Genomic DNA, 576,716 nt, shown 5'->3' with positions numbered 1-576,716 from the left:
AAGAGGGGCAGCAGCCTTTTCAGTAGTTGCAAGGGCAACGGTCTGGATGACTGACTGATCTGGTCCTGTAACAATAACCAAAACGGCCTTGCTGTGCTGGTACTGCGAACGGTTGAAAGCAAGGGGAAACAACGGCCATAATTTTTCCCGAGGGCATGCAGCTTTACTGTATGATTAAATGATGATGGCGTCCTCTTGGGTAAAATATTCCGGAGGTAAAATAGTCCCCCATTCGGATTTCCGGGCGGGGCTACTCAAGAGGATGTCGTTATCAGGAGAAAGAAAACTGGCGTTCTACGGATCGGAGCGTGGAATGTCAGATCACTTAATCGGGCAGGTAGGTTAGAAAATTTAAAAAGGGAAATGGATAGGTTAAAGTTAGATATAGTGGGAATTAGGGAAGTTCGGTGGCAGGAGGAACAAGACTTCTGGTCAGGTGACTACAGGGTTATAAACACAAAATCAAATAGGGGTAATGCAGGAGTAGGTTTAATAATGAATAGGAAAATAGGAATGCGGGTAAACTACTACAAACAGCATAGTGAACGCATTATTGTTGCCAAGATAGATACGAAGCCCACACCTACTACAGTAGTACAAGTTTATATGCCAACTAGCTCTGCAGATGACGAAGAAATTGAAGAAATGTATGATGAAATAAAAGAAATTATTCAGATAGTGAAGGGTGACGAAAATTTAATAGTCATGGGTGACTGGAATTCGGTAGTAGGAAAAGGGAGAGAAGGAAACGTAGTAGGTGAATATGGATTGGGGCTAAGAAATGAAAGAGGAAGCCGCATGGTAGAATTCTGCACAGAGCACAACTTTATCATAGCTAACACTTGGTTTAAGAATCATGAAAGAAGGTTGTATACATGGAAGAACCCTGGATTAATGGTAAGACAGAGATTTAGGAACCAGGTTTTAAATTGTAAGACATTTCTAGGGGCAGATGTGGCCTCTGACCACAATCTATTGGTTATGACCTGTAGATTAAAATTGAAGAAACTGCAAAAAGGTGGGAACTTACGGAGATGGGACCTGGATAAACTGAAAGAACCAGAGGTTGTACAGAGATTCAGGGAGAGCATAAGGGAACAATTGACAGGAATGGGGGAAAGAAATACAGTAGAAGAATAATGGGTAGCTTTGAGGGATGAAGTAGTGAAGGCAGCAGAGGATCAAGTAGGTAAAAAGACGAGGCCTTGTAGAAATCCTAGGGTAACAGAAGAAATATTGAATTTAATTGATGAAAGGAGAAAATATAAAAATGCAGTAAATGAAGCAGGCAAAAAGGAATACAAACGTTTCAAAAATGAGATCGACAGGAAGTGCCTACAGGAAAATTAGAGAGACCTTTGGAGATAAGAGAACCACTTGTATGAACATCAAGAGCTCAGATGGAAACCCAGTTCTAAGCAAAGAAGGGAAAGCAGAAAGGTGGAAGGAGTATATAGAGGGTCTATACAAGGGCGATGTACTTGAGGACAATATTATGGAAATGGAAGAGGATGTAGATGAAGATGAAATGGGAGATACGATACTGCGTGAAGAGTTTGACAGAGCACTGAAAGACCTCAGTCGAAACAAGGCCCCAGGAGTAGACAACATTCCATTGGAACTACTGACACCCTTGGGAGAGCCAGTCCTGACAATACTCTACCATTTGGTGAGCAAGATGTATGAAACAGGCGAAATACCCTCAGACTTCAAGAAGAATATAATAATTCCAATCCCAAAGAAAGCGGGTGTTGACAGATGTGAAAATTACCGAACAATCAGTTTAATAAGCCACAGCTGCAAAATACTAACACGAATTCTTTACAGACGAATGGAAAAACTAGTAGAAGCCGATCTCGGGGAAGATCAGTTTGGATTCCGTAGAAATACTGGAACACGTGAGGCAATACTGACCTTACGACTTATCTTAGAAGAAAGACCAAGGAAAGGCAAACCTACGTTTCTAGCATTTGTAGACTTAGAGAAAGCTTTTGTCAATGTTGACTGGAATACTCTCTTTCAAATTCTAAAGGTGGCAGGGGTAAAATACAGGGAGCGAAAGATTATTTACAATTTGTACAGAAACCAGATGGCAGTTATAAGAGTCGAGGGACATGAAAGGGAAGCAGTTGTTGGGAAGAGAGTAAGACAGGGTTGTAGCCTCTCCCCGATGTTATTCAATCTGTATATTGAGCAAGCAGTAAAGGAAACAAAAGAAAAATTCGGAGTAGGTATTAAAATCCATGGAGAAGAAATAAAAACTTTGAGGTTCGCCGATGACATTGTAATTCTGTCAGAGACAGCAAAGGACTTGGAAGAGCAGTTGAATGGAATGGATAGTGTCTTGAAAGGAGGATATAAGATGAACATCAACAAAAGCAAAACGAGGATAATGGAATGTAGTCGAATTAAGTCGGGTGATGCTGAGGGAATTAGATTAGGAAATGAGACACTTAAAGTAGTAAAGGAGTTTTGCTATTTGAGGAGCAAAATAACTGATGATGGTCGAAGTAGAGAGGATATAAAATATAGACTGGCAATGGCAAGGAAAGCGTTTCTGAAGAAGCGAAATTTGTTAACATCGAGTACAGATTTAAGTGTCAGGAAGCCATTTCTGAAAGTATTTGTATGGAGTGTAGCCATGTATGGAAGTGAAACATGGACGATAAATAGTTTGGAGAAGAAGAGAATAGAAGCTTTTGAAATGTGGTGATACAGAAGAATGCTGATGATTAGATGGGTAGATCACATAACTAATGAGGAAGTATTGAATAGGATTGGGGAGAAGAGAAGTTTGTGGCACAACTTGACGAGAAGAAGGAACCGGTTGGTAGGACATGTTCTGAGGCATCAAGGGATCACCAATTTAGTATTGGAGGGTAGCGTGGAGGGTAAAAATCGTAGAGGGAGACCAAGAGTTGAATACAATAAGCAGATTCAGAAGGATGTAGACTGCAGTAGGTACTGGGAGATGAAGAACCTTGCACAGGATAGAGTAGCATGGAGAGCTGCATCAAACCAGTCTCAGGACTGAAGACCACAACAATAACATTAAAATCCATGGAGAAGAAATAAAAACTGCAGTTGAACGGAATGGACAGTGTCTTGAAAGGAGGATATCAGATGAACACCCACAAAAACAAAACGAGGATAATGGAATGTAGTCGAATTAAATCGGGTGATGCTGTGGGAATTAGATTAGGAAATGAGACGCTTAAAGCAGTAAATGAGTTTTGCTGTTTTGGGAGCAAAATAACTGATGATGGTCGAAGCAGAGAGGATACAAAATGTAGACTGGCAACGGCAAGGAAAGCACTTCTGAAGAACAGAAATTTGTTAACATCAAGTATAGATTTAAGTATCAGGAGGTCGTTTCTGAAAGTATTTGTAAGGAGTGTAGCCATGTATGCAAGTGAAACATGAACGATAAATAGTTTGGACAAGAAGAGAATAGAAACTTTCGAAATGTGGTGCTACAGAAGAAAGCTAAAGATTAGATGGGTAGAATTGGGGAGAAGAAGATTTTGTGGTACAACTTGACTATAAGAAGGGATCAATTGGTAGGATATGCTCTGAGACATCAAGGGATCACCTATTTAGTAATGGAGGGCAGCGTGGAGGGTAAATATCGTAGAGGGAGACCAAGAGATGAATATACTAAGCAGATTCAGAAGGATGTAGGTTTTAGTAGGTACTGGGAGATGAAGAAGCTTTCACAGGACAAGTAGCATGGAGAGTTGCATCAAACCAGTCTCAGGACTGAAGACCACAACAACAACAACAACAAGATGTAAGTGGTTGCAGATGACAAACTGTGGGACAAAATAGCCATTTTAGAAACACAACACATCAGAAAAACGACACCATGTGGTAAAACGGTACACATTCATAATCTATGTGTTTCTTTCAAGTGTCTGTAATGACGATTTGAAAACTAGTAGTTACATGTATACAAACAGTAGACAACATTCTATATCTTTAACAGATAAAAAATAAAAGCCCAGTGAAGATGCTGCAACTGCAGTGGAACATGTTTGTTAAAAAACGAAATTGTGTTTTGCTAAATGCGGACCCTATCCAAATACATACATATCGTTCTTCTTCATCATCGTTGTCTTCTTCTTCTTCAGTGCACGACGTGCAGCGTTCAGCACTTGCTTGAAATTCATACCCAAAGCCAATTTAAGTTTTACATGTATGATTTTATCAACTACAAATGGTGTAGTGCGCTTTCCTATACCAATATCCTTTCTCACACGTATTGCATTGGCTTTACCAGCTAAAATTCGATCTGCAGTGTGACGCCCTGGGACATACGCAATGTTGTGTTCCAAATACGCCTCGTCAAGTAGTTTAATCCCCTTATGACCATGAGCCAAACGTTTCGGAAGCTTTGTATTCGGTCGAGTTTGTCGAGAATACCACCACCTCCTGTAATGCATGTCCTGTCACGCGTGCTATGCTACTGTGCGGGTTTGATCTGTGTACCCCATTACATAGCAAATGGTTAGCGTCAATCGAGATGTTTTGCGTTGCTGGAAAATCAAGTCATTTAACTAGTGCTCTATTCTCTCAGTGATTTATGACACGCTCTATGAGAAACAAATGTAGTTCTGAGCTCTTCTGGATTTCCTCGGCATAAAAGCATCCTGTAATTTTAGTGCCACTGCTGTCCTTTAAGATATAAGTTCACGGATTTTTTTCTGTGCACTTGGCCGGTTCGGAATGTATAACTTCTCAAATGCTGTATTGTGTTTTGAGCTATGTACCAAATTAGACATATTAATTTTCTGTTTACTTGGATCTATCATTTTAAGACGATAGTACACCGAATTCATGAGTACATTATTATGAATATTGCCTGCTATCATTTTTATTATGCTATGTTTGGTTCGATTATACCGTGCAATTATTTTTGGGACGATATCTGTCCATTTGTATGAGCTGCGAAGATTAAAAATCCATCCACATTTGACCTTTTATTGTCCTGTTAAGACGTTCCATGATACTCGCCTTCAGCTGGATGAATGTTGAGTGGTGATGTATTCCATCATAAATGATCGGTTTGGGGGTTATCAGGGCATCGATTCGCCCCTGTCTGCAACAAACACTCAAACACCTGCATGGCATTTCTCCTCACTTTTGTTTTAATGGGTTATGTGCAGGCAGATTTGGAGTATGTATCAATAACAATTAAAACATATTTGAATGTACTATTCTCATTTGAGTGTTCCCTCATATCTACAAGATCAGCCTGCCATAAGTCATCCAAACCTTTAATCATAACATGCCGGTTTGAGCAGTTCTTGAACTACCGTGTCCATACTCATTCAATTATACGTCTCTCTCTAAGCTCTGAAATTACTTAGACAACCTTATTCGAATGAGCAGTATCGCCTGCAGCAGCTGATGATATGAGCAGTTGTGGTAGATCTTTTATCTCATTGGGGTTGTCGTAGTATATATAATGAGGAGGCTGATTGCTGACTCTTTTATGCTAAATATCAATACCATCACCACTGTTTTACCAAACATCTAGTAATAATATTTTTATAATGTCTCTGTATTTCGCACTTCATTGGTTCCCACTTTCCTGTGTACACTGGTCAGTTGTAGTATTTCACCATAATCTCCAGATCTTTGGGTGAAAATTTTACTGTTTTTGAGGGCTTTAGGAAAATGAGGTTCAGTAGGTCTGGTGTTCTTTGAAATTTCCTGCCCCTATTTGTACCGTTTTTTCATTTAAAGTTATAGGCTGCATGTCCAACATGTCTGATTTTTCACCACAGACACAAAATGTTTTGTCTATCCTAGCATGTCTGTGATGGTTAATGAAATTAGGAATAGCATCATTGTTGTTGTTGTGTAATTTTGCTGATAGTTCATCGAGAGATTCAGTAACTGGTTTAAACGTTTATCGTAGTGTCTGCTCTCAATCCAAATGTCCTAACCTTTTTAACTGTAACTTCCTTTGAACAGCCTGCCAGGCAGCAATGACGTTATGCTTAGTTGACATCTTGTCATATACTAAGCGGGCTGCTTTATAGCCTGCACATACATGTACATTTTGCTCAACTTTTACAGTTGATTCATGTACTTTCGTTTCAGTTCCATCAACCTTTACAGTTAAGTCATCTACTTTCTTTTTCAGAATGATGCAAATGTACATCTCTAGTTCTTTAACCCTTGCATCTAATTTGTTGATCAGTCTCAGAAGGGCCTGGGCATTAATCTCTAGCTCCTTAATATTATGTTCGAAAGACTGAAATTTTCTATCTATGTACAGACACATTCTCTTTCTATGCACACCTATCCTCTCAGGCTGAGTGTCTGACATATTGTCCATGGTGTGATGTATACTAACATACTCATCACTTCATATGTAGGTATGTAACTCCTGTAAGTTCAGTCTATACCTACCAAAATTCAGTTTTCTGTATTTATCAATAACGAGAAACTCGTAGTGTGTGTGATTCCAGATATCAGTGCATATATTTTCAAAACCATTGAATAACATTACAGCTTCTACACGTGCTTGGTAAATGTGTTTTAGATGCAAATTGTCTTGTTTGAAATCTACAATGGGGTTTGAGTTATGCCTCACCAACTACTTCGAGATTCTGGAATATTTCTAACTGAAATAAAATATGTCAACACCCATATGATGACCAGAACAGAAATATCATAGAATTTGATCCTGGTTTTCCACAGCAACATCACTATGTTTGGCTTTACCTTTTCTGGTGGGGGGGAGGGGGGATTTGACTGCTTTGACTGAATGTCGTCTATATTACTCTGTCTACACCCTGCAGTATCTTTTGTAGTAGCTGCGTACTTGGGCTGAAACAGCGTTTTTGAAGATACACACACATGCTCAAAGCAGACTTCATCCAAGTGTGTTAGTAGTGACATGAGAACATTTGTCTTGCTGCAGTTGTACAGACCCAAAATTATAGCTCTAATGTTATCACGAAAGAATATCCTATTCTTCTTCTTCTACTTCTTCTTCTGGTACTCTTACACATAATCACAGGACCAGTTCCTTACAACTAAGTCATGATGCTTCACCCACCCTGTCATTATACTGACTACATCAGACTTTAGTCTGCAATGAGCTTTTAAAGAGAAATGAACGCTTGTGATATTAATAATATGCATAGCCAGTTTAATGCAACCATCTTACCAATTGTGCTGCTGTTAATACATTACAATAATGAGAGGTTTATGAAGTAAGAAAATGGCGCTGAAATCAAGAAAAAAGTAAAATTTGGGAAAAACGCTGATTTACGTAGAATTATCATTGTGTGGGTTCCTGCAGTCATGTCCTAGTTCATGAACCACGGGCAACGTATGAGTGGCCAATTAAGTGGTCCCAACAGTTGGGATACCAGTTACTTTGGAATAAGGCTGGGCATCTCGGACATATTCTGAGGCGTGGTCACCTTTGTGCTCATACGGCAAAGACTACCAAATCCACCAGTTAGTCCCTCAACCGTTAGGAGTAAAACCCAATGGGACTCGGGGCAAGTAAGGCTAGCAACCTGCTTCCCTGGTACTTTAAATATGATACTGGAAACAATCAGAGCAAAATGCCTCGAACCTTTGGAGGTGATGGGGTCCCACCTCTAACTGACAAACCAGGGACTCCTAAGATACGACTTGGCAAACAAATGGTAATGAGATGGGGAGCTATTAATATCAATGGGGGCTACTCTGGGAAAAAGGTAGAGCTGGCAGAGGCTGCAAGTAAGATGGGGCTGGACGTTTTAGCTGTTACTGACATTCGGGTAAGGGGTGAGGAAGAAGAGGAAGTGGGAGAATACAAGGTCTACCTGTCAGGAGTCAAAGCAGGAATCGCACAATGGGGTGTAGGGCTTTACATCAGGAAAGAAATGGAACCCGGCGTAGTTGAATAAGGTATGTAAACGAACGACTGATGTGGATAGATTTGACAGTGTCTAGCAAGAAAATTAGGATTGTGTCAGTATATTCGTATTGTGAAGGGACAGATCAAGATAAGATGGATAGTTTTTATGAGGCACTCAGTGATGTAGTTGTTAGAGTAAAGGACAAGGACAGTGTTCTGCTCATGGGTGATTTTAACGCCAGGATTGGAAATCGAACAGAAGGGTATGAAAAGGTTATGGGTAAATTTGGAGAGGATATGGAGGCCAACAGGGACGGTAAACAACTCTTGGATTTCTGTGTCACTGTGGGCTTAGTAATCACAAACTCCTTTTTTAAACATAAGAACATTCACCGGTATACTTGGGAAGGCAGGGGAACCAGATCTGTCATTGACTATATAATAACAGATCAGGAATTCAGGAAGGCTGTGAGGGACACACGTGTATTCAGGGGATTCTTTGATGACACTGATCATTATTTAATCTGCAGTGAAATTGGGATTATGAGGCCGAAAGTGCAGGAGGTCAGGTCCATATGTAGGAGGATAAGAGTGGAGAAACTTCAGGATAAGGAAATCAGGCACAAGTACATAACAGCGATCTCAGAAAGGTACCAGTTAGTTGAATGTAGTCAATTACAGTCATTGGAAAAGGAATGGACAAGGTACAGGGACACAGTACTAGAAGTGGCTAAAGAATGTCTTGGAACAGTAGTGTGTAAAAGTAGGATGAAGCAAACAGCTTGGTGGAATGACACAGTCAAGGCAGCCTGTAAAAGGAAAAAGAAGATGTATAAAAAATGGCTACATACTAGAACTCAGGTAGACAGAGAAAGTTATGTTGAAGAAAGAAACAAAGCCAAACAGATAATTGCAGCATCCAAGAAGAAATATTGGGAAGACTTTGGAAACAGGTAGGAGACTATGGGTCAAGATGCTGGAAAACCATTCTGGAGTGTAATTAGCAGTCTTCGAAAGGGAGGTAAGAAGGAAATGACAAGTATTTTGGACAGGTCAGGAAAACTGCTGGTGAATCCTGTGGATGCCTTGGGCAGATGGAGGGAATATTTTGAAGAGTTGCTCAATGTAGGTGAAAATACGATCAGTAATGTTTCAGATTTCGAGGTAGAATGGGATAGGAATGATGATGGAAATAGGATCACATTTGAGGAAGTGGAGAAAATGGTCAATAGATTGCAGTGCAATAAAGCAGCTGGGGTGGATGAAATTAAGTCGGAACTCATCAAATACAGTGGAATGTCAGGTCTTAAATGGCTACACAGGATAATTGAAATGGCCTGGGAGTCGGGACAGGTTCCATCAGACTGGACAAAAGCAGTAATCACACCATTCTTTAAACATGGAAACAGAAAAGATTGTAACAACTACAGAGGTATCTCTTTAATCAGCGTTGTGGGTAAAATCTTCTCCGGTATTGTTGAAAGGAAAGTGCGAGTATTAGTTGAGGACCAATTGGATGAAAATCAGTGTGGGTTTAGGCCTCTTAGAGGTTGTCAGGACCAGATCTTTAGCTTACGGCAAATAATGGAGAAGTTTTATGAGTGGAACAGGGAATTGTATCTATGCTTTATAGATCTAGAAAAGGCATATGACCGCGTTCCTAGGAGGAAGTTATTGTCTGTTCTACGAGATTATGGAATAGGAGGCAAACTTTTGCAAGCAATTAAAGGTCTATACATGGACAGTCAGGCAGCAGTTAGAGTTGACGGTAAATTGAGCTCATGGTTCAGAGTAGTTTCAGGGGTAAGACAAGGCTGCAACCTGTCTCCACTGTTGTTCATATTATTTATGGATCATATGTTGAAAACAATAGACTGGCTGGGTGAGATTAAGATATGTGAACACAAAATAAGCAGTCTTGCATATGTGGATGACCTAGTTGTGATGGCAGATTCGATTGAAAGTTTGCAAAGTAATATTTCAGAGCTAGATCAGAAATGTAAGGACTATGGTATGAAGATTAGCATCTCCAAAACGAAAGTAATGTCAGTGGGAAAGAAATATAAACGGATTGAGTGCCAAATAGGAGGAACAAAGTTAGAACAGGTGGACGGTTTCAAGTACTTAGGATGCATATTCTCACAGGGTGGCAACATAGTGAAAGAACTGGAAGCGAGGTGTAGCAAAGCTAATGCAGTGAGCGCTCAGCTACGATCTACTCTCTTCTGCAAGAAGGAAGTCAGTACCAAGACTAAGTTATCTGTGCACCGTTCAATCTTTCGACCAACTTTGTTGTATGGGAGCGAAAGCTGGGTGGATTCAGGTTACCTTATCAACAAGGTTGAGGTTACAGATATGAAAGTAGCTAGGATGATTGCAGGTACTAGTAGATGGGAACAATGGCAGGAGGGTGTCCACAATGAGGAAATCAAAGAAAAACTGGGAATGAACTCTATAGATGTAGAAGTCAGGGCGAACAGGCTTAGATGGTGGGGTCATGTTACACGCACGAGAGAAGCAAGATTACCCAAGAGACTCATGGGTTCAGCAGTAGAGGGTAGGAGGAGTCGGGGCAGACCAAGGAGAAGGTACCTGGATTCGGTTAAGAATGATTTTGAAGTAATAGGTTTAACATCAGAAGAGGCACCAATGTTAGCACTGAATAGGGGATCATGGAGGAATTTTATAAGGGGGCTATGCTCCAGACTGAACGCTGAAAGGCATAATCAGTCTTAAATGATGATGATGATGATGATGACGATCCGAGAAAGATGCATCAAATCGATAAAAAATGTGCACCAATTCTTTCGTTACACCAGATTAAGCTATTTTTGCACTAAATGTACTGTATCTTACTTTTAGTTGTTACCCAGGAACAACGACATGGACGTAGTAGACGATGTTCACACGGGCTGCTTCATTAGTGTGAGTCCCCTTGCCTCTCATATGATGGGGTGCTTCATTAGTGTGAGTCCCCTTGCCTCTCACAATTTGGAGTGCTTAATTAATGAAATTAGCCACAAAGAAATTGTTCAAAATTATCCCCATTTGCTTCACTGCATAAAGTCAATCGTCTGCAAAAGTTGTCCACAGTTTTGAGCAGCACATCGCGTGGTATGTCTGCACATGCTCTTCAAATACATTGCTCCATATCGTTTCAGCTTGTGGGCTGTCTTTCATAAATAATATTTTTTTAAGAAACTCCACAAGCAAAAATCAGGAGATGTTAGGTCTGGTGAACGTGGAGGCCACTGAATTGGTCTGCCGCTTCCTATCCACCGACCAGAGGACCGTAAATTTAAAACGTTCTGCACATTTTTAGCGTAATGGGGAGCTAATTCGTCCTGTTTGGACCACATTCGTTCCCTAGTTTCTAAATCAACGTCTCCCATTAGCTCCAACAAATCATCGCGGAGAAGTTGCAAATAAGGTTCCCCAGTAACATTTTGATCAAAAAAATACAGTCCTACCCAGTAACCATTTAAAATTCGACATCAGACCATTAACGACCATTTGTGTTGATTGTCAACGGGTCTGTGCCAGTGTGGATTGACAGGGGATCAATAACGACAATCATGACGATTTAATTCGCCATTATTTTTGAATGTGGCTTCATCAGTGAACATAACATATCTAAAAAAAAATCATTGTCACCTCTCATCATTTCCAAGGCCCATTGGCTGAAATGCATGTGTATTTGCATATCTTTCAGCATTAATGCCTGTGTCAGTGTGATGATATGCATGATATTTATATGCCTTCAAAATCCTCAAAACAGTTTATTTCGGTACTCCAGTTTGTCTCTGAATCGCATGACTAGTCATTTCAGGATCCAGCTGAACACAGGCGACACTGGTAAGGGTACAAGTGTCATTTTCACTGCATTCGCGATGACAAGGTGGACAGTGCATGTATGCGTTTCGAGCTCATTGAGTGCAATTTCGAATAATGTTTCCGTTTGGATGTCGTCTATTTGGGAAACGATCCGCAAACAATCGCGCAGCTGCAGCGTAATTGTTATGGCATTCACTTAAAATTAACATCATATCAACAATCTCTGTAAGAGGATAGTGAGCCATGTTTTGCTAAAGAATAATTTACTTTTGTCAGTTGATGTTTACGGTTCACAATCTGAAAGTGAAGTGACGTCTGATCGCATTGCACCAACCTTTATAATGAACCATAGTTCGCAGTTTGGCCTTGGTAGCGCCACAGTCAGGTGAGTAATGCAATTGTGAAGAGTTCCCTCAGGAGATTTCAATACCATTCCGCCTCCCTTCATCAAAAACTGTGCCGGATAGGATACATTTTGTAAAAAAAATTGCTTAATTTGGCGTAATGAAAGAATTGGTGCACATTTTGTATCGATTTTTGCGTTCTTCTCGGATCATTCTAAATAAATCGGAGTTCTTGCCCAATTTTAATTTTTCTCGATTTCAGCGCCATCTGTCAATGGTTTAAAAAAATGTTTCAGACAAAACTTGATTACTTTTTTATGGAGAATCCAAATCTGCAATAAAAAATGGGGGTTTTCTCCATAAAAAAGTAATCAAGTTTTGTTTGAAACATTATATATATGAATGCAATACATCTGAAAAATCAACAAGTTCTTTCTTCACCTTAACTCCGGTACAGACCAAATAACGGTTTCTTGCAGGTGTGGAATTCAGCTTGAATTTCTCTCAAACTTATTGGTTGTCCTTTAGTTTATTTTGGCACTCTGCTGATACACTGGTGTAAATCATCAGAATGCACACCATTCACTCGCAGATAACCTACAGTTCTTTATACACACTTTTAACATAATTGAGCTGTCTGTTCAGTCTTCCCAGCGCCAGATGAAGCTATTCCTATACCAAACATGTTTGTAATGGTGGAGTGTCACAGATAAATGATTGTGTTGCCTGATTTCACATGGAGTGCTGATTCACCATACACTGTTGTAATTGAGATAGTTAGAGTACCACAGGTAGGCAGTAGGGTATGAGTTGGGTAATACTCGGTGGTGATCTGCTGATTGATATAGGTTTCAGCACATTTCATTTCATACCATTCATGGTCAGTAAACTGCACTTTAACAATTTTACATACATTTTCAATTTCTACCAATACACATCAGTCATTGGCTTCTATAGCTGCTAGTATACTGATATTTAAATGTTTTGAAATCGTAGACGTTGAACTGCAAGTTGAAGCAAAAATCATTAATCCCCGGGTGGAACTGGTAGCTTCTCATCTGTAATATTTACACCTTATTCTTTTTGCAGTGCCATCGGAATTCTTTTAAGATGGCTTTTATGTTGGCAGCCAGTACTGTTCTTTACTGTGTGGGCTAGGAGCACCTACACACTTCTGCAAGTCATGGTCAGGATGTGTGTATTCGTCACTCAGTGGTATAACAACAACACATCATTGTCCTGCTCCAGCATGCTGACAACGTGAGCAACAAGATCCCATGGGGCCAATGCTGATGCTTGTCCTAACATGTCAGAGGTCACTGCAGGCGTCGACAAGCCAGTTGTCGTTGCTGCTGCTGGTCTTTACATGTAGGAGGTTACCACTGATCAAAGCAGAAGAAGCAAATAAGCAACCACACAGACAAAGAAACATAAGAAAAACTTCTGCTGCAATGAGTCACTCAATCTCGACTGATGGTTTTTCTTGTTCTTCTTCTTCTTCTTCTTCTTCTTCCAGATACTGACTGAGACTGATAAGCTGCTGCGTCTGCCCTGTACACCTGATGTAGTGATCACATGGCTGAATGTGATGTTCCTGCACTCCTATTGGCCCCTGGGTGGTGGTGGAGGTGGGCAAGACCTGTTTCAAGAGACCTCTGATAGTAGTTTTGTTAACTTCCTCACTCAGCCTGGGTTGTTGCACACATTCAGCTCTTAGACATATTGATGTGCCATTTCAAAAAAGCTAGATAGTTCAAGGACAAACAAAGACCTCTATGAGTTGCGAAATGCCGCTTCACCCCACCCTACTGCATCACCATTATTGGCTGAAAAGTATTCTTCTTCTTCTTACACTCATGCATTATCTTTCTTTTCCAATTTTTGTGTAGGGAGCTATGGAGACAGTCCTCAGCTGCGTGATTACAGGTAATATAGCTGTTAAACAATTTTTGTCCAACACAAACGTCCTGTCCACCAAACACATAGTACAAAATAAAGACTTATGTCCACCTTGTCTGGCACATCAGGATAGACTGAAGCTCCCTCACAAGAGTAGGAGGAAAGAGGGAATAGCGGAGAGGGAAGTGGGTAGGGCCAACAGCACCCTCTGGTGGTGTTGTTGCGAAATAAGTCAGTTGGTCTCTGAACCTAAAAGTGAACACACTAAATTTGATATTCACGCCAATAAATTTGAATTTTCCGCCATTTTCAGGGGTGGTGATTTCCTACGGGGGTGGTGAGGGACGGAATCCACAAGGCTGCTGCGGAAAACTTATGATACCATTAGCGTTAATTGATCAATTAATTAATTTACATAATTAATATGATAGCAATTTGCCATACTACTCACATTCTATCACGTGTGAGCTGTACTGCTGAGATGTTGTCCCTAAAGTAGTCTTACGATTGTTTCATAACAATTGAACCTGTTAGTCATATACAGGGTGAGTCACCTAACATTACCGCTGGATATATTTCGTAAACCACATCAAATACTGACGAATCGATTCCACAGACCGAACGTGAGGAGAGGGGCTAGTGTTATTGGTTAATACAAACCATAAACAAATGCACGGAAGTATGTTTTTTAACACAAACCTACGTTTTTTTAAATGGAATCCCATTAGTTTTGTTAGCACATCTGAACATATAAACAAATATGTAATCAGTGCCGTTTGTTGCATTGTAAAATGTTAATTACAACCAGAGATATTGTAACCTAAATTTGACGCTTGAGTACCACTCCTCCACTGTTCGATCGTGTCTATCGGAGAGCACCGAATTACGTAGGGATCCAAAGGGAACGGTGATGGACCTTAGGTACAGAAGAGACTGGAACAGCACATTACGTCCACATGCTAACACCTTTTTATTGGTCGTTTTCACTGACGCACATGTACATTACCATGAGGGGTGAGGTACACATTCGACGGGCGTTTCATAGGACGTGGAGGACGCATAAATTGGCCAGCCCGTTCTCCTGATCTTACACCTCCGGAATTCTTTCTGTGGGGTACGCTAAAGGAGAATGTGTACCGTGATGTGCCTACAACCCCAGAGGTTATGAAACAACGTATTGTGGCAGCCTGCGGCGACATTACACCAGATGTACTGTGGCGTGTACGACAGTCATTACGCCAGAGATTGCAATTGTGTGCAGCAAATGATGGCCACCACATTGAACATCTATTGGCCTGACATGTCGGGACACACTCTATTCCACTCCGTAATTGAAAACGGAAACCACGTGTGTACGTGTACCTCAGTGAAAAAGACCAATAAAAAGGTGTTAGCATGTGGACGTAATGTGCTGTTCCAGTCTCTTCTGTACCTAAGGTCCATCACCCGTTCCCTTTGGATCCCTACGTAATTCGGTGTTCTCCGATAGACACGATCGAACAGCGGAGGAGTGGTACTCAAGCGTCAACTTTAGGTTCCAGTATCTCCGGATGTAATTAACATTTTACAATGCAACAAACGGCACTGATTACGTATTTGTTTATATGTTCAGATGTGCTAACAAAACTAACGGGATTCCATTTAAAAAAACGTAGGTTTGTGTTAAAAAACATACTTCCGTGCATTTTTTTATGGTTTGTATTAACCAATTACACTAGCCCCTCTCCTCACGTTCGGTCTGTGGAATCGATTCGTCAGTATTTGATGTGGTTTACGAAATATATTCAGCAGTAACGTTAGGTGACACCCTGTATATGAGTGATACTAATATGCTACATTATGCCTCATGGCTGGACTGTGGTTGAACTGTCATCAAGTGATTGTTTTAGCATTTAATTAGTCAATATGTATGAGTGATACTGTTGATAACTGTGCAGCAGTGTGTAGCCCACATTACAGCTAAGGGTGGACACATCCCTTATTAATGTACACCAATAGGCGGTTTTCATTAGACAATGCATTAGTCACAATGTGACAGAACATATCAGCTACTGAATCTTACACCACCAGAAGCTGAGGGTGTGCATCAACTAGCAGATCACAAATATTATTCTCAGTTGCAGACAAGTAACAAACAGAATTGTACCATATCACCACATGGTGTCTAGATTCATTTTTTCATAGCCTGAAGTCATAGTTTATAAGAATGGAGAGAAAAATGAACAAGAAATAGATACTTCACGGAGAATTTTGATTCTCCAAATACCATCTCACCATCATTCTTATACTGCTCATCGTCAAACATTGGCCTTCAGGAGTATTGAAACATATATATCCAGTTTTTTGAGCGATGGACCGTAATGAGATTGCATGTTGACTGTTTTAGCAGGATTCACACCTAGTAGAGATCATAGTCATTTTACTTTCTCATCACCTTTTACCATGATGGAATTGGCACAGCTACACAGCAGTAAGAAGCTGCACTCCATCATTCCCCCAGTGCTAACTGTGATGATATTGTGACAACCAACAGTTTGTCTTTTACGTTTTCTATAGCAGGCTGCTGAATGTGAGAGAAACCTCGGCAGTAACTTGCTCGCATTCTATGAGAGTAACAGCTGCTTGTTTTAGCACAGAACTATTTACATCATATTTAAATCCTTGCAGGTCTATGAACGCTGCCTTCGCTCTGAAAGGATGAAGATCATATCCAATAAACTTTTAATTTCATTCAGCATACAATGAAGTGTCAAATAAGATGTTGGATATAGTGTTTCCTCCTACTTAGATAGTGTTTGCAGAGTACCTCTTCTTCCAAATGCTTACTCAGAAAAAAACTCCTGTTCTCCAGTTTCAGTGACATACTGGAATAAAAAAAACATCTTCCTTCCTAAAATCTAACACCTTCTTCCTACCTAAAATGGAGCACCTTCTCCCTTCCTTCCTAACATGGTGTTTGTTTTCTTGACTATGTCGCTCATGTCCGCATTTTTTCTTTCTTTTTTCTTTGTTAGAGGATGGTGTTATTTGATATTTGACTACAGTAAACACAGAGCCTTGGCACCAGAATTCTGACTGCAAACTTCGTTGAAAATTGTTACTTTACAAACTTCCATTAGCGTGTATCATTTGTAATAATACCAATAACTGCCAATCAATAGCTCTGATTATATTTTTCTAATATGTAACTTGATGAATTACGTTTCTCTATCCTAAAATGGTGATTGAAAACAATTTCAATGCAGAAATACTTAATTTCAGGGTGTATTGTGATTTACATCAAGAGTAGGCCTAATTAATTACATTAAGACTGGCAATCTGCATGTGAGATTGCCTGCTTAATGTAATATTTTAGCTAGCATGTATTCCCAAATCAACCTACTTTGCAGGGCAGCCTACATGTCAGGAGCAAGAAATGATTTTTCAGACCCCAAATGTCGACTGTACTGCATGACACGCATGTTGTGTTGGATTAGTGTCAGTCTGTTTTATCGACCTGCTTTTCGTGGCAGCCTGTATGTCAGAAGCAAATCAACAGTTTTCAAGCCCATGTGTAGCCAGTTCTGCAAGACATGTTTGTTGTGGAGTAGTATCGCCCTTCTTTACTGAACTGTATTGCGGCTACACGTGCCAGTGAGCATGGCTGGGGACAAGCTGAGATGGATAGAGGGTGGAATTGACAGGTTGAGGGATAGGAGGAAATTGACGGTGAGAGGGAGAAGTGTGAGGTGGGTGGAAGGTATAAAGGGATGGTAGGTAGGTGGAGAAGGAAGAGGGAGAGGTGGAGATGAGAAGAGAAAGTGGGAGTAGGATATGGTCAGAGGGAAAGGGAAAGAATATGTGGTCAAAAAAGAGGGGAGGAGGAAATGTGCAAAGAGAGGGGAGGAGGAGATGAAGAGAGAGAGTGGGGAGAAGCAGATAGTCAGATAGGGCTGGTGGGATGAGATGGACACACGGAGGAGGAGGCAGACTTAGAGAGGGAGAGGGGAGATGTGTTCAATATATGTGTCAAATGCATAACCAGACAAAGCCTTTGGGGGAAGTCTGATAATAGCAATAATTATCAATCAGTATTAGATGATGCATTATCTGTATCCCCCCTAAGATGGTACTGAGAACAATATAAATGAAGAAATATTTAATTTGAGGGTGTATTACGACATATCAGGAAAAGACCTAGTTAATTACATTCAGACTGTCTATCTGCTAGTGTGATTGCATGCTTAGCGTAGTGTTCCAGCTAAAACATGTTGTTTGTGCATTTTTCTACAATTTTGAATGTTGTGTCACTTGAGAAGTATCACTGGTGTGGAGAAAGAATATTGTGTCATTTTGGAAGCATCACAAATGTAGAAAATAATTAATTATAGCCTCTGTTCTGCCTTAAACCAAGTGGTGTACATAGAACGAATAATTATCATTTTTGTCAATGTGGACATCTGATAGTGACAGTAAGGAACTAAAGGCCAAACTACGTACATTTGCTACAGTGCAGCCATCTGTTGGTAACAATAAGAAACTTGTGGTAGATAATGAACAATAGATGCTTTCTACAGTACAGCCATGCGTTGGAGACAGTGAGCAATTAAGACATAAAACAGCAGTTTATTTTATTTTGCAGTTTTCCGGATTTGTGGAATAGAAAAGTGAGGGAAGCAGAGGGAAGGGGAGACAAAGGAGGAGAGGGGAGGGGGTGACCGTGAATATAACAAGAACAACTGCCTCAGCTGTAATCTGACACCAGATGCTGACCCCACAGAAAAGAATTGATGTCAACTATTTTCTGGCCAAAACTAGCAGTGCTGCACCACTGATGTGGCCTAAGTAGCAGACCTCCTGTAATATGAAGTGGCACTTTCTACTTTTTAAACTAAGCATCAGTCGTGCCACACATAACTGTAAGTGGCTTGAGGCAGTGGCTGATCCATGCTGATGGCACTTCATGGTGATCGTTTAATTGTGTCATATAGACCTTGAATGAAAGGCAAATGTATTTTTACAGTAAAAAAGGGGAAGGGATGAGGTACTTCATGCCTGCTGGTTGAGTGCAAATTGTCCAAGAGCGGTGTGGTCCTGTAGATATTGGCTGTATGCATGATGACTTTCAGGCTTTATTTTCCAAGAGAGAAATGGGGGAAGGGTAGGGGTGAGAAGAAAAGGGGAGGGAAGAAGTGACAGTGTGCATAACAAGAGTAGTTGCCTCAGCTGTCATCTGAAACCGGATGCTGCCACTGGAAAAACGTGCTGATGTCAGCAATTTGCTGGCCAAAACCAGTAGTGCTATACTACTCATTATTAAGCAACATGATTTATGATCCAACCCACGATTGGTACAACCCATAAAGGATTTTCCAATGCCAAATGGGATTACCAATCTTTATAGAAGATACATTCATAAATTTGCTGAGATAGTAACAGCCTTGATACATTTGTTGCAGAAAAGAGCAATGGACCCCTGACTGCAAAGCAACATTTGAGCAACTGATATAATTATTAATCACCAGTCCTGTCCCTTCTTTTCATTACTATCAAACGCTGTTTAATAATGCCATGCGACTCAAGCAGATGCACTCTAGGCTGTGATTTAAGGCAAGAAAAAGACGAAAAGAAACGGAATGTCATATGCTTCTAGATAGTTCAATAAGGCAGAAAGAACTGTTCAGTATTGAAAAAGAAATGATTGAACTTATTTTTGGCTTCTGGAAATAAAAGATCCAACAAATCGTTTGAACCACTGAATTCTACAGCGCAGAGAATCTGTTGCAGAAGAATAGCACACATTCAAAGCCAATGGCCCAATTCATCAGCAATTCGTTTGGCAAACACAATTCAGCTCTGATGACGGACTCCTGTACAAGCAAACAAGTTGCAGCCGACACAAAGCTGTATCAGCAAGCCTGCAAAATGAAGTATTCAGGCATGCTCATGATTTCATATTAGTAGGACACAGTGGAGGATGCACCACAGAACATCGTGTTGTGGAAAATTTCTGGTGGGTAAAAAGGAAATAAGATGTGGTACGATATGTAAAGAACTGCATTCGCTCAAAAAGCCAAGATGGGGTGTCAGGATTACCATCACAAAGGTACCCTGATGCAGATAGACCATTCCGATGATTGCCCTGATTGTCTACGGCCCCTTTGCTCAAACGACACCAGGGAATCCAAATGTATTACCTATTATCCATCATTTCTCACGTTACTTGGCCGTGGTCATTATACCAAATCAACAGGTGGAAACAGTGGTGCAGGCTGTGGTTAGTCAATTGCTGCTTGGGATACCCTTCTACAATTCGCCATGGCTGTTTATAACTTTTATAACTCGAAAATCCACGAAGCCATGGGCTTACCCCCTATGAAGATGCCTTCCGTTTCAAATTATGCCAACCTACCCTACGAAGAGATATATCCTCAATTAGAGACTTTAGTAAAAGTTTAAAACGTGTCTGGTAACAGGTTAAAAAATGAATACAAAGGTTTTAAGAAGTCAGAAAGGACCCACAACAGTACCACACTTACGCTTAATATCAAAAGTTCGATCATCTGGGTATGAAGTGAAATTTGTGAATGGATTGAGGGCTTTTTGGTAAGGATCCCACAGCATGTTATCTTGGATGGAGAGTCATCATTAGATGTAGAAGTAACTTCAGGTATGCCACAAGGAAGTGCGCTGGGACCCTGTTCATGTTGTATATTAATGACCTTGTTGACAATATTAATAGTAACCTCAAACCGTTTGTAGATGATGCAGCTATCTGTAATGAAGTACTGTCTGAAATGTGCTACATAAATATTCAGTCAGATCTTGATAAGATTTCAAAAAGGTGCAAAGATTGGCAGCTTACTTTAAATGTTCTGTAATATAAAACTGTGCACTTCACAAAACGAAAAAACGTATCTTATGACAATAGTATCAGTGAGCAAGCAGTTGGGATTTGCCAACTCCTACTAATACTTGGGTGTAATATTCATAGAGATATGAAATGGAATGATCATATAGCTTCAGTTGTGGGTAAATCAGATGGAAGACTTTGGTTTATTGGTAGAATACTGGGAAAATGCAATCAGTCCACAAAGGAGACTGCTTGCAAAACACTTGTGAGACCAATTCCAGAATATTCCTCAAGTATGTGGGATCCATACCAAATAGGACTAACGAGGGAAAAAGAACATATCCAGACAAGGGCAGCACAAATGGTCACAGGTTTGTTCGACGTATGAGAAAGTGTTACAGAGATGCTGAAGAGACTGAACTGGCAGACTCTTGAAGATAGATGCCAACTATGCCGAGAAACTGTACTAACAAACTGTAAAGAACCAGGATTTAAATGACGATTCTACAAATATACTACAACCCCCCTAAGTATCGCTCACATAGGAACGATAAGGATAAGATCAGAATAATTACATCACACTGAGAAGCATTCAAACATTGTTCCCATGCTCCACAGATAAATGGAATCGGAATTAACCTTAATAACTGGTACAATGGGATGTATTCTCTGCCATGCTCTCCAGGGTAGTTTGCAGAGCATGGATGTAGATGTAGATGTAGATGTAGAAATGCGAAGTTCCAAAGAACCATACTGGGCAATTGATAATGTTATCTGAAAGAAAAAACTGAAAAGTTCATTTCACATTACCAAGGACCTCACAAGGTAGTCGACGTGATGTTTCCAGTTAGTGTCAAGCTACAACTCAAAACCTGAAGTGCAACTGTGCATGTGGAAGAATTCGTCCATTTCATTGTGAACTGTAGGCAGTAACTAAATTACTGGCAGCTCTTTCTGAAGGGAGAAAGGAAGTGGTTGAATAAAATAATAGAAAGAAAGATAGAAATAGGCAAGTGAACCAAGGTGTAACTGATTTTCCCACCCATTCCTACCCACTTAGGACGCCAAAGGGACAAGCAAACTAACAGGGAATTTCCTCTTCCCATAGGATGCAGTCTTAATCCAGACAAGACCTGGAGAACAGAGGTAGCAACACCAGCTCTGGTCGTCGAGTGCAAGAGAAAGGCAGATGCTGTCCTTTGAGTGGTGAGATTCTGTTTACGCAGCAGCTGGATGTAGTAATGTCGGAACATCAGTGGTTACAAAGCAATATGTGGGCAGCAGAAAACGAAATTCAGTGACTCGAAGATACCTTTGAGAAACTGCAGTTCATGATGCAAAGCATGACAGGAGTGAATGATATTTGAGGGGAATATCAACTATTATGATCAGCCTCCAAGCGTTTGCATGAACAGCTGCACCAGACCATGGAATTTGTTCCACGGAGCTGATTAGACACAGGTGGCAGAATTTCAAAACATTATTTGCTACTGCCCACACAGAAGACTTAGAGAAGATAAACATAGTGTTGCAACAGGTACAAGCAATGAGGAAGGGAATCGGGAGATGCTTGGAATGCATACCATACAACTTGCAAGTTTCAAAGAAAACATGACATCCTCAAGTCACAATTGAGAATCAGCAGGCGCAGTAAATCACGACTTAGACCGTGTCAAGATCTGACAAACGTTGACAAACAGTTGACCATCCTGAAGCTTTTACACACTTTCCCCAAACGTATCACCGACATCCACATTGAAGCCACGGAGCTGTAGACAGCTGTTTTCTACAGTATCAGTAGACACCTGACACCGATACTCGTATCTCCCATACAGTTCTTGGAGTAACTACAAAAAATTCGAGCCGCCTTACCTGTTAGCAGCAGTAGGGAAGGAATCCGTACCACTGTACTACTGCATAGCCAATGTAGCCAGTAAGCTAAAAGGAACCAGATTAAAGGTTCAGGTGAAGTTAGCATTAACATTGAATGTCTGAGAATTTTTCCACCCATACTTCCTTGTAAACATGGGGAACCTTGCAGAAATTTGTGCACTTACGGGTGCATGAAATATTATTGGTATCGTCCTATGAAAAGTCACACACTTTACTTTCCACTTCGGAATTTCAGCAGTGCCAAACTGGGCAAGTCACTGTCTGCCCCACATAAAAAATGCATACAGTCCCTGAGTGATGTGAGTACACACTTTTCACTCTGAGAACCGTGTGACCAAGTGCCCCAGGGAGGTTGTTACTAAGGAAACTGAATTCTTTCAAAAGATATGACCACACTGGCTATTCTCAGTACCAAAACTGATTGTTATCATTTTCATTTGCTGTGAACAAGTTAATTACAGCGGCGCAGGGATTGCTGGTAACTGTACACAATGGAGCATCTAAGAACCTACTTTCCTGTCACCTGCCACCAATACTGGAACCACCACCCTAAACACCAGTTACATATTAATCTACCTGCCAGATCAATTCACCATAGGCTGCCTGCGTAATTCTCAAAGTGTGGGGTAATGTCACCTCAGATGTAGGGTCACACAAACCCCACCCTCACTTCTTTCAATCTATGGATCCATAGTAGTCATGTTAGCATCTGCGAAGAAATAACCACAATACATGAAATTAAGCTGTACAAAAAGGGGGAAAACAAAGGTGAACCTAGAAACGTCACATCTAAGCATCACAAGATTGAGGTAGTGTACACAATTTAATATAAAAAGGGAAGATGGATGAGCAGAGTAGAAAAGTTATAAATTCGTTTTTCACTGTGACTTTGAGCAATAGAATGTAAAGTGCAGAAACGGTGATAGGAAAATCAGCATCTCTATTGCAGCCAGGCTCTTAAGCAGTAATCCGGTGAACAGGATTAACTTAAGAAGGGAGGAAAGATAATGGTCAAAAGCACTAGCAGCATGGAAAGCAGACCAGAACTGTAATCGAGTTGCTGCCACAGCCTGACCACTGGACGACACCCCCACAAGTCAGTGGAAACTGCCCAACTCCGAGTCACACTCTTTACAAATGCCAGTGAACTGGGACCTCAGTATGCTTCTGCAGCGTCACTGCCACATAACTGCTGCTGGATGGTGGATCCCACCATGAAGTACAACCTTCACCAGTCGTCGTCGTCATCGATGAACTTGAGACGCCGCTACATTTGACTTCTTCGAGCCGTGAAACAGTGACTGCTATCTGACTGCCTGGTCCGGTGCCGCCAGCACCTGCCACCGATTCTATGGTTCAGGTCAAGCTCTAAGTTAGTGTCCTGAACTAAAGTACCCTTTGCCGGAGGGTACCCTCTTGTTGCCGGGAATTCTTTCCTTCACCGGCAGATGGCAGACTAGCAATATATTGAAAGTTGAAACTTTGTCGTGTAAACGCACGAGAGTCAGGGCAATCTTCTACATCCCCGTAGGTATCTGTGTAGACCGAGTATTACGTGTGGACCGACCTTCAAGAATGCTTGACGATGCCTGAACTTACTAAGTGTTGATAAAATATCGCAGACGTATTCCATAGATCGCATTTTCCCCTCTTCTTGTTGTAATGTTATGTTGCATCTTTGATTCAGATTGCGGTTGAAGTGCGATTTGCTGTGGTGGGAAAGGTATTCCGGTGTAAGGAAGTTTCTTGTTTCTTTATTCATCTCTCGAAAAAATAAAAAATGCTGATCAAAGTGAAAGTAAGTTGTTTTTTAAATTTCTTTTAGAGTTTCTTCACTCTTTAACTGCAGTCATAGCATTTAATAACTTTGTGTTTATTTCCATGTTCGGCGTGAAGACATTGACGGGAAAGGAAGTAAGTATCGTATTCTTTCATAATATACCTTAGAATATCGTGGTATACATTTCATACTTGCTTCGAACATTATTCTTTTCCTATGTCCTGTAGTTGACTACAGAATTGTTTGACAATATTTATATCGATTTTGTTATAAACTAAACAATATACAAGAATGCAGGAACGTACTCGTTATCTGGCTAATAACTATTTCTCTGAATCTGTCCCTGCATGCCCAGATTGAAATAGATATTGAACCAACTGATAAAGTTGAGAGAATAAAAGAACGCGTTGAAGAAAAGGAGGGAATACCACCGCAGCAACAGAGACTGATCTTCTCAGGAAAACAAATGTAAGTAAATATACCACTAACGTTCCCTATTTTCTTTGTATATTTCACCTGATTGTTCAGAAACCCCCACTTGTCATTGATACGTAAAGTTTACATTAATGCCAATTGCAAGTTACCTCACAAAAAAAGCTATTGCTATAAGCCATACGATTTGTTAATCAGTTATTTTGAAATTCTGGAATATTTGTTTTACTACAACAGTCGGGCATTGTGTCGCAGATGAGTTCAGTAAACGATCGTGTATTAAATGTTTTTATGTTGACATGTTCCATATGATATAGTGTGAAATGATAGTGAACCATGAACATTAGCCTGACATATTGTGGCGGTGATTGTTCTGACGTATGATACGATGTTAACAGGGTACAGACGATAGTGATGAAGACCAAATTTGTGGTGCTGAGGTATTGACAGTGAAGAGAGCAACACACATAAGTACAAACTGTCAGGAGCAATCAGTGCTTAAAGTTGTGACATGCAGCCAGGTTTACAGTGATGCAGTTAAAATACTAAATCACATATATTTTTATTAATCCACGTGAACGATCATTGACCAGTTCTTTTCGCCGCAGAACGCGATCACAAATGTGTAATGGGTAAAGAGATTGTTGTATTACGCATCTGCATTATAGGTGTTGCACAAGTGGGCCTTGCGTTTCACTTTGTTGAAAATTTCAATTTTATGTGAAGATATTTGAAGTGCAGGTAATTGCAGTAAGTCTGTGACATGCTAATAATGTGACACATCTGGTATGAACAAGTTTTAGCTATGGATTACATTTACACCATTGTAAGAATCTTAGGAGTATGACAATTGCATAAATAGTGAATATTTTGTCACCACTTTTTTTTTCTGTGGGTTACACACTTCAGTGCAGATAATTCAAAAGTCGTTTTGAGCAAGGAAAACTATAGAACAAGTAGCTAAGTCAATTATATTTTGTTAATTGGGTTCCAAAATACACCTAACTTGTTCATTGTCAGTTCAGAAACGTACCCTCTGACTGTTTTCAGCTAATGTAAGAAATATCATTTTCTAATACTAGTTTCAGTAGCTGGGGGATCCATTGTTTAATGGGAGTTGAAAATGGTCTTTGTTGGAATATGCATCACTGTATTTTCGCTTCACTTTTATTGCAATGGCTGAATTTTGCCCTAAAACAACAAACTTTTCTAATTTGGACCTGCAGTTGAGCCACATAAGACTCAAATGTGTGTGTACTTCAAAATCAGGTTTTGTTTTGGAATCTGTGCTTTTCTAAGTAGCACATCTTTTGGAGTAGATGTTGCATAATTCTGAGGGTTAAAGTGCACATATAGTGTTTGGTAGTTCTTCCGCTGCATGTTGGTAGTTTGTTTCCGTTGGTCATAGCCATTTCGGTGACTGCATAAAGTTGCCAGTGAGATTCACTGACTTTGGTAACATGAATTGACTACTATTGTTTTTGACATGGGACAGTGCAAGACTGACTATTACCGATCTGCCTGTTACTGATTATAAGGTTGGTTACTGTTTTCTGTATGAATTTATTGCATGTTTCTTGGAACATGGCAGAATTTCTTGGAGTATTGATAGGTATTCCAATGTTGTAGTCTGGTTGTGAGCTGGTGAAGACAGCACATGTGACTAGAGGAGACCTGGCTTTTGTGACTGACAGGTCAAAGCCGACGGGTGGAATTGGACGCTTCGGTTAACCTGAACGTTACATCAATTTAAGTACTGACCTTAGGAAGAGCTGTTCTCAAATGTAACCCCCTGCCCCCACGAGACTGTTGGGGAATACTGTTGTGGAGTCCTTTAACAGCTCTTCACAAGGACGGTGTGTATTTGTATGACTATGAGAAGGTTGCACTTGATTAGGACAGCAGGCATCTGTTTTCTTGCTTTATCTTTGTCTTCTCATATTGTCAGTACTGTTTAGGCATTTCAGTGGTGGCATAGAAAGTGAAGGCACGGCATGTGGGGGGGGGGCAGTGACTGTTATGAATTAAGGTGTAGATAAGACTGCCCCGTGGTGTTTTCTTTCCCCCATCAAGGCAGTGAACATCTGAAGGTGCTCACATCTGATGATTGAAACCAGTAGTGGAGCAAATAATACGCAAAATGTGGCAGTTTCATCTGTGCATTATTTCACTGTAAGGTTTACCTGATCCCTCCACATTTCTTGTATTTCATTTCTCACCTCTTTCTGTTGTTCATGCTCTGCTTTGGTCACTTCTGTACCTTTTTGGCTCATCCCCCAGCTTCCCCCCCCCCCCCAATTTATGAAGGTAATTCTGTCATCCTGTTTGGTAAAAGTAAAATTTAATGTGCAAGCAAACATGGATCTGTACAAGTTGCTTCTGTATTCATGCTGTTTCCTTTTGCAGAGTAGTGCAGAGCCATTATAGTTTACATTAGGTCTTTACCGGTCCCTTAATGAGAGTCCAGTAGCTTCTTAGCCATTGGCTTCTATTTAACCTACACCAGTTTGTGGTCTTCTCGGAAAAAATAATTGTTAGCACCAATTTCTTTGTTGAATGTGCATAAACATTTTTGTTGACAGTAGATTCTGTCAGTAGTATTCCCAATTGTAGCATTTAATGAATTGTTGTGCTATGAGCATCCAAAGGAAGAATTTGAGTAAACTGTAAAATTACAAGGAAAGCTATTGGCTGGCCAGTAATTGCCTTCAGAAGGGGAAATGCCAGTACTACCAACAGATGGATAACCACAGGAAACTATTCCCCAGGGTGAGGGTTCAAGAGGGTTAGACAGATGCAGTAGGCCACTCGGGCCTCCACCTGTAGTCAGACTGAGGGAAGACAAAACTAAAGCTACTGTCATAGATAGCGTTCTGTTGTGGTTCAGTGAGCATGCTGTTTGTCCCTGTAAGTTTTATCCACTAACTAATAAAGCATTATAAACTTCTGCATTATATTTTATCTTGTTTAAGTCAATACAGAACTACAGTTACATAATTTGTGGCACTGTGAAGACCCATATTTCTTACGTATCTATTGCTTCATCACAATACTCAGTATAACAGTGTCATTTCACAGGAAGGTGGCGTATTTCAGGAATCATCCCCACCTCTCCATCGCTGATTCGAATGAAATTGTGCATATATGTTCCCTATAGCTGGAAACTAATTTGTGTCAAATTTTGAGCTAAAGATTTAAAAAATTCAAGGCTTTAGGGGGATTTCAATAAATGGTTGCAAAATGTTAAGCCAGCTCTTCGACAGTTTTGGACAACTTTAAGGCTGCTTGATATTGAAAGTAATTCAAAGATGTCAGGGTTTGGAAAATATCATGACAATTTTTCAACCCAGTAAGTCTGCAGAGAAGTACTTATTAGATGTGCTCAAATATAGAACTTATTTAAGAATATTTTAGAAGTTATTAATATATGAACAGGTCACTATTTTTTAGTAAATTCTTGCATACTTTACTATTTTTCCTATGTTTGATCTGTTACTTTTGGGTGCCATAATTTTTTTATATTTACATGACTTGAGAGAAATGCAGGTCTGTGACAACTGGGCATTGAATTACTTCTTCGACTTACCAGATGTGTTTCCTTGCCAACCCAAATTCTCAACTTGGTGCACTCTACACATGCAGCATCCACCACCATTATCATAAGTGCTCGCAGCCTTATCTGATTCCTGCAAGAGTTTGGACGTAGTGTTCACCCGCACTAAAGTTATCATTACAATCAAGGTGCATATATATATATATATATATATATATATATAAACAAAGATGATGTGACTTACCATACGAAAGCACTGCCAGGTCGATAGATACACAAACAAACACATACATACACACAAAATTCAAGCTTTCGCAACAAACGGTTGCTTCGTCAGGAAAGAGGGAAGGAGAGGGAAAGACGAAAGGATGTGGGTTTTGAGGGAGAGGGTAAGGAGTCATTCCAATCCCGGGAGCGGAAAGACTTACCTTAGGGGGAAAAAAGGACAGGTATACACTCGTTCGCGCGCACACATATCCATCCGCACATACACAGACACAAGCAGACATTTGTAAAGGCAAAGAGTTTGGGCAGAGATGTCAGTCGTGGCGGAAGTACAGCGGCCAAGATGTTGTTGAAAGACAGGTGAGGTATGAGTGGCGGCAACTTGAAATTAACGGAGGTTGAGGCCTGGCGGATAATGAGAAGAGAGGATATACTGAAGGGCAAGTTCCCATCTCCGGAGTTCTGACAGGTTGGTGTTAGTGGGAAGTATCCAGATAACCCGGACGGTGTAACACTGTGCCAAGATGTGCTGGCCGTGCACCAAGGCATGTTTAGCCACAGGGTGATCCTCATTACCAACAAACACTGTCTGCCTATGTCCATTCATGCGAATGGACAGTTTGTTGCTGGTCATTCCCACATAGAAAGCTTCACAGTGGAGGCAGGTCAGTTGGTAAATCACGTGGGTGCTTTCACACGTGGCTCTGCCTTTGATCGTGTACATCTTCCGGGTTACAGGACTGGAGTAGGTGGTGGTGGGAGGGTGCATTGGACAGGTTTTACACCGGGGGCGGTTACAAGGGTAGGAGCCAGAGGGTAGGGTAGGTGGTTTGGGGATTTCATAGGGATGAACTAAGAGGTTACGAAGGTTAGGTGGACGGCGGAAAGACACTCTTGGTGGAGTGGGGAGGATTTCATGAAGGATGGATCTCATTTCAGGGCAGGATTTGAGGAAGTCGTATCCCTGCTGGAGAGCCACATTCAGAGTCTGATCCAGTCCCGGAAAGTATCCTGTCACAAGTGGGGCACTTTTGTGGTTCTTCTGTGGGAGGTTCTGAGTTTGAGGATATGAGGAAGTGGCTCTGGTTATTTGCTTCTGTACCAGGTCGGGAGGGTAGTTGCGGGATGTGAAAGCTGTTTTCAGGTTGTTGGTGTAATGGTTCAGGGATTCTGGACTGGAGCAGATTCGTTTGTCACGAAGACGTAGGCTGTAGGGAATGGACCGTTTGATGTGGAATGGGTGGCAGCTGTCATAATGGAGGTACTGTTGCTTGTTGGTGGGTTTGATGTGGACGGACGTGTGAAGCTGGCCATTGGACAGATGGAGGTCAACGTCAAGGAAAGTGGCATGGGATTTGGAGTAGGACCAGGTGAATCTGATGGAACCAAAGGAGTTGAGGTTGGAGAGGAAATTCTGGAGTTCTTCTTCACTGTGAGTCCAGATCATGAAGATGTCATCAATAAATCTGTACCAAACTTTGGGTTGGCAGGCCTGGGTAACCAAGAAGGCTTCCTCTAAGCGACCCATGAATAGGTTGGCGTACGAGGGGGCCATCCTGGTACCCATGGCTGTTCCCTTTAATTGTTGGTATGTCTGGCCTTCAAAAGTGAAGAAGTTGTGGGTCAGGATGAAGCTGGCTAAGGTAATGAGGAAAGAGGTTTTAGGTAGGGTGGCAGGTGATCGGCGTGAAAGGAAGTGCTCCATCGCAGCAGCTGGGTAGCACCCATGGGGAGGGCCCCGACTGTGGGGAGGCTCCCTGGTCAGAGTGGGTGGTATCAGGGCAGATGATGCGTGATAGAATAGTCCATCATCTCTTGCTGGTGGTGAAGCACCAGCAGTCTCTAGGCTTTCATGAGCTCAAGCTGCGATGGGCAAACATCTATTAGGTGCACTACGAATTTAGTGGTGTGAACATGTTGAGAATGTGGGCCTCACGGGGAGCGTGTGAGGTAAAAGTCCCTGCAGGCACACTATTCTGTGTGCACTCAGTGCCTCAGATGGATAGAGCGTCTGCCATGTAAGCAGGAGGTCCCAGGTTACAGTCCCAATCGGGGCACACGTTTTCAACATGTCTCCAATGATGTATATCAATGCCTGTTTGCAGCTAGGGATATAGACTGCTCAGACAGTAAGTCGGTGGCAGAAGGTGACTCGAAGGTGTAAACTGCCTCATTGAATGTTCCCCTGCCTTCCCAGTCTCATGACATCATCCTCCAGGCGGTTTTTTCCACCGCATGGCTGAGCTACGGCAACTGTTAAGCTTTACACCTGCTATCTGCATTGCCCTCCAGGAAACGAAGTTCCCGCCAATGCGGACCCCTGCCCTTCATGGTTATGAGGGATATTGCAGGAACCGTAGCAATCATAATTGAGTGTCGGGTGGAGTTTGTGTTTATATCCTAAACTCAGTCTTTAGTGAAACTGTGCCCCTTCAAATCCCACTTGAAGCTGTGGCTGTCAGAATAGGACGACACAGGAAATAACTGTCTGCAATGTATATCTTCCTCCAGATGGTGCAGTACCCCTGAAGATATTGGCCGCACTGATTGAACAACACCCTAAACCTTTCCTACTTCTGGGAGATTTTAATGCCCATAACCCCATGTTGGGTGGCATTGTGCTTACTGGCTGAGGCAGAGATGTTGTAACGTTACTGTCTCAGTTTGGCATCTGCCTCTTAAATACTGGGGCCGCCACACATTTCAGTGTGGCTCTAGGTAGTTACTCGGCCACTGATTTATCAATTTGCAGCCCAGGACTTCTCCCATCTATCCACTGAAGAGCACATGACGACCTGTGTGGTAATGACCACTTCCCCATCATCCTGTCATTGCCCCGGCATCAGGCCCATGGGCGCCTGCCCTGATGGGCTTTGAACAAGGTGGACTGGGAGACTTTCAGCTCTGCTGTCACCATTGAATGTCCCCCACACGGTAACATCAATGTGATGGTTGAGCAGGTGACTACGACAATTGTTTCTAAGGCAGGAAACGCGATCCCTCGCTCTTTACAGTGCCCCCGGCATAAGACACCCTTGGTGGTCGCAGGAAGTCGCTGAGGCAACTAAGGAGCATCGGCGAGCGCTACAGCAACATAAGCGGCACCTTTTCCTGAAGCACCTCATAACCTTTAAACTGCTCCGTGGTTGCATTCGCCAACTTATCGAACGACTGAAACAGGAGTGTTGGAAGATATGTCTTGACCATTGGATGCCACACGTCACCTTTCCAAGTCTGGTCAAAGATCAAATGTCTTTTCGGGTACAAGACTCCAACAGGTGTTACCATAAATGGCATGTTACCTACCAACGCAAATGCGATTGCCGAGCACTTTGCTCGAGCCTCTGCGTCAGAGAATTGCCTCCAGCCTTTCGCACCCTCAAACGGCGGCTGGAAGGGAAAGTCCTCCCATTCACTACATGCCACAGTGAATCCTATAATGCCCCATTTACAGAGTGGGAGCTCTTCAGTGCCCTTGCACATTGCCCCGACACAGTTCCTGGGTCTGATAGGATCCACAACCAGAAGATTAAACATCTCTCATCTGACTACAAGTGACATAACCTTGTGATCTTCAACTAGATCTGGTGTGATTGCGTCTTTCCATCGCAGTGGTGGGAGAGCACCATTATTCTGATACTCAAACCTGGTAAAAAACACTTGTGGATAGCTATCGGCCCATCAGCCTCACCAACGTCCTTTGTAAGCTGCTGGAACATATGATGTGTCAGTGGTTGATGGAGTCCTGTGGCCTACAGGCTCCATGTCAGGGCGGCTTCTGCCAGGGTCGCTCTCCCACTGATAACCTTTTCTCCCTAGAGTCTGCCATCCAAATGACCTTTTCTAGACTCCAACACCTGGTTGCCATCTTTTTTGACTTTTCTAAAGCATACAACGCGACATCATATCTTGCCACATTGTATGAGTGGGGTATCCAGGGCCCGCTCCCTATGTTTATCCAAAACTTCCTGTTGCTCTGTACTTTCCGTGTCCAAGTTGGTGCCTCCCATAGTTTCTTCCATATCCAGGAGAATGGAGTTCTGCAGGGCTCTGTATTGAGTCTCTCTCTATTTGTAGTGGCCATTAACGGTCTAGCAGCAGCTGTCAGGCCCTACGTCTCACCTTCTCTGTACGCAGGCGACTTTCGTACTGCTGCTCCAGTAGCCTACAGGGAGCCGTCCACAAGGTGCAGTCATGGACTCTAGCCCATGGCTTCCAGTTTTCCGCCATGAAGACGTGTCATGCATTCCTGTTGGCGTCATACTGTTCATTCGAAACCAGCACTTTACCATCATGACGATCCACTCACAGTAGTGGAGACCTATCGATTCTTAAGTCTGGTTTTCGACGCTCGTTTGACTTCGCTTCCTCATCTTCGTCAGCTTAAATGGAAGTGTTGGCAGCACCTCGATGCGTTCCACTGCCTTAGCAACACCAACTGGGGTGCAGATCCTCCACGCTGCTGCAGCTCTAAAGATCCCTTGTTCAATCCTGCCTTGATTATGGGAGTGTGATCTATGGTTTGCCAGTGACCTCAACATTGTGTTTGCTCAACCCGTTGCACCAGTGCGGAGTTAGACTAGCGACAGAAGCTTTTAGGACAAGTCTGGTGACAAGTGTACTGGTGGGGGCTGGAGTCCCTCCATTGAAGATCAGACGCGCACAACTGCTTGTCAGTTACGTTGCACACATTCATAGGTATCCTGAACATTCTAATTACAGTCTTCTTTTCCCAACCATGGCACTTCACCTCTCACATAAGCGTTCCAGGTCAGGGCTAATGGTTGCAGTTCACGTGCAATTGATTCTGTCTGAACTGGAGTCCTTCCCTTCACCACCTCTCCTCGAGGTCCATTGACGTACACCTCCTTGGTGTAGCTGTAGGCCGAAGCTTCGTCTGGACCTTTTGCGTGGCTCTAAGGATTCCGTTAACCCTGTGGCTCTTCGCTGTTACTTCCTCTTGATTCTTGAAGTGTTCTGGGGCTCTAAAGTGGTTTACACCGACAGCTCAATGGCTGATGGTAATGTTGGCTTTGCCTTTGTCCACAGAGGCCATGTTGAACAGCATTCCTTGCCCGATGGCTGCAGTGTATTTACTGCAGAGCTGGTGGCCATATCTCTTGCACTTCAGTATATCTATCTGCTCATGCCCCGAGGAATCTCTCTCTCTCTCTCTCTCTCTCTCTCTCTCTCTCTCTCTCTCTCTCTCTCTCACACACTCCTTGAGCAGCCTACAAGCTATCAGCCAGTGATACCCTCACCATCCTTTGGTGGCGTCCATCTAGGAGTTCATCTATGCCCTGGAACAATCCCATCGTTCAGTGGTGTTTGTGTGGACCCTAGTACACGTCGGCATCCCAGGCAACGAACTTACCGACAGGCTGGCCAAACAGGCTACGCGGAAACCACTTCCGGAGATGGGCATCTCTGAACCTGACCTGCGTTCTTGCTTACCCCACAGGGTTTTTCGGCTTTGGGAGATGGAATGGCATAACAGTACACACAACAAACTGCGTGTCATTAAGGAGACCTTGAATGTGTGGAAGTCTTCCATGCGGGTCTCTCGCAGGGAATCAGTTGTCCTCTGCCGGCTCCGCATTGGCCACGCTTGAGCAACCCATGGTTAACTCTTTCGCCCTGAAGACATGCCTTAGAGTCAGTGTGGTGCCCGGTTGACAGTGGCCCATATTCTGGTGCACTGTCCCACTTTGACTGCCCAGCGACGAAATCTTGGGTTACCAGACTCGTTGCTGTTCATTTTAGCTGACAACGCCTCATTGGCTGATTTAGTATTAAGTTTTATTTGTGAGGGTGGGTTTTATCATTTGATCTAAGTTTTAGTGCATGTCCTTTGTCTCTCTCTGTGTCCTCCACCCTAGTGCTTTTAGGGTGGAGATTTGAATTTGTTGCAGAGTGGCTGGCTTTTCCTTTTTATTCTGGTGCTCGGCCAGCCACTGTAATCTGTGTTCTTGTTTTAGTCTCTGCTGTTTCTAGCATCTCTGTAGTTTTCTTGTCCCCTTTTGTTCCTGTTAGTGTTCGTTGCCTTTCCTTCGTTCTTGTGGTTTTTTCCTTTCTTTCTGTCTTGTGTTTTATCTCTCATCTGTTTTATTCTCACACTTGTGGCATTGTTTTATTAGGAACAAGGGACTGGTGACGTCGTAGTTTGGTCCCTTCCCCTTCTTCTAAACAAACCAACCAACAGTTTTGCATTTTTTTGCTAAACAAAACATGAATTTCGAAAATATTGTAGCACTGGTAACAGATGTGAAAGTGTTTAGCAGGAGATATATTTGAGGATCTTAAAGAACAGATAAATGTCCACTCACTTCCTTTAGTAAACAACACTACAAAATGTGTTCATTCTCAGACACTGTAATGACATGAAATTTTGAGATACAGTGTGTCCCACTCAAATGCCCCTGATATCAAGGACCCAGGAGAGAAAAACCACAGTAGATACGACAATGAAAAATGCACCACATTGTAGAGCATCTCAAAGAACTTATATTCCCGCATCAGAAGTGCCACGTATCGTCACCAGAGTGCAGCATGGTCGCTTGAAGTGAAAATGGTGACTCCACAGCAGCGCGCGCAAGCAGTAGTGTAGTTTGCTGAAACAAAATCGCCCATTACTGTGCAAAGAAATTATTGTTGTGTGTATGAATATGATCCACCTGGTGTGAAAACAGTTAAGGAATGGTATAGGAAGTTTCCGGCAACGGGAAGTGTTCTGAAACATCTGGCGGTGCATGTTACGGAGTTTCAGAAGAGACATGGAGGACATCAGACAAACGTTTCTCAGAAGCCCAAGTAAGTCAATTTGTGAAGCATCTAGGCAACTTGATGTACCTCGATCAACATTGCATCATGGTGTGCACCAGCGTCTTCATATGTGTGCTTATAAAGTGCAAATTCTGCCACATCTGACGACAAACCACACCAACAATAATTTGCTGCGGATATGCTGCAGCGTATTGATATGGATGCCAGCTTCCTGGAAAGATGTTTATTCTCAGATGAGGCAACCTTTCATCTATCAGTAAAGGTTAATAGACATAATGTTCAGATTTGGGGTTCGCAAAATCCACACGTTGTCATTGAACATGTTTGTGATAGCCCTAAACTAAAACATCTGGTGGGGGCTAATGCTCGATAGGATTGTTGGACCATTCTTCTTTCTGGAACAAACAACGAATGGGTCAGTGTATCTGGACATTTGGAGCAGTTTGTGTACCCTCAGATACAAGACTTGCAACATCATTTTTCAACAAGATGGAGCTCCGCCGCATTGGGCAACTGCTGTTTGCAGTTTCCTGAATAGGAAATTTCCCAGTCGTTTGATTGGACGCGGAGGACCCATTGCCTGGCCACTATGTACACCGACATTACGCTGCTTGATTTCTTCATGTGGGGATTCATGAAGTAGTACGTGTATGCGACCAAAGTGGATGATATCCCTATGTTGCGACATCGTATCACTAATGCGATTGCAACAAGAACAGAGGAAATTTTACAAAGAAGTTGGCAAGATATTGAATATAACTCGATATTCTTTGTGCTACAAATGGTTCACATGTAGAGGTGTATTGATGATAAATAAATAAATAAATTCTTTGAGATGCTCTACAATGTGTTGCATTTTTCATTGTCCCCCCCCCTCCCCCCGCCGCAGTTCTTTGAAATCAGGGAGGTTTGAGTGGGACACCCCTTTCTAGTAAGAAAGATATGTGAGGCAGGTGGCAGCACTAGCAGTCTAGGGTATATAAAGCATGTTGGGGTAACATGAGAGACAGGGCACTCAGTGGCTTAATGCGGAAGTGGACCAATTTATCTGACATCCAAAATTAAATGATCATTGGCTTTCATGCCAAGAGTGGAAGCATTTCCAAAGTGGTTAAGTTTTTGAACTGTTTGTGTGCCACCAAAGTATACCGTCATGGCAAAATGGCGGTATCTAGGATTAGGTTGAAGCAGCTGTGATGTACCATGGACCATAGATGACAGGTGAAAAATGGCTGCAGTGATGAGTACATGTGAATGGAGGTGCAGTTGTTCAGCAGCTGACCACCTAAATTAACCAAGGGGCTACAAAGTCTCTACTAAATAAACGTTTAGCGATCGTCGCTGTGTATAGGCCTCCAAAGCAGGTGTATGGTTTGTGCACCCTTGCTGATTCCTTTTCGTCAGTGACAGTGGCTGAAATTTGATTGTCATTGCCACAATTGGACATCCACTGAGTGGTGACATGTGGCCTTCTCAGATAATAATGTTTTATACTCCATTGGACTGAAAGCAAACACCCTGCAACAATTGTCAGAAGGGTCCAGGCCAGAGGAGGGAGTGTTATGGTCTGGAGAATGTTTTCATTGCATTCCCTTGGTGATCTCATCATTCTGGAAAGCACAGTGGATCAACACAAGTATGCGTGGGGACACATGTTCACCCATATGTGTAGTTTGTTACTCCTTGGCACAATGACATCTACCAAAAGGACAGTGCAACATGTCGCACAGCTAACAGTGCACCTGCATGGTTGAAAGAGCACCATGATGAGTTTACCACAATGTCCAGGCTACCGAACTCACCAGATTTAAATCCAATCGAGAATCACTTGGAATATATCAATCAGACCATGGATCCTCAAGCGAGAAAACTAGCACATCTAGCCATGGCACTGGAGTCGGCATGGCTCCCATCTCTGTCAGTATCATCAAGAACCTCATTGACACTCTTTCTGCGTGTCTTGCAGTTGTCCACAGTACAAAACATGGTTATTCATGCATTTGGCAGGTGGTCAGTTAATGTGGCTGGACAGTGTAGTAACAATAGAATTACACTATGAAACACAGATACAGACTCATATTGTCATATTATCCGGTTTCTCATTTAAAAGATGGAAAATATGCTTCCTCTGACAGACGAAATCTTAGTGCAAGTTCAGAGTTGATGTATTCTTATAAAGATTAAATCATTGTCCCACTTTCTTATTCCTTTTTACTATGATGAATAATTTGCAAAATCTAATCATTATTGTCATATTGTTTAGTTATTTCTGATTGCTTATCTGCTTATCAGACTTATTCTCTGGATACTTTCTCTAACACTGCTTGAAATTGCTAGTTAACATATTCAGAGTTTGTGACCTTGTTAGGCATTACTCCGAGCTGGCACAACGCTTTTCCTGCACTGTTCTGGGAATAGAAGTTAACTGGTAGCTAACCCAGGTTTATACAACTGCCCCATAGGCAAGGAGCTAGAGATGGCCTAAAGTTTAATTCACACGTGATGAAATAGAATGTCACAAAGCATTCCACTATGCATTTCAAGTGAGAGCATCCACACAGACCATTAACAGAAAGGAATGGGACATCAGTGAAGGTTTGTCTGGAAAAAGGTTTTCTTGACATCATGTCTCCTCCTGCTAAATTTGGAATTAACATAACAAGTGAAAAAGTTGTTGAGGGAGAAAAGTAAGTTGTTTCTATATTTGGTACTTAGAAAGAAAGAAAGAACAGAAGAAACAGGGCAAAAAAAAAAAAAAAAAAAAAACTGTGCATGTTGTTTCATAAATATTGTGTGTTCCACTTCTCAGCAGTTGGATACATATTTTATCAAGAACATCCTTTATGATTTTTGTGTTAGCCATTAATACAGTTTATCATTGCTAGTTCCTTCATTCCAATACTACATTATGACTTCGTGTATCATGGATGCCATCTCATAATGTAGGTTTCATTGTTCATTATTGGGCTAGGTGTAGTGGACTTGACTTGATGTTCTGCCAACTTCTACACCACCATTTGATGGTGACATCACGTGCCGTTCCATAGACATATACGGCGAATCAGTCTTAAAACACTTTTTCTCTATCATTTATTGCACTTACCAGTAATTTTTCAGTGGCCTATTTTTGCTGTTATTTGCAACAATGAAAAATAACAATTTTATGACTGTACTCCTCTGCACTAGCTCAGAAACAGTTGCAGCCTTGATAGCAGCTAACACTGCATTGCCTGTTAGTGCAAATTCATTTTGGGATGTATGCTGTGTATGGTAATTATCCTCATGCTGTAATTTAAAAAAAAATGTATGTTCAACAGCACCTGTCTCTTCTATGTCAAATTATTGCCTTTTAAGAGGTAAACTCAAAAATGTTTTCCATAACCTCCAAACTAGATGGAACCCATCACAGTGTTCAGGAAAACCTTATTTTATGAAACTATTTTTACGCTGAAGCCTTTAGGTACATACTGGGAAAGGAAGTTTGAGGTTTTATAGGGAAAAATAATTCTTTGAACTGTGTATGAAAACATTATTAAAGAAGAATGGGATATCATTGAAAAAAATAATTCTTAGTTTGTATTTCATGTTTTATGCCATGCAAGATTACCTTTTTAATATTTTTCAGTCAGTGAAATTTTGCTTTTCAAAGTGTCAAGTCATTTAATGTGTATCGTTATTCATTAATAAGCTGACAGATCAGTGTACGCTGTGATTATTAACAATCTGGTGATCCGCAAACAAATCATTTAGCATGCATTGCTGCACCAGAAAGTTTGTTACAGAAATATTTTTGCATTTGTGCGAGTATTTTATTTGCGACAACATGAGTTTAAGCAACACACATTGTGTAACATCAGTTGAGAGATAACATAAACCACACCTACTGCTTGGGATATATAGTAAGACTGTTGCTCTCTGTCAGGTTAGTTTCCATCACCAGAAAAACATTGCAGTATTCATTGGTTGTTTAACATAATTATTCACACATTAAATCACAAATGTAATAAAGAAGGGCAGCATGTTTTCATCCAGAATCTCAGTATCATCACCTTTAATATTGAAATCTTAAGTATAACTAACAATTTACCCATCCACTGTAGCTATCACCTTTTGTAATCTGAATGTTTCCATTCCTTTGTCTGTAACTGGAAGATCTCTACTTTCCACACTCTCCACTTGAATTTGATCTGTCTAATGCATGTATTCAGTAACCACATGGCAGATAAATTGGGGGTGAGAGATCTCTTTCAGAAACAAGAGACATATTGAATTGCTGTTCATTTTCTTAACAAGTCACTAGCAATGTGGTTCGTATTCATTTGTCATCCCCTTCACATCTCATAAAGAATTTGACACTATTCAAATAGCTTAATCGTTTGTTTTGTTATAACTGTTTTAAGCTGCAAGTTATCAGAGTTCCTCATAGATCATGATGTATAGATGCCAGTGTACAAACTGCATCTAGAAATGAAAAGTATTAAATTAGTCTTCTTTTCTTGATTAATATAAGTGTTATTTATAGTGTGTACTTGCTAGGTAATAACACTCGCAAATCAGCAGTCTCATTTTAGCTCACCTATAAACAAAGAAACTAATATTTCTTCAGATGGGGGTGGTCTGAAACAGCAGTGCAAACTACTCCAGTAAGTATTATTGTCACACTTCTATTACCAACAATGGAAATTCCTGCATAAAATAATGAAGGAAAGGCAAACACTAACCTGTAGCTGACTGACGTGTGGTGCATAAAAAAACAATGTGGTGCATAGAAGCACTCAAGATTTGCACTTACTTTCAAGCTCTTGTTCTTTTTCGAAGTGAAAGTGTACAGACACCCAAACGTGTGTATGTTTGGGCCATCATAAGACCATTGATTATGGGAGAGCACTTGCCTTTCAGATGGAGGGGTTAGAGAAAGACACATAAGGTGAGGTGGTGTAGTGAGAGGCAGGTCTTCAGACAGATAACTCAGTGGCTGCACAACAAGAAAGTGATAAGCAGGTTGGTGGAGGTTTAGGCTAGGGGGACTGAGAGCATAGGGTATGATGTAGACAGAATTCCCACTTGCGTAGTTCAGAGACAATAGTGCTGGAGTGGAGTATCAAAATGCTTTGAATAGTGAAGCATCTGTTGGTCATTTGTCTTGTGGTGCACAGCATGTTCGGCAACTGGATGGTCAAGTTTGCAGTTTGCCACAATTTGACGGTGGCCATTTATGGAGTAGACAGTTGGTTACGTGTCAGCCCACATAGAATGTACAGTAATTGCAGCATAGCTAATGTGTAAAATGGCTGCTTTAACAAGAGGCCATGCCTTTTACAGGGTAGGAAATGCATGTGACTAGACTATGATAGGAAGTGGTAGGTAGGTGGGTGTATGGGACAGGTCTTGCACCTGGGTCAGCCAGAAGGGATAGGCCCATAGGGTGCAGGATTGGAATAGGAATGAGCAAAGACATTTTGTAGGTTGGGTGATCGGCAGAACGTGACCTTGGGTGATGTGTGCAGGATATCCCTCATCTCTGGGCATAGATAGTCGAAATCCTGCTGAAGGATGTTGTTGAGCTCTTAAAGGCCAAAGTTATACTTGGTGATCAGAGGGACAATCATCTGGCATAGGAGATCTGCTTACAGATGAGCTGGATAGTATACTGTCAGTCAGTAAAGGCGCTGGTAAGGTTATCAATATATTTAGGCACCTCCCTGTTGGTGGACGGTGCACTTGATATGAACATACTTATTTTTGGAACCATGTGAGAGGTGGAGATAAACATCTAAGAAATAGGCTTGTTGAAATTAACCTGTGGAAAACCCAGGATGGAATATAAAACCATTATGGAAAAGGATAATTGCTACTCACCATGTAGCGGAGATGCTGAGTCGCTGTGCATATCTGCGACTTAGCATCTCTGCTATAAAGTGGCTTGTTTTGTTGAGAAGGACCAGGTGAAGCCAACTCCACCTTCTCCTTTCCTCTACTCACTCACAACTCCCCCCCCCCCCCCTCTGTCCCCCAACCCAGTCCCCCACCCTGTCTATACCCTTTCTATGTTTTACTCTCTGAAATCATTTTGTCTTGCTGTGCAACTCTCGTCCTTCCGTACCCCTCCCCACCTCCGTGAAAGGTAGCTGTCCACAGTAAGTGATAATCAACAGTCTTGCAGTGGGTGTTTACATTTATTTGTGTGTGTGTGTGTGTGTGTGTGTGTGTGTGTGTGATGAGAGAGAGAGAGAGAGGGGGGGGGGGGGGACACTGCAAGTAATGTAAGTGTATACTTTTGCTAGAGAAAGAGTAAGAGCTCGAAAGTTAGTGCAGGTAATCTTTTCTGCAGCATGTTTCTGTGCATCAGTCAATCAGTGAGTGTGTTCCCTTAATTTTATGTATTGTTCTATTACCATAAATTTTAAAGCTGAGGGAAGAACAAATTTAATCAATAATTACTAAGGGCTGTTTTGTTGGAATGAAATTTTGTCTACAGAGCATATCCACTTCTCATGTAATTGTTTGTCAGGTAGTAAATTGAAAACACTAACTTTTGGACCTGATGTTTAATTATCTTTACAGACAAGAACATACCATATTCTTCCCAGGACACGCTAGCAGGTAACTGATACATAAGTTGGACACATGACATTGGATTTAACAGTGCTACTTTTGGTGGTCATAATGTTGTTGAGAACAGTCATAATAACCTAAGACTTCCATGATAACATGAAAGCTCTAAAACAGACGGTGTGTGGATTTCTTGCCCACCTCTGGTAGTACTATGTATGGAGTCAGCAATCAGATTGTATTCAGATTTGCAGAACAAAATTCTTTATAGCCAACATACATTGTGTCGAAAGTCACGTGATTAAGGTGTGGCATAATGTTTGCCAATAAATGCAATGCAAATTTGGAATGTAATTTCATCGATAAAACAGTTAGATCGAGTTCAAAAGTGTCAGGGATTTTGTACACACCATTCTTAGGTGGCTTTATGATTTTCTTTCTATATCTGGAATGAATTAGGCATAAAGCTTAGAAGAGATAACTGCAAGGACATTTCACTTGTCTGCACAAAGTGTCACAGTTCAGGGCCAAAGTGTGATAATGGACCACCTGTGAAATTGTGGTTGTGTTTGCAATTTGGTTATGAACTTGCAAAACCAATGAACGGGAATGCCAAATGAAGGTTGTGGTAACAAATTTATATTTAGCATACCCTAATGTTTACATTCACACTTTGCATTCTAAAAGCTATGTACATACATCATACATAAACTATGAAAAATGCAAGAGTGAGCCCAGTGTGTAACTTCTACCCAGCTCAGTTGCACACTGCCCGCCATTTCCACCCCTCCTTTTCTTCCAGGTGGAGGAGGCCACCACATTTTTAGGTTTTGTACATAACTGGATCATATTGGCAAATCTCGGGCAGTGGCTTTGATAAATTAATTCCTGGTATGCATAAGTGAAAGTGACTAGACCAACATCAAATGTGGAGCAGTATCATGCAAAAAATTAGCAGTTTATCACACTTCGAAATAATTTTCAGCAGTGATATTCTCCAGTTTTGACAGTACGGTATGATTATCATCCTTGTCATAGGCGCTAGTAGTATAGTTTCCTATTGTAACTATTATGAAATAAGCAAAATTGCTTGAAGAGTGATATAATCTGGAGGAAATGTCACAGACTGTCGTAGATTAAAACTTATCTGCACATTTAACTTATAGACTGACTCTCTCTCTCTCTCTCTCTCTCTCTCTCTCTCTCTCTCTCTCTAGAATGTATCTAGCAAAATGTAAACAGTGTTACAAAAAAAAGTCACAACAATCTGTTTGATGATGGCACACGCTGTGCACTATGCTCAGTTTATAGATACTCCTATCTGATCCTGTTACAGTACAGCACTGTAAGAGATGTCACAGATACCTATTAGAGATCAGAAAAGTATGGGTCTAATGTCGAGGATTACACACAATAGAAATCAAGGCACCTCTGTTACATCAGTGTCTTCCATGATTATGTTAAGTCCGAGAACGGTGGTCCTGCAGTTGCTTCATACTCAACTTGTTCTGTTAGTGAATCCTGATGGAGTGGTAGTCGTGACACACTATGATTCCGAGTGCACAATATTGTTTTGAACTAGCACTGACAGTGTGAAATTTCAGATTGTTAGAATCAGATGGCCGCTAACAAAGTTGTTTATGATTAGATTGTGGAGGGTGAGAGACAAAATGTAATTGATGTAGTTTATACAATTGGAAGTGTAAACCATTAGAAGCCTGTAAAAAGTTTGATGCTACAGTCCACACTTCAGTCGAAAAACACGCAAAGTTCATCCAATGCAAACAAAATTTTCTTCTTTATTCCACCTCCACCATGAGAAAACACGTATGGTCCTTCAAATGAAAACTGGGCAGTGAGTAACGGCATTGTTATGTCCCTAAGATAAAAAAAATTGTGCTATTTTCTTTTGGTTATTGCAATTTGGATTTATGGGTTAACAGAAGGTTGGTTAGCTTAGCACTCATTTCTGTAACTTTTTCAGAGAGCACTGTAAATTTATTTCAAAAATGAATTACCATTTAGTTGTGTCTGTCTGTCTGTCTTTCTTTTCTTTTCTTTTCTCACTGAGGCAATATGATGACACAGAAGCTGAAAATGATTTAAAACATAGTTTGGAACCCCACTCATGATGGTAATATGGTGGAACTAATGGCAACAAGTAGACCTTACCTTTTGACGATGTCCACATCGAAACTGGTATCAGTGAACAGCAGTTGGGGCAACGATGATTACCAAAGTAGAGGGGGCCTTGATGCTCTTTGGCAGGTTCATGCTTGGCTACCACGGGGCTCCAGTCATGGAGCAGCTTTTCCCTTCCATGCTGCATGTCTGTCCTCTTGCTGTTCTTTTTTCCCCTTCCTTGGGAAACATGTCTGGGCTTCTCTCTCTCTCTCTCTCTCTCTCTTTTTCTTTATGTATTTGCATTTTCGGTAGTCAGTATCAGAATACTCTCCATTGTTCTTTGTTCCTTTTTCCTTTCTTTGTTCACCTTCACCAATCCTTCCTCTACTATGGTGTTTGTGGTTCCTCTTTTTCTTTTTCATTCCTGCGTGCTCCTGAAGGCCAGCCCACACTTCTGATGTGTTACAGGTAACTGGGTCGGCAGGTAGGGTTTGCACATATCCCCTGGTACAGGCCAGTCCCAGGGAGAGGTGATTGCCTGAGCTGCTACCTTCCCAAATTGCCGATTGATTCCTCTGTCAGGTGTTTGGGAGGTGTGACTTGAGTTGTGACGAATCACATAAGGCAGGTGCGCCCCCTTCTGATGGGGGCTCCCAGTTGGAAGGAGCTTGCCATCGGAGAGGCTGGCAATTATGGGGGAATTTCTCACAATGAGCCCATCTTCTTCACAGTCAATGGCTATGTAACGCAAACGGATTGAGGCTAACGATTCAAAGACCCTCCCAGCTGCACCAATGGTCCTTGTGGTTTCATGTACTGAAGACGGTCAGTCCTTATCTACAATCAATCCATTTATTATTCGGAAAGGTGTTGATGCAATTTCAGGCCCTGTGAAATCCTGCTCTCGTTTATGCAATGGCCTTATGCTTTTGGAGACTATTTCTGATTCTCAAACACACCAACAGCTTGCAGCTTCGCTCCTCACCAACTTGAAGACCCTCTTCAACGGTGTCACTTCATACCCTCACCCAGCAATCCTCCGTGTCACCAGTGCACACTACCAACCAATTTTGTGCCCTGGACTCTTTAGGCCATCAGTCGGAGAATGCTGATGGTGCTGTAGATCTCATGGAGCAGGATCCTCCTGCCTCTGTGCCCTGTAGCAGCGAGTCTTCAAAGGCTGGCTCTCGGCAGCTGCCAAGGTGACAGTCCTCCTTTCTTTTGTCATCTTGACTCTCATCCAGTGGAATGCTGGCAATGCTCAATCCAGCAATGATGATTTTCGGCTGCTCTTAGAATTGCAGCCCACTTGTTCTCTGCCATCAGGTAACAAAATTGCGTCCTCAAGACCGCTTTCAGCTCTTGCATTTCTTCCCAGTCTGTTGAGGACGGCATTCCATCTCAGTGGGAGGTATCATGCTGCTCATACGGGATGACGTTCATAGTCAACCCATCTCCCTGACTACCAACCTTCAAGCTGTTGCAGTTCGCCTTTTCCTTCCTCACTTGACATTTCCTGTTTTTACCTTTTACATCTCTCTGTCATTTGGTCTCACCATGGCAGACTTCCTCCAGCTTATTGAGCAGCTACCTCACACCTTTCAGCTGCTCGCTGGCTTTAATGTGCACCATCCCCTTTGGTGTTCTCCCAGAAGCTGTCAGAGAGGTGCTCTCTTGGCTGATTTTCTCAGTCAACTTAATCTCTTCTGCCTTAACACAGGAGCACCCACATTCCTTTCAGACTCCATGCACATTCTAGTCCCATTTGGACGTATCCTTCTGCACAGCCCAGCTTGCCCATCGTCTCGAGTAGCCCGTTGTCTCTGATGTGCACTCGAGCGATCATTTCCCGTGTGCTATCCATTTGCTGCTTCCTATCACACCTACATGCACACCCAAATGGCAGCTTACTAAGGCTGACTGAAGGCTTTACTCCTCTGTGCCGACCTTCAACGAACAACATTTCCCCAGTTGTGATTACCAGGTAGAATATCTTAAAAACGTTATCCTTACCACTGCAGGACATTCCATTCTTCACACTTCCTCTTTATCACTCCGTGTCCTGGTCCTTTTGTGCACTGAGGCACAATGCAATTCGCTGGCAGAAACATGCTGTCTGTGTTTTTAACCATCATTCTATGATGGCAAACTGGATTCATTATAAGAAGTTGCGTGCACAGTGCCGTTGCATTCTTCGGGATATCAAAAAAGCTAGCGGGATTTCATTCACTAGTTCTTTTGACAATTCCACTCCTTCTGACGGCTCTCTGTGACCAAGATCCATTCCCCAATTTCCGGCCATACAGTAGCAGACAATGTCGTCGTGGATCCTAAAGCTATCACAAACACCTTGGGCCGCCATTTTGTGGAGATTAAGAGCTCCTCCCACTATCGCCCTGCCTTCTCCTCCATTGCAAACGAGTGGAAGCGGCTTGGCCAATACCCTTCCCTTCTCAGAATTGTGAGTGCTACAGTGCCGCCTTTACTATGAGGGGGCTAGATCGTGCTCTCACTTCATCCTGATCCTCCACCACAGGCTCAGATGATGTTAACATTCAGATTTTGCAGCACCTTTCTCTTGTGGGCAAGCACTTTCTGCGTCATATGTACAACCACACCTGGGAAGACGGCACATTTCTCAGATGCTGGCATGAAGCCATACCCATACCTAAACCTGGTAATGACAAACACCTTCCTTCTAGCTACTGCCCTCTTTCTCTCACCAGCTGTGTTTGCAAGGTGAAGTTACATATGATTCATGCCCAGATGGTATGGTGGCTCGAGTCTTGCTGTGGGAACAGTCTTCGTCCCCACCCATGAGATTTCATCTTGATTTTTCGTCAGGGCACTGATGACAGTGATGTCGAGCGCCCCCTCAACCCAACTCATCGTCATCATCCTCATTATCATCATAGAGTCTCACAATTTATTAATCACTGCATAGTATGGATTTCGAACGCGCCATTCTGCAGTTGACTGTCTCGTCACTTTGTCCACCCATCTCGTGAATGATTTTCTGCATGAATCCCAGACTGTGGCCATGTTTTCGATTTGGAGGAAGTGTATGATATCTGCTGGAGGCCTGGTATCCTCTGTACTCTCTCTGTGTGGGCTTCCATAGCTGCCTGCCCCATTTCCTTCAGGAATTTTTAAAAGATAGAGTTTTCAAGGCACATGTGGGTTTTACCTTGTCAGACACCTTTATCCATGACGTGTTCCTCGGTCCAATCCAGAGCACAGTCCTCTTCGCTATCGCCATGAACCCTATAATGGCCTGTCTCCCACCAGGCATCTCCAGCTCCCGCCTTGTCGATGACTTTGCCATCTATTGCAGTTCTCCACGGACTTGGCTCCTTGAGCGGGATCTTCGGCGATGTCTCGATCATCGTTACTTACGGAGCATCGACAATGGCTTTCACTTTTCCACTGAAAAAAATGTTTGTATGAATTTCTGGTGATGCAGTTGGTTTCTTCCACCATCCTTACATCTTGGGCCTGTTGCTCTTCCGCTCATTGAGACTACGAAATTCCTGGGGCTTGTGCTCGATAGGAAACTTTCTTGGTCCTCTCACAAATCTTACCTGGTAGCCTGCTGTACACGGTCCCTCAATGCCCTACATGTCCTCAGTCGTACTTCCGGGGGAGCAGATTGAACCACCCTCCTCCGGTTCTTTGTCAGTTCGAAACTAGAGTATGGTGTTTCATTTACGCATCTGCATGTCCGTCCCTCTTACACCATCTCAATAGTATCCACCATTGTGACATCAGTTTTGCCACTAGCGCCTTTTACACTAGCCCGGTTGAGTTAGTATGCGAGCAGATACGCATGCCATTTGTCTGCCATGCCTGGCCACCCATCCTATGCCCGCATCCCTTGTCTCTGTTACCTCCTGCAGCTAGCTTTCAACTCATGCTCCGACAGCTTAACTTCACACTTCCTGCAACTTTCCCAGTAGATGTAAACTCTTCACCAGCTTGGCTTCGTGCAGTGGCCTGTGTTCACCTTGGGCTTCATTCACTTTCTAAGGAGACTACTCCAGCCTCACTCTATCGCCTTGAGTTTCACAACCTTTGCACGGATCTTTACGACAGTATCTTTGTGTACAATGATGGCTCTCAGACTTACCTTGGTGTCATGTGTGCCTTCGTCATTGACGCAAACGTTTTTTGGTATTGGCTTCCAGAACACTGCTCAGTATTTACAGTAGAGCTCTTTGCCCTGTATCAGGCCATGCAGTACATAAGATGGCATAGGCTTTTTAATTGTCATCTGCTCCGCCTCTGTGTGCTGTACACTGTCCATTCCTTAGTGTAACTGGTCCAGGAAAGCTGTTACTTGCTCACTCTCGATGGAGCAACTGTGATGTTTAAGTGGGTATCTGTTCACATCGGTCTGATGGGAAACAAGGCTGCTGACTCTGCTGCCAAGGCTGCAATCCTCGTACCTGTGTGTGCTAGTTCTTACATTCCCCCCAGTGATCACTGTGTTGCCATCTGTCAGGAGCTGGAGTCACATTGGTATCAACCCTGGTCCTCCTTTCATGGGTCCTCTCTCAGCAGCTAGGATGACCTCCTTGCGGCCCTCTGGCCATGAGGAGATCATTTTAGCTAGGTTGCGAATCAGGCACTGCCTTTTTAGCCATCACCATTTAAGTGGTGTTCCCCCACCATTTAGTACTCATTGCATTCGAGCTTTGACGGTCCACCATTTGCTGACAGAATGCCCCTTTTTCAACCACTTAAGTTCTCATTTGTGTTTGCTGTCTGAATTATCGACCGTTTTAGCAAACGATGCCTGGACTGTCGACCACGTTTTACTTTTTATCTGTCATAGTAATATGACCTTCGTTTCTCTATGGCGCGTTTTATAGACCTTCCTTCACGTCCCTGATTTTAGCTGTCTCCTCTTCCAATGATTGGAATTAACGTGTAGTCGTTTGTGATCTACAGTTCTGACATGGCTTCATATGACACTAGTTGCCTATGCAACCAAAACAAACAAAATGAAGTACAAAGGACAACAAAAACAAGCAGAAAGCTATACATGTTCAGTAAACTACGTAAAAAATCGGTAGTATCGTAAATCACTGAAGAACTTGAAACTTTCAGCTCAGGGCAGTAGTATGTAGAGGAACTGTGGTTGAAATTTAAAAGAATAATTGACATAGATAGTGACTGACTGGATAGATATGTACCCAGTACAACAGTTCATAATGGAGGAGACCTTCCATAGTCACCATAAAGAAATTTCTAAAAAAAACATAGACTAATGCATTATAGGTGAAAAACAAAGCATAGGACTATAGACAGACATGCCAAATGAAATGTTTGGCTGTAAAGAGAGCAATGCTTGGTGACTTCAATGACTACCGTAGCAGAATATTGTCAATTGACTTTTCATAAAATCCAAAGAAATTCTGGTCTTATGTAAAAGTTGTTAGAGGCACCAGAATTAGTGTCCGGTCCCTTGTGAATGAGACAGGAACTGAAATTGAGGGTAACAAAGAAAATCTAAAATGCTCACTTTCATTTTTAAATATTCACTTAGAATTGAAAATCCAAGAGAATGGCCACAATTTAATCCTCATATTACTGAAAAGGCGAGTGAAATAAGTTTCAGTGTAAGTGGTGTTGAGAAAAAGCTGAAATTGTCTAAACTGAACAAAGCTCCAGGGCATGGAATCCCTGTCAGATACTATACTGAATTTGTGGCTCAGTTAGCCCCTCGTCTAACTATAATCTGTTGTAGATCCCTTGAACAAAAAACCATGCTCCATAGTTGGAAGAAAGCACAGGGTGTAAAGCGTAGTTCACACCCATCTACGAGAAGGGTAGAAATAGTGATCCACAAAACTACTGTCCATTGTGCTTGACATTGATTTATTGTAGAATCTTAAACATATTTGTATTTCAAACATAATGAATGACCTCTTCAATGTCAACCAACATGAATTTGAAAACATCAATCATGTGAAAACCAAATTGCAACTTTTTCACAAATCACTGAAAGCTTTGGATCAGGGCAGTCAGGTAGATGTATTTCTTGATTTCCGAAAAGCATTTGACTCTGTGTATCACACATATGTTTATTGCCAAAAGTTCAATCGTATGGGTATCAAGTGAAATTTGTGACTGTATTGAGGGCTTTTTGGCAGGGATCCTGCAGCATTTAATCTTGGATGGAGAGTCTTCATTGGATGTAGAAATAAATTCAATTGTGACCCATGGAAGTGTTTTGGGACCCTTGCTATTTGTGTTGCATATTAATGACCTTGTGGACGATATTAATAGTAACCTCAACTTTTTTTGCAGATGATGCAGTTATCTACAATGAAGTATTGTTTGAAAGAAGCTGCATAACTATTTAGTCAGATCTTGATAAGATTTCAAAATGACTCGAAGATAGGCAACTTGCCCTAATTGTTGAGAAATGTAAAATTGTGCACTTCACAAAACGAAGAGAGGTAGTATCCTATGACTAAAATATCAGTGAGTCACAGATGTAATCGGCCAACTCTAACCAATACCTGGGTGTAGGGATATGAAATGGTTTGATCATGTAGGCTCAGTCAGGGTAAAGCAGGTAGTAAACTTTGCTTTATTGGTAGAACACTGGAGGAATGCAATCAGTTTACAAAGGACATTGCTTACAAATCACTTGTGTGGCCAGTTTTCGGTTATTGCTCATGTATGTGGAACCCATACCAGAGGGGAGTGACATGGGATATTGAACATACACAGAGAAGGGCAACATTAATGATCACAGGTTTGTTTGACCTGTGGGAAAGCGTCATAGAGATGCTGAAGAAACTGAACTGGCAGACTCTTGTGGGTGGTGGTGGTGGTCTGCAGTCTGAAATCTGGTTTGATGCAGCTTTCCATGCTATTCTATCCTGTGTGAGTGTCTTCACCTGCGAATAACTACTGCAACCTGTGTGTCTCCGAATCTGCCTGTTATTCATCTCGTTGTCTCCCTTTACAATTTATACCCCCCCCCCCCCCACACACACACACACACACACACACACACACACACACACACACACACACACACTCTTCCCTCCAACACTAAACTGGTGATCCCTTGGTGTCTCAGAATCTGTCATATCAACTGATCGCTTCTGTTGGTCATGTTGTACCATAAATTTCTTGTCTTCCCAAATTCTATTTAGTACCTCCTCATAGTTACACGACTTGCCCATTGAATCTCCTGCTTTCTTCTGTAGCAGCACATTTCAAAAGCATCTGTTCTCTTTTTGTCCAAACTATTTATTGTCTATGTTTCTCTTCCATACATGGTTATACTCCAGACAAACAATTTCAGAAAAGACTTCTTAAATCCATAATTGATGTTAGCAAATATCTGTTCTTCGGAAATGCTTTTCTTACCATTGCCAGTTTACATTTTAGATTCTCTCTGCTTTGACAATCATCAGTTACGGATTTAAATGTATCATTTCCTAATCAGATTCCCTTAATATCACCTGATTTAAATCTACTACATTCCATTATCCTTGTTTCGCCTTTGTTGTTGTTCATCTTATATCCTCCTTCCAAGACACTGTCCAACTGCTCTTCAAAGTCCTCTGCCATCTCTGACAGAATTACAATATCAACAGGAAACTTCAAAGTTTTTATTTCTTCTCGCTGGACTTTAATGACTACTCCAAATTGCTCAGTGTATGTATTGAATAACATCGTTGATAGGCTACAACCCTATCTCACTCAGTTTTCAACCACTGCATCCTTTTCATCCAAGACCACGTCCATATCTTGGGCAAAGCCTACTGATAGACACAGCAGGTGTACATTGACTTTCTTTCCTGCCCTGAACGTAATTTCCCCTAATGGTTTCCATTAATGCGTCTTAACATTGGAGCTCCCAATAAGTAGCAAACCCCTGCACTATGTGCCTGCTAGGACCCTGCTGAAGGAACAGCCACCTTTCCACCCGCAGGGCAAAATGGCGAGACCAGTCAGTCAGTGTCCACATTGGCCCTCTGCCTCAAGCAACGCACATGTTACCAGATGAAGCAAAGCTACATTTGCCTATGTAATTACTTTCCAGTAAAACCTTTTGTTTTCATGTAAAAAAATTAAAAACATTATTTTGGGATTTGTGCATGTTCTTTATTATGCATTCATTCTCATTTGATTTTGAGGAAATTATTTTGTTAAAAAGAATTTTTTTTTTAATCTTATAGTGTGACATCACAGCTTCATAATGAAATGTTCTTTTCGGTGTTGCCAATAGTTATTTTGTCTCTTCGGAGTAAAGTAAAATGCCACTTACTTTTTGAAAAGTTTGCAGTGAAACATATAGTCACTGGCCATTTTATGTTTGGTCGTTTCGTGGCATGCATTGCTATCTATGAAATATAGCTAACATGCCAGAAATTGTTTTTGATTCAGAGGGACAGTCAGAACTCCTCATTTTCGAGAAAAAACATGAGATATATTGCAAGTTATCCGTGACAAGGTTTGCACATAAGTGCCACATGCAAGGCTATTGCTTTCTGATAATCAGAGTGCAGATCTACCACATGTTTCTCTTTTTCATATGCTACTGGTACTAGTCGACACTAGAAATGAAAAATCTTACTAAAATGAAAAGATACCGGGACTCGTCAGCTGATGTTGAGTGTGTGTTTTTTCCAACCTATGCTCCCTGATTTAAACAAACTTTGTGACAGGCTCAAAAGAATTATGAAAGTTAAATTGCTGTTACTTCTGAATGAGCAGCTGGACAAAGCCGAGGACACCACCTCGGGATTTCCATTATCATGGGCTGCTTCCATTGCTTGATAAACATCGTCCACCCTTTTGCAGAGTTCACCACCCACTGCGACTTTAACAGTGGTGACTGATCTGTCTTCAAATCCAGCAATGTTTCTTCTTAATATTCCTCAAGCTGAATCATATACTACTTTGCAAAATTAAACAGTTTCGGAAATACTATCGTACATTTATTAATAACTATTAACTATGTATTTACTAAATTGAATGATGTCCCATACTAGGTGGTTTTACTAAAAATAAACTTTTCGTAGCAGCTATCGTAACATCACTCTTTAACACTCGCACCACTTACCATATTATAATGAATAGTTTCTCAGTAGAAGTGGCAAGTCGAAAATTTCTGTCTTGCTTTGTCAAAATAGCTGGTACTAAGTGCTCCAAAAATAGGAAACTAGACTCATTCTGTAGAATTTGTGTTCTTTGTGGGAGAGCTTATGAGAAACCACAGCTGAACTATTTTTTATATTTATAGCATTTTACAGGTGAACCCGTACATCCTTATCTCTATAATTTTTGTTCTTTAAATAAAAAGAGGGGGGTAAAGGAAAACATACAAAATATTATTCTTTGAAACTTGGAAAAAATGTAAAAAGTGTAGTTTATTTTATGTACTTAATTGTCTATGTTGTGAGAAAATAATGAATACACATCCATTTTGGCTTGTCATGCCCAAATAAATATGTTCAGTTGAATACTTGTAGCTTTGACAACTTAAATTGTATCTGTCGTTTCAGGAATGATGAAAAGACTGCACAAGACTACAAGGTCCAAGGAGGTTCAGTTCTACATTTGGTACTGGCACTCAGGGGTGGTGCAGAAGCTTAAATATCTTCTATGATGGTGGAAATGTATGGAATTTAACGCTGAGAAAGACTGTTATGGTGAACTCACCCATAATAAGAATTAAGTTTTTATGTAATGGCAATATGGAGAAAGTGTAAACCTACTTGTACCATGTTCAGTTTTCTTGGAACGGTGCATGCTATATTTGCCTTAAAATTGCAGACAGCCCACTTGATAACAGAAATTTGTATTTCTCCTGAAACACATTAAAATTTATTTTGGAATATTATGAAAACTTTATAGCCTAGAATATTTGAACTGAGTTTTAATAATTTTAATAGCTAATTATTTCAAATGTTCATAACTTTTATGTGAAAAAGAATGGGAGAACATTCTTTGGTTGTATATAAAGCTGTTTGTATATATTTATTAATTACTTTTTATTTTTAAATGCTCTGTTTTGCATTTAATGTATGATCTGGAGAAAAGATTTAGTACAGACAAAACCAAAATTCGTTGTTGAAAATATTAGTTATCCCATAATGACCACTTTTCAAAAGTGTAAAGTTGTTAATTAAAATTAATTCTTAAAATGTATTGGTTAATTTTTTTTCATATCTAAAGCATGATGGTGACTGAAAGTGTGTTGAAACATGAACTGATGTTCAGAAGGTAATATTAGTGAAGTAGTATGCTCCAAACACTATATTATGATACCACCATCAAACCTCAATATAATTACAGTTCCCAACGTAGTTTGAAAAATTTGGTAGTGAATCTCAAATAGTTCAGTATAAAGTTGTAGTATGGAACATTCAGGACAAAATGTTGTCAGGTAATCTATTAATTTATATTAGGTAACCTGCTTTACCCATTAATGTCATAATATTTTTAATCATTTGATGATAAGTTTCCTTCCATGGTATGTTTAACTGTCCATATTGCGCAGGTAAAGTTACGTGCCCTCTGCTCAAACTGCAATTGCACTTAGTGCTAGGATGATACCTTTGAAGAGAATACAATCAGATTCCTTCCTTGTCTTTACTCTGTGCTCAGTCTCGGGTGGTCTTATTCTTGATGTGATGATGAATATTAGCTTTCTTTTTGCATTTGTGCTTTGGGGCATCTGCAGCCATTTGGCACTGATTCAGTAATGAGAGAAACAATATCTTATTGTATATTCAAATAGATTTTGTCATTGCAATTTAATAATAGCTGCAAGATCTAGTAAATTTCAAGTGTTTTATGAGAGTATGTTCTTTGGGCGAACCACATAAAACCTTCTAATACTTAAGTGGCATGCCAGTATTGACTGGAAACTGATAAAATAGTATTTTCCAATATCTTTTGGAGATGAACGTTATTTTGAGGTTCCAGTGTAGAAATGGCAGTTGAAAGGTGATTCTGTATGTGTCAAATTCCGATTGGCTGTCTCAATATTCTGCATTTTCCCTAAATCACTTTAGGCAAATTGAGTCATTGTTGCAGTTATATTTGAAAACTAAGAAAGATGATGGGAAAATGACAAAGTATAGTGGGAAGAACAGTCTTTCTGATGATTGACTTGTCACTTCAAATCACACTGATGGAATCTAGCACCTATCTGCATTTGGTAATGCGTGTCAGTTCTTTTTGCAGTTGGCTGTGAAAGTAGTGGAATGACAAGTACTTTTCTACTATTAGCTTTTTCGCATCATCTGAGTTATTAGTGGTCAGGACTGTGTGCTAGTATTTATGAGTTTGGTAGGTTTAATGATCACTTAAGTACCAATATGCTAGCTTGACGGTCACCAATGTACCATTTGTCATTAACCATTTCAATTGAATCTGATACACTGACTTTAATACTGGAGTAAATGATTTTTATATTACATTCATTACATGAGGCTGTACCTCCAACGAATGACATTACTTCCTCATATTCTTCTGAACCCTAGGTTTGGTTGATTCCTCATAATGAATAAATAGACATTGAATTCAGGAGCAATGACTGACTTGATGACTACAGTTAGTTATATGACATTCAGTTTAGTAAATCTGCTGTAATTCCTTTGGCATTTGCATTGCTCAATAATATGTTATCTTCCTCTTAGTACTGCATAGTGGCCACTGGTGTATGTTTTGCAGTGATAATCATTGTTCCATATAACAACAAAAGTGTGTTCTTAAAGGTGGTTACCTGCTGCTTGGAACATGTTAACTACGTTAAAGTTGCAGTGGTTAATATTTACAGATGTAAAATGTTCCATCGTGAATGCTCCATTTTCTGGAGCATACAAAACACAAACAGTTCGGACATGTGGAATTGCAAAATGCCTTATACTACCAATTGATGGATATTGAAATGTATGTAATTGTTTTCCCCTCTGTGCTTCATTTCATGCAGTGAGCTTCATGATGTTTGTCTCGCTGTGACACTACTATGTCATCGCTTTCATTTTGGTGTGTCATAGTTCACTACATGTTGCCCCTTTTCAGTGTAATAAATTACATGAATCAGTTAAGGTTAAAAGTATGTTAAGGATGTAATGGGTAACATTCAGGTGTCTTAATAGTGTCTTTAAATTTCATTATCTTGCCTTTTGTAGATTCTTCTCTCAACTGGTTTGGATTTCTCACTTATCTTTGGTTTCCTGAATAGTTCTACTTGAGCTGTTATAAACGTGACCGTTGATTTCTGTTATTAGTAAGTTTTATTTGTGAGAAAGTATTGATCTTTATCTTTGGAGCTACTTTCAGGAGCCTAGAGGTGTATTATGCATTAAAGGCATCATGATAACTCTGCAGCTAAGTGCCAGACTACAGATTCAAGATTCTGTGGTTCAGTGACTGTTTAGTCGTAGAATTTTGACTTGCCACTTGTTACATGTTTGCCATTTCGTAATTTTTATTTGAAAAAATGAGGAGTATCACCCTTGTTTGGAGTCCAGGTTAAACTGAGAGTTCCCCTATACTGTACAGGGTAAGCCAGTTAAAAAGTAGGTGACATCCAACAGGACCATGCCTAGTAAAGCTCTCTGGTGTTAAAACTAACTGTTGAGTTGGTAAAGCTGTGATCATATCTTTATTGCAATGCTATAATCTTTTTAGCACCACATGAACTAGTTAGGGAGGAATATTTAATTTGTTACACGTAGTGTGTTTGATTACTGTGTTTTGTGTATTTTTTACAATCTTGTTTCCTGTGTCTGTCAAGTGTTTATGTTTCTGTATTGTGACTTGTAATTCTTTTTTTAATTTGCTTTATATATTTTGTTGTTCAGCTTGTTTATTATTTGTGTGTTGTACCCATTGACTGGTTATCGTATGTAGTTCCTGGGCGTAGTGATTCGAATTGTTCTACTTGCGGCTGTAGGTTTCCTGAATATTAAAAAATTATGTTTGTTATTAATTCTTTGTCGAGTGATGCCTAAGAAATTTAGTTTTGTGTTTTCTTCTGTCTTAGTGGTGAATTTATTTTTGGCCAAAATGTGTTTATATCACTGTGTAGTTGTTTTATGCGGGTGTCTGTTTCATCTGTCTCGCAAGTGATGATGTAGTACATCAACAGTAGCAGTATTGTTTTGGATGTATAATTTCATTGAATATTTTGCTTTCAATGTTGTTCAGAAATTGCAAGTAGATTACTGATTGGTGAGCCCATTAGTAGAACTTCTTTTTTAGATAGACTTCCTTTTGAAAGTGAAGTAGTTCTGTTATAATCTTCAAGATGGCTTCAATTTAATCTATGCGTGCATTTTTTCTATTCCATTGTTTCTTCAGTTCTTTTATATCACTGATTGTTTCTCCTATTGGCACATTTCTGTGCGCAGATGTGATGTCAAAAGATAAAAGATTTGCTGTTAGTGGTACATGTGTGTATCTTCTGTCTTTCCTATCAGTTAATTGTGTTGTAGGATTGTGTGTGTGTGTGTGTGTGTGTGTGTGTGTGTGTGTGTGTGTGTACCTAGGTAGTAATACAATGCGTTTTTGAAGTTAATTACCTGTCTACTTTGACAGTTGTCAGTATGACATGGAATTAACAAAGCATGAAAAAGAATTCTTGAAACACAACATACGCGCCCGCATCTCGTGGTCGTGCGGTAGCGTTCTCGCTTCCCACGCCCGGGTTCACGGGTTCGATTCCCGGCGGGGTCAGGGATTTTATCTGCCTCGTGATGGCTGGGTGTTGTGTGCCGTCCTTAGGTTAGTTAGGTTTAAGTAGTTCTAAGTTCTAGGGGACTGATGACCATAGATGTTAAGTCCCATAGTGCTCAGAGCCATTTGAACCACAACATACGCACAAACAAGTCACACGCAATAACAGAAAAACAGAATATGTAGAAGAAAAGTTGAAAAATCCTAATTTGTAGCAGAAGAGAGAAAATGCCTGATCAAGGAGAACAAGACCCACATCAACCTAAAAAAAAAAAAATGTATCCAGAAAACTAAACAAAACCTAGAACAATGCAAAGTAAATTACAACCAAGGTGGATAAAGGGAATACCCTGGTCCTTAAAACAAAAGAGAATAATTCTTAGAAGATATCACCACTGAACTAATCAGTGATCCCACCATCACAAATGCTGAGGCAAAATATATGGCATGGATGAATCCCAAACCACCCAACCTGAATAGAAACAGAAACCTACAAACTGATTGAAAAGATAAGACATAAACATACCATCAACAGCGAACTTTTGACATCAAATCTATGTACACAAATGTGACAGGAGGGGAAACAATCAGCATTATTGAAGAAAAACTGCAGAAAAAATCATCTATACCCAATGTATTTAATGTTATGAAATTCATACTGCTGATCGTCAAATCATATGTAAACATGCGGATATATTTGTGAACCACACTGAAAGCAAAATATTCAAAGAAATTGAACATCCAAACAGTCGAAGGTTCATCTTAAAGTGCAGCAGACTGAAACTTAATTTCTTAGACATCACTATGGACATAATCAACAAAAAATGTAATTCTGGGATATTCAGGAAACCAGGAGCCAAAAGTACAACCATTTCAATCACCCCCAAGAACACAACTCTCAACTTTCAGATATACGGCACAAAGGACTCCATTGGACAAACTCATCTACACACAGGAACTAAACATTGTACGCCAGAGAGGATGGGCACGGCACACAAATATTAAACAAATTGGACAGCAGTTTAAAAGAACAAAGTACTAGCCACAGCAGATAACCAGTAAAACCTTACAAAGAATCAGCATGGCACATACAGCAAGAAAACCATGCACAGGATTGGTAACATCGTGAAGAAACAAGAACTACAAATATCATTCTGCACAAACAACCCAGCACGAAAAAATCTTTAACGTTCAGAATGCCTCCACAAACAAATTCTCCAAAGTGACAGTACACACTCCATTTTTTGCAGATCATCTCACACAAGACTACAGCCACTGAACAAAATTGAGGTGGATCTTAACATCCTCAGAGAAATTAAGTCTCTATCAAAAACTAACAAGGGAGAGCTAATGCATTCAAAAAGCAGTGACACAAGGAAACAGTCTTGAATAAAAGTTAAATTCATTTTCTCTCTCTCTCTCTCTCTCTCTCTCTCTCTCTCTCTCTCTCACACACACACACACACACACACACACACACACACACACACACACACACACACACACATATTCCCCAAAGTAGACACACCATACAAACTTTCATGAATTATTCAAAATCAGCACCACACTAAACATAAGCCAAATGATGAACACGTGAGCAGTGACAGTAACATAACATCTCTCAAGGAGAATGGAGATGTAAATGTTAGCTCAAATCATGTATTGTAGAAAACGCATGTGAAGGTGAGAGCAAAATTATATAAACGTTGTGTGAAAACAATGTACACAATAGCAACGGAAAGAGATACATGACAGGATGGAAAACATAAGTTCACTAACTTAAATTACCATTACCCAAGATGATGTATCTAAAAAATGCACAAATTTATTCAACTACTTTGCAAATGATATGCTGTCAAAATGACAAAGAAGGGCATAAAAAAAACTAATAATCCATTTCACCAGCAATGTAATTTTCAGTTGAACATTCAAAACAAACCAAATGAAATGTAATTTATTGGCCAACAATAGATATAAACAACCATAAACTTTGTATTACGCCTTAAGGAAGCAAATTTGACACACAGTTGTAGAAACATGTCTGTGCAAATAAAAAGAAACATGTTTTGCATAAGGTGGAGCTACGGGGACCACACCGTGGTTCAGGTCGAAAAAAATCGATTTTCATTATATTTAGATAGATTAAGGTCTCATTTAAGTACTCTGAAAGGGGTTTTGCTGGAAAAAAAATTTTCTAGCTTTGAAGAGCATTTTCCTACCACATGTGTTTATGTGCCACGCCCACTTTTCCGTCTCCCACTTTTCAGCATATATTTTAGATCTTTATATCCCCTACATTGCACATTAGTGTTTTTTTTTTACTCCCGAGTGTGTTGGCTATGCTTGGAATGCAATGATCAATACTCTTTTGTTTCTGCTGTTTGTAAACAACACGTTTTCAAACACATGGTTAATTTTGTTCAAGTGTGATTGCAAGTAGTTGTTATACTTAAGTTTGCAGTTCTTGTTTGTGTGTGTTTTGTTGTGTTTTTTGAAGATGGCGAAACATAAAGGCATTTTCAAGAAACGTCAATTTAGAGGAAACAAGTTTAGAAAGCTTTCTGTTCAAGAGGTTATGTCACCTGGCAACAATATTTCTAATTGTAATTCTTCAACAAGTGCATCATCAAAGCAGCTCTCACCATTTCAAGAGAGTTACAACGAATTTACTGTAAGTGACAAGGGGTGCAATAACATTATTATAAATTTGAGAATATTATCAGATGTAATTTCTAAATTTGTACAATGTAGACAGTGTGGTGAGTCACAGTGTGTGAAAATTTGTGAGAGTGCCAGTGGGAGAAAAGGCCTAGAAATTGTTTTGGAATTAATTTGCACTAAATGCTCAGCTGTGATTTCATTTATGAGTTCTTCAAAACCAGATGCAAGTGGCCCTTATGAAATCAATACTAGATTATTTTAGGCCTTACAATCCATTGGCAAGGGCATGGCTGCAGGGAGAACATTTTGTTCAGTGATGAACTTACATCAACCACCAAATAAATTTGAAGAACTGACTACAATATTAGAGAAAGCTGTATGTGAGGTAAGTGAGGAAAGCTTGAAACTGGCTGCTAGGGATGCAGTGGAAGAAAATAATGGATGTTCGGATATTGCAGTTGTACTTGATGGAAGTGGGCAGAAAAGAGGACATACTTCTCTGAATGGAGTAGTGACTGCCACAAGTGTAGACACCGGTAAAGTGTTAGATGTGGAGATAATGTCTAAATATTGCGAATGTTGTAAAGTCAATGAACATAAAGAACACAACTGTGTGGCTAATTTTAGAGGAACAAGTGGTGGTATGGAAGTTCATGGAGTACAACAAATATTTCATTGCTCCGTAGAAACAAGGCATACGGTACACCAAATATTTGGACGATGGTGACAGTAAGGCATACAACAATGTGGTGAACTCTAAGCCATATGGAGATGCCATTATTAGCAAAATAGAATATGTAGGCCATGTTCAAAAACGATTGAGAAAACTAACTGTTGATATGAGAGGAAAAAAATTAGAAGATGGAAAATTGTTGACCGGACAGGGTCGGTTATCTAAAACTGAAATAGAAAACTTGCAGGTATACTATGGGCAGGCAGTTAGGAGAAATCAAGAAAATCTGGAGGCAATGAAGAGAGATGTTTGGGCCATATTCTTCCATAAGTCTTCTACTGATGATAAGCAATGTCATAGATTGTGTCCATCAGGAGAAAATTCATGGTGCAAATACAATAGGGCTCAGGCAACTGGAGAATCTTGTTCTCACGAGCATTCTCTTCCTACTGCTGTTATTACAGCAATTAAACCTATTTTCAGAAACTTGGCTCATCCTGGCCTTCTAAGGGAATGTCTACATGGGCAGACATTGAACTCAAATTGAATGTTTCAACAGCATAATTTAGAACTGCCTTCCTAAAACTGTATTTGTAGGTATGCATACAATGAAACTAGGAGTTAATGATGCTGTTATTAAATTCAGTTGTGGTAATATTGGAAACTGTTGGGTACTGAAAAAGCTGGGCGTTAATCATGGTGAAAATATGAACACTGGGCTGCAACATTGCGGTAAAATGAGGATAGCCGATGCAGACAGGTCTGCATCTAATATGGCCAAGAAAGCAAGACAAACATCCAGAAAGGTGAAAAAGAAGCTGGAAGACCTGTTAGAGGCCAAAGAAGGGCCATCATATGCAGCAGGACAGTTTTAATTAACTGTAAGTAACAAATTTCAAAAGTTTTTTTTCTTTAAAGTCAATTTCCCGCAAACCAAAATTTTCCGTACATATGCCCCATCATATCAGAAACTATCATAGATAAATGAAAGAAATTTTCAGAGACTCTGCATAACATAAAAAGCCACCTCTGGCACTACATTCATTAACATTCCCCTATTAGGAAGTTAACAAAAAAATATTTTCTGCAGAAAAAACGTAATATTTTTTGTTAATAAATTTAAAAAAGTATTTCTTAAAAACTATAAAATCGACAAAGTAGATTTTAGTACAGTTGACTCTGTTAGCATCATGTAACATACAGTAAAAGTATTAAGGTCCTGCATCAAATAGTTTTTTTCAGAAATGGGTCAAATACTTGCCTAAATTAACATGGGTTAGATAGGCAGGGTGTGGTCATCTTAAGAAACCCAAATAAGGTACCTGTAATTTTTTCACACCAAGCACTCACATTATTGCTTTTTTTAGTAGATCATAAAACAGAGATTTTGTCCATTTCATTGACCCCAAATGCATCTCTGGTATACACAAATTGCTACTTCAATATCCTTACTGCAGCTGAACAGAATTCAGTGCTTTTAGTGTAAGGGTACTCTTTTTTACTATATATTTGCTATGTGGGTAAAATTAGTGAAATTTTATGACAAAATTAGGCTATCTAATACAGTAATGTTCGATTAACTGAGGTATAGTCAGATGTCACTTGTGTAGTAGTAGTAGTAGTAGTAGTATGGTGTATTGGATGGCTTAAAATGTGACAGCAATGCTTAGTTGTCACAGCATTTCATATTGGCCACATTTTATCCACTGGTGTGCACTTGCTCCTCGAGAGATCAGGAGTACCACATAGCAATGTTTCTCAGACAATAAATAAATGTTGCTTTAATATGTAATAGTTTTCTTTGTTCCTTTTTACCCATTTAACTCTGTGTAAAGTTAATCTTCTGTTTGCCTTTAACTCAAGGATTGCTTTGATGCAGCTCTCCAAAACTGTCCAGAGCAAGCCTCTTCATCTCTGCATAACTATTTCAACCTACATTCACTTGACGCTTTTTACTGTGGTCATGCAGTAGAGCTGCTTGGCTTCAGGAAATATAAAGGGTGTAGTTTCCCCCTTGCTTTCAACCATTCGCACTACCAACATGAGCAATACCATGTTGGCTAATATGACAAGGTCCAATCCTTCTCTCATCCAGCATATTACCACTGCACCTACTGGAAAGCATTGCTGCACAGCTTCAGGAATCTGCTATTCAGACCTCTCCCAATATACCCCTCCAGTGTGGTGTCAGCTAGGGCAAAGCTGTTTGTCATTCAGGCGCGCAAGCCATCCCTTTGTGACAAGGTCATTGTTCATGGGGGCCTCATGTGAATATTAAAATGTGAAATATTTCAGTTAGGTGTAGGCATTTCATAAGTTAGCCTCCGTAAATGATTGGCCATTGGATTAACTAAAAGATCTCTCAAAACCAAAATTGTGTATTCAGTTTTTATCGTATTATGTTGGTATTGCTACATTACTTGGCCAATTGGAATACAATAACAGCATACTAGGAGGGCTTATAGAATTTATCAATACCTTTTTCTTTTGGTAACATGTGATGTGTTGGTGAATGTGCCAACACCTTGTAGATAGAGGAGGCCGAAAATGCACGCTATCTAACGCAGACGGGCGTGAATTCTGGAACAGGATAAGTAGTGAATTCTAATAAGAAAAGTACGTAGCTCCTTTGGTACTTATCTTTTAATCCTTTGTATACATCGTTCTTTATGAGACATCTGGAGATTGTGGCGATACAAGTGCGACTCTTTAGATACAAGCTATCTAAGGCTAATGGCGCCTTGCTAGGTCGTAGACTTGAACTTAGCTGAAGGCTATTCTGTCTCTCGGCAAATGAGAGCAAAGGCTTCGTCCGTATAGTCGCTAGCAACGTCGTCGTACAACTGGGGCGAGTTCTCGTACGTCTCTCGAGACCTGCCGTGTGGTGGCGCTCGGTCTGCGATCACACAGTGGCGACACGCGGGTCCGACATGTACTAATGGACCGCGGCCGATTTAAGCTACCACCTAGCAAGTGTGGTGTCTGGCAGTGACACCACATTCCTCCCCCGCAAATCGGCGAACGGTCGTGTTATAAGGCTTCCGCCCGCCGTGGGGAGGACCCCATGTTGACGTATGCGATGAGGTGGGGAGCCTAACAACAGGCGAGGCTGTGCCACCCGCACCCGGCCATTCGGTCCGAGGGGAGCTAGGAAACGCCTGAAAACCTAGTCCAGGGTGCACGTCAACATGCGGTGTATGCGCCCGTAGAGAGACAGGAGGGGCCGAAGGGTCGACCTCCTTGTGGGCGGGGCACCCGACGGGCGAAGACGACATCTGGTCCGGAGCGGGCAAGAGTTCCATGGTGGAGGACAGCTGGTCACGGGAAGCGAGCGGCGGCGCGTGACCCAGGGAGGCGCCAGGCGGTTGCAGCGACGCGTCCACTGCGGGCGGCGCCGGCGGGAGAACAGGCGGCGGCGGCGCGTCGCCATGAGGCAAAATGGAAGGCAGCGTCGGTAACACCTGGGGATGAGGCGAGCCAGTAGATGGGTCCCCAGGGCGCTGACCGGACGGCACCGTCGCTGAAAGCGGACAGGGAGCGGCAGAACCCAGGCGACGACAGAGGCGCAGCTGATTGAGATGCCGACGCACCTCACCAGAGGCCCCCAAAACCAAATACATCGCGCGGCCGAGGCAGCGAAGAATGCACCCTGCGAGCCAACGCCGTGAACCGCGATAGTTGCGATAGAAAACAACGTCGCCTGGAGCAAAAGCAGGAGTCTGCCGCTGCACAGGAACCTGATGCGCCGGATGCAGCAAAGACATGAAGGTGCGATGAGGACGACCATGGAGCAACTCAGCCGGCGAGCGACCATCGCGGGGCTGAGAGCGATACGAAGACAAAAAGAGCAACAATGCGTCCTCCCTAGAATGCGACTCTTTCAACTTCAACATCTGTGACTTGAAAGTCCGGACCAATCGTTCAGCGGCACCGTTTGACTGAGGCGAAAACGGCGCGGATGTCAGATGTTGAATACCACTGGCCTTGCAGAATGACTGAAATTCTGCGGACATGAATTGTGGGCCATTGTCGGAAACAATAGTCTGTGGTAGACCTTCAATGCAAAAGATAGCGGACAACGCTTGGATGGTGGCAGATGACGTCGTGGAAGACATCCGGACAACAAACGGAAAATTACTGAAAGAATCGACCACAACCAACCATCGAGCATTCCAGAATGGACCAGCAAAATCGATGTGCAAGCGTTGCCAAGGGGAAGTGGCTGTCGGCCATGCAAAGAATTTCCGCGGCGGGGCGGATTGTTGTTCGGCACACGCCACGCAAGAAGAGCACATATTCGTAATCGCAGCATCGATTCCAAACCAAGTACAGTGCTGACGAGCAAGTTGTTTCGTTCGCACTATACCCCAATGTCCTTGGTGAAGAAGCCGTAAGACAGAGGACTGTAACGAACGTGGGACCACGACTCTGGATTGATCATTATCCGAACGCAACAACAAAACACCACGTCGTACAAAAAGTCTCTCCTTGTGAGCAAAAAATCGGCGAACCAACGGATCCTCGATCCGTGACTTTGACAAGGGCCATTGCGTAGCAACAAAACGCAAAACAGTAGCAAGGACAGGGTCAGCAGCTGTGGCTGTAGCGACACGACGAAAATCAACCGGAAACGATGCGACCACGTCATCGGTTTCCGAATCAATGAACATGCAAGCAAGTTCGGAAGAATCGAATGCTTTATCCTCAGCAACAGGCAAACGGGACAACGCATCAGCGTTTCCGTGCTTAGCAGTGGACCAATACAAGATATCGTAGCGGTACTACGAGAGGAAAAGAGACCAGCGAATGAATTTCTGCGCTGTACGTGGAGGTACAGGCTTGTTCGGATGAAAAAGCGATGTCAAAGGTTTGTGGTCTGTGATGATGATGGTAAAGTGACGACCATACAAGAAATCATGGAACTTAGTAACACCAAACACGAGAGCTAACGCTTCTTTCTCTATTTGTGAATAATTGCGTTGCGCTGACGAGAGCAATTTTGACGCAAAGGCAATAGGGCGATCATGCGATCCATCTTTGTGCGCAAGCACAGCACCGATCCCGAAATCCGATGCATCTACCATCAACAAAAGGGGTTTCTGGGGATCGAATGGCGTAAGGCAAGTATTTGAAAGCAACGCCGATTTCAACTGGCGAAAGGTGCGTTCGCATTCCGTCGTCCAGACGAACGGAACACCTTTACGGCGTAAGCGATGAAGCGGAGCTGAAATGGAAGAAGCGCGCGGCACAAACCTGGCATAGCAATTAATTTTTCCCAACACACTCTGTAGCTGTTTCACATTTTGTCCTTCCTCAAGCAAAGACCATTTTGTCGCAAGACCTGAAATAACATTCGTAGGTTGGCTAAATGTTCGGCTTCTGTCCTTCCGGAGATCACAAAATCGTCCAGATAGTTCGCAGCAGTAGGGACCGACGCACAAACAGTTTGTAAATATTGCTGAAACAATGCAGGTGCAGATGCACACCCGAATGGCAGTCTTTTGAATCGGTACAATCCAAGATGCGTGTTAACCACCAAGACGCGCTGGGATTCTTCGTCCACTGGTATTTGCAAGTACGCATCGGCTAGGTCCAACTTCGAAAAGTATTTACCCGGGCACAGTTTATCAAAAAGATCTTCCGGGCGGGGCAAAGGAAAAGTAGCAGTCACTAGTTGTGGATTCACAGTTGCCTTGAAGTCCACACAAAGTCTCAGTTTTCCGGAAGGTTTTGGCAAAATTACTAGGGGTGAGGCCCAGAGAGAAGCCTGCACACGCTCAATTACACCTTGAGATTCTAAATCGTGTAATGTTCTTGCGACCTCATCACGCAATGCGTGGGGAACATTGCGCGCTCTGAAAAATTTCGGTTGCGCGTTGTCTTTGAGTTCCAAATGTGCTGCATAGTTCTTAGTGCAACCAAGGCCCGGTGCAAAAATGTCTGCAAATTCTTCACAAAGACTAGCAACACTGGCGGAAGGCACAGTCTGATTCACTGATAGGACCTGATTTACGATAGACATGTTAAACAACTGAAATAAATCTAAACCAAACAAGTTTACTGCCGTAGAAGAACGAAGAACGTAAAATGACACAAGTTTTGTTTGTCCCTTGTACGTGGCAAGAAGGCTGCACTGTCCTAACACAGGTATCTCCTGTCCTAAATAACTATGTAACTTAACATTTGCGGCACGTAACGGAGGTGCGCCCAGTTGTTTGTACGTGGCGTGATTGAGCAATGAAACTGCAGCTCCGGTATCTAGCTGGAATGGTATCACTTTGCCTCCAAAGTCTAAGTCTACAAAAAGTTTATTGTCCTGCTGACGACAAGAGCGACTTTCACGTGCAATTTGAACTGATACAGGTACAGAAGCACTTGCGACTTTACGGGATGTCCGGCGACGTCGACGCGCACTTTTTGTGGGACGAACACAGTCACTGTTAGATAAAGTGGCACTGGACGGGGTGGAATTAACGACATGAGTGTCCATGGGCGAAGGTCCACGAGCCTGATTGTGCCTGGTTCGATTCCGGCGCGAAGCAAAGGGCCTGGAATCGTTGTGATTGTCTGATCTTAGCTTTTTCTGGCAAACACTTTGAACATGTCCTTTCTTATGACAGTAAAAGCAAATAGCTTGGTGTGACGGGCAATTTTCACGCGAATGTCTAGTTGCACACCGCGGGCATGATTTTAGAACTGCATCGGCAGGCTTACGCGGCACACGTGTTTGCGAGCTAGACTGCAGCTGCGCAGACGGGCGCGAGGGCCGTTTAGCATCCCGTGCTGCGCGCCCGGCGGGCCGGTCAATGCGACACACTGCTGGCGAAGTTTCAAATGAGTCCTGAGCAAAGTCAAGTGTGTCTTGCCTATCCAATATGTCTATCACTTGTTGAAGGGAGGGATTAACTAGTTTCAAAATCTGTTCCCGTATGCGAACATCAGAAACGTTCTGTGCTATTGCATCACGCACCATAGTATCTGAATACGGAAGTCCACATTCACATGCAAAATCACAATCCCTAGTAAGTCCTTGCAATGTTGCAACCCACTCCCTATTAGTCTGACCGGCCGTACGTTTGGTACGAAAGAACGTATACCTTTTTGCAACTACATTAACTGTTTCCTTGAAATAGGCATCTAAAGCAGACAAAATGTCTTCGTATGACAGTTGCTATGTCGCGTCGGGGAAACAATTTCACTATCACACGGTAGGTGGACACACCGACACAAGAAAGCAAAAATGGCTGCCGCTCATTACCTTGAATTCTGTAGGCGGCTAGATGGAAGCTGAACTGTCGAGACCATTCTTGCCAGGTCTCGTGGGTTGAATCAAAATTACGGAAGGTCGGCGCAACGGCGTGTTGTGGCTGCGGTAGCGATGAAGCGGCGGCGGCCGCATCGGTTTGCAGTGCACGTTGACCCTGGACGAGCTGTCCCAGGGCATCCAATAACGCCTGCGTCTGCTGATTCTGCAAGCGATAAAATTCGGACAGTACATCTGGCGAAGCCATGACACAAGTAAATGTAAGCAATCAGAAAGAACACTTTTCCCTCGTCGCCAATGATGTGTTGGTGAATGTGCCAACACCTTGTAGATAGAGGAGGCCGAAAATGCACGCTATCTAACGCAGACGGGCGTGAATTCTGGAACAGGATAAGTAGTGAATTCTAATAAGAAAAGTACGTAGCTCCTTTGGTACTTATCTTTTAATCCTTTTGTAGGGAAGCAGCCTACTCACGCTGTAGTAAATGCATATCAGTCTTTCCATTGTGTGCCAGCCAATCCTGTAACTAGCTCTGACGTCATAAATGTTGTGCAATACCTTAAAAATCAAGCAAATGACCTAAAACTTTTATAGCATGTCAGAAATAGTACTAAATTAATGTGTGTTAAATATCAATTGGCTAACTTAAGCCATTTCCGAAGTTGGGACGTTTTTCTGCAAAAATAATTGGCGCAACAGAAAAGAGCTAGAGACTTCAAAATTTATATATAGATTCAGCTTTCATAATGATTTAATAAAAACTGTACTTTGGATTTCACAAATTAAGATTTTAGTGGAAATTCAAGATTTTGTGGTTTTCGTCTCAATATTGAAGGAAGCAAGATAGATTAAGTAGGCTAAGAAATAAGGCTAGGATGTTTAGATTTAAATAGGTTGGAGGTCCGCTATGATTATGAAGATGTGTGAAGTTTCTTTTGGATACCTATAAAATTCTAGCAATAGCGGATCTCAAAAGGGACAGTTCAGAGCTCATCTGCTGCGTGCAGTGCAATTAAATTAATTCTCTCGCCCAGAATACTTAACTTAGCCACGCCAAAATTTTATTATCAATACTTACCTGCGTGCTGAATGCACAGTTAAATTAAGAGCGTATTCGGCCATCAGCAAGAGAAGCTAGAATTTATTATGTAACTTGAAGTGGTGCGTTACTAGCCCAGCGGCTAGTCGGGACTGCCGATTTGATCAGGCGTTCCCTCAGCCGTCCGCACCGCGGCTTTATATAAAAGAGCGCTGCGCGAGGAAGCAAGGCCCCAGTTCTCTCCAGACGCTGAATGACACGCCATCTGTGTCGGCTGTCGCGCCGCATCGGTATCACTGCGAAGAACAGCCTCGGGTGCCGTATTAAGTTACTAGAGATGCGCGTAACCATGAAATCATGTCAAGTGATTTTCATTTTCTAGCTTCAGTTTGCGTATTGTCGTATTTTCACGTGCCGTCGCGGGACAGACATTCTACCAATTATTTAGCGTGGCGTTTGATGAAATACTCTCATCAAATTATGGCGAGCATTCTTATTAACATCTAATTCGGACATTTATAGTTGCATCAGCGCGTTAGACTCTGAACTGCTCTGTTAGTAGGTTGAAAGGATATTTGTATGTTACTAGTGAATTTCAGAATATACTCAACTATTTTGAAAAATCGTGTTTGATTGGAAATCCCGGACAATCTCCTAATTCCTCAGAGTTATAAGCGGCAGCTATAATATTCTTCTCAGGTGAAGTGGGCACTAGGAACTCTTTTTACAAGCTTCACGTTTTATTACATCGCTTTCTGGGGGCTAACACGTAAATAGAGAGCCAGTGTTGAGAACGGCGAAAGACAGCTTTAACAATATTCTAACAGCCAGAAGCTGATTCAACAAACAAACATTTAAACAGCTAAAATATTCCCCCCCTTCATACTCGCCGCCCCACATATGGTGCATCGGCCGGGAAAGCAAACTAAGTGAAAGTGATTTTTAACTATTCGAATTCGCGAGTGGAATGCGACACGCAGCTGAGTAATAGAACAGTGAAAGTGTTACGTGTGCATGTGGACGACGCAATTGGATTAACAACGCATCTGGATTGACGGAGCTGGCACTGAGTCTAGCGGTGCTGCCGGCATCGCGAGTAGCCAGTTTCGCCGCACCGCAGTCCGTCGCAGCAGCCGGAGCCGAGCCTGCAGCTACGGGCCGCGCAAACACACATCAGCCGTCTGCAGTTCAACGTGCCACGTCACCTCAGTAATCCTGGTACGCCGCGCCGACGTCGTCGTGCAGAAGGAACTAAGTTAAGTGGAAAGTTGTTAAAAATTTTACTAACCTGCACTAAAAGACTGTCGGCGATGGAACCGCCAAAAGAAACCGAGTTTAAACTTAAATTAGAACCTATGTCTGTTGAGGGAATTGTAAATTCAGACAACGTTTCAAGTGTAAACATGCATGAAATTAGCAATGTTAAAGTGAAATCTGAAGTATTGTCTCCTGACAGTAGTTTTAAAAGGGGCAATGATTCAATAATAGAGACCCCTGTAGTAAAACAGAAACCAGAAATTGTTAATTTATTGGATGATAGTTTCTCTGATGAATTAAAAATGAAACCGTCATCAGAGATGGTAGAATTTAAACAGGTGAAGTTAGATATGACTAATCATTCTGAAGTTTCATTTAGTTTTGATGATTCTGGTATTGGAGCTAGTTTTTCGTCACCTGAGTGTGATAAAAAGCCAGCTAGTGAGCAACCCAAGAATGCTGGGGCTGTTGATTTAAATATTATATTACAAGCAATAGCTGCCAGTAATGCTAAAATGACAGCTGAATTAAAGTCGGAAATAAGTGAACAGGTCAAAAGCAGTAATGCTGAATTAAAATCTGAAATAACTGAGGTCAAAAGCAGTCATGCAGAAATGTCAGCTAGAATGAATGCTGAATTAAAGTCTGAAATAATTGAGGTAAATAACAGGATTGTGGCCAGTCAAACTAATTTTAATAAACGATTGGAGGTAATGGACGATACCTTCAAGGCTGGTTGCAATAAGTTGAAAGAGGATCTAGACAGTTTAAATTATAAAATTTATTACAATCATGATGATATCAAGAAAAAAGTTGCTCAACAGTTTTCTGAAATGTATAAAACAGTTAAATCCGAAGTTGCTGAGGTTCGCAAAGACTTCCAAATGGAGGATGCGAAGCTGGAGCACAAGTTAACAGAAAAGATCGAGACGGAATCTGAACTGTGCTCAGATAGATTTAAAGATGTTAATATAAAGGTAAACATATGTCAAGCAGACGTAGATGCAATCAAAACTGATACTACTCATATTGTACAAAGAGTAGATAATGTTGAAATGAAAGTAGAAAATATCAGTACTAACATGGCTAACCTTGAGAGTAAAGTAGCTTCTGGTAATGGTAGTGTACAACAAGTTGTAACTGCAAACGCCGCTTTTATCGGGTGTCGGCAGTTCTTGCGGTTCGATCCAGATAAAAATATCCATCCGCTAGATTTCTGGAACGATTTTGAAGATGTGATTCCACCAACTTGGTCTGAACGAGAGAAAATCTCATTTATTAGAAGCCATTTAGCAGGTGACGCCATGCGTTGGTCAGCTGATGTTATGTTGAAGTGTAAAACATTGGCGGAGTTTAAAACAGCTTTCATTAATGAGTATTGGTCTAGTAATAAGCAAAATGAAGTATTGAGAGAATTTTGGAGTGGAAAACGCTTCAATGCAGGCAAGGAATCAATTAAAGAATTTGCGAGGTCATGGATTTCACGTTTGTCACATTTGGACGAAAAGCTGAAACCTGAAATGATTATACTAGGTCTTGAAGCCAAACTGCCATGGTATTGGCAAACTAGAATTATATCTGCCCCTAGAGATAATATGGATCGTTTCATTGAATATTTGGAACGTGTAGAACGTGTTGCTGCCAATGACGAGCAAGCATGTAATAATAGAAATACTAATAACAATAATAGTAATTTTAGGAACGAGCAAAATGGCAATGTAAACATCAGAACAGTAGGTGTTCGCCATCCTAAGGGAGGTAGGAATTGGGGAAATAATTATCAGAACCAACAATGGCGTCCAAGGGATAATAATTTTGTTCCAAACAGAAATATGCAGGTAAACAACAGCGCGGAAAGCAAGGCTATGCCAGCTAACTATAATGAAAATAAAGGAAACAGTAGTAGGCCGAGGCAGGAAAACTAGTTCCCGTCTATGAGGACACTGGCGCTCACCAGGCGGTTACTTTTCCTAAGCCAGTAGTTAAGGGAATTGGTAAGACAGATCAGAATACTCAAACTGACTATGTGGATGAAGAGTCGGTAGCACCTAAGGATACAACAGAAATATTAGATCACTCACAGTATTTGATAGATACCGTGTTAGAGACGCTTTCTAAGTGGGAAGAGAAAGAGAAGGCGCAGCAGTGTTATGGTAGGGAAGAGCTACAAAATATTGAATTGTCAGGTGAAGAAGCAGAAGAAATTCATGCTTATATTTACGATGAAGATGATGTGCTCTTATCTAAAGTGCCAGTGCAGGATGTTGATAGTATACTAATAGATTTAGGACAGGAGGTAAGTGAGAATGTAGAGGGTAGGTTGTTGGGGGTCGATGAACCCGGTAGCTGTGACCAGTTGTCACTTGAGAAGGAAACCGACGATAATGGTGAAAGTGGTTTAGCTGTAACTAATGTTATGCCCGGTCTGGAGGCGCAGAATCGCTCAGACTACAGTAATTTGGGTTATGTTCAGCAAACTAAATGTAATGAAGTTGTGCGGTGTTTCGATTTGAAATTAATAGACCGACTGGAAAAGGCAGCTGAAAATGTAATTCAGGAAACCCCTACACACTGTGACCTAAAGGTAATGAAGACAGATGTTGATCACTTTAGTTAGAGACAAATCCAAAAGAAACTATTAGATGAATTTGAGAAACCACCTGTACAACCTAGAATAAGCCACCCTATAATAACAGTGAATATGTTGGGTATCAATGTACATTGTCTCTTAGACAGTGGAAGTGAGGTGAGTGCAGTATCTCAGTCCTTCTTTGATGCATTACCTGGTAAAGACAAGCTTACAGTAATGAGGGTATCAGGACTAAGAATAATTGGTGCTACTGGCAAGGTGTCCAAAACAGTAAAGCAAGAAGCTTTGCTGCCCTTTAACATTAATGGTAATTTAATTGATCACCCATGTTTAATTGTAAACAATCTCAGTATTGAGGTTTTAATTGGCATAGATTTCTTGTCAAAATATCAGAGTGTTGTTGACTTTGAAAGAATACAGTTAAAAATGGTCTTGCCAATAACCGGAGTAATTACAGTACCTTTTAGTGATAAACATGTAGTAACTGATGATGTAACTCGGGAGCTGCCTATACGAGTTCTGAAAAATAGGAGGTATTGGGACGAAGGTGTTAATCTTAGTACAAGTAAGTTAAACACCGAAGAAGAAGAAGAAGCAATAATTTTGGACAAAATAGAAGCTAAATTGCAGGAAATCGATAAGATTTCAGCCAATCAAAAGGAAGAACTGAGACAGGTTCTAAAAAGGCATCATAAGGTATTTTCAGATCGACCTGGCGTAGTCAGAGGTTATGAATGTCAATTAAAGGTGAAACCCGGCCAAGTGTTTTTCAGGAAGCCATACCAAATACATGTAGCTAGGAAGGAGGCAGTTCGAAAGGAGATACAGAGAATGCTAGAGTGGGGTGTAATTGAAAAAGCGGTCAGTGAGTACAATAATCCTCTTGTAGTTGTACCAAAAAGAGACGGGAGTGTCAGATTGGTCTTGGACGCTCGTTGGTTGAACGAAATAGTGGTTAGGGAAAGTGATAGACCGCAGAACATGGACGAGTTATTGCAAAAATTCCGGGGAGTAAAATTCTTAACTTCTATGGACATCACGTGTGGATATTGGAATTTGCCACTGGCGGAAAGTTCAAGGAAGTACACAGCTTTCTTGTACGAAGGAGCTTGTTACCAATACCGTGTGGTACCTTTCGGACTTAATATCTCTGTTTGTGCTTTCGTACGTGTGATGTGCCATGTTTTAGGACCAGCTTTAAGTAATAAAATAACAGTCTACGTAGATGATCTGTTAATAGCAACTCCTACGTGGGAAGAACACATAGCCTTATTAGAGGAAGTGTTAGAGGCTATTGAGAGAGGTGGCATGAAACTAAAGATTGAAAAGACAGAGTGCGTTAAAGAGGAAATAGGTTTCTTGGGATATAGGATAAGTGGAAAAGGTATTCTGCCTGACCCAGGAAAGCTAGCAGTCATTGAAAAATTTGAGGCTCCCAGAAACAAGAAGCAGTTGAGATCGATGTTCGGTCTTTTCGGCTTCTATAGGCGTTTTGTTAGTGATCAGGCTTTTAATGCTCCCTGTCTTCACCTCCTGCTGAAAAAGAATACCCCTTGGGTTTGGACAGCAGAATGTCAACAGGCGTTTGAGGTGCTTAAACAATCTTTAGTTAATAGTCCAATTTTACATCATCCTGATTTTGAAAAACCATTCTGTATGTCTGTTGATGCTAGTGGCTATGGTATAGCTGTGGAGATATTCCAAGTAGAAATAGAGAACGAACAAGAAGTGCACAAGACTATAGCTTTCGCAAGTCGATCCTTACAGGCAGCAGAGAGAAATTATGGCATCTCAGAACTGGAAGCATTAGCAATTGTATTTGGGGTACAAAAGTTTGAACAGTATCTATTAGGTCACAAGATAATTGTTTATAGTGACCATAAGGCGTTGACCTTTTTAAAGACCTGTAAGTTGAGGAACTGTCGTTTGGTAAGATGGTCATTGTATCTCCAGCAGTTTGACCTTGAGGTTAGATATATTCAAGGGAAAGACAATCTGGTAGCTGATGGGTTATCTAGAAGTGCGGAGCTCTGTGATGACGCGGGAATTACAGCAACAGACCTAAATGAAGTTCGAATGTTTGCATTGCACGAAGTAAAGGAAGAAAGTGCATTAAAGAGAGTGATTAAGAACTTGAGACGTGAGCAGAATGCAGATGACCAACTGAAATTAGTGAAGAGCTATTTAGGAAATGCGAACTATCCTAAGGTTTCGCAATACTATTGTTTGCATAAAGGTATTTTGTTTAGAAGGAGAAAGGTAGGTGTTTCTGAGTGGAAGCTGTGCTTTCCCTCACAACATGTAGACTTACTAATCGACTAGGTACACCTGAGTTATGGTCACTACGGTGCAAAGAAGTGCATTGCAAAATTACAAGAGAGGGTTGTGTTTGACAACATGTACCGCCGGGTGGCCAAGCGCCTAGCATCTTGTGTAGTGTGCCAGAAAGTCCGTGCTGCTAACACCAGGATACAAGGAGATATGCATTCAGTAGAGCCAACTGAAACCCTAGAATTACTAGCCTGTGATTTGTTTGGCCCTCTTCCTGTTTCGAGAGGTGGTTGCACCCATGTTTTTGTTGTTGTGGATGGATTCAGTAAATATGTTAAGCTATACCCAATTAAAAGAGCAAATGCAAAAACATTAGTTGAAAAGTTGGAAAAAGATTTCTTCGTGAACGTTGGCGTTCCGAAGAATTTGCTGTCAGACAATGGGCCTCAATTTACTTCTGATAGATTTAAAGAATGTCTAGCTAAAGCCGGAGTGAAACATCTGAAAATATCTGCGTATTTCCCCCAAGGAAATATGAGTGAACGTATTATGAGGGAATTGAATCGGCTTTGCAGAACTTATTGTGCTCGGAAACACTCAAGTTGGGCAGAGCACATTAAGTATTTTGAGAATGTAATTAACAACTTAAGACATGATGCCACTGGTTTTGCACCTTGCGAATTGATGTTTGGCCAAGAACCGCACAATGTAATTGCAGATATGGTAGAATTCCCTATTCTAACGCAAATATCCACAGACGAGAAGAAACTAAAGGCTAGGGTAAATATGAGAAAAAGAGCGTTAGAAAGGAAGAAACGTCATGACGCAAAAGCTGTACCTACTAATTTTGAAATAGGTCAGTTAGTCCTTGTCAAAACCAAGGAAAAATCAAAGAAAGTAAATGCAGAAACAAAGAAATTCATGTTCGTGTACCAAGGACCTTTCAGGATCATAGGAAAACCACATGCCAATGCATATAGGCTAGAGTACCCTAAAAGTAAGAAGCTATTAGGTCTCAGGAATGTGATTGACCTAAAGAAATTCATAGGTAGTGAATGATTGCTGTAGGGAGGAGGTTGTTCTGTAACCTCTACACAGTGTGGCAGCTGTGCAGTCCCAGCTGTGTGAGATCTTCTTTCCCATTTCAGTTCTAACTCACTCTTCATCTTTCCTATCCACAAAAATTTCGACCTCTTCTTCAAACACAAAATTTTCCGGTATGGTTATTAAGCCAGCATTCAACTAATGAATGCTGTAGGGAGGAGATTGTTCTGTAACCTCTACACAGTGTGGCAGCTGTGCAGTCCCAGCTGTGTGAGATCTTCTTTCCCATTTCAGGTCTCACTCATTCTTCATCTTTTCTATCCACCTAAAATTTCAATCTCTTCTTTCTAACACAAAATTTTCCGTTACGATTATCAAGCCAGCATTCAACTAATGAATGCTGTAGGGAGGAGGTTGTTCTGTAACCTCTACACAGTGTGGCAGCTGTGCAGTCCCAGCTGTGTGAGATCTTCTTTCCCTTTCAGGTCTCACTCAATCTTCATCTTTCCTATCTACAAAAATTTTCGACCTCTTCTTCTCAACACATGAAAATTTTCTGGTATGGCTATCAAGTCATGAATTACGTAACCATTCTATCCACCGATTAGTGAAACAAAATACCTGATATGACAAACCTAATAGTGACAAACAATAGAGAAGTATAACGTAATTAAGAGAAAATGTATTTGGGTAACAATTATGTATAATAACCTGGTAATATAGTAAGTACAAAGTGTTGTTTTATTGGAAATGGTCCCACAATAGTAATTTAAAAAGATATATGAATTCATGTACAAGCAGGATCTGAAGTGGTAGTGAAACCTAGAGTATGCATTAGAGCTAACTAATAAATAGTAAGAAAGAGATTGCTTAGTGTTATGAAAAACCTGCAGATAAGTTGTAAGGTTAAACTCACCTGGTATAGCGAGGAAAGGCAGTATAATAGAATTGAGCAGTGTTTGTGGTTGAGACGTGAAGGACACGTCCCTGAAGTATTTATAAGGTTGGAGCTGGCCATTATTTTGGGTGTAGTGTGTGAAAGGATACACCTACACGTATTGAGGTTATGAGTTGGAGGCGTGAATGCGGCCATAGGTACCCTTATGTTAGATAAGACAGAGAAGCTCATGGTGTCCTATAGGTTTAAGGAAATTAGCATTACGCTCGTCCATAATTATTTGATGCATTTTAGTGGTAGGTCTGAGAGAGACTACCTGTGGTTTCAGCGTCCGATTGAGTGGAAATGGATTGCCACGTGAGCAAACTAATCAGCTGCAATACACTAAAGATATGAAATAAATGTGCTATCCTATGCTTTAAATATTAATAGAGTGAGTGTCAAATAAGTACATACACTAGCAAAGTAAAATAAGTAACATAATGGCAGACGTAAAACATTATTTTAGCTCAGCATAAATACACGTCAAAGTAAGTAAGTACCTAATTGCAGATGTGGAACTGACAACGGCAGAGGACCAATAAGTGGATTTAGTAATCAACTAAACGTAGTGTGTTTTGAACACTCACAACTGTACTATTACCAAAAGTTACTCACATGTACAAAGAAGCTGAGAAAACAACCACTAATCATACTCATACTATCTCTAAGAATAAGGTAATCAAACATGTCAGCTAAGTGAATAAAATACAGATTTGTCAGGAATGTACCGAGCATTGGTTCAGTGTTCCGACCCAGAGAGGATAAATTCAAATTAGATATGATTTATGATTATATGCCTTGAGCATAAATTTTCTCTAGTACGTGACTAACGGCGTTTTGAGCCATTTGTTTATCGATTTTGACAATTAAGTAACCGTGAGGGTAATACTGAAAAAGTTCTGTTAACTTTGTTCCAGCAAAATATTGAAGGATAAAATGTATATATCCCCATTTCATTGTGACCCACCCTTAGATGTTAAGTGAACAGAGTCTGAGGCACTCTTTTTGTTTGTTCTACAGGACAAACCAGATAACGGCAGCCTGGTAGCTGCGTGAAAGCGTGGAGTGACTTGGACACAACTCACAGTGACCCCTCCCCTTTCCCCATGTAATTTAGAGTGATCGAGAAGGACGCACACCATAGCAACTTCCCCTCCTCTACCCTTGTGAATGGAAGTGTAGGACGCCAGCCAAAGCGGCTACAACCACGTGTGTAAAAAATATCATATGTGAAAATTTTCTTTCAGGTTTAGAAAAGACTGCTAAGAAATAATCATCTGTTTATGTATCATGTTATTTTCTTTGAATTTGTGTATGTAAAAATGTATTTAATGTATTTAATTGAGTTAAGATTTTCATAATTTTTCAATTTGCATGTGTTTGTTTGTCTAAGGCAATATGTATGCCAAAATATTTCATTGACTTTGCTTAAAATTTTGAGTAATGACATTGTTTAAAAAGGCAGTGAACATGCCCATAGTTTAAATAATTAATGTAGGTAATCAGTTTCTTTTAATGGTTCTATATGTTTACATTTCAATTTTGATTTTTCATAGGGAGTTAAACTGTACTCTTGCTTCCCTTTTTGTCATTAATTTTTTTTTCATTCATTAACATTCATAAACAAAACAAAAATTTAAGTAGAGGGTGATGTAGGGAAGCAGCCTACTCACGCTGTAGTAAATGCATATCAGTCTTTCCATTGTGTGCCAGCCAATCCTGTAACTAGCTCTGACGTCATAAATGTTGCGCAATACCTTAAAAATCAAGCAAATGACCTAAAACTTTTATAGCATGTCAGAAATAGTACTAAATTAATGTGTGTTAAATATCAATTGGCTAACTTAAGCCATTTCCGAAGTTGGGACGTTTTTCTGCAAAAATAATTGGCGCAACAGAAAAGAGCTAGAGACTTCAAAATTTATATATAGATTCAGCTTTCATAATGATTTAATAAAAACTGTACTTTGGATTTCACAAATTAAGATTTTAGTGGAAATTCAAGATTTTGTGGTTTTCGTCTCAATATTGAAGGAAGCAAGATAGATTAAGTAGGCTAAGAAATAAGGCTAGGATGTTTAGATTTAAATAGGTTGGAGGTCCGCTATGATTATGAAGATGTGTGAAGTTTCTTTTGGATACCTATAAAATTCTAGCAATAGCGGATCTCAAAAGGGACAGTTCAGAGCTCATCTGCTGCGTGCAGTGCAATTAAATTAATTCTCTCGCCCAGAATACTTAACTTAGCCACGCCAAAATTTTATTATCAATACTTACCTGCGCGCTGAATGCACAGTTAAATTAAGAGCGTATTCGGCCATCAGCAAGAGAAGCTAGAATTTATTATGTAACTTGAAGTGGTGCGTTACTAGCCCAGCGGCTAGTCGGGACTGCCGATTTGATCAGGCGTTCCCTCAGCCGTCCGCACCGCGGCTTTATATAAAAGAGCGCTGCGCGAGGAAGCAAGGCCCCAGTTCTCTCCAGACGCTGAATGACACGCCATCTGTGTCGGCTGTCGCGCCGCATCGGTATCACTGCGAAGAACAGCCTCGGGTGCCGTATTAAGTTACTAGAGATGCGCGTAACCATGAAATCATGTCAAGTGATTTTCATTTTCTAGCTTCAGTTTGCGTATTGTCGTATTTTCACGTGCCGTCGCGGGACAGACATTCTACCAATTATTTAGCGTGGCGTTTGATGAAATACTCTCATCAAATTATGGCGAGCATTCTTATTAACATCTAATTCGGACATTTATAGTTGCATCAGCGCGTTAGACTCTGAACTGCTCTGTTAGTAGGTTGAAAGGATATTTGTATGTTACTAGTGAATTTCAGAATATACTCAACTATTTTGAAAAATCGTGTTTGATTGGAAATCCCGGACAATCTCCTAATTCCTCAGAGTTATAAGCGGCAGCTATAATATTCTTCTCAGGTGAAGTGGGCACTAGGAACTCTTTTTACAAGCTTCACGTTTTATTACATCGCTTTCTGGGGGCTAACACGTAAATAGAGAGCCAGTGTTGAGAACGGCGAAAGACAGCTTTAACAATATTCTAACAGCCAGAAGCTGATTCAACAAACAAACATTTAAACAGCTAAAATATTCCCCCCCTTCATACTCGCCGCCCCACACTTTGTATACATCGTTCTTTATGAGACATCTGGAGATTGTGGCGATACAAGTGCGACTCTTTAGATACAAGCTATCTAAGGCTAATGGCGCCTTGCTAGGTCGTAGACTTGAACTTAGCTGAAGGCTATTCTGTCTCTCGGCAAATGAGAGCAAAGGCTTCGTCCGTATAGTCGCTAGCAACGTCGTCGTACAACTGGGGCGAGTTCTCGTACGTCTCTCGAGACCTGCCGTGTGGTGGCGCTCGGTCTGCGGTCACACAGTGGCGACACGCGGGTCCGACATGTACTAATGGACCGCGGCCGATTTAAGCTACCACCTAGCAAGTGTGGTGTCTGGCAGTGACACCACAACATGTCTAACCAAAGCAATTAGGTAAATACAAATAAAAATGAGCAATGTAGGAAAAGACTGATTGCTACTTACCATAAAGATGACACAGTAAGTTGCAGACACACAATTAAGACACTTACACACAAGCTTTCGGCCACAGCCATTGTCAGGAAAAGAGAAGCGCACATCATTCATTCGTATAAACTAGCACGCATGACTGCCAACTCTGGCAGTTTGGTCCAGAAGGCACCTATCACCTGGGTTGGAAGTAGCAATTGGAGGGGAAGGTTATAGCAGTGTGCTGGTGGGGGGAGAGGGAAATGCTGTCGGGCGGAGTGCACAGGGACTAGACTGCCAACAGGTACAGCATCAGAGGATTGTGAGGAAAACAGAGACAAAGCTGATGAAAGACAACACTGGCATCTGCTAATAAGTTAGTGTACACACAAACATAACAGCTCAAAAATTTGTACAATCTTATAACGAAATCTGTCAATATTTTATGATTCAACCAAACACACACAAGACTCATGGAAGGGGTAAAGGAGGCATCAAGCAAGGAAGGAGTAGAGAAGTATTTGAAGACAGGAAAGTAATAGATTAGCAGTTCTCAACAGCGGGTCTAAATGTGACTTAATTATGCTTACAGAAAGAAAGCAGAGGAAGTGGAGCATAAAAAAAACTGTGGAAAATGGAATGTTATCTTGAGAATGAGAGGAAAGGATATTGAAGTCATCGGTGTTGTGATGTGCAGCACATATAGCGAGTAGGTCGTAGTTGCAGCTGTCCAATTGTATGTGTGTAAAGCTGATAAATTGTCATACAACATGAGATGCTGTACTGGTCTAAAACCTGGCTCATCCATAGGATAATTGCCAGACGCTGTAGAGGTGCCATTGAGATATACTTCTATAAGGTAGGTTGATTTTATTCAGGATTCCAAGACACCATATTATTCCCCACTCTTCTAGCTACAAAAACCTATCCATCAATATAAGCGCCATTGATTGTGATGGCCTTAGGCCACCTTACTTAGATGGCCTGTATACCTGCATGGTACCATTCTACTGTTCAATGTCGGAGCCAACATGTTGCTGCTTCAATAATGCCCAGTCATCCACATGGTGTTTCACGGAGAGTGCATCCTTCGAGACAGACGGAGGTCAGATGGTGCGAGATCCGGGCTGTAGTGTGGATGAGGAAGAACAGTTCAGTGAAGTTTTTTGAGTTCCTTGTGGATGCACCAAATTGTCTGAGGGCTTGCATTGTCGTGTATAATGAGAAGTTTGTTTGCATTTTTGAGGCAACAAACACACTGAAGTTGTCTTCAATTTCCTGTGGGTTGCACAGTACACTTCAGAGTTGATCATTGCACAGTGAGAGAGGACATCAAACAGAATAACTCCTTCAGGGACCCAGAAGACCATCGCAATCACTTTACTAGCTCGCAGTGTAGCTTTCAGCTCTTTCTTCAGAGGAGAGGTGTTTGTCATCAATCCATGAAGTGCTGTTTTGTTTCCGGTTCAAAGTAATCAACTCATGTTTCATTGCCTTTAACAATGCTCGAAAAAAAATCTACGAACAGCCTGGTAATGCACAAGAAATTCTGCAATGTCCTTCATTACACTTTAGGCAGCAGAGGTTAGGCAGCAAGGAACACAGCAGGCACACACCTCTGAGTACACCAACTGGTGGAAGTGCGTGTCAGCACTACCAACAGACAGATTCAGTGGTGCAGTGAGGTGTTTGATTGTGATCTGTGGATCACCTCGAATGAGTGTGTCCGCACATTCCAACGGGAGTCACAGCTGTTGGCAGCCAGCCAACACACAGGAGATCGCACAGGTTTGTGTGACACTGTGATGACTGCCACCTAGCCCAATGACTCGATGTACTTTCGTTCAGTGCTAGGTCTCCATAGACATTCTGCCATTGCCTTTGAATATCTGTGATGCCCTGGTTTTCCACAAAAGAAATTAAATGACAGCTGTTGTGGTTGGAACACACCTCTGTTACAGACCTATTTTGAAGGCTACTTAATAGCACTGTTAGCTATTGGAACTTCGTGAAACTATAGGGGCTGAAGTGTGAATATTTCAGAATGCCCCACAACAAATTTTGAATTTTTTCATCCAAAACTGGCCAAGGAAAAAATGTGTTGAATTACTTACTGAATGCTCCTCATATATGCGAACAGGATAATCATCATTCCAGAACATGACAAAAGAGAGACAGACGTTGCTAAGATCTGTGTTTAAAAGGAAATACAGGTCAGCATCACAGAAAGAAACAGATGGATTCTGTTTATATGTTAATGTAGTAGGACATTGTTTCTCAAGGCACTGGAGAGGTTTATCATTGTGACTGGATATATCTTGCTTCCTACTACATATGATTGCACTCATGAATGTCAAGGCTGTAGAGGGTGGAACTGAGGCGTCGCAGCTAGGGCATGATCGGCAATTTGTCTATTACAGCTTTCTTGTATGAATGAATGTATGTGGGCTCCAGTGTAAGCAGTCAGGATCTTATACGATCTGCAACGGTCAAGCTGTGTCCTGCAGACGTGCATCATGACCATATGGTGTGACTGCAGCGTGTGAAAGTAGCAGAGAGGCACTTAAGAGTAGTTACATTCTCTGGAACTATAAAAATTAATAACTAATCTAGAAATAGCCTGGGGAACTTCATATTAGGTACGTAACCTTCTGTTGTGTAAAGGAACAATCTGTCAAAATCTGAAGTCAATAACTCTCATAATTTGGAAGTTAAAAAAAATCAGTAAAAAAACGGTGATTATCCAACACTTACAAAACTAAATCAATATATATTAATAGTTCACCAACTGTGACTATTTGAAAAGATATGATAATACCTTCAGTGTTTAGATTCAAATTTGGAAAGTTCACATTTTAGAAAATCTTTCGTAATTTTCTGTAGGAATAACTTTAAGAATTTCAAGTAGATATTTATGTTTTGTGTTAGAGTGAGTGCGAAAGAGAGTACTTGTGTGAGTGTATGTGGGACATTCGTCAATATTAAATTTTCAGTTTGTAATTCTCCATAGAAACTTGCAAGAGTTTCAGCTTTGTATCGTGAGAACGAATCCACCAGTGGTTCCCCTACTAGTGGATGACAGATGTCCAAGCATGTTTGGATATGTAAGAGACAGCCAGAACGTTCACGACTATGTAGTTAAATTCCAGACATAAAGTACAGCTTAAAGTTTATTTTATTTTATTTATTTAATAAGAGAGTTTTGAGTTGCTTATTTTAATGGTGTCAGTGAGCTGAGAGCAGTGGTTGGTTCTTGCTAGATTTTGGTGCGAGCCGTCTCCTGAAAGTCAGTTCTCATTGGTTGTAATTCTGTACAGCCAATAAGAAGTGAGATGGTTTGCTACCTAACGCATGAGATAGAGGGGCTTGTAGAGGCAGAGAGAAAAAGGAAGTGGTGGACTAGCTTTCGAAGGAGCCGGTCATGCTTAAAGTGTCCGAACACATTATGTGTAAAATGAAGTGGTATTGTGACTTCCACGTTTTGGTACAGTGATAAAGGTAGCTGACGTTTACTATTAACTATTTGTGAAATTTTAAGAGTCGAGAGATATTTTGTTCTGGAGAAAATCGCGTGTGTAAATTTTGAACTAAAAGCATGGCGGTACTAAGTAAATTTTTTTATTTTTTTTTTTTACTGAGTATTTATGGCAAGCAAAAACTTTATTTAAAGACAACCACTGAATGCCAAGTGCAAAAGTAAATAGCAGTTTATTGGCTGTGTTACTCTCGTAAATGATTTCGGAATTGGATTGGAAAAGTTCTGGCTGGCTGAGTGTGACGAGACCTGTGAACAGGAACTTAAATGATTTGAACATATGTGGGCTGATGATCTTGCTTAATAGCAATAAAAAAATCCTAATGTAAGTTTAAAAGGGCCTTTCAACTTAGAAATTTGAACAGCAACCCATTTCCAATTTATTCTTTAGAGTTCACAAGCCTATTTCCAGCTTTTTGTATTTAAAGTGGCCTCCAACGTGTAGTTATGAAATCTCAGTTTCTTCAACGCTGCTTTTCTGAGATCTATTAAGTAGCTGCAGTCAGGAGTTACGTGTGCAGAATTGCAGCAGTATCGAGGTAGGTGGACAATTTATGTTGCAGAACCGCCATCGATTGAGCGAAAAAGCGCGTTACGTCGCGGAACTTCTGGATATGAAACATAGGATGATGTACTTTTTCCATGATTAGTTCATCTGATGAGTAGAGATTTGTGTGGATCATAGGATTTCCAAGAACATAGTTTGTTGTGTTTAAGAGGAGGTAGGAAGTACTGAGTTGTCAGTAGAGAATCAGTTAAAGCTCAGTGACTTCAAATGTGGACAAGTCATTGAATGTCACCTGAGTAACAAATCCATCATAGAAACTTTATTCCTTCCATAGCCGCCTAAGCCAACTTTTGTGATTGTGAAGGGGAAACATGAAGGAATAACCACGGCTAAACTAAGACCAGGTAGGTCTCTTATACTGACGGCCAGGGACCCTCTAAAAGTTTTGAGTGTGATTGCAAAAAGAATCGCATGAGTAGTCACCAACGTTGAGCGATGCTTGAGGTGGTGTATGAAGTGATACCAATGGACAGTGGATGTCTGGGAACAAGCGATTTGCAGTGATGAATCATGCTGTACCTGTGGCAATCTGGTGGAAAGGTTTGGGATTGGCAAATACCTGCCATCATGTGTAATGCCAACAGTGGTGTATGGAGGACATGGTGTGGAGGTTTTCTTGTGGGGCGTGGTCCTTTTATTGTGCTTAAGAAATGAACACATTTTACACCAGTGTGTATTGTGTACAGTAGAAAGATAGTTCAGAGATGACTTATTGTATCCACATGATAGTGCATCCTTTCATAAAGTAGCATGTATGAGGAAATGATTTGTGGACAGTAACATTCCTGAAATGAACTGTCCTGAATTCAGTGGAATACCTTCCATGTCAGTCACAATGTCGACTTTGCTCCAAGCACCAGCATCCAACACGTCTACCTTATCTTGTTTTGGCCGTTCAGAAAGAATGTGCTGCTGTTCATCCACAGACATTGATATACCTCATTGAAAGTGCCCCCAACAGAGACTGTGCTGTTATAAAAGTGAAGAGTGGGCACAACCAGTAATAATGTCCACTAATAGGTGTCTAGATACGTTTGATCTGATAGTGTATTTAGTATCATATTTCTGTAGGTGCAAGAACACAAAATGATCAGTAATAATCTGTACTTCTCAGATTGGTCTGTTTTTGGTCTGTGAAGTCAGTTTTATGCCATGGCTTTTTTAAAGATGATTTATGCGATATGAAAACAGTTTGTGGCCAGTAAAGTGATATATGCAGCAGATAGATCGAAAATTTTGCAGAGAAGGCTCTTAAATATAACTTTTAACAACCTGGTGCACTAGAGTGACTTCTTGATCTCTACATTGGAAATGTTATCTAAGTGATGTGTAATCATTGGAAAACTGAAGAAATTTGACAGATCTCAAGGTAAGTCAGAAATTTCACAAATATGTTTCCTCTAAATGGGGACATTAGAACTGCCTGGAGAGATACTCTAGAACAATGGTCAGCTGTTGAAAAATACTTTCTTCAGTTCATACCCCAGGGAAAAATCAAGTTAATGGGTTCTTTGAAATACAAGAATATCGATCCCTCAATGCATCTAATATATAATGAGATTGCAAACCTTGCCAGGACACCCGGGAATTAATTTTGTGTTAGTACTGTTCCACTGAGCTTGGAGGTATGCTGTGACAGCTGTTTCTTGCCATACATAGTGTTTGACACTAGAGTAAGAGAAAATTTCAAGAAGCTAAGCTCATAAACAGTGCTGCACTTCTATGCAAGCTAGTTGTCTTTAGATAAACCTGTGTTGTATTTTAGACGTTTTCCTCCTGCAGAGAGGGCGAAGGAAGGAGAATCTAATCATAGGTTAATTCTTCCAGTTGAGTGCAGTGAACATGCAGTAGGTGATGAGTGAAAACTAGTGTCATTAGCAGAAGAGAAAAAAAAAATCAGTTAATGACAAGAACCCAGTGGACATTTTATCAGTCAGTTTTTTGAGGAGATATACCTCTGGAGAAAAGAAATATACTAAAACTGAGTATCTGACATTGCCCAGGTTTGTATTTATTTCAGTTCTATTAGTCAGTCTCCTCCCGACCCGACACCCCATCCTCTCCCCCCCCCCCCTCTTCTCTGTGCCCATCACCTCCTCCCCTTCTGTCTGTGACATACAGTAATGTAATTTTGTAGGCAACATTCAGCAGCATATGTACATACTGTATTGCAAATTGAGTTAGTATAAAAGAAGTAATAAATTCAAATGTTGTGCATGATGCAGCTTCTTTCTGTGCATCTCAGTGTTTATGACATATCTCCTAAACTGTGTGTGGTACAATGATATGATTTTGCAAGTACTTTTGGTGATACATGTGAACACTGTCTGCAAAACATTGTGAATACAGTTATTAGTAAAGAAGCAATGAATTAAAACAACATGCCCGATGTGGAAATGAATAGTGAAAATGTAGTAGGCAATAAATGTTTTCCTTTTTTCATCACGTGGGAGTGTCAGTGAGACAGTGTTTCGTAAAGGTTTAAAATTGTGTGTGGAGTTTGTCACAAGTCATGCTCTTATTCTCAAATACTGGATGGAGAAAAACGGGGCATACGCGCGTCGTGGCCTGCACTTACCTTTCATCCCCACCGTTACCCTTTGATGATGGGTAGGTGGTGCTTACACCCACAGCAATTCTTTCCAGACATTAAGTTATATGTGTGCCAAGTTTGATAGAAATTAGTTTTGGGGGAGATGTGGAACATACATTCATTATTTTTGTGAACTAAAGTGTATGGTGCCCAAAAATATGCCCAAGTTACCTGCAAAAACACTGTGAAAATTTGTGTAATAGTTTTGGAAATAAGCATACTCAAAGAATGAAAGACAGGCAGGATAATATTAAAAGTTTATTATTAGTATAGATTGTGAAGGCTGCATATGCTATTTTGCATGGCAGTGCAGATGTAGAAAGACAATTTTCATTGTCGGGAGAACATTTTGAATGAAGACACTGTAAATATATGTGAAAGAACATTGGATTCTCATTTGACTTAGGGATGATCTGGTGAACTTGTTTGAGGGAAGTCTCGCTTTGTAATTATCAATATGGTACGTTTTCTGTTGGCATGCACAGCTCATGTCAGATAGATGCAGTACTGTGAACATCAGTGTGTAGGTGAGGAAATGAGAACTACAGGAAAAAGAAAAAATGATGCAACCCAGAATGAAGAGTGAGTTAGGAAAAGAAAAAGTTGTAGTGGCATTGCCCAGTATTTTAGGTAAGCGTATTAAATCTTTAGTGCAAGTGAATGAGAGTAGCATGGGGGCTGCCGCAGAGAATTGCAGTGACCACACTGGCCATCAGCCACTCTGTGTCGACATGGAGGGCACAATAACAGTTGCACAAGTGAGTTGTGAAGCGAAGATAGCTGAGTCCAGCAGTAAACAGGCTTGTACAGCAAAGAATGATGTAGTAAGGGGTTTGTTAACACCACACTTGAGCGAGTCTCTCTGTTATGATTTACGTGATTAGACACCACATTTTAGAGACATAAATGGGCAGTAACGAAGTGTAAATGAGGCTGAATTTGTGGATAGGTCATCATTTGACTTGGGGGAGGGGGGGCACGCCGCTTGGTCATCGGTGAGTAGCCGCACCACGGCGCAGGACCACTGCCGGAGTGTGAGGTGACTGGGCAGCACCAACACAGCTGCCGCCCCCCCCCCCCCCCCAATTCAAGACCAGGCTTAATCTGCCACTACAGTGGGTCCTTCACAGGACTTGATGTCACAGCCCCACCAGTCTGCTGTCAGTGCTGCTGCTGCCGACACTGAGGTCCATGGAGGGACTCAGCGTACAACACCAGCCGCCCTATGTCTGAGGGGCGCAGGGCTCGACCCCCACACAGCCACCTCCATCACCTCAGAGAGAAGACAGCAGGGCTGCCACCTAGTGCATTGCTTCCCTGGGAAGTGCCGCTGGCGTGGCCTTGCCTTCGCCACCAGGTTGGAGTCCTGAGGCAGCATTGCCAGGCAGCATCATAGCAGCTGATGGCAGCGGCACCACTCAGAGCTCATGAGGAGAGGTGTGCCTGCCTCATGTAGAATTAAAAATATAATAAAGTTATATTGTCCACAGTGTTTCCATTGGTCATCACCCCCCCCCCCCCCCCCCACCTGTAGTATCACCACACATGCACCATTCCCTACAGAGGTGCCAGGAAGAGTGGCCCTTAGAAAGTGGTGTCAGGAAGGCTGACGTCTCAACAGTGAAGGGTGTGCCACCCCCGGTGCATGTCGTTTGAGCCAAAGCCCGCGGTGTCGTCGTCGGGGTGAGAGAGACTATTATGTTGTGTGGGATCATAGTTTAGAGGGTTTAGTTTTCTAAAAGTTACATTTACGAAACCGGCGGAACAGGTGGATTTTTGCAATTTAGGAGTAATGGGAAAGATGAATGGTTAGTACATGTATGTTGTACTCATTGTAATTTACTAGGGCAATCTGTACCTTGCGCTGAATCATTAGCAGAACTGCTTTACTTTATAACCATTTTGAGCTCATGGCTAGGCCATGTGGAGACTCCAGGTGGCTCATGTACAACCATTTTGGACACGTGGCTAGGCCATGTAGACTCTCCAGGTGGCTCATGTTTAGAAAGAAGCAGTAACTTGGTAGAACACGTCGGGACTGACTGTTCTGTGGGTTTTGTTTTGTTCTAGTGTAATTTCTACTGTGGACAATGTATGCAGAGACACGAAGTGTGACCAGTGAAGAAGCAGTGCAGTCATTAATGGATCAGGTGCCTCAATTGAGAGCAGATAATGTGGTTATGTTTAATAAACTGGCAGAAAATAATCACAAGGCTGATGGAGCATATGAGGATGTGTTGGCATTTACAGAGGATCTAAAATCATCAGCTGAATATGGGGCTGATCATATAAATAGTTGTTGCAGATTGCAATGTTGTATTTGTCTGGAGAATCAAAATTATTTGTATGGTGCACAGAAGCCTTGCAAATTGCAGAAAGTTTTGACCAATTGAGACAGGGGTTGGAACAAAAATACAGGAAGCATAATAGACAGTTTTTTGCAATTAGGGATGGTACCCAGGAGACATAATGAGCCAGAAGAAGACTTCGTAGATAGAATTAGGAAAATAATGTTTATGTGTACAAGATCTCATTAAATAAGGAGGTAAATAAAGTGGTGCTGCAAGAGACGAAGCAAAGAGTGTACAATGCTTTTTTTAAGGGGGTTGACACTGGAAATGTCTACAAGAGTGTGCACAGCATAAAGGGGTTATGTTAGCTTTGGAATACGAATGAATTGAAACGTCAGCAGGGGTAAGATAGTGGAAACAAGTATTTACATTGCATATTAAGTGTTTTAATTGCAGCCAAATGGGTCATGTACAAAGACAATGTGGCAAATTACGGAACCCACAGCACAAATGGAGTAGCAGGGATCTCCAACAATTTGGTGGAAATGGCAGTAGTGGAAGTTTTGGTCAACGGATAATGTTAGAGGTAGTCCAGGGAATAGGAATGATCTGCTAAACTTAGAAGGGAGCCTCAGGGCCACTGAAAGGAGGTCCTGGTAGGAATAGTTCAGTCAGAATGCTTGCAGAGGAGGAGTGTGCCATATTGAGGGTTGTGGATGGAAGAGAATAAACTATTGTTAGACACAGGAGCATATGTGTCAGTAGCCTCGAGAGAATTGGTCGGTTGGAGGGAGTAGAATTCACCACAATATGATTTAGATGGGGTAGGGGATAATGATATATGACCATTGGGGGGTCAGTATTTGTGAATTTTTTGCTTGGGACAGCCACGTTTAGGTAGTGTGTGGAAATGGTGTCTCACGTAAGCGAGTGGTACAGCATGATCCTAGGGATAGTTTTTCTGCGTCAGCATCATGTCATAATTGACCTTCGATGGTGTAGAGTGGAACTTAGTGGGAAGACATTCAAACCAGGGAAACTGTTGTCAGTGTTAATCTGCCATAAGGAGTGTCTGGTATACAAGATGGTCCAGTTAACGCTTTCGCTGCGCCTGACGCTTATAAGTGTCCAACAAGCCATGAGCCTGTGCGCTGAAAAAGGTCGTTTTGCATTTGATGGCAGAAAAGCTGCATGTTGGTCATCACATTTACTTGGTCAATTATTATAACGGTTTTCATTTAGCTACAACTCTGTTGAACCTAAAAACACTTTCCAGAGGTACTCTGAAATTAGATAGGAAATATACCCCCGAAGTATCGGCAAAACTTGGGAGAGGAGAGAGAATTGCACGGTATTCTAATTGAGTTATGATTGGAAAATGGAAGGATTGACAAGAGGTTTCCTAAATTTCCACAGAACATTTAAATGTTATGGAGCAAGTGACGAATGCGCGCCAGCAAATAGTCACGAAACCTTTGCTTATTATTTCATGTCATTGACATGCTAGTTTTCAATTCTCTATATCTGTACAACAAATACTCAGGAAATAAAATGACGTTGTACGATTACAGAATGAACATTATAAAAGGCTTCCTTCCACCAAATGCGAGCAAGAAACATCACAAACACATGTTGTGCAAAAGCGGGAAGCTGCTGCACGGAAGAAGCAAGTTATGAGGAAGCGGTGTAAGAAGTGCACGGAACAAGACAAACCTGGATACTACTTGAACTGCTGTATTAATTTCCCATAAGTAGCAAAAACGCGATAATATCTGGTAAATTCCAATTATCAAAGACAACTTCCTTTATTTCTTTTGACATTGCATGGTTTCTTTTTATGACATGAAAAGTTAGAACTTTTTTACGTCGACTTATTTCATATTGCATTGTAAAGCATTCACTTCAGTTTTTTGCGAAAGAATTTGTTGTGCTAAATTTGTTTTAATAGCACCACAATTGAAGTGATGGAGGACACGAGAGAAGCTTCCACATAGGGTGTGTTTCGCTTACTAATTTCTACACATTCGGGCGTCCCCTGGGCGTCTATGATAAATGTAGATGGCTAATTCTCTCATACCAGGAGTAAACATGCTACTAAATTGACGACCTCTATCAGAGTCAATCTTAAAAATATGCATTTGAAGTAAATATAATTTCAAATGAATCCAGTTTCCTTTTTCCTTCTTAAGAATTTTCGTTTTGGTATCCAAATTTTTCCTGAATGCAGTGTGTGTGTGTCTATATATAAAACTGGCAGGTCGACAGACACACAAACGAACACAAACATACACACAAAATTCAAGCTTTCGCAACAAACTGTTGCCTCATCAGGAAAGAGGGGAAGGAGAGGGAAAGACGAAAGGATGTGGGTTTTAAGGGAGAGGATAAGGAGTCATTCCAATCCCGGGAGCGGAAGGACTTACCTTAGGGGGGAAAAAAGGACGGGTATCACTCGCACACACACACATATCCATCCACACATATACAGACACAAGCAGACATATTTAAAGACAAATTTGTCTTTTTGTCTTTAAATATGTCTGCTTGTGTCTGTATATGTGTGGATGGATATGTGTGTGTGTGCGAGTGTATACCCGTCCTTTTTTCCCCCTAAGGTAAGTCTTTCCGCTCCCGGGATTGGAATGACTCCTTATCCTCTCCCTTAAAACCCACATCCTTTCGTCTTTCCCTCTCCTTCCCCTCTTTCCTGATGAGGCAACAGTTTGTTGCGAAAGCTTGAATTTTGTGTGTATGTTTGTGTTTGTTTGTGTGTCTGTCGACCTGCCAGCACTTTCATTTGGTAAGTCACATCATCTTTGTTTTTAGATATATTTTTCCTACGTGGAATGTTTCCCTCTATTATAACTATATATATATATATATATATATATATATATATATATATATATATATATATATATATATATATATAAAAATCGCAAACATCTGAATGACTCCTGTGACCCCTATAGGTTCAGAAAGCAAACAGACTTTAAAACATGACCACAATACAGTCGAAGCTTATTTGAAGTAATGCATCTAAGGTGTCATCATTAAGTCAATATAGAACATGATCCTGCAGATCTTACAAGGTCTTGACGTCAGCCTGTAGCTCAGGTGTGCTTAGGAGCGTCAGCTCCAAGCGGTACCTGCTGTTTCAGTGTGTTACTGGCCCGCACTTGCCGGGCCGCACTGGAGAGTTGCACGCCTGCACCGAAAGTGTTAAACTGCAAGCAATAGCATTAAGGCTTGATTTGCATGACTGTGTTAAAAGGCAATGGAAAATTGCTATGGGTGAATATGGAACTGAACTTGCCAGTAGGTGTGATATGTATAATAGGGCCATTGGAGGGTTGTGAAGGATTAGACATAGCGTGTTGTGTGGTGAAACATAGTATTGTATGTATACAGGAAAGGGACAGAGGAAAAGTGGTACCCATCAATGTGGATCATTTTGTTACTGAAGATGTAAAGTAAAATAAAGTAAAAACATTAGCTACACTAGAGATGTGGATGAGGGAGGTTGTCACACAGGAGATGTGAGCTATAAGTGGGTACAGGATGCTGTGAGGACTGCATTTCATGAGAAGGTGAAGGACCTGTTGCTGGAATTCCAGGATCTGTGTTTTCTGAGAGGGCTGTTGCCTTCCACACGAGTCCAACAGGAAATGGAGCACCAGCCTACCGAAGACCATATAGAATAACACTGTCATTGCAGTCAGTCTTAGAAGAGTTCATAGATCAATAATTAGCTTACGGAATAATAGAAGAAAGTAATAACCATTGTGGGGCAGGAATTGTAAGAATTGTAATCATACCTAAGAAGTCTGTGGATGGTACACAGAAGTATCGGTTTTATTGCGATTATCACTATTTGAATAGCAAGACTCCAACAGATGCGTATGCTATTCTGAATATCACGAAGACCCTAAATAACGTAGGCAAATCCAAGTATTTCTCGACATTGACTGAAGAGTGGATATCTGCAGTTAGAAGTGGCTGCTGGAGATAGACCAAAAAGAGCTTTTTCAGCAAATGGAGGACACTACCAATACAGGAGGATGCCTCTTGGATTGAAAATGCACCTGCAAAATTCCAGTTGTTGCTGGGCAGAGGACTGAGAGGATTGATACCACATCAATGTATAGTATATCTTGATAACATAATGGTCCTTTCAAGGGATATGCAGGGACATAGACAACGTCTAAAAGAAGTATTCAGCAGATTATGATCAGTAGATCTCACACTCAATGCTGAAAAATGTCACTGTACACTGGAGGAAGTTAACTATTTGGCACATGTCATACGTAAAGACCGATTCAAACCTGGTGCAAGCAGTGCAAGATTTTCCAGTACTACAAACTAGGGAATTAAAATTATTATAGGAGGTTCATGAAGAAATTTGCGGATATTGCAAGACTGTTTATGCAATTGTTGAAGAACGGCGTTAAAATTGTGTGGTCGGAGGAATGTCTGGGAGCATTTGATGAGTTAAAGGCGGTGTTGACACCCACTGCAGTTTTGGTGTTTCCACAGTCTTGGAAAGAATTTGTATTGTCATGTGATGCATCAGACTAGGCCCTTGGCTGTGTTTTGAGCCAGAAGGTTGATGGTCAAGAACATCCTGCTGCCTTTGCATCAAGACAGTTGAACACTGCAGAAAGAAATTACTCTACAACAGAGACAGAGAGAGCGCTGCTTATTAAGGTGTACAGAATAACATACTTCCAATGTTATTTGTACGGGAGGAAGTTTAAAGTGATAAGTATCCATGTAGGTTTAAATTTGTTACTAGCTTTGAAGGATCCAACTAGTAGAATAATAACGTGGGCATTGAAACTCAGTGAACATGAATACAAAGTAATCCACAAGCAGGAAAAGAAGCATGGAAATGCGGACAGGCTAAGTGGAAAGATAGCTGTAATACAAGCACTGGGTCACGATCGTGCGGAATGGTGAGCAGCACAGAACACTGACGAGGAATGGTTCAAAAATTGGCAGTTGACCCTAAATAACGAAAAGTATGAAGTCATCCACATGAGTGCTAAAAGGAATCCATTAAACTTCAGTTACACGATAAATCAGTCAAATCTAAAGCCCATAAATTCAACCAAATACCTACTAATTACAATTATGAAGAACTTAAATTGGAAGGAACACACAGAAAATGTTGTGGGGAAGGCTAACAAAAGACTGCATTTTATTGGCAGGACACTTAGAAAATGTAACAGATATACTGAGGAGACTGCATACACTGCACTTGTCCCTCCTCTTTTAGAATACTGCTGCATGGTGTGGGATCCTTACCTATTAGGATTGATGGAGTACATTGAAAAAGTTCAAAGAAGGGCAGTACGTTTTGTACTATCGCGAAATATGGTAGAGACTGTCACTGAATAATACAGGATTTGGGCTGGACATCATTAAAACAAAGGCATTCTTCATTGCAGTGGAATCTTCTCACAAAATTCGAATCACCAACTTTCTCCTCCAAATGTGAAAATATTTTGTTGACACCGACCTAGATAGGGAGAAACGATCACCATGATAAAATAAGGGAAATCAGAGCTCATACGGAGAGATATAGGTGTTCGCGCGCTATACGAGATTGGAATAATAGAGAATAATGGAGGTGTTTCGGTGAACCCTCTGCCAGCCACTTAAATGTGATTTGCAGAGTATCCATGTAGATGTAGGCAGTATAAGAAACAGCAGCAATTTGGTATGCATGATGGACTATTGTGCAGAGAAACAAAATTAGGACAAGTGGCACTGCTGGCCAAGTTAAAATTGGAAGTGTTGTGCGAGATGCTTGATCATGTCTTGTCAGATCGTGATGAAGGCAGGGCTACAAATAGAAGGGTAGCAGAGAAGTATTGGTGGAAAGGAAGGGAGGATGATGTGGATCGGTACATCAAGAATTGTGTGGTTTGTGCACAGACAACCAATTTGATTCAGAAGCAGGTATTTTCACAAAGATTGCCAAAAGTAAAAGAACCTTTTAGTTTCATTTTAGTGAATAGGTTAGGACCATGCAACCGAACACCAGTGGGTAATCATTTTATACTGACCATAATAGATCATTTTTCTCATTGCATTGAAAGGTTGCCAATGCTGGACCAATAGGCAATCATAGTTGCACAAGTGTTAGTTAATAGGTAGATATTGAAGTTCGGAGTGCCACAGATGATGATAACAGACCAGGGTACGAACTTCATGTCAGACCTGAGGAAGGAACCATGTTGGCTGCTGAGAGTGAAGTAGTTCAGGACTAGCCCACAGCATCCTCAAGGCTAGTGGAAGGACAGAGAAAGTACATAGAACAATTGAAAAAATGCTTTGTTACTACAGGATTAAAATAATTCAAAGTGGGATACATACCTAGCTGTTGGTGTAAATGCATATAACACTAAATTGTAACTAGCACTAGCTTATCACCATTCAACATAATTGACCAGAAGAGTGGGAGAGGCACTCTGCGATTTTGCAAGAAAAGTAAAGGAGGTGTCGAACAGGGTACAAAGTGCAAATAGGGAAGACTGGAGAAACAGGAAGAGGCAGTGAGGGTGTGTGAGGACATTACTGCAGTATAATGTGGGCCAATAAGTGATGTTGAGTCCATATAAGCTGAAGGGAAAGACAAAGAAGTTTTTAACATGGTACCAGGGCCCATAACAAGTAGTCAAAACTATGACAACAGTGAATGTGAAGCTGCAGTTGCCAAGAAGGACGGCGATTGTGCCCTTGGGATGTCTGCCGACCATTCAAGGGCATGCCAGACGTGATTCCATGAGAATTGCTAGTAAAGGCAAGGAAGGATATTAAGAGAAAAAAACTAAACAATGAGCAATGGGAGAGGGAAGTCTTGATACACCAGACTCATTATGCATATTAATTTTGTGCAATTTATTTGTATGTGTAGAGTAGGACGTAATGTTGATAGTAGTAGGGATGGACCTATATATTTATTTGTGGTTGTCAGTAACACAATAAGATAGTCACTGATCAGAGAAGCAGGCTTCTTGGGAGAGGGTAAGGTGATATGGATCCCTGTCCTCGGGTTGCCAGGTGAAGGAGAAGAAGAATGCTAGTTTCAGCAGTACTGTACCTCTTCACTGGGAGTGGAGTAACAAGTCCGCAAGTGTATCACCTGGACAGTGGAATGCTGTTTTCCAAACAGCTAGATGTGATGTTTTCTAGCCGTAAATGGTCTTTAAGTTTAATATTTAATTTGTGGGAGCTACAAAATTAAATTGGAAGGCTGGAAGAAGTATTTTCAGGGGTACAGGAATTGGCATTTAGTAGTGAAAAGCAGAGAGAAGCCTCAAAGGAACACAGAAACGTGCTTGGGGCATATGCATGATTAAAGGAGCAGATGCAAGAGGTGATTGAAGTAGTTCTGCACGAAGTTAGGAGAGTAAAAAGGGGGGTGGATAGATGCTGGGTGTAGAATATTAAAGACAATCTACGGGACGGCAGATGCAAGAGACGTTAGCAAATTGAATGAAACAGCAGAAGTCTCAAGAGGGTTAGCAGAAGCAATAAGGTGACTGTAGAGTGGCATTGAATGCAAATTATGGAAGTTGGAGAGTGGCATCCTGGACAGTCTATTCAGTGTACAGTGACAGGGTGATGGTTGCTAGGAACACTCAACACATTTGGTGTTGCAAGGCAGTGGACTACTAATTAATGGGACTAGGCGTGATTTAGTTTATTTGACTGTTCAAAAACATGTTAGCAAAGCCAGCTCTTAATTAATTCCAGAGTAATTGCAAGCTTCGTCTAAAGTATTGTTTGTACAACTATATCTGTTAATTTCATCATTTAAACAAATAATTCGGCTTAACCCTCACGGTAGAAGAAAGTGTTGAAAAGGACCAATTTTTTCAATGTATTCAGTTAATTTAATGAATGATGTTTTAATTGTAATATCTGTAAATTAAATATCAAACAATGTATAGTTTCAGTACCTATTATTGTGATGATATATAAAGGCCCGATTTTCAGACGAGAAACCCATGCTTGTTAGGTCAAAAACAATGCATCAACTTAACTGTGAAATAAGTGTAACACAGAAAGGCCGTGTGTTGAAACAATGACAGTGTCAGTTCAATACATACCATATTATTCTGCAAGAACTGTAAACTGTGTAGCTAGGTTTGTATTGCTATTAGATGTTCAACAGTAAACTATTGTAGCAGTATGCTGATGTTTGCCTGCAACCTATTAATGAGGCTTATCAGAATTTGCCAATAGTTAACGGGCCATATAACTGTGGGGGTTGTGAACAACGAAAGTAAAGAACTGTGAAACCTAACTGTGCAACTGCCAGCTATATCATTTACAGTAATCAGTGTTGAACTTCCACCCCCCCCTCCCCCCCCCCCTTTTTCAGCCAGAATGACAACACAGAGATAATAAGGGAGGCAAGCATCACAAGGTCTGGACCCCTCCGTAAGCAAAATGACAGCACCCGAAGAAAGGTAGATACCTGCGGAACAAAAGTTACAGCACGTAGAGCAGTTTTGGCATAGAAGATGTCAAGTAACAGTAACTTTTTAAGAGTTGCAGTTCCTAGCGCCACAGTGATTTTGATTTTGTTCTGCCTTGTTTTTTATATTGAGCTGACATAGCATGAGGAAACTCGATTCAGAGATAATACAAATTCCATTAGATTAGATTCCCAGGGTAGGAGGTCACAGATAGATCACCTTATTTGATATAGTAGGTAAGTAATAGTTGGGAACAGACAAGCTGGGGTAACTGTACAGATAAAGATTAGTTTCAATCAAAGTAGAGTAACACGTTGGAGTAAGACCTAAGGGTCCGGATCTTCTCCATGGAGAGAGGCAATGTACTGGCACTATACAATATTTTACTTAATAGTATTAAATCTTTAGTGTAAGTCACTGAAAGTAGCAGGAGGTTGCCGCAGATTGTTGTGGTAACGCCGGCCAGTGTGGCCGAGCGGTTCTAGGCGCTTCAGTCTGGAACCGCGCGACCGCTACGGTCGCAGGTTCGAATCCTGCCTCGGGCATGGATGTGTGTGCTGTCCTTAGGTTTAAGTAGTTCTAAGTTCTAGGGGACTGATGACCTTAGATGTTAAGTCCCATAGTGCTCAGAGCCATTTGAGCCATTTTGTTGTGGTAACAGCTTTGGCCATCAACCATGCTATGGCCACATGTAGGGGACAATCGCAGATGTGCAAGTGAGTTATGAAGCAAGGATTGCTAAGCGCAGCAGTACACTGCCCCTGCACTGCAAAGAACAATGTAATAAGCATGTCATTGTCACTACAATGGAGCAAATCTCTTTGTTAAGAGTGACATGACTAGACACCAGGTTTTAGAGAAATAAATGGGCAGTAATGGAGTATAAATGAGGCTGAATCTGGGGACATGACGTCATTAGATTCTGGGACTTAGCCATCGCTGAGTAGCCGCACCACAATGCAGGAGCACTGCCGGACAGCGAGATGACTGGGCAGTGCCAGCAGCAACCTCTGGGTCGAAACCAGGCTTTGTCTGTTGCTGCAGTGGGCCCTGCAGAGGACTTGGTGGCATAGCCCTGCCAGCTTGCTGCCACTGATGCTGAGACCCAGGAGCAGCTTGGCACCACAAAACCAGCTGCTGTTTACTATCTGTCCAACGACCACGTTTTAATACCCATGCACAGCCCACTCCACCAGCATGGAGAGAAGCGCAGCAGGGCCGCTGGGTAGCACCGCTGTTGCAACTGGCCGTGACCTTGCCTTCACTGCAGGGCCAGAGTCCTGATGCAGCACCACTGTCGCAATTGACCGTGGTCTTGCCTTCACTGCCGGGCTGGAGTCCTGATGCAGCACCGCCAGGCAGCACTGCTGTTGCCGCTGGCCGTGGCCTTGCCTTTGCTGCCATATCAGAGTCCTGATGCAGCACTGCCAGGTGCCGTCCTAGCACCCAACGCCAGCTGCATCATCCAGAGCTCATGAGGAGAGGCATGCTGCCCTCATGTGGAATTGAAGAAATAATAAAGTTGTGTTGTCAAGTTGTCCACAGTGTTTCCACTGGTTCCTCACCACCTACGATGTCACCACACATGCACCACCAATTACAGAGGTGCCACTACTGAGTGCTCCATACAAAGTACGCATTGAACATGTTGAATAGGTACTGAAAAACATGGAAGAGGAAAAATAGGAGAAAATATCGCCAGTTGATAGATTATTGGATGGTGCAAACAAGTGCTTGAAACAAACAATAAATAAGAAGGTCTTGGTGGGAATTAGTATGGCCCAAGCAATGTTGGAGAAAGCTACAAAAGTTAGAGAACAAGAAATGACGACAATTAGGGACATAGAAAAGGTACAGAATACAGGTAAGTGAATAGCTAGGTTACATCCCTTCCACTCCCAGCGCCACCCAAAGAAACGAAAACAAGTGAGACTCAATGACCTAATTTTATAAATCAAGCTAGATGATTTTCCACATTTACCAAGGATGTACTATAGATGATAAACTTAATTCTTTCTTCAAAAATATTCATAGAATGCTATGAATCCAGCTTTATTTGACAATTGGTCAGCAACAGTTACAGTGGAAGCAGTCTTTGTGGTAACATGTGGGATCAAAGTGTCTTGTGTGAGGAAGATAGAACAGAGAGCCAGCTCTAATCGAGGAATAAAGTGCGCTGCAAGCAGAATTACAATATTTTATACATAATCTGCAAGGCAAAGATCATGAGCCATGCAAAAAAATTCTAAGAACAAAGCAAAGGCAATTTGCAGACTTATTATTCATACTACAAATAAAATTGCTGAGGCAAATAATACTCGATTTTCTGATGACAGGAGTAGTAACAGAAATGGTGATAAATTCAAATCATTAGCTACTAAAATTGATGGATACTAGCTGAAAACATCAGAATAACAAAATAGCCCATCAAAAATAATCCATTTTATTTATAGGTTGTCCATAATTAAAGTTCCAGCTTCAAAATGCTGTATAAAGAGAATCACTACTCAGAATGGAGTCAAATTTCAACAGCATATTATTGACACAGGGGGAAACATAATGGAACAATAAAAAAATTACGATAATTGTATCAGTAGATGGTGTTGTAAGCAAATTAATGTAAATGGGGTCGGCTGTAAATGACGGATGAATGGCAATACAATTCTATGGTTTGAGTTACACGTCACATCATCTGTCCTACTCAAAGTGCCTGACCGCACAAGTTTGGCTTTCATCAGTTATGGTACTATTAGGTAGGTAAGTCCACCCATCACAGCAAGATCATATCATATGAATGGGAAGAATCGGTTTTCAATTGTCCTGAGACCAAAAACTGCATGGAATACAATATGACATTGGGTTTTAGTTGTCCTGGGGCCAAAAACTGCATAAAAAGCAAAATGACAATAATTTTTAATTGTCGTGAGATTGGCACAAGACATGTTCAATATGCTGCCCACCATTTTCACCACAAGTTGAAATCAAGTAAGAGGATGTTGCACAACAGATCAGAGTGGCTTGGGGTTCATGTTTAAAATGAACTGCACAGTGCACGCCTTCAGTTCAGCTATGGTCATAATCAGAACATTGAACACATCATCTTTCAGATAACCCTACGGCCAAAAGTTACATGGATTAAGAGAAGGTGATCTGGACAGCCAGGCTGCAGGGAAATGATGCCTGATAATTCTAGCATTTCCAAAATACTTCTGCAGGAACTGCTTCACTGGCTTTCAGTGTGCAGAGGAGTACCATCTAGCGTAAAATTGACCCTTCCCACACATCCATGCTGTTGAGGGTTTGGGTTGATGTTGGTGTGTAAAGTACTCTCATAGCATTTTCCTTGAAAAAATATGGCTCTACAATACATGATTCCATCAACCTGCACTACACAACCAACTTTGCAGACTGAAGTGGTACCAGTTGATGTGCATGCGGATTTTCCCTTACCTGTATTCTGCATGTTGACATGTCCTTAGAGATGGAAATTGGCTGCATCTATCCAGAGAAATTTCTGTGGCCATTCATTGTCCACTATCATGTTAGCAGGAGTTTCAGGGCAAACGTTTGTCTTGCTGGCAGGTCAGCACGAAGCAACTTCTGAATATGGATGATTTTATATGGATGACAATGCAGCATGTTTCCTAGGATTTTATGCACCATTCTTGCAGGCATGTCCAACGTTTAGGCAATTTCTCATGCATTGCATGTTTACACAGTACTGCTTGACCTCTCCTGCAGTGTTGTGGCAACATCTTTGACAGACATTGGATAAACTGTTTTCCCCCCTCTGCCACATTGCACTTCAAAAGAACCAGTGTTTTCAAATTTTGTAATCATTTTCTCCACAGCTTTAGCAGACATCATACACTTGATTGTCTGCAACTATTGCAGGGCTAATGGCACAGTTATGATTCTAGTAAAAGAGCTTTACCAACAGCATGCAATCCTTCATGGAGACAGTCATGTTGGGTATCTCAGGCATAAACTGAGGGAACATCCATGTTCCATGCATCTGTTGCTGTGCATATTCTGATGCTTACAGTGCCATTTATTGGTCAAATTTCTGTTAATTTTTTCCCCCGCAAATTCGATGTGATTCTGAGCAGTGGTTCTCTTTCTGCAACGTTTTGAAACTGGAACTTCAATTATGTACACCCTGTTCATAATACATGTATTGCATGTACTATTAAACAATCAGGTTTGCCAGATCTATTGAATCGCAACAATCCTTGTCAATGAAAGGCAGTAACTCTTCTGCCTGCAACAGCACCAGTCTGCTTACTTGGTAGCACATCCCCTTAGATACCTTTGTAACCAATGAAACAAGGTGTCTTCCTTGGCATACTGAAGGATGCAGTGGTAATACCATTTATGTAAGTGGAAATACACTGAGGTGACCAAAGACATGGGATACCTACTAATATCATGGTAGACTTCCCTTTGCCAGGCACAGTGCAGTAACTTAACATGGTATGGACTCAACTAGTCATTGGAAGTCCGCGGCAGAAATGTTGAGCCATGCTGCTGCTATAGCTGTCCACAATTGCGAAAGTGTTGCTGGTGCAGGCCTATGTGCACGAGCTGACTTCTCAATTATGCCCCATAAATGTTCGATGGTATCCATATTGGGTGATCGGGTTGGCCAAATAATTTGCTCCAATTTCCAGAATAGTCTGCAAATTAATTGCAAACAACTATGACCAGGTGACGTGGCACATTGTCATCCATAAAAAATCCATCATTGTTTGGAAACCTGACATCTGTGAATGGCTGCAGATAGTCTCCAAGTACCTGAACATAATCGTTTTCAATCAATGATTGGTTCATCTGGACCAGAGGACCCAGTTCATTCCAACACAGCCCACACCATTATGGAGCCACCTCCAACTTGGACAATGCCTTGTTGAGAATTAGAGCCCAGGGCTTCATGGAGTCTGTGCCACACTCGAACCCTACCATAAGCTCTTACCAATTGGAATCAAGGCTCATCTGACCAGGTCACTGTCTTCCAGTCATCTGGGGTCCAACCAACATGGTCACGAGCCCAGGAGTGGTGGTGCAGGCGATGTCATGCTGTTAGGCATTCACATCAGTCATCTAATGCCACAGCCTGATGATGCCAAATTTTACCACACTGTCCTAACGGGTAAGTTCATCATACGTCCCACATTGATTTCTGCAGTTATTTCATGCAGTGTCGCTTGTCAGTTAGCAGTGAGAACTCTACGCAAATTGCGCTCTTCTCTGTTGTTAAGTGTAGATCGGTGCCCACTGTCTTGCTTCCGATGAGATGTAACACCTAAAATTTGGTACTCTCAGCACACTTCTGACACTGTATGCCTCAGAATATTGAATTTTCTAATGATTTCCAAATTGAATGTCCCAGCCCTCTAGCTCCAACTACCATTCTGCATTCAAAGTCTGTTAATTCCCAACATGCAGCCATAATCTTGTGAGAAACCTTTTTACATGAATCACCTGAGTACAGCTGACAGCTCTGCCAATGCACTGGCTTTTATACCTTGTGTACACGATACTGCTGCCACATGTATATGTGGTATTGCTATCCCATAACTTCTATCCCCTTAGTGTAAATAAGTGACTGCTGCATTTTGTCCTGTGTATGCAGTGACTTGGTTGTAACACAATGAGTAGCGAGCACTGTGTGTCAGATCTGTCAGTGTCATGTGGTGTAAGTTACCTTGGATTGTTCTTTTTCTAATACAGTCACCTTTTGATTTTGTTCTCATGGTCCGGCCAGTCCATACCACAGCCATGCACGAACTTATTCATCTTGAATACAGCATCTCACTATTTCCAACTACTGAACAGTGAACACATCTTCAGCAATAATGTTCTGCACTGTTACAACTATTTAAATCAATTGTGAAGACAAACCAAAATATCAGTAACTAATTAACTCAAACACATTGAACAATGCATCTGACCAAATAGATCTTGACTTAAAATGTAAATTTACAATCATCATTTGTCTTGAGCATTTACATTGTAATATAAGAACATAGGCTTCCGCGGCTGGTGTCATGGTGATTAAAATTCTTCTGGGTATTTTGCCACGTCCTTGCTAAAAACTAACAACAATAATAAACTAAAACTGGAGTTTCGGCCAAATTGCAACGGCCTTCCTCAGGGCACCACTGGTTTTGCATGGGGATAGGTGCTTCTATTTATTACAGACTATCGATGTCTGATGTCACTGTTGTAAAACTTTTAATTGACCCTCTAATGTGAATGGATAGTCATGACGTAAGGGAAGATGGAAAGAAAGAGGCTATTCGTGGATGCCCATGTCGTCAAAGATTGGTAGCTGTCCGCCAATCAGCGTTAGGCTTCTGGTCGGCAAGTTTTCCTCCTGGTGTGCGCGGAAGTGGGCAGACAGTTGCTCTACAGCTGTTTGTGCAGATACGTCCGTGTCCCATGTAGCTTCTACCCCGCGACCGCTCGTGGCCCGTTGGACTGGGATGGCCAGCAGCCAGGACGCCAGGAGTTTGTAGCCATCTTCTCAGTCGATGTTGTCAGGCTGCTTAGTAATTTCAATCGCCTCCTGTATTTTGCGTACTTGCATCCACAATTCTTTCACCAGTACTCGGGCTTCCTGGAACCTGATAGGTTGTCCACAGTCATGGTGGTGTTCCGCTATTGCCGATTTATTATGTTGTTGTAATCGTACATAGCGTTCATGTTCTGATACTTGTAAGCTGACAGGTCTCCCTGTTTCTCCTATGTAGGCAGCTCCACACACACACCGTAGTTCGTAAACACCTGCAGTGTTAAGATTGTTGACTACATCCTTGGTGGACCCTATCATTATCGTCTGAAACCTCGTCGGCGGAGGATGTTGCCTAGCCGTTCACTGACGCCTTTTACATATGGTAAGTGTACCAGTGGAAGCTTCTCTTCTTTGCCTTCTTCTCGTGTTCTGCTCCCTTTGGTTTTAGCTACCTTTCTTATGATGTCGTGTTCATAGCTGTTGGCACGAAACGTGTGTTGTAGCTCCTTTAATTCTTCTTTGATGTTATATTCATCGCTTATCCAGTAGGCTCGAGCAGTTAACGTATGCAGAACAGAATACTTTTGAGCTGGGTGGTGGTGGCTATCCGCATGCAGGTACCGATTAGTATGAGTTGGTTTCCGGTATACTGTGTCCCAGTTTACCTCCGGCAACTCTGTATACTTCCACATCCAGAAATGGCAAGGTACCATTGTTTTCAGTTTCATGTGTGAACTTTATCAGTGAGGCAGCGATGTCAGTTCTGTCCAAAGGGTTAAACTTCGCACTTACGCCCACAAAGATTCCCACAGAAGAGATCATTCAATCTGTGGTGGCATCACTCCACCAAATACCACGTGTCGAAGCAGAAAAGATAAGACAGGAAACTAAGAATTTTACAAACAGCAAAACCACCCAGAGGCAATAGCACACTTGAAGAAAGACAGTCCATAAAGGAGCTCAAGAATAACAAGGATATTGTGGTCCTACATGCAGACAAAGGAAACGCTACGGTTCTGATGGACACTTCTGAATATGAAAAGAAGATGGACTTTCTGCTAAGCGATCCCATTTACAGAGTAATAAGGAATGATCCGACGGCGAGGATAGGCAGAAATACGAAGGCCCTCGTAAAGGACTCAAGAACTGATCCTGACACAGCCAAGAGACTAATCACCAAGGTGCCTGTTCCTCCTAGAATCTACGGAGTACCTAAGCTCCATAAGGAGGGTTATCTGCTGAGGCCCATAGTGACGGAATAGATTCACCTACATATTATGCTGTGAAACATCTGGCACCTACATTACGCCGTCTTGTGGGACAAACAGACTCCTACGTGAAAGACTCTTCCCACTTCATACAACTGATTAAGGAACAGCGAATAAAGCCATTAGACATTACAGTCAATTTTTACATCAAGTCTATTTTCACTAACGTACCTATTGAGGAAACTATTCGCATTCTACAGGATCAGAACCCACCAGATATCTGCGATCTGGTGCGCTTATGCCTGTCATCCACTTACCTCACCTGGCGGGGAAAAAATTACGAACAGTTAGATGGAGTGGCAATGTGTTCCCTGCTCTCCCCTGTAGCTGTGGACATCTTCATGGAAGCCTTTGAGCAAATGGCTCTACCTTCTGCTCCGTTACGGCCCAGTTGTTGGCTATGATATGTGGACCACACATTCGTTATCTGGCCTCACAGTGATGCGGAATTGGGAAACTTCCTCCAGCACTTAAATAGCCTGCACAAAAATATAAAGTTCACACATGAGACTGAAAACAATGGTACCTTGCCATTTCTGGATGAGGAAGTATACAGAGCTGCCGAAGGTAAACTGGGACACAAAGTATACTGGAAACCAATGCATACTAATCGGTAACTGCATGCAGAGAGCCACCACCACCCAGCTCAAAAGTATTCTGTTCTGCATACATTAACTGCTCGAGCCTACCAGATAAGCGATGAATATAAGAACAAAAAAGAATTAAAGGAGCTACAACACACGCTTCGTGCCAACGGCTATGATGACAACATCATAAGAAAGGTAGCTAAAACCAAAGGGAGCAGAACACAAGAAGAAAGCAAAGAAGAGAAGCTTCCACTGGTACACTTACCGTATGTAAAAGGCGTCAGTGAACGGCTAGGCAACATCCTCCGACGACGAGGTTTCAGACTATTTTTCGTAGCAGTCACAGGATCCACAAAATGATAAGGTCCACCGAGGATGTAGTCAACAATCTTAACACTGCAGGTGTTTACGAACTACGGTGTGAGTGCGGAGCTGCCTACATAGGAGAAATAGGGAGACCTGTCGGCTTACGAGTAGCAGAACACGAACGCTATGTACGATCACAACAACATAATAAATTGGTAATTGCGGAATACCACCATGACTGTGGACAACCTATCAGGTTCCAGGAAGCCCGAGTACTGGTGAAAGAATTGTGGATGCAAGTACGCAAAATACAGGAGGCGATTGAAATTACTAAGCAGCCTGACAACATCGACAGAGAAGATGGCTACAAACTTTCGGCGTCCTGGCTGCCAGCCATCCCAGTCCAACAGGCCACGAGCGGTCGCGGGGCAGAAGCTACACGGGACACGGATGTATCTGCACAAACAGCTGTAGAGCAACTGTCTGTCCACTTCTGCGCACACCAAGAGGAAAACTTACCGACCAGAAGCCTAACGCTGGTTGACAGACAGCTACCAATCATTGATGACATGGACATCCACGAATAGCCTCTTTCCTTCCATCTTCCCTTACGTCATGACTAGCCAATCACATTAGAGGGCCAATTAAAAGTCTTACAACAGTGACGTCAGACATCTATAGTTTGCAATAAATAGAAGCACCTATCCCCATGCAAAACAAGTCATGCCCTTAGGATGGCCATTGCATTTTTGTCAAAACTTCGTTTTTAGTTTATTATTGTTGTTAGTTTTTAGCAATGATGTGGCATAATACCCAGAAGAAGTTGGTTGTGGTTGTGGTTAGTGTTTAACGTCCCGTCGACAACGAGGTCATTAGAGACGGAGCTCATGCTCGGGTTAGGGAAGGATTGGGAAGGAAATCGGCCGTGCCCTTTCAAAGGAACCATCCCGGCATTTGCCTGAAGCGATTTAGGGAAATCACGGAAAACCTAAATCAGGATGGCTGGAGACGGGATTGAACCGACGTCCTCCCGAATGCGAGTCCAGTGTGCTAACCACTGCGCCACCTCGCTCGGTACCCAGAAGAATATTAATCACTATTACATTATAATATGTTCACTTTCTCTGAGATGTTGGTGATACCTTCAAGGGGCGTCGCCAGTGCGTAAATGCCCACATCCAGCAAACGTTATTATGTGTATCACAACTTCATTTTTCTTATCCTGACAGGAAGGGGTCCTTCACTGGGATGTATTTTCCCCAATTTTGGAGCATATCACCCCATACTCCCTGTACAAAATTGCTGTTATCTAAATGTTTGTTGCTGTACGAAAACACATCTGTGTTAGCATGTAACTTTCCCACATTCTTTTCCCCAAGATCATTTAGATCCGCTACTATGTTTGTATTTAAAATTATCCAAGCCAACACATACAGCTGTGTGGCTACAGTTGCCTGAGACTGCAGTTGTGTGTGTGTGTGTGTGTGTGTGTGTGTGTGTGTGTGTGTGTGTGTGTCATCCATTTTTGATGAAGGCCTTATGGGCCAAAAGCTTTATTTCTGACAGTCTCTTTGTTTTGCCTATATGCGACTCAGCTTCTCTGTATATGGTGGGTGGCAACTTTCCTTTTCATAATATTATTCACTTTCTTTGTTTAGATGGCATTTTGGGGCAATACACTCATATAAATTCCTATTTTAATTCTTGGGGTGCCTATGGCAACCAAGTATTTCTCCAAAATAATTCCAAAAAATCTACCAAATATCTCTCCTTTCCAGCACCACAGTTGTCTCGTCCTTCAGTAAAGTCGCCAAATGCTTCTTTTCCTCCTGTGTGTGTGTGTGGGGGGGGGGGGGGGGGACGACTTGGCTGTAACACCACGAGTGGAGGACACTGCGTGACAGATCTGTCAGGGTGATGTGATGTGGTGTAAGTTACCTTTGATTGTTCTTTTTTCCAGAATGGTCACCTTCCGGTGTTGTTCTCATGGTCCGGCTACTCCATACCATGGCTGTGCATGAACTTATTCCCCTTGACTTCATATAACAATCAGGGTAATGCTGTAAGAGAGTGTCTCATTACTTCCAAGTACTGAGTGACGAACATGTCTTCAACAATAATGTTAAATATTGTTCCAACTATTTACATCAGTCGTAAAGACAGATCCAAATATCAGTAACTCATAAACTTGAACATGTTAGTCAATGCATCCGACCACATCAATCTTGACTTAAAATGTAAGATTTACAATCTTCATTTGTCTCAAGCATTTACATTGTAATATGTCTGTTTTCTCTGAGATGTTCACGACACCTTCAAGGGGCATCAAGGATCATCCGTGTTACAGTACATAAACTCTCATTATCAAGTTCTCAAAAGTTTTTGATAAGGTAATATGATGTGCCATGAATTAACCAAGCAGAATATCATGTTCGTTTATGTGCTTCTTGTCCAGTCTTCTTAAAAAACATGACTTTAATGTAATCCAAAAATGAAGTTAATCTTTGGAACAAAAAATCTGCTCCAAAGTGCAGGTTCAATGTGGCAAAAGAAAATTAATGATTGTATAGTGATTTAATAATTGAGCCGCCTAGATAGAATTATAATGCATCCCACATATAAGGGGCAATCAAATGAAACCTGGTCGCTAGTGTAGAGTAACGGTACTGATCTTGTTATACACAGTACACATACTCAAAAATAGTCACCAAAACTGATGATACATTTATCCCATTGTGACACTAGCTGGTCGATTCCAACCTTGAAGAAGCTAGTAGGCTGCTGTTGGATCCAGGCCTGGACCCAGTCACACACTTCGTCGTCTGTTGCGAATTGATGTCTGCGAATAGCTTGTTTTAGAGGTCCAAACACATGAAAGTCACATGTTGAAAGGTCAGGACTGTACTATGGATGTTCCAGCATTTCCCACTGAAACTGCTGCAATGTCATCTTCACAGCATTGGCCGTGTGTGGGCGGGCATTATCATGCAGGAGGAAAAAGTCATTGGCGTTTCGACTTGATGGCTCGTCTAAGGTTCTCCAACTCCCTCTACCCCCAAAAATTGAATCAGTCCGCTTTGTTCCTGCTTTCTTGCCTGCATGTTTGGTAGTGGACGTTAACTTGTGTGACTACCTTCTCTTCGGCGTGAAACAACATTGGCGCTATGCAACATCAAACGGTGTGCGTGCGTCAGTGTCTCAACCAATAGATGGCGCCACCATACCCGCAGTTACGTGGTGCCACCTTACGTGTAAGGCAAAGGTAGATGCACTGACCAGGTTTCATTTGAATGAACCTGATACTATAAGATAAACACAGATATTTACCATGACTCTTGACAGAATTAAGGTCATGTAAACATCATTTATCCTGTACATATAGCGAATCTGGATTTCTGATCGCACACTAGTAGAGATAATAATTGAGCAAAATATGCTCTCACAATTTGGTCCATTATATCCCCACTCCAGTTGCAACAAACTTTTTTTATCACATAAATATGAGTGGTGCCATACTATTTTGCTCACTTTTATAAATTAAAACATTCAGTTTGTCTTGGGAGGAATGGTCAGTAGTCTGGTATATACAAGAATGGTGATTTGAAGTAAAAAGCCTGTAAATGTAGGCTCTAACATGCATGCCTTAAGAGCTATAAGCACTACTTCATTTCAAGACTGTGAAACAAGTATCTTTCCACAGCAAGCTCTATTCTTTCCATATATTTTTGAAAAGGGGGGGGGGGGAGGAGAGAGTAGTATGGGCCAAAATGTGAAATAATTGTCTAGTAAACATGGGCTGTAAAATCCATGCCTTAAGAGCTGTGAGCACTTGTTCAGTAGAAGACATGTAGCGAAGATGAATACGTATTAATAGCTCTTAAGGTATGCACTCTAGAGCCTCTTTGTACTGAAATTTTTTTCTTGTTTTGGTCCATACTACCACCTCTCAAACTGTGGAAAACAAAGAACTTTTAGTAGAAGAGATTTGTTTCATGGTATTGAAGGTTTAGGACCTTTTTATTTCAAATAATCGTTCCAGAATATTGGCCAACCCTCCTGGAACATATTGTATTTTCAATATGGACAAAGTTTTGTATTGGCTGGATGGAGGTATTTCCAGATATGCTTTTCATTAAATACAGAATTTTTTATTGGGGTTTCCATTAACATGAATATACTTCTTTTGCAAGAGGTTTTTATCATTACAGTAGTGAATAATATAGTTTTAAATTTACAAAATTAGAATAGCCTTTTACATGTTTTTGGGTCAACATATATTGTCATCAGGTGAATAGTACCTAAAAAAATTTCCTTGTTATTACATCACATTTGAAACAATAGATTCCTTCAGTATTGTTGCTTTGCTTTCTGCTTGAGTTGGATTGCTTTTCTATCTGGAGCATATTTGTTACTTCTGTCTTCTCATTTGGGCTTGTAAGATTTTTACATCTGAAATTTCAGTTTACAATTAGTTTGTTTCCCTCTAGTAAAAGCCTTTTTTTTATCGTAGTTTGCAATTCAGAAATATTTACATATTCTGGCACAATTTGTTGTATGTTCATGTGTTAAAAGTTTTATTGGTTGAGTAGAGAACGCTTACATTTTCTACGAGTACTTTTTTGAGCATCTTTGTAGTTCTTGCCTTGCATTTGAATTTTGCTTATAACATAGTCTAACTTTGGCTGCTGTATATAACTCCACATCAACCATGCTGGCTGCTGGGAAGCTGGATTGTCACTTTGCCAATGCTGCTCAGCTCCAGTTCATTTAAGACTTTGTTCGTTTGAGTAATGCACATTTTTTTTGCCCATACACACTACCACACCAGGTATTGCTTCCACACAGAAGAGAGATTCACATCCTCGTAGGTGAAATTGCTCTTTTAAGGTACATGTCACTTATTGTTTGCCTCTTATGCACGTTTCTTCCTTTGTTTATCACTGTAACTTCCTCCTCGATGATAGTTTACTTTTTAGTGAATACACAACGAAGCACTTAAAACTTTCATATTGGCATTCAATATATAAAACTCTGTTTGATTCATATAACATGGCAGCAATATGCTCATCCTAGACCACTATCTCAACACTCCAGAGGTTGCATATCATCCTGCATTCAGTCACAGTTAACTTATTTCACAACTAAACCATGAAATTATAATCTGTAAAGTTCTACTAGCATCTCTACTTCACATTGTCTGCGGCAACACACTTGTCTGATCTTTTAAAACATTCATACTGACAAGGACAATTTTACACTCCTTCGTACTGATTCCACTTGCATCAAGCTCACTGAAACAAACCAGTGCCATCCAAATCAACTTGACAAAACAAAATGGAAACCATCTGATCAACTCTGAATTCCCTCAGCTTATAATTCATCAAATATCATTCGCTAATTTTAGCTGTCTTAAGGGATTGTCTAACAGTTCCTGTTGTTCAGCTTTCATGTAAATATCCTTTCCATGCATAAAGGAACTTCCATTTCTATAGTACAAAAATTCAATATCTACATAAAACAGTTTGTCCATTCACCATAGAAGATTTAACTTTATCATCCATAACACTACATTATAATTCTGAAAATACAGTGCAAGGTTTAAACACTAAAGGTTAACTTATATAACTACCCTTATTCTGACCAACAGATCTGACTTGTCCACCTGTTCATGGTCTTCTACCATAGTTCTGGTTCATAGTCAGTATAGTTCGATACGGAAGAGATTACATAACTCTATTTCTGTATCTCACTTCACAAATGACATCCTCCTCAAAGATTAACTACAAGTGTCTTGTTACATATAATTATTTATACACCCACATGCAGATCACTAGTTGAAAAATTCCTCAATATCCTTGTGGCCCCCAGTCTTTTGGCCCAGAAAACAGGGGATTGATGGCAAAATTATGGGTGGTGTGACAGTAAGATGAAACTGGTAGCCCTTTATTATATATGGGTTTTCTTCAAGCACTTTGACATAATGTAATAAAACATCTGTTAAGTGTGCACATTGTTCTTTGCTCAAATATAGAGATTCTTTATAGTGTATTTATTGGTTGCACATCTAAAGTAATGGCAGTAATGACCTCAGTTTGTTGCATATTTAGTTCACAATTCTCCGTGTTCATGTATCCAGTCTTTATGCATTAGCAATATCTACCATAGTCAACATTTGTTTTAACAAGTTCTGTTACTACTTTGTCTCCATCAAGTATTAACTTCCATTTCCTCATTGAGAGGTCAATAATGACCTTATTCTCTATTCTGTGCTTCTGCTCAGTAGCTCGGTACGGGCTTTTGTTAAAGTTTCGAGAACATACCTTCACCGAAGAGTCAAGCAGTATATTGCTCCCTCCTACGTATATCTCGCAAAGAGACCTTGAGGATAAAAGCAGAGAGATTAGAGCACACACAGAAGCATACCGACAATCCTTCTTTCCACGAACAATACGAGACTGGAATAGAAGGGAGAACCGATAGAGGTACTCAGGGTACCCTCCGCCACACACCGTCAGGTGGCTTGCGGAGTATGGATGTAGATGTAGATGTAGATTCCTGTTGGGAAGCAGATGATCAATTTCCGTTGTCCGCCACATTACTGTCGTCTTTTGGACCACCTCAGTTCTGATTTGTATTGTATTCCATGGACCGGTTCTCCCACTGTGCTTCTGCTTCCCACAGTAAAATAGTTATTGTTACTCTGCCTGTTCCTGTTATCGTCACTGCACACCTCTCCCAGTTCATTCTGCTGACCAGAGAGAGAGAGGAGGAGATTAGTGTTTAACGTCCCGTCGACAACGAGGTCATCAGAGATGGAGCACAGGCTCGGATTAGGGAAGGATGGGGAAGCAAATCCACGATGATCAATTTTTCAGAAACATATATAATAATTTCACTTTTAAAATTCTCACTACATCCTGTTGTGTTAACCCAGCATCTTTTTTGTTCAAATACTTTTTGAGAGACTTCCTTGACAAGGCTAAAATGGTTCGAGGTGAAAAACTTCGTTACATTACCTTTCTTGCACACCAGCTTACAAATAGTACACTAAAAATGCTCTCTCTAACTCATCATATGTTCGACAGTATTCAGCTCATTCAGTCACCATAACACAGCATCACCCCCAAACAAATCCTGTGACGAATACTATTCTTTGAGCTTCTGACCATGATTATGGCATTGCTCTACTAAATGCCTTTATGAAAACTACTGGGGGAACGCTCTTTTTATCCATCAGGAACACTTGAAACTTCTTGTGCCTTTGCTGAGCGAGGTGGCACATTGGTTAGCACACGGGACTCGCATTCGGGAGGACGATGGTTCAATCCTGCGGCCTGCCATCCTGATTTAGGTTTTCCGTGATTTCCCTAAATCGCTACAGGCAAATGCCAGGATGGTTCCTTTGAAACGGCATCGCCAACTTCCTTCCCCGTCCTCCCTAATCCGATGAGACCGATGACCTCACTGCTTGGTCTCTTCCCTCAAACAATCCAATCCAATCATGTGCCTTATTAAATTTTCTTCCATCATCACTGCGGTGAAATATGGTGCCATTACCATATCACACAGTGGGTTGTGGAATACAGAAACTGACCTAGTCGGTTTCACCTGCAGCATATTGCATCATTAACCCAGAAACAGGTGTCTTCAGAGCCTGGTGCCACCGATCTGTCGTTGTTTACTGCACCTTTGACCTTGCTAACTCCTTTTCCATTTCACCAAACTGCTCACTAATGATATTTCACAATAGCAATAAGTCTTGGATGGTTTTTTCAGTTGTCATGTACATTGCCTATGAGTGATTATGATCCTCTGCTATCTTGGTAGAAATCCTACTAACTGCTTCCCAAAGCTCCATATCCATCAGCTGAGAAATTTGTTCATCCTTGGCTGACACCCAAGAAGCAAACTCTTCGGTTAACTTTTCTTTTACCCAAATTGATAGCTTCTTATTTTGTCTTGTCCAACAGGGAGGTTATCCACTTTATTTGATAGCTTATAAACCATTTTAACTAAATTAAACTGCTTCTGCTTTCCCTCCTCAGATGATTTCTGTATCTTTTCTGATATTCTGTAATGCGCTAATTTTAATGTGGCTATGTCATCGACTCATTCCTCTCCCAACCTACTATGTTTGGCCAAAAGTTCAGTGATCTCTTATGTAATAATATCTTGTTTTATAAACATTCTCCGACTTCTTGCCAAATCAGTTCAAGGTAAAACCTCAAGATTTTGACAGTTACATCCATCATCTTCATCAGGAGCAGCTGACTGCTGTGGTGGCCATATACAGACTATAGATGCCTTCTGATTGATCAGTAGTTACATAATGCTGTCGCAGATTATGTCGAAACCTGTGCTTGTAGTGTCACCACTCCCATAGTGGTGTACACATTGCAACAAATATCTCTGCCTCAGGAGCTTGCTTTCATGCACCACTAACTCCCACTGTCACAAATGAAGTTCCTGTCACACTTTCTTATTTCTACTGCCTCTTTAATTACAGGATCCCAGTATGTAGGACAAAACTTTTGTTTCGTCAAACAGTATTTTGTGTTTCTTCTTAAGGCTTTGCTCAGCAACTGCAGGTTTCTCCAGTTCTCAATTTTTAGCATGCTGTTGGTGTTGTGCACAGCAGTCAGAAATGGTGTGGATAGAGTGACAGATGTAATTTCTGTCATTCTCACAAGGAATGTTGTGAAGGCCATGTATCCTGAGACTGTCTTTAACAGGGTGTAGTGGCATCTTCTTAGGAGGCCGGAAAGTACACTCCTGGAAATTGAAATAAGAACACCGTGAATTCATTGTCCCAGGAAGGGGAAACTTTATTGACACATTCCTGGGGTCAGATACATCACATGATCACACTGACAGAACCACAGGCACATAGACACAGGCAACAGAGCATGCACCATGTCGGCACTAGTACAGTGTATACCCACCTTTTGCAGCAATGCAGGCTGCTATTCTCCCATGGAGACGATCGTAGAGATGCTGGATGTAGTCCTGTGGAACGGCTTGCCATGCCATTTCCACCTGGCGCCTCAGTTGGACCAGCGTTCGTGCTGGACGTGCAGACCGCGTGAGACGACGCTTCATCCAGTCCCAAACATGCTCAATGGGGGACAGATCCGGAGATCTTGCTGGCCAGGGTAGTTGACTTACACCTTCTAGAGCACGTTGGGTGGCACGGGATACATGAGGACGTGCATTGTCCTGTTGGAACAGCAAGTTCCCTTGCCGGTCTAGGAATGGTAGAACGATGGGTTCGATGACGGTTTGGATGTACCGTGCACTATTCAGTGTCCCCTCGACGATCACCAGTGGTGTATGGCCAGTGTAGGAGATCGCTCCCCACACCATGATGCCGGGTGTTGGCCCTGTGTGCCTCGGTCGTATGCAGTCCTGATTGTGGCGCTCACCTGCACGGTGCCAAACACGCATACGACCATCATTGGCACCAAGGCAGAAGCGACTCTCATCGCTGAAGATGACACGTCTCCATTCGTCCCTCCATTCACGCCTGTCGCGACACCACTGGAGGCGGGCTGCACGATGTTGGGGCGTGAGCGGAAGACGGCCTAATGGTGTGCGGGACCGTAGCCCAGCTTCATGGAGACGGTTGCGAATGGTCCTCGCCGATACCCCAGGAGCAACAGTGTCCCTAATTTGCTGGGAAGTGGCGGTGCGGTCCCCTACGGCACTGCGTAGGATCCTACGGTCTTGGAGTGCATCCGTGCGTCGCTGCGGTCCGGTCCCAGGTCGACGGGCACGTGCACCTTCCGCTGACCACTGGCGACAACATCGATGTACTGTGTAGACCTCACGCCCCACGTGTTGAGCAATTCAGCGGTACGTCCACCCGGCCTCCCGCATGCCCACTATACGCCCTCGCTCAAAGTCCGTCAACTGCACATACGGTTCACGTCCACGCTGTCGCGGCATGCTACCAGTGTTAAAGACTGCGATGGAGCTCCGTATGCCACGGCAAACTGGCTGACACTGACGGCGGCGGTGCACAAATGCTGCGCAGCTAGCGCCATTCGATGGCCAACACCGCGGGTCCTGGTGTGTCCGCTGTGCCGTGCCGTGTGTGTGATCATTGCTTGTACAGCCCTCTCGCAGTGTCCGGAGCAAGTATGGTGGGTCTGACACACCGGTGTCAATGTGTTCTTTTTTCCATTTCCAGGAGTGTATATCTCATACCTTGTCTTCCTATGAATCTGCCTATTTTTCGGATATAGCACTGCAGAAAGGAAGGAATGTAATCAGTAACTCATCAAGCGAATGTTGAATGTTTTCCTGTTTCCTTTTCTTGAAGAATGCTGACTTCATATCATGTGAGCCATAGCCGTTCTTTCGGAACACGTGCTTCAAATGATTAATTTTGGAATCCAAGTCCTCCTCATCACAGTTTTTTCTCTGTGTGCTGATGTGTTTAAAACTGCTCTCTTCTGGACTGGACAATGAAAGCTCTCGGTGCTAAGATATAAATCAATCTGCGTCATCTTGTGGTACACTGAGTGGCCGAGACGTCTATCCAACTTCTTGTTGTACCTAAACATTTAAAAATGGGTGTCTTCCTTCTTTCTCTGTCTTGACAGTGAACTGGATGTTTGGGTGTGTACTGTTCACATGTTCAAGGAAGTGTTAAAGAGCTTCTACGCCATGTGGCCAAACCATAAATGTGTCATCATGATAACAATAAAATGACGATGGATGAAGGGGAGCCAAATTTAATGCACATTACTCAAAATGTCCCATAAAAAAGTTGACCATTGTTGGATACAATGGAGAACCCATAGTGATTCCATCTGCCATTTCATAAAATTTACCGCCATACGAGAAGTAGGTGGTCCTCATAACACTTTAGAACAACTTTATTGTTTCAGGAGGAAAATGCTGTGCCAACAGTTTCAGTGTGTCCTCCACAGGAATTTTTTAAATATTGAGACCACATCCAGGCTAACTAAAATATTGTTTGGGCCAAATCTAATCTGTTTCATTTTCTCGATGAACATGTGAGAGTTTTTGATGTGATAGTCACAGCAGCCAACTATCGGTGTCCTCAGCTTAGTTAAATATATCTGAAGATAAAGGAGATGCTGCTCTGTGTTACAAACAGTGTCAGCCTCAGAACCCTTGGGATTTATAACATTCCTTTTGAGTGTGGAAGAACATTGGTCAGACCATCCACACCATTTCTGACTGCTGTGCAGAACATCAATGGCATATTCGAAACCAAGAACCAGAGAAATCTGCTGTTGCTGAGCACAGCCTCACAGACAAACACAAAATACTATTTGAGGAAGCAAAAGCTGTCTCAGGTCCCCACATACCAGGATTTTGTAATTAAAGAGACTCTAGAAATAAGAATTTGTGACAGGAACTTCAATTGTGACAGCAGATATATTCTTAGGAGTGCATGAAAGTGAGCTCTCAATCCAGAGAAGAGGTAGAGATGTTCGTCACAATGTTTATGCAATTACAGGAGTGGTGGCACCATCAGTGAAAACGTTGACACCATCTGCGGCAGCATTGTATATTTACTGACCAATCAGAAGTCCCCTATGGACTATATGATGCTACCACAGCACTAGTTTTAACAATGAAGACAGAAGTAATCATCAAAAGCTTGGGTTTTAGTCTGAATGGTCGTGGCGAGAAGTCCAAGAATGTTTTAGGAAATAGGTCATGAAAGTCTGCAGTTTTGATACAGCTACTGTTTCTCAGATAACTCATCTTGTTTACTTGTAAATTCAGCTACCTAGTTCAGTACAATGGGCGTCATAGAACACTATACAATAAAATGAAACACCTGCAGTCATCGTTTTGATGTTGTTATATTGCAACCAGTTTTGTTGACTCAGTACACCATGTTCTGGCTTTCACTGATGCTGCGGGATTGAACTCCAATCATATACACGATCCCATCAGTGGCCAACATCTATGAATTGGCATCTGTAGAATACTGTAAAAGCAATGTTGTGTCTGCAACCATCAACTACCAACCAAACTATTTGGGATTGTGTATATGATTGGAGTTCAATCCCTCAGTGTCAGTTAAGGCCTGAAGATAATTCATTGAGTCACCAAAACTTGTTGCAATGTTATAAAACAACATCAAAACAACAGCTCCAGGTGTTTCATTTTATTATGTAAGTGAGTGGCCCAAGTCCCGCAGATCATAAATCTCAAGGGTGGTTAAAATGGTTCAAATGGCTCTGAGCACTATGAGACTTAACATCTGAGGTCATCAGACCCCTAGAACTTAGAACTACTTAAACTTAACTAACGTAAGAACATCACACACATCCATGCCCGAGGCAGGATTCAAACCTGCGACTGTAGCAGTCGCACGGTTATAGGCTGAAGCACCTAGAACCACTCAGCCACAGCAGCTGGCAGTGGTTCCCAAGCTGTGAGTAATTACCACTGAGGAGTAAAATGTTTTTTCGAGTGGGGAAGGGTGGGGGTGAAAACAAAATGGTTCATCTGTTTTTTGGTCATAAAGCTAAATTATTTTGAATAGGTCATCATTATTTCATAGAACTTCTATACTAATTACAAAAGTTACCAATAATTAAAAATTTCCAGAATGAATTTCCACTCTGCAGCAGAGTGTGTGCTGATATGAAACTTCCTGGCAGATTAAAACTGTGTGCCTGACTGAGATTTGAACTTGGGACCTTCGCCTTTCGTGCGCAAGGGCTCTACCAACTGAACTACCCGAGCATGAGTCTCAGACTGGCACACAGTTTTAATCCGCTAGAAAGTTTCATCAGTGCACACTCCACTGCAGAGTGAAAATTCATTCTGGAAACAATCCTGCAGGCTGTTGATAATCCATATCTCCACTATATTCTTTCTTCCAGGAGTGCTAGTCTTACGAGTTTGATGGGAGAGCTTGTTTGAAGTTTGGAAGGTAGGCGATGAGGTACAAAGGATGCTCAAAACATTTTGCACAGTTGTCTCTAATTTTTTTTAATTTTTTGCAGTGGGAGAATGAAATTTTTTGTGAACATACTTCAAACATTTAGCTATACATTGAGCCTACTCAATGTAGCCTCCATCAACTGTGACGCATCTGGCACGATGTTCTTTCCATGATGTAAATGCACTTTGGTAAAATTCTGGGGATTGACTTTTACACCATCAGTTGACACAGGAAATAAGGTCTTTCTCACTATTAAATGTTTTACCGCGCAAGTGGGCCTTCAGACGACCAAAGAGGTAAAAATCAGACGGAGCCAAGTCCGGACTGTAGAGAGATGAGGAACAATTTTCCAACCCATTTTTCCGGTTTTCTCCTGCGTCATAAGGGCTGTATGGGGCTTGGCATTGTCATGGTGCAGTCTGATGAGTTGACCCTAAAGCTGTGGTCTGTGGGTCTTGATGGCACATCGCAGCTTGTCCAATGACAAACAGTAACAGTCCCGGTTAATTGTGGAACCAGGTTCCAAAAACTCACTGCCATTGATGGTCTACTACATCGTGGATTGTCCAGTAGAGAGAAATCACCTTCTTTAAACCCCCGCAACCGCTGCTGGATACTGCTGTGACCCATTGTGTCCTCCCCATAAACGGGGAGTAACTTCCTGTGAATCGATGTGGCAGGGTCATCACCGATCTTGAAGAGGAACTCCACCACCGACCATTGTTGCAACCTGACATCTACTTCATGTCCCATTATGGCTCACCTGTAAATAAAAGAAAATACTTTTGTATACCAACTTATAGCTAAATGTTCCAAGTATGTCCACAAAATATTTCATTCTGCTCCTCCAAAAAATAAAAAAATTAGAGACGATTGTGCAAAACTTTTTGAATGCCATTTGTACTTGCAGAAGTAAAGCTGTGAGGACAGGTCGTGAATCGGGCTTGAGTAGCTCAGTCGGTAGAGCACTTACCCATGAAAGGCAAGTTCACGTCTCCGTCTGGCACACAGTTTTAATACTAGCATGAATGTGGAGTTACAGCTGGTGAAATGATTGTATGAACAGCTTCTTCTGCACCAGAAATTGTTCAGTTGGTCACTTCATCACAGTAAATGAAGTAATTGACATCAGAACTCAGCAGTAACTATGTAATGGCTATTACACTGTGGTAGGACCTACGCTGTTGTTGTTGTTGTTGTTATCGTCATCATTAGTGACACTGGTCTAACACAAAGCACCTGCAGCCCAAAACCTTCCACTCTCTACCAGCTGAGAAGTAAGGAATCTGACAATGAAGTGATTTACAAATAGTTGGCTTAAGTACACACATTTTATTTAGCTGATTTTAAAGGGGGGGGGGAGGCAGGGGGGGGGGGGGAGTGAGTGCAGTTTGTGGATGAAGCAAATGTCACTAGAGAGAGGAGTGGTGAAAAAGGAAGCATGTTTGCATGTTTCATAACAAATGTATGCCATAAATGTGAATAGTTAACTTTCTTTTCTGAGGTGTCATTGTAGGTATGAGTGTAGCATTTGTGATGCACACAGAATAGCTTGATTGCTCTGCAACAACTAAGCAGTACCAATTGACTCTATAGTTTCTGGTTTAATAAAACATCTACAAAAGCTAAATATTATTTATCTTTTATAATTTTAAATATTAAAGAGTTTACTGAAAATTATGTTTCCTTCTAAAGTTAATTAGGCACTCTAATATTGATGGAGACGGGGGGGGGGGGGGGGGGGCAGGGCGGCTATCAGTTTTACTCTATTGATCAATTTATTCTACTACTAAATGGCTTAGATATCATCTCTCAATAATAAAGGTTACATTGTAATCAAATTTGTAAAAAAGAAACAATTTCAAAGCGCCTTGCCTAATTTTTGAGGTGATATGTAAATCTGCCCCCCCATGAACCATGGACCTTGCCGTTGGTGGGGAGGCTTGCGTGCCTCAGCGATACAGATAGCCGTACCGTAGGTACAACCACAACGGAAGGGTATCTGTTGAGAGGCCAGACAAACGTGTGGTTCCTGAAGAGGGGCAGCAGCCTTTTCAGTAGTTGCAAGGGCAACAGTCTGGATGATTGACTGATCTGGCCTTGTAACAATAACCAAAACGGCCTTGCTGTGCTGGTACTGCGAACGGCTGAAAGCAAGGGGAAACTACAGCCGTAATTTTTCCCAAGGGCATACAGATTTACTGTATGATTAAATGATGATGGCGTCCTCTTGGGTAAAATATTCCGGAGGTAAAATAGTCCCCCATTCGGATCTCCGGGCGGGGACTACTCAAGAGGATGTCGTTATCAGGAGAAAGAAAACTGGCGTTCTATGGGTTGGAGCGTGGAATGTCAGGTCCCTTAATCGGGCAGGTAGGTTAGAAAATTTGAAAAGGGAAATGGATAGGTTAAAGTTAGATATAGTGGGAATTAGTGAAGTTCGGTGGCAGGAGGAACAAGACTTCTGGTCAGGTGACTACAGGGTTATAAACACAAAGTCGAATAGGGGTAATGCAGGAGTAGGTTTAATAATGAATAGGAAAATAGGAACGCGGGTAAGCTACTACAAACCTACAAACAGCTTAGTGAACGCATTATTGTGGCCAAGATAGATACGAAGCCCACACCTACTACAGTAGTACAAGTTTATATGCCAACTAGCTCTGCAGATGACGAAGAAATTGAAGAAATGTATGATGAAATAAAAGAAATTATTCAGATAGTGAAGGGAGACGAAAATTTAATAGTCATGGGTGACTGGAATTCGAGTGTAGGAAAAGGGAGAGAAGGAAACACAGTAGGTGAATATGGATTGGGGCTAAGAAATGAAAGAGGAAGCCACCTGGTAGAATTTTGCACAGAGCACAACTTAATCATAGCTAACACTTGGTTTAAGAATCATGATAGAAGGTTGTATACATGGAAGAACCCTGGAGATACTAAAAGGTATCAGATAGATTATATAATGGTAAGACAGAGATTTAGGAACCAGGTTTTAAATTGTAATACATTTCCAGGGGCAGATGTAGACTCTGACCACAATCTATTGGTTATGACCTGTAGATTAAAACTGAAGAAACTGCAAAAAGGTGGGAATTTAAGGAGATGGAAACTGGATAAACTGAAAGAACCAGAGGTTGTAGAGAGTTTCAGGCAGAGCATAAGGGAACAATTGACAGTAATGGGGGAAAGAAATACAGTAGAAGAAGAATGGGTAGCTTTGAGGGATGAAGTAGTGAAGGCAGCAGAGGATCAAGTAGGTAAAAAGACGAGGGCTAATAGAAATCCTTGGGTAACAGAAGAAATATTGAATTTAATTGATGAAAGGAGAAAATATAAAAATGCAGTAAATGAAGCAGGCAAAAAGGAATACAAACGTCTCAAAAATGAGATCGACAGGAAGTGCAAAATGGCTAAGCAGGGATGGCTAGAGGACAAATGTAAGGATGTAGAGGCTTATCTCACAAGGGGTAAGATAGATACGGCCTACAGGAAAATTAAAGAGACCTTTGGAGATAAGAGAACCACTTGTATGAACATCAAGAGCTCAGATGGAAACCCAGTTCTAAGCAAAGAAGGGAAATCAGAAAGGTGGAAGGAGTATATAGAGGGTCTATACAAGGGCGATGTACTTGAGGACAATATTATTGAAATGGAAGAGGATGTAGATGAAGATGAAATGGGAGATACGATACTGCGTGAAGAGTTTGACAGAGCACTGAAAGACCTGAGTCGAAACAAGGCCCCCGGAGTAGACAATATTCCATTGAAACTACTGACGGCTTTGGGAGAGCCAGTCCTGACAAAACTCTACCATCTGGTGAGCAAGATGTATGAAACAGGCGAAATACCCTCAGACTTCAAGAAGAATATAATAATTCCAATCCCAAAGAAAGCAGGTGTTGACAGATGTGAGAATTACCGAACAATCAGTTTAATAAGCCACAGCTGCAAAATACTAACACGAATTCTTTACAGACGAATGGAAAAACTAGTAGAAGCCGACCTCGGGGAAGATCAGTTTGGATTCCGTAGAAATACTGGAACACGTGAGGCAATACTGACCCTACGACTTATCTTAGAAGAAAGATTAAGGAAAGGCAAACCTATGTTTCTAGCATTTGTAGACTTAGAGAAAGCTTTTGACAATGTTGACTGGAATACTCTCTTTCAAATTCTAAAGGTGGCAGGGGTAAAATACAGGGAGCGAAAGGCTATTTACAATTTGTACAGAAACCAGATGGCAGTTATAAGAGTCGAGGGACATGAAAGGGAAGCAGTGGTTGGGAAGGGAGTAAGACAGGGTTGTAGCCTCTCCCCGATGTTATTCAATCAGTATATTGAGCAAGCAATAAAGGAAACAAAAGAAAAATTCGGAGTAGGTATTAAAATCCATGGAGAAGAAATAAAAACTTTGAGGTTCGCCGATGACATTGTAATTCTGTCAGAGACAGCAAAGGACTTGGAAGAGCAGTTGAACGGAATGGATGGTGTCTTGAAGGGAGGATATAAGATGAACATCAACAAAAGCAAAACAAGGATAATGGAATGTAGTCGAATTAAGTCGGGTGATGTTGAGGGTATTAGATTAGGAAATGAGACACTTAAAGTAGGAAAGGAGTTTTGCTATTTGCGGAGCAAAATAACTGATGATGGTCAAAGTAGAGAGGATATAAAATGTAGACTGGCAATGGCAAGGAAAGCGTTTCTGAAGAAGAGAAATTTGTTAACATCGAGTATAGATTTAAGTGTCAGGAAGTCATTTCTGTAAGTATTTGTATGGAGTGTAGCCATGTATGGAAGTGAAACATGGACGGTAAATAGTTTGGACAAGAAGAGAATAGAAGCTTTCGAAAAGTGGTGCTACAGAAGAATGCTGAAGATTAGATGGGTAGATCACATAACTAATGAGGAGGTACTGAATAGGATTGGGGAGAAGAGGAGTTTGTGGCACAACTTGACCAGAAGAAGGGATCGGTTGGTAGGACATGTTCTGAGGCATAAAGGGATAACCAATTTAGTATTGGAGGGCAGCGTGGAGGGTAAAAATCATAGGGGGAGACCAAGAGATGAATACACTAAGCAGATTCAGAAGGATGTAGGTTGCAGTAGGTACTGGGAGATGAAGAAGCTTGCACAGGATAGAGTAGCATGGAGAGCTGCATCAAACCAGTCTCAGGACTGAAGACCACAACAACAACAATGTAAATCTGATCTTTCACTAGTTGAGAAATACCAATTAAAGCAGTAAACTGCTACCAAACTATTCTAAAACCTACTTTACTGAATTCTGAGTTGTTATAATTGAGACTTGATTCAAATATGCCACTATGAAAAAAGTATAAATGATCACTTGCATTTGTCTACTACACTGACAAAGACCCCCTCCCTTCAGGGCACTATGCCTGGACTTTTTTATTAGTTCTTCTTCTCCACTTAAGTCTGTTATGTTGGTTACATGAAAAAGTAAATTGCATGGGCTCGAGTTTAATGTGCCTTGCATTAACCAACCAGAATATCACATACATTTATATGCTTACTATCTCGGAACATACATAAATCTGACTTTAACAGAATCCAAAAATTAAGTTAAGCTTTGGAAAGAAAAATCTACTCCAAAATGCAGGTTCAGTTTCGCAAAAGAAAATTAATGGTTGTATACTGATTTAATAATTGCCCCCACCATACATAATGATAATATGTTACTCACTATAAGATCGACTAACTCCACATCTTTATTATTTCCAATTAATGGAAATCATTGATCTTTGACATTACCAACTGAGTTATGTGAAATCATACACTGGCACAATTAAGTTCGCCTAAACATCATTTATTCATGTGTAATTGATGCAATCACAGTACCTTTTCATATGCAGTAGCTTGCTTGACCAATGAAGATAGAGTGAACTTTTTGATAACTTAATACCATATTCTTGAGTCATTGTTCTAGTCAGTTGAAAAGAATAGCGCACGGAACCCAAAATTGTTTTGCATACAGTGACATTAGATTTCTACTCACACACCAGCAGAGAAAAATCAATGCAAAATATGCATTCACAACTTGAACCATTATAGTACCTTAAAATATTGAATCACCTTTGCGAGAGATGACGGGATCCCGTGTTCAATTCCTGGCCGGGTTGGGGATTTTCTCTGCCCAGGGGCTGGGTGTTTGTGTTGTCCTCCTCCTCCTCCTCCTCCTCCTCATCATCATCATCTGTCATGACAGTGGCTTGAATGGACTGTGTAAAAAATTGGACTTTGTACTGGCGCGCAGTTGAGTGCGCCACGAATCAAACATCACCACCACCTTTGTGAGAGAACCTTTTGATGACAGCTCAGGTTGGTTTACATAAAGTTTTCTCTACTGAAAAAGCAATAAAGGGTTATTCATAAGTACCTGCAAGGTTTCAGAAATACTCTGAAAGAAGACATACCGAAAAATGATATATCAATGTGTAGAACGCCTCTCAGAGTTGTGATTCATAATGTGTGCTGTGACATACTAGCACTAGGGGCTGGGCATTTCAGGATATATTGACAAATCATTTACTTTGTATTGTTGCATCACAACAGTTCGCATCTGTAGGCAATTAAGTGAAAATTTTCAAAGTGGGCCGATATCGTGTCTTCCCGATTAGTTCGTGTTGGCAGCTTCGATTATTTGCATGCAGATAAGACATTTGGTCATTCGCAAACTATCCATATCGAGCACTTGTAATGTCAGTGTAAAAAACTTGAAAATATGTTCTACCATCTGACTATGGTCTGTTTTCTGTATGTCTTACAGTTGTCATGCAGTTGACTTCTAACATCCTTGAGGTGTTTATGATCTATGTTCTCATAGACCTAAACAAGAAAAATTACCCTGTTGGTACAGTCTCAGACCTTGGTGGGGTTTTCAGTTTCAATAAAGTATACTCGAAAAACTGAACTGTTGTCATTAAAGGCATTCCTACTGCTTGGATGGAGTAGTGTCTTAACTTAAGAAAATAGAGGGTCACATTAACAAATGATATGACTAGAATAACAAGAAACTGATAGTGGAGAAAAACTGAATGCAGTATCCACAAAGTTTGGTGCTTGGCCCCCTCATGTTGTTTACCTACACAAATGATTTATCTTGGACATTGTAGGAGCCTTCAAGAACTGTGCTGATATACTTTGATTCAGTAGTGTCTTATGTTATAACTTTATGAAGCAATGCAGCTATGGTAAATAAGAGTATTTGTGCGTAGGAGAGTGCAGTAAGAATATTGTGTAGAGTAAATAAACAAACAACTTGCAGAAGTTTCGTCAGGGATTTACACGTATGTGGTTATCTATTTACTCACTTATTGTATTTGTGGTTAACAAGAAGAGTGAAATTAGAATGAAGTGTGCAATTCAAAACAACAGCACTAGAAGTAAAAATAGTTTCAGTATATTGAAAAAGTGCCAGTATCAGTGGGTTGTTTTGCAGAAATGCAGTTAAGTTTGTGGCAGCAACTTTAAAGATAAAAAGGAGACAGTGATATGTAATGAATGTTAACCTGTTTCTTGGGAAGTGGATTTTAAGAAACTTTACTTTTTGCTAAATTGACATTTTGGTTATTAGGTGAGAGGTGATAAGATTTAACGGTTATGGAGTGGTGATTGTCTCTGGTGCACTGAATTTACTAAAGATACCATATGATAAGTTACAATAGGCATATAATGGAAAAGGACAATTTAATTATTTTCTAAACTCTGCTGCATGAATAACATTGCTTCTCAGAGACAGCAATTGTCAAAGCCATAACATGTCTGGTGAAGTGAAATTACACCTGTGAGTAAGCAAATTAGTTTTTATTTCAATTTAATAGACACGCCTCACACAATTTCAGTTAAGTAATGAACAAAATAGATTGTTTAAAAAGTTTTACAATGCCAGTTAAATGTCAAGCAATAACACATTAAAAGTTAGTTAAGAAGAGATCACAAGTGGTTGATACAGCAGGGAGAATCAATGGAGAATGAAGAATTCTGGGTTGTGTTCAAGAGTTGTTTGGGACTGAAACTGAATTCATGTTCTGCATTCAGCTCTTCACAGACAGACCTGAATCTGCTAATATACACAATTATTTCGGATGTAGCAGGAATATGACATCACATAATACAACTTGCAAACAATGCAAAAAGTAAGCAAGACACATTCACTACAAATTATCAGCAGGACAAGGCAGTTATGCTACATGGTTAACCAATCATACCTTTGTGTAGACAGTTGCATCAAGTACACTTATGAGGCATGGGATAGTACAGAAATGGGTGAGAACTTTTAAAGATGGCCATACAAATGTGCGTGATAAGGAATGAAGTGGGCAGCAATCTTAAATCATTACTGGCAATTTGGTGCAGAAAGCTGATAATAATGTGTGAGAGAAAAGATGTTTTATGATTTCAGCATTATCTAATGAGTTTCCTCAAGTGTCAAGAAGTGTGTTTTATGCAGCTGGCACAGAATCTTTAAATTATTGAAAGTTACACTCGGGCACCAGATTTCTACAAGGATGGTATTGACAGCTAGTTGTACAATACAATAAATGCCTTAATATTGGTGAGAATTATGTAGAAAAGTAGATTAAAGTACAGGCTTTCATCTAAAAATAAAACTGCTAAGAAAAATCTACTTTTTTATTTCAAAATGGTATTGACTTTAAAAAAAGCCTCATGTAATTTGGAAATAAACACTGGGTTGCAAACTGAGTAATTAAACCACATAAACAACAGACCTTCAAATGTTCTGTGACTTATCAGTCAGGTCAAAAGGTGTTGGCAGACAACTGGTTTGCCAGTACTGGCAGGATAGAAGAGTAAGGAAGGAAATATCTTTCTTTAGTTGGGATGGTGAAAAATCAGTTTGAAATTTCACTGGAATGTGCTTACCTGTAAAGGAGCATCTGTCCACACTTCACTTTTTGGCTTCAAGAAAGGCTGTGGTTTAGTTTCCTCTGCCTGTAAATGCGGAAAGTGTTGTGAGGGTGCAGAATTTGGCTTTTTGTTAAACTGTGTTTGTTTACTGATGGGTCAAAAAATTATGACCACCTGGCTAAGTGCATATTGGCCCATGTTTGGAGCACAGTATAGCAGTGATTTTATGAGGCATTAATTCACCAAGCCCTTGGTAGCTTTCTAGAGGTAGATGGCACCAAATTTCTACAAACAGGTGGTCTGTGGGAGCAGAGCTGATGCCCAATAGCATCCCAGATGGGTCTCATTGTGCTCATATTAGGTGAATTTGGTGACCAAGATACCAATGTGCGTTCACTCTCAAGCTTTTCAAACCATTTATAGCATGATTCTGACCTTTTGACGAGGACATTTATCATCCTGGAAGATGCCATCACCGCCAGGAAAGACATCAAGTGTGAAGTTCACAACTGTTATGGTACCTACAATTACAACAACAGATTCCATGGAAGCTCAGGTGAATATCCCCCATTGCATAATATTGCCCACACCAGCAGACATCCACAGTATGTTGTTGTTGTTGTTGTTGTGGTCTTCAATCCTGAGACTGGTTTGATGCAGCTCTCCATGCAACCCTATCCTGTGCAAGTTTCTTCATCTCCTAGTACCTACTGCAACCTACATCCTTCTGAATCTGCTTAGTGTATTCATCTCTTGGTCTCCCTCTACGATTTTTACCCTCCACGCTGCCCTCCAATGCTAAATTTGTGATCCCTTGATGCCTCAGAACATGTCCTACCAACTGGTTCCTTCTTCTCGTCAAGTTGTGCCACAAACTCCTCTTCTCCCCAATTCTATTCAATACCTCCTCATCAGTAATGTGATCTACCCATCTAATCTTCAGCATTCTTCTGTAGCATGACATTTCGAAAGCTTCTATTCTCCTCCTGTCCGAACTATTTATCGTCCATGTTTCACTTCCATACATGGCTACACTCCATACAAATACTTTCAGAAACGACTTCCTGACACTTAAATCTATACTCGATGTTAACAAATTTCTCTTCTTCAGAAACGCTTTCCTTGCCATTGCCAGTCTACATTTTATATCCCCTCTACTTCAACCATCATCAGTTATTTTGCTCCCCAAATAGCAAAACCCCTTTACTACTTTAAGTGTCTCATTTCCTAATCTAATTCCCTCAGCATCACCCAACTTAATTCGACTACATTCAATTATCCTTGTTTTGCTTTTGTTGATGTTCATGATATATCCTCCTTTCAAGACACTGTCCATTCCGTTCAACTGCTCTTCCAAGTCCTTTGCTGTCTCTGACAGAATTACAATGTCATCGGCAAACCTCAAAGTTTTTATTTTTTTTCCATGGATTTTAATACCTACTCCGATTTTTTTTTTTTTTTTCCCTTTACTGCTTGCTCAATATACAGATTGAATAACATTGGGGAGAGGCTAATACCCTGTCTCACTCCCTTCCCAACCACTGCTTCCCTTTCATGCCCCTCAACTCTTATAACTGCCATCTGGTTTCTGTACAAATTGTAAATAGCCTTTCGCTCCCTGTATTTTACCCCTGCCACCTTTAGAATTTGGAAGAGAGTATTCCAGTCAACATTGTCAAAAGCTTTCTCCAGGTCTACAAATGCTAGGAACGTAGGTTTGCCTTTCCTTAATCTTTCTTCTAAGATAAGTCGTAAGGTCAGTATTGCCTCACGTGTTCCAATATTTCTACTGAATCCAAACTGATCTTCCCCGATGTCGGCTTCTACCAGTTTTTCCATTCGTCTGTAAAAAAATTTGTGTTAGTATTTTGCAGCTGTGACTTATTAAACTGATAGTTTGGTAATTTTCACATCTGTCAACACCTGCTTTCTTTGGAATTGGAATTATTATATTCTTTTTGAAGTCTGAGGGTATTTCGCCTGTCTCATACATTTTGCTCACCAGATGGTTTTGTCAGGACTGGCTCTCCCAAGGCTATCAGTAGTTCTAATGGAATGTTGTCTACTCCCAGGGCCTTGTTTCGACTCAGGTCTTTCAGTGCTCTGTCAAACTCTTCATGCAGTATCATATCTCCCATTTCATCTTCATCTACATTCTCTTCCAATTCTATAATATTGTTCTCAAGTACATCGCCCTTGTATAGACCCTCTATATACTCCTTCCATCTTTCTGCTTTCCATTCTTTGGTTAGAACTAGGTTTCCATCTGAGCTCTTGATATTCATACAAGTGGTTCTCTTTTCTCCAAAGGTCTCTTTAATTTTCCTGTGGGCAGTTTCTATCTTACCCCTAGTGAGATAAGCCTCTACATCCTTACATTTGTCCTCTAGTCATCCCTGCTTAGCCATTTTGCACTTCCTGTCGATCTCATTTTTGAGACGTTCGTATTCCTTTTTGCCTGCTTCATTTACTGCATTTTTATATTTTCTCCTTTCATCAATTAAATTCAATATTTCTTCTGTTACCCAAGGATTTCTACTAGCCCTCGTCTTTTTACCTACTTGATCCTCTGCTGCCTTCACTATTTCATTCCTCAAACCTACCCATTCTTCTTCTACTGTATTTCTTTCCCCCATTCCTGTCAATTGTTCCCTTATGCTCTCCCTGAAACTCTCTACAACCTCTGGTTCTTTCAGTTTATCCAGTTTCCATCTCCTTAAATTCCCACCTTTTTGGAGTTTCTTCAATTTTAATCTGCAGTTCATAACCAATATATTGTGGTCAGAGTCCACATCTGCCCCCTGGAAATGTCTTACAATTTAAAACCTGGTTCCTAAATCTCTGTCTTACCATTACATAATCTATCTGATACCTTTTAGTATCTCCGGGATTCTTCCATGCATACAACCTTCTTTTATGATTCTTGAACCAAGTGTTAGCTATGATTAAGTTATGCTCTGTGCAAAATTCTACCAGACGGCTTCCTCTTTCATTTCTTAGCCCCAATCCATATTCACAGTATAGCGCACTGAATCCTGCATCTGCACCTAAAGCTAAACCATGTCAGATAAATTTCTAAAAAATCGTGGCATACAAATGATTCACAGTGTACAATTTGAAGTAATAAGTGAAAAAAAAAAAAAAAAAAAAAGAAAAATCTCATCATGCACTCCCAAACAAATAATTTACAATTACTGACATGACATTGCTTTCCCACACAGAATCTGACATTACTATGATGAACATGTCTGACAGAACCAAATCACGTGATTTGTGTATTGCTAAAGAAAACAGGTGGAGTCTCCTACACCTGTTGTTGTTGTTGTTGTTGTTGTTGTTGTTGTTGTCGTCTTCAGTGCAGAGACTGGTTTGATGTAGCTCTCCATAACTACTGCTATCTATATCCTTCTGAATCTACTTAATGTATTCATCTCTTGGTCTCCCTCTACAATTTTTACCCTCCACGCTGCCCTCCAATACTAATTTGGTGATCCCTTGATGCCTCAGAACATGTCCTACCAACTGATCCCTTCTTCTAGTCAAGTTGTGCCTCAAATTCCCCTTATCCCCAGTTCTATTCAGTACCTCCTCATTAATTACATGATCTATCCATCTAATCTTCAGCATTCTTCTGTAGCACCACATTTCAAAAGCTTTTATTCCCTCCTTGTCTAAACTATTTATTTTCCATGTTTCACTTCCATACATGGCTACATTCCATTCAAAAACTCTCAGTAAAGACTTCCTGACACTTAAATCTATACTCAATGTTAACAAATTTCACTTCTTCAGAAACGCTTTCCTTGCCATTGCCAGTCTACATTTTATATCATCTCTACTTCGACCATCATCAGTTATTTTGATCCCCAAATAGCAAAACTAACCTCATACTCTCATTTCTTAATCTAATTCCCTCAGCATCGCCTGATTTAATTCAAGTACATTCCATTATCCTGGTTTTGCTTTTGTTGATGTTGATCTTATATCCTCCTTTCAAGACATTGTCCATTCCATTCAAATGCTCTTCCAGGTCCTGTACTGACTGTTACAGAATTACAGTGTCATCGGCAAACCTCAAATTTATATTTCTTCTCCATGGATTTTAATTTATACTCCAAGTTTTTCTTATTTTTCCTTTACTGCTTGCTCAATTTACAGATTGAATAACATTGGGGAAAGGCTACAACTGTGTCTCACTCCCTTCCCAACCACTGCTTCCCTTTCATGCCCCTTGTCTCTTATAACTGCCATCTGGTTTCTGTAAAAATTGTAAATAACCTTTCGCTCCCTGTATTTGACCCCTGCCATGTTCAGAATTTGAAAGAGAGTATTCCAGTCAACATTGTCAAAAGCTTTCTCTATGTCTACAAATGCTAGAAACGTAAGTTTTCCTTTCCTTAATCTATCTTCCAATATAAGTTATAGGGTCAGTACTGCCAGTTATGTTCCAACATTTCTATGGAATCCAAACTTACCTTCTCCGAGATTGGCTTCTACCAGCTCTTCCATTCATCTGTAAAGAATTTGTGTTAGTATTTTGCAGCCATGACTTATTAAACTAATAGTTTGGTAATTTTCACACCTGTCAGCACCTGCTTTCTCAAGTGCATCGCCTGTGTAGACCATCTATCCACTCCTTCCACCTTTCTGTGTTCCCTTCTTTGCTTAGAACTGGTTTTCCATCTGAACTCTTCCGCCCTCGGTAGCTGAGTGGTCAGCGCGACAGAATCTCAGTCCTAAGGGCCCAGGTTCAATTTCCGGCTGGGTTGGAGATTTTCTCTGCTCAGGGACTGGGTGTTGTGTTGTCCTCATCATCATCATTTCATCCCCTATGACGTGCAAGTTGCTAAATTGGCGTCAAATCGAAAGACTTGTACCCGGTGAACGGTCTACCCGACTGAAGGCCCTAGTCACAAAACATTTATTTATTCATCTGAGCTCTTGATATTCATACAGGAGGTTCTCTTTTCTACAAATGTCTAGTTAATTTTCCTGTAGGCAGTATCTCTCTTACCCCTAGTAATACACTCCTGGAAATGGAAAAAAGAACACATTGACACCGGTGTGTCAGACCCACCATACTTGGTCCGGACACTGCGAGAGGGCTGTACAAGCAATGATCACACGCACGGCACAGCGGACACACGAGGACCCGCGGTGTTGGCTGTCGAATGGCGCTAGCTGCGCAGCATTTGTGCACCGCCGCCGTCAGTGTCAGCCAGTTTGCCGTGGCATTCGGAGCTCCATCGCAGTCTTTAACACTGGTAGCATGCCGCGACAGTGTGGACGTGAACCGTATGTGCAGTTGACGGACTTTGAGTGAGGGCGTATAGTGGGCATGCGGGAGGCCGGGTGGACGTACCGCCGAATTGCTCAACACGTGGGGCGTGAGGTCTCCACAGTACATCGATGTTGTCGCCAGTGGTCGGCGGAAGGTGCACGTGCCCGTCGACCTGGGACCAGACCGCAGTGACGCACGGATGCACGCCAAGACCGTAGGATCCTACGCAGTGCCGTAGGGGACCGCACCGCCACTTCCCAGCAAATTAGGGACACTGTTGCTCCTGGGGTATCGGCGAGGACCATTCGCAACCGTCTCCATGAAGTTGGGCTACGGTCCCGCACACCGTTAGGCCGTCTTCCGCTCACGCCCCAACATCGTGCAGCCCGCCTCCAGTGGTGTCGCGACAGGCGTGAATGGAGGGACGAATGGAGACGTGTCGTCTTCAGCGATGAGAGTCGCGTCTGCCTTGGTGCCAATGATGGTCGTATGCGTGTTTGGCGCCGTGCAGGTGAGCGCCACAATCAGGACTGCATACGACCGAGGCACACAGGGCCAACACCCGGCATCATGGTGTGGGGAGCGATCTCCTACACTGGCCGTACACCACTGGTGATCGTCGAGGGGACACTGAATAGTGCACGGTACATCCAAACCGTCATCGAACCCATCGTTCTACCATTCCTAGACCGGCAAGGGAACTTGCTGTTCCAACAGGACAATGCACGTCCGCATGTATCCCGTGCCACCCAACGTGCTCTAGAAGGTGTAAGTCAACTACCCTGGCCAGCAAGATCTCCGGATCTGTCCCCCATTGAGCATGTTTGGGACTGGATGAAGCGTCGTCTCACGCGGTCTGCACGTCCAGCACGAACGCTGGTCCAACTGAGGCGCCAGGTGGAAATGGCATGGCAAGCCGTTCCACAGGACTACATCCAGCATCTCTACGATCGTCTCCATGGGAGAATAGCAGCCTGCATTGCTGCGAAAGGTGGGTATACACTGTACTAGTGCCGACATGGTGCATGCTCTGTTGCCTGTGTCTATGTGCCTGTGGTTCTGTCAGTGTGATCATGTGATGTATCTGACCCCAGGAATGTGTCAATAAAGTTTCCCCTTCCTGGGACAATGAATTCACGGTGTTCTTATTTCAATTTCCAGGAGTGTATATGCCTCTACATCATTACATTTGTCCTATAGCCATCTCTGCTTAGCCATTTTGCACTTACTTTTGATCTCATTTGTGAGACGTTTGTATTCCTTTTTGCCTGCTTCATTTCATGCATTTTTATATTTTCTTCATCATCAATTAAATTCAATGTCTCTTCTGTCCTCTGAGGATTTCTACCAGCCCTCGTCTTTTTACCTACTTGATACTCTGCTGCTTTCATGATTTCATCTCTCAAAGCTACCCATTCTTCTTCTACTGTATTTCTTTCCCCTTCTATGCATACAACCTTCTTTCATGATTCTTAAACCAAGTGTTAGCTATGATTAAGTTATGCTCTGTGCAAAATTCTACCAGGTGGCTTCCTCTTTCATTTCTTACCCCAATTCCATATTCACCTACTACTTTCCTTCTCTTGATTTTCTTATTATTGAGTTTCAGCCCCCCATGACTATTATTAAATTTTTGTCTCCCTTGACTATCTGAATAATTTCTTTTATCTCATCATACATTTCTTCAATCTCTTTTTCATCTGCGGAGCTACTTGGCGTGTAAACTTGGACTACTGTGGTAGGCATGGGCTTCGTGTCTGTCTTGGCTACTATAATGCGTTCACTATACTGTTTGTAGTAGCTTACCCATGCTCTTATTTTTTTTATTCATTATTAAACCTACTCCAGCATTACCCCTATTTGATTTTGTATTTATAACCCTGTATTCACATGACCAGAAGTCTTGTTCCTCGTGCCACCGAACTTCATTAATTTCCATTATATCTAACTTTAACCTACACATTTCCCTTTCTAAATTTTCTAACCTACCTACCCAATTAAGGGATGTGACATTCCACGCTCCGATCTGTAGAACGCCAGTTTTGTTTCTCCTGATGACGATGTCCTCCTGGGTAGTCCCCACTCAGAGACCTGAATGGGGGAGTACTTTACCTCCAGTATATTTTACTCAAGAGGATGCCAACATCATTTAATCATACAGTAAAGCTGCATGCCCTCGGGAAAAATTACAGCTGTAATTTCCCCTTGCTTTCAGCCATTAGCAGTACCAGCACAGCAAGGCTGTTATGGTGAATGTTATGAGGCCAGATCAGTCAATCATCCGGACTGTTGCCCTGCAACTACTGAAAAGGCTGCTGTCCCTCTTCAGGAACTTCATGTTTGTCTACATCTACATCTAAATGGATACTCTGCAAATCACATTAAGTGCTTGGCAGAGGGTTCATCGAACCACCTTCACAATTCTCTATTATTCCAATCTCGTATAGTGTGCGGAAAAAATGAACACCTATCTCTTTCCGTATGAGCTCTGATTTCCCTTATTTTATTGTGGTGATCATTCTGCCCTATGTAGGTCAGCGTCAACAAAATATTTTCGCATTCAGAGGAGAAAGTTGGTGATTGGAATTTTGTGAGAAGATTCCGTCGCAATGAAAAACTCCTTTCTTTTAGTGATCTCCAGCCCAAATCCTGTATCATTTCTGTGACACTCTCTCCCATATTTCACGATAATACAAAACGTGCTGCCTTTCTTTGAACTTTTTCGATGTACTCTGTCAGTCCTATCTGGTAAGGATCCCACACTGCGCAGCAGTATTCTAAAAAGAGGATGGACAAGCGTAGTGTAGGCAGTCTCCTTAGTAGTGTCCTGACAATAAAAGGCAGCCTTTGGTTAGCCTTCCCTACAACATTTTCTGTGTGTTCTTTCCAATTTAAGTTCTTTGTAATTGTAATACCTAGGTATTTAGTTGAATTTATGGCTTTTAGATTAGACTGATTTATCGTGTAACCAAAGTTTAACAAGTTCCTTTTAGCACTCATGTGGATGACCTCACACTTTTCGTTATTTAGGGTCAACTGCCACTTTTCGCACCATTCAGATATTTTTTCTAAATCGTTTTGCAGTTTGTTTTGATCTTCTGATGACTTTATTAGTCGATAAACAACAGTGTCATCTGCAGACAACCAAAGACAGCTGCTCAGATTGTCTCCCAAATCATTTATATGGATAATGAACAGCAAAGGGCCTATAACACTACCTTGGGGAACACTTGAAATCACTTCTGTTTTACTCGATGACTTTCTGTCAATTACTATGAACTGTGACCTGTCTGACAGGAAATTGCAAATCCAGTCATATAACTGAGACAATATTCCATAAGCACGCAATTTCACTACGAGCCACTTGTGTGGTACAGTGTCAAAAACCTTCCGGAAATCTAGGAATACGGAATCAAACTGAAATCACTTGTCAATAGCTCTCAGCACTTCAAGTGAGTAAAGAGCTAGTTGTGTTTCACAGGAACAATGTTTTCTAAACCCATGTTGACTGTGTGTCAATAGACCGTTTCCTTCAAGGTAATTCATGATGTTTGAATACAATATATGTTCTAAAATCCTGCTGCATATCGACATTAATGATATGGGCCTGTAATTTAGTGGATTACTCCTACTACCTTTCTTGAACATTGGTGTGACCCATGCAACTTTCCAGTCTTTGTGTACGGATCTTTCGTCGAGTGAACGGTTGTATATGATTGTTAAGTATGGAGCTAATGCATCAGCATACTCCGAAAGGAACCTAATTGGTATACTGTCTGGACCAGAAGACTAAGTGATATGAGCTGCTTCACTGCTCCGAGGATATTTACTTCTATGTTAAGCATGTTGGCAGCTGTTCTCGATTCGAATTCTGGAATATATACTTCGTCTTCTTTTGTGAAGGCATTTCGGAAGGCTGAGTTTTGTAAATCTGCTTTGGCAGCACTGTCTTCAATAGTATCTCCATTGTTATCGCACAGAGAAGGCATTGATTGTTTCTTGGCACTAACATACTTTACATACAACCAGAATTTCTTTGGATTTTCTGCCAGGTTTCGAGACAAAGTTTCATTGTGGAAACTGTTACAGGCATCTCGCATTGAACTCCGCACTAAATTTCGAGCTTCTGTAAAGGATCACCAATCTTGGGGATTTTGCGTCTGTTTAAATTTGGCATGTTTGTTTCATTGTTTCTGCAACAGTGTTCTAACCCGTTTTGTGCACCAAGGAGGATCAGCTCCGTCATTTGTTAGTTTATTTGGTATAAACCTCTCAATTGCTGCCGATACTATTTCTTTGAATTTAAGCCACATCTGGTCTACACTTATATTATTAATTTGGAATGAGTGGAGATTGTCTCTCAGGACGGCATCAGGTGAATTCTTATCTGCTTTTTTTGAATAGGTATATTTTTCGCTTATTTTTTTGAGGATTTGGGGATTACAATATTCAATCTTGCTGCGACAACCCTGTGTTCACTAATCCCTATATCAGTTTTGATGCTGGTTATTAACTCAGCATTATTTGTTGCTAAAAGGTCAAGTGTGTTTTCACAACCGTTTGCTATTCGTGTGGACTCATGAACTAACTGCTCGAAATAATTTTCAGAGAATGCGTTTAGCACAATTTCAGATGATATTTTATGCATACCTCCGGATTTAAACATGTATTTTCGCCAACATATTGAGGGTAAATTAAAGTCACCACAAACTATTATCGTATGAGTCGGGTACCTGTTTGAAATCAAACTCAAGTTTTCTTTGAACCTTTCAGCAACTGTATCATCTGAACTGGGAGGTCGGTAAAAGGATCCAATTATTATTTTATTCCAGTTGCCAACAATGACCTCTGCCCATACTAACTCACAGGAAGTATCTACTTCAATTTCGCGACAAGTTAAACTACGTCTGACAGCAGCAAACACGCCACCGCCAACCGCGTTTAGCCTATCTTTTCGGAACACTGTTAGGTTCTTCGCAAAATTTTCGGCTGAGCTTATATCCGGCTTTAGCCAGCTTTCAGTGCCTATAACAATTTGAGCATCAGTGCTTTCTATTAGCTCTTGGAGCTCTGGTACTTTCCCAACACAGCTATGACAATTTACTACTGTTATACCAATGGTTCTTGTATCTATGTTCTTCCTGCACCCTTTCTGACTGAAGCCCTTGTTGTGTTTTCCTGAGACCCTCTAACCTAAAAAACCACCCAGTCCATGCCACACAGCCCCTGCTACCCGTGTAGCCGCCTCCTGCATGTAGTGGACACCTGACCTAATCAGCAGAACCCAAAACCCAACCACCCTTTGGTGCAAATTGAGGAATCTGCAGACTACACAGTCGCAGAACCGTCTGAGCCTCTGATTCAGACCCTCCACTCGGCTCTGTACCAGAGGTCCGCAATCGGTCCTGTTAACTATGCTGCAAATGGTCTGCTCTGCTTTCACCTGGACCCTGTTTGTCAGACAAACTGGGGAGGCCTTACGTGCGGCCGCCTGGAAAGTCTTTTGCCACCTGCTTCACCCTGGGGCGACCTCCCACTCAACCACAGGTGAGGGGTCAGCCTCAGTGCGAGCAGTAACTGGGTTGGCCACCAGTGAGGACCGATCAGAGGACTCTGATGTGCTGGACGTCCGTTGGATCCACATAGCTAGCCCAGAACAGTGGTGCCCATCCACTGCAGCCTCAAGCTGTGTAACCGAAGCCATCACAGCCTGAAGCTGAGAGCAAAGTGTCACCAACTCGGCTTGCATCTGCACACAACAGTCGCAGTCCCTGTCCATACTAAAGACCGTGGAAAACTAAACTATGCAGATAAACGGACTATCGGCACATGGTGCATAACTCTACTGTAGACCCAGATTAAAACGCACGAAATGTGTCTAGTAATACGCAGATATTCAAGAACCTAACTACCGAAGCACTCAGGTGAAACTAAATAATTTGCTCCTGATAAGGAACTTGTAATATGTCACAAAATCGGTTTACTTTCTGACGCAAATGAAAATGCGAGAACTGTGGCTATTAGATTTTAAATGTACACGCAGAAACTCAAGAAACTAAACTATTGAAGCACACAGATGATATAATAAAATTCCTTCCTGGTTAGGAACTCGTAAATGTCACGAAAGCTGCATCTGTCGTGGTTGGCTACTGCTGCCTGGTCTCTCAACAGATACCCCTCCATTGTGGTTGCACCTACCATATGGCTATCTGTATTGCTGAGGCATGCAAACCTCCTATACCTCTTAGGTTGGTTCAGATGGAATTTTTGCATAAATTGAAGGTGGAGGGTGGAGAAAGGAAAGGGAAGGGTAGGAACTGATGATATCAGCTGCTTTGGGGCTTTATGTGGAATCAGTGGTGATGAATAGAAGTGTTTGCCAAACCGGGTCTCAAACCCGGGATCTGCCTTACTAGGCATACCTGTGTGTGTCTTTCTGAAGCATATGAGAAAAGTGATGTCTGCAAAATTTCCATATATCCCTGAATGCTTTGCATCCTAGAAATTCTATTAAGATTAAGTGATAAAAAGTGTTGAATAATACCAACAGTTCATCCACCTGTGAAAGCAAATGATCAACTTCACCTTCACAGTGTGGTTTTACTTATTACTTTATAGTGAATGCAGGCAACACATTCTCAACACAGGCACATTGTTCAGACTCGAATTGATGACTGTTGTCAAGATTATGGACAAGTATAATAAAATAAACACACATACACAACTATTACACTCTTGTTTCCACATAACTTTATTACACAACCTCTGTCCACCAGTTAGGTCAAAGTTACCATATTGTGACTTGATCATCGGCTTATTTGTAATAGTAGTTACTGTCCTTTGAAGCAACCCTCTTCAATGGTAATGCAGTTCTGGGAACAGCTGTACGAGTTCTAGAAACTCCTGTAGTAGTGGTCTTTAGGGATAGCCTTCAGTTGGGTTGCAACATTATGTTGGATGTCTGAAAACATATGACCCTTCAGGGCTGATTTCTAGGTGGGGAGCAAGAAAAAGTCCAGAGAAGACTTAGTTTGGGGATTAGGATGGGTTACTGAGTGACACATCTCCACTGTTGGTCACAAACGGCTGCAACCACTTGATCCATCTCACGACCAATTCCTACTTCCTCTGCTATTATTCGCACTGTTGCATGACGATCCTGTGACAAAAGTTCCTTCACTTTCTGTGTGTTGTCTGCAGTGCACGCATTTGCAGGCCACCAGTTTGAGGATCATTTTCCATGATGTTCCACCTTTCTCGGAAGTATTTAGACCACTCTTAAATGCACTTCTGGGTGACAGCATATTATTGTGCAAACTTTTATCAGAATTTCATGTGTCTCTTTTCCAAGTTTGAAACAGAACAGCATATTCACTTGCTGATCAGTTTTGCATTTCTGCTGGATGCACTAAACCTTGACTCTACAGTGTGCTGTTTACACATGAGCAGCACACTCACAGTACTGCCACTCGGCAATTTATTCACACATCTTGACTTGTCCAACAGTGATCCATCCTTACAACTGTGAAGAGTATGTCTACATCAATACGCCACAAGCCACCTAACATTGTGTGGTCAAAGGTACTTCTGATACCACTGACTGATCTTCCCCCTTCCGTGTTCCATTCATGAATGGCACATGGGAAGAATCATTGTCAGTAAGCCTCTGCATTAGTGCATTAGTTCTAATTTCTTGAATGGAATCATTCAGTGACTTTCTGGACAGAAGTTGTATAACAGTAACAAGGAAATATACAGGGTTTTTTTTTTTTAATAGAGGTGGAGCCCCTCCACGCCCACACCGGCATGATGGCCAACACAAAAGGTCTACTGCCATCTCTGCATAAGGGTTAGTATTCACTAAAGTGAGGTGTCGCAGGATGTGGGTACTGCGATGTTTGCGTACGTCTGGTTAGGATTAACCATTAATACGCGCTCATCTGGTGATAGATTGGTCGAAATCTGACGAAGGGTAGCGGTTTGAAGGGCAGAGGAAAAAAAGTGCCAAGGCAAGAGCCAAGGGAAAAAAACCTCTGCGAAAGTTAGGTCGGGCGGCAAGAGCAGTAGCGGTTGTCTTGCTGCCTGCGATAGGTTGTACAAGGATAGGCTTTGTTAGTAGTGGGTATCATGCATGTCGATACCTTGATGTCGTGCGTTTGTGCTGCTTGGCGGCTGGCGCTGGTACAGAGTCCTCGTTCAGCGTCCTGCAACCTGCAACAGTTAGTTTAGTTATCGGTCTTGTGTCCGATGGTCATATACCGGAGGCACAGTGTGAGGGAGTGTTGGGAGATTGTTCGTGCGTCTGTGGGCGAGCTCGTCGGTGTCCCTGCTGTGGCCTGTTGGTCGGCTCTAATAGCAGCTGGTAGTTGCCAGTCAGTGTTGCTGATATGCAGGGGCTTACCGACGTTTGTCGCTGTTTGCGTATGTTAGTTTACCATAGGTGGTTATGCCCTAGCAAGCAGTGTCTTTGGCCGCTTATGTTTCCACCTGTGGTTGTGATCGTAGTTTCCCAGAGTGAGGATGAACGGATTGTTCGAGTGTCTCGAGTTCCTGTATAGTCGTGTGGCGTGTTTCTTGAATACTTCCTTGAGGGTATCAAGGCGGTATTCACGGTGAAGATCCACGGTGCATGTGTAGCGTGGAGCATTGCTAATGATTCGTAGCACCTTGTTCTGTATGATCTGCAGGCGGCGCAGTCGTGTGGGAGCTGCATATCCCCAGACGGGAGCTGCGTACGTCATCAGAGGTCTAATCAGTGTCGTGTATAAGGACCTCGACACCCTCCTATTCAGTGTGCTTTCCCTGTTGAGCATTGGGTAGAGGTGTTTGAGCCTCGCGTGCGCTCGGTTGGCAACGTATTCAATGTGGTCCCCCCATGTAAGCTTCCGGTCCAGCCAGACACCAAAGTATCTGACTTTCTCTCGGAAACGTATTGGGCGTGTATGTAGTGTTATCGGTCTACAGTGTTGGTGTTTGCGCAGTAGTTTCGGTCTGCGTGTGAACAGAACTGCTTCGCACTTGTCGACGTTTACTTTAATACGCCATCGCTCCAGCCAAGGCTCAGCTGTTCTGAGTGCTGTCTGTATTCGTGAGTTGATGTTCGACGGTTTCCAGTCTTGCGCGAGGATGGCTGTGTCATCCGCGTAGACGGCTAACGTCGTGTTTCGTGTCGCTGGGAAGTCATTAATGTACAGGTTAAACAAGATGGGCCCTAGGATGCTTCCTTGGGGTACTCCAGCTTGGATACCGTGTTGTGTTGATTGTTTATCCTGCACGTTAGTGTTGAAACATCTGTTCGTGAGATATGAGTGTATGAGACGTACGAGTCCGTCCGGGAAACCAGCTTCGCTTAGTTTGCGTATGAGTCCGTTGTGCCAGAGACGATCGAAAGCCTTTTCGATGTCTAGGAACACGGCCCCTGTGGCTTTGTTCATGTTGTAGCCGTGTGTTATATGTTCGACTACGCGGAGGAGTTGTTGTGTTGACGAGTGGTGATTCCTAAAGCCGAATTGCTCCGGTCTTAGGGTGTCGTTGGCGATGCAATGCCTAGTGATACGTTTTAGTATTACCTTCTCAACAATCTTGCTGAGCGAGCACAGCAGACTGATGGGTCGGTAATTTTGTGGGAGGGAGTGGTCTTTCCCTGGCTTCCTGAACATCAGGACCTTGGCCGCCTTCCAAAAGTCAGGGAAGTGTTGATGTGTCAGGATGGCATTCGTTAAGTGTGCGAGGTACTCTACGGCTTTATCCGTGAACTCCTGGAGGACACGGTTTTGAATGCCATCAGGCCCAGGGGCTTTTCTAGCGGTGGTGTGCTTGATAGCCCATGTAACTTCATTTGTGCTAGTACGTCTTATTTCGTTGCGCGAGGGCTGGGCTACAAGTCGTGTAACCTCCTGGTCCGTTTCAAGTGTGAATGCTGGGTCTGAAGGAACCAGATTCGGCATGAAAGACGCTGCAAGTGTTGAGGCCATAAGCTCTGCCTTCTCCGTCGCGGAGTAGGCTGGGCCGTCTGGTCCTTGTAACGTGGGAATGTAATGTTTCTCCCTGGTGAAGTGTCTGGCCAGCTGCCACACGCCAGGACGTGTGGTATCCAGCCCTGCGAGTTTCTGTCCCCATTGTTCGTTTCTGAATGTTTGAATTTTATTTCGTATTATGCCCTGGAGTCTGTTGACGTGCAGTTTATAGAACGGGCGCCTGGTACGCTGCCAGTATCTCCTGAGGCGGTTCCTCATTGAGATAAGGCCCAGGATTTCCTGGGGCAGGGCCGTCGAGTGTTGTCGTGGTGTTGTAAATGGAATGGCGTCAGTCATTGCGTCTTGGACGGCAGTTGTGAGAGCCTCCACAGCCTCATCGATTTGCTGTGTGTTATTAATTTCGTGGGTGTCAGGAATGCGACTATCAAGCGTTTCCTTGAACAGTGTCCAATTCGCACGCTTGTAGTTGGGCATCCTGCGTGGTACGATGTCCTGCAGTGTCTCTTCCATGTGCAGTATTACAGGCATGTGGTCTGAGTCCAGATCGTTTTCAACCGTTAGGTTGAGTGTGCATGTGATGCCCTTTATGAGGGCTATGTCTAACACGTCTGGCCTATGTCGGGCCTGTGTGGGCACGAACGTGGGAACGTCCGGTCCAAGTATAATGTAGTTTCGGCCTAGTGCGTGTTCGTACAGTTTCTTGCCGTTGGAGGTTCGTATTCGTGAGTTCCAATCGGGGTGTTTTGCGTTGAGGTCTCCAGCGGCTATTACCCGCGGTGCTATGTTGAGTACTGTGCTGATATCGCATGTTACTATGTTTTTAGGAGGATTGTATAGCGATACCAGTGTGGTGTTGGCTCCGTTGAACTTGACCCTGACGGCCGTAGCCTCTAGTCTTTCAAGTGCTGGGAGCTCGATGTTCGTGTGGTCGATGTCTCTGTGTATGATGATTGCCGTGCCGCCTCCCCTCCTGCCATCCGCTCGGTCGGTACGATAGACGCAATAACCTGGGAAGTTTAGTTGTTTGCGAGGCGTAAGCAGTGTTTCGTTCACAAGAGCGATTCGGATACCCTTTCGCTCCATGAACGCGGCCATCTCGGCTTTTTTGCTTGCGATCCCGTTGGCATTCCAAAACAGGATCTGTGTGATAGTGTTTAAGTCTGTGTTTCGGGGCTGGTGTGGTGTATTATCCATGTAGTAGTGTAAAAAGCGGTGTGATAGTGGCTTGGGCGCTAGTCCAGTTGAGCGTACCCGACATGAACTGCATGAAGAGTTGTGAGACACACCCCATAATCTTCGTGACTATTTCGGTGGTCGTGCGTCCGGGGAATAATGTTTCCATTATTCTCTGGAATGTTGTAGTGATGTTGGTCATGTCGGCCTGCGAGTTATTGGTCGTGTTAACGGCCGCTTGTTCCAGTGTTGGCGTTTGGTGAGGGCTGGCCTGCGAGTCGGTTGTTCATGTGGCAGTTGTTGGCGCCTGTGTGCTTTCTGTGGTGAGTGGGTGTGTTATGTGGGTTGTTGAGTTGGTGTCCGGGATGTGTTCGTGGGTGTTGGTGTTCTGTTGCCTGTTTGCTTGTTGTGGTGCGGTCGTGTTCCTCGTGCTACGGCTGTTTCTCCTTCTCCTCCTCCTCTGGCGCTGGGGTTGTCCCTGTGTAGGTGCGTTTTCTGTAGCCTGTGGTGGGCTGCAGTTCGCGATCTCAGGGGGTAGTGTGTTGTTGTTGCTTGTTTCGTGTGGTGTGCCCGGTGCGGGTGTGGTGTCAGGTGTTGTGCTTGTCTGTTGTGTGTCTGTTGCTGGGGGTGTTTGGTGAGCGTGTTCTGAGCTCTGGGGCTCCTCTGACCGTCCCGCGCTGCTGGGGCTGCCAGCGACCACTCCAGCGAAGGATATTCCACTTCTTACTGGACGCGGGGGCGGCTTTGGGACTGTTATGGCGGTAGGTTTCGCATGTTTCGTGATTTTGCGCCTCAGAGCTGCTTTGTAAGCAATGCACCCTCTGTAGTTTGCCGGATGGGCAGCACCACAGTTGGCGCACTTGCGAGGTGCTGTATGGGGGAGTTTGCAGCGTTGGGTTGTGTGACCGCCAGCGCAGATGCGGCAGCGGGGTGCGAGACCGCATCTGATACCCGCGTGCGCATAGCGCTGGCAGTTGTGGCATTGTTGGGGGGTGCGCGGCGTGTTGTACACCTCCACATTGACGACCATGTGAAGAAATAGCTTTATCTTCAGCAGGTCGCGGGATTTGGCCGTGTCGGCCAATTCCGCCATGTAGTTGTGAGATGGTCTCACTGTGCCGAACTCTGACATTCGGTTTACCCGAATGCACTCCCACCCGAGAGCAGAGAGTTCATTGTGTACTGTTTCCGTTGGGGTTCGTGAGTCTATCCCCTTTATCACGTACTGCTGTGTCTTTTCCAGGACTGTCCTGTACGTGAAGTGTTCTACCTTCCTTTCTTTGAGAAAGTCCAGTAGATTCGTGTAGTCTGCCTTGTTCGCCACGTACAGTGCGGCGTGTTCCCCGGTGAGCTTAGAGTAGTATGTTGTGGGGCTGTGCTTGTTGTTAAATTCTTTGTTTAGGAGACTTAGGTCTCCGTAGTTGTGAATGATGACCGGTGGGAAGCCGGTCGCGGTGTTGTTAGTGTTCTGCGTAGCTGCTTGTATATTTGTGGTTGCTGCAGTCGCAGGGTTGTTTGTGTTGGTCCCTGCGTTATTGTTGTCTGTTCTCGATGTAGATGGTGTTGGCAGCAGCGCTCGGCCGTTGCCTCGTGAGTTTGTGGGCTCACTTGTCTGCGTATTTGGCTGCTGTTTGCGCCTTGGGCCGACCTGCTGCCACGGCCCGTCTTCATCTGTATTTGTTGTGTCCTCTGTCAGCTCTGGCTCCGGTTCCGTCGGTGCCTGGGCCGCCAGAGGTGAAGTAGGGGGCATATCCTTCTGTTGTTCAGCAGGTGCCTGTGTGTGTGGTGTGGGTGTTTCTGTTTGTGTGTTTACACTGCCCATCAGCTCTGCGATCAGCTCCTGCTGTTCCGCGATCTGTCTGTCCTTCAAGGCTACCTGCTCTTGGAAGGTGGACAGTGGGACGGAAATGATGGCGGGAGTAGCCGGCATTTCCACCTCTTGTGCTGCAGCTTTGCTGCGGGTAAGTGGTGGGGAAGAACAGGAAAGATCAGACATCTTTGCTGTTACAGGAGTTTTTATTGGATAGGGAGGGATGGATGCACGACAATTTGCTCTTTTCACGAGAAGACAAAATTTGCTTTTTAGCGAAAGCGCTGTGTATCGTGTTCCTACAGAAGAGGGGTATCCCTACGTCCTATCTGCGCGGAGTGCAATGCGCGGCGCAAGAGAGCGCGGGATGAAGAGAGCGGCCTACAGTGCGCGGGGTTATCCGACGTGAACGGGCCCCTGACACTGAGATTACCCTACCAAAGAACGGGAGAGTCCCGCTGGGGAGTTTTGCAACCGAAGTTGCAGGGAGTTGAGCCGAGACTCTTGCCACTTAGCGCCCGAAAGCGTTAAGTGGCTTGCGCGGGTTCGTGCCGCTCAGTAGAGCGTCACTGGCAGCTACGCCAGTAGCAGCTTATTTGAGACCACTCCGAGGAGCTATCAGCGGGCAGCTACGCCAGGTGCAGAGAGCAGCGTCTACAGGGTGATTCTGTGAAGCTATTATAAACTTTCAGGGAAGGGTAAATATATCAATTTGAGGTAAGGGACCCCAGTCCGAAAACGACAAATTGGAAAGTTATAAGCAAAAATCATTCTGATGCCTATGACAATGGAATATGTGTACTGGTGCTGTTGTTACTATAGCTTTGGGTAGGCTACTTTCTGAGTTTATAGTATGGACCAAAACAAGAAAAAAAAGTCTAGTAAACATGGGCTCCAAAACACATACTTTAAGAGCTGTCAGCACTCATCTTCGCTACTGTAAAAAACATCTTTTCTACTGAACAAGCACCCATAGGACTTAAGGTGGCATTTTAGGGCCCATATTGACTGGGCATTTTTCCGTTTTTTGCCATACTATGTCCTCCAAAAATATGAAAACGAAAAAGCTTCCAAAAGAAGAGATGTGTTCCACAGCATCGAATATCAAACAATGCTCTTAGCTCTTAAGGTATGCATTTTAGAGCCCATGTTTACTAGTCTTTTTTTCTTGTTTTGTCTAAATTACCATTTCTGCAAGTTGCCTACCCTAAAATCTTAGTAACAACAATACCAGTATATGTATTCCACTGTCGGAGATATCAGAACAGCTTTTGCTTATGACTTTAAAATTGATAGTTTCTGGACCAGAATCCCTTAATCAAATTGATACACTTATCCTTCTCCATCATCCCTGAAAGCTTATGACATCACTTAATCACTTTAGTGCAAAGGAAATGAATATGAGAAAGAGACATTATTGGCCCATACTCTACATTAAACACCCCATACAAATCTTCTTAGCATCCTGATCAATAATGATATAAAAGAAAAAAAGCACATGAATAATTAAAGTATGCTTACTTTGTACTGAGAAGGATCTCTTAATATATTGACCTACAGACAAAAATGTTTAGCTTATTTTGCATAATTTATCTACATTTCCTTGCAGTGTTATCATATACTAATGTAGCTGAAGTTAAGAGTATTTATTCTGGAAAGCGAGTTATAAATATATTGTGTAGCATAGGTAACAAAAGCATTTAGTAAGATCTTGGAATTCTTACACTTATATTTCAGAAGATTCACTCATTTGCATAATTTAAAACACAATAAAAATAAGTTTTCTTCTGAACTGTGACACACACTACCATAAACAAGATGCACAAATTATTTGTGTATTGGTATTGAGACATCTTCATGGTTCAGACACCGTTAACACATTGCCCACAACCATAAGGCAAGAAATTGGAAATAAATGCAAATGCATATGGTGTATAGATAAGCTGCAATTTTTCCCGCAAAGTAATGGTTTATGCCCCTTCCACCTCTGTCAGTGACAACCAGGAAATTTTATCCTATCACTTTTTATCAGGGTAAACAGCTAACCAAAAGTACTATTTGGGATTGTAGCATAAACTGCAAGAGGAATTTACACTGATAACTGTCATGGGTGCAACCACGCCATTAAACTTGAAAAGTGTAACTGCAGAACATAAAGTCTTCTATACTAATATCATGCTGGCCACTTCCTCTGTAAAAAAATCTGAAATAAACTAGTTTCCCATTTGGATGTCGGGAAGGGGGTTGGTTAAGATGGTTGTATCAGGAGAATGAAGAAGGCTAGAATTTTAAAATCAAAGTGCAGAACAATAATTTTGGCCACAGCAGTGTCTTTTTGGATCTTCATTATTAAAGAATCCATGGAAATACCCGTGGTAGAAAATCTGATGAACTGTGACAGAGTTGGCCAGCTGAATAATGTGTGTAGCCCCATCATAGAAATGATTTACTCAAAGCAAAGACAACAGTGTGTGCAGTGGTCGTGGTGGGCAGTAATGCTGAGGACAGCCAAGTTCCGTATTTCCAACAGTAAGGGCACTGTCCTGGGTAGTGTAGTCCATCTGTCAACATGATTTTGACACATGAATAGAATACTTGCAGTGTACTACATATTAAGGAATGGAATATATCTTCATCAGTCTGTGATGGCTCATCTGAGGTTGACTACCAGGTGTCCATTTAAATATTGCAGAGTGTAGACGACAACAATCAGCTGAAAGCCTGAAATTTCTTCGAACAACCAGCATCTGGATGGCCAAATGGAGATTTGGAGTCCCACTTCACCTCACCATTGTTCCACTGGTATGTCAGAGCTGCACATAAGGTTTTTATGTATAAGGGGAATAGAAAACAATAGTAAGTTTCTTAGATGACAATCTCTCTTTCCAAAAGCAAAGGAAGGAATAAAATGAATGAACTGAATGCAGAACTACTTACCACAGAATCTGGGATAAACAAAATGTGATGAACAACAGTTGAAAGCTCAGCGATTTTTTTTAACATCGAAGCCAAAGAAGATATAACAGAAAAAGTGCATGAACTCTTATCTGGGAAGAAAGGTTACACATGATGAGCAATGCAAGAAACAAATACGATTCACTTGTAATGAATACTTCATTTGGTCTAAAGTACCAGGTAACAATATGTATGTGGTAGACAGTGTCATGTAAAGTAAGCTAACAGGGTTCCATCAACCTCTCGAAAGCTGATGATAAACATCAGTAAGCGGCAGCTTATTTCAATACTGTATTTTTATATTGTATCTCATATATATCTGACCTCTATGGGCTGTCAAAGTTTTGACATTATGCACCACAGTATCTATGTGCATATAGTCAATAGCATTACAAATTAATCTAATCTTTGCGATGGATTCTCATAGATTCATCAACAGGGAAAAAAAATTTACATTGTCAAATAGCTTGTGAAGCTTTCAGTAAACTTCATTGTTACTGCTTGTCTATGTAGGAAAAAGATAATAAACAGAGAATTAATACAGAACAGTATGTATTACTTTTTTGAACAAAGTCATTACAAAACATAGCAGACTCATTTTGTTGAAAATATCTAAGATTCAATCCAGAAAAACTTTTTGAGTGGATATATTTACACAGTAATACACAAAAAGATTCTGTTACTCATTGATGGAATGTTATTTAAAGCAGGAACTTTGAAATTCAGGCCAGCAGACGTATTTTATGCCAGCTGCTGAATTATTATAGACATGAGGTCCTGTTATCATTAAATTAAAGTCATGTGTTGCAGCTGAATTGATCACTGCAGAAAGGGGGCAAACCACAAAAATTGCAAAAATGAGTTAAGAAGACCATAGCTTTCTTTGGCTTTGTATGCACGCTTCTGTGTGGGAATGGCACAAGTCTCTTGGTTTAAATGTAGAGAGACTATCACAGGCAACCCGGTCATTACAGGAATGGGGTAAGTCAGAGACCTCCGCCCTTTCTGCATTGAAGTCACTGAAAGGCGCACACATGACAGCCAGTATGGTGAGTTCTGGGAAAAATGTAATAAAGAACAGTGAGGTGAGAGGTACGCAACATGTCAATTGGGCTGGAAAAACCATGAGAACCATATGAGTCAGTAGCAAACTTGAATACATTTTGTGAGTGGTTACAGCTGTCTTTCTGTTACACTAACAAGGTTTAAGGTAATGTTAAAAAGTATGTTTTTATCTTTTAAGCTGGGGCAAAAGATGTTTTGAGACACTAAATGATGAATATTTCATGATTGCAATCACAACAATGAACTCATACACTAACAGAAATGAACCAGATATTCACTTACAAATACTAATAGGTCTCCAACAAATAAACTAAAGATGACCCAGGTCAGTGTGTAATCTTAAGGAATGGTTCTCATCAAGACCATGTCATTAAGAGCAACAGTACAAAGGCAGATTTGTTTAAGAAGCCATTTGCTAGTCTGTACAATATAGGGAAGAAGCCAGTTGAGCAACTGTGTAATTTTCCTCTATCAGAAAGACTCTCCAAAAGACAGAAGGGCATTGAATGGAAAATGGAATACTAGCCCAGGAGAAAAATTACATATGAATGTGTGGTGTCTGTTCTTTCAACATGACAAAGAGCAGATCCCACATGCAATCCCCAGCTGTGATACATATTATGTAAACTGAAGGTGTAAGGGAGAGAAGGAAAGGGAAGAGAAGGGAAGGAACTAATGATATCAGCTGCATCGGGACATACTGTGGAATCAGCAGCACACATTTTCACTTGTTGCTGCTGATTCAGCAGAAAGTCCTGATGCAGTTGACTTTATCATTTCTTTCCCTTTCTCAGACTTCCACTTCCAGTTTTAATTATACATATCACAGCTGCAGATTACACGTGGTCTCTGTCCTTTTGGACATGTCTGGAAGAACAGACACTACACATTCACTTAATTGAATGGGCTACGAATTCCCAACCATCAGTGCAGATTCACATTTATGTTCAACCTCTAGCGAGAATCTAAAATTAGCAAGCATGGACGGAGACTGTAGATAAGTGGTGGCGCTAGGTAGGTGGGTATGTGGGTCAGCTGAGGGTCTGCCAAGATAGTCTGCGCATTTGTGATTAACATTGTGTCCAGAATGTACACTGGTTACAGCTGATATCATCAGTTCCTACCCTTCCTTTCCATTTATCCCCCCCCCCCCCCCCCCCTTCAATGTATGCAAGAATTGCATCTGAACCAAGAACATATTCAGTTTTTCTCAACTAAAGGTACACTTCACTGGGAAAAAGTATCTGGGTGCTCATTTCAGTGTAAAAATAATGTACTGCATTTGGCTGGATAGCGAAATCTACTCACCAAGTGGTAGCAAGTGAACACACTTATAGAAGGTATTAGAGTTTCCAAGCTTTCAGAACCAGTGGTTCCTTCTTCTGGCAGAAGGGTTGAAGAGAAAGGAAAAAAGGGTGAAGGAAAAAAATACTGGTGAGGTTTAGGAAAAGGGGTAGAGTTTGGAAAAGTCATCCAGAACCCTGGGTCAAGGGAGACGTACCGGACAGGGTAAGAAGGAAAGTAAGAAGTCCAAGTATCTCTAGAGCTGCTTTTGGAGAACTTAAAGATCACAAATGTTGTAGAAATAAATTTTATTCCAAAATGCAATAAGTGCTGGAAAAAAAGTAAAGAATGAAATGATGTGCTTGGAATGTACTTCAATTTTATGCAGAACTTTCCCTTGCCAAATCAGTGCAATAAATTTTTTATTATAGGCATCTGTGGGTGAACATATTTTGTATTCATAGTCGTTCTTATCTTCAGAATAAGAGCCTCTGATTGGTGAAAGAATTGTATATTTTTTCAGACAACTGCAGGGGTCAATATAAAAACCATGCTGTTATCCAACTTCTGATTGCACTGATTCACTTTATGTTGTGCGAGATCATTCACTACTTCCCCACAACGTCATTCATTTCTTCCAGCTGACTGGGACATTGGTGTTGTGAAATGTGAAGTCAGAAGATCAGACAGTGGTTATGTGCCAGAACAATATAATTCCTTACTCTGTAAGGTGAGTGTAAACAATAAAAGGCTGTAAATACAGTCACTTGTAATGACAATCTGAATTTTTTTCAACTGGTGGTCACAATTTTACAAGAGGATCTGTTGCTCAGAAAAGCCACACTTTGGATAATAGCAAAGAGAAAATATTTTTTTCTCTGGAATAGCTCAGTGAATTTGCTTACTCAATGTAAATCTGGATTAGTAAGTGCTAGTGTTCACATGGAAGTCAAGGAATTCAGCACACATTTTCTTTCCCATAAACTGGCTCTAAAGGCATAATATTACCCATGCAAAAGGCATACAGTGGAAATCTTCTCATGTCTGTATTGGCAGTGTTTTATTCCAACTGTGACCTCTTATGATATCATCCAACTGATGAAGAACTTAGCCTGGATGTTGCAGTTTATGTAAATAAAATAAACTGCCCCCCATGAACCATGGACCTTGCCGTTGGTGGGGAGGCTTGCGTGCCTCAGCGATACAGATGGCCGTACCGTAGGTGCAACCACAACGGAGGGGTATCTGTTGAGAGGCCAGACAAACATGTGGTTCCTGAAGAGGGGCAGCAGCCTTTTCAGTAGTTGCAGGGGCAACAGTCTGGATGATTAACTGATCTGGCCTTGTAACATTAACCAAAACGGCCTTGCTGTGCTGGTACTGCGAACGGCTGAAAGCAAGGGGAAACTACAGCCGTAATTTTTCCCGAGGACATGCAGCTCTACTGTATGATTAAATGATGATGGCGTCCTCTTGGGTAAAATATTCCGGAGGTAAAATAGTCCCCCATTCGGATCTCCGGGCGGGGACTACTCAAGAGGATGTCGTTATCAGGAGAAAGAAAACTGGCGTTCTACGGATCGGAGCGTGGAATGTCAGATCCCTTAATCGGGCAGGTAGGTTAGAAAATTTAAAAAGGGAAATGGATAGGTTAAAGTTAGATATAGTGGGAATTAGTGACGTTCGGTGGCAGGAGGAACAAGACTTTTGGTCAGGTGATTACAGGGTTATAAATACAAAATCAAATAGGGGTAATGCAGGAGTAGGTTTAATAATGAATAAAAAAAGGGGAGTGCGGGTTAGCTACTACAAACAGCATAGTGAACGCATTATTGTGGCCAAGATAGACACAAAGCCCATGCCTACTACAGTAGTACAAGTTTATATGCCAACTAGCTCTGCAGATGATGAAGAAATAGATGAAATGTATGACGAGATAAAAGAAATTATTCAGGTAGTGAAGGGAGACGAAAATTTAATAGTCTTGGGTGACTGGAATTCGTCAGTAGGAAAAGGGAGAGAAGGAAACACAGTAGGTGAATATGGATTGGGGGGAAGGAATGAAAGAGGAGGCCGCCTTGTAGAATTTTGCACAGAGCATAACTTAATCATAGCTAACACTTGGTTCAAGAATCATGAAAGGAGGCTGTATACATGGAAGAAGCCTGGAGATACTGACAGGTTTCAGATAGATTACATAATGGTAAGACAGAGATTTAGGAACCAGGTTTTAAATTGTAAGACATTTCCAGGGGCAGATGTGGATTCTGACCACAATCTATTGGTTATGAACTGCAGATTGAAACTGAAGAAACTGCAAAAAGGTGGGAATTTAAGGAGATGGGACCTGGATAAACTGAAAGAACCAGAGGTTGTAGAGAGTTTCAGGGAGAGCATAAGGGAACAATTGACAGTAATGGGGGAAAGAAATACAGTAGAAGAAGAATGGGTAGCTCTGAGGGATGAAGTGGTGAAGGCAGCAGAGGGTCAAGTAGGTAAAAAGACGAGGGCTAATGGAAATCCTTGGGTAACAGAAGAAATATTGAATTTAATTGATGAAAGGAGAAAATATAAAAATGCAGTAAATGAAGCAGGCAAAAAGGAATACAAACGTCTCAAAAATGAGATTGACAGGAAGTGCAAAATGGCTAAGCAGGGCTGGCTAGAGGACAAATGTAAGGATGTAGAGGCTTGTCTCACTAGGGGTAAGATAGATACTGCCTACAGGAAAATTAAAGAGACCTTTGGAGAGAAGAGAACCACTTGTATGAATATCAAGAGCTCAGATGGCAACCCAGTTCTAAGCAAAGAAGGGAAGGCAGAAAGGTGGAAGGAGTATATAGAGGGTTTATACAAGGGCGATGTACTTGAGGACAATATTATGGAAATGGAAGAGGATGTATATGAAGACGAAATGGGAGATAAGATACTGCGTGAAGAGTTTGACAGAGCACTGAAAGACCTGAGTCGAAACAAGGCCCCGGGAGTAGACAACATTCCATTAGAACTACTGATGGGCTCGGGAGAGCCAGTCATGACAAAACTCTACCATCTGGTGAGCAAGATGTATGAGACAGGCGAAATACCCTTAGACTTCAAGAAGAATATAATAATTCCAATCCCAAAGAAAGCAGGTGTTGACAGATGTGAAAATTACCGAACTATCAGTTTAATAAGTCACAGCTGCAAAATACTAACGCGAATTCTTTACAGACGAATGGAAAAACTGGTAGAAGCCGACCTCGGGGAAGATCAGTTTGGATTCCGTAGAAATGTTGGAACACGTGAGGCAATACTGACCTTACGACTTATCTTGGAAGAAAGATTAAGAAAAGGCAAACCTACGTTTCTAGCATTTGTAGACTTAGAGAAAGCTTTTGACAATGTTGACTGGAATACTCTCTTTCAAATTCTGAATGTGGCAGGGGTAAAATACAGGGAGCGAAAGGCTATTTACAATTTGTACAGAAACCAGATGGCAGTTATAAGAGTCGAGGGGCATGAAAGGGAAGCAGTGGTTGGGAAAGGAGTGAGACAGGGTTGTAGCCTCTCCCCGATGTTATTCAATCTGTATATTGAGCAAGCAGTAAAGGAAACAAAAGAAAAATTCGGAGTAGGTATTAAAATTCATGGAGAAGAAGTAAAAACTTTGAGGTTCGCCGATGACATTGTAATTCTGTCAGAGACAGCAAAGGACTTGGAAGAGCAGTTGAACGGAATGGACAGTGTCTTGAAAGGAGGATATAAGATGAACATCAACAAAAGCAAAACGAGGATAATGGAATGTAGTCAAATTAAGTCGGGTGATGCTGAGGGAATTAGATTAGGAAATGAGACACTTAAAGTAGTAAAGGAGTTTTGCTATTTAGGGAGTAAAATAACCGATGATGGTCGAAGTAGAGAGGATATAAAATGTAGACTGGCAATGGCAAGGAACGCGTTTCTCAAGAAGAGAAATTTGTTAACATCGAGTATAGATTTAGGTGTCAGGAAGTCGTTTCTGAAAGTATTTGTATGGAGTGTAGCCATGTATGGAAGTGAGACATGGACGATAACTAGTTTGGACAAGAAGAGAATAGAAGCTTTCGAAATGTGGTGCTACAGAAGAATGCTGAAGATAAGGTGGGTAGATCACGTAACTAATGAGGAGGTATTGAATAGGATTGGGGAGAAGAGAAGTTTGTGGCACAATTTGACTAGAAGAAGGGATCGGTTGGTAGGACATGTTTTGAGGCATCAAGGGATCACAAATTTAGCATTGGAGGGCAGCGTGGAGGGTAAAAATCGTAGAGGGAGACCAAGAGATGAATACACTAAGCAGATTCAGAAGGATGTACGTTGCAGTAGGTACTGGGAGATGAAGAAGCTTGCACAGGATATAGTAGCATGGAGAGCTGCATCAAACCAGTCTCAGGACTGAAGACCACAACAACAACAACAAAATAAACTGTTCTGCAGATGTATTAGCAGTAGAGAAGATCCAAAGAGGAGCAGCATGTTTCATCACAGGCTCATTTAGCGAGCTCGAAAACATCACATTCAGCCAATTCTAGTGGCAGACACTGCAAGAGATGTGTTCTCCATCATGGTATAGTCTACTGCTAAAGTTTTGAGTGTGTACATTCCCAGAAGAGTCAACCAATCAATATATTGCTTCCTGCTACATATATCTTGCAAAAAGACAATCAAGATAAAATAAGTCAAGCCCACACAGAGGTTTACAAGCAATTGTTGTTCTCGTGAACCATACATGACTGAAACAGGAAAATGGGGATGCGACACTGGTACTCAAAGTACCCTCTGCTACACACCATAACGTGGCTTGTGGTGCATAGCTGTAGATGCAGGTTGATACAAAAAGCCTCCAGGGCACTCAAAAAATAAAGCAGTGCATTCCAATAGGACAGAGTTCCTTCTATGAAGATAATGAATTGGTCATCTTGTGACAAGGAATGCGCAGAGGACTAGGGTAGACGAGATGATGATGCATGCAGTCATTGTTTTTCCTTCAACATTGGAGTTTAATTTTGAAATATTTACCAGAAGTTTGAAGTAACTCTTTATTAAGTTGTAGTAATGGTTATTAAAAGCAAGTCTGTCTTGTTTCTTTAATGTCAAGCGATTTCATCCTATAGTACTTCTGGTTAAGGTGGATTTGACTGTTTACTGGTTTATATCAATAAACTGAGGTGTGGAAAGTCATGGGATATCTTCTAATATTATGTCAGACTTGCTTTTCCCCACAGACTTGCTTTTCCCCAGCATAGTGCATCAACTCAATGTGGTATGGACTCAACAAGTCATTGGAAGTCTCCTGCTAAAAAATTGAGCCAGGTTACCTCTATAGCCATTCATAGTTGCAAAAGTGTTGCCGGTGCAGGATGTTGCGCATGAACTGACCTCTGTATTATGTCCCATAAATGTTCAACGGAATTCACGTCGGGCATACTGGGTGGCCAAATCATTTGCTTGAACTGTCCAGAGTGTTCTTCAAACCAACTGTGAACAATTGTGGCCTGGTGACATGACATAATTGTTTGGGAAGATGAAGTCCACAAAACATAAAATCCATGACTGGCTGCAATTGGTCTCCAAGTAGTCAAACATAACCATTTCCAGTCAATGGTTGGTTCAGGTGGGCCAGAGGACCCAGAGTCCATTTCATGTAAGCACAGCCCACACCATTTGGAGCCACAACCAGCCTGCACAATGCCTTGTTGACAACTTGGGTCCTTGGCTTCAAGCGGGCTGATACAGACGCAAACACTACCATCAGCTCTTTCCAACTGAAATTGGGACTCATCTGACCAGACCATGGTTTTCCAGTCATCAGGGGTCTAATTAATATGGTCACAAGCTCAGGAGAAGTGCTGCAGTCTACGTTGTGCTCTTAGCAAAGGCACTCATATTGGTGTTCTGCTGCCGTGCCCATTAATGCCAAATTTCGTCACGCTGTCCTAAAAGATATGTTCGTCATACATCCCATTCGCTTTCTGTGGTTATTTCAAACAGCATTGCTTGTCTGTTAACATTGATAACTCTATGAAAATACTGCTGCTCTTGGTCATTAAGTGAAGGCCATCAGCCACCGCATTGTCCATGATGAGAGGTAATGCTTGAAACTTGGTTTTCTTGGCACACTCTAGACACTGTGGATCTCTGAGTATTGAATTCCTTAATGCTTTCCAAAATGAAATGCTCCATGTGTCTAGCTCCAACTACCATTCCACATTCAAAGTCTGTTAATTCCCATTGCGCAGCCATAATTATGTGGAAAACTTCTTCACTGAATAACCTGAGTACAAACGACAGCTCTGCTGATGCACTGCCCTTTTATTATACCTCGTATGTGTGATACTACTGCCGTTCATGTATATGCCTATCATTATCCCATGACTTTTGTCACCTCAGTGCACTTTATCTCATGTTCCATTTTATCTTATTACAGTATTATTTTTATTTGTTGTGCCGGCCGCAGTGGTCTAGCGGTTCTAGGTGCGCAGTCCGGAACCGCGCGACTGCTACGGTCGCAGGTTCGAATCCTGCCTCGGGCATGGATGTGTGTGATGTCCTTAGGTTAGTTAGGTTTAAGTAGTTCTAAGTTCTAGGGGACTGATGACCACAGATGTTAAGTCCCATAGTGCTCAGAGCCATTTTATTTGTTGTTCTTCTGTAAAACAGCAACATTAGATAGATTGTGCTTCATATGCAGTGCCTTGCGTGATCTTTTTATAGGAGAAAAAGATTTATGAACTGCAAAACAGTGCAAAATTTAGAGCCTGTCACTTGTATATTTCCTAGTGTCATAATTTAGCCTTTTTCAGTAACATTTGCCGAAAACAGATGTGTTCCAATGCATTCTTATATCTGACACTTCTTTGTAGAAAGAGGACAAGTCGAGGCTATACTAGAGACTTGTTTGATGTATCATGCTTTAAACATGCACAATTAAGCTTCTTGAACACTGATATATATCTGAGAAAAAGAGCATAAATATTAATTATTGGAAGAGAAACACTTTTCCTTTCATTACCTCAAACTTATTTCCTCGACTTACCAACTTATGCAATGAGTGATCCAATTAAACTTGTTTTAATCACACAAAAAATAAGTGTTTTACAAAGAATTTGAATATTAATATTTCTGAGCAGAATGACTGTAATGAGAAATAGCCAACAGTGCTGTAGAATTCTGATTTAATAAAAAACAGTATATATAACTGAGAAAGAAGTTTCGAAAATCATATGCTTGGAGTACATCAGATTGAAAAATAAAAAATTTCTCCTGTGGGAAAACACAGGACGTAAAAAAGAATGATTGTTTTGGAATGGTTTCCAAAATAAATGTACCAGAGATACAAAACATATCTTAAATACCAACCCCTCCTGTGGATATGGTCTCCTCTTCACATTTGATTGTGAATTGTGTCAGTGATAGTCTGGGAGCCTTGTACATGGAAGTTAGGGACCAGGGAAAGCTCTGGATATTTCAACCATGTCCCTAACCAACAAGTTTGAGATGCTGTTCTCACTGAAACTGTGCCAATGAAGCACAGTTACCTACTGGGAACCCTGCACTGTACCATGTTGGGTGGAGAGAAGTGTAAAAATTTAGGAGTCTGTTAACAGTTGAAATATATGGTGAATAATGGTGTCCCTTAGGGAAATAGCAGCAAGGTATATGAAGGATGATCTTGTGCACTCACTGTGTATACCTAGTGACCACTTTCAACATGTTAAAGAGACTGTTCTGGCAACCAATGAGGAAATATGGGTGCAGCCAACTACTGATTGTCGCACACTCTGGAGTGAACAATGCATGTAGTCTGGCTTCCAAGGTCATACTGAGATCATTCCAGTGACAACCAAAAAGGGATTGAAAAGACCTACCTTGCTGATGAAATTTCACTGAAACGCACAATCTGCAGCATTGTCCCCAGAATGCATCAACACCCCCAGTTACAAGTCAAGTAGAAGGCTTGAACCATAAAATTCAAAGGTTCTGTGACAAGCTAGGCTGCAGCTTCCTAGATCAATGCCATAGGGTTGAGTATGGTATGGGCCCCCTAAATAGGTCAGCAATGCGCTAACATCAGAGGCTACTACCCAAATAGCTTACTCTTAGAAAAGCAACAGAGCCCATATATAGTAGGTAAAGGAAGCTAGCTAAGACCTGAAGCTGATATCAGTGAGATTTTTGGCTAAATGTAAGTGTATTCAGAAAGGATATGCTAATGAGGAATAGAGGTGGTGTGTTTGTCTCAGTATATAAGAAACTCAGATACACAGAGAAGATGTTTGGGTAACATCAAGTATCAAGAGTCAGCATAATGTTATTATTGGAGTTTTTTTATCAATCATCAAACTCACTCCCTAGACATAATAAAAACTTTAGAGAAACTTTCAGCTCCTTAACAGGTATGTTGCCCAATCATAGTGGGGACAATAATCATGCAACAATCAGTTGGTATAATTACAATTTTGTAAGTAGCAGTCACATTAAGATATCTTATGAAACAATACTAACCACCTTCTCTGAAAATCACCTAGAACAGATAACTCAGAAACTCACTGATGGTGGGATTATATTAGATCTAAAGACAACAAATATACACTACATCTTTTAAGATATGTATTGCTTAAACTTGTACCTGTGATCATGAGGTAGTTGTAGCACCAATGATTACCAAAGTAAAAAAGTCTATAAAACAAGTACAAAGATTACATGTTCATTAAACTAAATAACATGGCAGTAGAATCATATTTCTAAGAGGAACTTGAAACATTCAGCTCTGAGCTGGAGCATGTAGATGAAGTATGGCTGAAGTTTAGCATGATAGATGACGAAGCAATGGACACTATGTAGCTAGAACAGTTTCAAACAATAGATAGTCCAGATTGGAATATCAACAATTATAAAAAAGACAGATTGCTAATCATCATAAACATGACACGCTGAGTTGCTGACAGGCATAAGAGAATAGAAGACACACACACATTGACACTAGCAGGCACACCTCTTGTTCACAAGACAACTACTCCGACTGCTTTGGGCAGACTGCAACTACTCCATGGAATGAAAGCAGCAAGGGGCAAGAATAGCAGGGTATAGGTGGCGGAAGAGACTTTCAGTCTGGCAGAGTGTGCAAGGACTAGAAGACAACAGAACAAAGCTGCCAGGTGCAGTGTCGGGAGACTGTGAGGGAAGGGGTGCAATGACGGAGAAGAGCAGAGGAGGGGAAAAGACTGGTAAGTTGGTAGAGAGCAGTGCACAATGAGGCTGAGGGGATGTGAATTGGGAGGAGGTGATAAGACAGGGAGGGGGGGGTGGAAACTGTTGGGTGAAGGGTATGGGGACAGTCGTTATCGTAGGTTGAGGCCAGAATAATTTCGGAAGTGGAGAATGTGTAGTAAGGATAACTCCAGTTTGCACATTTCAGAAAAGCTGGTGGTGGAGGGGAGGATCCAGATGGGCTGGGTTGGAAGCAGCCATTGAAGTCAAGCATGTTGTGTTCAGCTGCATTTTGTGCCACAGGGTGGTCCACTTTGCTCTTGGCCACAGTTTGGCAGTGCACATTCATCCTGGTGGACACCCTCCTATGCTAACCTATTTATGGGGCAATTAGAGAAAACATTTCTAGCTTCCCAGAATCCCAAACCCTGGTACGGTTCATGCACACTGATGATATCTTCATTGTCTGGACTCAGGACCAAGACACCCTATCCTTATTCCTTCTCAACCTCAATCAACTTCCCCCATCCTGAACCCTCTAGTTCCAGAATCCCTAGTCATCACTGTTGGTGCAATTTCCCTATACACCAACATCCCTCATGCCTATGGTGTTGCTGCAATTGAACACTACCTCACCCAATGTCCTTTGGACTCCTAAACCACTACCTTAATCTTCATACACCATACTAACTTTATCTTAAGAGACTACTACTCCTTTGAAGGGAAGGTATACAAACATCTGCATCACAGCCATGGGCACCTGCATGACACTCTCCTATGCTAACCTATTTATGGGGCAATTAAAGAAAACATTTCTAGCTTCCCAGAATCCCAAACCCTGGTACAGTTCAGGTTCACTGATGATATCTTCATTGTCTGGACTCAGGACCAAGACACCCTATCCTTATTCCTTCTCAACCTCAATACCTTCGCTCCCATCTACTTCACCTGGTCCTCCTCAACCTAGAGTGTCATCTTCCTGGACACTGACTACCTCCTGTCTTGTGGCTCCATCCACACCTCTGTCAAAACACACCAACCTCCAACAATACCTGCATTTCAACAGCTGCCATCCCTTCCACACCAAAAAATCCATCCCATACAGCCCGGCCACCTGGGTACAGCACACCTTCAGTGACAAGAACTTCATAGCCCAGTATGCTGATGGTATCACAAAGGTGTTCACAGGCAGGCACTATCCCTCAGACCTAGTCCACAAACAGATTTCCCATGCCATATCCCCACACACCACTAATCCTCCCACCACACCCCCTGTGGAAGCCTGAGGTGAGAGACATGTCAAATCCACCCGCCCAGCACTTCCCATTCCTGTCCTGTCACAGGCTTTTCCTACCCCATCAGAGGCTAGAACAACTGTGAAAGTAGTTATGCCACATACCATCTCTGCTTCAATCATTTTACAGTGGCACTATGTGGGGCTGACATATGCCGCTGGTGGTCATGGTAGGTGCCGTAACGGCTGTACGATACGTGAATGCCATCCTCCGACCGATAGTGCAACCTTATTGGCAGCGTATTGGCGAGGCATTTGTCTTCATGAATGACAATTCACTCTCCCATCTGCACATCTTGTGAATGACTTCCTTCAGGAAAATGACATTGCTTGACAAGAATGTTCTCCAGACATGAATCCTAACGAACATGCCTGGGATAGATTGAAAAGGGCCATTTGTGATGTGACCCACCAACCACTCTGAGGGATTTACATCGAATCTCAGTTGAGGAGTGGGACAATCTGGACCAACATTGCCTTAATGAACTTGTGGATAGTGTGCCATGATGAATAGAGGCATGCATCAATGCAAGAGGGTGTGCTACTGGGTATTAGAGATACCGGTGTGTACAGCAATTTGGACCACCACCTCTGCAGGTCCCGCTGTATGGTGGTACAACATGCAATGTGTGGTTTTCATGAGCAATAAAAAGGGCGGAAATGATGTTTATGTTTTTCTCTATTCCAATTTTCTTTACAGGTTCCGGAACTCTCAGAACTGAGGTGATGCAAAACATTTTTTGGTGTGTGTAATAGTCAGTGCCTTAGTGCCTTAACTACTGTGCTACTTTCCCAGGTGAGAAAAAGTAACTGGATGTGCTGGAAATGCAACACAACAGAAATGGTTTAAGTTTGAAGAGGACCAAAAAAGTACAAAGAAACAAAGATTAGGCAACAAGAAATCAAAGAAAACTACATGTACAGTACTTCAGTTCCATTGCTCATGGTCAGGGAAATTTGATTGAAATGCCAATTTTACAAATATTGGTTGTCAAACAGCTCTAAAAGATCAGTAAAACTCAAATAAGTAAAGTGTCCTTACAGTACTTATGCTGAAGTTCATTTGTTATATCAAGCGAGAAATTAACATAACCCTAACCCAATAGTTTACATTTTTCACAGTAAAATCCATACAGCTGAAATCTAAATTGCAAGCCTAAAAGACTTTAGGGACAGCCTGGAGGACAGTTTTGTTTACTAAGATGATAACAATGGTGGAGGGAAGTCCAGGAATTCTTTCACAAAGACCTTCCCGTTGCTTTAATTTATTTGTTTTACTTCAAAAAGGGCATTCTTGATTGGAATGTTGTTCATAAGACTGATTACAAAGATTTTTCCCTGATCTCATACACAATTTTCTAAAATTATTCCCTTACTGTCTACTTGTCATCAGCAAAAATTCATGACTTATATTTTGTGTGTGTGACTTTTTCCCTTCTTCTTTTTTTATTCACATTTGAAATAAGAGTCAGCTCTTGTCATCTTGTCACCATGGAGCTTTATAAACTTTTTTGCAATTATAGATGTATTTTCTGCCAGTATTTGGATTGGGCTTTCAACAGTCTCTTCATGTTTCCACTTGAGTAACCAAAAATGCTCACCCTCTATTTTCTTCTTGCTCCCATCATTCCATGATGAGTTACCTGCATCTTCAGAGAAAGAAATCAGTGTGGGGAATTACTATCTTGCTCAGTATATGTTTGGAAAACCATTTGGCCTCTTCTTGAATACAGCTGCCATACTTTCAAAATAAATAATATTTATACTTCAATTTAAGAACACAAAGGTAAACCTGAAAAAATATGTATGTCATAGTGGAGGATATTTCACTTACAACACAAATGCTTTCTTGAGCACTGCAGGGGAACCAATACCAAATGCAGGCTCCAATAACCCCATACTGCTTTGATCCATTGCTCGGACAGTGGGGTGAGTCACACACCAGTTTTGGGTGAGAATAAAGTAGATGTGTTACATTCAGCCTTAGAAAGATGTCCAAGAAAATCATTGTGACACCTAGCACTTTAGAGTGTCCAGCAGCATCAACTCACAGAGCTGCCCACAAAGCGTAACTGGAATGTTACAGAGGAACAGTAGTGCGCCTATTGACCAATCCAGATACTTTTGCTTGACATCAGCACTGCTACTGGTTATTGCATGCTGTGCATATTGAAGATGTTGATCCTGAAATGTGGTTTTTTTAATCTGGTGAAGCACAGCTACATTTATTGGGATACATGAACTTGCAGAAATTCTGAAAATGCTCACCAGTTACATCAAGAGCTTTTGCATTATGTGGAAACACAAATTACTGGGCCGATTTTTTCCTCCAAACCATAACTTTTGATTTAAGTTTGAACAATTTACTACTACATTTTTCAGAGATTCTAACTAAAAAAAGACCTAGGGTAATGCAAGAGCGCACACTGCCAATACCTGTGTGACAGTATTATGAGGTGTTTTTGAAGACAGAAATGCACTTTACTTTTCACTGCTGTATACTCTGCATTTTTACTCAAGCTCAGAGTAACCTCATGTGTGATGTTCTGATTTATATGACATCAAAGAACAGACAGTTGATTAAAACCAATTAGGCAGGATACTGTTTGGAAATTATTGGTTTCTAATGGATCAGTTGTTATGACATAAAAATAGGACAATGTTAAACAACAGTTAGCTGAAACAGCTCTAGAGAATAAATCAAACTGCAACTTGGGCTGCTGTTTATTACTTTTTTTCCTACTAATGTCTGCTTTAAAGAAGTAGTGGAAGACCTAGATGAATATGGATATTTGGTATTAGAAAACAAGCAGAAGCTGAAGACCATAATGCACAAAGGATCCTGGAGGAGGACTTTATCGATCATCTATTTTAAGCAGAAAATCTCTGCTGTCGTGAGAGAGAGAGAGAGAGAGAGAGGAAGAAGAAGAAGAAGAAGAATATCAATCAACGACAATGTAAAAAGATGTACATAATACAGCAGGTGTCAAGCCTTAATTAATTACATATTCTAAATAACTATCACCAATATAGATTTACAAAACAGTCACTGATACATATGAAATGTACTTTCCATACATCACAATAAAGATGATTCTTTTAATAGTATAATCATCTCTACTTTTCATTGCTTCTTCCCATGACTAGAAAAAATGTATGATATAACAACTCAAATAATAACATTCATTACTTAGTTTTTCCTTAAAACAAATCACTGAAAGTAACAATAAAACTGTCAAAAATATTCTAAACAATTTTCTGCTATCCACGATTATTAATTACTAACTTGGTCCAAAAATGTGTTATGCCATTCCCATGACTTCCATAGTTCATGGTTTTTTTCCATACCTCTGTACTCCTTTGGCAACAGGAAATCAATGCACACAACCAAGATTATAATGGGGATAAAATTAAAACTGCAGTATGAAAGTAGTTCAATAGAGTGCACTGCGACTTTAATCATGAACTTGTAATTGTGACAAATTCAGGCAGGAAAAATGCCACCGTACTGCAAATCAATATGAGTATTGCACAATTGCTGTATTGGTCACCAAATAAGAAGCTATCAGCTGATAAACCAATCACTTTATTTCATGTGTTTAGGGTAGAACCCACCCTCAGACTGTCATGAACACCTTGGTGACCAGATATATAAAGACAGCATGTTACAAACAAGTCTACCATGACAGCTTTATTTGTTACATATTGTCTTTATATAACTTATCACCAGGATATTAACAACTGTCTGGGGATGGGTTCTACCCAAAATGTGTCAAATAAACTCTTTGGTTTATCAGCTGGTGGCTTCTTATTTAGTGCCAAATACAGCAATTGTACAGTAGTACTATTGATTTAATCATGAAGGGAACAAAGAATATTGTGTACAGTGTCAAGTCTGTCAACAAGTGTTAAAGGGTCAATTCAAGCTCACACCATGTATGCACTGCTTTATGGCAAGAAGGGTTGTTAGCATGAGGATGTACCTGCCAAACTGGTACACACAAGTGGTATCATTCAAAGAGTTAACTGCTGTTGTGAGATACAAAACATTGAACATCTACATCATAGTGGTAACCCAAGGTCAACACCAGCTGATGAACGCCACCTATACATTATAGCTGAGAGGTATCTGGAGGAGAATGAAACAGAACCAATGCTGACTGTTTAAAGGGAATGGGGATTTGTCAACCTGACAGTACAGTTCTGCCTCCACAAAAGCAATTTGGGCTCTAGGCATCACGAGTACAAACACTCCAGAACTGTGATCGTGATGAAATTAGTAAGGGGACACTTCAGATGGAACCAGGATCAATAGTGCAGTGTTTTCTTTACCAAGGAGTGCAGTATTTGTATGACACCTGATGATTTTTGTATAAGAGAGTGAAAGTCACTATGTACTAATGTATGTCTCAGACATGCAGCCCCTTCTATTCACCAGGAACGAGAGTTGTCAAGTTTTGGGCTAGTATAATATATAGATGACAGATACTTCGCATCACTGAAGAGGGTAATTCAAAGGAAGAAAGATTAAAGTTTAATACCTCATCGACAGTGTGGTCATTAGAGAGGGAGCACAAGTTTGGATTATGAAAGGACAGAGATGGAAAACTGCTATGTCCTTTTCAAAGGAACGATCCCAGCATTTGCCTGAAACAATTTTGGGAAATCATGGAAAATCTAAATCTCGACTGTTGGATATGAATCTTAGCCATCGTCCTCCGGAATGCAAGTCCAGTGGTTAGCACACACGGCTCACTCGGTGAGGGTAATTTGAGGGCTGTGCAGTATCAAGAGAGGATACTCCTACATAATATAGACCTGCAGATGGTGCAAAACAATTTTTAAGTATTTAATAAGAATATCGTATATCACAGAAATATCACATTTATTATATAATATGATTTTGTAAAGCCTGCCAACAATGAAAATATTTATATTAAATAAACAGTCACAGGTTCTTAAACATCTGTAATGGAGAAGCTTAACAATGAACTTGTAAGAAATATATTTCAAGAAGACTGTGTAGTGCAAGTCTACAGCACAAGTCATAATGTCTGTAACATTTCACAATCTGCCAAGATTTTAAAGCAACGGGGTTGTTTCAAAAATGATGTACAACTTTTATTAATAGGACTCAAGAGCTTGCTGAAAGAAAAGTCAAGTTGCATACAACATGCTATTTTTCACAATGAAATGGTGCACAAAAAAGAGTTTTCATTTACACTAATATGAGGCTAGATTATATGATTACAACTACCAGCATTTGCTGAAAATTTAGCTTCATCATTCTGAACCAAGTATGAAATTTCAGGAGGGTTATGATTTAGGTGACTCATGCTATGCAGTAACAGTCCAAAAATAAAGAACTTATAATTTCTTCTTGCACTTGTGGAATGACTGAGTCCGTATCGTCACACTATACATCTCAGGTACAGAGCTGGATCATTCTGCAGGCTGCAGCTGCATCATTCGTATGCAACACAATAGCTCTCATGCTGTTCAAGTATTATGTGGAAAATATAGCTCACTGAGGAAAAAGTAATTATGTAACTAGAGCTTACTGCTGATCTGAAGTATTCATTACTGCATGTTACACAAAAGATTCATTAATTTATACTTCTTAGCTAACTAGTATAAATTTACTCAGTGGCACACTTCAAGATGAACTAAGGCCACAAAAAGTAGTTTCACTGCTTAATATACATGGAAATATGGCAGATTCTTCCCATTACTGAAGAGGGCATTTCAGAGGAAGAAAGATTAAATTTGAATGCCTCATCGACAATATGGTCATAAGAGAGGGGGTACAAGCTCGGATTATGAAAGGACAGGGAAGGAAAACTGCTGTGTCCTTTTCAAAGGAACCATCCCAGCATTTGCCTGAAGCAATTCAGAAAAATCACAGAAACCCTAAATCTTGACAGTGATTTTTGTCTGACTGTAATAGTGAAAAGGATGGAAGAATGACATTAAATACTCGTGAATGATGAGGTTGTAGAAGCAGAACACAAGCTCCAATCTGACAATGATATGGAAGGGAAATGGCCATGTACTGTTCAAAGGCACTATTTCTGCATTTGCTTGAAATAACTGAGTGAAACAATAGAAAACTTGAATGTAGACAGATTTTTTAACACTGGCAGCATGATTATCATAATGACATCTCAATTGGTCTGTAAAAAATAGAAAGAAAAAGAAACAATTTTAGTAATTGAATCTTCTGTACCTATGACTGTGGTAAAAGACCTGCTGCAACCTACATCAACAATCTGCTTTATACATTCATATCCATGCTCACAAATGTGATACTTTCCTTCAATCATCTCTTGAACTACAGTTTTTTTTTTTTTTTTTTGCATTGACTTTACATTGTAGTATCAGGCTAAGCATTCTCTCTCTTCAATTAATTATGTTCTTTAAAGGGCATTTTTTCTCACTGGCACATTGCTTGAAGTCATCTTTCCTTATTTGATCAACTCTTCTGATTATCAATAATCTCGTGTAATACCTAATTTCACAAGCTTCTAAACATTTTCCACATTTACAACTTGGCTGTCCGCGTGTTCACACACACACACACACACAAATGGAACAATACTAATTTGAGTCTTCAAAGTGATTGTGAGAAATTCTCACTTACTAAATGTGTGAATGAATACAGTCATGAAATTGCCTGTATCTATTGCCAAGAATCATAATTTAAAGTTTGAGATTTTTTAAAATGCCTATGTTCTCACTGATCAGGTTACTGTTTTGTTTGTCAGTGGTTTATTTCTTGTGGTTATGTCACGGTTTCTGTTCAGTTACCACAATGTTAGCTCAATTGAGCTTTACATTACTGATACTTGTCAAGAGGAAATCTCCAAACTCAGATGCTTATCCAACTGCAACTGAATATTCCATAGAAGTTATGAGTACCCAATAATTTATTTTACTGGGCCAACATAATTTCCATCTGATTTTACACCATGCTTGGATGCCTGCACCTGAATTTGCAAAACACAGCACAAAGTTTAATCCAAAATGCTAGTTATTCTAATTTTTCTAAAAAGGTGTGGAGTCTTTTTACAAAATGAGAAGAGATTTCATTTCTGCAGTAATTATTGCAGATTTAATTTCATTTTTAGAATCAAGGTCCCAAGACATAATAAAATATATTTACAGTTTAAGGGATCTGGTCTATCTGCAGTAATACAAAGAATTTGCCTGTCTTAAATAATTACACTTAACAATACTGAAAAAGGTTTATCACATATGTTTGACCTCACTCACATGCAGTAATACAAAATGACTCCTCAGTACATTGTAAGAAAACAACAAAGCTAGTATACAGTGTAGAAATAAGGTAATGAAAATGAGTATAAATACTTTAAAAATTGTGCGGATGAGTTCTTGAACAAATATTACAAGTGATATGATGAAAACAGAATGTGCATTTCACATGAAATGTAAGTTCTTAGAGTGAACCATAGTGATAATATCATCATATTTACGTCTCTTATTTAAATAACTTCTTCCAATGTCTATTCATAATATTTACATAAATACATACGTACATACATACATACTTACATACAGATATAGCCAAAATATAAAGCTTTATATTCACAACTTTTCTGGGGAATAGCACTACCTTTCTTGACTAATGAACAACATGTACATTATTTTTTCAATATCACAAAGTTTGTTATTTTTGGTATTCATATAATAAATCTGTAGCAAAATTCATCTGATGAGAATAACAATGAAAGATATTTCACAACAGCTTGAACTCTCATATACACACACCAATAACTTCATCTCAGCCACATAAACTAGCAACATAACTGCAAATTAAATGATGTCACTCATCATCAGAATATTCTAATACGATGAAAACTGAGCAATGATGATGGAAATGGGGAGAAGTGGTTCCTCACCAAATTATGAAATTAAAACAACCTATAACAAGAGAAGTGTGCACTATTAGAGCATGAACAGTACGAAAAATATATATTACAGTGTTTTATAATAGGGACAGGAACAGCAGCTTAACCAAGAAAAGTTTCATAAACTGCAGTTGAATATAAAACTTCGACTAGTTGTACACTTGTGTGCATGCAGGTTTTCTTTTCATTGTTAAATATTATTTACAACTGCCCGTGTGGGTCCTGGAATTCTGTTAAAGAAACAGGCTAAATACTCCATCAATAGTCTTAGATGTTTTTAAAAATTAAAAGTTTATTTGATCACAGTTGTGCAGAATTGAACTAATAGCTTGCTTCATGGCCAGCTAGTATGTACAGGTCAGCACCTTCTTCTGTAAGGGTGCCACCTCTTTGAATTTCTTGGCACGAATGACTTTCTAAAACCACAACCCTGTAAACGAAAAGAAAAAAATATCCTGTCATCATAAAAAAGACAAGACAACAATGAATTGATAATTACAAGATTTGGTAGAACTTACTTGTCAGAACCAAGTAACCTGTATATTCTACTTTTATCAGTTATTTCCTGAGTTATCTCTCCATTTTTGAAACTTCTACCTTGCATTCCATGCTTGTGAAATGCAAGAACACTATCTGGTAGGCAGACTGCAAGAAGATAAGCATAACAGTAAGTAAGTACACTAATTACAATATGTAAGGAATCAAATCTTCAACATAAGAAATAACCACTGAAGTATGTTTAAAATTCTTCAATGGCTATTGTAATTAACTGAGATCAATATACAAAAATTATTCATCCCCAACCTAGCATCACGTAACAGCTCTACTACCCTTTACAATGTTCTGGATGTAGAATGCATCAGTGAGCAATAGCCTTACCACAATAACTCACACAGGTTAGCCAGAAATTGTGGGTGTCGTACATTATATTTGGGGTCTATTATTTCAGGCAGTCTCAGAAATTATTAACAGTGTAAAATTCTGGGGACTATATAGGATTGTCCAGATTTCCTACTGGCATGAACGTTTCTCAAGTAACTAGTTAAATTTTAGTCTAGAGGACATGAGATTTGTGATTTTGTAAGAAAGAGCAGTCATCAAACTGTTAAACAACTTGCAAACTTGGAGTAAAGCTACTTATTGTAAACAATCTGATTTAGGGCAGCTGTCATTTCAACCTAGGGGGGCCATTCCCGTTTCATTAAAACAACCCACCCCACTCCCAAAAAACAAAGAACAAAACTTCTTTCTGCTTGTACTGTATCTTGCAGACAATATTCCCACAAGGCTCCTTAAAATCTACAATGAAAACAATGCTGCACATAATTGAAGTATAGGCATCATGAGAGACAGTGGATTCCAGTTCTCCACAGCGCACTTTTGGTGTCTCCTTACATACTGTAAATATAAAAGTTGTTTGTGGGAGCGTGCAAATACCTCTTGCCTTCTGATCTGCTTCAAATGTGCAGGTGTTGCAATTCAGTCTCATAGACATTTGTTTGAAAATAGTTTAGGAACAGGCAAAATTGAGGCTTTACAGTATTTCCTGAATTATAGCAAAGCAAATTTTGGTCATAAGCTGGGAAAAATGTTGGTGGTCCCAATCTGTCAATGTTGTTGTTGTTTGTATAAAGGAAAATGCCAATGTGTCATTAGCACCCATGATGATTACAACTAATTACCAGGAAAGCACAAAATCAACAAATTTTTTATGTAAGAACAGCAATCACTTTCATTCCAATGATAGCTGCACTGTGTCATGGCCCAGACTCCACAAAATGCCAAAAGGATTGAGGAGTCATTCTAATTCAACTTCCATCCATAAATCTTGAATATTGGTCGTAGCTGGGTAGTGGTGTAAAATGCCTGGGTATATAAGTTGGGGTAAATGGCCAGGATAGATGCCCAAAATTCATAAATGCCGAGCATTTATGCATTTTAAAGATTAACTGATAAGTGGAAGTTATAAAAAAATTTTAAGCTGATATTTTGTTTTGAAAAAGGTGTTTTGCAACACTGCTTCCTTAGTGGTTGGGCAACCAAGTTGAAAAAGTTACTTGAAAGTTAGGGGAAAGTTATTCGAGGAAATATATTAGACTGTAAACATAAGTTTTTACATATTTAATTAGGTCAATTTTATCTTCACAGCAATGCAGTCATATGGAAGTTAGAGAAAGAAAGGAGCAGAATAGAAAACTATAGTCCATCTCAAATGTTGCTACATCTGACAATAACACCATTTTTTCCCACTGAAAACAATTTAACATTTAAGAATGATTTTATCATCAAGAAACACATGCCAGCTATTTAAAGCCTTCAGTAAGAATTTTGCTATTAATAATCATCCTTCAATAATATTCAGAGATTTGACATGGATTATAAAGTTTGTTACATTACAAGGCGATGACCTAGAGACAATGTTTGTGTGTGTGGTTTTTTAAACATTTTTAAAAAAAATATATCACTACACAGCAGTCCAAAATGTGTGTGTGTGTGTGTGTGTGTGTGTGAGAGAGAGAGAGAGAGAGAGAGAGAGAGAGAGAGAGAGAGAAGTAGAACTGGTAAAAAGAAAAAGGACATTATAAATGAGAAGCAGCTGTCAGCAGCAAATGTCCTTCCTTGGTACAGAAAGCTGTAATGCTAGTAAAACAAAACCATGCTTCCCTCTCCTTTCCTTTTGTTCTTAGTAATATAGGCAACAAATTATATATGTCAATTGCAGTGTAAACATTTACTAACTTTTGATATCATGAGTGTCATCCCATCCCTTATTTTAATAGGTAAATTACACATGCTAGCAGTAAAAACTATAAAAAATATTTATTTATAAGTACCCAAATTTTGGGCATTTAAAATTGCTTTGGACCAATTCCCGGGCAAATGTCCATTTATAAATGCCCTGCCTACTGGGAATTTGCCTGGCTCACATCACTAGAGTTGGATCGAATGTTCAAAAATTCAATAAAGTCCTAGATATGTACAGAAAGATCTGCATCCGCATCTACAGGGTGTTTCAAAAATGACCGGTATATTTGAAACGGCAATAAAAACTAAACGAGCAGCGATAGAAATACACCGTTTGTTGCAATATGCTTGGGACAACAGAACATTTTCAGGCAGACAAACTTTCGAAATTACAGTAGTTACAATTTTCAACAACAGATGGCGCTACGGTCTGGGAAACTCTATAGTACGATATTTTCCACATATCCACCATGCGTAGCAATAATATGGCGTAGTCTCTGAATGAAATTACCCGAAACCTTTGACAACGTGTCTGGCGGAATGGCTTCACATACAGATGAGATGTACTGCTTCAGCTGTTCAATTGTTTCTGGATTCTGGCGGTACACCTGGTCTTTCAAGTGTCCCCACAGAAAGAAGTCACAGGGGTTCATGTCTGGCGAATAGGGAGGCCAATTCACGCCGCCTCCTGTATGTTTCGGATAGCCCAAAGCAATCACACGATCATCGAAATATTCATTCCGGAAATTAAAGACGTCGGCCGTGCGATGTGGCCGGGCACCATCTTGCATAAACCACGAGGTGTTCGCAGTGTCGTCTAAGGCAGTTTGTACCGCCACAAATTCACGAAGAATGTCCAGATAGCGTGATGTGATGCAGTAATCGTTTCGGATCTGAAAAATGGACCAATGATTCCTTTGGAAGAAATGGCGGCCCAGACCAGTACTTTTTGAGGATGCAGGGACGATGGGACTGCAACATGGGGCTTTTCGGTTCCCCATATGCGCCAGTTCTGTTTATTGACGAAGCCGTCCAGGTAAAAATAAGCTTCGTCAGTAAACCAAATGCTGCCCACATGCATATCGCCGTCATCAATCCTGTGCACTATATCGTTAGCGAATGTCTCTCGTGCAGCAATGGTAGCGGCGCTGAGGGGTTGCCGCATTTGAATTTTGTATGGATAGAGGTGTAAACTCTGGCGCATGAGACGATACGTGGACGTTGGCGTCATTTGGACCGCAGCTGCAACACGGCGAACGGAAACCCGAGGCCGCTGTTGGATCACCTGCTGCACTAGCTGCGCGTTGCCCTCTGTGGTTGCCGTACGCGGTCGCTCTACCTTTCCAGCACGTTCATCCGTCACGTTCCCAGTCCGTTGAAATTTTTCAAACAGATCCTTTATTGTATCGCTTTTCGGTCCTTTGATTACATTAAACCTCCGTTGAAAACTTCGTCTTGTTGCAACAACACTGTGTTCTAGGCGGTGGAATTCCAACACCGGAAAAATCCTCTGTTCTAAGGAATAAACTATGTTGTCTACAGCACACTTGCACGTTGTGAACAGCACACGCTTACAGCAGAAAGACGACGTACAGAATGGCGCACCCACAGACTGCGTTGTCTTCTATATCTTTCACATCACTTGCAGCGCCATCTGTTGTTGAAAATTGTAACTACTGTAATTTCGAAAGTTTGTCCGCCTGAAAATGTACTGTTGTCCCAAGCATATTGCAACAAACGGTGTATTTCTATCGCTGCTCGTTTACTTTTTATTGCCGTTTCAAATATACCGGTCATTTTTGAAACACCCTGTACATCATACTCTGCCAGCCACCTAACTGTGTGGCAGAGGATACTTCTTGTACCACTAACTGGTCCCCCCTTCTCTCCTCCACTCATGAATGGCACGTGAAAGAATTATTGTCAATAAGCCTCTGTATTAGCTCTAGAGATGTATTTGGGAGGAGAAAATATGTTGCCCGACTCTTCCTGCAATGTGCTCACATGAAATTTCAACAGTAAACCTCTCAGCGATGTCTGTCACTGGAGTTTGTTGAGCATCTCTGTAACATTGTCACGCCAACTAAATGAATCTGTGACGAAATGTGTTACTCTTCACTGGATCTTCTCTATATCTTCTATCAGTCCTACCTGGTAAGGATCCCAGCTTGATGAACAATATTCAAGAACCAATTGAATAAGCACCTTGTAGGCCACTTCCTGTATGTATGAGCTAAATTTTCTGTAAGATTCTTCCTATAAATCTGAGTCTGGCATCTGCTTTTCCTATTATTTGTTTTACGTGATCGTTCTACTTAAGGTCGTTCTCGATAGTTACTCCTAAATATTTTACGGTAGATAGTTTCCAGCATAGTGCAGTTGTACAGTCCCCCCCTCCCCGTGTATGTGCATTATGTTACATTTGTTTACATTCAGGGTGAACTGCCAAAGCCTGCACCATTCATCAGTCCTCTGTTAATCACTGTGGAAATCTATACCATATTCTGGCATTGTTACTTTTGTATAGATGACCATATTATCTGCAAACAGTCTTAAAGAGGTTCTCACACTTTCTACTAAATCATTTACGTACATTGTAAACGTTAAAGATACAGTTACACTTCCTTGGGGTACTCTGGAAATTATCTTTACAGCTCTGCAATGAAGGCTTGAATCTAGTTGCAAATCTGATCTTATATATGAATCAATAGAGGGAAACATTCCACGTGGGAAAAATATATCTAAAAACAAAGATGATGTGACTTACCAAACGAAAGTGCTGGCACGTCGATAGACACACAAACATACACACAAAATTCAAGCTTTCGCAACAAACTGTTGCCTCATCAGGAAAGAGGGAAGGAGAGGGAAAGACGAAAGGATGTGGGTTTTAAGGGAGAAGGTAAGGAGTCATTCCAATCCCGGGAGCGGAAAGACTTACCTTAGGGGGAAAAATGGACGGGTATACACTCGCGCACACACACACACATATCCATCCACACATATACAGACACAAGCAGACGAAATATGTCTGCTTGTGTCTGTATATGTGTGTGTGTGTGTGAGTGTATACCCATCCTTTTTTCCCCCTAAGGTAAGTCCTTCCGCTCCCGGGACTGGAATGACTCCTTACCCTCTCCCTTAAAACCCACAGCCTTTCGTCTTTCCCTCTCCTTCCCTCTTTCCTGATGAGGCAACAGTTTGTTGCGAAAGCTTGAATTTTGTGTGTATGTTTGTGTGTCTATCGACGTGCCAGCGCTTTCGTTTGGCAAGTCACATCATCTTTGTTTATATATATATTTCACTAAATGGCTGTGTGGGACAGTCTCAAATGCCTTCCTGAAGTCAAGGAACAAGTATGTGTATCTACCTGAGTGTCATTGTCTACAGCACTACAGATCTCATGAAGGGGTTTTGCAAGATCTCTGTTTGCGGAATCCATGATTTTTATAAAGGAGATTTTCATTCTTCAAAACTGTCACAATTCTTGAGCATAAAACATGTTTCATAATTCTACAACTGACTGACATAAAAAATATACGCCTATAATTTCATACATATGTCCTACGATCCTTCTTGAAAATGGGAATGACCTACACTTTTTCCAGTTGCTAAGTACCCTTTGTTGCTCCTGCAATCTACAATAAACTGCAGCTAGAAAAGGAGCCAGTACTTTCACATAATCTTTGTAGAATTTTGAAGGTATCTCATCGAGTCTTAATGTCTTTCCACTACTAAGCGACTGTAGTCACCTTCTATTCCGTGATCTGTTATCTCAATATCTGCCATTTCGAAGCTCATATGATGATTGAAAGAAGAGACCTGGTTACGATGTTCCGCAGTGGAACAATTTCTGAAGACCAAATTCAGTATTTTGGCCCTCTCTCTGTTATCTTCAATTTTGGTGTCAATATGGTCACAGAGTGAATGAATAAACAATTTCAAACTGCTTATTGACTTTATGTAAGACCAAAACCTCCTAAGGTTTTTATTCAGATAGGTTGACAAAATTTCACTTTCAAAGTCATTGACTGCTTCTCTCATTGCTCTCCTTATGCTCATTCTTGCCTCATTCAGCTTTTCTTTGTCAGCTAGGTTTTGACTTCCCTTGAATCTGTGATGAAGCTCTCTTTGTTTACATAGCAATTTTCTAACAAGGCTATTAAATCATGGTGGGTCTTTCCTGTCCCTTAAGACTTTGCTCGGAACATACTTGTCTTAGGCATACTGAATGAAGCTATTGAATTTTAGCCATTTGTGACCCACATCTTCATCCTCAACAATGAATACACAGATACTCTGCAGTTTGTATCCTGTCAGTTTTGCTAAGAGTTGCTATCTCAGCCATATGATCCATGAAACCTTCCTCTGTTAACTGATTCAATAAGTTCAGGTCTGTTTATTGCTAAGAGATCTATGATGATACCTTCTTGAGTTAGTTCTCTAATTAGTTGCTTGAAGTAATCTTCAGATAAGGCATGCAGAATAATGTCACACGAATCACTGTCTCTTGCGGCAGTTGAGAACAGGTGACCATAAGTGCTACACAATCAAACTCATGTCCATGAATCATTCCTCAAACAATACTGACATATTGTGGAAGTGAGGGAATGCAGCATTGTCTTGCCGAAAGCACAAATCTCCTGCAGGATGCTGTAGACAAACAAACAGATGCACATAATGTCACAGTACATTCCTGTACAATTTGTCAATGAGAGTTGATCTTAAACAAATCAAAGGTCTAGTTTTACCCATGTAAACACACCCAGTTCAAGAATACATTGACCACCTGCCTGAATGGTGCCCTGTTGGCATCTCCACACAACATGCACATGCCTAGCCTTAATGTGTGCCATGGCTCATTAGTTCAGACACACTTTCCCTTCTTTGAGTGTGGTGGTGTTCCTGCATTCATTCTAATTTCTGTGTGCTGTGACAGGTGATGAGAAAAGGCACAGATGTAGGGTGGTGGCTTTTGTATTTCATAGCAACTGAGTAGATTGCTACATCATGGCAAACCTACATATTATTACACTGAAGAACTGAAGAAACTGGTACACCTGCCTAATATTGTGTAGGGCCCCTGCAAGCACATAGAAGTGCTGCACCACAACGTGCCATGGACTTGACTAATGTCTGAAGTAGTGCTTGCGGAAATTGACACCATGAATCCTGCAGGGCTGTCTATAAATCCATAAGAGTACAAGGGGGTGGAGATCTCTTCTGAACAGCATGTTGCAAAGCATCCCAGAAATGCTGAACAGTGTTCATGTCTGGGGAGTTTGGTGGCCAGCAGAAGTATTTAAACTTAGAAGAGTGTTCCTGGAGCCACTCTGAATGTGTGGGGTGTCACATTGTCGTGCTGGAATTGCCCAAGTTCATCAGAATGCACAATGGACATGAATGAATGCAGGTGATCAGAAAGGATGTTTACATACGTGTCACCTATCAGAATCATGCCTAGATGTATCAGGTGTTCCATATCACTCCAACTGCACACGCTCCACACTATTACCGAGCCTCCACCAGTTTGAGCAGTCCCCTGCTGATTTGCGGGGTCCACGGGTTCATGAGGTTGTCTCCATACCCATACACGTCCATCTGCTCAATACAAACTGGTGCACCTGCCTAATATCACGTAGGGCCCCCGCGAGATGCAGAATTGCAGCATGATGTGCCATAGACTCAACTAATGTTGGGACTTGTCCGACAAGTCCACAAATTTCCAGTCATCAACAGTCCAATGTTGGTGTTGATGGGCCCAGGCGAGGGGTAAAGCTTTGTGTCGTGGAGTCATAAAGCGTACATGAGTGGGCCTTCGGCTCCAAAAGCCCATATTGATGATGTTTCATTGAATAGTTCGCACACTGACACTTGTAGATGGCCCAGCACTGAAATTTGCAGGAATTTGTGGAAGGATTGCATGCTGAATGATTCTCTTCAATCATCGTTGGTCCTGTTCTTGCAGGATCGTTTTCCGGCCGCAGTGATGCCAAAGATTTGATGTTTTACCAGATTCCTGATATTCAGGGTACATTTGTGAAATGGTTGCATGGGAAAATTCCCGCTTCATCGCTACCTTGGACCTGGTGCATCCCATCGCTCATGTGCTGACTATAACACCATGTTTAAACTCACTTAAATCTTGATAACCTGCTATTGTAGCAGCAGTAACTAGTCTAACAACTCCACCAGACACTTGTTATCTTATAGAGGCGTTGCCGACCGCAGCGCTGTATTCTGCCTGTTTACATTTCTCTGTACTTGAATACATATGCCTATACAAATTTCTTTGGCACTTCAGTGTATAATCAGCAGTATTCATGGTGACCCCGATCATCAACTCAGCAGTTGGCTGTGAAAGCACTGGTCTTCCGCAAAACAAGATATTCATAGGACAAGAAAAATCTGCACATGGAAATGTAATATCCTGTGGTTCACCTATCTGTGTTCTCATTGTGAATAAAGATGCTTACATCACTTCTTGCCAATCCATCACTTGACTTGCATGTCAAAGACCAATATAAGGTCTGCTGACATCGCAAATATATGATACATCAAATCAGTCCATTTGATGTGACAAAATGAGTTTGCTCTCTCAAAACAAAGTAGCTGCCTCTAAATAAATTGCTGGTGAGTGTATAAGACAATTTCACGAGTCCCTTGTAAACATAGATCATAATCACTATCAGTAAAGCCATGACATTTCAACACATATTACACCTGGTGTGCAGGACAGGCACTGTGCTGTACCACCTAAAACAATTGTTCCCTGTTCTAACTTCTTCCACACCACCAGCAGTTGCCTAGCATTGTCACTAGCTTTGAAAAACAAGAGAGAATAATTTTAGTCTTTCTCCAGTCCAAAAGAAATATGTTATTGCAAAATAAGTTGCCATGTTATTTCACATGTTAATCATTGATGCACCAACATCAAGTTACAATACTCATCATATGTTAACCTACAACTGTGTGAACAAATATCTTTTAGGTGCAGATAAAGATCTTACATTGTACCATTATTCTGTGCTACATTCAGGAAATATCATTGAAATAAATGTCCAATGAAATTGGATTTCTTCAAGCCTTAGGTTCAACACAGGCCATGACACCACAACTAATAGTACCTAATTTAAATGTTACTTGGAAATATCCGCATTTAATTACATAGCCATATTTCTTATAATACCTGGCTGTTCCTTCAAAATTTTGGAACCCCATGAGAAATCTGAATCAATGCACTACACCTCCCTTAATTAGTAACATGTTTTGAATATGTAACACAAGGTTCGTGAAAATCATTACAACAAATGACAATAATATTTATTTGTTCCATTAAACATTTTGAATAATCCAGTGTTGTGCTTAGTGTGTGAGTGTACATGTACATGTGCACAAGCATACTTAATTTTCTTCTCTTACTTCAAGTTTTACTTTTAAAGACTGTTGAAATAATCCACATTCAATCACAAGAACTTTTGGAAAATATTTGTTGTCTAGTCATAACCAATTCTGCCCTGCATCTGTAATCAGATGACTACAACTAGACTATTGGCAAATAAAACTGGGATACCAGGAAGAATAGCAAATAATGAAATTATACTTTTTGAACATATACAGTACAGTAAGAAGGATATGTGAATAAATTTTTAGGTGATTTGGGAGTATACAAAAAATCAGTACACAGAGTTGCCACTTCTGGCAGCCCATTAACCCATTTGGGCACTGAATCAAACTGCAGTCTGGGTGACAGGTATGGGTATGCTATTCCATGCTGTTTCAGATATATCCCAGAGTTCATAAACTGTAATGGCTGGTAAGTCGCCACATGCCATTCTCTCACAACCCAAGACAAGATGTTTTCAATGGGTGGGAGACCTGGAGAATTTCCTGGTCAGAGCACCAGTCGAATGTCCTCTTATCAAAATAGGTCAGGAGAATGATGGCGAAACATGCAGTCTTTAATTATTTTGTTGAAAGGTAACATCGTGTAGCTCTACAGGTAACAACTATGTGAACAAGGCATGATCGTGTTCTGTACCCAATGGCATCCCATACCATTGCACTAAGTGCTTGGCCCATATGATGATGCAAATGCAATCAAGCAATGTTTGTTCTGCTCAGAGCCTTCACATAAGGATATATACTTCGTGATGCTGTATGCGGAACCACGACTCATCTGAAATGACAATGTGCTGCCACTCTTGTGACAAGTGTTGTCATTGGGCACACCTATCTGCTGTCGCATCAATTGAAGCTGCAACAATGCTCACCTTGGTGACAGTCCATGGTGCTTCAGACATTGTCACACTGTTCTTGTGGACACTTGCCTTGGTGCAAACAAGGTCATTTCCTGATCTAAGGTACGAGATGTAGCTGCATGATCCTGCATGGCCGAGCGAACAGTGTGTCCATCCTCTCAGGGGTTAGTTGCATGGGGCTGTTGATATCCTACATGGTTGTTAGCGCGGCCCACCTGAACCCATTGATTCCATATTGACATGACAGTCATGGGATTATGACCAGTGTGAATAGCAATATTGTGGAATGATAGACCAAAGACTCGATAGATGCAATACTGCTATTGTCAAATTCCGAAACATACTGGTAGTCATCTCTCCTTCTTGCATGAGTCACAATAAAGTCTTCCCACAAACAGAAAACATTCAACTGCAATTTACGAGTGAGAAACCAGCTGCAAAATTTTTCCCTGTATGATGGATGTAGATGGTGTAGCACTTACATACACTACTGGCCATTAAAATTGCTACACTACGAAGATGACGTGCTACAGATGTGAAATTTAACCATCAGGAAGAAAATGCTGTGATATGTAAATCATTAGTTTTTCAGAGCATTCACACAAGGTTGGCGCTGGTGGCGACACCTACAATATGCTGAAATAATGAAAGTTTCCAACCGATTTCTCATACACAAACAGCAGTTGACTGGTGTTGCCTGGTGAAACGTTGTTGTGATGCCTCGTGTAAGGAGGAGAAATGCATACCATCACATTTCCGACTTTGATAAAGGTTGGGTTATAGCCTATCGCGATTGCGGTTTATCATATCGTGACATTGCTGCTCGCGTTGGTCGAGGTCCAATGACTGTTAGCAGAATATGGAATCGGTAGGTTCTGGAGAGTAATACGGAACGCCATTCTGCATCCCAACGGCTTGGTATCACTAGCAGCCGAGATGACAGGCATCTTATCCGCAGGGCTGTAATGGATCGTGCAGCCACATCTCGATCCCTGAGTCAACAAATGAGGACGTCTGCAAGACAACAACCATCTGCACGAACAGTTCGACAACGTTTGCAGTAACATGGACTATCAGCTCGGAGACCATGGCTGTGGTTACCCACGACACTGCATCACAGACAGGAGCGCCTGTGATGGTGTACTCAATGACGAACCTGGGTGCACGAGTGGCAAAACGTCATTTTTTCGGATGAATCCAGGTTCTGTTTACAGCATCATGATGTTCGCATCCGTGTTTAACGACATCATGGTGAACGCACATTGGAAGCATGTATTCGTCATCACCATACTGGCGTATCACCCGGCGTGATGGTATGGGGTGCCATTGGTTACACATCTCTGTCACCTCCTGTTCGCATTGACGGCACTTTGAAAAGTGGACATTACATTTCAGACGTGTTATGACCCGTGGCTCTACCCTTCATTTGATCCCTGTGAAACCCTACATTTCAGCAGGATAATGCACGACCGCATGTTGCAGGTCCTGTACGGGCCTTTCTGGATACAGAAAATGTTCGACTGCTGCCCTGGCCAGCACATTCTCCAGATCTCCCACCAATTGAAAACGTCTGGTCAATGGTGGCCGAGCAACTGGCTCGTCACAATACGCCAGTCACTACTCTTGATGAACCGTGGTATTGTGTTGAAGCTGCATGGGCAGCTGTACCTGTGCACGCCATCCAAGCTCTGTTTGACTCAATGCCCAGGCGTATCAAGGTCGTTATTCCTGCAAGAGGTAGTTGTTCTGGGTACTGATTTCTCAGGATCTATGCACCCAAATTGCGTGAAAATGTAATCACATGTCAGTTCTAGTATAACGCATTTGTCCAATGAATACCTGTTTATCATCTGCATTTCTTCTTGGTGTAGGAATTTTAATGGCCAGTAGTGTAGTTTGGGCCGTTGTGGTAAAATGCCAATCATTTGCACACACAAACACAATGAAAGTCTCACTGATATTTTGAAGAATGGACATAGTAACCATTGATTTCTGCTAAAAATAAAGAGCTCTCATAAATGCACACAAGTGTTAAGAATTTTTAAGGCTGCTGGATGGTAATGTAAGGAGCGTTTCACACTGCATTTGAGCTAAACAGCTACGAGAGATGATAATCTGCACAATACAATCAGCCAAGACTTATATCTTAAATATTTCTGCAATATACCCTAGAGAAAGGGAACAAGTACAGTAATGATACTAATACACTGACCAGAAGGGAAAATAAGTTTGATAGTTCCCTTGGTCTTTTATTCATAGATGTTGGTGATCATGTTGAGACAGATTAAATAACTCAATATAGTCATCGACAGTTGACAAGGACTTTGCATAACATATAAATAGGTAGATATAACAACAAAAACAATCAATTATTGACAAAATTATTTAATTGGATGGATAAAAAATTTACTTACCAAGCGGCAGCAGAGCACACACATAAAAGATGGAACTTCCTAGCAGATTAAAACTGTGTGCAGCACTGAGACTTGAACTCGGGACCTTTGCCTTTTGCGGGAAAGTTGGTTGGTTGTTTGGGGAAAGAGACCAGACAGCGTGGTCATCGGTCTCATCAGATTAGGGAAGGAAGGGGAAGGAAGTCGGCCGTGCCCTTTCAGAGGAACCATCCCGGCATTTGCCTGGAGTGATTTAGGGAAATCACGGAAAACCTAAATCAGGATGGCCGGACGCGGGATTGAACCGTCGTCCTCCCGAATGCGAGGCCAGTGATGCGGGCAAGTGCTCTACCAACTGGGCTACCCAAGTACGACTCATGACCCATCCTCACAGCTTCAATTCTGCCAGTAGCTGAAGCTGTGAGGACGGTTCATGAGTCGTGCTTGGGTAGTTCAGTTGGTAGAGCACTAACCCAAGAAAGGCAAAGATCCCGTGTTCGAGACTATATCCAGCACACAGTTTTAATCTGTCAGGAAGTTTCCTATCAATGCACGCTCTGCTGCAGAGTGAAAATCTCATTCTGGACACATAAAAGATGGTTGTAACTGGCAAGCTTTTGGAGCCAGTGGCTCCTTCTTCAGGCAGAAGGGTTGAAGGGGGAGGAGAGCAGTGAAGGAAAAGGGCTGGAGGGGTCTAGGAAAAGGAGTAGGTTTGGGGAAAGTCACCCAGAACTGTGAGTCAGAGATGAGAAGGGAAGACTGATTGTTGGGGACTGCACTGTATGAGATTTGAAAACCTGAGAGCTTAAAGATGGATGACAGGGTAATTTGCAAACAGAGATTACTGCTTAAACATCATGCATTATGAGTTAATAAGAGTGAAGATGTTTAAGCAGTTATCTCTGTCTGTGTATTTCCCTGTCTTCCATCTTTAAGCCCTCAGGTTTTCAAATCTCGTCCGATGCAGTCACCAACACCAACAATCAGTCTTTTCTTCTCATCCTGTAGGGTAAGTCTGTTCTGGGCGACTTTCCCAAAATCTACCTCTTTTCCTAGACCTCTCCAGATCTTTTGCTTCACCCTTCTTCCTTCCACTTCAACCATTCTACCTGAAGGAGCAGCCCCTGGCTCTGAAAGCCTGATGGTTGTGTTCTGCTGCCACAATATAAATAGGTAGGAAATACAAAAAACTGAAGTGCTATTCACCTCAGATTGACACTGTTTTATATTTTATCAACAAGCAATTCCAACAAGACTAGTGTAATGTAAGAGCCAGTGAACTTAGCAGCTACAGATTATATACTTCACAATACCATACACACAAATTATCAGAACTGTCTATGTGAATCTAGTGGTGTTACTTCAGTGCCCACAATGTACATCACATTGATGCAATAACCCTTACTATGTATCTTACAGTGCTAATTACAAAAGTTGTACCAAGCATAACTGGAAAAGGAAAGTATTGATATAATTAACGTGGGGTTAACTTACCTATAGATTCAATAGCAAAATCGAACTGCATATGACCAATGTTTTTCTTTGACGTTACTGGTCGACCTTGGAGTGTAACGATTTTTACAGTTTCTGAAATGAAAATTATATTATATTAACATGACACTGATGTTGACAAATCTGAATATAGCGATAATTCATGTTGTTACTTACTGTCATAGCATACAAGGATAGCATCTTTTTCAAGTTGTGTTACGTTCACTATGTTGAGGTTTTCCCGCCGAGGTATTACAGTTGCTGAAAATAAAAAGTGAGTATTTATTGTTTGAAAAATAATTATGACTGAGGGAAGGGGAAAATCAGTTAACACATGAGTGAATTCAGTTATATGCACTTACTTTATGGTTGATTTGTAATTAACACAATGATAGAGTACAAAAACATTATTCCAAATATTTAAAGTGTATCAACATCACATTGTAAAGTCACGGGGGAATATAAGAAACATGATGTGATAAAGATACATTCACTAAGTAGAGGAGTCTTGAAGCATCAAACAGCTAAATAGAGAAGGCAACAATTAATGTACTTCTACTATCAAACTTGCATGTGATCAGGTAAAAAATAATAATTCACCCAACAGCACTATTTTAAGCAATCAATATTGTTTCATGAAAGGCTGCAGTGCAAGGCACTTAATAAATTAATTAGTTACAAAAGTTAGCAGATGTCTCGATAATAGAATGTGTATATCTAGTATCTTTTGTGACCTAACCAAAGCTTTGGTTACTCCCAATCATGATCAACTTCTCTGAAAACTGACAAGCTATGATTTTCAAGAAAAATCTCTTAGATCGATCTCATCATGTTTAGTGAACAGAAAACAGAGTACCTCTTAGTAACAGTGGCAAGTAATTCCTCTCTGGCTGGAGACACATTCAATTAGGCATTCCACACAGTTCAATATTAGGGCCACTACTATTTTTGTATTATATCAATGATATGCCACAGCAGATTCCGTCTAACACCATTCTCTATGCAGATGACTCAACAGCGACAGTCTGCTGTAAATCCAATGAAGACTTAATCCACCATACTGAGCAGCCACTTGGGGAAGTAGACACATGGGTCAAAAATAATAATTTGAAATTAAACTTCGCAAAAACAAAGACTGTTCATTTCAAAGCAAAACAATCTGTGCAATGAATAAGTAAAATACACCATATGAACAAATAACTGGACACCACAAACTATGTCAGATGCCTTGTGTTCTATTAAATAAAAATATGTTGTGGAGTAGTCATGAGGAGAGCATACTGAGTCAAATGAACAGTCTCGTAATGTCGTGAAGATCTTATATTCCATGAAATTGAGCCCCTTGTTCTCCAGGACCTGAAAGAGCATTCCAGACACTACCTCCTTAAGTTATCCTGCCTGCTGACATCTTACTTACCCCTTGGAGCACCACTATCCAATTCCTATCCTATCCACAGTGTTCCTCCTCATCAACCCCTTATATCACCCAGATCTTGCCCAGCTGACCTTTCCAATTTGCCACATCGCCCAAAACTCCCTCCCAACCCTCCCCTAAATCCAGAGCCAAAACAATCCCAGAACATTGTTGTTAACCTTTCCAATAAACTCCTCAGCCTCACAGATGTTTCAGTTCTATCAAAATGCCTCACCTTCAGCCATATACCCAAATTTAACCATGTTGAACATATCAAAGATAAGTTCTTATCTTGATACCTGCAATGGAAACACATCTTTGCCACCAATCTCTCCAACCAAAGCCAACCTAATCCCAACACTGAACCCTGCTCTCCCAGTTCAACCACAATCCCTCCCACCTAACCAACCCCTGATCACTTTCCAGGAATTCCTTACCTCTAACTTGACCCCACAATCCTTCCCCAGGTTCCTTCCTAACAACACCTATCTTTCAGCAGCCTCAAAACAGATCCCAATCTAACCATCCTACCTGCAGACAAAGGTTCCACCACTGTTGTTATGAGCTGCAGTGACTACCTGATGGTAGGCCTCTGCCAATGTTTGACTACTCCACCTATAAACTCTGCCCCACTGATCCCATACCAGAAGTCAAGAACAACCTCCAATTCCTGCTTAAAGCCTCAGGCACTCCCTTGAATCCATTTCCCTTCTCACTATTATGACACCCCACACATCAACCTTCTACATGCTTGACGAAATCCACAAACCCTACAACCTGGACGCCCCACTGTAGCTGGTTATTGCAATCCCACTCAAAGAATTTCAACTCTCATAGACCAACACCTCACATGAAGCTCCCAAAATCTAGCATCTCACATCAAAGATGCCAACCACTTCCTTCACCAACACTCCACCTCTTTATGTCATGGAGCCCTACTCATCACTGTTAGCACCACTTTCCTATAAACCAGCATCTCTCTCGTCCATGGATTTGTCACTAGTGAACATTACCTTTCCCAACATCTTAACACACCCTTTTCCTCTGAAGGGAAGCTATACAAATGAATCCACAGCACAGCCATGGGCACCCACATGGTGCACTTCTATGCCAACCTGTTTATGGTCCATCTAGAGCAGGGCTTCACAACATACGTGCTCGCGGAGCAAGCTGTGAGCAGCAAGGCGCAAGCACGGAGCAGCGCGAGCACGCTACCCCCACTACCGGACCAGAGTGGAGAGTGGGGAGAGTCACGTGGGGCACACAACGGCTGCGGCCAGTCAATGTAAATCCGCGGCCACCCGCAGGGATATCACTCACGAATTATTACTGCGACAAATGAAACAAATAAAGGAGAATGTACACGTGCCACATAATTTTACTTAGTGTATGCATCTACATTCGTATTAATTTGTGAACTGTTACACAATAAAAGGTGTCACTGAAGTGTGGGATTCTCGGTTATCTCGTACTTTTTGCCCTTTACAATTGCGTCTATGTTCGAAGTAATGTTCTTGCGCATTGTAGGCGCAGCGAGCAGTTTAAATTTCGATCAGACAATGCATTTCTCAGGCGCGTCTTGTTACATTTCATTGCAGAGAACAGTTGTTCACAAACATACGTGGAATCGAACATTGATATTATTGTAGCCGCCAGTTTGTGCAAACGAGGAAATCTATCCTGAGGGAAGTGTCTGTAGAATTCCAAAATGTTTTTCTTATTCTGAAATTTGTCTCTGTATTCTCTGTCACACTGCAGGTCAATAATTTCTAGTTGCAGCTCAGGACGAATCTCTTCAATATTCGCTGAATATGGAGAGGAGAACAGATCAAAATCACTGTCTAGTGCTGTCAGGTCTTGAAAGCGTTGATCAAATTCTTCCTTATAGGCAACTAAACTATGTGAATAACGTTCACAGTCTTTGTGAACATCTTGCATGGATGATAATGTAGGAAAATGAGCTAGATTTCCTGTTTCCAGCTGACTCACCCAAAGTGTAAATTTCATTTTAAAAGCTCGTATTCGATCTATGAAATGAGTAATTAGCAATTGTAGTGAAATGTTCAAAGCATTCAGATGGCTAGTTAAATCTGCTAAGGACGCGAGATCACAGTTCCATGAAGGCTCTTTCAATTCAGGAACACACATGTTATTTATTTCCATGAACATATTTATCTCATCTATTAGGGAAAAAAATCGATTTAATAATTCGCCACGACTAACTCAGCGGACCTCGCTGTAATAAGGCAGGCTACCATACTGGCTTTCTACATCCTCAAGAAAGCTTTTAAATTGCCTGTGTTGTAGCCCATGCTTCCTTATATACACTCCTGGAAATGGAAAAAAGAACACATTGACACCGGTCTGTCAGACCCACCATACTTGCTCCGGACACTGTGAGAGGGCTGTACAAGCACTGATCACACGCACGGCACAGCGGACACACCAGGACCCGCGGTGTTGGCCGTCGAATGGCGCTAGCTGCGCAGCATTTGTGCACCGCCGCCGTCAGTGTCAGCCAGTTTGCCGTGGCATACGGAGCTCCATCGCAGTCTTTAACACTGGTAGCATGCCGCGACAGCATGGACGTGAACCGTATGTGCAGTTGACGTACTTTGAGCGAGGGCGTATAGTGGGCATGCGGGAGGCCGGGTGGACGTACTGCCGAATTGCTCAACACGTGGGGCGTGAGGTCTCCACAGTACATCGATGTTGTCGCCAGTGGTCGGCGGAAGGTGCACGTGCCCGTCGACCTGGGACCGGACCGCAGCGACGCACGGATGCACGCCAAGACCGTAGGATCCTACGCAGTGCCGTAGGGGACCGCACCGCCACTTCCCAGCAAATTAGGGACACTGTTGCTCCTGGGGTATCGGCGAGGACTATTCGCAACCGTCTCCATGAAGCTGAGCTATGGTCCCGCACACCGTTAGGCCGTCTTCTGCTCACGCCCCAACATCGTGCAGCCCGCCTCCAGTGGTGTCGCGACAGGCGTGAATGGAGGGACGAATGGAGACGTGTCGTCTTCAGCGATGAGAGTCGCTTCTGCCTTGGTGCCAATGATGGTCGTATGCGTGTTTGGCGCCGTGCAGGTGAGCGCCACAATCAGGACTGCATACGACCGAGGCACACAGGGCCAACACCCGGCATCATGGTGTGGGGAGCGATCTCCTACACTGGCCGTACACCACTGGTGATCGTCGAGGGGACACTGAATAGTGCACGGTACATCCAAACCGTCATCGAACCCATCGTTCTACCATTCCTAGACCGGCAAGGGAACTTGCTGTTCCAACAGGACAATGCACGTCCGCATGTATCCCGTGCCACCCAACGTGCTCTAGAAGGTGTAAGTCAACTACCCTGGTCAGCAAGATCTCCGGATCTGTCCCCCATTGAGCATGTTTGGGACTGGATGAAGCGTCGTCTCACGCGGTCTGCACGTCCAGCACGAACGCTGGTCCAACTGAGGCGCCAGGTGGAAATGGCATGGCAAGCCGTTCCACAGGACTACATCCAGCATCTCTACGATCGTCTCCATGGGAGAATAGCAGCCTGCATTGCTGCGAAAGGTGGATATACACTGTACTAGTGTCGACATTGTGCATGCTCTGTTGCCTGTGTCTATGTGCCTGTGGTTCTGTCAGTGTGATCATGTGATGTATCTGACCCCAGGAATGTGTCAATAAAGTTTCCCCTTCCTGGGACAATGAATTCACGGTGTTCTTATTTCAATTTCCAGGAGTGTAATTGGTTGTACGAACAACACTCATCACATTTTTTAGAGTGATACTCTTTGCACATAGGTTTTTCTGGTGGATCACACACTGAACGCCCCTTATTTTATTCGGCACGGTCAGTTTTTGCATTTTCTCCTTCAACAGCGCAACGAAACCTGATTTGTTCCCTGTCATCGCTGGTGCACCGTCTGTAGACACTGAAACTAAAGAATTCCACGACAATCCTATATTTTCAACACTTTCTTCAATACTACTTAAAATATCACCTCCGGTTGTAGTGTTCTTCATGACTACTACATCGAGGAGCTCCTCCCTCACTTGAAGATCTCTATTAACCCCTCTAATAAATATGGCAAGCTGCGCTGTTCCAGTGATATCAACACTTTCGTCCAGAGCTAGAGAATACGCCATAAAATCTTTACAGATATTTGCAAGATGGCTATGGACGTCGTCTGCCATGTCCTGTATGCGACGCATAATGGTTATGTTAGATAATGGCACAATCCGAAACTGTTCGACTTGAGATGGACACAAATGTTCCGCTGCAACTACCGAACATTCTTTTATTAAATCGCCATCAGTGAAGGGGCGCAGGGATTTTGCTAAAAGCAAAGCAATTTTGTAGCTCACTCTGAGAGCTGCCTCAGTTGATTTTTATTCGTCGTCCAGATCTTCTTCGGATAGCTTCCTTTTAAGTTTAATAACTTCCCGTGCATGATCTGGTCCATCACATTTTTCTCTTCCGTAGTCTTTCGCGTGGTACGACATATAATATCGCTGCAAATTAAATTTCCTAAAAGAATTCAGCGTTTTGTGACATGCTAAACATTTCGCAACACCATCTTTTTCTGTAAACAGATACAATTCCTCCCAGTGGGGGTTCAACTGCGAAAGCATGGTTGGGGTTACACAAAGGCGACTTGACATGATTCTTAACCAGCGAAGTAACTGTTAGAGCTGATCGTAGTACTTTAAATGTTACACAGTCGGCGCGAATTCAATAGGCACGCTGCGGCCCTATTCAAACGTGCGCGCGCATTTCCCCTCCCTCCCTACTCAGCAACCTTGCACCTGCTCGCGAGCACGGGCCTGAGCATACGCGAGTACTCGCGCTCAAAACCGGCCAGTTGTTAAGCCCTGATGTAGAGGAAACCTTTCTATCCTTACAAAACCCCAAACCCCTGGTCTGATTCAGGGTCATTGATGATGTCTTCATGATCTGGACACAGGGCCAAGACACCTTATCCTCATTCCTTCACAATCTCAACATCATCTCTCCCATCCACTTCACTTCATCCTCCTCAACCCAGTGGGCCATGTTCCTTAATGTTGACCTCCTCTTCTCTGGTAGCTCCATCCAATCCTCTGTCCACAGTAAACCCACCAACCACCCGGTACCTGCATTTAAACAGCTGCCCTCCCCCTTCCAGTTTGCTGCTTTCATTCAATGCGAGAGCTGCCTTCTGGCTGGATCAATCTGAGACAGTGGTCCAGCGTGTGTGAGGTGTGCTTACGTGTGTGTGTGTGTGTGTGTGTGTGTGTGTGTGTGTGTGTGTTTTCTTTTCTGAAGAAGGCTTTGGCCAAAAGCTCAATATATACAGTCTTTTCATTGTGCCTGTCTGCAACTCACCATGTCATCTTTCCTGTGAGTAGCAATCTATCCTTTTCATAATACTGTAGATATAATCACTGATTTAGCTGTAAAAAACTATATATTATGCATATTTTGTTTCAGTCATTAGGTATAGTATAATTTTCTGGGGATCTGAGAGAATAAATCTATTCAAGGTTTTTACACTACAAAAACAGGTCATCTGAGCCATGGTTGGAGCTAAAAAGAAACAACACTGCTAACCTTTAATTTAAAATCTAAACCTAATGTTCATTACAAGCATGTATGTATATGAGACTACAATCTTCACAAAGAGAGAACAAAAAATTTTTGATGGCAAGTGCTTCTTGTATTAGTATGTCACTAGACACAGAGCATGTTTGTCTAGTCACATTCTCAAACCACATAAAAGAACTACACACTGTATTGGCATGAAATTTATAAATAAAATTTGGAAGGAGAAATATATCTAAAAAAATACAGAAGGGGATTTGGAAAAATATGTGAAGAGTAAATGTTACTACAGTGTAAGAGGTTTCTTGAATGATAACCATGTAAGATAGTATCTGCCTAATAAAGTAGTAACATACAGATTATTATTATATTGGTAGGGAGGACACAGCATGTTATCTTGGGTGGGGAGTCATCGTCATATGTAGAAGTGACACTGGGTGTGCCCCAGGGTAGTATGTTGGAACGCTTGCTGATCATGTCACATATTAATGACCTTGCAGAAAATGTTAATAGTAATCTCAGACTTTTTGCAGGTTATGCTGTTATCTATAATAAAATACTGTCTGAAAGAAGCTGCATCAATATCCTGTTAGATCTTGATAAGATTACAAAGTGGCTCAAAGATTGGCAACTTGCTTTAAATTTTCAGAAATGTAAATTTGTGCACTTCACAAAATGAAAAAAACACGGTGTCCTATGACTATAATATCAATGAGTAACAATAGGAATCAGTCAACTCTTACATAGACCTGGGTGTAACACTTTGTAGGGATATGAAATGGAATGATCACATAGGCTCTATTGTGAGTACAGCAAACAATAAACATTGGTTTATTGGTACAACACTGGGGAAGTACAATCAGTCTACAAAGGAGAGTGCTTACAAATCATTTGTGTGACCCATTTTAAAAAACTGCTCAACAGTATTGGATTTGAATCAAATAGGACTAACGGGAGATATTGAATGTATACAGAGAAGGGCAGCACGAATGGTCATATGCTTGTTTGACCTCCGGAGAGCGTTACAGTGACAACGAAAAACTGAACTGGCAAACTCTTGAAGATATATGTCAACTATCCTGAGAAAGTCTACTAACAAAGTTTCAAGAACCAGCTTTAAATGATGAGTCTAGGAATGTACGATAATCCCGTACATATTGTTCACATAGGGATCATGAGGACAAAGTTAGAATAATTACAGCATACACAGAGGCATTCAAACAATCATTCTTCCCATGCTCTATATGTGAATGTAATGGGAAGAGCTCCAGTAACTGGTACAATAGGACATACCCTCTGCCAAGCCCTTCGGATGGTTTGCAGGGAACAGATGTAGATGTAGATAACCATAGATTATTTTTTAATGGTAACTATGTCAAATAATACATGTCTGACGAAGTAACAACATATGTAGTATAATTTTAGAGTAAGTTTATTAGTCTGCATGTACAGAGTAAGTTTATTAGTCTGTATGTACAGGGGATAGGCAAAATAATGTGAACACATGTACTTATTTGGGATGGTTTATCAATAAGAGGTTGGACCCCCATTTGCTCGTAATACGGCTGTGATGCTTCTTGGAATACTGGCATTTAATGATTGTATAGTCTCCAGTGGAATGTTATGCCACTCTTCAATCAGAACCTCTTCTAATTCCTGTAGTGATGAGGGAGGTGGAAAGTTGCTCTAGAGTCTGTGCTCCAATACTGCCCACAAGGGTTTGATCATGTTCAAGTCCGGGGACTGTGCTGCCCAAGGAAGACGCTGCAGTTCAGTTGCATGCTCCTCATACCACGACTGTATTGTTCAGGCTCTGTGAATAGATGGACTATCATCCTGAAATATGGCATCATTGCTGGGGAACAACATTTGAATCATGGGGTGCACCCGATCACCTAACATGTTCACATAATCTCTGGCTGTAACACGGCCTTTGAGAGTAATGATGGGACCAGCAGAATACCATGATATGGCTGTCCAAACCATCACATTTCACCTCCCTGCTTAACAGTTAGTGTCAAGTAATCCGGATTGTAGGCTTCTTTTGGCATTCTCCAGATGTAAACCCAGCCTGAAGTTAGAAATAACGAAAATGTGTTTCTACTGATCAGCCGTGCAGGATTTATGTTCCTGACACCACATTTTACACTTCTTGGTGTTGGCTGTCATCACTAATGGTTTCAGTATAGCAGCTTGTCCATGAATATTCGCTTTATGGAGTTCTCAGTGGAAAGTGTCAATAGATATGGGGTCTCAAAGATTTCTATTGAGCTCTGCAGTCACTTTAGCCGCCAAAGTTTTGTATAGTTGACACAATTCATGATAGCATATGACGATCTCTGTCATTTAATTCTGATTTGCAGCCACTACTATGCTTACACTATGATGTCTTTCCATGTTTTGTGTAGGTTGTCTTGACTGTTGAAACAGTTGCTCTTTAAACGTTCAATAAATTGGCTGTCTTGGTTACTGGCACTCCAGTTATTCGGGCCCCCATAATCCTCCCTCTTTGGAAATCTGTAGGTCTTTCATTGCATGGTGACCTCAGCCTCCGAATGCTAACACAAAGGGTGCACTACTCGTAAACAGCCTGCACTGATGCCTAGTGCGTACTGAATATGCACACTCCAGCAAGACACGTACCTTACCTACGTTGTTGACAGCCAAACACAATCTTCCCATTACTACCACTGTTCACATTATTTTGCCTATCCCTTGTAATGTTGGAACTGCCAAGTCACCCATGACACAATCTTTGATTGTATGGGGCATTTTATGTGATGATAAAAATTTGATTCACACACACACACACAAAGCACAGGCAGATGGGTTGGGGGGGGGGGGGGGGGGGTGGTAGTGATAAAAATTTGATTGTGTTCTTTGTCGGAGCACATGTGCTGAAATTTGGTAATGATGTGTGTGTACACACACACACACACACACACACACACACACACACACAAGTGGGCTGTTGGGCAGGGATGTTGCAACTGAGAGAGTGAGAGTAGTGGAGGGAGGGAGGGAGGGAGGGAGGGGGGGAGAGAGAGAGAGAGAGAGAGAGAGAGAGAGAGAGAGAGAGAGAGAGAGAGAGTTTGCAAGCCCATAGTTTTGAGATTTGCTTGAGATCAGTGGAGCAGGGTTGGCAGAACCCCCAGAGTTGCCATGTTTTACTAAATAAATGTAAAACAGTAGTGACAAATGAGATGGTATGCTGTCAAGACAAAACATTGAAAACTAACACCCCTCAAAAAAAAAAAAGGTTTATTGCAGCCAAATATTTGCATATCATATTAAAATGGCTATAACAGTTTCTGGTTGTCATCCATTTTCAATATAAAAATGCTCACTGCTACTCTCATAGTCACATGGCAAAAATGGTCGAATCTGTCATCTCTAAACAGAACATCCCTTCCAATCACTGTAACACCTTGACATAATTCTGTGATAACAATTTGTTTAGAGTCTACTATGAATGTGTATGCATAGCCACTTAGCAATCAAAGAACATCACCTTCACCTAACATTTGTTTTTCTTTGGGCAAAGCAAGTTTCCCCTGCACACTGTTATGGAAGTGTTTTTTTTGCGACTTAAGTTGTTCCTGATTAAACCCTCCTCCCTCCTCCCCCTGCTAATCCCCCCCTCCCCCTCTCCTCCTCCCTCCTCCTCCTCCTCCCTTTAGCAGTAATGCAAACAGAAATATTTGCAATTCACTAACTTAAATTTTCACAGGACAAGTTCATATCAGTCTCTTTCTGAGCAGTATATCTAGCTGTTAATTCATGGACTTTGTTTAACACCATATGAACTCTTTCTCCACTGTAGTTGACTGTTGGTGTAGAAAGTCATCTAGACCTCACACCTTCACTGACCTATGCACTAGCCTCTTCACAATGCATGATTTTCTCCTTGCACTACAGACAATTCATGGTGCCCTCTCTATGTGCTTGGTTAAGCATAGGAAATGTTTTCACAAAATTTGTTATGTAGTATGCAGTACTTACAGACACACACACACACACACACACACACACACACACACACACACACACACTTCAAATGCTTGAATAGCACACAATGTATTGAATTTAAATTATGAAAAGAAAAAATAACACATAGCAGCACATGAAGCAGAAAAAAGGAAAAATAAACCTCAAACAATATGACTGGAAGAAAGTGCAAAGTGGCACACCAGGAATGGTTAGAAGGGAAATATAAAGCTGTAGAAGCATGCATGACTATAAGAAAGGTAGATGCCACTTATAGAAAAATTTGTGAAACCTTTGGAGAAAAGTAAAGCTGAGATGGAAAACCAGAGATGGGAAAGCTGAAAAGTAGAAAGGAAATTACCAAAGGGCTATACAACAGAAATAAGCATGAAGACAATATTATGGAAAGGCAAGAAGAAGCAGACAACAAGGACAGGGAAGAAATGAAACTGTGAGAATAATTTGATGGATAATTTAAAGATCTACCTTGAAACAAAGCACCAGGGGTATACAACATTCCCTGAGAATTACAGAGATCCTTGGTAAAGAACATATCACGAAAAAACTACACCATCTGCTATGCAAGGTGAAATATTCTCAGACTTCAAAAAGAGCGTAATAGTTCAAATTCAAAGGAAGGGAAATGCAACAGATGTGGATGTTACACAGAACCATCAGTTTAATAAGCGACAGCAGCAAAATATTGAAAAAAAAATTATTTACAGAAGAATAAGAGGACTGGTAGAATCCAACTTCAGGGAATGTCAAGTTTCCATTCCAGAGAAATGTATGAACTTTTGATACAATCCTGCTTTTACAACTTACCTCAGAAGAAAGAATCAAGAGAGGCAAACCTACATTTGTAGCATCTGTAAATTTACAGAAAACTTGTGATAGTGTTTACAGGTACACACTGTCTGGAATCCTGAAGGCAGCAAGAATAAATTATAAGAGTGAATGGTTATTTGGTACTAGCACAGAAATTAGATTGCAATTATGAGTTGAAAGGTGTGAAAGAGAAGCAGTGATTGAGAAGGTAACAAGACAGGTTCGTAGTCACTCATGTTATTAAGCTGAATATTCTGCAAGCCGTGAAGGAGAGCATGGAGAAATTTGTAAAGAAATTAAAACTCACGGAGAAGAAATTAGAACTCTGAGGTTTGGAAATGACATTGTAATTCTGACAGAGACCACAGAGGACACAGAAGATCAACTGAACAGAGTGGATAATGTCTCGAAAAGAGGTTATAACACTACTCTCACAAAAGTGAAATAAGGGTAGTGTAATGTAACAAATTAAATCAGACAACTGGTTAAGAAATGACACAGAAAAAGTTTTAGCCGAGTTCTGTTGTTTGAGAAGCCTAATAACTGACAATGGTCAAAGTGAAGATGACATACAATACAGACAGGCAGTAGAAAGATAGGCATATTTGAAAAAAGATAAATTTGTCAACACTGAATACAAATTTAACTGTTGGAATATCTTTTCTGAAGATATTTGCCTGGAGTGTAGGCTTGTATGGAAGTGAAACACAGATGGTAGACAGTGCAGACAAGAAGAGAAACGAAGCTTTTGAAATGTGGTCTTACAGAAAAATTGTGAATATTAGATGTGCTGACTGAATAACAAGACAGAGGAACTGTATCAAACAGTGTGTGTCTGGGGGGGGGGGGGGGTATGGAAAAACAGGACTAAAAGAAGGGATCAGTCGCTAACTAACAGCCTGATGCACCAATGAATTGCCCATTCAGTAAATGAGGAAAGTGTGTGGAGTAAAAACTGTAAAAGGAAGATAAAGGTTTGACTATAGTTTGCAGGTTCAAATGAATATAAGTTGCAGTAATTATGCAGAGATGAAAAGATATGCACGGCATACTTTAGCATGGAGAGCTGCAACAAACCATATTCGGATCGAAAACCTCAGCAACAACATGACGAAGCAGGTTCACAAACACTGAATTAATTTCTATTGGCAAGAAACTGTGTAAAAAAAGTCTGTCCAGTTACAATTCATTGTGGAACACAGTATCTACTGCTTCATATGTATTATTTTTTAATAAATATCACACCAAAATGGAATGAATTTTTTAATGAACACTAATTGATCATCAACAACATGTGCATGCTGAGAACAATTAGTTTTGGCAGTAGACATATAATTCATATGTAGTGGAGCACCAGATAAGAACAAATACTAATAGAAATGTATTCTCTGTTCATTTTTATAAGTATATCCAGAGGCAAATTTTAGTGTTATCTGAAATAACTGTTCATATCTAGTGATGCAAGATGTCAGGCAGTGTAACCAGACAGTCAAAAATCGTGGAATCGAAAAATGTCAGACTACTAATTTGTAACAGATTATAATAAATGGAGAATGATGTTGAGAAGATTAAATAGCGTCTGCAGAAAACAGCATTTAAGAGTCAACATGTTATAAGACATTCTTTTTCCTTTAAGTGCCACATTAGCAAAAGCTGGTGTCAAGTTAGGGCATAATCATTTATTTTTTTATCTATTATTTTATCATGGAATTTGTTAACATCAAACATAGAACTAAGTGTCAGGAAGTCTCTTCTGAACATGTTTGTCTGGAGTGTAGGCATGTTCCATAGATCTACAGTGAGCAAATCCCCCTAAGATGTTGAACATGTTATAAAATAAGAATACATAATAATTACATATAAAAATGAGATATGCTCAAATCACAAGTGGAATGGTCCAATGAAGTCATATTAATGAACATAATAGAGGGAAACATTCCACGTGGGAAAAATATATCTAAAAACACAGATGATGTGACTTACCGAACGAAAGTGCTGGCAGGTCGACAGACACACAAACAAACACAAACATACACACGAAATTCAAGCTTTCGCAACAAACTGTTGCCTCAACAGGAAAGAGGGAAGGAGAGGGAAAGACGAAAGGATGTGGGTTTTAACGGAGAGGGTAAGGAGTCATCAACTAGATGACTCCTTACCCTCTTCCTTAAAACCCACATCCTTTCGTCTTTCCCTCTCCTTCCCTCTTTCCTGATGAGGCAACAGTTTGTTGCAAAAGCTTGAATTTCGTGTGTATGTTTGTGTTTGTTTGTGTGTCTATCGACCTGCCAGCACTTTCGTTCGGTAAGTCACAACATCTGTGTTTTTAGATACATATTAATGAACACTCACACTATTTGATATTATTAATAATATATACACAGCAATTAGTTCTATTATGAAATTTCTCAAGCTTAGTGAACTTTATTAATAATTAGACTTCTTAAGGCTATTGGAAAGTTATTGAAAACCAACCAAGGTAAGTGACTCAAAAGCCACTCAAAGATTATTCTTACTTTTAGTATTGATTCTGTGAACTGGGCAGCTGGTTTCAAAAGGAGATATATAATGACAAATTTCACTAAGAAATAAATATATTGGGAAGTAATAGTTCGTATCAGTGCTGCTACACACATGAACCCATCCATGAGAAGCATTTCCGCAAATCTGATGACACAAAAGTTTTATAGAAGTTAGATGTTCATACCTGTTCCGTCTAAATCTTCTAGTTCATCACTATGGAACCAACTTGCACCAGAGTTCATGTTTATTAAATCCAGTCTAAGTCTATTTTGTTCATATGCTTGCTTCACACTCACACACACCATCGGATATTCCATTTCAGGTGTAATTATCATTTCAAAAACTGACAGTGGTGATGGCAAAGGGAATTCTGAGTGCTGAAACAAAAGTAAGTCATTATAAAACACCTGAAAAAGTGAGAAGATGGTGCAAATGGGCTCATGCACGTATCCAGCTGAATGCTAAATGGTTCACAATCCCATGTGGAAATGAAATTTCAATAGCGGAGCTATGCCTATCCAGTGGGGTAAATGTGACTCTCGCCAATGTGCCCTGATGTGTGGATTAAACCACCTGAAGCATTCCATCCATCAAGAAAAGAGGAAGATACTGATGGAAAATTTTAAGTAGATCTCATGTGATAAATACAAGGTCATCATCTCCTTTTCTTCCAAAGAAATACAAGTTAGATTGAAACATTTTCCTGCATCAAATACCATTAGCACTGTATCACTAGCTCAGCTTGAGGAGGACAGTGAAGGAAGAAGACCATGGCTTTATTAAAGGAAATATTCTGCCATTTCCCTGAAGTAATTTGGGGAAACTACATAAAACCTACATCTGGACTGTGAGTCAAATTACAGCACCAAAATTAAGCAAAATACAATTTCAGAACTTTAAAAGTCTGTACCACCTCACTCAGTGCTTTTTTTTTTTTTTTTTTTAATTCATGCTCATTCATAACAACATTAACATGGCTATGTATCTCACAAGCATTCATCACAGTTATCCATCCTACGAAGTTATATATCTAACTGAAGTCGAGAACAGGTAATACCAAATCACCTATGCCAAATTACCACAATGAGAGCAATGTGTGGAAACAAACACTATATTTTGGGATAGCTTGACCATATGTATGGAATCTTAACACTTCGAAAACCATCATTAGAAAAATGCACAATGTAAAACCGAAGAAAATCATGTCGCCCACTTCTAAAAAATCAAAGTATACTAAAGTGCGCGTCATTTACGACGGCGGCCGAGTTTAGGTTCGTTCTGCGCATCTGACGTCACAAAAAACAGTCTGCCAATGAACTGAGAACGACGTTGCCAGAACTCGACTGCAGTGTAGAGTACGGACGAGTGTCTTCAGTTTTAGAAATGATCAGTGATAAATAAAGTAACTGAACAAAAGCAATGTCTTGATAGCAGACTTTCTATAAAAGAAAGTTTGGAAAAAGCATTCTTTACACCAACTGCTTCATATTCTATTAATTAATTAAACCAAACAAGCAATAAGCCTCGTAATTCAGGCAATAGCAAGGAAATTCATTCTCACCAACCGCTTTTTCGCAATAAAGAACAGCGGTAATTGTTTATTTCCTATTGTACTTTGACGAAACGTGAGAAATTCATAGTCATACCAACAGTGTTTGTTGGTATTTTGCGTGATACTTTAGGATACCTGTTGAACGACGAGGTGCATTAGCGTAACTGTTAAAGTGTTTGGCTGCTGAGCAAAAGGTTCGGAATTCAAATTTTGTTCGGTGCTTAATATTTTCTTTATTTAAAAACAATATCGAAGTGTCTTACTTCATGAATTTTATTCGTTTGAATGTAATTTTTTGAAATTTCTAGTGGCAACTAAAATCGACCATACGGAAAGTATACGCTGTGGGCTTTTACCTCTGCAAACTCTTCAAAATTTCGTGCAATGGTTTACTACATTTAATGCTGCACAATAACTGCGTTGAACATCGAAACAAAATTAAGTCATTTATGGGGGGAAGGTACCAGTCAAGAAGATGTGTAAAAATCAAATTTTTGGGCCAAGTAGATTTTGTGAAATCGAATGATAAGTGTGTCAAAGCAGTCGGAACACCATGTGTCTCCACAGGCGAGCAGTGCAGTGATGACAAAATCGCGCACAGCGCGGAATGCGGGGAGCACGTCTCTGAAGCAGCGAAAGGGTTAATGCGGCCGTGGTGGCTTTACTTCATAAACTGCGCGCTCCCTCCTAAACGGAAGTTTGCGAACTATACTATACTATGGCGCTGCTTCTCTTGGCGCGTGCAACTGGCAACGCAGCAATCTCCCGCGTCTGGGCGGGCATGCGCGAGCCGCCAAGATAAAAGAATTGAACTATAGTGTTCCTTCACTTTACATCTTTGAAATAATCTATTTGTACAAAAACCCTGATTTATTTGTAATGAATCAATTTCAACACAATTACGACACCAGGAACCAAAATTATTTTATGTTGCTTACCCATCACTTAAACTTTATGCTCAAACTCCATAGTATATGGGCGTGAAAATTTATAACAAAATTAAAAAGAAAATGTCTTAATATTAATTTAGAATCGCTGAGGAAATGCTTATAAGACAAACCGGTGTAGAAATTTTGTTATTAAGAGAAGAGTTGGTGAAGGACGATCTGAAAATTGGAGCTGGAGAGAACATGTACTTATGATTAAAGTTTGTTATTTAAAGTTATCTATCCAGTACAATATATTATATTAACAACACCTTCTGTTAAATGTAAATCCATTTTTATGTTTTGATGAGTCACCTGTAAATTAAGTCAATGACTTAAAATTGTATGTTGTGAGATAACAAACTTCTATTATATTCCAGTCTGGTCAAGTCCAAGGTCGTGAGATAAGCTTAATGTAAATTCAACATTGTTCACCCTGACACTGCCTGATGTTCAAATGAAGTAAGATCAAAACTTAAAACACCAAATCAAATGTCAAATCACACAGTATTAGCCGGAAACAAAACTTGTCATTTATGGGCCACAACCTAAAATTTGAAGCCAAACATTGCAATGTTAAATTATATTTTACATTAGATTACGTTGTTATAAAATTACAATGGAATAATTACTGAATGAAGCTTGCAGTTCAACAAAAACTATGAAAAATACAAATCTTTTTGTATAAAAACATTAGGAAGCTTTACAGTGTAGCCCCATTTATTTAAATTTGTTTTTAAAAACAAAATCTATAAGGTTCAATACATCTCTTCATTCTACAACAACAAAAAAGTTTTCAAACTTATTCTAATAGACAAATTTATAATCCCATGTCAGCAGGAGTTCTTCATTCATGGAAATCAACATTCTTCTTCTGAGACTTCAGTTCCAGAAACGAAACAGAGCTCTATGGCCAAGATCAGAACATTAAGAAGGGTGCTCAACAATTATGAAGACTGTTGTAGAAAGTTCAGATTGATGTATTAGAGCATTGTTATAATGAGAACCAACTATTGGATTTGATCTTGGCATAGATGATTTTAAGTATTTACTTAACATTGAAAGAAAGGAAGATTATAATTTAATGTCTGATCTGTTACAAGATCACAGGTGACTGAGCACAAGCCTAGATAGATCTACGAAGAGGAATAAAATTGGTCATGTCTTTTTGAAAGGTGACGTTCCTACATTTCACTTTAAATGAGTTCGGTAAACAATAGAGAACCTGAATCTAGATCGCTGTACAGACACTCTAAATCCAGATTGATGGATTTGTATATGAATTCCATTTCCTCTCTCCCAGCTTCCATGTAATCCTCCCTGTGCCGTAACTACTGTATCACCTCACTTACTTCTTCGACTGGAGGTACACCATAAATTGCATACCACTTTACAATTAAAACAAATTTTAACATTCACTATTTGGTGCTGGTGGGAGGGTGAGGAAGAAAAACTTTTTGGGGTTTGTGGTAATTACAAAGAAATTTCCCATTTCTTTAAAGTATGCCCAAGCATTACTTGGTAAGGCACACAGTAGCCTATCTCTGCTTGTATCACACAGAAGCAACATTCTTTTCACTGACAGTGAAGAAAGTTTGTCTGCAATCCAAACAGTTCATAATGGATAAAGTTATATACAATAAGATCAGGACCACCTGATGTCACAGCAGACTTCTCTGAGCAGCAAGATTTCCTTGCAACTCTAAACCAGTGTCTCTCCATCAGAAAAATTGTACCACTAATATTCTAACCTCCTTTTATGCCACCTCTTGTTGAAAAATGACCAACAATTATGTCAAACTATGATCTTTTGTACACTGCATAAATGAACAGGTTGAAGCATACACAGAAGCAGAATTTTACTTGCTCATCTGGAGGCTACAATGTAAAGTTTCCAGTACTCTTTTGAGATTACTGTAGTCATCTTCTAATTGCCCAAATAATTACCAGATATGCTTGACCCGAGGTCTCACTTATGGGATTTGATTATGAGGAAAAGCTTTTCAACATACAGTAGAACAACTGTAATAACAGCTTTATTGTTTGAGGCCTACTTTAAGAAAATAGTTATAAAGGCTCCTCCACAAAATTTTTGACAAGGCAGTCAAAAAATTGTAATTCACCAACATTCCATCCTTGATAGCTACAAAATCCCACGATTTTCTCAATCCAAGGAGAGCTGCAAACATTTGCTACAGTGCTAATACTCTTACAACAGTATTTAGTGGAAGCAGATATCAGAACACCTGCATCAACAAGGCAGCCATAAAATCATGGCCTACCAACACTTCTTCCTTGACACCTGTCCATAAAAATGATTTTCTTCTGGAGCCAAGGACAACCTGCCACATTCCTCATACCCCTACAGAGGCTTTTACTCAACAAATATTATACACCAGACACTGTGGTTTACAACTAAAGCCTAGCCCTGAATGTAGCTGATGTTTTCTGTACATGAAGATATATGATGCCTGGCAACTGACATAAACCACCAAGCATACCCCTTCTCCAACATGTAGGTGAAATACAATGAATTGCACAGATGGAAGATAATAAGCAATAACTCCAGGAGAAGTAAGGAATTTGACAAACTGCGACCTTTCCCATCTTTGATGTAATTACATATTCACTCTGAGCAATGGTATGAAATAGAGGAAAAACGTTGAACCACGAGGCACACAACATGAGAGACTGAAAGATTAAAAAGGACTGCATGTGCAAGAAAGATTATGATCTGGATTCATACCACACTTAACTATCTGACAGCTAAAATTTTTATGCATAATGCAATTGGACATAAAATAATCAATGTAGCATTTTTTCTCTCAGCAAGATTTAGCAGCTGGAAAGGTACTGGGCAATTGTTTAAGTTTCTTGTTTCATTTGAAATAAAAATTAATAATGAATTTGTTTGTTTTAACTTGTGGCTCCCTATCAGCCTGTTTTCCTTCATGTAATTGTTTCCAACTCCATACATGATTGTTGTTGGTTTACCTCAGCAGTCTAGTGCCCAACAATAATCCAAATGGGTGATCGGACAGGAGGGCTACAACACAATTGGTACCTAAGGTGGGGTCATCACACACCAGTACAGAAATTGTTACCCAACTTGAGGCTAACGAAGTAGCTGCTACACTACTACTCTCTAAAATAACTCGATTCAGTTAGTATATTATGAGTGCAGAATATAAGGACGATAATTTCTGTTACATACAAGAAAATGACAACTTTACACTGTAGAGGCAATTATATTGTTTAAAAAATGGAAATTGTATAATTTTATATCTCTGTAAAGAAAATATCATTAAAACTGTCTTTCCATTACAAAATTATGACTGTGACCATGTATGTTATGAATTAAAGACATGATTATACTAAAGCTGAATCCTCCAGGGATGTTAACTGCACTAGTAAACAGTAAAAGACATTGTATAAAAAATATTTTAAAAAACATAACGAAACTGGTGACATGTGGCCAAAATATGAAAAACCAAATGTTAACCAACCAAGACATACCAATTTTGTGAGGGAGACAATACAAACATGATAGCTAACATCAGTAAAATGCATATTACCTTTAACAACATAAATTTATTCAGTGGATCATACCACTGCATCAGAAATATTCCTGTAGGCATTGCTCCACAAAGATATTTGTACCCGTTATATGGATTCCTGCCCACACAGCATTTTGTACATCCTTTTGTGTCTGGAACTTTTGTTGTTAATGCAAACTTGCGTGGGACTAGTTTCTCTGGGATTTTGTTCATATGTAGAGAAAACCTGTGTGTTTGTTTGCTCTGAAGGGCCAGCAAGTCATGACGATATAGTTGCGGTGTTTTACCTATACATTAAAAGAAAGGGAACAAATCAATATTCAGTTCAACTTCTAGTAATATTGTGGTTTACTACATACACAAACAAGGAAGAACTCTTGATTATTACTTTAATTAGTGACTAGAGGTCCTGCAGCATATCTCAGTAAACATAATTCCATTAAAAAATAAATAAAAAACACCACATGAAACACAAAATTCCAAGAGCAATAAAATGCATTTAGAACAGCAAAGGCTTTATTAAATAATTCTTGAAACATTCATTTGTATTTACACTTATTTTTGTGAAAATCACTTTGCTAAGAAGGTTGCATATTACTGAAATGAACTTTATACAACAAATTACATACATGGCAATACACAAATGATCAGGATAAGAGAACTGAACATGATCTCAGATTTCAAGAAAATTCAATATGGGATGAAATGCCTGCTTGCCCTGCTATGAGAGATTCTCAAAGCTGCACAATAAAATCACAGAGGGCACAGATACCTTCCTGCCATTTCTTCCTCCACACCGTCTGAATGTAAATCCACTAAGATTCAACAGTGGTTGTTGGAGGTGCATGAAGAAGAAGTGAAGAGGTGAGGCAAATTTGCAGGCCTGGGATAAGTAATATGCGAAATTCCACAAATTAGGTTTGAATATTCTGTCTCATTTGACTGGACATTATCCTGCTGAAATATGGCAAGTTGCCTGAAAGACAGACAGTACCCGGGAATCTAAACCGTCTTGACGTTGTGGTATACACTGAGACTTCTCTGGATACATAGGAGTCAAAATCAAATTTCAGGTCCAACAACACATCAAACATACACAATACACATTTGGCCAAAATCCTGTTACAAAAAGCAGGATATTAAACTGAGGTCAGCACGGAAGTTTCTAACACATATATGGTCATCACTGTAGAATAAGTTGATGTGAGGATCACCTGAAAGCACCATTTTGCCACGTGGAACACTAGTGCCAGAATCATCTGCCCTCTCCAGTGTCATGTATTTGTGTTTCTACACGACAGAAACCAGTCAGTGGCATGTATACCCCTAGTCCAGCCCACAGCTCACAGTGTTCCACTTCCTCACACAGAGCTTTGTACATGTTGAGCAGATCCAGTGTTTGGCCAATACTGTTGATAAAGCATTATGGTCTGTTATGATCACGAGGACAAGACGATGGTCATTCCATGCCATGGCCATGGTGTGTAGTCTTGCCCTCACTCTGTACAACCCTCTTCTACCCAAACCCATTTCCTGGGAACTGATCATTCTCCCTCTCTTGAACTCAGACATATGCCTATGATTTGATGCTGGCACTTTACTTTCATGTTTTCACTTCACATAACAGTTCTTCATTGAATTGCTTGATGTCTTATGGGCTTTTCTGTCTCACATGGAAAGGTGTTGATGGGTTTAAATGCAGGTCACATCTCTGCAAGATTAAGCATATTGTTCCACAAATCTTCCAAGTTTGGATTCGTTCAGGTGATTCTTTCCGGTAATTGCAATTTTTGTAAATGTTAGGTGTGTCACTAAAAATAAAGAACCACATACAAAGTAAAAAAATGTGGAATCAAAGACAAAACCATGATTAAAAATAAAAAGTATAACAGGTCTTGTACTCGAGCTAATACAAATTAGGTTTCAGGTTTCAAGTTTTCTTGTTTGTATGGTTGTTCCAGTGACGCAAAACAAAGCACCCACTGGACACAGAATTAGATCAATCACTTTTCCTTCAGTGTGAAATGGATGAAATAATTGTAGGTGCTGGAAACCAGGCAGTGGCCACCATTTGATGCTAGCTAAATTGCACTTGAAAATCACAGCTACAAAGACAAAATCTGACATACAAAACAAGCGATTTGATACTTTACAGCTAAAGGACCCTAAAGTCAAACAGGAACTTAGACTAAAACTGCAAAATAGAAATAAACAACGCAACATGATGGAGGATGGAGTAGAAGAGCAGGGGCAGAAAATGAGAGGTTTGCCAAGTCTATGCAATCCATTTGTACTCCAAATTATAAATAGCTTCACTTCACATTTGGCCACTTGATATAATGCTCAGCATGTGTTCCCCATAAAACCTCCAAATCAAACACAAAAGTAGTCTTCAGAAGCTCATTAGTCAAAACATTAATCATATGGCATGTAGAAGCAATCAGTAACTTCATGTCGCTTACAGATTAACTATCAACACCAAAAAGACAGCTTCCATGAACTTTCACACAACACAAAATGCAAATTCCTCTCAGCCATTTGTCGCTGTAAATAAGCAGTCAATAGATACCGACACTGTTTTCAAATTCCTGGGTCTGTGGGTTCAAGATAACCTGAAATAGAATACACACACAGGAAAGGTAAATGCCAGGATCTGTACTGGCTGTTATGCATTGAGAGTACTGAAAACATGTGCTAGCCTAAAAACATTAACCAGTGCGTACTACGCTTACATACAAGCCCACCTAAAATATGGTGTAATATTCTGGGGAAATTCTCCAACTGCTCTGAGCACATTCAGAATCCAGAAGAGAGCAATGAGGATTATTACTGGGAGCAAACCCAGAGACTCCTGCAAACCCATCTTCATAAAGTTGGAAATCCTTACACTGCCTTGCCTCTACTTTCTTGAGACTCTAAAACTTTTCAGAAACCACATAGTGCCAACTGACCCCAGAGTCGTAAAAAATAATTAAATACATGTACACAACACCAGGAAAAACGCAAACCTGCATGTTATACATACAAACACTTAACTGTGTAAAAAGGGAGCTTTCCACATGGGCCTCCAACTGTTCAACAATCTTCCCACTAGTATTAAGTCCATCGAAGACAACATAAAATTTAGCAAAGCCGTGAAGTCATATTTGTTGTGTCACTGTTTTTACTCTGTAAATGAATACTTAGAACAGCAATCTTGCTGTTTGTGTTAAATTGAAAACATTGAGCAATATAATACATTAGGATACTATAGGCCTATGTTAATATATGTTAAATGATATTTTCCGACATCTGCAACACACTGTGTACCACCAGATCACATGGGATACATAAATAAATATTAAGTGTGACAATGTGATGCATGGGACAACTGCTTTGAAAGTACACAATGAAAGGTGTACAGGGTGTCTATGAAAGTGATTAAGTGCCTGTCACAGTCAATGTGACAGATAGTGAACAGTGTGTTGTTGTTTCCTGGTATACCAAATAATGCTCAAGCAGTGGCAGGCAATTTATAACTACAAGCACTTATATCAGAATGTCGTGGGAAAACATTCATTGCAGACAAGACTAACAGTGTGTGTCTCAGCTTTTAGTTTAAGTTACACTGCCAAGCAAGGTAAGAATTTATGTGAGATGTAAACACTGGAACTCACCAATCTGTTTTCAAATGAGTAATCTGAAGAGCGTTGCATAGAATGGAGATTTGGAGCACAGTTGCTTGCAGTAGACCAAGTACATGATCACTGCTTACTCCTAAGCACTTTTCATAATGTTGCACTAGCTTTGTCAATTCCTCTGCATAGATGTTATCTGACAGAATTGGTAGTGATCTTCAAACCATTTTTCACCAAGTCTTTGGTACAGGCACAATAAGAGGTGATAGTGACTGCGTGTGAGGTCATGACCGTACGGTGAGGAGTCTAAAAGTTTTAACAGTCTAGACAGCAGTGTGTGAATGTGCATTGTTATGGAGAATTATCCAGGATGACAGTTTTCCATGGTGGTGACTTTTACAAAATTGTCTGAATAGTGGTGCATCCAACATTTGGAAATTCACTAGCCATAAAATTGATCATCAATCATCATCAGATCAGCATTTTTTGTCCATTTTTTGCACAATTCAATTGGCTAGGATATTGGAGCTTCCATTCTGCTCAACATCTTGCACATATGTATGGCGACTATTAATGTCTCAACTCCTTTCCTTCACTCATATTGCAGATCAATAAACCAATCACAACTCTTGATGGAAATGAGCAGCTGCAGATCCTTTTTCAAACAAAAAATTACAGCAAACACTTCCAACTGATGGGAGTAAAAATTTTAAAGCCATTGTTGTTTGCTATCACCAATAGTGAAATGACAACTGAATTAAAACCATAGCTTCTGTGATTTCATAAATGCTCAACAAATGGCACTGTATTCTCGCAGCTTCATTCTAAACTGCCAAAATTTAAATATTAGCATTTGACTCTTACTTTCCAAATATAGCTCATAAACATGTTATCTGGTTAGAAGAATCATCTTTCTCCCCATACTGGAATAAGAATCTCCTGAGAGGTCTTAGTCTAAGCTACAGTACAAGCTAGAGGGGACTTTGTAATGATCTAGACATACTTTAACTGTAAGTAGTAGTAACACATAGGGAGGATTACGAGACTTGCTAAGTGGAATGAACTGACAAGGAGACCACACAGCAATTGGAGTTTTGTATTTTTTTATATTTATGGTATGTGAAGTTCAGAACAATCTGCCAAACTGTTTTGATGCAATTCTACAAAATTTTCAAGATAATCGACTTTGAAGTTTTGTGACCATCATTAATACCTAAAAGTGAGGTTGTTTTATCAACACGCTGTGTGGCTCTGTAGTGGAATGTTTGCCTGACATCTAGGTTACCCAGGTTTGATTCCCAGACATGGTGAATTTTAAAACAAAGATGCACATTCCACAAGCATTTCCAAGAAGCATAAAACATAAAGATGAAAAAGAATAATTTGTAACTTTTTTTAAATTTAAACAATCATTATTAAGAATCTTTCATAAAAGACTGGTCATTAAGAACTTATATTTGCAATGAAAACTGGATTTTAGTGTATGATATGTAATCATTCAGTGATTATCAGTCTCGAGCACTACTGGAATTCATTTGTTAAGAAAAATTGTAAACCTTTTAGAATATTGTTATTTCCACAGTGTGAGAGTCATAAGCTTGCCTCTGACGTGATTGGAAGTTTCGTATACTAGGTGCAAACAATGTAATTTCGGCTTTGTTAATGTGAAAAATCAAAATACTGTATGACTACTAAAATGTGAAAAAATCAATGGAAAATATATTTACGTAAAAAGTTCTGCAACAACAATCTTCCAATTTATTTAGTCCAAACCAACCGTGAGGACACGATGTTCAATTTTCAGCTTCATGAGTAAGACCCCTAGACAAGAAGAACTGAATCCACATCAACATGACAAGCTAAGTAATCTTGCAAGTTTATTGTAATCTTCGCTCCTCTCAAATCTTTATAAAAGACTTTGCTTATTAATTACTTGGATGGGGCACTGTTTAATGTAGACAATAGATGTAAAAAGGAAGGAGGGGGGAGATTACTAGCGGATACATTTAATTACAACCAAAACAACATTTGAAACTTCTTGGAACATTAAAACTGTGTGCTGGACTGAGACTTGAACTCGGAACCTTTGCCTTTCATGGGCAAGTGCCATAACATTTTCTGTACAAAAAAAGTCAAAATGATATTTACTGTTGGCAACTGAAATCGCATAAGTAATGTTTCTTTGGGTTAAATACATTCACACACCAAATAATCTTTGGGAACACCACAAAAAATGGATCTGATAACTCAAGTAGGAACAGCCAGTATATAACATCCAGAATATGAAAGTTTAAAACAGCTCTCACCTGAAAGGGACATTAGTATGTCCTTAATAACATACATCCATATGGTTCTTCGAGGATACAATTGGTCTATGGCTGCATCATGTAATTCATTCAAGTTCAGGTTGTATATTCCTTCTTCTGCACCTATTAGAATATGTTGGTCTCTTGTATCCGGATGAATCCAACTTGCAGTACAATGTATACGCAATGGACAGCCATTGAACACCTTAGAAAATGAATAAAATATGGAAACTAGAGACAGAAGGTGATATTATGTAAATTTCATGAAAATATTATAAAAGGCTACATGGCATTGGAGCACAGCCACTAATTAAGTATTACACAAAAAACATGAAATTTAGAATTACTCTGATTGTAGTAATAAGTACATATTTTCTTCCTAATATGTCAATGGAAAATCCAGATGGAATGTAAGAATAGCATGAAACAGACAGTTGCAACTCCTCATATAGCAGAGATGATGAGTTGCAGATAGGAACAACAAAAAGACTGTTAGACTTCGTTGGAAATAGACAACACACACCCACACCCACAAATATGAAAAACTTGTACACATATGACCACAGTTCTCTGGCTTCAGTACCCAGAGACTGTGGTCATGTGGGTGCGAGTTGTGTGTGTGTGTGTGTGTGTGTGTGTGTGTGTGTGTGTATTTCCGATGAAGGCCTGGTTGGCCAAAATCTCATTTTACGACAGTCTGTTCATTGTGCTTGTCTGCTACACAGCATCTCCACTTTATTGGAATTAGTAACTATCCTTTTCAGGCTATTGTTTCTTCCTAATAAACATTTATGCTTTAACACAAAAAGTTGAACAAAGCTGTCTCCGACTAAAGGCATATAATTTCAATACTTGTAGGTCAATGCAAGGTGGGCAACAATGTGACATCAGTGAAAATAGCTCTGTATTGAGTTACTGTTTTAATTTTCAATGTTTGACATTTAGGACTTTACCTGCAAGAAAAGTCAAAAGCTGCTTCCCTCAAAATATGTGCATTGCTTTCCAGCCTTCCTTCAGTTATTTGTTGATAAATAAGATTATTTTACATTTATTGCAGTACGAAATCTAATTTTTGAGTTTAGGCCATCAGGTGCACTTCAAATTGCTTAATTTAAAAAGGGCAGAAATTGACTATAAGGGGGAACATCAACCGTAAGAAATAATTGTGGAGCAGTCACAAGTCACATACAAATTGCTTTTATTACTGGTTTCACTCATCAGACCCAAGCATCTTCAGAAACTTTTAGCAGCCGCTGTTCACAAATTAAAAGTATTTGACATGTGGCCGACGGCTACTTGAAGTTTCTGAAGATCATTGCATCTGAGAGGAGAATTGCTTAATGTCTGGAGTGAATATGGTCAAAATACTGTAAGCTTTCAAAAATATTATATTAGATGGCACATTTGCTTAAGAGATGAATGTCTTGTAGCCTATCTGTGGCAAGAATGTAAAGGTTTACATGTACAAAACAATTCATAAAGAATTCTGAAATAGGCTGCTCAGTTTAAGCATGGTTATGCACCCATTAAAGAGGAAGCTACATTGCTACTCACCGTAAAGATGATATGCTGAGTTGCAGCAGACACAACGAAAAGACTATTACACACTGAGCTTTCAGCCAAAGTCTCCTTGAAAAACAACTACACACACACATCTACACAAGCAAGAACAACTCATGTACACGTGACTATCATCTTCGGCCGCTCTGCCATTCTGGATGGTGCCGCCTGAGACAGCAGTCATGTGTGCATAGTGTGTGAATGTATGTGTATTCTCTTTTCAGAAGAAAGTTTTAACCAAAAGCTCAATGTGCAACAGTCTTTTCATTGTGCCTGTCTGCAACTCAACGTGTCATCTTTACGATGAGTAGCAGTCTATCCTTTTCATAATATTGCTGGTATTCTAACCGAGACTTTCCATTGTTTCGTTGTAGAGGAAGAGCATTCCGGATGTCAACAAAACCTGTATGACCAACAAGCACGTGACAAAAATTCACAACACTTTACTCAATGGCCACAAGCTGACAGTAAGTGACTCTGCACGAAATGCAAAGATTTTTATGGCTGTGTCTACCACATATAATTGCCACATTTAACAGGAAGTTTTCTGTATGACAAATCTTTTTGTTCATGGTTGCTGTGTCCATTCAAATAAACATTACTAAAGAGCATTTGGAGCTGTTTAAATGCAGTTCAGGAGAGTTTGTCTAATTTTTCTAACAATAGATGAAATATGGATTCATCACCACTCACCAGAGATGGAACATGAGTGGAAGGAAATAGGAAATACTGCACCAAAGAAAGCGAAAAACAGTTTCACCTGCAGGAAAAATTATAGCTACCACTTCCCTGTATTCACACAGACTGCTGCTCACAGACTCCCCGCATGATGGTAGAATACTCATGAGGAAGTATTATATTTCACTGCTGGACAAACTTAACACTTAACATTGATATCTTGCAAAGAATAATGTTCTTTTCAAACAATACAACATGCCATCACACATCTTGAACTGTTGTTGCAAAATGGTAAAACATTCACTTTAGTGCACTTGCATGCCCTACATATTCTTTTGATTTCACGACTAGCAGTTATCAAATATGATGAAATGCCTAGATGAATGAAGCTCCAAATTAAATTACAAGGTTGAAGCTGACACAGGTGCTTACTATGCCTAGTTAGGCAAATCTTACTTCAATTAGAATACTGAAACATTGGAAAGTTTATGAACGATATGCTGCGAGGTAATTAAGTTGAGAATTACGCATACAAAATCACTCTCTCTTAAATTATAATGTTTGTATTAGAAAGATCCTCCTTTTTCTAGCATATAGAAGCTGGTAGTGAGCTATGTAAAGTTCCACAAATTCTTTGTTTAAAGTATTAGATACAGCTAGGTGTACTATTTGGATAGAGACTATAGGGTCATTCAGTTTTCAAACATCAAGTACAGAAGTATGGTAATTACTAAAGAAGTTGGGTAAAAACAAAATAACAATAAGTGACAACAGTGATACATCACTAATAGGATGTCATCAATTTCCTGTCTACATCTAGAGCACCAAAGGATAAAGTTCATATTCTCTGTATCTGAAACTTCGGTTGCTCTTAAAACTCTGAAGCACGGAAAGACAATGGAAAGTGGTGGAATACATCCCAAATTACTTGTGCATTGTGAGAAATATGCAAAAAGATGGCTGGCGGATTTCTTCTCTGACTGTATGATATGTGGCTCAATCCCACAAAAAATGAAGTGTTAAAAATCACAGCAATACTCAAACTTGGTAACTTATGAGACCAGCCAGTCATATATTGAGCACTACTTGTCAGTTAAATGAAAGAATTCTATACAACTGAATTAGTCCTGTAATCTTTCAGATCCTTCCTGTTGAGCAAGCTGGATTCCGACCAGGATGGAGATGCACTCATCAAGTCTTATCATTAACATCATTCATTGAAGCAGGATAAGAAAAGAAGCACAAAAATTCAGTTACTTTCGTTGATCTAAGTGCAGCATATTACAGTTTGGAGGCAAGGGCTACTTTTACTACAACTTATTCCATGCAGGCGGCCAACAAGACTAAATGATAACATTTACTGCAGGAAAAGCCACTAGCAAGCTGTAAGTACTGAGTAATGGCATACCACAGAGTATCTTTGCTCTTCTCTTGTTTAATATATCTCTGATATTACTCCAACACAGTCCAGAAAGTTTGGCTATGAGGATGTAGCTACCCAACACAAAACATTCGAAACAACTGAAGTAATCCTAACTGTGATCTAGAGATCTTAAGCCAATGCACCTAAAAACTGTGATTAAAACATAACTCAAATAAGACGGAAGTTGTATGTTTTCATCTGTCCAATAGATTGGCACACAAAGCTGCTGATGTCTGTTATGAGGAAGACAAACTTCGTCATAACATACAGCCAAAATACCTAGGAATCACATTAGACAGGACACTTTCCTTCAAGGAGTACCTGACGTAAACACCTGTTAAGCTGAAAAACAGAAATAACATATACTTTGTAGCACTAGTTGGGCACTATCAGCATACACTCTTTGAGTATCAGCACTCAGAGTGTATCCTCAACTGCAGAGTACTGTACATCTGTATGGCTTATTAATAGTCCATAAGTGAAAAAGATCAATGTACTATTTAACAAATCTATGCATATTGTTATTGGGTCAATATGATCTACTAGCAGATATCGGTTACCTATTTTGAGTCACATTCCATCTCCTAATATTAGACAGAAGAGAGTATGCCACTATGTGAATATCGAATATCAAAAGATTGTTCACAACCCCGACCTTTCAATATTGAATGATGTAGTCCCTGTGAAGTGAAAAAGATTAGGATCACAACATTCCACTCTTATCACAGCCAGGTTTCTTGCTAAAAATGAATTCAATGCTATTACTATCCTCACAATGCCAGACACTGTCCTGCATTCAGGAAAAGTACAATGGATATGACATGTCTCAGACAATGTGGAGTACTCTGAGTTGCATCCGAAGGGGTCATGAAAGATAGTGAGGATCCTATATCATCATATGTCAAGATATTTGCTATTACTGTAACCTTTGAGAGTAAATTTATCGACTTGCTTAATCGCAGTGACTATGTTGCAGCAACCTCTGGTTTCACCATGGTAGAATTTCAAAGTAATCGCTGACTTGTGACAACGTTTTGAATCAAGTCTGACTGCAGTTGTTGGACATGTCCACTCAACATGGCAGTCAAGTGGAGAGGGAATTCAATCTGGGCTTCAGGGCAGAACAGTTGGACTGAGATTATTTGCGAGCTGGCACTGAGGATGCTAATTTGTTTGTCATATGATCATCCATGCCTCATTTATTAACTTTAGTTTCAGTGTGAAAAGATTGATGTCACATAGTGGTATGCGAAATATTGTTGAATTGTAAATATTTAAAAGTTTTTTCTAAGTGTAGTACTTCTGACAATCTTAGTGTTCGTCATCTTCTTGCAATAACTGTTCTTAATTGGATCCAACATTATCGGCTACCCTAAAACAAGAGTCACTGGAATATGTGTTTCTTAATAAATAGAGTTTACAGAGGTGGCAAGTATAACCATAACGTAACAACCAACAACGGTCGTGCCATGTATGCAGACTGCTACAATCTTTGGATCTGGAGCCCGATTGCCAGTGTCAATGTATGGTGAGTGAATTTGGCATTTTCAGTGTGAACTCGATTTCCAAAGAAAGTTGGACAGGAAAATGAATATAGACAGTGAACAATTATTTTTATTACAAATTGCTTGTGCAGTATATATTTGAATAACAATGGCTAGCTAAACTGAGAATAGTAATGTAATTAATGGAGATGACAGTGTTATTAGGACACTGTTGCAATGTATCTTATTAATGAGTCAAAACTGACTATCAGAATTCAAAATGATAAGGCAGTAAAAAATGAAAGTTCAAATTTTCAAATAAATGTAGAACCACCTGAAGCAATGACAGATAACAATCATGTTGATGCTATGGGAAAGGGGAAGTGCCAATGCAGTTTATACAAAAAATGAACACAAATTTGAACAAACCATTCACTGAGCGTAGTATAAAAATTCTGGATAAAAAACTTAATAATAAGTGGAATTTAAACAAAAAAATCTGTAATTATGAGGAAAATATGAACAAAAAAAACTCGATCAACATAGTCAAACATTGAAATTAGATTTGGGCAAATGTGGGATCAAAAGGCAGTAGGTCATTGTCATGAACTGCATAGTCAGTTCAATAATTTTTTGCAGGAATGTAGCAAATTGCTCGACAAGAAACAATGTGAGTTCATGCGTGAGGTCATGATGCACTGTTAGCAGATAACAGCAGGTGTAACTAAGATAGAGATGCTAGTTAGCTCACAGCAGGAAATTATGAAACAAACGAATAATGAGGTAGTTCATATTATGGTACAAGTTTTTGAACAAACATTATTGTCAATAACATGCTTGGTTAAGAACAGTTTAAGGACTTTGATACCCACAAATAATTACAACCCATGGATTTCATGAAACAATTTAAAGCTGTGTTTGCATGAATTCGAAATGAATAAAAAAAACTGATATTTCTGTAATACGATGTGAGCCCAGGTGCTAGATCACGTATCCAATCAGTATGCTATATTTGCAAACTCTGAAAATGTATTTCATCACAAATATTGGTTGTGCGAGAAATAATGAAGCATCAAAGTAAAATTATGTTTGATGCTCAACTATGATCAAAATGAAAGGCTGATGCATAACTTTCTTCAGAAACGATGGGAATGTAAGACGTATCTGGACAATCCTATTAGTGATGATGATTTAATCACAATTTTGATAAAGCATTTACCATGTAAAGTAAGAAAACAATTAGCATCACAAACTTTTGATGACTTTGACAAGTTGTTATGGGTTGTTGATTGTTTGGAAGAGACTGGCTTGAAGGAATGCCTGCTGGCTTGGAACAAAATATGACTCATTGAGAGCAACATTTGCAGTGATGCAACACACCGCAGCAAGATAATTTTGGATACCCACTGTGGACTCAACAAAATGACAGTCACCAGCGGTACAATGACACATGAAGAGATGAACACTCATGAAATTGTGTGTGTGCAATGATAACTGGTTTTGAAATGATGACAGGAGGGAAAATAATTTTGGTAGATGGAACTCAGCATGTAGTACATGATGGAAGCGTTTGGTACCATTCACTGCTCTGAGTTACAGGTAACAGACACTGACAATGTGCCCGATTACTGGCAAACTAGTAGTAGTTTCAGATGCGACTCACTCCAGAATATGTGAACAGTTTAAGGGGTCAGATGTGAGAATACAAATGATCAGGTGTGAAACTGAATACATTAAAACTGAACTACTGAGAGAAGATGTGCAAGTTGTGGTGGAGGCTTTGAATCCAGTACCTGAACTCAGTGTTAACAGTCAGAAAATGACAGCAGTTGTAGATTCTGGTAGTGATACCACAGCAATCTCCAAGAATTTATATGAACATCTTTGTGAAATAGACGAAATACCTGTCTTCCCTGTGAATAGCATGCATATAGTTACTGCAACTGGGCTAGTAGTCATGCTGTTATTGGGTAGGCACTCAGTTGGTGCAACATTTTAGACAGATACTATGATATGGTTGTGCTGTATCTTGATCCTTTGACTGTGAATTGAACTTTTGGTAATGACTGGCTGGCAGAAAGATGATGTAGGATTGATTACAAAAGAAGAAGTTTAAGTATTTGTAATAAGAGTGAAGTATTGAAGGTTAATTTCATTAGATATTTCAGGGAAAAGGAAGTAGCCACTGCAGCATGTGGTGTTTATTTTTTTTAAAGCATACATGATGGAACTGATGTGCCATTATATATATGCGAAGGATAATGGACCACAGAAAAGTAGAGGAAATTCAGGAGATGATTTCAAAAATTCACAAAGAAACAGATCATCTGAGTAATTTGCCCACTTACTATAGAGAAGAATTACAAGAAGTTTTAACTGTGCACATTGAAGCACTTTCAAGTAAACTTCAACTGATGAAGGGAGGTGAATGTCAAAGTGCAGGCACATGAACCATTTAAAATCAAATCATATTCAATAACAATAACTAGAAGAGAAGCTGTAGGGAAGGAGATTACATGATATAACTGAGAGATCAGCAATGAATACTGCAATCCGTACATCCACTAATTAAAACACACAGATTGGTCAGACTTGTTTTGGATGATCAGTTATCCATCACAGTGTCTTACCCTAAGAGGAGAATATTGACAACATTTTGCAAAACTTTCCTGGAACTTATTACCTTATTAGTTTGGGTATGACAGGTAATTATTGGCAGTAAGAGCTGAAGGAGGGAAGCCGAAAGTTTACTGTATTCTTGCACAATGTACATTGTTACCATTTCAAATGGATGCCATTTTGTTTAAAATTTTAACAGCAGCATTTGTTAGACCTTTGGATGAGATTCCTGGAGAACTTTACAGGAAGTAATAGTGTTCATTGATGATGTTCTGACTATGTCTACTTTGTGGGAAGAGCTAAATAAAGTTTTAGGTACAGTTAGATCAGCTGGAGTCACATTCAACCTGCAAAAGTCTGAATTCGTGAGGAACCATATACCATTCTTGGGACATGTTATCTTATCAGCAGGTATTTTGCCAGATCCAAAGAAATTAGAAGCAGTTTGAAATTTTCCATTACCAACTTGTAAAAAATAACTTCAATCTTTCTTCAGTTTTCACGGGTATTGTCACCGATTTCTGAAGGGACATTGCTTGTCATTACCTGCATTGCTGGTATTAACAAAGGAGGATTCAGTTTGGACCTGGAGGACAGAACAACAAGAAGTATTTGATGAGATAAAGAAACAACTCTTAGAAGCTCCACTATTGCATCTGACAGACCTTAGTGAACCACTTCATCTCTGGACAAATGCCAGTGAATTTTGACTTGCTGTCCATCTCTACCAAATAGTCAAAGAAGATGGTCAAGAGCAATATCAGATGGTCATGTTTACAAGTCATGTTTTGTCAGCATGGGAAAGGAAATACAATGTGACTGAAAGTGAAGTACTTGCGATTGTTTGGTGCTCTGAATAGTTCCGCTTAATTGCAAATTATTGCATAATCGTCTTGCTATATGGGATCTCGTCCTTCAAGAATACAATTCTGAGATACAATGCATTCCAGGTGAAAGAAATGTGATACCTGATGCAATGTCACATCTTCTGCAAAATTTGAAAGATGTTTGCACAGACATACCCCATGTACAAATTAACTGGTTTTTACATAGTATCACAAAGGCAGACCAAGAGGCCGGTGAGATGTTAAAAATGATAAAGAAAATGTATTCAGATGAGGCTGAGATTAAAATTTGACAATATTACTTAATTCACAGTGACGTCTTGTACCGATGAATCGACTTAAAACTCAGAATCAAGAAGACAGGCTAACTCAGTATCATGGAGGCAGGCTTGCATACCACAATGTGTTTTCTATGTTTTGACCTAATATATCCTCACATGTTTTGCACATTTTGATCTGAAGAAATATTTACAGCAACTTCAAAAGCAGGTGATTTTTGAAGACATATTTGGCAAGTACAAATGACTATTAAAGATTGAGACTTACATTTGCATACCAAAGTGTCTACATTGCAACATTTGTGCACAATATTCTCCCACAAAAAATGGGTGAAATCATTGGTTGGGATCTTTCCGGATGCCTTCCAAAGTCTTGTGGGAATTTCCCACAATTCTTGGTAGTGGCTGAATTATTTTCAAAATCTGTTCACTTCTTTCCACTGAGAAAATCTGGTGGCTAACATTGCTACATCAATGAATTGAACAGGCCTTTGTTGAACCCTGCTGAACATATAATACACAAACTAGGATGACTGTTCAGATTCACATGGCAAAGAACCAGACAATGTTTTCAATGGGTTTATTAATTTTCCATCACCAACTCAATTAACCACTGGAGGAGGACAGCAAATGGCTTTGAAGTAGATGGAGAAAATGTCAATGGCAAGAACTGCAAGACACAACCATTTGGTGAAATCCATTTTGGACAAAATTAAGGAATTTCTGCATTATTACTTGGGGGAATTTAGAATTCAGTGAATAGGGTATCAAGATTCTTTTGGGTTAGAGAAAGTTAATGGCGAAAAATATTTTGGACTTCAACATGTACCATTGGCATATGGAAGCAAATGAAAACGTAAATGAATAACATAGTCAGAATGATAGGGTGGCATAGATTGGTTGAGTATCTATCCCAGTGTTGTAGTATAAGGGCATGCTTCCTGTGATTTGTTAGTGAATTACCAGTAACCTTGTATTAGTGGACATATGTATCTGTGTGCAAAATGTCAATATGTAGTTGACTGAGCTATGGGGTATTACAAGCTATTTAGTGATAGTATACTATTAAACTAATTGTTGTACATGGCTGTAATGTTCATGCTGAGCAGTATGAATTCTGTGTTGGAGTGATTCTGCTGCCTGTTTCCTTTTTGTTTTCAAGTTCTACCGGCTGGCAACAGTACATCATCATTACGTCAGCCCTTGCAAGGAAGTGGCTCATATGAGGTAAATGACATCACAATATGCAAGGTCAACAGTTGGCAAGCCTTCTGTGGAGCGGTATATTGGTTCCTGTGAAACACCACAGCAACACACATGACTGCACTGCACGAAGTGGCTGGGCAGTTATCTTCCCCAGCAGGCAACCTGGTGGCTGTTTGTTTACCAACATAGCCATGAGTCGGAGCAATTACGCGAGTCTTTGAGTTTGTGTGACATTTTTATAGTATCAGTTAAGTTACATAACAAAAAGAGTCAAGGAATGTATATTGGAAAGACAGGTTAGAGGCCATATCGGTAGAGGAGAGTGCTCATTGCAGCTGACAAAAATATTCTCTTTAATGAAGTTGAGCATGACAGTAAAGCTATCTAGTTGTGTATGACAGGTTTAGATGAAAGCAAGTTAATTGTTGAATGTTTTTACTGGCCACCTCATTCCACTGTGACAGTTCTGGAGTCATTGGTGTGTAAATACCCAGATCATGCAATACTATTGGACGTGGCTTTAACCTACTGAGTATAGACTGGGATGTCTATGAATTCATTGTGATGGGTATAGACAGACCGTGATGCGACATGCTTTTGAACATGTTTCTGCTTTTGAACATGTTTCCTGAAAACTATGTTGATGAGCTAGTTTGGCAGCCCACACACAATGGAAATATCATAGGCCTTGTAGCTACAAATAGTGGGGACCTTATCAACAGCATCAGTATGGAAACGGGGATTAGTGATCATGATGTCATTATAGCAACAATGGTTATAAAAGTTAATAAATCAGTCCACACGGCTATGAGAATGTTGCTGCTAGAAGGAGCACATAAGCAGTTGTTAGCACCTCACTTAGAGTGAACTGATATCACTTAGTTCCAGCTAGATGGACATAGAGGAATTAAAGGCAAAGTTTAAGCAGATTGTAAATCATGGTCTAGAGAGTTATGTGCCTAGTAAGTGGGCTAAGGATGGAAAAGACCCAGCATTGTTTAATAACAAAATTCAGAAAATGCTGAGGAAGCAGAGGCTGTTGCACTCTCAGTTCAAAGGAGAACACACAAATGACAACAAGCAAAGGTTACTAGAAATGCGTGTGTCTGTGAAACGATCTATGCAAGAAGCATACAACAACTATCACCATCATACCTTACCAAAATATCTGGCACAGAACCCGTAAAAATTCTGGTCCTACATAAAATCACTAAGTGGGTCTAAGGCTTCCATCCAGTCTCTTGTTAACCAATCTGATGGGGCAGCTGAAGATAGCAAAACAAACGCTGAAGTTTTAAATTTCACGTTCAAGAAATTGTTCACACATGAGAATTGTACAAACATACTGTCATTTGACCATCAGACAGACTTCCGTATGGATGACATAGTGATAAGCATCCCTGGCATAGAGAAACAACTGAAAATTTTAAAAACAAATAAGTCACCAGGCCTGGATGGAATTCCAGTTCGGTTTTACAAAGAGTACTCTACTGCATTAGCCCTTATCTAGTTTGCATTTATGCTGAATCTCTCACCCAGCACAATGTCCCAAGCAACTGGAAAAAACACAGGTGACTCCTGTATATAAGAAGGGTAAAAGAACAGAACCGCAAAATTACAGACCAATACCCCTAACTTTTGTTTGCTGCAAAATCCTTGAACATATTCTCAGTTTACATATAATAAATTTCTTGAGACTGAGAAGCTTAAGACCACAAATCAGCACAGTTTTAGGAAGCATTGCTCGTGCGAAACTCAGCTTATCTTTTCTCACATGATATCCTGCAAACTACGAATGAAGGGCAACAGGCCGATTCCATATTTATACTTTTCCATAACGCACTTAACATGGTGTCCCATTGCAGGCTTTTAATAATGGTACAAGCACATGGAACAGGTTCAAAGATAAGCAAGTGGCTCAAAGACTTTTTAAGTTACAGAACCCAGTACATGTCCTTGACAGTGAGTGTTCATCAGAGGCAGCGGTATCGTAAGGAGTTCCCAAGGGAAGTGTGATAGGACCAGTATTGTTCTCTATAAACATAAATGATTTAGCAGACATGGAAGGCAGCAATCTGAGGTTGTTTGCTGATGACACTGTGGTGTACATTAAGGTGTCGAACTGAGTTACTGTCGGAGGATACAAGACCACTTGACAAAATTTCTAATTGGTGTGATGAATGGCAGCTAGCTCCAAATGTAAAAAAGTTTAAGTTAATATGGATGAGTAAAAAAAAAAGAAACCTATAATGTTCAGCTACAGCATTAGTAGTGCCCTGCTTGACACAGTCACATCATTTAAATATCTGAGAGTAGCATTGCAAGGTGATATGAAATGGAAAGAGTATGTGAGGACTGTGGCTGGAAAGGTGAGTGGTTAACTTCGGTTTATTGGGAGAGTTATGGGAAAGTGTGGTTCATCTGCACAGGAGACCAAATGTAGGATACTTGTTCAACCTATCCTTGAGTACTCCTCAAGTGTTTGGGATCCAGACCGAATCGGATTAAATAAAGACACTGAAGCAATTCAGAGGCAGGTTGCTATATTTTTTACTGGTAGGTTCGAACAATATGCAGATGTATGGAGATGCTTCGAGAACTCAAATGGGAATCCCTGGAGGGAAGGTAATTTCTTTTCGAGAAACACTATTCAGAAAATTTAGAGAACCAGCGCTTGAAGCTGAATGCCGAACAATTCTACTGCCGTCAACATACATTGCACATAAGGACTATGACGATGCAAGAAATTAGGGTTCATACTGAGGCAGACAGACAGTTGTTTCTCCCTTGCTCTATTTGCGAGTGGAACAGGCAGGGAAACGACTAGTAGTAGTACGAGGTACACTCTGACATGCACTGTATGGTGGCTTGTAAAGTACCTACGTTGATGTAGCAGATGTAAATGAAGAAGAGTCTGCACTGCAGTGAAGTACTGTGACAAATGTTAATTTCACAAAGAAACTTTATGTCACCATAAATTTCAAGGCAAAATTTATGTTTTGAGATGCTGGGATATGTGAAGATCCTATATCATCATATTTCAAGACAAGTACATCTGCAACTGTCTGTAAAACTTGAGAGCAAATTTATCAGTCTGCTCAAGCGCAGTGGCAATGATGCAGCTACCTCTGGTATTGATGAGGTAGAATTTCAAAGTAATCGCTGCCCGTTGACAATGTTTTTGTAAATTCTGACTGTTGTTGCTGGGGTGTGTGCTTAGCATGGCAGTTGAGTGGAGAGAGTCAAGTAATAGAGTTCAGTCTGGGCATCCCAACCGAGCAGTCAGACTGAGACTATGCACAGAGTGACACTGAAGTTGCTAATTTGTTTGTAGTATGATCATTCATGCTGCATTTGTTCGTTTGAGAGTTTCAGTGTGAAAAGATTGATGTCACATAGTAACATACGGAAAAGATGAAGGTCGCTTAGTGACATGCATAATATTGCTGAACTGTGAACATTTAAAAATGTTTGCTAAGAGTAACATTACTGACAATAAATCTTACTGTTTGTGATCTGCTAACAATAACTATTCTTAATCAGACACAAGTTACACTGAAATAAGTGTTTCTTAATTAAAGGAGTTGAGAGAGATGTCAGTAACATCATAATATAACACGCACGCACAGAGCAGTCATGTTATAAGATGTATAGAAACTCTCCACAAGTGTGGCAAATCTTCACCACCATCTTGCGACTGTGATGCTGAATCACGGACAGTCACTCATGTTGTATCAAAATGTCCTTCATGTAACTACAAGGGTCCCCTCAACATTTCCTGACAGTGATGGGTTGAGTGATAAACTGTAGAAAAGACATTCATATTTGCCTATAGCTATTGTCATATTATGGTGTACAGTGCTGAGCCAGAACATTATGACCACTGCTGATCGCGAGGTTGAATGCCTCCTGCTGGTGTAGCAGGCATGTGACACAGTAGCCTATAAGCTGAAGAGAGAGAAATGGCCAGTAATTATAGATAAGATAGGGGCCACAGATGTGGAAATCCACTGACGTAAGTAGTTTTGGCTAAGGGCACATTGTTATGGCCTTGCAGCTGGAAATGAGAACATCTGAAATGTCAAAGCTGATTGCCTGTTGGTGTATTTCTGTTGCGAGTACCTATGAAGAGTGGTTGAAGGATGGTGAAACAATGAGTAGGCCATATGGTATTGGACAACCATGTCTCATCATAGAACATAGAGGTCGAAGGATCCTCCACTGTGTAATCCAGAATAGGCAGTGATTTTTGGCAGATCTGACAACAGAGTACAATGCTGGTGCAGGCACAAGTGTCTCGGAGCACACAGTTCACAAGTCATTGTTGAACATGTAGCTCCATATCACACAACCCCTAGTGTTCCTGTGTTGACCCAATGACATTGCCTGTTATGATTGCAGTGGACACAGAATCACTGAATTTTCACTGTGGATCAAAAGAAACGGGTCGCTTGTCAAATGAATCACATTTCTTGTTACACCAGGTTGAGATTGGGTCCTTACAAAGACGTCATCTGCGCGAATGGGTGCATGGAACATGCACTGCACCACAGATGCAGACCAATGAGGGCAGAATTATCTACAGGGTACACTGAGCTGCTCTTCCATGGAATCTGCGATGGTGATCGAAGGCATCATCACCGCCGTGAATTGCGTGAACATTATTGCTGACCAGCTGCATCGCTTCATGCTTGAAGTCTTCCCCCATGGCGATGACATCTTCCAGGAGGGTAACTGTCCTTGTTGCCAGGTCACAATCATGCAACAATGGTTTGAGGGGCATTATAATGATTCACATTAATGTCTTGGCCAGCAAATGTGAGCGATCTGTACTCACTGGAACACATATCGGGAGCTAGCTGCGTGCCCACAGACCACCCTCCTGTAATTTGCAGGAATTGCTTGACTTGTTTGGGGACATGTGATGCCACATACTTCGAGAGTCCTGTCAAAGGCATGTAGAATCCATGCCAAGCAGAATCTCTGGTGAACTGTGTTTGAAAAGTGGAACAACACGATATTAATAAACAGGTGGTCATAATGTTTTGGCTCATCAATGTAGCAGCTTCGTAATCTTTGAGTATGTATAGCTATCCTTGTGATGCAGAAGCTTTAACATATACCGCATGAAAAATACATAAACAACAAAGTATTAGATAAAAACAGCAGCAGAGCAATACAAGATATGGAGCAGTGTCTCTTTTCAAAGTAGCTGTTTTTGTCCAAATGTACATATACAGATTACACATTTAGAAGTAATTTCAAAAGTTTTCAGTGGATTGGAACACAGATGCAGCCTACAGTGGCTGCTTCAGCACATTAATGTATAACTTAATTGTTACATTTTACTTGGTTATTTGATAGTCACATCTGAGTTTGTTTTGTTATTCTCTCATCAGTTGTAATAATGTGCAACTACAATTGGAAATTAGCACAATCAAGTGCCACCATCAAATCATCCTCTACAATCTCACCTGAATCAATGCTTCAAGCTGCTGCACAGAACTGAGTGTGAATATTGATAAAACACTGTGTAGAGTCGAGCGTGACTGAGAACAGTAGATAGTAAGTAAGTTAATCAAAGTGAAATCAATGATGTGAAGTGTTTGTTATTAATAATTCCAGTCATATACGGATTTATGGAATTGATGCACTTTAATATACTAGTTAAAATATCTGGATTTTTTATGTACACCTAAAAAAATCTTCATTAATTTGTGAAACAGTTTTATGAGGAGGTACATTTCCATATGGCATTCAGAATCTCATACCAATATAGTGGGTGTTGTAAATAAAGGAACGGTCGAGGAAATGCCAGCAGACCATACAGTAAATTTCGGCCACTTCAATAAAACTTTCAATACAACAGCTGGAAACAGAGAGCAGTTCAGGGGGCTGGTCAGGAGACATAACCTGGTTTACTGGCACGTCATAAACAGATGAAGGTGATGGAGCCGGAGTATATGGGGTACAGCTTCAACTAGAGACAGCAGTCTCTCTAGGGAAGCTGGCCACAGCACTCCAGGTACAAATATCCACTATCAGAATGTGTGGAGAGGGTAATTAGCATATGTGCTATGAGGATGATAGCATCTACATTTATTCAGACAGCCAAGCAGCTTTGAAATCTCTATCGGCTCCTGCAATGAGATCAAAGATCGTTGCAGAACGCCGTGAAGCCCTTGAGAGGCTACGGAAAAGCAACAGGATAAACCTGCTGCGGGTCCTCAGTACTCAGGAATTAGTGGCAATGAACAAGCTGACAGGATGACTCCAATTACTGGACCACATCTTGTCCTAACCACCTCAAAGACGATGGTAAAATCAAAACTCAGTATCTGATCAGGAGGTAAAATATTGGACTACAGTCAAAAAACAAAAACAGGGGAAGCTAATGAAGCTGATGCCATTTTTTCAAGAGATGTTCTGTAACCCTGAACTTGAGCAGGAAACAAATGAAAGTGATGGTAGGATCCATGAACAGCCACGGGAACTTTAAGAAATGCTTTACACACAAGGGGTAAAGAGCAAGAAGCCTCAAAGCGTACACTATGTAGTCAGGAAGATGAAACTGCACTACATCCTATCTTCCAATGAGAAGCTTTGGAGGGCAATAGACACAGAGCATTTGGGTTGGTAGAGCCTGAAAAAATTGTGTCTACTAAGAAACTGGTAAGGGATCTCCTACTGTTTGTTTAATTGTGTCCCGAATGGATTTACTAAATTTATGGGAGCGAAACTGCGCAATAAACACAGTTTTGGTATGGACAACAGTGGGCTAAGACCATTATTCTTTTTGGTCTCCCTGCACAAATCAAATCAAACCAATCCATAAGGCAACAGACATTTTGCATGAAGTGACTGCTGCAAATTTGGGAATTAGAATATGCAGTGAGGTAAAGTGGATTAAAAGCTGCCGGAATAGATAACTTGAACAATGAGCTTTTTAAAAATGTTCCAGTAAAAGTGAAATATTTCTGGATATTCTGAACCAGTGTTAATTACAACATATGGTCCTAAGAGAATGGGAGGTTTCTTGGGATATTCACATTTTCAAAAATAGGAATAGAATCTCCCCCCCATGAACCACAGACCTTACCCTTCATGGGGAGGCTTTTGTGCCTCAGTGACACAGACTGCCTTACCGTAGGTGCAACCCCAACGAAGGGGTATCTGTTGAGATGCCAGACAAATGTGTGGTTCCTGAATAGGGGCAGCAGCCTTTTCAGCAGTTGCTGGGGCAACAGTCTGGATGTTTGACTGATCTGGCCTTGTAACATAAACCAAAACGGCCTTGCTGTGCTGGTACTGCGAACAGCTGAAAGCAAGGGGAAACTACAGCCGTAATTATTCCCGCTTTACTGTTTTTACAGCTTTACTGTATGGTTAAATGATGATGATGTCCTCTTGGGTAAAACATTACAGAGGTAAAATAGTCCCTCATTCGGATTTCTGGGCAGGGACTACGCAGGAGGACATCATTATCAGGAGGAGCAAAACTGGCGTCCTATGGTTCGGAGCATGGAATGTCAGATTCCTTAATAGAGCAGGTAGGTTAGAAAATTTGTAAAGGAAAATGGATAGGTTAAAGTTAGATATAGTGGCAATTAGTGAATTTCGGTGGCAGGAAGAACAAGACTTTTGATCAGGTGAATACAGGGTTATAAATACCAAATCAAATAGAGGTAATGCAGGAGTAGGTTTAATAATGAATAAAAAAATAGGAGTGTGAATAAGCTACTACAAACAGCATAGTGAAAGCATTATTGTAGCCAGGATAGACACGAAGCCCACAGCTACCACAATAGTACAAGTTTACATACCAACTAGCTCCGCAGACGACGAAGAGATTCAAGAATTGTATGATGAGATAAAAGAAATCAGTCAGATAGTGAGGGGAGATGAAAATTTAAAAGTCATGGGGGACTGGAATTCAACATTAGGAAAAGGAAGAGAAGGAAAAGTAGTAGGTTTATATGGACTGGGGGTAACGAATGAAAGAGGAAGCCGCCTGGTAGAATTTTGCACAGAGCATAACTTAATCATAGCTAACACTTGGTTTAAGAATCATGAAAGCAAGTTGTATACGTGGAAGAGGCCTGGAGACACTGGAAGGTTTCAGATAGATTATATAATGGTAAGACAGAGATTTAGAAACCAAGTTTTAAATTGTAAGACATTTCCAGGGGCAGATGTGGACTCTTGACCACTATCTATTGGTTATGAACAGTAGACTAAAACTGAAGAAACTGCAAAAAGGTAGGAATTTAACGAGAAGGGTCCTGGATAAACTGACTAAACCAGAGGTTGTACAGAGTTTCAGGGAGAGCATAAGGGAACAATTGACAGGAATGGGGGAAAGAAATACAGTAGAAGAGGAATGGGTAGCTTTGAGGGATGAAATAGTGAAGGCAGCAGAGGATCAAGTAGGTATAAAGAAAAGGGCTACTAGAAATCCTTGGGTAACAGAAGAGATATTGAATTTAATCGATGAAAGGAGAAAATACAAAAATGCAGTAAATGAAGCAGGCAAAAAGGAATACAAACTTTTCAAAAATAAGATCAACAGAAAGTGCAAAATGGCTAAGCACGGATAGCTAGAGGACAAATGTAAGGATGTAGAGGTATATATCACTAGGGGTAAGATAGGTACTGCCTACAGGAAAATTAAAGAGACCTTTGGAGAGAAGAGAACCACCTGTATGAATATCAAGAGCACAAATGAAAAACCAGTTCTAAGCAAAGAAGGGAAAGCAGAAAGGTGGAAGGAGTATATAGAGGGTCTATACAAGGGGGATGTACTGGAGGGCAATATTATGGAAATGGAAGAGAATGCAGATGAAGATAAAATGAGAGATATGATAATGCTTGACAAGTTTGACAGAGCACTGAAAAACCAGAGTTGAAACAAGGCACTGAGAGTAGACAACATTCCATTAGAACTACTGATAGCCTGGGGAGAGGCAGCCCTGACAAAACTCTACCATCTGGTGAGCAAGATGTATGAGACAGGCGAAATACCCTCAGACTTCAAGTAGTATATAATAATTCCAATCCCAAAGAAAGCAGGTGTTGACAGACGTGAAAATAACTGAACTATCAGTTTAATAAGTCATGGCTGCAAAATACTAATACACATTGTTTACAGACAAATGGAAAAACTGGTAGAAGCTGACCTCGGGGAAGATCTGTTTGGATCTGTTTGGATTCCGTAGAAATGTTGGAACATGCGAGGTGATACTGACTCTAAGACTTAGAAGATAGATTAAAGAAAGGCAAACCTACATTTCAAGCATTTGTAGACTTAGAGGAAGCTTTTGACAATGTTGACTGGAATACTCTTTTTTAAATTCTGAAGGTGGCAGGGGTCAAATACAGAAGTAAAAGTCTATTTACAATTTGTACAGAAACCAGATGGCAGTTATTAGAGTCGAGGGGCATGAAAGGGAAGCAGTGGATGGGAAGGGTGTGAGATAGGGTTGTAGTCTCTTCCCTATGTTATTCAATCTGTATACTGAGCAAGCAGTAAAGGAAACAAAAGAAAAATTTGAAGTAGGAATTAAAATCCATGGAGAGGAAATAAAAACTTTGAGGTTTCAAAATGGCTCTGAGCACTATGGGACTTAACATCTGTGGTCATCAGTCCCCTAGAACTTAGAACTACTTAAACCTAACTAACCTAAGGACATCACACACATCCATGCCCGAGGCAGGATTCGAACCTGCGACCGGAGCGGTCACGCGGCTCCAGACTGAAGCGCCTAGACCGCACGACCACACCGGCCGGCCTTTGAGGTTTGTCGATGACATTATAAATCTGTCAGAGACAGCAAAGGACCTGGAAGAGCAGTTGAATGGAATGGACTGTGTCTTGAAGGGAGGATATAAGATGAACATCAATAAAAGCAAAACCAGCATAATGGAATGTAGTCAAATTAAATCAGGTGACGCTGAGGGAATTAGATTAGGAAATATCGAAGATGGTGGAATCAGTGCTCTTAAAGTTCTTGCACTATGATCTTTTTCAAGAACATCTGCTAAAAATATTATGCCTTGTTCATCTGTTGATGTTTTTTACCTTCCTTGTCTTTGATCTTTTGCTAACACTCGCACAACTATTCCAAAACAATCAGATCAGTGAGAAATTCTGCTAAAATTTGCTGTTAACTCACCACACTTCACAGAAAACACTGACGCATGTAAAGTTTCATTATCACCACACCTTTGATCTCTAAGGATCAAACTACTGCATTTCACGCTCTTATTACTTGAATAAAGTGCCACTATGTGTGAAATACAACTCTCTTTTCGTCCTCAAGTATTTAACTGCAGCTTACATAATTTCATAGTTGTTTTGCAGTTCAATTCTGTGTTGCTATCTCTACATTAATTATGAAATAACTTTGGCAAAGGGTGTACAGTAACTCAGTATTCATTTCTTAGGGTGTATTATATCTAGCAGTCCAAAAATTTGAATTGTTCAATGATATTGGTTGCAAGACTCTGTGTAGTACAGTACTTTGCCCTTAGGCAAAGAGGTTTTGCAGGTACATGTTTGTACAATCTTGTGTAATCTCGTAATGTGTGTAGTTATAAAAGTGCTTTCTGGTATGATGTTGCAACTTGATCACCTGTAAATTTAGGGCAGAAGTAACATTATTTGCAGAAATTTCTATCTTGAAGTTACGAACTTTGAGTTGAGTTTTCCATTCTCTTGTATATATCCTCCATTTCTTTTTTAAGTTCTGTGATGTATTTTGTACCTCCATTATACTTGACCTGTAAAGTCTGTCAGTTTTTAAACACGTTCTTTCCTTTTCTATATTTTTCTTAATTTTAAAGCACGAATCTTCCCTTCCTATCATCTTGGCATAAATTATGTCCCGTGTTTTGAAGGGGTTAGTCTGCTGTAATTCTCATCCTACATTCTATTCCTGATGTTGTTGATGTTGTGGTCTTCAGTCCAGAGACTGGTTTGATGCAGCTCTCCATGCTACCCTATCCTGTGCGAGCTTCTTCATCTCCAAGTACCTACTGCAACCTACATCCTTCTGAATCTGCTTCTCTTGGTCTCCCTCTATAATTTTTACCCTCCGTGCTGCCTTCCAATACTAATCTGGTGATCCCTTGATGCCTCAGACCATATCCTACTAACCAATCCCTTCTTCTAGTCAAGTTGTGCCAAAGATTCCTCTTCTCTCCAATTCTGTTCAGTACCTCCTCATTAGTTACATGATTACCCATCTAATCTTGAGCATTCTCTGTAGCATCACTTTTCGAAAGCCTCTACTCTCTTCTTGTCTAAACTATTTATCATCCACGTTTCACTTCCATACTTGGCTAAGCTCCATACAAATACTTTCAGAAAGACTTCTACATTCGATGTTAACAAATTTCTCTTCTTCAGAAATGCTTTCCTTGCCATTGCCAGTCTACATTCTGTATCCTCTCCACAACAACACTGAGGAATGTGGGACTGTGCAAAAACATTTCAAAAGTGGAATCTCTCAGTCTCTGCAGTCAGGACTTAAGTACAGCAGAATTTGACTTATTCCCAAAGTTGAGACAATACATGCATGGATGTCATCTTTCCTTCAATGAAAAAGGTTTCTGATGGCATTTCCCCGAGCTACCTGAGAAATTAATGGGGATGGTATCTTGGATGAAATAGTAAAGTTTCTCAAGTGATGGAACTCAACCATCCTAAAGTGCTGCAAAGAAACACTGTAGATGTGTGTTATTTTTAAAATATACTTTGTATATGGAAGACTTAGGAGAACATTCATTGGTACAATCAGGAAATATACAAACATGAAATTTTATAAAAACTATGTCCATAAGGAGCTAGCTGTCTACAGAAAGTGGGAAATATAGTGGTTGGACAAAAATATGGAAACACCACAAGAAATGCATGCTTGAATATAAATGCAGATGCCAGCCAAGAATTTAGGTGGTACTGTTGTATTTGTCCATTAACGGCACTTGTGTAATGCCCTCAATAAGCTGCAAGCAATAGTCATAGTCAAAAAGTAGTCGTGAGTCGTTATGTCGGGGCTAGGTGAATTCAAATGTCGGGGGAATTACTAGTGCTTGTATGGTGGGTGCTTCTGTAACCAAGGCAACTGAAGTGCTCGGTTTCACAAGATGCACTTTGTCAAAGCATAATAGCATGTAAAGATACAAGGGAAGCAGAAAAAATACATTAAATTACAATGCACATAAAAGTGTATGCTGAGTGATCATGACAGACGTCATTGAAGAGGATTATGATGAAAAATAAGAGGATGGCAGCTGCAAAAGTCACTACAGAACTGAATGTCAGCACTAAAACAACAGGAATTAGCCTCATACACTAGGAACAGCCCAGCAAATTTGAATTTCAAAACCACACATCCATGATGCAAATGCCCATAACAGGAAAACATGATGCCAAAGCCATAAAACATGGACTATGGAGCCATGGAACAAAGTCATTTGGTCTTGTTTCACACTGATTTCACCTCTTGGCTGAGCTTACATATGGTGTACACCATCCCATGCTTATGATACAGACTGCTTTGCTGCCACGAGTGAAATGTGCTCCAGATTTTAGTGAGCAGAAAAAAAACAGGTGCTCTAAGATGCAGTACTGGACAGAGTGTGTCACTAAACAAAGGGTGCCAAAGTTATTATTGTGGAGTCTATTTTGGAAAATATACTGATGGAGAAAAATCGCAGTATGAAAAAATAATTAATGAAGAGTAATGAAATTTCAAGAACACATTTTTCTTGGTAACATATTTCAGTGGTAAAAATTGGAAGGTCACAGGTTAATGTAAGCGCGAGATAAGCCACTGCAGTTGTGAAATGTTGACACATTAATAACTGGTGCAACAGCCAGAATGTAGAATGCAAACACACAAACGTGTATGCATTGTGTTGCACAAGTGCCTGTTGGCAGTTTGTGGGATAGAGTTCCATGCCTGATGCACTTGGTCAGTCAACACAGGAATAATTAATGCTGTTTGTGGATGACACTGGAGTTGTCATTCAATAGTGTCACACTTGTGCTTGATTGGAGACACACCTGGTGAATGAGTAGGCCAGAGCAACATGTTGACACTCTGTAGAGCATGGTGGGTTACAACAGCGGTATGCATGTGAGCGTTATCACATTGGGAAACACCACCTGGAATGCTGTTCATCAATGGCAGCATAACATATTGAGTCACCAGACAGATGTACAGATTTGCAATCAGGGTGCATGGGATAACCATGAGTGTGCTCCTGCTGTCATACGAAATTGCACCCTAAATCATAACATAAGGTGTAGGTTCAATGTGTCTAGCACACAGACAGGTTGTTTGCAGGCTTTCAACTGGCCTCCTCCTAATCAAAACATGGCCATCATTCGCACCAAAGCAGAACCAGTGTCCATCACAAAACACAACAGACCTCCACCCTGTCCTCCAATGAGCTCTCACTTCGCACCACTGAAATCGCAAATGGCGGTGGTTAGTCAGTGGAATGTACACTAGAGGCATCTCACTCGGAGCTGTCCTAGAAGTGATCAATTTTTAACAGTTCACTGTGTCACTAGGGTGCCAACTGCTGTTCAAATTTTGAACAGACATCGTCTTTCAGACATAGAAACAGACCTATCGACTTTTGTTTATGTGGCATAACTCCTTCCTGGCAGCATGATTTTTTTCCCCCATCAGTGTATAGTAATGTCAGAATATGTACTGAAAGCTTCATCTATTTGAGAAAAAATGTTCAAGTTATAACACGGGAAAACTAAAAAAAGGGAAACCTTATTTTCTTTCAAGTTGCCATTTTAAAATAACCTCTTGAAATAGTTTCAATTAATTCCTTGAGTTGAAATTTGATTTTGGTGGTAACACAAGAGTTAATATCAGGATAACAATCACATGAACATTGCACTGAGTCATAGAACTATATTTTTTTATTAAAAAACTATGATTCAATATTTGTTAGTTAAAATTACAATTTTTTGATAAGCATGGAATTTAAAAAATAAAAGTAGTACGCTACTAGAGATGTTCTGACCAGTGATTCTATGATTATAACCTTTTTACACTACACATTCAGCTACTGACAAATTCGTTAATTTTTATAGTTGTTTCTTATTTAACAGCGTTTGGAAATCTTATTGTCTTTGTGTGTGTGTGTGTGTGTGTGTGTGTGTTTCTTTGGGATTGTGCTGTACTGCTTTAAGAAAGTGATGTCTTTGCATTTGCCTTTACAGCCTATGCGTATGATGAAAATTAGGAAGGGCCACTCTGTAAGGTCCCTTGTCAGACTTTGTAATTCCAAAGAAGCCAAGTGGCAACAGGTGTGAATATTACTGAACCATCAGATCAATAAGTCACCTATGCGTAATACTGACACAAATTATTTACTGAATAATGGAAAACATGGCAGAAGCCGATCACAAAGAAGATTGATTTGTGTTCTGGATAAATGTAGGATCACGTGAAGTAATACTGACCCTATGATTTGGCTTAGAAGATAGGCTGAAGAAAGGCAAACCCATTCAGAGAAACATTTTGACAGTACTCACTGGTAAATTTTCATTGAAATTCTGAATGGTGCAGGGATAAAATACATGGAATGAAAGGTTATTTACAGCATCTACATAAACCAGACTGCAGTTGAATAAAACATTCTCGGTTTTCAAGCCGTGTCAATTCGAATAAAATCCTCGAGCTTTCGATGACCATCTCCGCCGCGGTCGTCAGGAGTTCATTGACTGCTGGGACCGCTACAGTTTCTTGCTTATATAGGCATGATGACATCACCAGCAGCCAATCACATAGACCCAATGTGGCGCTTGTGGGTAAGTCGACCAGGGCAGATAGCGGAGCTATTGCCCGTGGGAGTGCCAGGGCCATGTTTGAAACTGCCGCTCCCGCGTTGAACATCTGTCTTTGCTTTCTTTCGATGTCCAATGCCCACCCCCATGCCCTGCTGAGTGTCCCCCTGTGGTCTCTGTTGAAATTATTGTTGTTGAAACGAATCTCAGCCACTTCCTTTATAATGGAATCCCAATGTGTACATGCATGAGTCAACACTTTTGCATTTTCAAACTGTATTTTATGTCCGCTTTCTAGGCAATTCTCCGCTATGGCTGACTTGTCAAGCTCTCTTTGTTTTATATGGCGCTTGTGTTTAGCACAATGCTCTGCAACTGTGTGAATTGTTTATCTGATATAGATGTTGCCACATTCACAGGGTTCACCATACACGCCGGACACTTGAAGCACACTGTCGTCTTTCACAGGGTGCATCGTAGCTCGTATCTTGGGGGCGGGCCGGAACACTGGTCTTAGCCCATGTTTCTGGAGCAAACGTCCTAACTTACTGCTAGTTGTCTCACAATATGGCAGGAATGCAGTCCGTTTGGCCTCTTCTACTGATTCACCAGGTGTCCTTCGGCAGCCCTTGAAAGCATTTGCAATGTCTCTTTTGCTGTATCCATTTTCCCCGAAAACACGTTTTAAGTTCTGCAATTCAGACTGTAGGTGGTCATAGTCGGAGATAATCTTGGCTTGCAAGGGCCACTGGCAAAAGACACCTGGTGAATCAGTAGAAGAGGCCAAACAAACTGCATTCCTGCCATATTGTGGAGCAACTAGCAGTAAGTTAGGACATTTGCTGCAGAAACATGGGCTAAGACCAGTATTCCAGCTGGCCCCCAAGATACGAGATATGGTGCCCCCTGTTAAAGACGACAGTGCTTTTCGAGTGTCCGGCGTGTATGGTGTACCCTGTGAATGTAGCAGCATGTATATCAGACAAACAATTTGCACGGTTGTGGAGCATTCTGTGCAGCACAAGTGCCATATAAAACAAAGGGAGCTTGACAAGTTGGCCATATCGGAGCATTGCCTAGAAAACGGACATAAAATACAGTTTGAAAATACAAAAGGGTTAGCTCATGCATCTACATATTGGGACTCCATTATAAAGGATGTGGCCGATATTCGTTTAAACAACAATAATTTCAACAGAGACCAGGGGGACACACTCAGCAGGGCATGGGGGTGGGCATTGGACATCGAAAGAAAGCAAAGACAGATGCACGATGCGGGAACGGCAGTTTCAAATGTGGCGTCTGCCCCTGGCGCCACCTGATGTCACTGGTGCTGCCACGGGAAATAGCTCCGCTAGCTGTCCGGGTCGACTTAGGCGCATGCGCCACATTGGGTCTATCTGATTGGCTGCTGATGATGACATCATGCCTATAAAAGCAGGAAACCATAGCAGTCAGTGAACTCCTGACTACGATGGTGGGGATGGTCATCAAAAGCTCGAGGATTTTATTCAAACTGACATGGCTTTAAAACCGAGAACATTTTATTCATGTATGCCATTACGAAAGACTGAGGACACAGACTGCAGTTATAAAACTCAAAGAATATGTAAAGGAAGCAGCAGCTGGGAAGGGAGTGACAAGGATAATAGGTTGTTGTAGATGTTATTCAGTCTGAACATTCAGCACACTGTGAAGGAATTCACAGAGGAATTGGGAAAGAAATTAAGGTTCAGGGAGAAGAAACTAGAGCATGGTATGTCTCTCTGTGAGTTGCTTGTGTGATGTTGAGGTACTCCCATGGCCAGCAAGATCCCCATATCTATCCCCAACAAAATATGAGGGACCAGCTCTGATATCAACCCTGTCCCAGTGCTAGAACCCATGTTATCAAGGACAGTTACAAAAGTTGGGGCCAGCTTGGCTCAAGAGAGGATGGAACAGTTTGATACCATCCTTCCCAACTGAAATGGTGTATGCATCTAATCACTGGGTGTCTAACTTCACACTGATAAGTGAGCTCATACTGCCAAGTTCTTTGTAAATCTCACTTGATTTTGTAATCAGTGAAACATCACATATTCTCTCAAACTATGAAGGTTCATTTCATTTTGTTCTTGCCACCCCTTCTGGTGCTTCACTTTTCATCAGGAAAGATTACTTTCATGCATGCTGTATTAAGTGATCTCATTAGTTGTTGAAGTTTATCTGTACTGGAAGAGAACACTAATGTCAAAATACTACAAATAAATAAATATGGGACATTAATTACAAATTTTGTGTCGTCCTGCAAATGAAACAACATGTTACAGTCAGAGGTGCACTACAAGTCTCACCTCTATTGAGAGCACTTACCTTCGAAAAGCATGCACCCATGTGAACTTTGGGTGTTGGAGGCAAACCATTGCTCACTGGTCTTGGAGGTGTCAGTCTCTTCTTTTCCCTTCTTCGTGGTGGGACTGGAGGTGTATCAGACAACAAATCTGGTTCAGGACCAGATCCCAGTGCATCACCTAAATCACAAGCAGTGTTTCTAGCCCTAGGTTTATCACAATACTTTATTTGTAAAAAAAAATTATCTTTTCTACAAACTGATACCAGCAACCAACTTACTCACCATTAGTACAAATCTCCTTGTCTGCAGCACCACTATCACTAAGAGAGCGCTGTCGCTGCCCATTGACTGTCAATGTTGCCACTATTCCACACATTTCATCCAGAGAATTGTGCTTTCTTGGTGATGATCCTGAGCCTACACAGTTACGAATAAATATATTTGTAAAGGCTCAATGTTAGGTAAATGTTGTTCCGTCGGTGGATGACAGATGTTTATTAGAATGGAGAGTTAAAATAATTTCGTGCAATTTAATACATGATGCCCACATGAAATCTCCCTGATTTCCAATGTTATTAATGAAAGAACTATGATACAAATATTTGCGGTCTGAAGCTTCATTTTTTAATAGGCAAGTCAAAAAGTTTGTGTATATATTTTCTAAACAATTCTTTTTGTTTTGTTTCAGATGCTAAATAATTATTAGAAATGACTACAACTCAAGAGAGAGCCCAATGCATGGTGTGGTAAGCAGAAATGAAATTATACAGTGCTGCCCTAAGAAACTTCTAATGTGAATTTCAAGGGGACTCACTAGACATTAAGACAATTAAGACTTTTTAACACAAGTTTCTATCCACAGGCAGTGTAAACAGGCAGGCAAGATCTGGCAGAAAAAAGCACATCTGATGAAATGGTGGAGGAGATCAGAGACACCTTCCAAAGAAGTCCATCAAAGACAGTTTGTGAAGCACTGAGAGCTAAACATCCATTTGTGAAAAGTTCACAAGATGCCGCATGCTTACAAAGTTCAAATCATGCAAGCATTGAAGTGAAGTGATTTGCAGCTTTGCACTGGATTCACTATTGAGATGTTGGAGTGTGTGAGGATCCTATATTGTCACATGTCAATTTGCTGGTCATTATGTGTGACATTCAAAAGTAAATTTATCAATCTACTTCATCGCAGTGTCTATGTTGCAGCTACTCTGATTTTGTTCAGGTAGAATTCAAAAGTAATCGCTGCCCACAGACACTATTTTGAATAATGTCTGATTGTTGTTGCTGGGTGTGAGCACTTAGCATGGCAGTCCCGCAGAGTACAGTCAGAGGGTCCATGCTTAGAGGTTGGATTGAGAAGATACATGGGCTGGCACTGTTCTAATTAAATTACTAATTCATTTGGAATATGATTACTCATGTCACATTTTTTCAGTTTAGACATTCAATGTGAAAAGACTGGTGTCTTATTGTGGCATGCAGAATACTGCTAAACTGTGCACATTTAAAAGTGTTTCCTATAAGTAATGTTGTCAGTAATAAACCATATGGTACACTAACAATAACTCTTCTTAATCAAACCCGTAATTATCCATTTCCCCAAATTATCAGTCATTGGAACATTTGTAACTTAATTATTAGAGTTGAGAGAGGTGGCAGCATCATCACAAAACAGCACGCTAGCACTGGTTGTGTTATAACCGAATCAGCCAAAGTCCCAGTTATCAAGGAAATATCATTTTCTCTGACAAAGCAATTTTCCACACATGAGGGACAGTTAAACAGTACAACTTTCCCATCTGAAGGTTCAACAAAACCCCACAGTTTTCAGGAATATGTCACAGATAACAAAAATGTGAATATGTGGTGTGCACCGGTGAAAGACAGTACAGCTGAACCATTGTTATTCATCAAGCAAACAGAAACAGGAAATGTTTATTTGGAAATGCTTGCACAATTTGATATCCCTCAGCTTCTGCCCCTTCAGCTAAATGATATTTTTTTTTTAATTTTTTTTTAATGGCATTTGGAAATCATAGAGGTTTCATGTGGACACCCTGCATTGTAAAAATAAATTAAAATATTGGTTTAAAAGAAAAGAAGAACAGGAGTTATTTTGCAAGTTTGTTCTCAGCAAGTGTTTCATTTAAATATATTTTTAAATGTGGTGTTTATATCTTGGTACAATCACAGTATGGGGTAGTAAACAGAAAACAAAAGAATAATGGCATGCAGCATGATAGGGCAATGTTATATGGATAAGTTGGCCATTAATGCTCAGAGGTAAGACTAACAGAATCTAAACAAGGTGAACAGAAATTAACCCTTAAATAGTTGCATCATATCTTTCTTTATGTGCAGACAACCATGCCATGTCAATCGGAATTTAATCTTTTAAACACACACTAAATATCTTGTTCCACACACACAATAAATACCTAGTTCCAACTGTTAATCATCTCAAATAAGCATCTTTATTCCCTTTTCAAAGGGAAATGATGATTTCAGTAATATTTTATATCATTTTTTTCCCCAAATAACAACTTCTTAAAGATGAAGTTTCATTAACAATTTAAGACAGTACGGTATAATTTTTTCATGAAACACAATAAAATGGATGCATGGTTTGTTTTAGTTTGCTTTCCACAAACCATATATAAGCTGTAGAATGCCTGCCATTGTCTGCATTTGCACATCTGTGACACCTCCTTCGCATAGACCATTTTATGTGGCCATTTCCTTACCTGCTGATATGCTGACACCAGTATCTATATCTGCTGGATAAAGACTTACTTCTGATTGTAGTTTTCAATATACAATGATGAGCCAAAACAATATGATGACTGTCCACTGGAGGATTAAATGCTGCCTGGTGGCATTGCAGGCAGATGACATTGTAAGGGAAGTTTATATGCACACCACACATTCTGTGAAGAAGGGAGCAAAAGACAAAAGGGGAATCAAACCAGCCATGATATGGGCCACAAATGGACGAATCACTGACATAAACATTTGACAAAGGGCACATGGTTATGTTCTGGCACCTGGGAATGAGCATCTCTGAAATGGTGGAGTTGGTTTGCTGTACATGTGCTACTGTTGTGAGAATGTATGGAGAGTAGTAGCGGGGCAGTGAAAGCATGAGTTCATGAGACAAGGTGTTGGATGTCCTCGACTCATCACAAAACATGGAGGTTGGAGGCTTGCCTGCCCTGTAAAGCAGGATAGGTGGCGGTCTTTGGGAAATTTGATGACAGAGTAGAATGGTGATGCCAAGTGCAAGTGTTTCAGAGCACTCCATTCAATGCACACTGTTGAACATGTGGCTCCACAGCAGGCAACCCCTATGTGTTCCCATTCTGACCCATCATCATCATCAACAGTTATGATTGTAGTTGACACAGACTCATTTGGATTGGACCATGGAGTCATGGAAACATGTCACCTGGTCAAATGAATCACAGTTGTTGTTCACCAGTTCGATGGTCACGTCCAGATAACAGTGACATTCAGGATAATGCACGCTCGAAACATGCATGCGTCACAGATACAGGTCAGTGAGGGCAGTATTATGCTACAGGGGGGCATTCACCTGGCCTTGCGTGGGACTTATGGTAGTAATCAAAGGCACTATGATAGCTATGGACTTTGTGAATTATCTCAGACCAAATGTCTCCCTTCATGCTTCATCAACAGGCCAGAATCATGCTACAGTGGATTCAGGAGCATGACAGTGAACTCACGTTGAGATTTTGGTCACCAAATTCATCTGATCTGAACTGGATGGAATAAGTCAAGATACTATTGGGCACCAGCCCCTTACCCAAAAACCACCAGGTTGTAAATTTACAGGAACTTTAGGATGTGTGCATGGACATCTGGTGCCACATGCCTCCAGAAACTTACCAAGGATTTTCCAAATCCATGCAACACAGAATTACAGCCACAAAGTGACCCAAAGGTGGGCCAACATTCTATTAGCAGGTGGTCATAATGTTTTGGGTCATCAGTCTACACAAACCTTTCCTACTTTTGACACTATAATGAGGTATTAAGATCTTCAACAGATGATCCAGTATTCTTGATTAATCACCTAAACTCAATTTGCAGAGGATATGAATTCAGAGCAGCCACTGCTCATTCTTCTGGCACCAATGTAATTACTCCCCAACCAATCACAAATGTTTGTTTGGATGTAAAATGTTATATAACTTCTGGATTCCTCCAAGATCTTTTCTTTTGTGTATGCATTGTGGAGATCAGTTAATTATTTGGATAGACCATATAACAGTATTTTTAGATCTTTCGTGAAATCAAACAGGCTCATTGTTAAATGTGCAAAAATTAAAGCATAGTAAACCAGTTTGTTCTTTCATAACATTCTAGCTATGTTAGTCTTATTTCTAATACAGTTTTTCAAGTGACATACTGGTGTACCAACTGTCAGTATCTATATAAGTCTGCCAGTGCCTGCTACAGGAACACAAAGATGAAAAACTATTGTGAACAGCTAAAAAAACGATTTCTTTTGTTGGAAAAATATCTAAAAACTCTGCATTCTTGAGCACATTGACACTTTAGATGATGCCGAACTGGTATCAGGTGGTTACAGGACCCTCAACTGCTGACGTAAGTTACGACAGTGAAGGATGTGTCTGTGCCTGTCAGCTGCATAGAATCAGCACAGAAAGATGGATTAACATGGAGATGTGCAAAATACCAGGAAGGAGAAACTGTGTTTGGATTAGTCTACAACTACACAGTGAGTGAAGTTGCCTGATTTTTTGTTGTTAACATGAACTGTTCAACATGCCTACAAGAAATAGTGTACCGCTAACACAAGTACAGAATCTGTACAAAGATCCTAACTCACGGGAGACAGAGACGAGTGTCACGACTTGTTATTAACAATCAGTTTCAAACCCAACAAGAGTTACTGCTGTCAATGAATGTAGGTCTATTTTAACCACTCTATCATCGAAAACTATGAAGATAAGTACCGGCAATGGACATTTGGAGTGGGGTACCTTGCAAAAGGTCATCACTTACAGTGATATATAAAGCTGGAAGCCTCCCACGAGCCAAACAATACAGAAACCAGACAGCAAGTCTGTAGGTGTGTAGTTAGTGTGGTCTCACGATTTTTTCAAATTATGTAAGGCGATGAGTGCACTGACAGCTCAATGCCAGTGGTGATAATTTTATTATTATTGTGGTGATTTCATACTGTGGCTTACACCCATTCATTCAGTTAATGTGAGCATGAACTAAGAATGTTTACTTAATTCTACATCTTAATGATAAGCCTGCTGCGGACATGCCCACCTTTCAAGATGATGACAATCTTTTAGTACTATTTGCTATAAATCTGGTAAGATGCACATGTTAATGATAATTTAAAACCCTTTGAAAAGATTCTGCCCACAACACAATTTCTATATGTTACTGATAGAAAGAGCAAAATGGTATGGATACGTGATTTTAAATAAAAATACAGAATAATATAGACAATGGAATACAAGCGGTGATAATGGCAATTATCACAAATGGTTAACATTAATGCCACAATGCTTCAGTAGAGATATAGAAGAAATTATTTTACAAAAAATAAATTACAATACACAAGAAACAATGGCAAAAAAAGGGTGTGGGCAAAAATAACTCTGTCCAATACTGACATCAAGGAACTGGAAAGCCTTAAAATCTTAGTAAAGGGTGGTGTTAAAAGTTATGTGTGGCATACAGCGAAGTGGAGTGGTTTGGGAGGAGACACGATAGAACAAAAGAAAGAGACTGTGGAGAGAACAGTAAGAGCATATCCACACAGATACCTCAATTTATTCCAAAGGATTCCCCCCCTCCCCCCAAATCCAAATTATATACCATCATCCTGGACTAGAACAGTGTATCATCATCCTCCACTTTGACTACTTTTCATTTTACCCACCCTCCCTCTCCCAGAATGGTACTTTGCCACCCAACCAATTATTAAATTTCTTGGTTCATCCTTCTGCTAGGCCAACCCCTAACCCGTTTCATGGCTTATACATGATGTCCAGAAATTTTTGTTACAAACTTCTATGAATTGTAGAGGGAGTAAGTACATAATATTCTGAACAGGAATCCATGTCTGGAAATGTACCATTTCTGTGCTACAGCCATTTGAAAATGCGGTTGCTAGCTAGCGTTATGCAACAGGGTAGTCATGTTGGGGGGGTTACATTGGATCGGCTGCTGTCATTTGACATCTATCCTATCTGTCTGACCTGGTTCAAGCCTCTTTCACATGTCTGTGAGTGTTAGAGCAGCATGACTGAGTACATGTTTGCAGAATACACAGACAGGATCCTTCCGAATGGCAAAGATCATGGTAACGGAAGAGCTGCTTGTCACCTTTATCAAGATTGTTCTCCACAATGTCTGACTCCATCGCATACCCTTTTTGCCACAATTACGCAATGACTTCGAGAAAGGGCACCAACAATGTCAGCAGGCGTGACTATGATACTCCAAGGAGACGACGCACATCTACATTGGAAAGTGCCATACTGCATCACATTGAAGAGAACCTGTCAATGACCACAGAACTAACTTCTTTGGTTGTTAATAAGTGGAACTGTAAAACAAGTGATGTACTGGGTCATGCCTACTCAATTACTTGCAAAAGTACCCGGATGGCAGCCACAGCACAAACTTTGACAACACGTGGGACACTTGTAGCTTATGCTGCTACATTGGGGGCATACACACATGAGTGTGTCAGCTTTTGTCACTACAGGGCCCTGTACTTCCCTGAATAACATCTATAAGGGGCATTCTGTTGCTTGACACAGTCCGACAAGAGCCTATTTTAATCAGAAAGTGTACAGTTTGCGACTTAACACAAACATGACATTCATCATTGATGACTGTTTTTTTATCACTTGAGGGGAGCTGAGAACTTTACCTAGCCATGCCAACTGTTATTCTGTGGCAATCTGTAACCTATGACAGAGCATTTATATTTTTTATATATTTTTTAAAAGCTGTGAAACCAGTTGTTTGTGTTTATAATTGCCCTGAACAAATACAGCTACAGCAGATCACTGGTCATTTCATCCAGTCTCATTTTTAATAGTTTTAACAGCTCAGTTTAAAAAACTGTTCACTGTATGAACTGATAAGCTATCATTTACTTGTAAAAGTGGTCACATTGCCAAAATGTTTTCAAATGCTACATTTTCAGACATGGGTTTCAATTCAAAATGTTATCCACTCACCCCCCTCTGCAAGTCCTGGAAGTTTGTAATGGGAATTTCAGAACACCCTGCATGCCTGTGAAAGCCTTAGGTGAAAGGTAAGTCTGATGCAACTAACCAGCACACATTATTCCAGTTTTCTCAGATGGTGTACCTGTGGCCAGGCCACTTGTGAAAACTGTCATGCCATACACCAGCGCTGCTGTAATTTCCGCACAGCCATTTGATTTGGATGACCACCAAACAGCTGTCCATCTGATTGAATTAGCAACACCAAACTATGGCCACTACCAAAGCTGAGCACCCAGTGGCATAGCAAGCTTCCGAACAGAACAATCTCTACTGTATAATGGCTGTTTTATGATTCATGCCACAATACCAGCTTCTGTGAATTAAATACAGGGGAAATGTCATTAGAACACACCCTCTGATCCTGCAACCCTTCTGGTCTCAATCTCCACTAGACACTGACTAGCTTCCACCACAAATCATGTCTCGACACTTCCCATTTTCCTGCAACAATCAACACTTACACTATTACTGCATGTCACCCCCTTTCTTTCTCAATTCACTCCTTTACTTGATCCTATGCCACACACAACTTAACATCTCTGCATCAGGATGGGTTTTCTGGTGCCACATTCTATTTCTTTCCCTTTCTGTCTCTCCCCAACAGCTGTCACTTCCCTTCTTCTTCCCTCTTTCTTGTTCTTCCATTCAATAAAATCCTCTACTCCAGTCAGGTTGTAGCATCAATCCAGTGAAGACACGTGTGTGTGTGTGGGGGGGGGGGGGGGGGGGGCTGTTTATTCCTTCCATGACTGAATTACACTATAGTCACTGGTGCTGCAAATCATTCCCTAATGATGTCTTTTGCAGGGTCAAATATGCCAGTTGCACTGTAAGGCTCAGCCAGTACATATTATGACAGCATGACAGTATGCAAAATACCTCAGAAAATCCTTAGGACATCAGAGAACTATGTCTGAACTATGTCTGAAAAGATCTTACTGCTCTTTTCAGACATCGTCTTACTTCCAGTCAGTTCCAGTGGAATAATGAATTTTATGAGCAACTTAATGGCGTAGCAATGGGTAACCCATTGAGTCCTGCAGTAGCTAATTTCTACATGGAGAAATTCGAACAGCCAGCCTTGGAAAAAGCAGATAAGAAACCATCTCGCTGGTATTGGTATGTAGACGATACATTTGTGGACTGGCCATATGGTAGAGAAGCCTTAGATAAATTTTTTGATTACCTTAATCATATAAATCCAAGAATCCAGTTTACCATGGAGAGAGAAAATGATAACAAAATACCATTTTTGGATGTTTTAGTTATGAGACAGACAGATGGAAGGTTGAAACAACAGATTTTTAGAAAAATAACGCACACAGACAGATACTTACATAAAAACTCTAACCACCATCCACAACAAAAGAGAGGTGTGATTAAAAGTCTCGTTGACAGAGCCAGACGGATTTGCACGCCAGAGTATCTAGACGTCGAATTAAAACATCTGAAGCACGCTTTTGAGAAAAATGGCTACTAAAAGAAAGAAGTAAGCAGAATTCTGCACCCAAACAACAAAAAGCCTAAGGACAAGCCCGAAAAACGATGGAAGAATACAGTCTCTCTCCCCTTCATAAAGAAAGTAATGGATCAGATTGGAAAGATTTTAAGTAAACATGATATTAGACCTGTTTTTAGACCAACGAAGAAAATTTGTCATGTTCTCCGGTCTGTAAAAGATAAACGCGCTCCTCTATCAGCCAGTGGCGTATATAAAATTCCGTAAACATGTGGAAAAGTTTATATTGGAACAACAAAAAGAAGCGTAAATACACGGTTAAAAGAACACAGAAGTCTTTGCCGATTAGGAAAAACAGATAAATCGGCTGTAGCAGAACACGCTTTTCAGTCAGGAAATCATCAAGTGAGGTTTTCCGAAACAAAAATTTTATCTACGACGACAAACTATTACCCACGGCTTTGTAAAGAAGCAATTGAAATATATAAACATAGGGATAATTTTAATCGGAAAGAAGAGACCATGAAACTTAGTGATATTTGGACAGTAGCACTACAGAATTGCTAGACAGTTTTATCCGTGACGAGATTACGATCGAGAGTTAAGTTTTATCTCTGACAAAGATTATCTCTGCATATCACGTGTAACTCTGGTCACGCCTACTTTCTACGATATATAAGTCGCTCTCAGACGTCCGACCCGTCAGTCGGCAAGACTCACCGGAGGAAAAACACCCCTCTGAAGATGTCCAGCGCAGCTCTGGACGAAACGTTAGGAGCTGAAGAGTTTCATGGACCACGACCTTACATCCCGGAAGGTTTACCAGAAGATATGTCATCTGGTCGTGAAAGCCTTCATACTATGACCACAGCATTGCGTTATCAGCTTCGGGTTTGAAAACAGATCTTTCTCAAATAACTCTAGCTGATAATGGTGTCATGGTGTGTGAAACAACTTGGATGGGAATATTACAGGATAAGCAGCTCATGTTCAGACTGGCATTTATTTCCTCATCCATCTATTCTAATTTTTGAAAAAAAATCACAAAGCAAAAAATTTAGTGTGTATGATACTTCTTACAGTTGTCTATCAGATGCAATATGTAAGGGAAGAACACCAAGCTATCGTGGGGCTGAAGAAGAACCCTCAATTAGTAGTGATACAGGCAGACAAGGGCAATGCCACCATGATACTGGACACAACAGACTACAACAACTGAATGGAGGACCTTCTTAGAGAACCTATTCATAGGAAACTTAAGGGTGATCTGACAGCCATGATAATCAAATCGACACAAGCACTGCTGAAGCTAACAAGAATGAACTTCAACATGGCCAAAAGCCTCATCCCGCAAGTTCCACAGGCACCAAGGATATAAGGGGTACCAAACGTCCACAAAGAGGAATTTCCATTTATAGTTGATAATATTAGTTCACCGTCCTACAAACTAGCAAAAGAACTGGCACTGGAGCTTCGACATCTACTGAGCCAGGGCACACGCAGATTCATATCTTTTTTGAGGGCCTTTGGTACCCCATATATCCTTGGTACCTGCGGGATAAGTCCTTGGGAGTGTCAAATAGGTTTTCTAATAAGATCTTCCATTCGTTTGTTGTAGTCTGTTGTGTCCAGTGCCACAGTGGCGTCGCTCTTGTCTGCCTGTATTACTACTGAGTGAGGCTGCTTCTTCAGCCACAGGATAGCATGGCATTCCTCCCTGCTGATGTTTTGTTTAAATTTTGCATCTGACAGGCAACTGTAAGAAGTGACATTTTTAAAAGGAAAGTGTGTCTTTCTGGATCTGATGGTTAGTTTTCACATTAAGTCTCTATTCACAAATGTACCAGTGCCAGACATGATGATCATTGTAGAGCAACATGTGGCACCTGACATCTGCGAACTAGTACGCCACTGTTTAACAATCATCTATTTCCGGTAGTAAGGGGAATTTTATAAACAGGCAGACAGTGTAGGTGTGGTATACCCTCTCTCGACTATTGCAGCAAACATCTTCTTGGAGGCATCTGAAGAAAAGGCTCTCCAGTCCACAACATTACACCGATTGCTGGCTCTGATATGCTGGTGATACCTTCAACATCTAGCCACATGGGAAGGAAGAACTACAGAAGTTGCACCAACATCTCTACGAATAGCATAGTAAAATACAATTTACTATGGAGATTGAAAAGAATGGGGTGCTGCCTTTCCTTGACGTGGATGTTCACTGAAACCCTGATGGTAAACATGGCCACAGAGTATACAGAAAAGCCACCAGCATAGGCAGGTACCTCCACACCTCCTCCCACCATCATCCTACACAGAAGTTGTCCGCCCTTCGCACTTCAACCAGGAGGACCCACAGGATCAGCAATGATGAACACCTGAAGGCGGAACTACAAAACCTCAGATCCATTTTTGGAACCAATGATTATGGCGAGAATATGACAGATAAAACTATGAAGCCAATAAGGAAGAGTCGAAGGAAGCAAAGAACATAATCCTATTACCATATGTACAAGGGGTCACTGAATGTGTGGGCAAAGTTTTCACCAAGCCGGCATCAAGCCAATCTTTCGGAGCATCTACAAAATAAAAGATGTTCTAGACTCAATGAAAGATACAGTCGACAAGCTAAAGACTACAGGAGTCAATGAAATTGATTACGAATGTTGACTGGTCTATGTAGGCAAAATGGGGCGGCTGAACCGCGCACGAACTGCAGAGCACGGAAGATATATCTGTTGGGGGCAACGCACCAGGCCGACGGTGATGGAACACAAGAATCAGTGTGATAAGGAAATAATATTCCATAAAGCCTGCGTACTGGTGAAACAGCCATTTACATTGAGGTGGAAGATTAAAGGCGATAGAAATGGCCAATCAACCTACCAACATGAATAGAGATGGAGGGTATAGGCTTCCAGTGTCCTTGCTGCCAGCAATGACAATGCTATGGGAGTACAGCATGCGCAAAGCAACTCCCACAGGTGCGTGGCAGACCACGGTGATCGTATGTACACAGAGCAGAGACACACCGTAGCCCACGCCTGGCAATAAGTAAACAGCGCTACGTCAAAGCTACCGTCCTTTTCTAATTCGCCTGTTTCCACCAACGGCAAAAAACAATGTAAACACCAATCAATCACGTCTTTATCCACCAATGACAAGGAATAATATAAAGACTAATAAAGAATACCTAACACCTGTCCTCCTATCCTCAAGTACCCTATCAAATTACATATACAGCTTCCTCTGCTACAACTTAAGATGTAAAGTCTCTTTCATTCAGCAGTCAGCTCAACACAAACCCCTGAGGAAGGCCACTTTCAATAGTGGGTGAAACACTAGACTGTCTTGTATACTGACAATGCAATCAACAGTCCAGAAGAATTTTACTAACAGTGACACTGGCTGCAGAAGCCTCTGCTTACAAGTACGTAAATATGTCTGAAGGTACATGTAGTAATAACTAATAAAAAGTATTTCATGGTCTGTTGCGCCCTCCATCAGAGTTCCCGAGTTATATCAAACTGGTAAAATAAAAACCGTTGCCTGAGACTGCAATCATATGAGTGAGTTGCGTTTGTAAGAGTTTCTATGTGTGTGTTTGTCATCTAATTTTGATGAAGGCCTTACTGGCCGAAAGTTATATTTGTGGCAGTCTTTTTTGTGTCTATCTGCGACTCAGCATCTCTGCTATGTGGTGAGTAGCAACTTTCCTTTTCACAATATTGTGAACAGGAATTACCCTAAAAAGAAAGTTTGAGTGCAAACTCATTAAAAAAAAAGTTCTGGAGGAATAAAAATAAGAACTTATGATCAAGGAAAATAACTACAGGCAATGTGTGACAGCAGCAACATAAGAAGCAAAATACAATTACTACCAGTTTAGCAATGATAATGACTGAAAGCATTTACTTTTTGTTTCATGCTACAGTTTGTCTCCCCGTAGAAACAGTGCATATTAAACCATGTGCACCAACAGTGTAGTTAAGCTAGTGGCATCATTGACAACCAGCACATTGTTTAGCAATACAGATTGCAGAAAATCAAGAAGTTAACACTTAGTGTATCTTAACTTTAACATGCACAATGAATGATGCTGAAAGCACATGAAAAGTTATGGATTTACTTACATACTTAAATAGGAATAACACCATCACATTGAGTAACATAAGTTGTGCTGCAATAATTAGTTTGTGTCGTGTATTTAAGCTGCAGCATGCAATAACCTCCACAGTTAGTTGCCTTTATAGCAGTTAATTTCAACTTTCATTCAACATTGTGGAATAATCATTGTAGGAAATGGACTTCATTACAAGTAGCACAAGGCGAAAATGCAGTTACAGTGGAAGCCACAAAAATTACTTTGAAGTTTCTGTTATTACTATTTCTACAGTTTAATTCTCAAAATTCAGTGCAAATTATGGTGTTACAATGCTAATGTTGACTCTCATCTGGGTGATTCCTAACAAGAAGGTTCTATAAGGGGCACAAGAAGGTTCTATAAGGGGCAGTCACACAGGTGTAAAAAAAGTACTCATTATTTCAAAAGTAATCGCCACAACCATTAGTACACGTATCCCAGCATGAGACAGAGATGGTCAATGCCTACATCGAAAAATGTTTGCAGTTGCTTACGGAATTATGATTGTACCCAGGTGTGCATCTCTTTGTCCAAAGCAAATAGATGGCCTTGAATGTCTTTCTTCAGGGCTCAAAAAATGAGAGGCTGTCCATTAATTATTTGAGCTCAAAATGGGGGGGGGGGGGGGGGGCTGGCAAAATCTCATTTAAAGAGGGGATAATAAAACTCTCACATCAGCTTTTTAATCCACAGAATATACATTATTATAACACACAACATTTTGTTTTATAAAATTAATCCTGAGTATAGATAATATTAAAGTCCTCCCCCCCCCCCCCCCCAATATTTATGGCCTCTCTGAACTGAACACTTTAGACATGTTCACACCCAGGATTCCCCAATTTGAAAAAAGTTCCACACAAGCATCAAATCTCATTTGGGTAGTTCATTGCTACATTGGCTGAAATTACTGGGTGTCCAGTCAGTGAGTCAGTTGCGATACTCTGCAAAGCATATATAGCTGACATTATTGTGTACAACATAAATCTGTATCAAAACTTTTACAATATGCATGTTATGTGGCATGCTGACAAGATGAAACAAACACAGTGAGAAGTTATATCTTGTATGGATGGAAGCTCAGCTTAAGTTCATCTCTTAATGATCACATAAATGAAGAAATTGAAAAGCTACATAATCATATCGTTCAAAGCAGTGGCGGCTCATGTAAAACTTTATCAATGTGCTACAATGTGCTGGTCCAGAGCCTTACAAGGATAGTAATTTTAACTAAATTGATTACATTAATTTTACATAAATAAATTAAACTGTTTAAATATATTTAAATTAATCATTTAACACTTTGAGGAATAAAATAAAATGAAAATTATGATAGCAGTGGGGGTCAAACCTGAGTCAAAAAACTGCCAGTCTGTGTTTGTAAGCACTGGGCTATCATGTTGTTCCGTGAGCTGCTGTTCATAAATCCCTTTCACTCTATGCGTAAATCTTTGGAGAGCATTTTACTTTTTGCTATGGCTCATTCATGCAAAATATTCTAGAATCTGGAAAGGGGCATCAACTTGCTTCTACTCACACAGTTTTATTTTATCTATAGTTTCTGTCAATGGAATCAATGGCATTTTGGAAATCAACAAACATCTTTTTGAATTCAGTCATCTGTGGCAAATGATTGACTTCAAATTAAATATTTGTTCAGAACATATCTGACCTTCCTAAAATCACTTTATATTCACCTAAATTACTCTTCTGTGTTGCTTCTACTGTATTTTGTACAAGCTCGGAAAAATTGTTATATACATCTGGTTGCAAAGATATTAAGATATTGCTTATGGCCTTTCTTATGTAGTGGATGTATCAGGGCTGTCTTCTGCTCTCCAGGGAGTTTTTCTGTTTTCCTGGTTTTCTCAAAGATTAATTTTAGGTCATTTTCCATTCTTGGTAGAGATGGTTTTAAAAGTTCTGCTGCAACAGAGTCTTCTCCACTAGCTTTTTAAGGTCTCAATAACTTCAATTTCTTTAATAGTTGGGGATAAATCTTCTTCTAGATTCTGAGTACTAGAGCTTATGAATTGGTTCTGGACAAGATGACGATTAAAATATTTTGCAAGTTTTTTGAAATTGTCAATGTTATGTACGGCAAAACAGCGATCCTCATACCACGCCCCTCCTGTTGTTTGATTTGCATTTGAAGCAGTCCTAACTCTTTAAATCTTGCTTTCTCTTCCAAAAAACTAAAAGAAAAGAGCCTCTTTAGCATATCACAAAACACTTTCATATTAAATTTTCTTGTACACTCAGTTTTTCTTTTTTACCTTCATCTAGCATATAGCCTTTTGACTTAAAAGGGTAGTAATCATAACTAAACTGAATACATTAATTTAATTACATAAATTAAACTATTACAATATAATTAATGTTGCAAGGAATTTAAAAATTATAAATGAAAAAAATAAAATTGTTGATAGTAGTGGGGATTGAATCCAGGTTGATGACTTGCCAGTCCATTCACCTAACCACTGAGCTATCACACAGTTGCTTGAGATGCTATTCAAAAATCCCTTATACTCTATGCCTGCACAGTATGCTACACAGCTCACATAATTGCAAAGAAAAATACTGACATAGTGCTGTAAGTAAGGTGTCACTCATAACGCCAGAAGTGATGATATAACATCAACACATGCACAGTTGAAAACAGAAAACTGCGTTCCTTCTCTGAGCTAACTGTAGCACAGCTGACTATCATTTGAGCACCTGACACTAGTTTCTAGTTATTGTGGAGACAGGACTACAAAACATGTTCCGTTCATTTTATTTGCATACTAGCATGCATTCAAAGAGAAACGGCATAATTATAGTGTGATTTCTGGCGTGCATTCAAACAGAAATGGCATTATTCTAGTTTAATTTCGGCTTGAATTCAAAGAGAAATGGCATAATTTTCGTGCATTATTTACAGGGTGCTGTAGCACATTAGCACATGATAACCAGCCGTCACTATTTTCGCAGAGCCTTTCTGTCCATCTGCCGGTCTGTGTACCTGTCTGTCCGTCCGAATACTCAGGGGTGCTTTGTTTAAAATAAAGTACTTTTAATCATGTGTTAAAGACACTGTTTAATGCATTTTCTAAAAATCTACAGAGTGAGGCAGCGCAGTGGTTAGCACACTGGACTCGCATTAGGACGATGGTTCAATCCTGATTTAGGTTTTCCTTGATTTCCCTTGATCTCTCCAGGCAAAGGCCCGAATGGTTTGTTTGAAAGGGCACAGCCCACTTCCTCCCCCGTCCTTCCCTAATCCGATGAGACCGATGACCTCGCTGTTTGGTTTCTTCTCCCAAACAATCCAGTCCAGTCCAGTCCTACAAATCTATGTATTACATTTTTTCTGTGAAATCAGAGATGAATATGATGATTATGTTTAAGGTGCACTATAACAAGTTTAATTACATTAACTGTCTTGATAGCTCCTAAATGGCAGAGAATATCAATTATTATAATGGATAACATTTTGTTTCACGAAATTAATTCTGAGCAATGTATTTTTAGTTGTCTGAAGCAAAAACATGAACATATCACACACATTTAATTGTTTAAAAATTATAGGGTAAACCACACATAAGGTGGGGGGTGGGGATGGAACTACCAAATCTCACAACGGAGAGAGGGGAGCCTGAATTTTAAGGAAAAAACCTTATGTAATTAATGAGCACCTCCTGTTGTTGTTGCTGTTGTGGTCTCCAGTCCTGAGACTGGTTTGATGTAGCTCTCCATGCTACTCTATCCTGTGCAAGCTTCTTCATCTCCCAGTCCCTACCGCAACCTACATCTTTCTGAATATGCTTAGTGTATTCATCTCTTGGTCTCCCTCTACGATTTTTACCCTCCATGCTGCCCTCCAATACTAAATTGGTGATCCCTTGATGCCTCAGAACATGTCCTACCAACCGATTCCTTCTTCTAGTCAAGTTGTGCCACAAACTCCTCTGCTCCCCTGTTCTATCCAGTACCTCCTCGTTAATTACATGATCTACCCATCTAATCTTCAGCATTCTTCTGTAGCACCACATGTTTCACTTCCATACATGGCTACACTCCATACAAATACTTTCAGAAATGAGTTCGTTACACTTATACCCATACTTAATGTTAAGAAATTTCCCTTCTAGAGAAACACTTTCCTTGCCATTGCCAGTCTACATTTTATATCCTCTCTACTTTGACCATCATCAGTTATTTTGCTCCCCAAATAGCAAAACTCCTTTACTACTTTAAGTCTCATTTCTTAATCTACTTCCCTCAGCATCACCCGACTTAATTCGACTACATTCCATTATCCTCGTTTTGCTTTTGTTGATGTTCATCCTATATCCTCCCTTCAAGACACTATCCATTTCGTTCAACTGCTCTTCTAAGTCCTTTGCTGTCTCTGACAGATTTATAATGTCATCGACAAACCTCAAAGTTTTTATTTCTTCTCCTTGGATTTTAATTCAAACTCTGAATTTTTCTTTTGTTTCCTTTACTGCTTGTTCAATATACAGATTGAATAACACCAGGGATAGGCTACAACCCTGTCTCACTCCCTTCCCAACCACTGCTTCCCTTTCATGCCCCTCGTCTCCTATAACTGCCATCTGGTTTCTGTACAAATTGTAAATAGACTTTCGCTCCCAGTGTTTTACCCCTACCACCTTCAGAATTTGAAAGAGAGTATTCCAGTCAACATTGTCAAAAGCTTTTTCTAAGTCTACAAATGCTAGGAATGTAGGTTTGCATTTCCTTAATCTATTTTTTAAGATAAGTCATATTACCTCACGTGTTCCAATATTTCTACAGAATCCAAACTGATCTTCCCCGAGGTCGGCTTCTACCAGTTTTTCCATTCATCTGTAAAGAATTTGTGTTAGTATTTTGCAGCTGTGACTTATTAAACTGACAGTTCGGTAATTTTCACATCTGTGAACATCTGCTTTCTTTGGGATTGGAATTATTATATTCTTCTTGAAGTCTGAGGGTGTTTCGCCTGTCTCATACATCTTGTTCACCAGATGGTAGAGTTTTGTCAGGACTGGCTCTCTCAAGGCTATAAGTAATTCTAATGGAATGTTGTATACTCCTGGGGCCTTGTTTCGAGTTAGATCTCTCAGTGCTCTGTCAAACTCTTCACGCAGTATCATATCTTCCATTTCATCTTCATCTACATCCTCTTCCATTTCCATAACATTGTCCTCAGGACCATCGCCCTTGTATAAACCCTATATATACTCCTTCCACCTTTCTGCTTTCCCTTCTTTGCTTAGAACTGGGTTTCCATCTGAGCTCTTGATATTCATACAAGTGGTTCTCTTTTCTCCAAAGGTCTCTTTAATTTTCCTGTAGGCAGTATCTATCTTACCACTAGTGAGATAAGCCTCTACATCCTTACATTTGTCCTCTAGCCATCCCTGCTTAGCCATTTTGCACTTCCTGTCGATCTCATTTCTGAGATGTTTGTATTCGTTTTTGCCTGCTTCATTTACTGCATTTTTATATTTTCTCCTTTCATCAATTAAATTCAATATTTCTTCTGTTACCCAAGGATTTCTACTAGCCCTCGTCTTTTTACCTACTTGATCCTCTGCTGCCTTCACTACTTCATACCTCAAAGCTACCCACTCTTCTTCTACTGTATTTCTTTCCCCCATTCCTGTCAATTGTTCCCTTATGCTCTCCCTGAAACTCTGTACAACCTCTGGTTTAGTCAGTTTATCCAGGACCCTTCTCGTTAAATTCCTACCTTTTTGCAGTTTCTTCAGTTTTAGTCTACTGTTCATAACCAATAGATAGTGGTCAAGAGTCCACATCTGCCCCTGGAAATGTCTTACAATTTAAAACTTGGTTTCTAAATCTCTGTCTTACCATTATATAATCTATCTGAAACCTACCAGTGTCTCCAGGCCTCTTCCACGTATACAACCTTTTTTCATTATTCTTAACCCAAGTGTCAGCTACGATTAAGTTATGCTCTGTGCAAAATTCTACCAGGTGGCTTCCTCTTTCATTTCTTACCCCCAATTCATATTCACCTACTACGTTTCCTCCTCTCCCTTTTCCTACTACCGAATTCCACTCATGAGTATTAAATTTTCGTCTCCCTTCACTATCTGAATAATTTCTTTTATCTCATCATACATTTCATCAATTTCTTTGTCATCTGCAGAGCTAGTTGGCATATAAACTTGTACTACTACACCTCCTATGGAAATCAATTGGGTGAGATTGGAACTGTATGAAGGACACGTAAGGGCTTCCCCATGAAACTCCTGCAGCGTAGTCTAAACACCATGTGGGTGGGCATTTTGGTGGCATATTTTTTCCACTATCCTCCATACAGTCCTGATCCCTCCCCATGCAATTTCCATATTTCTTGAGCAATGCTGAAAGACATTCATGGCTGTCAATTTGTTTCAGACAAAGAGATGCATGCCTGGGAACTATCATGGCTCCGAAGGCAACTGCAAATGTTTTTCCTTGAAAGTTTTCACCACCTTTTCGCACAGTAAGATAATTGTATTAATAGTTATGGTGATCACTTTTGAAACAATACACAGTTTACTTACTTTTTTCTATCTGTCTCATTTTCATTTGAATGCCCCTTACAGTGGTAAAGGTAACACTTAATTCTCAAATTTGATTTGGTTTATTGGTTGACATTATCTGCAGTATTCTGCAACACAGAGCTCACAGAACAGTTTTAGCAGTTCGTTCTGCGTTGTAGTACAAAAGCCTGATAATGTGTATTAGGAGCTACATACATACTGTGACTCATCTACTTAACTCTTCATTTATTAAACACCACTAATAAAACATTTCTAAAAAATTTTCAGCGTTAACTACTCAGCTGACTTCGAAGTACAGCAAATTCTAAAGGGCTCCCTATAAATGTTCCAAAATATGGGGAAGTAGATGATAAATTTAAATGAATGGCACAACCGAGAGCTAACTAGAGGAGATCCTGTGGCTTTCTTTCATCAGTTAGGCAGTTAGAGTAAAAATGCAGTTTAATTGTAAATGTTAACTGTTCTGCTTCTCAAGGAATGGAGGAGAACATATAGTGTGGAACAGAGGAAATTTTATTTTACAATAAGCTAGAGTACTTCTAAGTGTTTTCGGCTAATATTAAATTAATGAGAAGATTCTATCATATAGTAGCAAACTGGCCGGGTTGGTGTTTTTCTCTGCTTGTGGACTGGGTGTTTTGTTGTCCTGAGTCGCCCACTAAGGTGTTGACTGAAATAAGACTTGCACTTGGCAGCCAAACTTTCCTGGATGGGGCCTTCCGGCCAGCAGTGCCATACGATCATTTCATTTTTTTCTTTGCTATTGCCACAGTCACATTTTATTTATGATAAGGCAACATTTCCATTAGACAACTGCAGGGATACTATGTCCAGTTTTCTTTTGTCAGGCAAAAAGGAAGTCATTTCATAAAGCACACAATGGGCACAAATTCTTTGTTGAGATCTATGAACTAATAATGGCTAGATGACTCCAATTTCCTTACTAATGTGCGAATTTCAGATGAAGTCCATTTCCATGTACATCATTGTACACAACTGTCATTACTCAAAAAAGAAAATTCTTCTCAGCTACACAGACATCCATTGGGTAGCATCCAGGTTACAGTGTAGTATACTATGTCAAGCTATAAAATCATTAATTTGTTTAGTTCAACTGGAGGGTGCATAGAGACTAACAATAACATCAGTCCATTATTTTGCTTCATTTGCAGGAAAGTTACACAGCTACCCACACGTAATCATGATAAACATGTGTTTCCACTGAAGTTGAAGCTTTCATATACTGCTTAAAACTTGGCAGAAGCCATTTATCAATTGTTTGGAAGGCACATTATATCATATTACAGGGTGTATACATGGACAAGGAAAAAAAATTCCTGGATTTCCCGGTTGAAAATACACTTTCTCCCGGATGAAAACACACTTTTTCCGTGTTAAGTGACAGTATACTTTTAATCATCACTGTAAAACTTATCAATCCTTTGATTGTTTATGGTTTTATACACTGACGTAGAATTACCTGGTACTTTAAAAAATGAAACTAAGGGGAAAAAACACGTTTCGGAAAGATCTTTGATGTGCAGCAACATGTACGCAGCATATTTTCGTGTTACGAAAGTATGAACTCGAATTCCACCAAACACCACATGTTACTTTCCGAAGCATTGAAATCGAGATTGCGACGCGCTTTCGTAAGCCAGTCACAGCTCATGTCGTGTGATCTCGCCAGCTGATGACAGCATAGGAGACATGATGTAGTCAGCCAACAGCAAGATCACTCTTAAGTAGCGCAAACACACAAATAAGGGAAGTTAATGGTTTAAATTAATATACATATTGTTGCTACAATAAAAGCAAAGCTTTCACATATAATATTGGTCTCGAAGATTAATAAGCTGCAAGAGAAGCTAAGCTTCCACATATAATGTTGATCTCTTTTCTGCGTGTTGCACTTTAAGATACACCACATAAATTTGCCAGTAAAATTTTTAATAACGAAATAAATGTCTGATTTTCTGGGCAAGAAATTCTTCTAGATGGTCGTCCCCAAAGAGTTCATTTTTAAATGAGAGTGAAACGCTCTGTGATATAAGAAATTCGACGTACATTCTCCCACATAGTTCATCTTGCATAAAAGGAAATTAACTTTCAAAGTAACACTTTTCAAACCACCATTCGCAATATTCTCCTGTGACCTGTTAGAAACAGGTTTGGTTCGACAGTTGCCAGAGAGCGCCAGATAACAGGTGTCACTGTACTTGCACAGCTACGATGATGCAGGAAGGCCGTATGTTCGTATGTGTAAAACATTAAAAGATCTTGCATTAAAACGAATCTAATGTAAACAGCTGTCATGTCACACTCATCAGAGGCAATTTGTTGTTAAGAAGCATTGCATAGTCTTCCTAAAGCCTTTGACACACTTTGCTGTTGGCAGACACTTGTATGAGCACTGTGTTTTGTTGCATACAGCGCATTTACTTTGCGACTTAAGTTTTATTTTCGTTTTTTTTCCCTCTCATTCATGTTTTGTTCCTGCAAAAGCGGGCTACAGTAATACTCTTTGTTAGAGTATTGGTTCTTACCAGTCAAAATCCCAAAAATTTAACTGAAAACTAAAACAATGAAAAATTCCCGGAATTCCAAAAGAATTCCCGGGTTTTCCCCGGTTTTCTCCCGGATGAAAAAATTCCCGGGTTTTTCCCGGATCTCCCAGTTGTCCTGGGTCGTATACACCCTGTATTATAATGGCATTCCATAACTCCCACATCCCCTGACTCAATGTTTGTGACAATTCTTGGTTACACTGTAAAAGAAAAGTGTGCCATACAAATCTGCAATCATTGCTGGACTAAAATAGACAGTTAAAAAATATTTCACTGACATTCTTCAAGAAACAACACACTAAGTATTATAGAATTCCACAATGAGTTACCTGAATCTGTCCACTGAAATGGAACATATCTGTCTTATACACTCTTGAAGACAAAGTGTGCCATGAGTGCTATGTACAATGACACACTGAATGGCATACTTTAAACACACACTTTTATTACTGAATTTATGTTCCCAAATTCTATGTTCTATATCCACCAAATTTTCCCATCACCCTTTATCATCCTAAATCATCTGCAGAACAGAAAAGTTAAGCTGAAGATGTAACAAAACATATCGGTGCTGTATATCCGTTTCTTTAACTGTAAACAAATTTAACACAGAGCATTTGGAAATACGCTGCATAATAACTGATTGAAATAAAGACCAAATCACTAATATCTTGTATACATGTTATCAGCTTCAGCTTGATTTAATTAAAATGAGCCAAACTGGTTGTAAATAAGCTTTAATTACAATGAGACAAACTGGTTGTAAATAAGCATTATATGGAAAGTTGCTACTCACCATAGAGCGGAGATGCTGAGTTGTGATAAGCACATCAAAAAGGTTCACACAATTATAGCTTTCGGCCATTAAGGCCTTTGTTAGCAATAGACACACACACACATACTCATGTAAACACAACTTGCACACACGTCTGCAGTCTCAGACAACTGAAACCACACTGCGAGCATGCGAGCAGCAGCACCATTGCATGATGGGAGTGGCAACTGGGTGGGGGTAAGGAGGAGGCTGGGGTGGGGAGGGGAGTGGGAGGTGAAGTGCTGCAGTTTAGATGAAGGGCAGGAAAGAAGGGGGGGGGGGGGAAGGTAGTGGAAAGGAGAGAAATAAAAAGAAATTAAAAGAGTGGATGTGGTGGTGAAATGACAGCTGTGAAGTGCTGGAATGGAAACAGGGAGGGGGCTGGAGGACAGTGACTAACGAAAGTAGAAGTCAGGAGGGTTACAGGAACTTAGGATGTATTGCAGGGAAAGTTCCCACCTGCGCAATTTAGAAACGCTGGTGTTGGTGGGAAGGATCCATATGGCACAGGCTGTAAAGCAGTCATTGAGATGAGGGATATCATATTTGGCTGCGTGTTCAGCAACAGGGTATTCCACTTGTTTTTTGGCCACAGTTCACCAGTGGCCATTCATACGGACAGACAGCTTGTTGGTTGTCATGCCATCATAGAATGCAGCACATGGTTGCAACTTAGCTTGTAAATCACATGACTGGTTTCACAGGTAGCCCTGCCTTTGGTGCGATAGGTGATGTTACTGACCGGACTGGAGTAGGTGGTGGTAAGAGGATGTATGGGACAAGTCTTGCATCTAGGTCTATTGCAGGGGTATGAGCCATGAGGTATGGGATTGGGAGCAGGGATTGTGTAAGGATGGATGAGTATATTGTATAGCTTCAGTGGACGGCAGAATAACACTGTAGGGGGGGTGGGAAAGATAGTGAGCAGGACATTTCTCATTTCAGGGCATGACGAGAAGTAATCTAAACCCTAGCGGAGAATGTAATTCAGTTGCTCCAGTCCCGGATGGTACTGAGTTACAAGGGGAATGCTCCTCTGTGGCCAGACTGTGGGACTTTGGGAGGTGGTGGGCGACGGGAAAGATAAGGCCCAGGAGATTTGTTTTTGTACAAGGTTTGGAGGATAATTATGGTCAGTGAAGGCTTCAGTGAGACCCTCAGTATATTTTGAGAGGGAATGCTCGTCACTGCAGGTGCGACAACCACAGGTGGCTAGGCTGTACAGAAGGGACTTCTTGGTATGGAATGGGTGGCAGTTGTCGAAGTGGAGGTATTGCTGGTGGTTAGCAAGTTTGACATGGACGGAGGTTCTGATGTAGCCATCTCTGCGGTGGAGGTCAACAATGTTGTGCCTATCGCGACTCAGCATCTCCACTACATGGTGAGTAGCAACTTTCCTTCTCTAATATTGTTACATGCCATCCTGGATTTTCCATTGTTTGAGTTAAGCATTATATGGGTCATACAAGTTACTTGTATTGTGCTCGCAAAAAATAAAGTGGTTTGAACTGTACCTCAATGCAAATATTTTGTCCCAGAAATTTCTGTGTTCATCTACAGACTATGTTTAGAATTAATTGGCATATAGCACTGTGGATTAGTACAAGATAAATCAAAGCAATAAATTTTAATCTACATCTGCACCTATATGGATACTCTGTAAATCACACTTAAGTGCCTGGCAGGGGGTTCATCAAACCACCTTCAGAATAATTCTCTATTATTCCACTATCAAACAGCGTGCAGAAAAAATAAACATCTATATCTTTCTGTGCAAGCTCTAATTTCCCTTATTTTATTATGATGATCGTTTCTCCCTATGTAGGCCAGCTACAATAAAATATTTTCACATTTGGAGGAGAAAGTTGGAGATTGAAATTTCATGAGATGATCCCACTGCAATGAAAAAGCCTTTGTTTTAATGGTGTCCATCCCAAATCCTGCAATATGTCTATGACACCCACTCCCCTATTTCAAGATAATACAAATCATGCTGCTCTTCACTGAAGTTCCTCAATGTACTCTGTTAATCCTATCTGGTAAGGATCCCAGACAGCATAGCAGTACTCCAAAAGAGCACAGACAACCGTAGTGTAGGCAGTCCCATTAGTAGTGCTATCACAGTTTCTAAGTGTTCTGCCAATAAAAAACAGTCTTTGGTTTGCCCTCCCCACAACATTTTCTTTGTGCTCATTCCAATTTAAGTTGCTCATAATTGTAATCCCTAAGTTATTTAGCTGAATTATTTATCGTGTAACCAAAGTTTAACAGATTCCTTTTAGCATTAACGTGGATGATATCACACTTTTCGTTATTTAGGCTCAATTGCCAATTTTTGCCCCATTCAGATATCTTTTCTAAATCATTTTGCAATTTGTTTTGATCTTCTGATGAGTTTACTAGACGATAAAATGGCAGCACCATCTGCAAACAACCTAAGATGGCTGCTCAGATTGTCTCCTAAATCATTTATATAGATGAGAAAGAGCAGAGGATCTATAACATTACCTTGGGGAATGCCAGAGATCACTTCTGTTTTACTCAATGACTTTCCATCAGTTACTATGAACTGTGACCTCTCTGACAGGAAATCTGAATCCAGTCGCATAACTGAGATGCTATTCCTTAAGCACGCAACTTCACTGCACGCCATTTGTGTGGTACAGTGTCAAAAGCCTTGGGAAATCTATAAATACGGAATTAATTTGAAATCCCTTGTCAGTAACACTCGACATTTTGTGTATGTAAAGAGCTAGTTGTGTTTCACAAGAACAATGTTTTTTAAATCCACGCTGACTGTGTGTCAATAGACCATTCTCTTCCAGGTAATTCGTAATGTTTGAATACAATATATGTTCCAAAATCCTGTTTCATATCGATGTTAATAATACAGGCCTGTAATTTAATAGATTACTCCTACTCATCATCATCAGTTATCTGCTATATTAGCAGGTCCTTTGCCTCTCCATTTTCTGCGATCCATTGCTTCCTTCTTAAGGCTGCTGTATGTTGTACTCCTACTACCTTTCTTGAATACTGGTGTGAGTTGTGCAACTTTCTAGTCTTTGGGTACGGATCTTTCGTCGAGAGAACGGTTGTATTTGATTGTTAAGTGTGGAGCTATTGCATCAGCATACTGTAAAAGGAACCTAATTGGTATAAAATCTGGACCGGAAGACTCACTTTTATTAAGTGATTTAAGTTGCATACATACACACATACATTAATCCTTGTTGCACAGATCATGAATACGACATTTCATAATGATGTGGAACGTGTCACTTTAAAATAAATTTTCTTTGCACAAAATAATTAATTTTTTACTTCTTCTTCTTCTTCTTCTTCTTCTTCTTCTTATTATCATTATTATTTGACAGTTACTACTTCATACCTAAGAATTTATCTATTGAGTACTTGATAATATCTACACTCCTGGAAACGGAAAAAAGAACACATTGACACCGGTGTGTCAGACCCACCATACTTGCTCCGGACACTGCGAGAGGGCTGTACAAGCAATGATCACACGCACGGCACGGCACAGCGGACACACCAGGACCCGCGGTGTTGGCCGTCGAATGGCGCTAGCTGCGCAGCATTTGTGCACCGCCGCCGTCAGTGTCAGCCAGTTTGCCGTGGCATACGGAGCTCCATCGCAGTCTTTAACACTGGTAGCATGCCGCGACAGCGAGGACGTGAACCGTATGTGCAGTTGACGGACTTTGAGCGAGGGCGTATAGTGGGCATGCGGGAGGCCGGGTGGATTGCTCAACACGTGGGGCGTGAGGTCTCCACAGTACATCGATGTTGTCGCCAGTGGTCGGCGGAAGGTGCACGTGCCCGTCGACCTGGGACCGGACCGCAGCGACGCACGGATGCACGCCAAGACCGTAGGATCCTACGCAGTGCCGTAGGGGACCGCACCGCCACTTCCCAGCAAATTAGGGAAACTGTTGCTCCTGGGGTATCGGCGAGGACCATTCGCAACCGTCTCCATGAAGCTGGGCTACGGTCCCGCACACCGTTAGGCCGTCTTCCGCTCACGCCCCAACATCGTGCAGCCCGCCTCCAGTGGTGTCGCGACAGGCGTGAATGGAGGGACAAATGGAGACGTGTCGTCTTCAGCGATGAGAGTCGCTTCTGCCTTGGTGCCAATGATGGTCGTATGCGTGTTTGGCGCCGTGCAGGTGAGCGCCACAATCAGGACTGCATACGACCGAGGCACACAGGGCCAACACCCGGCATCATGGTGTGGGGAGCGATCTCCTACACTGGCCGTACACCACTGGTGATCGTCGAGGGGACACTGAATAGTGCACGGTACATCCAAACCGTCATCGAACCCATCGTTCTACCATTCCTAGACCGGCAAGGGAACTTGCTGTTCCAACAGGACAATGCACGTCCGCATGTATCCCGTGCCACCCAACGTGCTCTAGAAGGTGTAAGTCAACTACCCTGGCCAGCAAGATCTCCGGATCTGTCCCCCATTGAGCATGTTTGGGACTGGATGAAGCGTCGTCTCACGCGGTCTGCACGTCCAGCACGAACGCTGGTCCAACTGAGGCGCCAGGTGGAAATGGCATGGCAAGCCGTTCCACAGGACTACATCCAGCATCTCTACGATCGTCTCCATGGGAGAATAGCAGCCTGCATTGCTGCGAAAGGTGGATATACACTGTACTAGTGCCGACATTGTGCATGCTCTGTTGCCTGTGTCTATGTGCCTGTGGTTCTGTCAGTGTGATCATGTGATGTATCTGACCCCAGGAATGTGTCAATAAAGTTTCCCCTTCCTGGGACAATGATTTCAAGGTGTTCTTATTTCAATTTCCAGGAGTGTATTTCTAAGTTACTCATGTTGGCAGCTGTTCCTGATTCAAAATTCTGGAATATTTACTTTGTCTTCTTTAGTGATGGAATTTTGAAAGGCTGTGTTTAGTAACTCTGCTTTCACAGCAGTCATCGATAGTATTTGCATTGCTATCGCGCAGAGAAGGCATCGGCTGTGTCTTGCTGTTATCATATTTTACATATGACCATAACCTCTTTGGATTTTCTGCCAGATGATGGAGAAATTGTTTCAATTCAAAATGCCCATGTGCAAGTATCAGCTGACTGCAGAAGTCAAACATTGCCAGAAACTGTATTACACATGAAGGATGAAGCTCAGGAGCAGTTCATCAAGCAACTGTCAGTGGCATTACATTTCAGTCTATTTAAAAACACATGAATTACATGCAGAGAACTAACAATATCAGAGAAGGAAAGTTGCTACTCACCACATAGTGGAGATGCTGAGCCACGATAGGCACAACAAAAAGATTTGTCCTCACACAGACGCACGCACGCGCGCGCGCACACACACACACACACACACACACACACACACACACACGCACGCACGCACGCACGCACGCAAATGCAACTTGCACTCACGTCTGTAGTCCCAGAAAACTGAAACTACGCTCTGGGACTGCAGACATGTGTGCAAGTTGTGTGTGTGTGTGTGTGTGTGTGTGTGTGTGTGTGTACTGCTGACAAAGGCCTTATTGGCCGAAAGCTGTAATTGTGTGAATCTTTTTGTTGTGCCTATCGCGACTCAGCATCTCCACTATATGGTGAGTAGCAACTTTCTTTCTCTGGTATTGTTACATTCCATCCTGGATTTTCCATTGTTTGATGCAGAGAACTAAATTACACATACAACTGTTCTTAAACTATGGTTAGCAATGTGACAACTTGCTCCTTTTTCATACATATAAATCAACTGCTCCAAGCAGTAAATTTTGAACCAAAAGGAAGTACACCAGCAGAACGCATTTTTTATGTTTCTTGGGCAGCAGGTTCACATAAAGGAATGCTTTTCTGACAATATGATAGTGAAACATAAAATTGTAAATTAAAACAAAGGCATTATCATTCTGCACATGCTGACAAGCAATCGGTCAAAATGCTCAAGCTATAAATCAGTTGTTGTAACATTACAAATATGTGTGACTTCAGGGTAAAATACTTGCACACTAACTATACTAGTTACTATGTCAGCTATGGGAGTTAATAGTTAATCAGTTCAATTATATTCTTGTTTTTAATTTGACTCTAATGTCTTAATGACAGCATTCATCTCACAATAAAAGATGCCAGTTTTGAATTACTTACATCATGTGACAGTGAAACATAGGGCTCATTATATAAAATTTGCGAAAGAGGAAAGGTCAAGGAAACGGAACAGATGATTCTTCTTATCACCTGGCAAATTTCACAGTTATTCAGACCATACTATGTACACCTCATCTAGTCCTATTATTTCAATAGCTTAAACAAAGTAAACCATTTCAATACCTTAAATAAAGAGCATACAGACATGCAGAATGGTAAGCACTAGCTCTAAAACTCACAGAGAAGAAACCTTATTATTTGAAATTATGCAAATGGAGGTCCATTTTGATATAAGAATACAACATGACAAGACTATTATCTAAATATGTACTAGACAGTTACCTGGGAACTGGTTGAAGAAATTCATGTTCCGATGTATATCACAGTGGTGCTCATGGCTAGGAGCGTGGGAGGTTTCCCCTACAGGCAAGGTAGCCCTGCAAAAATTCAAAAGTAGCTATATTTAAAAGTGGCACATCCAAACGATGAAAACTAAACATAAAATTAATTTTGAAGTGCACACACACACACACACACACACACACACACACACACACAGGGAGAGGGGCGGGGGGGGGGGGGGGGGGGGCAGCAGGTTGAAGAGAGGAACAGAGGAAGATAGGAATACTATTCACCTTAGGTTAGATTCACTAGTGCTGCATTATCATATACAGAAACAGTAGGAAATAACGATGAGCACATGGAAGTTATATGGAAACTCCATGCCACTTTCAGACAAAAAGAAAGAAACATTTTTGTTTGAGGGTTTAACATCAAATACAGTAGGAAATTATCTGTCAGGACACATGTTCACAACAAGAATTTCTAGCAAGACGTAAATAAATGGGTGACTGGGTGACCTACAACATGGAGGTGGCAAAGAATTTCATAACTTTTGGCAATTTTTTTCATACACACTGGTGCAGTGTATGTTCCCACCTCTCCCCATCCGTATATGAGGGTATGTCACACATCCAGGAACATTGTCGACCACAATCATTTTGGTGGTCCATATGCTACCTTGGACAGGCATAATGTTGCATGGGCATACTGACTTCCAACTCACTGAACGCAGTACACTCACTGGTCAATGTTATTGTAATACTGTATTCCTTCCTAATTTGCATCTTTTCATGGATCCATTCAGCCATGACACCCTTCTAATCGATGATTATCCATGACCACATCAAACTGCGCAGGTAGAGGAGCCATCTGAACAATAGGATATTCAGCGAACGGACTGACCTGTCCATTTCTCTGACTTAAATGCCATCAAGTTCATGTGGGATGCGATGGGGAGATGTACTGCAGCACATCAACGTGCACCAGTGACCATCCAGCAATTGTCAACCATGCTGTGGAGGAATGGAACTTTGTGGCCAGTATGGGGGCACATTGCACAGTATGCATTGCTGTCCACAATCATCACACACCCTATTAAGAACCACATCCTGCCTTGGGTAATGTCCATGGGACCATCATAAATCACAATGACTTCAGTGTAATTATTATGTTTGAATAAAAGTTTCATTTCTGTTCATATCATTGCATATTTCTTTCATTTATCTTCTGTACTTTACTGTAATAGTTCTTTCCATATGTGGTCCAAGTTTCATCAAGTTTTGTAATTTGGCAGTAACACTTCGTGCTAAAGTTACTCTGGTCCGTCAGCTTCCCACATGAGTGCATATAATATCACTGCTTAAGTTGAACAAGACAATTTGTAGAGTGTGCAATTTCCATAACTGTCAATAAAACGACTAACTCTCAACCATCTTTGACCATCCCAAGAGCATTTACAACTGTCACAGTGAAGGCTTAAAATGCTCTTCAAAATGCTGAGCTAAAATAAGAATTGCTTGATGAGACGCATCGTGATATGACTACATTTGTGGACCCATTCATGAGCAGTATTAGGTAGCTTGTAATAAAACATTACCAGAAATAAACTCAGTACTTACTCTGTTTCAGATGAAAAATTTTGTTGCATTAATGTGAAAAGTGTACAATTTGCATACAGTCAATGAACTTAATTCTTCAATATTCAGTTGTATAGCCACAGGATTGACCTTCCCTTCACCAAAACAATTAAGGCTGTAGAATCAATACTGTGCTATAAATTCATTTAAACATGAAACACACAACTGTCACACTCATCTGCTCAGAGCCAACAACTGCCACGTAATTCTGACTTGAAGGCCACATGTAGACATGTTAAAGTGTAGCCCTCAGTGAAAATAGTGCACAGTCTGATTGCCAGCTCACCAAGAGGAAACTTGTGATACATCTGGCTGCCAGTCTGGTCGTTTTCTCATAACAGTTTATCAGTAAAACTCCATATGAACAGGTCCAGTTCGAGAATATTTTTCCACACAAGAAAAATATATCATTTTGTGATACTCCCCCTCCTTTAACATTAATTTCCTTGCCTTGGGCTCTTTGTAAGACATTTAAAAATAATTATTATCTTGTGATCATGGAAATGGATTTTTCTTTCTTTTAATATAAGCACTGCAGATATATTCCTCTGCAATCAGTGGTAGTTTTTGTTACTAAGTATGGTACAATTTGTACACAAGTTCTGCAATTGGGCACCTGTCAGATTGGTGCCACATGCAGTGTTTTGTGTTGATTGGAACTTAAACCAGCAAATCTACTGATTTGAGACATGATGGATGTGATTGTCAGAGACAATGAGCCAAAGAAAGAAACTTGTGAAATGTCATGTGCTAACAAGTTGTTTTCTCGTCACTTGATGTGGAAAAAAAACAACACAGGATTCAATCAAAACATTCATCAAACTAAAAATATTTAAGTCTTTCTTATCAGACAAATGATGGCACACAAAAACCTGAAAAAGAGTCAACATAATGATGTAGCTGAAGAGGATTGGCAGCTGTATCAACATTAACAACTTGTAAGAATTCCAAACAAGATAATTCTGTACAAATAATCTGGTTTTGTCACAGAAGGAACTAGACATAAAAATTGTATTTTTTCATTATCATCACAAATGGTAAATACAGTTTTTTCTATTAATCTGAAATATCTGAGATGGTTTCCTGATGGTTTACATTTTTAATAAATATATATCAAATATCCACTTTATCTAAAAAATAAACCAGTTGCACTATCATTTACATTGAATATCCATTACCAAAATAATATTTATTCTGCTAAAAGCTGAGATTGGTATCTACAAATAGTAGCTCTACACAAAACAAACAAGTTTAAGGAGACAATCTCAAAATATACTGGTCTTTTAACGGAATTGCAGAAACAACTACCAAAGGAGGTTCCTACTCTAGCTATGATAAAGTAAGGCTCTGATGAGATTCTGTAATAATATTTTAAATTCAATAATGTGTTAGTGTACACACTAGAAATATTTGAATTCCAAAGTGCACAAATTGATTCCCTTAGCACTTGTTTCTCTATGCTGTGTGTTGTTGGTTTGAGCTGGCAATGTACATGATATTATTGGACTGATAGTATGACTATTACAGATGATTTTGCAAGAAATATTCATGAAGTTCTAAAATACTGCAGCTATATTCATAATCTCTAAATATAGAGTGTGTCCAAATTGGGTGATAAGAGGCAATTACAGATACGATTGGATCAAACATTTCATTGTCTAAGAGCTTCAAGGAGAACTTCTGAGTTGTCATATTAAATATCTGAAATCATTTTTCTGTCTTGGGATGTTGCATGTTATTGAATATATACAAAAACTGTTTACCACAGAAAACTATGACAATAATCCTGAATAAAAATATCTTAAATCAAATTAAATTTTATAAAAGAAACTTGGATTCTAAAATTTCAGTTTTTATTTCTAGTAGAAATGAAACAGTTTACATTAGTAATGTCCTGGATGAGCAACATTCAATTTCAGATATCTCTTATGGTGCACAACTACCGTATTTGGTAGCAGCATTCATGTCAAACTCTAAGTATTTGTACTGGAACATTTTGTCCATTAACATCTGTATTGAATATCTTGATATGAAATACTGCTTGACTTTCTTAACTATAACATACAGTATGCATCAGAAGATTAGTGTGCACAGAAAGGCGAGCCTTCTTTGACAAAAGGAGAAATAAAGTTTGTACTTTTACATACAACCCAAAGTCTAAATCACAAATATTTTACTGTCTCCTTTAGGTCAAATTAGGCCATTTTCAGATCCAAAATAAGAAAGGAAGGGTAACAATCATCAGCATTCGTTGACAATATACACTTATTGTTCTAATTTTAACTGTGATTGTGGTTGACAAGCCATAAACAGAATTACTGCTTGTTGTGGAAATTCACAATCCACTTTGATAAGTAATTTTTTTCAACAACAAAAATGGCAAAATTTAGAAACATTCGACTCAACAAACTGAGAAAATACAATCAGAATAATTTGATGAACTAATGCTGTAAATATTAACAAATAATAATAGAATAAAAAGAACAAAAAGACATATTTACCTATGTGACTCAAAGTAAGTGGCAACAGGACATTTATAGAACATACTGTCCTCCCCATATTTGAAACCTGAAGTTGCCCTAATCGGCCAAACTTATTCATTACAATGAGAAATAATTCATAAAACTGGAATGTGTCACACTTTGTACCAAGAAAACTTCTTAAAACGATTAAATATTTTGCATATATAAAGTGAAGAAATACGTTGCTTGCAAATGTTAAACAAGAACCCAAACAATATTTCAAAACTATGTAAGCAATCCAAAATGGTAAATCATTGTTTACTACTGCAACAAATGGGTCTTGGCTGAAAAAAATGGTTCAAATGGCTCTGAGCACTATGCGACTTAACTTCTGAGGTCATCAGTCTCCTAGAACTTAGAACTAATTAAACCTAACTAACCTAAGGACATCACACACATCCATGCCCGAGGCAGGATTCGAACCTGCGACCGTAGCGGTCGCTCAGCTCCAGACTGTAGCGCCTAGAACAGCGCGGCCACTCCGGCCGGCTGGTCTTGGTTGAGTCTTAAACTGAGGTGCACTATTGATACCACAGTGATGGCCTTTGAGTATATATAATATTAATTAACCCCAATTCCAGCATCCATGAAGGCTGGGATTGATTTTATCAGATGACCACAGTAATAAACTCCTGTCATTTCAATACTATTAAAACTAAAAGGAAATGCCATGAAAATAGATTGTCACAATAAACACATTCTGTTTTTTAACTATACTACAGTAGAAACATTTTTGGTGCATCTAATGTCACATTGTTAGTCAAAGCAGAAAAAAAGAATGGAAACACTAAAATGAAATGAAACATTGATGAGCTGGAGAAACACTCTTTCATGCACTTGGAATGGGGAGTCCATTTGTTTGTTCCTACCCTTATTTTCACATGAAGCATTCAGTCCAAGCTGACGGAGATAGTGGTCTTGTTTACATGAGGTGTGCTTGCTTGTGTGAATGAATGTGTGTTTGTTTCCTTTTCTGAAGGAGGCTTTGGCCGAAAGCTTTTGTCCCTGGCTGCAGCTCCATGTGACATCTTTACGATGAGTAACAATGTGTCTTTTCCTTATATTGTTGATATTCCAACATGTTTGAGCAGTTAATAAACTTACTTGTGAAGAAAATAACCAGTACACTTTATTATGAATTCACTAAAAATAGTGACTTTGTTGTTATTCACCATTTCCTTGGTTTGTAATTTGCTCCAGTGACAAAAATTTTAAAAGTGCAAAATTTAACTACTACTGCACCACTAACTGACAAAATGCAATAACAGTAATTAGATGAACTGACGTCATAAATATCTACAAACAATAAAAGAATTAAATTATCCAAGACAGGATGGACTAAAATCACCAAAGATACACATTTACTTATGCTGGGACTCAAAATATTGCCGTAGTTGCCACACAGACATTAAGAAAGCATACATGAAATGAACAGAATAAAATATAATTAATTTTGAGTATTAATTCTGGCAAATGTTGGCTTCAAATGGAAAATCTATTGTAATTTATATTTTAACATAATGAGGATGTGACTCACAAGGTCATTCATGGTGTAACTAGTCGATACCATACTTTTACAAAAGTCCAGCAGTGTTAACGGTTAGATTTTTTGGCAACTTATGATCATTCATTGAAGTGAGATAAACCTACCACAAAAGAAGACATGTGATAAGGCAACGCAAAGCAGCATGGAGCAAGAAACTTGAGTCAGTCTGGGCATTCTGGGTTTGAATCTCAGTCTGTCACAAAGTTTTAATCTGCCATTAAGTTTACTCAATAACTGTTGACATAATTATGTACTCTGTTACATCATACAATTTTTTATATTTGGGAAATCATGGATTGTTCTCTTTTTCATGTTAAACCACTTGCAGAAAATTTTAAAATCAACAGTTTTAATTGTAGGAAGACTGATGTAATTTGTATTTATTTTGGTACACACAGACCTTGTAGATTACAAGACATTGTAACACTGTTCAACATGCATTTCAAAGAAATGTTGACAGCATAATTCCAACAGATGAACTCAGTTAAGGTTCATGACAAATTTACTATAGTATCCAGAACTCTCCCTTCAAGCGCGGCAGAGATTAAATGTTTCTTAATTCTATCCATAGTGACTATTTTTAGAGATATGACTGACAAACAATCAAATATGAAGGAAATAACATTATCCTTAAGTTGTAAACAAAATTCTGTTTACATCACAACACATTTTTATCCCTGAACGCTCTTCTCCAGGTGCTTGACATATTATTTTGTCATTATTTTCACTCAGCAGTTCCTAGTGGCCTCCTTCAGTTAGCAATTGTTAAGAACTGAATTATGGATAATTTACCTTGTAAAAACATAATTATCAAAAATGTTAACCGTTATTAGGAAAATCTAAAGTAATGTGTAATTCAGTGGTTTTACACCATCAATCACTGTATTCTCACAATGACAAAATAATATGTCAAATACCTGAAGATGGGCCTTCAGGACTTAAGATATATAGTGCTTTAAGCAAAAATTATGACTGTGACTAAACACTAATTTTCTTTCCTTCATATTTTATGAATATCAGTCAGTCTTACCTCCAAAAATAGTCACTATGGACAGAATCAAGAAACATCTAATCTCTGCAATGCTTGAAGGGAGAGTTGTGGATACCGCAGTAAATTTGTCACAGATGTTTGGTGCATTCATTGGTTGGAATCATTTCTTTCAAATGCTGGGCATTACGTGAGCAATGAGATCATGGCAATATCACTTATCACAGAAAAACTATTATTGTTTGCATTTTTAAAACAAATATACTGTGACACCAATAAAAAGATGTTGCACTGTAATCTAAGGGGTACAAAGAAGGAGCCTCCTAGAAGATTGTGAGCCTAAAGACTGAAGACAGACACAATCGGGTGTACCCTGGAAACGGTGAAAGATTTCACGGGCTAATCCTTCTAACACCAGATCCAGTTAAAGTCCAAAACCAAATTAACATCAAGATGCAACGGCTTTTATCAAGACCACCCCTTGTGACGATCTCGATAAATATTGAGGGATTCTCTAGTCATAATAGAGTTTTATTAGCAGACATGTGCTATAAACATAAATGCGACATATTGTTGGTGCAGGAAACACACCGGGGAGCCACCAGCCACAGACCTAAAAGAGCAGGAATGGATTTAGCCATTGAAAGACCTCACAACAAGTATGGGAATGCGATTTTCATCAGACCCGGACTCAACGTAACATCAGCCGCAATGACAGAAGTAAATAACATTGAAGTACTTACCATTCGTGCCCAGAAGTTCTCTGTGACGTCTGTGTACAAACCACCAGATGTGGACTTTGTTTTCCATGAACCAAACAAACTTACATATGACCATATTAATTTTGTCATGGGCGATTTCAACTGCCATGGTGAAGCATGGGGATATAATGAGACTGATGAGAATGGTGTACAGCTTGAATCCTGGGCTGACACTAATGACCTACTACTCATTCGTGACCCAAAACAGCCAGCATCGTTCAACAGCAGAAGATGGAGAAGGGGATATAATCCTGATAACATCTTTGTGAGTAGGAAGTTGGCACCACAGTGCATGAAGCATGTTGAAGAACCTATCCCAAGTACACAACACATACCCGTCATTTGTGTTGTGAATGCCATGGTTAAACCAGAGGAGGTGCCTTTCCGAAGACGGTTTAATTTCAAAAAGGCAGACTGGTAGAAATTTAAAGAGCAATTGGATGAAGAGATTGAGAAAATCCCTCCTCGACCAGATGAGTATGGTAGATCTATCGATCTTGTGAAAGGGATCTCAAGGAAAAACATCCCAAGGGGTTGCCGTACCCAGTACATCCAGGGTCTGACCGGCAGCAGCAAGGTCTTAATTGACAGGTACCAAAAGCTGTTCACACAGGACCCCTTCAGCGAAGATACGATGGAGGCTGGGGAGGAACTAATGCGGGCTATTGCTGAGGATAAGAGATCACGGTGGTGCAAACTAGTCGAGAATCTTGACATGAAACAAAACAGCAGACGTGCATGGAAATTACTGAAAAACTTAAGTGGGGACCCAACTGACCACCAGCAGAAGAACAACGGGGTAACAGCAAATCAGATTGCTAGCCAACTTCTGAAGAATGGGAAAACCAAAGGGAAAAGAGAAAGGGAAAGAGTTATACCCCAAGAACAAAAAGATTACGGACTCCTCAATGCTTCATTCACAGCAACCAAACCGGAAGACGCCATTCAGAGTATGAAACTGAATAAGGCCGCTGGAACTGATGACCTTAGAATGGAGCAGATAAAACAGTTTGGGCCCAAAGCTCGAAACTGGTTACTACAAATGATGAACACCTGTATGAAAGAGCTGAATATTCCAGAACTATGGCGGCAGGCGAGAGTGGTGGCTTTACTAAAACCTGGCAAGGAGATAAAGGACCCCAAAAGTTACAGACCAGTGCCACTTCTATGCCATCTCTATAAGATACTGGAGCGGATGATTCTCAACCAGATGGCAGAAACTATAGATGAAAAGCTCATAAAGGAACAAGCTGGTTTCAGACCAGGAAGATCTTGTTGTGGGCAAATACTTAATCTGACGCAACATATAGAAGATGGGTTTGAAAAAAAAATTAATAACTGGAGCAGCCTTCATAGATCTTACTGCTGCATACGACACGGTAAACGACAGAAAGCTATTGCGCAAATTATATCACCTCACAGGGGACTGTAGGTTGACGATGGTTATTGGTAGTCTTCTGCAGAATCGAAGATTTTATGTCTCCCTAAATGGTAAGAACAGTAGATGGCGACTGCAGAAGAATGGCTTACCACAAGGAAGTGTACTTTCTCCCATCCTTTATAATGTGTACACTAATGACCAGCCTATACCTCAAGATGCAAGACTGTTCATATATGCTGATGGACTGTTCATATATGCTGATGACACAGCTGTGGTGGTCCAGGGCTCCAATTTTGATGCAACGTCTGGAAATCTCTCTAGAGTGCTTGAAGACCTGGCTCAATACTACAACGCCAATCACCTCAAGCCAAACCCTGACAAAACCCAAGTATGTGCTTTCCATCTGCGCAATAGAGATGCTGGAGTTGAGCTCGACGTTACATGGCAAGGTAAGAAGCTAAAGCACTGTCCAACACCTAAATACCTTGGGGTTGTACTTGACAGAACGCTTTCCTTCAAGCAGCATTGCCAAAACACCAAGGCTAAAGTCTGTTCCAGGAATAACATCATCCGCAGGCTGACAAACTATGAATGGGGAGCTCAACCATCAGTACTGAGAACATCAGCACTTGCTCTGTGTGTTTCTGCAGCAGACTATGCAGCGCCAGTATGGGAAGCACCTGCACATGCTAAACAGGTTGATGCAAATGTAAATGAGACAATGCGAATTGTTACAGGCTGTCTCAGACCCACACCATCGGGTAATTTGTACCTACTTGCTGGAATTGCCCCATCCAAGATCAGAAGGCAGGTGGCAGCAGACACTGAGAGAACAAAGAAAGAAACAGATTCTCGACACCCACTGAATGGGCACATCACTCATGCTCGGAGGCTTAAGTCTAGAAATAGCTTTATTGCAAGAACCAAGATCCTTGACAGTTCACAGGAAGATAATAGAGTCCGTAAATGGGAGAATGAACAAACCGCACAGCAGATAATACCAAAAGAGCAAATGACACCTGGAAACAAACTTCCTTATACAGTGTGGAGAACACTAAATAGGCTGAGGGCTGGTGTACCCAGATGCAAAACTAATCTGTGCAAGTGGGGACTGCTGACTAATGATGACGACGTTCTTTGCGGATGCGGAGAGGTACAAGACGAGGCACATCTGCTCATGTGCCGACTACTGCCGGAGACCTGCAGTGTTAGTGACCTGCTACAAGCCAACGACAAAGCCGTAGCGGTGGCTAACTATTGGAAAAATAAAATTTGATCTCGACACGGAAAAGTAAAGTAAAGTACTGTAATCTAAAATACCAGTAAGCGAAAAACGTGGGCACTCACCAACGTGGTAAAATTAAGCAAATTAAAATCAATTACAGAATAAAAATATTGACTTTGACTTTCCGAAGCAGACTTCAAGGAAATCTACAATGGCCAAAAACACAGCTGTCATATTAGGCATATTGAAAATTATATAGTAATGTGCTGGGCTTCAACAGCTGTAATAAGTTATATGGCAGAAAAGAAAATCTTAACCATTCATGAAAATGATGCTACTAACAATGTATAAAAGTCGAACGAGGGCAGAATTAGCAAATTTTATAATTACTTAAGTAGTTTCAATAAGAATGAAATATTACTGAGAAATATTACTTAAATGAACTACATTGATTAAAAATACTGCACACAACACATTAATTATATTTCTGTGGCATATATACTACGAATATCATATAAACTTTCTAAACAAACTAAGAGTAAGAGAAAATCTACATCTGATTTTTTACGGCTCTTGCTATATACTGGTTTTATTACGATGCATAATAAGAAGCATCTTTTATTTGTTCCTTGTAAATTATATATAGCTGATAAATTATTAATCATAAATAAAATAAAAGGAGTTATAATTAAGCACTGAGCTAGCAAAACTTTCAGTAACTATGTTTTTTTAATAATTTTGTTATGTTGTTTTGCATTTCCTTGCTTTGAATGAACGAAACTCATTTATTATGTCACTGAAGTCAAGTTTGGTATCTGTGTCATGTTTTGTTGAGTAGATAGCTAAATCTGACAGCCTGCTTTCACCCATACTTGACCTTAAGTAGTTTTCTATCATCTTTAACTTGCTAAACTGCAGTCAGAATACAATGATGTCACTGGCACTGCCGTAAATATCCTCAAAGCTATTTTGATTTTTGAATAAGCAGCTCTTAAACTGTACTTGGAAGAGCCTATAAAATATTTAAATGGAAACGTGTTTTCAATGCCCTTTATCAGATCTTTCACCTGTAACTTGAAAGCAGCTCTTTCATTAACAAGCATTACTGCCTCAACATCTCTATTACACTGAAGTACCAAAAGAAACTGGTATATGCATGCGTTTCAAATACCGAGATATGTAAACAGGCAGAATATGGCACTGCGGTCGCCAAAGCCTATATAAACAACAAGTGTTTGGTGCAGTTGTTAGATTGGTTACTGCTGCTATAACGGCAGGTTTTCAAGATTAAAGTGAGTCTGAACGTGTTGTTATAGGCGGTGCATGAGCGATGGGTCACAGCATCTCCGAGGTAGCGATGAAGGGGGGATTTTCCTGTACGTCCATTCCACAAGTGTATCGTGAATATCAGGAATCCGGCAAAACATAAAACCTCTGACACTGCTGCAGCTGGAAAAAGATCCTGCAAGAACAGGACCGACGATGACTGAAGAGAATCATTCAATGTGACAGAAGTGCAAACCTTCCGCAAACTGCTGCAGATTTCAATTATGGGCCATCAACAAGTGTCAGTGTGCGAATTATTCAATGTAACATCATCGATAAGGGCTTTCGGAGCCGAAGTGCCACTAGTGTACCCCTGATGACTACACAACACAAAGCTTTACCCCTGGCCTGGGCCCATCAACACCGACATTGGGCTGTTGATAACTGGAAATATGTTGCCTGGCTGGACAAGTCTAGTTTCAAATTGTACCAAGCAGAGACAACCTAATGGACCCATGGACCCTGCATCTCACCAGGGGACTGTTCAAACTGGTGGATGCCTGTAGTTGTGTGGGGCATGTGCAGTTGGAGTGATATGGGACCCCTAATACGTTTAGGTATGACTCTTGACAGATGACACGTACGTAAGCATCCTGTCTGATCATCTGCATCCATTCATGTCCATTGTGCATTCTGACAGAGTTGGGCAATTCCAGCATGACAATGTGATCCCCATATGTCCAGAATTGCTACAGAGTGGCTCCAGGAACACTCTTCTAAGTTTAAACACTTCTGCTCACCACCAAACTCCCCAGACACGAACATTATTGAGCATATCTGGGATGCCTTGCAACACGCTGTTCAGAAGAGATCTCCACCCCCTCATACTCTTATGGATTTTTGGACAGCCCGACAGAATTCATGGTGTCAATTCCCTCCAGCACGACTTCAGACATTAGTTGAGTCCATGCCACATCGTCTTGCGGCACTTCAGCATGCTCATGGGGGTCCTACACGATATTTGGCAGGTGTAACAGTTTCTTTGTCTCTTCAGTGTATATTTGGCACGTTTTGCAAGACACACATCAGCTACAAACTTTCCAAGATAAGATGCAGAGCCTTCATTTAAGTCGTTTCCTGACAAGAATTTAAAGTGAGATGAAATTGTGTGGCAAATGTAATTTTCCATTTCACTTATTATTCTATCATATAATTAGAAGCACTTCAGCTCAAACAGTTATTCAGCACAGGTCCAGAGAGTAGTTTGATGCAGCTCTCCATGCTACTCTATCCTGTACAAGCTTCTTCATCTCCCAGTACCTACTGCAACCTACATCCTTCTGTATCTGTATAGTGTATTCATCTCTTGGTCTCCATCTACGATTTTTATCCTCCACGCTGCCCTCCAATGCTAAATTTGTGATCCCTTGATGTCTCAGAACATGTCCTACCAACCGGTCCCTTCTTCTTATCAAGTTGTGCCACAAACTCCTCTTCTCCCCAATTCTATTCAATACCTCCTCATTAGTTATGTGATATACCCATCTAATCTTCAGCATTCTTCTGTAGCACCACATTTCAAAAGCTTCTATTCTCTTCTTGTCTAAACTATTTATCGTCCATGTTTCACTTCCATACATGGCTACACTCCATACAAATACTTTCAGAAACGACTCCCGGACACTTAAATCTATACTCGATGTTAACCAATTTCTCTTCTTCAGAAACGCTTTCCTGGCCATTGCCAGTCTACATTTTATGTAGAGTACTGATTGCAATTGTGGGCACATTCATGTGATAAACCTTAGTTTGCTTTCGGATGATTACATTTCACGTAAAAACAATTTATATAATGTCAGAAACTTGAAATGAATGTGTGTAGTGAAACATTACAGCATAAAAAGTTAACAGTGAAAATCATAAGCTTAAAATTTAATTAAAAAAAAAGTCACATTAGTTGGGAAAATAATACAGGGCATGGATATTTACCGAAGAATACATTATATTCATATGTAAAAGTAAGATCACACTTTACTGTCAGTGCAAGCTAATATTGTTCTGATACATTAATCAGTTTAGTAGGTCTGAAACACAACATTACCATGAAGACTTATTAAGCCTGTGTAATAATAGCACGGATAGTAATGAATATTACCCAGGAAGCAAATTTTAGATCTGATCAGGTCAGCAGCAACATTGAGTTTATATCTGAGAAAAAATAGAAATAATAGCAGCATACATACACTTTGCCTCAAGTATTCATACTATTTGGCACAGGCAGGGTGGTACACACAGTAACCACTGTCTTGAGAATGAGTGCTCTACGCTGCCAATTGTAAGTGCTGAGGTATTGCACAGGTTGTACACTGTCTGCTGAGGAATGACCATCTGTTTAATTCATTGTAGCACTGATCGCAAGTGATGTCACTTGCCCTACTGTCATGACAGCATTCTCTCTTTATGTTAATGACAATTTTGCAACAAAATTTCTAAAACAACTTTCCTCGCCATAAATTTCGAACCCTTTTCATACTTAAAACCATGATTATATCTTCATCCCAAGACATACACTTGTGTGCTACTTGTTTCCCCAAAGTGGCGCGGGGGGGAGGGGGGGGGGGGGCAATCTTGCGTCTTCAAACATTTGTTTGCACTTTTTATTCGTCTTCTCCATCGGCACTTGCACACCCATCTCCTTCTCCTCATCATCTATAAATGTAACAGCATCAATAGCAAGTTGCTGCACTTGCCCGCAACGACTTATATGTTTGCACAGCAAAGTAACAGTATTACTGGAAATGATTTATCGGAGGTGAAAGCAAATTTTGCATGATCTGTCACTGCCAAGTAACATAGCTCGATGAAACTTGAACCACACATAGAAAGGACAGCTCCAATATAGTACAGAAGGTAACTGAAGGAAATATGCAAAGACAAACAGAAATGACACTTTTATTCAAAGACAATAATTACATTGATAGTCCCATCATCATTACAAAAGATGAGACATGCTTCTTACTAAGGTGTGTGATTACCACAGAACCTCTGCGACATCCTCCATCCTGGCCACAGGGATGGTAAGGAGTTCTTGTGGTAGAACATTCCATTCCTTCACCAGTGCAGCTGCAACCGCCAGTTGGTCATTGGTGCATGTGGACTTGCTGCAATACATCTCACCATCACATCCCACACATGCTCAACTGGATTTAAGATTGGGTAATAGGAAGGTCAGACTATTCACCAAATATCCTCACTTTCCAAGAGCTCCTTCAGCAGCACTGTTTGCTGTGGTTGCACATGTAGTCAGTGCTGATATGCACCCTCCAAAAGGTGCAAATGGGAAGAAATATGGTGTTACAATAATGATGACCAGTGACTGTACTATGTTCGAGGATCTGGAGGTCAGCAAGCCCATGTAATCTTATTCAGGACATATCCTCATATGACGAGAGCTGGGAACCTGTAATGCACCCAGGAACATTGTCAAACATGATCATTGTGATGGTCCAGGTGTCTTAGGCTTTGCACACCAGTGTACTCCCTATAATTCTTACTAGATGTACAAGAACCTAGTTCATTAAGACCTGAGATAGCTTTGTGTTTACATCTTGAATGCTTTCTCATGATCAACAAAAGTGATTTATTTTGATAAGTTGTGTTCTGTCTTTCACTATTAGCTGTGACATAGTGATTACGCAGTCTGTGCACAATCTGTCCTTGCAAATGCCATTTTGAACATCATTTTCGAGTGCTTTGAATTACACTAGCATGAAACTATGAGAATTAAAAATCTAACTTTGGTATTAAAACAAACATTAATCATTTTTGTGGCTGACCATGTGTGACTGCATCGAACAGTGCACCTGAGGGGGCTCTTGGAATGATAAGAGTATTAGAGACTTACTGCATATAGTCTCGGCTGCTTGTTCATTTGACTTAAATCCCATCCTGTGCATGTGAGATGCATTGGTGAGATGGGTTGCAGCATGCCCACAGGCACCAACAACTATCCCAACCTTGTGGTCAGCATGGGGTCATGTTGCAGAGCATGCATTGCTGTCCATAATGAACAAAGATGCTGTTAAGAACCATATCCTATCTTCTGTAACGTCCAAGGCACCATCATGAATCACTCTGATTTCAGTGTAATTATTGTCTTTGAATAAAAGTGTCATTTATGTTTGTTTCATTGCCTATTTCTTTAGGTGACCTCTGTAGTATACTGTATCAGTTCTTTCTATGTATGTTCCAAGCTTCATCAAGCTATGTTATTTTGCAGTGACACATCATGCAAATGATACTTTCGTCCTCAAGTTTTGCACATCACTGTACGTATGAGAAAACAAATATCAGAATTTCAGTTGACACCACATACACTGAGATAATCAAAAGCATTAGACAAGTGTCATTATTATACTGACATTCTTAATGAACTGCAGAAGAAAATATCCACACATTTCAAAATTAATGACATCACTATGGACACAATGCTCTTTGCGGTCAACCAGAGGATTTTAGCGGACCCTGAAGATGATCTCCAATGAAGGCTACACATACTTCTAAAAGTAGCACAGGACTGTAATTTGAGCATTCCTACAACAAAGATCAAAGTGAGACATTCAGAGTAAGTGAATGAATCCAGGCCAGTATAGTTATTGACAACAAAACAATAGGTGACACTTCAAAGCTAGAAAAGTTCCAGATTTTGTGAGGAACAACCAAGTGGAACATTTGAACAGCTGACAGAAGACACTTCTAAAATTTTACAAAGTAATATCACTGCAAACATAGTTTTGTGGAAGTGAATGTTGGATGAACACTAATGCAACAAGAGACCTGAAGAATAAAAAGTGCCTATAATAAGATACCTTAAAAGTGTGGTGGGCTGGATAGAAACAGAAGTGAAAACATTCAAAGAGACCTGAAGACTTCTAAAGTTGATCAAGAAATAATAAAATATATAAGTAAATAGAAGGAACATGTGCCAAGAATGGATAGAACCAGACTACTAAAGATGTTACTCAGCTACCTGCAGAAACAGTTAAGGAGCAATACTGAACAAATGACAAATAGATGGATGGACCAAGAATGCTTTAATTCCTGATCACACAATGCTTCATGTCTGTTCTGACACATGTGGAGCGTGCTCAATTGTCAAGCACGACAGGCTCATATAGTCTGTGCAACTCGCTCTAGTTTGAGAAACACCATTGATGCTCCAGACACATACTTCATGTGGTCAAGCTACATGAGATGGAACTCTTTTGCAAAACACATCAATCATTATTAACTTTCTTATTGCAAAACTTTCTTTCAAATTCTATAGTTCAGTGACAACTACAAAACCAAAAAATGGAGGTAACTACAATATTTGTAATTGCAAACATTATCTGTAAAATTAAAAAGAAGGAATGATAACTTCTGTTTACTCCAGAAATAAAAATCTTATCAAAACCATAAACAATTAATTGGAACAGAGAGACTGACACCTCCATTAACTAGACAGATCTGGTCTCTAATTAACTAAGTGGAAGAATGATGATGACAGAGTAAAGGGGATGGACATGTACATGTATGGCTTAAGAGCAGTGCAATCCTGCAAACCTGCACAGCACCTGCCAGGGGGGCAAACTGCCTGTGCGTCACAATGCTCTATTCATCTTAAGCAGAATACGGATTCCAACAATATGCTACATATTCCTCTGAAGGTGTGGTTACATTTTGGATTCTCTCTTTGTTTATAGTCATGTACGATTGAGGAGGTTCATGCTGTGGCCTCCCTGCTGTCACATTGCCAGCACAGTCTGGTGGTGATGAAACAAAACCCACTAATTGGAGGCACATTTAACCTGCGACTAACTTGCCATCTCACTGCGGTTTCCCTGGATAAGCACACTAGAATGACACACCCATATGGGCGCGACTGACAGATAAAGTGAAACCAACTGTGCAGTGAGATTTGGTGCAAGAACTACATGGGTTAAACGTTTAGAGTAGAGATTATCAAAGAAACTTAACACCTCTGATGCTTTAGGATGCATCAGAGTTTCTACATCTACATTTATACTCCGCAAGCCACCCAATGGTGTGTGGCGGAGGGCACTTTACATGCCACTGTCATTACCTCCCTTTCCTGTTCCAGTCGCGTATGGTTCGCAGGAAGAACGACTGCTGGAAAGCCTCCGTGCGTGCTCGAATCTCTCTAATTTTACATTCGTGATCTCCTCGGGAGGTATAAGTAGGGGGAAGCAATATATTCGATACCTCATCCAGAAACGCACCCTCTCGAAACCTGGACAGCAAGCTACACCGTGATGCAGAGCGCCTCTCTTGCAGAGTCTGCCACTTGAGTTTGCTAAACATCTCCATAATGCTATCATGCTTACCAAATAACCCTGTGATGAAACGCGCCGCTCTTCTTTGGATCTTCTCTATCTCCTCTGTCAACCCGATCTGGTACGGATCCCACACTGATGAGCAATAATCAAGTATAGGTCGAACGAGTGTTTTGTAAGCCACCTCCTTTGTTGATGGACAACATTTTCTAAGGATACTCCCAATGAATCTCAACCTGGCACCCGCCTTACCAACAATTAATTTTATATGATCATTCCACTTCAAATCATTCCGCATGCATACTCCCAGATATTCGCAATACATTACATATTGCTACTCCCTACACCAAGTGCCTATCTGCTGCAGATCTTCCTGCATTTCGCTGCAATTTTCTAATGCTGCAACTTCTCTATATACTACAGCATCATCCGCAAAAAGCTGAATGGAACTTCCAACACTATCTACTAGGTGAGGAAGGGTTTAATTCACGCTAGAATAATGATAAACTACCTGAATGAGATTTTCACTCTGCAGCGGAGTGTGCGCTGATATGAAACTTCCTGGCAGATTAAAACTGTGTGCCCGACCGACACTCGAACTCGGGACCTTTCGAGTCTCGGTCGGGCACACAGTTTTAATCTGCCAGGAAGTTTCATAACAGCGCACACTCCGCTGCAGAGTGAAAATCTCACTCTGGAAACATCCCCCAGGCTGTGGCTAAGCCATGTCTCCGCAATATCCTTTCTTTCAGGAGTGCTAGTTCTGCAAGGTTCGCAGGAGAGCTTCTGTAAAGTTTGGAAGGTAGGAGACGAGATACTGGCAGAAGTAAAGCTGTGAGGACCGGACGTGAGTCGTGCTTCGGTAGCTCAGATGGTAGAGCACTTGCCCGCGTAAGGCAAAGGTCCCGAGTTCGAGTCTCGGTCGGGCACACAGTTTTAATCTGCCAGGAAGTTTGATAAACTACCTAATGAAAAGTAAGGCCTACATGCAGTCAATGACCAATGGCGAAGCATACGTTTGTTTGCATGAGGGCTCAACTTAGATGAATACAGTAGACAAAATGACAAATAAATGTAATTTATTATTAGATATGATTGAACCCTGTCAGATCATGCAAAGCTATTTTGGTTCAATCTTCAGAATTTCCAAGCAGCTCTCATTTTTTCCCCTGTGGATTCCTTTACTTTCTTCAGTCTACTTTATCCCTTGTTTGATGGTGACTTCATTCTCTGTACAACTCCTGTAATATTATTAATCACCTACAGAGGGTTTATTCTTGAACTCTTTCCTTTATTTACACAGAAAATCAAACTAACCAAAACATGGATGCAGTGCAAGTAGTGGCTACAGCTGCAAGTAGGATAAATATGCCTTCAACTTTCTACAGCAGCTTCCTCCTCCAGAGCGTTTTGCTCCAGTCCTTAGTCGGCAGAAATTGGAAGCCTTCAGTAGTAGCATGTGTGCTGAAGCATGCGCTCACCGGCTATTATGATCCTACACTACCATAGCAAGTAGCAACAAGAATTCCACTGTAGCTAGCAGATGTTTCTTTCTGATGCTACTCAGACAAAATGACACTGCGACAACAGTATGAGTTTACAGTCACAGGACACAAAAAATGGTTCCTTCTCAGAGACAGAAGACAGGAAAGGAACGGATAGGAGAACTCGGCTACCTCTCGTGGTTATTTCTTATATCACCTTTCTTCTCCCTCATCAAAATCAGTTTTTGTGGCCCCCTCTTTGCCTGCAGCTTTGACAAGGGCTAGTTTGGTACTAACTATCTAGTAAGCTTCATTTGAAGATGGTTGCTAGTCAACCAAAACAAATAATTATCAAACTGTAATTGTTATTTACTGAGATCAAGGCTAATAAAATTTACAGTTACAGTTTAATGTTCTGTCACTAATATGTTCATTACTATATAAGTGTGAGGAAGGAAACTGCTACTTATTCGAAGGAACCATCCTGACATTGTAAAATGAATTACATCTGGATGGCCAGATGGGGATTTCAACCACACTGCTTAAGTAAAAATACTTAAGACAAGGGACATGGCTGATTACTCTAACATGGAATGCATTCTGTTCAAAAAGATCATTCTTTTGATAGCAGCTCATGGTGACTGTTCTGTTGACAGTTGCACTGAACATTGCTAGAATCCACGACTGTTGCTAGCAATTCTTCCTCACATTCATACAGCAGATAAGTCTCCATGTTTCACCACAAATATATGTCCTACTTTTCTCAGTTAGCATTTTGTTTACCTGGTATTGTTCATATCTCCCATTCTGGATCAGATGTATTTCATTTACAAACATGCACATAATGGAAGTTGGTCAGTGTTTTGAAAACAAATATTTTGAGCTCCTCTACTGCTTTCTCTCATTATCCTGTCTATTTTGTACATGTTTCACACCTAAACCTCAGCATTGGCATGAAGTACTTCATTCAGATGAACACATATAAAGAATTCATATGACATTTCTTACAGTCACACTTAATAAAATTCAGACAAATAATTGCTGCTTAATGAGTGAGTTCAGGAATCAAAAATGCAAGTTGTCATGAAGAATATTTCAAGTTACTTTTTAGTTTTGCTACTGGAAATAATCATTCACAAGTAAGTGCTCCAAATTTACATCTATTAGTTGGTGTGCCTATATTGTAGTAGTAGTAGTAGTTGTTGTTGTTGTTACTACTGCTGGTTTTGTTTGCTAACAGTTATGCTTTCTCAAATTTTTAAAACAGAAGAGTTCTGCGTAGTAGTGATGTTGTTGTGGCCAACCTTGTACCTAGGTACTGACTATTTAGTAAGCTGCATCTAAGGATGGTTGCAAGCCAACCAAAACCCGTAATCATCAAGCTGTAATTATTATTTACTGAGATCAAGACCAACAAAAATTTGTAACATCAAAGAGTAGTGGCTATTTCTATGCATTTTTTATTTATTACACAATGAATAAAACTTATTCACAATAGTGGTGTGGTAGGAACGATAAAATGAATTTGATGTCCACATAGTATTTCATGATAAGTAAAATATAGAGATGTGACACATCATCAAGACGACAAATGCTTTTAAGAAATTCAGTTTTGCACAACAATGAAGTTATTATGCACAATATGCAACTCAAATAGTTGATACATGGAAGAGAATTATATCTAGTACTAACAAATATAGGAAATAAATGTTGTCAGTTGCCTGCAGCCATACATGCTGTGATTACTCTTACCTTTGTCTTATTGTTCAGAGGAAAATAAAGCTAGAGGGAAATCTGCATGCAAAACACTCTCCAATATGGAACTATAATCAAATATACAGGGGGAACTGAACTCCATCAACAAAATTTTTGTGACTATTCAGGAACATTTTCTGAGTATTTTGGTAGAAGGATTCTGGGGTTTCCAGTGGCTAGCTACAGAATAATGATGTAATTATGATTTATTCAGTTTTTTTACTCACATTACTACTGTTTGTGTGAAAATGCCTTTATAATTGTGAAAAAACCTGTAATATGCAACTATGAAAATGTTCAACACAAAACACGAAGTAAGCAACCAAACTCAGATATGAAAATGCCATACACAGTTGCCACCTGTACAGGAACAGCTCAGTGTAGTAGTAGTAGTAGTAGTAGTAGTAGTAGTAGTTGCTCTTCCATTGTATTCGGTGAACTAATACATGAGATGCACACTAGTCAACTCTTCACTAGTAAACCCATTCATACTGTTGTGTTTCACTGTTAATGGATAACTCATGAAAAAATAAACACTAAATTTTTCCAGAGTTCGAGTCAACCCTGGAGATTTAAAAATAAGTGTGTGCTTATCCAGCAAAAGATGTCACAAGTAAATAAAGATGGTTAAGAAAAGAGATAGCTTACAGAGTCAGAAGTTTATTCACCTGGCAAAAGGTTCATGGATGTAAACCCTAAATAGAGATTATATATGAGAAGCCTGCTATACAACACAATAGGCAGAGCACAGCCTCTGCTTTGCCACAATTTAGATTCCTCATAATGCCTGAATACCTCATAATTTCGTAAAAGGGGTCTTGTTCTATAAGTCCATTTCTTCTAGCATCATATCATGGCCTATCCCCTTGATCACTGCAATCATTTTTCTTTATTCCCCCTCCTCACTTTCTTTATTTGGTGTCTTTTTGTTACTTGGATGTTTCTCCATTATTATTTGCTTGCTCTTCTATTTTCCTATACCCATGCTTCAATCTTTGACTTAAAACCCATTGTTCTCACTTCTAATGTCTCAAGTGTTTGAGACTTCCCTGTTGGTGGTATTTATTTGTCAATATCCTTCTAGTCCAAAACTTCTACATTTCCACTGACTTGGAGTGTTGGGCAACTTAAGATTAATTCCTGATTAAATATTCTATCACCAACTCTTTCCTCTACTTACCTGTTAGACAGATGAGGCACCTACATCTACTTAACACTCCACAAGCCAGTGTACAATATATAGCAGAGGGTACATTGAACCAATATCATCAATTTTCTTCCCAGCTTCATTGTGTATTACGTGAGGCTAAAATGACTGTCTATATGCCTTTGAATGCACCCTCATCTCATCTTTTTCTTGTGATCCATAGGTGGTAGCAGAATGATCACACAGTCTTCTTCGATTATAGGTTCTTCAAATTTACCCAACCGAGTTTCAGGAGATCTCACTGTTTTTCTTCTAAGAATTTCCAGTTAAGTTCACCGAGCATTTTTGTAACATTTTCCTACCGATTATAAGAGGGGTGTCCAACAAAATTTGTAAGTGGGTCACATTATTAACTTTGATAACTGTAGTGGGCCATACCACAAAAATTTTGCAAAAGAACAAAACCAATGGAAATAAAACACAATTTTTCTAGGTAGGTAGCCAATACATATTTGTGTTAGATAATTACAAACTTAAGATGAAACATAAAATTAATGAAAAATAAAATGAATAATACCAAAATTTAATGAGACAAATAAAATTTTATTTGCCTGCACAATTCTTTGACATTTGGAGATACATTTGATGTCAAAATTCTGAGAATTCTGCTCAGATGGCCATCTGTTAGTAAAAATGTCATTTTAGAGTTTACACTTCCCATTTGTAAAAAAAAATGCTCACAGATATGTTTCTGAATAAAGACAACTGTTGAAGTGCTGACATGGACAGGTTAGGATAATGACCATGTCTGATACATTTTTTATAAAATTCTATGAGCAAAGTTATGTACTAGTGGAAATCAACAGTCTCTTGATTTTACATAGAACAGGTTTCCCAATAAACCAACTGTATTTCCTCTATTTATTTCTTGAACACAATAGGCTTTTTATTAATTCGTTAAAAATTAAAAACAGCCTTGACTGCAATTTATTTATTTTTAATACATGCTTGAATATGTCTGTACACTTCTATACATAGTTGATTTTTACCATAGAATTTTAGACTGAGGTCGGTGAGATTTTTGTTATGTCAACTAAAAGAGCCAGATTATTCAGTCATTGTTCATTCCCCAAAAATCTGACATTTTGTCTTTTGCTGGTCATGAAGATTTTTATTTCTCCCAAATGAGAGTACAATTATGTGAGTGTCGCTGATCTACTGATCCAGCGAACTCGGCTGTAATATATGTTGTCATCATTCCCTGGGCCTCCTTCAGACAGGAAGGTCTAAACTTCTCCATGATTTAGTCCTCTTGCACATATGAAATTGACAGTCCATATTACCTTTTCGATAAGGTTCTTCAAATCGAGAACTTTGGCACAGAGCTATTTTCAGTGAATAATGTAGTGGTGTTTACAAGCAAGTGTGTCATGCTATTACTCATCAAAGTCACAAATCCATTTGCTCTCTCTGTCATTACTGATGATCTATCTGTAGCTAAACCACAAAGATTTTTGCCTTGAAGATCAAATTTTTCAATAAAATGTATTACTTCTTCGTATATGTTTTCTTCTGTTCCTGTACCTTTCACTGAATGCAAGGAAGGTAATTTCTTGATTACAGTGTACTTATCTGTCACTCCTCTCACAAAGACTGCCAATTAGATTGTATCTGAAAATTGGCACTTTCATTGAGTGCTAAATTGTAAAATACACATTCCTTTAAGCATGCTTCATGAGAAATTTCAGTATTTTTTGCCATTCTGTCAACTCCTTGTGCTTTTGATATGACAAGCTAATATTTTTCACTAATGATATCTGTTCTGGACACACTGCTGATGCAAACATTTTCAAACATTCTTTAATGAATTCTCCATCTGCATGCAATCAACAAAGCATGTTAATTTTCAAATATTGTCCTCACTTAATACTGTGCCTGGTAAAACAACTTTGTTGGGCTATATGTTGGACTGCCATGGGTTATACAAACCTGGAGAGGGAATTAAAATTGACATAGAAGAAATTATGACTTTGGGATTTGCTGGTAACAATGTAATTTCATCAAACACAGCAAAGGACTTGAAAGAGCAGTGGAATGGAAAGGATAGTGTCTTGAAAAGAGGTTATAATAAGAATGTCATCAAATGTAAATAAAACAAGGGCAATGGAATGTAGTCAAATTACATCAAATAATGCCAAAGGAATTAGATTAGAAAATGAGAGACTACTAGTAGAAGATGAGTTTTGCTATTTGGGCAGCAAAATAACTGATGACAGCCAAAGTAGAGAGGATAAAAAAAAAAGAGGACGTTAACTTCAAAGATAAATTTAAGTGTTAGGAAAACTTTTCTGAACATGTTTGTCTGGAGTGTAGCCTTGTACAGAAGTGAAACAAGGACTATATGCAGTTGAGAAAATAAGAGAACAGAAGCTTCTGAAATTTGGTGCTGCAGGAGAATGCAGAGGATTAGATTGGCAGACTGGATAACTAATGCAGTAGTGCTGAGTCAAATTAGAGAAAAAAAAGGGATTGGCCGATGGGCACATCCTGAGACATCAAGGAATTGTCATTTTGGCAATGGAGGGAAGTTGTTGTTGTTGGGGTTGTCAGTCCAGAGACTGGTTTGATGCAGCTCTCCATGCTACTCTATCCTGTGCAAGCTTCTTCATCTCCCAGTACCTACTGCAACCTACATCCTTCTGAATCTGCTTAGTGTATTCATCTCTTGTTCTCCCTCTACGATTTTTACCCTCCACGCTGCGCTCCAATACTAAATTGGTGATCCCTTGATGCCTCAGAACATTTCCTACCAACCGGTCCCTTCTTCTGGTCAAGTTGTGCCACAAACTTCTCTTCTCTCCAATTCTATTCAATACCTCCTCATTAGTTATGTGATCTACCCATTTAATCTTCAGCATTCTTCTGTAGCTCCACATTTCGAAAGCTTCTATTCTCTTCTTGTCTAAACTATTTATTGTCCACATTTCACTTCCATACATGGCTACACTCCATACAAATACTTTCAGAAACGACTTCCTGACACTTAAATCTATACTTGATGTTAACAAATTTCTCTTCTCCAGAAACACTTTCCTTTCCATTGCCAGTCTACATTTTATATCCCCTCTACTTCGACCATCATCAGTTTTTTGCTCCCCAAATAGCAAAACTCATTTACTACTTTAAGTGTCTCATTCCCTAAGCTAATTCCCTCAGCATCACTTGAATTAATTCAACTACGTTCCATTATCCTCATTTTGCATTTGATGACATTCATCTTATATCCTCCTTTCAGGGCACTGGCCATTCCGTTCAACTGTTCTGCCAGGTCCTTTGCTGTCTCTGACACAATTATAATGACAGAGGGAAGTATGGGGGTAAAAATCATAGAGGGCAACTGATGCAGGAACAGTGTAAGCAGGTACAAATGGATGTCAGTTGCAGAAGTTATTTAGAGATGAAGAGGGTTGCTAGGTAAAGGCTATCACACAGAGCTTTGGACTGAAGACCAAAACAACAACAACAACAACAACAACAACAACAACAAAAAACCGAGCCATTACGGTCCTAGTAGCACAGCTCTGAATTAGTTCAATGTATGTTGTCATAACTACTTGCACTAGCGTCTTGTACACAATTTTCTTGACAGATGAACCACATTTTCCCAGAAACTGTTCAACAAATATCAGCCTCCCATTCATCTTCCATGCTACTGATTTTATGTGATCATCCCACTCAATATGACTTCACAGTATCAGTACACATGCAACAGTGTATAAAAATGGAAGTATTCTGCAGCTCATACTTCATGTTATATTGGTGATAGACATAGGGTCAACTGGTTTGGATAACTCTTGGGCTAGGGACAATTTGCATACCTATCAAAAGGATTGTCTTACAGTAACTATCCTACAGTAAAAGCTCAACGTTTGAATATCACACAGTTCCTCGATCTTATACAAATGTAGCAAATCGGTTGGTTCTTTATGCATTACCTGTGGTGCATGGTGCACTTTAAGGGGCTAGTGAAGGCAAAATTTAGTTCATGGACAGTTCCTGAGAAAATCAGAGAAAGCATGTTTTTCACCACTTTTTTGCCATCAGCAGTGGATACCTGAATAGTTAATAACAGTAAACTGCTCAAATTTTAACGATACACTCTCCAGGCATTTACCTGGAGGTGCCATCTTCCTGTTTTCAAAAATGATTATCTGTTATCAAGAAACATCCAAAAGAAATGGTTTTGGGTACCAAGACAGAGCCACTCATTCCGAGACGGCTACGCCCTGCAGGTGTAACTTTTATGATATATTCCTAAGGTCCCGATCTCAAACCAACTTCAAAATTTTGTTGATTTCTTTATGTTTCTAAGATACAGAGGTTCAAAGTTACCCTACTCGTATGTGTACACTACACATGTAAAATCCATTTTGAGTTGAAAACCGAAGTTATAAAGTGGTATGTCATGGAGAAAAATGCTGTAAATTATCTCCGTTATCATCAGAAAAGTTCTGGGAATCCCATGTTGTAGTAGTGAAGCACATGCAAAATTTTTATGCATGTAAAATCTGGCCTGAGGTATAAAATTAGTAAATTGCCAAAATTTTACTGACCCATAATGTTATTTTCATATGAGTACCATGCTGTACTGTAGCAGGGAAAAGAAGGGAACTAGTGGAAAAATGTTCCTATCAGAGCAAAAAACAGGCAAATATGCTCCTGTCTAAAAGATTCTGAACAAAAAGTGAGGTACTGGCTGCCTCATGCTACTTTCTTCAGCAGTTTTAAAGATTTTCACACAAATCTTGGCATGTAAGCATATCCGTGCCTTTTTATGCTAAGAGAGGAGGAGACAGTGGCAATTGGAAAGATATGGAAAAGTAATAAATACTGGAAGGAGGCATACAGTGGTTGTGGTATAGAAAGAATGAAGGAGACAATGACAGTGTGAGACCAAGAGAGGGACACAACTGGAAATGGGACATATGAAAAGAGTGCAGGGGATAGTGCCAGGGGGAGCAGAATAAAGAGAGGGAGAAAGTGGGTGTGGATGAGAGAGCCAGTGATAATGAGAGACAGACTCTAAGACAGTGACAACAAAGAACAAAGACGAGAGAGACTGAGAGGGGGAGGGGGCAGGGGGAGGGGGGAGGGAGGGGAGGGAGGGAGGGGGAGAGAGAGAGGGGGGGCGGGGAGGGAGAGAGAGAGAGAGAGAGAGAGAGAGAGAGAGAGAGAGAGAGATAGATAGATATGGGACCTGGATAAGGTGGAGACAGCAGCAGTGGGGTTGAATGAGATAGTAGCAGTAAGAGACAGCAAGAGGGAGACAGTGACAGTGAGAGAAAACGACAGTAGTAGTAGAGAATGAAAGTGAGGCAAGGGGCACTGACAGAGATACACAAAGAGATAATGACAATGAGTTGGACTGGTTACAGTTAGGGGGAATGAGAGATGACAGCATCTTAAAGAAAGGGTGAATAGGTTTGCAGACAATAAATTTTGGCAAATTTTTTAAAGGTTCTAAGGAAGGTAGAGTGACACAGCTGGTACTCCAGTTTTCAGGTGGAGCCTTTTAAATGAGAGCATATACACCTTTTTTGTGCCCTGATTATTTTTCCGCTGGTTACCCCTAAGTACTTATACAATGTGACATGCTCAAGGTGTTTAACACTAATCATCTAATAAGATACTACATTGATGAAAAAAAATTGTAACACCAAAAAATAATTAATATAGAGTAATGAAATTTTGGGAATACATTTGTCTAGGTAACAAATTTAAGTGGTTAACACTGGCAGATCACAGGTTAATATAATTTTGAGACAAACAATTGCAAATCTGAAATATTGGGACATTAACAACTGGTGTAACTGCCATAATGTTGAATGCAAGTATGCAAACATGCAGGCATTGGGTTGTACAGGTGCCAGATGTCATATGTCAATTTGTGGGATGGTACTCCACGCCTGTTGCACTTGGTCGGTCAATACAGTTGCGGTTAAGGCTGGTTGTGGATGACACTGGTGTTGTTTCCGATGATGTCCCGTGTGTACTTGATTGAACACACATACAGTGATCGAGCAAGACAAGGCAATATGTTGACATTCTGTAGAGCATGTTGGGTTACAGCAACAGCATGTGGGTGAGCTTTATCCTGTCATAAAATATCCTCTGGAAAGTTGTTCATGAATGGTAGCACAATATGTCGAATCATCAGAATGATGTACAGATCTGCAGTCAGGGTGCATGGATCAACCACAATACTGTTCCTGCCGTCATATGAAATTGCACCCCAGACGATAACTCCAGATGTAGGTCCAATGTGTCTAGCATGCAGACAGGTTGGTTGCAGGCCCTCAAGTGACCTCCTCCTAAGAAACACAAGGCCATCACTGGCACCAAGACAGAACCAAAGTTCATTAGAAAACACAACAGACCTCCACCCTATCTCCCAATGATCTCTCGCTTGACAACCGCGAAGCCGCAAATGGCATTGGTTTGGGGTCAGTAGAATGCACACTACAGGATTTTTGCTCACAGCTCCCCTTGCAGTAACCTATTTGTAACAGTTCGCTGTGTCACTGTGGTGCCAACTGCTGTTCGAACTGCTGATGCAGATGCAGTACGAGGTGCCAGAGCCATATGCTAAACATAATGGTCTTCTTTCTTGGTAGTTACACATGGCCATCTGGAGCCTGGTCTCTTGTGACCACACATTCTCATGACCACCACTGTCAGCAATTATTTACACTGGCTATATTCCTGCCAATCTTTCTGCAGTTTCACAAAAGGAATATCCAGCTTCTCACAGCACTATTAAATTACCTTGTTTAAACTCAGTGAGGTGTTGATAATGGCACCTTTATCGCTTTAAAGGTTCAACATGTCCAATCTCAAAGATAACTACTGCTCACAACTGTTACACCATGTATTTAAAGGAAATATGATTTGCATACTCATGTGGCACTACTAGTGTGACTCTTATGCAACTGGTGTGAAATTTGAAGAGACATCATGCCTACCAACTTCTGTTTATGTTGCAGAACTACTGCTTGGTGTTGTGTTTTTTTTTCTTTTTTATTCTGTCAATGTATATTGTTCTCTCTCTTTTTTATAGACATTATGTTACATTTATTGATATTCAAAGACAGCTGTCATTCAATTCACCAAATGAAAATTTTGACCAAGTCTTCCTGCAATTTATTACGATTGCCCAATGATGATACTTTCCTGTACACAACTGCATCAGAAGGGGATAATTTTGTACTGTTGCTGATTCTGATAATCATTTATGTACATTTAAACCACTGAGAGGTCCTATTATGCTTCATTGGAGGCACATCCAATGTTATTTCTGTGGAACATTCATCATCCAATACAGCATACTGGCTTCTACAAGCCAAATATTTTTTGACCCAATCACATTTTTGCAAAGATACTCTGTATGATCGTACCTTGGTTAGTAGTCAACAATGTGGCACAGTGCTGGAATGCCCTAAGAAAATTGTTTGTAAAATCTTGTGTATGAATAAAGCTAGCTGCTAATAACATAAGTGTTTTTCTCTGAATCCATGCTGGTTCTTTGAGAGCACCTTGTTTTCCTCCAGGAATGTCAATGTTTGAATATGGACTATGCTCTTGTACTGTGCAACATATGGATGTCAACGATATTGGTCTACAATTCTGCGCATCCAGTCTACTACCCTTTTTAAACAATTAAATAATTTTACAAGATGGTCACTATGTTTCCATAAGGCAATACCATTTCATGGTCCATCAAATGTAAAATCAAACCGGAATTTCATCAGTGCCTCTTTCCTTATTCACTTTAAGTAGTCTTGACAGTTTTTCAATATCAGGGGCTGCTAATATCGATAGTGCTTATTTGTGAGTCTATGTGGCAGTCAGACATTAGTATGGTAGTATTCTCTCGCATAAATCAATTTCTAAACATGGACTTTAAAAATCCTGCTTTCTTTATGTATGACCAGATCATCTGAGCATTTTCGGATTAATCTTTCAGTAGATTAAGACTGTGGAAATTACTGTTGCCTTCAAACATAGCCCTACTTATGGATGCATGAATTGCTATCAGCTTTTCTCCACCAGTATTCCTGCAATCACATTTGTAGCAAGAGTATAGTGTATCTGTTTTCACAACAGTCTCTGAATGGTCAAATTAAACCAGGATGGGCCTTCGCCATCTTTTATTACTATACATGGAACATGCTTATCCAGACCACAGTATATAAGTTTTTCAACTTTAACCATAATTGCTCTGCATTTGCCAGACCTGAACTAAATGTCCTCAGTTCCTCACTTAAATAAATTAAAACCGACACTATTACTTCAACAAAACACACATGCTTTCCTGGCTTTCTTGATGACCTTTTTATCCGCGGTGACCATTTTTCCTGTAACAGAATTATGGCAGCTAACCATTCACTGGTAACACACTCAAAAAGAGCAAGTCCATTTGCAACAAGGAGATTTAGGATATTTCTTTTGCATGTGGAGGTACATCTGTGCCATCGAGTTTAGGATACCTTTGAATAACACTTTGACCAAATGTCTAATTCTGGTGATAGGTAGAAATACCTGTTTATTAAGCTAAGTCCACTGATCTCAGTTCCTCTAGTTTATACTAGTTTGCAATCAGATTCATTTTGGACCTCACTGGACCTAAAGCTTCTGCTTGTTGCTATAAACTCCCCCCTTCCTCGAGAATCGAATCTATCTTTCTGATATACATTCCAATTTGGATCTGAAAGATACCTTTTTTTGTGACATGCATGAGTGCCTGAGTGGTGCTGTTTGATGAATAGATTTTTTTCCTTGACTACACTGAATACTGACTATTGTCAACCTGGTGGTAAAGTGTGAGCCTGGAGTCTGTAAGGTCATAGGACAAAGCGTGCTTGGACACCAGAATTTTTCAGTCTGCCATTATGCTAGCCCTCACCACTCGATGCGTAGGTATGTCAGGAATGACACATGGTTTGAATACTATATTTAACAGTAGGATCCCTTTCCCCAGTAGGGTTACTGGGGTAGGCTAGATACATATAAGTCTCTGAAGAGGTGTACAACTGAAAGAACTTGCAAACAAGCAGCTGAACATTCCTCATAAATTTTGTTAGTGGACTTCCATTACTGCTGTATACCCTCTCTGCTAAAATTTTTCAGGAAAGATCCATCTGAACCGACCAGTAATCAAGTAGTACAGTTGAAGTTCATTCAAAACTACTTTCTAAGAGAGTTGAGGAAAGCATACAATTAAACAGAATACACATTCAGGACCTGAGGAATACAAGATGCCAACCAGCCACCATGTCATTCTCTGCCAGTGACATCTAAAATTATGAGGCAGAAATGTTGGCCAGTACTTATCTTGGAATTCCAAGTACTGCCAATTGAAATGTATAACAGTAGAGAACACTATTCTAGCAAACAGAAAAGTGAAAAAATTATCCTGGTTTCCTTCATCATGAATTAATATTTTGGAAGGAGAGGACAGTTCTTCCCCCACCCCTCCCACTATTGTGTGTGCCTGTTAGCAGTACTTGGAATTTCACCTTCTGGTGGTAAGTATTGCTCAGTCATCCAACCTCATCGTAAGTTTACCACAGTGTTCAGTGTCGTTCCGCAAAGATGCCTATGACCTAGTGTTTATCACTCATTTCCTCACAATCAGTAATGCATGTGAATTCTTATTTGTTTCAGTTTGCACGGTTATTCTAGGGCATTTTATTGGTACTTGTTTTGCACCTCTTTAGCCCTTTCCAAACATCCATCCCTCATCCTCCCTTCCCTTTCATGTGTACGAGACTGCTGTTAATGTAACTTAAATCTGGAGGCTGTCCTGACATTCCAAAAGCAATCTGTCCTAAATCCTCTATATCTTCCCACTCTGTGAAACCTGCATGTCTTCTTCTGGGCTCTCTGTCAAGACCAGCACTAACATCAGCAATGTCAAATATCATAACTGTTTGTACACCCATCAGTTTAAGCTTACAGCTTTGCAAGAGACTCAGAATTCAAATACCTACACAGTCGCCACTACTATCTGTCACTAAGCAATCTGCACTGAATATTCAGCATTAATCTCAACCTCTGTTTAAATTTTTCCAAAACATTCTATTATTGTAAAAGTAGAGAATAAATTACATAAGTAAAGCTGTCCTCAACCAGAAGGCTAGCTTGCAAATTGCAATGCTTTACTAGGCATGGCCATATTGATAGTAGTACAACCTTGTCATCCTATGTCCAGAGTTGAAAGAAGTAATATGTCTCTGAAAACAGCCTTGGGCTGACAGATGACTAAACTATGGATGTTTGGTTTGTGGTCTGATACTTAACCATTGAAGTCACATGCCATTAAATAAAAGTTCTTAGCAAGCTTACCTCCTACATAGGACAAGAAAAGAACAGCTTACAAAAACTCAAAAAAACTGGATGTGTTCATCATTGATAGACATCTCCTAACAGAATACAATTGCTAGACACAAAGAAAAATTTCATCTAACTTCTTTCAAGTTACATACAAATATATTCTATAGCATTTGCTGTCAGAACATCAATGTATGTAAAATGATGAAGTCAAAAAACGAATTGTATCAATATTAACTTTCAATACCAACAATCATTATACTGATATTATGAGGGAGGGAGAGGGAGGGAGAGAGAGGGGGAGAGGGAGAGGGAGAGGGAAAAAGAGAGTGAGGGGGAGAGGGGGAGAGAGGGGGGGAGAGAGAGAGAGAGAGAGAGAGAGAGAGAGAGAGAGAGAGAGAGAGACTGCTTTCTTTCTTTCTTCCAGTATATTAGTTAATGTTATATGTTATTCATCATTCATCGTATTCCCTTAAACATTATTAATCCTTATTGACCAAAACTTTGACCAAGATGCCTCCCTTTGCTATGACGTCAGCTACTACTCACTTTCCCTCATTTATCTTTCTGCGTAGCAATTTTTACTCAGAGAAAACTTACAACTTCCTTTTGGTTTGTCATTCTATGTTTCTCTACAGGAACTAAACTTACAGTCTGATATTTCTCGCTTAGGGATACTGATACCTGAATGCAATAAACACACATTTATCAAGAACAAAGTAGCAAGTCATAAAAGGAGGTTACAATACACAGGTAACACATGCCTTGGCTCCTGTTTATGCACTCATGAAAACAAAATGACACATGTATACTATTTTGATGCTATGGCAGAGCACTTCCGAGTCCTTTACCTCAACAATCAGAAACTTATAACAACATATACCAAATCCTGGTTGGAACAACACATGACATTTATCACAGAAAATGTACGTCAGCTAATATTTAAGGACTGTAAGAAACACAAACATGTAACTAGTACTCTCATTACAACATTACATACTTGGCAAACATGAACTAATTCATAAGCAATATTAGTCCTCAAAACTAGCTTTGATTACCTGACTAGATAATAAAGCAATGTGTATAAATCACAATATGGTAGACTGTAAAATTAAGTGGAGATAGAATGATTGCCCATTACTTACCTTGAGAAGACAAAATTCCAAGTACTGTTTACAAACAGTGTGTGTATTAGCAGTACTTGGAATTTCACCTCTCAGTTGCGCAAGTAATGGCCAAGCTATTTAATCTCTCTGTAATTTTGTAATATGAAAAGCTGGTGTTATAAAGCTGTTACAATACAAGCAGACAATTCACACGCACAAAATCTGTAAAATACATACATCTTACTTTTAGCCACTACCCACTTTATTTAGATGCTGCATAATATTTTAATAAAAGCTAGATACCACTTTCCTGCAAAACATCATACACACACAGCAAATGGGAAGGAAAAAGGAAGGGCACAGCCTACATCCATTTGCATTCAGTTTATCTGAAATTACAGCTTTGTACGAGAGCCTGACATTGCAGTTCTGCACTTAAATGTCAATAAGTTTTGATCAGATTTCTGTACAGCAACCCCCAAGACACATTCACAGCTCACAAAACAACAGTTCTTACAGCACTGCAAATAAACACATTATCATGAGGTTCACAGCAGATGGTCACATTCCAATACTGGATTCTGAGACTTCCACTGACAGAACAAGCTTGAATCAAACATGAGTTTAATATCTCGTTCATTGGGTGCCAATTTGCAACTAAAACTGATAAAAAGCCACTGATGTACAGTAAGGCTGAACTTCACTAATACAAACTGGCATCACTAACGGCCTCCTGTTTTGAAAAGCTTAGCAAACATTTTTGTGATGGTCGGATATATATAAAAAATACATACACCACTGTCAACTTGCTAATTGACTAGTTTGACCTCTGAGAGTAATATGGGAAACTTTTTCCAACAGCTGTGTTCCAATTCTGATATTTTTAAATATCACTTCTCAAGAACTCTTAGTGTACAGTCCAGACACATTGTTACTGATCTTACTGTACACACACACACACACACACACACACACACACACACACACACACACATACACGTAGTTACGTACATTTCTGCTCATCTGCAAACATGTGTTACACTCTACTATTGTTAAGTGAGTGGGAATGTATCTCAATTGACTGCTTCAAGCAGGAAGCTCTACAGATGCTAAATTAAAAACTTGTAGCACGACACTTTGGTTTCTTTTGGAGTTTGTTTAGATAAGTGTATACCTTTCCTTTTGACTGTAAATACATGATTTACTGGAAGGAAAACCAAAATAACAGAGTTCATCCTCAAACTGCTCTCCTCTCTTATTGAAACAAATGGAAGATACTATCCTTACCACAACTTAAATCTTGCATAAATGCTATTTTACTGGCGAGGAATACTGCAATTTTATTTATGTTCACCTTACTTTCAGTTTTTAAGCATTTAGACTTTTTGTTTGCAGAAGCTTTTCCGTTAAAAAAACATACTTCAAAATACGAGCACGTGTGTCTGTGATTTATCATGAAATAGCCCTTGTCAATGTTATAATTTTGACGATTGCTACTAAAGAAAAAAATACACTCCTGACTGAACTGCGTGGTTAGGAAACTGGAGAAAATAGAAATTTGGCTACTCTCAAATACATAATTATGGAAATGCAAAGCTTAGAAAGCAAGTAGTCTAGTTTCTAGTCTCTGTGCCATATTAAAACAGTAAGATTTAATGTGCTTTAATCAAGCCAAACTGTGATATCATACTCGCAAAATTCAAATGTTTCTGGTGTTCCTACTTACTGTTGTGAATAAAAATCTTCTGATGTAGTCAAATGAGGTAGATGATTTCCCCTGATTACAAAAAAATAATTTGTAACAATTCATGAAGACATGTTACTGTGTAAACTTATCTTGTCAATCAATCACATTACACAAAAAATTTAATTTTCTGTTTCCTTATTCAATTAATAGAACAAAAACAGAGATTACTTCATGAAAATCTGACACAAAACACACATTACATATAGTTAGTACTGGCACATTCAAGGAATATTTCGCTGTGTTAAATATCAAATGACGTGCACCTTCAAGTATCCAATTCAGCACAGATATCTGAAGACTGTGAAATGAAGATGGTACACAAACAAGAAAGATGTATATAGACAGATAAAAGCAGGCAGTTTTAAAATAGCTGATATATACATACATAAAAGCAAATTAACAATGTTTCATTGTTACATAGTACTGACAGACAGGTGAAAACATTCAATTTCTGAGCAAAGACAGAAGACAGAAGAAGAGAAATTTTCATTTCAAAGAGAAGTTCCTCTTATATGAAAAGAAGTGACAAATATTACAAAAAACATGCAAAATTTCAACAGTGATGTTTTAAATTACATCTTAACATGACATGGCAACAGCTACAACAACGAGTGTTGTTTGCACAGGGGAAAAAAGGGGGCTGAGAAAAAGACAACAATTTTAGACTGACAGTATCAGTATTCTCATGGGATGCAGGGGGAGGGGGGAAGTGGGTGGGGTGAATGAGAGAAGAGAAAGAATAACTATTGCTGGTAGTTGTTTTCTTTTTGACTGCAATTGACTCAGCACATTTGCTGTGCAAGTGGATCTGAAAACATTGTATCATATAGAGTAGCTCAATGGATGCACTTAACTGATAAGTAACGCAGAGTTTTTGATTAGGTTGCTGCCTCCAGTAACATTATAGGAGGCAATGAGGGTGAGTAAGTCGGGGAGTGGTAGCAAGAAATTCAGCAGGCAGTAATTTAGGCAAGGTACAGCCAGCTAACAGATGTTGAGATACTGACTAATGCATTCCAAACAGGTATTTCTGGCACTGTTACAAGAAGTAAGAGATAAAAAGGGAAGAGTTCATCTGACAAATAAGAGTGAACAAGCTTTCACACTGTATGCTCCTGCACACAACTATACATCATTTTCTCCAGAATACTACTGATTCTGTAATCAGTACATAAATTATTTTTAGTTATGTCAAAACTAAGATCAAATATGTGATAGTATTCTGTTTATTAAAAAAGAGAAAAAAGTAGAGTACCAAAATGTAGTTTTCTTTCGTGTGGAAATGTTGATTATTTATAAGCTACTTTGATTTCAACTGCAGTAAAACTGTTTTCAATATAATTGTTACAGAAAAAATATCTAATTTGTTGCCCTTAAGTTACAGTCTTTGTTGCTTCTCACTAGAGCAGTCTCTCTCCCCCCTGCTCTTATTGCCAAAGTAACAATACTACTCTTAGTTTCCATTCAGTTGCACTCAACAGACCTTTTTGTATTCTTCTTGCAGTTACATACTTTTAGACAATAGAGTGCACTCATGTCCTACTACATATCTTGCCGCTTTTACACTTTTACTATTGTAAATGTGGACATTCTATTTAGATGATAGCAGTATATTTTAGACACTATTCTTTTTCTCTGCTTTTTTCCATTACTTTAAATCACAAATAAATACAAATATTTCCATAGATTTTTGTATGAAAATGTATCAATAACTTCCGATGTACAATGGATTACACTGCACAAAGTAGCTCTTGGCATTCAACAGTTTGCATTCTTTCCTATCTGATCGTAGTCGGTGCATGTGCAGAAGTAGCGTCATGATGAGATGAAAACTACAGAATTTGTACAGACTCAGAAACAATAGATCCTAATGCCCAATGAAACAGACTTCCACTTGTAAAGTTGTGCTAGTCATATGCCAATCTCTAAATTTTGCATTAACAGCATTCAAAAAATTGTAATGTGCAGAGTAAGTCAAACAGGATCATTGGGCCATTATCTTTTAGAGGAGAAGAGTCAGGCAAATACTGTGAGAATGAAATACTGCACCAAGATATTTTGTAACATCCTAGTACCAGGACTCCCCAGCTGATACAATAACTTGAATGAGCGTTTCCAGGCCATGTCACATTCCAATGCAAGAGTTTTTCCATATTTTGTTTGCACACCTGACCTAAATGCTTGTAACTATTTTACTGATTATGATGTAACTTTTAACAAAATTGTATGTTAACAAACCATACACACTGGAGGAAGTGAAGCAAGAAATTTGTTACATGGGAAAAACATGATACTACCAACTGGAGCATCAGTATGTAAGGATAAACAGATTTAATATCATACGAAATTTACTGAAGGGACCTGCAATCAATCATACATTCCTGTAAAAACTCTTATTATTTTGCCACAAAAGGCTACACCAATCTGCAACTGAATGTTAATATAACATGTTAATGTGGTGCAGACTAAGTGAAAACTCAGGGTAGAATATAATATTCCACATTTGAATAATGCTTTACATATGGCACTGCTGTAAGTGAGTTATGTGCTTGTTATACTGTATGTGTCACATACCATACTGCAAGTGCAGGTAATGATCAAAAAGTCAAGGAGGAATTATGTAAATGCAGATGTTCCACCTGCAGGAAAGATCTATTCTAGGCTTCCACACATGTGGACAAAATAACTATTACTTACCACAGTCACTTCACATTTGGGGAAATATAGAGATTAGATGAATTTGGAACATGAATGATAACTAAGGAATACCTGTTTGTCATAAACAAAGTGTCAGTGACACATATACATTTATGTTTTGTCAGATATACTTATGTTAGAGCAGGATGAGAACCAAGTCAATCAATAATACTATTGACTGAAGAAACTTAGGGATTTATGAAACATGATGTGGTTTAATATTACCAAGTGATAAAGTCCGGATGTGCAATATGTGGTCCAACAGTTTCTGAAATTTTTAATAATACTGTTATGTCAAATTCGCATCATACTCTGTACCATCACCTTCAAGGTAGTCCCTGTGGGAGCAGGCACATATCAAGGTGTTAAGGTGTTGCTGTTACTTTCAGAACACACTCTGGAAGTGTTCTTCCTTTGTTAGGATGTATGGCATTTTATGGGTTTTTACACAAATTTGCTCCACTGTGAGGAAAAAACCAAATGAATTTGATTTTGGTGAATATGGTGTATGAGATACAACTGTCCTGTTTTATGACAATAATTATTGCATCATATACGCTATACATTGTCATGCATCACCATGCTGGACTTTAAAATTTTCATGCCCCATCTCTCGAAATTTTTTCCTCCTGCTGTTCCTTAAAAAATTTCAAACATTCAACACAGATGTATATTATTCATTTTGAGGAGGCAAAATACATTCTTTAAAACAATCTCATCAATATCAAAGGAATAGATCAACGTGGATTTAATGTTGGTCATTGAACATTGACCCTCAATGGTTATGGTGAAAAAGGCCTTCACTACAGCTTCTACAAGATTTTAAGGATATATTCGGAAGAAAGTTTTGATACTTTTGACGCTATTGATGAAATTTCCAAACAACACAGCTTCTGTCTATCATTCAGCAGTCCTGGCACAAACTTCAATGCATTCCTCCCATGTTCAGTTCGACAGAAAAATGCACTGTAATTTAGTTACAGAGTGTAACAGTGATCTAGGTTTTCATGGTACTTGAGCCCACACTTATGTGATATCAACTGACAGCCATTCCATATGATAATCACTGATCGTGCAGAGGTTTAGAAAGCATCACTCATGCGAAACTCGGCTTGCTCTTTACTCACATGATAAATCCTGCAAACCACGGAGGAAGAGAAACAGGCAGATTCAATATTGCTTGATTTCTGGAAAGCGTTTGACATGGTGCCTCACTCCAGACTGTTAATGAAGGTCCGAGCATACAGATTAGTTTCCCAGATATGTGAGTGGCTTGAAGACTTCTTAAGTAATAGTATACTGTCCTGAATGGTGGGTGTTCAGAGAGAAGGATATTATCAGGAATGCCTCAGGGAAGTGTGATAGAGCTGCTCTTATTCTCTATGTACATAAAATATCATCATTCTGCAGCTGTTTGCTGATGATGCTGTGGTTTACAGGAAGTTGTTATAGTAGAGAGACTGTAGAAGGATACAAGGTGACTTAAACAAAATTTTCATTTTGTATGATGAATGCCAGCTTCCTCTAAATGTAGAAAAATGTAAGTTAATGTGGATTAGTAGGATAAACAACCTCACGATGTTCAAATACAGCATTAACAGTGTATTGCTTGATACGGTCATGTTAATTAAATATCTAGGCATAATGCTGCAAAGTGATATGAAATCGAATGAGCATGCAAGGATGGTAGTAGAGAAGGCAAATGATCGACTTCGGTTTATTGTGAGAATTTTAGGAAAGTGTAGCTCATCTTTAAAGAAGACCACGTATGGAACACCGGTGCAATCCATTCCCGTGTACTGCTTGAATGTTTGGGATCCCCATCAGGTCAGATTAGAGGAGCACTTCAAAGAATTCAGAGGCTTGCTGCTATATTTGTTACACATAGGTTTGACCAACATGTGAGTATTGCAGAGATGCTACCTGAATTCAAACGAGAATACTTGGAAGGAAGAAGTTATTCTTTCGCTAAACGTTATTGAGAAATTTCAGAGTACCGATACTTGATACTGACTGAGAAAAATTATACTGCCACCAATGAACTTTTTGCATAAGAACCATGAAGACATGGTAAGTCAAATATGGAGGCTTATAGATAGTTACACACCTTATTACTCTCTGCCACGCACCATAAGATGTCTTGCAGAGAAGTATACGGATGTAGATGTTGGCCATTTATTTCCTGTGTTTGTGCCTTGACTAAAGCATTGTTACCAAGTGCTTGTTTCTGCATTTTCTTCTTCTTCTTCTTCTTCTTCTCCTCGCATTATGGCCTCTGTAGGACCACAGGCGGCCCCTTCGTGAACTGCATTTTCCTCTTCTTCTTCCAGAACCTCTTCATTCTTCCTCTTCTTCTCTCCCACTCTTCTTCTGAGATCTTCAGTTTCCGTTTCTCCTGTCGGCTCCACTGGTGACACTCTAATCTTTTCCTGTATTCCTCTCTGTCATTGATCTCCGGCATATTTGTCGGTGTATATTTGTTCCTCCAATTTTCCTTTCCTTCGACCTTGATCCCCAATTCCAACCAGTCCTTCCGAAGTTCAACAACCCACTTGGTTCCTGTCTTTCCCCTTGTCCTCCCTGTTGTTTCCCACACTCTCTTCGTCATTCTGTGCATACTCATCCTAACTACATGTCCAGAAAACCTTGCCCTTTTGAGTCTGATTTCCCCGGATATTGTTCTCCTGTTCCAGTACAATTCTTCCCTAGATCTTCGCATCCACCTCTCTCCACCTCTTTTGGGACCTAGTATTTTTCTCTCTTTTTTCTCTAGTTGTTCTGCCCCATTTCTTCCTAATGTCATCGTCTCAGCAGCATATAATACTGCATTCCTCACTGTTGCCTCGTAGTGACTTATCTTTGCCTCTATGGATATATTCTTTTTATTGTATATCTCTCTCGTCATGCAGAAGGCTGACCTCATCTTCTTTGTCCTCTCTGTTATTCCCTCCTTGCTCCTGTACCTTCCTGTTATAAATTCTCCCAGGTATTTAAATTTATCCACCATTTGCACAGCGCCTTCTGGTGTTTCCCAGTCTGCAGTGGTATTTAATATCTTTGTCTTGTTATAGGCGATCCTCAGTCCCACCTTTCTGGCTACATTACTTAAGTTGTCGAGTTGTGTCTTTGCGTCTTCTTCCGTCTCACTTACTACTGCTATGTCATCAGCAAAGGCTAGGCAATCCACTTGAGCCCTGTTGTTCTTTTTGTCCCCAACATGGGTCTTCGGTATTCCCATTTCCTCGTTTATTGCTCTCCACTGCCTGATCACTTCGTCCAGTGCTATACTGAACAACAATGGTGAAAATCCATCTCCCTGTTTAACATCAGTCTTGACCTCAAATTCTTCTGACAGTGCTCCTCTGAATCTCACCCTTGCTTTTGTGTCTGTCAGAATTTCTTTTATGAGTTCTTGTGTAGTTCCATCAAGTCCTCTGTTCTTCAGTATCCTAACAAGAGTCTGTCTGTCGATGGAGTCATATGCCTTTGTGAAGTCCACGAAGGTTATTACTGTCTCTTTGTTTTTTAAGGCCCTATGTTCTATCAGTTGCTTCAGGATAAATATCTGTTCTATACAACCTCTTCCCTCCCTGAATCCCGCTTGGTAGTCACCAACTGTACTTTCTACCTGTTCTTCTACTCTCTTGAGCAAGTTTGCATTTTGTGCATTACTCCCATGATTTTTGCAAGTAAAAAAAACTACTTACTTTATATAAAACTAGCTATCACAAACTCCCAAGCTTGTTGAAAAAAGCAGTGCAAATATATTCATCAAATGCTTATCTACTCACTAACAATTATACCACTAACTACAATTATGCTGGAAGATTGTGCAAGAGTTTTAATGAACTCATTGTCATTTTCCTCCAAAATTTGAATATTGTGCCTCTTCCAGCAGAAGCCCAACTACAGTTTAAGGGAAAGACTATGACCTCATTTAATTTCATAAAACATAACTATTGACTCTTATGTTAGACTATGAGAGTGTCTACAGAGACCATAACTTAAGTAAAATAGCAACCTTTTACAGGACAACAAATGAACAATGTGACGAAAATACTGATTTTTAGATTTTAGCTCCATCTGTTGAAGGGAATCTTTGACTACATCAGCAAACACATTTCTCCAGCTAGCAAAAGTCCTTCTAAAGGTATAATGCTTGCAGATAATTGTTTAATTTGTTTTATTATAATTTTAGACTGCAATAACCAGTTTTTAATAACACACGAGAAATTAAGTTTATTTCTAATTCAAGTTTAACTGATTACCAATTCAAGTTCTATCTGATTAAACACCACCAGAAAAATACGATTTAGTAAGGTTTCTTAGCAATCACTTATCAATGCACTCTTATATAAAAGCAAATGTAATACACTTTGAGACACACTATTGCTGCACACCCTTGTTTCACATTACAGGTTTCTGTTTCTAACAGTATCAGTCTGGCATATCTAATGGTCATAAGGTTTCCTGCAGTAAGTCATGTGCCATAAGAGGAAGGATCACTCAATGCAACTATGCTTGCCTATAACTCAAAAGTGAGTCATTATAGTACATATAGCTTTAGTGGAAGATTTGTTTTGAAAATGCTACTAATTCTACACCAATTACAACATAAGCAAGAGGCCAGCATTTTTTTTTTTTCTTTTCTAGCTTCTCAGGAACATTTGGTTAATATTCTACATCATTGTAACTGCTCTTTAGATATGGTTCCTGCAATTTCATATTGTTCCCAAACATTACAGGTACCAATATGGAACACCAAACAAGAGCTTACAATTTACAATGAGAAAGTATTGAAGGTTTCAAAATTAAAGTGTAATCGGCTAATGAGAAACTGTAAAGAAACTCAAGTGGTTTTGGGATTACATTCTGGGAAATCATTTATGCAAGACGATCATACAGCCATACCATCGTTTGCCATTAGATACACTCCCTTATGAAAGTAATAGAAATAGGTATCCCTGGCATACAGAAGCAACTGAAAGAGTTGAAAACAAGTCAGTCACCAGGCCAAATCATTCACTCAAATTGTCCAGAATGTTCTTCAAACTAATAGTGAACAACTTGGTCCAGTGACATGGTGCATTGTCATAAAAAAAAAAAAATTCCATCATTGTATGGGAACACGAAGCCCATGAACGGCTGCAAACAGTCTCAAAGTAGTCGAACATCACAATTTCCAGTCAATGATTCATTCAGTTGGGCCAGAGTACCCTTTCCATTTCATGTAAACACAGCCCACACCATTATGGAGCCACAATCAGCTTGCACAGTGCTGTGTTGACAACTGGGGTCAATGGCTTCATGCGGTCTGTGTGCTACAGTAGAACCCTACCATCACCTCTTAACAACTGGAATCGGGACACATCTGACCTGGCTATGGTTTTCCAGTCATCTAGAGTCCAACTGATATGGTCACAAGCCCAAGAGAGGCACTGCAAGCTGTCATGCTGTTAGCAAAGGTACTTGCAATGGTAGTCTGCCTCCATAGCCCATTAACATCAAATTTTGCCACACTGTCCTATCTAATACGTTTGTCATATGTCCCATATTGATTTCTGTGGTTATTTCATGCAGCGTTGGTTATCTGTTAGCACTGACAACTCTACGCAAACACTGCTTCTCTTGGTCGTTAAGTGAAGGCCATTGGCCACTGCATTGTCTGTGGTGAGAGGTTAATGCTGAAATTTGATATTCTTGGCACACTCTTGATCTCAGAATATTGACTTCCCTAACGATTACCAAAATGTAATGTCTAATGCATCTAGCTCTAACTACCAATGTGTGTTTAATGTCTGTCAACTCCTGTCAAGTGGCTATAATCCTGCTGGAAAAATTTTCACATGACTCACCTGAGTACAAATGACAGCTCTGCCAATGCACTGCCCTTTTATACCTTGGGTAATCAATAGCAATGCCCTCTGTATATGTGTCTATTGTTATCCCATGATTTTTTTGTCACCTCAGTGCTAATAAGTGTAAAAGAACAGATCCACAGAATTATAGACCATCATCCTTAATGTCAGTTTGCTAAATAATTCTCGAACATATTCTCAGTTTGAATACAATAAATTTCCTTGAGACAGAGAAGCTTCTGTCCAGAACTCAACAGGGATTCAGAAAGCGAAACTCAGCTTGCCCTTTTCCTCAAGCGATATCCTGTGAATAATGGATGGAGGGCAACAGTCAGATTGGATATTCGTAGATATTCAGAAAGCATTTGACACAGCGCCGCACTGCAGATAGTTAACGAACATCCAAGTATATGGGATAGGTCCCCAAATATGTGAATGGCTTCAACACATCATAAGTTACAGAGCCCAGTATGTTGTCCTGGACAATGAATGTCCATCAGAGACAAGGGTACTGCGGGAGTGCCTTAGCAACGAGTGACAGAGCTGCTCTTATTCTCTATATACAAAAAAGATCTGACAGACAGAATGAGCATCAATTTGTGGCTGTTTGCTGCTGATGTTGTGGTTTACAAAAATGTGTCATCATTGAGTGACTATAGGAGGATACAAAATGACTTAGACAAAGTTTCTCGTTGATGTGATGAATGTCAGCTTGCTTTAGAAGTAGAAACATGTAAGTTAATCCAGATGAGTAGGAAAATCAATCCTGTAGTGCCTGAATGCAGTATTAGCTGTGTGCTGCTTGACATAGACATGTTGACTAAATATCGAGGCACAACATTGCAAAGTGATAAGAAGAGGAGAGAGCATGTAAGATTGGTAGTAGGAAAGACGAATGGTCAGGTTTGGTTTGTTGGGAGTATTTTAGGAAGGTGAAGTTCAACTATTAAGGTGACAACATATAGAACACTAGTGGGACCCAATCCTGAGTACTGCTCAAGTGTTTTGGATCCCTCAGCAGGTCATATTAAAGGAAGACATCAAAGAAATTCAGAGCTTTGTTGCTGCATTTGTTACTAATAGGTTCAGTCAACAAGCAAGTATTACAGAAATGCCTAATAAACATAAATGGAAGATGGTGTTTTTTCACAAAACACTAATGAGAAAATTTACAGAACTGGTATTTGTGCTTGACTGTCAATGTCCATTTTGCTTAGGGACCAGGAGGACAAGATAAGAGAAATTAGGGCACATACAGAAGCACATGGACAGCCTTTTTTCCCTCATTCCATTTACAAGTGGAACAGGAAAGGGAAGGACTAACAGTGGTATAAGGTACCCTCCACCATGCATCATATGGCGGCTTGCAGAGTATTTACAAACATGTACAAATTGCTACATATGTTTGTAAAATAAATACATACGTTGGAGAACATTTAAAAAATTTCTCCTTGACATTATTCTGTATACATTAACTTGCTACATCTCCATTCTCTGGAAGTTAACTACCTCTACACTGAATGTTTCATACACTTTATCATCATATATGTTTTCTTCAAGCACATATATTTTACTTTATTGCATTACTGACCACTGTTCAAAAATAAAATTAATGGTTGGTTTGTGTCCTGCAGTTGCAAAAAAATAGTGAGTACATTTGAAAAGAAATTTGCACATGAAATTCAAAATAAATTACTAGAGTTTATTATATAATTTTGTTACATTTGTGACCATTAAAGAAGTTTTCAGAATTACTCTGCAACGATCAGATAAATTCTGAAGTGTAACAATATCTGAACACTATGCACAGACATTAATATGGCAACAATTCTGAACTAGTTTTCAGCCCCTCCTCTGATTCTTTTTGCATCTTCTGAATAAGCCTTTCACTCTTACTGCATTCTCTATGTAAGACTAAATGTGTGATTGCTCCTAGTACAGGCTGGAGTATAAGACGCCGTCATCAATCAAAATTTTACGCAATCAACTTACCAGCAAATAATTTGCAATCAAAAACTTTAGAGGTCTAGACAGTAGTCTAACAAGTTTTCACTAATGCGACAACAGCTAAGAGCTTTTACCGGAAATCTGTTTATTTTAAAACACTGCAAGTAACATAAAATAGGACATGACAGTGTGCTCACAAATTATAAACAGATATGCATACATCCTCACAAGCACATACAGATGAAAACGACAGTCCTTTTAAGGAGACAGTGATTGACTTCTTGTTAAGTTTTGTTTATTTTTGACGCTATCACTTTTTGTGACACTATCATAACCCTTGACAGTGCACAGTAGCCACCCTCAGAGGCTATAACTGGGGAAAAAAACTTTTTAAGAGAAGTTATATTAAGACTTTAAAATAAGTAAAAAATTTTTAACTAGGTCTAATTCTGAGTTAAGTAAAGTGTTATTAAAACACATGTGAATCATACCTATGGCTATCATTTGACGAACAAATGTTCATGCACTGTCAGACTCAATGTAATACCAATTGCAAGTGAATTATATAGATACAACTGAGTGATGGACTCGCTGTGATAAAGTGCTTAGTGGGTACCACAGCAGATTTTTTTTAATCAGCTAGAAAAGGTGAATCCAGACTGTGGTGTCAACATAATGTACTATAAAAGATATGCCACTGACACAACTATTGTTTACAGAGAAAGCAATGCAAATACAGAATCTGGCTTTTTTTTAAAAAAAAAAAAAGGCCACATGAATTCCAAGACAAAATTCACAGCCGGCCGTTGTGGCCGAGCGGTTCTAGGTACTTCAGTCCTGAACTGCACTGCTGCTACGGTCGCAGGTTCGAATCCTGCCTCGGGCATGGATGTGTGTGATGTCCTTAGGTTAGTTAGGTTTAAGTAGTTCTAAGTCTAGGGGACTGATGACCTCAGATGTTAAGTCCCATAGTGCTCAGAGCCATATGAACCATTTGAACAAAATTCACAATGGAACATCAAATATATCAAAAGATATTTATTTTATTTGACAATTTATAACAAAAACAGCAGACAAGCATTTCTAATATATAATAAACTAACATGTACAGGAATGATTATCAATACCCATTCCAATCATCCTGTACGTCAGAAACAAGTATACTTTTACCCTGTAATACATAGAATTATATTGTTTCCATTGTTGTTGTTGTTGTGGTCTTCAGTCCTGAGACTGGTTTGATGCAGCTCTCCATGCTACTCTATCCTGTGCAAGCTTCTTCATCTCCCAGTACCTACTGCAACCTACATCCTTCTGAATCTGCTTAGTGTATTCATCTCTTGGTCTCCCCCTACGATTTTTACCCTCCACGCTGCCCTCCAATACTAAATTGGTGATCCCTTGATGCCTCAGAACATGTCCTACCAACCGATCCCTTCTTCTGGTCAAGTTGTGCCACAAACTCCTCTTCTCCCCAATCCTGTTCAGTACCTCCTCTTAGTTATGTGATCTACCCATCTAATCTTCAGCATTCTTCTGTAGCACCACATTTCGAAAGCTTCTATTCTCTTCTTGTCCAAACTATTTACCGTCCATGTTTCACTTCCATACATGGCTACACTCCATACAAATACTTTCAGAAATGACTTCCTGACACTTAAATCTATACTCGATGTTAACAAATTTCTCTTCTTCAGAAACGCTTTCCTTGCCATTGCCAGTCTACATTTTATATCCTCTCTACTTCGACCATCATCAGTTATTTTGCTCCCCAAATAGCAAAACTCCTTTACTACTTTAAGTGTCTCATTTCCTAATCTAATACCCTCAACATCACCCGACTTAATTCTACTACATTCCATTATCCTCGTTTTGCTTTTGTTGATGTTCATCTTATATCCTCCCTTCACGGCCCATTCAGACAGGTTGCCCTTGCAAATGAATATGATGTGGAAATTGTGTACATCATATGTAACAAGATTAAAATGTATATAAAGAAGAGAATTAAGCCACATGTACAGATGGCATCCGATGAGGTCAACTATGCCTCTAAGAAACGCATATGCAAAATGTTAGATAAAACTGAATACATATTCCAGAGTAATGAGGTTAAAATAGCTTTAAGGACATTATATATTATAAAAACATAAGTGTGTCACAATGTACCCCATAAGAATAATAAATATGGGAAATCTTGGGTCTATAAAATATCATGCTATGACTGTGAAAAAAAGCTATATCGGTCAGACAGGCAGGTCTTTTTACTTGAGATTTAAGGGGCACTGCTACGTCAGGAATAAAACAGCATTAGGCTTCTGTATGTGACAGAAGGTGCATAATATTGGTAACAGTGGCAAAAAACTACAAATTTTACATAGATATGAAAAAAGTAAATGGTCCAATATGTTAGAACTACTCAAGACTCATATTACCAAACAGGAGAAACTGGACAAACTCCTCAATGAGCAGAATGAGTTTGCAACAGGCGCATATTTTAATATTGACAATGATTATTTAGCTGAGGTAATCACTGCATCCTGCATGCATGCTACAGCTGGAGCTGCGGCGTCCCTGTGACCGAGAGCTGTACCGTGCCATCTGTGCCATGTTTTCCCTTCCATGAATGTGCCCAGCTAACGTGAATGACTTGGAGCTGGAACAGGAGTACCAGCGACCTGCAGCAGCAAGTGATCCTTGTTGTCTGGTCTCTGTTGCCTCTTCTGAACTTATGGGTAGTGTCATAAACATCTAGTAGCCCAAATTGCAGCAGCACCAGCTGTCGTAAATATTTACCATAAGGACTGCTTCTTTGTTTCTTTTATTGTAAAGAACTTATTCTTTTTAAGTATGGTTTTTACTGCTTTAACGACCTGTACACGGATTTTACATTTTACAGATAACTGATTGAAATATTAATTTAAATTCGACATATTTTATGGTTTTTAAAAGTAAAGACAGTCTTATAGAGGAAATGCACATCTATGCCAAGACTTGGGAAAGAAAAGTACACTTAGTTATATCTATGTCATCCTCTGATTTTTGGTATAAGTTTAATTTGACAATGCATGGACATTTTCTCACCGAATGCCTGCCCATAGGTATGATTACATGTTTTTCAATGGCACTTTACTTAACTCACAAGTACACTTAGCAAAAACTTTTCGTTTGTTTTAAGGTCTTAACATAACTTTATATATATTTTGCTATTATAGCATCTGAAGGTGGCCATTGTGAGCCAACACATATTACAAAAAGTGATAGGGTGAAAATCAAACAAAACTTTACAAAGAGGTGAGTTAGTCATTATACACACCATATTCAGTATGTTCACAACATTAAAGTATATGAAGATGATTTTGATGAGCTGCTGAATTTTATCCAATTAGTGAATTAAATGTTTTTAATTGTCACATTCTTCTGGAAAATCATTATCAATGAGACTTCTTGTTTGTGTCTAATAGGTTTTCTGAAAGTATTAGTAGTAGCTATACACCGATCTTTCTACATTAAATTACAATTTTTAATTTATAACAAAGCTAAGCATTTGCATACATGCTTGAGTTACCTAAAAATATGCATGCCAACCAAAATGAAAAGCAACAGAGTTGTTATACATATTTCAAATGGTTGAAATGGCTCTAAGCACTATGGCACTTAACATCTGAGATCATCAGTACCCCAGAACTACTTAAACCTAACTAACCTAAGGACATCTCACACATCCATGCCCAAGGCAGAATTCGAACCTGTGACCGTAGCAGCAGCACGGTTCCGATCTGAAGTGCCTAGAACTGCTCGGCCACAGCGGCCGGCTACATATTGCAGTCTGGATTCAGGTTTACTATGGTTTTTTATGGTGTGCACAGAATATAATATTGGGGTGAATATACCCTGGGACTTTTACTGTCCTATATGACACACACTTCACATATTTTCACGCGTGTGACAGGCTATAGTTAACCCACAATTTGAAGTAATTGATAAAGTTGCAACATTTCACCAACCCAGCAGCCCTTTAGAGCATTTGGCTTCATTTCAGTTAGATGATTTTTATTTAATCATTTCAATAACTTCTCATTACTAACAGGCTGATATATGACAAAATGGTATGATTCTGGTTTCCAGTTGCAAATTCTCGTTTCCAGTTGCAAATTCCTTTCATGAGGCAGCACCTTGCACTTTTCCAGATATTTGACATATATGAAAACAAAATTAAATGCCACTGTGCCAAAAAGTAATCAAAAATGCATTTTGAAAGTATATTTGTAGAAACAGCATAGTAAAAATGCTGGAAATTAGTGACTGTGTCAAATCTTGTGGCATCATACGATATGTTATACCATGTGATCTGTATGAAAACAAAAATGTTAATATGCTAGAAAACATCAACTCCCCAACACTCAGTGGAATATGAAATAACAACAGGTCCTCACAAATATACAATGTAAAATTTGCAGGCTTTCATGTAAACTATTCATTACAAGTAAAAAAGACTTTACACATTTCAGACAGCTATAATATTACAATGCCCAAATAACATACTGCAATAACAGTAAGAACAATGAATACAGTGTAATTTTAAGGTCTGCAGTGAGTGTGTGAACTATTCACCTGTCAAACAGACTAACTCTAGGTAACATTTGTCCTTTTTATGAAGAGTACGTGAGTATCAAGATCTACAGAACTCCATTTTGAGGTAGTGAAATTTACAAAAGAGAGAACTCCATGGCAGCTACACACTAATTGCCATATACTGTAGCCAGTATGTAACTAAATAAAATCAATTTGCAATTATACAATCCTTTCTAAAAAAAATCTTGAGTATCAGGTGGAAGAATTAACAGAAATAGATGAATTTATTCCACATAACAACCACAGGTGTACAAGAAAACAGACCATGCAAAAGAAGAAAAAGAAAAAAATACTAAAAGACCAAAATCAATGACAGCTGACACCTTGTTCTTTGGCAGCAGCATTCTCATACATATTTTTCTCCCTCTGGTATTCTACTTCGGCATGCCAGAATACCGCAGCACTAAAAAAACAACTAATGAATTTCTTGCCTGTTTATATATTTATGCACCACAACTGTACAGGGACCGAAAGGCTATTTACAAATTGTACAGAAACCAGATGGCAGTTATAAGAGTCCAGGGGCATGTAAGGGAAGCAGTGGTTGGGAAGGGAGTAAGACAGGGTTGTAGCCTATTCCCGATGTTATTCAACCTGTATATTGAGCAAGCAGTAAAGGAAACAAAAGAAAAATTCAGAGTTGGAATTAAAATCCATGGAGAAGAAATAAAAACTTTGAGGTTCGCCGATGACATTGTAATTCTGTCAGAGACAGCAAAGGACCTGGAAGAGCAGCTGAACGGAATGGACAGTGTCTTGAAAGGAAGATATAATATGAACATCAACAAAAGCAAAACAAGGATAATGGAATGTAGTTGAATTAAATCAGGTGATGCTGAGGGGATTAGATTGGGAAATGAGATGCTTAAAGTAGTAAATGAGTTTTGCTATTTGGGGAGCAAAATAACTGATGATGGTCAAAGTAGAGAGGATATAAAATGTAGACTGGCAATGGCAAGGAAAGTGTTTCTGGAGAAGAGAAATTTGTTAACATCAAGTATAGATTTAAGTTTCAGGAAGTCGTTTCTGAAAGTATTTGTATGGAGTGTAGCCATGTATGGAAGTGAAACATGGACAATAAATAGTTTAGACAAGAAGAGAATAGAAGCTTTCGAAATGTGGAGCTACAGAAGAATGCTGAAGATTAGATGGGTAGATCACGTAACTAATGAGGAGGTATTGAATAGAATTGGGGAGAAGAGAAATTTGTGGCAAAACTTGACTAGAAGAAGGAATGGGTTGGTAGGACATGTTGTGAGGCATCAAGGGATCACCAATTTAGTATTGGAGGAGGGAGACAAGAGAGGAATACACTAAACAGATTCAGAAGGAAGAACCTTGCACAGGATAGAGTAGCATGGAGAGCTGCATCAAACCAGTCTCTGGACTGAAGACAACAACGACAACAACAACAACAACAACTGTACAAGGACATCATAAACACATACTGAATATAGAGGACCATAAAACTGCAGCTTATTTCCAAATTAGAGACAAGAAGAAAGTATGAACTGTCAGGTATCTAAAAATGAAACAAATTTATTGACAAAATAGTTTTTTCTCAGATCAACACAAGGAAGCATTTCCCTGTGTAATGTTGTTATTTACTATTGCATTAATAGTTATGCAAAGGTCCCGAGTTCGAGTCTCGGTCGGGCACACAGTTTTAATCTGCCAGGAAGTTTCATATCAGCGCACACTCCGCTGCAGAGTGAAAATCTCATTCCGGATTAATAGTTATTACAATATATTTAACCCCATGCATAAACTTTCTTAATTTCCTAGCAAAACTTGAACTTCTGTTGTACATCAATGGTAAATCCAGGATGAAATATAATATTAGAAATATCTAGTGAGTAAGTGTCTATCATCACACATATAATACTGAAATTTTGCAGTGTCATTTATTGGACACAAATAGTTTGAAAGATTTTGATCAAATGATATGATAATGGCACTAAGCAGTTACGACCTCATCTGTCTCTAAAATTTATCCATCAAAAGTATGCAGAATAGTATTAATTAATATATAACATGTTATTAAGTAAAACTTAAACAACGTAAATAAGCACACATGAATGGCTTCTCTGACAATGATGCAGGAGTAGTGATTATGAATGTAGTCATAAACCAAAATGGTGTCATGAAAAACAGTTACTGAGACTAACAACCACGTAACAAGGAATCTTAGGGCACTCCTTTGGTAAGCTAGTTGGAGTAATGTGTACTATGTGCCAAGCATCAATTCTAATATAAAACAATGAAGTATATACATTACGTGGTGAGGTACCTTCCGTACCTTAAAAATACTGATAGTTATACTGTAGGGGGTGTAACCATAATGGAATGGTACCTGTGGAGAGGCCAAATTAACATATAGTGTCTCAAAGGGGACAGCAGCTTTTTCTGTAGTTGCAGTGGCAACAGTCTGAGTGACTAACTGTCCTGCCCTTATAGCATTAGACAACAAGGCCTTGCTATGTTATTATTGTAAACAGCTGAAAGCATAAGGAAACTACAGTTGTTATGTTTCCCAAAGTAATGTTGCTTTACTTTATGGTTAAGCTTCACAACATGCATGCACAGGTTATGTGAGCAATAATGAAACTATGTAAAATGGTTGGGATTGGAAAAGGTATACGACAGATTTCATGTAGTAAGAAATACAGCACTCTATTGAAAAACATAAGGAACTAACAAATATTTTATCAGTACTTCATCAGAAGTAGCTCATATGATATTTGCTGTCCATTCAAGAGAGAAACAAGTACAAGTAAAAAACAATTCCATGGGCATATCACCAAATCACAGTCATTTCACCCTCTTTCAAATAAATCAAGAATATAATTCTCTCCTTTGATACAAAAATCTTGTGTGGTGTTGACAATATTCCTAGTAAATAACTAATATTCTATTCTGCACATTCATTTACTCTCCTCAATCACATATGTAATGCCTCAGTATCACTAAGTGTAATCCAGAAAAACTGAAGCACACAACTACTATTTTATATTCTGTTTCATAAGAAATATACTCAAATATATGTGATAATAATACCACACTTTATGGATTATAAGACGGACTATTTTCTTTGAAAAATTTTCTCCAAAATTCATGTGCATCTTATACTTGAAGTTAATATAGAAAGGCCAGTGTTCGATTTAAAATTTCTGCCAGTCTTAAAAATGGTCACATATTTGATGCTGCAGGAAACCTACCTCCATCTGGCAACACTGGATTCAAATGGCAGCAGAGCACCGATGCAACGAACAGAGTTATGGGGATTCACAAGCTTGCTAACACTGTCTCCCTCCTGCCCCGCTATCACAAACCCAGAACACTGTCTAGTCCATGATGCCAGTGAACTTCAATTGAAAGTGATTTGTGTTACCAGTAACAGTACAATATTTCTGTTAGTAGTCAGTTTCGTAATGGAAAGAAATAAAAGGTATTCATATGATGCAGGCTATAATTTGAAAGTAATAGTATATGCAGAAGAACACTGAAACAGAGCAGCTGAGCAGCATTTCGACTCTCCATCAGCAGGAAAAAACCATTCACAATTGGCTGGCAAGTAAAGAAGAACTGAAAAAAATGAGAAAGAGTAAATGTGTAAATGGATGACTGAATGAAAAATGGCCAAAACTAGAAGATAATGTATTGAAATAGATTCATGGACGCCAACACAATGGCACTGGAATTAAAACAAAAATGATTCAAATACACACTCATACGATAGTGCTACAGTGGAACTTCACTGCACTTTGAGGGTGGAGTTGGTTGGTGTTACAGTTTTATGAAGTGTTATGGACTTATCATGCAAACCAAAACGAAAATATCTCTGAAAATGATACAAGAGTATGAACAGAAAATATTATCTTCCCATCGCCAAATAGGGAACATGCACGAAACTCCTCTGACATATTTTGTCAGCCAAACAATTACATTTCTGATTGCTGATCTCTGATTTCAGTTTCAGAATGGTGCTTCTGTTTTCTCATTAAAATGTCACTTCCTCTCTCTAGTATATTTTTTTTAACTGCCAGTTTTATTTTAATTTCAACTGTCAATTTTGCCATAAGAGTCACTTTTAATTGTTTGCCCTGAATCTATTGATACCTTACAGTTTGTTTTTTTTTTTTGTTTTTTTTTTTTTTACAACAGAAATAGAAAGAAAGAAAAATGCATCTACGAGGTCATGTATCACATTGTATTTTTATCCTGTGAGAACAAGTTTCATATCCACAGCAGACATTAACAGAGTTATATATGCATATCGTGCTAATTAATTCAAATTACACAAAGTTGCAGAGTCATGCCCACATTTCATTTGGAGAAGGCTATCCATAACATGCAGTTGTGAAACAGTGCAGATAGACAGCTCATCCTAAAAATACCAAATCGCGCTCTCCTTCTCCCCCTGAAACTGCACAATAATATGATACTAGTGACACCTGTAGGACATGTATGAGACCAGTGCTTGGTGACCAGCAAAACTGTCCCTATATCAAAAGCAAAATGCAATCATCATTATCATATATCAGTTTTGCTTTCAAATGCTATATAGCACAAAATTAGAGGAAGCATCACTAAGTATTTCAACCTGTAATTGCGGTGCATCCTCTTCCAAGCCACTACTTACAAATGGGCTAATTTACTTTTAATTTTAAGTAAATACACACAGAAGAACAATCAGGACCCCTTCATTGTTAAAGCCATGCAGTACACTGAGGAACATTATGAACAATAATAAAAAGTTACCATACCTCAGGATAAGTTCTTCATCTATGTACTGCAAAAGACTCCTGTTGATGAAAAATAAATTGCTGCTAAACGAAAGTTAAAAAACTTTTGAAATCAATAAAAACTAAAAAATTAAAAGCTCAAAACAGCTATCAAATAAATTTAAATAATGAGTAATAATAAACTGTAAAGTATATAGTGTAAGATTCGGAGGTGCAATATTCTGTAAGACAGAAGAGCCAAGGCGAAGGGCAGCGGGCATGATAGAAGGATTACAGAAAAAGTGTGTTGTCACATCTAACAAATTTTCTAATGCAACAAACTCAGAAGCACAATGATGAAACACACAAAGCTAAATACACACACACAATGATTACAACACAAATATCATTACAACTTGTCATTCCTTCACACTTACTCATGCAGATATAATATTTTACACATTTATCAACACACTATGATCTTTTCTACTTCAAACTGGGATAGTATCTTGAAATATCATCATCATCCTTTTACTAATAACATAACTTGCTGAATAACAAGGCGGTAACTCAAAGTTGGTTTAGTACATTTTTTATAATCCAAACAAAGATTAAAAAATGTGTTTATGTAACTAAAAAATGTGCTTTTGTTACAATTTTCTTGTCACTTGTGCCACTCATTCAGTTGTCATAAACTTAGCCCATTGCAGTTGTACACCTACCCCAAAATATAATACGGCAATATGCAGCAGCTGACCAGAAGCACTGTTTCCTTTTATCTATACTCACTCTGCTTTGAATAGCTGTTTTTGTTTTTTAAAGCAGGTTATGCACCTCTTGCAAGAGTGAGTGGACAGACCACAGGACAAAGGGGGGAGGGAGAGTGGGGTTACTCTTTTAGTTCCAGGGTAAATGGCAAAAGAGTTTTGACATTTGGCAATTGAATGACTCTGGGTATGGTTGCTACTAGTCAATATCTATGATATGTTCTGGCTTTCTTTAAACTTCCACTGGAGTACTACATCTATCAGTCTGGTGGCAAAATGAAACTTTGGTTTGTGAAGAACTTTTCTCAGTGAAGGGTGGGGGTGCCCCTTGCTGAGAATGCCACTGATGCCTTGTAAAATATAATTAGGGTACAAGAGAATTACTTTAATATGGAGACAATTTTGAACATACAAGCACTAACAAAAGACAACAGAAAAACTGAGGGCACATATTTTCCCTCTCTCTCTCTCTTTTTTTTTTTTTTTTTTTTTTTTTTTTTTTTTTTTTTTTTTTTTTTGAATGGCACTGTTGGTTACCTTTTAAATTTTAGCACTGTCTGTGTTTACCAAATACTGATTGGTATAGAACATGAATCCTCCAAACTGCGATAGTAAGGTTTTCTTACAAACCGTGTCACATTAAATGATGAACCCATTTGTAATGGCCTAACAGATTTAAGTCAGGTTAAAAAAAAAAAAAAAAAAGAGTACAGCAACAATTTTAATTTCATTTACATAAATTAGTCCGTACTGGTACCTCAAAACTGCAATGTATTGTAGCCATGAAATACATTTGCATCTGATATGTAGAAACAAGCTGTGCATAAGCTTAATCAATACATGTTCTCCATACATAAATCTGTTCTCTTTTATTGTTTAATTACAAGTCCAATTTAACACTTTTATTTGTTCTGGGCCAAATATTTTGATTTATGCAACTTCCTTTCTTCTTTCTATACAACTGTCTTTCACTATTAGTGCTCTACAAAGTGTGGATCTCTCATTCCAATTTAGAATGTGAACTTTCTGATGCATGGGCCACATGAAAGAAGAATCTCCCACAAGTACAGTCTTCTAGTTGCATTTTCACGATTAAGAATTACAAATGAGACAAAAAAAAGAAAAGTATGATAAACCCCAGCACACTATCAATCAGCAATACAGCTGACAGAAACACTTCACTTCAAAGCATACAACAGTAACCCCTAGTTTCTGTAACTATATTTCCCTTCTTCAGCAAAAAATCTGAGCTAGGAAACGGGTTGGGTGGGGGGTGGGGGGCTGCACATGCACTCATACCCTAGGCTGAATGACATCCACCTGTTATAAGGATGCATAGGAGGCAAAAATGTATGCTTGTCTTTCTCATCCTAGAAAGAACAGACTCCCATTGATGATGATGATGATGATGATATCATTAGAGACAGAGGATATACTCTGACTGTGAAATCAGTCATGCACTTTTCGAAACCTTAAGCAATTTCAGGAAACCATAAAAAACTGAATCTGGGTGGGAATTTGAACCTCAATCCACTTAAAAGCGACTAGCATCTCAACACTGCAGCACCTTGCTTTGTTTCAAACCGAGTGATTCGCCTTCCCTTTCCAAATTACTCCAGTAAATTTATCTTTTTCTCCTTGAACAAGGAACACACAGTTCAGAAAGCTAGGATTATTTCTATCACCAGTACTATGTGTAGCCCCTACTGAAAGTAAGTACCAGCCAGCCACTGTCTCTCTTGTAATTTTAACAATGTGACTGAATTTTCTGTTTGATCAATATTACAAATTATGTAAAAGACTTAGGTGAGCAAGATATGGTTTGCTGATATTGATTTAAACACATTTGGTATTTTTATATCAGTTGTTTTCTGTTTATGACACTTCCAAAACCAATACGGCTGGCACACTGCTACAGAATACTTACTCTGCACATGTGACTACCTCACTTCCAGTGAATAATATACTAGCCATGCTTAGTACCAGCAGCAATAGTCACTCGGTAGCATAACAAAGCAGAAGACACTGACACCATTCACTCACATTTTCTTAATCAGGTATTATTAGATCAGATTTACTGTGCAGTTGCTCTCAGGCCATCCCTGGATACAACCCACAAATTTGATAATGTACACATTCATAATAAGTACACATAAACAGCTCATCCCAAAAATACCAAATGGCATACTCCTCCTTACCCCTACAACTTCATAATAATGTGATATTAGCAACATCTGCAGGACATGTGGTGACAGTGATTGGTAAATATCAAAAATTTTCCTAGTTCAGAAGCAATATCTGATGATTATTGTAATAAATCAGTTTTGTTACGAACCTAAAATAGTAACTGACTTGCAATTGCTGAAGAATTCATTTTAAATTTTTTCAGGGTACAGTACAAAATTGTATGAAGAGTATGATAGATGAAGTCACTGGATGCTGGTATGGAAAACCAATTCCTTAATTTGCCGAGAGTGGCCCAAAAATCTTTTGCATACTCATCTGGGAGTTAAACTCCCATAACAAAACATAATCAAATCCATTTACAGAGTAATCGAAGAGCTTATTCATATGAAATTACAACAATGACAATTTTCACAAGCTGTGTGCCACAGCCTTTAGCATTTTGAGTCTGAGAACTAGGGACAGGAAAATTTTGTGAAGACGATAGCATGTAAAATAACACGAAATTGGCAGTTTTTAATGAAATATCTCAAAATTGGCAGTTTTTAATGAAATATTGTGAAATCAGCAATTTTTATGCAATACTGCAAAATATGGCACTTTTGTGTACAAAAAGGTTGTAAATATGAGAACGGCACTTCACCAATTTTCGTAACTGCGAGTTATTGAATGCTGAAACTGCATTTTGACTTCTTATTTCCTCAAGGCTGACAGTCATGTATAATGTTAAAATGTATGTTCATTTTCCCTGTTACTATGATGTGATGTCAAACCTAATAGTGCAGTTGGCAAAGAACAGCACCAAATAGGAAAAAATAACACTGATATTGGAAAAATAACACCAAAATAAGAAAAAAACTGAAACTGGCAAAAAAACAATTTTCTTTTTCTTTCTTCTTTTGGTGTTCAACCCTGAGGTTGATTTGCAGCAGAGTGCCATGCCCCTCTTCTTTCTGCCGTCCTCTTCATTTCCACATGTGTGTTACATCCAATGTCATTCATGATCTGTTGCATGTATGATATCCTTGGTCGCCCCTGCTGATTCCTTCCCTCAATAGCTCCTTCTGCTATTGTTCCAATGATGTTGTTGTGTCTTAGGATGTGCTCTACAAGTTTGTCTCTTCTTGTTGGGATGTGCCTCCACATGGACATGGTTCCGTGTACTCTTCTAAGCACCTTTTCATTTGTTAATTTGTCTCTCCAGCTGATCTTCATCATCCTTCTATAGCACCACATTTTCAGAGCCTCTAACCATCTTCTCTCTTCTCTTCCCACTGTCCAAGTTTCATATCCGTATAGGGCCATACTCCAAACGAAAGCTTTCATAATACATTTCCTTATTTTCAGACTGATGTTCTTGCTGTTGAGTAAGCTCCTCCTCAGAACAAATGCAATTTTGGCCTGTTGTACTCTGCTCCCAATTTCTTTCCAGCTTCTACCATCCCTTCTCATTTTGCTTCCCAGGTAGGTAAATTCCTCTATCACTTCCAGCTCCTCTCTTCCAATTCTCATTCTCAGAGGTTCATATTCTAATTCTGTACTGCATACCATCACTTAAGTCTTTTTCTTGTTTATTCTCATTCAACACCGATTGCATAAAATCCTTTCCATTGTTCTGAAGACTTCCCCTAGATTTTCTTTTGTCTCCGTGAGTATAGCAATATCATCTGCATAACATAGACAGGCTATCTTCTGCCCCTTAATTTTGATCCCCATCTCAGTAGTTTCTTGAACTTGGTCTATAGCTTCCCGGATGCAAGTATTGAATAGAAGAGGAGAGAGGGCACATCCTCTTCTTACCCCTTTCCTAATATTTGCTTTGTGTTCCTGGTGACAGTTCCTAATCACTGCTACCTCATTCTTACAGATATTGAGTATCACACGGATGTCTTTATACTTCATTCCACTTTTCCTCAGCACTCTGAACGTCTCTTACCAGATAACATTATCAAATGCCTTTTCCAGGTCTACAAAGGTAATATACGTTGGTTTATTTTTCTGTAATTGCTTTTCAAAAAGTAGTCTCAATGCCAGAATCGCTTCTCTTATTCCCAATGCCCTTTTGAAACCAAACTGATCTTCATTCAGCATATCATCCACCTTCTTTTCAATTCTCTTCAGAATTATTTTTATGAGAATTTTTTATGCATGTGGTATTAGGTTTGAAGTTCGGTACTGTTCACATTTTGAAGCTGCTGCCTTCTTTGGTATAGAAACAATGATGCATTTCTGGAAGTATGTCAAGACCTAATAAGTTTGAGCAGTATCATTTCCTTGCTGTCACCAGCATTCTTTATTAGTTCTGCAGGGATGTCATCAATACCCATTGCTTTGTTGTCTCGTAGTTCTTTTACAGCTTTGTCAAATTCTTCTTGAAGAATAATTTCACCAAGTTCAGCAAAAAAACAAGAAATATAATGAAAAAATAATATCAAATTTGGCAAAAAATCAAGTTTGGTAAAGAAACACCTAATCTGGCAAAAAAAAGCCATAGAATTTGGCAGAAAAGGTAAAACTGAACTTGGAAAAAAAAGGGTTACTCCAAATTTGGTAAAAAATGAAACCAAAAAGGGCAAAAATACAAAACTGGAAAAAAACAGTGGAATTGTAAAAACACAGAAATTGTCAAAAACATCAAAAATGGCAAAAAACATCAAAACTGGCAAAAGCAATGAATTTGACAAAAATTACACCAAATTTAGCAAGAATTTGCCAAAAATGTGAACACTGAATTTGGCAAAAAACAATAACAATGTAGTTGGCAAAAAAGATAGCACAGAATACGGAAAACGAGAACACCAAGTCTGGTGCAAAATAATACAGAATTTGGCAAAAAATAACACCAAATATGGCCAAAAATTACACACAAACTGGCCATAAAATAAAATGATTTTTTCCTGACTCTACTGATAATCTTTACACTCATAAATGAATATGATCGGCTGTTTCTTTATTTCCTATATATTACTGTTACTAGTGTTGAACATCCATCTGTTTTCAAGCAAACCTCTATGATAAAACATCTAATAAAATATAACACCTACAGCCATCCTTACGATGTAATTAATTACATGGCTACCAGTTTCAGTGCTTCAGTACACGATCTTAGGCCTTAACTGACTCTGAGGGGGTTAACTCAAATCATATACACAATTCCATCAGAGCCCGACATCTATGAACTGGTTTTCACAGACTACCTGTAACGACGACATTGTCTCTCCAACCATGTGTGGAGAGGCAACATCGTTGATAAAGTTAATCTTCGAAAACCAGTTCATAATCTCCACATATGGTTGGAGACACAACATTGTGATTTTACAGATAGTCTGCAAAAACCAATTCATAGATGTTGGTCACTGATGGAATCATATATGTAATTGGAGTTAACCCCGCTCAGTGTCAGTTAAGGCCTGGTAGCCATATAATAAATAACGTCATAAAGATGGCTGTAGGTGTTCCACTTTATTATATAAGTGAACAGCCAAAGTCTCAAACGCCCAATCAGAAGGATGATCGTATAAAACATCTATGATAAAGTGATAGTAACAGCAATAAAATTACAATCCAAAATTGTAAACCAAAATAAGTTTAATTACACAAGTTTTTATCATAAAATGCCCATGGTCTAATACAATCCATTAGTTACGACAATAACACTCTTCAATAACCGAAAACTAATCCATTAAGTTGAGGATCTCAATTCAGTGATACCTAACACATTACCTCAAAAGCTTTTAGACACAATGTTACTGGCCCCGTTATAAGACATGTAACATATTGAACCACCACTTAAGTTTGCAACAATTGATGCCGGTACATAAATCAGCTTTTCTAATAAGTTACCTCCCGGAAATACAATTTTTAGTGGGCCCACTACAAATGCTGACATTTATATCACATTTTATTGTGTTAATAAAATTCAACACAACAAACCACACAATCTCAGTTACGAAAGCCCCATGGGAATAGCATTTTTACAGAAAATACAGCAGCATATTAGGTCCTACGTGGAGTTAGTTATTAACTTGTACCAAATAATAATTATGGCTTACACAAACAGCATGTTGCTGTTAACCTTATTACTGAATGATAAAGAGCCAGGTAAAGGGGAAGTAGTATTACACAAAACTACACATGCTGTTTTACACGTAAGTATATTTGGATTGTAAACTGTATTGTTATTGGTAGTTGAAGGAAGAGCAAAAAGTAACTAAAAATGGTATGTTATATTAAACGGATGCAGGATATACAGTGCATCATTTATGGCACACCCTGCATACCTGAGCGACATTTTAATGACAGCAGTTCCAGTGAGACGTGGTTTTGAAGCTTGAGATTTCCGAGCCTCGAAATCCTTCTCATATTTTAAGAAGCCTTTGCGGCCCACTCTTGAAGTAGGTTTTCTTCTACATTGATGCAGAGAGTACGTAATATACTATGTAATTAGTATCCTGAGATAATTCTTAAAACATAAATTCTCTGGTTACAGAGAACTGGACATCACGCAAATGGGCTATACCCATAATTTTGGCAACAAAAACTACAAAACTGACACAAAAACAATGAAGTTTGAAGACATGGAATAATTACTGATTAATATCGAACTCCTTGTGAGACTAGGTACAAACTGTAGCATTCCAAAAATAAGAAAACAATAAGTGTATCTTCATATGTGTATGTGAGCACAGAAATTAATACACAAAACATCACAGCAGTTAATAAACACTATTAAAAGTCTACAACAAGTTGAAATGTGACTACTTTCACTCCTATTCCCAAATTTCTGTAATAAAATTTGCAGGGCAAATAAACACAATAATATTAAACATAGTAAATTTAGTTGTAGCTTTCATGCAGCAAATGAAAGCTGTACTAGGAGTTATATTTTCTACAACAGATAAATCAGATGTATCACAAAAAAGAAGTGAGATGAGTCTGCTGTAAGGAATTAAAAACTTCAAATTCAAGAATAGTTTTTTAATTACCTATTTATTCAAGAATCTAACATTTCACAAAACAAATTTTATAAAAACACTGAACCAACAAATTATACAGATTAAATAATTGATAATACAGTAAGGAGCTAGACCTCAATCAAGAACCACAACTACCTTTGCAGCTGTTTCAGTAGACTAAAAGTATAGAAGTTGAAAATTTGTTTGAGAATAATGGCCATGTCCAATGCATACTATAACAGTAAATAAATAACAACAAAATTCACACACTGTGAAGTCACAATAGCGGTGATAATAATAGTGATTCATTTCCACAAGGGACCAATGGCCATAGCAGTCTGGTCCCTTTAATCCCACAAACCAACCAACAATTTCCACAAGCTAAAAAACAAGCCACAATATAGAAGCTACATAAGAACTGCCTGTATGCTTCTATATCAGTCCTGAATGCTCGAAAACTGACACTAGGAGCATAAAATGTAATTTGGGGTATAATATGATAGTAGTATCATCTACAAAGACACTTTTCACAACTGAGAAGTACTTCTTCATATGACAAAAGTTGATTTTATCTGAATCATTGCAACAGGCAAATTAGAGTACTTATTTTTTTAGGCTGCATCTACACAGAACGCTCCCAATTAACACCAAAGGGAAAAAATAACATTTAACATCCTGCTGACATGAACGTCATTACACATTAAGAACTAGCTCAGGTGGATGACAGGCTATGATATTTCAATGAATCTATTCCACCATAAGTGGTGAATAAGCAATGAGCAGGCAGAGATTCAAGCCTCCCAAAGTCTTCCACCTTACACCATTCCTCACTTCCTACAAACAATATTCTAACATATGATTTACATACTATACAATTCATGCAGTTCATTCACCATATTTTGAATGGTCATTCAATGTTATTTAGCTAACATCACTGACACTAATGATATGCTGCTTCCAAATTCTCCATTCTGGCTGCAGCCCTTCAACACTTCCTTTGGCAACTTAAACCACGTATCCAAGTACCATCATCCATGGATTAACTCTGTTCTCTCCATGAAATATTCCTGCACTGTGATTCCTACTGGCCCTTTTCCAGATTGAAATGTCCAGTAACTATCTGTACCTTGTCACTTCAAAAAGTTGTCTATCAATATTAAGCTCATACTCCTGCCCTGGAATATCACTTCCCATCATGATTGTACCAGCTTTTATCAAACAAGTCCATCAATCTCTCACAGCTGCCAAAACCTGCCTTACTGACACCAGAGCCAACACTGAAGCCTGTCAAGCTGAGTTTGTATTTCCAACCAACCATAATTCCCCCCATCCCCACCTAACTACCTCCCGATAACCTTACAAGAATTTCTGACTTTACGCTCCAACCACGGATCCCTCTCCAATGTCATTAACCACTTAGCTGCAGAAAGCACTACCATTCATCATCTCTAGACCTATAATTACACTATGGAAACCATCTTATGATTTGTGGCAGAGAATACTTCTAGTGCCACTATCATATCACCCAACTCATCATTCCATTCGTGAACAGTGTATCAGAGGAAAGGCTGTTCACTGGCATCCGTATGAGGACAAATGTGGGAAGAAATAATATATTGTGGCTCATTTCATTTAAAATCACCCAAAATAAAGAAATCTTATCGCCCTCATGTCACACATGTTTGTGAAAAATTGGTGTAAGAAAGTACACAATGACAGAGGGATAAACTAAATTTTCTACTTCTTTTTTATCAATCAGGAGGACATTTTGAATTGTGGAATATTTTCACGAACTGGCATCGGTGGAAAAGGCATGTTAAAAGTTTGTAACAACTGTAAACTTCTTTATTTATGAATCAATTTTATTCATTTCGGTGCTATCTGAAAGACAAAAGGCTCTACTATTATACACATTTATTAAAATGCTGGAGTTACGTATACAAATATTTACAAATTTGTAACGAAAGCATTTCTACTTTTTTTTTCAGATTTTTTTTCCACCAAAATCACAAGTTTCCCTGTCTTAATTTTTGTTTCACATACTGCCTATTATTATACTTTTCAATATAAAAAATCGGAAGGGTATTTGTTCTGTTTAGTGATTTAAAACTGAAAGAATATAAATAAAAATATATTCATTTGACTTTGGGACCCTTAGCTAATATACAACAATGATCTTCAATTCACGTAAAATATATACATAACATTATAAGAAGTGTTCATTCTTTTCAGCAAGTTATCAATAGAGAATATTGTGTCTGATCTGAAAATATACAAGCAACCTGTGCTCATGCTTGCACTAGTAGTAGGTAAAGTCATTACAATGTTTTCATAAGGGATCTATTAAACATCAGGATGAAGTGGCCATGAATAAACTGAGGAAAGTCCACTTGGTTTCATGAATTTGACCTTTGCATCTCTAATTTCCTCACTTGTCTCTAGAATTTTTCAAGCTACCACAAGCTGTGACTGGTTATCGCAGATAGCTCCAACAGACATTTCTTCTTTAAGAGTGATAGAAACAGTGTTTTGAAGCCCAAGATGAACTTGTATGAATTTAGTAGATGATGAAAAATACTATCAGTAACTTGCTTTCTTTCGGTGGTTTGAAAAAACGAAGGAATCTTGTTCCAGGAATGAGACAACCATCTCATACCATTTTTGTAACATGTTTGTGAATTTCGTTATCTCCTCTGTCATAACACAAAATGTTTGAATTCCTAGAACATGATTTTTGGCAAATGTAAAAAGATCTTTTGGATTTAAAATTTGATTTTCATACAGTTGCTGTAAACTTGCTCCTGCTGCTAAATGTTTAATAGTACCACCAACACCATCACATGCATTTTTGCCATGACTGGCTGCAAAACAAATCCACTCTGCAGTTACCCTATGATCTTGTTTGTGATGGTTCAAATTTAAAAATTTCTTAAAGTTTTTATATTGTGCACAGCTGCCATCACTGAAGTAAATAACATGGATGAGTGATATTTGTTCCAGTATATTGGTGAGAGGAGTTTTAGGAAAATGCAGATTCTGTTTGATCATACTGCACACAATCACTTATACAAGACACCAACAATTACTTAATGTGATCCTCTATTTTATAGTACACAACACAAGGATGAACAGTGATTAGAATGTTCTGCCAGTGAAATGCTTGTGCAACATCCTGAAGGTAACGTGGATAGGTTTATGCAAAATCCACTACAATGATGCATAAAATATCAGGTATTGTTCCCTAGCTTTATTTTAAGCAGGGACAGAGACTTTGATATGTAATGATGCTGTGCCAACTTCTTAAGTTTTCACATGAGATACTCAACAAACTTATCAACTTCATTAACATGTCAAATGTAGGTTGATCAGTTAGGATCCATTGCTGGAAAATAACATTTTCAGAATATTGTAAGGAATCCAGTTCCAGTAAAAGGTTACACAGTCTTTGCATTGTTCAGGACATTGAGAACAGCAATGCAGTATTTACTCCTCATTCTGCATATTGCAAACGTGTTTCTTTAAAAGTTCAGTGTACGGTTCTTTTACAAGTGCAGCATGCATCAACAGTTTTACATTTTGGTAGTAAATGCATACACATATGCAGGGGCGCCAACTTATAACAAAAATTGGGGGGCGGGGGGGGGGGGGGGGTCTTGCCACGGGAAATTTTTTAAATTTTAGATGAGAAATAGTGAGTTTTAAAGTGTTTTTAAGCATTTTAGAGTCATGTGACCAACATTAGAACCCCGAAAATTAGACTCCCGATAAATCGACACTCTGTGAAACTCGACAAGCCTGACACATTTTTTGGCTTTGAAAAAAGAAACAAAACATAAACGTGCACAGTATTTTTGTAAAAAGGTAATTTAATTTACAGTAATAATCATGCTTAAAGACTATTACAGAGCAGTGAATATATAGCTCTGAAAAGACTGAAATTATATTTAAATAAATCCTAAACTATCATTAAAAGAATAAAAAATAAAATATTGCTGTCGCACAGTAATAGCACTTTGATTAATAAGTGAAATAGTTAATTTAAGCTTACTTTGAATAAGGCTCAGGGTTCATTAAATAAAAACAATATCTCAAAGTTAATGCTTTAATACAGTCGATAAAGTTAACACAGTATATCTAATACTTTCAGTCAAAAAGTATGTAAATAGCGGGTTTTAATTGGGTCTTATACCCTAAAAATATTTAAGAATTTGAAAATAACTAATATAGTATTATAGTAATACAGTACTAAACTAGTACTAATAGTTCGAAACTGAAAATTTAACATTATGTATGTATTTAATTCTCTATTTTATAAAGATTTTTAATATTGCTCTGAATGCCATTATTAGGGCTAGAGTGGCTTTAGAAAGGTGCAAATGTCGACTGTCTGACTGGATTACTAAATGTGAAGTCGTTGATGACTGGTCAGATATCCACTTCATCCAAAACATCTCGGTGGACATGAAGAACAGCCAAGTTGTCCAATCACTTCTGTCCGATTGTTGATCGGAGATATGACTTTACATGTCTAAGGGCGCTAAATGACCGTTCTGCTGTTGCTGTTGTGATTGGAACTACTTGGAGAAGCTTAATGCACTTCACTACTTCACATAACATTTCTCCAACTGCAGGCTCTTGTGTAATGTACTTTCTTACATCACTCACATCTTTTAAGACCAGTTGTTTTTTATTAGCAATATCAGTTACAATATTCAAGTGTAAGCGCAGTCTCTCAATGTCTGGGTCATTTTTTAAAAACTCAGTGGATTTTTCCAAATTTGTTTCACCTCTATTTACTAAAAGCAAGCACTCTTGTTCAACTGCAATGATCTGTGTGAGTCCAGTTGAAGCAAACCGCTCAGTAATGCAAGAGTGCACCGTTTCATGAACTTCAATGTAAATAGCTTTGTAGTATTCCTTTAGGGTTTTGAAAGTGTGCAGTGAGCTGGCTTCATTGTTTCCATACATCATTGGTATACTTTGATTTCAGGAAGCGAAGGATCATCAAATTGTGAAGGTTTTTCCTTTTAAACACAACTCCCAAAAGTATTCAAAACTATCATGCCTTCCATTCAATATACAAATCAAGCCCTCATATATATTTTTTCCAGATCAGCAGCACAGATGAAGCCATTGAATTTTTTCATTGACATCATTTACTCGGTTCACTGCATGGCACTAAATACGTAAAAAGAAATAAGTCTTGAATTGTAACATTGACTCAAGGTAGCCTGCACATTTGTAACCTGCCTCTGTTTTGTCTTCTGCAGAAAATGTTTCAAAAACCTCTAGAAGTTCTTCAAAGTTTTCCAATATTCTCAAGATACTAGAAGCTTGCATTGTCCATCAAGTCGGGCAAAGGGGTCTTAGACCAGCTTGGTCATTGGCGCTCTCACAACGTATGCTTCTGAAAAGTCCCATCCTTTTGTTGGATTTCCTTACGGTGTTTATTAAGTCTTTGGCTAAAGCCGTAATATCCCTCATAGACGTAACATGGAGGAGACTGTCTGCATCTGCCAAGTCTAAACTGTGGGCAGTGCAGTACACATGTCATGCTTTTGGTTGTATATCCAAAACTAACCTTTTTAGTCCTTTGAACTTATCACTCATATTCGAGGCACCATCATAGCACTGTCCTCGTAAGTTATCCATTGACAAATGAAGACGATTAAGCCAATAAAGTCTTCATTGATGATTACGGAATCATTGACAGTACAAATACAAAATGACACTTGTTCGTGAATTGATGAATCACTTGTTTTCTCAACCATAATAGAAAAATGTTCAGTCTTCTTTACTGAAGCCAATACCTTCTTCAACACAAAGTTTCCTAGTAGATCAATAATCTCATTTTGAATATCATGGGGCATCCACTTACACCCTGAATGCCCTAACCAATCTTTAAACTCCAGGTATGGTGTTCTAACAATTGAAAAAAAAAATTGAGTTTACATCTTCGTGCCCTCTAATTGCTAGTCTTTGTCGGCATAGAAATTGCACAGTAGTAAAAATTGTCTCAAGAGCTAAACGGCCTTTCTTCAAATCACTATCTAACTGTTCATTCAATTGGGAGGCCACACTTCAGTTAGTGATGGAATTTAGTTTCAGAACACCTTCTTTATACGTAAACTTCTTTTCATGAAGATGGGATTTTTCCAAAGCCTTTTTGCAGTTAGAAAACCCTACGGAAGTAAATGCACCTTCTTTTCTTGAAGAAAATTGTATTAGATTTTTAGCATCTGCCTCTTTTCAGGTTTTGCAAAAAACTTTTTCGGTAGATGTTTCATATTCTAGCCATGTATATTTGATCAACCAAGACTTCTGAAATGATCTTCCCTTACCGGATTGCCCAGGTTTCGGCTGTGAACGTTTCTCGCCTGAAGACGACAAAGCAATTGATGACACAATAATTTTTGCTGGTTAACTTGCAGTATCATCAACTTTCAAGTGCGCCTTTTTGGTAACAAATTTATCCATTTCAAACTTAATTCACAATACACTAAGAAACTAAAGAAAACGGATAAAATAGAGTCATATAAAATATTCCACTAGACACTAAAGTCGGAACACTAAACATGTCTGCAGTATGCACTGAACGAAACTATCCACACTGAATGACTGCGACAGCAGGGTGGGCTTTATATAGCCACAGCGTCGTAATGTCTCAAAGTGTCAAGGTGACACATGGCGGAGGGTTCAAGATGCTTCTGCTCCAGTCCTTTTGATGTCGCTGTGGCTGCAGCCCTGGTCCACCAGCACCAGACTTCACCCGAAGGTTCGCGCAATGAGACAAATTCTAAGTGTGTCCGTAACACCATAACACTATCATGATTCACACCTGCTTACTACCATAATATTTATTTGTATTACCTGCACACTGCCCTCCAATACTAAATTGGTGATTCCTTGATGCCTCAGAATATGTCATACCAACCGATCCCTTCTTCTAGTCAAGTTGTGCCACAAATTTCCCTTCTCCCCAATTCTATTGAATACCTCCTCTAGCAGAAATTTGACTTATCATAGTCACAGTAAAAAGTCTAGACATGGGTTTCCACATCCTTAACTATCCTATTTCTCACTTTATAGCTTCCTTTTGACAAAAATACTGTCTTCTTATACTAATATCCTTGATTTCTTTACCACATACCCTGCAGGTTAAAACACATTTGGATGTTTTTCTTTATACCATGAAGTTGGTGGTACATTCAGTATTTGCAGTTTTTCTTTAACAGAACTTCCGCTAAATTTCTCTTGCAGTTTTTGCATTGAACTACTACAATCTGTGGATTCAGGACGCCCATGTTCTTCAGGGACATTTTCTACTGGAACATGTGGCACTTATGATGCCGTTTGCTGGAATTTTAATGCTCAGAGACAAGACTTGCGTTGGGTGTACTTTGGATGCTTGTCTTGTGTTCTTTTTGGGAAGCTTAAATGGTGAAATTTCTTGAATGGTGAAATTTCTTGAATGGTGAAATTTCAAGTAATTCACAAGTTTCATTAAGTTTTTCAAGAGCTGTAGATGGATCTGGAGTATATTCTGGATCTTCAACTTCAAATTCAACTATTCCTAGCAAGCTATGTAATGTAGGAGATAAAATGGCCTTACAGTGCATTACATAAACCTTAGTGGCTGGGATAAGTCCAAGGCTTTCATATTTCCTTGTCATGGTTAGAGAAATAATTTTCAAAGATTTCTTAACAGTCTTTTTACCATGCTTCTCAGAAGGGTCACAGCAAATTCTTTGTCTGTCTTCAAATGTTTCCAAACAGAGTTTCTGATCAGAAGAACAAACACTGTGAATATTTTCAAATGTACTTCTTAGCTTCAGTAATACAATATCGGCTTGATTCTGACCTGACATGTCTATTAACCCTTAACTGGTATCCAGATGTGACAGTTATGTGAAATATATGTATCTGAAATGCAAATAAAAAATGCCAAATATCCCTTTTTATTTTGCATTTGAAATACTTTTTCTTTCTTCAAAAGACATTTTCTACTTTATTTGAAATAACTGACATACAGATATTTTGTAATTCTAAAATGCCAAATGCTTCTCTTGAACTTTCTTTTTCTCATACTTCATAGTTCTCTTGTGACAGCCAGAGCGAGAGCACCAGCAGCAGCGAGTACTGTTTGTATAAAGCGTTTATTTTGCATTTTGTTTACGACCTTCCACTAAGGAAGGGATTCTATTTGTGTTTATCTGCTCTGCATAGAAACTAACAGTTCTTGATCGTTAGGAGAGAAATTTATTTTGTACTTATTTGCTGCGCTTAGCTTTTAAATAGTCTTTCTGGGAAAACCTAGCGTAGTTTTCGCGTCTCGTATTTCAGTGAGTGTTTCTTGATTATCAGAGTAGCTCATCAGAAGATTATCTTGGGAATTTGTCACCGTATAGAGTAGGGTAAACATAGTCATGTGTAGGGACTGTGGTTGTTGTGAGCGGACGCAAGGAGAATTGGCCACTCTTCGGGGGCAGGTGGAGGCTTTGTCTGTCAGGCTCATCGAGCTCGAGGCGCAGGCGTCGGCTCGTAGTGGCGTTGGGGCAACTGTGGTGAGACCTATGCCTACTTCGGTGGCCTTGGAATCGCATGGAACCCCTGATGTCGCTGCGTCTTCCGGCAGTGAGCATCTTACCGGTCAGCCATTACTCCAGGGTGAATGGCGGACAGTGGTGGGCTCGCGCGTGCCTGGCCGAAGGGCGAAGGTGGGATCTGGCCGCGTGGCAGCTGCCTTACCCCTTTCCAACAGGTACGGGGTGCTTCCTAGTGGTGATGACATCGTTTCCGAGCCACCACAGGATGCCTCGCCTGTTGGGCCAGTGGCCGATTCTCCGGCAAGGTCCCGACAGTCACAGAGGGCGGGCCTATTAGTTATAGGGAGCTCCAACGTTAGGCGGGTTATGGAGCCCCTCAGGAAAATAGCGGGTAGGTCGGGGAAGAATGCCAGTGTGCACTCGGTGTGCTTGCCGGGGGGTCTCGTCCGTAATGTGGAGGAGGCCCTTCCGGCAGCTATTGAACGCACTGGGTGTGACCGGCTGCAGATAGTAGCACATGTCGGAACGAATGACGCCTGCCGCTTGGGTTCTGAGGCCATCCTTGGTTCCTTCCGGCGGCTGGCTGATTTGGTGAAGACAACCAGCATCGCACGCGGAGTGCAAGCTGAGCTTAATATCTGCAGCATAGTGCCCAGAGTCGATCGCGGTCCTCTGGTTTGGAGCCGTGTGGAGGGTCTAAACCAGAGGCTCAGACGACTCTGCGACTATAATGGTTGCAAATTCATCGACCTCCGTTATTGGGTGGAGAACTGTAGGGCCCCCCTAGACAGGTCAGGCGTGCACTACACACCGGAAGCAGCTACTAGGGTAGCAGAGTACGTGTGGCGTGCACACGGGGGTTTTTTAGGTTAGAGGGACCCCCCCTTGGGCGAAACGATAAAATACCTGACGGCTTACCAGAGAGAACATCAGCATCGTTGATAAAGAACGTCCGTCCTCAGAGACCAAAAACAGGAAAAGTTAACGTAATATTGGTAAACTGCAGGAGTATCCAGGGCAAGGTTCCTGAATTAGTATCGCTTATTGAAGGAAATAGTGCGCATATAGTATTAGGAACGGAAAGTTGGTTAAAACCGGAAGTGAACAGTAACGAAATCCTAGACACAGAATGGAATATATACCGCAAGGATAGGATAAACGCCAATGGTGGAGGAGTATTTATAGCAGTAAAGAATTCAATAATATCCAGTGAAGTTATTAGCGAATGCGAATGTGAAATAATCTGGGTTAAGTTAAGTATCAAAGGTGGGTCAGATATGATAGTCGGATGCTTCTATAGACCACCTGCATCAGCAACCGTAGTAGTTGAGCGCCTCAGAGAGAACCTGCAGAACGTCGTGAAGAAGTTTCGTGATCATACTATTGTAATAAGGGGAGACTTCAATCTACCAGGTATAGAATGGGATAGTCACACAATCAGAACTGGAGCCAGGGACAGAGACTCTTGTGACATTATCCTGACTGCCTTGTCCGAGAATTACTTCGAGCAGATAGTTAGAGAACCAACTCGTGAAGCTAACGTTTTAGACCTCATAGCAACAAATAGACCGGAACTTTTCGACTCCGTGAATGTAGAAGAGGGTATCAGTGATCATAAGTCAGTGGTTGCATCAATGACTACAAGTGTAATAAGAAATGCCAAGAAAGGAAGGAAAATATATTTGCTTAACAAGAGTGATAGGGCACAAATCGCAGAATATCTGAGTGACCACCATCAAACGTTCATTTCTGAGGAAGAGGATGTGGAACAAAAATGGAAAAAATTCAGAAACATCGTCCAGTACGCCTTAGATAAGTTCGTACCGACTAAGGTCCAAAGCGAGGGGAAAGATCCACCGTGGTATAACAATCATGTACGAAAGGTACTACGGAAACAAAGAAAGCTTCATCATAGGTTTAAGAGTAGTCGAATCATAGCTGATAAGGAAAAGCTGAACGAAGCGAAAAAGAGCGTAAAGAGAGCAATGAGAGAAGCATTCAACGAATTCGAACATAAAACATTGGCAAACAATCTAAACAAGAACCCTAAAAAGTTTTGGTCATATGTAAAATCGGTAAGCGGATCTAAATCCCCTATTCAGTCACTCGTTGACCACGATGGCACCGAAACAGAGGACGACCGAAGAAAGGCAGAAATACTGAATTCAGTGTTCCGAAACTGTTTCACTGCGGAAAATCGTAACACGGTCCCTGACTTCAGCCGTCGCACGGACGCCAAAATGGAAAATATTGAAATAAACGATATCGGAATTGAAAAACAACTGCTATCACTTAGTAGCGGAAAAGCATCCGGACCAGACGAGATACCCGTAAGATTCTACAGTGATTATGCTAAAGAACTTGCCCCCTTTCTATCAGCAATTTATCGTAGATCTCTGGAAGAACGTAAAGTACCTAGCGACTGGAAGAAAGCGCAGGTCGTTCCCATTTTCATGAAGGGTCATAAATCAGATGCGAATAATTATAGGCCTATTTCGCTTACGTCAATCTGTTGTAGAATAATGGAACATGTTTTATGTTCTCGTATTATGACGTTCTTAGATAATACAAATCTCCTTCATCATAACCAACATGGATTCCGCAAACAGAGATCATGTGAAACTCAGCTCGCCCTATTTGTCCAAGAAATTCACAGTGCCGTAGACACTGGCGAGCAGATTGATGCCGTATTCCTGGACTTCAGGAAGGCATTTGATACGGTTCCGCACTTACGTTTAGTGAAAAAAATACGAGCTTACGGAATATCGGACCAGGTTTGTGATTGGATTCAGGATTTCCTAGAAGAAAGAACACAACATGTCATTCTTAACGGTTCAAAATCTGCAGATGTAGAGGTAATTTCGGGAGTACCGCAAGGAAGCGTGATAGGACCTTTATTGTTTACAATATACATAAATGACTTAGTTGACAACATCGGTAGCTCCGTGAGGCTATTTGCAGATGACACGGTTGTCTACAAGAAAGTAGCAACATCAGAAGACTCGTACGTACTCCAGGAAGACCTGCAGAGGATTAATGAATGGTGCGACAGCTGGCAGCTTTCCCTAAACGTAGATAAATGTAATATAATGCGCATACATAGGGGCAGAAATCCATTCCAGTACAATTATGCCATAGGTGGTAAATCATTGGAAGCGGTAACGACCGTAAAATACTTAGGAGTTACTATCCGGAGCGATCTGAAGTGGAATGATCACATAAAACAAATAGTGGGAAAAGCAGGCGCCAGGTTGAGATTCATAGGAAGAATTCTAAGAAAATGTGACTCATCGACGAAAGAAGTAGCTTACAAAACGCTTGTTCGTCCGATTCTTGAGTATTGCTCATCAGTATGGAACCCTTACCAGGTTGGATTAATAGAAGAGATAGACATGATCCAGCGAAAAGCAGCGCGATTCGTCATGGGGACATTTAGTCAGCGCGAGAGCGTTACGGAGATGCTGAACAAGCTCCAGTGGCGGACACTTCAAGAAAGGCGTTACGCAATACGGAGAGGTTTATTATCGAAATTACGAGAGAGCACATTCCGGGAAGAGATGGGCAACATATTACTACCGCCCACATATATCTCGCGTAATGATCACAACGAAAAGATCCGAGAAATTAGAGCAAATACGGAGACTTACAAGCAGTCGTTCTTCCCACGCACAATTCGTGAATGGAACAGGGAAGGGGGGATCAGATAGTGGTACAATTAGTACCCTCCGCCACACACCGTAAGGTGGCTCGCGGAGTATAGATGTAGATGTAGATGTATTTAATGAGCCATTTGTGAAAACAAAAGTAGTTCCATGATGGGTACAGACACCACAATAAATGCCAATGTCATGTCATGTGAATGTGATCAAGACTGTAATTATTAGAAAAGGCAGTACAATTTGAGTACACATTACGTCTTTACCACTGTTGTTTGTTTAATGTAAAACGTACCAAAATCATCTGATAATTCCAACGGAATTGAATGAAGGAGGATGCGAGCTCACACACATTTCATTTAATAGCTTCAAGAGATATGTATAAGGTCAGACCTCACTGTAGTTCATATAATATAGTTTATGAAGGAGCCGTATCAAAATGTCAACAATTTGGAATCTGTGTTGAAGTTCTCCTAAAGCTTGTGAAATCTATTTAGAATAAACTTGAAAATCGCCTACTAATTCAAGTCCAACACAATGGATTTCATACTGTAATTCTATTTAAGATCCACTCACAGTCAAAAATACTTAAAATGACATTTTAAGAAAACTCAGATTAGTAGCTTTTAAAGAAATTGGAATACAATTTTTAAATAACTACATAAACTGTTCATAACCTATTGCTGAGAGCATTAGAAGTTTAGAAGGGAACAAAGATACCTACAATGGACATCTTCTCCCAGAACTATTGGTGTGCCAATAAAAGTTATTAGAAAGTCTAAATAGGCATTTAGAGAGATTCTATAAATTAGAGGAACCAAAAGCAAAGGATGACATATCAGTACCCAGATATTATCTTTTTTTCAAACTGAAATGGGTACTGAAGGTTAGCAGAGAATACATTAAAGAACTGCTGGTTTCAGAAGTGTGGAAGATGAAACAAAAAGAAGAAAAAGAAGAAGATGCAAAGAACTTGCAACATTCTGATAAAAAAAGGAAAAGTTGATTCTTACTATATGTTTGTTGAGGGCTCCGATTCTGTAGCCAATGATAGTGGCAACACTACTGTAGGTCTGGAAACACTACAAATATTTAAAAGATAATGACAATAGTTTACATTCCTTGAACAGACATCCAACTGTAAGAAAATGTTTACTTAAATATAATACTTGTTGACAAAGTTCATTCCTGTTGAATGACTATCTTCTGTTGAGGGAATAATAATGCCACATAGGTGGAACATGAAAGATGAAATATTTGAACAATTACTGGAGTTAAAAGTCAGCAAAACAAATAGCATGTACAATGTTCACTAACTAGAGGTATTTTTCTTGAATAAAGATATGTTAAAAAATGTATTCTGGATTTAAATACTTTTATTTAAAACCATTTTTTATTTACATTTGAAATAGAAAAAATAATCACGTATTTGTATTTTGATTTTAAATACTTTCATTAAATTATTTTGCACATATCTGCTGGTATCATAAATCTGTGAGACGTTTGTCGAACTTCCTGCTGGTTACCTGTGTGACTATTTTTTGTTGGACATTTTTATCAGCAGTTCATGTTCATCGTGATAATTGTAGTGTAATATTTACAGTTATTACTGACAGTGTATTACAATTATTTTGCACAATTTGGAGTCTCTTCCAGCCCCATCTCACCATTTAAAACAGCCAGAACACCCTTGTCTAAAATGCACTTGGAAGAAATGATGAATGACGTTTTGGACAGCAGTGATATTGATGCACATTCCGAGATAGCAAGTCATGATGATACGTATTCAAAACAGAAGTGGATGATGATGATGATGATGATGATGATGGATCCTAGGAAATACAAACAAATGAAAATGATCCAAGTAGAAAACAAACATATCAACGTGATTCTTACTTTTGTGTTTCAAATGGAGAAAGAGGCAACCACAATCTAATGGCAGAACAAGACAACATAATGTGTAGCAGGTTCCTCTGCTGCGACTTAGGACTTATGTCTTTGGGGGTCTACTTTTCGCTCAAGACATTTTAAGTGAGATTCTACAGCAGTCAAATAATAAAACAGCTTCTATAGGTGCTAGACTGAATTTTTCATTATTATTTCATTTACTGTTGTTTAGCTACTTGAAGCAACAATCATCCCACATTTATAGAAAGAGTACAAGATCTAGCAAGAAAGGAAAAACATCTTTCTGATTTTTTTTATGTTAAAAGTATGACAATAGTCATTATGTGAAACAAAAATTAAGATGAACCTCTAGCATGATGCAGGAAAAATGGATCAGCAACTTACTTTTTTAAAAGCTACTAATATGAGTTTTCTTAAAACATCATTTTAAGTATTTTTGACTGTGAGTGGATCTTAAATAGAATTACAGTATGAAATCCATTGTGTTGGACTTGAATTAGTAGGCGATTTTCAAGTTTATTCTAAATAGATTTCACAAGCTTTAGGAGAACTTCAACACAGATTCCAAATTGTTGACATTTTGATACGGCTCCTTCATAAACTATATTATATGAACTACAGTGAGGACTGACCTTATACATATCTCTTGAAGCTATTATATGTAATGTGTGTGAGCTCGCGTCCTATAGAGAATGGCCAAGTGGTAAACTAAATTTATTTACATAAAATGAAGGAAATGCAACTACTTATCTGTAACTGACTGATCTATGGCGCATAGAACAGCGCAACAGAAGAAAGTATTTACACTAGCTTTTGAGCTCTTGCTCTTTCTCTAGTAGAAATACACACACACACACACACACACACACACATTGACACTCAAATGTACACACCTCCGGCCACTGCTAGACTGACTTGATTATCGATGGCAGTTACCTGGTAGATGGAGGTGACGACAGGAAGGCAAGGATGGACGAGATGAGGAGGGGATAGTAGATGTTTGCATTACGGGAGGGAGGGGGAGAGAGTGCTGAGAGAAAGCAGTACACGATCTGCACAGTGAAGGAGCCAGTGTGGACAGAAGAGAAAAGGCAAAAGGTGAGGGGAGGCAATGGGAAACAGGTTAGTGGAGGCTTAGGCCATGGGGATTGTGAGGGTGCAGGATATGCTGTAGAGACAATTCCCACTTGCATGTCAGAGAAACTAGTACTGAAAGGGAGTATCCAAATCACTCCCAGAATGAAGCAGCTGTTCAAGTCTTTTGTGTTGTGCACATGATATTCGGCAACTGGACAGTTAAGTGCGTGGTTCAACACAGTTTGGCGGTGGTTATTCATGCAAGAAGACAGGTGGTTACTTATCAAGCCCACACAGAATGCTGAACAGTAATTGCAGCATAGCTGATGTATAACATGGCTACCTTCACAAGTGGCCTTGCCTTTTTAGGGTAGCAAATGCCTGTGACTGGACTTTGGTAGAAGGGGCTGGCTGGACGTATGGGATAGGTCTTGCACCTCAGTTGACCATAAGGGAATGAGCCAAGGGTGCAGGATGGGAAGCAGGGTTGGAATAGGAATGGACAAGGATATTCTGTGGGCAGTGGAACACAGCATTGGCTGATGAGGGTAATCAATGAAGACACTGGTAAGGTTATAAAGACTCTGATAAGTTGTCAGTATATTTTGACAACTCCTGCTGTCCATTGCTGATGCGATGTCCATGTGTGGCAAGGGTGTTGACATGGGACGAGTGACTGCTGTCAAAGTGGAGGTACTGTTGGTGGTTGGTGCGTTTGATGTGAACAGACATATTTATGGAGCTATCTGAGAGGTGGAGATTCACATCTAGGAAAGTAGCTCACCGAGTTGATAAGGACCAGGTGAAGCAGTTTAGGGAGTAGGTGTTGAGAATGTGGAGGAAAGAGTAAATGCTGGAAGACCAGGGCTGTCCTGGAGGCAACAGACATGTCTGAAACAGTCATCAAATAACTACAATAAAGAGAATGGATTCCATTACAAAATTTGTGCACCATGACCACACAAGTATTTGCAAAAAAGGAAAATTTCAGCACTGGTCATATTAGTAGAGAAATGAATCTTACTTGCTGGTTAGCATGTTCTTCACTATGAACACCTATGTTTGAATTTATATTTCATGCACTCGACTTCGTCCTGCACTGCAGATGATCATTCTGTGACTGAAATAGATATGCAATAACAATAATAAACAGTTTAAAACAATCGAAACTCCAGATAGAAATATCAACAGTGTAGGGAAAGATAGATTGCTACTTACTGTAAAGAAGACACGCCAAGTTACAGATAGGCACAATTACAATACACTCACATATGGCTTATGGCCACAGCCTTAGTACACATGTGCGCGCGCGCGTTCACACACACACACACACACACACACACACACACACACACACACACAAAAGCAAGCAACCACACACAATTGCCAACTCCAGCATCTCAAGCCAGAATGTAACATCTCAAGTGATGCAAATAGCAATCTGGAGGGGAAGGGGAAGGGATAGTAGTGTACAGGTGCGGAGATAGACGAACATTGTCTGGTGGAATGTCCAGGTACTAGACTCCTGACAGACACAGCATCGGGAGGTTGAGAGGCAGGAAGGTGGGGGGGGGGGGGGAGGAACAAGAAAGGAGAGCAGTGGGGAAAGACGGGCGGGTGCATCGGCAGAGGACTACAAATAAACAGGGTAGGAGACAAGAATGGGGAGGAGATGATAGGACAGACGGAGTAGACACTGTTGGGTGGAGGGTGTGGGGACAGTATGTTACCAAAGGTTGAGGCCAGGTTAATTATGGGAGTGGGGAATGTGTTGCAAGGATATCTCCCACCTGTGCAGTTCAGAAAAGCTGGTGGTGGAGGGAAGGATCCAGATGTCTCAGGTAATGAAGCAGCCATTGAAATCAAGTGTTTTATGCTCAGCTGCATGTTGTGACACAGGGTGTTCTACTTTGCTCTTGGCCACAGTTTGGTGGTGGCCATTCATCTTAATGGACAGCTGATTGGTAGCCATACCAATACAAAAAGCTGTGCAATGACTGCAGCAGAGCAGACTGCAGCATGGCTACTTTCACATGTGGCCCAGCCCCTGATGGAGTAGGATAAACCTGTGACAGGACTGAAATAGAAAGTGCTGTGTGAGTGGATTCAGCAGGTTTTGCACCTGGGTCTTCCACAGGGATATGATCCTTGTGGCAAGGAGTGGGGCTGGGAGTGGCATAGGGATGGACTAGGATGTTGTGGAGGTTGGATGCATGAGGAAGCACAACTTTAGGAGGGACGGGAAGTACCTCGGGTACGATGTCCCTCATTTCAGAGCACGGTGATAGGTAATCAAAGCTCTCATGAAAGATGTGGTTCAGTTGTTCCAGTCTGGGGTGGTACTAGGTGATGAAGGGGACACTTCTTCAGGGTTGGTTTTTGGGGGTGGTGGGAGGATTGGGGCTGTGAGGGGAAATGGCACGGAAGATCCATTTGTGAACTAGTTTTGGGGGTAGTGTATGTCTGTGAAGGCTTGGTGAGACCCTCAGCATATTGCGCAAGGGAGTTTTTGTCACTGCAGATACGCCGTCCCTGGGTTGCCAGACTATATGGGAGAGATTTTTTGGTGTGAAAGGGATGACAGCTGTCAAAATGCAGGTACTATTGGTGGTTGGTGATTTAATGTGGACAGAGGTGCAGATGGAGGCATCAGAGAGGAGGACGTCAACATCTAGGAAGGTGGCATGCTGGTTTGAGGAGGACCAAGTGAAGCAGATGGGAGAAAACGTGTTGAGGCTGTGAAGAAAAAAAGATACGGTGTCTTGGCCCAGGATCCAGATCATGAAGATATCATCAATGAACCTGAACCAGACTAGGGGTTTGATGGTGGTGGTGGTGGTGGTTAGTGTTTAACGTCCCGTCGACAACGAGATCATTAGAGACGGAGCACAAGCTCGGGTTAGGGAAGGATTGGGAAGGAAATCGGCCGTGCCCTTTCAAAGGAACCATCCCGGCATAGGGGTTTGATGTTTGGGGACAATAGGATGGTTTCCTTTGGATGACTCATAAAAAGGTTGGCATAGGAGGGTGTCACATGGATGCCCATGGCTGTGTTATGGATTTGTTTATATACATTCCCATCCAATAAGTAGTAGTTGTGCATTAGTATAAAGTAAGTAGGGTGTATGAGGTAGTGGATTTATAGAGTCTGAAGGACGATAGGAAAGGTGGTGTTCAATAGTGGTAAGATCATGGGCATGAAGGATGTTAGTTTATAGGAGGTGGCATCAACAGTGACAAAGTGGCCAAGAGCAAAGTAGACCACCCTGTGGCACAACATGCAGCTAAACATAACACACTTGATTTCAATGGCTGCTTCACTACCCGAGCCATGTGGATCCTTCCCCCCACCACCAACTTTTCTGAACTTCACAGATTGGAGTTATACATACAACACATTCTCTGTTCCCACAGTTAACCTGGCCTCAACCTACGGTAACATACTGTCCCCACACCCTCTACCCAACAGTTTCCACCCCCTCTGTCCTATCATCTCCTCCCCATTCTCGTCTCCCATCCTCTTTATTTGCAGCCCTCTGGCAACGCATCCGTCTGTCTTTCTCAGCTCCTCTCCTTTTTTGTTCCCTTTTACCCCACCACCCTGCCCCACAACCTCCTGACACTGACAGAGTTCAGCCCTACAGACTCCATCAGACAGTGTTTGTCTCTTTCCTCACCTGTACACTACTATCCCTTCCCGTTCCCCCCCCCCCCCCCCCCCCCTTCCAGATTGCTGCTTGCATCCCATGTGATGTTGCATTCTGGCCAAGATGCAGGAGTTGGCAGTTGTGTGTGCTTGAGGTGAGCTTTTTGTGTGTGTGTGTGTGTGTGTGTGTGTGTGTGGGCGTGCGTACGCCTCTCTTTACTGTTGAAGGCTGTGGCCGAAAGCTACATGTGAGTGTCTTTTAATCATCCCTGTCTGCAACTTGACGTGTCTTCTTTACAGTAAGTAGCAATCTATCTTCTCCTACAACATCACAAAAAAAAAAAAAAAATGGTTTCAAATTTATACGACCAATGCTAGAGTTTTCCTTGTGCGCAGCAACATTTAAGAATGCCGGTTACTCTTAGACTGTATGGACTAGGACACAAAGAGGGTGTGTCACTACACCCAACTGTCAGCAACAATGGTGCATCAATACACCAAGCAGCTAAGTATTAGAGGTAACTGCAGAGCCCAATATGGGGATGTGTACTCACAACATCTGCAAGTCTGAGGACTTCATTCACTGTCTCAAACAACAACATATCATTTAAACTGATATAATGGTTAGTTTTAATCAGGTCTCCCTGTTTACCAAGATACCACTGAAAGACTCACTGGAACTGATTGCATATACTGACTTCAACATACAAGGTGTGATTGGAAACTTTTAAGAATGGGCTTGGGCTTGTAATTGTACAATGGTGGTACTTACACACTATTGTGGTGCATCTCCTTCAAAATAGTCCCCTTCTGACTGAACACACCGACTCTAACAGTGTTTCCATTTTTGGAAACATTCCTGGAAATTTATTTCCTGAAGTGTGTTAAGTACACTATCCGTATTTGCCTGGATGTCTTCAATCGAGTAAAATTACTTCCCTTTCAGTGAAAATTTCAGTTTTGATAACAGATATAAATCCAGAGCGGCCAAATCAGGGGAATATGGTGGTTGTGAAAGCACAGGAATTTTGAATCTGGTCAAAAATTCAACGATGGAGAAGGCATGATGAGCCGGAGCATTGTTATGAAGTAGCACCCAACTCCTGTCTTTCCAAAATGCAGGCCTTTTTTCCCGCACCTTTTCCCGCATATGCTCAAGGACACATTTGTAGTATTCCTGGTTAATTGTCTGTCCTCCAGGAGTAAATTCATGAAGCGCAATACCGGTAGAATCGAAAAAAATCACCAACATTGTCTTCAATTTCAACCGACTTTGTAGTGCTTTTTTTGGTTGTGGTGAACCAGGAGTCTTCCACTGTGAAGATGGAACTTTGGTTTCAGGATCATATCCATATATCCACGATTCGTCACCTGTAATTACCCTATTTAACAAACCTGGTTGATTTTTAGTCTGATTAATCAGATCTTCGCACACTTCAAGTCAGTATTGTCTCTGGACACTTGACAACACTTTTGGAATGAATTTTGTGGACACTCAATGCATGTTCAGATCTTCAGTTATAACTGACTGAACTGCATAGAAACTTAAATTAAGTTCATCAGCCATTCCCCTAATTGTAAGTCTACGACCAGAGTGCACTAAGTCGTGAACTTTCACAACATGGAAGAACGGCCACATTGTGGTTCATCTTCAAATGATTCGCGGCCATTTCTATAACATGGAAGGACGGCCAGATTGTGGTTCATCTTCAAATGATTCGCGGCCATTTTTACATCTGTTGAACCAAACAAAAACATTTGACTGGCTCATATAATTATCTCCAAAAGCTTTTTTTAACAGTTTGTAAGTGTCAGAAGTTGATTTCCTGGTTTTAAAACAAAATTTCACACAAACTCGTTGCTCCATTTTTACGTCCATTTTCACGCAGACAGAATCCGTCAACAAGCCCCAACAGACCCACACTCAAACAGCTGCCACAACGAACTGAATAAAGGAAATGCAGTTTTCTGTAAGAGGGCGTTCAAAGGCAAGGTACCTTCAGTGTACCTGCCTGCCAAACCAGTAAGCAGTAGCAGATCCATTCTTAAAACTTTCCAATCCAATCACACCTCGTTTTTTTCTGTTTGGGGCCAATATTATGAGCATATAAAAGGAGTAGCCATGGGCAGCCCCATCTCCAGTGGTTGCAAATCTGTTCATGGAGAAATTTGAGGAGAAAGTATTAGAGATGGCTACACACAAACTCAATGCTTCTTCAGGTATGTGGATGTGATCTGGCCTCCTGGTAGGGAAAAGCTCAATGAGGTTTTGGAATATCTTAACTCACACTTTCCAAATATAAGTTCATCACAAGACAGGAGACAGATGCACAACTGCCATTTCTGAATGTGCTGACCAAAAGGGAAAGCAAATTGGTTGCTTAGCCACAGTGTGTAACGCAAATCTACACACAATGATTTATACCTGCAAGCTAGCAACTGGTCCACAAGGCACACACCTTGCTATCTAAGATAGCTGAACATCAGAAATAGAGCATTTATGCTCAGCTGGTTGGTTGGTTGGTTGTTTGGGGAAGGAGACCAGACAGCGTGGTCATCGGTCTCATCAGATTAGGGAAGGAAGTCGGCCGTGCTCTTTCAGAGGAACCATACCGGCATTTGCCTGGAATGATTTAGGGAAATCACAGAAAACCTAAATCAGGATGGCCGGACGCGGGATTGAACCGTCGTCCTCCCGAATGCGAGTCCAGTGTCTAACCACTGCGCCACCTCGCTCGGTATTTATGCTCAGTCTTCTGCAAAAATCGGTATGCGGTCAAACAAATTCAGAGGGTCATTCAACCAGCTACTCTGCCATGCAATAAAGAAGAACGAGATGAAGCACAGACTGTGGCTTTCCTACCCCATGCAGGATCTACTTCTGCTCATGTTGACAGGATTCACAAGAAGCATAATGTCAAATGTACATTCTGTCTCCCCCCCCCCCCCCCCCCTCCTACTACTAAACCAAGAGACTACAGAGAAATGTGGAAATGACCTTAGTACATGACAATCAGAAATTTATACTACACCTTGCCAGTGTGGCATGTCACGCACTGGCCAAACTACTAGGACCATCATACACCAGGAACATCAGAGGCACACCCAGCTGCGACAGCCAACTAAATCAGCCATTGCCATGCAGAGTCTGGAACTTAATCATAATACGATATACAAAAAATGATATTTCTGGCACAGACCCCTCGATTCTGGGACAGTGTGATAGGAGTGTCAATAGAGATAAAGGTGACAGCAAAGCTTGAGGATAATGACACTGGGTACCAACTCAACAAAGCATGAGAACCTGTACTAGAGGTGCTGAATATACAGTGGTCACAGCAGCAGAACTAAGCAAAAAGAGGAGCTCAGAATGTACAATTGGGGAATGAACCCCAAACAGAGCACCAGACGCATTGTACCAAGAATAGAACAGCAGATCACCTAAGGCACACCCACCCAAAAACAAAACATCTCAGGACGATTCTAGTGGGAACAGATCACAGATGGAGTGCCTACAACCAACAATGGAGAGGAAAGGCAGTAGGTGTAAATACTGAACTTGAATAGCAGTCTCAGGCAGCAACCCGACAAAGACAACAAGTTGTGCTGTCAAAATATTGAGCATGGACAACACTGATATCTGACAGAATACCCAACACCCCAAGATGGGTTCAAACTGGCTTCTGAACTGCATTCAAACTATGTCCAGAACTGCATTCGAACTGTGGTGCAAACTCGGTCCGAACTCTCCTCCGAAGCGGGTGCCAACTCTCCTCCGAAGCGGGTGCCGGCCAACTCTCGTCCGAAGCGGGTGCCGGCCAACTCTCCTCCGTAGAGGGGGCCGGCCAACTCTCCTCCGAAGAGGGGGCCGGCCAACTCTCCTCCGAAGAGGGGGCCGGCCAACTCTCCTCCGAAGAGGGGGCCGGCCAACTCTCCTCCGAAGAGGGGGCCGGCCAACTCTCCTCCGAAGAGGGGGCCGGCCAACTCTCCTCCGAAGAGGGGGCCGGCCAACTCTCCTCCGAAGAGGGGGCCGGCCAACTCTCCTCCGAAGAGGGGGCCGGCCAACTCTCCTCCGAAGAGGGGGCCGGCCAACTCTCCTCCGAAGAGGGGGCCGGCCAACTCTCCTCCGAAGCGGGTCCAAACTCTCCTCCGAAGCGGGTCCAAACTCTCCTCCGAAGCGGGTGCAAACTCTCCTCCGAAGCGGGTGCAAACTCTCCTCCGAAGCGGGTCCAATCTCTCCTCCGAAGCGGGTCCAAACTCTCCTCCGAAGCGGGTCCAAACTCTCCTCCGAAGCGGGTGCAAACTCTCCTCATGCAAACTCTCCTGCGAAGTGGGTCCAAAGTCTCCTGCGAACTGGGTGCAAACTCTCCAGCGAACCGGGTGCAAACTCTCCAGCGAACCGGGTGCAAACTCTCCTCCGAAGCGGGTCCAAACTCTCCTCGTGCAAACTCTCCTCCGAAGTGGGTCCAAACTCTCCTGCGAACCGGGTGAAAACTCTCCTGCGAACCGGGTGCAAACTGTCCTCCGAACCGGGTGCAAACTGTCCTCCGAACCGGGTGCAAACTGTCCTCCGAATTGGGTGCAAACTGTCCTCCGAACCGGGTGCAAACTGTCCTCCGAACTGGGTGCAAACTGTCCTCCGAACTGTGTGCAAACTGTCTTCCAAAATAGGTGCAAACTGTCTTCTGAACTGGGTTTTAGCTCTGAACACCTGCATTCTAAACCTGGTTTGCACTGGAGTAAACACAGCTAACGAGAGTTCTCTTTGCTGTGAATGGTAGGCATGTGCAACTGAACAGCTATCAGTCATGTTTGGTTTGTAATCACTTGCATTTGCTCATGTTCTGCTGCTTGTTGGTCTTTACGTGAACCGTCAAAGGGCATTAGTATTCTCTCTGCTTCCGTGCTAGCAGTACAAAAAATTTTTGTCTTCTATCTTGTCTGCTTTTGTTGTTAGTGCAAGTTGGGTGAGTGTTGGAGTGGTTCAAAGAACATGTAGTATTGCTGATAGAAGAATATAAATTTCACATGTGCTTCTGGTATCCAAGAGACCCACAGCACAAATATCAAAGCAAAAGAAATATTATCTGTAAAAAAATTTCTAAAGCACTCAAAGGTGCTAATGGGATGTGCGAAAAATGATAAAATTCATTAGTTTTTTGATCAGGCAGGAACAGAATAAGCACAAGCTTTCTAATTCTTTTTATTCCACAACGAAACTCTCTCTCGGAATTTGGCAGAAAATCTGAAGAGATTCTGGTCATGTAAAAGGCACACCAGTGGCAAGACGCAATCAATACCTACACTGCACGATACCAATGGTGAAGTCACTGGAAACAGTGCCACAAAAGCAGAGTTATTAAACACGGTTTTCCGAAACTCCTTCACCAAAGAAGACGCAGTAAATATTCCTGAATTCCAATCAAGAACAACTGCCAAGATGAGAAACGTAGAAGTTGATATCCTCGGTGCAGCAAAGCAGCTTAAATCACTCAATAAAGGCAAGGCCTCCAGTCCAGATTGTATACCAGTCAGATTCCTTTCAAAGCACGCTGATAAAATAGCTCCATATTTAGCAACTATATACAACCTCTCGCTCACAGAAAGATCCATACCTAAAGACTGGAAAATTTCTCAAGTCACACCAATACCCAAAAAGGGAAATAGGAGTAATCTGCTGAATTACAGGCCCATATCACTAACGTATATTTGCAGTAGAGTTTTTAGAACATATATACTGTGTTCAAACATCATGAAAACGATTTATTGACACATAGTCAGCACTGATTCAGAAAATACCGTTCTTGTGAAACACAACTAGCTCTTTATAATCATGAGGTAATGAGTGCTATCGACAGGGGATGTCAAATTGATTTCATATTTTTAGATTTCCAAAAGGCTTTCGAGACCATTCCTCACAATCATCTTCTAACCAAACCAAACTGTGTGCCTATGGAATATCACTTCAGTCATGCAACTGGATTTGTGATTACCTGTCAGAAAGGTCACAGTCCATAGTAATAGATGGCAAGTCATTGAGTAAAACAGAAGTAATATCCGGTGTTCCCCAAGGATGTGTTATAGGCCCTCTATTGGTCTTGATCTATAATAATGACATAGGAGACAATTTGAGTAGCCCTCTTAGATTGTTTGCAGATGATGCTGTTATTTACCGTCTTGAAAATTCATCAGATGACCAAAACGAATTTCAAAATGATTTAGATAAGATATCTGTATGGTTGCGAAAAGTGGCAATTGATCCTGAATAAAGAAAAGTACTAAAAGAAATCTGCTAAATTTCAATTTCGCAATAAGTCACACAAACCTGAATGCTGTAAATTCAACTAAATACTTAGGGATTACAAACACAAATAACCTAAATTGGAACTGTCACATAGATAGTGTTGTGGGTCAATCAAACCAAAGCCTGCAATTCACTGGAGGAACACTTAAAAGGTGCAACAGGTCTACTAAAGAGACTACTTACACCATGCTTGTCCACCTCGTTCTGGAGTACTGCTGTGTGGTGTGGGACCCGCATCAGGTGGGACTGACGGATGACATCGAAAAAGTTCAAAGAAAGGCAGCTTGTTTCATAATATCGCAAAATTGGGGAAATAGTGCTGCAGACATGATACGTGAATTGGAGTGGCAATTATTAAAACAAAGGCATTTTTTGTTGCAACGGGATCTTCTCATGAAATTTCAATCACCAGTTTTCTCCTCCAACTGCAAAAACATTCTGTTGGTATCCAACTACATAGGGAGAAGTGAGCATCATGATAAAAGAAATCAGGGCTCGCACGGAAAAATTTAAGTGCTCGTTTTTCCCGTGCGCCATTCGAGAGTGGGACGGTAGAGAGAGAGCTTGAAAGTGGTGAACCCTCTGCCAGGCACTTTATTGTGAATAGCGCAGTAATCACCTAGATGTACATGTAGATGTAGAAAGGAAAAAACACTATAAATTTCCTTGAAAGGAAACAACTGTGAATACTATTATGCTAAGCAAAATTAAAAATATACGAAACACCTGAGCATTCACATTGCTTATGTTCGTGGTATTTGTAATTACATGCCTGATGTATCACTGTTACTTTAAGAGACTTTTGATGATACACAAAAATGGTTTACCTGGGATCACACTAACTGCACCCTAAAGAACTGTATAGCAGATTTTATCAAGTAGCCTACATGACAAGTCATATGTATATTTCAGAATTTAATAATCATATTTTATTGACATTATCTTACTTATACATAATTTAATAAAATTCTTGAAATGCTTCTCTTATGTCACTGCAGATGTTGGAAACTTTGTGACATGTAGCAGCTACTAAATGTGAAACGATCATTTATTTAAATGTCTCCAGTTGCTAATAACCAGAGTGTAAACACTACCCTTTCTTCAGGTTATGTTGATCATTATTAATTAGTGTTCTACTTTTAAGTTTCCTCATCCACTGCAATAAGAAGTCAGGGAAAAGTATCGGTGCATTATGTCCACAAACTTCACGTTAACGTACAAATTGAGATATCTAAATTCTTCCTTTCCAACATTTTGCTTACTTTGACAAAAATAATTTCCTTGCATTGCAGATTAATCCTCTCTGAATATCATAGTTTTGGATCCTGGCTCTAATTGCATTTCCAAAGTGTCAGAAAACAACAACACAGTGTTCACAGGCTGTGTTAATTATCTTGTGTCCTCTTCCATTCCCTCTAGTGTAATCAATAGTTCACAGATACACACAAATTGTAGTGAACACTGGTAACTGTCTGCAAATGCTCATTTGCTTTCATTTTCTCTAGTGTAAACCAGGCTCTACAGACAGAGTGCTACCAGTTACACTGTATCTGCACACCTCACAAACTGGCTCAGAAACTGAATATATCACTCTTTTCTCTTCATACCTCCAACCTCCCAGGGACCCTCCAGCAGTACTTTTGGACTTGTAACTTTTGGAGAAAGGAAACAGAACAGTTTGACTTACTCAGGGCATCATGTTGTTACTGAGATACTCTTTCCAGCTCTGGAGGTATGAAGGGAAACACGTGACATGTTGAAACCTTGAGTCAGTCTATGAGGAGTGCATGGCTAGCATAACAGGTAGCTCATTGCCCACAAACGGCAATGGTTCTGGCTCTACACCAGTTTTATTCTGCTGAGTATGATAACAATTATTGTTTATCTTATCTAGGAAGCTTTAGTATCTGAATAAATGTGAATGTAAACTTATAAATTAGCTTAAGCCAAGTCATGAAAGGGGAAGTACGTAATGTAAATGTGGTTCTGAAAATAAGTCGATGACCACTAAGCATTAACCACCAGCTGTGATGGTGGTTATAACAGTCATGAATGCAGTTTAAATTCTTTAACATAAATACTTTGCGGCAAATGTGAAACAGAGAGTAGTTCAGGACTACATTATACGCAATCAACTGAGAATTCTTCCACAATGCTGCAAAACACCATTTTTTTATAAGCCTTGTACGATAGGTAGGAGGGATTTGCTAAAACATTTGTCACTCTAGCCATCTCCCCAAATCATTTGACTACCTCAGAGCTGCAATGCAATCTCAAAGAAATGTCACTGATGAATCATAAGCTACACCTTATCTCTGTGTGAAGTGAAATCAAGATTACTCACTTTTCATTTGCCTGGCCATCTTCCTCAAAATTGCTATTCTTCAGCCAATCTGTTGTTGAATCACAATTATGCACAGTCTGCAAACATGATAAAAACACTATCAATATTAATAAACAAGACATTCATAAATCTTAAAAAAAAATCACAATGAAACTGCTTTACAAATAGTAATAACGCTTTGGGATATTATCGGAAAAGTCCTCTTGAAAAACTGATCATGAATTATGCAGTGGTTCTGTATCTGATTTCTTGGCTAATCTTTGATGTCAGCTTCCAGAAACTTTTCTTAATGTTGGCAGAAGTGGTGAATGTGTAAAACCAATATAGATATGTCTTCTACTACCATAAAAACATAGATTTTAGAATGCCACATACAATTCAGAGTGCAGTAACAAAAAATTGCTAATCTACTGCAATCCATACCTCTACATTGTTTAGAATGTCAATATCCCAAGGCCTTGATATGTCAGTAAAATGTGGAACAGGTGGCTTTGGGATCTCTCCAACTCGCTGTACAGTGCTGTGAGGACATTCTCCTGTAAAATAAAAACAGACTCAATATTACACAAAACAGACTTCTGTTAAGATAGTCTCTATTTTTTCTTGAATCAAAAAACAAAGAGGAAGGGTAATAAAAAACAGAAGCAGTAGCAGCAGCAGCAACAGATTACTCAATGAAGAATTGCTTTTGAGTTTCTTCATCCTATATTTTTCAGCTTGATTCATCTAATAAATGAAAGGTTAAGAAATAACATGCCCACATACATACATCTTATGTACTCATTCACTAGAGACTTTTAGGGACTCTTGAATCACACAAGTTAATTATTTCAGATTTAAAATAAGTATAAAATTCAGAGAAATGAGCCTACAGGGCCGATTTTGTGTGTGTGTGTGTGTGTGTGTGTATTCAAGTTGTGTTTTATTTTTCCATTCAATATCTCTCAACATTTACCATTCATTGCACCAAAGAACAAAAGGTTATTAAGAATTCTTTAAAGTATTTCTTGACTTCAATCTAACAAATACAATGTGTGTGCATGTGTCAATCCACACAAGTAATTTTAGACACATTTGGTTGCATGCACCTCCCCCCCCCCCTCTCTCCCGACACGCACATACATCATCTATACATGCAAAATAGTGTGTGCTGCAGCTCTGTGGAGAAAGAGAAGAAAAAGGGGGTTGAATAACCACAGAAGAGCATGGACAGCAGAGTCACACAACGACATTATTGCTTCTATTGGAACCGCTCTACATGAGACATATCAAAACATTAACTTGGCTAGAAGATAAATGTAAGGTTGCACAAGTAGGGGAAAGATGGATGCCACCTACAGGAAAATTAATATCTTTGTAGAGAAGTGAAGCACCTGTAAGAACATCAAGAACTTACATGGTAAGCCAGCACTAAGCAAAGAAGGAAAAGGTAAAAGATAGAAGGAATATTTAGAAGGCTCTGCAAGGGAAATGAACTTTATGGTAATAGTACAGAAAAGCAAGAGGAAATAATTGAAGGTGAGATGGGAGATGTGATACTAAAATAAGAAACTGACAGAACACTGAAAGATCTAAGTTGAAACAAGTCACCTAGAGTAGACCACATTCCCTCAGAATAGAATTACTGAGATCTATAGGAAATCCAGCCATGTAAAACCATTTCACCTGGTGAGCAATGTGTATGAGACAGGCAAGTATTCTCAGACTGCAAGAAGAACATCATAATTTCAATTCCAAAGATAGCAGGTAGTGACAGGTGTGTATTTCACCAAACTATCAGTTTACTAAGTCATGGATGCAAAATACTGACACGAATTATTTACAGACGAAAGGAAAAAAAAATTGTACAAGTGTGGATTATCAGTCTGGGTTCTCGAGAAATGTATGAAAACACTAGGCAATACTGACCCTATGACTTATCTTAGCAGATAAGTTAATGAAAGGCAAACCTATGTTTGGAGACTTAGAGAAAGCTTTTGACAAAGTTGAATGGAATGTACTCATTAAAATTCTTAAGGTAACAGGGCTAAAATACAAAGAAAGAAGGGTTATTTATAACTTTTACAGAAAAAGGACTGCAGTTATGAGTCAAAGGACATGAAAGGGAAGTAGAAATTGAGAAGGATTGTAGCCTATACCTATGGTTATTCAATCCATACATTGACCATGCAGTAAAGGAAACCAGAAAGAAATTTTGAAGGGGAGTCAAAGATCAGGGAGAAGAAATATAAACTCTAGGTTTGTCAATGACACTTAATTTTGTCAGAGATGACTAAATGCTTATATGATGAGCTGGACAGAATGGATAGTGACATGAAAAAAATTATAAGATGAACATCCGCAAAAGTAAAATGAGAGTAATAGGATGTATTTGATTTAAATTAGGGTGATGCTGAAGGGAATGAGACTAGGGAATGAGACATGAAGGTAGTAGATAAATTTTGTTATTTCGGCAGCAAAATAACTGATGATTGCCGAAGTACAGAGGATACCAAATGAACACTGGCTATAGCAGGAAAAGCATATCTGAGATAGAGGAATCTGTTAACATATAATATCAATTTAACTGTTAGGATATCTTTTCTGAAGGTATCTGTCTGGCCTGTAGCCTCATATGAAAGTGAAACACTGATAATAAACAGTTCAGATAAGAAGAGAATAGATGCTTTGGAAATGTGGTGCTACATAAGAAAGCTGACGATCAGATGGTTGGATGGAGAAAGTAATGAGGAGGTACTGGATCAATGTGGGGGAAAATGAAAGTTATGGCACAACTTGACTAAAAGAAGTGATCAATGGACAGGACACATCTTGAAGCATCAAGGACTCATCAGTTTGGTAATGGAGGGAAATATGTGGAGGTAAATACAATAAAGGGAGACCATGGTGTGAAAAAAGCAAGCAGGTTCACATGGATGTAGGTTGCACAATCACTATTTCCTTCAAATAATTGTAGATGTTTGTGGCTTTTCAAATACCTTAAATTAACTTACTTGACAGCAGAAGTCATAGGAATTATATGAACTAGCAGTACCAATAACACAACTTACGTAACATAATAAAATAATGACTGACAACAATCCATATGAGGCAGGAAATGCATGTGATATTACATACAGATACACCACAAAACATACAAAAATGAACCAAAACTAATTACGACCAAACTCCCACAAAAGAGTCCCATCATCAACTGTTTAAGTAATATTGAAAGGAGTGGAATAGGGCCAAATGTATTATCTTTTCTTAACTTAAGGTTCCGTCATTGGGAACTAAAACAGTGGCAGAATAAGGAAATGTACAAAGGTGTCACAAAATTAAGAAAAAAATAATAAACTTAGAATCTCAGGAGTAGTGCTCTCAAGACATATAATAAGACCAATATACACATGAAATCACAAGCTAATGTTTTACTTTGAAGTTTATGGAAGAAAAATCACAATGTTGAATATGTTTAGTACTTCCCAAAAAACTTTTAAATACAAATGAAAATAACAAAATAGCTCATGGAACTTGCCGTGATGAGTTAACCCAAAGTCCATAATTCTATCTCTTGATGATGTACTTTTCGATGGTATTCTCTGAGGAACATTTGGAATTGCCTGCAACAAAATACAGGATTTCGTTACGTAATACTACAACCATTATACAGTATACACACATGGAAAACAACCACTCAATAAAAGCTGACTGATAAGTGGTGCACAACTCTATGTGGCATGGGTGGCTGTGTTTGAGTGTTTATGTGGATCTGTGTGGAGCATGTGCACTTAAACCAGAAAAAGCTAGTTAAGTCTCTGTAGTGCTATTTTTGACTATGCATAAAGCAGCTGCAGGTGATTGGTTGCCTTTCCTGCTTTTTTAACATTTCCATCTTATAATTTGTGTGACTGCATCAAGCATTACACTGATGTTTTAATGACAATAGTTCGTAGGAGTTTCTTGACCTCACAGCTCCCCAAATAAATTGTGAACAAAGAAATTGTGAAAGGTGAATAAATGTGAGGAAAAAGAACACAAGAAGTGGCTCATTCAACTGGCAGCATTTTTTTAAATCATAAAAATCAACATAGATTAATCAAAAGTCGACCGGTATACTGCCAGTTAATGGTGTCCAAATGGCACAATATTTTGGCAATCAGACATGTCACGGTCCTCCAATGCACTGATGAACTGACCTCTTGGGACTGCACAGCCAGTTTGCATCCCCCCATTCTGTATGTGGTCCACATCCAAGGGTGTGTGTCAGCATCTCCTAACAGGTGGCTGAGTCAGCATTTAGCCAGTGATGCCAAGTGGTGATCTGTACTTGCAGCAGAATGGTTGTAGGCACTTTGACCACCCTGGCCACCAGCTAGTCGTGTTTTTGTTTGTCATCACCTTAATTACACCCGGTGTTGGTTCCCAAGCCTTTCTGAGACTATGGCTGCAGTCCCGGTTGGTAAAATTGCCCTTGGTGCAGGTTTTGATAACTTTAACAACATTTTCCCAATATTTTGACATTTGTGCAACAATGGTAATGCATTTGTATGAAACTTTCCATTTTCATCTTTCAATCAACTTTTTCCACGTTAATAATATGTTCTTGTCTTTCCTACTGTGTTTTCCCATACTACTGGTCTCAATTTTTTTTATTTTCTTTGCCAATGCTGGACTTTTTCATATTCGGTTCTTGAAACCCTGAGCCTAATGACATTTGTTCTGTTTCTTTACAAGAGCTCTCTGACTGACCAAAAAAGTAAAGCACTCAGAAGACACGGTTGGATATCACTGAACTTCATACATGTACACGTCATCAGGGTATGTAAATGATTGTGAGTTGCAATTCTCTGTGACAGATAGAATGGTCACCACAGTGCATTAGTGTTGTTCATATTTAATGTTGTTACCGCGCCTGTTGGGAGCATAAACAGCAAGGGACATTGAGATGCTGTGTATTCATGTGAAACAGTATTATCAGCTCTTGACAGTGTTTGAAAGGGACCTTGTTGTGGGTCTCCATTTGTCCAGCTGATCGAACCATGCAAAATCCTTATTTTTGGGGCCTTGGAATATGACACTGGCCCGTTGTTGGACTATACAGGAAAAAGTGGAAAGGCATGCTTGTTGTCAAGGTTCCAATAGACTACATCTGACCACTGTAAGGGAGGATCGCCATATTGAGCACCAAGCATACAGTACCCCTTGAAATCCATATCAAATCTGCCATCTGAGAACAAGTCATGGACTCCCTGTGTCATCCCGTACCATCAGTAAGAGATTAGCAGTGGCCAGGATATGGAATTACCAACCAATAGGTAGGGTCCTGTTAACACCTCAGCACAAATGGCCAGCTCAGCATCATCGACAAATATGGCAATGATCTGGGCAGGAACACCATTCATCCAATGTTTTTGAAGGCACTGTGCTGTTACTAACGGTGCCATGGTGCAGGGAGCCATCAGGTATGACTTCTGGTCACAGCTGGTAGTGACTGAGGGAAATCTGACAGCCTGACAGTATGTCACAGACATCCTGCATCCTCCCATGTGACAATATCATGGTGCCGTTTTTCACCAGGGCAATGCTTGCTCATACATAGCAAGTATCTGGAATTGACTGCTTAATACTGAGGTACTCTACTGGACAGTCATATCTGTTCCCAATACAACACACGTGAGACCAGCTCAGATGTCAATTCTGTCCCAGTGCCAGTGTTCAGGTTACCAAGGCCTAGTTTCAAAGTTATGGTACCAGCTTGCCTCAGAAGAAGATACAAAGACTTTACAACACTCTTCCTAACCGAATAAGTCCACGCATCCAGGCCAGATGGAGTGCAACATCATATTGATAAGCGGACTTGTATTGGTAAGTTCTTTGTAAATGTGATTTCATTTTGTAATCACTGAAATAACATCACATATCCTCTCAACATGTGACACTTCATTTCGTTTGCTCCTCTCCTTCTGAGGGTTTCACTTTTGCATCAGGCAGTGAGAGAGAGAGAGAGAGAGAGAGAGAGAAAGAGAGAGAGAGAGAGAGAGAGAGAGTGTGTGTGTGTGGGTGTGTGAGCGCGCACGTGCGCATGCTTGTGTGTCGCCACATACATAGTAAATTAAAAACTACTTTTATTTCTAATAGCTCTTGAGTGCCAGTTCACAACCAGTACAGCTTTATCCAGACTCACATGTCAAGTGGAAAAATTACCGGTACATACCATGATGATTCAGAAAAATGTCTACTCAATCATTCAATCTAGAGCTTTGGAAATGGTACCATCTACTTAAAAATTACTATTAATTAATGTTATACAAGTAAACTTGCCTTTGGATATATTGCAAACAACTTTCTGAAACCCCACAATAAGCTTTCCAATTCCTCAACCACCTTCTTAAAATACTAGACAAGTAACAAACTACTGTGACAATAAAATATAACTTATGCTTTTTAAAGAGAGAGACCAAGTATAGTGTCACACACACCAAGGAAAATTACATACAGGAGTACAATGTGTCACTCAATCACTGTAACTATAAGGGAAAAAAAATAAAAGAAAAAAAAAGAGAGGAAAATAAAGGAGAGAGGAAAATAAAGGAGAGAGGAAAATAAAGGAGAGAGGAAGAGAGGAAAATAAAGGAGAGAGAGCAATAAACTACTTACAAGCAACAACGGAACTGAATGAAGAGCCATACCATTAAGGACTCTAAGCTAAAATAACAAAAACCAGAACTCCATGGATGAGAGAAAAATAAAAATATGTCTGCAAATTTCGAACATGTAAAAAACATAGCAGAGAGAAGGTGGTCTTAATGTGAAAAATTTAACACCGGCAGGATTACTCATAATGAGTTAGGTGATGTACCACTTTCTCAGTTTTCTCTTCTTTTTAAATGGCATCTTGAACAACAATCTGGAATACACTCAGCCAACAGAAAGGATCTGAGTAAGAGCCACAATTTGTTTTCATTATCCTTCTTCACACCTGTACTTCTAAGCTTCACTCTGTCAGTGACCCCTCTAGTAACTGTTACCGAAAAATCATGCCGTATTACTCTCCTTCGTACATGTCAGCAAAGGTTAGCATGCAGTATGAGACAAGAGTCTTACTTTACACTGTTGCATGTCGTCGTTGTGATGTTCAGTCCTGAGACTGGTCTGATGCAGCTCTCCATGCTACTCTTTCCTGTGCAAGCTTCTTCATCTCCGAGTAACTACTGTAACCTACATTCTTCTGAATCTGTTTACTGTATTCATACCTTGGTCTCCCTCTACAATTTTTACTCTCTGCGCATCCCTCCAATGCCAAACTGATGATCCCTTGATGCCTCAGAATGTGTCCTACCAACCGATCCCTTCTTTTAGTCAAGTTGTGCCACAAATTCCTCTTCTCCCCAATTCTATTCAGTACCACCTCATTAGTTATGTGATCTACCCATTTAATCTTCAGCATTCTTCTGTAGCACCACATTTTGAAAGCTTCTATTCTCTTCTTGTCTGAACTATTTATCGTCCATGTTTCATTTCCATACATGGCTTTACTCCATACAAATACTTTCAGAAAAGACTTCCTGACATTTAAATCTATACTTGATGTTAACATGTTTCTCTTCTTCAGAAATGCTTTCCTTATCATTTCGAGTCTACATTTTATATCCTCTCTACTTCAATCATCATCAGTTATTTTGCTCCCCAAATAGCAAAACTCCTTTACTACTTTAAGTGTCTCATTTCTTAATCTAATTCCCTCAGCATTGCCTGATTTAATTCAACTACATTCCATTATCCTCGTTTTGCTTTTGTTGATGTTCATCTTATATCCTCCTTTCAAGATACTGTGCATTCCATTCAACTGCTCTTCCAGGTCCTTTGCTGTTTCTGACAGATTTATAATGTCGTCGACAAACCTCAAAGTTTTTATTTCTTCTCCATGGACTTTAATTCCTACTCCAAATGTTTCTTTTGTTTCCTTTACTGCTTGCTCAATACACAGATTGAATAATGTTGGAGACAGGCTACAACCCTGTCTGACACCCTACTCAACCACTGCTTCCCCTTCGGACCCCTCAACTCATAACTGCCACTTGGTTTCTGTACAAATTGTAAATAGCCTTTTGCTCCCTTTTTTACCCCTGCCACTTTCAGAATTTGAAAGAGAGTAGTGCAGTCAACATTTTCAAAAGCTTTCTCTAAGTATACAAATGCTAGAAACATAGGTTTGCCTTTCCTTAATCTATGTTCTAAGATAAGCTGTAGGGTCAGTACTGCCTCACGTGTTCCAACATTTCTACGGAATCCAAACTGATCTTCACCGAGGTCAATAGTTTTTCCATTCATTTGTAAAGGTTCATGTTAGTATTTTGCAGCCGTGACTTACTATACTGATAGTTTGTTAATTTTCACACCTGTCAACACTTGCTTTCTTTGGGATTGGAATTATCGTATTCTTCATGAAGTCTGAGAGTATTTCACATGACTCACACACCTTGCTCACCAGATGGTAGAGTTTTGTCAGGGCTGGCTCTCCCAAGGCTATCAGTTGTTCTAATGGAATGTTGTCTACTCCCGCAACCTCGTTTCAACTTAGGTCATTCAGTGCTCTGTCAAATTCTTCAGACAGTATCATATCTCCCATTTCATCTTCATCTACGTCCTCTCCCATTTCCATAATATTGCCCTCAACTACAGCGCCCTTGTATAGGCCCTCTATATACTCCTTCCACTTTTCTGCCTCCCTTCTTTGCTTAGAACTGGTTTTCCATCTGAGCTCTTGATATTTATGCAAGTGTTCTCTTCTCTCCAAAGGCCTCTTTAATTTTCCTGTAGGCAGTATCACTGTTGCATATATGTAAAATAAAGTTAACATTCTAAACTGCAGAACAAAATGGACTGCTTCCTTTCATTTCACAGGAATTGTATAGCAGTGATATTACAAACAGGCACTGGGCCACTATCATGAACTACACCCAGGTGTCTGACATCTTTTCTTCAGTTCACTTCCTGGTTCTATTCCTCCCTTTTCCATTCTTGCTTTATGTGTTCTGATTATCCATATTTTATCTACAGGATATAACAGAATTCCATTGTTAAGCATAGCTAAAGTCAAAGTTCCTACTTTTAGTATTGGTCTGATTATAATTTTAATCTTTCACGAAGTATCATTTCAGTCCAAAGTATGTGGCGAGAGCAAATTTCTGTGCAGGCATCAAGTCATTTCTAATCAAGATAATAAGGTATCTGACTGGAAATATCTAGTCAGGTTCTAGCCACTCTGATAACACTTTGGAGAAAGGCCACTTAGAAGAATATCTGGTCTAAGAAATTGGCCATTTACCTGTTGTTATTTAAAGTGTTACAAGAATATATGTAACTATTCTTTCTCCAAGAGTAGTACACACTAATAAAGGACCAAGCTTCAAGATTTATTTTTCATATTTGCTTTAGTTCTTTGATAATTTACAAATTTTAAAACAATGATGATAGAAAGTGTGATTATCCTCCCAACAAAAAAGTGAGAAGAGAGTTATTGAGCAACTTCTTCCTCTTAAGTGTCCAAAATTCCTTTCTCATGCAACAAACATGACATATTTCTAGTAGAATTACAGAAAACTGTGAAATCTAATGAATACATGCAACATGACCTCAATGCGGTCATATTAGCTCAGCCATTCATGACAGTAGCTGTTATGTTCACTCATGTTTCTTTCGAAATAATTTTAGAAACTGACAACAGAAGGCAGCACCAGTCAAGGGAGAGGTAGTGAGGCATCCACACATTTCTCCTATGAAATGAGTCTGGTTTTCGAGCAACAGGTCAATCAAGCATCGAAAAAAATCACAGTCCAACCTATACTCGGGCTTGGTCTTTTTTAACACAAAGTTGTGCTATGCTTGGGCTTGGTCTTCAAAGTACTAATCCTCATTTCTATAGCTGTAATGTTAGTTCAGTTTCATATCAACTAGTGAACATTGGTGAAGGCAAGAGAGAAATGTTTTCTACAATGATCTAAATAAGAAAAAAATTAAAGATAATATAAGTGCTATTCAGTTCCTAATGTTTGGCAAAAAATGATCATTTTATGTATTTTGCGTTAATGTGACACATAGCTGAACAAAGAAACAAACAGATCCATAGACCGTGATTTCAATAAAATCATACTGTAAAACTTGCATCTTATTCAAGACAACTTGAGGAGATTTGACCTGCACTTACCCCATCATCATCTGGCTCCAGATCAGTGAACATATGTGATGGGTTACTCACTTTCTGCAGCAGTTCAAGTGCAAGTCTTTTTGACATATCACTTTGGAAGAAAGGATGCTAAAGGACAAAAAAGAGAAACAATAATTAAAAAGAATATTTCTCAAACTTTTTCTTATATTGTAGCAACTTACCTATGAGAGATACATTGATTGATAAGTACAGTTCCGGCAGAATTTGAATAACTTGGGAATAAAGCTGACCACTCACCAAATAGTAGAGACATTTAGTCACTGACAGGCAGACAAAAAAGAATGAAAACTTTGCTAGCTTTCATATAAATCCTTTAATAGCTGCCAGCACAATGTCAATGTAGGTTGAGCTGGTGTGTGTGTGTGTGTGTGTGTGTGTGTGTGTGTGTGTGTGTGTGTGTGAGGGCACATTTGTACATGTAGCCTATTAAAGGATTTGTTCGAATGATAGTAGAGATATCTTTATGTAACTTTGATTTTGTGTAACTTTATGAAAGTAAATGAAATCAGTAATAAGTTTATTCCATACTGAAACAAACTGCACAATAACTAAAGCAAACACTCTTTCCCAAATGACAATGTACTCGAAAACGGAAACTGACAGATGTAGATAGTAAATGTATTATGAATTCATCATATACACAGTAATCTACTGGAAGTTTCGACATCGTATTACATTGGAGGTGGGAGCTTTTGCTTGGATGGGAACAAAACAGATGCAGTATAGGAAGTATGAAAGTGAGCTTCAGTGTTTAAGTATGTTAATATTATTAACAATGACCATTGCTGCAATCTAGCAACTATTTCTACAATTTGACACTTGCGTACACTCTCATTTTCAAAACTACGATATTTGTTACTCATAATCAGATATGCTGCTGTTTGTGTTTCCACCTGCTATGGATGGTATTGAGAGCTATGATATGATTATGTATACATGTTAGTGTTTCAATGGTCTGAGAGCCCAAATTGGATATCATGTAAAATGCAGTAAATAAAAATATTTGCTAATCAAGCAATAACAATAAAGGTGAAATCACGTCTCCAACCTTTGAGGAAGGTTAACGTTAACCACCCAGTCAGCAACAAGGTCATTAGAGATGGAGCTCACACCTTGGTCAGGAAAGGAAATCTGCAGAGTCCTCCTCAGATGAATTATCCTGGAATTTGCCTTACAATATTTAGGGAAAACATAGAAAACCTGAATCTGAATCACCAGATGGGAATTTGAACCGCCATCTTCCCAAATGCATAAGTTTCCATTTATTTTACATAAAATCAGGATGCGAACTATTTAGAAATCTGCAGTTAATATGTGTGAAGCCATAAGTGCATAATGCTTCAGGAGACCCACTGCATTTACCTTTCATGTTTATAGCAAATACATCTTGTGTAATAAGTATCATTGCTGCAGCATGCAAAAGGCATTTTGTTTATAAAAGCGTCTTTTTCTTTTATAATCCCTCCCCCTTCAAGTTGTGATATTGGGTCTGCAATGTAAGACTAATCGAATGAAAAAAATAATTTTGCTGCTTGGTGAAAGCAGTAATAGGAACAATTAGAATCAGGAACCAATGTCACAATAATAAAAACGCATAAGGCTTCATAAGACTATTAGACCTTGATATTCTTAGGTATTGAGAAACAAAGGTAGAGTACACACACACAGTGTCAGAAACCCACAGGCTGGAATTCAAGTTATTTTGCACTCGAAACACCATCAGTGGCAGGAGGAGGCAGCATGAACATTAATTACATGATGAATACAATGCATTTATACAGACTTCTATTTCATTTTAAGAAGCTGCTTTCCAGTATTGAATACACTAATCCCAGTAATGACAAACCATTAAGTATGGATAACAAATGCTGTCAGAACCTCTTATAAAGGAAAGCCACAATTACTATCAGCTGCTGTGATGCCACTACTCCGACAGCAATGATGCTCAGGCATGTCCTCTGATGTGGTCCGCTAGACTAAGGCATTTAAGCGGCGTAAAGCCAGACTGACTGTGTGTAAGTTGTGGTGCGAGCAGTGGAGTGCACATCAAGAGTGTTATTGTATTAGCTACAGTGTTATTCTGGTGGGATCTATTTGTAATATACAGAATTCTAATGCAAGTTGGAGTGGACTTTGCTTAGGCGAGACTGTGTTTTTTTCATATACGGAAGAACTACAACAACTCCTAATGCAAACAGTTACATGACAGACATGTTTTCCAACTTGTCAAATTTTCAACTCGGAGAGACAAAAGGCTATGTTCTTGTCAGAAAACCTCAAAAGTACCATCTAAGACAAAAACTAGAGTCATTAATGAATCCAGCAGAACTTGAGATGCCTAGATTGTTTTCTCAGTTCCAAGAACATTTTTCAATGAAGAAACTTATTACTGAATCAAATTTCGAATTTTGGCAGTGAAAAAAGAGCCTCAATCAGTTACATGCAGACTGGGCTGCTGACCTACATGGTGTAATTAAGAATTGTAATTTTAAATGTTTGTGCGGGCAGAATTATGCAAACACTCTAGTCAAGGATGATACAGCATGTCTTATTTCTGATTCAGAGCTGATGAACCACACACTGAGGAAATCAGATCCATCTCTGGTGGAAGTAACGTAAATAGCTGAAGCCTATGAAACTGCCTATGATGGAAGTAGATGTCATGATAGTCAGCTCCCCAGCACCTCTAATGCAGAACATCATGGTACCTCCATCGGGCCCTCCACCTCCTCCATGGTCAGGATGATCTCATAGACAACTACGCCAGTGGCCACATCAGCAGCAGCTCTGTTGCTCGGCTGTTGCCATTGCATTTACCAATTAAGCAGCACGTAGTCCCAACAGAGCACAATATGCTACAGGTGTGGCAAATAAGGAAAGAGGGAAGGAGAGGGAAAGACGAAAGGATGTGGGTTTTAAGGGAGAGGGTACGGAGTCATTCCAATCCCAGGAGCGGAAAGACTTACCTTAGGGGGAAAAAGGGACAGGTATACGTGCACGTGCACGCGCACACGCACACACACTCTCTGTGTGGGCAGGGGCACCAAGAAGGAGATTGACCTGCACCATAGTGTATTAGAAATTTGTTTAAAGGGACCTACCAAAACAGAAGAATGTAGTGCATTCGTAGTGTCTACCACTTGGTAAGGTATAGGTACTGTGCCTAAATGAAGAGGGCAGTATCATGACAAAAGTCAGGGCAGTATCATGACAAAAGTCACACAACTTGTAGAGATTATTTTGGTAAGTTTGAATACTTGTTCCCACTCACAGTGTTATGTTTGTATGAAGATACATGTGTCGAGAAGAACACCTACATTTACACAGGGTTCCTCCAGATTGTGATAAATAGTGAATAAATCCATACTCGGAGAAAGTAGTAAGCGAAGTAAGAGTAAATAGCAACATATGCTTGGGTAATGAACACTCAGAGTTTACAATTGGCAAGGGAACAGAGAGATCCTTGTCCTTACATAGTTTAAATTAATCCAAAGGTACATGATGTATTAAGTAATCAAGTATTAAAAGGAAAACTGTTATAACCATCAAGTAATTTTGTATAAATACAATAATATTGTACATAATGAACATGTATAAATATCGTGTGTTAGAGCTAAGGAGGGGGATATGTAGTGCCTCAAGAAATTCGGAGAAAATTCTAGACACACTCGTATTTTCACTGTCTCGAACACATGTTATTTTAGAGATAAGGGTGGTAAAGTAGAACTATGTCTACTGCCCCACAATTAAGTGTGTACAGGACGGACGTGTATTGGATGGGCAATCGGCACGAGCAGGTAGCCAACGAGCCCGCCTGAGAAGTTAAATGTACCGCCCATGGAGTAAACACATCATACTCTGTGAAATTAAAAAAACATTGTTGGTATAAACATTTGAAGGTTGTTTAAAGAAGAGACTTTTATTCATTCTCTCATCTTACTGCTGTAAAGTCGGGACTTGTTAAGCTTGGAGAGATTTATAAACTGTATGTATTAAAAGACGATTGTAATAGAGTCTGTCGGTCCAGAAGGTGTCGATCTTACGAGAAATGTTTACTGTATGAAAACTGCTACGTATTATGAAAATACAGTGTTCAAAGCAATATCGCATGTGTCGAGTTATTTTAAAGTATAGAAAATTCCTCCACAGTAGCATCTATTCTTCGGAGAAGAAGCTGACCAGAAAATTGCCGCCTGTTATCCTGAGAGAAGATCGGCAAAGCAGCTCCAAGTAAGTTCGACAGCCAAAGGGGGAGTGAGAGTCTTGCACACTAGTATCACACTGCCATCCTTAATCACCGGTAACTGCCGTTACACCTGTACCACCTTTAGAATGCAATACAACAGCAATTCTCAGTGGCATGCATTCAACAAGTTCTTAGTAGGTTTCTAGAACTATAAGGCACCAGATGTCCATGCACAGGTCACAGTTCCCATAAACTGGTGGGCTGGTGGTTTGTGGATGCAGTGATGGCACCAAATAGTGTTCCAGATGTTTTCCATTAGGATTAGAGAATGCAGGTTTAGTGACCAAGATGTCAACAACAGTTCACTATCATGCTCCTCAAACCACTGTAATACCATTAAGGCCTTGTAACATGGTCAATTATCCTGCAAGAAAATACCATCACCATCAGGGATGACATCAGGCATGGAGGGATCCATTCTTGTAAACCAAGACATCAAGGTGCCTTAGATTATAGCCATAGGTCACATGGAAGCCCTGGAATGTCCCCCATGGCATAATAATACCTCCACTACAGTGTGTTCATGATGCTGTCATGTTTCAAACAGCCATTTGCCTGAATTATGGTGTATCTACAGACAACTATCAGCCAGAAGTAACAAGAACTGCGATTCATCCAGTCAGGTGACAGGCTTCAATTGACCCACTGTCCAATCTCAATGATGCTACGATCACAGCAATCATAAATGATGATGTCGTTGGGTCAACATGTAAACACGGAATAGTTGTCTGCTGCAGAGTCCCATGTTCAACAATGTGGGGTGAACAGTCTGCTTCAAAATACTTGTGCCTGCCACCAGCATTGTACTCTCTCATCATAACTGCCACAGATTGCTTTCTATTCCACTTTACAGAGAAGGCAAATCTCTAATATCCACATTCTATGATGAGGTACTGACATCCAATAACTTGTCACTTTCTTATGGTTTCATCATCGTTCAACTATTTTCCACATATAATCAGTAGTGTAGCACCCGAACAGCCAACCACCTTTGCCATTTCCGAGATGCTCATTCCTATGTGCCAGGGCATAACGATCTGCCCTTTGTCAGAGTCACTTAAGTCAGCGGATTTCCCCATTAGCAGCTCGAATTGTCACTATAATGATTCCCCATTTGTCTCTGCTCTGCTTATATTCTTTCCTTACCACATCACATGCATCACATGCCCACAACACCACCAGGCGGCTTTCAATCTCGCGGTTGGGAAATCAACATATTGCATAAGTTCATCAGTGAATATTTCCATTGAAAGTTGCACCAAACAATACAGTACAATAGAGGACTTTCATGTATGCCTTCATCCTTTTTGTATATAAAGAAAGAGCTTTCATTCATTACTGTTCACCTATACACAAATTACATATTACCTTTACTAAACTAACCAATTTCTCTCTCCCTCTCTATCCATGAAACATACCTGCAGGAGTTTTTCTGCTGTTGGCCTTTTCTTTGGATTTTTTGTCAATGCAACTTTGACAAAATTGTGAAATGTTGGGCTCCTAAAAGAAAACAAAACAATATATTATCATAATATGACTCAGTAAAACTATTCTCAGTATTATCAAGTTGTGAAACGCATCATAGAATATGACAAAGCCTGTTAGTAATACAGTCGGTCACTGATCTGGTAATATGACTAAAGTGTAATTTAGTTTTTACTCACCCTCATCACCAGGCAGATAAAATATACAGACAACAGAGCAGAGCTCAAAATGTTTAAGATCTCTGTTTTTACACTTTTTCTTATCACAGAAGGTAGAATACAAAGTTCCAACCATGTCAGATTCATAAATGGTTTTTAATTTATATGGTGTCACATACATACTCTTTTTAAAAATAAAGAACTATTTTTTTGAAATTATTGTTATCAATTGCCAGCACAAGGAATCTATCAATACAATTCGCGCAGTGCCATACTGTCAAGTGCTTGGTGTTGTCTATCAAAGGTTGGAATGTACCATTTAGTGAAATTTTTAAAGTCGCACTTCAGCTCCAGTCTCTATATCATCATCTGACTCAGTGCAGATATTTTGACTGACTAAAATGTGTTGTAAAAACAACCATTTACAAAACTGGTGACAAGGAAACCACTTCTGATTACAGATCTGCATCACTCCTTCCAGTCCTTTAAAACCATTTAAGAATGTGGTCTGTGACAGAACACTAAATCATTTAACTGTTGTTGTTGTGGTCTTCAGTCCTGAGACTGGTTTGATGCAGCTCTCCATGCTACTCTATCCTGTGCAAGATTCATCATCTCCCAGTACCTACTGCAGCCTACATCCTTGTGAATCTGCTTAGTGTATTCATCTCTTGGTCTCCCTCTATGATTTTTACCCTCCACGCTGCCCTCCAGTACCAAATTGGTGGTCCCTTGATGCCTCAGAATATGTCCTACCAACCGATCCCTTCTTCTAGTCAAGTTGTGCCACAAACTCCTCTTCTCCCCAATTCTATTTAATACCTCCTCATTAGTTATGTGATCTACCCATCTAATCTTCAGCATTCTTGTCCAAACTAGTTATCGTCCATGTTTCACTTCCATACATGGCTACACTCCACACAAATACTTTCAGAAACAACTTCCTGACACTTAAATCTATACTCGATGTTAACAAATTTTTCTTCTTCAGAAACGCTTTCCTTGCCATTGCCAGTCTACATTTTATATCCTCTCTACTTTGACCATCATCAGTTATTTTGCTCCCCAAATAGCAAAACTCGTTTACTACTTTAAGCGTCTCATTTCCTAATCTAATTCCCTCAGCATCACCCAATTTAATTCGAATACATTCCATTATCCTCGTTTTGCTTTTGTTGATGTTCATTTTATACCCTCCTTTCAAGACACTGTCCATTCCGTTCAACTGTTCTTCCAAGTCCTTTGCTGTCTCTGACAGAATTACGATGTCATCAGAAAACCTCAAAGTTTTTATTTCTTCTCCATGGATTTTAATACCTACTCTGAACTTTTCTTTTGTTTCCTTTACTGCTTGCTCAATATACAGATTGAATAGCATCGGGGAGAGTCTACAACCCTGTCTCACTCCTTTCCCAACCACTGCTTCCCTTTCATGTCCCTCGACTCCTATAACTGCCATCTGGTTTTGTACAAATTGTAAATAGCCTTTCGCTCCCTGTGTTTGACCCCTGCCACCTTCAGAATTTGAAAGAGAGTATTGCAGTCAACATTGTCAAAAGCTTTCTCTAAGTCTACAAATGCTAGAAATGTAGGTTTGCCTTTCCTTAATCTTTCTTCTAAGGTAAGTCGTAGGGTCAGTATTGCCTCACGTGTTCCAACATTTCTACGGAATCCAAACTGATCTTCCCCGAGGTCAGCTTCTACCAGTTCTTCCATTCGTCTGTAAAGAATTCGCGTTAGTATTTTGCAGCTGTGACTTATTAAACTGATAGTTCGGTAATTTTCACATCTGTCAACAGCTGCTTTCTTTGGGATTGGAATTATTTTATTTTTCTTGAAGTCTGAGGGAATTTCGCCTGTCTCATACATCTTGCTCACCAGATGGTAGAGTTTTTTTAGGCCTGACTCTCCCAAGGCTGTCAGTAGTTCTAATGGAATGTTGTCTACTCCCGGGGCCTTGTTTCGACTTAGGTCTTTCAGTGCTCTGTCAAATTCTTCACGCAGTAGCATATCTCCCATTTCATCTTCATCTACCACCTCTTCCATTTTCATAAAATTGTCCTCAAGAACATCGCCCCTGTATAGACCCTCTATATACTCATTCCACCTTTCTGATTTCCCTTCTTTGCTTAGAACTGGGTTTCCATCCGAGCTCTTGATATTCATGCAAGTGGTTCTCTTTTCTCCAACTATCTTACCCCTCGTGAGATACGCCTCTACATCCTTACATTTGTCCTCTAGCCATCCCTGCTTAGCCATTTTGCACTTTCTGTTGATCTTATTTTTCAGACGTTTGTATTCCTTTTTGCCTGCTTCACTTACTGCATTTTTGCTACCCACTCTTCTTCTACTGTATTTCTTTCCCCCATTCCTGTCAATTGTTCCCTTATGCTCTCCCTGAAACTCTGTACAACCTCTGGTTCTTTCAGTTTATCCAGGTCCCATCTCCTTAAATTCCCACCTTTTTGCAGTTTCTTCAGTTTTAATCTACATTTCATAACCAATAGATTGTGGTCAGAGTCCACATCTGCCCCTGGAAATGTCTAACAATTTAAAATCTGGTTCCTAAATCTCTCTCTTACCATTATATAATCTATCTGAAACCTTTAACTAAGCAGAACTTATTAACTGCCTTTCAATTTGGCTTTCATAAAGGGATACAAAAAACACTGTAAAAACCTCTCAAATGAAGGTTAATAGAGCTAAACAGGAAAAATTATCCTGTTAGTATATTCTGTGATGTTGCCAGCACCAGTGATTGTATGGCTTACTTCTACTTAGGACACTAAAGTGTTGCTGCATTTATAGCATCCCTCTTGCGTCGATGGAATCTTACCTCCATACAAGAAAGAAGACGGTCTCAGTAACAGACTGTACCTCTGACATGAAAATAACCTGAGAATGAGAACATAACATGTGGAATGCCACAAAGATTAATACTGGGTTCATCTTGTTTCTAACCTGCATAAGTGAACTTACAATAACTTTAAAGGGTAATTCAAAATCTGTAATGTATGTGATGACACAAGCATACTAATCAGGACTCCAAACATAGCAGACACACCTAAGACAATAGCCACAGACCCCTATACTTGGTTCACACCTAACAATTTAACTCTTAATCTTACATACTACACAATTGCAAACAATCAATAATGACCTTTTGACTTCAGAAGTAGACACTAATGGATGTACACTGAATAAAGCACAGAGCATAAAATTCCTTCTAGTCCATCTGGATAACAAGTTATAGTTAACCCAACACTAAATCAAAAAGCTCAATACAGCATGTTATGTTCTTAGAAGCATCTCTCATTGTGATGGCCTAAAGACAAGAATGGTGGCTTGTCAAATGGAATTATTTTTAGAGCAATGCACCTAAAGTAAACAAAGTGTTTAATCAGCAGAAATGAGCAGTAAGAATATTGTATAAAGTAAATAACCATACATCTTGGAGCATTATTAAGGATCTTGAGATTCTTATGCTTCCTTACCAATATCTTTACTCTTTAATGATTTTTGTTGCTGATGACAAAAATCAGTTTCAAATGAACTGTGTTACACAAATTCACAATATGTGACAGGGAAATAATTTTCAAGTAGAATTTGCCTCCTTGATCTGGGTTCAGAATGGAGTTGTGTACTCTGGTGGTAAGGTAGTCAACAAGCTCGCATCCATCATAAAACAACAAATTGGGAATCTCTACCAATTAAAAATAAATGTAGAAGCATACCTCATAAGCCAATGAAAAGCATTTTCTCTGAAAAAATGACTTTGTTTCAAATAAATATTAAGCTGATAACAGCAGGTGCACAGTAGTTATATAATGAATCTCAGGAGGCAGCAGCTTTTCTCAAAGTAGTAGTTTTCTTACTAATTTGCTCAATTAAATTTATATGGCATAAATGTGAAAAGCAAGAGGCAGTACAGTGATAGTTTACTGTACATACAGTAAACCAATAAATTTTCCGTTGTTTGTCTCAAGTTCACGTATACCTTGACTTGTTCCACATCGAGGAAAGTTTCCCTTCTTGATGGGGTCTACAGAACACAATGGCTGGGTGGAAGAATGAATGACTGGAAGAACTAATGAATGAATGAGCACATTAGCAAACTGACGATTCTTTGATGCCTTTGTATGAGAAAAACTTTTCATATCATACAAAATTTAGTTACTTTTCCTCCATCTGTCTTTTTTTCATCTGACTGCCTCTTATAAAATGGTGGAAACAAAAAACCCTTTCTTCTTATGAAGTGCCAAAAATTAATAACTAAGTTCCCACACTTATCAACTTTACAGCCAAATTAACACATCATGGAAAATTAAAAGCCATTATAAACACTTCAAAATAACTCTGCACACACTGTGAATATCTAATGGAAGACACAAAAATAATTACTACCTGCTATTAAGCTGTATTAATTTAACAAAAGACAGACATAATTTCAGGAAAAAGAAATTGATAGAGGAGGAAGATGGTTCAAAAATAAATCAGTCTTTAGTTAACAAATTCACAACATTTTTTTACAACTTTTTTACAACTTTTTCTTAATTCAACAAGATTCTCAGATGTTGTCATTTACAGGTTTTAACAGTAACTTCATGCATAATTTGAAAAACCTGGATACATGCATTTTTATGTACTTTAATTTTTCATAGTAAACTGCACAAGTTTTTCTATTACAATTTCTTGAAGATTCTGTGGATGAAATTTTAAATTAACCTAATTACATGTAATATTACAATGTAATGGAACATGTTACACTAATGATAACAACTTTAACAACAAAGATAGTGAACAGTTACTGATAACTTTTTCCAAAACTCCATAGCAAGGATGAAAGCTAACAAGTTACTAAATTAAATGATGATACTCTGAAAAAGTAGCCTCCACTTTCCAGACAGTATTTCCATCAATTGTGCAATGCAGTTTCTCCAGAATGGGGCATGTTTGTCATAATTTTTACTGCATCAAATATAAATCAGAAAATGCCTAGAGTTAAGCCTGCAGATTATTACATGGATGAGATTTCATGGAGGTGAAATGGTGCATATCCTCTAACAATGTCCAGAAACGTGTGACGAAATATTTTGAGGAAAAATATTTGCTGTTAAAAATGATGATGTGGATGGTAGTAGTAGTTGTGGTCTTCGTTCCAAAAACAGGTTGAAGCAGTTCTCCATACTAGTCTAAGCTGGGCAAGCCTCTTCATCTGTGTGTAACTACTTCAACCTACACCATTTTGAACTTGCTTACTATATGCATATCTTGCACTTCCTCTACAATTTTTACCCTCCACATTTCCCTCCATTACCAATCTGATGATTCTTTGATGCCTTTGTATGTGTGCTATTAAGTGTCCATCAAGTTTAGCCATAAATTTCTATTACCCCCCCTCCAACACAATTCCGTACCATTAAGTTTTCAATCTATCTACCTAATCTTCAATATTCTTCTGTCGCACCACATTTAATTTCAAGAAATTCTAGCCTCTTATTGTCTGAAATGTTTCTTGTCCACATTTATGGATATACTCCACCTTCAGAAAAAATTTCTAACAACTAAAATTTAGATTCTATGTTAACAATTTTATCTTTTTCAGAAATGCTTTTCTTGCTATTGCCAGTCTGCATTTTTTATCCTCTCTACTTCTGCCATTGTTAGTTATTTTGCTTCCCAAATAGAAAAGCCCATCTACTACTTTTAATGTTTCATTTCTTAATATAATTCTCTCATCACTGCAGGCTTTGATTTGATTACATTCTGTTATCCCTTTTTTTCATTTTGTTGCTGAGCCCCTTACAATGTCTCTTCACAACACTGATCATCCAAATGTCAAAGACTTTATTTTTTCTCTCTGAACTTTAGTCCTATTTCCAAATTTCTCTTTGGTTTCCTTAACTACTTGCTCAATGTTTGTTGCAACAAAAAAAACTTCAAACAACAGTAGTCTGATAAAATAATTATTTATATCCAGTGCAGGAAGATTAGGGTTATATGTTTCACCAACCACAATATCCACAAAGATATAGAGATGAAGGACAAGTGAGGTTGGAGAAGAATGGTAAAGGAAATTAGCTGAGGAAATTATTTTTTTTTTTCTCTGGGGCACAACAACCATATATTTGCTGAAGGACTTTTGAAGTATTCTACCTTTGCTGTTTTTTCACAAGTATTCAGTTTATTATACATTGCACGATTGGCCAATTTCAGCTTTACAATAGGGTAATCAGACATCCCATTTTTAATGAGACTAACCTTTTTTTCATTGTGTGTCCCCTTGTTTCACAAAATATTCAACAGGATGCCAAGTGTCCCATCTTTTTGTAAGCAGCAGTAACTTTAACACCCCCCCCTTTTCTTTTTTTGCTTCATTTTGTGTTTTTATTTATTTTTATGACAATTTAATGTCATAGGCTTAGTTTTTTAATATTTTCTTGAGTCTTATTTCGTATTTGGCACAAAAATGTAATAAAGAAGCATTATTTTGGGCACGGGATGAGGAGAGTTGTGAACAGAAGATTATTTGCTACTGCAGAAGTGACAGACTGATGTAACAAGTTTTCATTAAAGAATGTTATAGGGCTATCAATGTTCAATAATATTTGTAATTACGGATCAGCTATTCACTGTTAGATGACATACATTGGCAATAAATGCAACCAACACAATGTCTTCAGACTGTTACAGACCACAACGAGAAGCAGGTGGCAGTTTCAACACCGGGTTTGGCAAGCCTGCTTTAGTGTGCTCCACTGTCTGTTGTTTGCTGTGTGTGAAACTAATGCATGCCTGTTAATATGGGCAAAAGAAAGTGTTCTTTCTTGAAAACTATGAAATAACAGTTTCCTTTTTTGAAGGAAACCACAAGGATGAATGTAGAATGTACATTGTGTCATTCAGTTTTTTTCCATTGAACATGGAGGAGTTGCTGATACAACACAACACATCGGCAGTTTCCACGAGAACTTCTAGCAGTGTTACTTCCTTTGTAAGTTCAAATAAACTACAAACAGAGGAAGATAAATGTATTGCTGTGAAAGAAGGATTATTTGCATTCCACACTGTAAAACAATCATTCTTCCAGCTCAATAGACTGCACAGCTTTTCTCATCAGAGAACTATTTGAGAAAAAATCCACATGTTCTAGGACAAAATGCGAGTCAATTTTAGTGAACATTTTATCGCCATATGCAAATGCATGAAATTCAGTCAGAACTAGATGCTAAGTATGTTTGTGGGAATTAGAGCTTCTTAAAGAAAAAATCAGTAACTTGGAAAAGGATGGTATTTTCACTCAGTCAAAACATCAAATGATTACCAATTTATTTTATGACACTTTTGTGACTTATTTAGAAAAGTGAACTTCTCCATTTCAACCTCTGACATCATTTCATTAGATGACAATGAAAATTCTGTTTCTTGGGTTGAACTTTTAAATTGTCTAATATTGTTAAGACCGTAGATTCAGGTACAACATATCAGATAGATGAAGATGTATTGTTTGATGGGATGGGATGTGTGAACAACACTGTGTCCAAGAAACTTGAGGAACAGGAAAAGAGCTAATTTGGAAACAGATAAGAGATGGTGCGATGTATTCTATACACTTAAAAGTAAAGGTGCTTCATGTGTGTGCTTGTGAGTCGCTCTTGCTCTACCAGGCACAAATGCTTCTGTGGAAAGTATATCTTGAATTGTGAATTTCCTTTTGATAGGTCAGGAAAAACATTTTACCACTGAAATTAATGAAGCAATTGTTATAGTTAAGACTAATTATCAAGACCTCACCTGGAAGAAGTTCTTCACTCACTCCTGCATCACTCCATTGACTCACACAACCAGTCTATCTCACAGGCCTTAATACAATGAAGAAGGGTGAAAGATGCTATAACCAGGATCAAAATGGGAATAAAGCCAGAGATGAGCTACAAGAAAAGCATAGGGAAATGTGACTGGCTGGGGGAGAAAAAAAAAGGCTAAGCCAGTTCCCCTGTTAACAGATCAAGAACAATGCCCTAAAATTTTAAGAAACAAGTTGGACAAATCACACAATCTTAAAACTCTCACCACATTTATTTGAACATTACTTAGTATAGAGAGCAAATCTGCCACTGCCCTCTGGCTGGAGAATATAACACAGTCTAATAAAATGTGGTGCACTGTGATCTGTGTGCCACAAACACCACACATTGGAGGATTCTCTCACCGGAGCAAGAAGCCATGCCTCATATGACTGTGGCTTATGCAAAGATGAGTAAGATGAGTAATCAGTCTCATCACTGTGACTAGAAAGAAGTATGGGACAGCCGCATTGTGGGCTTTACTAGATGGAGCTTATTGTCTATCCCTTCCAGCCATTCATCCTCCCATAGACGCAAGAGCCTATATCTCAACAGCGAGGTGATACAATGCGCGGAGATGGCACACTGAAGTCACTGAGGATAAGACTGGCCTCCATGGTTGCTACATCCACCATTTTGTTTCCCACAATAGCCATGTGGGCCGGTACCTAGCAGAAAGACACCACCTACCCCAGTTGCTGTAGTTGGAGAAGGGCGACCTGAATATTCTGGACTACTTTACATGCAGGGTACAAACATGGTAGAGAGTGAACTGAACTCATAGAATCAGAACAAATAAGGAATTTAGCTCTCAACGTGCACCTCATCCTCTCTAATGCTTAGAACATCACATATAATTCTGCATTGAAGGCAGTAAAGTCACGAGTCAGTTGGACCTTGAGGACACAATCAGGGAAAACAACAACAAAACTAATGGAGTCCTCTGCTTCAACTCATCCATAAAGACAGCTGTAGAGTTGTGGTGCTCAGTTAAAATGTCCTTAAATAGTGAATTAAAATATATGCAGGAGTGCAACCTCTCCTGTACTACACTAAGTCTAAAATTACCCCGTGCCTCTGCAGCAACGAGGGTGGCACACGGTTAAAACCTTGTACTTGGAGTTTTACTTCTTCCACACCAAGTGATTCCACCACATGCCGCACATGTATCCAAAATCGTCTTTTTGCTCATGGGTGAATGGAGAAGGGTTCCAGAGGCAGCCAAGCAACAATATGACATGCAGGTGAGTTCGGGCCTGCAAGGAATTTGCATACTTGATGCACCACGAGGAGTGGCCGTTGGACTGTAAGTGGCAGTTCATCAACCTCAGCACAGTATGGGGCTGGTCTTATAAGCACCTGTTGCCAGCCTAACCCCCTCTTGGTGGACAATTTTAATGATTTTCAGGTAAGAAGGCCTCACCGATCCATACATTGTGCACCCATGGTCTAGCCACGAACACATGAAAGCCCTATACAACTGGAGCACACGCAACCTGTCAACTCAAACAAGACCTGTGGCTAAGGTACGTTATAATATTCAGTGCCTTCAGGGTTCTGGCTTTCATGCCTTTCAGATGTGGCAACCGTGACGAACTGGAGTAAAAAATGAGACCCATAAGCCTCACTGAGTCTTTAAAACGTAGAAAGGTGACCCTGATATGCAAGTCAAGTAAATTCATATGCAAGTCAAGTAAATTAAAAATATGATGAGAATGATTAAAATGGACACACACACACACACACACACACACACACACTCTCTCTCTCTCTCTCTCTCTCTCTCTCTCTCTCTCTCTCTCTCTCTCTCTCTCTTTTACCTGCAGAGAACTGAAAACCCATCTTTGCAGCCCACTCCTCTAATCTCTGCACCCCAAGTTGCAACTGGCAAGTTGCTGTTGCAACACTGGAGGAGGAACAGAAAACAGCAACATCATCCACATATAAGGAGCATTGTACGAGACTCCTCACCACAGGCACGATACAGTTTAAGGCTATGGCAACGAGGGTACTTAAAATTCTGGCCTGAGGGACACTATTCTCCTGCTCAAAACAATCCGACAGCATGTCACCAATGCGAGACCTAAAAAGCTGCATAGACAGGAAATACCATCTGAAGATGAGGAGGTGGCCACGAAAGCCCAACTGATAAAGCTGCTCTAGTATACTGTGTCTCCAGTTAATGTCGTCCGCCTTACTGATGTCAACGAATACACTAAGACAGTGATGTTCATGAGAGAAAGCCCGCTGAACAGCCTCCCATGCCAAGGTCAGGCTGTCAACAGTGGACCAAAATCTCCAGAATCCACACTCAGAGTGACTAAGAAGTTGTCTGGTCTCTAACAACCAGACCAGATGACACTTAAACATTCACTCTAGGACTTTTCCGACACAGGTCATTAAGGCGATAGGCCAGTTAATTACTGGGGCAAAGCGCACATTCCCTGGTTTGAGGAGAGGGATCAAAATTGCTTTTACCAAGGAGTTGGGAAGATGACATGTCTGCCATAACAAATAAAGCATTCGAGCACGTTTTCCTTTGAAACTTCCTGGCAGATTAAAACTGTGTGCCCGACCGAGACTTGAACTCAGGACCTTTGCCTTTCGCGGGCAAGTGCTCTACCATCTGAGCTACCGAAGCACGACTCACGCCCGGTACTCACAGCTTTACTTCTGCCAGTATCTCGTCTCCCACCTTCCAAACTTTACAGAAGCTCTCCTGCGAACCTTGAACTTTGCGAAGGTGGGAGACGAGATACTGGCAGAAGTAAAGCTGTGAGTACCGGGCGTGAGTCGTGCTTCGGTAGCTCAGATGGTAGAGCACTTGCCCACGAAAGGCAAAGGTCCCGAGTTCGAGTCTCGGTCGGGCACACAGTTTTAATCTGCCAGGAAGTTTCATATCAGCGCACACTCCACTGCAGAATGAAAATCTCAATCAGGACTTCCTTTGATGGTGTAGGCAAATGTTGAAGCATGCAGTACTGGGCATTGTCGTGAGCAGGTGCAGCATCACAAGTCTGGGACAGTGCTGATTTCAACTTGCACACAGAGAAAGGGTAGTAGTTGAAAGAATCAGAATTTTTGGATCTGAAGTCTCTACAGTAACATGGTGGCGGCGAAACACTGTATCCTGGCTGGAATTGGCAGTAGTCTTTGAAAAATGCTCTGCTGTCATCTGAGCGGTGTCTCTGGACGTTGTTTGGGAACACCTCTTTTTCAGCACTACTGCTCTCGGTAAATGTCTGTGTTAATCAGAAGTCCTCACAATGGCTTCCCATACTTTTTTAGAACAAGTAGAATGGCTGACGGAGTCTACGAACGCTTGGCAGGACCTTTTCTTGCACTCCTTAGTTATGTGTCAAGCCTTGGCTCTCATGACCTGAAAGCCTGTGAGTATGTCTGCTGTTAGGCGGTACTTGAACTGTCAAAGAGCCGAGTGCCTGTCCTGAATTGCTGAGCGGCACTCACCAGTCCACCAAGGCTGCCTCCTAAGATAAACTGATGACTCTGAGATGGCAGTATGATGGATCACTTGTGTAATGTGGTCCACCCATACCTGGACACTGCTGTGGTATCCAAACACACACTGCTGGCTGAACAGCATCCAATTAGCCCTGCTGACTATCCATTTTGGTGGCTTCTGTTCAGGTAATGCTCCATCCAGTAGGTGAATGCAGAGAGGGAAGTGGTCACTGGAATGAAGGTCGTCAATGACATCCCAATGAACAAGAGTCAACAAGGACTGGACAGCGGAAAGAGGTTGTTGGCTGAGAATGACCCAGTAGCAGCACAGAACAGAGTCAGAATACCTGTGTTGATGATGCACTGGTCATGAGACATCATGAGGTTCTGCAAACCCTGACCCCAATGACAATGGGAGGTGGAGCCCCAAAGACGTGACGGGCAACGAAGTCTCCCAGTAGGAGAAATAGTTGGGAGATTTGCTCCATAATATCTGTGAGAGTCTAAGAGTCTATTCCATCTTGCGGGGGTAAATACAATGGGCAAACAGTGATCCTGTGTCATATACGAATTTCAACTGCAACTTCTTGCCGATCAGTAGCCACGGGGAGAGCAGGGTGCTGGTGTGCATTACCTCCAAACACAGCAACCCCTCCCTTGGTGGTTTCCACAGTTAGGTCTTCCTTGAGGTAGAGGGTATAGCCCTGTAGCACAGCGATGCCTGTATCTTTAAAACATGTTTCTTGTTAACACAAGTATAGAGAACGTACCTGTGCTTGTAGTCTCAGTTTCTCCACAAGTCCTGAACCCATTTATGTTCCACTGTAGTATGGAAGCCATTTCAGTGTGCAGTTTTAATTTACCCCTATCTTTGTGCTGGGGAGGTGAAGCACTTGTAGAGTGAAGGGGAGTGGAGGGGCTGCCTGGGTCCGATGACAAGGCATCTAACTCTATGATCTCCTCCTCATCAGTCAGACATACCAGAATGACATCTGGAGGTGTCCAGGATAACTTTCAACCTGAATGTCATCATCCTTTCCCCGCCCCCCTGTCCCTTCAAGGATGATTGGGAACGGGGTTGTTGAGAGGCACTCTGCTTCTCAATGCTCACTGCAAAAATGTTGCTGGTCTCTTCTGTCATAGTTGTCTGTATTGCTATGTCTTTACGTGTTTCGCTTTGGCACGTAAACATGCAAGTACAGGTGCTGGTGCTAGGCAGTGGTAGTTGGACATCGTCTATGTTAAAGTGTACACCATGTTCACCTTGGGAACAGATTTCTGCACCATCGGAAGTATACGATATGGTGAAGACAGGTTTTGTCACCTTATATTCTTTTAACTTCACCCTAGGAAAACTGATTAGTCATTTTTATTTCCTGTAATTTTCATTCCTCAGCAAAAACAGGGCTGTCTCAGGTCCAGACTGGGTAGCTCCCAGAGCAGTTAATGCAGTTCGCCAGAGACAGGCAGTCAGTCCCAGTGTCATGGGCTACCTTCCCACACTTCCCACACGTCGCTTCACCTCCACGACTCATCACTGTACAACCAAAATGTGGCATTTATAGCACCAGATAAGGATATGTATGTAATCCCTAACTGTTAGTTGGAAGAACCCTGCCATAATATGTTCAGGCAGCACTGGAGAATTAAAGGTGACAATGAAGGTGGTGGTCCTCTCAATTCCTCCATTACTCCTCCATGTCCTTTGCTCCACATCCACTATCGCCTGTGATGGCCGGTCTTGTTTCAGTTCCGTTACATCCATGTTCACGATATCATAGCTCGTAACCATACCCTTGCTTGAACTGAGGGTGGTGTGGATCTCTACAATGATGTCATGGTCACCCAATTTTTGTGACTTCCTAAGCAGTTCCACCTGCTTTGACTGGTTAGTTTTTAACCAACAAAGAATGACTATGCAACCACCTAATAGACTTTAAGGCACCAGCACGTCCTTCTAACACTTTATGAATGTAGAAGGGGGACACTTCTTCAAATATCCTCTCCTTCCTCTTAATCATTACAAACACATTTTGATTTACAGCTCCTTGGGCCCTGTTACTAAAGTCCAACTGATTATCAGGAGGGCTACCCTCTGCCGTTCATTTATATGAATGACCGTGAGTAAACACAGGTGATACACCCAACACGCTGGGAGGAGAAGAGGAAGATTTAAAGGGTTCTATCTTGGTCCCATGAGAAGCTAGGGAAATAATAGTCCACTCAGATGGAGCCCCTCATAACTGAGTATGCCTTACACAACTAAGGTGTGGCTGGCTGGTACCCTGTGTTTCCCACAAACAACTGTTGCACCTCAACAGCCATGCATCTCATCAGTGTGCAGCACACCTTGACATTTTTTTTTTCCTTTTTTCTAACAGAGGTTTGTACCATCCTTGGGATCCAGGTGATTAAGTCAATATCCCCATTCCCTGTGACACACCACATTCTACCACATTCCACACACGGTCTTTGCTGAAGCAGTTGTTGTTGTTTTGTTTTGTTTTAGGATGCAAAAACGACTAGGATCACAAGCGCGCATTTCAAAACTGTAGAACACGAAGACAAAGAGAGGAGTTAAAAATGATTACACTTCAATCCCAATCAATGGAAGAGTAAACAGCTAAAAACAGGGACATGGAGAAAGGTCTATGAAATACGCCATAGAGAAACGGAGGTCCCGAACTAAAAATTAAATGGCCATCACCATACTGCTATGGCAGATAAAAAGTTGACAGCCAGCACGTCGTTCACAAAAACGGCCGATTACTCAGACAGCAAACACAAATGAGAATGTAAGTGGTTAAAAAAAAAAGAAAAGGGCCTCCATCAGAAAATGGCAGACCGTCAAAAGTTGAGCACAATGGGCACAAAGTGGTGGGGGAGCACCACTTAACAATTGGTGATAGCTAAAAAGACAGTGCCCAATACGCAACCTCGTGGTGAGAGGGCTGAGAGAAGGTCATCAGAGCCTCTGGGATAGGCTTAATAACCCAGAGCTTGTTCCGATGCAGGAAGACCAGTGGTGATCCCAAAGTAACACCACCTGCTGACAGATGGCAACACAGAGATCACTGGAGGGAATGTAAGAACTAGTGGTCTGAGGTACGAGGACTGCAGACGTGGCAGCAGCATCAGCGGCCTTGTTTCCTGTCAGACCAATATGAGCATGAACTCACGTAAACATAACAGTGGCTCCATCAAGAGCCAGCAAGTGACAGCTTTCCTGGACCTATTGCACTAAGGGATGGGCAGTGCACAGCACACAGAGGGTTTCAAGGGCACTAAGAGAACCTGAGCAGATGGTGCAATTGAAAAGCCTGTGTTGCCGGATGTACTGTATGGCTTGATACAAGGCGAAGAGCTCTGCTGTAAATACTGAGCAGTGTTCCAGAAGCTAACACCGAAAACTGTCACCACCAATGAAGAAGGCACATCTGAAACCACAGTCAGTCCAAGAGCCACCAGTGCACACAAAGGTAGTATCATGAAGTTACATACAAAGGTCATGAAACAAAAGGTGACAAAGCACGGCTGGAGTACCGAAGTGAATGAAAGCCAAGGTGAGCACAGGCCGCTGCACAAAGCTAAGGTGGTAAAGGGTTCACACCTACTGAGAAAGGTGCAGGTAGCGTGAAGTTAAGTTGTCGGAGCAAGAGCCGAAAGTGAAGTCCAGGAGGTAATAGAGAAGAAGAACGTGCCACATACTGGTGATCAAAGGAGTCATTGAAGAAAGAGGCAAATGATGGGGGGCCATGCATGGCAGACTGACAGAATGCATATCTGACGAGAAGAAAGTCACGGCGATAGTACAGTGAATGGACAAGGGACTGACACAGATGGAGGAGGGTGTCTGACAACCCACACATACCTCGAAAACTCTGTCTTTCAAAAATTCCTGAAGGAATACGGCCTTGGAAGGTCCATGTATAGAGAGTACAGAGGATACCAGTCCTCCAGCAGGTGTTGTAGGCTTTCTCCAAGTTGAAAAACACTGCTACAGTCTGGTATTTCCACAGAAAACCATCCAGGATACGGGTGGATAAAGTGACAATTTGGTCAACTGCAGAATGGTGCGTTCAAAATCTACACTGTGCAGTGTTTCATAAATTGCGAGACTCGAGCCACCATACCAGCTGGGCACGAATCATACGTTCCATCACCTTGCAAACGCAGCTGGTGAGAAAAATGGGGCGTTAGCTAGAAGGAATGTGTTTGTCCTTACCAGGCTTAGGTATGGGTATGACAGCAGCTTAATGCCAGTGTCTGGGAAGCTTGCCCTCTGCCCAGAAGCAAGCCCAGAGCTTATGGCGGCAGAGGACTGGCAGCACTTACCAGTCCCCAGCACAGGAATGCTCGAGGTGCCAAGTCCATACCCAATAAACAAATGCTGAGCCCCTGACGGACCATTTTCAAGTGCTGAAGGTGTGAACAGGATAATAACTGTATAACAGGATAACAATTATATAATCATTGGCACCTACTGTGCTTGAAAATGGCTTGTAAGGCCAAAGTAGGCTAATCATGCAAGCTATAATTAACTGAATACTTGCATAAAACAAAAATACTTCAAAATGTCCTTTAACAATCTGGCAGGGGACATTTTAAAGTAACAGTCCTAATATTCACCTGAAAGAAAAAACTCAAATAAATCACGGGAAACCTAAATGAGGATGGCCCGGTGGGGATTTGAATCCTGAATGATCAAATGTAGCCACTGTGATCTTACCCAGAATTATAGAGCTGACATTTTACCTCAAGGTTGATAGTCAAATGTAAGATACAATTCTTCCAGTAATGAATAACACAATACAGACATAATGTTGAAACTAGGTACTGCACTACTATCAATTTTTTATTCTTTTCCTATAAAACAATATTTCTCTGAAATATTTTCAATTCAGAATCATGCATTCATGTATTTCAAATCTGTAATCATCTCCATATTAATAAGAAAAAATTAATTTAGAAGAATGAATATGCAACATACCATTTATCTCTGTCTTTTAAAGTTGGTGGTTTGAAACCACTTTTTGACATTAAGAACAAAGCCCGCATGGGATGCAGGTCAAACATGGGAGGCTGGAGCTCTGCCAACTCAATAGCAGTCACTCCAACTGCCCAAATATCACACAGCTGGTTGTATCCACCCTTTCTTTCCACAGCTGCAACCTATATTAGCAAATAAGGAAAGGATAAACTATGAGGTTGTGCAAGCGTATCAAACAAAAATGAAGAATCAAATTTGTCTGCTTAAAATAATTTATTTTAAACACAAATTAACAAAATCATTCCTTGTTTAATACCCACTTCTGGAGCCATCCAGTAGGGAGTCCCAATAAAAGATTTCCTTTTATTGATTGTAGCAGTTATTTGTGCTGAAACACCAAAATCAGCCAGTTTTACATCACCAGCTTCCGTTAGTAGAATATTGGCTCCCTTAAAAACAAAAACGCAACTTCAGAATAAGATTACATATATGAAAAGTATCTAACAGTATAAGAAAAGTAGCTAAGAGTATACCCAAATGTGATTATATATAGCACCTTAATTTGTATTAGAAATAATTCATGTCTGAAATTTTTCAACAAGCTGTACAGCTTTTCCTGTTTGTATAGAAGCAGCTACAGTTTTTTTTCATTATGTTACTTGGTAACGGTTTCTTTTGGTGATATCATCTTCACCTTACTACCAGGAAAATCAGAAGTCTTACACCTATTCCCTAAAAGGAAATAACAGGTCCACAATATTTTCTGCAAGCACTGTTCCACAGTTTCTAAATATTTGAAACATCATTACTAACCAATAAAGATCTGCTGTGATGTATTCTTAATTGTTGAGACTCATTTCAAATAGTGTATTATCTTCAGTTAACTTATACATATAATGAGACAAAAACTTAAATATGTCTGAAAGGTTGTACAAATAAATAATTAAGATCGTAAAACAATAAACTGGTTGCCAAGATCGCATGTACCAAAGCTCTGCATTAGGGAGGGAAAGGAGGAGGGGGTAGGGTAACTCACGTTACTTTTGTGGTGAGTGGCAGACAGTTTTGAACTCCCAAGAGAAATGATTCTGGGAACCCTTGCTACTAGAAAGTATCCATGAGTTTGGTTTGTGAACATTTACTTTTGTTTCTAGGGTGGGTAGGCATGTATAACCATGATTTTACAATATTGGATAAAATTTACAGAAAAAATGTTTAAAATGATAATTCATATTATGTTTCTAATGAAAACTCATTTCTCTTGTGACAGCTTGCCATTCCAATAAAGAAACAAGTATACAGAGTGTAATAACAATGTATTGCCAAGTTTTCATGAAACATTCCTCACACATACAGGAATAAAATGTGTTATATACATGTGGGTCCAGAAAACTTTTATTTCTATATTACTCTTGATAATCAGATTCCTCATGGGAAACACAAACAAACAGAATGAATTAGCATTCCGTAAGATGTTTTCTTACATAAAATGTTCAAAATATACTCTTGGTTACATTTGGTTAGACTATATAGTAAGTTACCATTCTTAGATTCATCGTCCAGTGTTTGTTGTTCTGATGGAATGAAGGTAAAAGCTGACATGTGACTCACTTCATTGCTTGTGTTGACATACAACAAACCTCAGTTCTCTACTAGCATCAAGCATGTACCATCAAATGTTGTGTGTTCATCATGGACTGTGCAAGAACTTAGCATCAACTGTTTACTGTTCATCAGGACTTGGTTTCCCATACACTGTAATAGAAGTGCACTCAAACGCGGAGTTGGCAGATGCTCATTTACTTTTTCGATTAGCAGACAATACCGGCACCCCAAAGATTGTATTGAGAGAGATTTCCAGAAAGATTCTGCCCAAACAGGAGGGCATTTGAAGCATGTGATCGCTGTCTTGGGGAGCATGGGTTGTTTAAGCCTACTACTCACAACTGGGGGAGGCCTAGATAGTGAACACCTCAAATCAGGAAAGAACTACTTCAAGCAACTGATTACCATCGTATTGTCAGCATAAGACAATTAGCTACAACAAGTAATGGTGACCACATGATCGTCTGGAGAGTGCTACATGAGAACCTGCTGTATCCATAACATGTACAGCATGTGCAGGCATGTCAGCAGCTGATTTTCCTGCATGGGTACACTTCTGTAAATGGTTCATTCAACAATATGTCAACCCTAATTTTGGTGCAAATGTGCTGTTCACAGATGAGGCTTCATTTCAACATGATCAGTAAGTAAATTTTCATTATCGGCCCATATGGCAGCTAAAAATCCTCATGAAACTGTGCAATCATGTCATCAACAAGGACTTTCAGTCAACACTTGTGTCAGCACTGTTGGTGACTGTTAGGGTGTCACATTCTTCCACCCAGGCACAATGGAGAAACTTACCATGCTTTTTTAGAGAATACTCTATCTGTCCTACTAGAACACGTACTTTTATGAATGACACAACATATTTACTTTGTGCACAACTGAGCTCCTCCTAACTTTAATATTAATGTTTGTAGACAATAACATTCTGCAATGAATGGATGGATAGAGCTGGGCCAATCCCTTGGTTTTCATGCTCTCTGAACCTAAATCCTCTATACTTTTATTTGTGTGGGTATTTGAAAGTTCTTGTGTACAGAACCCCAGTACAAGATGCACAGTCTTAGTGCCCATGTTGTGTAAGGCTGTGAAATAATATATAATTCTCCAGTGAAACATCAGCGCACCAGGAATTCAATGTGATGGTAGGCTGTTGCATGTACCCTTGTTAATGGATGGAATTTTGAACATTTCATCTGGTAAAATGTTTCATATTGTCCTGATACATTCTTTTCCTGTGTGGTTCTCTTGATCAATGTGTTGAGGAGATGTATAACCTGAGCTCCAATATGGAAATAAAGCATTTCTGGACCCATGTCTTCCTCTACATGTGTGGAATGCTTCCTGAAAGTTTGGTCATATGTTGTTCTTACACCCTCTATACAGTGTGGGCGAGAAGTCCCTATAACCCTTGTTTAGTATCAAATGTTTTATGTAGGGTACTTCTTATGTTGTTGCAGTCGAGTTTTAATCTGTAGTTATGACAGATGTGAGCTGTCATACTTGCACTACAGAGGAGCGTTTAGTGACTTGTGGGTGCACTAATGACATCACACAGGGCAGATAATGAGATAGATTATGGGAGCATTCCAGGAAAGATTTACCAAGGCTTCACAGCAAAAAGCAACATTTCTTGATTGGGAAAGATGTGTTTTTGCTTTTGGCAGTGTTAAAGATAGGCCATGGAGTGGACAGAAGAAGACATGAGGAGAAACATGTGCCAGAGTCTCTGCTTTGACTGAATGAGCTCCTAAGAAGTCAAGACGTAAACATGCTTCAGAACTCGGTATACCAAAGACAAGAATGCAGGATCACGAGAAAAAAGGTCTTAATGTCAGACTTTTTCAACCAACATTTATAGACAAGTTATTGGATACAGCCCAGAAGGAGCATGTGTCAGCATGCTGTGCTTTGTTGACTCAATTTCCAAATGCAGTGAACCATGCCAAGGTTAAGTTTGCAGATGAATGTGCCATTCACTGCAGCTCACATATTAAAATATTGTTGTTTGGGAAAAAGAGAATCTCATTACACAGTTAAAAAGGAATCTGCCTTATGTAAAGATATGGGCAGCAATGACATCACAGCATCTGCTTGGAATGTCCTTTTTTGAAGGGACTGTGAATGGTGTCAGCAACACCAGCTCCCTTGAAATTGTCACCAAGAAGTCCTGACCGCACCACACCTGACGACTCATTGTGGGAGCCATTAAGACATGTATCTGCACATTGTTATGCTACAAAAGAACAACTGCACACTGCTATTGAGGATTCATTTTCCTCTATAACACCATACATGCCCAAAAATATATCAAGAACAACATGGAGGTGTGTGGAAATGTGTTTACACCATGATGTGGAATAAACCGATATATGAGACACTTGATACATAAGTAAATACTTACAATAAAACAAATCAAATCAATTAGCATTCGATACTTGGGGGTACAGGGACTTCTTGTCCACCCTGTACAGATAATTAAAAAAAATTGTCTTTTTAAAAATTGAAGTATTTGCAAGGAAACCTATTGGACTGGACCCCTTTGCTTTTCTTCATTCTTACAGCATTAGAAGCTCAATGGCCAGACATGAATTTTCGAAAATGGTACAAAAACACTTGCAAGAAATCAATCACCTTTAAACATTATATGATTTCTAAGGTCTGTTAAGAGCAAAACATTTCCAGCTCAGCTCATTAACATAGTCACTAATAGCTGATCACATGAAAATGTGGGTAACCACAATAAATTAAAACTTTTTAGGATAAATTTCAGTCTCAGTTGTAAATACAGTTTTATTATGTTTCACCAATTCTGGCAAATTAATTTGTCATCTTCAGAAGCCTACAAAATTGGGGATATTATAAATCTTTAGACTTTGGCTATACATGTATGTGAAGTATAAAATGTACCGGGTGATCAAAAAGTCAGTATAAATTTGAAAACTTAATAAACCACGGAATAACGTAGATAGAGAGGTAAAAATTGACACACATGCTTGGAATGACTTGGGGTTTTATTAGAACAAAAAAAAGTTCACAAAATGACCGACAGATGGCGCTGGACAGCAAAATGTTAGTGACTGCGCATGACAATCATGTATAAAAGGAGCTGTAATGAGGGAGAGAATCAGATGTGCCAGCAGTCGCAGCATGTTGACGTTACCTGAAAAGGCGCTTTTAGTGAAGCTGTATTATCAGAATGGGGAATGTGCTAGTTCAGCGTTACGATCCTACTGCCATAGGAAGGGGATTCGAACGGGTAAAGGTCCGTTGACAAATGCAGCTGTGGCGAGAATGATTTCGAAGTTTGAAGCCATGGGTTGTTTAGACGATAGACCACGTAGTGGCCGACCGAGCACAAGGTGTAATGCTGCTGACATAGTTCAGGAAGAAATGGAGACTGTAGCGGGTTCGTCTATGCAGGGGGAAGTCAGCGCTCGTGCAGTCGCACGTCGCACCGGCATTCCATACACTACTATTTGGTTAGCACTTAGGCGTACCCTCCGATGCTATCCGTACAAAATCCATCGGCATTATGAACTGTTACCTGGTGATTTAGTGAAGCGGGGGGCATTTGCGGTGTGGGCATTTCAAAAGATGGCGGAAGATGACAATTGGTTGAGTAACGTGTTGTGGACCGACAAAGCTCATTTCACGCTCCGAAGATCTGTCAACGCCCACAACTGCAGAATTTGGGCTACTGGAAATCCTAAAACTGTCGTGGAAACTCCATTGCATGACGAGAAAGTCACAGTATGGGTTGGATTTACAACATCTACCGTTATCGGGCCTTTTTTCTTCAAGGAAATGCGTGATTCTGGTTTTGTAACTGCTACCGTGACGGGTGAGAGGTACACCGATATGTTACAGAATCGCATCATCCCCAGCCTGGCTGATAAACACCTGCTGGAATGTATGGTGTTTATGCAGGATGGCACTCCACCCCATATTGCTAGATGCGTGAAAGATCTCTTGCACGCGTCGTTTGGTAATGATCATGTGTTCAGCCGCCACTTTCGTCATGCTTGGCCTCCCAGGTCCCTAGACCTCAGTCCTTGCGATTATTGGCTTTGGGGTCACCTGAAGTCGCAAGTGTATTGTGATCGACCGACATCTCTAGGGATGCTGAAAGACAACATCCGACGTCAATGCCTCACCATAACTCCGGACATGCTTTACAGTGCTGTTCACAACATTATTCCTCGACTAGAGCTATTGTTGAGGAATGATGGTGGACATATTGAGCATTTCCTGTAAAGAACATCGTCTTTGCTTTGTTATGCTAATTATTGCTATTCTGATCAGATGAAGCGCCATCTGTCGGACATTTTTTGAACTTTTGTATTTTTTTGGTTCTAATAAAACCCCATGTCATTCCAAGCATGTGTGTCAATTTGTACCTCTCTATCTACATTATTCCATGATTTATTCAGTTTTCAAATTTATACTGACTTTTTGATCACCCGGCATAGTGCACAAACTTACTCAGTATTGGTCAAGCAGATGTCTATATCTTCTTTATAGAAGCATAATGTCATGATATGCCCAAAAATGTACATATTGTATGTGATTACTATAAACAGAGATTGACACACTGCAGTAACTACATCACATATATGTATATGTCAAGCTGTTGTGTCAGCAGTAAGGAACTAACAATTGAAGTTTATTCTGAAAAATATATACTACAGTTGCTGAAAATTACTGCCATGAATAAAATAATAAATTAAAATTTGGTGCAAAAGTGTGAAATATCAAAGAAGATATAAAATACTTTTTTCTTTATAGAGACTGAATAGTATTACTGCAGTAGCCATCAGAAAGATCGCGGGAGGCGCACATCGGCACGACGCGTCACAGACGGTAGTTGCCGCAAGTAGAGTCCCGTGCACCAGAGGGCACGCGAGAATTCGGTCGTGACCTCTGCCGGCGGAACAACAACAACAACAACTCAGGCAGCACAGGGGCGTGCCCATTCAGTTCACATCGGGCATGCCTAGGACACAGTCCCGGTCTACGCTAAGTGAAGTGCGACGTAAAACGTGAACAGTGTTACTACACAATTGGCGATGAGTAGGGTCGTTCTTTCGCGTGTTGCGTCGTCGTTCCGGTTTCGCGGCTTATCCACGGCATGGAGGATTTAGTGCGGGTTTTGGTTGAGCAGCAGACGGAGATCATGGAAACCATGAAACAAGTGCTTCTGGCATTGCTCTCCACGCAGTCTGCTCCGGCACCATTCCCTCCTCCCTTTCCCCCGTACGACGAGACGGCGGAGGATTAGGACGCATATGAACATCGCCTTCGGCAGCATTTCCAGGCGTTTCATGTTGCCGATGCGGAGGTGTGTCGTGCTCTTTTCTTGTCTTGGATATCTCCCTCGCTGTATCAAGTTTTGCGGCAGCTGGCGCCGTTGCAGGAACCCTCGTCCTTGTCTTTTGACGCATTGTGTTCATTGCTGTCTTCATATTATCGCCGCCACACGCATGTTGTGGCGGCTAGGGTCGAGTTCTATCAATGCAAGAAACAGCCGCATCAGTCTTACCGGGCGTGGGCCGCTACCCTGCGCGGTCTTAGTCGCAAGTGTAATTTTGTCACGGAGCAGTCACGGGAGTCGTATGCCCATATTATGGTACGCGACGTCATTGTTCGTTCGGCCCCTGATAGGGAGGTCCGGCAACGGACCCTGCATTTAGAAGACCCTTCGCTTGAGGAAGACCCTTCCCTTGAGGAAGTCCTGTCCATTGCTCAACTGTATGAAGTCTCTCAAGCCGCAGGTCAACAGCTGGAAGCGTGGAGCGATGCTGAGCCGGTTCAGGGCGGCGCGGCCGCGTCCACTGCATCCGGGGTGGACGACGTGCAAGCCATACAATCCGGACGTTACGGCCGGTCCCGCACAGCGCGTAAACAGAGTTCCGGCCGCCGGCCCCTGTTACCGTCCTGTGCGTCGTGCTATATACATCACGATCGGTCAGAGTGCCCCCAGCGTTGGGCCGTTTGTCGCAAATGTAATAAAAAAGGACACATTGCTAAAGTTTGCCGCTCGACCTCAAAAGAATCGAAGGAAGCAGTTACAGAGGACATGGACGTTGACATTCAGGAAGTTTCATCGGGCCAGGCTCCCGACGCATCGGCACACAAACTCTTTATCAAGGTGTCGGTTCAGTCGCGCCGATTACAACTGCAAGTAGATATGGGCGCGGCAGTTTCTTTGTTGAATACACAAACTTACTCTGACCTTGGGTTGCCCCCATTGGCGCCAGTTTACCGGCGTCTACGCGGTTATGGTAAACAGTTCATTCCCCTACTGGGTCAATTCACTACCGACGTGACTTACAAATCAGTCACTCGGCCTATTACTTTTATTGTTGTCAGTGATGCGAGCTCCGCTAACCTTTTTGGCTTGGATGCTTTTTAAGCTTTCGGTTTTTCTATCACTGACACCATACAGTTGGTCTCCAAAGACGTTCCCTATCAATCATTAGAATCTTTGATCACTGACTTTCCGGATATCTTTGAGGAGGGCCTGGGGCGTATTTCAGACTTTGAAGCTCACTTAACATTGAAGGCGTCGGCTCGCCCGCGTTTTCTTCATGCGAGGCAGATCCCCTTGGCTCTCCGCCCTCAGGTAAAAGAGGAGCTAGACCGGCTGACAGCCCTCGGGGTCGGTCTTCCCATTTCTTCTAGTGAGTGGGCTTCGCCTCTCGTTATTGTCAGGAAACCCTCGGGAAAATTACGTCTTTGTGGCAATTTCAAGGCCACGATTAATTTCCAATTGGTGGTGGACACCTATCCTTTGCCTCGTGCTGATGAATTGTGCTCCTCCGTGGCGGGAGGTCAATATTTTTCGAAAATCGATCTTTCGGAGGCTTATCATCAGATACCACTTGATGAGGACTCCAAACGGCTGGCGGTCGTCAACACCCATGTGGCCTTTACCAATACCAGCGGTTGGCCTTCGGAATATCCAGTGCCCCGGCGATATTCCAGCGTTATCTTGAGCACGTCACGTCGACAATCCCTCATTGTATTAATTACCTGGACGACATAATTGTCACGGGCCACAACACGAAGGAACACTTGCACAACCTTCGCACCCTCTTTCTCAAATTCAGGTCCGTGGGCTTGCATTGCAACCTGCGTAAGTCAAACTTCTTCCAACCATCCATTGAGTATGTGGGCTACACCATCTCTCGGCACGGCGTCCAGCCGCTAGGAAGTTTGGTCCAAGGTATTGTCGGCCTTCCTCGGCCCACTTCGCTGAAGGAGATACAAGCTTTTTTAGGCAAGATCGCCTATTACCACCGGTTCATTCCCAGGGCTTCCACCATAGCCCACCCCCTGTACTGCCTTCTGCGCAAGGGTGTTCCTTTTGATTGGTCGCCTGCATGCGAGCGAGCGTTCACCTCTTTGAAGGGCCTCCTCACGTCAGCGCCTTGTTTGGCTACTTTTGACCCCCATAAGCCATTGGTCCTGGCTACAGATGCTTCGCAGTATGGGGTGGGGGCGGTCCTGGCCCATCGCAACGCGGATGGTTCCGAGCAACCACTGGCGTTTGCGTCTAAAACTCTTAGTCCCGCGCAGGCCCATTACTCCCAGGTGGAAAAAGAGGCTTTGGCCATTGTCTACGCTGTTACCAAGTTCCACCCTTTCTTGTATGGCATGAAGTTTCAGTTAATCACTGACCATAAGCCGTTAATATCGTTATTTGGCCCCGCCTCTCAGATTCCGGATAGGGCGGCCCACAGACTACAGTGCTGGGCCTTGTTCCTCTCTAAGTACCATTATGACATTCATTTTCGCCCTACCGGACAGCATGCCAATGCCGACGCTCTTTCCCGTCTTCCGGTGGACCCGGATCCTAAGTTCGATCGAGAAGAGATTATGTGTTTTCATTTGGATGTGGCGTCCCGCCAAGTAGTTGATGGCTTACCAATCACTAGTTCTAGAGTTGCCAGGGAAACGGCAGCTGACCCGGTTCTCCGGCAAGTAGTTCGCCTCATTCAGCAGGGGTGGTCATCCTGACCTCCAGGCCGGGCCTCGGACCATCTTCGTAATTATTTTGTTCTCCGAGACCGCCTCTTGGTCTTGGAAGGAGTTCTCCTTCTAGCTACCAATGATACGGCTCCTCGCGTGGTCGTTCCTGTAAGTTTACGAAGGGAGGTTCTCACGTTATTACATGAGGGGCACTGGGGAGTTTCCCATACTAAAACCTTGGCTCGCAGACATGTGTACTGGCCCAGTATTGACAGAGAAATTGAGCACTTGGTGGCCGCCTGTTCCCAGTGTGCGATCCAACAGGCATCTCCCATGGCAGCGTTCTCTTCATGGCCACCTGCAACCCAAGCATGGAAACGTGTTCACATCGATTTTGGGGGCCCGTTTCTCAATGGCTTTTGGCTCATTGTCATTGATGCTTATTCCAGATTCCCATATGTGGTTCGCTGCTCCTCAACCACTTCAGAAGTTGCAATCCAGGCACTAGCAAAAATCTTTTCTGTGGAAGGTCTGCCAGTCACCCTGGTATCGGACAATGGACCTCAAATTATTTCGCAGACCTTCCAGGATTTTTGTAGGCGCTTCGGTATTCGGCACGTTTGCTCTCCCCCCTTTCATCCACAATCGAAAGGGGAAGCCGAGCGCATGGTGCGCACATTTAAGACGCAGATGAAAAAGTATGTGCATGAATTTCCTGCGGAGGAGGCATTGACATTTTTCCTGACGGCATACCGGATCACACCAATGGGAGAACGCAGCCCCGTAGAGCTCCTCCACGGGCGCCAACCTAGGACTCTACTGCACCTCCTCCGGCCTGGTCGTCGCCAGTCTTCGCAAAACGGAGTACCTGGCTTTCCACCGGGTATGTCGGTCTGGGCACGTGGGTTTGGTCGCAATCCACGTTGGATACCGGCAGTGGTCCTGCGCCGAAATGGCCGCTGGCTCTATACCTTGCAGGCGGGGGACCGGGAGGTACGTCGTCACCACAATCAGCTATGTCCACGTTTGGGCACCCACTCTCTGACCCCTCGAACACCGGCTTCCCCATTGCCGGCACCCGTTTTGGTTTCTCAGGGGACGTTACCGCCTCTCCCCGCTGTGACTCCGCCGCACTGCGATGGTTCTCAGCCTTGGCAGCCTCCAGTAGCTCCAGCACCGGCATCGCCATCATTAGAGACGCACGAGCCGGCCCCTCTCGCAGACCCGGTTTCTCAGGAGGCTGGTTCACCTGTGCTCGTCCCTTCCCCATCATCCCCACCACTGGGTCTTGCCCCTCCCGAGTGGACCAGGATCCGGAGTTCGACGGCTTGTCTCCCATTCTGTCCCGGGCTCCGGTGGTGGGACGACGAGGGCCTCTTCGTGTGGGTCACTTCCAGCCGTATTCGAAGGTTCTGGCTTCAGGGTTGGCAGATCCCCTCGACTCCAGCCTTCCGATGGACGTGGAGGTCATCGCTCCTGCCTGACGCTCCACCTTCCGATGCAGTGGATCACAGTGGCATCACCCCCCGAAGGAGGAGGAGTGCAGTAGCCATCAGAAAGATCGCGGGAGGCGCACATCGGCATGGCGCGTCACGGAAGGTAGTTGCCGCAACTAAAGTCCCGTCCACCAGACGGCACGCAAGAATTCGGTCGCGACCTCTGCTGGCGGAACAACAACAACAACAACTCAGGCAGCACGGGCCGTGCCCATTCAGTTCACATCGGGCATGCCTAGGACACAGTCCCGGTCTATGCTAAGTGAAGTGCGACGTAAAACGTGAACAGTGTTACTACAATTACTGACATATATAACATTTTCCATTTATAATAAGGCACTTCATATGCCTATATCAAATTTTAGTTTATTTTTTGTACAAGTAGTACTTGAAAATAAAAAGATGTCACTTTTTATTAAAAGCTATAATAAAATATTTGTTCATTCACATTTCCATTTGTTAATAAATATAGAATTTAAACAAAAGTAAAAAATACAGTTACTATAAGTGAGAGTCGAACCAGAGACTATATTACATGTCCGCACACAGACCTTACAGTCCTATAAGTGCAAACAAAATCTGAAAGGACAGATCAGTCCAGAAGGTCCCCTTGTTAGATAAATATCACAAATATTTTGAACTCAAATGAGATCAGATATTTTCAAAGTTCAAACTAAAAATGTTTGTATCTTTAACGAAAGAAACAAATCACAACGGACTTTATTCCCTTCAAAGGGTTACCCGATGTGCCCCAAAAGCTGAAAAGTGAAAATAGGACAGGGAACTACAGTGATAAAATCATATACTTTCAGTTTAAAAAATTATTTTTTTAATAACTCGTAGAACACTTAAATACGTGAACTTAACCACTGCTATTGATAAATATTATTTGTGAAAGCGAAAGTGGAAATCATAGACACTTTGTTTTCAAAAACACACACTAGCACACCAAAAAACCAGTTTCAGCAACTCAATACTTCTTGTTTTAATTTAATATACAATTGTAACAAGTTATGAATTACTGATTGTGGTCACTCAACAATGTACACAAAAAGCTAGAAGTTGGGATTTTGAAATGGTTTGAAAATGAACAAGAATGGGAGAAAGCAATGACCAAAAGGAACTACAGCAAAACAAAGAACTGTCGAGTTGACACGAAGAATGAGTGACCATGCAAAAATGAATGAGACCAGCCAAATGAGACAAAGACAGATGAGATCGACCTGAAGTGAATGGTGGACAACTGTTCCTTAGAAGTCATTCCTCAGTCCTTTCATTCTGTTTAGCGAATGGTGGATAACTGATCATTAAAATCTGTCCTCAGTCCTTCTGTTCCTTCCTCTAATACATGGGGAGACGCATAACAGTTTTTCAGTATACTTGTAATCATTTGCACACACAATTCAAATTTCAGAACCTATTGGATACCACCTTGCAATATTCACACAGAAACATTGTGCAGTGCAGCATATGTACCTTCTGAAACCAATGCCTGAAGAAATGTCCTCACAATTAAATTTGTATTGTGAACCGGATACATTAAAAAGCCTCTGGTAAAAAGAAGCACAATAACTGTGATGTCCAAATATTTTCACTCACTTAAAACCTTAAGGAAACAGATGTACTGCCACTTTGAGAGCTGTCACTCCTGCATGCACCATGTGAGTGCATCTACCAATCTGTTGTTCACACATCAGGAAAAAAAACTAGTACGTCACGAATAGTTTTATACATAAATATTGAACCAAAGCTTGTCAGGACTTACATTTACCAAGAAAAAACAAAACAAATCTCTAATCAGTATTTTCTATCAGCGAATAAAATTGTAAAACAATTACTAAAATACATCTATTTAGAAAGACAGTTCACATAAACTTCTTAAGTAATGCATACTGTGTAATTGAAGATTACTTACAAGACTCAGAGAAAGGGTTAATAATGAAGGAACTACAGCACATATTGTCACTTTACACTACATGATCACAATGTAAAGTTAAAAAAAAAAATAGTGCCAAGATCTATAGGCCTGATAGTAATGCTTTGTCAGCCTCCTGAACTCAACATCTCACTCGTTATTGGGGGACGCTACCTCAGTTTACCAGATATGCATGGGACATGGCATGTTCCCACACCCGGAGCCAGTTTTTTGAGCAGACTGAAGGAAGTGCAAGAGACATAGCAAAATATTTGTGGTCCTGGAGTCACCAGCAGTGTCCATAGCATATGACTTTGTTTTATATACTAAGTTATCCTGTGTAACTTGTGTACAGTCAATAGAACATCATACAATAGGGACCAACCAAATAAGGTGGTGCATTTGTTAAGACACTAACCTCACATTCAAGAGGATGGAGTTTGTTCTATCCAGTCATCCTGAATTAAGTTTCTTGAGGGGTTTTCTAAATCAGTTCAGGCAAATGCTGAGTTAGTTCCTTCAGTAAGGCCACGGCCGACCACCTGTCCCATCCTTGTAAAAACACACTTACGAATTCTAGGTGTGTGTATATTTGAGATATTTAATTACACTGTTTTAAAATGACAAGTCCTTTATCATTTGAGATAACCCCTGAATAAATAAATAACATACGCTCCCAGGGCGGCTGCAGTCTTCTAGGCAGATGAAAATTTTGTAACAAATACAGTCTTAATAAGTATATTGCCGATATGGCCAAATGTAAAATTATTCTTCATCCAAGAGAATTATTTGATTCAACTGACAAACATACATATCCTTCAACCTGTGAGACTAATTCATTAATCATCTACAGATGTAGTTATTTTTATGTGTTGCTATGAATTTAGATATACTCTGGCCTGCTTAAAAAAAAAAAAAAAAAAAAACCACCATCACTGCTGAAACAGTACACTGCATTCAAACGAGGGTTTTCTCCCATCATAGAGTTGAGTTTTAGAAAAAAAGACATATGGGCTGGCCAGCACTAACTTTCAGAAAGGACAACTCATAGTGCAGCAAATACACGTATGAAAATAAATGGAATCAATATACTTCTATGCAATACAATATTCATTTTGATTTTAGTAATTAATCAATTGAAGAACTACTGAATTAATATTTGCAAGGCTACTACATTGTGCAATTTCAAGCTTATCTTGTGTCTTAAACTGATATTCAATGGCTGACTGTGTCTTGGTGAACGAAACTTGTGTCCATCTAAGAGTACTAAAATGACTTCCAGAAATTATTCATTATCTTGAAGATAATATTATTAATTCTGTGTGGCTCACAGACCTGGTGCTTGTGTTTCTATTGGACACCACTTCGGTAACTTGGATGCCCCTCACCTAAATACCTACTGGGGAAAGGGGACCAACAGTTTAATGTGGATTCTGAACCACATGTCATTCATTACAAATCTTCACATCCCTGTGAGGTGAATGCTTGGTTATGTGCAGACAGAAGTATTCCGTGGACCAACTGAGATTCAATCCCATGACCTTTCGGTTTCCAGGAATGTGCTTTACCAACAGACCACCAGGCCTGACTATCTGGCAGATAAATGTACTTGTTTAATAACTGGCTATGTATTCTTCAATTTATATACCCAGTATTTTAATACAAGTCTATGAGGTTTCTAGCAATTATGGAATTTTCATGGTTCTAAGTTTCATTTACTCTTGCACGCTAGGTAAAATTCAAAATAGTAAACAGAACGTTAGACAGAAGGAGAAACAGAAACAGCAAATTGTTAATAGAAGTAAATATGACAATGGACAATTCTGAATGAAATACAAGGGACTCAGCAAATATGAAAATGTGTATGAGGTGGGAAGGGGGATGCAGGTGTGGAAGTGGATGTATGTTTTGGTGCATGCACCTGCTCTGAACAAGGGTGTGAATTCCAAAGCTGAACTAAAACATTCTTGGTACAGAGGAGATGCCAAATCACAGACAGGCACAATGAAAAGACTGCTATACATTTTAACTTTCAGCTACAAGGCATTCTTCTGAAGTGAAAAAACACCCACATCCACACAAGCACAACTCGCATGCAATAACTACTGTCTCTGGCCGATGTGACCAACTGAGTCAAGAAGAAGGTCTTTAGGCTGAAAGCTAAAATGTATAGCAGTCTTTTATTGTGCTTCTTTGATATTCAATGTCTCCTCTATATGGTGAGAAGCAATACACCCTTTTGATAATACTGTTAATAAAGTATGAATAAATTTCAATTTAGTGTTACACAATAATCCAAACAGGGTTTCATTAACTTAAAATACAATTAAAATAATACCTTAATATCTCTATGCATTTTCCCCATGCTGTGCAGGTAAGCAAGACCATGTAAGGTTTCCCTGCACATATATGCTATCTGCTGTTCAGTAAGTGGCCCTGTAACTAAGAAGGCATTTATAACATTATTAATTCAACATACATGACAGTACTTTAAGAAAACATGAAATAAATGGCAGAGCAATATTCTTAGAAATGCCCTATGTGTAGCTCAGGACAATGAGTTAGTTACTGTTTTCTGTTTTATCTTTCACTGCTTTTTTCATTGACTTTCATACAAATTTCAAATCATGGAAGGAGTAACCACTCACTGTACAGATGAGGCACTGAGTGGCTTACAGGCATAGTTGGGATGCAGCTGCAGTTTCAGAACAATGTAAGTGGCCTGGACCACATGTGTGTGTGTGAGTGTGTGTGTGTGTGGTTCCACCCCCCACCCCCCCGTATTACACGCGGTGTTTGAAAAGTCCGTGCAAAGTCCTAGAGATGGCGTATCGAGGTCATGTTAAGAAAGTAGCATCTCTGGAAAGAACACACACCAAGTTTCAGCCATATAGGTCTATTTCTTTGTGTTTGGCATTCGTGTGAATCAAGGAAGTCGAGTGATTGTCAAAAAATGGATGAAGAAGAATTTCGTGTGGTGATTAAACATTACATTATGAAATGCAAAACGCCTCAGGAGACTACAGAGAAGCTTGATAAACATTAGGATGACCCTGCACCTTCGATTAGAAACTCTGCACCTCTGATTAGAACAGTTTATAAGTGGTTTCAAAATTTTTGGAGACGCCATATGGGCACAATTGATGCTGAACGTTCTGGATGCCCTGTGGAGGTTATGACTCCAGAAATCATTGATAAAATCCACGATATGGTGATGGATGACAAAAGAGTTAAGGTGGGCGAGATTACTAGTGCTGTGGGCATCTCGAATAAACGGGTACATAAAATTTTGCATAAACATTTGGACATGAGAAAGCTACCCGCAAGATGGGTTCCGCGATTGCTCATGCTTGACCAAAAACGGAATCGTGTGAAGTGTTGCAAGGATGGTTTGCAGCTGTTCAGGAAGAATCCGCAGGACTTTAAGCATCATTTCATCACTGTGGATGAAACATGGATACATTACTATACTCCTGAGACCGAACAGCAATCTAAACAATGGGTTACCAAGGGAGAATTTGCACCAAAAAAGGCAAAGACCATTCCTTCAGCTGGAAAGGTGATGGCGACTGTCTTTTGGGATTCGCAAGCGATAACCCTCATTGACTATGTGGAAAAGGGTAAAACTATATTATTCACCATTATTGGACCATTTGAAAACCAAGCTGCAAGAATAACGCCGGCGATTGGACCTCAAAAATGTTATTTTCCATCAAGACAATGCACCAGCACACACCTCAGCATATGTGGCCGCAAAATTAATGGAAATAGGATTCCAACTCGTTTCACATCCCCCCTATTCTTCAGACTTGACTTGCTCGGACTACTATTTGTTTCCCAATTTGAAGAAATGGCTGATTTTATTCAAACGAGGAGGTGATTGCAGCAACTAATAGCTATTTTGCAGACTCGGACAATTGCTATTATTCGGAAGGGATCAACAAATTAGCACAGCGTTGGACGAAGTGTATAAGTCTAAAAGGAGACTATGTCAAAAAATAAAGAAGGTTTACCCCAAATATGTAAGTAGTTTTTATTTTTGCACAGACTTTTCAAATGCCCCTCATAGATACGTGTGATGGGAAATACTGTCTGCAAGTTTGGAAACAATTTCAGTCTTATTTATGGGCCCATCAATCATTCAACGTCTAAACTATACAGTGAATGATTACCTTTACCCACCCTATTATTTGAATTCAATACCAGGACTTTTCAGCATAATATTCATACAAGTTTAACATACTCACTACCTTAATTTTTATTCAACTGAATCTCTGAGACAATAATATAAGATAACAATATTTCATAAGATATTCATAATTTAAAAACACAGAATAAAAATCAGAACAACAAAACTTTGCAATATGTAATTCCAGAACTAAAATATGAAAGGACTTCAAATAGTAAGTTACACATTATTACGGCAGACCAAGTAACTTTTACTGAATGCTGGACTACACTTCCAAGTGACACAGACACGATATTATTTTTCAATACATTCCACATAGACTCTGTAAAGAGCAGTCGGAACATTCTACCAGTCACTTAATTCCATGATGACAGAAATCTGCTCTTTGATCACAGAGCCACTCGGCAACCACTGTGTGAACATCAAAATCATCAGAAAATCTGAAATTTTTGCGAATTAGTTCCTCATTTGTCTGGTCGTTGATGTCTGCAGTCGAAGTTGATGGCCTTCGTTCCCAATCAGCGTCACCCACACATGTGCACAGCCTTAGTCAAATTGCCGGCACCATTTCATTACAGTAGCATGTGACACTGCATTTGGTCAATATACTACCAGAATTTCATGGTGAATCTGAGTGCAATTTAGACATTTTTGCCTAGAAGAATTGAACTTAAACTCTGAACTATGTTTCCAGTTACTGCATCATTTCACTCCCACTCTGGGATGCACCTTCTATCCATACTGCAGCAGAACTATGTCTGCAGGAAACCCAGAACATGTAATCTCTTCTGTCAATGTGCCACTTTTGTTGCAAAATGTCTTCTGGCAGGACGACATGTGTAACTTACTTTTGATGTACCCTTGTAACGATGAAAACAATATAAATAATATTTAACACACTATAATAATAATAATAATAATAATAATAATAATAATAATAATACTCTTACTCAGTAAAATAATATTTGTCCTAAAGTGCAAAACAGGTGTCTGTCTCAGGTTCAACCTTATTAGCTGATGTGAATTTTTGTTTGCCTAGTAATTTCTTCAGGTTTCAGAGCATAAAGTAATCCTGGGAATCAAATACACTGCAAATGCAGAAGTCTTCAAGTTGTACACCCACAATATGCAGTGTATATTAGAGGGTACTATCATAGTGAACTGTGAACATTTAGTCTAAACGGTATTTTTCATATCATCTGGTAGTGTAACATAACAATCTCTGATGATGGTTCTGCTCTTGCTAAGGTAAACTTTTGTCTTTTGCAGGTTTAAACAATCATGAGTACTATTCACAACAAGTGTTCCAAATGATGGTTACCAGTATCCATCAAGTACAAACTTTGAAATACCCGAAACTTTGCGCAACATATGGTGGACACACGGTATACCACAATATTTGCAACAGCAATAAGCACACATACCTCCACTGTTATGTGTCAATACACCCTGCAATTTTTTGCCAAATCTCAATCCCCATCTTCATTGGCTTCTTGTATGTTCTTAAATTTAGGAGTCTACTTTTTAACCATTGAAAATGAAGGGGAAGAATCCTTTCACTTCAAATCCAACTCCTTTTTTGTAGTTACTTCCTTCAAAGATGAACTTTCATCACAGTTAGTAAATAAATTTTATCTGTTTTTCATTATACAGGATGTCCCAAGATGAATGGTCAATTTTCACAGATATGACAGGAATGATCATTCGAAGCAAATTGTTTACTAAACATAGGCTCTAAAGTGCATACCTTAAGAGCTATGAGCACTACTACATCTTCGATACTGTGCGACAAATCTCTTCTACTCCGAGCTCTTTGCTTTCTTTATTTTTGGAGGTGATAGTATCGATCAAAACAAGGAAAAAAGTGCAGTTAACATGGACTCCAAAATTTGTACCTTACGAGCAAGGAGCACTTGTTCATCTTTACTACTGTGAAACCTCTTCTGCTGAACGAGTTCTCATAGCTCAGGTATGAGTTTCAGAGCAATTTTTTCTTGTTTTGGTCCCAAAATATGGAAACCAAAGAGCTTACAGTAGGAGAGATTTGTTTCACAGCATCGAGATAAAGAAGGGCTCATACCTCTTATCTCTTTCCAATTTAATTTTTCTACTCATTGCATTCTTCTCATATATTGTTTATAGCACAATACTCGAAATGTGTCGGACATCATCTGACCATAGTGGCAAATCATAATGTCGGACGACAGCCGACAGTGAAGCTCAAAAAATTAAGGTATGCATTTTAATGCTCATGTTTACTAAACTTTTTGCTTCGAATTGTCACTCCTGTCATATCTCTTATATTTGACCATTCCTCCTGGGACATCCTGTATCTATTACAGTTGACTGCTTACACAATTGCTACAAGCAAAAACTAGATGTGTGTCTCTAAGCCTATACCGAATGCCATCTAAGGAGACTTGCTTTCCAAAGATCATAATATTATGGTCGCATTCTGCCATTTCTGTTAGGCTGAGAACCTTTAGAATTTCCTTTGAAAACATAGGGATTGTTCCTCTAAATTGTGCACACTGAATGCATGATTCTAATCTTTTTTAATAAGTTCATACCATGGATCATGCATCTCATTAGTGAATAGATGCACTGTGATGTATGTGTAAGAACCTCCAGTTCATTAAAGGTCAAACGAGATAAATTAATTTGCATCAAGTATAAGCCACATGTATAATTCTTACTTTTTGGCTAAAAATACACTTGCTAATTTGTTCCTGATACTATCTCGCATGACTTCAAAGAATAAATGAACAGATAGTAAGTAAATTTCAGCATATAACTGGTGCCAGCTGTAGACAATATTCTAATCATTAAAACAGGTGATTTGCGCATCTGTGGGAAATAGTTTTTTCATCACAGTTTTTTCTGCTGTGTCAGTCACTGTGTGGTTGTAGCAAGAAACACAAGAAACACCACTCCCTGATTTTTTTTTAAATAAAAAAAAAAAGATGAGATATGATTGCTGGCCAGTATTTACGAGAGATGAACTATTCAGCTCTACCTACAAATACATATACAATTACACAAAGTATCCTAACTTTCGAACTATTAGTTCACTCCTCAGGGAAGTGAGATGGATATGCAGGGATGTACAGTAGGCAGCTGAGAAGAATTCTTGCAAGGAATGATGTGGAGGGAATGGGGAAACAGCCCTTCCCTGGCTGTCTTCTGCCCCACACCCACTTTGAAGTGTGTTATTAAATGTCCAAAAAATATTGCCTTCCTTGTAGATGTGACAGTTGTTTGGTTGGTTTGTGGGATTAAAGGGACCAGACTGCTATGGTCATCGGTCCCTTTTTCCAAAAAAAAAAAAAAAAAAAAAAAAAAAAAAATAAAACCACCCAAACAGAATAAAAAACGAACAACAGGAAAGATAGCAGATGAAACAGGACAAGAAATACTCCGACAGAGATCAGACAAAACAAATTAAAACACACAGAGTGTGATGGTGGTTGGCCGACCATAGAGAAAAAAAGATGAAAAGCCAACCACCAAGAACACATTAAAAACTCAGTTTAAAATCAGAGGCTAAAAGCCAGAATCAACATTAAAAAACATAAACACTCAGATTAAACGATAAAAACCCCCTGCCCGAATAAAACGCAAAACTAAGTCCACCATGGCAGAGTCATCTATTAAAAGGGCAGAGAGCGTGTCAGGCAGTGCAAACGTCTGCCTGAGCACAGATAAAAGTGGACAGTCCAACAAAATGTGGACCACTGTCAATGCCGAGCCGCAGCGACAGAGAGGGGGGTCCTCACGGCACAATAAGTGGCCGTGCGTCATCCGTGTGTGCCCAATACGCAGTCGGCAGAAGACGACAGACTCCTTGCGAGAGGCTCGCAAGGAGGAGTGGCACACAGTCGTCATCTCCTTGACGGCACGGAGTTTGTTAGGGGTGGCCAGACCGCGCCATTCAGCGTCCCAAAGCGAGATAACTTTGCGGCGTAAGACTGCCCTCAAATCAGTCTCCGGAAGGCCAATGTCTAGAGTGGGTTCACTTGTGGCCTGTTTGGCCAGGTGGTCAACATGTTCATTGCCCGGGATACCGACATGACCGGGGGTCCACACAAAGACCACAGAGCGGCCACAACGGGCAAGAGTATGCAGGGACTCATGGATAGCCATCACCAGACGAGAACGAGGGAAACACCTGTCGAGAGCTCGTAAACCGCTCAAGGAATCGCTACAGATCACGAAGGACTCACCTGAGCAGGAGCGGATATACTCTAGGGTACGAAAGATGGCGACCAGCTCAGCAGTGTAAACGCTGCAGCCAGCCGGCAATGAACGTTGTTCGGAATGGTCCCCTAGAGTTAGTGCATAACCGACACGACCAGCAACCATTGAGCCATCAGTGTAAACAATGCCAGAGCCCTGATATGTTGCGAGGAGGGAAAGAAAGCAGCGGCGGAAGACCTCTGGAGGGACTGAGTCCTTCGGGCCCTATGCCAATTCCAGCTGAAGGCGAGGGTGAGGCACACACCACGGGGGTGTACGCAGAGGTGCCCTAATAGGAGGCCGAAGAGGTAAAGCCCCAAGCCCGGAGAGAAGCTCTCGGACGCGGACCGTGATCGTACATCCAGCCCTGGGCTGACGTTCTGGAAGACGGACGTGCGACTCTGGGAATAGTAGACGATAGTTAGGATGCCCGGGCAAGCTGAAAACATGGGCAGCATAAGCGGCCAGTAAATGTTGGCGCCTCAATCGCAGTGGAGGGACACCTGCCTCCACAAGTATGCTGTCCACAGGGCTGGTGCGGAAGGCACCAGTGGCAAGTTGTATCCCGCTGTGTAGTATTGGGTCCAGCATCCGCAACGCAGATGGGGAAGCTGAGCTATAAGCCAGGCTCCCACAATCCAGACGGGACTGGATTAACGCTTGGTAGAGCCCTAACAGGGTAGATCGCTCGGCGCCCCAGCTGGTGTGGCTCAAGCATCTCAGAGCATTTAGATGCCGCCAACGCGTCTGTTTAAGCTGCCAAATATGAGGCAGCCAAGTCAACCGGGCATCAAAAACTACACCCAAAAACCTGTGTGTCTCCACCACAGCAAGAAGGTCGCTGTCAAGATAAAGCCGCGGCTCCGGGTGAACAGTGCGTCGCCGGCAGAAATGCATAACGCAGGTCGTGGCTGCCGAAAACTGGAACCCATGAGCTACAGCCCAAGACTGTGCCTTATGGATAGCGCCCTGTAGCTGACGTTCAGCAGCTGCAATGCCAATAGAGCTGTAGTAAAGGCAGAAGTCATCAGCATACAGGGATGCGGAGACAGAATTTCCCACCGCTGCAGTGAGCCCATTTATTGCAATTAAAAACAGGCAGACACTGAGGACAGATCCCTGTGGTACCCCGTTCTCCTGGACTTGGGAGGAACTATGGGAGGCCACGACTTGCACGCGGAAGGTACGATACGACAGAAAATTGCAGATAAAGATCGGCAGAGGGCCTCGAAGACCCCATCCATGAAGCGTTCTACGTGGATGTGATGACGCCATGTCGTATCGTACGCCTTCCACATGTCGAAAAAGACAGCGACCAGGTGCTGACGGCGGGCAAAGGCAGTACGGATGGCCGACTCCAGGCTCACCAGATTGTCGGCGGCGGGGTGGCCTTTACGGAACCCACCCTGAGACGGAGCCAGAAGGCCCCGTGAATCCAGTACCCAGTTCAACCGCCGGCTCACCATCGTTCAAGCAACTTGTAAGGAACGTTGGTGAGGCTAATGGGATGGTAGCTGTCCACCTCCAAAGGGTTCTTCTCAGGTTTCAGAATGGGGATAACAATACTTTCCCGCCATTGCGACAGAAACTCACCCTCGACCCAAATGCGGTTGTAAAGGTCGAGGAGCCGTCGCTGGCAGTCCACTGAAAGGTGTTTCAGCATCTCACAGTGGATGCTATCTGGCCCAGGAGTGGAATCAGGACAAGCAGCGAGGGCATTGTGAAATTCCCACTCACTGAATGGAACATTGTAAGATTCAGGATGGTGGGTGTGAAAACAAAGGCTCCGACATTCCATCCGCTCTTTAATGGAGCGGAAGGCCAGTGGGTAATTGGAAGAAGCGGAACTCAGAGCAAAATGCTCTGCCAAGCTGTTGGCAATTTCGTCGGAGTCTGTACAAACTGCTCCATTCAGTGAGAGCGCAGGGACGATGACAGGGGTCCGATAGCCATACAGGCGTCGGATCTTGGCCCAGACCTGCGATGGAGAGACACGGAGGCCAATGGTGGACACCACTCCCAGCACTCCTGCTTGCTTTGGTGGATAAGGCGGCGGGCCCGCGCACGCAGCCGTTTGAAAGTGATGAGGTGTTCAATGCAGGGATGTCGCTTGTGACGCTGTAGCGCCCGCCGGTGATCTTTAATCGCCTCAGCGATTTCAGGCGACCACCAAGGCACAGTCCTCCTCCGAGGGGACCCAGAAGAACGGGGAATGGAAGATTCTGCAGCAGTAACGATGACGGTGGTGACGGAGCGAACCACCGCATCAATGCTGGCATTAGAGAGAGGCTCAATAGCGGCAGTGGAGGAAAACAAGTCCCAGTCAGCCTTATTCATAGCCCATCTGCTGGGGCGCCCAGAAGAGTGACGCCGTGGCAGTGACAGAAAGATCGGAAAGTGGTCACTACCACACAGGTCGTCATGCACACTCCATTGGACAGACGGTAAGACGCTAGGGCTACAGATCGAAAGGTCAATAGCGGAGTATGTGCCATGCGCCACACTGAGGTGTGTGAAGGCACCATCATTTAAAATCGAGAGATTGATCTGCGACAATAAATGCTCAACGGTGGCGCCTCGACCTGTTGCCACTGACCCACCCCACAGAGGGTTATTGGCGTTGAAGTCGCCCAGTAACAAGAAAGGTGGCGGCAATTGGGCTATCAGCGCAGCCAGGACATGCTGCGTGACATCACCATCCGGTAGTAGGTAAAGGCTGCAGACGGTAACAGCCTTTGGCGTCCACACCCGAACAGCGACAGCCTCTAAAGCTGTTTGTAGAGGGACAGACGCTGTGAAGAGAGTTACGGACATAGATGCAGACGCCACCAGGCACACTTTCATAACCTGACCGGTTCTTATAATAACCCCGATAGCCACGGAGGGGGGGTGGGGGGGGGGGTGGGTTCAAATCGCTGGAAACCAAGTTTCCTGAAGAGCAATGCAGAAGAAAGGGTGAAGGCTGATAAGTTGGCGGAGCTCAGCTAGATGGTGGAAGAAACCGCTGCAGTTCCACTGGAGGATGGTATTGTCCATGTCTGAGAAAGGCGTGATGGGATTGGGAAGGCAGACTACGCCGCTGGGTCACCTGCTGCCTCCGATTGAGAGCACCTGTGCTAGTGCTATCCATGGTGTCTGAGGGACTGGCGAGATCGAGGTCCTCAGCAGACACCAGAATCTCCACCTCATCCTCAGATGCAGAGCTTGTAGGAAGCGGTGGGACAGGTGCCACCGCAATGTCGTCATTCTTGGGGACTTTCTTCTTCTTCTGCTTCTCGCACTGTGCCTTCGGTTGTTCAGACTTGGAGGGCTTCACTGGGTCAGTCTCAGGGACGGACGTCGACCGTGAGGCCCTACGACCAGGGACCGCTGATTGTTTCAGCCACTTGTGGATGTCCGCTTTTTCGCTGGTCGGAACTTGCGAAGGAAGGTCCCCAAGGGACCCCTTCCTGGTGAGAGTAGCCGAAGAAGTCTTACTCTTCTCTGGCTGGGAAGGGGGAACTGATGTCCCCGATGGTTGGGGGGGGGGGGGGGGGGGGTGTTGCTCCTGAAGGAGATGGAGCAGGAGCAACAGGGAGTGAAGTGCCTCCCACAACCAAGGGGGCCGGTGGATTCTGACACATCTTAGAACCAACGATACGTGACGATGGGAGAACCGTTGTTGCAGCAGCGGCATAGGTCGACGTCATTGCCACAGGATGGAGCCGCTCATACTTCCGTTTAGCCTCGGTGTAGGTCAGGTGGTCCAGGGTCTTATATTCCATTATCTTTCGTTCCTTCTGGAATATCCTACAGTCCGCCGAGCAGGGGGAATGGTGTTCTCCGCAGTTAACACAGATGGGAGGCGGAGCACATGGAGTATTGGGATGCGAAGGACGTCCACAATCTCGACATGTGATGCCGGAAGTACAGCAAGATGACATGTGCCCGAACTTCCAGCATTTAAAACATCGCATCGGAGGAGGGATATATGGCTTCACATCACAGCAGTAAACCATCACCTTGACCTTTTCGGGTAAAACATCACCTTCGAAGGCCAAGTTGAAGGCACCGGTGGCTACCTGATTATCCCTTGGACCCCGATGGAGGCGCCGGACGAAATGAACACCTCGTCGCTCTAGATTGGCGCGTAGTTCATCGTCGGACTGCAGAAGAAGATCCCTGTGGAATATAATACCCTGGACCATGTTTAAACTCTTATGGGGAGTGATGATGATGGAAACATCCCCCAACTTGTCGCAAGTGAGCAACCTCCGTGACTGGGCAGAGGATGCTGTTTTGATGAGAACTGACCCAGAGCACATTTTGGACAAGCCCTCCACCTCCCCGAACTTGTCCTCTAAATGCTCCACAAAAAACTGGGACTTGGTTGACATAAATGATTCCCCATCTACTCGCGTACACACGAGGTACCGGGGTGAATAATCTCCACTGCCTTCTTTGGACAAACGTTCCTCCCATGGAGTGGCCAGGGAGGGAAATGGTCTCTGATCAAATTTCTTTCCATTGACGTTAGACCTCGATCGCTTAGAGACTGCTGGTGGAGGCCCACCAGCGAGAGATGATGTACCACGCTTCATTGCGGGTCATCCGCCCTGATGCCACCCACTCCGACCAGGGGCTCTCCCCATGGGCGCCACCCAGCCGCAGCAAAGACCACCTGGCAGGATGGCCTTTGCCGGGAGTCCCGATGCCCCAAAGGGATAGGCATCTACTCCTCAGCATACGTGGGGAGGTAGCAGCTCAGGCATCAGCAGTGCAATCCCTGTGTAGTCAGGGGGCTACCACCAAGAGGGTACATGACGACCCCACCACAACGGACTGGCTACCGTGCTGGATGTCGGGTGTCGAAATATCCATGTACATCACGAGGGCAAAGATGGAAGTGCACAATGGATGGAATGTATGCTATCCGGAACACACTGCAGCGGATGTGGCCGGAAGCTCGATGTAAGTCCAACTCCATGAAAATATCAGGTGTGCCAGATCTTAGGGCAAGATGGATTAAAGATGCACCATGTAAGGCGTCTAACGGAAAATTTGGAAAGGTATTGGTCAAACCCCTTAGGGGACCATCACATTAAAGGCCGAAACAGATGAGACTCCTTTTAGTCGCCTCTTACGACAGGCAGGAATACCGCGGGCCTATTCTTACCCCCGAACCCGCAGGGGTAGACAGTTGTTTGTTGGGTGTCATTGTTCACTGGTTATGGTCTCATAGTTTCTTTCTTTTTTACTATTTTTTTTTTATTTATTTACAGGTAGCTGCTTACGGCGAAAATTCAAGTGAAACAAAAATGCACGTATATCCACATTAAAAGCACAAATAGATGATAAAATCCAACCATTGGCAATATTTTAACAGAATAAAATTAAAAGTGTTTCATAATGCAAAAACACATGATAGTAGTTGCATACACAGTACCAATATTAATGAATTACTGATATAGTAGTTACTGATACCATGTACATAAATAGAGAATTTGAACAACATTATTTCAGAAGTATCAGTGGAATAATGACGTGACGTGATTTAATACATTTACGTCATTTGGATCTCTTCAAGTCAACCACAGATATGATTTACATGTTGTTGGGTTCATGAAAATGTTTTTGGAACAGTGCATACTATTGTGTATAGGTAACACCAACCCACTCGCAGCCACATTCCTGTCGTGCACATTATTCTCACCTGCAGACAGTACTTTTTTTCTCATCCTGGGGTCTTTCCTTTTTAGCTTCATAATCTATCCCTCTCTCCTCCCCAAGGAAAGAACTAATATTCCAAACATTAAAATATTGTGTGCATTTCAAATGTACTTATCTGCATTACTGAGTGTTTCGCCTCCTGTTGGCACATACTGGGCAGCAACTATGTCTCATAAAATCTTTTAGTTACCCCAGGTAAATTTTCCTTTTGATACAATGACCTGAATTTTTGTATTTCTATGATGCCACAAACTTATTAGCATATAGAGGAGTGAGCTGACAACTAAAAATAAGACAGTTTTTAGGTTCTTTGCATAACAGAAGCATTTGATACCCCACACAATGACCATTTATAAATTTTAGGTTTGCTCAATGAATATGTCATGACTGCCCTGATAGTTTCACGTGTACAGTTAGGCTTTAGATCAAACTGTTACACTTTCTCACTATGGATTTATTGGAAATATTTTATCAAATGCCTGCAATGGGTTTCCATGAAAGCTTTCAGATCACTGAAAATATTTTATGTAATATGGTGCAAGGTCATCCGTTACAGTTTCCAGACAAATAAAGAATTTTGTAAATGACTTTAAAGTCTTTCGTCATTGCTACTAGGCTCATTTGAATGATTTACAATAGAGAGTAGGCTGTGGACACTTCTGTGGACTGAGAAGAGAATATTACTTATGAAATAAATATTGGTGCACTTAAGTACATTTCATGGTAAAGTGCTGGCAACTTAATGTGACAGTCACTGTAAAAAGCATAAAAAATCAAGTACTTTGACCACTATGGAGAGAGAGAAGAGTCTCCCTTCAGCAAGGTATAAGGTTTGTTACCTTGTTGTGTAACAATATGCGGCACAATAGTGGCTACAAGTAGAATTGTTTAAGATACACACATCAGTGACTAAAAGGAATAATATAGATGCATGTGTGTGCGCATCAATGAAATTCAAAAGGAAATGGCAGAGGCCATTGCTCTGATGGTAAGTTAATATGGCAGGATATGGTGAATTTTTGCTTGTTATAAATAGTTGTGGGAGTTTGTGGTGTTACATAAAAAATAAATAGAAAAATTTATTAACCATGATATTAGTTACTGGCAGTGATAAACCTTATACCTCACTAGAGAGACACTCTTCTCTCTCCATAGTGGTCAAAGTTCTTGGTTTTTTATCCTTTTTACAGTGACTGTCACATTAAGTTGTCAGCACTTTACCATGAAATGCGTTTAAATGCACCAATATTTATTTCATAAGCAATGTTCTCTTCTCAGTCCTCAGAAGTGTCCACAGCCTACTCAACTGCGATTGGGGCCCATCCTAAAACCTGAAGACAAGGTTCCTTTCTGACCTATAACATATGTTCATCTGCACAGCAATCTCTCACAGCTACTGTTAAAATCAGTAATTGTTGGTTACTCCATCTTAAGTTACTACAATTAAAGAGAATTTTACACCAGATACGTTTTGCTTTTATTTACAAAGTATATCCCCTGTGGTCATTCTGGAAATACATACCTTCGTATATTGTTACAGAGAAAAACAGTATTTCCACATTAACATATATAGCTATAATAATACTTGATATGCAAATGTTGTTAATCTTTTATGGGACATGTAACAAGAGGCAGAAACACCATAAGTAAACTGAATGTCAGTTTTATAAAGAAATACTATTTACGATCTGTAACAAAAAAACTGTACATACATACATATTCATATTTTCAGAATGACCACAGAAAATGCTTTGTAAATAGAGGCGAAGAAACCAATAATAATATATTTTAACAGCTGCTGCAGTAGATGGCCATGTAAACAAACATATTATGGACACCCTATCAGGCATTTCCAAGTGACCTCGACATGAAGTTCACAAGGATACATCTCAACCTACACAAAACTGTCCAACATATAAAGTTTAACGACATCTGTAGACCACATAATATCAATGTTTCCTTGTCTTTTCTTTCCTTTCTGCCCCCTCCACCTTCAAATTACACAATATGTATCACAGTTGCGGATTCCAAATGGTGTGTGTTGTTTCGGACATGCCCAAAAGAACAGACATCATTTCGTCACTTAATAAATAATATAATAACTAAACATATTAATGTACAGATTAAAAACAGTTCTGCCAGTGCATAAAAAATGAAACAAATATCTCAATAACTTAGTTAAACAATGAAATCACATCTATTTATGCCAAAAAGAGAGTCCAATCACAAAATATATAGGGTGGTTCATTGATAGTGACCGGGCCAAACATCTCACGAAATAAGCATCAAACAAAAGAACTACAAAGAACGAAACTTTTCTAGCTTGAAGGAGGAAACCAGCTGGCGCTAGGGTTGGCCCACTAGATGGCGCTGCCATAGGGCAAACGGTTATCAACTGCGTTTTTTTTTTTTTTTTTATAGGAACCCCCATTTTATTATTACATAGTCATGTAGTATGTAAAGAAATACGAATGTTTTAGTCGGACCACTATTTTCACATTGTGATAGATGGCGCTGTAATAGTCACAAATGTACAAGTAGGTGGTATCACGTAACATTCTGCTAGTGCGGATGGTATTTGCTTCGTTATACATTAACCGTGATAAAATGGACCGTTTACCAAATGCGGAAAAGGTCGATATCATGCTGACGTATGGCTATTGTGATCAAAATGCCCAACGGGCATGTGCTATGTACACTGCTCGGTATCCTGGACAACATCATCCAAGTGTCCCGACCGTTCACCGGATAGTTATGTTATTTAAGGAAACAGGAAGTGTTCAGCCACATGTGAAATGTCAACCACAACCTGCAACAAATGATGATGCCCAAGTAGGTGTTTTAACTGCTGTCGCGGCTAATCTGCACATCAGCAGCAGACAAATTGCGCGAGAATCGGGTATCTCAAAAATGTCGGTGTTGAGAATGCTACATCAACATCAATTGCACCCGTACCATATTTCTATGCACCAGGAATTGCATGTCGACGACTTTGAACATTGTGTACAGTTCTGTCACTGGGCACAAGAGAAATTATGGGACAATGACAGATTTTTTGCATGCATTCTATTTAGCGACGAAGCGTCATTCACGAACAGTGGTAACGTAAACCGGCATAATATGCACTATTGGGCAACGGAAAATCCACAATGGCTGCGAAAAGTGGAACATCAGCGATCTTGGCGCGTTAATGTATGGTGCAGCATTATGGGAGGAAGGATAATTGGCTCCCATTTTATAGATGGCAATCTAAATGGTGCAATGTATGCTGATTTCCTACATAAAGTTCTACCGAAGTTACTACAAGATGTTTCACTGCATGACGGAATGGCAATGTACTTCCAACATGATGGATGTCTGGCACATAGCTCACGTGCAGTTGAAGCGGTACTGAATAGCATATTTCATTACAGATGGATTGATCGTCAAAGCACCATACCATGGCCCGCACGTTCACCGGATCTGACGTTGCAGGATTTCTTTCTGTGGACAAAGTTGAAGGACATTTGCTATCGTGATCCACCTACAATGCCTGACAACATGCGTCAGCGCATTGTCAATGCATGTGCGAACATTACGGAAGGTGAACTACTCGCTGTTGAGAGGAATGTCATTACATATATTGCCAAATGCATTGAGGTTGACAGGCATCATTTTGAGCATTTATTGCATTAATGTGGTATTTACAGGTAATCATGCTGTAACAGCATGCGTTCTCAGAAATGATAAGTTCACAAAGGTACATGTGTCACATTGGAACAACCAAAATAAAATGTTCAAACGTACCTACGTTCTGTATTTTAATTTAAAAAACTTACCTGTAACCAACTGTTCATCTAAAATTGTGAGCCATGTATTTGTCACTATTACAGCGCCATGTATCACAAAGTGAAAAAAGTGGTCCAACTAAAACATTCATATTTCTTTATGTACTACACGACTATGTAATAAAAAATGGGGGTTCCTATTTTAAAAAACGCAGTTGATAGCCATTTGACCTACGACAGCACTATCTAGCGGGCCAACCATAGCGCCATCTGCTTTACCCCTTCAAGCTAGACAAGTTTCGTTTTTCATAGTTTTTTCATTTGACGCTTATTTCGTAAGATATTTGGCCCAGTCATGATCAATGGACCACCCTGTATAACGCACACCTAACAAGAGGCAGAAACACCTTAAGTAAATTGCTTAGCTACTTTATAAAGAAATACTGTTTGTAATGTTTAACAACCAAACTATACAGACACACAAACATTTGTATCAATATTTCCAGAGTGAAAAATGTAGATGCTTTGTAAATAAAAGCAATATATGTAATGACATTCCTCTCAACAGCGAGTAGTTCACCTTCCGTAATGTTCGCACATGCATTGACAATGCGCTGACGCATGTTGTCAGGCATTGTAGGTGGATCACGATAGCAAATGTCCTTCAACTTTGTCCACAGAAAGAAATCCTGCAACGTCAGATCCGTCTCTTTAACTGTTTGCAGAAAGCTTAAGATGGAGAAACCAATAATAATTTTTGTAAAATATTAGTTCTTAAATGTGCAACCATGAGGATAGAATGATGAGACAGTAGTTGGGACCTTACAACCGTGACCTTGACACAGCACAAACCTGCAACAAGGTAAGAAAAGTTACAAGGGCAAGCAGTCTACGCCCCAGATTTGCACTCCTGCGAAAGCAGAACCAGAACCAACACTTGGTCATAGGAACAACTGATCGTTTCTGTCTAGGGAGTCTTACTGAAGCCACATGATGGAAAAGATAAATCCCTTCACTCATGTTCAAAGAAGAAAAAGAAACAATGAGCAACACACAACACAAAGCAGAACAGAGTACTTAAAGCATTTGTTGATGGCTACCTCACAATGGCTTGCTGAGGTTGATGGTATCATAAATGAGCTAGTACAGGCTCAACACCTGCTGGTATCTTACGTAACCACAGTTCACGCTCACACCCCCTCCCGCCAGTCTGTCTCACACACACACACACACACACACACACACACACACACCATGTAATACTGCCACATTAAAGTATCTGCATTGTATGAAATGTGGAATCTTACTTCTGAATGGTCTGAATATGGTGAGAACAGGGACAGACCTACTTGGAATAGAAGAAGAATTGTCGAGTGTGAAGGAAGGCAAGTTGATGGAATGTGATCAAACCCTTTCCTCCTTTCTGTGTCTGCAAACTGAGGGATAGGCAGACAGGTCCTCACTCTACCCCACTATGTAACAAGAAATGATTACATCCTGTTTCACATTTATAACAATATTTCTGCAACACACTTTGTAAATCGGTGGCAAGGCAATGTGCAGATATGCCTGAGAAGTATTTGTTTTCCACTAAATGCATAAATACTGCAGTGAATACAAATATTAGTTACTAATAAAAGTAACACAAGAAATGCTTGAGAAAAGAATCTTCATCAATATCTGCTCACTTCTCTGCAGTGCCAGACAGGAAACTGATTCTTAGTCATTCTGTACAACAGTTGTGGTGCTCTTCCGGCAAAGCTCACTTCCTCTCCCCATCAGAAGCACTGATTGTTCTTCAGTTTCCCATCAGTTCTCTTATGTGACTAGACAAAATAACTTCACTGTTATTATGTGAGTTTTTACATAAACAGCTGAGAAGCATTTAATTTGCAATGTTGTCAGTGAACTATGTAATGTCGGTGGGAAAGGGATACATGCTTTGGAAAATGCAAGTTATTTGGGAAACAATGGACAAGCTGAAGGTTTCAGGGGAATAAAACATGTTGTTCATATGCATCTTGCAGAAAATAGTATACCAGAGTTGAGATTCAATAAAAAGATTCCTAAAAGAAGCTCAATCAAAGGAATGGCCTCCAACACCACATGGTGTCAGACTTTTTGTTCAGTTCGGGGGAAATTTGGTTTTTAAATTAACTGTTTTGTGCAAAAGCAGTTGGCAAATTTCTTCATAAACAGAAAAAAATTCACACAATTGCAGGTTCATCATGTTCAATCCTTCATCATAATAGTACTACATATTACAGTTAGTGCACAGGAGAGGAGGGATGAATGGTGAGTCACCACACAAGGACAGGTCTGCTCTCGTGGGCATCTAAATGCAAAGTATCACACAGTTTGCTACAAAAAGTTCTTTATATGCTCAGCGCCTACATCGAGAAAAAGATGACATCTTAGGATGAAGGAATTTCTGCATCAATTGATAAGATGTTCAGTTAGCTACAGGGAAATGACAATAGGCTCTTAACCTTTAAAAGGTTGCTGGAGCAAATTTTGGGAACAATACCGCATATTTAGAGCCAACGAAAGAATAAAAAAAAAAAAAATTGGGAAACTATTGTTTTCAGCACAATTCACACCAGAAAACTTGTTGTGTGCTGAAGTTCAGGAGAAAAATTTTTGAACGACATGTGGTATTCTTGAAAGTGATAAGACAAACAAGAGAATAGGAGAGAACTATAAAAGCAACTGCCATAATAATCTTGGAAGATACTGAGTCACTGGTATATGACAATTCTTGTGACAAACTCTGTAGTGGGACTGAAGAGGTGGTATCTTGTACACTCTGCATCATGTGCTGCATTTTAATGAGAAAGATAGCAAAATAGAAAACTGAAAAGAAGCTGACATCTATACCACATATCCTCATTGCTGTCATTCACCCTCAATCATTTATATCTCCCATCTGCCAAGATGATATTCTTTACATTAACACGAAGTTTAGATCAAACATTTTGGATTCAGTGAAACATATCACAAGGTTCAACATCCGGAGCTATTAATTGTGTACCACATTGCAGAGCCTGCCCCAAATGCACATTCTGTCAGCATTGTTACACAACAAAATTAATAAGGAAACACAAGAGTAAAATTTTTCCTAGGTTCGAACAGTCGGAATTACTCAATCACACTGAAGTGTCACTAGTCGCCAGGCAGAAAGCATAATTTTTCAACACTGTTACTGGGTCAGGAAGACAGCCACCTCAGCAGAAAATAGTTGAAATAGTGCAGACCAAATTGCTTTCATTACTCCTGTAACATTACAAAAAGACACCAGATAGGATGCAACAACATCTAGCAAGAGTCTGACAAACAAGGAGAGATGCCCAGCTGTGTGACTGACTTTTTACAATCATCTATGTAGGTCAAGATCCCAGGTATCACACTCTACAGTCAGTCACCATGGTGGCCCTCATTTGCAAGTAATAATAATTATTTTTTAAATGGAATTTTACATGGTGCTCAATAATGTTAAAAAAGTTGTATTTTATAGAGTGGTTGTGTGGAGTGATAAATACAAGGTTGTGAGTTTGAATCTCATCATCAAGTGTTTTCTTTTTTTTATTTGTAAATTTTTATCAAAATTATCAAAGTCATTTCGATAAAAATTTAAAAATAAAAAGAAATTAAACCACTTAATGAGATTCAAACTAACAACCTTCTGCACATGAAGGTCGTATCCTAATCGTTGCACAACAAAACCACTCTATGAAAGACAACTTTTTAAACTTTATGGAGCATCACATAAAATTCCAATTTCCATCGAAATGTCTTTGATCATTATTTTTATTCAAATACATGGTGTAAATGTAATTTTTTTTTATTTCTATTCCTTTGTTAAATCATTTTAATTATCTTATCAACTTCTTCACTGCATCTCATTTTCATTTTATCATTCTTTTTCCACTTGAAATCCTTGATCATGTCATTGCAACTAATCTTACATATTAACAGAACGAAAGTGTCTGTGTATGTGCGGATGGATATGTGTGTGTATGAGCGAGTGTATACCTGTCCTTTTTTCCCCCTAAGGTAAGTCTTTCCGCTCAGGGATTGGAATGACTCCTTACCCTCTCCCTTAAAACCCACATCCTTTCGTCTTTCCCTCTCCTTCCCTCTTTCCTGATGAGGCAACAGTTTGTTGCGAAAGCTGGAATTTCGTGTGTATGTTTGTGTTTGTTTGTGTGTCTATCGACCTGCCAGCACTTTCGTTCGGTAAGTCACATCATCTGTGTTTTTAGATATGTTACTTATTAATTTTGATTTAATTTCTTTTGTTTTATCATGCTATTTTTTCACCCATGTTACTGCATTCATTATTTATATTTCTTATTTTTCTTGCATTTCATTTTATTTATAATCACTTCTTTTGTGTAAATCTTCAGCAGCGTTACTTTATCAATAGTGCAACAGGAATTTAGACCAAGTTTCACATGTTTATATAATGACTACCATGCAAAAGAATGAACATCTTGTACTGAATAATACATTTTTGACATCATTGCACAATCAATATAAATAGATTATTTTGTATTTTGGTTTTAAACAACAGATTGTCATTTTCAAATATTTAAGCATTGTAACAGATAAATGGGCAGTTTCATCTCAAATCATACAGGACACATCAATTCATTGTCAAAAATTTCTTTAGAAAAAATATATGTTACACCTCTGCATCCTATAAGTAAAGAAGTAAATATTTTCATTTTATCTTGGTTTTTGTAAATAGTACAGTCCTTCGAAAAATGTAACTAATAAACCAAAAGTATTCAAACAATGGAAAATCCAGGATGGAATGTAACAATCATTATCCTCCCGTCCTTATACAAAAACAAATCTCCTGTGCCTTATCTTTCCAGTCTTCCACCACCTCGCAAAGTCCCACAGTCCGGCCACAGAGGAGAATTCCCCTTGTAACTCAGTACCATCCGGGACTGGAGCAACTGAATTACATTTCCCGCCAGGGTTTCGATTACCTCTAGTCGTGACCTGAAATGAGAAATGTCCTACCAACTATCCTTCCCACCCCTCCTACCGTGGTATTCCGCCATCCACCGAATCTACACAATATACTCGTCCATCCTTACACAGCCCCTGCTCCCAATCCCTTACCTCATGGCTCATACCCCTGTAATAGACCTAGATGCAAGACCTGTCCCATACATCCTCCTACCACCACCTACTCCAGTCCGACACTAACATCACCTATCCCATCAAAGGTAGGACTGCCTGTGAAACCAGTCCTGTGATTTACAAGCTCAGCTGCAATCACTGTGCTGCATTCTATGTAGGCATGACAACCAACAAGCTGTCTGTCTGCATGAACGGCCACCGACAAACTGTGGCCAAAAAACAAGTGGACCACCCTGTAGCTGAACACGCTGCCAAACATGATACCCCTCATCTCAATGACTGCTTCACAGCCTGTGACATATGGATCCTTCCCACCAACACCAGCTTTTCTGAATTGCGCAGGTGGGAACTTTCCCTGCAATACATCCTACATTCCTGTAACCCTCCTGGTCTCAACCTTCTTAGTCACTGTCCTCACCCATCCAGCCCCCTCCCTGTTCCCATTCCAGCACTGCACAGCCGTCATTTCACCGCCACACCTAGTCTTTTAATTTCTTTCTTTTTATTTCTCTCCTTTCCGCTACTTACCCCCTCCCCCTCCACACCTTCTCTCCTGCCCTCCGTCTAAACTGTAACACTTCGCTGTCCGACACTCCCACCATACTATCCCTCCCCGCCCCAGCCTCCTCCTTACCCCCACCCAGTCGCCACTCCCATCATGCACTGGTGCTGCTGCTCGCAGTGTAGTTTCAGCTCTCTGAGACTGCAGATGTGTGTGCAAGTTGCGCTTGCGTGTGTGTGTGTGTGTGTGTGTCTACTGCTGACAAAGGCCTGAATGGCCGAAAGCTATGACTGTGTGAATCTTTTTATTGTGCCTATCGTGACTCAGCACCTCCGCTACGTTGTTACAAACCAAAAGTATTGGCGACCTGAAGGATGTTGATGTTTTGCTTTAAAGTTCCCTCTTTATATGTTTGAATTCAGTTTCTCTCTCTCTCTCTCTCTCTCTCTCTCTCTCTCACTCTCTCTCTCACACACACACACACACACACACACACACACACACACACACACACACTTACGGGCTTTCTTTAAACTTACAAATTTAAGAAGAAAATACAAAAATTTTAATTCTATTTTATTTAAAAATTTGTTTTTCTAAGTTAGAAAGTCACATAATGCTGCTTTCCTTGTTATATTACTAGATACAACTGATATAGTAATAAACAATATCTTCTCTACTCCAGCTATCTGTATTATGCAATTATTACTAAAACTCTAAAAAATTGCGTTTTAATGAGTCTTTGTGAGGTATGTACTCAAAAACTCCATGACAAAACTTATGAAAATTGCACAATATATTGTTTGGCTAGTGTGTCAGTAGTTACTGCATCAAAGTGGCCATATTTTTCTGTGTACAGTTTTTCAACATTCCACATATTTCAAATCATTGAATTACTAGTATAAATATGCATGCTGGCAATGCTGTTTCCGGCTGTCTTGTTTGGAACAAATAAGTGAGAACTTGCACATTATGATGAATCATATTATTATTTTTTTTCCTTTTCTTTCTTTCTTCGTTCTTTTCTTTTTATACAAGTAATCTATGTATATATATAAAGTCATAGGTAAAGTAACAAGTTATTTTGTGGCAAACATGATGTTCTGATACAAGAAAGAGAAGAGATATGCCATTCAATTGATTAATTCCAGTATCTTCACCTGTTTGTTTCTATAAGTGGTAGCGGGCACACGTGTGACTAGCTCTGTCGTACCAGTATTGTTTACAAATGTGTATTCCAACCGTATATTAAAAAGTGTTATAAAAGTTATTAGGAAGGCCAAGTTTATTCATATATTTACATCAGTCACACCCGTCTGTTCATCTTTTTGTCCGCGCCGAGAATTCTGCATCACGAGGTTCGAAGCAGACAAGAGGAAGTTGCACAAGTAGCAGAGGGGCGATCCTGTATTGGCATTGTCATAATCAGCACTATGCACAATGGAACTAATGTGAAGCAGTATGTAACCCAAAATCTGAATGTTGATCTTAAATGTATTGATATTGAAGGTCTGTTGATATTAGTACCAGTTAAAGTTCATCCAGGATATGTATACAGATACATAAATTAACTTCCAATTTCTTTCAAGTATTCTTTTCAAACATTTTTTTTAATTATTCAAGCAGCAATTATTAATCAGTTTCCATTATTTGCCTGCCCACCTACGTGCCACTATTCAATGGCGACCTTTTAAAGGTCGGCGCCAAGCGGAATAGGAACAGACCTTTCAATTGTTGAGAAAAAAACAAATTAAGATAAATGTTTCATTTTATTGTCACAAGAAACTAATGAAACTTTTGTTGTATTTCTTACATGTACATGAGATTGAGAATTAAAAAAACATTGAAGGGGCAAATTACAATTAAATTCTGCCTACAAACATCTCGTTGCTGGTTTCAGCGGTAAAGGTAGAAAGCTGCTATGCTGTATGCTTATACAGCCGCGATTGGCGTCATATCTCTGGCAGTAGATAATTGTTTTTCCTTCCAATTAATATCCTTTGCAGAAAGTGCATTTCTTCAGAAAAGACAAAAATTTGTGTAATGTCATCATTAAACTGCAAGATAAGTCATCAAATTCTATAAGACTGTGTCAGATAATAATCAGCTTCATTAGTGAAAACGCAGATAAATCTACTTTACTTGAAAAGTACTGATACAGACAAAATTTCATTTTTGAAATTTTTTTTCATTATTTTGTTAAACACTATTCACAATGGAGTCAAAGGAAATGGCCATTGTTGAAAATTCATTACAAAATACAATATGCCAAGATGTCAGAGATCTGAGCTTGGCAACAGCTGAAGGTAACGCGCCAACACACGAACTGGCCGAAGGCTACCGAAACATTAAGCTTGGCGTCCCACTGTCAAAAAATAATGACACTGGTAATGTAACTAATCATGATGTCACCTTTATGACGCTCAATGAGACAGTTTCTCAGTTCTCACCAGGAAACATATTTTCAAATAGTGAAACTGAAGCGCGGACAGCAAAACTTCCTTTGATTAATTGCTCATGACGTTGTGAACGCAAGAAGAGGAAACAGTTTGTTAAATCAATGTAAATACTAAAATCTGCCACAGCTCAACTCATGCAACACAACACTTTACAAAACAACAGGAATTCCACGACAGTGTAAGGCAACAAATAAAGGGTATGCCACAGCAGTTCACGAAACATCAGGAAAATAAAGGACAACAGCGTACACAGCAAAATCAGGCATTTAATGAGTTCAAGAACAGTATTAGTCAATGGTTCAGTGAGATGAGCAAAACTATATGCACTGAATTATCTGATGAACAATCCGGGAATTTACCGAGCTGGGTAAACAACTAAAACACGAAATAATTACCGACATGTCCCGAAATATAAATACGTTAATAGAAAATGTATCATCCATAGACGATAAACAGGAACAACCTGCGGGTGAATTACAAAACCTTAGTGAAGCATATTCTCAAATTCAGGAGACGCAATCCCAAGCGGATGTGTCAGTAAAAATTGTGACGGACGCAGTCAGCGAGCTGCAAGACGTATGCAAAACTTACCTACGGAAGTAAGAAAGTTAAGTCTACGAGTAGACCTGTTAAGTTTAGAGTCAAAATTTGCCAATAAACAGAGAGATAAGATCCATGCAGATATAAAGGAAATAACTGTAAAAGATGAAGCCGGGATGCTGGATAAGGGTAGCACCCTAGCTGAAAAGGTAGCGTCAGAGTGCAAAATTTTTGTAGATACTGTAGAAGAAGCTCTAAAGGAGAAAGAAAGTCAATTCTAGCTAAAACAGATTCAGGTTTAAGGAAAGCAGGGGAAAGGTTACGAGGCAGTATTGCTAAAACTACTAACATTCCATAACAACATTTGACAGAAAACAAACCCATGCTTTTAGAGAAGTTAGATACTTTCACTGGTTACCCTCAATACAGGGCTAGCCCTTCGAGGGAAAACAGCGAAGGTTGCAGAATGCAACAACACTTGCCGGCAGCTGTACCTGTCAAACAAATGCAATTGCCATGCGCTACGCCACAAGCGAACACAAACACATCTATCACTGACAGCACGGCATGATTGTCAACAGTACTTGCAGATGAGGGACTACTTAGGCATTGACAATATCCGGTATATACCTATGAAGGGAAAAGAACAAACCCCGTGGTGTTTATCAGAGCATTTCGAAATGTTTTACCTCATGCCTGGATTGAAGCCCAGAAAATTAGATTTGTTGTTGGATACACACAGGGTGACGTTCTGCTATGGGCCACGGATGTGGCAGAATGTTGCCACTACTATGAACAGTTCAAGACAGCCTTTCTAGATAAATATTGGTCTGAGGTCGTACAAAAGAGGCTCAGATGTGAATTATTCAACCCAGCTACATTCAATAGCAAATGTGGAAGTGCAAGGAGCTATTTTGAACAATATTTGAATAAAACCAGATACTGGACGAACCCAGTATCTCAAATAGATGCGCTGAAAATTTTAGAGCCATCTTCCTGCCCACATTAAGGAAAAACTCATTACCACACCAGAATATGACACCAAATACTTTCTATCTGTACTGGACTCAATAGATTTGATACACGAAAAGAGGCCAGTACAACCCGAGCCTGTTAATACGCAGATAGTGTCACAGAGATTCATGGACCAACAAGTGAACAACAGATTCGCAGTACAAAACGGATGGCAACCTTACCCCACACAGACCTCTGGTAACGGTAATCACAACAGCAAAGGACAAAGCCGTAAATTCAAGGGTGGATATAAAAAAAATGGGCAAAAATTTAACAAAAACAACTACAACAGGCAAGTAGCATATGGCCAGCCTGTACAATACCAGCAATAATTAGCCGATTGCTTGGCAAACACAAAACAATACCATACAGCCTAATAATCCACAGACAGCAGTATTTGGCAAACAAAGCAATGCACATATGCCGAATAAGGCATAAAGGCAAAGAGAATTGCAGTCAAGAGCCTCACAGGATACTCACTCGTGTAATCAAACACCAACAGATCATATAGAAGAAGCCATGCTTAACCCATAGACCGATGTCGGAAAACTCGAACCAATCATGATAGGCCCCTGTTCTGCGACCTTGGAGGAGAGTGGGGGAACGAGCTCGATCGACACTTGCTTTATCAGATACAATCATGGTAGTGATGTGAAAAATGATCTGTATCAAAGTAACGAGGTACAGGGAAAAAACTTGACAGAGAGCAAGGTGCAAGCTACTACTAAAGCCAAAATATTTGACCTTGTACCCATGGTGCTTGACACAGGTGCTACAACTAATTTGATGTCACAGGGATTCTTTCAAGAACTGAAGAAACGTCGGCGTATACCCACACTGCCAGAGCAAAATTGCAAGGTAAAAACTTCCAGTGGTCAGAAATCATAAGGAGTCAAAACACAAGACTTAATTCCCATCCAATTAGGACAGTTTTTTGTATGATGCAATTTTTTGATAGTAGAGAAATTAATAGTTATGTGTTTAATCGATATGGATATGATAGGACATACCAAGTACAAATTAGTGTAGGAAAGGGCCAATGTCATTTCACTGTAAATAACCAATTATTCGTAATAGACCTAATCAGGGGAAGTACTAATAGACGTAAGACTGAAGTTACGACTTTGAAGTGCAATTGGTAAACCCCATAGTTATGTTTGCCAACACATACAATAACGAACAGTCGGCAGCAGAAGTAGTAAATGTTGACACAATAAGGACAAAGGTAAGTGAATCAAAGTGCTTGTCTCAAGAACAGCAAGCGGAACTTAGTGAACTGATACCCGCTTTTATACATGTATTTGAGAAAAGATGGTATGATTATGGATTTTATGTACAAAATGGAAGTATATCCTCATGAAACTTTGTGTTCTACCTCATACCCTATACCATGGTCAAAGAGGGAAGCAGTAAGAAAAGAGATTAACAGGATGCTTAAATGGCATTGTAGTCCTATTTTGGCAGTGAGTAAGCCGGATGGCAAGGTGCACTTGGTACTCAATGCATGTAACATTAATAAGATTATTGTACCAGTCTGAACATGTCCAGACAATTTAGAGGAACAGCTTATGAAATTCCATGATGCTAAATTTCTTACTATAGTCGACCTCCGGTCTTCATATTTGCAAATAAAACTACAGGAAGAAAGTCGGAACTATACTGCCTTTGAATATTGGGGCAGGAGCTTCGAATTTCAAGTATTACCATTTGGATTGAACGTAAGTGAAGGTGTATTTACCTCTCCACTGGACAGAGTGATACAGTCTGAACTTTTGAGTAAAGTAATAGTATGTGTGGATGACCTTTTAGTCACTACACCCACTTGGGTAGAACGCTTAAGATTAATTGAACAAGTATTGAGCCGCTTTTCCGAATAAGGAGCAACAGCAAATCTCCAGAAATCTAATTTCAGACAAGAAAAGGTAAAATTTTTAGGACACATAATCCCTTCAGAATACATGCTGCCAAATCCTAAACAACTTCACGCCATTAGGAACTGCCCTGTTCCTCAAAACAAGAGACTGTTAAAGGCATATTTAGGCCTAATCTCATTTTTCAGAAAATTCATCCCTAACCAACTTATGAAAATTTACGCTTTACTCAATCTTCTCGGGAAAAACAGACCTTGGTTATGGGACAAGCAATGTCAAACTGATTTCAAGAACATCAAGCAACCCTTATTAAATGCTAATATTTTATCTCAACCAGACATGAAGAAGGATTTTTGTTTATGCACTGACGCATCGTCTCAAGATCTGGGTGCATGCCTTTCTCAAATGGTAGAAGAAGAGCGAAATCACATCCCTAAAGTAATTAACTTCATCAGCTGCACCTTTCCGAAGCTGAATATTCACATTCAGTTATGGAGTTGGAGGGTTTTGGCAGTAATTTGGTCCTTTAAAAAGTTTTAATATTTCCTTCAGGGTAAACACACAAAAGTATACTGTTACCATCAGTCCCTATCGTTTTTGTTAACATGTAAATTACTATCCCAATGGATAGCGAGGTGATGTATGTATCTTCAAAAATTCGATTTTGATGTAGTGTACAAAAAAGGAAACCAAAACATAAGAGCCGATGTTCTTTCTTGATTCCCACAGGGCTTAGAGGAATTCAATGATCTTTTAGAGCAGGAAAGTGAAACAAAGGTTATGTTGATGGAGGACAAAACACTCCAACCATACTATGTCCACATGTGTAAACACATGGAGCAATTACAGTAGGAAGACAAACACTGGAGTAAGGTCAGAGCGAAACCTACACAGAATGGTGATGAAAAGTTAAAAAGGTTTTTCACTATTCACAATGGTGTTCTGTTCCATACGAACCATTCCGAACAAGAACAATGGCACATGTGTTTTCTAGAGGAATATGTGGATGATTTTATCTTACGAGGGCAGTTCAATAAGTAATGCAACACATTTTTTTTTCTCGGCCAATTTTGGTTGAAAAAACCGCAAATTTCTTGTGGAATATTTTCAAACATTCCCGCTTCGTCTCGTATAGTTTCATTGACTTCCGACAGGTGGCAGCGCTGTACGGAGCTGTTAAAATGGCGTCTGTAACGGATGTGCGTTGCAAACAACGAGCAGTGATCGAGTTTCTTTTGGCGGAAAACCAGGGCATCTCAGATATTCATAGGCGCTTGCAGAATGTCTACGGTGATCTGGCAGTGGACAAAAGCACGGTGAGTCGTTGGGCAAAGCGTGTGTCATCATCGCCGCAAGGTCAAGCAAGACTGTCTGATCTCCCGCGTGCGGGCCGGCCGTGTACAGCTGTGCACAGCTGTGACTCCTGCAATGGCGGAGCGTGCGAACACACTCGTTCGAGATGATCGACGGATCACCATCAAACAACTCAGTGCTCAACTTGACATCTCTGTTGGTAGTGCTGTCACAATTGTTCACCAGTTGGGATATTCAAAGGTTTGTTCCCGCTGGGTCCCTCGTTGTCTAACCGAACACCATAAAGAGCAAATGAGAACCATCTGTGCGGAATTGCTTGCTCGTCATGTGGCTGAGGGTGACAATTTCTTGTCAAAGATTGTTACAGGCGATGAAACATGGGTTCATCACTTCGAACCTGAAACAAAACGGCAATCAATGGAGTGGCGCCACACCCACTCCCCTACCAAGAAAAAGTTTAAAGCCATACCCTCAGCCGGTAAAGTCATGGTTACAGTCTTCTGGGACGCTGAAGGGGTTATTCTGTTCGATGTCCTTCCCCATGGTAAAACAATCAACTCTGAAGTGTATTGTGCTACTCTTCAGAAATTGAAGAAATGACTTCAGCGTGTTCGTAGGCACAAAAATCAGAACGAACTTCTCCTTCTTCATGACAACGCAAGACCTCACACAAGTCTTCGCACCCGAGAGGAGCTCACAAAACTTCAGTGGACTGTTCTTCCTCATGCACCCTACAGCCCCGATCTCGCACCGTCGGATTTCCATATGTTTGGCCCAATGAAGGACGCAATCCGTGGGACGCACTACGCGGATGATGAAGAAGTTATTGATGCAGTACGACGTTGGCTCCGACATCGACCAGTGGAATGGTACCGTGTAGGCATACAGGCCCTCATTTCAAGGTGGCGTAAGGCCGTAGCATTGAATGGAGATTACGTTGAAAAATAGTGTTGTGTAGCTAAAAGATTGGGGAATAACCTGGTGTATTTCAATGCTGAATAAAACAACCCCTGTTCCAGAAAAAAAAAGTGTTGCATTACTTATTGAACTGCCCTCGTATATTTCATACAATACTTGGGGCCATTATGGTACTGCAAAATGCACTGACAAAATAGGTAAATATTGTTATTTCCACAACCTTAGACGAAGAGTACTATAGGTAGTAAGAAAGTGTATTGTTTGCCAGAAAGCAAAACATACCAACATCTCCAAACAGACAGAACTACATCCCATTGTGGCTAAAAAACCTCTAGAAAAGTATCGTTAGATGTGACTGGACAGTATCCCAGAGGTAAGGGGGGAGTAAAATATATAGTAGGTCTGTATGATATTTTCACCGAGTACGTAAAACAGTACGCTGTACAGAATATTACAGCCATTTCAATTATAAGATGAATCAAAGAGGATTATTTTGCAAGTGTAGGAAGCCAGAAGTCATGTAAACAGATAATGCTTCATATTTTGTTGGATGTAAATGAAAGAGTTTGTATATTCCAACCAAATCAAACACATTTTAGTAACCAAATTTAATCCCGAAACATCCCCAATAGAAAGGGTGTTTAATAAATTCAACAGGTTTGTGAGGTCCTATATACTTTGTAAACATACCAAGTGGACTGAATATGTCATTCCCTTCTTACAAGTTGTTAACAACCTTCCCCATACATCAACTGGATTTACACCAAATGAGCTGATGTTCAATTGCAAACAAGTAGACGAGTGAGAGAAATCTTTGCCCAAGATACCAATATCGGAATTATCACTAGAAGATACAATACAACAAGCAGTAATCAACCTGGAAACCTGGGCTAAATATAGGACAGGAATTTATGACAGAAAGCTGAAGCATACAACACAATTTTATATAGAGCAAAAGGTGTTACTTAGAACACATCCCAAACCCACAAATATTGGAAAACTGAACCATAAGTGGCAACTACTATACACGCGACCATACATAATTACTAAAATCCCCTATCTAAGAGCATACAAATTGGTACACATGAATATGAGTAAGACAAGGGCCTTTATCCACAAAAAGACTTGAGAACATTTATAAAATGAAGAAGGGCTGTGTAACCTCTAAGTTGTGTATATGTATAATAATATTTCATTTACGATGCTGGAAAATCACATTCCAGAATTTATGTTGTTAGTTGATAAAGAAAATTTTTGTTTGTGTTTTTTCTTATATGTCAAATATGTAAATGATAAGGTGAGTGGATGTAACAGGGAAAAATTTAACTTTTATGTTTCTAGAGACAACGATACTCTTAATACAGCAGTTCGCCTTGAGCGTGGCCTAGTTGCAAACAAACGAACGAACTTGTGAAACACACAGTAGCGCACGATGCAATACACAACTCGCCACGACATAAGTGTTATCAGAGCGATGCAGCGCATGTGCATTGGGGAGCAGGCTAGTCAACAAATCACAAGCGCGTGCACAACAGACACACACAGCTCGGATTGTTGGAGCACCCAAAAACAAACAAACCCTATGAGCTACAGCCTGCATTAGTATTTGTAAAGTCTACAGCATAAACAGGGGCATAGAAAATTAAGGGAGAGTCTGTACTACAACTTTGATTGTCTACACAATACACACATACAAAGATAAGCTAAGGAATTATATACACGGGAAGGGAGCCTAAACTATGAGATATTTACTTAAGTTGTGCTACTTTATACATTATATCAATAAATGTACAATATTTACAAATATAAGTATTGAACATACAAGCACTAATCATATTTGATGCACCAGGAAAGTCTTGCTGCAGATAAACAAGTGAGTACAGTATAAGTAGCAAACTGAATAAGGGGTCCAACCACGCCTATAATATGCGTTCTCTTTCAGATTTATAATGTAAGTAGAGATGCACACATGACATTAAATAAGTTTTGTGATAGCACGACTGCACACTGAAGTGAATGAATACATGGCTGAATATATGAAAAAGGTATTTGTAACCATCGAGCCACTATAGACTATGCCTATAAAGATTTAGTTTTAAGTTAGTATTAAGTTGTTTTTTTTTTTTCCAAGGAATGATGCATCAACATGTCCTAAAGTGAAGAAAGATAAATGCTTGTAGAGTGTTAGATACCATATAAAAATAAGAAAGGACTGCACTGCAAGATAAATATAGTTATAAGTTTATGATATGTATGAATGTGATATTGTGAAAGTATGCGAAGAAGAAAATAGTTGCAGTATGTCACATATTACGATGCTGAACTACGGGTGAGCCCTACAAAATAATCAAGGGGTCAAAACCTAACTATTGTGAGCATCAACTACCCATGAAAGTGTCAAACACCTGATTTACATTGCAATTTTTATGCATGTGTGTTACTTATGTAAACACTGTTTTACGCTCATCGTACGTATCATGTCGCATTGATGATACAGCTCTGTATACCTCAGCATATGAAATGGTCATCCTTTATACAATGAACATAACAAGTAAATATTGAGCTGCACTTTTAAACACTGAATAAGCACTTGATATGATTGGTATTCTCAGATTTGAGTTGTGTTTTTAAACAACAAACTATTCTGCTCTTGGAATCACAATTAAGTCTAGTAATGTGATGTAGCTGAGCACATAAATGCCTTTCCATGGAATTTCCTCAACCTTGTAGTGCGCGGATCCCTCCTGCAGAATGCTTAAGTGGCGAGGCCATGGCTAGTTATCTGAGCAGTGCGTATTACCTATTGTGGCAACTATTGTTCACTTCTTTAATTATTTGGAATTGATAAATATGTTCCGACAAGAAGTCATGGTAAATTGAAATGAAATGTAGGTCAATTTATGCCATAAAGGAAAATCGAATCTATTATTGTATGAAAGTTATATGAAGAATGTATAACCAAATGAGAGAAAAATGTGTACTCATATAACTGGAATCAAACAATGTAACAAAATTGTAATTTAATAAAATTTACTAAAACAATATGACAAGCAGATCATAATGTATATAAGTGACAATAATGGCATGTCAGCAAATGAATAGGATAAGTGTATTTTTTTTTTTTTTTTTTTTAAATAGTATGTCGAAGGGACACTGCAGAAATTTTATGTAATGCAACTGTATGAAATAAGGTCAAAAACAAAGCACAAGAATATGCGAAATCTGGCTGCAAAGTGTTAAGTGTGCGTGTGACATACGTGGGTATGCACATGGTAAACTAAATATGGCGATACTTTGTGTAACATGACTTTTCTGTGCTCAACAACGTAGTAAAAGCAGCAAGAAACTTACCTTGTTGACTGATGTCGAATGTATGGCTGGTGTCCCCACTGAATAAGTGAGAGAGACAGCGTGAAATAAATTCGTCGGGATGCTGATATGGAAACCAGTTGTTACCAGATCGAAGATTTCATGAAGGATCACGCCTCTGAACATGAGCTTCACGAATTTGCACAGTGCAAACTATTGTAAATGCATGACACTGACACCCTGGCTTTGTACTAAACATGTGAGTGCAAGCTGGGACAATAATGGACATTGTGCTTCATGCACATGCTTTGCAAGCTAAATCCTGTGCAGATGCTCAATGACAACAATGGGACTATGCGGTTAAAGCAAGCACTTTTTTAGAAAAGAAAACTTACGTATGTATGTATTAAGAGAGCTGACATGACCAAATAAATGGATAACCGTACAGAATAATGCCAATGGCCGAAAATAAAGGCTATGCCCATACCAGCCAAGGTTATCAACCCTCAAAAGGAGAAATAAGCTCAAACACAGTGCACCTCCATATAACGTCAGTGCACAGTGGGGGGCAATTATGATGAATCAAATTATTATTTTTTCGTTTTTTCTTTCTTCGTTCTTTTCTTTTTATACATGTAAGCTATGTATATATAAAGTCAAAGGTAAAGTAATGAGTTATTTTGTAGCAAAAATAATGTTTTGATACAAAAAAGAGAAGAGTTATGCTATTCAATTGATTAATTCCAGTATCTTCATCTGTTTGTTTCTATAAGTAGTAGCAGGCAGATGTATGACTAGCTCTGTTGTACCAGTATTGTTTAAAAATGTGTATTCCAACCGTATATTAAAAAGTGTTATAAAAGTCACACCTGTCTGTTCATCATTTCACCCGTGCCAAGAATTCTGCATCAGGAAGTTCGAAGCAGACAAGAGGAATTTGCGCGAGCAGCGGAGGGGCGATCCTGTATTGGTACTGTCATAATCAGCACTACGCACAATGGAACTAATGTGAAGCAGTATGTAACTCATAATCTGAATGTTGGTCTTAAATGTATTGACACCGAAGGTTTGTTGATATTAGTAACAGTTAAAGTTCACTCAGGATATACGTATAGAAACATAAATTAACTTCCAATTTCTTTCAAGTATTCTTTCAAAACAATTTTTTTTTAGTTATTCAAGCAGCAATTATTACTCAGTTTCCATTATTTGTCCGTCCACTTACATGGCACTATTCAACATGAATCATCCTGCTTAGAGTTTTGTGTCTGGTTTAAGCTTTTTCTTAGATACAATGTTAGTGAGGAAATGCAGTAGTGTAAGAGTGAGGTGTGTGTGGACTATGAAAAAAGACACAAGAAGGTGGTGCTTAAGAAAAGTAAAAAACACTTAAAAATTGCTGGAAATCTGTCAGAGGTATTGCAGAAATAGCTTGGTCCTCAAGTAACTGAGTAAGCATCACATCCACTGTGCAAGAATTGTTACACTCGTTACAACAAGAAATTTAGTGCTAACTCATATGTACAATAGCCATCACTGTGGTGTGAAACTGAAGAAGACCGTGCAGGTGTTTATATTCCTGAGCATGAAGTTGTCTAGTTGATGTATTGAATGTTAGCATTTCTGTTGTAGCTCCTAATATATCCCCCCTTGAACTTCCAGTCAAGATAGGAAGCACAAGAAGAAAATGGCATGTACAAAGAACACAAGCAACAGCTTCAAAACTTTGTGGAGTGTATCACATACATGCAGTTGTTGGAGAACCTGAATATAGTGACATGGGCATCCAATGTGATATGTGGTTTCAAAACCTAAACAATGCTATCTCGACAGTAACTGCCACAACTACTGATAAAGATACCACATAGGTACTCCAAGCAGCAGATACTGAAGTACATACCCACTTACATTATTTAATTTCAAAAGCTTGTAAAATAATGAATGAAAAACGTATTTGGACATGTCCAGATTCCTACTGTGGGCATCCATTGCAAGATTATACTCTTAATGTTGCTCTGGAATATAAGCTAAGTGATGACAAGGATTGCAGCAAGGGAAGTCCTAATCAGACTTGAGTTATCTCTGTTAGTAAAATGGTGAAAAGTTAAAAAAGTTAAAAAATATATAACAAGATCAGTAAGAGAAGCTTATCTCTTAATGAAAAATGACAACCAAAATTTAAAAACTGGTGTTACAAAATGCTACTTCTTATGATCAAAATGGGTAAACTGCCAGCCAGTGAAGAAATTATGCACACGTGTTTACTGCACTAAATTGAAACTCATTTGTTTCACCATAAGTAGTGTCACAGGGAAGAAGTACACAGACATTGCACTAAATTGAAACTCATTTGTTTCACCATAAGTAGTGTCACAGGGAAGAAGTACACAGACATGGACCTGATGCTTTTGTGTACATCTCAACAGCTGCAAGATAAATGTTGGTTGCTGGAGTATGCAGTGTGTCCCGGTGCTGAAAGAATGACCATTCAAGCATTACACTTTCAGGATACAAACAATGAGATAAGTTGTGTGTTGTGGGAGGGAGGAGAGTTGGTGACGAAGACAGTGGAGCTATGGAAGTTTGTTAATGAGGTTAGGCATTGGGTCATGAAAGGAGGTCATGATCATATCTCCACGATTCAGAGACAGGCCACTTCCCAGGATACTGACACATTAGTTCTTCATTTCAACTTTGCTGAGAACTGGACTGTTGCTTTGCAGAATGAAGTTCAAAGTTACCGCTGACAAGCATCACGAATGTCAATAATCACACATGTTGCTCACTTCCTTGGAACATCACACCATTTTGCTATAGTCAGTGAAGATCTCATTCATGACACTGCACATGCATGCTATGCTGTCAGCATAATTGATGACATAGCATCTAGAGGCCATACATTTCCTAGACGTGTATGTGACTGATGGTACAGCATGTCATTTTGAAAACCACTTTCAGCTTTATGAGCTTGGAAAACAATGTACAGGAATTAAGACAAAAAATTAATATTTTCAGTAACAGATCATGGAAAACGCGCATGGTTTAGGTGCTCTCCATTAATATCGTGCAACAAGATTTGATCTCCAGCATGAAGCTGCTGATGCTATGAGAGATGCTTTTAGCTTTGTACAGATAATATCAAAATTACTACAAGACATGAAACTCTTACTTCTAAATGAAAGTAGATTATTGGAATCCCATTTAAAAAACAGGCCAAGAGCAGTCTCCCTTTAAGCCACTGGAAGGAATTCAGACAAGTCACTGTGGGGTTGCATCCCAGATTGGCATATATGTTTCTGAATGAGATACAGCCTGTTACTGCATGTGGAATGCAGAGACCTCTGTATATTTTATAGGACTTTGTTCTGAGGACTTTCATTTCATGTATGAATGGCAGTCAGTAGTGGGTGGGACTAATAATTAGTGTCTCCCTTGAGCTGCAAGATGTAACCGTCTCCTTTATGATACCTCATGGTCCAGCAAATTCTCTCAAATGGTCATCGTCAACAGATCAGTGTGCAGTTCCCATTTACCAAGAACTGGTGTTGTTAGATCATCCTTGTCCATTCGCAAATTCAGCCTGGCTATGCAAGTTCAACGAGAAGCAGCAGATGACAAAAACAAATGAACTCTTTTCAACAGTGCAGTGTTGATTGTTACAATGTAGGCAGTTTTAATCCATGAAATGTCATAAAGAAGTAAAATTATGACAGAAGACAATAAAAATTTCTGAATAATGTCAGAAACAAAAAAAAAAAAATGTATATAGAAAGCCATTTTCTGTAACTAATTTTTTTATAAAATGGTTGAATAAAATGAACAATTGTTTTCCCACTCACTTATAAGGCACTAAAAAAATTATTTTGATTATGATAAACCAGTTTTGCATTACATTTACTCAACATCAACAAACAGTATCAATTTTAAGTGTCCAGTAGTTAGGTCTAGCATAAAGATTTTCCAATTCTGCACCACAAAATATTGCCCCCTCTGATTGTACCTTCCATAAGTAAAATAACCAATCAACATACCATGAAATTTTTAGAATATCAGGATGGGGGTTTTAGAGAAAATAATTTATACAGAATCAAAACATTTCAGATTCTGTCATCTTTATGTATAGATATTTTAATAGTTTAAGAATTTCAGACATTAATATCATAGCTGGTAGTTAGCAGTCTTTCCACTTTATCATTTTTCAAGTCATTTAACATCCCTTGACTATTCATATTTTCAAAACATAATTTCGAACTTTGCTGAAAGTTACAAATTTTTGTTGTTCATTTTCTCAAATTAAAGAAAGCTCAGAAGTGTGTATATGTCAATCATGTCTGATAGTATTGTGAAAAGATTTTTATTAAAAATAATTTCAGATCTCTATCACTTGCAGTTTTTTATTACAATTTTTTTTATTTTCCCTGTCATTACAACTTTTCACAAATACTCTCATTTAGCAAAGTCTACAATGTTTTAACAAACCATCAGAAAATCAAAATATCTTAGTTTTTGAGAGGTGTCTAATGGAACTTCAACATATATTTTTTTTCAGAAACTTTGGAATAATGATGTGACACATTTACTCTTGATCTGTATAATTTGAGATGAAATCGCCCAAATATAATTAAACTCATATTCACAAAAATTCTGAGTGGAAAAACAAAGATATAAAGAAAAAATGAGAACAAGTGAAAACATTCGTACAATGATTAAAATGTTACAACAAAGGAACAGAAATAAAAAATTACATTTGAACCAGTAAACTGAATAAAGATTAAAGTCATTAAAAAATTGAAAGCACCTAACAAGATTCGATTTCACAGTCTTCTGCACATGAAGATCTTACCTTAACCATTACACTATATAACCACACTTACAAAATACTACTTTCTTAACACTATTGAGCTTCATGTACAATTCCCACAAACTGGAACTCCAAAATTAATGAGGCAGTAGAGATAAGAATTTGAGAGAAAACCTTGGACCCTGACAGTGGATATAATCTTAGCGGTGCATAGAATGAGTGCTTGATGCAGAGAAGAGCCAGGGAGATTTGTCTTAATGTTTACACTATGGCGGGAGCAGTGGCGCCACCAGCACAGACGGTGACACCACCTGCAACAGCACGATGTAACTACTGACCAACCAAAAGCCATCTTTGGGCTACATAAGGCCAGCACAGCAGCAATTTCGATACTCAGTTTCTCCTGACAAAGACGATGTGGAAATCGTCAAAAGCTCAAGGTTTTACATTGAACTGATGCAGCAAGAAGTCCAAGAATGGTTTATACAACAGGATGCCATTCCATCAGAACAACCTGAAGATGGCAGAAAGGTTATTCGCCAAAATATCCTGGGACTTCAACAATCGCATACGGCTGGACACCTGAGAGCCCTGAAACAACACATATGCCGGGAAACCTATCACGGGGATTAAGATGTATTGAAGCTTATGGAACATTAATTATCTCCATTCAAACTGGTCCTCTTTAATGAAGGGGGAATGAATAAAGAAAAGAAGTAATTTCTTTACAATACTTTTCCAGAAGATAACTACACACCTCGTGATCTAACAATAAGAATGAGAATCAATGTAGAAGATGGTTCAAATGGCTCTGAGCACTATGGGACTCAACATCTTAGGTCATAAGTCCCCTAGAACTTAGAACTACTTAAACCTAACTAACCTAAGGACATCACACACACCCATGCCTGAGGCAGGATTCGAACCTGCGACCGTAGCAGTCCCGCGGTTCCGGACTGCAGCGCCAGAACCGCACGGCCACCGTGGCCGGCAATGTAGAAGATGGAGGCTTCCTTCTCCAACATGTGAAAATGAATGTGGGCATAAAGATTTATGTACTTTGCGATCAGTATGTAGCCTACATATTCAAACATTACAGTCATAATCACAATGTGGTTTACAGCAGTTACAGTAACATCAACAGTACACAACAAGCAGAATGAAAGAGAAGAATTCGTACATAAACCCCCGTTGGCATTAATTTTAATGAATGGACTGCTGACACCATTCAATAGGAGCATTTCCTCATAAACAACAAGAGCAGAATCAGGGATACAGAACTCCTCAGGAACACAAAAAGCAGCAAAAGGAATGAAAACAGTAGTTAATACAGGTAATGTCGATGACATTATAGTGAGATGTGGGTTGCAGACAGCTGTCTTATACTGCAGGGTCATGATAGGAAAAGATGTCAGTTTGACTGTTTCATTCGGGTTTTCAATAACATCCTTTTGCTCAAGCCATCCTCCTCCTCCATGTCTTTAGCAGATGTGACACCACCTACACCATTTACAACAAAAACAAAGGAGGAATAGTTACGCTGTTCTGTGCAAGATTCCTGGGCAAATGAAGACAACATGAAACATCTTCACAACTTCTCAACACCAGCAGAGAAGGTTGCACATGCTGCTGAGAATATGTTTGTAGAAATGTACCAAGCAACTGAATATTCTCCAGTATACTGGGATCCTGATTGTGTGAACAAAGCCAAAAACAAACATCTCACTGTCGCCAACACTCTAAAGAGTTTATTTAAAGGTATATTAATTTTATTAACTTGTGTTTCTGTAAAATGTTTCTTACAACACCATTTCTTGTTACAGTGGTTTGTTACTTATTATCAAATACAGCAATAGCTCAAGAACTCCCTACCCCTGACCAAATGGGGTTGGAAACTCAGGTAGGAGAGACTGCTCACCCCAATGACAACCAGAGACCCAGTACCACACAAAGCGATACTGAACATCATCTTTTGCCAACACACTACAGCATGTGGGGGATGATTTGGATTCCTAAAATGCAGTATTCTGAGGAGATTGTTTTTTAATCCTCTTCATTTCTTGTTATACACTGCACATGCTCCTTTTTTGGGGTACTGCGCCTCCTCTCAATATCCTCATAACATGGCACATAGTGACTTCTTCCTTTTTCCTTCTAGGAAGAAACAATTGGGTAGTAAGCATTTCCAGAATGATGACAAGATGATTTTTGAGGTGGAATGTTTCTTGAACAGCCAAAATGCTGACTTCTACAACCAAGGTCTATGCCATTTCATACATAATTAGGACAAATTTGTCACAGTTAAGGACGAATATGCACAGAAGGGTTAACACCAAGTTTCTTGCTCACAGCTTGATTTTTTCGAGGTGATAATTAAAACCATATTACTGTCCCTAATAAGTTTTTATGACCACAATCCAGTAATAAATTTCACTGAATACTCCATATGATCATATTTTATAGGAATTTTTTCCTACTTTTGACCAGTATGATCTTGTGTAAGAATATGGAAACCTTGTGTTCTCCCTCTACAAGAAATTTTTCAAAGCACTCTTCCAGGCATGCTGCAGGATGAACCTATGATTTACACACAATCAGGCTCAAACACAATTTGGTCAACTTGTTTGATATGCACAGGCTGCTATCAGTAATGACTCATGGATAGATAAGGGAAGGCCAGTTACATAGCCTGTTCATTTCTCATGAAAGAAAAAGTGTTTGACACAGACCAGTGGTGTTGGAAAAGTGGCATCACATACATGAACGTGTTGAGGCTAGAGGACGTTTGAAGAACAAACTGATGATTTATTCATTCACAAATCACATTTCAATGTGGTTGCTTGTTAGAAAACCACATTGTGTCTCGTAAGAAGGAGTAACGTCAACCAGTATGTGTCAGAATCAGACAGTGGCAGGATTGAAGTTTACCAAACTGCAATTTATTGTTCCACAATACTGCTGGTCACACTGGTCACGATCCCATGACTGTCATGCGAATATGAAATTGTTGGGTTCAGAGGTGCCATACCCAACGCCATGCCTGATCCCAATGATGCCACTCAACTAATGCCTGAGAGGACAGTGTGTTTAGCTTTTTCTGTGTTTTCCTCAAAATATGTTTATTAAATGTCATGCTTATTTTTCTGTAAAAGCAGTTTATCTCGCATTTTTGTAAGTGTAAATTCATTCACTCTATAGCGCAGTAGTTGCTCACTGAACAGCTCATTAACACAATTGCATCCATTGTTGACATATTAGGAGTGTAGCAAGTTGCATAGGGTTGTTTTGGGGAAGGAGACCAGACAGGGAGGTCATCGGTCTCATCGGATTAGGGAAGGACGGGGAAGGAAGTCAGCCATGCTCTTTCAGAGGAACCATCCCAGCATTTGCCTGGAGTGATTTAGGGAAATCACGGAAAACCTAAATCAGGATGGCCGGACGCGGAATTGAACCGTCGTCCTCCCGAATGCAAGTCCAGTGTCTAACCACTGCACCACCTCGCTCGGTAGCAAATTGCATATCTAGGATTCTGTCTGTTTTTATAGTTTACTTCTTCAGTTAGTCTTGCTAGGATGGTTAGCATGTGTGCATGCTGTGAGTGGATGCAGGAGGAGATGGCTGCAGTTTGCAAACAGCTGAATGAGCTTTTGGCTACAGTCACCTTCAGGTTTTGCCTCGTGGTGTAGCAGTGGCAGATAATCCGGCACATCACATGGAACACAATCTGGCATGTCACATAGAAAACATCAGATGTCACTTGTTTTGCCCACAGGCTCTCCTTCCGGGGCACATCCTAGTGCACTCAATGCAGTGGCGTCACCCTCACAGCAGGGTGAGTGGCAACAACTTAACATCACTCGAGGCACAGGGCCAATGTGGGGAGTGGCTGCCTGGCCCCGCCCATTCACCCTGTGACTGGACAGGTGGCTGCTCCTTCAGCAGGGTCCGAGCAAGCAAAAAGAGGAAGGGGTTCACTAGTCATAAGAAGCTCCAACATTAGACACATTATGGAGCCCCTTAGGCAGATAGCGTTCAGGGTTGGAAAGAAATCCAATGCACACTCAGTATATCTGTTGGGGGGCTTCACCGGAGATGTGGATGCGTCCGTGCCTGTGGCTATCAAGCGTGCAGGGTGCAGTCGTCTGCGAGCTGTGGTTCACATTGGCACCAACACCACCTGTCGCATGGATTCTGAGTCCATCTCAGTTCACACACGTGGCTAGCAGAGGTGGTAAAGACTGCTGGCTTTGTGAGTGGGGTGCAAGCAGAGCTCGCAATTTGTAGGATTGTTCCCAGAGTTGATCGAGGTCCTTTGGTCTGGAGTCGAGTGGAGGGTCTGAACCAAAGGCTTTGTCAACTCTGTGACGGTCCTGGCTGCAGATTTCTAGACCTGCATTATCATCTGGGGATTTGTAGGACTCCCCTTAATAGGTCAGGGTTGCACTACACAAAGGAAGCAGCTACTTAGGTAGCAGAGTACTTGTGGAGTGCACATGAGGGTTTTTTATGCTGGATGGTAGTTTGAGATGCTATGATGAGCACTTGCCAGTCAATAAGCAGCAAGCGAAGTCAGATGATGTTCTGAATAAAAACACTTCAACTGTCAAAATTTTATCAGTACAGTGTTGAAGTATTCGTAATGAAGCTCCTGAATTTACTGCCCTCCAGGAAAGTTTTCATGCTCAATTATTCTTGTGACCGAGAGATGACTGAAAGCCGAGGTGGTAAGCTCCGAGATATTTAGCGAGTCATAGAACGTACATCGGAAAGACAGATTAGGCACCATAGGAGGAAGAGGAGTATTCACTGCAGTTGACAAAAATATTGTCTCTACTGAGGTCGAAGTTGAGTGTGACAGTGAAGTTATCTGGTCACATATAACAGGTTTAGGTGAAACCCAGTTAATTGATGGAAGTTTTTAACAGCCACTCGATTCCACTGTGGCAGTTCTAGAGTCATTCACAGAATGTCTATGGTCAGTAGCGCACAAATACCCAGATCATGCAATAGTAGTTGCAGGCAACTTTAATGTACCAGGTATAGACTGGGATGTCCATGGATTCATTGCAGGGGATACAGACAGACAGTCATGCGAAGTACTTTTGAACATGTTTTCTGAAAATTGTCTTGCGCAACTAGTTCGGCAGCTAACATCCAATGGAAATATCTAAGACCTCGTAGCTACAAATCAGCCAGACCTTATCGACAATGTCAATATAGAAACAGGGGTTATGGATCATGATGTCATTGTAGCAACTATGATTATTAAAGTTAATAAATCCGTCAAGAAGCCTAGGAGTGTGTTTCTGCTAGAAAGAGCAGATAAGAAGTTGTTAGCATCTCACTTAGTGAACTGACATCACTTGCTTCCAGTAAGAGGGACGTAGAGCAATTATGGGCAAAGTTTAACCAGATTGTAAATCGTGATGTGGGGTGTTATGTGCCAAGTAAGTAGATAAAGGATGGAAAATATCCACCATGGTTTAATAACAAAATCTGGAAGATGCTGAGGAAGCAGAGGCTGTTGCGGTCTCGGTTCAGATGAGATTACACAAATGACGAAAAGCGAATGTTTGTAGAGATTTGTGCGTCTGTGAAAAAATTTATGCGCAAAGCTTACAACAACTACCACCATCACATCTTAGCAAAAGGTCTGGCTCAGAACCTGAGAAAATTCTGGCTCTATGTAAAATCATGGGTCTAATTCTTCCATTCAGTCCCTTGTTGAATAGTCTGTTGTGGCAGTTGAAGATAGCAAAACGAAGTTTTAAATTTCATATTCAAGAAATTGTTCACGTAGGAGAATCATGCAAGCATACTGTCATCCGACCATCGGACACACTCCCGTATGGACAGCTCACAGTAATAAGCACCCCCGGCATAGAAAACAACTGAAAGATTTGAAATCAAATAAATCACCAGGTCTGCGTGGAATAGGAAAGGAAAGAGAATGGACCCACAAAATTACAGACCAATATTCCTAACTTCTGTTTACTGCAGAATACTTGAACATATTCTCAGTTCGAATACAACAAACTTTCTTGAGACTGGGAAAGCTTTTGTCCACCAATCTGCATGGTTTTAGAAAGCACTGCCAGTACGAAACTCAGCTTGCCCTTTTCTCACATGATATACTGCAAACTATGGATGAAGGGCAACAGGCATATTCCATATTTCTAGATTTTCGGAAAGCATTTGACACAGTGTCCCATTGCAGGCTGTTAACACAGGTATGGACATATGGAATAATTTAATAGATATGTGAGTGGCTTGAATACACCTTAAATAATAGAACCCAGTATGTTGTCCTCAATGGCAAGTGTTCATAGAGACAAGGGTATCACCAGGAGTGCCACACGGAAGTGTGACAGGGCCACTATTATTCTCTATACACATATATGATTTGGCAGACACTGTGGGCAACAATCTGTGGTTATTTGCTGATGATGCTGTGTTGTACAGTAAGATGTTGAAGTTGAGTAACTGTAGGAAGATAAAAGACAACTTACACAAAATTGCTAGTTGGCATAATGAATGGCAACTAACTCTAACATCTACATGGATATTGTAGAAATCACATTCCACTGACTTGCAGAGGGTTCATCGAACCACCTTCACAATATTTCTTTTTCTTCCAATCTTGCACAGAGCGCAGAAAACATGAACACCTATATCTTTCCATGCGAGCTCTGATTTCCCTCATTTTATTATGATGATCGTTTCTCCCTATGTAGGCTGGCGTCAACAAAATATTAATGCATTCAAAGGAGAAAGTTGGAGATTGAAATTTCATGAGAAGATTCTGCTGCAATTAAGAAGATCTTTGTTTTAATGGTGTCATCCCAAATCCTGTATCATTTCAGTGACACTCTCTCCCCTGTTTCACAACAATCCAAACCATGCTGCCCTTCTTTGAACTTTTTCGATGTACTCTGTCAGTCCTATCTGGTAAGGATCCCATGCTGCGCACCAGTATTCTAAAAGAGGATGAATGATGCGTAATGTAGACAGTCTCTTTAGTAGTCTGTTACATTTTCTAAGCGTCCTGCCAATAAAACGCAGTCTTTGGTTAGCCTTCCCCACAACATTACATTCCTTCCAATTTAAGTTGTTCGAAATTGTAATTCTTACATATTTGGTTGAATTTATGGCCTTTAGATTTGACTTATTTATTGTGTAACCGAAGCTTAACAGACTCATTTTAGCACTAATGTGGATGACCTCACACTTTTCATTATTTGGGGTCAATTTGCCGTATTTGTAACTTATAGAAATCTTTTCTAAATCATTTTGCAATTCGTTTTGATCTTCTGATGAATTTACTAGTCAATAAATGACAGCATCGTCTGCAAACAACCTAAGACAGGCTGCACAGATTGTCTCCTAAATCATTTATATAGATAAGGAACAGCAAATGGCCTATAACAGTACTTTGGGGAACACCAGAAGTAACTTCTGTTTTACTCGATGACTTTCCATCAATTACTATGAACTGTGACCTCTCTGACAGTCACATAACTGAGACAATATTCCATAAGCATGCAATTTCACTGTAAGTCGCTTGTGTGGTACAGTGTCAAAAGCCTTCTAGAAATAAGGACTTATTCTGAAATCCCTTGTTAATAGCACTCAACACTTCACATGAGTAAAGAGCTAATTGTATTTCACAAGAACAATGTTTTCTAAAGCTGTGTTGACTGTGTTTCAATAGACTATTCTCTTCGGGGTAGTGCATAATGTTTGAATACAATATATGTTCCAAAAACCTGCTGCACATCAATATTAATAATATGGGCCTGTAATTTAGTGGATTACTCCCACTACCTTTCTGGGATAATGGTTTGACCTGTGCAACCTTCCAGTCTTTGGATATGGATCTTCCGTCAAGCGAATGGTTTTATATGATAGTTAAGTGTGGAGTTATTGTGTCCGCATACTCTGAAAGGAAGCTGACTGTTATATACAGTGTGGACCGGAAGACTTGCTTTTGGTAAGTGATTTAAGTTGCTTCACTACTCCGAGGATATCTATTTCTACGTTACTCATGTTCACAGCTGTTCTTGATTCGAATTCGGGGATATTTACTTACAAGGGGAGGTCGCCAATTGTGAAATTCAGATTCGATTCATACTGCGCATAATAAAAGCTCATGGTCAGAGGTGTAATGTGGCAAAGCACCAAGATGCACTTCTCAGCCGCTGTCGAGAAAATCGACAGTTAAAAGAAACCGTTGCGGTGAAATACTCTCTACGATTAATAATTTTCTACAGCATCGTGGCGCAGCAGTAAGCGCTCGGGTTAATAACCCGAAGGTCGCCAGATCGAATCTCGCGCCATGCAACCCTTTTTTAGTATTTGTTTTTTGTAATTCATATATATATATACCCGGCAATCAGCTGCAACAATTATGCATATAATAAGTTGTTGAAAGTAGTTTGTCGTGGAAAAACTGGCGACTTCGAACATCATTATGTTTTCCGCAAACAAAGTTGTATTTCACAAATGTTATTAATTGTCTTGATAATGTTAACCACGTATAGTTAACGAAAGATGTAGAAACGGTATTCCAAAACAAATACGTATAGCGTAAGTCAAACGTTCGAATTATAATAAAGACCGAACACAAATTTGCTGCAGCAGGTATGAAATATAAACTCCGTTACTCGCTCGTTACACTTGGACAGATGTTGAATGGGCCGAAACGAGCCGCCGCATAACAGCGTAGTTGCCTGCTAACTTCGAAAGAAGGTAGATGCGGTCCCTAGCGCAACTTATAACATCGTCGAAAATCAGTGCAGACGGGAGAGCTTTGGTACACCCTGTTAAAAAAACGGAAAAATGGAGGCGGTACAATTGGAGAGCGATCCGCCTCCACCAACATGCATAAGCAATTAATTAATAGTGTGTGTGTGTGTGTGTGTGTGTGATATATATACAAAAAACTAATAATAAAAAAAATTGCATGGCACAAGATTCGATCCGGCGACCTTCGGATTACGAACCGGAGCGCTTACCGCTGCGCCACAACGCTGTAGAAAATTATTAATCGTAGAGAGTATTTCACCGCAACGGTTTCTTTTAACTATCGATTTTCTCGACAGCGGCTGAGAAGTGCATCTTGGTGCTTTGCCACATTACACCTCTGGCCATGATCTTTTATTATGTGCAGTACGAATCGAATCGGAATTTCACAATTGGCGGCCTCCCCTTGTTAGTGAAGGAATTTTGGAAGGCTGTGTTTAGTAACCCTGCTTTGGCAGCACTGTCGTCGATAGTATTTCTATTGCTATTGCGCAGAGAAGGCACTGATAGTGTCTTACCACTAGGACACTTCACATACAACCAGAATCTCTTTGGATTTTCTGCCAGGACAAAGTTTTGTTGTGGAAAAATGCTGACCTAGTCAAGTCATTTAAATATCTGTATATAACGTTGAAAAGCAATTTCAAATGGAATAAACAAGTGAGAACAATGGGGGAAGGTGAATGGTTGACTTTGGTTTGTTGGGAGAATTTTAGGCAAGTCTGGTTCACCTGTAAAGGAGACTATGTACAGGACACTCGTGCGACCTATTCTTGAGTACTGTTCAAGTGTTTGGGTTGGTTGGTTTAAAAGGGGTGAGGGGAGGGGGGGAGGGACCAAACTGCGAGGTCATCAGTCCCTTGTTCCGAAGGAAACAATGTCACAAGGGTGAGAATAAGACAACGAGACAACACAAAACAGAATGAAAGGAGAAACCACAAAAACAACTGAGGGGCAAGAAACACTTAAATGGACAAAAGGGGACAAGGAAACAACAAAGATGCAAGAAACAGGTAGAAGAGGTTAAAGCAAGAAAGCAGGTTGCCATGGCTGGCTGACAATGAGGATAAAAAGGAAAAGCAAGCCACTCTGCAACACATTAAAAACCCCACCCTGAAAGCACTTGGGTGGAGGCACACAGGGACAAAGGACATGTGCTAAAACTTAGATCAAATGATAAAATTCACCCTAATGAATAAAATGTAAAACTAAAGCTGCTGTTGAGACATTGTCACCCAACACTGAAGGTAGGGTGCTGGGAAAGTTAAAAGTTTGCCACAGAGCAGCTAAAAGTGGGCAGTCCAGCAAGAGATGGAAGACCGCCATTCATGAGCCACAGCAACACCGAGATGGGTCCTCGCGACGGAGGAGGTAACCATGCGTCAGCCACGTATGGCCAATGCGGAGCCAACAGAGAACTACAGAAACCCTGCGAGAGGCACGCACAGAGGTCTTCCACACATTCGTAGTTTCCTTAATGCCATGAAGCTTGTTGTGCATACTGAGGTTATGCCATTCCGTCTCCCAAAGTTGCAAAACCTTGTGGCATAATACTGAACACAGGTCAGTTTCAGAAAAGCAGATCTCCATAAGTGGTTTCTGTGTAGCCTGTTTGCTGAGCCTGTCGTCAAGTTCATTGCCTGGGATTCCGAAGTGACCTGGGATCCAGACAAACACTATTGAATGACTGGACTGTCCCAGAGCATAGACGGACATCTCGATGGTCACTACCAAAGCATGATGCAGGTAGCACTGGTCGATAGTTTGTAGGTTGCTCAAGGAGTCAGTACACAGGAGGAATGACTCGCCTGGACACGAGCGGATGTGCTCAAGAGCATGAGATATGGCCGTCAGCTCTGCAGTGAAAACACTGCAGCCATCTGGCAATGAGTGCTGTTCTATATGTCCTCCATGAACGTATGCAAAGCCAACGTGACCATCAGCCATCGGTACATGTTGAGAATCTAGAGGAAGTGACAGCGGCGAGTCGCAGGGTTAACTGAGTCCTTAGGTCCAAGTGGAAGGTCCAGGCGACGCCGTGGCCCAGGTGTACACCATGGATGTGTTTGTAAATAAACCTATGGTATAGGTGGTAAAGGCAAGGACTCCAGTTCGGAGAGAAGGGATCGCACACAAACTGCAATGGTAAGCCCTGACCTGGGCCACCAGTGGGGGAGATGAACCGCTGTGGGCAGGTAAAGGAAACACTAATTCAGATGCGTAGGAGAACTACGAATCTGTGCAAGACAACTGGAGAGCAATTGCAGATGCCTAACCTGCAATGGAGGGCCCCTGGCCTCCACCAGGACGCTGGTCACCGGTCTCGTCCTAAAAGCTCCTGTCGCTAGGCGAACACCACAGTGGTGCACTGGGTCGAGTAAACGCAACACTGAGGGTGCCGCCGCACCATAAACCAGACTCCCATAGTCAAGGCGGGATTGAACAAGGGCTCTGTAGAGCTGCAGCAGCATAGAGTGATCTGCACCCTAGTTGTTGTTCAGGCAGTGGAGGGCATTGAGTTACTGCCAGCACTTCTACTTAAGCTGACAGAGGTGACAAAGCCAAGTCAATCGGGTGTCGAAAACCAGTCCTAAGAATCGATGTCTCCACTACATTGAGTGGATTGTTGTTAAGGTAAAGTTCCGGTTCCAGATGAACGGTACGACAGAAGTGCATAACACACGACTCTGCGGCTGAAAATTGAAAACCGTGGGCTAGAACCCATGACTGTGCCTTGTGGATGGCTCCCTGTAGGTGCCGCTCAACAACACCAGTACTGGTGGTGCATTACGAAATGCAGAAGTTGTCTGCATACAGAGACGGTGAGACGGACGGCCCTACAGCTGCTGGTAGACCATTCATGGCCACTAAAAACAGAGATACACTCAGTACAAAGCCCTGCAGGACCCCATTCTCCTGGATATTGGGCGAACTATGGGAGGCACCAACTTGGACATTGGAAGTAAGAAGCAACAGGAAATTTTGAATAAAAATTGGGAACGGGCCTCGGAGACCCAACTCGTATAATGTGGCAAGTATATGATGTCATCAGGTAGTCTCATACGCTTTTCATAAATCAAAAAAGACGGCAACCTGGTGTTGGCATCTGGAAAAGGCTGTTCGGATGTCAGACTCGAGGGACACAAGATTATCAGTGGTAGAGCGACCCTGGAGGAAGCCGCCCTGACATGGAGCCAGTAGGCCACATGACTCCAGGACCCAGCCCACCTGCCGAAACACCATATGTTCCAGCAGTTTACAAAGAACGCTGGTGAACTGATTGGACGATAGCTATCCACATCAAGCAAGTTTTTACCAGATTTAAGCACTGGAATGGTGTTGCCTCCCACCACTGCGATGGAAAGATGCCATCACACCACATCCGGTTGAAGATGACGAGGAGATGTCGCTTGTAGTCAGATGAGAGATGTTAAATCATCTGACCGTTGATCTGATCTGGCCGACGAGCTGTGTCGGGGCAATGTGCAAGGGCCCTGAGGCACTCCCACTCTGTAAATGGGGCGTTATATGGTTCACTGTGGCATATAACGAACGAGACGACTTTCCTTTCCACCTGCCGTTTGAGAGTGCGAAAGGCTGGGGGGTGGTTCTCCAATGCAGAGGCTCGAGCATAGTGCTCAGCAAAGGGCTCAGCAATCGCGTTTGCTTCGGTAGACAACACGCCATTGATGTTAATGCCAGGGACACCCGTTGGGGTCTGGTACCCAAAAAGATGTCCAATCTTCATCCAGACTTGAGAAGGTGACGTATGGCATCCAATGGTCGAGACGTATCTCTCCCAACACTCCTGCTTCTGTCTTTTGACAAGCTGGCACACGTGGGAACAGAGCCGCTTAAAGGTTAATTGCCTCAGCAACTTCCGGCGACCACCAAGGGACTGCTTTTCGCCGGGGGCACCCTACAGAGCAAGGGATCGCATTTTCCGCTGCATTAATGATTGCTGTTGTCACCTGCTCAACCATCATCACATCGATATTACTATGTGGGATAGAGTCAACGGTGACTGCAGAGGTGAAAGTTTCCCAGTCTGCCTTGTTTAAAGCGCATCTGGGTAAGCGTCCATGGGCCTGACACCAGGGCAGTGACTGGAAGACGAGGAAGTGGTCACTACCACAAAGGTCGTCATGTGCTCTCTGGCGGATAGATGGGAGAAGTGCTGGGCTGCAAATGGATAAATCAGTGGCTGAGTAACTACCACTACCATAAGCTACACTGAAATGTGTGGCAGCCCCAGTATTTAAGAGGCAGAGGTTGAACTGCGACAGTAAAGTTTCAACATCTCTGCCTCTGCCAGTATGCACGGTGCCACCCCACAAGGGGTTCTGGCCGTTAAAATCTCCCAAAAGTAGGAATGGTTTAGAGAGTTGATCAATCAGTGCAGCTAATACATTCAGGTGTACTGCACCATCTGGAGGAAGATATACATTTCAGACAGTTATTTCCTATGTCGTCCTATTCTGACAGCCACAGCTTCAAATGGGATTTGAAGGGGCACAGTTTCACTACAGACTGAGTTTAGGACATAAACGCAAACTCCACCAGACACTCAGTTATAGTCGCTATGGTTCCTGTAATATCCCTTATAGCTACAAAGGGCAGGGGTCTGCATTGCCAGGAAGCAGGTTTCCTGGAGAGCAATGCAGAAAGCAGGTGTAAAGCTTAACAGCTGCCATAGCTCAGCCAGGTGGTGGAAAAAATCGCCGCAATTCCACTGGAGGATGATATCATGAGACTGTGAAGGCATGGAACATTCAACGAGGCAGTTTACACCTCAGGGTCACCTGCTGCCTGAGCAGTCTAATCCATTGTGTCTGAGGGTTTGGCGAGATCTAGGTCCTAAGTGGATGCCAGAATCTCCACCTCATCCCCAAATGCAGAGCTTGGAGGTAGCGGTGGTGTGGGTGCCACCGCAATTTCCTTGGTCTTAGGGGTCTTCTTTTGGGACTTTTCTCGTTGCTCCTTGGGTGTCTCTCGCTGTGAGGGCTTCACTGATTCAGTTTCAGGGACTGAGGATGAGCATGAAGCCCTATGACCAGCTGCTCTTTGGCACTTCAGCCACTGGTGGGTGTCATCTTCCCACTAGCAGAAATCTGTGAAGGGAGTGACCCAAGGGATCCCTCCCTGCCGAGAGGAGCCAAAGAAGACTTACGCTTCTCCGGATGGGAAGTGGCGACTGGTGACCCCGATGGTTGGGGGGACAGTGCTCCCAAGGTAGGTGGTATGGGAGCAACAGGGGGGAATGCCCCCAACCATCAAGAGGGTAGGTGTAGCCTTCTGGCTCTGAGAGCCGACTGGAATTCGTGGAACTGATGGGGCTACAACTGTTCTCGTAGCGGCAGCATATGAGGTCATAGCCACAGCTCATATTTTCACTTAGCCTCAGAGTAGGTCAGTCGGTCCAGGGTCTTTTATTCCATGATTTTCCTCTCTTTCTGTAAATTCTTGCAGTCTGGCGGGCAACGTGAATGATGCTCTTCGCAGTTGACACAGATGGGAGGCGGGGCACATGGATTATTGGAATGTGATGGATGTCCACAATCTCAACATGTGATGCTGGAAGTACAGCGGGAAGATATATGGCCGAACTTCCAGCACTTAAACCACCGCATTGGGGGAGGGATATATGGCTTTACATCACAGCAGTAGACCATCACATTGAGCTTCTCAGGTTAGGTGTCACCCTCAAAGGCCAAGATGAACGCACCGGTGGCAACCTGATTATCCCTTGGACCCTGATGGACGCGCCGCACGAAATGAACACCTCGCCCACTCTAAATTTACATGCAGCTTGTCATCAGACTGCAAAAGAAAGTCCCTGTGGAATATAATACCCTGGACCATATTTAAGCTCCTATGTGGCGTGATGGTAACAGAAACAACCCCCAACTTGTTACAAGTGAGTAAAGCCCGTGACCGGGCAGAGGATGCTCTTTTTATCATGACTAACCCAGAGCGCATTTTGGACAAGCCCTCCACCTCCCCTAACTTGTTAGAAATGCTATAAGGTTCGCTGCCATCCTTAGCCTGCCGTTCCTCCCATGGTGGGGCCTCTTATGACAAAGGAATACCTCGGGCCTATTCTAATCCCCAGACCTGCAGGGGGAAGTGTTTGGGATCCGTAACAGGACAGACTAAAAAAAAGATATCAAAGCAATTTGGAGGTGGGCTGCTAGATTTGTTACCACAGGCTTAAACTACATGGAACTGTTATGGTGATGCTTTGGATCTCAAATGGGAATCCCTGGAGGGAAGGCGACATTCTTTTCGAGAAGCAGTATTGAGAAAATTTAGAGAACCAGCACTTGAAGATCACTGGCAAACGATTCTACTGCTGCCAACATACATTGTGCATAAGTACCACGAAGATAAGATACAAGAAATACAGTTCATACAGAGGCATAAAGACACACATTTTTCCCTCGCTCTCTTCGCAAGTGGAGCAGGAAAGGAAGGGACTAGTAGTGGTACAGGGTACCCTCCACAGCACACCATACAGTGGCTTGCGGAGTTTTTATGTAGATGTAATTGCTCATTCAGCCAAGCAGGATTGTACAGCAGACTAACGTCCCTTGAGTAAGAAAATGGGTTTGTTTTCAGCAAGACAAGCAGTCCAACAACTTCTGGAGCACAACAGGCTGTCAGCATAGCAGTCACTCTTCCAGGTTCCCTTGCACAATAGCAGTGATAGGTGCACTAACAGTGGTGGCCCAACAAAAACACTGAACACAGGAGAAGCCCCATGTTGTCTTTTCAGACTAGTCTCAGTTCTGCCTACAGTATCACAATGGACACATCCAGGTGTGGCTCAGAGAAGAATGAACACAAGACTGCTTTAATCACTGCCATATAGACCACTGAGTATACAACATAATCACCTCTGGTTCAAATAGCAGGTGATTTGGACAGAAGCCATTACATTTCTAGTGTTAAGGCGTCACTGTGCCCTATCTTCAAGGTCTCTGTGTGTTATTTTTCAACAAAGTAATACAATACTGCATGTTTCTATGTTGTCTTGACCTATCTCAATACCAATGAATGTTCAACTGCTGGCCTCACTAGCAACTTCTCCAGATTGTTACCGAAAACTTCTGGTCACAGGTTGCCAAGAGGCTGGCATACTACGATTTACCAGCCACTATGCTTGATGAATTCTGGTGTACAGAGTTGAAGCAGCACGAAAAGATATACCCATATCTGTCCTCCAAGCTGAGTTCAACTTTTTGCCCAGTCTGATTAGGACCATTTATTTGTGCCAGAGGTGGTAGCCCTGTGTACTATATTTTGCACCCTTACACTCTCAAGTCACCTAAAAACTTAATCTTAGAATCTTCTTACTATAATGTACATGCACAAAATTTTTGACCTCTCCTTCTAAGATTCAAAACTAAATTAATTAAAAATGCCAATACTTACTTTGGAAAGACAGCAAGTTTAATAAAAAAATTAGAAAGTATTTGGAAAGTATATAGCCCTTGCCAAGTGTGTTTTATAAGACAAGTCTCTCAGTGAGCAAATTTATGAACTTCAAGACCTGAAAGACATTATTTACATCTTTTCGACGGGGTGTGGTACTCTATGGAACCGAGGGCTGAGTAGTGAGTAAAAAAATATACTTAGTAAATGAAAATGACAGGAAAGTGGATATACACAGTAAAGGAAAGAAATGAGAAGGTCTTAAAATACAAGAGGAAAAAAAGAATGGCAGCTCCTCATAAAATCAGAAAGGAGAAGTGTAACATAAAAAACAAAATTATTTTCAAGAACTGATGAGAACTGTCTCATACCTGTAATATCAAGTCATGAAAATTCAAGCAGGGTACCTACCAAACTTGTAACAGCAACAAGATTTAGAACCAAAATATGATAATGACTTACTGTGATAAATATCTTGAAGAGATCCACCACCGCAATATTCCATACAAATCCACAACTTGTCCCTGCGCAAGTAGCTGCCATAATATGCTATAATATTTGGATGGCGACAGTCTTTCATCATCAATATTTCCTGCTGAATGATGCCAAAATCATCACCTGAAAATAGAAAAAAAGGAATCCATGCTCGTTATTACACTCAATACATTACACACTACTAGGAGCCATGAGTGCTCAGCATTGAATGCCATAGTGTATATACATCAATTACTATGACCATAACTCTGTTCTAAATATTTTTCTGTATACTGATATGACTTATAAAAGACAAAAATAGGTAAAAACTGAGATGATCAGAGACCAAGTTACCATCAAATTATGCAGGAACACAAAATAGATACTCAGACAATCAAATTATTACATTGATTGATTTTAGAGGTAAAGAATGAAAGCAAATGGCTATGACCAGAAATCTTTGACGTTAACATTAGCAGCAATCAAATATCAATATACACCGAAGAAAACTGCAGTACTGGTATCTGCTACTTCATTAAACAAATATGAAAAAGTGAAAGAAAGACCAACAGCAAGATTTAGGAAGATATCATGGATGTAAATATTAAAGCAGGAAACATGAAAAAAATGTAAAACACACAATAAAAATTCCATCCTAGGTAATGACAGGAAAATATCATTTTATATTATTTTTGAAGTATCATTTTTGCCTTGTTTAGTTGTTTTTCAGTGTTATGCTAAAAATGAAAGTATAACTGTCTATTACTCTGTATTTATTGATAGCCAACGTTACATTTATTTAAAGTGTTGAAAAAAAAGACCTACACATTGAACCCATTAAATCAAATCAATTAAAGGAAATGTATTTCAGCAACTACACACCATTGAAAAGTTTTTCAAAAGTAGTAGTAGTAGTAGTAGTAGTAGTAGTAGGTATTCTGCCTTACGACATGTCTTGTCATAGGTTAAGCCTCTTCTACTTCTGTCTGTCCATAGCCAGTCTTTTCATTTCTGAATATCTGTCTCCTTTGATATTGTCCAGTATCTGATACCTTCTGTTTCCTCTTCCCCCTTTTTCCCTCCACCACTCCTTCTATTCCATGTCCGCAGCTCGTGGTCTCGCGGTAGCGTTCTCGCTTCCCGAGCACGGGGTCCCGGGTTCGATTCCCGGCGAGGTCAGGGATTTTCTCTGCCTCGTGATGACTGGGTGTTGTGTGTTGTCCTTAGGTTAGTTAGGTTTAAGTAGTTCTAAGTTCTAGGGGACTGATGACCATAGCTGTTAAGTCCCATAGTGCTCAGAGCCATTTTTTTTCTATTCCATCTTTTAATAAACAGTCCCTCCTCAAACAATGTCCAATCCAGTTCCGTTTTCTCTTTCTGGTGACTTTCAAGCATGTTTCTTTCTTCTCCAACTCTTCTTAATATTTCTTCATTCCTTACTCAGTCTTCCAATTTCCCTTTTTCCATTCTTCTCCGTATCCATATATCTAGTGCCTCCAATCTTCTTTCATCTTCCTTCCTCAATGTCCAGATCTCCGCACCATACAGCGCAATGCTCCAGATGTAACATTTGGTAAGTCTTTTCATCAGATCTTTGTTTAGCGGTCCACAAAGTAATTTCTGTTTCCTCTTGAAACATTCTTTTGCCGTTGCAATTCTTTTCCTCATTTCTGTTGAGCAATACGTATCATCCACTATTGCACTTCCAAAGTAACTTAAGTTATTCACTTGCTCTATTTCCTCTCACTCTATTTTCATACAGCATTTTCCTCCCTTTCTCCAGTTACCATGCTTTTCGTTTTATTCTTGTTAATCTTCAATATTCATATTCTTCTAATTTTGTGTTTAGATCATCTAACATTTGTTCCACCTCTCTTGCACTCTCTGCCAGCACAACCCTGTCATCTGCAAATCTTATACACTCCACTCTCCGACCCTTATACAAACTCCTCCCCTTCCATCAAAACTTTCATTAATAATTGAACAGTGTTGGTAATAAATAACAACCTTGTCTTACACCTCTTCCCAGTTCAATTTCTTCACTCATCACACCTCCTATTCTTACTCTTGCTCTCTGGTTCAAATATAAATTTCTAATTAGCCGTCTAACCCTCCAGTCAACCCCACGTTTCCATATGTTTTCCATCAGTTTGTCCCATCGTACACAGTCAAAAGCCTTCTCAAGATCAATGAACTTAACATACACCTTCCTTTCCTTCTCCATGTACATCTCCCCTATCACTCTCAGTACCCAATGGCATCTCTACTTCCCACTCCTCACCTGAAGCCAAATTGATCATCTCCTATTATGCAATTCAACTTTCCACATAGCCTTCTGTTGAGCGTCCTCAGCAAGACTTTGGCTGCATGCGATATCAGGCTCACTGATCTATGTTCCTCACACATTTTGCAGTTCTTTTTCTTTTCTATAGGTATTAAGATACTTTCTGTAAAGTCCTTTAGCCATTTTCCTGTCATGTATATTTGATTACACAATTCAATCAACTCCCTTTTCGCTTCTTTCTCCAATGGCTTCAACAGTTCCACAGGAATCTCATCAATTCCCATTGCCTTTCCATTTTTCATCTCCTTCATAGATTCTTCAATCTCACTAGTTAGTATTGAGTTTCTTCTGTCATCATCTGCAGCTTTATCTTCTTCTTCTACCCCAAGCTCTCCTTCACTTGGGAAGCATGTAGCCATTTAATACATTCTTCCAATCTTCTCGTTATTTCTTGGGGTTCACTCATCATTTTACCATCTGCTGCCTCTACTTCCTTTAGTCCATTGTTGTTTCTCTTTTTCTCTGACTGGCAAATCCATTGCTTCTTTGTACATCAAATCATAGTTTCCTTCTTTCTCTAATTTCTCTATCTTGTCACACTTTTCTGTCAGCCATTTCTCCTTTGCTTTTACTGTTTCCCATCTTAATTCATTATTTAGCCTCCTGTAGTTGTGCTTCCCTTCTTCTCTGTTTACAGTTTTCCATTTCCTGTGGTCATCCATCTTGGTTATCATATCTGGTGTTACCAATTCTTTCTTTACTTTTTTCCTCTCCTTGACTCCAAGCATTTCCGTAGCTGCCTTTTTGATCCCATTTTTAAAATGATCCCATCTTCCTTCTGTGCATTCCATTTCCTGTCCTTGCATCATGATTTCACAATATGTATTCTCTAAGTTTTGACAATTCCCTTTGTCTTTCAGTTTCTCGAAGTTAATGTGATCTCTCTTCTGTCCTTTCCAGGTTCTTTTCAATTTAACTAGAACTTCAGCTACTACTAACATTCAAAAGAAAACATTACCATAACTTCAAAGTTCTTTTCAGAAACATTATGCTACCAATACATCAACACTTCACTATTGTGCGGAAACAGCTGTCAGTATTCAATATTTACCTTCAGCACAACAAGTCGCATTTGACAACGGCCGCATTTACTGCTGACATGGAAAGTTGTTTTCCCTCTACATTGCTAAAGAATTTGTACCTGTTTAGAATACCCTAATGACTGTGACTTGCCATTTCAGGTACACTTAAAGGCCTTGTTGACATGTCAGTGTTAATAAGAGTTCATCATTATCTTTCCATGGTTGAAACAAGAACCAAGGGCTGTGAATAGTCTCTCACATGGATCGGTGACCATGTTAAACTAATCTTGTCCTCACAGTCCCTATGGGAGCAATACAGAGGGAATTGTAGTGCAGGGTGTATCAAAAAGAATCATCCAATTTGACACGTCTTTATTACTCAAGCCAATAAACATATACAATGAATTTTGTTTTCTGATGAATGGAAAACTCAAAAAGTTTTCTTCATACCTTTTCATAGATGTTCAATAAGCCCCCCCTTGGGATGCATAGCATATGTCAATGCGATACAAGAAGTTCCCACACTGCAGCGAGCATGTCTCATTTTCCAGCTTCCACAGCTGCTGTTATGCGATGTGTCAGTTCATTCATTGTTACTGGTAACGGAGGCACATAAATAGGGTCTTTTATAAACCCCCCCAAAAGAAATAATCACATACAGTCAAGTCCGGTGACCTTGGAGGCCAGTAATGTAAGGCTGAATGACATCCATCGTTCAGTAATCCTTTGATTTAAAAATTCCCACACTTCCAGATGACAGTGTGGCAGTGCCCCATCCTGTTGGTAAATGATGTCATTCGAATTGGTCACCAACTGTGGGAAACAAAAGTTCTCAAGCATATCAAGAAATGTGCTTCCTGTGACAATGTTCTCGGCAAAGAGAAATGGACCATACACCTTTTCCCGTGAAACGCACAAAACACAATACATTTTGGAGAGTCCTCTCACGTTGTACAGCTTCAGGTGGTTGCTCCATACCCCATATTCTCACATTACAATGGTTCACCTTTACAATTCAATGGAATGTTGCCTCATCACTAAACACTAAGTGTGGAAGAAAACTGCCATCCTCGATCTTGCCAAGAATGAAATTACAGGACTCCATACATTGTTGTTCATCACCTCCATGAAGAGCTTACAGTAGCTGAATTTTGTATGGTTTCATGTGTAAATGTCGATGCAACACATGCCAGATGTACTTCGGGGAATGTTGAGCTGTTCAGCTGCATGGAGAATGGATTTCTGTGGACTCGTTTTGAAACTATGGCAGATATGTTCGACATCTGTGTCAGACACTCGGGGACGGCTGGGTGATTTGCCTTTACACAAACAACCTGTTTCTTGGAATTGTTCATGCCATCGTCTAATGCTCTGTGCTGTAGGAGGATCCACATCATACCTAGTATGAAGGTCAGGCTGAACAGTTATTACTGACCCACACTGAGCAAATAATAGAACACAATGCTTTCTGTTGTCCCAACACCGTTTTTACTAGAACTGAAGTGGGTGCACTCTGCTGCTAACTAACAGGAATCATATAAAACTCAAGAGTTTGACCTTTCCAACAATATGTTGTTCATGCACATATCTCAAATAACATAATAGTTATAATTTTTTTTAATTAGATTATTCTTTTTGAAACACCTTGTATATTCCTAGTAATATCATTTAAAGCCAGTTCTTGAAACTCCACAAGTAGGATTTCTTAGAACAGTTTGCATCTATCTTCAAGGGTCCAACAATTCAGTTTCTTCTGCATATCTCTGACACTCTCCCATGGGCCAAACAAGCCAGTGAACATTCCTGCTGTCCTTCTCTTAATATGTTCAATATCCCCTGTTAGTCCTATTTGGTACAGGTCCCCCAGTCAGTTGAACAATATTCTAGGACAGGTCACACAAGTCATTTGTACATAATCTCCTTTGTAGGTTTACTGCATTTCCCTAACATTCCAGCCACAAACTGAAGCCTGCCACCTGCTTTACCAATGACTGAGCCTATGTGGTCGTTCCATTTCATATCCCTACAATCTGTTACACTCAAGTATTTTTATGCGTTGACCAATTCCAATTGTGATATGTTGAGAATGTAGTCTTACGAGACTACTTTCTTTTAACATTTAAACAATATTTGTGCATTTTTTTAATTTTTTTTATTTCTTTTTTTTTCAGGCACTGCTTCTTTATGGAGAAGTGCATCATCAATGAGAAGTCTGAACCTACTAACAATATTGTCTGAAAGGTCATTAACATACAACATGAACAGCAAGGGTCTCAACACACTTCCCTGGGCCACACCAAGAGTTACATCTACATCTGACAATGACTCTCCATTCCAGATAACATGCTGGATATCCCCTACAAAAAAAAATCCTCAGTCTAGTCATGAATTTTGTTTAATACCACAACTATCATATTTTTTATATTAAGCTTAGATGTGGTACTGAGGCAAATGCTTTTAGGAAACTGAGAAATACTGCAGTTATGTGACTGCCTTGATCCATGGCTTTCATGTGAGTTAAGTACAAGTTATGTTTCATGTGATGAATGTTTTCAGAATCCATACTGGATGGCATAGAGGAGGTCATTATGTTTCAACAATTCCGTGGATTGCTTCTCCTATCCCTCTTGTAGACTAGTGGACCTGTGCTTTCTTCCAACTACTGGGTACAGATTTTTGTTCAAGGGCTGTGCTTTCTTCCGACTACTGGGTACAGATTTTTGTTCAAGGGGTCTATGGTAGATTACTGGCGCTTTTTAACAATTTGAGCTGTTTCTCAACACCACAGACATAAATATCTGTATCACTTATCTTTGCAGTGGTGCAAGAATTAAATTGGGACAATACCCTTTGACTTTCATGTGTAAAGAAACATATGAAAACCAGGTTCAGTGTATCTACTTTTTCTCTGTTACACTCAATTTCGGTCCTGGTCCCATCTATGAGTGTCTGGACAATAACTTTGATACCTCTAATGGTCTTTAATACACTAACTGATCAAAAGTATCCATACAGCTCTATGTAGTGAGAATTGACCACTAGATGTCATAAGAAGCACACCCGCCAGTATAAAAGGAGGTGGGGAATATTGCGTTGTGAATAGAGAAGCAGTAACAACAGAGTGGGTTGATTAGGAGAGCTCAGTGATTTCGAACGTGGACTAGTAATTGGATGTCATCTAAGTAACAAATCCATCAAGGGGCATTTTTACCCTTCCAAAGCTTCTCAAGTTGATTCTTGGTGATTTGATTCTGAAGCAGAAATGTAAAGGAACAACCACAACTAAACCAAAACTATGAAGACCTCACATATTGATGAACAGGGACCATTGAGCATTGTGGAGGATGGCTGTAAGAAAATTACATGAAACCAGAAGAAGGAATCACTATGAGCTCCAAGATACTACCAGCAGTCCAGCTACCACGATGACTGTACATAGGGAGTCAACAAGAACGGGATACAATGACTGAGCAGTTCCTTGTAAGCCACACATTTCTGTAGTCAACACTAAGCTATGCTTGAAGTGATGTTAAGAGCAATGCCATTGGACAACAGATAACTGGAAATGGAGTGTTGTCTCATGCTAAACCTTGTGGTTTGGCATGTCCCTGGAAAACGTTACCTGCCATCACATTTAGTGTCAACAGTGAAGTACAGAGAAGGTAGTGTTATGGTATGGAGGCATTTTTCCCAGTTAGGGTATGGTCTCCTTACTAAGCTTAAGAAAGCACTACATGTGGAAGGATATGAACACATTTTACATCATTGCATACTGCATATAGCAGAGGAACATTTCACAGATGATGATCGGTTGTATGAGCATGATGATGTACCCTGTCTACAGTACAAACTGTGAGGCAATGGTTTGTGGACAATACTCCTGAAATGGATTGGTCTGCCTACGGTCCCGACATGGACCTAATGGTATACCTATGGGGTTAGTTAAGAGTTTTGGCATTGCTTCAGATTCCAGAGTCCAATACCACTACATTCTCCAGTTTCCAGTCTTGAGGAAGAATAGACTGCCATTCCTCCACAGACATTAACACACCTCACTGCAAGTGTCCCAAGCAGAGTTAAAGCTGTCATAAAGGGGATGGTATATGAGCAGAATTTCTTTGGGTTTTAAGAGAGAGCCTTTGATAATATTCCACTTCAGCTGTTGCTGAATGTTTGCCCTCTTGACAACCAAATGTGTGTCATTTGGCATCTCCTTATGCACAGCCCTATATTTTGTTTTTGAGTTCCTTGTCAAGATACTACTGCCTCTTGATCTAGTTTGCTGAGAGTATAAATTCTCCTACTTGTTTTAGCTGTCCTTTGTACTTTGGTAATCACTGTTGGTACAACTGCCTCAAGGTCATTGATGCTAGTTTCTACGTGGACATCCTCAAAGAGGACAGGTGTGACAGTAGTATCAAACCTCACTTCTTTCCATCATCAGTGTGCTTTTGTTCTACGTAGCTATCAGAGAACGCATTTAGCAATGTTTCAGTTACATTGGGAGGTGAGTCTTGTGAATGATAAAAGGATCTGATTGTAACTTATGCTCATGCTTGCACGGACCATCTCACATGCAATATCAATTTTTATCTCGGTGGATGTAAGTTCCTCATCCACTGTGACAAATACACTAACTTCATTTACCATTAGCCTATCCTTCCAATACACATTTACATTTTTCACAAAATATCTCACTGCTATCACTTTCAAGTTATAGCCAGTTTTCTGTAACTAGCATAATGTGAACTCCACAGCCTTTTATGAATGCTTCAAACTCTGACAATTTGTTGCAATTGCTTTGGCACTTAATCACTAAGATTTTAATATTCTCACCTACACCGGGTATTTTATCTGGATCTTATACCAACACTTCTGGGTGTCCTATAGCTATTGTTACCTGGACTGGACGGAAAGTTGCCTAACCTAAAAAGCCCTTGCGTACTTCCCACACAGTCAGTCTACTGGGTAGTAGTCTTTGAGTTCTGATATGTAGTCCACACCTGATCCATTTACACATTTAGAGAGAGACTACAGTTCTGAAACTATGACTAAAATCCAGGGAATCACAGCCTAGCTTGTCACAGAACTTCAAAGTCTTTGGTCCAGTCCTTCCACTCAAATTAGAACCAGGGAGACAAAATCTGTTCTGGGCTAATGTTGCCAAATGTGACCCACAATGAAACTCTGTGAGCTAGGCTGCTCTTCTCAATTTTCTCTGCTAGTCACTGGAAAGATCCAAGTATGATCTCAGAGCTCACACAACATGCATTATTTGTCTCCTAGACAAAATGGTTGTGAAGGCAATTCTATAAGAAGTGATTTAACTGTATTACTCATGCAGCATGATTTAAATATTCTTCCATTATATGTGATGGCATGACATCACATACCCTGTACTTTGGTTGATTGTCTTACTTATACTTGTATACTACAAAAGTATGCAGTTCAGTTGATGCACCACATTAAATATTTCTACAAAATGCTTCATTTTTTGTACAATTTGTTGTGCAGAAGGGTTGAGAAATGTTAAGTCAGTGATCAAAACTGTTATAGGAATGGCATTCATCAGAACTGGAGTATTTACGTTTGACATCATATTATAGTTCATTACACGGGGAACAAACAATCATTTTTTTAGAGTACACAAGAGCCTCAGCCTTGAGAAAGAATGAAGTCAAATTCCAATTTCAACATTCAATAACTATAGTTACAAACATTAGTAAACTGCTGTCCTCAGATTTATAACATTTTTATAGGGTAAAATGCCAAACAGAGAAATTTCATAAAAAATGCCAATTTCTCATTATTTTGCTAAAAATTACCAGTTTCAAGTTATTATTTTCACAAAATAAGCCTGTCCCTAATCATAGGTTTACAATTAAAGAAAGCAGTTCCTAAACCTCATCGTCTGGGGACAGTAAACACTGAGGCCACATTTGCCAATGCCGATGTTTGCTGGAGGTATAACTAACCGCCCCTCCCCTTTTGCCCACACCCAGAAAACCTTAAATCAAAACCATAGTTTGCCAGTGCTTAAAAGACACCTTAAAATACACAGAATTGAAATTGAGGCGTTCTCTGGAACAATAATCTATAGGCAATTGAAATCCAAATCAGTCAGTAATTCTTACATATTACACTATTCTGTCATATATTCTGAAACCACAATATTTTGTTTATATCTGACTGAAATTTAGTCATGTACGAGAGTTTGAAATGAATAAGAAAACTATCTAAAAAGTTTGAAGTACTGTATCTCGATCTCAGTATATTTTAGTCAAGTTATTGTTCCACAGAATGCCCCAATTGTAAGATCACTGCAGCTCAACTGCATTACCACATCACCACACTCCACCTGAAGCAATCTCTCACCCCAGTCAAGTTGTAGTGCCAGTGCAATGTAGTCAGCTTGGATTGACCATTCAAGTCTTTAACTGTACAGTGAGGGATTACCTATATTCCTTCCATTATTTGTTTTCCAGCAAAAGCTTCCCACTGCCTTACTTCTCTTCTTCTTCCTGAAACATTTCCTTCTTATGCAGGTCATTCACAAAGCCTATTCCAACCTTTTCTTTTCACACACAGTCTATCACATAGCATCTCCCCCTATTGCAGCCCTCTTCGGTTCACATCATCCTTCACCTGGTCTCTCCATCTTGTTCATGGTCTTCCAATTGGTCTTCATCCAGATTCTCTCCATTCTAGGCCTCTTCTCAGAAGTCCGTCTCATCCCGTACCTTTAATGTGGCTAAACCATTTAAGCCTATTATTATCTATAGTTCCTTTTAGGGGCTTGATAGATCTGCAAGATATTTTATATTGTTTCATTCTTTATCCTGACCCTTCTCGTCTTACCCAGCAGAATGCTCATCTCCATTTCTTGTATTCTACTCAGGTCTACCTTTGTCCAAGTCCAACATTCTGAGCCGTAGGTCAAAACTGACACATAGTATGACTTATACATCATGATCTTGCCTTTGGCTGGTATTTTTCCATTTCTAATCATGTCCGATACATAAAAATAAAATTTCGAACAATATTTTACTCTCTACAAAATTTCTTGCTTGATGTTTCCTTTCTCGGTTAATCTACTTCCTAGGCTCATGAAACCATTTACTCATTTAATAATTTTTCCATCACAAATTACGTTCTTCATTTTCCCTGTGGATTTTCTTTGACATCTTCATTGACCCATTCACTTTCAACAATCAAACGAGTCTCGGATTGCCTTACTTAACTTGGTTTCATGCTTTTAATTTTAATGAAGCAAGTGCCAATAAAGAGTAATCTTACCAGGTTCCAGCTTTATCACTTTGATGGCAGCAAGTTCGTTTGTAGATATTCTCTTTGCCTGGAAAAAATAAAAGGAACCATAAATTAAAAAAAAAAAACAATATTAACTATAATTGTATAAAATTTACTGATAAAAAATATCTCTTTGACATTGTCATTAAACTGAGACACAAACTGTTGCTGCAAATACTTCAAGAGTGTTCAAAAATTTTGTTGGCTCTAAATTATCACTAGGCAACTGCGAGTAGAGTGAGTGGGTATATATGTGGCTACCCACAGATTTCAGAGTTTTCTGATGCCCAGATATCCCAACAGCAACTTGGTGACTAGTTTTTGGCAATTAACATTGCAGTTCAGCCTGTCCTCTTGGAAATTCTGTCATATGCAAGAACCCATATTATTAATTTTCTTTTACCCAAACGTGTTTCATCTATTTATGTACTATCATAAGTGAGTTTTTATTTATTTTCTTTCTCACATGACGGCATCAGTGCTGCATGTTGGTAGTTTTATATCTATCACGCATTCAACAGCTTGTCATATGCTGTGGCCTTGCTTCCTTGTTTATTATGTGTTGAAGAATGTATTCCTTTTGCTTTTGTCCTTTTGCTATTATCTGTTATATACACATTGTGTGATGCAAGGTAGCAGAAATCTTGTGTTTTGTTGATACAATACGTCAAATGATCATGCAACAGCTAAAAATGGTAACAGCAAAGGACTTAAGTGTTTCAATGTACCATAAACAAGAGATGCAAAGGCACAGCATAAAAATAAAATAACATGAAAAGCTGCAGAATGCATGGTAGATTTAAAACTACCAATATACACTGATGGTCTCATATGAGAAAGACACCAAATAAAAACCCACTAACGACAGCACATAAAGTGGTGAAGCATGGTCGGGTAAACAAAACTAATGAAACTCTCTCCAATCTTCTTAGCAAGCATGGAAAATAAGAAGAGCTACATCTAAAAAAGGATTACTTCAGCCTGTTCTTTTAGTTTAAATGATTATGTTAGACACTGGTCACAAAAGTCAGTGTTGTTCTGTCTATTCAGTAACAAAGTAAAAAACAATTTGATTCACAAAATCTAGCGCAGTTCCTGCTATACACCGTATAAACCACAACAAGTAGGTCACTTTACATTTTACATAAGCAAATAATACACTTAAATACATGATCTCAATATTTGTACAAACTGTGTGGCTAATGCATTCTATGTAATAGCCTTCATACAATAAAACTAATTAACAATCAAGAAGAATAGCGATGAAAAACTAAAACACTTATTTGGACATCATGTCACTTGAAACTAAGGTTTGTAAATACATGAGTAAATCTCACTAATCAACTTGTGACTTTTTATATCTGTGTTGTCACAGGATGTTCATAACCACTACACTGCACAAGCTTTCTTTCTTTTCTTTTTTCCTACTTCTCAGTGATGACACATTCATGCAGATCTGTAAAGGGCCCCTTAAAAAATTTATAACAAACATATCATCACAATTAAAAAATACAATTAAACACAAAATTAAATTTAGTACAAAGCATCCACATCAAGCATGAATAAATAACTAGAAATGAAAGTGACTGTACTACAGAATGGAACAAAACAGAATCTTAAAAACAATCAGAAATCATTCCTGTTCAACAATTTCCAAAACAATTTACGAATCTCTTAAATCAGAGGTCTATTTCTTTACTGTATATAGTTTTCAGCTGCTCTTCGAAGGCACTATGAAACTCACTTTCTTCCAGAACATCCATTAATCTATCCTACTCCAATCTATGCAGTACCTTCAAACATTCCTTAATGCTGCTAGTATTATGAATGTAATGGCATAGATGTGCACTAAATGGAATTCTTAAATTGTTTTAGGCATTTACTCTAATGTATTATAAGTACACACTTTTAACCACGTAAACACCAGTTGTGGTACAATGGTCCATTCACGATTACACTACATGTAAGGAAGAATCATGATCAATAATGTATTGTTGACCTGTTATTCTCTGATGTATATGTCTTACATTCTTATCCCTGTTACCCGTTGATTAATTTAAGCCTCCAAGTGCGGAACATAAATCTACTCCTGACACTGACAACACCCATTGACCCTATTACCATCATAAAAGACACAGCTCTACAAAAATGTTATTATTTTTAATCTATTTTTGTGCCATAATACATTACATCTTGAAAATATATGAATATTGACAGACTGCAAATTTGTTGTACTCACTGTTATTCTGATACTATGTTTATCTTTGTACACAGAGGCTTGAAAATGGCACAGAAACTAAAATAGTAATGGTACAACAAAAACAGTTACAGCTAAATGTGAAAATAATGTCACATAAAGAATTTATAGAGCATGTGTACCTGTTATTACAACACGTTAATGTTCTGGATAGTTGGAGGAAAGCATTATCCAGACCCAGCATTTGTCTAGCTGCAGTTTGTAAACCAATTTAAACTTAGCAATAGAAACGACTCTTGACAGGCAAGGATCAAATGATAATGTCTCTTGTGACTACCACCCTGCCAAGTTCGAAAAGATGTCAACTCCCGAAGATGACACTTGTCTGAACTTTACAAAAATTTCATGCTTGAATGTAGACTCTGTCATCGCCACAGTTCTATGCCGAGCATGGAGAAAAGGTATACTACTGTCCTGATTTAGATTTGCAAAACTGGGGCGGAAGCTCAAATGTGAATCAGCGACACAGGTCAACCACGTATCCTGCAACTTTCTTTACATTGTGCTGAAGAGGAAGAAAAGAGGGTGAATTGGCAGCTGACTGAGTATAGGATACATTCTTTTCTGGATTATGAAAGGGCATGTATAATGAAGTAACACAGAAAAGTGTAGGGCCTCTCTCTTCATACTGTTGTGCAACGATTCTTCATCCATATGAAGGTTGTAAAACCAATGCCAGCAAAGCAAATGACATAATTTATCACAAATAGCATTAGAAACCATCAAAGGTGGACAGTGGGAGCAGGAAGGAGGGGGGGGGGGTACAATGTTGCCCAGGCCAGATTTGCAAGAAAGTAGTGGGAGAGAAGAATATTAAGGTTTAATGTCACATTGACGATACTGTCATTATGCTTGGATAAAAAAGAATGGGAAAGGACTTCGACCATGTCCTTTTCAAAAAAAACCTTCATGTTGATGGCCCAATGGTGTTTTGAACACTGCTGCTTTGGGAATTCAGCAGAGTTTGTTCTCGTGAATGAGAAGGATAGAGAGATAAATCTGAAGTTACTGGTAACTAACAAGAGAACAATTCTGAAAAGTGAAGTTTAATCTATAGTCAAAATTTGCTAATTGAGTATTATTTTTACTGACTGATATAGTTTGCTATCAACATTCTCTCCTGCTGGTCTAGACCTTGCTCTTCTAGCCTCACTATTCCACAACACACAATGTTGAATCATTATATGTGAACACACATACAGTTTAGAGGCTTCATTTAAAAGGTAGTTGTTGGAATCCCTGTCAAGCCATCCAGATTATGGTTTTTGTTGAAGGCAAATGCTAGGACGGTTTCTTTGAAAAAGATATGGCCCGTTTCCTTCCCATTCCTTTCTCAAGCCAAACCTGTGGTCTGGGGCTGTCTTCCTCCTTCCAACTGCACATCCAGCTCTTACGAAATCACAGTCCACAAGGGTATAATTTGGAAAATAAATAAACCTAGATGCTACTCAACGGCTGAAAAAATAAACCTAGATGCTACCCAACACCTGAAAACCACTTTCCACATTTCTTGATGCAAAACTCTTGCTTAAACTCAACTGCATTTTGTCCTCAGGTTACAATACAACCAAATTTCCATCCCTACCTAAAACAGAGTTGTTATTTGCCTCTTACACCATCAAGACAATTAACAGATGTAGTACTCAGTGGTAATTTTCAGTCGAAAAACTGTTTTGATGCAGTTCTATCTATCATGTGCAGGCCTTCACAACTCTGCTTAAGTACTGCAACCTACAGCATTTCAACCTGCTTACTACATTCGAGTCTCGGTCTGCCACTTCAGATTTTCTACATTCCTCGGCGCCTCAGGATATGTCCTACCAACCCAATCTTACTTTTAGTCAAATTGTGTAATAAAGCTTTTTATTAACTATTTTGTACATGTCCATTGTTTTCAGATCTAACCACCTAATCTTCAGCATTCTTCTGTAACACCACATTTCAAATGTCTTTTCTTTCTAGTTAGTACATTTCACTTTCACTGAATGTCGCACACCAAGTATTTTTAAAACAAACTTTCTTAAAACACAAATTTACATCCAGTATTACAATATTCTACTTCTTCATAAAAGCTTCTCTTGCTATTGCCAGTCTACTTTTTATATCCTCCATACTTCTGCCACTGTCAAGCACTTTGGTAGCCTAATAGCAGACCTCATCTCATGTTTAATATCTCACCTCCTAATCTAATTTTGCAGCATCATCTCACCTCATTTTAACTGCATTCCACTATCCTTACTTTTACTTTATTGATGTCCATTTTATAACCACTTTTCAAAATATTGTCCATTCTACTCAACTTACGTCCCATGTACATCCCTGTCTCTTGCAGAATCACTACGCCACTGGCCAAGAGTTTTAATTCTTCTGCCCAGACTTTAATTCCATTTGTATATTTGTCCTTAGTTTTCTTTATACTTACTCCTTGTACAGATTGTAAAAAGAGAGAAAGAGAGAGAGAGAGAGAGAGAGAGAGAGAGAGAGAGAGAGAGAGAGAGAGAGGCTGCAGCCGTGCTTCACCACTTTCTCAACTACTGCCTCATTCTCATGTCTTTTGATATGTATAACTGCAGTCTGGTTAATGTATAGCCCATAGATAACATTTGGTTCCCCGTATCTTATCCACAGAACTTCCAAATTTGAGAGTTTATTTCAGTTAACACTGTCAAAAGCCTATTACTGAGAAAAATATCGATAACTAGCAACTACTTCTCAGAGTATAAATTATTACTGTAAACACACATGAAATGTTAATTTTGAACAATTCATTTCATGTCACAAATTTCATTTCACTTCTTAGAACCTGGCATGATCTGTTTTTCATGCAATTTCCGATATATTCAGTGTGGTTGTTATTGGTTGTTGTTCCAACTTACGGTTTGTGTTATATTGGTTTCACACTAACATCAATTTCATAACTACAATTCCATCCTTTGATTTATGAATATTGTGGAAATTCAGTTCATTTGCACTATTAGCTTTCAGAATTTATGAATGTGTTCACTTGCATTTTAGTGGGCTTTTAAACAGCAGTTATTGTGGAGAGGAGACACTACATGTAGCCTGCCTTACAGCTATTTAAGGCATTCAGATATCCCTTCAAATGCAGAAAGTCCGTATATAAAACGGGAGGAAAATTAAATCAATTATACCCATTGATCGACTTTTTTCAGTACTGTGCCCAATTCTGCTATCACTGCAGCTCCACTCATTGAACTGTGGTTCAAATCGGGATCTCAGATTTTTGATCAGTATTCCATAAACTACGAGAGAAAGCACAAGAATGAGAGTCTTAGTCCAGCACTGGACCAGAACGGTGAGAAAAATGTAAGAAAATTAATTTTTGTGGATCTGTAAATAGCTCTGTTTGCACTGCCTACTGAAATATAATTTAAGTACAGCATATGACATTGTAATTCTGTCAGAGACAGCAAAGGACTTGGAAGAGCAATTGAACAGAATGGACAGTGTCTTGAAAGGAGGATATAAGATGAACATTAACAAAAGCAAAACGAGGATTGTGGAATGTAGTCGAATTAAGTCGGGTGATGCTGAGGGAATTAGATTAGGAAATGAGACGCTAAAAGTAGTAAATGAGTTTTGCTATTTGGGGAGCAAAATAACTGATGATGGTCGAAAATATGAGGATATAAAATGTAGACTGGCAATGGCAAGGAAAGCGTTTCTCAAGAAGAGAAATTTGTTAACATTGAGTATTGATTTAAGTGTCAGGAAGTCGTTTCTGAAAGTACTTGTATGGAGTGTAGCCATGTATGGAAGTGAAACATAGACGATAAATAGTTTGGACAAGAAGAGAACAGAAGCTTTAGAAATGTGGTGCTACAGAAGAATGCTGAAAATTAGATGGGTAGATCACATAAGTAATGAGGAGGTATTGAACAGAATTGGGGAGAAGAGGAGTTTGTTTCACAACTTGACTAGAAGAAGGGACCGGTTGGTAGGACATGTTCTGAGGCATCAAGGGATCACAAATTTAGCATTGGAGGGCAGTGTGGAGGGTAAAAATCATAGAGGGATACCAAGAGATGAATACACTAAGCAGATTCAGAAGGATGTAGGTTGCAGTAAGTACTGGGAGATGAAGAAGCTTGCACAGGATAGGGTAGCATGGAGAGCTGCATCAAACCAGTCTCAGGACTGAAGACCACAACAATAACAACCTCGAAACAAAGAATTTAATTTTGTAATGGTAGTAGCTGGTACAAATACAATAGAGAAAACAATATTTTAGGAGGTTTACATTATGTTCACTGTATCCAATACAATGATTAGATACTTTTTTTACAGTAAGAAAATTTGGGTCAAGCAATGTGTCCAATTCCACCATCGACTTTGACCCTGACATAAGTGTGTTGTCTTGTGTAGTGTGACATCATTATTGCATGGTGTTTTTGAGTCAGGTCGTGTTTGTAGATGGCATGCTGCAGTATTTAGTGGCACACACTTGCGGTGGATGTTATGTTTGAAGTCGTTTGTGTTATGTGTGGTAGGGGGTCATTTGATTTTGTGCAGTTGTCCTGTGAAGTTGTGTTGGAAGAGTTTGCAGCTTCACTAGTGGGTTACTTTGATTTATTGTTGCATATGTTTAGGCAGTTATGTTTGTGTTAGGTATGATTAGCATCATGTGTTATGTACAGTCCAAAAATTAACAGTGTTTTCCTTTTTTATTAGCAATGGGTACAATGGAGAAATTTAATTGTCATTCATTCCTCGTCGTACTGGGGGGAGATACGATAAAGTTTTTGGAGGGCTCTGGCTTCATTGCCGAATATGTGTCGTGCCATGTATACTGAAAATATGAAGTTGACCATAGTCCCAGAGACCTGTATATGCAGTAGCGTCGCAGTCAAAACTCTTAGAGATCTACCCAATGAGGAATGTGGTTGGTTGAGGAAGTATCTTGTTTTGTTCTTTGAGGACTTTGTGTGTGTGTGTGTGTGTGTGTGTGTGTGTGTGTGTGTGTGTGTGTGTGTGTGTGTGTGTGTGTGTGTGTGTGTGTGCGGGCCAGTTTGTTTCGGTTTAATTTCTTGTGTGTATTTTAACTGGTCAAGTGAATCTGAGGGTTTAGGGTTTTTGATTTCCTTGTGTGTTTTTTGACATCATCAACTGCATTTGACATAAGTACGTCAACTGAAATAACCGATGCCAGGATTTCTGACTAGTTTGGGTTGTAGGTGTCGATGGCTTTGTCTAACTATACAGGTCAAGTGAAATTTGCAGTACTGGTTTTAAACCTGGTTGTTCGGGTTTTTTGGGACCGAGACTTCATTTGGGCTAGATAGATCAAGAGAAATGTATGATTCCTGCAGTTGAAGTTTTTGTACCATTATGTCACGTGTTGAGAATTTATTGTGTTTGATTCTGCAGATGATATTTGCTTTGGGCTGAAGTTGCTTTTCGTATAATTGTATATTTAGTGTGTCCCTGCCCCAAACCCCATACTTCCTGCTGATATCCTGTTAGTTTCATTTTATGGCTGAAACAAAATATTGTGTCATTTTTAGGTTTGTAGCTTGTGTATGAGGTGGCATTATAGTCACCGAATTGGATATGCTGGAAGTAGGGATGTCTGCTATCTTGATGACATCATGGGTAAAAGGAAACAGGTAGAATCAAATGCTTCCTTAATGCTGAAAATTTAATACAGTCAGTAGAGATATGTAACTGAGATAATTAGCCTAAATGATGGTCTGGATACTACTAGCACTCTTCCACAGTTACTAATGAATGTTATTGATGATTTTCCTTCATCTAGTTTAGATCTGTGTAGTTGATGGTGTTGTCATGAAAGAAAATATGCTACTGGGGAATGTAACAGACGCCACTCTGTGTGTACCTGTTTTGCAAATGGTTGTTATGCTGAATGACTGGTTATAACAGAAAGTTATTACTTACTCTTTGACTGTGTCCTTACTTTGTGCATCTGATTACAGTTCATGCATTAAAGTACTCAATGAGTATATAAAATCTAACGGCAATACTGAATCATTGATGCAAGGTGCTGATAATGTGTTTGAACTGAAAAAATAAACAGAGCAGAAGACAATCTACAGATATATATCAAATTTGCCAAAATGTCAATAAATGATTCTTCTGTTGTTTTATAAAACCTGAAAGTGAATGTACTCAGTGTAGGAATGAGACTTCTCTCAAACTTCTAGAATGACTTATGGCATAGCCTACAACTGTAGGTGTAACAAGTATCAGTTTGTGTTTGAAATATGAAATGTCATAATCAGATGATTATGATGATATGCACGGAAGACCAGAAGTTATATCTTTTATAAAGAATTATTAATAAAACAAAAACTAAGCACATATTAACTACTCCATGAGTTGAAGGTACATCAGTACAGCTGACATAATTATCTCAGGATAGACAAAGAAATAGACTGCATTCGTCCATCACTCATACTGCTATTCATTATAAATCAAGACACAATCATGAGGGAGCAATAAAGTCACTTGAAACACTAGATTTTTCCTTTCCCTCCTATAGTCATTCCTCTAGGAATGCAGCTTTACAGTAATGACAGCTTTGTCTGAAACAGGAACGATTCTTACATAATTTGTCAAAAACAGACTGAATACACCATTTTTCTTGGTCTTAATTTAGTGTTCCCGACACAAGGCAGATTAACATATCACAACTAAATTACCCTAGCAATTCACAATAGATGTATTCACGAACTCTTGATATGAAGCTGCTGTGAACACTTTCTAGTGACAGACACTTGCAACAGTCGCAAAAGAGCAAAGCCAGAGAGTAAAACAGAGTTTGCTAAGTGCTACTACAGTACTACTGAAGTCAGTATTCTTTGATCACTGCATAGGCAGCTGGACACACAACATTATATCTGGATGGAATAAAAATGTAACTAACAGCTATTAAATTGTTTGTGGGACAGCTACGATAGGAACAACCAATCAGAACACAAGCTTGGTCATACATTATGTCCAGTGCACAGATGACATATCACTCTTCCATCTCAGATGCCAGTTACCATTCAGCAGTGAATGACAACTAGGGTATGTAATGTAATTATCATTTGTTCTTTTATGCTTTGTTTCTCAGTTAGAACAACATATGTTAACAGAGAAACTACACATGAACTCAATATGGAACCACACAGCAGCTGCTATCGGAGCCATATTGCACCAAAACAAAAACAGCATATCGACATCATCCCCCACCCACGTTCCATGCTCACTTTGTTATTCTGATAAGATACTATAGCGACTCAAAATCCTCTGATTTCTATAACAATTAATTCCTCACACTTCTCCTAGTCTGAAACTAGGATGCCAAGAAAAGGAGAGCACACGCTACATAGCATACAAATTGAACATCAAGTAGCAAATGATGTCTTCTCGTGGAAGTAAAGAATACAAGGGACAGAACATGTAATATTTAAGGTACTACAACCATTAGAAAATTAAACCACAAGAGTTAAGCGGGAAATCCATTAAATTTCAAATAACCATCAATACCCTTAATGAAGTTGAACAATAGGCCCTACTACTAGTAACTATAGAAAAGAAACGATCAGAGCATTAATTGCTGCAGAGAATCAGCAGATGTATGGAATGAACAAGGCGAAAACGTAGTATGAAACCACTTAGAGAAATTAAAAGGGCACTGTACTATGTTCACTAAGAAAACCTTTGAGAATGGATTTATCGTTCACTTTTTTTATAACTGGACAAGGAATACAAAATGTTGAATGAAGCCTATTTATGACTATGACATCGATATAGCAGTTACTTACAGATGTTTACACTTCACGTACTGATATCTCATTCCTACTTAACTTGGGGGCAGAAACATCTCACTTCACACTGAACGTACATTTCCTTGGTCTGTAAATCAATTTTCCCTCATCCTTAACGGTTTGCACAGCTCAATTACAGAAAAGTCTGTTCTTAACTACTCTTAACACCTGCCAAACAATGTACTCACATCACAACGTCAATTTCAACTTTCTCAATCTGTCAGTGCAACACAGAAACGGAAAAATCACGATCATGCTCCACAAACTAAGAGGTCACTTTGTTTCATTCAGACACACTTAATTATTAGGCGTGCCGTAATAACTTGGTAAACTAAAAAAGATTTTTGGGGTACGGAACCTTGTAAACATCTCCATATGTCCCGCTTCCTATGCGCTGAATCAACTCATATTCATCTTGTGGGTTTCTTCTGCTTATATCCGAAGATAACACTCCACTTCCATGAGCCATTGTTTGAATTATGACATTACACACAAATCCACATGAAACTAACACAAATAGAATTATCCTGCCTCCACAACCGTAAACTTAAAAGCCCAGGGTGGCAAACACAAAAACCTAACCACCAACCACACATTTGCTGTGATCAGACTGTCAAAACACCAAAGATATAATAACCTCATATTACTAATCAAGATAAACCAGCACGATGACTAGCCTTGATCGTTGAACAGGAAAAATTTAAATGTATTAGTATTGTATGCTGCACAGACATTAACTTGGTCTAACATTTACTTTGTATTGCTTGTCTAACACTCCATATAAAGCAGACTCCTACATTACGGTATATTGATAATTTTTGCTTTTTGGACCTTTGACTACAACTAAATGAAACACAATTTTCGTGCCTGGCACATTTCGCCTTTAGTATCTGCAAGGCCTCTTCAGTGACAGTTTGCGTGGACGATTTTCTACATATTATGTTTCTGTTCCATTTTTGGTGCCGTTCCTCTTCTCATAATTGCCACTTGGGGTTTCTCCAAGGCACCAAAAACGGAACAGAAACATAATATGTAGAAAATCATAGACGCAATTTGCCACTGAAGATGCCATGCAGAGAATAAAGGCGAAACGTGTAAGGCATGAAACTTGTGTTTCATTCAGTTGTAGTCAGACAGAGCAGAAAGCAGAAATTATCAATATACCGTAATATTACACGCAACTGAGAAAGATAGGATTACAGAAGTTGCAGAATCCTACATGTTTACTTCTAATTTTGGTTTTACAGTTTGAGGAAAAATGTTACCTCACGGAAGTGAAATTCCTGAGAATATTTTTATGCTGGTAACTGGTGCAACGTCTTTAGTGTGTGTGTATGGGAGAGAGAATAATAATTAAGTGTAATAATCGAAGCAGTATTTGACTAAAGAAGTTCGTGTGCCTGGAAGGGTAAAGTTTCCGTGCCCACTTGCTAATAGTTTTTTAAACATAGTGTAAAAGAATATGGGAAACCGGAATGTCAGAATACTAGTCGGACTTTCTCTTCGTTCCCTTGAATAAGCAAATTAGTGTGTGTGTATGGGAGAGAGAATAATAATTAAGTGTAATAATCGAAGCAGTATTTGACTAAAGAAGTTCGTGTGCCTGGAAGGGTAAAGTTTCCGTGCCCACTTGCTAATAGTTTTTTAAACATAGTGTAAAAGAATATGGGAAACCGGAATGTCAGAATACTAGTCGGACTTTCTCTTCGTTCCCTTGAATAAGCAAATTTAGTGAGGAACTGCTCCAACTACTAAAATATTGCTGTCATATCCCATGCAACAAATTTTGCTCTACATCTTGAAACAGAGCTCAAAGTCGTACATTCAGCCTCACAAATCCACAGAACAAGAAGGTTTTGTTGAAGGAAAAGGCACTCGTGAACATTCCCCCTTTTGCACCGGTTTCCTTGACTATAAGAAATTCTTCAGCTGTGTTGTCTGGGAAAAATTGTGACAGGTGCTCACAGAGTTCAGTGTCCCACCATATGTGATGGCACTAGTCAGATGTCTATGCAATACTCACTTCACAGAAGTGAAGACAAGAGGTGGCTTATATGATTTTTTCAATGTATTTAAGGGTGTCAGAGTAGGTTGTGCCCTGTCACACCAGCTGTACAACAGCTGTGCTCAACATGTGGTGAGGACAGCTCTTGGTGATTGGTCTAAAAAGATCTCAGTCGGCGAAAACACTTCAAAAAACCTCCAATAAGTCGATGACAGCGTGCTTTTCACCGGCATCAAAGACGAACTGCTGAGCTACTATAAAAAATAAAGGACATTAGTCTGTCATATGGATTAGACAGCTACATCAGCAAGTCCACGATGATGATAACTGACTGAGGAGCACAGATCCAGCTCACAGCTCGTTTAAAGGAACTGAAAGTTATGCATTCTTTTGCCTACCTTGTGTCAACCATTTGTGATACAGGAAGTTACAAAGATGAGACAAGAAAGCAGATCAGGTCAGAGCGAGTGGCTATGAAAAATCTCACCAAGATCTGGTAGAACAGAGTGATAACGAATGGCACAAAGTTCCAGCTTGCTGAAACACTCGTGTTTTCTGTCTTGTTTTATGGTTGCGAAAAGTAAGTCCTCGAGGCCAGAGACAAATACAGCTAGGTAGAATGTTAATGCATTGGAGCTTTGGTGCTAGTACAGGATGCTGCAAATAAAAAGAACCGAAAGAAGAACTAATGTGTCCATTACTGAGCAGCTTAGTGAATCAAGGTGCCTTGTTTTCTCGTACCAACCAAAACAATCTCCATTTCTTTTGCTGTGTTGTGAGAAGAAGCGGATAAAATCTAGAATAATAATCTTGGAACGTAAGATGGACAACAACACTGAGCAGATGGATAGATTAAATCAAGAAAATCTCTAGTCTACTGCTTCAGCAGACGCTAAGAGAAGTTGTTGACTGTCCTGGAATGGCTATGCTCAGTCATTAATGTGTACAACAACTTCTGAGGATGAAGTATAATTAATAAATATGTAATCTCTAAATAAGGGTGATTTTATGGAATGTTTCTTTTACAAAAGAAATATATAGAATTGTATAATGGCGTTAAGGCACTGAACTCACATTCATGGAGATTTTGGCTCGAACTCTAGTGCAGCCATCAAGACTCAGGTTAACCATTGCTTCTCTTTATCAATAAGGCGAATGTCAAAAGTGTTCCATTTAAAGATCCATAGCCGATTTTCTGCCCAATCCTTGTCCAATGTAACTCAAGTTAATTCCTTTCGTTATAAATCTATGTAGATGTCAATATATCTGCACCACACTGCACATATCCAGTACAACTACACTAAATGGGAGGGGAGGAAACAAACTGCTGCCACTGCTGAAATCATCGCTGGAAAGTCTCTTCAGGTATGGTGTGAAGCTGCTCCTTCAAATTCTTCCCTGTTCTGAAATCTGGTCTCTTCCAGAGTCTTTTTCAGTTCAGGAAAAATCATGAAGTCACTCGGAGCTAGGTCAGGGAAATAGGGTAGCTGACAAATCACAAAGGCGACGCAGAACCTCTTCGTATCATTGACATTATTACTTTTGCATTACTAATGGCCCATACCACTAGAGTTAAAAAAAGACACCCACCATGACTTTCATGTGTTTGCAGATCTGCCTCGCTTTTTTGGGTCTAGAGGATGATGGATGCTTCATTGTGATGACTGGAACTTTGTTTCTGGGTTGTACCCATTAACTCAGGACTCATCATCAGTGATCACAGTGTTAAGGATGTTGGTATTAGTGTTCACAGTATCCAACATCTCCTGTGTGATCTCTCAGCAAAGTTAGTTCTGCTCATTTGTTAGCAAGTTTAGCACATATTTTGCTAAGATCATCCTGAGGTCCAAATGTTCCATGAAAATGGAATGAATTGATCTGGTACAAATTATAACTTTGTCTGCAAAGTTTCTGATCATGATTCGTCTATCCTGCATCACCAGTGCCCTTATGTGAACAATAACAACCTTATTTGCAGATGTTGTGGGTTTGCCTGAATGTATTGCACGCTTCACTGATGAGCAGCATTTGCACTGAAGCGGTAGTTTCACTCCTTTATCTGTGGGATACCCACTGCTTCATCCCCAAACGCAATAAAATTGTTCCACTTTTTCTGTGATTTTGTCTACAACACAAAATCTGAATACTACAACTTACACATGTCAACAGTTAGCCAACGACTGGTTGTTAGAAAAAGTCATGTGTGTGTACAACAAATGGCTACCAATGTAGAGAATGTTTGCACTTCAGTACCATTGCTGATTTCAACAGTAAAAAATAGGATCATATACGTGTGAATAGCTCTCATAGAAAGAACGTAAATGGAGATAATAAAATACTAGGAAACCAAACTATAAATCAAAAAACCTGAATCCACGAATAGTAATTTGACCTGTTCAGTTAACAACATATTCTGTAATACATTCACGCATGTGAGGTTATATTAAGAAGTATCTCAAATAAAGTTCGTTCATTTAAAAAAAGTTCGGATTATGGTATAACACAGATTCTCAATATCTCATAATGTTGTTGTTGTCATGGACTTCAGTCCAGGGACTGGTATGATGTAGCTCTCCATGCTACTCTATCCTGTGCAAGCTTTTTCATCTCCCAGAACCTACTGCATCCTACATCCTTCCGAATCTGCTTAGTGTATTCATCTCTTGGTCGCCCTCTATGATTTTTACCCCCCACGCTGCCCTCCAGTACCAAATTGGTGATCCCTTGATGCCTCAGAACATGTCCTACCAACCGATCCCGTCTTCAAGTCAAGCTGTGCCACAAATTTCTCTTTTCCCCAATTCTATTGAATACCTTCTCATTAGTTATGTGATCTACCCATCTAATCTTCAGCATTCTTCTGTAGCACCACATTTCAAAAGCTTCTATTCTCTTCTTGTCCAAACTATTTATCGTTCATGTTTCACTTCCATACATGGCTACACTGCATACAAATACTTTCAGAAACGACTTCCTGAAACTTAAATCTATACTCGATGTTAACAAATTTCTCTTCTTCAGAAACGCTTTCCTTGCCATTGACAGTCTACATTTTATATCCTCTCCACTTTGACCATCATTAGATATTTATTTTATATCCTCTCCACTTTGACCATCATTAGTTATTTTGCTCCCCAAATAGCAAAACTCATTTACTACTTTAAGTGTAACATTTGCTAATCTAATTCCCTCAGCATCACCTGAGTTAACTCGACTACATTCCATTATCCTAGTTTTGCTTTTGTTGATGTTCATCTTATATCTTCCATCCAAGAAACTGTCCATTCCATTCAGCTGCTTTTGCAGGTCCTTTGCTGTCTCTGACAGAATTACAATGTCATTGGTGAACCTCAAAGTTATTATTTCTTCTCCTTGGATTTTAATTCCTACTCCAAATTTTTCTTTTGTTTCCTTTACTGCTTGCTCAATATACAGATTGAATAACATTGGGGATAGGCTACAACCCTGTCTCACTCCCTTCCCAACCACTGCTTCCCTTTCATGACCCTCGACTCTTATAACTGGCATCTGGTTTCTATACAAATTGTAAATAGCCTTTCGATCCCTGTATTTTATCCCTGCCACCTTCAGAATTTGAAAGAGAGTATTCCAGTTAACATTGTGAAAAGCTTTCTCTAAGTCTACAAATGCTAGAAACATAGCTTTGCCTTTCCTTAATCTATCTTCTAAGATAAGTCGTAGGGTCAGTATTGCCTCACGTGTTCCAACATTTCTATGAAATCCAAACTGATCTTCCCCGAGGTCAGCTTCTACCAGTTTTTCCATTCGTCTGCAAAGAATTCGTGTTAGTATTTTGCAGCCGTGACTTATTAAACTGATAGTTCGGTAATTTTCAAACCTGTCAACACCTGCTTTCTTCGGGATTGGAATTATTATATTCTTCTTGAAGTCTGAGGGTATTTCGCCTGTCTCATACATCTTGCTCACCAGATGGTAAAGTTTTGTCAGGGTTGGCTCTCCCAAAGCTATCAGTAGTTCTATTGGAATGTTGTCTACTCCCGGGGCCTTGTTTTGACTCAGGTCTTTCAGTGCTCTGTCAAACTCTTCATGCCGTATCATATCTCCCATTTCATATTCATCTACATTCTCTTCCATGTCCATAATATTGTCCTTGAGTACATCGCCCTTGTATAGACCCTCTATATACTCCTCCCACCTTTCTGCTTTCCCTTCTTTGCTTAGAACTGGGTTTCCATCTGAGCTCTTGATATTCATACAAGCGGTCTCTTTTCCCCAAAGGTCTCTTTAATTTTCATGTAGGCAGTATCTATCTTACCCCTGGCGATATATGCTTCTACATCCTTACATTTGTCCTCTAGCAATCCCTGCTTAGCCACTTTGCACTTCCTGTCGACCTCATTTTTAAGATGTTTATGTTCCTTTTCGTCTGCTTCATTCACTGCATTTTTATATTTTCTGCTTTCATCAATTAAATTCAATATATCTTCTGTTACTCAAGGATTTCTACTAGCCCTCGTCTTTTTACCTACTTGATCCTCTGCTGCCTTCGCTATTTCGTCTCTCAAAGCTACCCATTCTTCTTCTACTGTATTTCTCGCCCCTAGTCTTGTCGATCGTTCCCTAATGCTCTCTGTTAAACTCTCTACAACCTCTGGTTCTGTCAGTTTAGCCAGGTCCCATCTCCTTAAATTCCCACCTTTTTGCAGTTTCTTCACTTTTAATCTGCAGTTCGTGACCAATAGACTGTGGTCAGAGTCCACATCTGCCTCTGGAAATAATCTATTTGAAAAATTCTAGTATCTACAGGGTTCTTCCATGTATACAACCTTCCTTCATGATTCTTGAACCAAGTGTTAGCTATGATTAAGTTATGCTCTGTGCAGAATTCTACCAGGCGGCCTCCTCTTTCATTCCTTACCCCTATTCCATATTCACCTTCTACGTTTCCTTCTCTTCCTTTTACTACTACCGAATTCCAGTCACCCATGACTATTAAATTTTCGTCTCCCTTCGCTAACTAAATTATTTCTCATCATACATTGCATCAATCTCTTTGTCATCTGTGGAGCTAGTTGGCATATAAACTTGTACTACTGTGGTAGGCGTGGGCTTTCTTATCTATCTTGGCAATAATAATGCGTTCACTATGCTGTTTGTAGTAGCTTAACTGCATTCCTATTTTTTTAATTCGTTATTAAGCCTACTATTGCATTACCCCTATTTGATTTTGTATTTATAACCCTGTATTCACCTGACCAGAAGTCTTGTTCCTCCTGCCGCCGAACTTCACTAATTCCCACTATATCCAACTTTAACCTATCCATTTCCCTTTTTAAATTTTCAAACCTACCTGCCTGATTAAGGGTCCTGACATTCCATGCTCCGATCCCTAGAACGCCATTTTTTTTTCTCCTGAAAACGACGTCCTCCTGAGTAGTCCCCGCCCAGAGATCCGAATGGGGGACTATTTTACCTCTGGAATATTTTACCAAAGAGGACGACATCATCATTTAATCATACAATAAAGCTGCATGCCCTCGAGAAAAATTACGGCTGTAGTTTCCCCTTGCTTTCAGCCATTCACAGTAGCAGCACAGCAAGGCTGTTTTGATTAGTGTTACATGGCCAGATTAGCCAATCATCCAGACTGTTTTGCCCCTGTAACTACTGAAAAGGCTGCTGCCCCTCTTCAGGAACCACACGTTTGTCTGGCCTCTCAACAGATACCCCTCCGTTATGGTTGCACCAAGGTACGGCTATCTGTATCGCTGAGGCACACGAGCCTCCCCACCAGCGGCAAGGTCCATGGTTCATGGGAGGGGGGGAGTAATAATTTATGTAATTAACCTTTTAATAAGAGCCTAAACATCCACATTCTTATTTAATTTGCACTTACACTCTCATACAACTTGCAAAAGATGGTCATAAAGTACTTATATAAGGGATGTATCAAAAAGAATCACCCAATTTAAAAAAAATTGTAACTATTATGTTATACGAGCTATGTGCATAACAGTATCATGTCAGAAAGAGCACACTCTCGAGTTTTACATGGTTCCTGCTAGGTACATCTACATCTACATCTACATCTACATGGATACTATGCAAATCAAATTTGAGTGCCTGGCAGAGGGTTCATCGAACCGCCTTCACAATTTTGTATTACTCCAGTGTCGTACAGCGTGCGGAAAGAACGAACACCTAAATCTCTCCGTACGACCTCTGATTTCCCTTATTTTATAGTGGTGATCGTTCCTGCCTGTGTCGGTCTGTGTCAATAGACTATTTTCGCATTCGGAGGAGAAAGTTGGTGATTGGAATTCCGTGAGAAGATTCCGTCACAACGAAAAACCCCTTTCTTGTAATGATGTCGAGCCCAAATCCTGTATCATTTCTGTGACACTCTCTCCCATATTTCGCGATAATACAAAACGTGCTGCCTTTCTTTGGACTTTTTCGATGTATTCTGTCAGTCCTATCTGGTAAGGATCCCACACCACACAGCAGTATTCTAATAGAGGACGGACAGACGTAGTGTAGGCAGTCTCTTTAGTAGCCTGTTACATTTTCTAAGCGTTCTTCCAATAAAACGCAGTCCTTGGTTAGCTTTCCCCACAACATTTTCTATACACTCCTTCCAATTTAAGTTGTTCGAAATTGTATTACCTAGGTATTTAGTTGAATTTATGGCTTTTAGATTGGACTGATTTATGTTGTAACCGAAGTTTGACGAGTTCCTTTTAGCACTCATGTGGATGACCTCACACTTTTCGTTATTTCAGGTCAACTGCCACTTTTCGCACCATTCAGCTGTCTTTTCTAAATCGTTTTGCAGTTTGTTTTGATCTTCTGATGACTTTATTAGTCGATCAACGTCAGCAAACAACCGAAGACGCCTGCTCAGATTGTCTCCCAAATCGTTTATATAGATAAGGAAGAACAAAGGCCTATAACACTACCTTGGGAAACGCCAGAAATCACTTCTATTTTACTCGATGACTTTCCGTCTATTACTGTGACCTCTCTGACAGGAAATCACAAATTCAGTCACATAACTGAGACGATATTCCGTAAGCACGCAATTTCACTACGAGTCGCTTGTGTGGTACATTGTCAAAAGCCTTCTGGAAATCCAGATATACGGAATCGATCTTAAATCCCTTGTCAATAGCACTCAACACTTCATGTGAATAAAGAGCTAGTTGTGTTTCACAGGAACGTTGTTTCCTAAACCCATGTTGAATGTGTGTCAATAGTCCGTTTTCTTCGAGGTAATTCATAACGTTCGAACACAATACATGTTCTAAAATCCCACTACACGTGTTGTCCTAATCATCATCATTTCATCCCCATCGACGCGCAAGTCGCCGAAGTGGCGTCAAATCGAAAGACTTGCACCAGGCGAGCGGTCTACCCGACGGGAGGCCCTCGTCATACGACATCATCATCGTCATCATCATCATCGACGTTAACTATATAGGTCTGTAATTTAGTGGTTTATTCCTACTACCTTTCTTGAATATTGGTATGACCTGTGCAATTTTCCAGTCATTGGGTACAGATCTATCGTCGAGTGAACGGTTGTATATGTGAGGCGGAAAGCGAAAAGGGACCTCTTGTCGAAAATTTTGGAATCTGAGTTTTTGTAGTTTTTATATTCAGCATTAAATTCTGAACAACCTGCAAACAAATTTTTATTTCTATCTCTGAATTTGAGGTAGTTATGACAGGTTGAATATTTATGACATAATAGAGGTGTTTTGAGATATGGGCTTTTAAAGTTTTACTTTTTTATCATTGCTTAACTTTACATATTTAAGAAACAAATTCTGCATATATATTACACTTAAAATGTCCTTTGTCAAGTGGTTTGGAGTTTTTTAAATTAACACTTCACAACAAGTGGATTACTCTCTCAGACCTATATCTCATCAGAGTGTAAATACATTTGAAACCAAATAAATTGCCCCTTGTTGAGAAAAATATAGCAAGTCCTGTGCTTATTTTTTTTTTGGCGTAACATTTATATTTTTACACTATCTTTTGGATCAAATTTTGATTCTGGAGCAATTAATGGGACTAGAACCACAAGAAATTGGAATTCACAAATCCTCCAAAATGGATTACTGAGATCCCATATTTTGTAGTTGCCAAAGGACTTCAATGAGCGTTTTCGTCTCTTCTTTGGTTCTGGAATATTTGTTTGGTCAGGTTCTTCTTCAAGATCTTCACTGTCTCTGACTTGTGTTTCTGGTTCACGTTCTGAGCCTACTTCAGGACACAGAATGTCTTTGTAGTTCTCTTTGCAATAGGTCCTGATGTTTCTAAAAAGGTACTCTTTTCGTTGTCTTGTCATGCCTGGAGGAATTACTGCAGCAGGAAACCCAGTGGGTCCATTGTCATTGGGGAAGATGTGGTACACAGATTCATTTCCATCAATGTCGAATTTGCAATGTACTCTACCTTTGTAGCTAACGTTGAACTCAAAGTGGTTGTATTTAGTTATGTGAGGTACTTTGTTAGCATTACTATCCTTCAAGAAATTTAGCCAGTCATATGTATTCACACCAACTTCACCTATTTCATTTCCAACAGCAACAGCTGAGTTAACATGTGTTGTAGGTGTAGATTTCTCAATGCAGTCGGCGAATTCTTGTATGGAAGAGATATAGGTGACCCTAAATCTTTTCTTTAAAAGTCCAAATGCCCATTCATATGCAATCTTCGTGTGACCTACTGGCATGAATGACAAAACAATTCTCTTATCCTTGTTATTACTGATTCTCCAAGCAATATATCCTAATACGATATAGTTCTTGTTCTGACCTACACAATTGTCAGCATGAATGAACATTGTGTCTTCTTCATGACTGTAGTTTTCCAAGTAGTTGTGGAAAAGACTGACAACAACGTTGGATACCTATGTTGTTCCTACAATGTCTGGGAGTAGATAATTTACTTGTTTCTTCACAGTCTCACACATAACCCGAAATATTCCTATTCTGAATGGTACCAAGAAATAAATAGGTCCAGGCTGCAATGGGTTACTGGGTATGTGAACCTGCTGGACCATGTCAAAACTGTAGTGTACACAACTTCTATCACCATCTTCAAAATTTTCCTTAGTATTTTTGATAGTTCCCTTATAAAACACTCTTTCTTTTGCAACAAGTTGTAGATGGGACCTCATTTTTTCAATAGTTTCCATTTTAGTTTCTTCAGGCACTGAAGCTATTGTAGCTCCTGAAGTGAAATGCCTTTGGCAAAATGCACAATGATCTGATTTGGGCTTCATGACAACTATATCTCCTTTCAAATATTACAAAACACTCTACTTGATACTGGTTTTATGGGCACATCATTTGTAAAGGAAGCCATGTCAGATTCAAAAATTTTGGTTTTATTATCACTTGAAGGTAGAAGTTTGAAATTTGCATTATAATGTGTGCTACTTCTGCCCGGTAAAATTATGGCATGTTGTTCTGCATACTTGTGTAAAAACCTTACAACAAACTCTGAATCAGAAAAAGAAGTCACATTCTTAGGAAGTTTTCTTGCATTGCCATTAGCTTTGACAGTCAATCCTGTATCGTTTGACATTTATTGTTAGGTGCTTTAGTCTTTTAATTTTAATATTGTTGGAAAACATGTAAGTGTTTTTACAAACATGTAGACCTTTTACTAAGTATTTACTACGTGGTTGTTTCCTCTCAGTTTGTACTTTATATTTAAGAGCTATCAAAGAAGAATCGCCACGCGGGATTAGCCAAGCGGTCTCAGGCACTGCAATCAGGGACTTTGTGGCTGGTCCCAGCAGAGGTTCGAGTCCTCCCTCGGGCATGGGCGTGTGTGTTTGTCCTTAGGATAATTTAAGTTGTGTGTAAGCTTAGGGACTGATGACCTTAGCAATTAAGTCCTGTAAGATTTCACACACATTTGAACATTTGAACAAAGAAGAATCTGAAGTTACACATCGCAATTGGCCTCAAAATTACTTGATCTAATGTGTTGTCATTGTTCTCATGATGATCAACCTCATCACATTCACGATGCATTTCCAAATATTCATCAACTGAATAGTAATTGCAACATTCTTCTTTGCACCTGCAACCCACTTTTAAAAACTCTGCAACGAGAGCATGGTCTCTGTCAGCGTGAAAAGAGTCAATTAAAGTTATGCAGTCATCAGTTCCGATCAGGTCAAACTCTTCAGCACCATCATTCTCATCTAAAACTTGTTCGCTATTAACATTTCGTTCTACTTCAATAATAACATCATCAATAACATTATCGTTATTACCTAAGGCTTCATTAAACTTCGGAATGTCTTGTAATAAAGGATAAACAGATAGGTTAACTGACTCATCATCTTGAGGTTCCAGTTCCTCATCACTTGATTCGTCACTACTTGGCATTCTTTCAGAAAAATAATCTTGAAATACTTCATAATCTTCATCACATAAATCACCTCCAACATCAATATCGTTTAGTGCTTTCACAATTCTGTCTTTACACATTGCGTACTTTAAACTGAACAAGCTGTAAACACGAATTTGGAACGTCAGCTGTCAGCTGTTCTTTAAGGGCTACCAACTATACATTGGCAACATATGTAGGCATTCGTAAAAATAGGATCGCGTGTGTTGTCTGCCATTATTGAAATCACAAAACGGTTTCCTTGTATACAAATTTACTCTGAGCTCCTTAAAATGATTCTAAAATTTAAGAGATCCTATTTTGTGAAGTATTGTATGTATAGCTGCGATTTTTAGAAAAGGGACCTCTTGTCGAACCAATGTTGTTTCGCCATAACGACAAGAGGTCCCTTTTCTGAAGACTGACATCGATTGCTTTTAGTGATATAATTGATTCTTGTTGCATTCAAAGAAGTTTCAAATCAATACGAGCGTGTACAGAATGAAGTAAACTATAATAATATCCAAAAAAAGGAAATTCGATATTTTACACATTTCTGAATGTTTCTGCTTGTATTGAAAATTTTACTCTTCCGACAAGAGGTCCCTTTTCGCTTTCTGCCTCACATATGATAGTTAAGTATGGAGCTAATGCATCAGCATACTCCAAAAGGAACCTAATTGGTATACCGTCTGGACCAGAAGACTTGCTTTTATTAAGTGCTTTAAGTTGCTTCACTACTTGGAGGATATTACTTCTACGTTACTCATGTTGGCAGATGTTCTCGATTCGAATTCTGGAATATTTACTTGGTCTTCTTTTGTGAAGGTATTTCGGAAGGCTGTGTTTAGTAACTCTGCTTTGGCAGCACTGTTTTCGATTGTATCTCCATGGCTATCGTGCAGAGAAGACTAACATACTTCACATACAACCAGAATCTCTTTAGATTTTCTGCCAGGTTTCGAAACAAAGTTTCGCTGTGGAAACTGTTATAAGCATCTCTCACTGAAGTCCACACTTAATTTCGAGCTTCTGTAAAAGATCGCCAATCTTGGGGATTTTGCGTCTGTTTAAATTTGCCATGTTTGTTCCGTTGTTTCTGCAACAGTGTTCTAACCCGTTTTGTGTAACAAGGAATATGTTTGTTAATTTATTTGGTATAAATCTCTCAATTGCTGCTGATACTATTTCTTTGAATTTAAGCCACATCTGGTCTACACTTATATTACTAATTTGGAATGAATGGAGATTATCTCTCAGGAAGGTGTCGAGTGAATTTTTATCTGCTTTTTTGAATAGGTATATTTTTCGCTTATTTTTCGAGGATTTGGGGATTACAAAATTCAGTCTCGCTGCGACAGCCCTGTGTTCACTAATCCCTGAATCGGTTTTGATGCTCGTAATTAACTGAGGATTATTTGTCCCTAAGAGGTCAAGTGTGTTTTCCCAAGCATTTCCTATTCGCGTGGCCTCATGAACTAACTGATCGAAATAATTTTCGGAGAATGAGTTTAGCACGATTTCGTATGAAGTCCAACGTTGTTTTTTGTCACCTCCTTTTAGAGCTTATAGTAGCCGAATTTTGTATGGTTTCACGTGTAAACATCGATGTAACACGTGCCAGATGGACATCAGATGAATGTTGAGCTGTCAGCAGTATGCACCCACTTCAGTTCTAGTAAAAATGGTGTCATGATTACAGAAAGCATTTTGTGTTCTATGTTTTGCACAGTGTGGGTCAGTAATAACTGTTCAGCATGACTTTCATACTAGGTATGGTGTGGATCCTCCTACAGCACAGAGCGTTAGACGATGGCATGAACAATTCCGAGAAACAAATTGTTTGTGTGAAGGCAAATTGGCAGGCCGTTCCCGAGTCTGACACAAATGACGAACTCATCCACAAGATGTCCACAGCAATCCGTTTGCCGTGTAGTTTGACAGCTCAACATTCCCCTGATGTCCATGTGGTGTGTGTTGCGTCGACGTTTACAGATGTAACCATACAAAATTCAGCTACTGTAAGCTCTTCGTGGAGGTGACAAAAAACAACGTGTGAAGTTCTGTAATTTCGTTCTTGGCAAGATGGAGGATGACAGTTTTCTTCCACGCTTAGTGTTTAGTGATGGGGCAACATCTCATGTAAATGGAAAGGTCAACCGTCATAATATGAGAATATAAGGTACGGAACAACCAGATGAAGTTGTATAATGTGAGAGGAACTCCTCAAAATTTAATGTGTTTTCTGCAGTTTCACGGGAAAAGGTGTGTGTTCGATTTTTCTTTGCCAAGAACACAGGAAGCACATATCTTGATATGTTTGATACCTTTCCTTCCCCACAGCTGGAGACTGATTTGAACGACTTCATTTACCAACAGGATGGGGCCCTTCCACACTGGCACGTGGAAATGCGGGAATTTTTAAATCGAAGGATTACTGAACAATGGATCGGTCACAATGGACCAAATGATTCAGCCCTTCATTACTGGCCTCCAAGGTCTCTGGAACTGACTGTATGTGATTATTTCTTGTTTATGGGTTTCGTAAACTTGAACAATACTGTAAGCTGGGACACACAAGTAATCTCCTTTATAGTCTGAGTACATTTTCCCATTGTCCTGCCCGTCCTCAAGAGAGATCACTTATTTTACCTGTGGCTGAACCTATGTGATCATTCCATTTAATATACATACGGATTGTGCCCTGTGTGCAAGCACAACACGAGAATCAAAGATTTTGTGGAAAATTAAAGCTGCTTAGCACCTCCACACGAAGCCACTGAGAAGCTCCTCACAGTGCTACTTCCACTGTTGAAACATTGGATTGCATCGGCACTTTCAGTTGTACACTGCACTTCTGTGGCACTCAGTTGCAGATTACTGCCATCGGTGGGGAAGATGCGCTATTGGGCCACCATTGGCAGAACTTGGCTTCCAACAATGATCTTCACACAACACCACTCGGTAGCACTGCTGACAGACCAAGCAGCAGGTCGCCACATATGAACAGTCTACATGCGACTTATTGGGATTGCTGCTCATTGTTATTTTAGAGTATGATCGTTTAGGCTACACTGCTAGCTACGTATAGAAGTCATAGAGAAAAGACATCGGTGATGTTGAAATACATCCTTCGATCTGAAACTTGGAGTGTGAAGAATATTCAAGTAGATTACAGAATATTTAATTAGGGAAACCAATCATTTCTAAGTTTCTGCCAGCCTTTGGAGGGAAAAGTGCTGCAGAGAAGAAGTCAGTTGGTATTATGACAACAATTACTAACAAACTGGTCACATACCAAATTTTCGTTTTTGCTAAACGATTAAGCATACAAAGTATACTTCATTTAAAGGAGATTTTGTGCAAGGTGATCTCATGATTTTTCAGTGTGCCATTGTCTCTGTACTCATTAAGCATTCTGCAAATTTATCACAAACATTTTCACATTTCTTTCCGCTTATGTTGAGGCAGTTGACTTGTCACATAAATCAAAGGTAATCAAAGTGTCTTCAAATGTATATCCATCCTGTCCATGTACAAAACTACGCAGCACATGACATGTTTTTATAATATTTTCAGCAAGTTTCAAGAACATACCTTCACCGAAGAGTCCTACAGTATATTGCTCCCTCCTACGTATATCTCGTGAAGAGACCATGAGTATAAAATCAGAGAGATTAGAGCCCACACAGAAGCATACAGACAATCCTTCTTTCCACGAACAATACGAGACAGAAATAGAAGGGAGAACCGATAGAGGTACTCAGGGTACCCTCCGCCACACACCGTCAGGTGGCTTGCAGAGTATGGATGTAGATGTAGATGTAGAAGTTCTTGAGATACATTCAACGATCTAAAAAAAAAGTTTGTTAGCAAGAATTCCAAAAGTATACTGAATACAATTATCTTCTAGGCTCAGAGAGGCAATAGTACTTGAATTTTTTTAACCAATAAGTAACTGTGTCCTTAAGGACACAGTAAGAATGATGACATACCCAAATCTTCATCACCAGCAATTACAAAAGAAAGCTAATCAGTGCTTGATACAACTGCCTTGTTGAGTAATTTTAATTTTATTCTCAATTTACTTCTTATAAAGTGAGGATTTCTTAAACGTTGTTCAGTCTGACGATCTTCTATAATCATCAACCTCAATGAACATGAATCTCTGTTGAGAATCATAAATGGCTAGCAACAATATGAGGAGAAAGTATTTACAGTTGTAATAAAGCGATACACTGACAGCTGGTTAATGAAATGAATATATTTTACCATCTATACATGTCACACGGTTGTAGAAATTGACTGTGTCTTCATAATTAGTGGCAGATTTCAGAAGTTGACTTACTGTCAAAATGGAGAAGCAGACAGATCACAAATACTGACATATAGCCTCAAACACTTGTTATATTCTACCAGATATAGGTGATACACCAATTTGACATTGTAGGTGTATTTACAGCTCCAAGATCCCGAAAAACGACACTCGCCAGTTACATGTAAGAAGCATTTCTTTAGTTTTCCAAACCTATCATTACACTAAAACACTCAGTATACAGTTCTTATAGGTACTAGATAATTTCTTCATCTTCTTTTCAGCATCTTCTTTTGAAAGAGCGGGGAAAAACGTAAGTAATTATTATTCCAAATAATTGGAAAAAAAGAAGAAAGAGCAGTTTTGTTCTGACTGAAAACAACACTTTTCCTTTGAGAATTTACGATTTCTTGAAATGTAGTTAAAGCTACATCTGAAAAGTATTGAAGAAGAGGTTGAGTCTGACCCTTAGCATGACTCATCATAAGTCGAAGGGATCAAAGGGCACATGGGACCTACATGTAATAAAAAGAAGAAACATACAAAGGAGACAACAGAAACAGACTACGTTATTGAAACTCTGAAAGTTAAGTTCTGCAGCCATCGAATAGCGAATGAATAGAAAGCTGAAGATACACTATTCATGTTATCTTTAGTGCCTGAACTTAAAAAAACTTCCTGAACTTGTGACATTAAACATAGAGCAGGAAGTTTTTGAATGTTTTAAGAAATGCAAGGAATCAATGTGCTGCAGTAGTTTGTTGCTCTGCATCATACGCCTCCCATTGTTCAGTTCCATATTTTCAGCTTGAAGCATATTACATACAATGTCAGGTGCAAATGTGGAAATTCCCGACACCATCCACAGACCTGTTCAGTCACTCAATGCGCAAAAACAAAGATTCACATGAGAAGTCAACATCATTACAAACTGACATCCAGTACATATTCTTCAAGTATGTCTTCAAACATAAATTTACAACAATTTCGGTAGTAAACTGACGTGTAATACTGAGAGGCACCCACATGCCTTGCTCATACTGTGGCATCAAGCAGTCAGGCCTGCAAGATGAGTGGTCTGCCAAGCGAGTGGATTCATTCTTATTTATCGAGTAACATGAACTCTCGTACTCACAATTAAGTTACAAATTATCCTCCCGTATGAATAATACGCAACGGAAACGCATATCTGACTATCAGTAATTTACAGAACTCTGACTGTTCACTACGCACTGGCAATACCACATTTTCTTTTTGTCTTTTATTTAACGGCTTTTATCAACACGTGGCCACCGCACTGAATATGAATGGCGCACACATTATAAATTCGGGACAACAAACAATTCGAAGGAAAAGTCCACCAATCTTTTTCTTTTCACTAACTTATTTATTCCGATGAATTCTATAACCTAAACACACAAATTCTATAACCTACAACAATAACACATGAGAAATTCCGCCCAGTGGGCATGGCTTAACATTGGTGATTCTCTACCTTATGGTCTCGTAATTATTTAACGCTACAGTGCACTTTCTGGATAGGATGGTGGATCTTTTATTACATTTCACACTTCGACTCTCACAATCATCATCACGAAACTTTCCTGCAGATCGAGCGGTACAGAAGGAACAAGCATAACCCACTAATCTTTTGAAACTACCTTGCTACTCTCCCATGCTTACCACACATACCCAAATTACATGACATACACCACACTACAACATGGAATACAATACAATAAATAGTCACAACACTATCACTTTCAGCTTTCCCACTTCAATTAGTATTTATCCCAGTTTCACACGACACTGCCCCACTTTGTAATTCTACTTTCCTACTATGAACTCTGGAGATATATGCACGTCTTCCTGTGCAATGCAAGCCAAGTGGCGTTGCTGGATAGACGGCCGACTCACCTTGCTTCTCTCTCAGAGTTTGAATCTAGCGTCACACGGAATCATATCACGCAAAGTAATATTAAGAACATATTCATCACACACGCGAGTCCTCAACTGATACCATGGACGAGTACTTCTCTTTATCCTTTGTCTCATACACAGATTGAGACTCACACAGTACTCACCACGTGGAAGTACTCGTCTCTAATTTCAAGTAATGCACATGCAATTTCTTAAATATTTCAACTTATGGTACACACGCTATTTCTTAAATACTTCAACTTATTGTATACATGCTAGTAATTCAGCTTAACTTAAGCACATGGAAGTATTTCAACTTATTGCTACACGTGGTTTCATTGTGACCGTTGGTCACTTCCGAAGATTACTACGATCCCATTAATATTACCTGCCTGACATTTAATTCTCCCCACAAAAGTTCCTGAAATAGAGAAATTATTATTTCAAACTACTCTTAAATATTCCACATGCATACCATGTCTCCACTCTTTTGTCTTTACGGAGCACAACTAAGACAGGTCTTAACAGCACAAGATCCAGCGGCAGAGTGCTGAAACATGGCCGTTCTTCAGGTCCTCTCGCACCTCTGCTGAAGTGGGGGAGCACCTTGCTACCGTATTGGTCAGCCACATGTCAGGCGCTCAAAGCTCAGGTAAATTTCATCTCTTTGGTCCCACCAAAGGTTGCCAAAGGATCGTCTCAAAGATGATCATATATTCACATTCACTATCTGCAGTTAGCAGACGACCATACATTCATTCATTTCACAGATCTCACCAAACTGGATGTAGGGATTTACTTTGTGGGAGTGCACATGTGATCAATTAAATAAATAAATTGTCATTCTTTCCCACACTGGTATCTGGCTTCGCTGTATTAATTGAAATTGAGTTATTTTACAAAAAAAAATGTGTTGTTCTGACAAAAATAATGAAGTATGTTGTACCTATTTTCAATGTCGGGCGGTACTGTACCCTTTCACCACCGGCTACCCATGCAGAAAAAAATGGCACGGTACTATCCTTGCAATTCGAGGGTAGTTCCGAATATTTTTTTAAGAAAACTGTATTAGAACAAACGTAACAAGTCATCAAAATAACCAGGAGGAGACCTTAGCCCCTGGTGACCTCAAATAGACGACCAAATGCTGTTACTTTACCAAATTATTGACACAGTTGTTCCATTATTGCACTCTCCACAATCCGGAGTAACGTACACATACAAATCTCCAACAATCCACATGACAAATAAAACATTACATCATACAAATAAAAAATAGTGTTGAGATAAAAATTTGCTTAGTTACTGGGATCTTCGTTATTTTTATGAGTAATCCAAACTTCACTAATTCTATGACAAATAAAAAAACTACTAATTGCAGTCATGAAATTTTAAATAGCTCACTGTCTAAACACAGAACAAGTAATCTGACATTCATAAATTGCATTGTAATAATCTTTACACGGCAATGTCTAAATACAAAACAAAATCAACAAAAGAAAAAAATTTCGTACACTAGTTACATGTAGAATGTCAGGCTCTATACCATTACTCTAAAATATACATCAAACCTACAGAGAAATAAAACTGAGAAGAAAAACAATGAAATATACAAGTTACATACTGGTTACGTAATATAGTTCATCTAAGACATCATGTCATACCTAATTAGCTATCATCACTTAAGCAATTGCCACAACTACTCGACTGTGAGTTTAACCTTATCCTTGTCCACCAGTACAAATACCTGCTGCTGAGCCAGTCAGTCCATCAACTGTGATCAATACACGCAGTAAATAGTTTAGCCTAATTGCTTGAATCCACCAGTAGCTCTCGTATCTTACTCTACTGCTCATTTCTCTGTTGTTACACATTTGAACGACAAGAACTTGCATTTCGACTAGCCTTCGTTACACTTTAATGTGAAATATCACCACTGTGATAATGAAAATAAGTGGCTTCAGTCAACACACCAACAAGATCATTACTGTCCACGACATCAAAATGCATCAGTTAATTCCGATATTTGTTGTGCAATGCAAACTCTTGTCCCCTGTGACAACCTTACTGACCAATGCAACAAGAGCCGCTACGTTACTATTACACCACTGGCTAATAATTAAAGCATCATTGTACCAAATATTCTAATAAACATGCTACGTGAACTGGTAACCCAGAACAAACAAAAACAAAAACACTAACTATTCTAAACACAAATGTTAATGAAATACAATTACATTTGCTGTCCCTTCATGAATGAAACATATAAAAAAATTTACACAATTACAAGTACAAATACATTATTCCCTATCTTGCGAGTCACACGCAATCATTTCATTCTGTGATTTTCTTGGGGTCAAAAAAGTTGCTGACAGGTTCCCCAGAAACACTGTCTTGGTGTCAAAGCTCTCCCATGGTTACCCGGACGAAAGTCTTTAAGTCACTCAAATCGGCATTTTGAACACGCACTGAACAGTATACTGTATCTCACATTAAACACAAATGTCATAGTCGCTCTCAGAGTACCATCCACACGAATCTGGTCGTCCAGAAATGGCCCTACAACTACTATTACCCACGGTTCTGTCCTTTCAGTTCATGGTGTGATTAAAAGTCGTAAGTTCCAAACGCAAATGTCAATGTCCCACTCTAGTTTCTTGTGTTCATACAATAATTAGTCACCAAACGACAACTGTCCTCTTTAAGTATACCAAACGTCCCACATGCAATTCACAAAGCACACTCAACAAGTCACCGCCAAAAGTTTATGGATCCCACCGTTCAGTGGTCAAGACAAAACAAAACAATCGTCCTGTCTGCTAAAGACAAAATCTTTTCCACCACTCACAATGTGGAAACACCAGTCCTTCACTTTCCACCTTATGGAGACATAAGAGCAGTCATCTTGTTTCACGGCTCCACAGTCCAGTACTAGTCAATAGTTGCTGGTAACAAATGCCCGCCGGACTCTGCCCCGCGTCGTTCATTCTGCCCTGGCGCCGCCGCACAAGCCGTTGAGCAGAAGAAACCACCCGCTGTTGCCACTGCGGGATACTTTCCCCCGTCGTAAGGGTGGCGGAACTTATGAATGGCCAGTGGTACGTGCGTGTCGCCCCAGGCCGTTGACCTGCTGTAGCGGGCGCGTGGAGTGTACGCCGACCGGCAGTGGAGTGGGGAGTGCCGCGGCTATGTCGCCTCTCCCATGGTGACGTCAGTTTGGCCTCCCGCCTTCTTATGCAGGTACGGGCGCGTTCTGCATGAGCACCTCAGCGCTACGACACCCAATCAGTCAGACCCTTCCGTGCATCTCGCAACATTACAGACAAAAGGATATTCTTACAGTATTTAAATACTCATTGATTACATGTATGATCTATTAGATACATTGGTAATAAAAGAATCTTTGTTCTAAAAAACATAAAGTCATACACCCTAGTTTTCTACACATACAACATCGACATTTATCCCTTTTCTATATACAGCCCACACTTGTGCTATTGATTTTACCTGTCGTCCCTCATACAAAAAATGAAAGTGTAAAAAAAAAATAAGAAACAATCTATACAGCTCATAATTACAATATCAAATAGTAGACTACTCTAACATCCTATCACAGTGAAAATATTAGAAACTGTTTATTCTAAAACTACAATATACAGTGAACCTTTGTGCTTGTGACAGACTGAAATTAATACCCCTTGAAAGTGTTCTAACAAAAAAATAAGAAATAATCTACACAGCTCTCAATTACCTACCACATGTTATTAAATAGTAAACTACTTTAACATCCTAACACAAGAAACATTTTAGAAACTGGTGACTCTAAATCTACAACATACAATGCACCTTTGTGCTTGTGACAGACTGAAATTAGTATCTCTTTATATATTTTACCTTTTTATTATATATATCAACATTTCTAGTACATGTATGTACCATCCACATGATGTCAGATCCTGACCTGCCATCGAGGTTCATCCAAATCAAACAATAAAGCCCAATAATGTTTTAGTTATGGATCGGTAGCATCCCCTTTACAGGAGCGTGCGCATTGATCACACTACTCTACGACTCTCACTCACCAGACATCACATTTTCCTTCTCATTCAACCCATTAATACACTAACAGAATAGGTCTAGAAGTCAGCTAACCTTAACACCACCCACGACAACATACCATACCTTTGCTCCCTTATACTCAACCACATAACACATGAAGCTGTTTCGGAGATAGTTTTCCAGTCTCCGAATTCGTCGTTTCACTGTGGCACCTCTCTCCATCGGCTTACTTCTGCATTCACTTTACCGATTATTCATCCTGCTAAATATCAACTTAGAATTGCGACGTTTCATCTAAGAACAAAAAATACACAAATTATTCATCCTGCAAACTAACTGTACACATTCTTGGTACCGCTTTGATTAGTTATACTGATACCAGGCTTCAACAACAACAAAAAATATTATTTTTGCCAAATTGCAAATGTTATGGTAAGAATTAGATTAACACTTATATTACATCTTACGTCAGTATTCCACAACGTTCACCATCTGGATCTCATACTCCCTTTATGTCCTTTCACGTTGTGCAGTTGTCCTCATCTCTTCATTCGTATTTCGGCTCTCCGTCCGTCCATTACTCCATCATTTCCTGGTCTTCCTTCGCCATTCGCATCTATCTCGATTGCAGCACACACTGGCCTCTCTGTAACATACATCTAAGACATCTCCACATTATTCAATTCTACTCACCTTTATTTACCACTGTTTCATCACGTCGAATCTCTCTTTATTAATCACACTGCTTCACGTCGCTTCTCTCCTTAAATATCACCTTTATCAGCTACTATTTATCACGTCGCTTCTCTCTCTATCTTCCATCTTTGTCCACTCATTAATCATCACGTCGTTTCTGCTTGATCCTTATTCATATGACAAAAAATACGTAAATACACCACTCTGTCGACTCCTGTTCATGACTCATTCGACCAGTCTATTCCGTCATACTTCCTGACATCCCGCCTGAAAATTCTTATGTTCGATTTGACCCTGCACAACGTTACACACCACAAATAAATACACTGACTATCTACCATAAATTGCCTACTTTCGATCTATCCTTAACTTTTCCATAATTTGATGTTAGAAATGTGATGAAGCCCACGCGATTGTTTTCCCTTCATCGTCTCAATCAGTACAGCATTTTCCTGGACAATTCGCCTCACTCTGAATGGTCCACTATACACAGCAAAGAATTTGCTAGTTAGGAATCTGTGCTTACATGAAAATTAAATGTGTGCAGAGAATATACAAGCTGGGAGAAATGGGCAGCCCAAGTGTTAGAAATAAAAATTTGCAAATTTTGCACTGAGAGACCAGCCTAACAGATCCCATTACTGCTGTTTTATTCTCTGATCAGAAGTAGGGTATTTGCATTCCTACATGTCACTAGAGTATGTCTGCTACATAGGCAATTTTCAGTGCCAGCGGCATGTGTTTTAAGGCAAGATGCTAAGGGCTGATATGTTAGATTAGTTTCTCCTATCCATCAATCTATTACGACAAGAAAGAAATGCCAGGATTCCATGCTCTCCTGTCATTCTGATAGTTTCTGCCGTTCCTATCCTCGACTCTGTCTGACCTATGAGTCGTGTCGCCGTTCACAATGTTGCTCTCATTACCCAGTTCTTGTAACAAGTGCTGAAATGACGCATAATCGTCTACGCCTCTGCCTGCTATCGCTATATCTCTGCGCAATTTCACTGGCAACTTCGTTATACAGATCCTAATGAGCTCCCCAGTTTCGTATGGCACATCCAAATACCTATTTCGTCTCAGCATTTCCTGATAGCACGACACTGGATCTCTTATACCACCTTCGTTACAATTTGGCATCATCAATATGCTTTGCTTAACCTGGTCCTGCTTACTTTTCGACCAGAATTCATTTAAAAACTTGTCACAAAATATCTTTTAGCTACTACAGTCTTTAATAACTTCCTGCATTTTCGCTCTAGCCTCGTCCCTCAAATGGTTACACACAAACTTCATTTTGAGGAGCGGTCCCCACGATGCAGGTAATGAATCTAGAAATTGAGACAGCCACAGACATGGATGTTGGTAATTATCAGGATCCAGAAAACAAGTGAACTTTTGTACCGACACGAAGTGCCTCCTACATTCTTCTTCCGCATTTATGTTTTCCGACCTTGGGCTATACCCAGTTGGGTTTGCCACCTGTTTTATCTGACACAACCGTTCTTCTAACTCTCTGAGTTCGTCTTCCTCTTTCTGCCTATTTTCGTTTTTTGAATTTATCTCACTCTCCCTCTGCAGTCTACGTGGTGGTGTTTCACCTTCACTTCTGCACGCTAATTGCAACTGTGCTAGTTCTTCCCTATGTTTCCTATTTGTTTCTAATTGTGCCTCTTTAAACTGTAATAGTGATTGTATCTCCTCCTGGTCGGCTTAAACCTCTCGCTGCGTACTGTCAGAGCCTGTTTCGCCTCTTATACTGATCTTTTCTACATCTGCACTAATCGTATTCATTCTGACCACTACCTCCGCAACTTCATCCCTGTGTTTATTTAGCGCCACTTCCTGCCGGGTGACTTGAGCTTCCACGCTGTCTAATGCCCCTTGTTTATCTGCAAGTAAGTCCTCCACTATCTCTTTGATTCGCTCATCCGGCAACACGCTCCTATGTTCTGTAATATCGCTCTCTATTGCACTTATTCGTACCTCCAAATTATTGGCTTTTTCTTTCACGGCATCACATACTTGCTTCAACGCACCTAGATTCTTCTCCCCCTCATCTAACCGATTATTAACTGCGGACAGATGCTCATCGATAACTGTGTGTAGCTTCCTCATTGCCTCTTTATTTCCCTTATCCATTGCCTCCAATATTTCCTTATTTGCTTCCAATCTTTCCTTAGTCTCCCTATATCTCTCCTTATTATCTCTATCCATCGCTTCCAATCTTTCCTTATTTGCTTCCAATCTTTCCTTAGTCTCCCTATCCATCGCTTCCAATCTTTCCTTATTTTCCCTATCTCTCTCCTTATTATCTCTATTCATTGCTTCTAATCTTTCCTTATTATCTTTATCCATCTTCTGTAAAAACTGCAGTAGCACATTGCCATTTGCTACTTTCGGTGCGCTCACCTCGTTCGCCTGAGAAACCGTAGCTTTGCCAAAGGTAGCTTCACTTTCACTGCATACCTGACCTAAGCCCGGCTCGCCCGCGACGTCGGGAAAAGCCCCCGTTTGTGGACAAAGCCCGCCGCATAAAGGATCACCTAGCCGCGGTCCGCTGAACAATTCGGCCCCTTCCGAGTGTTTGCCGTTCTCGCTCATTAACCCATGGTCGACAGCTACTTCCTGCCGCACTGCTACGTTCACACCAGAATCACTATTCTCCATGGTGACTACACTTTTCGACTGCGACCTAGTTACTACTGACATTACGCAAAAAACATTATACAACGATCTTCCAACCTTAGATGACGTACCAAGCGACTTCTAAAAAAATAAATGATCTTCACCAATCCAGAAAGAAATTGGGAACAAAAAAAATTTTACTTCTTAGCGCTATCACAATACATTCCATAAAAAAAATCTTCAGCAAACCCCAACAGCAGAATCCTGGCAGGGTCGAAATTATGAGGCACTCACGTGCCTTGCTCATACTGTGGCATCAAGCAGTCAGGCCTGCAAGATGAATGGTCTGCCCAGCGAGTGGATTCATTCTTATTTATCGAGTAACATGAACTCTCGTACTCACAATTAAGTTACAAATTATCCTCCTGTATGAATAATACGCAACGGAAACGCATATCTGACTATCAGTAATTTACAGAACTCTGACTGTTCACTACGCACTGGCAATACCACATTTTCTTTTTGTCTTTTATTTAACGGCTTTTATCAACACGTGGCCACTGCACTGAATATGAATGGCGCACACATTATAAATTCGGGACAACATACAATTCGAAGGGAAAGTCCACCAATCTTTTTCTTTTCACTAACTTATTTATTCCCATAAATTCTATAACCTAAACTCACAAATTCTATAACCTACAACAATAACACATGAGAAATTCCGCCCAGTGGGCATGGCTTAACATTGGTGATTCTCTACCTTATGGTCTCGTAATTATTTAACGCTACAGAGCACTTTCTGGATAGGATGGTGGATCTTTTATTATATCTCACACTTCGACTCTCACAATCATCATCACGAAACTTTCCTGCAGATCGAGCGGTACAGAAGGAACAAGCATAACCCACTAATCTTTCGAAACTACCTTGCTACTCTCTCATGCATACCACACATACCCAAATTACATGACATACACCACACTACAACATGGAATACAATACAATAAATAGTCACAACACTATCACTTTCAGCTTTCCCACTTCAATTAGTATTTATCCCAGTTTCACACGACACTGCCCCACTTTGTAATTCTACTTTCCTACTATGAACTCTGGAGATATATGCACGTCTTCCTGTGCAATGCAAGCCAAGTGGCGTTGCTGGATAGACGGCCGACTCACCTTGCTTCTCTCTCAGAGTTTGAATCTAGCGTCACACGGAATCATATCACGCAAAGTAATATTAAGAACATATTCATCACACACGCGAGTCCTCAACTGATACCATGGACGAGTACTTCTCTTTATCCTTTGTCTCATACACAGATTGAGACTCACACAGTACTCACCACGTGGAAGTACTCGTCTCTAATTTCAAGTCCTGCACACGCCATTTCTTAAATATTTCAACTTATGGTACACACGCTATTTCTTAAATATTTCAACTTATTGCACACACGCTAGTAATTCAGCTTAACTTAAGCACATGGAGGTATTTCAACTTATTGCTACACGTGGTTTCATTGTGACCGTTGGTCACTTCCGAAGATTACTACGATCCCATTAATATTACCTGCCTGACATTTAATTCTCCCCACAAAAGTTCCTGAAATAGAGAAATTATTATTTCAAACTACTCTTAAATATTCCACATGCATACCATGTCTCCACTCTTTTGTCTTTACGGAGCACAACTAAGACAGGTCTTAACAGCACAAGATCCAGCGGCAGAGTGCTGAAACATGGCCGTTCTTCAGGTCCTCTCGCACCTCTGCTGAAGTGGGGGAGCACCTTGCTACCGTATTGGTCAGCCACATTTCGGGCGCTCAAAGCTCAGGTAAATTTCATCTCTTTGGTCCCACCAAAGGTGGCCAAAGGATCGTCTCAAAGATGATCATATATTCACATTCACTATCTGCAGTTAGCAGACGACCATACATTCATTCATTTCACAGATCTCACCAAACTGGATGTAGGGATTTACTTTGTGGGAGTGCACATGTGATCAATTAAATAAATAAATTGTCATTCTTTCCCACACTGGTATCCGGCTTCACTGTATTAATTGAAATTGAGTTATTTTACAAAAAAAAATGTGTTGTTCTGACAAAAATAATGAAGTATGTTGTACCTATTTTCAATGTCGGGCGGTACTGTACCCTTTCAATATGTAACAAAAAAAGCATCCAAATCCATGTGCTATGAAGGCTTGGTGTGCTGCAGAAAAGTGCTTCTCGGTGAAATCGTTTGAAGCCAGTCTTACCATGATAAGTAGGCCATTGCTAGTAGTTTATGCTATAATATGACAGCATGTGTCCTGATTATAAGCCACTGCGACTTCTCCTGGCGCAGGTATAGTACAATATGAACAGCAAAAATCAAAATACACCTCCCTTAAGGACGCCTGAGATTCCATCTATTTGTGTGGGTGACTCTCCATCGAAGGTAACGTATTGTGTCCTCTCTATCGAGAAACCTCAGTCCTGTCACAAATTTCATTTGATAGCCGACATGATCACACTTTCGTAGTGCTGATGAAGTACTGAGTCTAAAGCATTTCGAAGTCAAGGAATACTGCATCTGTCTGATTGATTTGATTCACAGGTTTGGCTTTCAGCGTGTCATAAGAGAAAAATGCATGTTGTGTTTTGCATGACATGTTTTCGGAATCCATGCTGGTTGATTTGAATAAGGTCATTCTGTTCTAGATACCACATTATGTTTGAATGGTTCTTGTACATCGATGTGACATATGCTTCCTTCCAACTATTGGGTACAGTTTTTTGTTCAAGTATCAATGGTATGGTATGGTAAAATGAGATCAAGGTCATCTGAAAATTCTGTATAACATCTGACAAGGATTGCATCAGGCTATGGATCCTTCTCTGATTTAAGCGATTTCACTTGTCTTGCACGAACCATCTCCCATGCAGCTTCAGTTTCTTTTGCAGTTCCTCTGTGTTTCTTCTCTATTGAAAAAGATACATCACCTCCATTTGCCACTAGCCTGTCCTTTCGATGTAGACTGAGAGTTGCCCCAAAATCCCCACAGCTGTCAATTCAGGTTTTAGCCAGCTGTCTGTATCTAGTGTTATGTGAGCTCCATTACTGTTCATTAACACATCAAACTATGGCAATTTGTGCGAATACTTAGGCAAGCAATCACTATGAGTTTAACCATCTCATGTGTGAGACACTTTTCCTTGGATTTTAAACCGATATTTCAGCGTTTCCTACAGCTATCATTATCTTGATTTGATGGAAATGCAAGTCCAGGAAGGCGCAGCTTAGCATGTCTATAGAACTTTCGATGTCTGTGGTTGAAGCCTTCCACACAACTGAGAACCAGGGACCATGGTCAGTCCTGGGTACAGCGCTGACGATTGTGAGCTTCGTTGAAACTTTGTAAGAAAGGCTGATCTCCTCTGCTTTCTCTGGGACGGCGTTAACTTCGACTCCTGAACCAAATGTTACCTCTGAGCCCAGGCGACACGCTTTTTTTGTTCCAAAGTGTGGCACAATATGCAACTGGTTCCACTTTTTTCTCTCCGTGGCTGCCAGAACAGCCTCTATGAATCATCAATTCATTTTTTGTTTATCATTAGATTCATTGATCTATTAGAGTAGGTTGTTCCAGCGTGTGTGTCTGTTGGCCCATAGGCACAGCAGGGCAGGGGTGTGAAAGCTGCACATGTGTAGGCAATCAGGGAGCCTGCTGCATGCAGTCAGGGATTGACGAACAGGTCACGTGGGAATAGCCAACGCTGTGCACGTAGCAAAATAGTGTAGTGAGGAGGCCATGACCAAGTCAATCATTGTCGCAGGATGTGTTTGACATAAAAATTCCAAGTGAAAAATACTAATATTTTATTACGTTTGCGACACATGGCACTTATTTTTGGTTGCAAGAGACGAATTGTTTGGAGTGAGGCCCCTTGCTTCCGTAAGATGCAGGCCACTCTTCAGTGTTGGGTTGTGAAGCCGGGACCTTTCTGCAGTTTTTATCCTCTTCGTATGGAAAGCAGTTTGCTACAACAATACGTTGAGTCAAACTCAGGTATAATGTTAGCTATATTTCTGTCAAGCTTTAGAAAAACTTCTGGATGATAGTCATGCTTCCATCTTAACAAATTGGTTGTGTTGTAATATTTGTCCTTGAGCAGAGTATGACTTTACAAATGAGTCAGTTCTAATTGCATTTCCGACAGTACAGTATCTGGTGAAGTGGAAAATCGTGTGCTAAGTAATTTGAATTCCTTCTTTAGGACTCGCAAGTCCTTAAATCTTGCCTCAAAGGAATGAGACAACTGGAAATTTTGTTGATAAGCCGCAAAACATGAGTCTGAAGATTATTATAGCGATGAAAGACTTTAGAAAAACGTCAGGTTTCCTCAGTAAGCTGGCTTTCAAGTAGATGTAGCTTGTCCATGAATGCATTGACTTTAATTGTTAATTCCTTCTGAACAGCAAAAAAATAGATTGAGATTTTATCATGCATTCTTTACAAATACCAGAAAATACTTTGAGAACCTTGTCTCTGCAATGAGGCAGGACACGTCACCAAACGTTGCTTACAGGTCTTGCAAAAACCCCTTGGACTAGCTATGATTGACACCAGGGCACATTATAAAATTCGCTCATTACGATGCCGCCAAAACGCATACTTTCTGCGCAAATGGTTTCATGGTGGATAAAACAGTTTATACTTGATATATCTCTTCCAAAATCGGTCTTGATTTGTTTCTTTCATACGAGACACAAAACCTTCCTGACTTCAAACCATCTGTGGTGCTACATACGTAGCCACAGAACATAGCCTGACCCATGGTAAACATGTTTTCAACGGATTCACACACAACTTCTAATATTTCGCGACCTCTGGTTGTATAATCCATAGGTATAACACCTAACATCTCCTCGAAATACTGTACTTCTGAGTCAACAACCACACACATATGGTGAGCCGCACAAAGTCTGTTATATTGGTGATTTCATCACCTGCTAGTGAATAACCAGAAAGTCTGACATTTTTCCTTCAGTTGGTTTTCCAGACCCATGCTCGTATCTTGGATCTGGCGAGAAACTATTTGCTTGGAAAGACTTTCTTTGGCTCTCCTGGCGTTAAGCTCTCTACAGTAGCCAGCAAGCAGAATTTGATCAGGGGCCCACCAAAAATGGCGCGCCACTTGTTGCAATGATGTGTGCAGTTTTGTAGCTTGCGTTGTCTATTGTGAATTGCATGAAACACGCGTAATAACTGACATTTATGCATATGAATAACACGTATCTCCTACCTCGTTGTTGATGGATGAAATATGACGTATGTAAGTGCTGAAATGACATTGTACTCTAAATGATCGTACTGACGTGGTGAGCATTTGTTATTCTTCTGTCTAAAATCGTAGACAAATGGCTTGTGATTGGTGATAATTGTGAATCTCTTGGCTTCCAAGTATGCAGCGAAAGTCCTTGATCGTTTCATATACAGCAAGCAGTTCACAACCACAAGCGCTGCATTTTTGTTGTTTAAGTGAGAGCTTGTGAGAAAAGAAGGAAAGTGGTTGCCAAGCACAACCGCCTAGCTGTTATAGTGCTGCACCGATAGCAGTGTGGCTGGGATCAATCACCAATGCAAGAGGTATATCCATTGTGGGATGTGCCAGGATTTCAGCATTTGCTACGCTTTGGTTTGCTGCATGAAATAAATGGCTCATCACATATATGTCCATTGGAATGGAGAACTTTCCTTAGTTTTAGGTTCAGAAAGTTGTTCAATAAGTGATGCTTGCAAATCCGCTGAGAGGGGCAGATGATGCTGGTAAAAATTTAGCATTCCTAGTAAACGACTTATTTCTCTGGCGGTTTTAGGCCATGAAATCTTCATTATGGCGTCTACTTTATCAGGCAGCGGTAGCACCCTGCTGACAGAATCAGATGGTCCAAGAAGATAATCTGTGGTTTGTCACTAAGTAGAGTTCAATACTGCAAGGTGTTGCTCTATGCATGTAAGAACTTCCACCAAGTCTCGCTGGCACTGATATGCAGTGACTGAAAAAATAATGAGGTCATCTTGGTAGGCGAAACCGAGTTCTTGCAGCATGGAGTCTATAAACATTTGCCAAGACTTTGCAGCATTGTGTAGACCAAATGTCATGAAGAGCTCTCAGACAAGCCAAATGGCAAGATAGTGGCTGTTTTGGGGATGTTTTCATCTTCCACAGGAAACTGCATGAAGGCCTTTGTGTAGTCTAGCACACTAAACACAGTCACAACACAGAGAGCATACTTAAATCTCTTAACAAGGGTACTGGATATCTGTCTGTCACTATCCTTGCATTAAGTGCACGATAATCACCACATGGTCGCCATGCACAACTGTTAGAAGGCTAATAATATCTTCATTAAACATAGAAACGAATTATAGCTTTGCGATAGCCAGATGCTCAGCACATAATTTTCTAAGTCTGCACAAAACTGGTGGGCCATCGGTTGTTTCAGTGTAATGAACAGTATTGCCACGTAACTTTCTCAGAGTGCCTGGAAGTCACGTTATAGCTACAAACTGTTCAAATAGCTAGGCTTATTTACAAACTGTCACCTGGACGAGCTTGGCACTGTGTGTCTCTGCACTGCAATGAAATCCAGCGGTTGTAAGGCCTGTGATGCTGTCAACGAATCTTACATTCAGCACATAGTGAAAGAGAGTAATGCACCAGGAATTCTGTTCCAGGTATGGGTTCTGGGACAGCAACGTTTATTACATTCCAGGGGAATGTATGGCGCAGTCCCAAGCTGAACTCAGTACGTTGAGTTCCATTAGTTGCTGTGGATGATTAGTGTTTGCTATGGGGTCGAAGTCAGTGGCCAGTGATTGTACAGTAAAGAACTTGGATAAATACGCAATTCTGAACCAGTGTCCACAAGAAATTTTTGTCCCATCTTCAAATCATTGATGAAGAGATGTTGAGACTGAGTTCAGCAATTGGATGCACCACCTACGACCAAGGAATTTGTAGAGGAACGACCAATAGCAATCCCTGTCATTGTTAGAGTTGTGACGAGCAGCAGTGCTTTGTCAGTAGTGGTTACTCGTGCTGATTAGGATTGTCTCACAAATTAGGTTTACACTCCGACTAAACATATTAGTGAGCCGTTACCTCACCAATCTGTTTAGTCAGAGTGTCAACCTAATTTGTGAGACAATCCTAATCTGCGTGAGTCCCTCAGATAAGGTCGTCGCTCTGACTAAACAGATTATTGAGCTGTTGTCCCACTAATCTGTTTAATCAGAGAGTCGACCTCATCTATGAGACAATCCTAATCTGTGCAAGTCGCTGCTAATGACAAAGCACTGTTGCAGGACGCTGCCACTGCATTGATCGAAATCGGCATTATTGCGTCTTTTAAACTAACAGCCAGATTCATGACAGCGTCTAATGGCATTTCTGTCAGATACGATATTATTCCTTTCATCTGACCTGGAAAATGGGTACTCCACAGTGTATGTAACAAGGTAACAGTTACAGTGCATGTGTCGACTTTATTGTGTAAGTGCCTGAGATATTGTGAGGATCTTCTATCACCGATATCTTGTTGCATTAGGACTTGTTACATGCGTTCTTCTTGTGACGTGGAACTCTGCAAATTAAGTCGGCCTTCATTTTATCGTAGGAAACTTGCTTATGAAGTGAATTTGTTACATCTTCAACTTTACCCATGTAATGATGATCGATCTGTCTGATCAATAAGGCAAATTTCGTAGAATCTGTCGTTATTGTAGCGCAATTAAAGCTCGCTTCAATCCTTGTGAACCATAATGCAGCATTATGAGTCCATGATGGAGGCAATCTTACAGCGAGTTGCTATACTGAGGCTACTTCAGTGGCCAGTGTGTCCTGCATGTTGCGAAAATTCTTGATTCGCGCTTGGAAGCTAGTTCTGCTTCTTCTGGTTATGTAGACAACATGTAGGATGAATCATGTCGGCATCACCAGTATTGGTACAACTAGATGTTACCCATCTGAACAACTATAACTGTGCATTCGAGATATTTGGTTAATTGAAAAAAAATATGAACTCTGGTTTATCAAGAACAAGTAACATTTACTAACCAATAAACACAGAAAAAGATACTTGATATTGACTAACACTAGTTAGCGCTAGAGAAGAGTTTGACAAGAACTATCAAAGCTAAGAAATTATCATCCTGTGCGACATTAATGACATGTCGCACTGCACACAGAAAATAAACCAAAATCCACCACTTCTGGCAGTTGGAGCTCAAACTGTTTGACATCTCATGTAAACACAGCAGCAAATGGTAATTCACGATCTTTTCGGTGCACAGTAATATTTCACCACAGGAAGCACCATTTTAGAGGGCTAAGACAAAGCATCTTCTTTGACTCTAGAAGTATGTAATCAATGATAGTGTTTGGCAATTACTGCTTTTCCAAAAATTTAGACAACATAGTCTGTGGAGAACTAGTGACCTGATGCTACATTTAATTTAGAATGAACAGTCAAGAGCGCAATAATATTCGTTTATTAACCTGTTTCAGCTTACATAATAGCCATATTCAGGAGTTTTGGCCCCCTATGGCTGGTGCTGGCAGCTCCTCGGTTGTCTCGTCATACCACGATCATACGCTCTACGATCATGGTATCACGAGACAGCCGTGGAACCATGAGCACCAGCCATAGGGGCCAAAAATTCTGAAGATGACTTTTGCATAAGCCGAAAGGGTTAATAAACGAATATAACTGCGATCTTGACTGTTCATTCTAACTTAAATTATTGCTTTTATTATAAATGATTCAAGCCTACTCAAGACTATGTGCAAAACAACTTTCGAGTGCAGCTGCAATATTTACCAGTTGGAACTATGATACCAAGGTTCTCTAACAATTTTATAGGCTATATTTCCTATAATCAGCTATTAAAAACATTGTAATCTAGTCACTCTCTCTCTCTCTCTCTCTCTCTCTCTCACACACACACACACACACACACACACACACACACACACACACACACACGCACGAGCGCTTGTAACATAGCAAAAAAACAATATGAGCTGACCAAACACGATTTCAGGAAGGAAAAAGGAAGGTATTTTGATGAAATTTTTATTTCGATGTAAGAACTAAACTGTGTATTTTTTTAACGCATAAGACAGCCTCAGAAATGTTTACACTGATCTCAGTATCACCAAACACAGTGTTGTACTGGAACAAATCAGAGATGAAACATAGACAAAGAAAATAGTGCAAAAAGAGAGAGATGAAAAGTCGATATCTCAAACATACAATACTCGTCACAAAAAGATGTTTAGATTATTAACTAACAATGAATATTCCTTGTTGTAATAAGCAAGTATAATCACAAATCTAGGAACATTCTAACTTTACATCAAAATAGCACTCAGTCTTCAGGCCACAAGTGGCCCACCGGGACCATCCGACGGCCGTGTCATCCTCAATGAGGATGCGGATAGGAGGGGCGTGTCGTCAGCACACCGCTCTCCCGGTCGTTATTACATCAAATAAAACTGTATTATTTCTCCAAACAGGTAAGATTTGGAGCACAAACCACACATGACACTGCTATCATAAATTAAGTTTCCTATAAGAATTAAAAAATTGACAAAGTGAGTATGTTGATACTTACAGGTAAGGCAGCACTTACTGAAGATGGAAGCTTGATTGTTGTATCATAACTTGTTAGCACAGTTTATTTTCATATTTAAATTAATGGGACTACATTATCTGTATTACTTATTAAATTACACACACCTCCATTATTGGTCCTACTGAAATAAGTTATAGGTTATTAGGTGACTGTAGTTCGATCTTTGTACCACTAATTAACACCAGTCATTGAATTCATCAAAGTGTATAAAAATGGATGCTATAATATTGCAAAGTGCACATTTGCAGTACTGCTGAAAGTGCACTTGTCAATAAATTTTAGCAAAGTAAACATGTCTAAATTCGTCAAAAACTCGTTTCTCAAAGTAATACCAAAGTTAGCCAAACATTATCATGAGCCTATGAGGATACTTCTCCCCATGAACCATGGACCTTGTCGTTAGTGGGGAGGCTTGTGTGCCTCAACAACACAGATAGCTGTACCGTAGGTACAACCACAATGGACGGGTAGCTGTTGAGAGGCCAGACAAACGTGTGGTTCCTAAAGAGGGGCAGCAGCCTTTTCAGTAGATGCAGGGGCTACAGTCTGGATGATTGACTGATCTGGCCCTGTAACACTAACCAAAACGGCCTTGCTGTTGTGGTACTGCGAACGGCTGAAAGCAAGGGGAAACTACAGCTGTAATTTTTCCCGAGGGCATGCAGCTCTACTGTATGATTAAATGATGATGGCGTCCTCTTGGGTAAAATATTCCAGAGGTAAAATAGTCCCCCATTAGGATCTCCGGGTGGGGACTACCCAGGAGGACGTCGTTATCAGGAGAAAGAAACCTGGCGTTCTACGGATTGGAGCATGGAATGTCAGATCCCTTAATTGGGCAGGTAGGTTAGAAAATTTAAAAAGGGAAATGGATAGGATTAAGTTAGATATAGTGGGAATTAGTGAAGTTCGGTGGCAGGAGGAACAAGACTTTTGGTCAGGTGATTACAGGGTTATAAATACAAAATCAAATAGAGGTAATGCAGGAGTAGGTTTAATAATGAATAAAAAAATAGGAGTGCGGGTTAGCTACTACAAACAGCATAGTGAACGCATTTTTCTGGCCAAGATAGACACGAAGCACATGCCTACTACAGTAGTACAAGTTTATATGCCAACTAGCTCTGCAGATGATGAAGAAATTGATGAAATGTATGACGAGATAAAAGAAATTATTCAGGTAGTGAAGGGAGACAAAAATTTAAGAGTCATGGGTGACTGGAATTCGTCAATAGGAAAAGGGAGAGAAGGAAACATAGTAGGTGAATATGGATTGGGGGGAAGAAATGAAAGAGGAAGCCGCCTTGTAGAATTTTGCACAGAGCATAATTAAATCATAGCTAACACTTGGTTCAAGAATAATGAAAGAAGGTTGTATACATTGAAGAAGCCCGGAGATACTAGAAGGTGTCAAATAGATTATATAATGGTAAGACAGAGATTTAGGAACCAGGTTTTAAATTGTAAGACATTTCCAGGGGCAGATGTGGACTCTGACCACAATCTATTGGTTATGAACCATAGATTAAAACTGCAGAAACTGCAAAAAGGTGGGAATTTAAGGTGTTGGGACCTGGATAAAGTGAAAGAACCAGAGGTTGTACAGAGTTTCAGGGAGAGCATAAGGGAACAATTGACAGGAATGGGGGAAAGAAATACAGTAGAAGAAGAATGGGTAGCTTCGAGGGAATGAAATAGTGAAGGCAGCAGAGGATCAAGTAGGTAAAAAGACGAGGGCTTGTAGAAATCCTTGCGTAACAGTAGATATATTGAATTTAATTGGTGAAACGAGAAAATACAAAAATGTAGTGCGTGAAGCAGGCAAAAAGGAATACAAACGTCTTAACAATGAGATCGACAGGAAGTGCAAAATGACTAAGCAGCGATGGCTAGAGGACAAATGTAAGGATGTAGAGGCTTATCTCAGGAGGGGGTAAGATAGATACTGCCTACAGGAAAATTAAAGAGACCTTTGGAGAAAAGAGAACCACTTGCACGAATATCAAAAGCTCAGATGGAAACCCAGTTCTAAACAAAGAAGGGAAAGCAGAAAGGTGGAAGGAGTATATAGAGGGTCTATAGAGGGGCGATGTTCTTGAGGACAATATTATGGAAATGGAAGAGGATGTAGATGAAGATGAAATTGGAGATATGATACTGCGTGAAGAGTTTGACAGAGCACTGAAAGACATAAGTCGAAACAAGGTCCCGGGAGTAGGCAACATTCCAATAGAACTACTGATACCTTTGGGAGAGCCAACCCTGACAAAACTCTACCATCTGGTGAGCAAGATGTATGAGACAGGCGAAATACCCTCAGACTCAATACTGAACCTATGACTTATCTTAGAAGAAAGATTAAGGAAAGGCAAACCCACGTTTCTAGCATTTGTAGACTTAGAGAAAGATTTTGACAATGTTGACTGGAATACTCTCTTTCAAATTCTGAAGGTGGCAGGGGTAAAATACACAGAGCGAAAGGCTATTTACAATTTGTACAGAAACCAGATGGCAGTTATAAGAGTTGAGGGACATGAAAGGGAAGCAGTGGTTGGGAAGGGAGTGAGACAGTGTTGTAGCCTATCCCCAATGCTATTCAATCTGTATATAGAGCAAGCAGTGAAGGAAGCAAATGAAAAAGTCTGAGTTGGAATTAAAATCCATGGAGAAGAAATAAAAACTTTGAGGTTCGTCGATGACATTGTAATTCTGTCAGAGACAGCAAAGGACTTGGAAGAGCAGTTGAACGGAATGGACAGTGTCTTGAAAGGAGGATATAAGGTGAACATCAACAAAAGCAAAACGAGGATTATGGAATGTAGTCGAATTAAGTCGGGTGATGTTGAGGGAATTAGATTAGGAAATGAGAGAGTTAAAGTAGTAAAGGAGTTTTGCTATTTAGGGAGCAAAATAACTGATAATGGTCGAAGTAGAGAGGATATAAAATGTAGACTGGCAATGGCAAGGAAAGCGTTTCTCAAGAAGAGAAATTTGTTAACATCGAGTATTGATTTAAATGCCAGGAAGTCGTTTCTGGAAGTATTTGTATGGAGTGTAGCCATGTATGGAAGCGAAACATGGACGATAAATAGATTAGACAAGAAGAGAATAGAAGCTTTCGAAATGTGGTGCTACAGAAGAATGCTGAAGATTAGATGGGTGGGTCACATAACTAATGAGGAGGTACTGAATAGAATTGGGGAGAAGAGAAGTTTGTGGCACAACTTGGCTAGAAGAAGGGATCGGTTGGTAGGACATGTTCTGAGGCATCAAGGGATCACCAATTTAGTACTGGAGTGCAGTGTGGAGGGTAAAAGTCGTAGAGGGAGACCAAGAGATGAATACACTAAGCAGATTCAGAAGGATGTGGGCTGCAGTAGGTACTGGGAGATGAAGAAGCTTGCACAGGATAGAGTAGCATGGAGAGCTGAATGAAACCAGTCTCAGGAGTGAAGACCACAACAACAATATGAGGATACTGACCTCATTTTGCAGTTAAAAACATTGTCACCTTCTACTGTCACGCAGTGGAAACTATATGACACTTCAATGAAATAGCATACTAAATAGTTGTAATAAACGTAATTGCAGGCTTTCTTGGCATATTCAAGCTATGAAATCTTCTTGGGTTATCAGTCGAATGGCGTCGTCGTATTGCCGCAAACGTTACAATGGATTCCGTATCCGTCATCTTCAGGTGAAGTGTCAGGATGCTGTCTGCTGCATCTCTTTATAGCATCTGAACCACTCTCAGATTCCGCCCGTCTGTCAATCATGCGTGCCAGCAGAGTCGTACGGCACGGTCGGCGCCGCCGATGGTGGTGGTGGTGATGGCTGAAAGTGTGCGGGGGGGGGGGGGGGGCGGGGGGAAGATCACGCGTTGCAACTCCAGTGCAGGCGTCGAGTCCTGGTGTACGATATTTCCAGTCCCAGCCGCGGTCCCCTTCAGACCGCAGCGCTCCTGCCGAAATTTCCTAATTGCGGGATCACATGCTGAACTGAGATGATAACCACCGTCTCGATTAATTAGGCTGTGCTTTAGGCGAATCTCGACCGCCTTCTTAACCACTGAATTCCAAAATCCGTTAGTGCTACCTAACGTCTTTGTTTCCTCAAATTCGCCGCATGGGGTAGCAGCTTGGTCGGAAGCGCCTTGCCACAGTTATTGCAGCTCCCCCCTGGAGCGTGGGGGGTGTGTGTTATCCTTAGTGTAAGTCAGTCAAAGTTAGATTAAGAAGTGTGTAACTCTAGGGGTCGATGACCTCAGCAGTTGGTCCCATAGGAACTTGACACAGGTTTCCAATTTTTTCCTCAAACTCGCTGATGCTGTATTCTGGCACCTCAGACTTATCTACGTGCCCAAGATGCACGTTTTTTATATGTTATGTGCAGCACTGTGAGCTGCAACTTTGGTCTCTCCTATGTACTGCATCCTACATTCGCACTTAGTTCTGTAGGCGCCTTGTATCATCAGTCCTAGAGGGCTTTTGGCAGATCCAGGAATTTCCTTGATTTTCTTAACTTGGTATCTCTTCAGGATTCTTGCGATCTCGGCCGTTGGTGGCACCGCATATGGCAGGAACGCACAACTCTTGGTTTCATGCTCTTCTGGTTTATCCTCCTCTCCTCTTTTTATTGTTCACCAGGCCTCTTCCAATTTGTGTCTCGCTGTAGCCGTATCTTTGGAATGTTTCCTTCGGATGTAATTCACCCTGTACGCTTTTCTTGTCACAAACGGATCTGGCCATGTGTACTAAGGTGTTTAGTACCGAGTTCAGGGTGTATACGGATTTCTCGGCTAAAAATACACTTTTCCCCAGCTGAAAATACATTTTTTTCGATCAGAACCGTACAAGTTATCAATCCTTTGAATGATTAAGGTTTTATACAACAGCATAGAACTTCCAGCACATTAGAAAACGAAACAAAAAACACCCACGCGTTTTGGAAAGATCTTTGATGTCCCAGCAACATGTATGGTGCATATTTTAGTATTATGAAATTATATATTTGAATTCCACCAAACACGGCATGTTAGTTTCCGAAAAATTGAAATCAAGATCTCGATGTGCTTCTGTAAGCCAATCATAGCTCATGTCACGTGATCTCGCCAGCCAATGACAGCAGATATTCAGAGCATAGGACACGTGAAGTAGTCAACCAATAGCAACATCACTGTTCAGCAATGTGAACACACAAATGGGAAAAATTAATGGTTTAAATTAATATACATAGTGTAGGTACAAAAAAAGCTAAGCTTTCACATATAATGTTGGCCTTTTTTGCGTGTGTTACACTTTAATACACGTCACAAAAATGTGCCAGTAAAATTTCTGCAATATTCCTGTATGAAATGGACAAATTATCTCGTCTTGCAGCTGCAACTGTGTGATCAGCAACATGTTAAAAATATTACAGAAGCAATACTGCGATTTATGTCGAGTGCAATGCCTGGTCACAATAATTGCAACAGTTACTGCCATATTTTTTTATGTGGAAGTTGAATGATCAGGAGGGGTTTGCTCAACTAGCCTTACACAGCGTAAAAATAAGGAAAGCCACCAATAAAGACTTTAATTTACTGTATTCGCAAAATAGATTATTTAAACTTTGACACACTTTGCACAGATCTTAATTATTCCACAATTTCTATACTAAATAAACACATCTCTGGCCACAACAAAGATACGAATATTACTCTCAATGTATGCATGCACAAATCTGTTAAATCCCTCCAGAGCACAAGAAAGAAACAACTACAGGCAGCAAAAAGACAAATTACCAAACATCCTTGTTTGATATCCAAGTCTCCTCTAGCGCTACCAGCAAGATCATGGCAGGCTGCAACTTCTCATGTCACGTGGCTTCTCTCCATCGCAGGCCGCATCTGATAACTTCTGACTACTCTCAACAACTGTTCACTCGCTACTACTTGTGATAATACCTCAGGTTCACATTTTGTGTATGCACTCCACAGCAGAATCATTGCTCAACTTCCCTCACTTTTAAGAATTTTGTGTTATGATTCCTGCCTAACATGTTGGCAAGCACCAAAACCAAATTTCTTACATACCAAAATAGCGAAAACAGCATCAAATGTTTTACAAAAGTGTTAAAATACATAAACACAAGCATAAGATTACATAAGTTATGCACCTAATAGGAAATTGATAAGCTGTACAAAGTAGTATAGAAAACAAATACGAGGGTTGGAACTTAAATAGTGGCAACTATTTATTCACAACCGATATAAAAGAGTTACATGTTTGCACCTGTTACCGTCCTTCAAAGTAGTCACCACCGTTGTGTAGGACCCATTGCCTGTCGAATCTCTGGAACAGTTCATCTTCAGAATCAAATCAAAGTCACAGGGACTTAAGACTGGGGAGTATGGTGGATGGTGCAGTACGAGTACTTCCCAGTCCCATCAACCGAACAGAGTAGCCACAGCTTGCCCTTTATGCGCATGCGCATTGTCGTGCAGAAAGATGGGTAGGTCGCACCAAAAGTGACACCACTTCTTACGCAAAGCTGGTCACAGGTGATGATCCAAAAACGAACAGTAATACGACTTAAGTCCTTGTGACTTTGATTTGATTCCGAAGATAAAGAAACCACTTCATGGCATTCGCTTCAGGACTGTTCCAGAGATTCGACAGGCAGTAGACAGCTCCACTAGCACCATCAACAGAACAGGATATGCTAACTGTATACTACGCCTTCCACATCGCTGACAACGAGCTCTACACAATGCTGGTGACTACTTTGAAGGACAGTAACAGGTGCAAACATGTAACTCTTTTGTATCGGTTGTGAATAAATAGTTGCCACTATTTAAGTTCCAATCCTCGTACAAGTATCATCAAGTGCTTGTAAGCACTCATGTCCCCCAGATATTAATATTTCTTCATGTGACAAGAAAACAAAATGTTATTTATAGTTCTCCAAGAGTGTAAAAAACGTTTTTCATTTGTGTAGATACAAATATTACAAAAATTGCAATTACTGCAAAGAGAGAGTAAATAAATATACAAGTATCATTACACAGTAAGCACTCATATCTGCATGACATTGACAGTAGTTATTTATGGTTGTTCAAAAGAGTAAAAATGATCAGACAATAGAAAACCAGGTAAAGAACCACATGTTTTAGGTGCAGCAGACTCATGGACAACTCACACTATGTCTACTGACAACCGCATCGAAATGCTAATATATTCCTTTGATGACACACAAGTTGGAGGTGTAAGTAGGCTCAGGGACTCATTAAATACATTATGTCCACTGACAACCACACAAAAATGTTTTAGTGTGTCACTCCTTTTCATATTCAGATAAAGGTACTGTACAGAACAACTAGTAATATTATAAGACACAAGTATGACTTGTTGAGAACCAAAGAATTCATGACAATCATAAAAGGATTGATGTTGTATCCCTTTGACAAAGCAGATTCTCATAATTGATGAAGAAGATGAAAAGACTCATATATGACACAATAACAGAGCAAATGATAGTGAATAGATAACATCAAGTTATAAATACTTGAATATAAAAGTCAACATTACATGTATAGGCACATAAGCTCAGTGCTCACTAAATGACTCAAATTTGTATGACCACATATAGTTACATAAGTGTGGCATGTTTCCTGAAGTACAGTTGTAAATATGAAGTTTAAGCGAACCACATCATGGCAAATTTGTTATATATAAATTCATTTTCTGACAGTACAGTACATAGCTTACCATAAAGTACATGTTTTGATTCAGAATGTGCAAAATGTGTGACATATAAGGTCATTGATGACTTCCCAATTTTTGTCCAAAGACATTAATGGTGACATATTTGAAATAATGTTACAATTAATCATAGATCACAGAGCTGATACATACATCATAATTAGTAACTACATCTGATTTAAATTATCATACAATAGAAAATTAACATTGCTGGAAGATAATTCACATAGCCAGTAAAATTACAGGTAAACAATCAAAAGATGAAGACCATATATTCCAATTTCTGTGTAACATATTAAAAACAATGTATGAGAGTGCACATCCAATTCCTTCTTATACATTATAAGTGACTTGAGCTCCAGAGAATGCAAGTTAGTAATGAATGTTATTCCTTATAACTGCATATTCAATTTACTTCTCATTACTTATTACACAGTCAATTATTGATTAATGACTCTGTTATTATCACAAGTACTTCCTTATTATTACAACATAATTATTTCATTTTTTAAATCATAGTAATGTTACATGATAATCATTGAACAGAAAATAGTAAGTAGCATCACAAGCTCAATATCATCAGATGTTAAATGTCAACATATCTGTGTGTGGAGTCAGAACTTTCTGTAGTCAAAATCGAATGGAGCCATAATCTTACCGAGTCAAAATGGTATGGTACCATAATCTTATGGAGTCAGAATTGTATAGAATCATAATCTTATGGAGTCAGAATCATATGGCCATACACAGTTAATCACAACAGCAAAATAAATACAACATTCAAAAGATATATCTTATAAAGCAACTAATAATGACATAACTTAATCCAAGATGCAACCCAGAAGAGATTTATCCTCTAAGTCTTCAGTATTAGCTGAAATAAATAGTGTATTAATCGAAAATGATGCAAATAACTTCTCTTGAGCGTCAGTATTGGTTAAAGACAAGAGAAAAATCATCTTACAATCATTAATTTAATGTGGTAGAATCAGCAGTGCATCACTGTTGTAACAGAATCATAAGAGAGAGTCCGAAATAAAATTATTTAAATAGGAAGACACTAAAGTACTGAAGTAACTTATTTTACGCAATCATTTACAACAAGCATAAAAGTTTATCTGATCAACATGCATCACGGTGTAAATATACTACAAGCTGAAGAGAAAAATTTGTCAAAATGTGTAACATATTTATACACATCAGGGATGAATGTTTTTAACGTGACTGAACACTTCCAGAACGTCTAGTTCTCCATAACAGACCACTGCAACATTCATATTTTTAGAATGTAACTCGCTTGTTACATATGCTATACAAGAATCTGAAAATTTTGTTTAGTTCATAGAAATAAATAGAGTTCTGTGGTCATTTTATTACTTCTGCAATAGACAAAAATTCAATCATGATCATTTCACACACAAAAAATGAATCATAAGGAGTGTAAACAGTAAAAGGTATGAAAAAAATTTCGCTGAGAGACTTTCATTTTACAACTTTGCAAGCTAGAAAATTCATTTCAGGCATAAATCATATAATTCAGCAGTAAAGAAATAATCTTTATAAAACTGTTGAAAGGTGGCCACACTGAGTCACAACGCCAGAGATTGCGCCAAAGATTATTATTCTGCCGCCTCCACTAGTGCAGTAGTAGTTCAGAGGATGTCGAGGGCAGTTGTTGTTCTGTTGGGCGAGAGAGTAGATGCTGTTCAGTTGATGTAATGTATAGATGGAAGAAGTTGCAATTGTCAGAGTGTATTTGAGAAAGGAGATGAGCTTTTGATTTATGATGGTGGTGTAATGGAAAACTTCCGTCAATATATAATGACGTAAAAATGAATTACAGTTTTCTTTAATGACAATGCCTCTTGCTCACAGGTACAGTCAACAAGGCATCTGGCTCGTGTTCATTTATTAGACTTGTAATTCTGGTTTCTATGTGCACTTATAGTATTTCTGTTTTTTTGGTTAGTTCATTGTAAATGGTGCTTAAAATAGTTTGTCGTATTGAGAAAGAACCGAGCAAGATACATGTATGTTGAGTCACACTACACACACAAAACCCATTTGTGCTTTGTTGTTTCGTAGCTTTTATAGTTGCAGGGGACTTAATTAATCAATTGTGTTAATGGAAATTCCTTGTCATTCCTTATTTTATTTTATGCAGTCAGATTGCGTGCTAATAATAGTCAGGGCCAACCGGTTACGAGACTTCGTAACCGGTCACACAGCTAGTAAAATTATTGCATTTATTCATTAATATTAGTCCCTTTTTCTTTTTAATTAAGCCCCCATGCATCTGGCGACCCTGTCAGGATCGTCCCTTGGAATTCTTTTGATAGTAAAAATAGTAGACAGTAGTATTGTTGTAGTAATTAGTAGTTTAGTGATTGTAGTTTATATTGCATGTGTAGATTTTGCAATTGAACATTTGTAGTTGTCTTGTCATTCTTTTATGGTATTTTTGCAGAATTTAATTTTTGATGTGTCATATATGGGTTTGACAATTTTGTACAATTGAGAAGGTTTTAATTGTTTGTTAAACGTGTTTGTCGGGCAGCATTTCGTGTGAATGACATTGTTGGTGATAAAGTGTTATATTGTGTGCAATTTTCGTATAGTGACGAGTTTTGTATGTTTTGTAAGTGATTACACGATCGATGAAAAAGCTAGAATGACGGATAGTAAGAATAACGAAATTGTTAACACGGCGAACTCGCCAACACAGGTGAACTGTATGGTGAATAATGGAGTAGAAAACAATTTAATAAGCCGGGAAAATAGTCTGGAACCAGTTCAAATTTTTTCACAATCGGAAAATTTTCAGAATACGAGATTAACGGTAGAAGATTCTGGAATAATATCGAACACAGATAGCTTTACGGCTATGACGAAGGAAGTTAGTTTCACGGGAAATGTTAGGGGCGAAAAGAATTTCGAACCAGTTAATATGGAGCAGTTGATGAGTGCAATATTATATTTGGGATCACAAATAGGAACAATTAAAACTGATATGGGAAAAATCGGAACACAGCTAGGATCTGAACTAAAAACAGAGATGGGAACAATGGCAACACGGTTAGACTCACGAATAGGGACATGTTTTGAAAACATGAAAAATGAATTAAAGAAAGAAATTAGAGAAGAAGTACAGCCGATTTTGAATGCTCATAATAATAGATTAACTTCAATAGAAATTAGAGAAAAGGAACAGGATAGAGAACAGGAAGAAAGAGATCGCATGATAGTACAAAAATTTTCAGAGTTAAATTTACAATGTGAACACGATAAGGAAGAAATATTTGAAAGAATCAAGGAATCCGTACCAAATGAGAGAATAAATAACCTAACACAACAATATGAACAGTTAACTACTAAATGTGTCAATACTGAAACCCGAGTCGCGACACTTACGGAAGACGTAAATAAACAGAAAGAACAAATAGGTGACTTATCGGAAAGAGTTGAGGAGATGTCAGATAAATTGACAAGTCTTAGTTTCAATGGGGACAGAAATTCAGATGATACAGCTCCATTGACATTTGCAGAAACAGAAGAGTACCAGAATATAAGTAAACATGTTGAAAATCAGGGAAAATTTAATGAACGCGTTAAAAGGGAATTTGAGGCTTTACGAAAGCAAGTTAAAGAAATTGAAAGTGAAATCGTAGGAAACGACAGTAGAAGAAATTTAGAATCACCGATAGCGGGGGTTTTTGAAGAAAATAATTTATTTCATTTACGAGATGCAACAAGAGAGCGCCAGGCGCGCGAACTTGACAATAATCGACATGCAGACTGGGACAGACGCGGTAGGTCTTTGTCGCCACGAGGCGAAAACTTTGACTATAAACACATTTTAATTTTTCGGAAATTTAAGATCTTTCGCAATTCTAATAATGACATACATCTATGTTCATGGTTAGATCAATTTATGTACGCACTTCCGCCAAATTGGCCACTAAGTCACAAACTGGTATTTATGTGTGGATATTTTAGAAAACGAACCGGCGACGCGCATGCACGCACTTATTAGAGCTTGTAATAATTTAAATGATTTTTATCATGCATTTCTATCGGCATATTAGTCCGAAAACACGCAAAACGGAGTCAAACATGGTCTTATTATGCAGCGTAATTTTAAACAGTCTGAGTTCCGCACGCCTGCAGAATACTTTGAAGACATGATTCGAAAGAATCAAGTCCTTTCCAACCCTTATAGCCCGACTGAATTAATTCGTATTTGTTTAACTAAGCTGCCACAATCGATAAGACATTATTGCTTTAGCTGGAAGATGTAAAGACGACATTGAAACTTTTCAGACTTTCCTACAAGAACTTGAGTATGACAACGACGACGGAACTTCTTGTAATTTTTTCAGTGACGGTAATCAAAATAGATTTTCAGAGAAAAGGGATAATGATCGGAACGGACGTTATAGCGGCAATTTTGAAAATGACATACGAAACAGACAGGACAACAGATACCAGCCATATGACAATAACAGACTTTCTAACAGAAATTACACCGACAATTATAATAACAGAAATTCTTACCGGAAAGATCAATCATACGGAAACAGTAATCGGTATCATCAACACCGAAATTATTCACACAATAATAGAAATTTTTACTACAGAAATAACCAGGGTAGTAGATATAACAATAATTTCAGAAGTGGCAGTCGAAGTTGCACATGAGGTGGTCATGCAGATGGCCAGGAAAATAGAAATTTTAATAACAGACACAACCAGGAATTTACATCTAAAGACAGGAGGGACCTAACTGGCATCCTCCACGTGACAGAGGTTCAGAGAGACAGGTGCAAGTCGTGGAAATTGATCCGCGAAATGATGCGAATAATCAAAGACGTGACGCAAACAATCGACAATGACTTGTAGCTTCGGCTTCTGGCAGCAATATAGACTTTACACTACGTACGCTTGGAAGACATGAGAGATATTTTGCTAGACGAAAAGGAGAATAACGTAGACGCATTTTTACATCCTGTTATTGAAGTATGCGTGTGTAAGAATAAGTTCACTGCGGTTTTAGATTCTGGGAGCCCATTGAATGTTATTAGTGAATCAGTTTTATGTATATGTGTAAGAACTATTGCTTGTCCTGTGTTACCTGTTTCTAAAACTACAATTCGAGGAGCTATTTCTGGAAAAAGTGTGGAAGTCAAACAACAGACCAACTTAAATTTCATTTGTCAAGGATATGAATTTTCTGCTAATTTTATTATTGTTCCATTACTCAGTACACAAATTATATTAGGTATGGAGTTTCTTAACACATATAAGGCAATTTTAAACTTTAAGAAAGGAAGTGTGAACTTGACTGTTGCCGGAATGCCAAGATGTTTGAAATTTTTCGAGTGTGTAACGAAATCTGAATCAGACACAAATTGTTTAAGGTTTCTTACTCCTGATGTTTTCGCTGAGTATTATGACGACAATGTGTTCATTCAAGACGAAGACAATAGCTACAGACACGCGATGGATGATATGATTAATAGTGATGAATTAATTAATGAAAAGGTTAACAAAGCTGAAGTGACAGATGACGTTGCAAGAGAAGAATTGCACCAAAAGTTTGACCTCACATGCTACAGTATTTAGTCATCACACAGGAACTATACAAGGCTTACAATATTTATTTAAAGTAAAAGAACACAGACTGTTTTGGGGGAAAACTTACGCTATTCCTTTGGCTTACAGAGACAAGGTTAAGAGTGAACTTCAATACATGTTAGATCAAGGCATTATTGAGCCAGCAGTCAGTCCTTATACCAGCCCATTACATGTTGTTCTCAAAAAGGATGGGTCAATTCGTTCGGTTCTGGATTCTAGACAGATAAATAATATAATCATTCCTGAAACTGATGGACTTCTGCAACATTTCCATTGAATTATTGTTTTATCCACAATTGATATGCATGCAAGTTTTTGGCAAATTGAACTCCACCCTGATTGTAGAAAATACACTGCCTTTTTAGCCTTTGGTAACTGTTATCAATTTCGGAAATTACCGTTTGGACTTACTGATCTTCATAAGCATTCATTCGTGGTTTAAATGAAAATTTACCTGTTTACCTTCGTAACAATATTACTTCATATGTTGACGATATTCTTATTGCTAAACGTTCTTTAAGTGAGCATAACAGAATTTTGGATTCATTACTACGTATTTTTGCTAGAGTTGGCATTACAGGGTACTTGAAAAATCTGAATCTGGCCGTTCTCAGGTGAAATTTCTTGGTCATATTATTTCTACACAAGGTATTCTTCCTGATCCAGAGAAACTAGACGCTATTCGTAATTATGCTGCTGCTACTACTAAACGTGATGTTCGTAGTTTCCTTGGTGCCTGTAATTTTCTTAGATGCTTTGTTAGATTGGAAAATTTGACCACACCTCGTTTGGTGAAATTTCTGGAAAGAATTCTAATTGGTCTTGCGATGAGGAAGCTCAATTAGAATTTGAACAACTTCGTGATGCTTTAGTTGCTGCTCCACTTCTTTCACATGCGGATTTATCTAAAGATTTTTGTTTGGCGACGGACTCATCATTCAAAGGCCTAGGTGCACACTTATTTCAAGAGATAGAAGAAAACGGCGTTGTAGTACAGAAAACTATTGCATTTGGAAGTCGTGTTCTCTCTAAACCAGAAAAGAATTATTCGATTACGAAACTTGAAGCTCTGGCTGTTGTTTGTGCTTTCACAAAATTTCGCATTTTTTTGTATGGCAGACATACTAAGGTTTACACCAATCATCGAGCTCTGGAATTTTTTATGTCAACAAAATTAACACATGGAAGATTATCACGATGGGCACTGTATCTACAGGAATTTGATTTTAGTATTGTGTACATCCAGGGTTCTTCTAATATTATTGCTGATGCTTTATCGCGTGCACCTATGTGTTTGAAACAAAGTGCTGAGGAGGACTGCAAAGAAAACATTTATTGTTTGATATATATTCAAGGTGCTGCGTTTGAAAATTTTATTTCGTCTTGGCTCCAGGACATCGCTAAGGAGCAAAACAAGGATCCAATCTGGAAGGACATTAAGGAGAAGTGGAGGAGAAAGGAAAGGGTGGAACGTCCCTTTAGAAAAATTAATGAATTACTGTGCTGATAACCTCTTACTTTATTTGATTTTCAAACAGCTGAGCAGAACTGAACGTACTCAGACATTCACTCTTTACCTATTCTGATCAACACTAAACTGACACACAATATTTTTAGCGCAACTTTCAAAAATCCCTACAAAAGAATGGCCCGGACTAACAATAACCTATACCTTTCACAAATCACTTACCTCACAAAAATCTTCGTTACTCGAACTACTGCAATACAGTGAGCGCCACTACTGCCAGCTAAATAAAAGATTCAAACTATTGAAGGCACTAACTACTGATAGGCATAGTTAGCAAATGAAAGATTTTGATAGAGAACAAACAATGTATTTACCTTAATAGTGTTCAAAAGTCATAATATATAAATCAGTTCATGACATCCAGTCTTACAAATTTACTATCTCTGTCCAGATCATCCGCTCTCAAAACTCCGCCATCTCACTCTCCACATCCACCACTGCTGTCGGCTCACCTCCAACTGCGCAATGCTACGTGCTGTTAACAGCCAACTGCCCAAGGCTACAATAGCGACTATTGCAACAATGCCGACCAGCCTCAGACTGCACACAGCACAGCCAGTGATTTTCATACAGAGTGCGACGTGGCGTTACCAACATAAAAACCTAAACAGCCTACTTACATAGCCCCTATGCCCCCCACAAAAAATTTTACAAATTGTTTTGGGCTGTGGCCAATACACATTTGAAAAAAATTTTCGTAATTACAATAACAAAGATACCAAATGCACACACTTATGGATACAATGTTGGTGAAAAGCTAAAATTTTCTCACAGTCCATAAAGACAGTCCTGATCATTCATCACAGTAAAATTGCAGTGTTTTTTTACAAAGTCTGAGCAGTAAAAGAAAATGCACATGGAAGTAATGGATTTCCATGCAGTCTTGTACAAGTAGTGTTGTCCTTGCAACGGAAAGACACTGCTGACTCTTGACATGCAGACAGGTAATGGGCCACAACAGAGCAAACCCACAGCAGAGTCAGTCGAAGTTTAGAAGAATATTGGTAGGTAGTTCATCACAGAGCAGACCACTGTAGTCCTGTTAGAGATTACAGTATTGGTGGGCCACCAGAGGTGCAGACCCACTGCAGTCCTTGTAGAAATAATGGTATTGGTGGGCCATCAAAAGTGCAGACCCACTGCAGTCCTTGTAGAGACGGCCAGCAGCCATCTGTTGCGACTGTGCAAGTGCACAATCACGAATCAATGAGTCTTGCTGACAATATACCAAGTCCATAAACCACCACTTGTGCACTCACAAAGTTTTTGGAATTGTCCTTAGAACCAGCAATCCTATTAACCAGTCCCTTGCTGAATTATCAACACATGTGCAAACACTAACAGTCCCAACTTCTCACATATTGTGCATATACTCTGATCAACAGAAATGTGTGCAGTGAAATGTATGCTTACAAGTTACTTAATTTGATGAACTGGTGTCCATTTCAATTTTATAACATGAGAATACAATTACAAAGATACAGAAAACATCATTAAAGAACATAATAGTATAGAATATACATTTGTAGTAATACAGGCTTTACAAGAGAATAGAAATAAACATTTGCATCAGTGTTACAGGAATTATGACATAAGTAAATAAATAAAATAAGGAGAATAGTTTTCGAAACATTAATTTCACATATTAGCATTGAAACAGAACAGAATTAATAATGTGTAACCTCTTTACAAAGTAAATAACATATTATTAATGCAAATTATATTTGAGGATAACAGAATTCCTCATCATAGTGAATGTAGCTGAGTATTAGAAAAATTCTGCAACATACGTCTTATCAGATAAACACATAAAGACATCAAGTACACAAATACACAAGGGTACACAAACACATAGCGGAATAATACAAAAGGAAAGGACAGAGTTTGTTTTACTGCAGTATTTTGCAAACAAAACTTTCTTTACTTCTTGGAGATCTCCCTTCATTCATCATTATTCCCAAAAAGTCCTATCTATACCTGCTTTCTGTATTCTATTCATATATTCTTTCCGAATAATTATTCTTCATTGTACAGCACCTTTTCTTTTTACCAACTTTTTTTGTATAACTTCTCAATGCTTTCTTTCCCTATCCTCCATAGTTAGTTTCTTATTTAGTCTACCCCCTCTTAAGCTAACTTAAATCTACTGAGCTCAGATGCTAAACTAAGGGACGAGGCAATGCAGCAACACACAACAAATTAACACAAACAGCAATGACAAAAAATGCAAATTGGCAAAGCAAGCAGCAATAAATCTAAATTAGCAAAGCAAATGCAACATTACAACTAATATGAGCCAATGTGCAGCAACAAGAAAAATAAACCAGTAGTAAAACTGGCTTAACAGAGTAATACAAAGTGAAATTTAGTAGCACTATGCCTGGCAAACAGCAGCAGCAAATGCACTAACTTATATCTAAACATGACAAAGCTGAAAGTAGAAAAATAGTACACTAAAGACAACAATGCAGATAAGGGAAATGTCTAATCACATCTTAATGTCTACATAATTAAAGTGGTGCACCACAAAAACTTACCAAGTACATGAAAAGAAAATTATGTATGCAGTTACTGTTGTTAGTCCCTTCTTATTGATCTCCCAAGTGCTCCTTTTTTAAAAGAATGTGGATCATAAAATTATTATTTAACAGATCTGTTGACAGGAAGTGTTCACATTAGCAAATGCATTTAATTTTATTTTATAAAACCATGCTGCAACACAACTGGAAACCAGATACCAAATGAAATAAGCAACTATCTAAAGCAAAGCATAAAAATATCATTCAATAGTCATGTGGTATTTCATAAGTTAGTAGAAATTCTCTCAACTCTCGTAGAAAGACACTTGTCATAATCAGGTGTGCAGATGTAAGAATATTTCCCATCAATTCATAAGCATTTCAGTAAGTAGCACAAAGTATGATATGTTTCCAAGTAATGAGCATGTCGTATTTGCAATGATTTCTACAAAGGAATGTCAATAGCGAGGTTAATGGTCTCTTTTTTTTCACCTAATGGCTTTTTCTCCAGGCAGGTGGCACAGTTGGGTGCTCACGATCCATTACGTGAAGGTCACTTAACTTTCTTACCGAAATATTTACGACAGCAGTGACAGTCTTATATAAAAATTTCACAGGTCGAGAATTTGCGTTGCAAATGTGTAGAAACAAAATCCTATAAATATAACAGTGTCCAAAAGATTTTTGCTGGCATTGTCATACGTTCACCCATTTATACATATTTCATAACTCTTAAAGTACGATTCTTGGTTTCCAACATCCTGTTTCACAAATCAGAGTCCCTAACCACTACTCACTATTCCTTACCTTATTACATATATACATATTCCTCGATACTTTTTTAATATTTCATCATAATAAATATGTAGCATAATCAAAATCCTCATATAGCATCAGATTATTGATCATAAACATACCTCAACAGCATAATACACATTGCCATCATAATAATAACATCATAAAAACTCAGCCAAATCTCAAAAACGTCGTAGCTTTCTGCAATAATTTCAAAACCTAAAAAAAATTCTCTGCTCATTTCAATAGTGTCATCTACCTCAAATGTACTTTAAAAATCATGATCCCATATCAAACACATCATACAAAGCTCTCATAGTATCACAATGGTTTCGAAAAAATATGTACAGTTCACAAAGTACAGACGAAATACAATTTCATAAGTATGAAGTTATCCAACTGTGTAATTACGTAAACATCTGTCACTGATGTAGTAAAATAAATGTTTGTCACTCTCAGTTAAATGATCAGATAGCTGTGTAATTTATGTGTTAGAAAAATATGGTACCGATGTTTAAAGTTTTATAAGCAAATACCATATTAGCTAGGGATCCTTGTGCTTGCCAAACACATGGTACATAAAGTAAGTGTGTACCCCCTGAGGATTAATGTAATTACACCCTCAGGTGTTACAGATTACAGCAATGGAATGAAATGTATCACAGAAAACCTTTGTATCTTTGTAATTCAAAAATCTTTAAAAATAAATGTTTTATGTACAAAATTAATCACTCAAATACGTGTACTGTAGCGCTAAACTGTGCATGTTGTTGTAAGATAATCTCTGTCATTACTTAAGGGTAAAAATATGCCAAGTGTCGTAATTATCGTTGTCCATAAGCAAAGTTCTGTAGAAGTCAATGTACTTACCTCGTAATAAACAAAAGTGAAATGCTATGTGTATATATATCGTAGTTATTACGTTTATTGCCGTGATGAAGTGAGTACTGTACTGTAACGTATTGTTGTGCTACATAAAAGGCTGTCTCATTGTAGCTATACCACAAAAGTTACTACTAAAACATGTTTTCCTTTTCAGAAGAATTCAGAAAAACTGCAGATATAAAACAGATGCACCACAAAAGCAACAATGTAAATGGTGTCACACATTAGTATCGTCGCGATATAATTGTGTAGCAGTCAAATAAACTAACCACTGAGTCATATGATATCTCTCAGAAAGCACTTTAAATCCATAATGTATTTTCAAATAAACCAAAATATTGCATTAAAATCTCATTAGCAGTACCAGTATATGTTCTAAGTATGTGAGCCTTATAGTCGTTACGTAATCGTGCAATTACAAGCAAGAACGTACACACACAATAACACTTTGTCGTCTGTTCACTATAACAATGCACTCGTAAATACTGTTTAAATAAGTTCTCTTGCTTCTTGACTGGATATTTAACATGAAACATTGTTGCATGTTAACAGTTTCTAAGTTTGACAAAGCATACTAGTAATGTGAAGTGAAAAATTTTATGGCAAGGACTAAGTTAAAAAGCAGATATCTTTCAATAAACGGTTTTACATGTGAAATGTGGTGCAATTCTTTACTTTTCCTAGTACGCAGAGTTTCAACGCAATTATCATGTGGTATACGTCGGATTCTGTAAGGCCAATTGTAAACCAGAAAGAATTCGTGACTCAAGTGTTTCTTCTTATGTGACAATGAATGAGCTGGAACTTTCTGACCACTATATACACTCCTGGAAATTGAAATAAGAACACCGTGAATTCATTGTCCCAGGAAGGGGAAACTTTATTGACACATTCCTGGGGTCAGATACACATGATCACACTGACAGAACCACAGGCACATAGACACAGGCAACAGAGCATGCATAATGTCGGCACTAGTACAGTGTATATCCACCTTTCGCAGCAATTCAGGCTGCTATTCTCCCATGGAGACGATCGTAGAGATGCTGGATGTAGTCCTGTGGAACGGCTTGCCATGCCATTTCCACCTGGTGCCTCAGTTGGACCAGCGTTCGTGCTGGACGTGCAGACCGCGTGAGACGACACTTCATCCAGTCCCAAACATGCTCAGTGGGGGACAGATCCGGAGATCTTGCTAGCCAGGGTAGTTGACTTACACCTTCTAGAGCACGTTGGGTGGCACGGGATACATGCGGACGTGCATTGTCCTGTTGGAACAGCAAGTTCCCTTGCCGGTCTAGGAATGGTAGAACGATGGGTTCGATGACGGTTTGGATGTACCGTGCACTATTCAGTGTCCCCTCAACGATCACCAGTGGTGTACGGCCAGTGTAGGAGATCGCTCCCCACACCATGATGCCGGGTGTTGGCCCTGTGTGCCTCGGTCGTATGCAGTCCTGATTGTGGCGCTCACCTGCACGGCGCCAAACACGCATACGACCATCATTGGCACCAAGGCAGAAGCGACTCACATCGCTGAAGACGACACGTCTCCATTCGTCCCTCCATTCACGCCTGTCGCGACACCACTGGAGGCGGGCTGCACGATGTTGGGGCGTGAGCGGAAGACGGCCTAACGGTGTGCGGGACCGTAGCCCAGCTTCATGGAGACGGTTGCGAATGGTCCTCGCCGATACCCCAGGAGCAACAGTGTCCCTAATTTGCTGGGAAGTGGCGGTGCGGTCTCCTACGGCACTGCGTAGGATCCTACGGTCTTGGCGTGCATCCGTGCGTCACTGCGGTCCGGTCCCAGGTCGACGGGCACGTGCACCTTCCGCCGACCACTGGCGACAACATCGATGTACTGTGGAGACCTCACGCCCCACGTGTTGAGCAATTCGGCGGTACGTCCACCCGGCCTCCCGCATGCCCACTATACGCCCTCGCTCAAAGTCCGTCAACTGCACATACGGTTCACGTCCACGCTGTCACGGCATGCTACCAGTGTTAAAGACTGCGATGGAGCTCCGTATGCCACGGCAAACTGGCTGACACTGACGGCGGCGGTGCACAAATGCTGCGCAGCTAGCGCCATTCGACGGCCAACACCGCGGGTCCTGGTGTGTCCGCTGTGCCGTGCGTGTGATCATTGCTTGTACAGCCCTCTCGCAGTGTCCGGAGCAAGTATGGTGGGTCTGACACACCGGTGTCAATGTGTTCTTTTTTCCATTTCCAGGAGTGTAGTTTCTTTGCATTTGCTTTACCGTGTAGTTTTCTCCTTTTGTCTGCAGCAGAATTTATATTTTTAATAGTCAAATTAATTATGTCTTTGTGTCGAAGTTTACGTGTATTGGGAAAAGGTACAAGCTCTCCGATTCTCTTTGGTGGTTCTTCATTCTTCAGTACAAGAATAGGTGGTAAAGCAGTGGAGTCATGAGGCATTTCATTCAACACATTTTGAAATAAGTGTAATATCTGTCCCAATGCTGATGCTTTCTGTGACAATAAAGTCTGCAAAGCTTATTGATTTCTTTCATAATCCGTTCAGACGGGTTACAGTGTGGTGAGTACAATGAAATAAAAACAGGTTTGATTTTATGGTTCCAAAGCATGCATGACCAAACAGCAGATCTGAATTGCGGTCCATTATCTGAAATGACTTTACTAACGTGTCAAACTTCACGTAAGAAATTTTTTACAAAGGCGTTGGATACAGACCGTCCAGTGGCTTTACGTAACGGAGTGAAAGAAACAAATTTTGAAGTAAGTTCAACAGCGACTAGAATGTACGAAAATCCATTCGATGTTCTGACAAGGGGTCTCAAGAGATCGACAGCAGCAAATTCTTTTAATTTAGAAGGAATGATAGGAAACAACGGAGCACGATGGGAGATAGTAGATGGTTTCGCCTTTTGACAAAGTTTACAAATAGACAAGACTCTTCGAATTCTCTTTTCCATATTGTTAAAATAACAAGTCGTTCGAAGAATATGATAACATTTTCGTGGACCAAAATGTGCGTAGCTGAAATGAATGTACCAAATGAGCTTATTAACAAAATCGTCTGGAATGCGAAGTACCCATAGCTTGTCATCAACAGTGCAGCGTTTGAACAGTATGTTGTTTCTAACCAGATAATAATGCCGAATCTGTGTGTGTGTCTTTTCTTGCCATTTACTTTTGATGTCTTTCCAAATCGGATCTTTATCTTGTTCATGAGCAATGTCCTTTAAAGATGTGGTAATGAAGTTTTCAAAGGCGACTTTCTGAATGTAAAGAATACTGAAATTTTTTTCGAGGTTGCCTTCTGTGTTACTTTTCTCAAGCCCAGCCGGTGCGCTTGCCAGTGCGTCCACAACAATGTTCTCCTTGCCGGGAATGTAGACTATTGTGAAGTGGAATTCTTGCAGAAACAATGCCCAACGTTTTAACCTGTCATGATTTAATTTTGAAGACATAAGAAATTGTAATGCATGATGATCACTGTACACTTTTACGTGCTTACCAGAAAGAAAGAAACGGAATTTGTTAAATGCCCAAACGATAGCTAAAGCTTCTAATTCAGTAACGGAATAATTTTTTCAGATTTTGTTAGCACTCGGCTAGCAAAAGCAATGGTTTTCTGAACAGTAGTGTCATTTTCTATGGCTTCTTGAAATAAATGGGCACCCAGACCGACTTGAGAAGAATCGGTGCTAAGGCAGAAATCTTGTGACAGATCTGGATGAGCTAGTATTGGCGCGTTAAGTAACGCTTCTTTCAAAGAACTGAATTCCAACTGTGCTTGTTCGTCCCAGTTCCAAATAGTACTTTTTCCAGTGAGAGAACAAAGTTTTGGTGTAACTAGAATTTGCATATTCAGAAAACGACAATAAAAATTTACGAGATCTAGAAAACTGCGGACTTGTCTTTTTGTGGATGGAACTGGAATGGCTCTGATTGCTTCTAACTTTTCAGGATCCGGCTGAATGCCTTCAGAAGAAATAATATGTCCCAAAAACTTCACCTTTGACCTACCGAATTCAGACATTTCCAAGTTAACTGTATTTCCAGATTCTGCAAAAATACGTAACAAACTGTTGAGGATGTGATTATGTTGTTCCCATGAGGCTTCTGCTATTAGAATATCATCCAAATATAAGATGATGTGACGTTTTAAGAAATCAGGTAATATGGAATTTAGCCCGCGAATGAACGCTGCCGAAGAAATGTTCAAACCAAAAGGAAGTTTCCGAAATTGATAAAAAACGCCGAAACAAAGAAAAGATGTGTATTTTCTACATTCTGGATGAAGTTCGATCTGATAAAAGCTGGATCTGAGATCGATAGAAGACAACACTTTTACACCATTAAAATTTTGAAGAAGTTCTTCCAAGTTTGCGGCCTGTCTGTTTCAGGAATAGTATTGATTTGTCTCGAATCTAAGACAAGCCTGACCGATCCATTTCTCTTCTCAACAACAAGTAATGGATTGTTGTATGCTCTTACTGCAGGCTCAATAATGCCTTCGCCAAGCATAGATTGTATTTCTGTTCTAACACAGTCCCTATAATGTGCTGGAATTACATATGGTCTAACAAAATGTAGTATGCTCACGAACACGAAATTGGTATTGAAATCCCTTGATTGTTCCTGTTTTGTGAGTAAAAACTGTGGAACGTGCTTGTAGAATCTCAAAAAGGTCTTGCCTATCAATGTCATTACAGTTCTCAATTGTTTGAATTTTGTTCTGAATTAACTCATTAGTATCAAATATGCCGTCAATATCATCCCTGTCAGTACTTGCAGAGTGATTGTTAGTGTCTAGTTCCGTCAAAAATTCCGAACTTTTGTCTAATAGAAGGTAAAGCCGATTAGTTTCCTCGTCATGGTTTGAGAGCCAATCTTCAAATTTCAAAGCTATTGACTTACCTTCTTTCTCTAAACTTATTTCAGCATCGTGAAAGTTTAAGATTGCTTTGTATTCATTCAAAATGTCTACTCCCAATACAATTTCCGTCGACAATAATGGAACAATAAGACACTTCATAGAGAACCTGTGGCTTTGACAAAAGAATTCTAAGTTGGTTTGTTGGCGTACATCTACAATTTTTCCAACGATTGCACCTTGTAATTTAATCTTACGTAACGGAAGTGTGGGGCAATCGTTCGATTTGTTGCATTTGCTAGAGGCTGATTCACTAATTACTGAAATGGGATTGCCAGAGTCAAGTACTGCCATAAATTTTACGTCATGTACTGTTATGTGAATGACAGGATATGCAATGTTGTTATGTTTGACGTCGTGTTCCTGGATTAAGATGTCCCTAATGTCTTCCATTTTTATGTAATTATTAGCCATGGCAATTATGTCGTCAGCTTCATAAGTATGTTTTGTGGCTGCCAGCGGTGTGAGTCATTGCCTATTGTCTCTTTGTTGGCGCGCGTCGTTATTGGGATTTGGAGATCTAACTTCTACAAATTCACCTTGTCGAGAGGGCCCTGCCCTGTTTGAATCCCGCCAGTTCTGATGAAATTCAGGTCTGACGTTTTGTCGGTAGTTTACATAGTTTCTTTTTTGTCGGTCATGTGATGAACAATTTCTCCCGGAATCGTAAGTGCACGGTGGACTGTTGCGTCTGACGTTATTCTGTCTCCCTTGATGATAATAATTATTTTGGTTCCCATATTGTCTGTTTCTCTGATTGTCTCTGTGATAGTCATTACCGCGGAGAGGTGATCTTTCCCTGTAATTCTTACTACTGTGCCAACGGTTGTCATACGGGTGGTGTCTGTTTTGGTTACGATTTACGTTGTAAGAATAGCCTTGTCGTGTCCAGTTATTATTTCTGTCATCGCGGAATTGTGACGGATGTGACCTGTAATTGTTGTGCTCCTGTTTTCGCGTTCCGCGATTGTCAGTGTCAATTTCCAATTCTTGTAACAGTCCCTGAAAAGCTTCAATGTCGTCTTTGGAACGTCCTGCTAAAATAATATGTCGTAAATGTTCAGGCAATTTGATAAGCAAATGCAGATGAGTTCTGAGGTTCTGTATGGGTTTGACAGGTACTGATTCTTGTACAACATGTTTTCACAACATTTGTCGAGACTGTAAAACTCAGATTGTTCAAAGTGTTTCATCTTTATGATGCTATGTTTTACTCGGTCTTGAGCAGCTTGAGACCAGTATGCTGAGAGGAAGGCATTATAAAATTCTCCTTCACTGTGATAATCGCCAATGATCGAACGCATTCTTACAGCTGGTTTATTCTCCAAGTAGCCACACATAAATTCTATCTGTGCTCTAATGACCAGTTGGGAGCAAAACAATGAGAGAATTGATCAAGCCATGCTTGTGGATTAATGTCGTTGCCGGTTTCTTAAATTTTTTGAGTTTACGTGTAGTAATAAACAGCTTATAGTCAAAATCATCATGTCGGTGAGTCGCATGTCGGTCATTGTTACGTCGTTTCGGCGGTTCCATCTCAAAATTCGGTGTACCTTGCCAATTTCTTTCATAATTTCCGAAGTGCCCTGTGTTATTATTTTGTGACTGTTCCGTATTTCTATGTCCCTCTTCCCGTACTGGAGTGCGAGTGTCCTCTGAAATATGTAATTCTTGTATTACCTGTGTCAACTGATCTTGTACTTCCCGGATTTCTCTTTGGTGTTGCGTGTTGATTTGATTTTGTTTGAATTTTCTAATTTGTTCATACTCTTCTGCGTGAGTGAAGGCTACGGGTCTTGTGTCATTCAGATCATCATCTATCTTCGTAGATAAGTTAGTGAACTGATCCGAAAGTTCGGCTACTTTCTCCGATAGTGAACTGATTTCCTCAGTGTGTTTTTCTGAACCAAGTTTCAGAGGGTCCATTTGTGTTGAAATTGTATCTACTGTGTCCTTTAATTTTTCCTGAGTTTTTGCAAGTTGCGTAACTGAATCAGTAGGTGCAACTGAGTCAATTTTAGCTTGCAAGGTGGCGTGATTTTCATGAACAATAGTTTGCAGTTCTTTTACGGCTTCTTCGTGATTCTGTAATGCATTTTCATGACGCGAAAAAATAGGTTGAAAATGCTCACAAATTTGTGTTTTTACGTCATTACAGACTTTTTGACATTTCGATTCGATGTTATTTAACTAAGTAGTTAAATCTACACGTGTTTGTTCAAGCGTGGTGTCTAACTTTCGAAGATTTTGTTCCATTGTGTCTATCTTTTGAAGCTTTTTCTGTGTTTGTCTCTGATTTTGTTCCATTGTGTCTAACTTTTGAAGCTTTTTCTGTGTTTGTCTCTGATTTTGTTCCATTGTGTCTAGCTTTTGAAGATTTTGTCCCATTTGTTGTATTAATTGTAATAACAATGCACTAGTGTCTGAAACAGGTTCCTCAGTGCCTTCGGCAGTGCATTTGCACCAGCAACATTCACATTTTGATAAGCAGAAAATGCGTCTTGATTTATCTGAGAAAACGGTGAGGATCCAAAACCTGAATCTACAGTATTTGCGAGATTATGTCCTGTCATTTCGCATTCTTGAGGCGAGCTGTTGCCGACCGATCGATCGATAATGCTTCCCTGTTCACTAATTGTTTCACTGTCTACACCATTATTTGCAGCCCGCTCCATTTTCCTATTCACAATTACCGAATTACTACTTTGAACATTAGTTAATTCATTACACGGTAGCGCTAACGCACTGCTTTCGTCTTCACTGTCATTTCTCAGTTTACTTTGGAGCCTAGTATTACGTTTTTCACACGCCATTATTGTCACAATATTTCACATGATAACACAGAAAAGCACAATTTGAGGAGCAATATAAGAAAACACATTAACATAGCATTGAAAATAATATCTCGTTAATTGCAAGCGCAGCTGCGATATACTTGGTGCAAATCTACATGCATGCCACAACTGTTTTACTGCACAATGAAAATCTACAACTGCAAAGGAAATGCCGGCCGCTGGTGGCCGAGCGGTTCTGGCGCTACAGTCTGGAACTGCGCGACCGCTACGGTCGCAGGTTCGAATCCTGCCTCGGGCATGGATGTGTGTGTTGTCCTTAGGTTAGTTAGGTTTAAGTAGTTCTAAGTTCTAGGGGACTTATGACCTCAGCAGTTGAGTCCCATAGTGCTCAGAGCCATTTGAACCATTTTTTGAACAAAGGAAATTCTCTCTATAACCACGCGCTAGCAATAAACAATAGCTACACTAATTACAGAAACTACAAGAAAAAATCAGATGATTCCAGTGAGGTATCCTCGGCTAAGGGTCGACATATGGAACGTCCCTTTAGAAAAATTAATGAATTACTGTGCTGATAAACCTCTTACGTTATTTGATTTACAAACAGCTGAGCAGAACTGAACGTACTCAGACATTCACTCTTTACCTATTCTGATCAACACTAAACTGACACACAATATTTTTAGCGCAACTTTCAAAAATCCCTACAAAAGAATGGCCCGGACTAACAATAACCTATACCTTTCACAAATCACTTACCTCACAAAAATCTTCGTTACTCGAACTACTGCAATACAGCGAGCGCCAGTACTGCCAGCTAAATAAAAGATTCAAACTACTGAAGGCACTAATTACTGATGGGCATAGTTAGCAAATGAAAGATTTTGATAGAGAACAAACAATGTATTCACCTTAATAGTGGCTCTGAGCACTATGGGACTTAACATCTGTGGTCATCAGTCCCCTAGAACTTAGAACTACTTAAACCTAACTAACCTAAGGACATCACACACATCCATGCCCGAGGCAGGATTCGAATCTGCGACCGGAGCGGTCACGCGGTTCCAGACTGAAGCGCCTAGACCGCACGGCCACACCGGCCGGTCCTTAATAGTGTTCAAAAGTCATAATATATATATCAGTTCATGACATCCAGTCTTACAAATTTACTGTCTCTGTCCAGATCATCCGCTCTCAAAACTCCGCCATCTCGCTCCCCACATCCACCACTGCTGGCGGCTCACCTCTAACTGCGCAACGCTATGCGCTGTTAACAGCCAACTGCCCAACGCTACAATAGCGACTATTGCAACAATGCCGACCAGCCTCAGACTGCACACAGCACAGCCAGTGATTTTCATACAGAACGCTACGTGGCGTTACCAACATAAAAACCTAAACAGCCTACTTACAAGCATAGCTATTAGACAGTATTATTTAGTTCGCAATGATATTCTTTTTAAACGAAAATCGGTTAACAACTCTGTTTGGTTAGTTTGCATTCCTGATGAGTGGGGTGATAAATTGATTTGGAATACACATTTCAGTTATGCACACTTTGGTCCCAGGAAATGCTTTCATAAATTACGAGAAAATTGCTACTTCAGTAATATGGAAAAACGTATTCGATTTGTTCTTCCTAAATGCAAATTATGTCAACAGGCTAAGCCGCTAACTATTTCTCACAGAGCACTGTTGTTTCCTATCATTCTAGCGAGATTGAAGGCGATGGCTACAGTCGATTTATTCGTCGCAATGGTTCGTTCTACTAATGGTTTTGCGTATATTTTGGTAGTAGTGGAATTGACATCAAAATATGTGTGTTTTACAACTTTACGCAAAGCAACAGCTCGTTCAGTATCTAATGCTTTCATCAAACATTTTCTTAAAGAAGTGGGTCATGTTGATAAAGTTATATCAGATAATGGATCACAGTTTCGCTCTGAAATTGGGCTTCGTACTCTACGGCGTCGTAAGATTAAACCAATTTTCATTTCACTTTTTCACCCTCAATCTAACGCGTCAGAGATATGGATGAAGGAAATCAATAAATTGTATCGTCTTTACTGTCATCATAACCACAGAATGTGGGATCAGTATGTTCATATTTTTCAAAACATTCTGAATGAACTCCCCAATGATTCAACTTCTTTACCGCCTCTATTGATATTAAAAAATAAAGCACCGACAAATCGTATTTCTGAAATCGTTCCTTTTCCGCCTACACGGAAACTGCGGCATTCTGAAATTGTCAACCTGGCTCTACAAAATATTGCATCGGCGGCTGCTAGAAGAGAGAAATCAGCTAAACGTCCTGGTCGTTTAAAACTTTGTCAGTTGGTCAAAAGGTGCTAATCAAGTCTCATCGTTTGTCTCACAAAGGAAAAGGCTTGTGTCGCAAATTTTTTCTGCTTTATAACGGTCCATATAGAGTTCGCAAAATTATTCATGATAACACTGTTGAAGTAGAAACTCTTAAATCACAGCGCTCGAACGTTAAAATTTTTGTGTTATGACATACTTCTGAGAAATTAACAGTTACTCGTAAACACGCAGAGAATACAGGGATACCGCGCCATGTTCTAGCGGCAGCACATACACACAGCGACAGTCAGTCAGCGCGCCGCACATGGTAGCCGTGGACCGCAAACAATTATTTCCTAAGTCACACTTACCTACAGCTTATCGAGCAGTCAGTGCGAATGCACTGACAGCCGTAGACAAATAGACAGTCTAATTTCTCCGATTAAATTCAGTATAAAGCTATAGTGACTTGATAACTTATGTTATTAACGTTCAATTTTTCCATGATACAGTTGTATAAAATATTTAAGAACTTGAGGTAAATTCTCTACGTGTCCGACTTTAAGAAGACTTGCTATCGAGAAAATTTCAGGAAGAATGTAATTTCGAGGAAGAAAGTAATAAACTGAAAAGGTAACTACTAATTGAGCGTATTTTTCAGGTAACATATTTCTACTTAGGTATGTACTATATATCTAATTTGCTGCTCGCGATTACGTGATTTATACTTTGTGTAAAATTTTATGCTCTATGTTTACTTGTGAAGCGATATGCTTGCGTACATTTGCTGATTTTGACAATGTTTCATTCATGAACAGGGTTGTTACTTGTGTGTATTATGCATCGCGTGGCTGCTATGCTTATTCACTGATGTCATATTTTTTATTATGTGCCTGCTGTGCCTATTTATTTAAATTATAATTGTCATCTGATTAGTTGTGCTGATATGGCTATGTATGTAAGTTATACTTTGTGATTTATCTGCTTGCGCCTTCATGTTTACTTATTGAGATTACATATGAACATTTATTTGCTTATGCTAATATGATGCTAATGACCTTTTTATTATGTAAGATATATACTTGCTGCTTTGCGTATGGATTGCATATTTACACGTTTCTGTTTTGTTGTCATAACTTCTATTTAATTTAGTATAGAGAAATACTTATATACTGTGTACAAACATAAAGTTTAGGTTACACTATGGTATTAATTATAGATTGTTCGCTTGGCAGAGCCTCATTGTAGGGATTGTGCTGCATCCACTTGTTGACATTCTGTTCTCTACTGCTATATTTACTAGCTATTGCATGTTTTGCTTATGTTCAGTGCTTTACATTTTAAGATAAGAAAATGAACTGCTATAATTCTACAGACTACATGGGTACAAGAAAATTCATAGAAGTCACATGAACTGGAGGTTTTATAGGAGCTGTATAAATTCATTATAATAGAAAGGAAGCTGACGACATGAAATACCAACACTAGCTTTAGATCATTGACAGTTATTACACTGCAATCCTTCATGAGCAATTGAAATAGCAAGTGAAACTTGACACAAAGAAATACTCCACATGTTTGCTTCTGTTTTGCCATGATTCTTGAAGTGGTGTACACACTGTGAAATATTACGATTTATTCATGCAAATTCTTATGTGATCATTAATACTGTGTACTCGTACCTACTTACTGAAGGTTATTCAAACTGAAGGCTGTTAGAGGTCATGTATGCATTTCTTTTATTTTATGATGGACAAGGTAACCAAAATGTATTTTATAATTCATAATAAGTAGAAGATTTGCCTCAGGCGGATTACACAGAGGTTGTGTGTGGACACTATGTCTTCAGATTGTATGGGATGATGAATTGAAGTTTGTACTAGGATTTTATCTGTACTTGTTCGGGAAGACTGACTAGAGGAAAGAGTTGTTATGGAAGTGAAATGATATTGGTGATAAGGTTTATATGCATCAATGTATTGAAGAGGTATTATTGAAGTATTGAGATTATGTGATGCTGATGATTATTGGAGTTTTGGTGGATAAGAGGTAAGGTAAGTGAGGAGTAAGTGAACAAGAAGGATGAAGATGGCAGACTGGAACACTACTGTGGAAGGAAGATTGTCTACACACACACATTGTTAAATCAGTAAGCAGTATATACTTTCTTTTGGGGGGGGGGGGGAGGAAGTATTTGCGTATCTTAGCAAACTGACAGTTGTTCAGCAACCGTACATTTTGATGTGGCTTGGCAAACATAGGTTTTGACATGATGACTATGACGTTGACTAACTATTATACATTATACACTGCTGCCACTACTATTTGATACACATGTTGAACATCAAATTTTGAAAGAATTGCATTTACACAGTTAACACTATTCTGTTACACAATAGTACTTAATATGTGGATGAAAGATGAGTGAGTGTGTCTTGTGTGTTTTCCTTTCCTAATCCCAAATAACTGGTACCGACCCACCTCCTAAATATTATTTTACTTATTTGTTTTGTCTTGCACTGGCACCCATAAATATTATAAGTTTACTGATATTTGTAATAGTTAATATGACAATTACCTGATATCCTTAATGTGTTTTTTATAATTTGTATGTTTAGTGTAAGAGCATTGATAATAATTTTGTAAAAACAATTGTGTGTGCATTCAAACTGTTGTTCGTGCTTACACCTATTATCACTGATGGGTGCCACTTGGAAATGTTTAATTTCTGCTGATGAACTCTGATGAACTGTTTAATTATTGCTGGTGAATATTACGGACTGTTACCTGTACTTGTGCAACATTGCTGAGTGCCACTGTTGGAACTGCTCAACCACTGATTAGATTTCACTTGTTGGTGTCTGCACCTGCTCGCCATTGCTGGGTGCCACTGTTGGAACTGCTACTATTTATGTGATGGCACTCATTCCTGCCTGCACCTGCTCGCCATTACTGGGTGCCACTGTTGGAACTGCTGCTACTGAAATGATGTCACTTGTTGCTGTCTGCACCTGTTCAACATTGCTGGGTGCTACTATTGGAACTGCTCAACCACTGATGAGATGTCACTTGTTTGCTGTCTGCAACTGCACACCATTCCAGGGTGCCACTGTTGGAGCTTTTCAAATACTGCTGATGAAATGTTATGGAACTGCCATTTGCACTTATTGGAACCGTCAACTACTCTGAGGAGTGCTACTTGTTTATTGAACTATTGAAAAGATTTTATATGAATATTTGTATAAACTGATTTATTGTATATTTACTGTTTATGGAATGTTATGGGACTGCTATTTACACCTGTTGACCGTTGCTGGGTGCTACTGTTGGAACTGTCAACTACTCTGAGGAGTGCTACTTGTTTATTGAACTATTGAAAAGATTTTATGTGAATATTTGTGTAAACTGATTTATTGTGTATTTACTGTTTATGAAATGTTATGAGACTCTTATCTGCACCTATTCGTCATTGCTGGTGCCACTGATTGCACTGTTTAACTACTCTAAGAAAGGATACTTGCGTAAAGTATTATGTAAAATCACATGTATGGAAGCATTTGTATTCCTTACAGTATTTTTATATATTAGGTTACTGAAGGGTCAGTGCAAAGCCAAAATTTATTTAGTTATGTGACATTTACTTATTAATATCATCTTTTATTTTTGTCTTAGTTTTTTGACGAATTTGGTGGTATTTTCACCACCAATGCTGCCAAAAATACCACCAAATTCTAGCCCATGGAGGAGGGGCATATGAAAGGTGGCTACACTGATAAGGGGAGGCCGCCAATTGTGAAATTCAGATTCGATTCATACTGCGCATAATAAAAGCTCATGGCCAGAGGTGTAATGTGGCAAAGCACCAAGATGCACTTCTCAGCCGTTATTGAGAAAATCGACATTTAACTGTCACTGCGCTGCCGCTGCGCTGCTGCTGCGGTGAAATACTCTCTACGATTAATAATTTTCAACAGCGTCGTGGCGCAGCGGTAAGTGGTCGGGTTCGTAATCCGAAGGCCGCCGGATCGAATCCCGCGCTATGTAACTTTTTTTTATTATTTGTTTTTTTTGTAATTCAAATGTATACACACACACATTATATATAATTCCCGGCAATCAGTTGCAACAATTATGCATATAATAAGTTGTTGAAAGAAGACGTAGAAACGATATTCCGAAACGAATACGTATATTGTAAGTCAAACGTTCGAATTGGAATAGAGACCCCACGAACACAAATTTGCTGTGGCAGGTATGAAATATAAACTCCGTTACTCGCTCGCTGCACTTGAAGGACAGATGTTGAATGGGCCGAAACGAGCCGCCGCATCGCAGCAGAACCGTCATCATCAATCAACGAAAAAGCCATGGTAATTGGGGAAGAAATGTTCCAGAATACGCTGCAAATGCTCGCCGAAAAAACCCTCGTTCATGATGAGGAACTGATAGACATTAATGAAATCGACGATAATAATGCCTACGAAGTCGTTGAAACGAGTCCCATTGCCAAAGAATCATCAGACGAATACGAGCCGGACGAGAAGAAAAAAAAGGGTACGATTATATTTCTCTGGACTACAAAATTAGAGCTGTAAATCTGGCCAAAGAACATCCAGGCTGGAGTCTCAAAACTCTACAAAAAAGGGGGTGCTCTCGTTTGACAAATATGGGCTATTTATCCAGGTGGGAAGAGCAAATCAAACGTGGCGGTAGCAAATTTGATATATATTGTACCATCGATTCATGGGTGCATGATCGCTTCGTAGAAGCTCGACAAAACTTCCAGCAAGTTACTACCAGAAACCTGCAGCAGTGGGCCTTGGGCGCTGCAAGTCAGTTCCCAGATTTCAACTTCAAAGCTTCAAAAACATGGGTCACCGAATTTAAAAAGAAGCATGGTGTTCGGCAACGGAAAATCACAAAATTTGTTTCCCGGAAAGAGACGGCTACCCAAGACGAAATTTTGGCCGCAGCAGACACATTTCGGATCCAGACGCGAACGTTGATAACTAACTTCGACAAAGATTTCGTAATTAATACTGATCAAACAGGTACGTAAAGAGCTGTTCACAAATGTCATATGACATGATGATAGAATATGATAATCTGATATATGATTGACAACAGAGATTTCGTATATTTCTTATATAAACTATATTTTTATATTTTGTTTGTCAGGGTGCCAGTACCAGTCCACGTTCAACAGAACTCTCGCCGAAAAAGGGTCAAAGGCTGTCCTGGTAACCCGACACGACATGAACAAGGTGACGCATTCGTATACGGCACAATATTCAATCACGATGTCTGGACGAGTCTTGCCTCTTGTTTTCGTATGCCTCCAACAGTCCACAGGTACGTTTGGACCCAGAGTACAGAAGACAGTCGACGAGTACGCCAAGTATACCAACGTTGTTATTACATCCTCCAAATCCGGTAAACTAACAACGGGTTTGTTCATGGACTTCTTGCGTAATTCTTTGCAACCATACGTACAAAAGAAAGAGTTTCTCCTTCTGATCGACTCTTGGAGTGGGCAAACGAACTCGGCGTTATACGATGAGACGTTCCAGGACGATAAGAAGTTACCAACGTGCACTATCAAAGTCATTCCTCCAAAGTGCACTCCTCTCGTCCAACCGTGTGATGTTTATTTTTACCGGCAGGTAAAAAATTTGATCAAGCGCCTTCAAAACTGTGCTTTTTTAATCGAGCGAAACCGTGACATCAACTCCAGAGACGATTGTATAAAAATCCAATCCATCGTCCACCACCAATTGTCTTCTCCGATTTTTGCCGATATGATACGATACGCGTGGTATGCATCAAACCTGACGAACGATAGAACAATTTTTCAGAATGTCAATCAGGTGTGCTTCCCAACAGGTAATTTAAAAAACAATTGTTCTTGTAAAAACGCATCGTTTATCAGATGTGCTCGATGTCGTGCTGTTTTCTGTTTTCCATGTTTCTATGATAACTATCACTCTGGTTTGTGCGATACTCCAGCTACTTCTGGTCACTAATTGTTCATGATGTGCGAGTGTATACCGAACTTTTCAATAAATTGTATCCACTTGAATATTATTTGTGATATCGTGTTTCATTTCAAGTATTATTTTTCCACGACAAACGACTTTCAACAACTTATTATATGCATAATTGTTGCAACTGATTGCCGGGAATTATATATAATGTGTGTGTGTGTGTATACATTTGAATTACAAAAAAACAAATAATAAAAAAAAGTTGCATAGCGCGGGATTCGATCCGGCGACCTTCGGATTACGAACCCGACCACTTACCGCTGCGCCACGACGCTGTTGAAAATTATTAATCGTAGGTATTTCACCGCAGCGGCAGCGCAGCGACAGTTAAATGTTGATTTTCTCAACAACGGCTGAGAAGTGCATCTTGGTGCTTTGCCACATTACACCTCTGGCCATGAGCTTTTATTATGCGCAGTATGAATCGAATCTGAATTTCACAATTGGCGGCCTCCCCTTGTGAGTCACAACGCCAGAGATTGCGCCAAAGATTATTATTCCGCCGCCTCCACTTGTGCAGTAGTAGTTCAGAGGGTGTCGAGGGCAGTTGTTCTGTTGGGCGAGAGAGTAGATGCTGTTCGGTTGGTGTAATGTATAGATGGAAGAAGTTGCAATTGTCAGGGTGTATTTGAGAAACGTGATGGGCTTTTGATTTATGATGGTGGTGTAATGGAAAATTTTCGTCAATATATAATGAGGTAAATAGGTATTCCAGTTTTCTTTACTGACATGCCTCTTGCTCACAGGTACAGTCAACAAGACATCTGGCTCGTGTTCATTTATTAGACTTGTAATTCTGGTTTCTATGTGCAATTATAGTATTTCTGGTTTTTTGGTTAGTTCATTGTAAATGGTGTTTAAAATATTTTGTCGTATTGAGAAAGAACCGAGCCAGATACATGTATGTTGAGTCACACTACCGCACACAGAACAGTTACACTTGTGCTTTGTTGTTTTGCAGCTTTTATAGTTGCAGGGGACTTAATTAATCAATTGTGTTAATGGAAATTACTTGTCATTATTTTATTTTATGCAGTCAGATTGGGTGCTAATAATAGTCAGGGCCAACCGGTTATGAGACTTCATAACCGGTCACACAGCTAGTAAAATTATTGCATTTATTCATTGATATTAGTCCCTTTTTCTTTTTAAGTAAGCCCCCATGCACTGTTCATGCCAATTACTCGAAAGATACATCCACACATGTACTCTTATCTCCAGATAGGTAAAAAGAAAATGTGTAATCTGCTGGTGTTTTATATAGATAAAAGTTTCGTTGTTTTCTGGCTTTTTCAATGTATATAGTAGGTATGATTGGTATCTCAAATTATTATTCGTGTTCTTTCCATGGCTCTTAATGTCAAGATACATCTCGTCAGAGTGACAAAACTTCAGTAGTACTGTCCTCTCACAAATCCTTTCATAACAAAATAAATCTCTTTTGAAAATATCTTTGTGACTCTACCTTCGGATAAAGTGTACACAACAGAACCTCCATGTAGTACAGCTGTGGGTTGCTTCATTACCTTGTCTTGTTCCATAAATGGCTGTTCCACACAAAAAAAGAATGCTCCCTCACTTAATCATATATAATGCCTTGTCTGTCTTCCTTAGAACAACATATTTCATTAACCTTCAGCATAATATCCTATGAATCATAAGCCACTTCACATAATATAACATAATTGCACCATCATATACCGTATTTGCACCATAATAAACTACTCACATAGCCTAAAGCAAAAATTCCTCATCAAATTCCACATCTGTATTGCACAATATTCCCTAGATTAATCATGTGTATGCATACAACTCTGAACTTATCACTCTTCAAAATACTTCCTAAATAGCAGAACAAGGATCAGTCAGAAGTGTTTCTAGTTAAACTACTGCTCATCAGCAATACCTTTCTCAATTTAGAACCACTCGTACACAGTCTCTCATTCAAAATAAAGTCAGCAGTTATACCTCTAGAATTCATGACCTACTTCACAAAACATGTATCTACAGAAAAAGTCATCTCATGCACTTTCCTCAAAAATAACATAGTTTTCTGTCTGGTAGAGGGAAAGCAAAATGTACATCGCAGGTTATCACAAGACACAAGAAACGTCATTATATGCGCAAATTATCTTCCTGAAGAAAAAAAATGATTATCTTAGAACTTTGGAACCAAATCTACTCTTCTGTACCGAGATCTCAAAAGAAGAGCTCCAATCTCATGAAACAAGATAACAATATTACATTTCAATCAGATACTTCATCAGTGAACTCAGAATAACACCAGCTGAATACAAATTGTTCACAGATGGCTTACTATTCCATATAGTCATAGTGCAAATACAGATTCGAAAAAAATTGTCTACTTTCACTGTATTATCACCTTTCCAGACTATGCTTAGCAAATTCAAGGTGCTTTCCTTCACATATCACAAATCATAGTGAGCTGGTTTGATTTCTGGCACCAGTTTCCATCGATGGTCATTTTGATCTTTCAGTGAACTTCGATCCTTATTTGTCTTCTGCTCATCTTTGGCGGCGCGGATTTAACGGCAGCGCGTACGCTCTGCTGGGGAGGTGTGCAGGGATCGGCGGTGACAAGAGTCACGTGGGACTGTGTACGTAGACAGGACGGCAAGAGGTCGAGTCGGACAACGAAGTAGCGGGGCCAGCGGCTATGGCGTGTTGAGTCGTGAGGGCAGATCCACTGCCCATGGTGATTTGGTTTTCCTAGATGTCAGAAGGATAAGCTCCATCGAGTCTGTTATAAGCTACACCGGCCGATTGAATTGGAGTCGCCGAGTTGCTTCGGTGGGTTTCGTGCAACTTACTTGAATATCCCAATGTACTAAAAAGTACATTGTTGTTTATCACCTACCTCGGTGTCGTGACTATAGTCTGGGAGACGAGTCTTTGGTATTGACAGCTCGGTAGCGTCTTTCCGTTGCCTAGCGACCGCAGGCAGGCAGCCAATGACGGCCTGACTTTGAGCGGGTAGCAAGGGTCACGTTGCCGCTCTGAAACCCGGTTGCGCGCGCTTATGAAACTTACCAGTGTCTCGCGTGCAGGCGGTGCGGTCGTTCGTCGTTTGTCTGAAGTTGAATTCGCAGTTTATTTCGTTTTTGTTGTTTTTAGTGTTTCTTTGTTTATGTTTCGTTGTAAACAATGTCTAGTGTGGCGGGTAGTACCAGCCCAACACAAGAAGTGAAACGGAGGAAGAAAAGTGTGCTACACACCCAGACCCGTGAATTCGTGTGCTCTGTGAGGGATTACTTTGAGAAAGAAAAGGACGAAGGTGGGTCCTTAATTCCTGTTGTTCAGGTTGTGAAGAGAACTGCAGCAGCATTGAAAATAAGTAAGAACACTGTTGTAAAGATAGGGAAAGAAAAGTATAGTGTAGATTGTGACGAGAGTGGCACAACAAAGCTGCACACACCAGGAAAGAAGCGACCGAGAAATAAGCAGGTGACAGCTTTGGACGATTTTCAGAAAGACGCTATTCGTCGTCATATATACAGCTATTATAAGAGAAGGGAACATCCCACTCTATCTAAATTACTGGTGTCGCTTCAGAAAGACGATCTTTTTAAAGGGAGCAAATTTTCATTGCGTACAGTGTTGAAAGACATAGGCTTCAGCTATTCACTGTTTAACGGACGCAAAATATTAATGGAAAGGACAGGTGTAGTTGCATGGCGGTGCAGATTTCTGCTCAGGATCATGGGTGTGGAATTCGAAAGTATAGTGTGGTTAGATGAAACTTGGGTCAATGCCAGCCATTCTTTACGTAGAGGCTGGAATGATGGAACGCCCGAGGGGACAATGGCAGTGCCTGTTGGCAAAGGAGGGCGTATTATTGTCTTACATGCAGGAACATCGAAAGGTTTTGTGCCAAACTGCTTGAAAATGTTTCGGTCAAAAAAGACGGGAGATTACCATGAAGAAATGAACAGTGTAGTATTTCAAGAATGGTTCGAGACATCGCTTATGACGAATCTGACAAGTCCATCAGTGATTGTTATGGACAATGCGCCTTATCATTCCATTGTTCACGATAAGGCACCAACCATGGCAACAAAAAAAGACGATATCATTCAGTGGTTGAAATGGCGAAAAGTAGATTTCAGAGAAGATTTAAGGAAGGCGCAACTGCTCGAAATTGTGGCACAAAAGAAACCCGAATTTCCAACATATGTAATTGACGAGATTGCTAAAAGGCACAGGCATGAAATCGTTCGGCTTCCTCCATACCACTGTCACTTCAATGCAATTGAAGGAGTGTGGGCGCAGATAAAAGAATACATTGCTGCAAACAATAAAAAATTCACGATCTCTGAAGTGGAAACTCTCCTTCCAGCGGCTATCAATAAAGTGACAAGCGAGACGTGGGCTAAAATTGTAATCAGCACTGCAAGTGCCATCAGAGAGGCGGCCAAAACCGAAGGGGTTGTGGAAGAATGCAGCGAAAATTTAATTATACATCTGGGAGAGAGCAGTGATAGTTCGAGTAGTGCTGAGGAAGACAATGTCAAATCAGATTCTGACAGTGATGTGAGTGGTGTTTTTCCATTGCAGTAACTACAACGTATTCAGGAATGTAAGGAGGGAGTTTGCTATCGATCTACAACCAGATCATCATATTTTGAGTACTTTCTTCAGATTATAACTCTTAATACACTGACCAATTATTCTGTAGCTTGTAGTAGAACAAATTAATAATACTTAACAATGGAAACCAAAACTGCTAATGTTCAACAACTTGCGAAAACAGTTTTCATTTCAGTTGTGAAGTTTAACATATAACTTTACTATGTTTCAGCATCTTAGATACTTGTATTAAATAGCTCTTATCAGTTTTCGAGTTAATATATTTCAAGCATCAACTTTAAATAAATTCACGCGTACCAATACGACTTGTATTTTGTCTCGCTTTTATTTCTGCTGCTAGAGAATGCGTGTAGCAGACAGGGCGCCGCGTGCTGTGAGCCACGTTCGGCAACAGCGCCGTCTGCCCGCCGGAACTGTCAGTACCAAGCACTCGTCTCACGGACTATAACTATCTCGACAGCAGTTGAGCCAGTGTGGCTACACCCAACCAACCGACATGAAGTGTGGTTAAAGATGTAGCTAGAAGTGCAACGAGTAGTGAGTAAGTCCGTCTCTGGCGTTTCAAGACACGCCGAGATACGTCCTCTATTCTACCGTGTAGTTAATTTGGTAGTTTGGCGTGTAAATGTGCACCGAGATAATTCTTGTCATCTTAAATTTAGGGCATGATTTTTAGCGAAATTATTAATCGAAGCTCACGGAGGCTAAATTGTTTCTATTCAGTTGTATTGATCACCTGTTCTGTAAATACGATTGTGTAGTTTATGTCTCAGAATATTGTCTGCCGGTGATGTCTGTTGTGTTACAGATAATTGGCAGTGGTCGATGCGAGCATGCTGGGAACAGAGCACCACAGGGACAGAGAGATATTTAAGGCCCTATCCTCTCCTTTACATCTTGGGTTATGTTGTCACTGTTGCGTGATTCCATCTTTCCAGTGGAGAATTATAGCATTCGAAGTTCAATTGCAGTGCAAAGGTGAGTACATTTCTATGCCATTTCCTGTCTCATGGATCTCTCGTATTGATTTGAATCCTTGACCTGCTCACGGCTATCGCTAATTCTCACACAATATTGAAGTGACCTAATTTTAGGGGTATTGTCATACGGTCATGTTCTAGTTGTAATTATTCTAAGAATATTGTTGATTAATCAACTAAGTAAATTTGAAGATTGGCTTGGTCAAAATTAAAGCACCTCCATAGTTCTTTTAGTCATTTGTGTATAGTTTTGTTTAGGAATGTTGGCTAGTCAAACCTTAAAAGCTCTGTGTTCTTACCCTTAATCTGTTCCACAGCTGATTGGAAGTAATGAGACTTCTGATGGGCATTGTATGGACATTTGTAGTATTTAAGTAAAGCTTTACCTGAGTATATTTACCTAGTCATATTCAAATTTCAAGTTTTATGGCTCTTGTTCCAGTTAAATAAATTTATTTATTTGTCCAAGTGATCTGGCCTTGTAAGGCAGTCTCCTGTATTACTGTGATTGTGATTTTATAATGCTTTTGTTTGTAATAAAATATTTAGCAACTACAACGGATTACTATCGTTATTTTGGTGTGTCATTACCATTACCACATTTCACATAGATCATCAGAATTCATTAAAATTCCCTGTTAAGTAGATTAACAGTAAGAGGTGCGTTAACAGAGATACAAATTAGCTGAAGAATATGAGACAGTGCTGAGAGCTTAAGTAAGAGAATACATTGCAACAGCTGGGGCACCTATGCTCGCCACTGCATATGTTTTCCAAAGTACAGGAAATCCTATAGGGTACTATTCTTTATATACTCTGATGTTCGATACATGATGAAGACCTCGTGATTTATGTGTGTGGTTTCGAGTTCCACAGTATTTGCACGTGTGATTCACTATATGGCCCTTCATACACCAAAAAACATTTGGTACTTAAAGACTTTCCTTTATGAGATAAACGATGCTATTTGCCCAACACTTTCTGACCCATCCGTAAACTCTTGATGTTCGCTCATGGATTCTGCAGTTTCTTTCTTTTCTCTGCGGCTTTCCAATGCTAAATTCATTATTTCACAGTGTCTTAAGCATCATTGTGTAGGGAAGGCTACTAACCGTTTTATTCAATCCGGTGGTGGTTTGCTCTTTAAGAAAAGGAGTGGAGCAAAGTTGTAGAATCATTCGGTAGCTCGTAAATATTTTGAAAATCAGATAGATGTAAATCGCAATTTCTTTGTTGACAGCATCAATACAATCTCCAAAGCTTACCTACTTCTTTCATAATGCGTTCTGAAGGGTTACAAGATGGCTTAAGATGTGATATAAATACTGCTTTAATTCTTCTACATCTCAAAGTTTTTAGCCATGTATTAGAATATAAGTGACAATATGCTCTACTTATTTTGGGAAATTCTTTATGTATACTATAGAAACAGATTTTGCAGTAGCTTTCCGTAAATGTGTGCATGACTCAAATTTAGAGGTAAGCTCAACAGCTATAAAAAGAAATGAAGGACCGAAAATGTCAAAAGCAGTTAATTCTCTTAGTTTCACAGGATTAATCGGAAATAGTGGTGTTCTTTTCATAACAGTAGGTGGTTTTGCCTTTTGGCACTGTTGTCATTTTGCCAAGACAGTATGAATTCGCTCTTCCATGTTGTTGATGTAACATGTATCCCGTAATTTCTGGAAATATTTCTCAGCACCAAAGTGTGCATAACTGAGATGATGTACCAAATGATTTGTTAATGAGTTCATCTGGGATGCACAGTACCCAAATAGGACTGTCAGGACATCTATGTCCAAATAAAATGTTGTTACATACAAGGTAGAACTGTCTTATTGCAGTATTTGATTTGTTTTGCAATTTATCCTTTACGTATTTCCACACTGAATCCTCCTATTCATGAGCTACTTTTGCATATATAAAAAACTAAAATATTTTTCTTTGGCATCTTCCTCATTACTCTGCACTAAACCAATAGGTGCATATGAAAGGGTATCACACTAAGGTTTTCTAAACCCAGAATATAAATCACAATGAAACTGAATTCTCGAAGGAAGAAAGCTAAACATCTTAAACGATCATAATGAAGTTTAGCTGTTTAGTGCCCGATGATCGGTATATATACCTTAGTGTATTTACCTCTTAGAAAGTAATGAATTTTATCAAATGCCCAAATTATGCAAATGCTTTAAGCTTAGTGACAGAATAGTTACATTTGGCTGTGGTTAAGACTCGACTGGCAAAAGCTATGCTTTTCTATGTAAGTATTACATTTTCTGTAATTTCTTGAAACAGTGTCCACCAAGACCAGGTTCTCAACTATCCATCAAAAGGCAAATATCACGAGAAAAATCAGGATGTGATTATATGGGTGCATTAAGCAATGTAGTTTTCAGATCATCATATTCAGACTGGGTGACAACATCTCACTCCAAAATTGTATTCTTATCTGTGAGTTGACATAGTCAAGGTGTAGATAAGCTCTTTAAGCTGATGAAACTTTGATAAAAATTCATAAGACCTAAGAATCCTCTAAGTCATCGTTTGTTTATATTTATGGGCATTTCTTCAATTGTTTCCAGTTTTTCTGGATCGGGTGGTATAACTTTTGTGCAGGAAATGAAGCCAATAAACTTAATCTGCGGTTTACCAAATTGTAATTTCTCTAAATTGACTGTAATTCCCTGTTCAAGAAATGTCTGTAATAGTTCTCACAGTACCTGGTTTTGTTCTGTCCACGAATTTTCCGCAGTCGAAATATCGTCAACATAGGTGGTGAGCCTGTCTTTTAAATGCTTAGGTAAGATAGTATTCAGACCTCAGATAAATGCAGCAGATGAAACATTGAGACCAAATGGTAATTTTCGAACTTGATAATGTAATTCGATTTGCCAAAAACTCAATCGTAAATCATGAGAAAACTTATGGTGTTGATCTGTCCAGAACCCTGAAAAAGTCTAATAGAATCGTCTTTCTTCTTAACATCGTGTAATGGCCTGTTGTATGAACTCACAGCATGATCAATTATTCCCTGGTCTATCATCGATTGTATTTCCTGATTAACCTTTTCTCCGTATGTCAACAAAATAACATATGGTGGTAAAAATTTTTTGTTATGTTCCTTAACAGAATGTGACTGTAAAATTTCTAATAATTCATGCGTGTCTGCATCAGAATCTACTTCATGCCTGAGTACTTTCTTTTTAATTTACTTTTCTGTGGTAATAAGTTGTTCAGTTTCAAAATGAAATGTTTTTATGTCGTTCATGCAATCGCCAGACAAATTCAGTGAGTGTTGTGTCTCGAGTGAAAAGAGAAAATGCAAACAGTTCACATATTCATCTTTGTTTGACAACTAACCTTGAAAAATAAGTGTTACTGGGACCATGATTTACTTGTAACATTATTTCAGCATCGCTTTATTTTCGCATAAAAACTCTACACCCAGAATTGCTTCTGTTGACAAAACAGAAACCATTGGAAATTTCGCAGAAAACTTGTGTCCCTGACACATGAAAACTAACGAACTTAGTATTTTCATACTGTCCACGATCTCTTGCCTTGAATCACTCCCTTCAATTCAGTTTTATTAGAGACGAAGTTGGACAAACGTGTTATTGAGCACATTTTCTGAACACCGTCTCACTAATCACATTATCTGGGCTACCAGAATCAAGAACAGCAGAAAGTAAAACGTTTCCTGTGGAAAAGTTTACAATAGAATGTAGAAGTGTATTTTCACAGTCGTCATTTTCTTGTAACAGAGTGTCTCTAATGTCATCAAAGCCTACAAAATTAATATGGTTCGCATGCAGGCTGTTGACAACTCGGTTTGTTTGCAGTAATTGCTGCTAATCATTGTTGTATCGGCTAGTTTTGCCTGGCGTTGTTGCGTGGGTTGGGCGTTCTGATTTCCACATATTACACCATGCTCAGAATTTGAATTTCTACAATCGCGCCAATTTTGGTTTGATCTGTCATAATTATTTCGTCTTGCATAACTACTATTAATATTATTGTCCCGTGTGCTCGATTCCCCTATTTCAACAACCTGACCACCACATTCAGAATCAAGATTTGTATGGTCACGCCAATTTTTATTTACTCTGTCATTAGCATTACGTTTGAAATAGTCTTTATTGCTACAACGCCTATGTTCATACTGTCCACGATCTCTGTTCCTGTACAGATAATTCCGGCGGTCACGAGAATCATTTCTGGAGCGTCTGTAATCTGTACTGGGTGGCTTATGTCTCATATCATGCTTGTTTTCGTAGTGTCTCTCATCATATCGTTCACGCAAATTCCATCTGCGTATTCGCTTACGCTGCTGACGGTAATTTTCCCATATTGATTATTATTGTCTCTTTGTGTTTTATCATTATTGTCAAATTCCACTTCTTGCCAAAAATCTTGAAAAGCTTCCAAGTCATCCTTACAACGTCCAGCCAAAACTATGTGGCTTAATCTGATAGGTAATGTAGTCAGACAAATGCGGATTAATTCCGACGGCCTGAGCGGATTAGTTAAATATCTATTCGTGTGCATCATGTTTTCAAGGTACTACATAGGAGATCAAAAATTCGATTTTTCGTAATTTTGTATCATGATAATGTTATGTTTCATGCGATCTTGAATTGCATCAGACCAGTAAACCGATAAATCATGGAGTTTATATTTTGCTCCATGGGATAAGTAACACAGTATGTGTGACATTCACATGTAGTCGTCGATCTCATTTTTGTCGCAGATTCTCCTTCGCGTTGGCCATGTTGGGGTAACGAATAGTCAAATTGTTGTAATAACTACCCCCTAGGGTGAATTTCATTACTAGCATTGAGAAAAATCTTAAATTTCCTTACTGTGAGAAAATGTTTGTAATCAAAATCATCGTTTTTCTGAACTGTTGAGTTTTCTCTCATACCGTAACTTGCATTCCTGTCATTGTGTCCTGCAGACATATCACATTCACGAGAGTAGTGATCAGCATTTCCAAAATTAGTGCGTTCATTGTGATTTTCAACGTGATAATTATTGAACCTACTGGTATCGTTATCACGACCGATCTTTTCTTCAATATTGGCAAGCTGTTCCAGTATCTTTCTTACGTTACGTTTATTTTGCTGGTTAATCGTCATCTGGGCTTGTTTAAAACGTTGCGGAGACTGAAATTCTTCGGTGTCAGCGAATGGAACCGTCTGAGTATCGTCTAGCCTTTTGTCTAAATCATTGTTCGTTTATGTGACTCTCTCGGATAACTCTGCAACACATTTTGCAACAGTTATCAACTGATTTAGCGTCTTTGAAACTTCAGTGTTAGTCTGTACAGTAACTGTAATGAATCGAACTTTTGTGCTAATTCCTCTATTTGCAATTCTCTTAGTGACGTCTGTTGACTCAATTCAGCAATATCAACAGACTGTAAATGGTCAAGTCTGTATTATTATTAATATTATTAATATCAGATTCGAGTTCCTCACGTAGCTAAGTTTTCAACTGTTCTGAGATTTCCTCAAATTCACGATTTAAATTATCATTAATCTCTCTTCCTGTTTGCTCCTAGATTCCTTGGTCTTCTCATGAAGTTCGTCATTAAATTTATTAATCTCGTAATTCAAGTCTCTAATTTCATTACTGGATTTTCTAAACCATCCATTATTGGATTTTTCTCATCTCATCAGGTTGAGCTGTTACTAAAAATCTGATTGTGTTACTGTATTTTAATGGCCTGAATTGCGTGTAGTTCCCTCCAGTTCATCACACATGACTGGCAAACAGTAATCTGCACTCTGCTTAATAACAGTATTGTTCATATGTTCTCTGACTTCATTGTGCTGAGAAGAATTTTCTACACTATGTCTCAAATTTTCCAACACTTCATTTGAGGCTACTTCTAAAGTCTTGATCACTACTGCCTGTGCTCTAGTTTTCATTGTTTTATCAATAAAGTAAATAATACAAAATACAAAACAACTATCTTATACAAAACTGCTTACTTCACTGTTACAAAATAAATTCTTAACTAGGAAATTGCTGAAATAAAAGTTTTGAATTAATGTGAAGCAGGATGCAAGCAACAAAAATACTGTGCAACAACTAGCAACCCAGTACTACTGCATAGAATATTGGAAATGCAGTAGGAAGATGAAGCGTCTCTAACTGCAGACTCATCAACGAAACGAAATCCTTTCAGGCAGGTTTTTTTAACTCATCATATTAATAATTATTGTCTGATCTCCTGTAAGACGTACAGAAATATGTGACGTTTCACCTGTGACAAAATTCACCTGTGAATTCCAATTGAGACCAAAAAGAAACAGAAATTAATTACTTTTCCTACAAGTCTTAAAAAAGCCAGTTCTCAAGTATCTGACTGCGAGGTTTAAAATATTCACTAACAACTCCTAACAACTGTTCTGCAATGCTCCTGTATGCAACACACAAATTACCTCGCCTTGCTGCTGCAGTTGCGTGGTCAGTAACATTTAAAAATATTTCAAAAGCAATATTGCAATATATACATAGTTCAATGTGTGGCAATAATAATTGCAACAACTACTGCCATATTTTGTTTTATACAAAAAAATGAATGATCAGGAGGGGTTTGGACAACTAGCCTTACACAGTGTAAGAAAAATAAAAGAAACCAGTAAATAATTTACTATATTCGCGATATAGATTATTTAAACACTGAAAAACTTTACATAGACAACGTCTATACTCAATAAACACGTATCTGGCCACTACAAAGATACGAATATTACTCTCAATGCATGCATACTATGTGCAGCAAAATGATAAATTACCAAAAATCCTCTATTAATACCCAAGGCTCCGTCAGCACTGCTAGCACGATCATGGCAGACTAGAACAATCAAGGCAGGCTGCGACCTCTCATGTCATGTGGCTACTCTCCTCTGCAGATTGCTCCCGACTACTTCTGTCTCCTCTCCAACAACTTTTGGCTCGCTACTAGTAGTGACAATAATATCTCAGATACAGAGTTTGTGTTTGAACATCACATCAGAATCACTGAACTTTGCAAAGAAGTATTAGCGTCCAACTTCAAATGTGTGGGTCATCTCAAGACGAAAGTGAGAAGCTTTCTGCTAATCAGTCTTACTAGGAACCTTAGGGCAGTGTCTCTAGAGTTAGGCAGTGACTTCAAATGCTCATTGTTTGAGCATTTCAGACAAATCAGACTCCACAAAGAAGAACAGCTTATCAAGAAATTCAATTTGTTAGGTAACTGGAATGACCAGTTTACTTTCTGTGACATTAATTGCTCGTACAACGACTAGACGCAATGATTCCAATGCCAGAGATTATTCTTTCTGATAAATTGTAAGAATAGGAGGAAATGATACCACAAGAGAAGTTCCTGTTTATGAAAAGGTCTGCATTGCTTCGAATGGATTTATCATTTTACAGTTTCAAATATGTCTAACAGTGATGCAATATTTTATGCTTATACTAAAGATGTAGTGAATAAAGGTGCGAATAAAGTTATTACTTTTTCGCATAATTATGTGAGTGAAATTCTTGATCCGTAAGTAAGGAGTCTTGCAATATTCTGTGGTTTGTTCTCACGACAGAATAAGAACTATTTGATATGCACACCTTCACTTTCTGGTTCGTACCATTAAGACGGTAGGTAGTGTCAAAATAGTATTTCCTATAAGGAATGTGATAAAAACTTTGACTTCATAAAAAAGGTAGCAGCAGAGTTACAAAAAGAGTGGTTTATTGCTTACCAAACTGCATGACGGGATCCAAGGCCTTAAGAAGGCATCCCAGTTCAACAAGAAATTATATGAGATTGGACAAGTTTCTGAAAAGCGTGTTATAAAGTAAAATGTTATTTCAAGACACAATAGCACAGAGAAGCTTGGTTGAAAGGAAGGTAAGCTTTTCAAATACATAATTACTTATAATGGACAATGAGCACCAGAAGATTTGGACCATTCTCGTGGCGTACAGGTAGATGTTTAGGCATGGTACATTGCGAGGACATGACAAATTCTTATGGCATCATCGAACACATACTTGTAAATTTTTGCAAACATGAAACTTTTTGTAAGGTAAACGTAACCATTTTGCAAATAAATAATTCTAGGGTTATGTCTGCAAAGCTCCTGCCAATGCCTTATGAAAAATATGCAGACATTCAAGAAATTAAATTTGTTTTCTTGTCAAGATACAAGTAATTTGTATTCCAGTCTACCACATAAAGCACCGAAAATGGTTCAAATGGCTCTGAGCACTATGGGACTTAACTTCTAAGGTCATCAGTCCCCTAGAACTTAGAACTACTTAAACCTAACTAACCTAAGGACAACACATACATCCATGCCCGAGGGAACCGAAAATCCAAGAAAAAAAAGGAAAAAGAAACTTCCAATGTTCGACAAAACAAAGCAGGAACAGAAGTCTATATTTCGAGCACACTTGAAGTTACATGCTGTAATATTTTTCACCATGTCCATATGAGGGGGTTAAAGCCAAAGTGGTGTAAGTCATGTTTCATGCATTTTGAGAAACAGAAGGTTTTGTGAGAAGCATTATAATACATTCCACAAGAAATCAATACCACTTTTTTTGTGTTTTACATCACAGGAAGGTATCATTGTTCCAATGTGTTCATAATTGAAAACTGTTTAATACAAAATTATGTGTCTTTTGAAGGGCCCAAATGACTTACACCATTTTGCCTTTAACCAATCTTGTATTTGCAGTAAATTTAAATAAAACCAGAAGGTATTTTTAATGACAAATGATATATTTCAGAAATAACTAAGAGCAGTACAACGAAATATCCTTTCTTAGCTATGACAATGTTCAGTCACGTTCAGTATCTACAACATCCTGCAGGCCTGCATCATCTACTGTTGCTTCAGCTGTTGTAAGTCCCTGGAAGAAATCATGGTTGATGGGTGAAATATATGGTAGAAGATCTAGCATGTCCCTTTTCTTTTCCTTGGTTACAGGTCTTGGTCCGTGGTATAGGTTTTCCATAGCAATATGTCCAAATGAAACTGGCCTTCCTGGTTTGGCTGGCTTTAGACATAGAGCGGAGAATGGAAAATCCTCATTAAGAGGTAATAAAGCATAAAAGGTTCGTTCTTCAGTAAACGAATCCACTGCTTATTAAGCCACGACATTGGTTTTTTAGTGACATTTTGTTTTCTCCTTGTGATAGCCTGTTCAAGATTCTTCATAGACTTGAAGTCTTCACGTGACATTTGTGTAACAATAAAAGCTTTCTTTCTTCTTGATTTTGCCATCATGAAGCACCAATCAGCAGGAACATAAACTGTTTTACCTCTCGCATAGGATTCTATAGATCCAAAATCTGAATCATTAGGGAGATAGGAGTGGCCACTAACCATAAATTTATGGTCCATAATGTCGATGTTAACACTGGTGTGAAGCAATTTCATGAGACACAATGCAAATTTCAAATTTCTATTTTGCCCCGTACAATTGTCACTATACATGACAATATGTTTTGAAGCTGAAGCTCTTGTAGTAACATGTTTTGTAAACCAAGAACCTATTTCTTGTGACCCACGTGAGGCCATTGTCTCATCCCATGTGCACATAAAGCCAATATCAGTTGACAGCTCATGACAGCCGAGATTGTATAAGTACATGTTTCTTTTATAATAGGCCACAGAAGTGGTCAGTTTGGGGAATGGTAGAGCTTTCTGCAAGTCAAAAGTGAAGGCATTATACAATTTATCTTTCTGTGACTTTTCTCTATCTCATTTCATAGATGTTCTAGCAGCTTCCTCCTTTCGAAGATGAAGTTCGTGTTGTACTTCCACGTTCTTTCTTTCTATTGCATCTTCTAAAGTGGACATCTGTATTTTGTACTTATCACACTTCACACAGGTATCTCTACGTGGAGCATGAAAGTGAAAGTTGAAGTCATGACTGAAACATCTGTGACAAATGGGCTCTTTAACAGGTAAGATTTTTTCTCTTTGCAGAATTCTCTGTATAAGTTATACATTAGATGTACATTAAGGTCAGGGGATAAATATTTTCTGCTTGGATTTTGAGCTCTTGTATAATGAGATGAAATGTGCTTCCGGACAATATCCATTCTTTCATCAGAGATTGTGTTCACAGGTATCCCACTTCCTCATTTGTCCAATCCTGGTTGCTCTCCCATTTTCAACTTTTGTACAGCTCTGGTCATCCACCCGTCTGATATTTGGAATGTTTGAAGGAAATATTTTTTGCATTCTTTAACACTAGTTCCATCAACTTGAAAATAAAATTGATTGCTGGTTGACTTTGGCAATCTTGACCCATCTCTAGGACGGCTGTGTTGAGGACTTATTTGCTTAATTAACCCACATAGAAAAGCATTTTGGCAGGAAAAAGAACCTAAATTCCAAAATGTTTTGAATGAACTTCTGCGTGCCACTTCTGATATCTTATCTATACATTTTAATCTGCAGTTACAATTTATGTTTGAGAACGTCTTTTTAAGGAACCTTTCTCCCTTCCTTAGTTTCATATGCCTGACCCAAATTTCTTTTTCTCTTTCTTTCCTGCTTCGTACTCCCACTTTTTTGCCTCTTTCTACTTCGATTTGGTAATTCATGTTGTGTTCTTTCCACTTCTTCCTCTGCAACCAAACAAACACGCATAATTATTTTCCGAATGTTATGCTACGACGTTTTGAGGTTGTGTATCAAGACTGTTATTATTAATACGAATTGTTTTGCAGAAATTATGCTGCATCGTTTAGCTCGCACACCATGTCTGCTTTTATTTTCAGTGAAATTATGTTTATAGGCCAGTCATTGTTAAACTTCAAAGACATGGTAATGTGTTACTAACGGAATTGGCCAAATGATAGACTACATGAGTTAAACTTACTTGAAGAACCAAACATTTCATTCTCTGAAGGATCATAATCATCACTAGATCCTGCATTTTGCAATATACTGGGTTAACTACTTGTGTCTTCATAAAATTGAGGATCCCTCTTCACCAAAACATGTAAACTACACAGTACGAAAGCACATCTTAGAACCACTTAGAGGAATAATGGCGTAAGTCAGACTTGCACCGCAATGCCTGTAAACAAAGCGGCCGTTTCATTCACAAGTGAAACTGCCAACGCCATCTATGGGGGTATGAACAAAACTGTGAGTTACACCATTCTTCCATTTAACAGCTCTATATTTCAAAATTGTATTGCAGCACTTAAGTCAATGATTTTAAAAACGTGACTTACACCACTTCGGGTTTAACCCCGTCACATACATTAGCAGGACTGAAATGGGGTTGGTGTGGGGTACAGATGAAGTATCGTTAGATGAAGGCTGTTCACTGTAATCAGTTTGTCAAAATGTTTGTGTCAATTTTTTGGCTTGTGCAGCTTTACGGTTCCCTCTTAACTCTGCCCTATTAGTGGCAGATTTGAGTTTCTCTGATGGAACATTTCTGTCTACCCAAAACAAAATATCTACTGGAATATTTAGGAGCACAAAGCTAGAATACAATTTGGTGAAAACTGTAACGTACTTTTGCATATATATCACCTTGCTTCCAGGACGAAAAGAGCCATTACCCTTTAGGATAGGCATTGACAGCCTTTGGTAACCTGCATTCCTGACTCACATACTTACTTAAGCTAAAATTAAAATTTAAAACAGTCTTGATCGCAATCTTGTTAAAATATATATTTTATTGGAGTGAGTGATCGGTTTCGAGTCTATGAAAGAGTCTTAGAGTCGAAACCGGTCACTCATTCCAATAACAAAATATTTTAACAAGTTTGCAATCAAGACTGTTTTAAATTTTAATATTAATTACTTTTAAGATCGCTGACAATGTTTTCAAAAATGTTACTTAAGCCTGTGGGCTGCATCGTCATGTGATACTACAGCAGCGCTCCTACTACATAAAGTGAAAACTATGAAGTTTGTGACGTTAATGATTATGTCTTATAGGGTAAAACATCTATACAAATGGCACCATTTCCCTGAAACGCCACGCCAACAAGTAGTGCCTCGATTACCGGGTTTTTGGAATATATTCATTTTATGGTCACCCAGAATTTTTTTTTCGTGGGCTGGATTAGTAACAACCATGGGCTGGATCCGGCATACAGGCTACTGATCGCCCATCCATGTTTTAGGACTAAGGCCAAGAGCTGAGCTAGCTTGAAGGACAATTATCCTGCCATCCTTGCACATCAGTGCTAGAGTTGTATATCCACAGCTATAAGTACAATGTCCGTTCTGCCCACTGCTTTCTACAATCAGATCCAACCTGTTTCACTCTAATTCAAAGTATTCACATACAGAGTCCCAAAGTTTGTAAAATTTCCCATTAGCATTCCATTTTTAACACACTATATGTCTGAAGCCTTCAAACATGTTGTTTGAAGAACCGTTTTGCGGCAAACGTTATGCTGGAACTTTCACAGTGGTACGAAAACAACACTAATTCAAAAACACTAGTTAAAAATAACAACTGATGGAGCACTACAACTTTCGAAAGTATCATTTCACAGAGAGAACTGGGGAATATGAAAGCCACTGACACCTGACAAGTTGTACAAACTTTTGCTGATGATATAGCAACAAGATGTAAAATTTATGTATTTACTCACTTATTAATTCATCCTTTGACCAGTTTTGGTAGTGATATTGCATACATCAGAATATACACGGATATGTTACGAAGTATTTGGTATGTACATAAAAAACATAGATATACTCTAATTTTCAGGCATTTGTAAAAGAAATTTGGAGTTCACACCATATAAATAAGGTTACAGAAGTACCTACACAGAGTAGTAACAGCCAGAGGTAAGCAATATGTATATAATTGTATATATATACAATGGCCAGCACAATGTCTTTGCACTATTTACATGGAATTTGCAGAAGTATCTCTTGTTTAAGAATTTAGTACATTTGCATCTAAGAACTCCTCTACACGATTATACTTGCTTGTAGAGAGTCCTTTACACTATAACAATAGTCTCAGATCAGATGATATCTTACTTTTTGATTGAAAGCAAGCAGCGTTTTTAAGTTCTTTATCCTGCTTGTAAGTTTGTTATAAAATATACATCCAGATATTTTCATCCTTTGTCACTTAACTTAAGTCTGTGGTAGTTTTCTTTATATCTATTGTTGTAACTACATGTATCTGTTCATCAGAATAGTACAGTTTACATTTAAGAACATAATAGTTCCATGTGCAGCAAATGCGCAGTCAGTGTTTGTACTTATTTGCATTTATTTCTGTGTGACTGTCTTAGTGACAGTTGGTGGTTGTGGAGGAAGGGAAGCAGGCTTGTTGTTGACATTACCTTGGTAATAGGATATTCCTCCTCTCTATACCAGTCTGTACTGTCAACAGTCATATGTTATTTCAATCACACATATGGTGTATACAGGACAATGAAACGATTTAAAAAGTAACCTTTTGTTAAGGCTAGCAAGATGACAATTGTACATCAGTCAGAAATTTAAATTTAGATCCCTTGGACGTTCCATATTTAATTAACTGAATTCCTTTCCTGTAAATAAATGATGTGCAATGACTTTATGATGAGAAGTCTCACAATAAATTTAACGTTTTTGAGATTAAGATTGCCTATGTCTTGACAATAATCGTGTTCGAAAAATCAGTGAAAAATCTCTAAGAGCAGAAAACGATAAAAAGTCTCATGGTGTTTATCCACATCTACTGTTCAGCACAAAGAATGAATAAGATGTTTTGAGCAAGACATATACATTGATTTTTCAACAGATTGTAGTGTGACGTGATAATTAGTGACATTTGTATGGACAGGATAGGCTGTTCTGAATTATTTTTCAAGAGTGCCTAAGACTTTTCTCATGAGCAAGAATCGTACCACATACGAGACGATGGTACTACTTATCTATATACGTGTTGTTTGCTACTGTATGTGAACTCATGATGTTCATATGATGCAGTAACATTAGCACTTTTATTCCTCTGTACATCACTTAAGAAGAAAAAAATAACGTAACTCAAATAAACTAACATCAACATACTTACACATCTAATTTGACAATGATGGAGCAGGTAGTAGATCGTGCTGGTCTAGTAGTAATCGTTTTTCATTTGAGTACTAAAAAACAACAGGTTATGTGCCCAGTGAATCCAGTTCGTACGCATTACGCAAATCATCGATTTATATGAAGCAAAGAAACTATATTTGTCTTCATTATATTAGAAAAGTTCGCTTCAGGGTGATAATATAGAAAGCTATCATTATGAGTTCCTTCAGCGCTAATACAATGACATTTAGCGAAAAACTAAAGGGAAGAGAAAACTGCAAGACATGGCAGTTAGCTTTAAAACTTATTTGAACCGTAAACAATTGTGGCAGTGTATAACAGACAAGATCATAGATGAAATTGATTGATTGATTTATTCATCTGTACAATAATATACATGTTTGTAAAATATTTTTTGTTAATGTAAACATTCCTATTACAGTATTTTAATTAGTTCTACTTTTCTAATCATGTCACAACATTTCAGAAGATATATAGTGCATTGTTTATGAGCATTAAATTACAATCTATAATTATTTTAAATATTCATTTACAGTGTAGTACTAGTAGCTACTATTTAGTAAGTATTTTTCTCGGTTTTGGCTAAAGGTATGGGGATCATTTGCATCTTTTATTTCTTGTGGTAGTCTGTTGTACAATTTTTTACCATAGTATAATACACTATTTCTGTTTTTGGATTGTTTCTTCTGTTTTTATGTAAATAATGTCTGGATTTGGTTCCATGGACCTGTATTGTGCTGTTTGTGGTCTACAGACTAAGATTTTGTCTTACATACATGATGTTTTGATAGATGTATTCACACACAATTGTCAGAATTTCTAGCTTTTTAAATAAATCTTTACAGTGTACTCTGTTACAGCTATTTCTTAGTATATATGTTGGAAATTACACACACACACACACACACACACACACACACATATATATATATATATATATATATATATATATATATATATATATATATATATATATACACTCCTGGAAATTGAAATAAGAACACCGTGAATTCATTGTCCCAGGAAGGGGAAACTTTATTGACACATTCCTGGGGTCAGATACATCACATGATCACACTGACAGAACCACAGGCACATAGACACAGGCAACAGAGCATGCACAATGTCGGCACTAGTACAGTGTATATCCACCTTTCGCAGCAATGCAGGCTGCTATTCTCCCATGGAGACGATCGTAGAGATGCTGGATGTAGTCCTGTGGAACGGCTTGCCATGCCATTTCCACCTGGCGCCTCAGTTGGACCAGCGTTCGTGCTGGACGTGCAGACCGCGTGAGACGACGCTTCATCCAGTCCCAAACATGCTCAATGGGGGACAGATCCGGAGATCTTGCTAGCCAGGGTAGTTGACTTACACCTTCTAGAGCACGTTGGGTGGCACGGGATACATGCGGACGTGCATTGTCCTGTTGGAACAGCAAGTTCCCTTGCCGGTCTAGGAATGGTAGAACGATGGGTTCGATGACGGTTTGGATGTACCGTGCACTATTCAGTGTCCCCTCGACGATCACCAGTGGTGTACGGCCAGTGTAGGAGATCGCTCCCCACACCATGATGCCGGGTGTTGGCCCTGTGTGCCTCGGTCGTATGCAGTCCTGATTGTGGCGCTCACCTGCACGGCGCCAAACACGCATACGACCATCATTGGCACCAAGGCAGAAGCGACTCACATCGCTGAAGACGACACGTCTGCATTCGTTCCTCCATTCACGCCTGTCGCGACACCACTGGAGGCGGGCTGCACGATGTTGGGGCGTGAGCGGAAGACGGCCTAACGGTGTGCGGGACCGTAGCCCAGCTTCATGGAGACGGTTGCGAATGGTCCTCGCCGATACCCCAGGAGCAACAGTGTCCCTAATTTGCTGGGAAGTGGCGGTGCGGTCCTCTACGGCACTGCGTAGGATCCTACGGTCTTGGCATGCATCCGTGCGTCGCTGCGGTCCGGTCCCAGGTCGACGGGCACGTGCACCTTCCGCCGACCACTGGCGACAACATCGATGTACTGTGGAGACCTCACGCCCCACGTGTTGAGCAATTCGGCGGTACGTCCACCCGGCCTCCCGCGTGCCCACTATATGCCCTCGCTCAAAGTCCGTCAACTGCACATACGGTTCACGTCCACGCTGTCGCAGCATGCTACCAGTGTTAAAGACTGCGATGGAGCTCCGTATGCCACGGCAAACTGGCTGACACTGACGGCGGCGGTGCACAAATGCTGCGCAGCTAGCGCCATTCGACAGCCAACACCGCGGGTCCTGGTGTGTCCGCTGTGCCGTGCGTGTGATCATTGCTTGTACAGCCCTCTCGCAGTGTCCGGAGCAAGTATGGTGGGTCTGACACACCGGTGTCAATGTGTTCTTTTTTCCATTTCCAGGAGTATATATATATATATATATATATATATATATATATATATATATATAGGGTGTCAAACGTCCCCTTTTGAACAATATACACGACTGTCCTTAACCTGACACACAATATTTATAGCGCAACGCAATCTGACTTTCCACACACAATATTTTGTTAACGCAACGCAATCTGACTTTCAAAATTCTCTACAAGAGAATGGCCCTGACTAACATTAACCTGTACTTTTCAGGAATCACTTACCTCACAAAAATCTTGGTTACTCCCACTACTGCAATACAGCAAGCGCCACTACTGCCAGCTAAATAAAAGATTCAAACTATGGAAGGCACTAACTACTGATAGGGATAGTTAGCAAATGAAAGATATTAATAGAGAACAAACAATGTATTTACCTTGATATCATGACAAATTACAAAACTCCGCCATCTCTCTCCCCACATCCACCACTGCTGGCGGCTCACCTCCAACTGCCCAACGCTACGCGCTGTTCACAGCCAGCTGCCTAACACTACAATGGTTGAGTATTACAACAATGCAAAGCAGCCACAGACTGCACACGGCACAGCCGGTGATTTTCATACTGAGGTGGCGTTACCAATAAAAAAACCTAAACAGCCTACTTACATAGCCCCCATGCTCCCCACAAAAAATTTTACAAATTTTGTTGGGCACTGGCCAATACATATTTGTTAAAATTTTTTTTCACAAGTACAATAACAAAGAAATCAAATGCACACACTTATTGATACAATGTTGGTCAAAAGCTAAAATTTTCTCACAGTCCATAAAGACAGTCCTAATCGTTCATCACAGTAAAATATCAGTGTTTTTCTCAAAGTCTGAGCAGTAAAAGACAATGCTCATAGACGTAGTGGATTTCCATGCAGTCTTGAAGAAGTAGTGTTGCCCTTCCAACGGAAAGACAGTGCTGACTCTTGACATGCTGACAGGTAATGGGCCACAACAGAGCAAACCCACCGCGGAGTCAGTCGAAGTTTTGAAGAGTATTGGTGGGTAGGTCATCACAGAGCAGACCCACTGTAGTCCTGGTAGAGATTACGGTACTGGTGGGCCACCAGAGGCGCAGACCCACTGCAGTCCTTGTAGAAATAATGGTACTGGTGAGTCAGCAAAGACGCAGACCCACTGTAGTCCTTGTAGAGATGGCCAGCAGCCATCTGTTGCAAATGTGCAGGTGCACAATCACCATCGAAGAGTCTTGCGGACAATATAGCAAGTCCATAACCACCACTTGTGCACTCACAAAGTTTTTTTTTAATCGTCCTTAGAACCAGCAATGCTGTTATCCAGTCCCTTGCTGAATTATTAACACACATACAAACACTAACAGTCCCTACTTCTCACATATTGTCCATATAATATGACCAACAGAAACGTGTGCAGTGAAATGTAACTTACAAGTTACTTAATTTGATGACCTGGTGTCAATTACAATTTTATAACATAAGAATACAATTACAAAGATACAAAATACATCATTAAAGAACATAACAATACAGATAACATTTGTAGTACAGGCTTTACAAAAGAATAAAAATGTATACATCAGTGTTACATAAATAATGACATAAGTACATACATAAAGATCAGAATAACTTTTGGAATATCAACTTCCACATGAGCATTAAAACAAAACAGAACAAATACTGTTTAAACATGTTTACAAAGTAAATAACATGGTATTAGAAAAATTCTACAACATAGGTCTTATC

The 576,716-nt window shown here is 40.0% G+C and overlaps 2 protein-coding genes across 12 annotated transcripts; one reads left to right on the top strand and one right to left on the bottom strand.

Moving 5' to 3' along the window:
- Window positions 1-24,324: 24,324 nt before the first annotated feature.
- LOC126234640 (NEDD8) lies at window positions 24,325-54,297 on the top strand. The gene is made up of 4 exons (XM_049943370.1): window positions 24,325-24,467; window positions 24,566-24,583; window positions 24,805-24,917; window positions 53,652-54,297. Exons 1-4 carry the CDS (start codon window positions 24,450-24,452, stop codon window positions 53,740-53,742), a joined length of 240 nt encoding a protein of 79 aa, XP_049799327.1. The 5' UTR covers window positions 24,325-24,449; the 3' UTR covers window positions 53,743-54,297.
- Window positions 54,298-170,296: 115,999 nt separating this feature from the next.
- On the bottom strand, window positions 170,297-482,623 carry LOC126237049 (mitogen-activated protein kinase kinase kinase kinase 5). Of its 11 annotated transcripts, XM_049946813.1 has the most exons (24): window positions 482,386-482,623; window positions 471,966-472,023; window positions 461,292-461,447; window positions 407,149-407,252; window positions 392,135-392,263; window positions 391,815-391,996; window positions 375,291-375,372; window positions 369,606-369,713; window positions 362,934-363,018; window positions 359,840-359,952; window positions 359,417-359,493; window positions 331,261-331,386; window positions 324,072-324,110; window positions 304,151-304,201; window positions 268,883-268,977; window positions 239,798-239,932; window positions 239,536-239,693; window positions 212,273-212,477; window positions 206,368-206,636; window positions 200,499-200,691; window positions 186,154-186,237; window positions 185,980-186,072; window positions 171,605-171,731; window positions 170,297-171,516 (listed from the first exon to the last, which is right to left on the bottom strand). In XM_049946813.1, exons 1-24 carry the CDS (start codon window positions 482,494-482,496, stop codon window positions 171,408-171,410), a joined length of 2,889 nt encoding a protein of 962 aa, XP_049802770.1. In that variant the 5' UTR covers window positions 482,497-482,623; the 3' UTR covers window positions 170,297-171,407. The 11 variants fall into 11 exon arrangements, with proteins under 11 accessions (XP_049802770.1, XP_049802774.1, XP_049802771.1 ...); XM_049946817.1 differs by lacking the exon at window positions 239,798-239,932; XM_049946814.1 differs by lacking the exon at window positions 304,151-304,201.
- Window positions 482,624-576,716: the final 94,093 nt, after the last annotated feature.

Source organism: Schistocerca nitens, chromosome 2 (assembly GCF_023898315.1).
Source record: "Schistocerca nitens isolate TAMUIC-IGC-003100 chromosome 2, iqSchNite1.1, whole genome shotgun sequence".
Classification (NCBI taxonomy): Eukaryota; Metazoa; Arthropoda; class Insecta; order Orthoptera; family Acrididae; genus Schistocerca; species Schistocerca nitens.
Note: the sequence above shows the minus strand (reverse complement) of the source record. Positions and strands in the feature narration are given on the sequence as shown.

Coding starts and splice junctions, on each gene's coding strand:
- LOC126234640 (XM_049943370.1), top strand. Junction 24,918..53,651: donor ATCTTCTCAGGAAAACAAAT/GTAAGTAAATAT, acceptor CTGTCGTTTCAG/GAATGATGAAAAGACTGCAC.
- LOC126237049 (XM_049946813.1), bottom strand. CDS start 482,496: ATGGCTCATGGAAGTGGAGTGTTATCTTCGGATATAAGCAGAAGAAAC. Junction 407,253..461,291: donor TCTTCAAGATATTTATCACA/GTAAGTCATTAT, acceptor ATGCCTTCTTAG/TTACAGGGCCACTTACTGAA. Junction 212,478..239,535: donor TGGGTGCATGCTTTTCGAAG/GTAAGTGCTCTC, acceptor TCATTTTCTAAG/GTGTTCAATGGCTGTCCATT.